Here is a 454,042-nt window from a genome sequence, read left to right as displayed (position 1 = left end):
TGATTTTCCCTTTCATCTTTCTTTTCACCCTACTCCTCATTTTGGAGAAGTTTCCTCTTCTGAAATTCAAAGTGTCTGTGTTAGACTTCTTTGGTGATTCTCTCCCCACATGTATGCTGAATTTGATCACACTATGGTCACTGTACCCTAAAGGGTCGATGACACTGACATCCTGCACCAGGTCCTGGGTACCACTCAGGATTAAGTCCAAGGTCGCCTTCTCTCTGGTTGGTTCCAAGATCAGCTGTTCTAGGGCACAGTCATTCTGCATATCTAGAAATCTGACCTCTTTGTCATTATCTGACTGTGAATTTACCCATGAGTGGGTAATTGAAGTCACCCATTATTACTGCCCTGCCTCTCCTTGAAGCCTCCCTGATTTCCCCCTGCAACTCCCAGTCACTGTCAGCATTTTGATCTGGAAGGCGATAGCACGTCCCCAGTAGCACATTTCCTTCCAGGCCTTGTATTGTCACCCACAGGGTTTCTGTGGAGGACTCCGGTCCACCTAGGTTTTCTGCTTCATTAGATTCTATCCCTTCTTTAACATACAGTGCTACTCCACCTCCAGGCACCCCTCCCTGTCCTTTCTATAGAGTTTATATCCAGGGATAACTGTGTCCCACTAGTTCTCACTATTCCATCATGTTTCTGTTATGCCCACTGTATCTAGTTCTCTGTTAGCAACCAAGCACTTCTGCTCACCCATCTTGGCTCGGAGGCTTCTGGCATTGGCATATAAGCACCTATATGCTGAATCTCTTCCCTGGTGTCTGCTATCTTTCTTTTGACTCTTTGACCAGCTGGCACAGCCTTCTGTCTGCTCTGTGTATGGGTCTGCTCTGTCCCCTTCTGTTTTATCTGAATCCTTTGCACCCTTGCACTTTAAAAGACAGCATTTGCCGAACCAGATACTGCCCAGCTCCTGTTGGCTATTCCCCAGGCATCATTTTAAAAGCTGCTCTGCAACCTTTTTTATTTTAAGCTCCAGCAGTCTGGTTCCCTCTTGGTTAGTCCGTGCAGCCCATCCCTTTTGTAGAGGCCTTGCTTGCCTCAAAATGCATCCCAGTGCCTAACAAATCTAAATCCCTCCTCCTGGCACCAACATTTCATCAATGCATTGAAACCCCTCAGCTCTGCCTGTCTCACTGTACCTGTGTGTGGAATAGGTAGCATTTCTGAGAATGCTACCTTGTGGGTCCTGGACTTCAATACGTTACCTATCAGCTTCAATTTGGCTTTCAGGACCTCCCAACTACATTTCCCCACATTGCTGGTGTCGACATGCACCACGACAGCTGTCTCCTCCCCTGCACTGCCTAAGAGCCTATCTAGATGCTGCGTGATGTCCACAACCTTCGCACCAGGCAGACAAGTCACCATGCGATCAACACACAGGTCACAAACCCATCTCTCTATACCTCTAATGATCAACTCTCCCACTACAAAGAGGCCCCCACCCCTCGGAGGAGTATCTCTTGTGTGAGAGGATATGGGCTCATCATCCATGGAAGGGGTCCCTTCTAAAGGAGCATTTCCCTCTTCCTCAGACCGATGTCCTCCTTCCCCAAGATCTTCATTCTCCCTGAGAGCAGCAGAGGAACTATCAGCCCTGGAGTGGGATGCCTCTACCACATCCCTGAAGATCTTGTCCACATGCCTCTTTGTCTCTCTGAGCTTCTCCAGATCTGCCAACTTGGTCTCAAAGGAACAAACTTGCTCCCTGAAAGCCAGGAGCTCCTTGCACCGAGCACACACCCATGACTCCTGCCCATGGAGCAAATAGTCATACATGTGACACTCTGTGCAATACACTGGGAAGTGCCCCCTCTCTTTCTGGCTTTCTGTCCTCACACTTTTTTTCCTTTTTTCTCCCTGTTTACAGTATTTAGAGATAGTTAATTGGAAGGATATGTATTAGCCATATTGGTCAGCTATTTAACTGTCCAAACAGCCTTTCCCAAGAATATGAGGTAGGGATTTGTACTTACCTTCTCTTCTCCACTGGGCTCCTTGTGATCACAGGGGCTTGTTCCAGGCTCCCCTGCACACTTCCCACTAAATTCCTGCAAAACTCCAACATCCTCTTTGCTATCCCTGTTGGCTGTGTTCTGTTCACTATGCTCTCGGACCTTTACCTCTTATGTAGAGAGTAGGCTACAAACTGAGACACAGGATGTGTCTTAAAGGAATGTGGGGCCTCCCACAGCCCTAGCTGACTCCACCCCCTCCAGGCAGGGAAAAACTAAAACACAGGAGCTTGCTAACCCTGGCAAATTCTAGCCCTGGCAAATAACACACAGAGAGACTATGCTAGACCTGGCAAACAACATACAGAGAGACTAGGACTTATCCCTTAAAGAGAAACCAGCCCTTCAAAACATCCCCTCCTCCTGTTAATTAGTTTAAAGCAGGGGAAAGGCTAGATGTTTTTGATTGGAAAAGCTTGCTCACCTCCTGAAGCTGTTCCTGCTCTTCCCGGAGTAGGCTTCAAACTTAATCCCACAGTCACTATGCCCTTGATCAACAACTGGATGGTCACTCTGAGAAAGGAATGGATGGACCCAAGCCCTACCTCCCAAGGAGGATTTTAAAAACATTAATTGGTTTTATTTTTATCAATAAAACCAATTAATGGTAGATTTCCCACAGCAAAATGGTTGCATGATTCAAACCTCAGTTTTGGAGAAACCTGTTGAATTATTCATTTATATCTTATTATTTCTCTTTTGGAAATATTTTGACCTTTGCCTTCATTCCATATTTGTATTTGTGCTATATACAATAATAATAATATGCTTTAAAGTATATCTGATGGAAAATACTATCATATTACACATCATCATTCACAAATGTATCACCTATACTGTAATAAAGCATAATAAAAAGAATGGCTTGGTTTCATTTAAAAATGCATGCTGTCAGTTGTCACAGAGAGTTAGAGTAACAATGTTAAATTATAGAAATTGTTTGTACTCTGTAAGTCTGTATCTGAATAGCTACAGATGGATTTCTATTAGGCAAGGGAACATGTAGCTACCGTGAATTGTTGGTTGTTGTTTACCTCATTCTGCAGCACTGAAGAAATATGCACATATAGAGGACAAACCCATACTTGCCCTGCCCTATATCCCAAATTGAGAAGCCATCCCATGATAGGCTGCATCTCTGCATTAGTTTCACACCTGACTTTTCAAAAAAATATACCGTCAAATATTTTGTTGAGGACAGGGCTGGCCTCACAGTTGGGTGCCTGGGACAAGGTGCAAGAATAGAATTTCTGTCTTACGGCCAAAGGCCAGCCCCCGCCCCCCAAAGCACCATTGACAGTAACTAGTAGATCAAGCTGAAATGTAACAAATCAAATTGCTACAATTGACCGCTGCAACCTGGAAGCCAAGAAACAGAACTTGGCAACATTGTAAGTAACCTGATACTTATCACCTGCTAATAAAAACGATACATAAAAATCGTTGGAGTAACCCGGAAATTCCAATAAGAAAGGCAAGTTCAGTGCAGAGCATAAGTCAGAATAAATTCTACACTATAAAACCACCATGTGTTACAGATTCAATTTCTTCCTCACCACAAAGACACAAATGATATGCAGTGGGGATTATGCAGTATCTGCCCTCCAGGAGCCCTGAGGGGAGGGTGTTAAATCTTGCTTTTGTAAAAGCCCAGTGATAATCAGAGTGTGCGAGTGTGAAAAGGTAAGCAGCCATGACGCTCCCATCAGTCTCACCTGCTGTCCTGCAAAAACTAGGTATGCGGCTCAGACTAAATTGGAGCTCTACGTCTAAAAATTGTTGTGCAGTTATTTCTTTGGCCTTCTCCCAAGTTAACATATACAAGGTATCTGGAGATAGACCACAAGTAAGCATGTTGTGAACAATACATTCCTGCTACCTAGAGAGAAAATTATCACTCAGGATAAGAGGGGCCAGCCCCATAGGAGAACAATTCAGTCTGTGCCAGTAATTGACTGCAACAATCCGTAGTCTGATCTCCCCTCTGGCAAGGTCCACCTTGAGCCTCAGTGCAGCATTGGCAACACACTTAGTAGCAGGGGTGTAACAAGGCTGGAGTGGGCCCAGAGACAAAAATTTTAAATGGGCCCCTCTGATACACACACACTTCACATGTGACTTGCCTCTGGGGGGCCCCTTGAGGCGTGGGGGCCCCCAGGCAGCCGCCTCCCCTTGCTTAATAGTAGTTACGCCCCTGCTTAGTAGTGTTAAAAAGGGATCTAAGAAACCTTGACTGTACACTTTCAAGCAGCCCAAAGTTGGTATATGGGCCCAGTGGGGCCACATATAAACGTTGCACCAATGACTTTGCCTAATAAAGGTTAATAGCGACAGGCAGGAAGCTATTTCCATGGGTATGAAGATACCTTAGAATTGCTGCTGCACTCCTGTGGGCAAGGTCAGAAACATAGTTGGTCTGGGCAGCCCTCTTTCCATTGGCCTGGAATACAACACCAGGGTGTTGACCTGTTCAATTACATGGTTGTCAGTGGTTTAGGTCTGTTAGAAAAGGCCATTATCCTAGGAATTTTTGATAGTTCTTTTTAATACTTGATCACCAGGTATTCTTCTTTGCAGTGATGGACCAAAGTGGCAATGGCTTGCTTCAAACCCACCTGTGTTTGGGATAGAATGACCTCATCATCTGCATAAAAGAGGATTGGAAGTCACCTATTTGCCAGCTTAGGAGCATGTAAATCTAAACTTTGTAGTTGAAGAATGTGGTTGCAGGGGCGTAACTATAATAGGGCAAGGGGAGACAGTTGTCTGGGGGCCCACTGACTGGGGGGGGCCTAGAGACATGATGGACTCCCCCAGCCCAGGCTTCCTTCAGTTGTATTCATCCTCCGAAATTGATGTGAGTGTTAAGACCTGGAGCTACCAGAACAGCATGTCTTTCTCTAGCACCATTAAATGACTTGCATCGTCCACAATTTACAAAGCCTTTTTAAAAATAATTTAGGATGATGTTCTATTGTGGCACATAGGTTATATATAGGATATATATAACTATGCTTTTTGTTACGACTATACCACTATTCAGCCTCATTTAAGATTTCTTTACTTCATGAGCTGAGCTTCAGTGAGGGGGGCCCATTTCAAAATCTTGTCTCTGGGCCCCCTCCAACCTTGCTACACCCCTGTGTGGTTGAATGAATATAGATGTTAAACAAGGTTGCGGCTAGTATGCATCCCTGGCAGACACCTCTAAAGGTGGATATAGAATTAGAAAGAAGTCCTGCATGACTGCATCTGACCCTCAAGATAGATCCCTCATGAAGTTTGAACATTAGCAGCAGCAGACGTTTATCAGAGATGTAAGTTTTGGGAGATATAAAAATATGTTGAATGAATGAATGAATGAATGAATGAATGAATGAATGAAAAAGTTGAATTCCTAAGCGTGGACCAAAGAGAGGTAAGTGATATTGAGTCAAAAGCCACCTTAAAATCGATGACTTTGGAGACAGGTGGTATATAAAATGAATAAATAAAATAAGGCAAACCATTTGGGCTAATTGCATACTTTTTTTGCAAGGTGTTGAAGTGATCAGTGGTGGAGCTACCTGATCTGAACCTGGTTCGCTCTTTCTCTAGAATGTTCTCCTGGGTTATCCAGTCTTTGAGCTTCCAAGCTAAATGCTTGGCATATCATTTACTGATGATATTTAAGAGGCTAATAGGTCTCTGATTTGAAGGGTCATCTCTGTTATCTTTCTTATGTATGGGGATTATAATGGCCACCCCCCAGTCTTTGGGGATGTATGCAGTTTGATCAATAAAGGCAAACAGAAAGGCCAACAGCAGTAGTAACCACCAGGTAATATTTGCTTTAAACATATCAAGCGGAATAAAATCATTCCCCAGTGCTTGGACTGCTCTCAGTTGCTCTGTTAGCCATTTGATCTCATTAGCTGACACTGAGAACTAGAGGTGGCTCTTGCAGCATAATCTTTAACAGCAAAAATAAAAAAATCTACCAAGGTGCTCCCCACTCGCTGTGTTAACAACTGGCTATTTGGGAAAAGCTTGTAATCCCCATAATAATCAGATCCCTTTTACAAAGATCCTTCATGCCCCCATAATGAAACTTTCATGCTCCTATCCTCCCCAAAATGTGTGCCCCCCCCCCCCCGCCATGGGGTGCTGACCATGCCTTCCATTCACCATGCTGCTTGCTGCGGTCCATAGGTGGATCTGTAACTGGCCCAAAGCGTTCAGTGCCTGCCCTCCAGTGGTAATTTTTGGTACTATCACAGTAATCTCCATCAATTGGGGTGTCCACGGAACCGGCTGGTCCAGTTCGGTCCAGCACCCCCTCGACCCCCCCCCCCACGGTTCGGTTTGGTCGTTGAAGTTTGTGAACATTTTTTAAAATAAAATAAATAGTTTTTTACTCACCCCCTTCAGGGGAAGTTTCCCCTCCCCCCACGGCCTCCCTTTATGCCACCACTGGCTGTTCAGCTGGCTCTTTAGGCCACACAGAGGCCAACTGCACAGGCGCGGTGACCTCCAAAATGACCACTGTGCCAGAGGGAAGAGGCCCAAATGGGCCAAAGAGCCAGCCAAAAGGCTGGTGGCAGCATAAAGGGAGGCCAGCAGGGTGATGGGGAATTTCCGCGCACCACCCCACACGCTGCCTCCAACAACGCCCCCATAGAGAGTAAGTTAAAAAAAATTTTTTAAAAATAATTTGCAAACCCCACAAACAGTCATGGGGGTGTTCAATCCAGAGTTGGGCTGAACAGGGGATGGTTCGGTTTGACCCCGAACAGTCGACATTGAACCTGTTTGCACATCCCTACAGTCAATCAGCTATGCTAGGGATGCCAACAGTCCCGTACCTGAAGCAAAAAATTGCCTGTCCCTTAAGAGAGATTTATAAGTTTATTCGGTCATTGACCAGCAAATGTCCCTTAAGGGACACTGGGGCATATTATACCTTTGCACTGAGCCCTTTGAAGTCTGGGTGAAGTCCATATTATGGACTTCATAAGGAACAACAAAGCCCACAAACCTGGAGAAGGTGGTGGCAATTCAGCTTCAGGCATGCTTAGAGGAAGCTGATTATTTGGATCCATTCCAGTCTGGCTTCAGGTCTGGTCATGGCACTGAGACGGCCTTGGCTGCCCTGGCTGATGACCTTTACTGGGAGAGGGAGAACAGCAGTGCCACCTCGCTGGTTCTTGGCAGCTTTTGATACCTTTGACCATGGTATCCTTTTGGAAAGAATTCGGGAGTTGGGGGTTGGAGGCACTGCATTCGGTGGTTTCGCTCCTATCTCCAGGGTCGATATCAAAGAGTTGCCATGGGGGGATGTTGTTTGGCTCCTTGGGAGTTGACCTGTGGGGTTCCTCAGGGGTTGATTTTATCCCCTATGCTTTTGAACATCTATATGAAGCCACTGGGAGAGGTCATCAGGAGGTTTGGAGTGAGGTGCCACCAGTATGCTGATGGCGCCCAGCTCTATCTCTCTATTCCATCTCAATCAGGAGAGGTGGTTGAGGTGCTTGACCATCACCTGGAGGCAGTAATGGGCTGGATGTGGACCAATAAATTGAAACTGAATCCAGACAAGTTGGAGGGCCTGTGTGTCAGGGGCTCTCAAGTCCATGAAGTGTGGAGATATCCTGTTCTTGAGGGGGTGGTAGTACCCTGGAAGGATCACATGCGTAGCTTGGGCATACTCCAGGATTTGTCGCTGTCACTGGAGGCCCAGGTGACAGCGGTAGCCAGGAGTGCCTATTTTCAACTCAGGCATGTCCACCAGCTATGGCCCTTTCTGGACAGAGATAGCCTGGCCACAGTGATCCATGCTCTGGTAACCTCCAGACTGGACTATTGTGATGCGCTCTATGTGGGGCTGCCCCTGAAAACGGTTCGGAGTTTGCAACTAGTGCAGAATGAAGCAGCAAGACTGCTGATGGGCACTTCTGGCCAGATGCACATCACACCGGTCTTAAAGGAACTGCACTGGTTGCCAATTTGCCACTGAGCCTGAGTCAAGGTTTTAACATAAAGCCCTGAACAACCTGGGCCCCAAATACCTGAAGGAACGCCTTCTCCCATATAGACCTACCTGTCAGTTAAGATCTGCCTGTCAGTTAAGATCTGTAGGCCCCCTTGGTAAGTGGCACCACTGTAAGCAGTTAAAGGGGCAGGGGCACACGAAAGGGCTTTCTCTGTGGTGGCTCCTAGGTTGTGGAATGCCCTCCCCTCTGAGCTGCACCAAGCTCCAACATTGTGCACATTCAGAAGAATGGTGAAGATGCACCTCTTTACGATGAGCCCCAGGTGGCGCAATGGTAAAACTGCCGCCCTGTAACCAGAAGGTTACAAGTTTGATCCTGACCAGGGGCTCAAGGTTGACTCAGCCTTCCATCCTTCCGAGGTCAGTAAAATGAGTACCCAGAATGTTGGGGGCAATATGCTAAATCATTGTAAACCGCTTAGAGAGCTCCGGCTATAAAGCGGTATATAAATGTAAGTGCTATTGCTATTGCTAGTGCTATTACCCTGGCCTTTGACTAGAGACGTAGTTGTTCTTCCCCTCTCAAGCACTGTATATTTTACTATATTTTTGATTTTATGATGCTGAATTTTAATTATGCTTAATATTAGTTTTATTGTAACCCGCTCTGAGACCGTTGGGTATAGGGTGGGCTAGAACTGTAGATAGATAGATAGATAGATAGATAGATAGATAGATAGATAGATAGATAGAGCCCCAATTGTTCAGTAACTTCTCTATGCAAACTTGCAGGTGCAATTGGCTGGGTGAGTGAGTGAGCGAGCAGTCTGCAGTGCTCCATGAGCCACTCAGAGTGGAAAGACACATTGGCTACTTGGACTCACTGGCAGCAGCTTTCCAAGGTTTCAGCCAGGAGTCATTCCAAGAACAGGCAGGGAGTGCACTTGGGACCTTCTTCATGCAAAGCAGATGCTCTACCAGTGTTTGTGATAGACACTCAGACAAGCCATAACAAAAACAGTGATATTTGGAGGGTGTGTGTGTGTGTGTGTGTGTGTGTGTGTGTGTGTGTGTGTGTGTGATATGCATGCAGTTGTTTTCAGCTTTCGTGGAAGTTATTTGTGTGCATTGTTGCTTCAGTGGCTGACTGCATTCATTTTTCAAAGGGAACGTGCATACAGATGCCCTCAAGTGCAGGGAACAGACTGGAAGTATATTGTTTTACCTGCATTGAACTACTGGCATACACTGTACAAATACTGGACATGCTGTGATGAAAACATGTGATTAGAACTCCTTGTATCTAAGGATCTGCTTATATTCACTAATAGAGTTTGGGAATTGTGGCAGGCTAGGGTGGACTTTTCCCTGTCTGCCTTGAATCGAGGAATATTGTTGCTGCAATGAATGCTGCATGAATATTTGTTACTGATGGCAGTGAGCATTGTTGGTGTGTTCTCTAGAATTCCTTCCCTGTCAGCCTCCCTCACCCCCATAGTCCATCCTATATGGCTGGATCTGTGGTATTGAAACTTCCACCCATTGTTCACATAGCAAGCTGCCATATTTTCTGTTAGATCATTGGTCATTTCTCTATGTCTGTATTGTTGACACCGACTGACAGTAGTTCTCCAGCTTCAAAAGGAAGGGGTCTGTCTTTGGTCTACCCGGAGATGCTGCTGGGCACAGAATCCACTACCCTCTGTGTGTAGGGCACATGCTCTTACCCTGAGCTGTGGCCCACCTTTGTGAAGCCTTCCAGGAGAGGAAATGAGTCTATATGTTTGTATGTGTTCTTTTGTAGCAAAGACACATAGATGCCTGGAACTCCCAGGCAAATGTTTGCTGCCTGTTGTCCCTGGAGCATGGAGTGGGAGGGTGGTTTGAAGATTTGCCCCTCTGGGGCCCCCACAAAAATAACCTATAAATATCTTGCACACTGTCTCATTCAGACCTTGGTTAGGGATGTGCACAAGAACCAGTTCAGAGGTCCTTTGTGGGCCTCAGTCTGAACCGGTTTGATCAGCTGGCAGTCCTCCCAGTTCGAAGGTGGGTGGCATACCTTTTAGGGTGGGGGAGGGTTCCCTTACCCCTCCCACCACATTTCCCCCACTGGCACTCAATTTTAAAAGTCCCCGTCAGGGTGGCAGCGTACCTCCCTGCTGCCTTGGTGTTAACCTCCTTGCCCAGAGGTTAATGGAAGTACCCAGCACATATATGCACGCTGGGCCTGTGCGTGCGCATGTTGCACTTGCTTGTGCACATGCCACGCTCACTCACACACTCGTCAGGTGGGAGCATGAGCGAGCAAGTGTGATGTGCACGTGCATGTGCACAGCATGGCATGCGCACTGGGTACTTCCATTAACTACCAACTTAGGCGGACAGCGGGGCGGCAGGAAGGTATGCTGCTGCCCCGATGGGGACTTTTAAAATTGAACCCCTGCCCTTAAAGGTATGCCCCCCACCTTGAAACCACCCCCCGCCAGTTCCATGCACATCCCTAACCTTGGTACGCCACTTGACCTGATTCTGAGGAAGAACAATTTCAGGCAAAGTTAAACTACCACATTATTTTATTAGTTCTACAAAGACAAACATATATGACATGGTTATTTAATGGTTATTTTTTGGTTATTTAATTGGTTATTCTTTAACCAACAACAACTAATTATCCATGTTTGTAATAAAACAAGGGATCTAAGTGCCTATAAATGAGCGTTTATTTCTTGTTTCTCATTCATTACTGTTCCCCTCATTTTAATTTTTAATCTCTATTTCTCTCTTTTCCTAATACAATATCTTAACTGGTAAATATACCAGTCATCCCGCTGAGCTGCCTGAGTGGGCTTCTAATAAAACTATTCTGTATTTCCAGTAGATTTAAAATACTGCCGCCGCCACCCCCTTATTGACAGAGCCTGAACTACCTTGAGATTTGGCATAGAATATCACAGGGGAAACTCTCTTAATTTTTCTATTGGACAAGTACAAAAAAACCCGCCACATGTATTCTTATCCCACATGGGATAAGAAAAACTAATAGCTGCTGAACATCTGAGGATGCTTTTGCACCAGATAGATCCCATTTTTGCCTCCCTTTTTCCTGAGCTAAAAACCAACTCCGAGAGGCTTGTAAAAAGAAAAGAACAAAAAAGGAGGCTTTTAGCTTTAGATACACTCAAAAATATTTAGTAGGTTACAAGAATAGGTTGTCTTGGGCTTCAGTTTTAGGTTGCATGTAGGCATGCTTAGATGTTTACAGAGTCTTTTGCAATGCATAGGCTAGTGTTTCTTATTTTAATTATGTTGCAGGTAAACAATAATCAAACCGTATCAGGGATATACAAAGCACACATGTTTGATCTAAGATCGTAAATAAACAACTAACTAACTACAAAGCACACACACAAAGAAATATAAGTTTCTAACACAAAGTTTGACCAAAACCTTTCCCTAAATTAATCTTCCTGAAGCCAAAGCCCAGGCTTCCTATCCTTGAACTCACCAAACTCCTGATGAAAACCAAGCCGCTCCAGTTCTACCTTCCAAGAGCTGCAGTCATCTTGTTGCAGCAAACTCCATTGCCACATGTTCTCCTCCTCCAGCATAAAACATCCTTTATTGTTCCCAGAATTCCCAGCAACAGCTTTCTAGGTCCCACCCCCATCCCTGGTGGACTGATTGGATGATCTCTGGAGGTCACCAGCCTGCCAGTCAAGACAAAGGTTCACTTCCAGTTAATGCTTTAGAGGGAGGGGAGACTGGTTACTACAAATAGCAACCCAGGAAATTACAAAACCTTTCTAAATAAAAATAAAAATAAAATAAATGGCAAGGTACTGCCCCCCCCCTTAGAAAGAACCTATAACCCCTACTTAAGGTTACATTCCTCTTTTTTTAAAAAGCTACATGATTGTACACTATGTCAGTGTCCTCTTTGTGCAACAATAGCACACACAATATTTTGTGTAGATTTTGGTGGAAAGAGTGTGAGAGCAGAAGAGAATTATTCAGATGGCAGGTTAAAACAATTGAAAACCCTTTTTCAATGTGTATCTTTATGGCATTGCTTATTGCTTTTGATGCTGTTTAGTTCTTGTGCTGCTGCTGTTGCATTGTTGATGATGACTGTTTTATTATGTTGCCTCTAAGAGGACTCAGAGGGCCAAGTATGGGTGGAAGGTACAGGATATAAATATTTGATTTAAAACATTGAGTTATCTTCAGCCCGGTGTATTCACTGTACGGTTCAATCACATCCTCCAATTTTTGAAGAGCTCTTCTGTATTAGGTCCATCTTTGCTGTCTAGTGATGCCATACAATATGTATAACAAGGATCAGATACTCTTTCCAAAACAGAAGATAAATTATTTCTGCCACCCGAGCCCTGTAAACATAAGCAGTGGTTTGCCATGAAAACCTCCCCAACATCACCACTGAACAATGAACCAATCTGTGGTGTGGATTTTTTTTTTTAAGTATCCAGTTGTTGACACTAATCCCTGTCATTGCCCTTCTGTTTTCTTATGGATTCTTGAACTTTAAACTTTGCTTTAGTCTTTACCAAAGAGCAACTGCTATTCAGGCAAAATAAGCCAACAGTTTCAGAGGAACAAAAATGGGAACTCACAATTGGACAAGATGGCTTGTCTGGCTTGTCTTCATTTTTCATCAGGCAGAACTGACAGGTATGGTGCTTTGTCCATTATAATAGTCATTTGATGTTATGATAGTTTTCCAGAAAACAAAAATAGGAATATGATGGCATTAGTTACTTGTCATTTAATCTGTACCTTCCAAGTAAAAAACAAATGTATTGAGATATTTACTGAGATATTTAGCTGATGTTTAGTTGAGTATATAGGTTGTCTGTGCCACAAAGGCAGAATTTTGTGATTAGCGATTACATAGATCTAGCTTATTAATTCTTAATGCCCAAGAGTAAAGAAGAATACATAAGAAGAAAGGGGGGACTATGCATTAATCAATGTAGGCATCACCCATAAATAATTACTACTGTCACAAGTCTTATTAGCAAAGGGAGCACATTTTAAATAAGAGTTCCTCCTGCATCAAAGTAAAGTTAGTTGGGAAATGTGGCAGTTGCACGATATGCAGAAAACAGTGCTTGCATTATCGCGTGTTTAAAAATAATACATGCACAATGTCCTTGCTTTTAAAATGTAAGTAGAAGTATAGGTCTCATTCTTTTTTTAAAAAAGAAAGGTAAGGCTGCAATCTTATGCATGTTTACTTTTAAATGAACACAGTGGACTTGTGTGCATAGAACTGCACTATTGACTAAGAAACTCCATATAGTTCAGATAATACTTTCCCCTTTGCACACATTCTACATGTGTTCTTCATGCCAGCTTAGCTGTACTGTCACAGCCATGTTTCACTGTGTGTTTACATGTAAGTTATCTTTACGTGCTTTGTATGCAATGTTTTCCTACTTGGAGAGAATCTGGGGTTAGATGCGAAAAACAATGTAACTAGCTTACTTCCTCGTGATCTATTGCTGCAGACACTGTTATCCCAGCCAGGTTTTGCTGGGGAGAAAAGTACTTCTTGCTGGGGAGAAAAGTACTTCTTCAAACTGCTGCAAGGTGAGGCAGGGGAGAAGGCAGAGGAGAAGGCAGATGAGGCACTCCCCTCATCTGTGTGTGGTTTTATGTGTGTGTGTGTGTGTGTGTGTGTGTATATATATATATATATATATATATATATATATATATATATATCCCTTTTAGAGGTGATTTGATTAGAATTTGGATCACTCGTATCACCCAGATTCGAGTAGAATAAATCCAAATTGATTTGCACATCCCTAACCTATTTCCTCCAAAGACTAGTTCCCCACCCCTTATCTGGATATTCCTTCCCAGTGCCAATCCACTAATTAGGTGTGGCAAGGTGGCCACCTAAAGCAGCACATTAGCAGGGGGCAGCACTCTGCTTTCCTCTCATTGTTGCCAGCTGTCCTGCCCATCCCCTATATCTGGCAACAGTGATATTACTGTTGCTCCTCCCTCTTGCCGTACCTTAGAGGGAAGGCTTTCGAGCAGCAGAACATTTCTGACATTTCCTGCTGAGCAAAAGCAGCAGTGGATGCCACCGCCACTATCACTAGGCAGTGGGCATGAATGGAGCTGGGGGGAAATTGATGTGCAGCATGCTTAGTGGCAGGTGAAAAACTCAAGTGGGTTAGGTGGGGAGGATGGGTGGAATGGTGAGCAGGGCACTCAACAGGGCTGGGGTGATGGTAAAGGGGTAAGGTTGCACCGTCGAGTTGGTGTGGAGTCCTGGTGACCACAGAGCCCTGTGGTTTTCTTTGGTAGAATATTGGAGGGGTTTACCATTGCCATCTCCCGCACAGTATGGGATGATGCCTTTCAGCATCTTCCTGTATCGCTGCTGCCCGATATAGGTGTTTCCCATAGTCTAGGAAACATACCAGCAGGGATTTGAACCAGCAGTCTCTTGCTCCCTAGGCAAGTTATTTCCCCTCTGTGCCTCAAGTGCTGGAGGGTGTCTTGACCCAGGCCTAATGCTAGAGGTAAAGACATTATATATGTTGTTTTTGTGATCACTTTCTGCCCCCGCCCCCATGGAGGGTGCTGGCACTGATGAGGAACAAGTTAGAAGGTTGGGACATATTGGTCCAACATGCTGTCCTGACTGCCGAGTATCTGGATACCATGTTCAGGTAAAAGTGGTGCTGGACATTTTTGGATGATACTCATTTCCATGATGTGGCATGATTGTGCATGCCCTGCCCACCTGCCCCCAGCAGCACACCAGGGACCACGAGCTAAGTTTGTGGGTAGCTAAATAGTGCTTATTAAAACTGCATGTGGACAATTCTCTTGCACAATCACGCAACAGTACAATGGGAGGGATGTAGGATGTGTGAAGCCATGGTGTGCTCTTACATCCCTAGTCATCCTGGAGTGGGAACAGTCAGACTGTATTATCCATCCTAGTCCACTAACTTTTATTTCTCCCATCCTACAACTAGGCTTCTTGCACAGTGCCACCTACTGGCCTTACTGCTTATACAGATAGCACCACACTAATCTTCAACAGGACTACTGTAAAGTGCTTTCTAAATTCACTGTATCATTGTGTAGTATCTAAGAGACCTGAACTATGAACCAGGCAGACCCCAGTCAAATGTGAAGTCACCAGGAAGCCATAACTGATTAACTCACCAGGAAGTGAGTTCCAGGAACTCACCAGTACTCACCAGGAAGCCATAACTGGCTGCAATTTCCCCCTGCACAATATGCATTTTTGTGCTTTTATTTGATTTTTGTTTGGGTTTGTTTTCAGTAGTTCATTTTAATTTCTGTTTTTTCTTTCATTTTCAAGAAGGAAACTGTAATCTTACTATAACTGCGGGCTCTGGACCAGAGTTCTAATGCGCAATTACTTCAGTCTGGTGGCCATTTTGTTTTATCATATGACTCACAATACTACATCATCATCCAGGGTCATTATTGTCAAATTCCTGGTTTCAGTTCATCCCATTCAATCCCAGTTTCAAATCCTGACTTGTGCTTAAACCTGGCTAGAATGAGTCAAGATTTGCCAACTTTGGATATTTGAGGGGAGCCTGACATATTTGAAACCACAATTGGAAGTATAATTCTCCCTTCGCTTGGATGTGAAAAAGAGGGAGGAGTACATGAACCCAAAGGTTGGAGTGTCACATCAAATCACAGTTTGTTCCTGGTTTCATATGACATCTGAACTGGTCCTTAATCATCTCTTTCTCCCCCACCCTGCTTTCTCTTTCACAAACATATAAATCTAAGAGAAGGTTTTCTATATTGCCTAATTCCTTAAAAAAAACACAACTCCTCTGCACATATTCATGATCCATCTTCACGTGGGCATGTCTGCCTGCAGGCGTTGGGAAATAGGCACAGCATTCAAAAGATTCCTTGTCCCTACTCCATTCCTACCTTGGTTCACTTGAACCAGGAGCAACTCTAGAATAAAGGTAATTACTGAGTGTACTACCTGCCTGGCCACATTGGCTTCTGCAGCTTGTTTGGAGGTAGAGTGAGTGAGCGGGGCTTCTATAAACAGCAGAAGCCTTCTAAAATAATTAATTTGAGCAATAGAAGGACCATAATATACTATGACTACGTAGTCTGACACTTTGCTGTAAAGTTCCAGTCTGATGGATGGGGAAGCAAAAAGAGAAGCAGGAAATGTTTCTGGAGGAGTACTCACTAACCCTTGGTTTGCCTTGGAACCATCCTCGACTTGTCGTGCTGTACAATGGGCCACTGCCAGAAATGGAAGAATGGCCCCTTCCTGTGTCCCCATCCAAGCGTTCCTCAACTCCAGTGCAAGCAGGGGCAGCCCTTTCTGGAGACAAGTTGAGGCAGTCATCTCAAGCAGTAAATTATTGGGGTGCCAGTGGGATGGCAATATCCCCATATCTACCACATCATGTGACCTCTGCTGCCTGTTAGCCTTGGAGTAGCTCTTCATCACAGCCACTGCTTGGCAAAGAGCTGCTTTGAGATGGTCCTCTGCCTTGCCTCTTCTCCCTGCACTACTGTACTATTGTACCGGGAGCTACCAGGACCGCTGGTTCCTACAGATTGCCTGCCCTCCTCTCCTCATACTCCTTAGAAAGCTTTCAAGAAGTGCAAGGAGAGAAGAGCACACAGCTGGCACCCTTGCAGGGGCCAGTTTTGAAAGGGGGCTGGCTGCCCTTCTAGGGGCATGGGGCAAAGCAGCTTTGGGTGCCTCCCCTCGGGTCACCACAATATCTTGGGTTACCTCTGAGTGCAGGTCATATGCCCGCCCCCCTGGCTTCAAGCTGGGAGTACAGAAAAAGCAAGAAGTGGAGAGCAGGGCTCCATCAAGTTCTGTGCTGATGCAGTCACATGACTGTTTGCACTCCATGTGGATGGATCATGCCCAGTATGGTTTTTTGAAAGAAATCTAATTTTTTGCTTGTTCTCCTTTCATCCTGCTTTTCAGTGTTTCTATCAGCCAATGATGCAAATAAATTTATTGCAAGATCAAAGCGTGCCTCTTACATGATTGTTGAGGAGATCCTCCAGGGTAATTTGGAAAGAGAATGCCTTGAAGAAAGGTGTACCTATGAAGAGGCAAGAGAAGCCTTGGAAGACACTGAAAAAACCGTATGTAGCCTTGTCAGGTTTTTCCTTATGGGCAGTTTAATCTGCATAGCGGTCAAGCCACCGTGGTTGTATTTAAATCACTTTATGGGCCTTGCTGAACCAGCAATAAATGCCTAAGATGTTAGGATTTCTGGATAAGTTAGGATTTCTGGATAAATTACTCCTGCATGAGATAAACTACATTTTGCACTCTGGAGATGTTACTCACACATTGCAAACAGATGTAACAGCAATGGGGACAAGAATTTAACAGTTACAGAGTTAATTTGACAGTTAAAGAGTTAATTGTGATGGGCCAGCCCTATGTGCTCCTACAGAGTATGTTGTGAGAACCTAGAATTTCTGAGCAATCCCAGTTAAATTGCTGTGGTTAACCAGCATTTAAATGGGATTGCTAACCAGGATCAAGAGCACACAAGACTGGCCAATCATGGTTAACTATTATGTAATCTCTTATTTCCCTAGAAAGCACCAACATGAATTCAGCTATCAGTCAGAAGGAGCTTTTTGAAATCACTTTGTAACCATTGCAATAGGCTTTTTGACAAAGATAAATTGTTTTCCACATCTTGTTTGGAATTGTGGAGAATATTGAATAGATTCACAACAAGTTGCCTCAGTCTTCAGAAAGATTCATTCCACCATATTCTACGTTTTTTCCACTTGGAAGATCTTAACTTGAAATGGAGGTTGCTATAGTGGATTTTATAGTATGTGTGGACTTTATAGTACGTGTAAACCTAGTAACAAGTGGATAAGTTTGTCCTAGTTATTTACAGGAGTTACTGTATCGGTACAATATTATTTGTTCCCATTATAATGGTATATTATATTTCAGAGGCGTAGCAAGGTTGTAATGAGCCCAGAGACAAGATTTTAAAATGCCCCCCTCCCACCTCACTGAAGCTCAGCTCATGAAGTAAAGAAATCTTAAATGAGGCTGAATAGTGGTAACGAAAAGCATAGTAAAATTCGTATATTTATATTCTTATATAAAAAATATTATTATATAATATATAATATATATAATAATTATATTATTATATTATCATATAATATTGATATTATATAACCTATGTGCCACAATAGAACATTATCCTAAATTATTTTTTAAAAAGGTTTTGTAAATTGTGGACAATGCAAGTCATTTAATGGTACTAGAGGAAGACATGCTGTTCTGGTAGCTCCAGGTCTTAACACTCACATCAATTTTGGAGGATGAATACAACTGAAGGAAGCCCAGGCGGGTGCGTGGCTGTGGGAGCCAGTCATGTGACTTGCCTCAGTGGGCCCCCAGACAACTGTCTCCCCTTGCCCTATTATAGTTACGCCCCTGTTACATTTGTTTAAGAATCGTTGGGATCTGTTGGTTTTCCATTCAGTGCCTGCCTCCTCCTCATAGATCAGTTTCTAAAGAATGGAGGAGCAGAGCTGAATTCAGGGGGAAATGGCAATAGTAGCAACTCATGCAAGCTTTTTCAAGGCATCCCCCAAATTCCCACAAAAGGCAATGCAATGGGATTTTATTATGGGAAAATGTCAGAATATTTGAACTGCCATTGCAGGGTGGGGAAGAGTGAATGGCCTGCTGGTGTGTCAAATGTTTGAGTACTACAAAAACTGAATTGCAAAGTGGTGCAGCTGCTTATATTTCAGCGGAAGTCCTCTGTGGTCACTGGCTGACATCGTAAAGATTCGAGGATGCAGTGGGAGGCTGCTCCTAACACAGCTAGAGACTTCATGCTGGCTCAGCACAAGGAGAGATTTTTGCTGATCTTCTCTGCCTCCAGAAGTGCTTTGTGCCCTCCAAAAATATATCTCTGAGGGCTGCTTGACCCTCTGGGACACATTTTTGGAAAGCACAAAGCACTTTCAGAGGTAGGGGAAATCAGCTAAAATTGCTCTCCTCCGCCCGTAAGCATGCCAGCATGCAATGAGTAAGTGGGGGAGCCTTAAGAGCACCCTCCCACTTCCTTATTCAGGATGTCAGCCAGTTTGAGTAATATTTGCTAACTTAAAAACAAACAAACAACTTTAATCTTAAAACAATTACAATATTTTTTTTCCAGAATGAGTTTTGGAATAACTATTTTGGTAAGTAGGTTTTAAATGGGCTTTTCCAGAATTTTCTTCTGATATTTGCATTATTTTAAAAACTATAGGCCCACATATGGCACAGTGAAACACAAGTGGTTGAGCACTACCTGCGCTAGTGTGTGGGGGGTCTTGTGGTAGTAAGCATTAATTGTCCCCTTTGCTAAGCAGGGTCTGCCCTGATTTGCATTTCAATGGGAGACTACATGTGTGAGCACTGTAAAATATTCCCCTTAGGGGATGGGGTCACTCTGGGAAGAGCACCTGCATGCGTGCATGCAGAAGGTTCCAAGTTCTCTCCCTGGCATCTCCAAGATAGGACTGAGAGAGACTCCTGCCTGCAACTTTGGGGAAGCCACTGCCAGTCTGTGTAGACAATACTGAGCTAGATGGACTCAGTATAAAGCAACTTCCTATGTTCCTAAAACCCTGCCTGTGCTGCTGTGGAACAGGGCAGTTAGGCTCAGACTTAAAGTTTGTGCAAATGCAGTTGCGCGACATGATGCCAATTACCTCCATTGGGTGTTGTTCAAGGACAGAGTGGTGAGAGGGCCCAAGGCAACAGGGATGGGTGGCAGCCAAGGAGAGACGGAGAAAAGTCTGCCAACAGGCAGGGACTCTGCTCCAGTGGAGGAGGAGGAGCTGAGCCCTGATAAGACTGAAGAGGAGGCGTGTGAGGATAACATCAGCAGCATGCCTCCCAAAGGGAGGGGGTCTGAGCAGGAGGAAGGAGAAGGGGGAGAGGCTTGGGCAACAGCTGTAAGGGGTAATCAATTACAGGTAATAAAGAGGGGCGTTGGCCCCCATAATTGGGGGCAGGGAATGCATCGCCTGTGAGGAGGCATATAAGGAGCCGGCCAGGGATGAGAAAGGGGCTGGTGGAAAGTGTCAGGGGCCCCCGGAGAGGGGCAGACACAAAGAACAAGCACCTGGGACAGAGGAGGCACAGGGTGATGCTTAATCTCCTTCCTGTCCGTGCTCTGAGGCTGGTCCTGATAAGCCTAGCCAGGCTGGGTAAAGGAGATAAGAACGTTTAGCCAGATAGAACACTAAAAATCTAAGCTATTCAAGGCCAAATCCTGACTTTAAGCATCCATTTGACTAGGAAACTGGCAGAGTTTTATAAGCAGAACTTAGCCCACAAATGTAAACCAAGTTATGCAAATGCTTATGAAAAAGATGTAATTGAAATTAATGACGAGATCACATACACACCCACCTACCGACACACACACACACCCGAACCAGTTAGTTTGGAACCTCAAGCTATTTCCCTCCAAACTCAGAAAATAGCTTGTTTCATTCAATGCCAAATTAGACTCCTTAGGCACCTTGGCATTCTGCTACTGTGATGGTCAGGGGTACTTAGAACAGGGGCATAACTAGGTTGGAGTGGGCCCTGAGACAAGATTCTTAAATCCCCCCCCCCACCGAGAAATTTTTTTTAATGACTTCAAAAGGAAGATCGGGTAGGCGCTGGCAGGGGGTGGGGGAGAGCATTGAACCGGTTTGTGCATCCCTAGTTTCCAAACACTCTTTGAAGGTAGTCCCACAGACAGGGCATTGTGGTAATATGTCTCTGTGGACATATAGAGTGAATGAGAGCTTCTGCAACAGTACATTTGTTTGGTATTGAAAATGCCCCAGGCACTCCTGTGTGTTTGTTATGTACTGGACCGCTGATAAAATGTGGTGCTGCTCTGAAGAGAACAGTGGCTGATGTGAGAAAGCCAGGAAGCACCAATGCAGTGAGAGAGAGAGAGCAGGCTAATAGCACTTCCCAACTTACTGGATCGGTGCACAGGGGAGGGCAAACTTTTGATAACCCCTTCCTTCCTCCGGTAGCCCTTGGGGACATACTTCTGGGTGGTGCTCAGGGGGAAAGGGGAGACTGTCAAAAATTGCCCCCTCCTCAGTGCAGTCAGTTGGAAAATACTGTTAGCCTGCTCTCTTGCTGCTTCCTTGCTCTCTTATGTAAAGCAGTGATCTGTTGCAGTAGTGGGGAATGGGGAGAAAGGGCTATATGCTGACAGTCGCACAGTTGGAAAGAGAAAATAAACACGGTTCCCTACATAGTACAGAACTAACCTATGGAACTCCCTGTCACCCAGTGTAGCCATGGCCAAGAGTAGAGGTGATCTTTCCTGCCCAAGATGCGGTCCACGTCTATTGGCCTCTTAGAACAGCAGGAGCGTTGCTGAGCACTGAAAGATTCAGCTTCCACACGAAATACAGCTTCCTGTATTTATCAGTGCCACACCAAAAAATTCTCTTCCCTCCCCAGCCCATTTTCCATGCTTCATAGCTGAACATTTTATAACCTGCTGCAACCCCAACCACCCCCATCCCCGCTCCACATTTTGAGGCGGGCTACAGGCCTGGGAAACTCAGCTCTGCATTGGCTGCCGCTGGGGAGAGAAACGGTGCTGCAGAAAAGCCATCCCCAAGTTGGTCGCAAAGGCTGCATGAGTGCGGCGAAGTCCTTGTCTGGAGCTCTCCTCCCCGTGGCGAGGGTGGAGGGAGGAGGCAAGCAGAGGGTTAAGGCGAGGGAGTGGGGTTTCCTAGAGAGGCTGGCTTGGCGAGAGGCCCTCCGCGAGGACGGCCCCCTCCCTCCGAAGGCAGCCTTGGCTTTAGAGAGCTGCTGGATGGTGAGTGTGCAGCAGCCAGAGGGGAAGGCGCCGGCGGCGGGGGATGTTGAGAAGATCGGGTGGGGGAGAGCCTCTGAGGGCCCCCCCCAACACAGGGGCCCCAAGACAACGGCCTCCCCCTGCCTAATTGTAGTTACGCCCCTGACTTAGAAATACAGTAACCTACTTTTCCCAGTAGTCCTGCCACCTGATTCACATCCATAATAACTTGTTAGGTGGCAGAGGGTACCAGGATGGGGCCTGAGGAGCTCTTTCCCCCTCCCATTACAGCAGTTTGGGTGGGTGGACGGGAGGGAGGGGAGATGGCATTTATGTCTTCTCTGCCTCAGATTAACACTTAGGATGGTGGTGGTTGCTAAAAGTCACCAATATTGACACAATCTGAATGAGAACTTGCACAATTTGAAAACATCAGTAATTGAAATCAATAGGAATGTTTTTCTAATATAAAAATAATAATCAGAGAATAGTTTACTGGTTAGTAGAAGGGCCCTGGGAGAAGACCAGAAAATAACCTTTTAAATGTACTTACTAGTATTTTTTCTTTTTCAGGGGGTGAACGGTGTTCCTCAAGCCCCTGCCTACATAATGGTGTGTGCAAGGACAGCATTCGCAGCTATACATGCAATTGTACAGATGGGTATGAAGGAAACAACTGTGCTTTTGGTACGAGGAAACATTTTTGAATAAAGATTCACTTTTCTATGCATTGCTGCCTAGAATTATTTCTTACTCTCCAGCAACTGAGTTCTGCAATTTCATCTGGGTCTGTCCCACTGTTGGTTGATCTTACAACTTGACCTCCATTGCCAAAAGTGAGATTGGACTGTGTGTATATGGGTCTTATACATGGGATCACAGTCTCAGGGCTGGTGAAATGGAACCATGGTTAAAGCCTGGTTGGCTCTGCATGACATCCGCAAGCCTTGGAGATCCCCGCCCATGCCCATGGGAGTGTCAATTTAGGCTAAAATAAAACAAGATCAGTCATGATGTCTGAACCAGCTGATCTTGGTTTATTCTAACTCACTCAAAACCTTGGTTGCAGATCACTGTTTGTTTCAAGTAGGTTAGAATAAATCAAGATCCGTCCATTCAGAAGTCACAACCTGTCTTGGTTTACTTTAACCTTATTTTAACCTCCCTCTCCATTGGAAGGGAGAGTGCGCACTCCTAAGCTTGGGGACACTGCATGGAGCTAGGCTTGACCCAAGGTTCCATGTAACATCTGAACCAGCCTTCAGTCTTTGCATGAAGAAATTACTAGGAATTAATGGAAGTGTTCTAAACACTATCCAGAAACAAGGACTAGCAGTAGGGTAAACACTATGGTGTTGGAAAAATTAATAATCATCATATTACAGGAGGATGGGGGGTGGGGAGAGAAAACATTAATTGGTGCAAGACAGTTTCAGTTTATTGTTGCTTTTGTTTGTAATGCATGTCTTCTTGACAAAACTGTGTGTGTTATTCTGTTTAGCAAAAAATGAGTGTCGCCATGAAATGAATGAAGGTTGTCAACACTTCTGCTATCCAGAATTGAAGTCCTATCGCTGCTCTTGCGCACAAGGCTATAAACTTGCAGAAGACAATAAATTATGCATTCCACAAGGTAAATGTAAAAGCAGAAATGGGAAGACAAAGTGTTTTTTTGGAAGATGAAGCACAACATTGATTTGATCTGACTGAGGAGTAGTGGGGTGTAGTGTAATGTTTAAGAAAATGAGCTGTGATGCAAACAGTCCCTTGCGCAAAGCTAACTCTGACTGCCCTTAGGCAAGCCTCTATCTTTTTCAGCCTCCTCCCTTTCCATCCATAAAATGAGGTGTCATATTAGCCTACCTGGCACTGTTATAAGAACCACACTTACAATTTGTGTGTAAGCACTGTAAATACCATATTACTAGCAAACCATATGTCCTTATAATGGGTGCAGTGTGTGCGGAAAGACAATGTATCTTGCAGGAGTACTTTGGCGTATGAGCGTGTCTATAATTGTGTATAAAGCATTCTACACCTCAGACCGCCTCACCTTGTGGTTCCCTATTGGTGGAAGCTATGTTACTATTAAGAGCAATGCTCCTACCAGAATAGCAGGCTTTGCTCTCACTGTTCATTGCCCCAGACCCCCAAGTACAACACCTTCTCATCTGCCCACACATACGTAGGTGTGAATAGCAGTCATCCACTTACATAAAAGATAGCAAAAGGGATATTTTCAGGGGCAACGTATAGATGAGGATGCCTTTGGTGATTCTAGCATTGGTATCCCAGACTGCAGCTCATTTTTGTTTTATAAAACAAAATGCTGACCAGTGAGGACTGAGCCAGCAGCTAGCTATATAGTTCCACCCCTTCATCTGTCCCGAGTTTCCTGGTGCAATACTAGTGTGATAGTATCTTAAGAATTTTATTTTTATTTATTCATTCATTCATTCATTTTCTATACCGCCCTTCCAAAAATGGCTCAGGGCGGTTTCCCCAGATAAATAATAAACAAATAAGATGGATCCCTGTCCCCAAAGGGCTCACAAACTAAAAAGAAGCATAAGATAGACACCAGCAACAGTCACTGGACGTACTGTGCTGGGGGTGGATAGGGCCAGTTACTCTCCCCCTGCTAAGTAAAAGAGAATCACCACATTAAAAGGTGCCTCTTTGCCAAGTTAGCAGGGAATGGCATTTATATGTGTTGATTATGTTGAATTCTGCATGAAGGGGCTATCTCCTCCTTCTTGCTTAGATATGCCTATACCAGACAGCACTGTACTGTTTTGGGCAGCAAAGAGGCCCCACTATCACAGCGACACCAATGGAGACATTTCCTTGGTATGGAGACCAAAGTGTCTTGTCATAGTTATTGGTTTGCCAGCAGAACAGTGCTGTCCTCCTGATCCTCTGTTATGAGATGCTTTAGTTCTCAAGGTCGCAAGCAACAATAACCTTCAGAGGAATCAAAGTTCTGAACATTGTTCTAAAGAGATGAACTTGCTCTTGTTAAATGTGCTTGTGCTGCCTATAAAGCCCTAGGCTCCTACCCAGAAGCCTGAAGTGAATATCTAATTCCAAAGATGCTACAAATACCACTGAACATGGTGAGGCAACTGTAGCAAAACAGAAAGAAATTTAGTGCTCTCATTGGCCAAGAACCTGGTTTCATTTGGGGAGTTTTATATGAATGTGTTCATCTTAATACAGATTGTGTGTTAATATCTTTTGTTAGATCAGTGTGCATGTGGCAGATCTGAGGGTCACTTACCAATGCAGCAGAATGCAACTGAGAAGATCCACAGAGGATTCCCTTGGCAGGTATTCAGAAAGAGATGCATTAGAAATGCTGAGTACAATTCTAGTCTGGGTTGGCTGTAGTGGTTCAAGCAAATATTTGCAGTGCCGTAGTTGGAGCAGCTTTCTAAGCATTGCAAGTGGGGCAAACCCATAGCTCCACTGCATCAGACAGATATATTAATTTGAGTATCACCCTTGACCCAGGTATGAATAAGGGTGTTTTTTTAAGGTTCCCTAAAACTAGAGATCACAGTTTCATCATAACAAGAGCCAGCGTGGTGTAGTGTAACTCCATGAAGCTACCTTATGAGATTGACAAGTTATTAAATCAGAGCAATGAAGACTGTGGTTTGATTTGCTTTCAAGGTCCTGCTCTTAAACCCAGAGGGGGAAATGCTCTGTGGAGGTGTGCTGCTGAAAACTAATTTTGTACTGACTACAGCTGAATGTGCACTGCTGTCTCCCATCAGTGCTGTGATTGGTAGGTAGCCAAGTCAGATTTATCTCATATTTCTATTAAAGAGAAATATCTTCATTTGGGATTTTGAAAACTCCAAAATCTAATAGATAGAATTTCTGACAAAGAGAAAGTCATATAATAGACCCAAAGCTTCTATCTGTCTCAGCAGGAAAAAATATATCAGTTAACTCTGATAGGTCCTGTTCTCTTATGTCTTCTGTGTATGCCTCTTTGAGTGGCAAAACAAGTAATATGGTGCTTTTGTTTCACTCCCTTTTCATTTTGCAATGGGATTCACACGTAAAGTGTTTTGAGCACATTGCAGCCACTTTGTTTCAGGAAATTGATAGAAATAAAAACATCACACCATGCCTTTGCATTCACATAGGATCCAAGCGAAGCTAATGACTATGACCCATGCCCCCTGCCTTACCAACTTATCTTAGAGTTGGAAGACTTTTCTAGGAGCTTCTAGCTTTGCTAGTTCTAGAGGCCAAATCAACTCCACAAGACTCTGGCTTGAATAAGAGGGAAAAGGAGATTTAAGCAATGGTAACTTTGAAGCTACAGGGTCTCAGTACACATACATGCTAAAGATGTGCATGGAACCAGGTGGGGGTGGCGGGTGCCACTTTAAGGGTGAGGGAAAGTGCACATACTCCTCCCCCCGCTTTCCCCCCATCAGCGCTCATTTTCCATAGAAGTCTTTGGAGTGGCAGTGTACCTCCCTGCCACCCCTTCCCCCTCTTCGGTCAAAAGTGGCCGAAAGTACTGCGTGCATGTGCGCACATCTTGTGTGCACTTCAGACGTGCGCACATGCACCCAATACTTCCAGCTGAAGAGGGGGGAAGGAGTGGCAGGGAGGTACACTGCTGACCCAAAGGCTTTTATGGAAAACGAGCACCGCTGGCGGGGAAGCAGGGGAGGGGTAAGTGCACCCTCCCACATCCTTAAAGTGGCACCCACCCCGGCTTCAAACCCACCCACCCCCAGTGTTCGAACCTGTTCGGAGACCCATAAAAGGGCCTCCGAACAAGTTCGTGCACATCCCTAATACATGCAACTCAATACATGCAACCCAATACATGCCTATAAGATTATATACTTAGGGGAACTTGTTTCCTAGATGGAAGTACTTTTCATGAAGAAAGTGTCTCTCATATGTAGTAGTTTTTTAACATGGCTGGCTTGAAGGCCATGTTACAATGACAAGGCCTGGTGCAGGGATGAATTTATTTGCATGCTCTGTACTTTCACATTTCTGGTCCTCATCCCACACTCCATCAGAACATAAGCTGTTTCCATATGCGAGTCTTGGAGGAGTGCAGGCATGCTGCCTTAGTGTTTGTTTCTTCTGACTTAGGAAAAACAGATCCCAAAAGATAAAAAATGAGGTGCTAAGGACATATCAACACTTAAATACCTGCAAGTTCCATATCAATGATTCCCTTTCCCCATCAAAAGAGTTTCCTGGAAGTTGAAATGTGTGTTGAACAAGCAAGAAAGCATACAGATTGACTTGATATTCAGTTAATATTTGTTACTTAAGGCCTATTGAAAAGTTGCTGTCTCCACATTATTATTTCTATATAATGGTTTAAACAAAGTGGGTGGGCAAAACCAATGTATCCACCAATGAACACATCATTACCTCAACAGGAAACAATAGGTTGCAAGAAGCTAGACAAGTGGTATTTCTGAAACAGATACATGAACACATCCGCTACGATAGCACAACTGGCGAGAACAATCTGGCATTGCTAGAACTCAGTGTGCATATAAACTGCAGCAAAAACCAGTTACCTATATGTGTTCCAGAGAGAGATTTTGCAGAGCATGTGTTGATTTCAGAACTTGTGGCTACTCTCAGTGGATGGAAAATGGATGGAAACCAATCAACATCTTCACTAAGCTGGTTGCAGGTTTGGTACCTTCATGAAGATGAATGCAAGCAAACACTTAATAGAAGTCTGGTAACCAGGGAATTCTGTGGACACAGTCACGAGGAAGCGGGGGGAGTTCTGGCTGGAGGAAGCTTTAGTGCTGTTGAGTATAAAGGCACTTGGTTTCTGACTGGAGTTTTAGAACCATGGGCAACAGAAGCAAGTGAGTGGAAAATGCTTGTATTCACCAAGACTACAAGATACATGATGTGGTTCAAACAAACAATGAAGTAATTGAATGCTATCACAGAAGAATATGGAGGTTTGCAAGGTTCAGCATTTACATGTATTCAAGTACAAGGTCACTACTGTAAATATTATGTATGTTTAACTGTTTAAAATAAATCTGTTCTTAGTTAACAGAAACACTCATTGACTGTCTCTTAATGGTGCTTTATTCACATTCTATTTGGTCTCATTTTCACAAAAGTGTGTGGATTTTTTAAAAAACGTGTTAGAAATGCCACTTTCTCTTCCTGCAAAATAGCTCTATTTAGTGTAATGCACAGGCAAAGAACAACATACAATGCGAGTTCTACATGGCTAAATTCTTATAACTGTAACTGCCCTCCTGATTTCTGTGGCTCTGTGATGTGGGTTTAATAAGCATGGAGCGTATGCCCATCTGGTGGGAGTTCAACAACACCTCAAGAGGGACCTGCTTCCACTTGCCCTCCTTTAGGATGTCTCCATAATTGTATCATCAGAAGGCTACCTCTGATCGTTGCATTAAATCTTGCCATACATTCAAATGTGATTAAAATGTTCCTCTTAACTACCCTTGTATTCTCTTCCATATAAATGATTATGGTTTATTTCTGTAACACTAGCACTAATGTTTATTTCTGTAACACTACAGAAAAAAATAGCAGAAACACTTAAAATACCCATTAGTAGACTTGTAAAAGAATATTCTCCTGCATTATTTAGCATAGGAGAGAATAGTTCTGGAGAATTATTCTACCATGTATCAGAATATTTTTTTACAAATCTACCCAAGAGCAACCATTTCTACCACTGCAGACTACAGAGGAAACAATCCATGCAGACTCTTATTTTTGTGTAAATTCAAAATATTCTATTATTGCAGCCAATGATATAAAAGGTGCTGAACAGAGATCCCAAATGTCTGGGAAAGTCTTAAAAGAGACACTCAACTTGCATGAGGCAAGCAAGCCTTACAAAAGGCTCTCACAAAGAGTTGAGCGTTTCAAGCAATCAGCTGAATCCATTTATAAAAATGGGGTGTCTTATTTTCTGACTCCTGCATAAAGTTTGAATACATATTCCTAAACGTTTAGCATTTACTGGTATTTATAAAAACAGTTTGGTAATATCCATATACAAACACACAAGTGCAAACTACAACTTTGAGTAACATTTCTGAGCAAACATTTAGCAAGAGGGCAATGCTGCACTGTAGCTGTTTCTTGAAACACTTATCAGCAATCCAGCAGATAGGGTTAAATCCAGTTCCACCTTGCGGGAAGAGCCACTCAAGCAGACAGCCATGTTCTGGAGCAGCACTTCTCCATCTAGGTCACAGTAGATTCAACAGACAGTTGAAAGTGGGGGGAATGGGTTCTGCTTGCTGACCACAAGCTTCTGGTGTTGGTGCGAGATATAACCTTTAATGTGACCCTGGCAGTAGTAGAAAAAGAAAGGTTAGGATTGTAAATCTGAAAAGGTTTACACATATTTTGCTAGATTTAGCTCTGTATCTTCAGACATCTGCAGTGCACCTAGCACACACAAGACTCCCACTTACCATCATGTGATTAAAAGCGATCATGCTCTAGTGTGGGGTTACCCAATCTGTGAGAGCTGTGTAGCTAGGACTTCGGACATAAATAGAGACTGGTGGGAGGAGAAGTGTGCCTGCTACCATTTTATTCTTTTGTCCACCTGCCGAAATTGGAGGATGAAAAGCCAGGAAAAATACAACCCAAGATGGTTTTTATTTTCTACAAGAGAAGAGGCTGGGTAATAAGCAAGAGGGCTGGACAACAGGGATCCTTTCATAGCAGCATGAACAAAAGGATGGAGACATTGCAGACTTGACAGCTGAGTGCACCCCAGCGAAGAGGTGCTGAAAAACAGGCAAGACAACTGCTTTTCTTGAATCAACTTTTTGAGGAGTAGGGTCCAGCTTAAGCATTACTTGGAGTGGCATGATTGACACTGCCACTCCTCTCACACTGCTCTGGGAACATGTGTAGCAAACTATGGTGAGGGCTAGTGATACCCATTAGATTGCACAACAGGTGACACTATGCTGGCAATACCTGCTCCATTGGTAACATGTAAATAAAAAGAACACACTTTTTTGTGTCACTTTGAAAAAAGTCTTGCCCCAGTAAGAATCCTGCCATGTTTGAATACTTTAATAATCCACACTATCTGAGTCCAAGTAACAGACAGATCTTTTCAATTCTCACTCTCAGTATTATCCAAACTGCTTTGCCCATTACATTACTGATACGCCTCCTTTCCATCAAAGATGATCCCTGAAGCAGCATACATAGCATATAAACAATATAAAAGCAAAGCAAAAACAAAGACACACCAGGAGAGCAGAACTATATATATTCTGTCCAGTGGCTGACCTCCTGACTAAATTACTCAATTGCTTCAACAGAAGTCCTATTAATTAAGCCTTTAGAGTAGCTCCTGAGTAGTACTATTGAATAACTTAGTTAATGTCCCTATTGTTTCAATTTTACTGGCAGGGAGTTGAGTCAGGCTGGAAGAGAAGGTGTTACTGAGATCTCTAGAGAAACAAGGATGTGGACCCAGATTCCCCAAGGTTCAAGCCTAGTATTGTATACTGCACTTCCATAATCACTCATAGGCTATTTCCATTAAATATTTTAAAGTCTATTGTTTTACGAAGATAAATGGATTCCATGCAGTGTTTCCTGTAACAAAGGTTCTCAGATGTTGTTGACTACAATTCCCAGCATTCCCAGCCAAAGGCCATTGCAGCTGGGAATGCGGGGAGTTGTAGTCAACATCTGAGAATCCCTGTTACAAGGAACACTGGTTCCATATGGTACTGAAATGCTAATATTAGATTCAGTTGCTGACATCCAGACTAGCACAGCACTGGTGCTGTGATAATACTATGGGGAGGAGTGATTTTCATCAATATCTGCTTCCTGCTAAAGCCCCTGAAAATGTGTACCTGGTGGCTGCATGACCCTCAGGGATGTATGTTCAGGAGGCAAAGTGGGCTTAGAGGGAAGGGAAGCTAGATGAAAATTGCCCCTCCCCCATTGAACCAGCATAGCAATCATAGCGCCAGTGCTAAGCTAGCCTGAATGTCAGGTGGCGATTTTTTAAAGTGAGGTAGAACTATTACAATAACCAAAAATGGACTTCGGAAGATAGCATTTAGCTATGTTATAACAATGAATCCCAATGCATACCATGTATATGAGGTTAGCAAGAATGCACTGGACTTCATCAATGTCAACATCATTGACTTTCATGAATTTCAGGGCAACCAGAAAGGCGTCTAGAGACAGCTGGTGGGTTTTGAGTAACAAATACCTGAAAGAAGAAAAGATACATCTGTTACTATAGCACATAGTGTTCTACTCTCCTACCTCTTCAAAACTCCTAATTCACATTTCTGTGCATGGGAAAGTACAGACATTTTACTTCTCTGAAGAAAGCAAGTGCTTAAGTAGAAAACAGAAGAAAATTAATACACATCACAAGGTAGCTTGCTTTACTCCTCCCTGATTGTGCTTACAGCAGGTCTTATCAACACTCAGTTGGTCACATCATTACCAGAGGTGATTCCAGGATCTGGCATGGTTGCGAGCAGGGAGACCCTCCTGCCAAAATCTCCTATCAGACATGGACACTGGCATTCTAGCTGCATCTTCCTCTGCCAGGAGGACTAGGGGCAGAAAGTCAGAGTCTCTTTTTGTCTAGATAGGAGGAACTTCCTTTCTTAGGTCAAGCAGGAAAAGGGGGGAGAAAGAGACAGAACCCTCCCCCTGCCCCAATCTTTTGACCAAATAACAAATAGGTATGAAAGAACCAATCATAACTCTAAATCTTAAACAATTGCTTCCAAGCATCTCTGGCATATTCAAGTGCAAAATTTAAACAGGCATGTACGTAGGAAATTATGAAATCTTTATCACCAGTGCTTCCTAGCTAGGAACATAATGTCCTGGAACTGAAGGCTGAGAGGAAACCAACTGCTCTCCAGGAAAAGCTTGTTTAATCAACAATTGGAAAACCGCATTTTCACAGCATTTGCAACATCCCTTGAAAGTGATAACATAATTCCAAACTATGACAGGCTTCCCCCTATTTTATTAAGTATTAACAAGTAATAACTATATTATTAAGTATTAAGTACTAACAACACTGTAACCTTTACATATTTGTCACAGACTCCCTTTTCAGAAAATGTGAAAAATTGTGTTCTTACACTTTCTTGAAGAGATTCCTATAAGTGATTATTTTCAACTTCTCAAGGATAAGGAAGATACCACAGCGAATGAAGAATATCTCATGTTTTGCTAGAGCATCATTCAACAAGAGCAGGTTTCCTTCACTAGAGGAATTAAAAATTGAAACAAGTCTTGTAAAAAGTTTTGTTTCCAAGGAAAAAGACACAGTGTGTCGTTCTACCAGGTATGTTACACAGGGGATGGGAAGAGGAAGAGCTGGATTTTCCCTGGCACACTAGTTTTCTACACACAGAGAGTTTTAAAGAATATTTATTTGTTAGATTTTTATACCACTTTTCCTTAAAACAATCTCAAGACGGTTTACAAAACATTTAAAACAATATAAAACCATAAAAACTACACAATAAGAATTAAAATAGAATATAAAAATACAAATCTAATTAGAAGTTTTTAAAATATATATATGGGGGAAGCATCCAGTTACACAGCCACCTGTGCAGCCTAAAGTGGTGCAACCTTGCAAGAGAGCTATATCGTAGGAACCACATTGGCACTAAAGCAAAGCTGAAATCATTAATGTTGTAAAACATATTTTATAACTTTTAACTAAGATAACAATTACAAGTATGATGTTCAATAAATGAAACCTACCTCACAGCCTTTGTTACTTCTGCAAATTGCATGAGGTCATATTTTTTTAAAAGCTGGATCATTGGCATTTGGCCCTAAAAACCAAGCACAGTTTGATATTTTTTATTATTGTTGTTTTTAAAAAAAACACCCCTAAATATACGAGTAGCTAGTAGCCCTCTAAAAATATTATAGCTATCACATGATTAACTGCTTTCAGTGCAGCTCACTGTCTATGTTGGGACTCTTCCCAGCAGGGCGGAGGACTCTTCCCAGCAGGGCGGAGCACTCACCCAAGTGCCAAGCAGATCAACAGCTAGGGATTGCCCGGCTGTGCATGAAGCCGACAGCAACCACACTGGGAGGAGGGGGAAGGTGAGCAAGCCGGGAAGACGGCTGCCATTGACTGGGTCAGAATGGCCCAACAAGCCACTGCCTGGCTGTAGCCAGGAACTAGCAGCTCCCTCTGCTCGGCAGAGACTCTGAGGGATGATGCAAGGAGAGGAAATGGAGTCCTGTAAGGTGGCCCCTTTAGGAACTAACAGGCAGAATACAGGAGGCTGGGAATGCAAGGCAAGGAAGTGGTTAAGAGGGATGGCGGCTGACCCTGAGAAATATATAAGGGGCTTGAAGCCAGTGATGAAGAGGCCAGTGGAGAAGGAGGGTGGCTGCCTGTATGGGGTCCTGGGGAGCAAGGCATTCTCTCTTCATGGAAGATGGAGGAGGAACAGGGTGCTTGGTACCCCCTCCCCATCCTTCTGAGGCCTGTATGCCCAGGATTTGTGAGGCCTGTGCAGAGGAAACGTCACAGTCTAGCACTACAGAAAATTAGTTGTGGTCTCAGTTACACTCTACTCAAGCTAAATTCCAACAAATTATACTGGCACAGTATAGTGACAGTAAAGTTTAGATGACTGTGTATATATGTATTGGATCATAACGAGGGCTGGGTGTGGAACTCAGGTCTGTCATATGCTAGATATGGCACAATGTCTTTCTTGGTTGGGAAGGAATTCTACCTCTCAAAATCTGGTGGTGGCAGCAGTGCTATATTGTGACTTGGCTCTCCAGAGTGCAAGTCAGAGAATCCTGCCTCAGGGAGAAGTCCAGCCCATCATTCCTGACTTGATTCTCAACAGGACTTCCAACTACGCAGTTTTTCCATGGTTATTACTGACCCTAGTACAGGCCCTTCACAGCCTGTGATACACCAAGGCAATTGCAGCCCACCAGATACTCAGTAAAACACCTGGTTTTGCTGACAATCTGGAACTACAAACACAGGGGGTGGGGGGTAGTATCAAGCATGTTACAGGGCCCAGCACGTGGCACGTGGCCTATACTCAACCTGGCAGATCACAAGTTGTATAAGCCTGCTATACTTGTGCTGAGCATCTATATGAACATAGTGTAAATAAAGGACATTTTCCATATTTAAAAAGTACAACTGATAAGTTCAGATGCCACTCACCAGTAACATTTTCACTGGCAGCAAATAAATCAAAATCATCCTTTTGTTTTTCTGGCTTGAACGGTGACAGTGCTCAAAGGCAAAAGAGAGATACTCTTCAGCTGCAGACAGAGAAAGATGATGAGCTTAATGGCACATGGTCAACCACAAGCACAAATATGGAACAAAACAAAACAGTTTTCAGTGTAATTAAGTCACAGCAAGCTTTTCAAAGAGTAATCACTTTTGTCCCATATTTAACAGTTTCCCAGTTATTCATGCTGAAGTGAAATTGGATTAAATCTCACCTTCCACCACAGATCCACACAGACTAGAGAGAATATTAATGATTGTGCTGGAGAGTTTGCACAAAGAGTCAGGTTTAACAGCATTGCCCTCCACAATCACACTCTCTGGTAAATCTTTTACAACAGCTTTAAACTTGTATATCAGCAACAAACCTTCAAAATTTGTCCAGCATTTGTCAAAGTATTTGTGAATGTGTCAGGTTCTGATACATTTCAAAATTAGCATATAATAAAATCAGAGAAAGCAGATACATTTTAAAATGCCTCACAGGCTGTGATTTTAAAAATCCATACGCTTAGGTTTAATGCAGCCATAATGCACATCTAGGGTTAGGATATCAAGTGTGCCCTACTACAGGCTTACATATTCCTCCCTTCTCAATCTTGTAAAGGCATTCTCCCATCCCTTTCTGTTTGGGGACTAACTACCGTCAATGCTACATCACCACTGATAACACAGACAGTAAACAAGCCCACTTCTAGCCATGACTGCAACTAATACCACAGTAGAAACACCAGTACAGATTAATAAGTACAGGTTTGTTTGTTTGTTTAAGGTAGCTCTGCAATGGAAGGGGAGGAGGGAGAAGCAGGGGAGCTCACAGTGCACTCTCCATTTGTTAACAACAGAGTCTTAATAGGGATAACAATCCATGTCTGTGATTCGTGGCCAACAGTGTGCTTATGATGTAGCTTGCCAGTGCAACACAACATCACAGTGTCTTCACAGGCAGATGTACCAACACAAAATGCTTACAATATTATCTTTTCATTGCTATGATCTGATCTTTGATGTGAACTTTTCTTTCTGTTCTAGTGAGTGACCTTATGATCTGTATAACACTTCCAGCAATAAAGGCAAACCATCAATCTCTAATACAGTAAGTACCTTGTTTAAAGTCACTATCAAACATAGCCTTCCGTCCAACGTAATATCTGTATGTGACCCTCTGTGCCATGCTGTATTCATCTTTAAGATTTGAGCTATCAATTGCTCTTATGAGGGGTTTGCACAGATGAAGTTTGTTAATCTAGAAACAACAGAGATGTTAGCAGAGGGACATTTACACATACAACAGTCTTGATTTAGACAGACAGGGACACTCTATAATATAATTTATATTATATATATATACACAAGCTTTATAAGGTTTGTGTCGTACCTTAAAATAAATTTTAAATAGCTGATTGACCAGAAACAACATGCCCCACTTTTTAGAATCCTCAATACCAGCTCGTCTGTAACAAAGACCAACATAAGAAATGCATCACAATTAAATTGCTTCTAAAAAAGAAAACATTGTTTTAGACCTATTATTTTTCAAAGTCTCTTTTAGGAGTTTAATCATCATTTTCAAACTGTTTATTTTGTAAAACAAATGAATCAGAACCAAACCAAAACCTAAGTGCCATGTTAGCTTGTTTGAATAATTATGTTATAGTCATTTTAATTTTAGCACATAATTGTGTTAATTATTTTTAAGTTTATGTTTCGCACATCTCAATTTTAAAGGATCAGCCATTCTAATTCAATTTTTCTAACAGAATCCACTGAAGATTTGTCTCATCACGAATAATAGTTTACAGTAATAATGATGATACATATTCTTAGGATTTTTATTTTATTTTATGTCTTATTGTAAGCTGTACTGTACAGTGACCAAAACCCTACCTACCATCAACAGTCAATTTCAAATGGAATATCCTCAACCCAGACATCCAACCAACCCTACAATCCACCAATCCCTCAAGATTCTATCCATTCCGAGTCTCAGCAGGCAGCTTGCCTCATTTAGCCATTTTGGGGGTACTATTAAAAAGCACCAAATTACAGGTGAAACTCAGAAAGTTAGAATATCGTGCAAAAGTCCATTAATTTCAGTAATGCAAATTAAAAGGTGAAACTGATATATGAGACAGACGCATTACATGCAAAGCGAGATAAGTCAAGCCTTAATTTGTTATAATTGTGATGATCATGGCGTACAGCTCATGAAAACCCCAAATCCACAATCCCAGAAAATTAGAATATTACATGGAACCAAGAAGACAAGGATTGAAGAATAGAACAATATCGGACCTCTGAAAAGTATAAGCATGCATATGTATTCAGTACTTGGTTTGGGCCCCTTTTGCAGCAATTACTGCCTCAATGCGGCGTGGCATGGATGCTATCAGCCTGTGGCACTGATGAGGTGTTATGGAAGACCAGGATGCTTCATTAGCGGCCTTCAGCTCTTCTGCATTGTTTGGTCTCATGTCTCTCATCCTTCTCTCAGCAATGCCCCATAGATTCTCTATGGGGTCAGGTCAGGCGGGTTTGCTGGCCAATCAAGCACAGTACACTGTATACTTTTCAGAGGTCCGATATTGTTCTATTCTACAATCCTTGTCTTCTTGGTTCCATGTAATATTCTAATTTTCTGGGATTGTGGATTTGGGGTTTTCATGAGCTGTACGCCATGATCATCACAATTATAACAAATTAAGGCTTGACTTATCTCGCTTTGCATGTAATGCGTCTGTCTCATATATCAGTTTCACCTTTTAATTTGCATTACTGAAATTAATGGACTTTTGCACGATATTCTAATTTTTCGAGTTTCACCTGTATATTGATACAAATTGACACAGACATTTGTACCAGTCGGTATCAATTTACACAGCTTTCCATCCAAACACAAATTCCTGCCTTCTTGCCTTTTTGATATAGTACCATCAGCAATGGACCCTAAAGATTTCAACTAAAAGTACAGAAACAGCAGGGAGAAGACTGGCTACCATTAATTTTCATAATATTTAAATGGTAACAGAAATGACAATTCTAACTTGTACCACACAATGGAAACAAATTATAACCGAGATAAATACTTTTTCTATTCGTTTTAAATTTATCAAATCAAGACCGGGGAAACAATTCTTCTTATTATTCAAAAATCTTGCCTTCAATTAAGGTAGTTCTGGAAGCAGAGAGAACTCTCTAGAATGAATATTTCAAGAAGTATGAGCAGTCTTGCAGCTTCTCTCCCCCATGCATGATTATATATGCAAACTCAGCTTTGCTGGCAAAGTGTTACACCATTATACTTTTTAATCTGAAATACAGAGAGTAGAATTCACTTACGTGTCACTGGCACAGACTCGGAAACAACTCATAAGGAGCTCGGCTGCTTTTTCCAACATGTCACCAACTTTGCCTTTGCCTCTTTTCACCAACTGTTGGTCAGCCTATCAAGAGATGAGACAACCAAGATACAGAATACAAATACCTACTTACATCTGATAAACACAATGGCCCACGTGTTGTTCAGCCTAACATGGGTGGCACCAATCCATCCGTGCTGCTGCAGGCTCCTAGTGAAGCACAGGCAGTCTTGTGCAAGAGCACAAATACTTCAAGCAGTGTGCCCTCATTCAGGAGGTGCTATTTAGATTGGAAACATGTCACTAGGTTGAAAGCATGTCACTAGATGGATACACGTCTCTTGACCAAGCAACATGTTTTCACTAAGTAGCACTTCCTGAGTGCAGGGATTCTAGTTGATATATTAGTGCTTTAGCCAGTGCTTCACTAAGCACCTGTAGCAGTGTAGGTGAACTGGCATCTCTTCTGTTAGGCTGCACAATATGTGGGCCATTATCATTTAAAGAATTGAGCATTTTCATTCTCACAGATCAAAGCCTCTTTTCCACAGGCGAGGTCATAAAAGAACAAATTAAACACTGAAATGACCATACAGAACTGCTTGCACACTTTTGTATTATTATTTTTTGTTTACACAGTCAGACAGGTGTTATTGACTGGTTTGTTTTATCCAGACATCGAGTCCTTCCCAAGGACCTGGGATGCCAGAATTTTATTGTCAGTTGTTATAGATATCGTCGCAGAATATAGGCTGTTCCCAGTAAAGCTGCTTTTTGTAATTGGCTGATGGTGATTTCTGTGGCCCCTATGGTGTTGAGGTGCTCTTCAAGGTCTTTTGGAACTGCACCCAGGGCACCAATTACCACTGGGATTATTTTGGTCTTTTTCTGCCACAGCCTTTCAATTTCAATTTGTAGATCTTTGTATTTGGTTATTTTTTCTATTTCTTTTTCTTCTATTCTGCTATCCCCTGGTATCGCTAGGTCGATTATTTTGACTTGTTTTTCTTTCTTCTCGACTACAGTGATATCTGGTGTATTGTGTGGCAGATGTTTGTCTGTTTGTAGTCGGAAGTCCCATAATATTTTTACATCTTCATTTTCTTCAACTTTTTCAGTTTTGTGGTCCCACCAATGTTTGGCTACAGGTAGCTTGTATTTTTTGCAGATGTTCCAGTGTAGCATCCCTGCTACCTTGTCATGCCTTTGTTTGTAGTCAGTCTGTGCGATCTTTTTACAACAGCTGATGAGGTGGTCCACGGTTTCATCTGTTTCTTTACAAAGGCGGCACTTGCTCTTTGTTGTTGACTTTTTTACTTTTGCTCTTATTGCATTTGTTCTTAGTGCCTGTTCTTGCGCAACCAGTATCAAACCCTCTGTTTCTTTCTTCAAGTTGCCATTCTTAAGCCATTGCCAGGTCTTGGTGATGTCTGATTTTCCACTTATATTGTGCAAATATTGACCATGCAGGGGCTTATTTCTCCATTTTTCTGCTTGGTTCTTGACTTGTTCTTTCTTGTAGGCCTGCTTTCTTTCATTGGTGTTGAATAGTTTCGCATTATTGACCATCTGAAGTGCATCTTCTTCACTGTCCTTGATATATTCTTCAAGGCCTCTTTTCTCCTCCTCTACTGTTTGATGGACTTGCAGCATTCCTCTTCCACCTGAGCTGCGAGGGAGGTATAGCCTATCGACATCACTGCGGGGGTGTAGAGCATGATTGATGGTCATGATTTTCCTGGTCTTACGATCCAGCGTCTCTAGCTCAGCCTCGGTCCAGTCTATTATTCCTGCAGTGTATCTGATAACAGGTATAGCCCAGGTGTTTATGGCTTATATGGTGTTCCCGCCATTGAGTTTGGACTTGAGGATTTTTCTGACTCTCCTGATGTATTCACTTCCAATTTTTCTTTTAACTTCAGTGTGTGCGATGTTATCAGCCTGGAGAATGCCCAAGTATTTGTAATGTTCTTTCTCTTCCAGGTTCTTGATCTTGCTTCCATTGGGCAGTTCCATTCCTTCTGTTTTTCTTATTTTCCCTCTGTTCATTATTAATGCAGCACACTTGTCAAGTCCAAACTCCATTGCTATATCGCTACTGAATATACGGACAGTGCTTAGCAGTGATTCAATTTCTGACTGGGACTTGCCATACAACTTCAGATCATCCATGTACAGCAGATGGTTGATTTTACTTGATGTTTTAGATGTTTGGTATCCGAGGCCTGTTTTGTCTAGTATTTGTGAAAGTGGTGTCATGGCAATTACAAACAATAGAGGGGATAGTGAGTCCCCTTGGAAAATGCCTCTTCTACTGCTAACCTGTCCAAGTGTCTCACCATTGATTGTTAACTGTGTACTCCACATGCTCATTGCTTTTTTAATAAATATCTGAATGTTTTTGCTGACACCAGTTGTTTCTAAACATTTTAGTATCCATGTGTGAGGCAATGAATCGAAGGCTTTCTTGTAGTCAATTCATCTGCTATTATTCCAGTTAATAATTTGAACATGGTTGGCAGGCAGGTGATCGGTCTATAATTACTTGGAACTGCACCTTTTGCTGGGTCTTTCATGATGAGATGAGTTTTCCCAGTTGTTAGCCATTGTTCAATATCACCTCCTTTCATAATGTGATTGAAGTGTTTTGATAGTTGTTTATGAAGGCTTGTTAGGTGTTTAAGCCAGAAGCTGTGCAGTTCATCGTCGCCTGGTGCAGTCCAATTTTTAATTTTCTTTGCTCTTTCACTTATTAATTCTGGTGTTATTATTAGATCTTGCATTTGTTGGTTACATTTTTTGACCTCTTCCATCCAGCCTGCTTTTTTATTATAATCTATTGGATTGTCCCATAATTTCCCCCAGAATTGCACTGTTTCTTCTTTATTTGGTGTTTCTACGTTTCTTGCAGTTTCTCCTTCTATGCTTTGGTAGAAACGTCTCTGATTCGACTGGAATTGGAGATTCTGCCTGTGTTGTGTAATTCTGGCTTCATACCTGCTAATCTTCTTTGACACTGCTGTTATTTGCTGCTTTATTATTTCCAGGACTTCTCTAATTTTCCTTGAATCTAGGTGGTATTTTTGGATCAGATACTGTTTGGTGTTTTCATTCTTCAGCTTCTTGTCTTTCATATCTTTCAATTTACTAGCATCTGATCTAAGCCTGGAGATTTTATTTTCTAATCTAATTTTCCATTTAAGTGATGTACTGCTTTCTTTTTTGACAGGTCCACTGATCTTGGTTGTTTGGTTCATGTGCTCATTTTTTGCTTTAGTTCTTGTTGCTTTTCTGTTAAACGGCATTTGGGTTTTTGAGGTGAAGGCAAAGGGAAGGTTGCCTGGTTTTGATTTTGAAACAGTTCAGTAACAGTGGCATCCTCTGTTTCCAACACCTCCTCCACCTGCACCTGAGCAACTTCTTCCATTGGTGGTAATTCTTCTTCCATATCTTGAGCCTGTGTTGCTCTTTGCAGTTCTTCCAGCTCAACTCCTGTGAATACTTTATTTCTTATTATGTATCTTCTCTGGTCTGCTAGCCTTTGTTCTGTTATTTCTGTATCTGGATGCTTCTCTTTCCAAATTTGGTACATTCTTTTAAAATAACCTCTTCTAGTTGGACTAGACTTGTAATAGCAGATCATTATTTCCTTGTTGGCATTTTCCACATATTTTTTTCGGTTAAGCGACGTTTCTTCCAGTAACTTTGCTGTCTTCAGCCCTGGTTGCTCAACTGAAGATCCTGAATCCTGTTGCCCACTTGCCACCAGATGTCCAGGGACTATAGTACCTGGCGCGGTCCTTGTTGACCCGGGCGACGACCGATCCGGTATAGATTTATTAAAGTTACGTCTCACCATATTGTTGATGGGAGAGGCACTCTTTGTCTGGCTCCTCTGGTGAGACCTGTCCAGTATGGTTGGACCTCTGGCATAGCCCTCACCTTCCTCAGAGCACGTAAGCCCCACAACCACGCCAAGGTAGTGCCTCACTAGGGGATGATGATGATGATGATTATGGCCAGCCTTGTCTCTCTGCCCAAATTAGCATTTTCCAACTCAGAATGACAATTAGCTTATAGAAAAAGCATACTTCACTGAGAACAATAATTGGTTTAGCAGAAGTAATTAATGTCTTGCTTCTACTGCAAGCAATATAGCAATAGCTCTGAAAAATTCATTACTTTATCATGGACACCCAGTTTGAACTTGTTATGTACCTACTATTTTAGTACTATTATGTACCTCATAGAGCCACTCTTGTGATAACAAGCATGAATTGTCCCCTTTGCTAAGCAAGGTTCACCTTGGTTTGCATTTGGATGGGTGACTACATGTGATCACTGTGTGCTGTAGGATATTCCCCATAGGGGATGGGGTTGTAGCTCAATGGTAGAGCATCTGCTTGCATGCAGAAGGTCACAGGTTCAATCCCTGGCATCTCCAGGTAGGGCTGGGAAAGACTCCTGCCTGAAATCTTGGCAAACACAGTACTGAGCTAGATGGACCAATGGTATGATTCAGTAAAAGGCAGCTTCCTATGTACTATGAGTGATGTGTTTTTTTTAAACCCCAGAAATATTTATAGTAGTTCAATATGCTTACTCACAAGTACAAGAACTATTCTTCTACTGATATAAGGTCACTTATTCCTCTGTGAAAAAGTAATCATCTTGTGCATCATAACCTTTGAACTGGAGCCTCTCAAATACAATAAGTTAGAGAAAGCACTCTCTAAGTTCTATGAGGAATGCAGCAAGTCCAGAAATGTGACAGAGCATTCCTTTGACAATCTGCTGATCACTGCTAATGTTGAAGATCTTGACAGACATTTTATTTATCATCCCAAAAAATATGATCCCAGTATTTATGTATGACCGGCTCCCATTGGGCACAAGACTAACCCAACAGAGGAGGGTGTGAATCTAGAGAGTCCTGAAGAAGAGAAAGCAGATCTCAGGATACGCCTGGAGAGAGGCTAAGGTTTTCCCAGGCACCTGCTACCCCCAGTCACTTTCTTGCTACTCAATGATCTGTCCCCTTCAGATAAGACTTACGTTATTAGCAAAAATTCGAAGATCAAGTGCTACTGCATACATAATAGGCAGAGCCCTAGAAAACCAAATGCAACATATAGATAAATATGCAAACTAAAGTTTCAAAATACATTATTGCAGAAATCTGAAAAAGTATGTAGCCATACCAGCCCCAAATTGCAAAACAGGAATATGCCTAAAGGTGGTTTCTTGAACACTTCAAACTGTATACGCCATATTTAATTTTTTTCTGTTAGGAATGCCAAAGGGATTCCTAACAGGGATACAAGGACAGGATCCAGGCAGAGTCAGTCATGACTAAGGGTCACTGAAATAAATGAGACATAATTAACTTAAGTCCCACTAATTTCAATGGGACAGTCATGACTAATGTAGTTTGGATCTTGCCCTATATTTTTACAGGCAGGCCAAATTCATAAATTGATTCAGTTGTTTAAATCTAGGCCCGGCAAATTCAAATTTGCTCCCATTTGTTTTCTTTGCTGAGCAGTATACCATTCTTTATACCAGAAGAATTATCATATTTCCCCCTCCAAGATAACTCATTTAAATTTTTCTCAAAACCCACTTCTCCTACACAAGTGTCTGTCTGACCAACACCTTCACAGGTGTTCCTTTCCGGGAACTATTTGATACCAAGTTCTCTAACTCAATATTTTCCCTTACGCTTCAGTCCTTCTTGCTGGGAGTTTTGCAACCTTTATTTCTATATGTATTTAGCATGCTGTTGACTCTAAACACAAATTATGATGAAGAATTCAAATGCATTTAGGCATCAAGATAAAAAATGGTATTTAACTATCTCCATTAAACAACGACATACTTCTGATCAGAATAATTCATGTATTTCTCTAGATACATAATTACATTTACCAGATCCTTACCAGTTTTCTTCTTTGTGTGCTTGAAAGGCTCTCAAGAAAGATGTGAAAGGGTTAAGGAAACTAAATTAACTGTGATTTCTAATATGATCATATTTGGATAGCAATGCATTAAAACCCAAAGACCAACAATAATGCCAATAGCTATTAGAACAATGAGGGGGTCCCAAATGAGTTGGTACATTGCCTTCCAATGTGATGGTAGAATGGGAGTATGCAGACAAGAACCACAATTTATCTTATGATAAACTGGGTTGGATAATCAGTTAATTACTGTAATGAGAAAACTTGCCCATTTCTATTTGTGGAATCACTGGAAACGGCCAAGTGTCTCTAAAGGCTTTGACCAGCAGGATGTAGCACATTGCCATACATTTACAGAGGGGTTTTTCCACCAAGACTGCCATGTAAGGCATTATGATAGGAGTAGGAAGGAGAGCAGACTTTTTGTGATGGCACCAAGTTATGTAGAAATTCAACCATGGAAAGTCAGAGATTTCCACCAGAGGAAATCAGGTAGTCATGGGAAGTCAGGTTAGCAACTGCCTTTCTGGTGTTCTATGAGCATTTTAAAACTTTTTATTCCAGCACCCCTTTTAAATTTCTGCTTTTTAAAGGTTCTCTAAGCATATTAATTTCTCATATTTTGGTATGTTAGTTTTTATGGCTTTTTAAAAAAAATATTGTTACGCTAAGTTTTATATATTTTGTTAGTTGCTTTAGACAGCTCTGCTAGGAGAGGGAAATAGAGTTTAATACAGAGATACATAAGTAATAAACTAAACAGCCACCCCTGGACACCACAGCCACAAATGGTTCAGAATAAAAAGGTATAAGCACCTTCTGTTTGCTAAGAAATCCAAAGTTAGGGGTTTGCATCCTCCATTTATTTGGCAATCACGTCATTTACCTCTTTTCTGACCCCAGATTCTGCAGAATGGCTAAACTGGGGTAACAAATGGCTGATGTGACACTCCTGCAGCTGCCTTGATGATGGCTGTATATTGTGTCCCATGTGCCCCTTTCCATACTGCTGTGTATAACAGTAATGCTGAGATTCCCATCCTCAACATTATGGTAATACAACCAGCAGCCCATTTATTACAATGGTTCTGAGCTCAGATCTCCACTACAGACTCAGTTTTCCTATTTTATTTATTTGATAATGAGCTTTTATCACCAGAAGAAATCACCAGAATATCCATGGTAAATCACCAGAATGTCCATGGAAGAAGTCACCAGAATTTCCGTGGTAAAGGATATTGTACTATAACCGTCTGGCATTTATAAGCTTCTACAAAGTCATGGTTGGCAACAGCGTAAGTACATCTAACAAAAGGAAAGAGACAAAGTATTAAGATAATATCCAAGAGTCAGGCTTTATAACATTGTTGCTTTCTTCAGCTAGATTAAAATACCTGTACTAGAGTTGTTGAAAGGCAACAGGTGATTATTTGTTATTTCCACCACATGAGATTTTTGAGCAGACTGCACAAAGTGTTAATGTTTTACCTTCTAACTTACAACTTCCATGCTGTAGTCCTATACAAGGAGTAACCTACATCACACAAAGTGGAACTTAACTATACAGTAAATATGTATAGGATCAAACTAAACATTATACAGAATACTGATACATCAAGGAGGTATCACAATGTGCTCAAATGTCTGCATAGCAGAATGAACAACTAATTCTTGCAAAGGATAGGTTGCAGGGGTAGATAGAAGCCATCTTGTACACAATTAGAGCCATATGTTCTACAGAATTGGATGGGTTCCCACCTCCCAGTCCACTAGTGGTCCAGGAATGTTACAAATATTTAATTTCTATGCAAAAATGCCAAAAACTCCTACACAATTATTATTTATAGTACTTCAATTATTCAGAATGAAGGAATATTTAAGAAAGATCTCTTTCCTAACAGAGGCCCACATATTCTAGGAGAGGAGGCCTCTAGGATAGGAGAGCTGGTCTTGTGGTAGCCAGCATGACTTGTCCCCTTAGCTAAGCAGGGTCCACCCTGGTTGCATATGAATAGGAGCCTAGAAGTGTGAGCACGGTAAGATATTCCCCTCGGGACGGAGCCGGTCTGGGAAGAGCATCTAGGTTGCAAGTTCCCTCCCTGGCATCTCCAAGATAGGGCTGAGAGAGATTCCTGCCTGCAGCCTTGGAGAAGCCACTGCCAGTCTGTGAAGACAATACTGAGCTAGATAGACCAATGGTCTGACTCAGTATATGGCAGCTTCCTATATTCCTATTCTATAATGTTAGGAGAATGGAGTCTGTTGCAGGGCTGAGCTAAAGGCTTGTCATGCAGTTGAGTGTATGAGGAAGGGGAGGCAGGAGCGATCCTTAGGGACATATTTCTGGAAGCCAAATAGCACTTATGGAGTGAGAGGAGAGAAATAAAAGTTACTCTCCACCCCTTCTGTGTGTTCTTGGCTGCATGACAAGCCTTTAGCTCAGCTCTGGAACCACTTTTATATGAGGCTATAGCTCCCATTCTGCCCTTCTAATGCTGCGGGCCAGAATCTATGAGCATGCAAACCCTTATCTCATCCATTTTTACCTTAAGTGGGCAGCAAACATTTCATCATATGGTGGTTCCAGCACTTGTTGACATTTTTCTTCTGGGGATGAAAGCTAATTATAAAACAGGAACATTGATGTCACATTTAAAGGGAATATAACAATATATTACAACATACTAATTTTACACGAAACCGGGCTACTGCATAAATTGCCTCTTTCCCACGACACAAATATAGGCAAGCACTGAAGTTTCCTTATTGTAAATACCAAAGGATTTCACAAATAAAAGATGAGATTTTTAATGTAAGGTGCATTTTTTTAGCTTATTTATTTATTTAAAATATTTATATTTCACCCTTCCAGCACACAGAGCCTGGGGCAACTTACAAGTAAAAAACATTACAAAATAAAATACAACACACACAATAAAATACAACAAACAACAAAACACAAGGGATAAACACAAATATAAACAATACACAAGATAAAACAGCAGTCAGGACTGCTCTATATTTTACAAGGTAAAGGTAAAGTGTGCCATTGAGTCGGCTTCAACTCCTGGAGACCACAGAGCCCTGTGGTTGTCTTTGGTAGAATACGGGAGGGGTTTACCATTGCCATTTCCCATGCAGAATGAGATTATGCCTTTCAGCATCTTCCTATATCGCTGCTGCCCGATTTAGGTGTTTTCCGATATAGGTGTTTCCATGCTGGGAAACCTACCCGCAGGGATTTGAACAGGCAACCTCTGGCTTGATAATCAAGTCATTTCCCCGCTATAAGACATAAAATACTACAAAGGGATAGTGGAATCATGTGCCTGGACTCTTAGCCTTAATTATTGGCTGAATTCCGCCCCCGCCCCCCTCCATGAAGGACTGACCTCACTGATGTTGACAGACAGTTTTCAATCATCATGGAAATGATCCTTGATGGAAAAGCTCTTTTCAGGCTTTGACCTGAAATCTTGATGTCTATCGGCTATGAAGGGGCCAGAACTATGTTGAAACAGCATATATTAGATGTTGCACATCAACAAGATCTTGGGCTAGTCTCTGAACAGATTAAGTTATGGAGATTGACTCATTGTTTGTGCCCAGTTGATTATTTCTTTATGCTAGAAGTACCTAAACACCAGTCTACTCTCTATGGTCAGATTTAATATGCTCCCATTGGCACTTCTGGAGGGCAGATTTAATCAAATGTCATACAACAAACGTGTTTACCCCTGTGGTACAGGAAAGGTAGAGACAGTAGGACATGTGTTGTTATATTGCAATTTCTACAACTAACTTAGCAATAATCTAATTAACCCATTTCTCTCACAGCTGCCACATCATTCAGAAGAATTTTGTGTTTCATTTTTATTATCAGATAAGCAACCAGTGATACTCAGTGGCAAAATTTTGCACTATGGCTAGCTGAGTGCGTCGTGAATTGACAAAGGACTCCACCAATCCATAATTGGGTGAACTGAGCAACGATAAGCTATTGAATTTAATTGGTCTCTGTGCACATTCTGTTTCAACTGATTATATTTTATTCTATCATTATTTCTTTGATGCAAGTCCTTTACTGTTATACTGCTGGTACATATTATACTGCTATGTCTATGATTTGTATTCCCTACTGTTACATCACAGCCGGAGTTATATTACCACTGTGTTATATTCCATCTGGTCAAGGATCATAATAAAGGATTTATTTATTTACTACAAAGGGAAGAGCTTGAAGAAAGAGGAAAATAAACATAATGTGGGGGAAAGAAAGCAGGCCAGAGCATTCAAGAAATAAAAAGTATGGCTCTTCAATGAAATGAAAATCATGGGGACAAATTTAATTAATGAAAGATGCAAACAAAAGTTATTTTACAAATTAGCCCAGGGGAAACACCCCATGCACCTGATGCAATAGATTCACAGTAAAAGAAAACTTACAATAAGTGTTTTACAGTGTAATCCTATGTATGTTTACTGAGAAGTAAATTCCACTGACTGATATCAAGATTAACGACACACTGGTGGAAGAGCATTTTATATCACACAAGGGAACACAGAAAGCTGCCATATACTGAATCAGATCATAGCTCCATCTAGTTCAGTATTGTCTTCACAGACTGGCAGCAGCTTCTTCAAGGTTGCAGGCAGGAATCTCTCTCAGCCCTATCTTGTAGAAGCTAGGGAGGGAACTTGAAACCTTCTGCCCTTCCAAGAGTGGCTCCATCCCCTGAGGAGAATATCTTACAGTGCTCACACTTCTAGTCTCCCATTCATATGCAACCAGGGTGGATCCTGCTTAGCTAAGGGGGCAGGTCATGCTTGATACTACAAGACCAGATCTCCTCCCTTGCAATTTCCCCTCAGAGACATATTTTCAAGAGGCACACGTAGCTTGTAGAGGGAAGAGAAATCATCCAAAACTGCCACACACACATCCTGCACATTATAAAATGCACTTCCTCAAGAGCACCATTAGTTTGGTTATCAGGCACTGTGTTCAGCACTCACTAGTAAGTGCTTTGAGACTGTAGCCTAAGGAGCAAGTCCCACTGAACACAGTGGAGCCTATTTCTAAGTAAACATACATAGGATTGAGCTGTTTGTTTAGGTGCGATACTTCCAGGACTTATCATATACTGGTTCAATGTTTTTTGAGAACTACAGAAAACAACAAATTAGGGAAGTCAGTGGGACCTATTCATAAGCAAGTATGTATAAGATAAGGAGCAAAGGTTCTTCTGCACATCCAAGTCTCTTACCTGAAGTCTAGGATTTGCAACATGAGGATGTTTAAATGATACCAATTCTGCACAAAACAATCCATCTCTGTTTTCAATAGTTTCTAGTACCTGTGACGGGGGGGGGGGGATTACACAAACGATATGGACCAAATTTATTATCATTAACAACCTAAGTTTCATCACACCAGCTCTCTTTTTAAAATTATAACCAATACAGTATTTAGGGTCTGTAGCGCTCCCGCTGTTCTTCTTTTTTTGCTTTTTAAAATTTTTATTGGTTTTTACAATATCTTAACAATCCTGTTACATCTAATTAAGTGCACTCCCCCCGTTCTGGAAGGGCTCTGCGAGACTGGAAACACATCACTGAACCTCACTGATGTGTTTCCGATCTCGAAGAGCCCTTCCAGAGGGGCGGGGGGAATTGTGCAATGGCTCTAATTGTGCCCTGGGAGTTCCTCACAGTGTGCATGCTTCATTAGACAGGATGTCAGACAGTGAAAACTAGTCAGTTCAAAAACTGGAAATTATTTTGCCAGCTACTTTAACCAGGGTAATTTCAAACAACAATCTAATGTAGTGATGTTATGCAATGTAATGAATCTAGTGTAATGACATTAGGGGGGGGGCAGTTAGCCCCTCCAAAAGATTTAAAAGTAATCTTTAAACAGGGATTCTCCCACAAAGTAAATTTTTCATGTAAGAAGGGATCAAAACCATGTCTAGAAACCAAAAATCTCCATATATGCCTTGCAGCATTAAACACAGGTAATGACCTAGATCCACAAATTATGAACCCCCGCACCAGCTGAGATTTCGTTGGGGTCAGATAATAACTTTTGAGCTGTGCCCAAGGTGTAGCCAAAACCTGAGACTCATCATTCCACTCTAGGACTGAAGATAGAATAAATGCCCAGTGATAAGCTTGAAAATGTGTAGAGTTAAACACACCTTCAATGGGTATTTGAAGTTTACGTAGTGAAAAATCATTAACTAATTTATACAGTCATTTAAAATATGATGAAGGTACAAGAGCTGTAAGACCTATTAAAATATATATGAGCCTCAGCGTTAGATTTATCTTAATTACGTTTATTTCCCCCCATATACAATGGAATCATAGCCCACTGATCTAATTCATTTTTCATTTGAACCAAAAATTAACTAATTGAGAAAGCTTCCTAGAGATTACTATTAGGGATGTGCACAAACCTGTTCGGCATTCTATTTTTAGAATGCCGAACAGGTTCAGAACCACCACATTCGAACCAGTTCAAAGGGGGGGGGGTAGGGGTTTCTTTAAGGCGCAGGAAGGGTGCTCTTATTTCCCCCGCTGCAGTTCCCCCTCTGGCGCTATGTTACAAATCGGTAGCACGGTGCAGCTGTATTATGCGTGCACACCACTTCTGGTATTACACTGACCGAGGGGGCAAGAGGGAATACAGCCTCCCCCCCAGTGCACCAGTGATTTAAAACACAGCGCCGGAAGGGGAAGCACAGCGGGGGAAGTAAGAGCACCCTCCCTGGGCCTTAAAGAGACCCTTTCCCGCCTCCCGGGTGTGCATGGAACCAGTTCCGTGCCCACCCCTAATTACAATACCTAATCTCTATTATAACAGACTCTGGACACCACCTAAAACCTTACAATCATCAGCAAATTCTGTAGAACCTAAAGGCATCAAAGCCAATTTACCCCCAATTTATGGAGTAATCTGATAAATTACCAGACTTTTGAACTAAAGAAATAAGATTAGGAATTGAGACCTCTAGTTTATCAATAAAGCATAAGATGTCATCTGCATATAAAATCAACTTGTGCTCAATCTCTCCTAGTTTAATACCCTTTATCTCTAATAGCACAGGCCAGGGGTTCTAACACCAAACTGAAAAAAAGAGGAGATAGAAGGCATCCCTGATGTGTAACCTGTTCTAGCCTAATTGAAGGGGACAATAGCCCATTGGTGATGACTTGTGAGTAAGGAGCCAAATATAGCACAGTAACCCAAATAAAAGAACTTGGGGGAAATCCAAATTTAATCAAAACATATTTCAGGAACCCCAGATGGGCCATGTCAAATGCCTTCTCTGCGTTTAAAGAAATTATAGCAGCTGGGTCTTGCTTCTCCAAGGATAGGGATAAGTACATCAATCAACAGACTAATATTATCTGATCCTTGATAGCCAGATATAAACCCTGTCTGAATTTGATGAATAATGGTAGGAAACACCCTACATGTTTGCACCCTACATGCCTGCATATCTGTCAATATCTTAGCATAATGGTTAGAGTGCTGGACTAGGACCAGGGAGACCTGAGTTCAAATCCCCATTCGGCCATGAAACTAGCTGGGTGACTCTGGGCCAGTCACTTCTCTCTCATCCTAACCTACTTCACAGGGTTGTTGTGAGGAGAAACCTAAGTATGTAGTACACCGCTCTGGGCTCCTTGGAGGAAGAGCAGAATATAAATGTAAAATTAAAACAACAACAAAGAAATAGGTCTATTGCTAGTACATAAGACGAGCTTGGACAGTTTATCAGGCTTAATAAGTGATATAAGCCTCATTGAAAGAAGGAGGGGGATACTTGCTAAGGAAAGTGTCATTACAGACCTCCAATAAGACTGGAACCAGGAAATCCAAAGGGCCCCAGGGCCTTTCTAGATTTCATGGATTTGACTGTGATAATTATTTCCTACAGAAAAAGAGGTGCAGCTAGATCAGGGTTTCTCAACGTGTGGGTCCCCAGATGTTATTGGACTTCAACTCCCATAATCCCCAGCCCCAGTGGCCTTTGGTTTGGAATTATGGGAGTTGAAGTCCAATTACATCTGGGGACCCACACGTTGAGAAACTCTGAGCTAGATGGTTTATCTGATCGGGTATTAGGTGTGGAAGATGCACTTTCTGCAGGAAACAAATCTATATCTGCCTCAATACTGAATGTACTACTATTACACAACTTAGAATAAAACTCAAAAATTGCTGATTTATAAATTCAGGGTCTGTGTGGACACTGCCTCAAGTATCACAAATGGAAGATATATTACACTGTTTAATCTGCTTCAATCTGGAAATCAAAGGTTTGCTAGATTACCTCCCACCCTCCGCCGCCACCTTCCCAAAATCTTTGCCTCGTACAATTCAACAAAAATTCAGTTTCTAAATAGTATTACTTGTTGATTACATTTGGCTGTATAAGATACTGTATGACTCACAAGCAGGATGTGATGCATATCAAGTTAATAAATCTTTGGTTTGCTTCTCCAAAGATACAACCTAAACCATTTGTTGTGTTTTTGTGTGAAGAAAAAGCTATGAACTAGTCCTGCATAAATGCTTTAAAAGTGTCCCAAACTGGGGGAAATGATGATAACAAAAAAATTCCTCAGTCTCCTGTTCCATTTGTTTAGTGAACTGCAGATCATTCAGCAAGGATGAATTCATATACCACCTAAATGAAGTACTAGATCTACCTTCCAAACCAACAACCAACTTAACAGGGGTATGAATCATGATCTGAAATTACGATAGCATCATTGTTGCATGCCTGATTTCAAAATACTAAAGAATGAGTCATCAAAAAATAGTCCAGTCTAAAAATTTCTATGGACAGGAGAAAGAAAAGTATATTCTCACAGGGATTAAGAAGATGCCATATATCTACTAAATTAAAGTCCAACATACAGGCTTTAAGTGTAGTACGGGTTCGAGAGTACAACCTAGACAAGGGATGTTATGATCAATAAGGGGGTCAAGAGTTTGATTCCAATCCCCTTTAATAATCAAGTGATCAACTGTCAAAGTGTGTAAATATTCAAAATAGCTGTGTATCAGAATTCTGGGAAATCCATAATCAGACTATACAGATTAATTAACACCAAGTGTTGGCCATCCATACTAACAATAAGTATAAGAAAGAGTCCTTCACCATCTGTTATTTCCTGTTCAACAATTGATTTAGAAGCTCGCACAATAGAAAGGGATGTGTCAGGAGGGTGTTTGGACATCTGACAAATACATCAAGACATGCATGCACTCAGCATCTCCTCCTTTTAATTGTGAAGGCTAGAGAAGTATCATCCAAACCAGTCCACATTCATGCTACTTTGGTTCAGCGACAGTTTAAAAAGTGACATTATAGATGAACTCAGCAGTTGGTAAATTATTAATAAATTGCAACTATCACTTACCTGTTGTAAATACTGGTTTATACTGATGTGTGCCATTGAAAGAGTGCTTTTCAGAAGCAAGTAGATACCTTATTCTGAAAAGAAAACAAACAAACCAACCACAATAAGGACAATTTATTATTCTGGAGACATTCTGGAAACCATCATAGTCAAAATGAATGAATGTGATGGGCTGACTCCCATAGCTACTTCTGGCCTTCTCACCACTGATGTATGTATAGAGATTATTGTGTGCCAGCTGACAGAACACACAGAGTACTTTGTGTGTTGACTGTTTTGCATATCACTATGATAAACAAGACTGAAAGAGCATGCAAAATCCAAATTGCACATCTGTTTGCCAGCAGAGACAGCTAGAAGTCAATCTGAGCAGGGGCTGTGACATAATTATGAAAACAGAATCCAGGTCTTGCTAGGCCATATCTATATACTTACTTATCCAAGACGTGCCGGTTTTAATGCGTGGCGGAAATCTCGCGAGTGTGGCGGAACTCTCACGAGAAGGACAGATAATAGCAATGGCGGCCAGTGGAGCTGCGCCAGTGGGAGGCAGCCAACTAGTTGCGCCAGCAGGTGGAGGCAGCCAACAGGCAGAGACAGTGGGCGGAGCCACACTGGTGGGAGTCTGGCCAGCCGGCCAGCAGAGCCGCACCAACCGACTGGAGCAGCAGGTGGCTGGGCCAAACTAGGGGCGCAAATGCTCTGCGCCTGGGCCAACTAGTTAAAAATAAACATATAAAAAAACAATTTACTAATGCCTGTTTCCTCCCCCCCATCTCAGAGTGATGACTGAGAAAATACTCCAAAAACAATTTTTTCCACTTCTCCTGATTGGCAGATGTCAGAGTTTGATGCCAAGATATCGGTACTTCAACCAGGACACCTTATGTGCCTGAGTCTATTGAAAATGTCTGGACATTTTCCAAACATTTTTAGACACACAAAAGTTGTTTTTTTGGACACACAAGAGTTGTGTCTGCAGTTCATTGCAAAAAGAAATAACCAAAGAACCAGATAGTGCTGAGAATAAGGTTTGCCTAGATGCAAGAACATTGCTTGCCTCTTAGCTTTGTCCACAAACTCCAAAATACACAGGAGTGAATATTTAGCAGTGAGTGGGAAAGGCATACTACCTTTACTAAGTAGCATATTTTAACAGTTCATTTAGTTGTTTCATCTTCGTATACCACCTATCACTTGATAATCACAAGAAGTACAAATGTGAAAGAATTAGACAGCACCAAGATCATAATGAAAATAATAATATAGAAGAAAACATGGTAAAAGAACATCAATCCCGTATCCGAAGGGATAGCAAGAGCAGAAGCGGCAAAAAGAGTCTTTGGGCACCTTAAAGGTTAACGCATTCATTGGTGCATAAGCTTTGAAAACAGAGTATCTATCAGCACGTGCCGATGTGGCTCAAACGCAGTTCTTTTTACTACAGCGCCTCAAAAGCTGCCTATGTGAGCAAGGGCAATTTAGCAGTCATGCCCACAATAGTAATCTCTCCGGATCCAACACTCATTTTTCCCTTGCCTACCACTAATCCGATTCCCAACGTACGTCCCTTCCTGGGTCCACTTCAGTCCATAAGAACGTTCAGCTTCAGCAGCAGCAAAAAAACGGTGCACTTCCTTTCTCAGGATGGAAAATCTACCCCTTCGGGATTGGCCGTCGTTCCCCCTAAGCTCCGCCTATCCACTTTGCCACGTGACATTTCCCACCGTTCAACGAGCGAAGCGGCTCCTCGCGAGGCTAAAGGAGCGGGATGGGCGGGGCTTCTGCTCGCTATAGCTCCGAGGGGGCGGAGCTGCTGCGTACCGGAGCGTCAAAGCCTGATTAAATTGTAAACACTCGATCGTGCAGCTCGGGTTGAAGGGCTTACAGCCGTGTTTCAGTTGCTATGTTATTGCTTACTTAGAGGGGATTCCTCCACGAGGAAGGTGTAGTGGAACGGGGACGCGCAGAGACCGAGCGCCGGGACTTCTCGGCTTCTCTGCGGTTGGGGGTGGGCAGCCTGCCTGCACTTCTGAATTTGCAGCTACATCACTGCCCACGAGTAATGGGGTCCAAACGAAGAATAAGTGGTGCCAGATTCATGCTGTTCCGTTTCACGTGTCACCTTTTTGTTGTGACTTAAGTACTCGGTATTTTACATCTAAAATTACACGTTACCCGAATGCCACACAAAATTACCGCAGCTCAGACGAAATATCACCGAAAAAGGCCGGAGAGAGAGAATTTTTTTAAAAAAACAACACCACCCGTAATGAATCTGGGCTCGGGGAGAGCCTCCTACGAAAAATCTTTTAGCTACCTTTTAGTCCTTAGTCCACAGCCTCCTGAGCCTATACGTGTTTTCAAAAGTAAGTCCACTGGGTTCAATGGGACTACTTCGAAGTAAGCGTGCTTAGGACGGAGCTCCGCTATACAAGCAGCATGAATAAAGCGAAGTACAGCCCACTCTTGGATAGAATCAGTTTATTCGATACACACTTACTTGGGAAGGGTCCTGGGAGTAAACCTCACAGGTGTGCGGAACTCAGTCTTAGAGATGACGCAGTCAGCCTGCGAATGTGAGGTTTTGTAAGAATTCCTCCCCTGCTCGAGAGGGGCACTGAGCGGCCCCTTTCCCGCTCAGCAGGCAGCCCCGTCCCCTGCGGGGTCAGGCCAGGTCTGGGGAGGCCCCTTGATTTAAATCAGCTCAGTTAACAAGTAGCCGCGTCGATCGGTTTTACAGCAAACACACACACAGGGCTCGGTCGGGGCACCTCAAAGACAAATAGATGTATCGCGGCATGGACTAGACAGGGCCCTGCTGATGCCCCCCCGTCTATCCAGGCGTCTTGAAGGTGCCCAAGAAGTCGTGGCTGAAGGAGCGGCTTCGGGCGTAGGGGGCTCTTCCGCTCCGTCCGCGGCCACTCGGGGGACCCCAGCAGCGGTCAGAGCTCCTTGGACATCTGCCTCCCTCCGCCTCGGTCTTGCCCCCGTTTGTGTCCCGTGACAGCGGGCAGAGAGCCCTCCCCCGGGGGGCCCACGGAGGTAGGTGTCTCTGCCCGGGAAGGCGCAGCCGTCACTTCTGTTGCCTTTCCAGAACGTCCCGCCGTGGAGCAGCAGCAGCAGCAGCTCCGGCCTGGACTGCACCAGGTGGTGGCGTACCGGGAAGGAGCCATTTTGTGAGGCACCGACGTGCGGCCGGGGGGCGGTTGCTTCGCTTTTGCCACAGCCGCTCAGCGAGTCCTCCAGCAGCTGAGAAGGGGGCGCTGCTTCGTCAGCGGCAGGCCGGGACGCTTCGCTTGCCGGCCGTGAAGCCCTCAGCAGCGAGCCGAACGGACGACGGACTTCATGGGCTGCCCCCCCGCCCGAGTCGTCGCAAAGTCTGTGGGACGAGAAGATGCGGCTCCCCTCTTGGCGCGACTGAAAATTGGCAACAAAAACCCTCGATTTTAAAAAGCATCTCCCCCACCCCCACCCCTTCCACTCCACCCGAACCTGCAAGGGCGGGAGGTGGACAACCCGCATTTCTTCACCCCACCCCCACCCCGGTTTCTTGATCGAACATGGCCGGCGAGCCCCAGAAGAAGCAGGACTTGTCGGCCTTGGTGGGGCACACCAATGGACTCACCAAGCCCGCCTCCCTGGCAGCTGCCGCCGGAGTGCGAAGCGGTGTGGCCGGCTCGGGGTCTGCTGGTGGTGGTGGAGGGGCCGCTTCCAAGAAATTACTGATCAAGAACTTCAGAGGTGGGTGTGAAGGCAATGCCGCTTAGGGTGCGTGAGAAGGAAATGTGACTGAGGAGGAGGAGGAGGAGATTTGCCTCCTGCCCCATTTGGTTTTATAAGGGACCGTGTGTGTTTAATTGAAGACCTGTTTGTTTGTTTGTTTGTTTGTTCATGGGTTTGCTCCTTAGACCCGTTGCTTGCTCTTCCTTCTTTGATAGCTCACTGATGGATCTCTGTTGCAAATATCCCTTCCCCTGCGGATGCAAGTGGGCGTGGCCAGCTGCAAAGGAGGACAGGACAGGACTCGTCTCGGTATCTTTAAAAGTTGGGCAGAGAGAACTTTGGCAAGGTGCTGCTTTTCTCACCCATGTATGACAAGCTGCACAAAACCTGCTACACTTGGGGTGTTTTTTTTTACACAGTATTTAAGATATAATTGCACTATCCTGCTTTGTATGTGGGAATCTTGGTCAGCATCATAGTGGTGGTTGGTTGCCCTTAAAAGCTTTGATCAACCTGCTTCAGTCATATTCAGGGTGAGTAAGCAAAGGATAGATTCTTGTCCCTGCCCTTAACACTGTTTTTTGTATGTCTTTAGAATTCTGTTGACCCATGGGATGGTGCTGTGTAATTAATTAATTAATTATAATTAACGTGGAACAAAAATATAAACTCTTGTTAATGCACTCCTCTGCAGGCTTAGAGCATTTTCACATGCAAACCTGAAAGTTCCTTTTAACTTGCCACCCTTCCGCTTGTGTGAATGTTCGTTACACGCATACATACACACACTTGAGACACTTCAAGCTAAATGTACATTCCTGTTGCATTACAGAATGTGGGTTTCATTTTTTAATTAAAGATGGAAGAAATGCTGAAACTCTTGTGAAGATAGTCTTACCACTCTGTGTTCTGGAGATACTAATCTTCCATTGAATACACAGTTATTGACTTGTTACATTTGGAATTGCCTCATCACAACTCCAGAGGTGTTTCTTATTTTTAACCATAGTCCTATGTATGTCTACTTAGAAAGAAGTCCCACCGAGTTCCATGGGACTTACTCCCAGGTAAGCATGCAGGATTGCAGCCAAAATGTTTATTTGGTGCTAGCATATGTGTATTCTTACTCCATAAATGTGCTTGAATGCAGAGCACTGACGATGTTCACATATGTACACACAAACATCCAGTTTTATCTCTGTATCAGGCAAACCAAGGACTTTGAGCAACTTCTCTCCTTGTCTGACACGCAACAGTGGAAGGGGCTTGGCACTCTGCCTAAGCAGATCAGCTGGCAGCCAATAGGGAGCATAGGCCTCTCAGCTTGTGTTGACACATGACCATGCACTGCCCTTTCCTCACCTTAGTGTCCAGTGGGTCTCTTCCCTCTTGGAGTCAAATGAGATTGTTATGCTGCAGAGGCAGCTCAGGTCTTATCTTTAGCTCTTCTGTTGCTTAGTGCCCTGTTGTAAACACCTGGCTGTTTAGATTGCAATCCCTTTGGGGACAGGGATCCATGTTTGTTTTTGTTTTTATTTCTCTATGTAAACCACTCTGGGAACTTAAAAGCGGTATATAAATATTTGCCATTATGTTGCTTACAGTTCATTAAACGACACAAAGGTTTTACAAGTGCACACGTAAAATCCCACCCTTGTGCTACATGTTAGTTAATCCATCCTAACTCTCACTAATGGTTTCATATTGTCAGTCTTTAATAAATTGGAATCTCTAGGTCTGGAAGGGTAGAAAAATATGTTGAGGATCTAATCTGTTTGAAATCTAAAGTGTGGACTCCTGGAAATAGTGGATCTCTCCCTATCGTATGCCTTAAGATACGTCTCCAAATAAAATATTTCAGGCTTTTGAATCTGACTGGCATGCATTTAACAGGACATCATTTGTCTCTTGAGTATTTCTTGCCTAAGTTCTCTTTATCCCCCACCCTTCTGGCTGCTTGGCCTGTAGAAAGAGAGATCAAATTTAGGGAGGTTATAATTGCAGCAACAGTGTTGTTTCATTTTGTTTTGCACTCTTGGTTCACACTTGCACCCCCCCCCCTAGGAATTATTGGCAGTTTAAAAATATAAACATTTCCACCTGTTAAACTGATTGACAAATTATGTAACTTTGTGTTGCTAAAATTGATATTAGTGGAGTCTTGAAGGAACTAGAGTTGTGCAAGGTCGGAAACAATCTGACCATATCCTCACTTAATGAAATTAGCTGTGGGTGACTGTGGTGAAATTAACTGATTTATTTATTTATTTATTTAAACATTTTTATACCGCCCAAACTTACGTCTCTGGGCAGTTTACAACAGAATAAAAAGAAAGTAAAACATTTGTTAAGACAAAAATGAGGGGGTGGGGGAACACAGACATTACAACAATTTAAAAATTCTAAAACAACATTTTAAAACAGCATTAAAACCATTAAAGCAACACTAATTAAAAGCCTGGGTGAAGAGATGTGTTTTTAAAGACTTTTTAAAAGCTGTCAGAGATGGGGAGGCTCTTATTTCACTAGGGAGCGCATTCCAAAGCCTTGGGGCAGCAGCGGAGAAGGCCCATCCCTGAGTGGTCACCAGACGAGCTGGTGGCAGCTGCAGACGGACCTCTCCAGCAGATCTCAGTGGGCGGTGGGGTTCATGCCGAAGAAGGCATTCCCTTAAATACCCAGGGCCCAAACTGTTTAGGGCTTTATAGGTTATAACCAGCACCTTGTATTTTGCTCGGAAACATATCGGCAGCCAGTATAGCTCCTTCAATACAGGAGTTATATGGTCTCTCCGAGATGACCCATAGACCAGCCTGACTGCCGCATTCTGGACCAGCTGTAGTTTCTGGACTACGTACAAGGGCAGCCCCACATAGAGCGCATTACAGTAATCCAGTCTGGAGGTTACCAGCAGATGTACCCCTGTTTTGAGGTCATTCACCTCAAGAAATGGACACAGCTGGCATATCAGCCAAAGCTGATAGAAGGAACTTCTGGCCACCGCCTCAACCTGGGACACCAGGGAGAGGCTCAGATCCAGAAGCACCCCTAGACTGCCTACCTGTTCCCTCTGGGGAAGTGTGACCCCATCCAGAACAGGCAGATCAAAATCATCTCTCGAGTTCCAACCCCACACAATGAGTACCTCCATCTTAGCCGGATTCAGTCTCAGTTTGTTATCCCTCATCCAGCCCATCACCGACTCCAGGCAGGCATTTAGGGAGGTTATGCCCTCTCCCGATGATGCTGACATGGAGAAATAGATTTGAGTGTCATCAGCATACTGATAGCACCCTGCACCAAATCCCCTGATGATCTCTCCCAGTGGTTTCATGTAGATATTAAACAACATTGGAGACAATATGGAGCCCTGGGGAACACCATACAAAAGTTCAGATTCTGAAGAACAGCAGTCTCCAAGGGACACCATCTGGAACCTGCCCGAGAGGTAGGAGCGGAACCACTGCAAAGCAGTGCCTCTAACTCCCAACCCCCTCAGATGCTCCAGAAGGATACTACGGACGATAGTATCGAAAGCCGCCGAGAGGTCCAGAAAGACCAACAGAGTCACACTTCCTCTGTTAATTGCCAATTGGAGATCATCCATCAGGCCGTCCAAGCTAGCCCAAAAGCCAGTTTGAAATGGGTCAAGGTAATCAGTTTTATCAAAGACTGTCTGGAGCTGGGAGGCCACCACCCTCTCAATTACCTTGCCCAGCCACGGAAGGTTGGAGAGAGACCTTTAGTTGTTCAAGTCCAAGGGATCCAGAGTAGGCTTCTTGGCGGTCTAATAATTGCCTCCTTAAGACAAGGAGGCTTCCTACCTTCCCTCAGAGACGCATTTATAATCTCTACCAGGCCTTCTATAATAACACCCCCTGCCAGATAATGTAAGCATCAAGGGTCAAGAGAACAGGTGGTAGGCCGCACCATTCCAATCAGCTTGTCCACATCCTCAGGAGTCACAGACTGGAACTGATCCAACCTAATTGAGTAGCTTCAGTGAATGGATCCATATGCAGAAAATATTTGAGCTGGCTTTAATTTTTTTTAATGGCTCTGAAAATGAAGAATCTGAAGTAAGGGACATCACAAGATGTTTGTCCTAGTTAATGCTGTGAAGGTTAGTACCTTTTTAATGAGGTACTGACTATAATGTAAAGAAATTGAGGGAAATTGATTTTTTAAAAAATAAATTTTATTGGTTTTTAAAGATATAAAGATACAAAAGTGAATGGGGGAAAAGAAATTAATATAAGATCAAAAGAAAAGATACATCTCCAAACTTACAATAGCCACTAATAAAAGCAGTTTTGCATACTCGTTTTGCAAACACAAGTAAAGTACATTCTTATCACCAAAGTTGTCTAGTCCGGCCAAGCATCCTTTTAAAGCAAAATCCAAGGAAAAAAGTATAGTGACAAAAAAGTGGCAACTCTATCAGTTATGAGCTTCAAATTAAACCTGAATTTCATTGGTTTTTATATCATTCAGGTATTTAGCGTATTATCTCCCACAAAATATTGCGTAATTACATCAAGGCAAACTGGGAAAATAAAATAAAAATAAAAATAATGTTAGTAATAATGATAATGAAAGAAAATGGCAGAGTGAAGTAATCTGTAGTTAAATACAGTTTTTCTCTAAACAGTTTGATTTTAAAATGAAAGGAAAGAAATTAAAGGACTGCCAAAAATATGGCAAAAGCTTTGTTTGGAAGCCTATCAGATTAATTGGAAATAGATAATGCCAAAGCGGAAAAATAACAAAGATGTTCAAATTAGTAAATATAAGAAACTTATTTCCTACTAGACAAAGGAAAACTAGTAAACTAAAACATTGTAATAATCTGTACTGGAATAGGGAATGGGAGGGAGCCTTTTATTATCAGTAACCCAGACCAATTGGTAATGCTATTAAACTAAAATGAAAATAATAAAATGCAGGTACAAGAAAAAGCCATAACATAAAGTTATCAAAGACTTGTCAATAAACCAGTCCAATTAATAAACCAGTTAAAAACTGAAAAGAGAGAAAATAATGCAGTTAAAACTTATTTTGAATCTAAAAACATATGTATCCAAATCTTTTTAACTTCAGAGAAAGGATAATGCCAGGTAAGTAAAACCCATCTGTACTTGAATGAGTTTGTGAAACATTTAGCTGTATCGAAAACTGAATATGTAATCTTTCCCCTAAGTCCCATCATATAGTCATTTCCAAGATCTGATAGAGTAACACGTGGATCCCCCGGCGTTTGTTTATCAATGCAACTATCCTGGGAAGCCTTATATTGTTCAGATTGCATTGTCTCACTAGAAGTCATCTGAGATGACTTCCGGTTGGACTGCTAACGAGGCTGCATGCTTCCCGACAGGGGAGACCGAGGAGGAGTTATTTTGGGGGTTTTTGAGTCTTTACAACCCCCCCCTCACCACCCTGGATTAAAGGGTTGGATCAAGATTGACCATTGTATCCCCTGGAGCCTGCTCCTTATCTCAAGGCTGTGCTGGAAAGTACAGCTTTGATTTAAGTCGAGCGATGGGGGCTGGGATTCATCAAGCTACACTCCTTCATCGGAAATCCAGTGGACAGAAGCCAGTCTGGTGTCCAATCTCTTTCGGTTTGGATTATAATTAATGGTTGAAGTTCAAGAAGCTCACCTCTCAGCGTGATTAGTGATAAATTGCTGGAATTCTACCTGCTTTTGCTGCAAAGATTGGACAGATCACAAGCCGATGCTGTGAAGTTGTCGTAAGTCTGCCAACTATAAATTAAGGATGGGTATTCAATCTGTGTACTAAATGCTGGAATTTAAAAATTGAACTGATGGCTAAAAGTTCTAAAACTTAAAAAAGCAAAGCGGTTGGAATTATTATTTTTTTCCAGTACCTTCTGAGAGAGTTTAACTCAACGAATAACTGGTTTGCTGTTTAATATGTCTATCATGGAGTGCACCAATTAAAGCAAGAAGGCGAATTATTGAACCATGGGAAAAATTTAACTGGTGGTGATAAGATAGAAAGGTTGCGGTCTGGAGCTGAGTTTATTTGGAAAATAATTGCAGGCCTCTACTTTCCTGGACAACAAGGAGGCTGAATCTTGCTGTAAGAGCTGTGTTGCTGGAGGAGTTGTAAATAATGCAAAAGGCAAAGCAGCAGAACCAAACACAGACCCAAACACAAACTAGGAGACTTTCTGTTCCAAACCCAGGCCTGGGTGAAGGGAAAATGTCTTCAGAGTTAAATGAGAGTTAAATGTTGCTATTAAACAGCTACTAGAAGCTAATACTGGCACCCTCCAACAAGTAAGTCAGAATATACAAACACTTAATAAGAGAACATCAAATATTGAGGAGACAGTGAAAAAATTGGCAGAAGACAACAAAGAATTTAAAACAAGGGTGGAAAGCCTGGAGCAAGATGTGGGATTACTAAGAGATGATAGGGAAAAATTATTAGATCAGATGGCTTTGTTGGAACTGAGGCAAAAAGAGCGTTTCCTGAGGTTAAGAGGAATCCCAGAAAAAACTGGCCAAGATATCAAAAAAGTGCTTAGGGAGGAACTCGCACTACTTTTGGGAATTTCAAGTGAAGACATGGAACAACAGATAGATGCAGTTTTCCGTGTGAATTCTGAATATGCCACAAGAAACAAATTATTTAGGGATTGCATGGTTCAATTCAACTCCAAATCAATTACAGAGCAGATACTGCAAGCACATTTTGTCAAAGCCCTTACCATTGAAGCTCAACAGATAAAGTTCTGAAAGAAATACCATCCAGGATTTTAAGGAAACTTAAGGATTACAAATTTTTAACAGATGCTTTAAACGCCAATGGAATACGTTTTAGATGGGAAATACCTGAAGGGGTCTCCTTTTTTTTTTTTTTTACAAGGGGAAGAGGAATAGATTCACAGAGCTCCTCAAAGCGTAAGAATTTTGGCGGAAATACAAAAAAATTTTAACCTCTGAGCACCCAGTGCCTTCAACACATAATTCTAACTAGCCAAGATGGATGATAAAATAGCTTCATGGAACGTGAATGGGTTAAATAGCAAAACTAAAAGGCTAAAAGTTTTTCATTTTCTTAAAAAACAAAGCTTGGACATTGTATGCTTACAAGAGACATATATTAGAAAACAAGATAGAAAATATTTGGTTAATAAGGCCTTGGAACAAGAATTCATTTCCTCTGACAAGAAAAAAAAAAGAGGGGTAGTGTTTTATGTGAAACAACAATTTGAACCCAAGTTGATTTTTAAAGATGAAGAAGGCAGGGTGCTAGCTTTGGAAATCTTAGTTTCCGGAATCAAAACAATGATAATTGGAATTTATGCACCCAATGAAAAAAAAGTAGAATTTTATAAATATTTAGAACAGAAGATGGCTGAGGTATCGAATGTTAATTTAGTTTTACTGGGAGATTTTAATGGGGTTGTTTCTACATCATTGGATAGAAAATCTGATACGCCTGAAAGGAATCTGCAAAGCAGGCTATCTAAAGCTTTTTTTGATTTAGTAGAACATATGGATCTCTACGACTTGTGGAGAATCAAAAACTCAAATGCAAAGGAGTATACTTATTTCTCTGAAAGATACAAATCTCATTCAAGGATAGATATGGTCTGGACATCTAAATCTATTACACCATGTATGAAAAGAATGGATATCTTGCCCAGAACCTTTTCAGATCATAATGCAATTTGCTTTACATGGAAGAAGAAGGGAACGGTTTCCTTTCGCTGGAGACTGAATGAATACTTGCTGAAAAAAGCGGAAGTTGTGGAGAAAGCCAAAAGGAAGTTAAAGGACTATTTTGAACTGAATTTAAACCAAGGAATGGACAATAAGATAGTTTGGGATGCAGGAAAAGCGGTTATGAGAGGTTTTTTAATACAACAAAATGCATATTTTAAAAAACAAAGGGGATTGAAAAAAGAGGGATTATTGATGGAGATTTCTAAAAAAGAAAGAGAACTTCTATGGGCTAAGGACAAAAAGAAGATTACTCAAGTCATTAAAGTGCTTCAGCAGCAGCTCTCTGTTACTATTAAATGAAGTTGAACGGAACTTAAAATATGCGACGCAAAAGTCATTTGAATTTGCAAACAAACCAGGCAAGTTGCTGGCTTGGAAAATTAGAAGTGAGAAAAAGAATAAGTACATATCCAAGATATCAACAAAAAATGGGCGTTCCTATGACGAAAGAGAAATAAAAAGGGAATTTTTTAGATATTATTCTGAATTGTATAAAGGAAATAAAGTAGAAGATATAAAAATCGACAAATTTCTCAAGACACAAAATATTCCAAAACTTTCTAAGGACCATATAGAAATTATGAATGCACTGATATCAATAATGGAAATAACAGAAGTAATAAATCAAAGCAAAGCTAATAAGGCGCCAGGGCCCAATGGGCTACCAGCTTCGTACTACAAATCTTTTAAAGAACAAATATTACAGCCTTTGCAATGGATGATGCATGATATTTTGCAAAGAGGAATTATGCCGGAGTCTTGGAAGAATGCTAATATTACAGTAATTCCAAAACTGGATCAAGATTTAACGCAAGTCAAGAACTACAGGCCAATCTCACTCTTAAATAATGATTATAAACTTTTTGCTGCCATTTTGGCAAGGAGAATGAAGGTTGTATTAAGACTTTTTATTCACAAAGATCAAGCAGGTTTTTTGCCAAAACGGCAATTAAGAGATAATGTGAGAACAGTTCTGAATGTATTGGAGTATTATGAAAAACACAATGATAAACAGATAGCTATGATCTTTCTGGATGCAGAGAAAGCATTTGACAATGTCTCCTGGCAGTTTATGTGGATGCTATTGGATGTAATGGGAGCTGGTAATAATTTTATTAGGGCTATCAAGACAATATATTCGTAGCAATACGCTAAAATTATTATAAATGGGGAATTATCAGATAATTGTAAAATACAAAAAGGAACTAGGCAAGACTGTTCATTGTCCCCATTACTTTTTATATTAGTACTGGAAGTGCTTTGGAGAAATATTAGAGAAGATGATCAAATACAAGGCCCGAAAGTTGGGAAACTTAGAGCCTTTGTGGATGATGTGGTGTTTTTTCTAGAAAATCCATTAGAGAAGATCGGAAGACTTTTGCAAAAAATACAACAATTTGGCCAATTGGCTGGGTTTTATATAAATAAGATTAAAACCAAGGTATTGACAAAAAATATGGGCCAGAAATCTAATGATAGATTTTTTGAAATAAGTGAACTGAAAGTGGAAAATTAAATATTCGGGCGTCTGGTTGACAAACAAAAACTCTTTGTTGTTTTCAAATAATTATATCAAAATATGGAATACAGTAAAAACTGACTTGCAAAGATGGACTAGAATGAACTTATCTTTAATGGGAAGAATTTCAGTTGTTTTACCTAAAATGCTGTTTCTTTTTCAGACTGTTCCTATAATTAACACCTTAACTTGTTTCAAGCAATGGCAAAAGGACAAAAACCAAATTTGTTTGGCAAGGGAAAAGATCAAGAATTAAATTTAAAAATTTAACAGATGCTAAAGAAAGAGGTGGTCTTACCCTGCCAGATTTAAGGTTGTATTTTGATGCTGTTTGACGCGGTTAAAAGAATGGATAACATTAAGAAATCCCAGAATACTTGATCTGGAAGGGTTCGTTAGAAGGTTTGGATGGCATTCATATCTGTGGCATGAGAAAACTAAAGTGCATAAAGATTTTCTTAATCACTATGTAAGAAGGAGTCTAATGAGAGTGTGGGTAAAATATAAAAAATGGTTGGAATCTAAAACTCCATTATGGTTGTCCCCGATTGAAGCTTTAGCACGTAAAGAGGTAAATATGCAACCTGAATGGGGTACCTACAGGGATTTGTTATGTTTCCAAGAACAGGGCTGTAAATTAAAAAACCTAATTGAAGTACAAGATTTGGTTAGTAACTGGTTTCAGTACCATCAGTTAAATGAAATCTATAAAAAGGATCTTAAAGTTGGATTTGAGGATCAGATGTCGAGATTTGAGAAGGAGCTGTGTGAAAATGACGAAAAATTAGTTTCTAAGATGTATAAGCTGTTGCTTTTGGAGGAGACAAGAGATGAAGTGGTTAAAACGACTATGATAAAATGGGCTCAAGATGTGGGTCATAATATAGATATGGCAGCTTGGGAAAAATTATGGAAAATGGATTTAAAGTTTACTGCATGTTATACTTTAAAAGAAAATTATTACAAGATGATGTACAGGTGGTATTTGACACCCAAAAAATTAGCTTTAATGTATAAAAATGTTCCAAACAAATGTTGGAAATGTGGACATTGTGAAGGAACTTTTTTTCATATGTGGTGGTCTTGCGGGAAGGCAAAGGCCTTTTGGGATATGATATATAATGAGTTGAAGAAAATTTTTAAAATGACATTTCCTAAGAGGCCAGAATCCTTCCTGCTCTGAATAATGCAAGGAGAGTTTTCCAGAAGAAACTTAACATTTTTTATGTATGCAGTCACGGCAGCCAGAATAGTATATGCGCAGAAATGGAAGGACAATAAAATGCCCTCAAAAGAAGATTGGTAATAAAAATTTTGGAATATGCTGAGATGGCAAACCTTACAGTATTGATAAGGGATGAAAACTTGGAATGTTTTAAAGAAGATTGGAAACCATTCTTACTATACTTAAAGAACTGTTTTTCTAATATGGACCTTTCAGCAGGGTTTGAAATTTAGTAATAATAGCAGGTTGGGTAGAGTAAAATCGAGTTTGCAATGTGTAGGATAGATGTTTTGAATTACTATAGCAATGGTTGACTTGTATAGTTAATGAATCGTGCTGATTGGTGAGCGGGAAGTCAATATTTACTTAATTAGATGTAATGGGATTGTTAAGATATTGTAAAAACCAATAAAAAAAATTCAAAAAGAGAGAAGTCATCTGAGATCTAGCCTCTGAATTGGTCTGAAATCCCTCCTGTTGAAAAGATAACTTTGCAGTCAGACTATCTATTTGTGAGGAGATCTTATTAAGCTCTCCCATAACTGAAAGAAAGAATTGGTTGTAGGACATCATTTTGACAGACATGTTAATCCCTACTTTTTAAAATAAACTTGCTAAATTTCCTACTTTGTTTACCACCAAGCAATTTCACAGGAAATAATAATGTTCAGTACGTGTGATCCTCAAAAAGCAACTTCACAAGAGTTTCCTTCAAGTTAAAAGTAGGCCCAAACTGAATTCCCTCTTAACAGTAGTACCAAGTAGAAAGACAAGGGAATACTTGAGCTTGACTATACTTTGGTAGTGTAGAATTCCCGAAAAATGAGTTACCAAGTAATGTTTACAGGGAATGCAAGAGTTAATACAGGAATTTACCTAACAGTATAGTTCCTCATCTAATAGCAGGCACTAAAGTCCAGATTAACGCATGTCCGTTATCTGATAGTTAAAATAACACAAACTGTTTTTCCTAGGGAGAGAAGAAACAGTTAAAATAGCCCCCACTGTCCTCTGGCAAATTAGAATATGCTGCGTTGGGAAGTTTTCAACTTTCTCAAGTCCTTTACGAAAACAAACTGGAACCAGGTGTTCTGTTTCAAGATAAGAGAGAGAGTTCTCATGGATAGATGAAGCTCTTCACTAATTGTTCAACACAGTCTCGTGAGCCAGTTCAAAGCTTTAAATCATGCTGTCCTGAGACTGATTACAATGATCCTTACTCGAAGATTGCTTGGGTTATAAATCCACAGTCGTACTTGAAAGCTGTAAATATTGTCAATTATCCAGGCAGAGTCTTCATGACCTTTCTAGGAGGTTAACACATTTTATAAAGATTTAACCATACACAAGTCTCCAATCCCAAGACAGTGAAAAATGCTTTAAATTTCTAAAACTATAGTTCTAAATTAATAAGCAGGTCTAAAGACCAAAAATCCATTAATATCTGATGATTAACATATTAAAGGTTCCTCTTCTTCCCAGAGGCAAATAATGGTTAGTTTGAACTCCAAAACAGATAAGAATATGCCATCGGGGGATGACAGCTTTCTCAGGATAGCCTGCAGATGTTCTGCATGAGAGATAAGAAGCCAAAACTCTCACAACTGAGAAAGATTCTTCTTTACCAATGCCATGCAAAAAAGGGAAAGAAAAGAAATCCAATCTGACTTCAATAATAGACTTCTGTACCCGTCATATAGTATTAGATGGTGTTCATTACTCCAAAATTATTTAAGCTGTAAATCCTTAAGCAACGTAAAGTCAATGACTGAAACCTGAGACCGCAGTCTTGTTCCATTCGGTCAATAACTTTAATAAAGTTCAACATCAGAATCCTCAAATAGCCTGGTAAGACAGTTAAAGGTTTCAATATTCCATTAATGATAGTCATCCAAAAAAGCATCCTTAGATTGTAATAAAATGTTAATCCTTATTAATCTGGTAAAATGTAATAAAGTGTTGATCATTGCCAAATTGCCAAAGTCCAGTGGCAATTTGACATCAAAATCCTCAGATAGTTTGATAATAACAATTAAAGGCTTGAATAATCCATAAGAAATCCATAAATGATAGTCGTCCAAAAAAAAAGAGGGGGGGGCGAACATTGCCAAACCAGAGAAACGTATTAAAATGTTAAGCATTGTCTCATTACTCCACTACCAATTCATATATACATATTTTAAAAAGAATATGTAAAAGGTGGTGTCAAAAGGGGGGGAAAGGGAGAAGAAGAAAAGCATCGTTGAGCTTCTTTTTGAGATATGTAGATCCTTTCAGAAGTGTCTAGCAAAATTAAAGATTAACAGATTAGTTATGAACAAACCTTGAGCCTGCATTTTGATTATTCGTCCTCTTGTTTAACTAAGGTAGAAAATCCATCCCATTTCAAAGTGTTAGATAACTCAAAGGTTGCCTAAATTGTAAATCCTTAAGAGTTGTAAATCCTTAACAGCAAGTGCTATAGTTAACTGGAAGCTGAGTCTTCTATGCTGTTCTGGTCGGTGATTTCTTTGTTAGAAGTAGCATGAATCCTCAGCTCAAAAAAAAAAAAAAGAGTACCTTGATGGTCTTGAAGTTTGGAGAGTAAGAACAGAGAGGAAACAGCAAAAGAAAATTACAGAAATTAAAATTGGGGAAGGCAGTCACTAATAAAACAGATGTTATTGCTCTCTTCTCTTCGGGTGAGAAACTTCCTGGAAAGTCTCTCCTGAGTTCGTCTGGCGTTTCATGATTTGTTTCTGTTTCGATTTCCTTGTATGTTTACTCCAGTCTGCTCTCAGGTGACAGCTCTATTTTTCCTCTGTGATCAATCTTCCTGATTGATAACAAACCTATTACTCCAAAGAGTTAGTGCAGTTCTTGGCGGAGAAATCCGCCAGAACAACTGCTCATGGCACCATTTTCCCCAGACCTCAAAATTGAAGGGAATTGAAAGGGGATGAAGTGCAAACTATGCCTGTTCTTTGCACTACATCTGCAGTGTAATCATACACATGTTTACTTGGAAATAAATCCCTCTGAGTTCAATGGGAAAATTTGGAAGTAAGTGTGCATAGGATTGAAGTGTTTGTGACACTTTTAATTCACATATGGTGCAGGTGAAAAAGATGCAGAAAATGGTAATCAAAATGATCCGGGGCCTAGAGCACCTTCTATATGAGTAAAGATTAACACATTTGGGACGTTTTAATTTGAAAAAAAAAACAAAAAACCACTCAACATGGAGCATGATAGAAGTTTATAAAATTACTAGCTGACCCCCCACACAGAGCATCTGTGTGCTCTTTGGGGCCAGCTACCTCTTCCCCCCACCACACCTGCCCCAGTCTCTGGCCGGGCCCAGGCTGCCAGATAAGAGCGCGGCCGAGGTGCTGCTGCTGCGGCTGGGCCTGCCTTGCCTTGCCTCAGCAGCTGGGCCCGCTGCCTCCTTGCCTCCGCGGCCCGCCGCCGCCTCTGCAGCTGCCGCAACCGCAGCGGTCGGGCCGCCTACGCGGTTTTCCTGGGTGCCGCCGCGGCTGGGCGCCGCAGCCGGGCCGGGTCCCGCCACCACGGCTGCCGGGCCGGGCCACCCTGCCGCTGCCGCACCACCACCGGGCTGCCCCCACTGCCTCACATCTGCGGCCGGGCTGGGGCCCGCCACCATAGCCTGGCCCGCCGCCGCCGCCACGGCCTGGCCCGCCGCCTTGCCTCCGCAGCTGCCCAGCCAGCCAATTCTCCTGGGTGCGCCTTACCCAATCAGGCGCCCCGCAGCCCAGCCAATCAGCTGGGCTGCCGGGACGCACGTTCGAAAGGCACACCCAGGAGAATTATATATATAGATTCATGGTTGGCAGAAAGTGGCTAGGGGGACTTTTTCTCGTTCTCCCTTAATACTAGAACCCAGAGTCATCCAATGAAATAGGTTGGTAGAAGATTCAGGACAGACAAAACCAATTACTTCTTTACAACATACATAATTTATGTATGGAATTGACTGCCACAGTATGTTGTGGTGACTGCTAGCCTAGATGTCTTTAATAGGAGATTAGATACATTTGTAAATGACAGGTTTCTCCGAAGGTACTTGCTATATGCTGTCTCCAGGTTCAGAGGCTGTTTGCCTCTGAATAGTGATTCCTGGAAAATAGCCCTATCCAGCTGTGGTTTGGCTGCAGGTCCCTTTTCTGGACTTCCAAAGGTATCTGTAACCCGGTTGGCCATTGTGGGAAGTAGAAAGGACCTAGACTAGATGGACCTTTGGGAATGAGCCAGCAGGGCTCTTCTTAGGTCCTTATATGCACAGAAAAAGAGGTTATTAATTTAGCACACATTGGGACTTTTCAGACAGATGACTTTTCTCTGCTTAATTGTAATACATTTCCAGATTGAACTGCATACAGAAATGGGACTTTATTACATAGAAGTTCTTATGGGTTTATTTTGTGTGCTCCTGTCACTATTTCTTGTATGCACTAGAGAGCTGAACATTGCCTGTTTGTACCTCCACTGTGCCTCCTGCTGTCCCCAGCAAGTCATATTTACATTTTGTTGTGATGAACTTCTGGTTTATTGAACTTCTGCAACATCACCCCCCCCACCCACCATACATACACTTCTGACAAGGCACCCATTTGGAGCTTGAAATGGAAGAGCAAAGGGAAACAATGTGGTTTTAAGTGTCTCTTGGTTCTCTAGTCACTGTGGCTGATTGTTAATTAATCACTTCCTGAAATCCTGCCAGTTCTCTTTTCCATTGCCTGGATTGTTCCCCTTTAATGACTTGGCTACAATCTTGTGCACATTTCCTGGGAGTAAACCAGGGACATTGTGAAACTTACTTCTGAGTAACCATGCGTACATTGTGGTGTTCAGACGACCATTTCCATTCATTTTGCCACATCTGATTAAACATGAATGGCAGTGGGCATTTGTTGTTGTTTTTTTAAAAAAATAAAAGGGATAGAGATTATCCCAGCACTGAAAGTGGCCTTTTTTTTTTTTTTTTTTTTAAGCAAAAGCTGCAAAGGGCAATGACTGGGAGTAAATGGACACACTGGCAAAAGTATACTCGGCTCTGTGTGTGTGTGGGTGGTGGGGGGTGCCCTTGGGAGCTAACCCTCATGATTCTTCATCAAGAAGTCTTACATGAAGGATTCTGTATGAAACAGATACCCATTAAAAAAAACCCCACACTCCTCTCAAATGTTTCTAGTCAAAAGAGAATGAAATTTTCACCTTAAAAGCTGATGTCAGAACTGTCCCAACCCTTGTGTTTCTCCATGTGGAAAGACATATCCTGGTATAATAAATCTAAACTGAACTTATGATCATTCTTCTTGTGATGAAATCTTATTGAAATGAACATCAGCATTACTTTGTGGGTATGATAAAACCCTATTTTCAGAGACAGATCTTAATTGCCACTTCATATGTTTGTGCTGAATTTCACATAAGTGTGATAAATTTGCATATAGTATGTTTCTGTGTGATATTTACTTATGGCTAATATTGTGCCAAGTACTTTACAGAACAAATTTTTGTTAATACCTCATTTGTGTACCTGATGCCACCACCACCCACACCCTTTATCAACCAGCTTATAAGACTGGAGTGTCTGTTAGAGATACACAAAATAATGTATTCTGTATTTCTTGATGATTAGTATTTTATTTTTCTGCTTCATAAGAAAAAATCATGTGTTTCTTTTGTACAGAGAGACCCACGTTGCCTGATAACTACATGCAAGAAACTTGGCAGAAACTTCATGAAGCAGTCAGAGCAATTCAAAGTAGCACATCAATTAAATACAACCTTGAAGAGCTCTATCAAGTAAGAGTTGCAAGTTTATTATTATTTTTAATAATTATAAGAAAAGGATGGTTATAGCAGACTGGGAAGCTTGTATAGGGCTGGCCAACTCAAACAGCAGATCATGTGGAAAACTGATTCTAGACTGTAAAGGTAAAGTAAAGTGTGCCATCGAGTCGGTGTCAACTCCTGGAGACCACAGAGCTCTGTGGTTGTCTTTGGTAGAATACAGGAGGGGTTTACCATTGCCATCTCCCATGCAGTATGAGATGATGCCTTTCAGCATCTTCCTATATCACTGCTGCCTGATATAGGTGTTTCCTATAGTCTTGGAAACATACCAGTGGGGATTTGAACTGGCAACCTCTGGCTTGCTAGTCAAGTCATTTCCCTGCTGTGCCATACTACATTCAAACTGTTGGTTTGTGTGCACTCTTCTGGTGCATTAGGGCAATATCTAGTTTAAACTTTTCTTTGTGACATCTAGTTTTCTTTCTTCAGGTTTTTTTCATGTCGGGGAACATTCATTCATGCTATTCCCCCATCTGAAATGTGAGCTGTTACAGTTCAGAAACTGTGTTTTGAGGTGGTGGCAGCAGCTCAAGCACAAGTGTGTTAGGACCTTGAGTCCCTGGGTCATGGGGAGCCCATTCTCCTTCAGTGGGGGAGTGTATCCTGGATACTGGGTAGATTCCCCCACCTGCTCAGAGATAGGGCCAATAGAAAACTTTACTTGCATCATATCCTGGGAGGAGCTTCCAGTCTTCGCTCTGTCTCACTTGGAGCAGGAGCCTTCTCAGCAGCTCAGTGCTTGTTCTTTGCTTTCTTTTGCTTTCATTTTGCCTTCCCCTGTGGCCATCCCCAATGTTGATTAGCCATGTGTTGGGGGAGAGGGGAGGCAGGCGCAACTGATTTTCTGTCTCCTGTAGAGACCAGCAGATCATTCCAACTTGGGACCACAGGAGTATGGCTGCCCACATGGGCAGAGCAAGAGGAAGGTTTCTCACTCCCATTCCAAGCACTCCCTGATAGCCTCCACTTGTGAACAAGAGTGGCAACAGGCCATAGCCGCCGCCACCACCACAACTCCCTCCATGCCTGTGGGCACCCAATCTCTCTACAAGGCTCAGGAAAAAAAGCTTGGCATTGGAGAAGAGGCCACTTTCCCTGTCCAACCAGAGCTCTTCCGTGGCAGCACCACCGAATAAAGAAAGATCGTGCAGTCCTTCTTTGAAGGGGCCGCTTCCAACATATGATCCAAGGGTGTGATGACAATCTCAGTGCCAAAACAAAACACCAGTCAGCAGGAGAACACCAGTCAGCATGGTGTTCAAAACACCAGTCAGCATGCTTCACAGGGGTGAAAGTGACCAGGGAGGAGGAAGTGGAGGAACAGTTTCTTATCCACATTCAGGTTGTCCTCAAAAGACTAGTGGCAAAGGAAATCAGCAGGCTACGAACCCTGGCTCTTCCTGCCAATTCCTCTGCGTGGGAAACGCAGCCAGCACCCACCAGTCCCCTGACTGATAGGGGGTGCTTTTCAGAAAAAAGTAACAGGAGGGCCAGAGATTCTTATCCTGTTTCCCCTTCCCAAGACAGGAGCTCAAGCCTCACACAAGGCAATCAGCTCCCTCCAGTTCTATTTCCCCATGGGTCTCCTAATCCCTGCTTTCCCTTAATCCACATCTGGATTCTGATCCAGATCAGGAGCTTAAAGACTCTGTTTCTGACAGGGAGAAAGGGGAACTCTGTGAAGATGAAGTGGATACGTCTCAACCTTTCTCTCAGCGCCTTTTTTCCTTTGTGACTTTCTTGTTCTACAAAAGGCATGCAAAATTTTAGATTTAGAGGGCAATTCTAGTTCCAACCCTGCAGAACCTGAAGCGAATCCGTAGGTACTCCCAATGGCCCATGCTGAGGAGGTAGTGGTCCATTGCCCTCATCTTTTCCTCAATGCAATCCAGGCTGAGTGGGACAAACCAGCTGAAGGGAGGGGCCCTCCTTTGCCATTCAGAAGTTATATGGCTTCTAGGGCTATTTTGAACAAACTAAAGGTGCCACCCATTGATGCTGAGATGGCTGTTCTGGTCTCTGGAGCCATTTTACCTGGAGATGGGGAGGACCATTTAAAGAACCAGGATGATGATAAATTTGATGCAGGTCCCATAAGGCCACGGCTTTCTCCATGTGCGCCTCCATAGCAAATTCTATTTTGGCTAGGATTAAGGAGCTTCGGCCCCTGGTTCCACATGACTCCCTCAAACTCAAGCAGGGTCTAAACAAACTGGGGAAGGCAGCAGCCTTAATGTTCAGCTCCTCCCTTGATGCCAAGCAGTTCTCAGCCAGGCTCTGGCATCTGATGTCTATGTGTACCACATCCTGTGGTTAAAAAACTGGAGAGTTGATCAAAAGCCACAACTCAATCTAGCCAATTCAGCCTTTAAAGGAGAAAAGCTCTTCAGTGAAGTTCTTGAACTAGTCCTTGTGGAAACAAAGAACAAGAAAAAGGTGATGCCTTCTGCTTCTTCAAAGGAGGACCGAAAGACAGGCAAGCCTTTCCCCCAGTCCTTCAAAGGCACATGGTCTTCCTTTCATCCCCGTCAATCCAAGCAGGATCGCACTTCTTGGTCTACATCTCTATTTCCCTTTCAGGACAACAACAGTAACAAGAGCTCCCAAAACACTACCCCTAATAAATGGGGGTTCAGGCGTAACAACCCCCAATGACTCCTTGTTCCTAGTGGATGGGGCTGCAGGAATTTGCTCATGAGCCAGACCTCCATGAATACTTGGGTCATCCAGACCATTTCACAGAGGTACTTACTGGATTTCAGATCCCCTCCCGTGGACAGGCTCATCCCCTCACCCAAGCCCTCACGGAAAGCAAAACACAAATTGATGGCTATGGCCATTCACCATCTCCAGCACTTCCTGAGGGCAAGATTCATGAAGTTCAGTCAGTTGTATCCATGATATCCATCATCAGGTTAGTTCCCTGGGCTTGATTCCACTTCCACCAATTGCAATGGCCGCTCCTTCCATGGCAGGACAAGGTAAAGAAGGGATCCAGTCATAAACTATGCTTTTCCAGGGCGGTGATTGCCTCACTTGCATGATGGACATCTCCTGCCACAACTCAAGGGGTCTATTTCCTTCCAACATTTCAGATCCAAGCGACCACAAACGCCAGCCTGATGGGGTGGGATGCTCACTGTCTGCATCTCATAGTACAGGAAACATGGTGAGAGGAAGAAAAACAACAAAGCATCAATTGGCTGGAGTTGCTGGCAATCCACCTGGCACTCTAGGAGTTCATTCTCATAGTAAAGCACAGGTGTGTCCTTTATGCAACAGCCAAAGTGTATGTCAGCTGCCATGGTGTCACAAGGTCCAAGGTGCTCATGAAGGAGGCAGCTCTCCTTTTGACATGGGCAGAGACAAATGTAATCTCCCTGTCAGCAGTCCACATAAAGGGAGAATTAAATACTGAGCAGAACTCAGGTCAGCCAGGCTGAGTGGTTGCTCAGCCCTCAAGGATTCAATCTCTTAGCCCTTCGGTTTGGGCAGCCACTCATGGATCTCTTTACCTTCCCAACAAACACCAAGTTGCCTCAGTTTCTGTCCCGTTACCACTCCCAAGGAGTAGAGAGGGTGGATGCTCTCACTGCCCCTTGGCCAACAGGCCTGTTTTATGTGTTTCCTTCAATAGCCATAATGAGGAGATGTGGGGGATGGAGTATCAAACTGCTTTAGAGGCGTCAAAAGCAGCCCTCAGTAAAACAACAATAACAACAACAAACAAACAAAACCACCCATCCTCAAAGTCCAAGACTTTAAAAGAACTGTCACTCTGACCATTGATGCTTCTGAAAGGGGCATTGGGGCAGGGATGATGCCATTGGGTCCAGACCAGGCCTCTCATATGGGTGGGGTCCTTAACCAGAAGTGGTCAGAGGGAGAGAACCACTGGCTATAGGGGGGCTCAACACAAGAAGAAGACGACCATCATGACAGTGGCCTTGTCACAGGGACACTTTGAAGACTCCACTGGACACTAAGGGATGCTTGGGGAGGGTGGAGGCAACTGGACAAGAGACTCCAAATGTTATTTGAACATGTTATTGTATATTAGTGTTTTGTATGTATAGATAGTTAAGTTAGGCAGTTAAGCTTTGTGTTCCCAACCCTTTTGAGACTGGAGCTGTCAACTCCTGTTTCTAGCCACCAGTCTCAATTTAAGGAGGCGGGGTGTAGTGACCAGGCTCCCCTCCCTCTCTCTCGTTAACCAGAAGTGAACCCTGTCTTGACTGACAGGCTGGTGACCTACAGAGATCACCCAATCAGGCCACTGGGGGGGTGCAACCTAGAGAGCTGTTGCTGGGAGCTGTTGCTGGGAATTCTGGGAACAAGAAAGTAGAAAGCTAGGCTGGAGATGCATAGGAGGACATGTGGCCATGGAGGTTGGCTGCAGGAGAATAACTCTGCAGATCCTTGAAAGCCCAGAGGGCAGGAAGTTTAAATTCTCATCAGGAGTTTGGTGAGTTCAAGGCAAGGTACCAGGGCTGTGGCTTCAGGGAAATTAATTTAGGGGAAAGTTTTAGTCAGACTTTGTGTTAGAAAGTTATATTTCTTTGTTGAGTGTCCTTTTGCATATTTCTGATACTGTTCTATTATTGTTCACCTTTAATATAATTAAACTAAGAAACAAGTCTATGCCCACCCTACCTAGGGCGTTGCAAAAAGCTCTATAAACATTTAAGTGTGCATTAATACAACCTATTTTTGTAATCCTACTAAGTATTCTTAACTGTATTTAAAGCTGAGAAAGCTTTGGATGGAAGCAGTCTGCAGTAATTGAATAAAACTGGTTTTTAAAAGTTCTTTTCTTTTTACAAGCCTCTCTGAATTGGTTTTTAATTCAAGAAAAAGCAGGGGCCGAAGGGTGATTCCTCTGGTGCAAACACATCCTCCAGCGTTAGCAACTATCAGTTTTCTCACCATGTGTAGGCTTGAACATGGAAGATTTTGTACTTATCCAATAACAAAATAAAGAGAGTTTTCCCTGGGATTCCACCCCAAGCTCAGGGAGTGTTAATAAGTGGGGTGTTAGTGGCAGCATTTTGAACCTATCAAAAATACAGAATAGTTTTAGGAGAAGCCTACTCAGGCAGCTCAGCAAGGATGATCAAGCATTTCTTTCCCTGCTTGTTAGAAACATAGGAAGCTGCCATATACTGAGTCAAACCATAGGTCCATCTAGCTCAGTATTGTCTACACAGACTGGCAGTGGCTTCTCCAAGATTGCAAACAGGAGTCTCTCAGCCCTATTTTGGAGATGCCAGGGAGGGAACTTGGAACCTTCTACTCTTCCAAGAGCAGCTCCATCCCCTAAGGGGAATATCTTCCGGTGCTCACACATTTAGTCTCCCATTCATATGCAACCTGGGTGGACCCTGCTTAGCTAAGAGGGCAAGTCATGCTCGCTACCACAAGACCAGCTCTCCTCTCCTTGTTCTGAGACATAGGCTTTAATCTGCTACAGAAGGCTTTTGCTAACTGATGTAAGACCCAGGCTATCTCTTCTCGGGAGGCGTCTATTTCTAGTGTGTTAGGTTTCCTGAGGGCTTGAGTAAGGGTCTTAACCCAAATACTTTAAAATGCCAGGTGGCCACCATTTCCTCAATACTGACCTGCCATTGGGCCCCCAGCCTTACTTCTCACCCCCATGTCAAAAGTTTCCCGAAGGGGATTTCTAATCTCAACCCACCCACAGCGATTATTTCTCCCACATGGGACCTCAATCTGCTTCTACAGGCCCTTATCAAGGCCCCCTTTAAACGCATTTGTTCAATTTTCTTTAGATTCCTTTAGATTAGTTGCCTTCTTAATTTCTATCACATCTGCGCAGAGGATGTCGGAGCTGGAGGTGCTGTCTGTACACAAGGAGCTGTGCCTTTCTATCCTGATTATGTTCTTATTAGGATAAGGAAAGTAGGATCACCCTGATCCTATTTTCACTCCCAAGGTGAATTCCCTATTTCACAGAGCACAAAAGCTCATGCTACCTTTGTTTTGTCCCAGAGCCTCTTATTTTTTTTATTTTTTATTTTTACATTTTATATCCTGCTCTCCAAGGAGCCCAGAGCAGTGTACTACATACTTGAGTTTCTCCTCACAACAACCCTGTGAGGTAGGTTAGGCTGAGAGAAAGTGACTGGCCCAGAATCACCCAGCTAGTATCATGGCTGAATGGGGATTTGAACTTGGGTCTCCCCGGTCCTAGTCCAGCACTCTAACCACTACACCACGCTGGCTCTTCTACTAGGGAGAAGACTTGGCACTTTCTGGGCATATATAGGGCAATATGGGTCTATCTGAGATGCAGTAAATCCTTCAGATGTTCCCTTTTCATTTCATTTAGGGACTTGCTTGAGTCAAAAGGTTTCCAGTTCCACCTTAGTACGCTGGATATGCCAATGTGTTGTTCTTGCCTGCTCTAACCAGGGCCTTTCCCCTCATCTAGTAGAAGTGCCGCAACCTCTGCCACTCTTTTTAGATTAGCACTTCTGGTGGATATTTGTAGGGTGGCTACATGATCTTTGCTACATGGTCTTTGTTCATTAGGCACTACAAAATACAACAATTGACCTCGGCAGATGCCTCCTTTGGGCACCACATCCTGCAGCAGATGGTCTCTACTAAGATCTAGCCTCGTGTCCTACCCTATAGGGGTAAGGGGCTTTGGCAGATCCCAGTATCCAGAATACACTCCCCCACTAAGGGAGAGTGATACATTGACACTTACTTGAAAGGTCATTCTCCTCAGTGGTAGGGAGTGTATCCTCTCCTCCTGCGCTTTGGCTGGGGGGCTGTTCTTCTCTATCCTAGGGCAGTTTCCTTTCCTGGTGGACCGTCTCTCTCAGGGTGTTGTGCTACTTCTAAATCATATTTTTAAAAATATTTTCCTTACCTTCTATTTTTGGTCTTGTTCACTATTGTACTGTTTTTTTTGTTCTTTTCTCCATACATTCTATTTCTGTGCACCAGAGCTTGTCCCACTCTGAGCATCAGACTGGAAACCAAGGGGATAGCTCTTCCCAGGATATGATACAAGTAAAGTTTTCTATTGGCCCTGTCTTTGAGCAGGTGGGAGGATCTACCCAGTATCCAGGATACACTCCTTACCACTGAGGAGTATGACCTTTCAGGTAAGTGTCAATATATCAGTCTGTGACAGGTGAATGGGGACTGAAGTGATTGACCAGAAATAGGAATACTATTGAATTCTGTCCCCACCAGCAACTTTTCAACACTTGTTCTGTAGTTTTCTTCTCCTTTATGTGCTTTGCTCTGTACTTTTGTTCACTTCATTGAAATAAACGTTTACATGTACAAAAAATGCACATGGAGGACAGAATGGGAATATGTCGTGGATACATTAGTTGTCTTCCAGTATGTTCTGTTTTCCCATCTTTTTCTACAGTATGGGTTAGGGGTGATGTGATGTGAAACACATCATTGTCTAATTGAGGTTTTCTGGTTCACGTAAAAATAGCAGCTCTGCAGTCTCCAAAATGGATCTGGGTCAGGATCATGACGGAGGTAGTGGGTGTTCAATCTTCTGTGCTGTTTTCCTGTCAGAAATCCCCCCTGCTGCAGGGCCCCATAATTCCATTTGCTGTGATGGCAACTCAGAATTGTTTCTTTAGTTTTCCTGATTAATCCTCCTGCCTTCACATCTTCCTTGTTTTGCGATCTGCAGCAATGATACATCACTATTTAAAATCGAGGTATTTCTCCGCAACAAGTTGTTCTCGACGTTTTAGAATCTGAGAATTTTTGATAGAATTTGCTAATTTTATTGGACTATACATTAAATATTTTGGATTGTAAGGGTATGTAGAAAACTGTGTTTCTTACTTGGTGTTTCCTGATACTTATTGTATTTTAATTCATCCAGTTAATTTTGTTTAACTGTGTGTTTGTATGTGTGTGTTTCATCACAGGCCGTTGAAAATGTCTGTTCCTATAAAGCATCACCTGTACTGTACAAGCAGCTGCAACAAGTCTGTGAAGATCATGTGAAAGCACAAATACTGCAGTTTAGGGGATATCCTTTATATGTATAAAAATCATTTATTGATTTAAAAAATTATGTACTAAACATTTGTTGATGGCATTGATGATATTCAAGGTTACTTTGGACTTGAACAATATTGCACAGGGAATGTACATCTTTGGAATCTGCCATTGCACCCAAAACCCCAAATAAGACAAGACACACATAAATGGAATAAACTAGGGCCACTTTATTAGTAAACACAACTTAACTTGCAACAGGATTATAAACTAACCAGAGTGTGGCTACTTCTCCTCTGTGTGGAAACAACCTTCTAAAGAGGACTGTCCCTCACACAAGGGCGAAGCAGCCAGGTGTTGAGACTGTTAGGCGCAAAACTCCCGACATCCTCTCACCACATGGCTTTCCCACACTGAGGGCTGGGCTACTTGACCCATCACAACCCAAGCTGCAAAGTTCTGAGTTGGTAAGTAAAGCAACCCTCTGAAAGGGGGCATTCCCAATCTTCCAGACCCCAAAACCGTGAAAGGCTGTTCCATGGTAGCCTGTTAACCAAAATGGCCCTCCGGCTGAACACCAATAGGTAATCCTATCTACCCGCACCCACACTCTCCAGCCAAAGTGACTGAATCAATCCTCGCAGCAGCACCCCCTGAAAAGATTCTTGAGAATTCAATGAGAAGTAGGTGAAAAAAGGCCACACCCAGCGCTAATCAGGTGCAGTCCCACAATTTCTTACTTGGCCCCAATGGTGACCAGCTATCCCCCAATGAGAACAGAGGTGAGCAGGTGGGTGCCACTCTGCAGAGAAAATGTGCAGGGAGGAGGTGAGACCAATCTATAAAAGCTGGACTGCTTGTCTCTCTGATTGGTGAAGCATGATCATGTGCTTGGCCCCACCAAGATGGCAGCCATGAGTGTCCTGCCCATTGAGGTCAGGTACAACCCTCCCTAACCGTGCAGGCACAGCCACAGGGAGCGGCATTTCAAGATCTGATTTACTATATTTAAAAGGAATTGGGTTCTGCAAAGTGTGAACATCTGATTATGGTTTAGGGTTTTTGTCAGCATGTTTTCATTGTGAAGCTGTATCAGTTTTAATAATTATAAATATCAATGATTACCTTCTACATTTTAAATATCAATGATTACCTTCTACATTAAAGGAGATATATATATCTGCAGAAGTGTAATAGGGTCTTATCATTAGGTTGTGTTCCAGCAAGGAAGAGCTATTTCTGTACATTCTTGAGGATCTGGGACATCATCTGGAGATCTACATGTAGACTAGGTGGCCAGATTTGGCTTTTTAAAAGCCAAATTCTGGCTTACGGCCCATTTGACCCATGAGTATACCCCTTAGGTTCTGGCCACCCTGCATGTAGAGTAGTTCCCTTTGTTCATCTGTCTGTAAGCCATGACAAGAGAAAGCTGTTTCTCCTCTCAAATGTTATAGGAAGCCTCTTCTGGGCACTTTCCAGATTATACCCTACAACATTGTCACTATGTGTCCAGTAAGTGTGCTTCTGTACTGCCTGTGTTTCGACATTGCAGTCCCTGCACTGTCAGCAAGGTGCCATTCACATTTCTGATGCCTTCTTTTGTGTTTTACAGTACTACAAATCACTATATTTTCCTGTTGTAGGAGGTTTGTGCAAAGCTAGAAAAGACTGCTGGTGGCTTTGCGCAACAACCTTTATTTACAGTTTCAAGACGATCCTGCCCAAGCCAAAGTAAATTACTGCTGAACTGCGGGTAATCTGGAAAGCGCCCTGCATGGAACTGAGGTTTTCTTAAGTGTTAAGGTTTTATTTAAATGATTGATGTGGATATTACAGTAGAAATCTGGTGGACATTCCTCCTAATTTGATTCATTAATTTCAATGAGAAATTATAGTTTGGGACTGAAGCTGTAACCCTAACTTGTATTTTAATCTCTTGAGTAGCTCTTCAGAACCATTGTACTAATATCTTGTCTCATAAACGTCTAGCCAGGTAGTTTGCCTTAGCATTTGCACCACAGATTCTCTTGACAGTCTTCTGTTTTTAAAGAAAATAAACAAATGCTGGCAAGATCACTGCAGACAAATGGTAAGTCAAATGGAGTTTGTAATGCATGTTCCTGAGAAATTAAAAAGAAATTGGCATATAAATTGTAATCAGAATTGTTTCACTAATTCTCCCAGTTAATCAAGTTAAGGAAATTTCCCATTTATTTGACTTGACTGTTTTGATTCTTTGATAACTTAGTATTATATGTTGTTTAAAAAATTATTTTAAAATTATTCAAAAAAATAAACTTGAAAAACTGTAGCCAGAGCTACTCTTGTAGGACATTGGTCAATCAGACAGGTTGAGGTCAAGAGCCAGTCTTGCAGTAGTGAGCATGTATTGACCAATGATCTGACACAGTATGAGGCAGTTTCCTATATACAGCCCCTTGAACTTGAGGTAAAAAAATAACTTTTTATCATCCTGAAATTAAATTACTCAAACGTGCATTTTTTCCTATACAAAATTATACTAGTCACTAAGAAATTAAGCAGTTGCTTCTGAAAAGCAGTCTCTACTGTGACTGTATGGGTAAAGGGTGGAACTGTCTACTAGGCAGAAGTCATGCATTTCGTTCAATTATTTTGTAGTGCCACACACAGTTCATTTTATTACTGTTTGTGCCCTTTAGGCACAAAATGGCCCCAGTTAGACCTTAAATTTTTTTTTTAAATTAAAGATAAAACTCACTTCAGCTTGCTCTCCTAGATTTATCACTGGTTTTTGTGGGTTTTTGTTTTTTTTAAAAAAATACATTGCTTTTTCTAAGCTAAGAATGCTTGGGCTACTACCTTGATTCACAAATAAGAGGTTACATAACACCATGGTGTCGATTCCAGCAGGCTAGCTTCAAAGTTTAACTGCATATTGCTGCAGCTCATTAGGAACTAACTATTTGATTTATGGGGAATGTATGAGGTCTGCTTGAGTGTTTTGAATTATGTAATGTTGTTATTACTCAAGTAGCAGGGTTTCGACAAGGCTATAGGAAGGCATGGGTTCAAGCTTAACCTGTATGGTAGGATATACCATATATTCTCGAGTATAAGCTGATCTGAATATAAGCCGAGGTACCTAATTTTACCTAAGAAACCAAAAAACTGATTGACTCGAGTATAAGCCTAGGGTGGAAAATGCAGCAGCTACTGGTGAGTTTCAATAATCAAAATAAATGCCAATAAAATTACATTAATTGAGACATCAGTGGGGTATATTGTGACCGGTTTGTACGGTACTTTATTACAGGGGGACATTTTAGCACGGGCAGATAGATGACTCGAGTATAAGCTGAGGCTGATTTTTTCAGCACATTTTGGGTGCTGAAAAATTCAGCTTATACTCGAGTATATACGGTACATTAACTCAATTCATATAAAGTCACTGTTTCAGTAACAGTATCATCAAAACCGGGCGATACTGTTACTGGTGGATGACTTTAAAGGGCAGAAGCAATTGCTGAAACCCAGGAAAGTTCTTTCTGCTGGAGGACATAGAAAAGAAAAGGATGGAAGCTTGGAAGGAAAAGAAACTGCAGGAATCATCTCCCCTGACTATCAGCAAAAGGCTATTATCATAGTGTGAAGGCTTTTGCTTCATTTTCTTGCCCACAAGAAGTGGGCCTTCTTGCCCAGAAGTGGGCCTATTTTGTCATTTAGTGGGGATGAAGCTTTGAGTCATCAGTGATCCTAAGCTTGTCCACTTGAAATAATTGGGACTTTCAAGTAAATGTGTGTAGTAATAGGGATGTTGTTGTTGTTGTTGTTGTTGTTACATTTATATCCTGCTCTTCCTTACTTGAACCCTTGGGGTTACTTTTAAGATTTGTAAGGTGTAAACAGACCCCTCTCACTTACCCAATTCACTGACTTGTAATTAGGATGTAGCCCTGTTGCCTCCTGATCAGAGGACTTGGCTATTAAAGTCACTGGCTTATATCCAGATTAAGTTACTCTTGACTAGTGCTATTAATTTCAATGGAAGTACTCATGAGTAACTTTGGTTGTAAGCCAGTGACTGTAGTCATCCGTCTCATAACTTTAAAGTAGGGGTGTGTGTGTGTGTGTGTGTGTGAGTGAGAGAGAGAGAGAGAGAATTCTATGGGCTACCTGAGCTGAAGGTTTCAGACAGAAGGGATACCTCCCCCCTCCCTTTTTTTTAAAGGTCAAAACCCCATGGTCTAAGATAAAAGTTGTGATGTGACAATTCAGTTTCCTCTGCTTGCTGGCAGTAGATAATAGAAGAATTTGAGGCAAGTGAGTCATGAGGAATTGGAGCCTACTGTATGTATAAAGATTTTGTCACTGTACTGGGCAGATGCCCAGTTGGACCAAATATCTGAAGATGTTTCACAAATCTCCTCTTATGGCAGAAGGATTGCACAAAATATCTTGAGGCATGGTTTCAGAATTTGCAAATTGCATCACATTGCAAAGTAGTTTAACATTGTTATCAACTGTCTGGGACAAACCTACAGAGAAAAATATCAAATTGTTATGGTCACTAAGAAGGTTTTGAAGAATGATGCTACAGAGATGAAATCCATAGCTACATGAGTTTCTTCCTAACTGAGGCCTAGTATCTCAGTGCAAGGAGATTGTGGATGCTCGCATGCCAAGTGTTACAGGTATGATCAAACAGCTTGATTGTACTGGCCTCTTCAGAAGTGCTTCTGCAGAAAACTGCAGATGCAGCTTCTGTCTATCAACTTTCCTAAACTGGTATCTCTCATCATGGCTAATTTACTCCCTTTAACAAGCGCAAACAGGGGAATGGGTTTGTGTGTAAAGATCTGTGTTTTGTTAGTAACTGATGCGAAACCTGTGAGGAGCAATTCATTCTTTGTAGAATCCTGAATACTTAGGACTGATAATAGCTGATCTGTGAAAGGACTGATCTGTGCTTATCCAAGTATTGAGATATATGTATGCCACAGAATTATTATTTCTTGTTTACACAGTCAGACAGGTGTTATTGACTGGTTTGTTTTATCCAGACATCGAGTCCTTCCCAAGGACCTGGGATGCCAGAATTTTATTGTCAATATTGTTGCTGTTGTTATAGATATCATCGCAGAATATAGGCTGTTCCCAGTAAAGTTGCTTTTTGTAATTGGCTGATGGTGATTTCTGTGGCCCCTATGGTGTTGAGGTGCTCTTCAAGGTCTTTTGGAACTGCACTCAGGGCACCAATTGCCACTGGGATTATTTTGGTCTTCTTCTGCCACAGCGTTTCAATTTCAATTTGTAGATCTTTGTATTTGGTGATTTTTTCTACTTCTTTTTCTTCTATTCTGCTATCCCCTGGTATTGCTATGTCGATTATTTTGACTTGTTTTTCTTTCTTCTCGACTACAGTGATATCTGGTGTATTGTGTAGCAGATGTTTGTCTGTTTGTAGTCAGAAGTCCCATAATATTTTTACATCTTCATTTTCTTCAACTTTTTCAATTTTATGGTTCCACCAATTCTTGGCTACAGGTAGCTTGTATTTTTTGCAGATGTTCCAGTGTATCATCCCTGCTACCTTGTCATGCCTTTGTTTGTAGTCAGTCTGTGCGATCTTCTTACAACAGCTGATTAGGTGGTCCACGGTTTCATCTGCTTCTTTACAAAGGCGGCACTTGCTATTTGTTGTGGATTTTTCTACTTTTGCTCTTATTGCATTTGTTCTTAATGTCTGTTCTTGTGCAGCCAGTATTAAACCCTCTATTTCTTTCTTCAAGTTGCCATTCTTAAGCCATTGCCAGGTCTTGGTAATGTCTGACTTTCCACTTATATTGTGTAAATATTGACCATGCAGGGGCTTATTTTTCCATTTTTCTGCTCGGTTCTTGACTTGTTCTTGTAGGCCTGCTTTGTTTCATTGGTGTTGAATAGTTTTGCTTTCCTGACCATTTGAAGTGCATCTTCTTCACTGTCGCTTATATATTCTTCAAGGCCTCTTTTTTCCTCCTCTACTGTTTGATGGACTTGCAGCATTCCTCTTCCACCTGAGTTGCGAGGGAGGTAGAGCCTATCGACATCACTGTGGGGGTGCAGAGCATGATTGATGGTCATGATTTTCCTGGTCTTACGATCTAGCGTCTCTAGCTCTGCCTGGGTCAGGGGCGTAACTATAATAGGGCAAGGGGAGACAGTTGTCTGGGGGCCCACTGCCTTGGGGGGGGCATAGGAAAGTCACATGACTGACTCCCCCAGCCACACACCCGCCCAGGCTTCCTTCAGTTGTATTCATACTCCTAAATTGATGTGAGTGTTAAGATCAAGAACAGCATGTCTTTCTCTAGTACCATTAAATGACTTGCATCGTCCAAAAAGTACAAAACCTTTTAAAAATAATTTAGGATGACGTTCTTTTGTGGCACATAGGATATATGTGTGTGTATACCTCATTTAAGATTTCTTTACTTCATGAGTTGAGCTTCCGTGAGGGGGCTGCATTTTAAAATCTTGTCTATGGGCCCACTCCAACCTTGCTACGCCCCTGGCCTGGGTCCAGTCTATTATTCCTGCAGTGTATCTAATAATAGGTATATCCCAGGTGTTTATGGCTTGTATGATGTTCCCGCCATTGAGTTTGGACTTCAGGATTTTTCTGACTCTCCTGATGTATTCACTTCCAATTTTTCTTTTAACTTCAGTGTGTGTGATGTTATCAGCCTGGAGAATGCCCAAGTATTTGTAATGTTCTTTCTCTTCCAGGTTCTTGATGTTGCTTCCATTGGGCAGTTCTGTTCCTTCTGTTTTTCTTATTTTCCCTCTGTTCATTATTAATGCAGCACACTTGTCTAGTCCAAACTCCATTGCCATATCGCTACTGAATATACGAACAGTGTTTAGCAGTGATTCGATTTCTGACTGGGACTTTCCATACAACTTCAGATCGTCCATGTACAGCAGATGGTTGATTTTACTGGATGTGTTAGATGTTTGGTATCCGAGGCCTGTTTTGTTTAGTATTTGTGAAAGTGGGGTCATGGCGATTACAAACAATAGAGGGGATAGTGAGTCCCCTTGGAAAATGCCTTTTCTAATGCTAACCTGTCCAAGTGCCTCGCCATTGATTGTTAACTGTGTACTCCACATCATTGCTTTTTAAATAAATATCTGAATGTTTTTGCTGACACCAGTTGTTTCTAAACATTTTAGTATCCATGTGTGAGGCAATGTATCGAAGGCTTTCTTGTAGTCAATCCATGCAACACTTAGATTGGTTTTTCTTCTCTTGCAATTTTCTAAAATCATTTTGTCAATCAGTAGCTGGTCTTTTGTGCCTCTGGTGTTCGGGCAATTTCCTTTCTGTTCAACTGGAAGCTGTTTGTTAGTTAATAAGCGTTGCATCACTTAATCTGCTATTATTCCAGTTAATAATTTGAACATGGTTGGCAGGCAGGTTATCGGTCTATAATTACTTGGAACTGCACCTTTTGCTGGGTCTTTCATAATGAGGTGAGTTTTCCCAGTTGTAAAACTTTATTTCGGTCGTAGACCAGCAATACAACAATATTAAAATAATAATGATAATAACAATAATAAGATGATAATACAAAATCAGACTACATTTATACGCATTTGGCATATTATATAACAATATTTGGCCACGATATGAATAACATCCGGATTAGGATTTCCCAGTTGTTAGCCATTGTTCAATATCACCGCCTTTCATAATGTGATTGAACTGTTTTGATAGTTGTTTATGAAGGCTTGTTAGGTGTTTAAGCCAAAAGCCATGCAGTTCATCGTCGCCTGGCGCAGTCCAATTTTTAATTTTCTTTGCTCTTTCACTTATTAATTCTGGTGTTATTATTAGATCTTGCATTTGTTGGTTACATTCTTTGACCTCTTTCATCCAGCCTGCTTTTTTATTATAATCTATTGGATTGTCCCATAATTTCCCCCAGAATTGCACTGTTTCTTCTTTATTTGGTGTTTCTACGTCTCTTGCAGTTTCTCCTTCTATGCTTTGGTAGAAACGTCTCTGATTTGACTGGAATTGGAGATTCTGCCTGTGTTGTGTAATTCTGGCTTCATATCTGCTAATTTTCTTTGACACTGCTGTTATTTGCTGCTTTATTATTTCCAGGACTTCTCTAATTTTCCTTGAATCTAGGTGGTATTTTTGGATCAGATACTGTTTGGTGTTTTCATTCTTCAGCTTCTTGTCTTTCATATCTTTCAATTTACTAGCATCTGATCTGAGCCTGGAGATTTTATTTTCTAATCTAATCTTCCATTTAGGTGATGTACTGCTTTCTTTTTTGACAGGTCAACTGATCTTATATCCGAGCTCTTGTGTTGTTGTTGTTGCTGCACTGTACATTAGTTGGTTTGTTTCTTGCAAATTCTTGGTTGTTATTTCTGCAAGTGCAGCATTGACATCTTTTAATGCCTGAGCAAGTTGTTTTTTGGCAACTGTTTTTAGAGCTGGAAATCGAACCCTGGTGGTTGTTTGGTTCATGTGCTCAGTTATTTTTTGCTTTAGTTCTTGTTGCTTTTCTGTTAAACGGCATTTGGGTTTTTGAGGTGAAGGCAAAGGGGTGGTTGCCTGGTTTTGATTTTGAAACAGTTCAGCAACAGTGGCATCCTCGATTTCCAACACCTCCTCCACCTGCGCCTGAGCAACTTCTTCAATTGGTGATAATTCTTCTTCCATATCTTGAGCCTGTATTGCTCTTTGCAGTTCTTCCAGCTCAACTCCTGTGAATACTTTATTTCTTATTATGAATCTTCTCTGGTCTGCTAGCCTTTGTTCTGTTATTTCTGTGTCTGGATGCTTCTCTTTCCAAATGTGGTACATTCTTTTTAAATAACCTCTTTTAGTTGGACTAGAATTGTAATAGTAGATCATTATTTCCTTGTTGGCATTTTTTGTATATTTTTTTCGGTTAAGCAACGTTTCTTCCAGTAACTTTGCTGTCTCCAGCCCTGGTTGCTCAACTGAAGATCCTGAGTCCTGTAGCCCACTTGCCACCAGATGTCCAGGGATTTGAACTCGGGTCTCCCCGGTCCTAGTCCAGCACTCTGACCACATATATTTGTAGAATATTTGTAGCATGGTTGGATTCTTTTTTTCTCTGAGGAATGTGCCTCTCAGCATGCACAAGAGTCTAGAAAAACTAGAAAAACACACAAGAGTCTAGAAAAACCAGTCAGTCACAAGTTGGGGGCTTCTATGATACAAGTTGGTTGTCGTTTATGCAGACAAGGAATTGGGGGAGAAAAGAGGACTGCTGAAAGGTTGCTGAAAGGCTGTACTGGAAGCCTGTTGCTTCTTGCCACAGACTGTTGTTGTCAGTTTTGTGGAGCAATATGAGCCAAGTGTCTGTGCGGCTCGGTGTAAATAATCAATCTTACTTTTGGAGGTGTTCAGCATCTACAGAGACATAGGAACATAGGAAACTGCCATGTACTGAGTCAGACCATTGGTCTATCTAGCTCAGTATTGTCTTCACAGACTGGCAGCGGCTTCTCCAAGGTTGCAGGCAGGAATCTCTCTCAGCCCTATCTTGGAGAAGCCAGGGAGGGAATTTGAAACCTTCTGCTCTTCCCACAGCAGCTTCATCCCCTGAGGGATATATCTTGCAGTGCTCACACATCAAGTCTCCCATTCATATGCAACCAGGGCAGACCGTGCTGGCTATGGGGACAAGTCATGCTTGCTACCACAAGACCAGCTCTCCTCTCCTTTGGAATTGGATGTTCTTCATTTAAGAACATGGAAGCTACACCTTAGTGCAGTGCTGTTGAACACTGCAAACACACTATTAAGCTATGTTGTAAAGGTAAAGTGTGTCATCGAGTTGGTGTTGACAACCCTGTGGTTGTCCTTGGTAGAATACAGGAGTGGTTTGCCATTGCCTCCTCCAGTATGAGATGATGCCTTTCAGCATCTTGTTGTACAACCTTTTTAATTCTTGAAGAAAATGTGGTTAGGCTGGCAAGGGCAAAACCTTGGTGTCTTAATCTCAACTCTTCCTCCTGCTCCTGCTCCTCCACATCCACCTCCTCTTCCTTTTCAGGGATTTTTTGAAAAGCAGTGCTATAACCCTGGAAGTCTCCTGTTTTTAGTTCTTTATAGTACATAACATAAGAATATACAATGAATCATCAGCATTTGTAGATTTTCCTGAATTCCCTTTAACAGATGAAGGTGTACGTGTGTTGTATGAGTAAACTAAGGGAACTGCTGCTTTGGATTTTAAAATTAGTGACTCACTTTTAAAGGCATTCTTGCTGGTGGCCAATTCACTGTCATGTGTTTGAATTAGTTGCAATATCTATGGAAACCTTAGCAGTATTCTTTTTTATGTTTTACTTTTGAGTGAAGAAAATAGTTCAGACTTAGCTTTTATTGGCTATAGCTTTAGCCAGTGGCTAATTTTGAAATATTAATAATTTAAGGGAACCCAAGTTTTAATTAGGTAATAGTATCATTGTATCTCGCACATTTTATACAAGGAGAAAGTTGTGATCTGCCATGTACAACTTGTGACTCTTCAGGCCAAATGCAGCCTTTCAGCCATATATTAGAGCTTGCTAGGCACCTGGCAATCCCTCACACCTGTTCTTGGGAGAATTATCAAGTTTTTATTTGGTTTACTATATCTGGCTAGTTGCTCTGTTTGGCTTGTTAGGTCATATTTGCACAATTCTGTTATAAACAGTAGTCTTAATTATGTCTGCAACAGCTGTTTCCTCTGGAGAGATATCCCAGGAACAACTAGTTCCCATTTAACTAGTACACATTTAATCTAGGCAGTATCCTTACTTAGAGCTCCACTTCCATGTTTTACAAGTAGCTTTTTAATGGGCATCCTAAGGAATAGGCATCTTAAGGAATAGGCATGGGCATTTAATGGGCATCCTAAGGAATAGGCATCCTAAGGAATAGGCATGTGCCCGAAACGTTTCGGAGGCCATTGTAAAGGCCTCCGAAACGTTTCGGCACTGGGGCGGTTTTCGGTGTTTTGGCACCGGCGGGGGTAGTACTTTAAGGGCGGGGGAGGGTGTCCTCACCACCACCCCGCCGCATTTCCCCCGCCGGCACTCTGTAGATTTCAAGCCGCTCAGGGCGGCAGCGTTTCTCCCTGCCGCCCCGTTCCCCCCGTCAGCTGGAAGTGGCCGGAAGTTGCGAGCGCGCGCGCGCGCACGACGGGCGCACGCACCCTCCCAACTTCCGGCCACTTCCGGCTGACGGGGGGAACGGGGCGGCAGGGAGGAACGCTGCCGCCCTGAGGGGCTTGAAATCTACAGAGCGCCGGTGGGGGAAATGCTGTGGGGGGGATGAGTACACCCTCCCCCGCCCTTAAAATACTACCCCCGCCGGTGCCGAAGACAATTTGTGCACATCACTACTAATGAATACTAACGACAACAAGATATATTCACATGTAAGAAAGTTACAGTGTGCTGCATGAAGTGGCATCAGAAGCTGTCCTCACATAGATCTGCTGTCAGGGAAGAGCTCTGTTCTTCTGCTTTATCTGGAAGTTTACTGTGAGTTCTATTTTGCCCCCAAAGACCAATGCAAAAAAGTGGATTTTTTCCCCTGGATATAAATCGGGCTATATGCTAACGTACAATGAAAAACCCAAATTATATGTGAAGTGTTCCCTGCTAGCTTGCAGGGACTTCTGGTAAATCTGGCCAATATGTGAAGGCACATCCTCCATGCCAGAGGAGATGCTAGCTAAAAGCCCTGTGTGAAAAACACCCTCCTGCATGAAGTAGAGGCTGGAGCTCTTTCCTACAAGCAAGTCTATATGTTAGCAGCCCAGCAGCACATGCTCATTATTTATTATTTATTTTAAGCACGTTTACCCTGCTCTTCAGCCAACAAGGCAGAGTGGTTTACATAAAATCAGTAAAAATAATCTATATAATTTTCTTAGCCGGTGCGTGTCCTGAGTTTGGCGGCGGAACTCTTGCAACACATTGTGAGAGTTCCTGGGCCCAGCAAGAGTTGAGGGGGAAGAAAAAATGGCGGCGGTGTGAGCGGGCCGCAAAATGGCCAGAGAAGGTGGCCTTGGCTGGCTGCTGGGAGGCGGCAGCGGGATGGCCTGGCCTGTCCAGGCCAGGCCATCCCAGGTATGAGAGGTGGTGCTGGCCTGACCAAGCAGGAGGTGGCGGGATGGCCTGGCCAGGCTGTCCCAGGTATGAGAGGCGGTGGCAGCCTGACCAAGCGGGAGGCGGAGGCGGCAGGACGGCCTGGCCTGGCCAGCCCAGGTATGAGCGGCGGCGGCGGCAGCCCGACCAAGCGGGAGGCGGAGGCAGTGGCCCAGCCGGGCCTGGCCGCCAGAGGCAAGAGGCATCAGAGGCCGGGATGGGAGGGAAATCTTTCAGCCCGCCGCCACCCTGGTAAGAAGAGAGTGGAGGAGGGGGCCAGAGGGAGGGGGAGGGGGCAAAGAGAGTGGGGCCAGAAGGAGGTGGGCAAAGAGAGTGGGGCAGGAGGGAGGGGGGAGGGAGAGAGTGGAGCAAGAGGGAGGGGTGAAGGGAGGGGGGCTGGAAGAGGGGAACAGCACGCCCCCAAAGAGTGCACAGATGCTCTGTGTGGGTTGGCTAGTACAGTAATAAATCATTAAGACAATAAAAAGGATATCTGATTCTTATCTGGGTTGCATGCAGAAGGTTCCACTTTCAATCCTTGGCATTTCCAGGTAGGGAAAGTCTCATGGGAGGATTGTTGGTCTTGTGGTAGGAAGCATGAATTGTCCCCTTTGCTAAGCATGGTCCATCCTGGGTGCATATGAATGGGAGACTACATGTGTTACATGGTAAGATATTCCCCTTAGGGGATGGAGCCGCTCTGGGAAGAGCATCTGCATGCTTGCATACAGAAGCTTCCAAGTTCCCTCTCTGATGTCTCCAGATAGGGCTGGGAAAGACTCTTGCCTGCAAGCTTGGAAAAGCGGCTGCCAGTCTGTGTAGACAATACTGAGCTAGATGGACCAATGGTCTGACTCGGTATGTGGCAGCTTCCTATGTTCCTAAATACAGTACTTCCTACGTTCCTAAATACAGTACAGAGTTGGTGATGATGATTTGCCTCACTGGTGGCTGCTTCTCCTGCTTACAGGGCAGTTGGTTCTTCTGGTCTCCCTGCAGGAAGGAGGGAGCCAGTCCCAGCTGGAGAAGCAGGTGGAAGTGATGATGGCAGCAGTTTGCCTCACTGGTGGTACTCATCCTGCTTTCATGATTAATGCCTGTACTGCTTCTGGTACTGTATGTATGGACTACATATGAGAGAGGGTTTATATAGGAACTGGATCATACAAGGAGATACAAGCATTCTTGTTCTGGGAAGAATCAGGCTGATCAGATAGAGGCTGTAGGCCAGTGCAGGAGTAATACTTGCTGGCCCTTAATTATGGTTAAGGGATTGGGATCAGCCACAAGATTTCAGATGCTGCATTAGAAGCACTCCTGAGTTTTGTTAAACATGTTTCACAGTGATGCTGATGTAATGTCAAACTATGATTAAATGCAGCAAGAGAATTTGTCAGAGGAGGAACTGAGGGAAGTTACCATGCAGTTGCATAGCCCACTACCAATTCCTTAATCATGGTTCAGACCCCTGAGCATTCTTTCCACACTGGCACCATGTTGCTGCTGTCCAGCTGCATCAAGAATGTCTTTACATATAAGCAAGTGCCTTAAACTTTCTCTGTGTAGATAATTCACCTGAGATTCATTGCAGTAATTCTTCTCTGTAAGGAAAATTGTTGACTGCAGGTTTAAATAAGGGCAAAACAATGTAAGAGGGGTATTTGAATGCATAATAATCCTGGGTATTGGTGGAGGATAACCTATATAAGAAAATGTATGGTGTATGTATTGCTTGTATAGATACATATACAATGCTTCTGCAAAGAAAACATTTTTTTTCTGTAGAGAAAATTCATTCTTTGATTTTTGTTTGTTTGCAGATCATGATTAGAAGTATATTTTTGTTCTTGGACCGTACCTATGTACTTCAGAATTCAATGCTACCTTCTATATGGTAGGTATAGTATCTGAATCTCTGGGTTGTTAATGCAATTGATAATATGTGAATTAGGGCTGTAATTTTAAAAAAGCTTAGTCAATCATATTAGTTCTAGTCAATAAATTTATTTTATTATTTATTTATTTATTGCATTTTTATACCGCCCTTCCCAATTTGGCCCAGGGCGGTTTACAAACAAAACAAAAACAGTCAAAATCAGTCAACAACAAAAACAAAAATCCTAAAATACCATAAAACAATCAGTTAAAAAACAATTTAAAAACCCTAAAAAACCCAGTACATTAAAAACCCCTTAGAACAATTTAAAAATCCTGAAGGCCAGGCCAAACAGATAAGTCTTAAGGGCTCTCCTGAAAGTCAATAAAGAGTTGAAATTACGGATTTCTGCAGGGAGCACATTCCACAGCCCAGGAGCGGCTACAGAGAAGGCCCACCTCTGAGTCGCCACCAGATGTACCGGTGGTAACTGGAGACGGACCTCCTCAGATGACCTTAACGTGCGGTGGGGATCATGCAGAAGAAGCCGCTCCTCTGAGGTAACCTGGACCTAAGCCGTTTAGGGCTTTAAAGGTAATAACCAGCACTTTGTATTTTGCCCGGAAACATATCGGCAGCCAGTGCGACTGTTTCAAAACAGGCATAATATGGTCTCTCTGAGTTGCCCCGGAGACTAATCTGGCTGCCGCATTTTGAACTAACTGAAGTTTCCGAACATCGTACAAAGGCAGCCCCATGTAGAGTGCGTTACAGTAGTCGAGCCTGGAGGTTACCAGCTGGTGCACCACTGTTTTGAGGTCATCCTCTTCAAGGAATGGACACAGCTGTCGAATCAGCCGAAGCTGATAGAAAGCACTCCTGGCCATGGCCTTCACTTGAGATACCAGGGTGAGGCCTGGGTCCAGTAGTACTCCCTGCATACCTGCTCCTTCCGGGGAGTGTAACCCCATCCAGCACAGGGAGATCAAACTCATCCCTCAGATTCTAAGCCCCTACAATGAGCACCTCTGTCTTGCTTGGATTCAGCTTCAATTTGTTATCCCTCATCCAGCCCATTACTGCCTATAGGCAGGCATTTGGGGAATGAACAGCATTTCCTGATGATGCAGATGAAAAAGAGAAGTAGATTTGGGTGTCATCAGCATATCGATAACACCCAGCACCAAAACTCCTGATGACCTCACCAGTGGTTTCATGTAGATATTATAAAGCATTGGTGACTAAATGGAGCCCTGGGGGACTCGATATAACAGCTCCCGTTTTGAGGAGCAACTGTCGCCAAGCTCCACCATCTGGAATCTACCTGAGAGATAGGAGCGGAACCACTGCAAAGCAGTGCCTCCTACCCCCAACTCCCCCAGGCGACCCAGAAGGATACCATGGTCGATGGTATCGAACGCCGCCAAGAGAATCAACAGAGTCACACTCCCTGTGTTGATTTCCCGGTAAAGGTCATCCATCAGGCCGACCAAGGCTGTCTCAACCCCATAGGCCGCTCTAAAGCCAGTTTGAAATGGGTCTAGATAATCAGTTTCCTCCCAAACCGCCTGGAGCTGGTCAGCCACCACCCTCTCAATCACTTTGCCCAACCAAGGGAGATTGGCCTATAACTATCCATTGCTGAGGGATCCAAGGAAGGCTTCTTAAGAAGAGGTCTAACTATTGTCTCCTTCAAACATGGAGGCATCCTACCCTCTTTCAGCGATGCATTTATGATATTAACTAGGCCCCCTCCAGCAATCTCCCTGCTAGATCGAAGCAGCCAAGTCGAGCAAGGGTCCAGAGAACAAGTGGTAGGCTGTACCGCCCCAAGCAGTTTGTCCACATCCTCAGGAGTCACAGATTGAAACTGATCCAACCTAACACTGCAAGAGGGATCGCTGGACACCTCCTTCATAGACCCTGCAGAAATAATGGATTCCACATCAGCCCGAATACAGGAGATTTTGTCCGCCAAGAACCCAGCAAAAGGGTAACAGCAGAGCGCCTCCAGGTACGGATTTAAAGCAGAAGGAGCAGAAATTATACTCCTCACAACCCAGGATAGCTCTGCCGGACGTGAACCTGCGGAGGCAATGTGTGCTGACCAAAACCCCTTTTTTGCCGCATGCACCGCCACGGCATATACCTTCAAATGGGTGCTATGCTGCATCCTGTTAGATTCGAGTCGAGTTCTCCTCTACTTGCGTTACAGTCGCCTGCCTAGCATACTTCAGCCCTCGCAACTCCTTGGTATACCAGGGCGCCATTTTTGAAGCAGGTCTGGAGGGACGCTTAGGAGCAATCGTGTCTACTGCCCTGTTGAGTTCCTTATTCCAGGTTCCCACCAGGGCATCGACAGAATCATCGGCCACACCAGCTTCAAAACCTTCCAAGGCCTTTTGGAAACCTACTGGATCCAGCAGCCTTTTTGGGCGGACTATCCTAATAGGTCCATCACCCCTGCAGGGGTGGATTGTGGTCATGATACCAACCTTAACCAGGTAGTGGTCCATCCATGACAATGGGGACACCACCAGATCCCCCACCCACAGAACACCTCCCTGATCCGAACAGAAGACCAAATTGAGTATGTGGCCAGCAACATGAGTTGGTTCAGAAACTAATTGGGATAGGCCCATAATTGTCATGGCTGCTATGAACTCCTGAGCTACACCAGACAAGCCAGCCCCAAAATGGATATTGAAGTCTCCCAGCACCAAAAACCTGGAATTATTATGATTATGCTCATATTGTTATGTGCTTTGTTGTATGTTTTAAAGCTTAGTCTCCCATGTAAAGCCATTTTAATTTATATCACTTTAAGAGAGCTGGTGTTTATGTTCCTATAACATTTCAGGAACAAATAAGTGACTAATTGGTCTAATTCGTTGAGGAAGTTGTATCAATCCTTTTAAAATAGTAAAATTGTCATTTGCTTCATAGCTGGGGAAAAAAGTTGGTTTCAGCTCTGAAGCTGAAGTTAGAGAATTGGCATATAATTCTGCTGAAACATCTAAGTAACTCCCTCCACTGCCCCATTTTCTTGCTGTGAATTTTTTTTCTTTCCAGTTGCTATAGGCTAGAAGCACTTGCTTGGGCTGTGTACTGCTGACTCTCTGAATCACAGCCATTTTATCTAAGTTTGCAGAAAGACCTTTGGGAACCAATTATTAAGAAAGCTACATTAATAGGTAACTAAGAATAAAACAAATAAAATGTGCACAAGCATTTAACTAGTCTTCAAAAGGTAGGTCTCTTGCCTATTTGAAGGTCAGCAAATTGGGTTCCAATGGGCTGGGACTGATAACAATGCCCAGTAGATTTGTATGGCACAATAAGGATGTCCCTAGGTGACCAGATGCTAAGATAGTCCTTATGTCTTTAACAGCTGTTCAGAAAAGAGAATTTCAGAAGGTTATTTTCTCACACCTGCATGATAGCATCCTCTAGAAGTCCCCCTTCTACATAGCTCTGAAAGGTATAGGAGCCCTGTCCTTTACAGCTCTCCATCCTAGGCCTCTCAGTCCTAAGATTGCTACTGACGTGTGCCAGCAGATCTAAATGCCAGTGAATGTGTAAAGGGACAGGTATTTTTCTTTACCAGTTTTCAAACTCTGCAAGCATTTGTTGAAACATACCTTAAATTATGCACAGAAGCAAACTGAAAGCCAACCTAAACCTTGGAGCATTGGCAAGACATAGCTAAGGAGAGATGCAACTTTTGAAAAGAAAGTCTCTAGGCAATATAATCTGGTATGAAATCAAACTCTGGTGATCTTTCATATTTTTACAGGGATATGGGGCTAGAACTTTTTAGAAACCATGTTATTAGTGATAAACTAGTACAAACTAAAACTATTGATGGAATCCTACTGTTGATTGAACGAGAACGAAATGGTGAAGCTGTGGATAGAAGTCTGTTACGAAGTCTGTTAAGCATGCTGTCTGATCTACAAGTAAGTGTAGCAGCTTATACATACAATATTAGGGGTAGGCAAAAATGATACAACTTTCTCATCTAGCTTTCCTGGATGAAAGTAAAAAGATGAGACTTCCCCTCTGACCCAAGCCCTAGGCAAATGGTTCATGAAAAAGAGATAAAATTTCCAAGGCATGATTTTTGTAGAAATGCTTATAATAAGAAAACTATTACTGTATCGCATAATGTGTTGAACTAAGAAATAATTGTTGGAAAGCAAGGGCATGTATACTCCATCCTGTGTACATACTGAGCATGTGCATCACTGAGTATGTAAACTCAGTCTGCCTAAGTCAAAGTTTCAGGATAGGAACACAGATCTTGCTGAATATTCATAGTTTATTCCACAGCCATTTATTCTCTAGCAGATGTGTAATACTAGACCTAACTAAATACTAAACCCAGGATCAGAAAGATTCTGAACTACCATTACCAAGGTAGCTTGCATTTGTGATTAAAGGAAGACATTTTACTGTATTCCTGTATTCTAGTAGTGCTGCCAGGTTTTTGAGGCTGAGCAAAGGCAATGTAATGGTCCCTTGCCCTTGGTCCACCTAATATTTCTAGGCATACTGACCTGGAAATAAGTCCCACTGTATTAAATGGGGTAACTCCCAAGGGAAGTGTAATAGGATTGCAGCCTTAGTAATGAACATATTGTGTAAATGTGTTGAAGTGTCATTGTTCACTATTAGTTCCTTATCTGTAATTAGGAGTATTTCTAACTAGTTGTTTGTTTGGAGGTTAAATAAGATCAGGATGATAAAGCAAGCTGCACATTACAAAAATATTTATATAGATTTTTAAAAAGCCTTACCTACTAAAATATTGTTGTGCCTAGGTATTAACTTACATTAATACCTTTCTTAAATAGGTTTACAAAGACTCATTTGAGCAAAGATTTTTGGAAGATACAAACTGCTTATATACTGCAGAAGGCCAAAGGTTAATGCAAGAAAGAGAGGTATGATGTTGAATTTCTCTTGGCATGGTAATCTCAAGAAACTGGAACTCCTGTTAAACAAAACAGTGTGCAAGTTGTTCTCGGATACCAGTTTCATGTATATTGGCTGTTAACGGTGCACCAAGCGGTGGTTCTTATATATTTAGCAGTGGTACAGCAATTGCCCTTATTTATACCAACATAGCATCTTTTCTATGTGGCTGTTTGCTGGTAACCCCCTTGCCTTTTTTCTTTTTTTAAGATGGTGATCCCTTTTGGGAAAGGGAACCATTGTTTCATTTTCACTTTTGCTATGTCAACTGCTTTGAGAACTCTTGAGAACTTTTTTTTAGTTTGAAAAGTGAAAGGTTTTTAATAATTATGTTGGAGTGAAAACTGCACCTGGCAGAACTGCATAAATAAATGTACATGCATGTTTTGAAAGGGCACAACCCATTGGAATTCTCTTGTGCAACAATTTTATTGTTGTTCTCCGTGAACATCTATTTAAGAGATTTTTGTGTGATCTTTGCAGAAATCAGAATTCTTTATGCTGCTTTACTTAACCAGTGAAGATAATTTTGTTTCCAAGGGCTTGAGTTAGGCCTGGGATGGCCAGCTTGAGGCTCTGTAGTAATTGTTGGACTGTAACTCCCTTCATCCCCAGCCTCAGTGGTCAAGGGGTTATGGGAGTTGTAGCCCAAGAACAGCTGGAAAGCCTCAGGCTGGTCAGCCAAAATAATGGTGAAGAGTTCCTTCCTCTCAGCTTTCCTGAGATATAGTAAAGTAATTGTTCATACAAATATTGAACAATTGTGCTGAAGGCAGTATATCAAAATAACAATTCTAACACTGAAGTACTCAAAACATTTCTACAGTCTCAAAGTAAAGACAAACATATTAACAAGTTGTTCTAGTAAGAACTAATCAGACTACTTTCCTTTTACTGTCTCTACATCTGGACTAAATTTAGTGCAAATCAAGGTTCACAAGTTAGATCTCTTGCGCCTCAAATGTTCATGTGTCCACCATCTTGGATCGGGGTAGATGTCGTTGTTACAAACTACACCATTGAGGTGTCCCTGTGTGTCATTCACTACAACTGTTCCAAATTAGATTCAAATCAGATAGACAGTTCTCAAGTTAGTGCATGTGCCTCAAATGTTTATGCATCTGCCATCCTGGATTGGGTTGGGTGACATCATCACAAACTACATCATTGGGGCATCCCTATGTGTCCATTCGGCTGTAGCAAATTTGGTTCAAATCGGTTAGAATGTCCACAAGTTAGTGCACTTGCTCCTCAAAAGTTTACGTGTCCACCATCTCGAACTGAAGTGGATGACATCATCACAATCTTCGCTGTTGAGGTGTTCCTATGTGTCCCTACAGCTGCAAATTTGGTTCAAATCGGTTAGGCAGTTCACAAGTTAGTCCACTTGCGCCTCAAAAGTTTATGTCTACCATCTTGGATCGGGGTGGATAACATCATCACAAACTACACCGTTGAGGTGTCCCTACAACTGTACCCGATTCGGTTCATATTGGTCTAAGCGTTGTGAAGTTGATAGTGGGGGACACACACGCAGAATGCCAGGTGATCTCATAAGCCTACAGGAAAGTAGGCTAAAAATATGACTTGCAGCAGGTTTCTCGGGTGCAATACATGCCTGACTTCTTCTTGAGACTGCAGCTAAAATAAGTGTACATACCAGTGAATCACACACACAGTTCAACTGTCAGTCTTCCCCCTTCCCTCAGCTAGGTGCTCCTGTGCTTGCATGTGCGCTCTCCCTCGCTCTCTCATTTTAAGCACCATATGTATACTATCTGTTTTTCCATTCGTCATCTTAATTTAAAAACAGAAACTTTTTTTTAATGTCGTTGGGAACTGGTTTCTTGATGACATCATGGATGCCAGCTAACCAGAGCTATGCACAGCCAGTTCCTACTGCAAACTTGTCGAAACATATCTCCGCCTGCCGCCAGAGGAATTCAGCCCTGGAAAGGAAAAGTGTGTGTGGATTAAACACTATGAGAACACTTTCAAATCAAAATTGCTGCTCTAAAAATGTTGTTTGTCTTCACTCTCCTTTTTTATGCATGGCTAATACTCATATTTAAATTATTGTTTTTAGGTCTGCAGATGATTTATTACAATAACTGTCCCTGGCTCATGAAAAAATTACAATTGACAGGAAAATATTTACATTGTAACTCTTTTCCTTTTAAAAATATTTCTCTATAATTGTTGAAAAGCAGTACAGTATATGAATATTTGTAGTAGTAGTAATCTTGGAAGGTCCATTGTGACTGAAAAAGGAATATTATAAATTAATAAAGCCATCAGCTCATTGCCTATCATTGACATACTCAAACTTGGTACAATTGGGTGAGAGCATTGTGCATGTTTTACTACAGCAGTTTAGATTCCTAAGAGCTGTCATTTTAAATTTACATCTCGCTTTTCCCCTTCCAAATATATCTTTTTACATTTGACAGGTTCCAGAATATCTTCACCACGTTAACAAACGTTTAGAAGAAGAAGCAGATAGAGTAGTAACATATCTAGACCATAGCACACAGTGAGTAATTCTTTTTGATGATAAGTGCAAGATTCCTATTACTTGAAATAAATGGTCTCCAGAACCCTGTATTTATGTATGTTTTTGATATCTGAAAGAGCAACATTAGTGAAACCACCTTTTATACATCTGTCTTTGAAATTTTCTTGTATCTTTGGTCTAGAAATCAAAGCAAAAGACATTAGGAAGGCTTAACAATGTTCACTGAAGTTTTAGAAATAGATCTATTATATAACACTCAGTTTAGTTTATCAGTTATTGTGTATACAGATTGTGTATGTATACTGTAATAAGCAGAATTCTGTGTTTAGCTGAAGCTGTAGCAATTCTATTGCTGCAGAAGTTGATCTCTTCAGATTGCACTGAAATGTGTTTTACTATAGCTGCCAGCTAACATTCTTAAATACCAGCCTGGCATTTCTGCCATGTCACCTGAGTGACTTTTCCCAATATTGTTATTAAAGAATTGATGGTGCTAAACACATTTTGCAGCCTAACAGGGCATACTTCCACCACTTTCCTCACACAAGTTGTCTCTATAGTTGTACCAGTCACATCTATGCCTACTTAAAAAAAATGTAAACCTGGTAGGAGCTGCCTTTCTCATATATTTAAGTTGTTTCCCTGTAAATTGTTTCCTGATCTGTATGCAAGTCTCACTGAAAGTAACAGTGATTGGTTAGGTTGCTTCCTTAACACTTCAGGTTTTTGTATCATTGGTCTGCGCTTCTGATTTAAAATAGCAGTGACAGTATATCTAAACACTATAATGCATTTTCCCCTTTTGGGTGCGTAGAGTAGAATTTAGTAGAATTTAGAGGCTACAGCTGCACAACTATGGAAGACTGTTCCTCCTAAACTGTACAGGTGTTTATACATTCTTTTTCTTGCTTTAAACAGGAAGCCACTCATTGCTTGTGTGGAGAAGCAGCTGTTAGGACAACACATAACGGCTATTTTGCAAAAAGGTACTTTTTTCTAATTAAATTTTTTAGCCAACCGCTGCATAATCTGCTCACAATCTGTGTACAGTTGCCATAAAATGCAACAGCTGCCCCTTTGGCCTTGGAAAAATCATTGCTATAGGTGATGCTATTGTATGTAATTAATACTGCTCTTAATAGCAATAGCAATAGCACTTACATTTATATACTGCTTTATAGCTGGAGCTCTCTAAGTGGTTTACAATGATTTAGCATATTGCCCCCAACATTCTGGGTACTCATTTTACTGACCTCGGAAGGATGGAAGGCTGAGTCAACCTTGAGCCCCTGGTCAGGATCGAACTTGTAACCTGGTTACAGGGCGGCAGTTTTACCACTGTGCCACCAGGGGCTCCTGGTGACCAGTAAACATTCCTATAGTAACTTGCTATAAATAATGTAAACATAACATTATTGGCTCTGAAAAGTGTAAGGAGTATGTGCACTTTTTAAATAAGAATTGTCTGGTTGTGGTTGTGGTTTTGTTTTAAAGGCAAATGTAAGTGAAGGAATTGCCAGGAATTTCATGTCACAGAGATGCTCTGAAAATTGTTAACTTTTTCAGAGACTTCTTTAAAGAGCAGAGATATTTCCTGGTGCTGTAGCAAAGGCATGCTTATATTTTTCCATGAGCTAAGATCTAGATACTCCTCTGAAAACACCTTCTATGTTGTAAGAAAATCAGTGGTCTGAACAATAGTTGAACTATAGGTAGCTGTGTGAGAAATGGAAATCTGACAACTTTTGTGAGGGGAGAATCCCCCTGTTACATAACACAATAGGAACATAGGAAGCTGACTTATACTGAGTCAGTACATTGGTCCATCTAGCTCAGTACTCTACACAGACTGGCAGCAGCTTGTCCAGGTCTCTCCCAGCCCTATCTTGGAGATGCCAGGGAGAAAACTTGGAACCTTCTGCATGCAAGCATGCAGGTGCTCTTGCCAGAGCACCTGAACTTCCCTAAACTATCTTATAGTGTTGGATGTAGTCTCCCATTCAGATACAGACCAGGGTGGAGTCTGCTTAGCAAAAGGGAAAATTTGTGCTTGCTACCAAAAGACCAGCTTTCCTCTCATATCAAATTCTGTAAAATGGTAAGAGCTAGGAGAGAGTAGTAAGAGCTGGGTAAGGGCATTAATCCTTAGGAATGCTGCATCACACGTTTAGCATTAAACACATTTGTTTGTTCAATAAAGTATGGAAAATGCATGGTAAGGATTGACAGGCTTGGGGTGCATTTCACAGGTTGGAGGAAAGTAGAGTAAGACCTTCCACAGTTACTGCTATGTCTGATCAGGTTCAGAATGTATAGCTTCATTATAATCTGGATTAGCTACTGTCACACATAATGTAAGAGCCAAGCAGATGCAATAAATTGGTGCACAGGAGAAACAGGAGGGCCTGCAGAATGAACTGGCCTTGCTCTCTACACCCTAGTTCCAGACAGTGGAACAGTACAGTAGGATAATCCATTCTATTTGCATCAAATGAAGTCAGATCTTCTCATTGATTCTAAAATGGAAATTGCAGAATATACAGTAGCTTGTTCTTATTGAAATTTTGCCCTTCTTGTAGTGTACCCTGACTGCCCATATGAATACAAAGGTCCTTGAACAATTTCTTAGCAATGGTGTATACATTTATATTTATTGAGTTCTGCTTTTCACACTCTTCTAAACCTTTCATGTACAGATTACATAATCTCTTGAATTCATTTGATTCAGGGGCACATTGTATATCACTTTTAATAGCATACCCCTCCCCCAACATTACACTCATGAAAATGGAGTTATGAATGTGAATGTGTAGGAGTGTGGCCAAGCAACCTGGGAGGCATGGCATACATTTCTGACAACGAGCATGCCACAAATGGAAGCAGGTAATAAAGTGCATGCAGAGAACATTATTCCAGATTACCAAAGCGGATGAGCCAAGCCCATCCCTTCCAACATTTCACAGATGAAAACAGGGATACACTTGTAACAGCTAAGTCTTGGACCAAGGGTTACGACCCAAGCTCCGCAGCTGCTATTACACATTGCTTACGACTGAATTCCATGTGCTACGTACTGTGTATTGCCTTAGTGTTGTACACCCATTTACATGCAGGTGCACTAGGGACTAGGGCTGTGCACAAAACCAGGTTGCCTGGTTCCATTTGAGTCCGCACCGGCCTCGAACCAGTTTTTGCACCCCCTGAACAGCCCCCAGTTTGGTTCGGGTGCGGGGGTTGCCAGTTAAAAAAAACTTTTAAAAAAACTTTTAAAAGTTAAAATTCTACTTACTGCCACCTGGTCCAGGAGCTTAGATTTGGCCACGGGGTGGGGGGTGTCTCCCTCCTCCAGCCTCCATTTATGTCCAAATCGCCCAGTTCAGGTAGTCTTCAGTCTGTTCCAGGCCTGCCCTCGGTTGCGATGGCCATTTTGGAGGCTGCCATGCATGCGTGGCCTGGGCACGCAGAGGCCCATTGAGTATGCACAGCAGCCTCCAAAATGGCCACCTCAATGGAACACAGAATGTCCAAGAGACAAAAATAGTAAATGTGATTTACAAGTGACAGTTTCCAGAAAACAGGGACTGTGACTGGTAAAGGGACAATTGAAGCCTACGAAATAGCTTAGTGTGCAGTGAAATTAAAAAGTGAAACTACTTTTGTTAGATTTATTCTTTAAGAGAAGGCATGTGGTATAGAGTCAGTTTAAGAATGGAAAAGAAGAAAGAAATTTTATACAGTTCAGGGACTATGTATGAACATTTTTCTTGTATTATTACAACTGCCATTGATACAAATTGCTTCTTTTTACCAAGCAGTGTTAAAGATATTGTGATACTCTGGTTGTGTGCTGGTTTCTTATTTCAGGGGAATTTCTTTCCTTTTTAAAAACTTGGCTTTCATGTTCTGTGGCTGGTCAGAAGGCTAAAGAATATAAGACTATGTAACACAGACTTGTCTATGCTTTGCTTAGTCATCACATGATTCCTGTTTTTCCGTCTTATTTAGTGGAACACACCCTTCACCTCCTTTTCTTTAATATCTTTTTTTTAAAATCAACATTTTAAGACATTACCTTCTGTCCATTCTGAATTGTTCTTTGTCATTAATTAGAGGCTAAGGCGCCAATGCTATGTATATTTACTTTGGAGTAAATGCCACTGAACTTAGTGGAACTGCCTGCTTAGTAAACATTTAGAAGATTGGGCTATAAGTGATATTTTCCACTTTTATTTTCTTGAATAATAAGGTGTTTTTATTTTCTTGGAATTCTTAGTTGTACAGCTGTTAAACCAATTTCTCATGAAAAATTCAAATACAAGTTTAACAATTTATGAGAAAGTTTTGGAGCAGGATTCAGTCTAATTTAAACATGGAAATATATGAGACATGACTAAAGACATTAATTTCAGTGGCATTTAACCATGACTAACTTAATCATCCCCTTAAATTTAAGAAAAATAGGGAGCCGAAACTGATGTCCACTGAATGGAAGGAGTGCTATAGTTACTTGGATGTCTCATGTATTTATCTTTTAACTGGAGGTGCTAATTTTTAAAAAAAGGCTTGATGTGGGTATTGCAGCTTTCTTTTAGGAGAATTGTGAAAACTTACAATGCTGTTCAATTTGCTTAGAAGTTCTGGAGCAATCTTCTGGTTGAGACATTGGGAGGAGGTGGTCCTTCACATACCCTGGTCCTAAATTGTTCAGGAATTAAGTAATAACCAGCAACTTAACTTGTGCTTGGAAGTGATTTGGGAGAACAAAGATGGTACAGCAGGAAATTCACTCACCCTGCAACTCCCATAATCCCTGACTATTGACCACCGTGGCTGGGGATTATGGGAGTTGTAGTCCAAAACAGTTGGAGGCTGATGTTGAGTAGCCCTGATGTAGAGCCAGGGGCGGAGCTACTATTGAGCAGACGAGTTCAAAGAACCCAGGCTGCCGCCCCTCAGGGGCCACGCCTCATGCACCAGACACTCCCCCTTTGTCTGATGCGGGGGCATGATTTAGCTCCCAAACGGGACTGTGTTCACAGCACGGCTGGAGCTACTCTCCCTGTCTTTTAAAGGTAGCCCTGGTTGGATTTAGCTCCCAAACGGGGCCACATAGCCCCGTTTGGGAGCTAAACCATGCTTAACCATGCCCCCACATCTGACATCAGATCTGGGGCATTTGGCTAAATGCTCCCTGCATCTGATGTCAGATGTGGGGGGTAGTGCTAGGGGGGCCACGGCAGCGGGCTGAGCTCAGGCTGCCACTGGCATTCCTCCGTGCCTGTGTAGAGCATATTACAATAGTCAAGTCTCCGTGTAACTAGGCCATGAGTGACATTGGTCAGATCTGTTATTTCCATGTAAGGTTTCAGGGAATACACCAAATGTGTGTAGGCTCCTGGCCACAGCATCTGACCCTCTAGGCACAAGGCTGGGTCAAGGAAATCCCTCATACTGCACACTTGGACACAAAATTGCCTTATACTGACTATTAGTCAATTTACTGGGCCATTACTAGTCCATAATGGCCATTATACTGACCATTAGTTCACTTTGCTCAGTATTGTCTATCCTGACAGGCAGTAGTCTCCCAGATTTCAGACAGGAGTCTTTCCAACCCTATCTGTGAATGCTTGTTATTGACAGAATAATGGATTATATTGCTTGAGAAGACAGGCAAAAAGGGATGCAGTCAGATTTTTGAATGCTTCTTTGCATAAAACACTTTCTGGGTGTAGACAACTAGCACACCAGGGGAAGGGCTATACCAAATCTTTTCCCATGATGTGCCAACTTACTATATGTAGAAAGATTTTTTATGTAGGGGAACATTTAAAATAAAACATGCACACTCCTGCAATCAGAGGTGGTAAAGTCCAGAATGCTGCTACTTCATTCTGTATAATATGTAGAACATTCCTTCTTCATCACAGTGTTGGTGAGAGAAAACAGAATGGGGTTATTGTCCATTTAAGAAAACTCTTACTACCATGAAGTAGAATCCTTCTTCACAGAAAAAAACATGTTTCCTGCACCTTTAAGCAGGGGTGCAGATGTTTTGGTGGTGGCAAATTTAATAAAATGGGGTGAGGTGGGGCTCATTTTACTGAACTCCCCACCAACAAACCTAATAACCCATATATATCCCCCCAACACACACACACAATTTAAGTGAGTTCTTCCTCAAGCTTTCCTTTTGTCTGCACTCCTGCCTTTAAGAGAACTTACCATACCCTGCCTCCATATTTATAATAATGAAGAATTCCACTTCTTGTGCTTCTAAAATAAAGCACAGAGGACTGAATGTCACTCGTTATCTTTACGAATACGAAGAAGATGTATATACCGCTTTTCAACCAAAGTTCCCAAAGCGGTTTACATGCAGAAATTAAGAATTAAATGGTTTCCTGTCCTCAAAGGGCTCGCAGTCTTAAAAAAGAAACATTAGAAGGACACCAGCAACAGCCACTGGAGGGGTGCTGTGCTGGGAGTGGATAGGGCCAGTTGCTCTCCCCCTGCTCAGTAAAGAGAATCACCACTTTTAAAAGGTGCCTCTGTGCTCAGTTTGCAGAGGACTCTTTTCAACTACTGCTGTTGCTGCTTGGGAAGCAAATGGTGTTGGTGTTTGTCTTAGTCACTGGCTATAGGTGACTATAGGCCTCAGTCTCTGACTCACCTGAAATCAGTAGTACTGCAGCCCTTCAGCTGTTGTTAGCCTATAACTGCCATTTCCCCCCCTCCCCCATCAAAATGGTCAGAAGCCAGGGATGATGGGAGCTGTAGCCAACATCTACAGGAGGGCCACAGTTTGAAACCCCTGCTATGATGTTAACTTCTAGAAAGCTAGCTGTGTTATGCTGCATAAATGACAGAGAGCCCTATGGCTCCTTAAAGACTACTGATTTCATTATAGCATAAGTTTTCAGCACATCTGGTGAAGTATTCATTTAGATCAAAGAAAGAGCAACCCAGAGTAACTAGAATTAGCTTAACTGCAGCCCTGAAAAGAGAGAGATCAGATGGCTGTAGACAATGAAAGGGGCATATATGGATTTGTGTGTTTAATTCTATTGCACAGGAAGTATTGAATGAATAACATGTATTTCCTTAAAACATTTATTTCAATAGCCCAGTTTTAATACACAGGATAAACATTACTTGTGTTTTTGCCTAAAATGTTCCTTATTGGATTTCTTCATCCAGACATAACACCAAACACTTGTCAATCATATATTTATTCTTCTTTACAGAAAAATGTAAAGCCAACATGTTTACAACAGCCTGTGTTGCTTCAACTCAAGAGATAGGTTCTGTTTTCTTATAACACTGCCTTGAAATGTGTTGATTTCTTTCATTTTAGGACTTGATAATCTACTTGATGAAAACAGAATAGCAGATCTCACCCAAATGTGCCAGCTTTTAAGCCGTGTAAAAATGGGGCACGAGATCCTTCTTCAGCACTGGAGTGAATACATCAAGGTATTTAAACACTTGTTCCATGCATAGTTAACATTAGTCAGATATTAATCACTTAATTTTGAACTGATTGAGTTAAATATAAATTGGTCAAGAAATAGTGAACCTATATAATTGAAAATGGGGTAAAAATAATGAATATATATAAGTCCTTGTGAAGTCTTAAAAACCTTGTCTACCTTTCATTTCCCAAATATTGAGCATGAAATGCCTGTGTCTTGTCCATACAGTTGAGAGAAGACTCCAGGTTGAAAATAGCCTCATTCTTTTTATGTATGATAGTATTCTTGGATCTCTCTGGGGCCTTGAAAATGTTTTTGAGACCTGCTTTCTTCTTTCTAGCATCTTTTTCAAGGAGCTTACAATTTTCAAGTATTTAAAGGAAAGAAGAGAATTAAGCAACTATTTACCCTCTTTACTGACTTTAGTCTCTTTGTATCTTGCAAGGCTTTTGCCTATACAGAATCCAAGCACGGAAGCCATGTAATATTGAGATCTTCTACTCTTTTATCAAAAGTCGCTTTTCTTTTTCCATAGCTAGAATAAATTAAAGATGGTGCATCAATTCCGACTCCATGGAAATGGTGGTTTCCCCCGCCTGATTTCTCACAATGACATTGATCATTAGAGGCAGGTGGGTACAGGTGGACCTATTGTTAGAGGCTCAATGAGAGGAGCTGTTGTATGGCCAGAAGTTGCTGCCCCCAGGGCAGAGGCTAGGATACAAATGGCATACTAGGCCCAGAAGATCTTGTTGGTGGGTGGATTTCACAGAACTTAAGATAGCCAGTCGATGCTAATGTTCAGAAAGATAGACCGAAGTCATGATCAGAGCTTCAATAGGGTGCATGAGTCCCAAGAACCCGTGCTGCCCTGCCCCTGGGGCTGCCTTGTCCATTTCTGGGGCCACCTCACTAGCCCCTCCTTCTCCTCACCTTGCTGCTGCTGCATGTGGCAGTGGGGGTGGCAGAGGTGGCAGCAGCCTGTGGGGAAGCTGCCCTGCTTCCACTACTCAGCTGGCTTCTGCTCATTTACAGAGGTCAGCTGAGCAGTAGGAAGGCTGCCCATGAGAACAGGCCGCCTATGCCTTCTCTATGCCACTGATTGAAGTTATGTGGCAAACATTTAAACTGCATATGCAATTTGTAAGTAGCATTGACCATGATAGCAGATTCTGCAGTTTGCAGGCTGGAGACATTCAAGAGTGGTTAGTATGTCTGAAACAGTATGCATTCCAGGGTCTGTCTTCTATAGCGCCACATAATGTAACTCTTCAGTTTCTGAAACTAGACCATCTAATGTCATGATTTTTTAAAAAATCCATTATCATTGCACTTATATTGGACCATATTATTTTCTGAGGCAGAAGTTAACAGAATAAGGCTTGCTACTTTAATGTCCATGTAAAATTCAGGCTCGTTAGAATTCATAAAGCCAGTAACACAGCTACTATTGCCAGTTAGGTAGCATCCCCAGCACACAGTGGTGCTCTTTGAACCGGACTTCTGGGCAGAGGTCCAGTCCCCTGAAGGCCTGGGGGGGGGGGCTCCAAATGCTGAGCAGCCCACTGATTTAAGTGGCAGGATTTCCAGGCAAAATGTGATATCTCTTTACAAGTTAGTGGGAAGTATCTTATTTCGAATCTCTTCTAAAAATACAGAGAGAGAGTTTTCAGCTTTCCCCAAGCATGTTCTGGAGGTGTTTTGTTTTGTTTTTAAAGTGTATTGCAGCTTATTTGGCAGCGGGGGCAGGGGTGGCGGTGGACCCCCAAAAGGCCTTTAGGTCCAGGCTCCAAAATGACCTAGGTGCACCTCTGCCAACACAGTATAGACTCACATGCTCTATTTTTAAAAGTCCAGCTACATTTCAATGTTTAAGAACAAATCAGTGAAATCCAGATGTAGGACCCCAAAATTCAGCAGAGCGTTTTCTCTGTCATCAGAAGCTCCTTTGGGAAATGTAAGGAGCCTTTGATGATGCAGCAGCACTCCACCGAAAGCTAGGATCCACCTCTGGATCTTTTGTAGAACCAGCTTCTATCTCTTGGTAAAGTGTAAAGGCTTTTCAAACTCCACTTCACTTATTTTTGGGTTTATGATCCACATGCAAAAAAAAACCAGGCTAAAAGGGGCAATTTTTAATAATTTTTAATCCTGTACAGATTGGCATAACTGTTGCATCAGTAAATTACTATTGGTTCTGCCATAATTTTATCATATATCAAATAAGCTTTTAGATTGCTACTCTTGAAACTGAAGATTCTTAAAATTAAAGCTGTTTTACTGTAAATCAAATATTGGATTCAAGAAATAAAAATATTTTATTTTTATGTTCAGGTAGATCCAAAACCATAATGTTCTGCATTTTAATGTTAGACCTTATCTTCTGGTTATATTCTAACTTGGTTCAAATATAATCTTGGTTCGTGAATTCTTAGAATTAGTCATTTGATTTCCTGTGTGATCCTTTCCCATGAATTTGCACATCACTTTAAGCTAAGCCTCCATTCTATTGAGCAAAAGCTAACTTTTCTCAATACATTGTTAATATTGAATCTTGTCACATGTACTTTGAGAATAGTATACATAAAGTACCAAATAATCTTATCTCACAGTGTGAGGGTGTTAACATGACAGCTTTACCACAATTACTGATTACTATCTGTTCTGTGCCTTTAGAACCAAAATACATAAAACAGAAGATTTGTGATCGGATCTCTCAACATATTTTTTGCTTGCTTAAAAGCTGCTATAGGATAGGTGGGATTGGCCTAGGGGATAAGTGGCCCACAAACAAGTAGATCACCTTCATTGCTGGGCTGCTGGATCACTTGACAGAAAAATACTTGGAATGCTTTTCTTTATCATCATCAATTAATATATACACAAGGCATCAGTGTATACAGTATATACTGTATAAAGCAGTTCCCCGTGGGCTCACTTAAGATGTCAGCATTAATGTGAAATATTCCATTGTTTTTCTTTCATCAAACTTTTATTGTGGGGGCTAAACAAAGTTCACCTGCCTCCTCTGAAGTGGTGCTTGCCCCTTCTGTGTCTTCCAGGTTTTTGTGTTTTTCTGTGCCACCACAAGGCATTGAATTGGGGCAGTGACACTGGGGAAAGGTGTTTAAAACCTTTTCTCCCATATCCCTGATCAAAACAGAGGACGCACACGCAAACACACACACACACACACACACACACACACACACACACACACACACTACTGTTATCCGGGGGGGGCGGGGCAGAGACAGGTACAATATGGGTACGCATTGTCTTTTCGTAGTGGGGCTAATAGCAGCTTCAAGGGGAAAGTTTTTAAAATCCACCCTCAGGAGGAGGTTCAAACTACATTCCCATATGTTATGATGAGATGGCTTTCACAATTGTCTGACTATAAGCGTCTGTCTCTGTAGGGATCCATGGTCCCTCACAACTGGATCGTCTGAGCCTGTGCAATAAGCCATGGAAGAATATTTAGCTCTGTTTAGGCCACTGACCCTTTAAGGTGTAGTGATATCGGAGCCTTGAAAGGGAGCCTATGGTACCAGCAACTGGCTCCCTCTTCAGTTCCTTCTCGTCCACTGCTCGCTCTGCCTTGGGAAGGATCTGCTCCTGTTTGATATGTAGAGACTTTTTTCACTTGATATTTGACTTTGACTTGGACTATTTTCTGACTACTCTTCTCTTATCGTTCTGGACTGTTTCTAAATTCGGTATTCTAACTCGGACTGTCACTGGACTTGGCTTGCTACTTCCTTCTGTTTTGGCATTTCTCTCTCATCTTTGGCTGACACGGACTGTACTGGATTAACCTATGTCTGCCCCAAAGAGCTTCAAGCGTTCAACGTGTAAAGGCACTAGGCCTTCCTCGGATGGACATACTGACTGCCTAATTTGGGTGACTCCCACAACACTAGCACATGTAAAGTCTGTCTCTCTTTTTAAAAGAAGACATGACTGAGCCGTGAACTTCGATTAAAGGCGTTCCTGTATGAGAATATCCTTTGCCCAGAGACTCCGAGACTGAGACCGCCTTTGCCGCCAAAAACCTCAGGCTAGTAGGTTGGCACCTTGGCACCTATACTGCTGATGTCCATACTCTCGGCATCGACAGACACTTTTAAGAAGCCCATGGAAAGAGAGCACGAAAGGCATAAACATAAATATGATCGTGACTACTAGGTGTCTACTGAACCCCACAAGAAGGAGAAGCATGTCTCCTCGGGGTCATCGTCCATGGCAAAACTGGCTCCAACTGAGTCTTCCTCGGGGTCAGGGCTGACGGTTTCAACCTCTATGCTGGAGAGAACGCCTTCTCCTGCGTCAGCACAGACTGCGACATCTTTTTCCCTTTGACCTGCTGTGCTGACCTCATTGAGATGACTGAGTTCAGCTTCCTCGACATCGATAAGACCTTGACCTGTGGTGCCAGTGCGCTCTACGTCAACTCTGTTGGCATCGAATGTGACATCCTAACTCTGAGATGCTCAGCGGTGGTGGTGGAAACACACACTTCATTGACACCAACTCATACTTTGGCTCCAGCACAGTTGGCGCCATCAACGTCTATACAGGCTTCGATGTCTATTATGTCTACAGACTCTCATCATCTTCCTCCAGTTCATTCTTCTCCATCATCACCAATAGTGATTTCCCATACAATGAAGCCAGTCCAATGAGCATCACGTTGTTTGCCCTAATATTCAGCGACACCCTGCTTAGATTCACTGGCTCTCCAAATTTTGCTGTGCCAGGAACTGGAACGTCTCTTAGGTTCTGCGAACTCAACCCATTCAGGCTCTACCTGTAAGGGGTTCACCCTATTGCAGGGTCTTGATGTTGAAGAACCTGAATCTCTTATACCAGTTCCAAAGACACCAAAAAGTGGTTTGTCCACACTTATACCACAATGCCCTTCGGCATTACCTTGGAGAGAGCGTTATCATTTTTCATCTTCGCGTGCACCCTGTGATCGTCTGGATTATTATAGCTCTCCAGGGGCTTTTGATTCACCTCACTTTAGGCTTAGGGAATGCTTTTGTCCTCACTCCTTTATAGCTCTCCAGCCCTTCCTTGTGATTTTGAAGAATATAAACTTTGGAAGACTATGCAATTTAGGAGAGCTTTTCCGGACCCACTGAATGTTCCTCCTGGGGATCCTTTCAAGAAACCTGCTGTACCACCGGTGCCTTCGAGACCTCCCACACCACCACACACTCCGATACTGCTGGTCCTGCTGACTTCTGAGCCTCCAAAAATCCCTGCTCATCCAGTAACTCCTACTCCACCGATACTTTCTGAGCCAGTATGTCCTCTGTCTATAATGGTGTCGCTATCTCTTACCTTACTTCTGGCTTCTACAGATCCTTCCCCCCTGGACCCTGACTCAGATGGGGAATCTTCGCACACCTCTGATCCTGACTCGGATGTGTCGGAAGTACACCTGGGAACTTCACCCGATGAAAACATGGTAATAGGCCTTCAGACTCCCCGTTGGAAGAAACGAAATCCTACCAGGCCAAAGTCCAAAAAATGGCTAAGGCCTTAGCCCTTGAAATTCCTCTACTAGAAGTTACAGTCACAGATCCAGTGTATAGTTATTTGTCATCCTCATCTGTGGCATACCCCATGGCTCTTCCAATGCTACCATCCCTGGTGGCAGCTGCTAAGACCACTTGGTCGGCTCCAGTGACTGCTATGTTGCCATGCAATAAATTAGAGAATCTATATTTTATTTTATTTATTTATTACATTTTATATCTCACTCTTCCTCCAAGGAGCCCAGAGTGGTGTACTGCATACAGAGCGGTGTACAGAGCGGTCTCCTCACAACAACCCTGTGAAGTAGGTTAGGCTGAGAAAGAAGTGACTGGCCCAGAGTCACCCAGCTAGTTTCATGGCTGAATGAGGATTTGAACACAGGTCTCCCCAGTCCTAGTCCAGAATTCTAGCCACTACACCACACTGGCTCCTATTGGATCCAGGAGGCCTCCTGCCCCTTCCTGTTTAAATAGCCAGGGCCAAACTCACTAGTAGTTTATTGTGTGCTACATTTGAAATCCACGCAAAAACACTCAGCCCAGTGGATAAATAAGATTTTAAGATGGACGCTATAGCTCGGAGGCTTTACTCCTTGGGCTGCCTTTCGCTCAAGATAGCGAACTACTTGGCCTACATGGCCAAATACCAGCAATCGTTATGGGACAACATGAAGGAAGAGGCAGCCTCTCTACCTGAGCCTTTCAAGGGCAGGTTCCTTTCGACCCTCTCAAAGTTGGCGGACCTTACAAGACAACAGCTGAGCACCACCAAACATCTTACTGAGACTGAATCAAAAGTGTTGGCTGGATCTGTTGCGCTTTGCCATCATGCTTGGCTCCATTCTACACAGCTAGAGCCAGGAGTGAAAGAAAGAAAAAATAGAGATTCTTCCTTTTGATGGGAAAGGATTGTTCTCAAAGGACACAGATGATACCATGGAATTGTGTTTTTTTTTTTAAAGTGCTTTACTGCCAAGACCATTGCTCAGTCTCAGTTGTCTTCCTCTTACCATCAAAGGTATCGACCTTCCTGGAAGCAAAGTTACCAACTTCAGCCCTCCCAAGATAGAGGTGGTTACTGGGTGGATCTAGGCAATATTCCAGACGCCCCTTCCACCACCACCAAAAGGGCCGACAAAAAGCAAAATCTCAAGAGCAACCGAAGCAGTCTTTTTAATGCTTTGGACCTGGAAGTGTCTCTGCCCCTCTCCTGAGCTGATGTCCATCTCGGGCGTCATAACAATATAACACATAACAACAGACACCTGGGTGTTATGCATAGTGAATGATGGCTATGCTATCGAATTTGATTCTATACCCACCCATGCAGGCATAAAATACACTCATGCAACTCCTATCCTTGAAGAGGAGGTAACTTCACTAGTCCAAAAGGATGCCATAGAACCAATTCCAACTTTCTCCATGCACACTGGATTCTATTCCAGGTACTTCCAGGTCCCTAAGCATGATGGTGGGCCCCACCTCATCCTGGACTTGAGAGAACTGAACAAATTTGTCCAGACCTCCAAATTTTGTATAATTTTTCTACAGTCAATCTTTCCACTGCTGTGGGAGGAGAAATGGTTTGCATCTTTAGACCTAAAGGATGCTTATTTTCACATATCTATACATCCTCAGCACTGCCAGTTCTTGTGCGTCTGCTTGGGCGCCAAGCCTACCAATACAAGGTGCTCACATTTGGACTCTGTACTGCCTCAAGGGTTTTCATGAAGTGCATGGCAGCTGTTATTGCCTTCCTTTGTGTCCAAGGTGTATCAGCCATCTCTTAGCTAGATGATTGGCTTTTTACAGCAAAAGAGAAGTCAACTCTGCTGTTCAACTTGCAACTTACTCTTTCTCTTCTGGCAGATCTGGGGCTATCAATATGAAAAAAAACCAATTCTGACACCACCACCCACCCAGCATGCCCTCCAGTACACCAATGCGCTCCTGGATGCAGGCTTGAAACATGCATACTTACCTGCAGAACACATACAGGCCATTTCTCCCATGGTGGTCTCCCATAGTGATACCACCATAGACAATGAGCTCATTCCATCCAGTGCTTGTTGGGCCTGATGGCTTCTTGTACAACGGCAGTGTAAAACTGCCATGGACTTATTTGCCACAGTGGACAATACTAAGTGCTCTACGTTCTGTTCTAGGGTGGGCCTTGGCAAGGAATCAATTGGAAACACTTTCCAACTGCGTTGACAGGGCAGGCTTAATTATCTTTCCCCTCCTTTCCTGTTGTTATCCAGGATAATAGGAAAGATCCTCCAAGAGCACACACAATGCATTCTGGTGTGGCCCTGGCAACCATGGTTCCCATTGGCTCTTCAGCTATGCAAAGGATAGCTCTTCAGCTATGCTTACCGTCACCTTCTACCTCGTTGAGATCTCCTCACAAGAGAAGGAGGTCAAGTCTTCCACCACACTCCGAGGTCCCTCTTGCTGACAGCGTGGCGGTTGAACTTCTAGACAATATTCTGCTAAATGAAAGAAAAGGCCTCTATGAGAAGGTCCTACAAGTGCAAATGGAAGTGTTTCATATCCTATGCTTCCTTGAAAGGCTTTGGCCCCCTTCAAGGCCTCGATACGGCAGATACACCTCTACCTTGCCTATTTTAAAGGACTGGAACTTTCTAACACCTCCATTAAGGTTCACCTAACCACCATTTCAGCATACCACCAGGGATGGGATGGCAAATCCATCTTTGTCCATCCTGACTCTAAAAACTTTCAAAAAAGGGTTAACAACCTATACCCTCTAGTGCGGGCACCATTTGAATCTTGGAGCCACTTACTTGTGCTGTCCATTCTTACAGAGGCCCTCTTTGAACCATTGCTATCGTCTTCCATGAGACTGTTATGCCTGAAAACTGCTTTCCTAGCAGCCATCACATTGGTGAGTTGAGTCGGTGAACTTGCTGCACTACGGGCAGATTCCTCTTATACCAGATTCTATCTGGACAAGGTTATCCTTCACCTGGATCCTAACTTCTGTCTTAAAGTTGTATCAGACTTTCATATCAACCAGGACATTGTGCTGCCTACGTTCTTCTGTGAGCCTTCTACCTCTCTTGAATGTTCTATGCATGCCCTGGACATCAGAAGGTGTCTCCTTTTACTTTTTGAACCACACAAAGACATTCAGGTGATCGAACAAACTATTCATCTTCTATATGGGGACTAGTAAAGGTCTTGCCATTTCAGGACAAAGATTGTCCAACTGGCTAGTTCAGCTGATCTTCTTTTGTTACAAGAAGCAAGGCATTCAGCTATCCTCCAAGTCAGGGCACATTCCACTAGGTCCATGGCTACCTCAGCTGCCCACATGTCAGGCATCAGCATGAAGGACATTTGCAGGGCTGCTACCTGGTCCTCGGACCTGCCCTTTGCCCGACCTTATGCTGTGGACTTGCGATTTGCTTCAGAGGCCAGTTTTGGTTGGACGATCTTAAAGTACTGTAACCGTTAGCACCCACCTCCTCTTCACGGGAGCTAGTCACTCACCCAGTTGTGAGGGACCATGGATCCCTACAGAGATAAACAGGTTGCTTACCTGTAACTTATGATCCTTGTGGGGATCCATGGGCACTCACAACACCTGCCCAGCTGTCCCCTATCCTAGCTTCTTTTTGGACATGTGCTGTTTACACACCTGTGCTGCTGTGATTCTGGCTGTTGTCTTCGATCTCTGGATGTTATCAGTCTCTTCGCTGTGGCCGTTTCAGGAACTGAAGAGGGAAGTGCTCTACTGCTGGAACTATAGGCTCGCTTTCAAGGCTCTGATATCACTAGGCCTTAAAAGGACAATGAACGCCTAAAAGGAGCTAAAGATTCTCCCATGGCTTACTGCGCAGGCGCAGAAGACCCAGTTGTGAGTGACCATGGATCCACACAGAGATCATAAGTTACAGGTAAGCAACCTGGTTTTTTTTAATGCAGAACTAAGTACTGCTGGCTGTTTACATAATCAGCTTGTGAATACTGATGATAGACATCAAAGAGTTGACATCAAAGAGTTGACAGGCTGCAGTTTCTACACAGTACAATAAGCACAAAACAGTTGCAAGCATAATTTTATGAATGAAGGGAAGGCTCTGTGAAAGCACTGCCATAGCAAGTAAGTAGAAAGGAGTAAAGCAGAGAACACAAAGGCTTACATGTTCTGCAGTGAAATGTGGACAGTGCAGACCTGCCTGCACCACTGCAGGGAAATGGTTTTCATTTCCAAAGGAAATGAAAACCAGAACAAAACAGGTTGCCCAGAACAAAACCCATTCCGCACAGAGATGAAAAAAATTAGAGGGACCTCTGCAAGACTCTAACACACATGGCAGCACTGCTGCTCAAGGTGGCTGTTCAGTACAGCTCATCCTTGTGTGATTGTGGATTCCATGCTACTTGCATTGTTCCCAATGCAAGTAGCGCATGACCTGCAATCGTGCAAGGGTGAGCTATACTGGAGCAGTCCTCTTGTATAGCAGTGTTGCTGTATGTGTTAGAGCCCTGCAGAGGTCCCTCTAATTTTTTTATCTCTGTGCGGAATGAGTTTTGTTCTGGGTGGCAGTATCAAGACAGTGTGTGCACAACTGCATTCAGAATGGGGCCTTCCTGATTCAACCTGAGTGGGATCTAAATTGAACTGAGCGGAAATCCAAAAACTTGTGAGTGTGCGCACACACCTTAGAGGGAATGGTGGAGCCCTGCAGCGATGCGGGCAGGTCTGCACTGCCTGCATTTCACTGTAGAACATAGCCTTTGAAGTGGTAGTTCACTCTTATTTCAAAGACTTCTTACATCTTATATCATCATGCAACATTGAAAACCATTTCCTTTGCTCTGCACTTTCTGAAGAAGAATGGACAGAGGTTCAAAAGAATACCACCAGATGTCTTTCTGAACTACTTAGGAAGAAAACGTGTGGAGTTCGTAGTCCCTAATGCTAAAGAAGGCAATGGTCTCTTTGAGAGGATGCAGTCTTCAAGTCTCATGCCCACATGTGGTTAACTGCTCCCTGGTTCAAGGGTTTTGGTAGATGATGTCAGTATTTTCAGATACATTACCAGAGCCATTCTGGAATTAGACACCTCCCCCTCCCCCCACCACCACACTCCTACTGTTGATGATCTTGATAGAGATAGTTAGATCCGTCTTCATAAATGACTAATTTTAGGTTTTCTATTGTAGCTTTGAAATGGAATTAGTTAACACCTCTTCAGTCAAACAGTGCAACTTCTGTGATGTCACTTCAATGGAAAAACTTACTTTAGGGTTAACAAATTTCACTGGATTTTACTCTGAAACTCAATTACTATATTGACAGTATTTTGAAAGTCTCATGCTTGAACTAAGTCACCTGAATTTGATTTTGTCTTCACATACCGGGTTGATCACAAATGTGGACTAGGATCAGGGAGACTCGAGTTCAATTCCCTTTTCAGCCATGAAACTCATTGGGTCACTGACCTCTCAGCCTAACCTACCTCATAGGGTTGCTGTGTGGAAAATATAACCATGTACACTGCTTGGACTCCTCTTAGGAAGAGTGATATATAAATGTAATAAATAAATAAGCAAATCAATTCAACCTTATGTGGTATTGTTATGTAATATTTACTCCCTCATGGGAGAAGACTGAGGTAATAAATGCAACAAGAAAAGAGAAACATGCAAATGAGCTTATTTTAAGTATAGCATTACCTAGAAAAGACATAGAGCAAGGGTTACTGACTCGCTATCTTCCAGGGCATGAACTGAGGCCATCTGATACAGCCACCTTGCTGTATTGGCAGGTCCAGGTTTGCTCAGTACCTGTATGGTTGACTGCCTGGGAACCCTGTGTGAGCCCTTGTGTTCTCTGGCGGAAGAAAGGCAAGATATGATAACTAATACAATAAAAAGAAAACAATATCTTTACTTGAAAACCATCAAACTAGGTTTATGTCCTCAGTTTAATCTAGATTTTTGTTTTTACAAAGGGGAAAAATGTACAGGGGAGGAAGAAGAGATCTGTGTTTATTTCTCTTATGGTGTTATACATCACAACAAGGTTATGTCTTGCAATTTAAATAAAAATAATATTTTTTAAAGTGGCTGCTTGCATTCCCAGATTGATTTGAGGTACAAGACTGGAAATTAGTGCAGCTGATGCAGTCACTTTGGGGGCAATATAACAACCACTCTCTTTGTCCAATACTATTATTTTTAATTCTGTAATACTTTTGCATCCACGGCAGAAACTTGATTGCTCTTGGATGTTCTGATCATTTTAGTTGCATTTGGCTATGATGATATGGGTACTCCTTGTGTGCACTTCCTTTCTCATAAAGAAAAAGAACACACACAGAGACAGGGCGTCACCTTCACATTCTGTGGGAGGCTATTTTTTTGTGTTAAATGTTCATTGGAATTAAAAGTATGTTAAAATTCATCCAAAGGTTCATTCATACAATTATTCTCAATGTTCCATATAGAAATTTAACCATTGTTTATTAATTTGTCTATATTTATCCATTTTCTCTTATTTAGCATCTCTCAGTATAAAATAATTTAGTATTCGTTCTAAATCTATTGAAATATTTTATCTTTTTTTTTTTTTAAATGCAGCGCATTTCATCAGTTTTAGTGTGTACTAGCTGGGCTGGTCACAGAGCATCTGCCCTTCTAGTTTGCTGCCATCCCTCCCCCGCTTCGCAACCGCCATTTCCTCTACCTGCCGCCGCCATTGTTTTCTTCCTGTCCGGCTTCTGCCAGCTTCTTCTGCCTGCCCCCGCCATTTTCTCTGCTGTCTGGTCATTCATTGCCATCTTCTTTCCCCACTGCCATTTCCCCCCCACTTACTTGTCCCCGTCTCTGTCTGGCAGCTGCTCACGAACTCTCACGAGAGCTGCCACACATGGGATTAGCGATGGGTACGACTAAGAGAAAAATGGATGGATGGATGTTTAAGGTTCAGTTGTATTAAAGAAATATGTTTATGGTTCAGTTGTATTAAAGCCAATTTTGATGAAATGACTTTTATAATCACTGAAATTATGTTAGGGTGTATCTGGAGTGGGTGGGAATACTAAGGGATGAGAAAGGGAAATAGCACTCAGATATTTGATTATCAAAAGTGTTTTTGTTTTGCAGAACTTTGGGACAACAATAGTGGTAAATCCTGAAAAGGACAAGGATATGGTGCAAGAGCTGCTAGATTTTAAGGACAAAGTGGATCATATCATAGAAGTGTGTTTTCAGAAAAATGAGAAATTTATAAACTTGACGAAGGAATCATTTGAAACATTTATCAACAAGAGACCAAATAAACCAGCAGAACTGATAGGTATAAATATTTTTCTATACAAATATGGTTTTAATAACCCATCGTAATGAGGTTAAGTTCCTATTCTGAGGAAAGGTTTGCTTCTCTGTGTGCTAAGTATGCAGCCTACTTTAAGACCATGGTTTTTTCTGCTACATATGTGTCTCTGCCTGCTTTTATTTGACTGACAGCAGTGTCATTTGCTTAAAAAGTCACTTGCAACTTTGCTCAGCAGAATTAAATTGCTGAGAAATAAGATTTTGAAGGACTGACTCAAAATCTCAAATTAGTAGGATACAGCATCCTGTAATTCAGGTGGTTGTTACTTTCCCCCCACAGTAGCTTACAATATCAAACATACTGGCTGAATGCCTGATTAACAAAGCATTGGTGCAACAGAAGAAGCTCCATTGCTTCAACTAACTAGCTCACTGCTGGCTCAGTGGTGGGGACAAATTTTGACAACCACCCCTTCTCCAGCAAGCACTCTACTCGATTTGAAAACCTGTCCCTGAGGGTCATGCAGCCCTCAGGGAAGTATTTTTGAGTGACAGAGAGGTATTCTGGAGGAAGGAGAGGTCATTGAAATTTAACTCTGGTTGGGAACTTTTCAAAAGCACTGGTGCTTCATTAATCAGGATGTTAGCCAGTGTTAAGATGTTGTCCTGTTTCAGGAAGCTCAAAAAGAGGTAGTAATAATTTGTGTTATCCTGCTTAGTATTATCAGGGTCATCAGATGAAAGAAAACAGAGCCATCCATACCAATGGTTCTTTCTAGGTTCCAAAGCAAACACCTGGAGCTTTCCCAGACGGCAGGCTTTCCCGTGGCTTTTCTGCAAGGCTTTACTGCAAGTTTGAAGTAAAAAAACCCCCAAACCCCACAAAAAGTGGATTGTTTTTACCCCAGATATAAATTGGGGTAAACTCTAGCATGCAATGAAAAACCCAAATTGTGTGTGAAATGCCCGCTGACAGCTTGCAGGGACTTCAGGGTTAATTTGGCCGATATGTGAACACATACCTCCATTCCGGAGGAGATGCGAACTAAAAGCCAGGTGTGAAAAACTTCCTGTGGGAGGCAAGCATTCATGGCATAAGAAAGAAGGCATATATCCTTCCTATATATACTCACTTGAAGTAGAATCTAGAATAGGGCTGCTCAACCTCAACCCTCCAGATGTTTTTGGACTATAGCTTCCAACATCCCCATTCACAGTAGCCAATAGTCTGCAGGACTATTTATAGGACAACATTTGCAGGAGGGCCAAAACTGAACAGCCGTGATGTAGAAGATCTACAATGAATGTTTTAGCCTATGTCAAGACATACCAGACTTGTGGCTAGTTTACATCTTCAACAACAGTGGTTATGACTACTGCTAAAATTTTAGAGAGCAGAGTTTGGCTGGAAAGAAGAAACTGACCCACCTGGATTGCTGTTTTGGCACAATCTCTTAACACCAGTGTATGTTCATATTCTCTGTTCTGGGCAGATATTTATTTATGTGGTAATATGCTTGCTTAAGTGTACACACACCTTCATAGAAAACCTGCTGGGAAAACAGATAAACTTTGATAGTTCTAATGTTTAATCGGCCTCTCTTAAGAAAGGAAAGAAAAAATCTACTCTATTTCCAATTTTACTTTATTTAGTTTTTATCTAGGGAATAGATAATATAATGGGGAATAGGATGAATCACTAGTTTTTAGAAAAATATGCATCAATTTGAGAATGTGTAATGGTTTAACCATATCTGCTATTAAAACTTCCATTGACTTGGCACTCTGACAGCTGGTGCTGATGTATATTAATCATTCAGAAGAGAAGTTTCCCACAGTGCAATCTGGAGAGCAATTTAAAAAGTATAAGATCAAATATCTACACAGAACTCTTTAGAAGTTCTGTAACAGGCAATGGAAAACCCTGTGGCTTTGGAAAATTCTTTGGCTTGTTTGTGGGAATTTATTAAATGTACTTGGGTGAAACTATTTTCAACTTATTTAGTGATTGCTTCATACAGGTTTGATGAAGATAAAGTTATGACTGTGAGTTCTGTATTCTTATAATTTGTGAGTTCTGTATTCTCGTCAGATTTTTGTTTATTTTTTAAAATCTTCCTCTGTTGTGTGAGATAGAGGAGATGGAGATGACCTTGGTTATACCTTCAGTTGAAATGTATGGCTTAATTCTGGTTGGTTTGGTTTTTTGTCATCAAGTAACAAACTTGAAAGCACTGGCTGACATCCTGGCTAAAGAAGCACTTACATAAGAAATAAAGTTCTGCTTATGTAAGCAGATCACATTGTTGCACTTAAAAAGTCAGGGATTTGCACAGTTGCATTTAAAACTCATGAAAAGTGTTGCAGTTGCACACTGTTATGCAAGCATGCTTCCGGTAGTCCAACACTAGTTTGGAATGCAAGCTCCAGACTTGGTGCAGATAGCTAGCACAACATCCTTCTCCAAGTGCTTCATTAGGATGTCAATCACTGTTTTTATTTAAACATTTAGGATAGCTGAAGCACTGAAAAAGAAAAAATAGGTGGTGAGGTGATATTCATCTATTATCTGTTTCTGAAAGCTGGAAATGTTGTTATCCTTATGGACACATAACTGGAGTACCTGCAGGTGAGAGGGAAGCACCAGCAGATTCGGGAAAACGTGCAGATACATTGGCTTTACAAAAAATCTGAACAATGAATACATTGTTGCAGGTCCATTCTTGTATACATAACTTCCCAACCATATTTCAGTAAGTTATGCCCATAAATGTTAGTGCTTTAATAGATTGAATTTTAAATTTTTCAACTTAAAAAAAAAATATTTTTCCTGTCTCAAACACAATAGCAAGTACAGCAAGTAGATATATGGAAAAAGAAACATGCTTCAGAATTTTACTGAAAAACACTACTAGATGGGGAAAACGTATGGTCCCCAAAACAATGGGGAAAGTACTTTTAACCAATTCCCTGTGCTGTTCTTTATTACATCTAGTTCACGTTTCCTCTGCATTAGCAACCTGTATCCACCAGGTCACTGTAACTACTATTTTACTGTCTGCTTCTGTTTCTAACCTTGCAAGAGTTTTATTAACTAGTCTTCCTGCTTCATTTTCAGAACTTTGGGTTTTTCCCCCCTTGCCTTTCTGATGTAATACTTCTCTATTGTTCCTTTACTGACTATCTGTACATTCCTGTATTCAGACTGTTTCTTCTTAATGCTTTATATGAAAATATATATATTGAAGAATTGGTTGATTGATTTGGTTTGTGTGAAATAAAGTCATACTTCCTGATGACCTACTGATACCAAACTTTGCATGTGCAGTTCTGCAACTGAAATTAGCTGAAAGTACTACAGGTGGATCTCATTATCCGCAGTTGGGAAAAAGTAACCCGACCTTGGCATATGCGGAAAAAAGGCTCCTGTCTTTGTTTTTGTTTTTTTTTAAATAGAAAAGTGGGGGACACCAATTCTTGGCCAATTTGGGGGCACAGCATGACTCAGGGGTGACAGCAGAGCACAGTAAGAAGCTCTGCCTCACAAAAACTGGCCAAATTTTGGCCAATCAGGCACCTAACTCCCACAATCCCATAGCCCCTGATTACTCAATATTCATGGTTTCCATATCTGTGGGCTGCTACCTAGAAAGGAACCTCTTTGAATATTGAGGTTCTTCTGTTCTTTTTACACTGGAATATGCTCAGTGAAAATTTAAATAATTCTTTTGGTAATTTGTAGAAGACAATTTACTGTGATTCCAATTTACCATATAGTAATTATTCAATAAAATGAATAATGTTTGCAGTTGAAATCCTTTTACTTCCATTTTGCAAGCACATTAATAAAAAATTCTATGACATATACAGGTTGTTCTCAAATAGCGGTTTTGCCCATTTGCGGGCCACCTCCCTGTATACCAGTCTAGTTATTGCAGGGGGTAATTTCAGTTATTCACTAACCACCACCCCCAACTAAATTAGTATGTAGTTTAAATAACCACTCTCCCCTCTTCTCAGTTGGCACATGGGGACATTTAAAGGAGTAGCACAAGAGGAAAGCAAAGACTGCTTCATCCACTCTCAATTCTTGCCCCTGATTCTTTAAATCTGCACATCAGCTGAGAAGCAGGGAGAGTGGTTATTTAAATGTTACACCTCCCCATGCTTCTTAGCTGATGTATGGGGAGGTTTACAGTTTAAAAAGCTACTCTCCCCATGCAGGGCGCTCCTGTGTAGTGAGTAACACATAGGGACACCTCAATTGTGTAGTTTGTAATGATGTCATCCACCCTGATGCAAGATGGTGGATGCATGAACGTTTGAGGTGCAAGAGCCTTTTGGAAGGGCGGTATAAAAGTTTTAATAATAAATAAATAAATAAAAACTTGTGGACTGCCTAACCGATTTAAACCAAATTTGCTGCAGGTGTAGGGACACATAGGGATGCCCGCTCAAGAGCGTAGTTTGTGATGATGTTATCCACCCCAATTCAAGATGGCAGACATATGAATATTTAAGGCTGAAATGGGATAACATGAGGATGGTAATTATCAATTAAGATTATAGTGAAAGGAAAGTAGGCAGATTAGTTCTTACCAGAACAACTTATTTAACTTTGATTATAAGCTGGTATTACTTTACACTTGCTCTTCTCTTTCCTTCCTTTCATCTTGTGTCCTGTTTTCTTTCATTGTAAGCTTTTGGCCAGAATGTTTTTTTAAACTTCTTTAAAGCACTCATTGAGCATGCATGCAGCATAATTGGCAATTTTAACAGACATCTGAAAAACAGGTGAATTGTGAAAGATTACTTTTGTTTGTATTTTTAATAAAATTACTTAAAAAATATATATTTTCAATATTTTTAGCAAAGCATGTGGATTCAAAGCTAAGAGCCGGCAACAAAGAGGCAACAGATGAAGAACTGGAAAGAATCCTTGACAAAATTATGATCATATTCAGATTTATCCATGGTAAGAAGCTCTCTTTATAAACAATGTAAAGTAAACCACACCTTTTCTGCACTTGTGATTTTTTTTTTAAACCAAATACCATAGAATTGATATATGTGGCCGGTAGAAATGTCTCTGTTATGTGTGTGTGTTAACAGCTTGAATGGAAGAATTGGAAAAGTGCTGTTCTGACTTAACAAAATGCTTGCGGATTTGGTTTTTTGTGGATTTTGGCCAAATCTGTATGTTTATGTTGAAATGTTTCCTCAGTACAGGGAGTGTTATAAATTGTATAAATCTTTCTTGATGACCATTGGGGCAACAATGGTATAGGAAGGACTTAGGCAGCCTGTGTTTGGGTTGTCAGTCCCCCCCACACTGCCTCCTGGCAGTGCTACCCCTGCTCCATCACCACCTGGCGGCACTCCTGACTCCCCTGCCCGGCTGCCCTTCCCTGTCACTCAGTCGATTTGAGTGGTTGGCAAGCCAGCCGAGTGCTGTGCTGACCACTCAGCTGGCCGTTGTGCATGTGCAGCGGCCAACTGAGCAGCAGAAACAGTGCAGCCTACCCGGGCTGCTCAGTCAGTTGGGGGGGGCAGGGTTGTTGCTATAATTGAGCCGATGGGTTCAAAGAACCTGGGGCCCCAGCTCCTCAGGGGCCTCCAGCTCCAACCCTGGGGGGGTCACTGCCGCCAGGGTGCTACTGGGCACCCACAGCGGTGGCAGGGGAAAAGGAGGTACCAGTCATGAAGGCAGCTCCAGAAATTGCTAGAGGTGGTCCTGGCAGCAGCTGTGCACGAGTTGTTTGAGCCCATGTGCACAACTACAGCTCTGCCCCTGGGGAGGAGCAGCTAAGTATAACCATGTTGCTTAAATGTCAGAGTATCAGCAGCTCTCTATATAAAAAAGGAAGCAGGAAGTGAAGGAAGTCTTCTAATTCCTAATTAGAAAGGTTTTAGGCCAAAGTTTTCCTCCTGCCCTGAAGCTTGAAGGTCTGGATCATGGTCTGTTGCCATTTGTTAGCCTGGGTTCTGTGCCTGTGCAGAACCTAGCAGGTGGATTCTTCATGCTCCTTGTAGTGTTGCAGTCTACCCTGTATGCACAATGCATCCATTAATTTTGGCGGTTAGGCACCATCTTATCCAGTTCCTTTCCGACTGCTAAAGCATTAACACCTTGGTGGCTGCGACTCCTTGAATTGGTTCAGTTCTGTGAGTTGAGGGTGAGTGAGTTAGATTTTACTATTTGTGGCTTTGACTTGGACTGTTATTTTGGTTATTCTTTGTGACTCGGATGTTGGATTTGTTGGATTTGGATTTATTGTGGTCCCTTAAAAGTCTTTCTTAAAAAGACTTTTAAGAAGTGCACGAATTGTGGCAGCAAACCTCCATCTACAAACCACCATAAATTTTGCCTTTTATGTTTTTGTGGGAATCACAGTACATCGGCTTGCAAGATATGCACTTCTCTTTTGCATCAAACACTGAAGAACAGAGCACTCAGACTTTGAGCAGCGTTGTATGAGGAGGCATTATGAGTTATCACCGCTTCTGTTGCGGCGGCGCCGGCTCCTCCAGGCAGCCTCTCTCCCCCTTACAGAAGCGACAACGTGCCGCCTCGCGGCCTGAGCCCTCCACCTCCTCTGGCCAAGGCTGTGGCTCTGCCGCCGCTGAGGCTGTACCGCGTCCTCTGGCCGAGGTTCCACTGTGGCTCCGCCGCCGCCAAGGCCGGCTTCACCCACCGCCTCCTCCCCCCGCCCGTCTTCGGCAGCGGCCACTTCTTCTCGGGCCGCCGCTTCTCCTCCTCCCGGCCAACATGGCGGCCGGTATCTGCGTCCCTGTCTCCCTCGGTGTGTTCTGCTCCGCGCATGCCCAGAACACCCGAAAAAGACACGGACGCAGACACCAAGGGTTTTATTATATGGGATAATGCTGTTAGCTTTGCCATTTCTGCCAACTCTAAGTATCCAATCCTCTTTACTCGGGCAATGGATGTCTTTCCATTTGAATGCAAATGTCAATCTTGCTGCTGCTGTCAGATACATAAAGAGGATCCAGTATTTCCTATGCAATGAGCTATTATCAATGCCTAATAGTATTGTTTCTGGGCTCTTAGGGAAAGTCATTTTAAACACTTTCATAAGCTCATTGTATATTAAATCCCAATAGCCTCTAGACTTATTACAAATCCACCATAAATATATAAAGGAACCCTCCTCTTTTCTACACTTCCAACATTTGTTTGACATGTTCTTGTACATTAAAACCAACTTCTTAGGAGTTAGATGCCATCTGTATATCATTTTAAGATTATTTTCCTTTAAATTAGAACAGGCAGTGTATTTCATGTCTTCTATCCATAGTTTTTCCCATTTCTCCAAGTCTATATTTTAACCAAAATCCTGAGCCCATTTAATCATTGAAGTTTTCACTACTTCTGTTTTTGTATCTTCCAATAATAACAGATCATACATCCTACAAACTAGTTTCTCTTCCTTGTCACACAACTGTTGTTCAAATTCTGACTTTGATTAAGATCCTTTTTACAATCTTGCTTGAATAAGGAGCTAATCTGGTGATACTGAAACCAAGAAATATTCTAATCCTGCATAAGATCTAGTTTTTAAAGTTCGTATTTTGCACCTTGGGGAACAAGCAGTTGTCGATACATAGACCAGGTCTGTTGCATATTTTTCTGTTTTCTAGATATAACTTCCAGTGGAGATACCCAAAGTGGAATTTTTGGTTCTAACACAAGTTTGTTTTTCATCCATACCATATATAAGCTTTTTCTAACATAGTGATTTAAGAAGTCTTTATTTACTTTTACCTTATGAAATAGATATGCATGCCAACCATATCTTATATCAAATCCTTCCAAATATAACAGTCTTGGATTTTTTAATGTAATCCATTCTTTCATCCAATTTAGGCATATTGCTTTAAAATATAATTTAAAATTTGGTAACGCAAAACCTCCTCTCTTCCTGTCATCCGTTAGGTTTTTAAAATTTATTCTTGGTTTTTTGCCCTGCCAAATAAAGTTCTTTACGTCTTTATGCCATTGATCAAAAATTGACATTTTATTTATTATTGGTATTGTCTGGAAGAAATATAGCATTTTAGGAAGAACATTCATTTTGATAACAGAAATTTTTCCACTTAACGACGGAGTCAATCTATCTACATAAGTCTATCTTTATTTCCTTCCAGATTTTAATATAATTATTTTGAATCAATAAGGCATTATTTGTTGTAAGCGTAACTCATAGGTATTTTACCTTTTCCCCCCGCATTGAAACTTGATCCTTAGCATGGAATTGGCCTTTTTCACAGCTGCCACACATTGAGTCGACACTTTCAATGAGCTGTCCACCATGACCCCAAGATCCCTATCCTGGTCAGTCACTGACAGCTCAGATCCCATCAGCGTATACTTGAAGTTGGGGTTCTTCATCCCAATGTGCATCACTGTACACTTGCCAACATTGAAGCACATTTGCCATTTTGTCGCCCACTCCCCCAGTTTGGAGAGATTCTTTTGGAGTTCCTCACAATCCGTTTTGGATTTCACTACCCGAACGAGTTTGGTATCATCTGAAAATTTGGCCACCTCACTGCTTACCCCTACTTCTAGATCATTTATGAATAAATTAAAAAGCACCGGTCCCAATACAGATCCCTGGGGGACCCCACTTCTTACTTCCCTCCATTGTGAAAACACGGAACTTATACCTACTGTGTTTCCTGTCTTTCAACTAGTTAGCAATCCACACATGTACTTGTCCAGTTATCCCATGACTAAGTTTCATCAGGAGTCTTTGATAAGGAACTTTGTCGAAAACCTTTTGGAAGTCCAGGTATACTATGTCAACTGGATTACCTTTATCCACCTACTTGTTGACATTCTAAAGGTAAAAGGTAAGTTTTACCTTTTCTTGGGGCAATAACCACTGCCAGAAGGGTTAGTGAGTTGACAGCTCTACTACAGACGTGGACAAATGTGTTGGCACTCCTCCACGAAAAAAGAACCCGCTATTGTCTCTGAAATAACTTGAAACTGACAAAAGTAATTGGCACCCATCGTTTATTCCACATTTAACAAAAGTCAGACTTTGCTTTAGAGTTTTGATGCAACAGAGTATTTCAGATAATAACACAAACGAAAATGGCATGGGCAAAAATGTTGGGACCCTTAACCTAATATCTTGTTGCACAACCTTTAGAGGCAGTCACTGCAAACAAGCGATTCCTGTAGCTCTCAATGAGACTTCTGCACCTGTCAACAGGTAGTTTGGCCCACTCTTCCTGAGCAAAATGCTCCAGCTGTGTCAGGTTTGAAGGGTGCCTTCTCCAGACTGCATGTTTCAGTTATTTCCATAGATGTTCAATAGGACTCAGGGCTCATAGAAGGCCACTTCAGAATAGTCCAATGTTTTGTTCTTAGCCATTCTTGGATGCTTTTAGCTGTGTGTTTTGGGTCATTATCCTTTTGGAGGATCCATGACCTGCGACTGAGACAGAGCTTTCTGACACTGGGCAGTACGTTTCGCACCAGAATGTCTTGATAGTCTTGAGATTTCATTGTTCCCTGCACAGACTCAAGGCACCCCATGCCAGATGCAGCAAAGCAGCCCAAAACATAACCGAGCCTCCTCCGTGTTTCACAGTAGGTATGGTGTTCTTTTCTTTGAAAGCTTCATTTTTTTGTCTGTGGATATAGAGCTGATGTGACCTGCCAAAAAGCTCTCATCTGTCCAAAGGACATTCTCCCAGAAGCATTGTGGCTTGTCAATATGCATTTTAGCAAATTCCAGTCTGGCTTTCTGATGTTTTTCTTTCAACAGTGGAGTTCTCCTGGTTCTTCTTCCATTGAGCCCACTGTCACTCAAAAAGCGACGGATGTTGCGAGCAGACACTGATGGACCTTGACCTTGGAGTTCAGCTTGTATCTCTTTGGAAGTTGTCCTTGGCTTTTTGTCTACCATTCTCACTATCCTTCTGTCCATTCTGGGGTCGATTTTCCTCTTGCGGCCGCATCCAGGGAGGTTGGCTACAGTCCTATGGACCTTGAACTTCTTAATCATATTTGAAAAATCACTCTAATTCAATTATTTATGATCTTTTCTAGGGGTACCAACAAATGTGTCTAGGCTACTTTAGAATATCTTTGTAGAATAAGCAATACTTTATCTCTTTTCACACTTGCTTTGCTTTACTCGATGACATATCAAAGGCATGCAGGTATACATGGGACAATTGCTTTTTATTTAATCGCTTTTCAGGGGGTATAAAACACTTTTTCAATGAGCTGTGCGGGTACCAACAAATTTGTCCATGTGTGTAATTGACATACCTTTTATGCAGTTTTACCTTGACAAGGTACTTCTGTGCATGGACCTACATTTTGGCCAAAGATAGTTTTTGACTTCCATATAAATCAAGACATAGTGTTTCCCACTTCTACAGGAATCCTTCTTCACCCCTGGAGAGATCTCTGCATGCATTAGAGGTCCAATCCAAAGGTCCCTCCTGTTTTACTTAAAAAGGACTAAGGACTTCTGTAAAACTAAGTGGCTGTTTCTGGCATTTAAGGGCAAGCTAAAAGGCCACCCTGTGTCCAGGCGACGTCTGGCTCACTGGCTAGTGGAATTGATCTTCTTGACCTATAGTTTCGAAATGTGGAGCCTCCACACACTATTAAAGCCCACTCTACCAGGGCCTATGCCACATCCACAGCACATTTGTCCGGGATAAGGACAAGTGATATCTGTACAGCTGCTACTTGGTCTTCTGAGTTAACCTTTTGTGAAACACTATGCTCTTGATCTTTATTCTGCAGCAGAGGCTAACTTTGGGAGGAGTGTTTTGAAGGGGGGTTTGCAATAACTTCCTGCACCTGGGGAGAGCTCGTTAATCACCCAGGCTTATGAACATCAATGGATCACTCCCAGATAATCAGTTACAGGTAAGCAACCTGTTGCACCCCCCTCCCCCCGCTTACTTGGGGGAAATGCAGTCAGTAAAGAAGTGGTGCCTGACCCCCCAGGTCTCTCACTTCTAGCCCTATAGCTCCTGGCACCTTTTGCCCCATCAATCTGGAAGAAAAAATATTTATCTGTGGGAAATTATTTTGTTTTTCCCAGTCTCTCAACTAAAATAAAAAGGATGCAAACACCCTAGAATGCCCTTACTAGAGAGATCTGTATGGCCCTGTCACCAAATGTGTTCTGGTGCATGGTGAAGACTTGGCTTCCCCAAAGGCCTCTTTAAAAAGTTGAACTGGTAATCTGTTGTTGATCCTATCATTATAATATGTTATCATGTTGTTCTGATATTGTCTGGATTATGTATATGTTCACCTGTTTAACTTCCCTTGTGGAAAAAATGTGAGATATTTGTTTTGTTAAAAATGCTAAATAGAGAGTAGTTACCTTTCTCTCTATGCAAAGACTTGTACCCCAAGTGCCCAAGAGGGCTTCTGTTTATGGACTGAGGATTTCTAGTTCCCTACTTACAAAAAGTCATCATTGAGGGTCTGGGGACCTCTAGAATGGCATGTGAGAAAGCACACGAGCTGCAGCTGGCAGGAAGAATGGATAGAAATTAGCACTCAAAGTCACTCAAAGGAAACGTTCTATTTCATGCCAAGGGCTCTTTGGATACAAGCCAAAGTGTATAGGCAAACAGTTGCAATCTAAGCTTATCTGGTTATCTAAGCTTATCTGGTAAAAATTAAGTATGTGAAATGTTTTTCACTATCCCTGCTATCCTTTAGAAAAGCATGATTGATTTCAGTCCAAATATTGAGACTGGAGTGATGAGTAGAGTGTTCTCTTTTTCAACAGTGTTGCTGAAAGGAAGAATATACTCTTGGGTTCAAAGGGTTAGGGTGGATTTGGGAGCATCCCCTCTATTGGGGAGGATACCTAGTAGACCAATGTATCCTTTATGTGTTTCAAATGGTTATTTGCAGACATTAAAGTGGTTCCACTGTAACAGGAAACCATGGCTTCCTGCTACCTGAATGTGGCTTCTAATGCTCTCAGGCCTGCACGCTCATTCCTATTCTCTCCCATGGTGTGGTTTCCCATTTACAAACTAAGCCAATGAGAGATTTCAGAAGGCTGACAAGGTATAAATAGGAATGGATTTCTTTGAAAAATGTCTTATATAAAAGACACGTACCCACAAACCTCCCCCATTTCCCCATCCTTCAGACATCATGTTAAAACCTGGCTCTTTGGTGAGCTTTATGGGAAGTTGGTGCTTTGATACTTAGAAGGTGACTTTGGGTCTTTAGTTGTGGTTTTGTTATAGTTTGCTTTTACTATGTTGTGGCTTTTAGAACTGTGTATTTTTAATTGTATACTGCCATGGGTTGCTTTTGCTGAGAAGGGTGGGATCTAGTTGTTGTTGGGGTTTGGTTTTTTTTAAATTAAGATAGCATGGAAAAGGATGTACTGGCTGACATCTTCCCCAGCGCTATGAAAGCAGAAGAATGGCTTGGCCCTCTCAGAGTAGCTGGAGCCTAGCTATGTTGAAGCCTTGCTCCACAGCCCAGCATGGGTGGAGGGGTAGGGGAAAGTGATTTTTGTTCTCTTTCCTTCCTCCAAAAACCCTTTTCACCAGGCCCATAGCCAGCTGGTGGCATGGTGTGTACCTGCCACACCAAAAAATTCTCTTTCCTCCCCAGCCTCACTGACTGTTTTCACTGAACATTTTATAACCTGCCTCCCCTGACTTCTGCAGCCCCCCCAAAAAAAAGTTTTTGAGGCTGGTTACAGGCCTGCTTTTCACTGCCAGGAATATGTCTGACTTTCAGACATATTTGTGGCAGTGAAAAAATGCTTTTGTAGAGAGGGGAGAGAAGTGAAAATTGCTTCCCCCTTCACCCCTGCTGGGCTGTGGAGCTAGGCTCCAACATAGCTAGGCTCCAGCTTCTCTTTGCCGGTGCAGCCCTTTATCCACCCTCATAGTGTTGGAGAAGATGTGCACCACTACTTGAGGGAAGAGCAGAGGGTATTGTGTGGCTGTTGCAAATAGACAGAGAGCATTTCATTAGGTAAATCAAGGCTAGGCAGGAGCTGCTTAAAATATGAAGGAAGAGAAAACTCTCTTCCAAATATTTTGTAAAAGAATTATTCATGCTTATTGAATGCATACTTTTCTTTGAAGCACCTATTTGACTTTTCCCCTTTATGGTTTATAAAAAACCATTGCTCTCATTTTCTGGAAGAAAGACTTTGATGTTTCATGTACACCACTCTGAGCTGCTTGGAAGAAGAGCAGGATATAAATGTTAAAATAAAATAAATTAATTAAAAAGAGAATTAAATTTCACAGTGTATGCTTTGTTTTGTTTGTTTTTATATTCTCCATACAGGTAAAGATGTCTTTGAAGCATTTTATAAAAAAGATTTGGCCAAAAGACTTCTGGTTGGGAAAAGTGCTTCAGTAGATGCAGAGAAATCTATGTTGTCTAAACTTAAGCATGGTAAGCATTTGGAAATACCATTATACAGTTCATTAAAAAGCTGGTGTGTGTGTGTGTGTGTGTGTGTGATAATAATAAATAAAATATAGTTCTTGAACTATTCATTTGAGTCCTGTATAAAGTGAGACATAATTTTTTTAAAGGTGTCTTCTTCCAACTAGTATTCTAAATAAAGGATTTTTTTAAAATATAGAATACTTTGCATATGATTATTCTTTGATGTTTCTGAAATGTTTGTTGGCTCCATTATGTTTCATAATGGCAGCCAAAGTTGTGGCAGACATGGTCTCTCTTTTTTTATTCCTGTTATAGAATGTGGTGGTGCTTTCACCAGTAAACTGGAAGGAATGTTCAAGGATATGGAACTTTCCAAAGATGTTATGGTTCAGTTTAAACAGGTAAATTCAACTTCAGTAGGAAAGCATAGTGAATTTAGCAGCAGAGATTAGCAGAATTTAGCATCTCATTTGCACTGCCCATTTGTTTGCCAAACTGCATTCCTTTCCCCCATGGAAGTGAATTGCTTATAAAACTGGGGAGGTATAGTCATGGAATCATCTGGTGGAAATGTACCATTGTCTGGCCTGTATTAACTCCAGTGCCAAATAAAATGGCAAGTTTTGTATCCACCCACAATGATGTCTACATCACAGCCCTCCCTCCCTCTGATAGAAGTCAGTGGAAATATTCATTTATATGGAAGAAAAGGGAGGAAGTGAAAGACGCATTAAATTACTTAGTAGTATTGTTTTATGGACTTGGGCAGAAAAAGTGGTTTTACCACCACCACCATTAGTCCTTGCTTCAGTTTTGTTTTGGACCCAGCTCTCTTTATGATCACTTCTTTCAAAAAACAGCTGTACAAAAAATTAGGAGAGCCCTCAGGCCAAGGGCCTAATCAAAAGAATAGCATGTACCAGTCTGAATTCAATTGTTAAATAATAGAGTTGATATATTTTACTTAGTTGTTCTTTTAAGAATATTGATAATTTGTTTTGTTATAAATAGCTAATTGTTTGAAATTGCTTTAGTATATAAACTTGATCTGAACCTAGAAAATAGCAATTCACCCATATGAACCTGCCAGGGCCTTTCACTCTTCATCTCAGGCCCTGCTCATGGCCTCGCCACTAACAGAGATCCGGTTGGGGAGGACTATAGACAGGGCCTTTTCGGTTGTGGCCACTCAGCTTTGGAATGCCCTCCTGGAAGAGCTTTGCCATGCTCCCTCCCTCAGTGTTTTAAAAGACAACTAAAAACACATCTTTTAAAGGGGCTTTTAAAATGTTTTGCCTGTTGTTTATATCTGGTATGTTCTTTAGTTTTTATAATTTTTAGATTTTTAAATAACTTTTAATTTGAAACTTAAAAACAACTGTAATTCTGATTGTGGTTTTAGCTTGGATTTTTAACTTGTTTAACTTAATTTGGTTAATTTTATTAGTCTTATTTTACATTGTTTCTATTTTATAAATGTTGTGAGTCACCCTGAGCAGTGTACTGGAGGGGCAGGGTATAAATATTTTAAATAAATAAATAAATAGTAGTTGTCTACGTTCAAATCTGCATATTAGCATGTCTTCAAACGTTTTATTTCATTTTTTCTCTATCAAATTTAGTATATGCAGAATCAAAGTGACTCAGGCAATATAGATTTAACAGTAAATATACTTACAATGGGATATTGGCCAACTTATACACCTATGGATGTCCTTTTGCCTCCAGAGGTAAGTATTTAAGAAGATTTGGAATAAGACATTTTCCAGATGGCGATTTACTCCTGCTTCTCTATGATGAGGGTTGGGGGGATTTCAGTCAAGGGAGGGATTTACAGCAATGTGTTGTTCATGCAGCCAGTGGCATTATTTAGTTTTTTTCAGGACAATTGGCCCTCAGTGCATTATGTAAACATCTTTTAAAAGTTGAACTTTGGAAGAGTATTGAAAATTGTAGTGTGGGATACTCTGGCATTGTATACTTGTTCCTACTTTGTTCAACATCTATGTTAATTCTATGGTTACTTGTTTGCCCACCCTTTCTATTCATCCACCAAAGTTAGCCGATAGGCACATCTCCATATAATTATATGCGGATGACATGGCTATTATGTCGCAGACACCTGTAGGCCTTAAGCGTGCCCTAAGACTGTTCTCATCATTTTGTAACCAAGAGTCTATTGAAATAAACTATAGTAAAACTAAAGTCTTAGTGTTCACTAAGCGAGCTAGGTGTTATAATTGGTCCATACAAGGACACAAGATTGATCAGGTTAATTCCGTTAAATATCTAGGAATTACCTTCCACTCTGTTGGCTTTAGAAATGCCCATTTTAACTCCATCAGGCAGTCTGCTCAATTGGTTGTAAATAAGATCCAATCTTATCATTTTACATATGGTGCTGCCTTTATACCCGTGACAGTGAGACTTTATACAGCCAAAGTACTGCCTTTGCTCTTATATGGAGCCCAACTGGGACCTGCAAGTAATTTTGCCCTACTGGAGGCTATCCAGACTAAGTTTATTAGATGCATTTTGCAAGTACCGTGTTGTGCTCCGAATGCTGTCATCAGAAGAGAAGTTGGGCTTATTAGGCTGGAATCCTTATACTGGTGCTGTATTTTTCGATTTTGGTTAAAATTGAGTTTTGGACAGGCGGGTTTAGCCTCTTTGGCTATGTATGATGGTTTTAATTCGAGCTGGAAACGAGCTGTGTTGAGTAAATTTTCTTATTTTGGCCTCTCCGTAGAGGATTTGCATATTGTAGGAATTGAGCAAGCCAGGAAGTTAGTTAAGCAATGTGTCTTGGATATAGAAGTTCAACAAGAAGGTGCATGGATTAAGCAGGGTTTATACTTAGGGAGTCAAGCTATTAATCTTAAACCAGCTAAATACTTTGATGTGGTGCTTGTCCCTAAATTTAGACGAGCCCTCACTTTAGCGCGCTTAAATGTTCTTCCTACAGCAGTTTTGGATGGCAGGTTTAAAGGAGTTCCGCTATTTTTACGACATTGCCCGTGTGGCAGAGGGGTTATAGAATCCACCTTGCATGTTATTCTTTACTGTGATTTGTACAGTGAACCCCGTTTAAGTCTTATATCTCCTATGTTAGATAATTTGCCTGGCCAGTCTGATGAATTTTATTTAAATTATCTTTTACCTAATGTGGGCACTGATATTATCTCTGTTGTGGCCAGGTTTTGTTATATTATTTGTAAAATACGTACTGGTTTAGTTATAAGTTTATTCGGTCATTGACCAGCAAAACTGGTTTATTGAAATGTTTGCTGGTCAACGACCGAATAAACTTAAATCTGTCTCTGGCATTTTTGTGGAGCCGTGTGGATAGACCCCTGAGATGGAGGTGTGGCTACCTGTCTGGAGGTTACTTTGGGGAGTGTCTGCTCCACTTGTGACCCCTCTGAATTCCATTGCAATGCTGCTTGAAGTGTACTTCCAGTCCAAGGCTCCATCCAGTAGTGGTACTTAAAAAAAAAAAAATGTCCCTGGTGCTCTAATAGCAGTGCTCTAGAACAGGAAGGTCCAGCTCCTGAAAAATCCATAGCAGGTTTCACATTCTGTAGTGGCGGGATGCAAGAGTGGGGGAAATTAAATGCCCAGTACATAGAAAAAGTAGAGTTTGAGGGGGGTCATAAGAACACAAGAACAGCTCTGCTGGATCAGGCCCAAGGGCTAGCTAATCCAGCATCCTGTTTCACACAGTGGCCCACTGGATGCCTCTGGGAAGCCCACAGGCAAGAGCTGATGGCATGCCATCTCTCCTGCTGTTACTCCCCTGCAGCTGGTATTTAGAGGCATCTTACTTCTGAGGCTGGAGATGGCCTCTAGCCCTCAGACTAGTAGTCATGGATAGACTTGTCCTCCATGAATCTAAGCCCATCTTAAAACTAGTGGCTGGTGGCTGTCATCGCATTTTGTGGCAGCTAATTCCATAGATTATGCGTTGTGTGAACAAGTGCTTCCTTTTGTCAACCCTAAATTTCTTGGCAATCAGGTTCATGGGATGACCCCTGGTTCTAGTGTTATGCGAGAGGGAGAAAATTATCTCACTCTCCACCCCATTCATAATTGTATAGATCTATCATGTTGCCCCCTCAGTCATCCTTAAAAAAAAAAAAATCTAAAAAACCCCAGGTGCTGTAGCCTCACCTCATAAGGAAGGTGCTCTAGGCCCCTGATCATCTTGGCTGCCCTCTTCTGCACCTTCTCCACTTCTATAATGTCCTTTTTGAGGTATGGTGACCAGAACTGTGCAAATGTGGCCACACCAAAGATTTGTATAAGGGCATTATGATGTTAGCAGTTTTATTTTCAATCCCCTTCCTAATGATCCCTAGCATGGAATTGGCCTTTTTCACAGCTGCCACACATTGAGTCAACACTTTCAACGAGCTGTCCACCAAGACCCCAAGATCTCTCTCCTGGTCAGTCAGTGACAGCTCTGACCCTATTTTTTTTGCCCCAATATGCATCACTTTACACTTGCTTACATTGAACCACATCTGCCATTTTGTTGCCCACTCACCCAGTTTGGAGAGATCCTTTTGGAGCTCCTTGCAATCTCTTTTAGATTTCATTAACCTGAATAGTCTGGTGTCATCTGCAAATTTGGCCACTGGGCTGCTTACCCCAACTTCTAGATCATTTATGAATAAATTAAAATCAGTGGTCCCAGAACTGATCCCTGGTGGACCCCACTTCTTTCTTCCCTCAGTTTGGAGAATTGTCCATTTATACCTACCCTCTGTTTTCTGCCCTTAAACCAGCTTCCAGTCTACACATGAACCTGTCCCTTTATCCCATAATTCTTTCTTTCACTAATTCATTTATTCAATTTATATATTACCCTTCCTAAAGTGGCTCAGGACAATTCAATTTAAAATCAAAAACACATAATAAAACAATTAAAATCAGAAAACATACATTCATTCATTCATTTATATACCACCCATCCAAAAATGGCTCAGGATTGCTGATTTACACCAGACTGAAATTCATTAAAATTAAAACTAGATATAATTAAAAGCCAGGCTAAAAAGATAGGTCTTTAAGGCTCTCCTGAAGGCCTCCAAGGAAGATAATCCTCTAATATCCATGGTGAATGCTATCCAAAACCTTGGGGTGACAAATGAGAAGGCCCTATCCCAGGTCATCACCAGATTAACTGGTGGCACCCGAAGATGTGCCTCCCTTTCTGATGATCATCATCCCTCCTGATTATCTTAATGAACGATGGGGATTTTGTAGAAAAAAGTGCTCTTTCAGGTAACCTGGACTTAATGGCTTACCATTCAGGGCTTTAAAGGTAATAAACAGCATTTTGTACTTTGACCAGAAACATATCCGCAACCAGTGCAACTGTTTAAGAACAAGCATAATGTGGTCTCTCCAGGATAATCCAGCTGGTGTACCATTGTTTTCAGGTCATTCTCCTCAAGGAACAGGTGGAGTTGTCAAATGAACCGCAGCTGGTAAAAACCTGGCCACAGCCTCAATCTGAGCACTCCCAAGCTATGAACCTGTTCTTTCTGGGAGAGTGTAACCTCGTCTAGAACAGGATGTTCTATCCCGTTTGCAGATTATGACCCCCAACAATGAGCACCTCCATCTTGCTTAGATTAAGCTTCAGTTTATTATCCCTCATCCAGCCCATTACTGCCCGTAGGCAGGAATTTAAGGCGTTAATGCCATTTCCTGATATTGAAAAGGAGAAATAGATTTGGGCATCATCAGCATATTGATATCACTCAGAACCAAATTCCTGATGACCCACCTCACCAAGTGGTTTCATGTAGATGTTAAAAAGCATTGGTTTCAATATGGCTGTCTTTTCTCGAGAGTCTTTGAGGAACTTTGTTGAAAGCTTAATGAAAGTCCAAATATACTATGTTAACTGGATCACCTTGATCCACACATCTGTTGATACTCTCAAAGAACTCCAAAAGGTTGGTGAAGCAAGATTTACCTTTGCAGAAGTCATGCTGGTTTTCCTTCAGAAGGGCCGGTTCTTCTATATGCTTAACAAGTTTATATTTGAGAATGTTTTCCATCAATTTGCCCAACAAAGATGTTAAGCTAACCGGCATGTAATTTCCCAGATACCCCCACCCCAGATCCCTTTTTGAAAATAGGTGTTATATTGGATACTTTCTAGTCCTCTGAGACGGAGCCTAATTGTAAGGATGTTACACACGTGGACAAATTTGTTGGTACCTTTACAGCTCATTGAAAAAGTGTTTTATGCCTCCTGAAAAGTGATTAAATCAAAAGCAATTGTCCCATGTATACCTGCATGCCTTTGATATGTCATCGAGTAAAGCAAGGCAAGTGTGAAAAGAGATAACATATTGCTTATTCTACAAAGATATTCCAAAGTGGCCTGGACACATTTGTTGGTACCCCTAGAAAAGATAATAAATAATTGGATTAGAGTGATTTTTCAAATTAGCTGTTTTCTTTAATTAGTATCACACGTCTGCAATCATGCAATCAGTCATTCAGCCTATTGAAATGGAGAAAAGTAGTCACTCTGCTGTTGGTATAATCGTGTGTCCCACAATGAACATGGACCAGAGAAAGCAAAGGAGAGTGTTGTCTGAGGAGATCAGAAAGAATATTATAGACAAGCATGTTAAAGGCAAACACTATAAGACCATCTCTAAGCAGTTTGATGTTCCTGTGACAACAATTGCAAATATGATTAAGAAGTTCAAGGTCCATAGGACTGTAGCCAACCTCCCTGGACGCGGCCGCAAGAGGAAAATCGACCCCAGAATGGGCAGAAGGATAGAGAGAATGGTAGACAAAAAGCCAAGGACAACTTCCAAAGAGATACAAGCTGAACTCCAAGGTCAAGGTCCATCAGTATCTGCTTGCACCATCCATCGCTTTTTGAGTGGCAGTGGGCTCAATGGAAGAAGAACCAGGAGAACTCCACTGTTGAAAGAAAAACATCAGAAAGCCAGACTGGAATTTGCTAAAATGCATATTGACAAGCCACAATGCTTCTGGGAGAATGTCCTTTGGACAGATGAGACAAAACTGGAGCTTTTTGGCAAGTCACATCAGCTCTATGTCCACAGACGAAAAAATGAAGCTTTCAAAGAAAAGAACACCATACCTACTGTGAAACATGGAGGAGGCTCAGTTATGTTTTGGGGCTGCTTTGCTGTATCTGGCATGGGGTGCCTTGAGTCTGTGCAGGGAACAATGAAATCTGGTGCGGAACATACTGCCCAGTATCAGAAAGCTCTGTCTCAGTCGCAGGTCATGGATCCTCCAACAGGATAATGACCCAAAACGCACAGCTAAAAGCACCCAAGAATGGCTAAGAACAAAACATTGGACTATTCTGAAGTGGCCTTCTATGAGCCCTGATTGGAATCCTATTGAACATCTATGGAAATAACTGAAACATGCAGCCTGGAGAAGGCACCCTTCAAACCTGACACAGCTGGAGCATTTTGCTCAGGAGGAGTGGGCCAAACTACCTGTTGACAGGTGCAGAAGTCTCATTGAGAGCTACAGGAATCGCTTGTTTGCAGTGACTGCCTCTAAAGGTTGTGCAACAAAACATTAGGTTAAGGGTCCCATCATTTTTGTCCATGCTATTTTCATTTGTGTTATTATTTGAAATACTCTGTTGCATCAAAACTCTAAAGCAATGTCTGATTTTTGTTAAATGCAGAATAAACGATGGGTGCCAGTTACTTTCGTCAGTTTCAAGTTATTTCAGAGACAATTGCGGGGTCTTTTTTCGTGGAGGGTTACCAACACATTTGTCCAGGTGTGTACATATTATTGCAAGGAGGTTGGCAATTTCACATTTGAGTTCTTTAAGGACTCTCGGGTGGATGCTATCTGGCCCTGGTGATTTAAATTTTCCAGACAGTTTAGAATGTCATGTCTTGTCACCTCCATCTGACTGTTCTTTAACTTCTGTCCCTGCAAAGCTCAGTTCAGGCTCAGTATCCTCTGCAATGAAGACAGATGCAAAGAACTCATCTAGCTTCTCTGCCAGGTCATGACCCAGCCACGCAGATGGCCAGTGCGCATGTGTGGCGGCCTCCCAAATGGCCACTGCTAGCACAGAGAGGCCCATAACTGGCCGAAAATGGCCTGAAATGGGCCGAAAATGGCCCCCAAATGACCTGGGGGCAGAGGGGGGACCTCAGGAGACCCTCCCCTCCCCAGCCACAGCAGCACCCCCCAAAGCCCCACAATGGTGGTACAGTAAGTCCGCCATTTATTTATTTATTGTTTAAAAGAAAAAAACAGATCGGCCCGGAAGGTTCAGCTCAACCTCGAGCTGAACTGGGCCTGATCCAGCTAGCATATCCCTACTCTCTGTGCAGGCATAAAGCCCAACAGTGTAAGAGCACAGATGACCACTGGAAGAAGTAAAGTTACAGGTAAGCAACCTGTTGTTCCTGTGCAAGCTAAGAACAAAGTTGGAAAATTATTTTTAAAAAAAAAAAATATCCAGGCAACAGTAGGAATGAAAAGTACTTCCATTTCACTGGGAAGCTTCCTGGCCCCCACAGTGAGACAGCAAAATGTGATTTGGAGTTAGTGCTCCATTACAATAGCAGGACATTCCCGTCGATCTAGCATACAGTTGTTGCACAAAAGCACGGGGAATATTTTTTAAAAGACAAAAAGGTACATTGTGGGGGATCAACAGGCACCATGTATGCCCACACATGCATACTCTCTTCATTACCTGGGCACAGGTGAATGCACCAAATGGAAGCAGGAGGTGGGAGCCAGAAATGGGCAGGATAGTTAAGGGGAAGCTTGCTATGTGAACAAACCAAAAGAAGAAAAACCATAATGAACCATAATAAAATTCAACAATGTGTACAACATGTGCTGACACCAATTTATGCTTATACATGCTTTATATACTCTCATTCTAACTTAGAACCCTTCCTTCTGCAGTAAAGCCTGCAATCTGGAAAACTTTTAGCTATGGCTTGTTGCCTCTACAATCTCACATGTCGGGACTTATATATGAGCATACCAGGCCACAGAATCTCTGAAACCTTTTCAGCCAAAAGGGAGGTCTTTCATCCCCTTTAGATAAGATCTTCAGTCTTGCATGCATGTGCTCTAGGACAAGTGCCTCTTCACACAGTTCTGTTTTAACCTCAGTGAAAGACTTGTGGGTCCAGCAGATGCCACTTAGTTTCACCTCATAGAGTTGACTCAGTAGTATAAGAAATGCATGTGGTAACTTCTTCCCGGACTCTTAACTTGAGACTGTGGGTAGAAAGGTTGCATATTTGAATGTACTCCCATATCAAAAGCTGTCTGCATGTAGAAAGCTATTTATCAGGTAGAAATGTAGAATGGCTTTTTCCTGATGTGATTTTTTTTTTTTTTTTTTTGCCATGGGGAAGTAGTAAGACACATGCTCTAGGAGTAATATGTGTTCTGTCTTTTCCTAAATGCATGAATCAGCTCTATGTGAAGTAGAGATTGGATTTTATGCTTGATTTAGATGTAGCATTCGGATGCATAGTTTGTTGACCTACTAAACTTGTAGCCAACTTTGCTTTACATGAATTAATACCAGTATAATGCTTCTTATAGAGACAGCCAGTGAGGGCAGCGCGGTGGGGGGGGGGGAGTGGCGAGAGGGACCTTTAAGAAGTCATTACAGGTGATTTCGCAGTTAAGCGAAATCCAAGCCGCCTGGAGCAGCAACATCCCGCCTAGCAACTGCTCTGGCTACAGCACTCACCAGGCATCTGTGCATGCACCGCAGCCATTTGTGTGGTTATAATGGTGTTGGTGACCATGCAAATGGCCATCAAGCATGAGTAAAGGTCAGGTGAGTGCCATAGCCAGAGCAGCCACCACACGGGATGCTGAGCGGGGCACCGCTGCTTCTGGCAGCTAGCAGGTACCAGCGGTATCACCGGTAATTACTTTTTAAAGGTACCTCTCACTGTACCCCCAGTGCCATCACCAGCCACCTCTGGTTTCTTGTCTTTAGCTGTTAGACATTTTATGTATGGATTTTAGTGTAAAAGAAGTTGGGAAGAGTCTAAGCCTTAAAATGATGCAAATGTGTGTGTGAAAGCACCTATGTCTGTGTGCATGTATTTATTCCTTCCTCCTTTTCTTTTATTCATACAGATGGTTAAACTTCAAGAAATATTTAAGGCTTTTTATCTTGGAAAACACAGTGGCCGAAAACTTCAGTGGCAGACTAGTTTAGGACATGCTGTCCTGAAAGCAAAGTTTAAAGAGGTGTGTTTTCATTTTATTATTAGCTATTTTTAGATTAGTTTTAAATGTGATAAATTAGTGACTTGGCTACTTATTTAACATAGGAGGCAGATTCCATTCAGTTTTGTTGAGAAAAACCTGTGTTAAAAGGATCCATGCCCAGTTGGACAAATGGTGGTACATTTGTGGTCCCAATTAAGTACAGCAATTTTTTCTTTGTAATGTATGTGCAGTAATAAGGAGTACTACTAATAACTATCTGCTAGTCAAAAGTATACTTATTTAGTTAGACCAGTAGATATAATAGTAGTAGTTGTCACTATACTGAAGATTCCCATTTCCTAAACTGAAAGCTTAAAAAATAAAATATCCCCAGGAAAGAGACTTCATAAAATTCAATCTGGACATTACTCTGGCTACCTGTGATTGAAAATTATCTACCTTGCCTGTCTTGATAAGAGCCACACATCTGTTTATTATCTGACATCCAAGGATGTCAGCTCAAAGCCCATTGGCTATTGGATTAGTAATTTTAATGGCCACAATCTGCAAATTACGTCAGTTCTATTCACACATTATGTTCAACGCAGGTACAATCTGTGTAGAGTGTATATATGAACAGATCTGTAAGCAGGTAGAGTTATTCACATGTTAAGTTGAACACTGGTACAGCTGTATAAAGGAGGCAATATTTCAACAGGGAGCGCATTCCAAAGTTCAGGGGCTGCAACAGAGAAGGCCCGTTCCCAAGTAGCTGCCAAATGAGTTGGTGGCAAATGCAGATGAACCTCTCCAGATGATCTTAACAGGCAGTGGGGCTCATGGCAAAGAAGACGTTCTCTTAAATACCCAGAGCCTAAACTGTTTAGGGCTTTATAGGTAATAAACAGCACCTTGTATTTTGCCTGGAAACGTATCGGCAGCCAATGTCGTTCTTTCAACACAGGAGTAAGATAGTCTTTCCTAGATGACCCAGAGACCAACTTGGCAGCCACATTCTGGACCAACTGCAATTTACGGACTACGCACAAAGGCAGCCCTACATAGAGCGCATTGTAGTAATTCAGCCTAGATTTCTGGGCTGGATAAGTAATCTTATCCATCATATGTACCACCGTTTTGAGGTTGTTCATCTCAAGAAACAGATGCAGCTGGCATATCAGCCAAAGCCGATAAAAAGCACCTCTGGCCACCGCCTCAACCTGGGACACTAGGGAGAGGTTCGAATCCAGAAGCACCCCCAGACTGCATACCTGTTCCTTCCAGGAGAGCGTGACCCCATCCAGAACTGGCAGATCAAAATCCTCTCCCAAGTTCCAACTCTGCACAATAAGTATCTGGATTCAGCCTCAGTTTGTTATCCCTTATATAGCCCATTACTGCCTCCAGGCAAGCATTTAGGGAGGTTATGCCTTCTTCCGATGATGTTGACATGGAGAAATAGATTTGGGTGTCATCAGCATACTGATAACACCCTGCACCAAATCTCCTGATGATCTCTCCCAGCAGTTTCATGTAGATTTTAAACAACATCAGAGACAATATGGAACCCTGAGGGACAACATAGGAAAGTTGATATTTTGAAGAACAGCAGTCTCCAAGAGACACCATCTGGAATCTATCTGTGAGGTAGGAGCAGAACCACTGCAAAGCAGTGCCTCCCACCACCAATCCTCTCAGACATTCCAGAAGGATCAATCGTATCAAAAGCTGCCGGGAGATCCAAAAGGACCAACAGAGTCACGCTCCATCAATTCCCAATTGGAGATCATCCATCAGGCTACCAGGTTAGTCTCCACCCCATAGCCCACCCAAAAGCCAGTTTGAAATGGTTCTAGATTATCAGTTTCTTCCAAGACTGCCTGGGAGGCCACCAACTTCTCAATCACCTTGCCCAGCCATGGAAGGTTGGAGACAGGCCTGTAATTGCTTAACTCTGAGGGATCCAAGGCAGGCTTCTTCAGAAGTGGTCTAATGGTTGCCTCTTTAAGACAAGGAGGACCATAAGCCATGTTGGGCAAGGATCAAGAGGACAGGTGGTAGGCCGCACTATTCCAAGCAACTTGTCCACATCTTTAGGGGTCACAAACTGTCCAGGATCATCACATAAGGAGAGTTGCTGGACACCTCGGCATCAGACTCTGTAACAATTGTGGAGTCTGAATCTAAGTCGGCCCAAATACAAAAGATTTTGTCTACAAAAAACTCATTAAAATGTCACAGCAAGTAATTGTTGTTTCTAAGTACTGATTCAAGGAGGAAGGGGTGTACATTAGCCTCTTCATGACCCTGAACAACTCTGCCAGATGTGATACTGCAGGAAAAGAATCACTTCTTTGCCGCACGTATTGCCTGAGCATAGATCTTCAAACGTTCTCTATGTAGTAATCTGTTGGATTTGAGTCAAGTCTTTCTACAGTTGCGCTCTAGTCGTCTACCTCACCGCTTCAGCCCCCGTAGTTGAGGGCCAGTTTCGAAGCGGCTCAGAGAGGATACCTAGGAGTGATTGTGTCCACTGCCCTGGTGAGTTGATTATTCCAATTCTTCACCAGTGTCGACAGAGTCACCAGCAAAGCCAACACTAAATCCCTCCAAGGTTTCTTGGAATCTTATTGGATCTAGTAACGTTCTCAGGTGGACCATTCTAATGGGCCATTCACCCCTGTGAAGGTGGAACATGATCATGAGTCCAACCTTAACCAGATGGTGGTCTGTCCATGACAATGGGGAAATCACCAGAGTCCTCACCCACGGAACACCACCCTGTTCAGAGTGAAAGACCAGATCAAGCATGTGACCAGCAATATGCATTGGTCCCCAGACCACTTGGGATAGGCCCATAGTTGTCATGGCCGCTATGAACTCTTGAGCTGCCTCGGACAAATTGGTCCCAAAGTGAACATTTCAGGGGGCCTGTACCCATTTTCACTTTTAAAATAAATTCTGGTATCAACATTCACACAAAAACATGTATGTGTATACAGACACCTGAACACAGGTACAACATACTGTCCAAATAGAGCTTCTTTCTCTCTCTTGTATATAGGCAATCAGTCAAATCAACCTCTAAAAGGCCATGCACAGCAGCCATGAAAATGTGAACACCAGCTACGTGATGAGCATCAGATATACATTAGGCATAATTCTATAAGATTACCTTGTATATTATACAGATACATTATTATCTTATAGATTATACAGATATATTGCTAGGCTGATGCTGAAGCAAAAATGTAGTAGTAGGCTCTTAATTAAGAATAACTTGCTTAATGCCCATGAGGACTGCCTGTTGTGGCTTTAATGCCCTCTGGATGCTCATGTATCAATATAACACTTGAATAGGGTATACACACATAAAATCCAATGCATATAGGTCCAACATCCAGTAGAAAATTGAAATTTTGTTTGTAGGTGGTACCAATATGGAGAGGTTATAAGTATGTTGCATTCTTTAAAGAATGATTTGAAGTTATTGATGAATATGTGGTTTAAAAAAGATAATATGGTGCAACATTGTAAATGCATACAGTATTACTAAGGTATAAAATAACTAAAATGCCTTTATCTTTGTTAGGTATGCTAGATCAGAAAGAGCACTTAAAAGACATCTAAAGTTTAGTCTAACATTAATATAACAATAAGATGACTGGCAAACTGTACCTTCAAGAAGGCTTTCAGGAATCCTGAATTATTAATTTCCTTTCTGTAGTCTGTTTTACTTCTGTTACACTGTCACTACAGAACTGCAAGAACCAAAGGGAGTTATGTCAGGTTTGATCTGATAGAATCATTCATGTTAAAATTTGAACATTTTAAGTACAAATTTGTTTTTCTTTGCACAAGTTCTACAGTTTCTCCTATGAGTGACAAACTAGTCAGGTCACTAGGTGGAGTAATCTAGAAAAGGGCCTCTAAAGCTTTTAAAGAGCTCTCTTTTCCCACCAGAAGGAAATAAAGTTGGGGCAGGCAATGATCACCAGGAAGGAGAAACAAGTATCCGGCAGAAACTCCCATTTGTTATAGGTTTCTTCTCAGGATGTGCAGCCTTTCTCATTCTCCGTACTTTTCTGTAAAATCTGATCTCAAATTTGGGTTTGGAATTAGCCATTACAACAATAATAACTTTCCTTCCATGTTCACATTGTAAATGGTCTTGGCGAAGCTTGCCTGGCAGTTTACAAGTTGGGGTGTATGTGTGATTTTCCTTTTTAGTGAAAAATGGAATTTTAAGTGTGTCTCTTCCAAACTAGCTCTTGAAGATTATTTTAGGTGTTACTCTTCCAAACATGAGATCCTGAAGATTACTTATTTTCTACTATGTTTCATAATGTGACAACTTGGTCTTGGCTTATGGAGCACTTAAACAAGACCATTTTACCTCATGAATTCTAAGGGAGATGGCTACCCTTAGTAATTCTGTTATTTCAAACATGCTCATGTGTGTTACTGACATCAGACAATTAAAATGTAGCTTTATTAAGACCTTTGCCACTAAGTGGGACAGAATTCTGACTCAGTTTTAAGTTAAACTGAGCATAATGTTTCAAACTGCAAACTTTACTTTTATTACATCTATCTATCTGTCTATCTGTATCTATCTATCTAATTTGTAGACTACTCCAAACTTCTGTCTCTGTGTGGTTTACAACAACATAAAACAAAAATGAAAACCTTTAAAACAATTAAAAACCTTTAAAACAATTTAAAATCTTAGGTGGGGGGAAGAGTCTTTAGGGACTTTTTAAAAGTTGTCAGAGATGGGGAGACTCTTATTTCAGCAGGGAGCGCATTCCAGATACTTGGCGCTGCAACAGAGCAGGCTCGTCCCTAATAAGCCACCAGGCAACTACAGATGAACCTCTCTGGATGATCTCAATGAGTGATGGGGCTCATGGTGAAGAAGACATTCTCTTAAATAACCAGGGCTTTATAGGTTATAACCAGCATCTTGTATTTTGCCCAGGAACTTATTGGTAGCCGGTGTAGGTTTTTTTCATGTATAGGAGTAATATGGTCTCTCCAAAATGACCTAGAAACCTACCTGGCTGCTGCATTCTGTACCAACTACAGTTTTCAGACTATGTACAAAGGCAGCCCCACATACAGCGCTGTGCAGAAATCAAGTCTGGAGGTTACCAGCGTATGTTCTGTTCTGAGGTTATTTATCTCAAGAAACAAACACAGCTGAATATGTTCCACCCTTCTTTCAAAAAGCAATTTCTGCTATAGGACAGATTTAGACAACCACTAAAAAGGAAGGTGGTGGGAACTCGAGATTTTCAGAAAGCATTCACTCCAGCACAAGAAGCTTCTTCTGGCCATATCTGTGTCCACATCTGCCAGTGTTGGGTTGCTGGTGTCAGGTTCTCTCCACCCCCACCCAATATCTGCCACACAACTTTATCTCTTGGTTACAGGCGTCAGTTGGCAGAGGGAACCTGGCATTGTTAGGTTCAGAGGACACAGAAATGGCCAGAAGTAGCTGCTCACACCAGGAGTATGCATGCTCCCTGGAAATGTCTGGTTCCCTCTACCTTACTTTCCAGCAGTCTGAAACCACCCATAGTATCCTCTTAAATTCACGTATCCTATTTAGATGCAGGTTGCTAGATATTTTTTTATATGTCAGATGACCTTTTTGTTGCAGTATGGGAGAGAGCAAGGTTATCAAAGTCTAGTGATTATGTGTATGTGTGTGTTTGTTTTTTAGGGAAAAAAGGAATTTCAGGTGTCACTCTTCCAAACATTAGTGCTTCTAATGTTCAATGATGGAGATGAATTCAGTTTTGAAGAGATTAAAATGGCCACTGGTATAGGTATGTCGTAGACCTAAATCTACATGCATGCAAGTAGATTTAGAAATTTGACTCTTGAATATGACAAAATAGAATTATAGTGGGATGGCTTCTTGTTGAACATCTGTTACAACATCTTGTTAATTGATATATGAATGCCAGTAGGTACTGTAATTACAAAAGTTACAGAGGATGCTTCAGAATGTACGTTAATATGTTTGGCCTACAAATAATAACTTGTTCTGTGGCAGCCTGTGATGTCCAGTATGTAGCTGAGCCCTGGGCTTACTATTATTATTTTTTCTTCCATCCGGCCCTTCTTCCAAGGAGCTCAGGGCAGCAGACAAGATTCTTCCTTTATCCTCAAAACAATCCTGTGGAGTAGGTGAGGCTGAGAGATCATAACTGATCTCCATTCAGTCAATAAATTGCATAGTTGAATAGGAATTTGACGCCTGGACTCCATGCTTCAACACTGTAACCATTACACCATGCTGATTTTCTAAGTGTCAGTAGACCCGGTGTGTGGAGATGTCGTTATGATATTCTTGCTACAGCTATTTAAAAACTGAAGAGAAAATCAAGTATGTGGCAGTTGGGAGCCAGCTGGTCTGTGATTCCAAGCTGTGGACTGCATTTTGTCCTGGCCCTAGAATTGATGGTGACATGAGGTGATATGGTATTCATGGAGGGAGGAATGTGATGTATGGCCAAGGACATAATTTCCTCCAGAGCCTTAAGGTTTGGCAGTGTCCAGTATTGGCTAAATTTCCCCTTGTTTATCATATTTATATACTGTTTGATATATGTCTCTCTAAGCAGTGTACATAGTTTAAAACATAACAAATATAAATGGAGTAAAAACAATTAAAACCATTCCACAGAATAAAAAATTAAAACAAGTTCACGAGATAAAAACAATCAAACAGTTTAAAATTAATTTCAGTTTAAAGCCTGAGAAAAGCTTGAGGGTCTTTTTTTAAATCAATGAGAAACGGAAATGCTCTTAAGTATTTTGACAGGAAGCATTTTCCAAAGCCCTAGGGCAGCCACAAAGAAGGTCTGGTCCTGACCTCCCCTGATAGATAATAACCGGACCTCCCCAGATGATTTTAATAGGTAGCAGGGTTTGTGACAAAGAAGGTACTCTCTTAAGTACCTTGACCTCTGCCTGCCTAAGCAAGTAGGAGAATGCAGGTTGCAGGGCTGAACAGACAAACTGCCTCTTACCTCATTTTAACAACTTATGTATAATTATTAAAGAATCAGGACTAGAGGTATGCATGGAACGATTTTTCCATTCCATTCTGAGTCCGGGGATACCAGCCACTCAGACAGAACGACCTCCATTCTGGATGGAACGTCCCAGACACCATTTTGGATTTTAAAATGGCAGCTGCGCATGCGCTAGTTGCTCTGACGGAATGACCCCCATTCCAGCTGGAACGTTCTGGATGCCATTTTGGATTCCAAAATGGCAGCCAGAACAGAGGTTGGGATAGTCTGGCCAGAACAGGCTTGTTCCATTCCGAGCTCAGAATAGGACCCCCTTTTAAAAGCTGTTCTTTTCCAAGCTTGGAAAGGCCCAATCCTGGGATGTTCTGTACACCCAACATTTTCCAGTTCATTTTGTCTCCAACCTGTGCTTTTGTATTTGCATTCTTTTTGTATAACTGTTAATAACCATGTCCAGATTTGTTTGTTTAAACTTATGTTACAGAGGACAGTGAATTGAAAAGAACTTTACAGTCTCTGGCCTGTGGCAAAGCAAGAGTACTGAATAAAAATCCAAGAGGCAAGGATGTGGAAGATGGAGACAAATTCACCTTCAATGATGATTTCAAACATAAGTTGTTTAGAATAAAGATCAATCAAATCCAGATGAAAGAAACGGTTTGTATTAAATACTTACACCTCTCTGACACATTCTGTTTATAGTGCAGTGATGGTTTGCTTATCAGTATGTCCAGACTGAGTTGAAATTGTATTGTTTCTCCTCCAAATCAGTCTTTTTCAAGTAAATGACAAGCATGATCTGAAACACTTTTGGGAACCTTATTAGCAATTAAGAGTACTATACTGTTCATATGCTGGAGGGCTCAGTAGTTATGGAGAAATGAGCTGCTTTGTAAATATAATAAAATGGCTATTCCTGTGGGCCCTGTACCTAAAAGGTACTTTTTGTTAGGATAATTTGAAATCTGGATTGTCATTAACATGGCATGTTGGACAGACTTTATGTAAAGCATCAGTTGTAACTGGCTGACAAGTTACGCAGGGAAACAGTTGCAAATGACTAAAAAAACAAGTGTCAGCAGTCTTGTGCAAAAGCGCTCTTGCACAAATATAGAAGCTGGCACAATTGAACTTCCACTGGAAATAATGGTTGACAACACTGGAAATAATGGTTGACAACTTTGAAGTCTACCTTTAAGTACTGTGAGGATGCACCTTCAAGTGTGCGGGATGTACTGAGAGCCCCTGGGCTGTTCCATTACATTTTGAATTATGAGCGCAATTGTGCAAGAGTGTTAATATTTTACAGCACTCTCCCATGCTCCATAAGCGCTCTGTAAATCAGAAATACATCCCTGCTCTAAAAGGGGACAGAACATGGGAGAATGCTCCAAAATACTGCCATTGCCATTGAGACATAAGTTTTGGGCAGTATAAAAATATGTTAAATAAATAAATAAATGTTGCGCAGTTATGCTTATAATTCAGCACTCAACAGAGCAGTGTACGGACTTTCACTGCATCCCAGCAACTGCTTGGTGTGAATGATTCATTAGTCAGGATGTCAGCCAATGTAAGTAGTGTCGCGGGAGTGCCATCATGCCAATTTAAGTATTTGATCAACAGTGCCCTTGTGCAAGACCGCCAGTGGGTTTTTTTTAAGGAACCCACAGAGATGTGGGCAGTTTAGCACAACGTGTCGGCCATTATCTTTAGCATCAATTAGATATTCAATATTTAAAAATATCCTCCATTGCAAAAATATTTCTACTACAGTGATGAAGACAGTGCAGATGAAATCTCATCTTTAATCTTGCTTTAACCTTTTTAAAAATGTTACTTGTCATATTGCGTTTGTTACACATAGGTCACTTGTGTATGCATACAAAAAATTACTGTGCAATCCTGGCAAAATTTCCAAAAAATTGGAAAAAATTATTGTTCGGATAACTTGGTCTGTTTATATAATCATTGATATTACTGGACAAAAAATATCCTATGTTGACTTTTCCATGTAAGTTTGCCATGGAGAAGATTTTTCTATGCCCTTGTATCACTGCACTGTATATGACTATCTGAACTGGAGAATGAAAAGCTACAGGAGGCCCTCGAATATCACAAGGGTTATGTTCTGCACTACTACTGTGAATACCAAAACCAACAATGACAACAAATATTTATATACTGCTTTTCAGCAAAAGTTTCCAAAGTGGTTTACATAAGATGGATCCCTGTCCCCAAAGGGCTCACAATCTAAAACCACAATAATTGAAAGCTTGGGCTTAACTGAGTGAGGGGGTTAGTTCTGTAGTCAGTGGAAAAAGACCCTAGAGAGGCAGATGAACCATATCAGGCTGCATCTCCATTGCAAATAGTGCTATCGATTGAGTTGTTGTTGTCATCAAAGGCATGAGAAGTTGGTGTCACTTTCAGATGTTGGATCTTCAGAAGTGGTGATACTGTCAACCTTTTTAAAGAAGCTGGTGATGCTGGATTGCATTGCTTTCCTTTGAAAATCCCAGTAGGTTTCTTTGTATGGTTCTAGTGCAGCCTCTAATTGCCTTTTACATTCTGTGTTCCATGAACAGATCAGTTTCAAAGACCTTGTCAGCCAAGGCAGTTTCCATCTACATAAATTCTACAAGTGGCTTTGGTACCACAATTTCCTCCTCTTTCTCCTGTTCATCATCACTCTCAGCAGTTGACTGTATGAGCTCTTCCTACTCCTCCTTTGTTAACTCATCTCTGTGTGATTGAAGGAGTTCCTCCATTTGGATATCACCAAAGCCTTCACCACCACCATTACGTGCAAGGTTCACAATCCTTCATCTACCAAGGGAACAGTGTTGGTAGACAAAGACGTGACCACCTCAGGCCATAACTTTCTCCAGAACACCTTCAAAGTCTCTGGTTGGATCTCATCAAGGGATGCCTTTATGTTCTCTATGCTGTAACTCTTCCAGCAATCAGTGACTGTCAGAGGGGTCACTTCCAGGTTCAGAATCCTCTTGTACATATTTTAGGTGTAGTAAGACTTTGAATGTAGCTATGAGACCTTGGTCCAGTGACTGAATTAGGGAAGTGGTGTTTAGCAGTAAGAAGGCAACTTTTACATTTGGATGGACAAATTGCAGGTTTTCAGGATGACCAGGGGCATTATACAGAAGCAGTAGAACTCTAAATGCAAGGTTCTTTGATGCCAGATATTTATTTCTTTATTATTTATTTATTTGATTTCTATACTGCCCTTCCAAAAATGGCTCAGGGCGTTTTACATTAAAATAAAACTAAAATCAATTAACTGTTAAAATAAAAAAAAAAACATAAAACCATTATTAAAACATTTAAAACAATTTTTAAAATCCTGGAAATCCAGGCCAAACCTTTACAGTTTAAAAACTCTGGAAGGCCAGACCAAACAGATAGGTCTTAAGGGCTCTCCTGAAGGCCTATAATGAATTCAGACTACAGATTTTTGCCGGGAATGCATTCCACAGCCCAGGAGCCGCTACAGAGAAGGCCTGCTTCTGAGTCGCCACTGGACATGCCGGTGGTAACTGAAGACGGACCTCTTCAGATGACCTTAATGTGCGGTGGGGGATCATGCAGAAGAAGGTGCTCTCTAAGATATCTTTCAAACTTGTTTATGAAACAATTGACCCAGTCTATGAACAGTGCAGCTGTCACCCATACTCTCCTGTTAGATCGGGATTCAACTGGATTCTCCTGTTCAGAATATCGGGAGCTGGTTCTTGCTTTCCCTTTGAGGGCTTGTGGATTGAGTGCTGGGTAAAGCAGCATTGATTTCACAGTCTCCTACAGCACTGCCACATAGAAAAGTTATTCAGTCCTTGCTACCTTAAAACCCAGAGAAGTTTTTTCTTCGAAAAGCTTCAGAATAAAGGTACAAGATGGCATCCTCTTTCACCACAGACCTGTCTCATTTGCATTGAAGACCTGCTCTGGCCTGTATCCTTGAGCCCTAGACAGGCCTAGGATATTCTTTTATGAGCACTGCTACCTATTGAAATTATCCAGGAAGGTTCATCTGCAGTTGTCACCAGATTGTCTATTGGCTACTCAGAGACAGGCCTTCTCCTTCCCACTCCGAGGCTTTGAAATACATGCCCTGCAGAAATAAGGGCTTCCCCATCTCTGACAGCTTTTAAAATGGCTGTGAAGACACATTTATTCATGCAGACTTTTAATTAGATTTGTAAGATTGGTTATTGTTTTAAATAGTTTTTATGTTCTTGTTTTTTAGTTTATGTTGTAAACCGCCCAGAGATTTGAGTTTGGGATATAAATATGCTAAATAAATAAATAAATAACATTAGATTCAATAAGCTGCTGAAACTGTGCTGGAAATCTTTCCACTGCTTCATGGTCTGCTGATGCTACTTCTCCTGCTAACTTCACATTATGGAGGTTGTAACAGTGTTTGAACTTTTCAAACCAGCCCTTGCTTACCTGAAAACTGTGCCCAGCACTGACAGATGTACCTTCTTGACCTTCTTTAAAAAAAAATATTGTAGAGCTGCATTGTTTTCTGCCTTATCACTGGTCCACTCAGTGGCACTATTTTTGTGTGCTTGGTCTTGATCCAAACATTTAGGGCCTTTCCACATGTGTTCCATGAGGGGATCACGAGAATGGTATGCCACTTTCACACTTTCAGAAGTGCTTGCCACCACACTAGCATAAATATTTTCATTTTTGCAGATGAACTGCACAGTAGATTCATTGATGCCATAATGCCATCCAACTGATTCTGCACTGTCCCCATGAACCAACATAGTCAACAACTCCACTTTTTAATTCAAGGCCATTACTTTCTGCTGCCTTTTTAGCACTCCCTTCATCAACATCCCCTGCTTTACACCTGCCCAGTATGACTAGGCAAAGTGAAGAAAAAATGAATGCAATCACTCCACTCAAGCATGAGTGGAGGAAAAAATTGTGCAATCACTCTGCAGAACATTTCTGAGCCCAATGGACAGTACAGAAATGAAAAAGGACTGCACAACACTGTACCTATCTCCACTGCATGTCTCTCCAAAAAAGCCTCCATGCTACATTCAGTGCCCAAATCCTGCAGCACTACAGAAATTTTTTTTACTCTACAGTAGTCAAGTCAAGTTTTATTTACGGTCCTAGACCAAACAATCCATGCATACAAAAGGCAAAACAAATTTATAAGAAACTCTATAGGTTCTCATTATACATCTTAAGAGTAATATAACAAAATTTGGCTACGGAGTTAAAATTTAAAATATCCTCATCAGAGAGTAGAAATTTAACAAGTTGTTCAGCAGATTGATCCAGCTGTTTACAGACCAGAGGTAAAATTAAGTTTACTCTACAGTAAAAACAAAAAAGAGTACAGAAGCCTTTCCCCTCAAAAAATCCAGACTACAACACTGTACCCTGGCATCTCCAACTCCAATACACGTCCTGCCTTCTCCCAAAATGGTTCCACACTCCCTCCAAGCACAAACTACAGCACACACAGAAAATTCACTCAACAGTAACAGAACAGAAAGACACAGAGACACACTACAGGAAAGTACAGTACAAAGACTTTAGAAGAACAGCATATACAAAGCCTTCCCTGCTCTCCAAAAAACCACCCAGAAATGAGAAACACTACAGAACAGTACAGTACTGTACAAAAAGCAAAGACTACAGAAGAGCAACACATACAGAGCCCTCCCCACCCACAAAAAAAAATTAGAGACAAAATACTGTCTCTTGGCCACTCCAGCTCCTCAGATATGCCTCCAAAATGTTCCAGACTCCTTCCACATTGCCTCCACAATGTCCTGCTGCCTCCAAAAATGGCTACAAACGCCTTCCAAGCTCCTTCGACTCTCCTGGCTGAGGAAGTGCATGTGCTGAAAACCAGAAGTGCAAAGCACGCCCACAGCAACTGCAAATAACCCAAACTCATACTGCAATAATTGAAACTGGGTACTGATAGGTTGACCATCTGTAAGAAATTGTGACGGTGGAACCTGTGATATTCAAGGGCCTTCTGTACTGATAAACCTTAATTTGTCAAGGTTCAACTCTGCTGAATACATGCATCTGGGTTGTTTCTTTACACTGCTTCTGTTTTGTTATTTAGGTAGAAGAACAAGTCAGCACAACTGAAAGAGTGTTTCAAGATAGACAGTACCAGATTGATGCTGCTATAGTACGAATAATGAAGATGAGGAAAACACTTGGTCACAATCTTCTTGTTTCAGAATTGTATAATCAACTGAAATTTCCAGTAAAGGTGAGTGAAAATTTCCCACCTTTGAAAACAAAACAGGAACAGCAAAAAATAAAGCCAAGTGCAATAGATAAAAATGTCAATGTACAATCATAAAGTTATGCTTTCATTTTTAGATATTTATCTACCTGCAAAATGGTATTTTCTTCTCATTGCCTTACAGTACTAAATACAACACTAACTTTTTTTTGTTTTACAGCCTGGAGACTTGAAAAAGCGAATCGAATCTCTCATAGATAGAGACTATATGGAGAGAGACAAAGAAAATCCAAATCAGTACCATTACATTGCATGATAAGAGAGAAACTATTTTTGTAAAACAAAAGGGCATTTGCTTCCCAAGAATGATACCTGTGCTGGTTCCAAACCTACTTTATATTGCATTAGAGAAAGATGTTAACTAATCCAGTCAGCTGCATGCACTGCTGATACTTGAAACATCCATTGTCATATTCAGTTATTTTTAGACTTGCTTCTTGATTTCTTGGGGATTTATGTTTAAAACCAATTTTGAAGTTGGAATTAATGGTAGCAATTCCCTGTGTGATGAAATTATTGGGCCCAAAGGAATTTGGGTAGTGATATGTTTGACTGCACATCATAAAGATTCTTTATGCTGCATTCTTTAGCTTCAGGAATGTTTGAATTACTTTTAAAAACTCTGTTGAACAATCAGTGGTCTGATTGTAAAAAAAAATTCTTTGTTGGAGAAAACCCAGTGAGTACACTGACTTTTTAACTATGCACTATGGATTCTAGTAATTCTATTTGATTTTTTATTTCAGTCTTTCGAAACGTTATCCTAGTTAAATAGATTAAGTGCCAAGAGGATAACTGCATATAAAATTTCTAATCAGCTCAAGATATTCATTGGTGAAATATTTTTTGTTCCTGGCCACATGAGACTGGTTCTATTAAGCACTTTCTTATTCCAGGATAATTGTTTTATAGGTTTTCATGTAAAACCTACAGGATAACTTAAAAGTTAAAGTAAAAGTTGTACACAGGATGATTACTGTACAGTAGCCTGGTCTTAGAACATTGAAGTATTTTTTAAAGGTGTTTATAGTCTTGTGAAAACCTAGGAACAATCTAGACCTTCAGAGCCATTTTTTGATAGAACTGTGTTGGGTGAAGATTCTTGTCACAGTGGCTATCCTCCTACACGCTCAGAACTCTGCATGTAGGAAAGGAAAGGGTTGTTCCTATAGCTGTTTTCGTCACAGTATTTGAAAGTAGCATGTTTCGTATGGTTTATATGGAAGCTGAATTGAGCTCGAGAATGAAAGATATGTAAACTGATCATCCTAACTGATGGTTTTACAGAATATGCATAGTGATTTATGTTTAAAAACAACCAAAGGGGTTTTGACCTTTGTCATTAATATTAGCAATATATTTTTGAATATGCCTTGCATAAAATTGACTCAATTTATTATAAAAATGAACCCATGTACTATTTTGACTTGTGCAAATTAAAATCCTTTTGTCATCTGCATCACTGTCAGTAATTGTTGCATTCATTGCCTTTCCCCCCCTTTTCCTGTTGTATTTAAAAATCTAAATCCAAATGAATGTAAAAAGCTACTTAATATACTTATTTTAACATTTAAAATATTTGAATTTTAACTTTAGCAAAACTCTTAGATACATATTAAATATTTAATTTCATAGTTGAATGAATGTAATAATCCATTTTCTGTCTGCAGCAGAGTAGGTAGGCTGACCTGTTATCTGTTTCCATCAAATGTCAGTAAAACTGCTTTGAGGATTATAGCCTTTATTTTAAAAATGTAAAAAAAACTGTTTTTAAAAGTTCTTGTTTCCAGAAGCATTTAAACCAGTGTGGCATAGGCAAAGGGCCTTAATGAAACTTATATTAGGGGTCCATCCAATGCTTTTAGAGTTTTACAAAGTACATCTGCCTTTTCTTTTCCTTGTCTTTGCTGCTGCTTTATTTCTGCAGCTAGGTTGTGATGTTGGCATAGAAAGTTGTTAAACAAAAAAAATACTAGGACATCTTTGGGCTGCAATTAATGTATTTACAAAATGATTTTCACTGTATAAAACAATACAGTATATCTATAGAACATGCAGTGGGGGGGTGGTTGGTCTGTGGGGTGGGGGGAATCAAAGCAGATGTAACCTATTTTGTGATCCCATAATTGGTCCAAATAAAAGGTAACAAGCGTTCAAGATTTCCAGGTCTCTATCAGACTGGATATTAAGCAAAATAAGTTAGGGTGTGGGGAGGACTACACATACATCCGCCCAAAACCACACACAAATCCACACAAAAAAAGCAGTTTACAATAGTCTTTAGCTTGATTGCTGGAGGGTTTTATGCAGCTGTAATTAGGTTAGCCTCTACTAGGTGCAAGACAGATTTCACTTGGCACTGAGAGCCACCTGGGCGCTTTCCAGATTGCATGCTATCAGTGTCACAACGGGTCCCTTACGTGTGCTTCTGCACTCCCTGCAAGACGCCGTTCACATTTCCGATGCCTTCTTTCGGATTTTTTTGGTGCTTAGCTGATTTTAAGTAACTTGTAAAAAGGCTGAGCATGCATTTAATGTGTTTAATATTCTAAAATTGTTTCATAAATAATGAAAATAAAATTAAAAGCATGCAGTGAGTCTAAACAGTGTGCAAATGTAGCATTAACTATCTAAGGTTGAATTATTTCCTGCAGTAAGGTTTCCCTCTCCCAGTACTGTGCTTGTTTCCTCATGTACCGTGGACTAGATGTGGTAGTATTTGCCTCCGAATGAGGAGGTTTGGGCACCCATTCAAAGGGGCAGGGGGCAGAAGAGGCCTACTCCCCTGACGAAGCCATCTGCCTTAGCTCATCTATCTTCCAGGTGCATTCACTGATTAAAAGTGAGGGAGTCAAGCCTTGTTGTAAATGTTCCCTTGTACTCCAAGCATTGCTGTGGACTATGGTTGTTTGGATAAATGTTGAGAAGAGATGGTAGAGGAGGCATAGCACTACATAAAGTGTGTTGCGTCAAGTCGGTGTCGACTCCTGGTGACCACAGAGCCCTGTGGTTTTCTTTGGTAGAATACAGGAGGGGTTTACCATTGCCATCTCCTGTGCAGTATGAGATGATGCCTTTCAGCACTTTCCTATGTCACTGCTGCCTGATATAGGTAACAGTAGGGATTTGAATCAGGAACCTCTGGCTTGCTAACCAAGTCATTTCCCCACTGTACCATTAGGTGGCTTATAGGACTACATAGGCAATTGTCATTAGTGAAGGGAGGACACCATCATAAGCTGGGGGTCAAGAAGACTGCAGCCATAACTCAGTGACAGAGCAGTTGGTTTACATGCATAAGGTTCATTACCTTAGCAGCTCCATTTAAGGATCTAAGGCAGCAAGGTTGGAAAGGCTGTTCCTGAGCCCTTGAACACCTCTTGCGGGTGGAAGTAGATAAGAGGCTAGATGGAGCAAAGGTCTGATTCTGTACATGGAGATTGTCCTTTGTTTAAGGACTCTGCTTCTAGCACATGCATTCTTAGCTCTCCCTTTCCCTGCTGGAAACCTTAGGACCATGATTTTCAAAGAGAGGTGCGGATCTTCCTTTTAATAAGGTTAAAAGGAACAGTTAGATTGTATACCCAAAAGGAGGAAAGGTACCACTAAGTCCAGGAGGATGCCAGCATGGCTAACTGGTACTGTCAAGGAAGCCATAAAAGGGAAGAAGACTTCCTTCCGAAATTGGAAGGCCTGTCCAAACGAAGAGAACAGAAAGGAACACAAACTCTGGCAAAAGAAATGCAAGGTGACAATAACGGATGCAAAAAGAGAGTTTGAGGAACATTTAGCCAAAAGTATCAAGGGGAATAACAAAAAATTCTTTAAGTACATCAGAAGCAGGAAACCTGCCAGGAAGGCAGTTGGACCACTAGACAATGAGGAAGTGAAAGGGATTATTAAGGAGGATATGGAGGTTGCAGAGAAGCTGAATGAGTTCTTTGCATCTGTCTTCACGGCAGAGGATACTGAGCATATACCTGTCCTGAACCAGGCTTTTTAGGGATGGAGGCTAGAGAGCTGCGTCAGATAGTGCGTCAGATAGTGACAAGGGATGATGTTCTAAACTGTCTGGAAAAACTGAAAGCTAACAAATCACCAGGGCCGGATGGCATCCATCCAAGAGTCCTCAAAGAACTCAGATGTGAAATTGCCGACCTCCTTACTAAAATATTTAACTTATCCCTGAAATCGGGCTCTGTACCAGAGGACTGGAGAGTAGCAAATGTAACACCGATTTTCAAAAAGGGATCCAGGGGCGATCCGGGAAATTACAGGCCGGTTAGCCTAACGTCCGTTCCAGGCAAATTGATGGAAAGCATCCTCAAGGATAAAATTGTAAAGCACCTAGAAGAACAGGCCCTGCTGGGAGTGAGCCAGCATGGCTTCCGCAAAGGTAAATCTTGCCTCACCAACCTTTTGGACTTCTCTGAGAGTGTCAACAAGTGTGTGGATCAAGGTGATCCAGTTGACATAGTCTACCTGGACTTCCAAAAAGCTTTTGACAAAGTTCCTCATCAAAGACTCCTGAGGAAATTTAGCGGTCATGGGATAAGGGAACAGGTACATGTGTGGATTGCTAACTGGTTGAAAGACAGGAAACAGAGGGTAGGTATCAATGGAGAGTTTTCACAGTGGAGGGAAGTAAGAAGTGGGGTCCCCCAGGGATCTGTAATGGGACCGGTGCTTTTTAATTTATTCATAAATGATCTAGAAGCAAGGGTAAGCAGCGATGTGGCCAAATTTGCAGATGATACCAAACTCTTCCGGGTAGTGAAATCCAAAACGGATTGTGAGCAGCTCCAAAAGGATCTCTCCAAACTGGGGGAGTGGGTGACAAAATGGCAAATGCGGTTCAATGTTAGCAAGTGTAAAGTGATACACATTGGGACGAAAAACTCAACTTCAAGTATATGCTGATGGGATCCGAGCTGTCGGTGACGGACCAGGAGAGGGAACTTGGGGTTGTGGTTGACAGCTCGTTGAAAGTGTCGACTCAATGTGTCGGTGACGGACCAGGAGAGGGATCTTGAGGTTGTGGTTGACAGCTCGTTGAAAGTGTCGACTCAATGTGCGGCACCTGTGAAAAAGGCAAATTCAATGCTAGGGATCATTAGAAAGGGGATTGAAAATAAAACGGCTAACATTATAATGCCCTTATACAAAACTATGGTGCGACCACACTTGGAGTACTGCGTACAATTCTTGTCACCACATCTTAAAAAGGACACTGTTGAACTGGAAAAAGTACAGAAGAGTGCAACCAAGGTGATCAGGGGCCTTGAGCACCTTTCTTATGAGGCAAGACAACACCACCTGGGGCTTTTTAGTTTAGAAAAAAGACGACTGTGGTCATGATAGAGGTCGATAAAATCATGCATGGTGTGGAGAAAGTGGAGAGAGAAAAATTCTTTTCCCTCTCACACAACACTAGAACCAGGGGTCACTCCATGAAATTGATTGCCAGGAGGTCTGGGACCAACAAACGGAAGTACTTTTTCACACAACGCGTGATCCACTTGTGGAACTCTCTGCCACAGGATGTGGTGACAGCCAACAACCTGGATGGCTTTAAGAGGGGTTTGGATGACTTCATGGAGGAGAGGTCTATCAATGGCTACTAGTCGGAGGGCTGTGGGCCACCTCCAGCCTCAAAGGCAGGATGCCTCTGAGTACCAGTTGCAGGGGAGTAATGGCAGGTGAGAGGGCACGCCCTCAACTCCTGTCTGTGGCTTCCTGCAGCATCTGGTGGGCCACTGTGCGAAACAGGATGCTGGACTAGATGGGCCTTGGGCCTGATGCAGCAGGGCTGTTCTTATGTTCTTAAGGTGTACTGGGGAAGTAAGAAGTTGCCTCTTGGTAGATTTGAATCCCCACTGATATGTTTCCCAGACTATGGGAAACACCTATATCGGGCAGCAGCGATATGAGAAGATGCTGAAACGCATCATCTCATAGTGTGTGGGAGATGGCAATGGTAAACCCCTCCTGTATTTTACCCCCCAAAAACCCCACAAGGCTTTGTGGTTGCCAGGAGTCGACACCGACTGGATGGCACAACTTTACCTTTACTGAGGCCGTAAAATTAGGATTGAAGCTGTTCCGAGAAACAGGAATTTCAGCGAAGCCATTTAAAAATCTAGACTGGTGTCTGCTGCAGTATCAACACATCAAAATTCCCTGGTACATCGAGAACCCCACACCTGGTGAACATTCTGCCTGTGCTCCTCTGCATGTTAATCTGCGCACAAGGTGCAATTTTCTGCCCACACGTGCCCTGCCTTGTAATAATGCTATAATGTTCGCTGTGGTCAGGCAGCCAGGTAACGAATTTGGACTTTGGAGTGAAAGGGGGTGTGTGTGTGTGTGTTCAAATTCAAATATATCTACTTGACCGTGATGAGCTGTACAGAGCCAAGTTACTCCGTCTGTCCAAAAAACTATTATGAAGATGAACGCGGCGCTAATGCACACTCTTCACTTAAAGAAATAATGATAATTAAAAAAAATAGATTGTGAGCCCTTTGGGGACAGAGATCCATCTTATTTATTATTTCTCTGTGTAAACCGCCCTGAGCCATTTTTGGAAGGGCAGTACAGAACTTGAATAAATAAAAAAATTAGAATCCTCTGAACAAACAATTTTTTTAAAAAGATGAATTTGAAAATGAGAAAGAAAACCTTCCCATACGTGCTGGCAGCTCATCCCTCTTGCGGCCAGTTACGTCGACCCAGTTTAAAAAAAAAAAATTGGGTTGAACTGAACCGGTGTTGAAAAGCGGTAGAAAAACTGAAGAGCGGAAGTTGCCACAGCCTTAGTGCTCCGCCCCTACTTATGGCCACACCCTTAGGTTCTCGCGAGACTGTGACCGACCTATGGCAGTTCCTCGCCCATCTCTAGTTTTTGGCGTGCGTTTTTTTCAAAGGAGGCCGGGCGTAGTTTAGGTCAGGTGACAGAGGAGGGGGAGGGTTGACGTTGTTAATCACGTGACCGTGCCTACTGGCGTTCTCTGTGTTGCTGCCGCTCCGTCTACGCTGCCGAGTCGGGCGCTCTAACCGTGCGCGGTCGCGGTGCTTGTCTCGGCCTTGGTCCTCCTCCCGCTCGCCTGACTCCATCCAGTCCCGGCCTGTCATGGCAGCTCGGTGTGACGGGGGGTTTCTCCTGGCCGCTCTCTTGCTGGGTGAGTGTGAGGAAGGGAGGAAGAGTCGCGGGCGCCTACCTGGTCTGCTTCCTTGCCCGTCCTCCTGTCCTTTTTCCTCCCGACCCCCGTCCAGTCCTAGGCCGCTCCGCTCACCGGGCCGTGTGACGCGCTGCGTTCTCCTGGCCCTCACCTGAGCTCTCTCTGCTTCGCCGCCCTTCTCGGGCGCGGGGCCTGCCTGTTCCTCCGCTGTGGGGCTTTGGGAGTCCCACGGAAGGCGGCGGTTGCAGCTCTCTAGCCCCTCGGCTCCCGCCTTGGAGCGGCGGCTTCCAGCAATGAAATGTCGAGCCCGCGCCTCAGCCCGGGTCCTGCGTTTGCTCCTGTTATGTCTGGGAGTGGCGGGCGAGGGATCCCAGTTAAGGGACATGTGGCCTCCCAGGCCATCCTCGGAACCCCCTTCTGCGTAGTCGGCAACCGCTGGCTGCGTCTCTGTGGGAGGTGAAGGGGTGAGACACGGTGCTCGTTCAGGGCCGCCCGCAGCTAACACTGCTGTCCTCGGCTCAGTGGTGTTCTTCTTCTTCTTCTTCTTAGATCCTTTTATTTGATGATGCTATCAGTAAACACGACAACTACTAACACTAGAAAGAATAAGCTAAAAAGTGTGACAACTGCAGTTAAGTTGCCTTGTAGCCTTGTGCTTTTGCTGCTTCATGTGTGTAAATAGTAACGTCTACACTTTCCCTTTTTCCGTTCTTCCCTGTAGCTATACACTTCTGATTTGTTTCTTTCCAAGGCCTCTAGTGAGTCTGTGACTTTCCCTGGAGCTAGTAGGAGGAAGTGACCAGTTATTTTTTCACCCTAAATCCACTGTAATGTGGAATTAGTTGATTGCCTTTGTGGTTTTGTTCCAAGGTGCACACTTAGCATGTGAGTGGTATGCAATCTAAAACCCTGAGGCCTAATTTCTCTTGGTTATGTCTGAACAGTATAAAAATTGATTACTTCACTATTCTCCTTCATCCAGAGTAACTTGAGTGTTTGAACACTGCTCATATGTGGTTCCCTCGCTCTGCTTCTCTCAGTAGTTCTGTAAACAACTCTGGTGTTGGTTAGAAGCACTTGCTTCCTAGCAACTACAGGTGTGAAAAAGAAACTTGCCTGCCTTGCTGCACGTGAAGCCTTATATGTTCCTCTTTTGACATAGTTTACACAACTGGTATATTACTGGCATATTATTTGTTCAAACATTACAGTTGTGGTAAAAGCAGCAGTTGCTGCTTTTTAAAGTAAAGTGTTTGGATAAAGATTGAGAAGAGATGGTAGAGGTGGAATAGCACTACATAAAGTAAAGAGTGCAGTCGGTGTCGATTCCTGGTGACCACAGAGCCCTGTGGCAGTCTTTGGGAGGTTTACCATTGTTTCCTCCAGTATGAGATGATACTTTTCAGCACCTTCCTATATCGCTGCTGCCCGATATAGGTGTCTGGGAAACATACCAGCAGAGATTTGAGCCGGCAATATCTGGCTAGATAGTCAAGCCATTTCCCTGCTGCACCATTAGGTGGCTTTTTGCTGCTTGTTAAACACTTCAGTTAAAAAAAAAAAACTACAACTGGTAATGGAATAACTCTTAGACCTTCTTAGACAAATACAGAAAATGTTTGGCTTGTTTCTTTGGTGATTGCAAGGCGTTTTGGGATGTGTCTTCAAGGCCTTCTTTTGCGCGCACACATACGCACTCACTCTTGCTCTCTCAAACTACTGTGTAGTTGGTAGTGCTGGAAAAAATATGGTTTCTCCCTTCACCATTTACTCTGTAGTCGTGAATTTTGTGCAGATGTTAAAAGCACACTTTGATAGTGCATGTAATTGCACCACTGCTGGATGACAAACCACTCTCCCCCATGCCTTTGCTATCTTATATATCTCTTTAAAAGCAGTCATCATACTCCCAATTGTGGAAGTATTTATCTAGCTCTTTGAATGTCAAAAATAGCAAATGGCAGCAAAGTTACCATTATTTCCCCCCCAGCACTGAGCAAATGCATCTGCCTTTACACTTTGTTTTAAACTACTTATTGAATCTGCGTCCTTCCTCTTTCCAGTATTGCAGCACTTACCTCTCCGAATTGTTCATACAAACAAAAGCTTTTTTAGTCTTTCCCACTTGGTTGCACAAATGAAACTGGCAAAGCTCTGTAGCAAGGCATTAACTTTGACTGGCACTAGGTTTTGTTCTGGGTGTGGTCTCTGGAATGAACTCCCTTTGAGGACTAAAGAAATAATTAGCATTCCCCATTTCCCAGTTGAGAGAACTGGATAGTGCTTTGCAGGATCATGTGGATGAGTCTTGTATGTAATAGGCCAGTAGTGATCAAATCTTTGGTTTCATTCCTCTACTTTTAGTAGATTTCTGTTCAATGTCTACTTTCAGTAGCTTTATCAGCAGTTGGGTAAGTAAGGCTGTAATCTTATATAAATGTGAGAGTGAGTCTTAGTGGGACCAACTTCTAGCTGTATACAACTGGCTGTAATGCTTATTACTGCCAGTAATGTTTGATTGTATGAACAGGATAAGTGAGAAGAGTCTTGGGGAAGCCTGAGAATAGAATGCAGAATAAACATAGATAATGCATTTTGGAGTTACTCTGTGCTACTTTAAGCTGGCATAGTATGGATTCATCCGATTGTCAGTCTGATAACTGACTGATAAGTGTTTTCCCAAAACAAAAGTGTTTGTTTTATCTCTGTTCACCTTGGAAAAAGCAATGTCATTAAAGTCAGCCTTGCCACTATATTAGAGGCTCCAGTATTTGTGCTTTTTACAAACAAAGCAGGGATATGTTATCTTTGAGAAGCTATAGCTGGGTAAATCTAGGAGTGGTTTGGTTAATAACATTGTTTTAATAGCATTGAAAATGTAGATTAGAAAAATGCAAGGATAGACTGTTGTGAAGCCAGTCCCCACCCCTTGTGTTACCTATGAGCAAAGATGAATAGTTCTGTTCCTTAGCTATATTATTATGCTTTACTTTTTAATAGGGGTTTTGAAATGGAACACTTCAAAGATGAGTTCATGAGTGAATTGAATTTTATTCTGGGTGTGGTACTTCTTTTTGTACTACCTGAAATTCAAGTTTCTTTTACCTATACAATATTTACATTTCATTTTACGCTTACCTGGTCTCTACAAAATAAAACTATTTTTGGTTTTAAAGGGGCAGAAAAGTATGGCTGCCTTTATTACATTGCTTATCAGACAGAAGCAACAGAATACTTATCCTAAACTGACTTCATATACTTTCAACACACTGTGTGCTGCTAAATTTCTTGCTTTTCTCAAAGCCTTTTTATGCTTGCTAGCGTCTCTCAAACCATGGTTTCTCTGACTGCTTATAGCTGAAGAGGGCTCTGAGGTTCTAGTTCATCATGTTTCCAAGTTAACATAAATGTGTAGTTGGATGGAAGGTTTAATCTTTACTTATGTTTCTGTAGCTTTGATACTTCCTGGAGTAAGTTTTCAAAAGGTTAGATAGCAGAAAGATATACATGTGGCCCTCATTATTTGGAGGTTATGTTCCAGCCTACAATCTTAGATAATGAAACTGTGAATAATGAGACCTTGAGTCTATGGGAATTGGGGAAGATAGGTTCCAGACCCCTGGAAAACAACCAAAAATAACCAAAAGAAGGATTGCAAAATGACCACCCCCCAAAAAAACCAGGGAAAAGCAGTTTAATTATTATGTATTTTTTATTTTAATGTAAACTGCCCTGAGTTATTTCTGGAAAGATAGTATATAAATCAAATAAATATGAAGCACAGCACTAAATGTAAAGATGACTAAACTAATGACAATGGGTACAGCAACCAGCCTCAGAATTGATAATGAAGACATTAAAGTGGTGGATAGCTTCTGCCTTTTAGGATCGAGCATCAACAATAAAGGATCCAGCAGTCAATAAATATGCCGCAGACTAGCACATGATGGGGTTGCAATGAAGTCCTTGGGAAGGATATTTAGATGCCATGACATGTCTGTACCTACAAAGATTAGTATAATTCAGACAATGGTTTTTCCTGTGATACTATGGATGCAAAAGCTGGACTTTGAAGAAGCAAGATAGAAAAGCATTGATGCTTTTGAACTTTGGTGCTGGAGAAGACTTTTGAGGATACCATGGACAGCCAGGAAAACAAACACATGGATCATAGAATAAATCAATCTAGAATTTTCATTCGAGGCACAAATGACCAGGCTCAAACTATCATACTTGGGAGACATTATGCAATAACCCAGCTCCCTTGAGAAGTCCATAGTGCTGGGAAAAGTTGAAGGAAAAAGAAGAGGATGACAAGCATGGATGGACTAGATTACGGTGGATTGACTAGATTATGACAGCAATGAATGCACCACTGTGAGATCTTAAAGGCCAAGTTGAAGACAGATCATCCTGGAGAGAATCTGTGTGGTCGCTAAGAGTTGACTTGACGGCATTTAATCAGTCAGACAGCACAGTACCTTGTCTACCTCAGGTCTACCACATGCCAGGTGTTCAAGACTACAGTTGAAGTCTAACCCTTAGCAGCACCAGCCCCTGGTCTGATTGGTTGGTAGGTTAGCCAAACAGGCAGCACAGAATTCAATCCACTTCAAGTAAACTCACACAGGGGAGTTCCTTCACTCCACTGCTGGAGTTTGGAGTACTCCATCTCCAGTCTTCTGCTTGGGGCACAGATCAGTTAGCAAAAGCAGGCCCTGCAGAGGCCATCATCCTCATCCTCACTAAAGCTGTGGGAAACGCAAGTGTTGCTTTCTGATGATGGCCACTCCCTAACTGTGGAGGTGGTGGGTACCTTTCCAAAGTAGCTGGTGATGGTTGTTTGCTTCCCCTTGCTTTGCAGAGCTCAGTAGGTGTCCTTGTAGGGTTGCAAAGCAGTCGCTAGCTGCTTTTGAAATAAGATACTGTGCTCCATCAGGGGATCAGCTTTAAATAGTGTTTGTCAAGGCAGTCCCCAGCTGCATAACATCTGATAGCCTCCTTTTTGGTGAGGGGCTTATGGAGTATCTCCCTCTTTTTTCTCTTCTTACTCTCTCAGGATGTTCTCTAGTTATTTCTCTGACAACTCCTCCTGATGGGATTGGAGGAGTTCTTCCACCTCATGTGGGCTTGATGTCTTGCAGGCCTTCTCCACCAACAGTGAGTGCAAGGCTGGTGATCCGTTCCACTCTGTCCGCTACTGAGGAAACAGCTGCAGCAGATGAAGAGGTGATTGTTCCAGGCCACAACTTCTTCCACACTGGGATTTGAGTTCTGCAAAGGATGTTGCAGTGTTCTTAATGCAATCCGCAATGCTGTAGCTCCTCCAGCAATTGCTGACTGACAGAGAGGGGTCAGCTCTCATAAGATCCAGTGTCCTCTTGAACGTGCGGCGAGTGTAGTGTGACTTGAAAGTTGCTATCAAACCTTGGTCCATCGGTTGACTCAAGGAGGTAGTGTTGGGTGGCAAGAAGGCTATCTCCAGGCTTGGGTGTGTGAACTGAAGAGTCTCGGGATGGCCAGGGGCACTGTTGAGCACCAGGAGGACTGTGAAGGCCAGGTTCTTGGAGGCCAGATATCCTGCACCTTGGGTAGAAAGCAGTTGCTCACCCAGTCAGAGAAAACCGCTGTGGTTACCCATGCTTTCCTGTTGGTTCTCCAGAAGTTGGATGCTGTGCTGACCCCATGAGTCAACATGTCTCATTTTGTAACACTTAACACTTTGTGAGAACCAGGGTGGATTTGATTTAAATCACGATTTAAATCACTAGCAGGGTGGATAAAAATAAAAAAAATCGGATTTTTTTGATTTAAATCGGATTTTTTTGATTTAAATCGGATTTTTTTGATTTAAATCGGATTTTTTTTATTTAAATCGGATTTTTTTGATTTTTTTTAAAAAATCATTGATTTTTATCCACCCTGCTAGTGATTTAAATCGTGATTTAAATCAAATCCACCCTGGTGAGAACTCTCCACTGTGAGCTTGCTCATTTTGATTGCTGAGGAAGTAAAAACCTGTACAATGATGTACTGTACAATAACTGTGCAAGACAATCCCCCCACAACATTTAAAAAGGACAGGACAGTGCAGTAACTGAAAAATAAAATAAATTTTCAGTGGATACTTAAAATCAATTTAATGGGTACTGTACTTTAAATAAAATCAATGGATAATTCAATTTTAATTGCAATTTACATTAGCTACAGTTATACAGCACAGTGCAGTTCTATAAACGGTTTAAATATTTTAATTAAATATAATTTCATTAAAATTAAATTTATTAAAGTGATGATTAGCAGCTTACCAGGACTGTGCAATGCTGCAAGAGGCTTCTCCCAGAAGTTGCACAGGAATAGCTGAAGAAAAGCTCCCATGGGCTTGCAAAGGCTCCCCGGAAATATGCCCCAAAAGACTCCAGACTCTAGAGCAATGTCTCCTAAAGGGTCTCAATGGCTTCCTAAGGACATCAAAGGCCACCCAAGGCTGCCAAATGCTCTTTAAAATGTCTTTTTGACCAAAAAAAAAAGTACAAAACTTGCAGACCAAAGCACTCGGTCCTCCTCAAAACTCCTCTCACTACCCACGAGCACATGCAGGAAGAGCACAACCATATAAGGTTGGAACCATGTGCCCCAAACCGTAGATATGCAAGACCCTTTACAGTGGATAATGAGGTTTGGTATGTATTTCCTGACATGGATACACAAAACCGTGGCTAATGGAACCACAGATAATGAAGGGCCACGTAGTTAGGTGCACAAGTCAGCAAGATGCCGTTCATGATTCTCATGTGTTAGCTTGAACTTCTCGGCCCAACAAATTAAGTTGTTGGCTAGCATGTAACTATTTGGACTGGAGGCAGCTTGTAATCATGGTACAGCTGTAGGAAGGTTAGATTCTGGTTCTGGCTTTGTAGTTTATGCTCTGTAAGCCTGTGTGCCACAATAAGTGTGTGGGTGGGGTCTGCAGTTAAGAAACTGATCATGTTGTTTGGTAGTTTTGCAATGAGCAAAGGCATTTCATCATTTGGGAACTCTGTGTCCAAAACTCTTGATCTGCCAACACCAGAATGTTAATCTATATTGTAACTTGGAGATTCTGCTAAACATCTTGCTGATAAGTTCAAATTTTATTTGTACCCTTATGCTGCAATGCAGCTTGAGTGGATCTAGCTGGTAAGGAATGCACACAAGCTGACTGCAAAGCTTTATCTTTCCATATCTGCTAAACAAACAGTTCAGTAAGAGCTAAAAGTGATGATAAACTGGGCAGCAAAAGGATGATAGCCCTTTCACAGGATGCTGGTTGAGTTGAAGGTAAATGGGGCTTTCCCCCTCTGGTGAACTTCTTTACAACAACATTTTGGATGTTGCTTAAGATGGGAACACTGCAGGTGTGTTTTTCCATATATATAGATACATATCTTAATTCAGTTCTTGGGAAATATGTGGATACATTTGCAGTGGGAAATGACTTGACTAACAAGCATGAGATGTAAATCTCTATCTTGGACCAGCTCTCCATCGGACGGGACAGCTGGTCTTGTGGTAGCAAACATGACTTGTTCCCTTAGCTAATCAGGGTCTGCCCTGGTTGCATATGAATGGGAAACTTGATGTGTGTGCACTGTAAGATATTCCCCTTAAGCGATGAAGACCTTCTGGGAAGAGCAGAAGGTTCCAAGTTCCCTCCCTGGTTTCTCCAAGATAGGGCTGAGAGAGATTCCTGCCTGCAACCCTGGAGAAGCCGCTGCCAGTCTGTGAAGACAATTCTAAGCTAGATGGACCTATGATCTGACTCAGTATATGGCAGCTTCCAATGTCCCTATGAGGTTGCCTGTTCAAATCCCCACTGTACCTATATTGGGCAGCAGCAATATAAGAAGATGCTGAAAGGCATCATCTCATACTGCGTGGGAGGAGGCAATGGTAAACCCCTCCTGTATTCTACCAAAGACAACCACAGCGCTCTGTGGTTGCCAGGAGTTGACACCGACTCGACAGCACACTTTACCTTTACGTTACATCAAATTAGAATTTTCTGCAGCACTGTCAAGCTATTGTTTGCCTGCAACTTAGGATCTTTCTAGTGCACTATTTTTCTCTGAGTTCTTGTGTATCATGTAGAGGTGCTGACCAACCAGTGTCATTTATTCACTTTCTAGAAGGTCATCTGAGGAAAGTGTGTAATAAAAATGAAAAACAGTGGGGAAATATTCTGATTAAAAATGAATATCACCTGAAGAAAATAGCAATTCCTGAACTTAATCTGTAATTGCATCATGGGTTTGCAGCCTACAAAGATGACCGAATCTTTAGAGGGTAAATGCTGGATTCAGTTTGCTTACTTTGTTATATGAATTAGTAAGAAATCTTAAAATACAAAGTTTGGATTCCTTCATTAGAGCACATCTTCTTACATATAATTTTCTACCAAACTACTTGAATTCTATCACGGGTTGTTTATCCACAGAGCCGAATGGCTTGCTCAGGAAGAGCTGCTTCCGTTTAAAGAGCTGATCCAGCATGAAATTTGGGCTGGAACAGCTATTTGGCAGGATGTTATACATTACCTACCTTGATATGTGGATTTCATACCCCTTGCCTTTTCGGTTTTACTATGTACAATTAAATGATCCTCTTACTCAGCCTAGCCTTATTCTAATCTATGACTTAAAAAGAAGCACAGTTCATAGAGTTAACTGCTGTCCCCTGACACTTCCTTTCACTCCGAGTACATATTGCCACTGTTCTTAAATTCTCAAATTGGAAACATGTTGCCACAATTTTGCTTCCTTAAGTGTAGCACACTTTTCACACTCTCATAGAGGTGAGAATAGCACAGGCAGGCCTGTAGCCTTCCTGTCACTGCATTCTTATCTGTTGCATGGAGGATGTGAATCAGGCTGTGGCAAATATGCATGGCCATATCGACATAGTGTTAGTGGGAGTAGCATTGATGGTGCTACAGCTGGATTACCTAGACTCTTTCCCCTATGTGTAGAGTAGTAGCACATGTAGCTCCAAATAGGTAACTTTTAAAACATTCTACTGATAGGACTTTATTTCTCCATGTACTCCATGTGAAGTGCCTGTTGCATTCTATTAACATGGTTTTCAGTGAATCTATACTTGATTCAGTAAGATGGAGATTTACATCTTTTGATTTAAATGGTCTCTGTATTGGTAGATTCCATACTGTGGGAACTATCCACTTCCTGATCAGCAGTAACTTTGTGCTTTAAAAGAAGTTTGTAAATAGTTTTGTGGGTGTGTGGTGATTTCATGTGTTTTACTGCTGTGTTGTAAGCTGTCCAGAGAATAATTTTGCTATGGGGTGGCTAACAAAGTATATACTATAGTTATACATTTATACTGTATACTCTCTGTAATAGAGGGATTTGTGGCATGTACTTCTGGTCAGAATATTTCTAAATATCCATCTGAACAAATAGACCATGAATTAATTGCAATAAAATTTATTCACAAATACAAGCAATTTCTAAACATACTTCTGGTATGTTTAAACAAGCTACGCTAAACTAAACATTGCATTACAACAAGGGATTTTACCCTCTCTCTGTAGAACTGTTTTTTGCAAATAAGACAGTGGAGCCATCTAGACTCCGGTGCATTTCCTAATAATCCTGGTTCATAATCTATTGTTCTCAACATACTTTAGCTTCTGCAAATCCAGACTAGGTAGATCAAGCTGGGGCCATAGCTTCCTTATACCTTGGAATAACTCTCCCCACTCCCCTAAAGCATTAGGAACTTGTGCTTTTGGAGTGCTCATGGACTGCTTCAGGAGCCAGGGCCAAACTAGATGATACATCTATTTGTGTTTGGTACTTGCATGCTTGATTCTTCAAACTTAAATAACATACCCAATCATTTTCCCTCTTAACAGGGATTTTCAGATGATGTTCACTTCAACTCCCAGCATCCCCAGCTGCAATAGCCTTTGGCTGAGGATTATGGGGGTTGTACTCAACAACATGTTAGAGAGAACACTGTACCCAATCTGGATTGGGACCACAGAAGGGGGAGGGTATCTTTCTCCTATTGTCGAATCACATCTGGATTGCCTCACCAACTGCTGTGTGATGGGGGGAGGGGGAATATCCTAATGGTGCTAATAGGAACCTTTCTTCTGAACTAAATAGTCATAGTGGGGGAGTTCCAAATCAGGACCAAGAAGTGGAGGTAATTAAAGCCTCTTTCCCTTGACTGGCCTAGTCTGAATCAGATGCACATGCTATTTATATTAGAAAAATCTGGGAACTCTATACAGGTGCTTATGCCTGATCAATGGAACTTTCTGTTATCAGTTTGGATGGTACTGCTGTTCTGCTCTACTTATCAGGGACAATATCAACCTTCATTTTTCCAATTTTGTGGTGGCATATTGAATGCTGTGATATGGAGTGATAGTTAAAATATTTTAAACATTAAGCATGAAAACTTCATTTGGTTTAGCCCAGTGATCCCACATTGTTGACTCTCTTCTGTGACCACAGTACCATTAAGACTGTCAACCAATGAAAGATGTTTGTTTATTTAGCTCTTAAGCAATTTTAAAACAAAATTGTATACTGTACAGCAGTGTTCCCTCTAAGAGGGATCCCCAGATGTTAAGTACAACTCCCATAATCCCCAAGCAAAAGTCACTGCAGCTGGGGATTCTGGGAGTTGTAGTCAACATCTGGGAATTCCTCTTAGAGGGAACAGTGCTGTACAAAGTTTTTCCCCCCCAAATTCAATTTTTATTGATTTTAACAATAGTAATATTATCATTAACAAATAAACAAAAGTGGACTTCCCGCACACATCTCTTCGTGAATCGTCAGCTATAAAATTTACCCTTGCTATAATAATAATTCAAAACATAAATTTAAACCCTTACAAACACAGTTAGTCTACCCAACCTGCAATTTTTACTAAATTTCAAACCCTGCTGTAAAGTCCATGGTAGGAAAATAGTTCTTTAAATACAACAAAAATGGTTTCCAATCTTCTTTGAAACATTCTAAGTTCTGGTCTCTCATCAATGTTGTAAGTTTTGCCATCTCCGCATATTCCAAAATTTTTATCAGCCAGTCTTCTTTCGAAGGCAGTTCATTACTCTTCCATTTCTGTGCATATATTATTCTAGCCGCCGTAGAAGCATACATAAAAAATGTTAAATTAGTTGTAGAAATTACACCTTGTGTTATTCCCAGTAGGAAGGATTCTGGCTTCTTAGGAAATGTGATTTTAAATATTTTCTTTAACTCATTATATATCATATCCCAATAGGCCTTAGCCCTCCCACAGGTCCACCACATATGAGAAAAAGTACCTTCAGAATGTCCACACTTCCAACATTTGTTTGAAACATTTTTATACATTAATGCCAATTTTTTTGGTGTCAAATACCATCTATACAGCGCTGTACAAAGTTGATATTAAAAATCCCATACTGCATATTAGAGGCAAGAAAAGCAGCAACGCAGATCATTTATAGGCAGAAGAAAGCTTTGGCAACCCATACATTACTGTTGACTTCACGCGAATGAGTGTTCTTTCTCAACCAATCCTCTGGTGGAAAAGTGCCACACACTGGGCGGCTACCCTAGCAGAGTGAGAGAACCTTGCATACCAGACTATGCCTGTAAAGCAGTAGATCACATGGCACCATAACTGAATTGATCTGTACATCACTATGACTGGGCAAATGTGTCTTTTCAGGGATATTGTAGTCCTGGCTCTCCAGTCCCTCTTATTAACCATTGTGACTCCATAACCCTGCCTTCCAAAAAGCACACACAGCTAGTCTAGAATAACCCTAATGGTAACAAATGTAAATCTTGGAGGTGGGGTAAGCAGACAAGATTCTATCTTCAAATAGGAAATAAATGCCCCCTCATTCTGTGGCTGTAGCCTCATAATTCACTCCCCAGACTTGTTTTAAAATGCAGATGCTTAAAGAATTGTCCTTTGTACAGATTCTAGTTTGTTGATAGAATCTGAGTAAATCATTAGCTATTGCAGGTGGTAATTTGTTCAGTTGCCTTTGACAACAGCATGTAATATAACATCTAGAACTTCTTTAATGAATTTGTCTGATAGCTGAAGTGAAATCAGTACTACCTGCTTTTTAAAATACCAGCCACTGCCGAAAGTAGAACATACTAGTACTTTTTTGTACAACCCTGTGGGGTTTACTGCAGCCATGCTAACTTTCAGGCAAGTTGGAAAAAATACTTAACATTTGAACATCTGTAGTACACTTTACGTAAGCCAGAGTTCAGTTACTAAAAGCTGATCATTTGTACTTGAATATTGGTATGAAAAGTATCAAATGGAAACTCGGCACTTTGCATATTATCTGCCTTTCTAGTTTTTCTGTAAACAGACTTTGTATAAAAAAATAGTTCAGTGTATGGATAAAACTTCTTGGCATGTGTGTGTTACATGACTTTAACAAGAATGTTTGGCAGTTACGTAACACAATACTTGGCATGCTTTCCAAAGGACTGAGTACAGCTAAAGCCACTGGAGAAACAAGCATTTAGTAGACACAGTTTGGACTTCTGGTTGATAGTCTTGCTCTGTACAAGTTAATCGTCTTGACTCCATTCTCATGGTTACTTAAGGTGCTTAATCCCTTTTGGTTATGTGTGAGCTGAGGAATCAATATATGAAAATGCTCAAATGCTTTATAGTTGGGCCTTGGATAACCTTCACAACACAATGCTGCAAGCAGGAATTGCTGAGTAAGTGCAGGCTTTCTAAAAAGCACACACTCTGCTCTTGGAGAAGTTATCCATCCCACTGAACCCCATAGTTGCACATGTGCATTGAAGTGCTCTTCCAAGCTTATTAACTAATGTTTTGTTCACAGGGCTTTTACAAACAACTTCGACATTTGAAGTGAAAGATGGTGGAGAAACCTGCATATTAGCCAATTTCTCTGCACAATTCATAGTGGAATCCCACACAAAGACTAAAGTGGAGGTGAGTAGCTGTTGACAATTCAGTGAATGCTAGGCCAGAATGTTGTCTGCAAAGACTTGTAACCTTTGAAGCACTGTGTTGTCAGACTACTGTACACCTCAGTCTGGCTAAAACCAGTAAGATGCAGCAGTTGAAATTTAAGTTTGCATTTGAAAGAGCTGTTGCCAAAACTAGTTCTCTTATGCATGTGCCTGTAGTATTCACATCTTTGGCTTGCTCCCACATTTCATTTTTAGGTGTACCTAAAACAGATTCTTAACAGATTCTTGCACCTAGTAATATGTGAACTGGCACAGTTTTCTACTAAAACACACTGTAGAACAGTACTAAAAATTAGTTAGAACAAAGAGCCTGTTGGAGTGAATCAGTGCAGTTCATGTGTGTGGCCAGCTGCTTTTTATTACACCACATGAAGCTGATGAGTTTAGACTTAACTGCTGATTTGATTTAATCTCTGCTAAAGCTTGAGCCTGAAGGTGGGTACTGTGCTGCAACAAATGTAGAACTAGAACACCGCAGCCCTTTTTATGAGCCACCAAATGCCCACTTCACTTCTAAAATGTGTTCAAAACTTAAAGGGGATACCTTTAGGGATCACATCTCTGTTCAAAGGGTGCCCTTTCTAAGTTATGGGCTGATCTCACCTGCTCTGTGCAACAGAGGATACAAATACCCAGCCCCCAGGAAATGACCACTCCATTTATTGAATTTATATACTGCCTAGTATAGGCAGCAGATCTCAGTGTCCTGAGTGAGCTGTAACTGCTTGTTACACTGGGCAGCAGCTGTTACTGCAGCTCCTCTGCGCCTCTCCAACTGGCACTGTCTCAAGGGACAGATGGTAAGAGACCCCCCCAGGCTGAGCTCTCCTTCTCCCCCTAAAGCAGTTCCTTAAAACAAGAAACCCCCCTTCTTTTGGCAAGGGTTTCTTCTAGCTTCAAATCCTACTGGGAGAGAAATCATATAAAGAAAATCGTTGCTGGGGTAGCTGGCAGCAGGAAAGATTCTGCTTCCTTCTACCCAAGTTTAAATTCTGTTCCTTGTAGGGATTCAGCACTGACCTGCTCCTGACTCCGCGTTGTGTTGCTGCTTCAAATTTGGCTCTGGGTAAATTCTTGTTACTTACTGGCTTGCCATGGAGTAGTCAGGTTTCAAACATGTCTGTCTTAATTAATGACAGAGGAACAAAAGCCAGTTGGTCTGAACCAAGGCCAGGCACCAGGGAGCCCTGCCTGGTGCCTACCGGTTTAACCAAGGTGCCTAGGCTAGGATATTCAGCAGCAGAGTTATTAAATAAAATATTTATTTGTCCCAGGGAGCCCTGTTTCTGTTACAAGTATGTCACTTGTAAGGGGGAGAAAGAGAAGCCCATTTAACCGCCTCTCCCCGCCCCCCCCCCCGACTATTACTAAATCTGATAATTTTTCAAGTGTCAGTTACATGGCTCCTAAATTTTTGGGCTCACTCCTGGATCTAGGGAGAATATGTCAGTCAGGTCTGAGTACTTTTCACCTTCTAGGAAAGGAAAGATTGCCTTGAGTCGGTGTCAACTCCTCGTTAGGCATAATTTTAAAGGATGTCTTAAAAGATCCTCATGATGCATCAGTTTTCTCAGGCTTTTAGTAAAAAAGAACTTTCAGCTGTTCTACTTGTTTGCTCTGTAAAACTGTTTTAATTGTGTTATATTTTAAATCCATTTTGTCTTCTGGTCTTGGACCAAAATAAATGTCATTCATTCAAACCAAGGATATGCATATCAGGTGGCATATAAATAATACTACTTTAAAATGTAAGAACAGGCATGACTTGGTTCAACCACAGTGAGAGAAACTAATACTTTTATCCCACTGTACAACATTCTTATACAAATTGGTTCATGGTCACTTAGCTGGAAGGTCAATGAGTGACGTGTTCTTATAAGTCAAAATTTAATCCCCAAACCAGCAAGGAATGCCCCCCCTCCACACACACACACCATTACCTTGATCTTCAACATGACCTGGCAAACTGGGTATGAGAGGCAAGGACCACAGATTGTTCCTCTGCTGTAGTGTTCTAGCTCAAGACATTCTGCTAGTGATATGAATTGTTGCTGTGTGTTTGCCAATAGCAGCATGGGTTAATGCAACTGTACTAGGAACCACTACTATCACCAGGTTGTGGTGGCATATTTGGTCCCTGCCTAGCTAAAGAAAGGTCCATGAGCATGGAATGGTGGCAGTATTGAAAATGACTTAAATCTGTACGCCACCATGAAAAACCTTTAACCATGCTGAGTTGACTGAAGCCAGCAGTGTTGTATATTTTTTGGTTCAGAGACAGTGATGCCCTACAAAATGCAGAATCCCCACAACTGTTGCCTCCTCTCCAAGTATCCCCCTGAGCTTCCCCAAAAAAGATATTGCCAAAGATCAAGAGATATCTGCCACTCTGTGGGCTGTGGTATAGGGAGAGGAGTTGGGCAGAACACGCCGGTGCTGCCAGTGAAGCTCCATGGCCGCTCAAGGGCTTTTTCGGAAGTTTCGGGGACTGTCCAGGGAGGAAGTGACAGTTGTGTGGAGGACTCTGTTCTGCTGGTGTCACTCTGTAAGTGAGCCCTTTATTTAGCATATATATATACACCACCCAAAATCCATGTCTCTGCATGGCTTACAATAAAACACTGATTGAAACAAAAATTACAACATTGAAACAACTTAAAAACAATGACAAATTCTGTCAGACTAAAAGCCTAGATGAATAAATGTCTTAACAGCCATTTTAGAAGCTGTTGGATGGGGAGGTATTGCAGTGATCTCTGTTAGTTGCAGTCTCAGTACAAAGTTTTGCCAAGCACAGGATGCTGCTGCGGCTGCTTTCAAATGAGCCACTTACTGGCATCACAGCTCTACATATATTTGGGATTAAGTGCTAAATATTTTGGTTTTCACCAGGTTGGGACTTAATAAATATTGGGGTATAGTAAAGGAAATGTGCGGTACAAATGCTCTCAATACAGATACAGTGCGGGGGGGGGAGGAGAGAAAATAAATGAATGAATAGTTTAGGCACTATTTTGAGTGGTTACAGTGCAGATAGAAAATCAGTTGGTGTGGCAAATGAAGTGCTGGACTTGCTCCAGGAAGACCTGGGGTTCCATCTCTATTCAGCCATGGTGTTTGCTGGATAGGCTTCACAAGTCACTCTTTTTGGGGGCCAATCTCACTGGGTATACTGTGAGGATACAGTGGGATTATCCTACATACACTACAGTGAGGTTGTTTGTTGGAGTGAGAGATCCAAGGTATGTTGTGCTCAAGTCAAAAGCCCTCTCTAATTTTGGAAAAAGTTGAATAGGTGAAGGGTTTATTCAAGCAAATCCACGTCTTGTTTAAAACAAAATTGTACATCTAATAAAGCCTATATAGGCTGTCTTATTGTGTACTACTAAATTTTCTTATCTTCTGTACCTGATGGTTTTAATGTCTGCAGAATTTGAAGTATTTTGACAAAGAGAACTATATGTAACTAGGAACAAATAATGCATAGCTAGGAGAATGTAAAAGCAGACCAAAGAGTAAGGGTCAGTAGGCATACAGGGCATTTCTGTTCTTGATGACAAGTGTCTTTAGAAGAAGATGACTGGGAGGAAGCATGTCAAATAGAGCTGTATGCTATTGTGTCACTTATTGTATGGTTACAACAGTTCTGACACATGCTGTTTCAATTTCTCTCTCAGATCCACACCTTCAGTCTTCCAGAAAATGCAGAAGTACTGAAAAATAGCACTTGTGGCAAACATAATGCAACTTCATCAGTTCTAGAAGTTGGATTTGGCAATGGGAATTCGTTAAGCATGACATTTAAAAAGAGCAACAATAGCTACAGTGTTGATACACTGATATTCAGATACAACTTATCAGATACTACCATCTTCAAAAATTCAACTGGAGGTAAGACGTTTGTGTTATGTTGAGGCTGGGATGGTGGTATGTGGGAATTCTCTGAAGACCCTCTCCCCCTTATACAATTGTGTACTTTTTGCTGCAGGAATAAAAGAAGTAACTGCAAAAACGGATATTCAAGCAAACTTAAATACAAAGTACAAATGTGTTAGCAGTGAGCAGATAAACATGACAGATGTGAGCATTCTTCTCAGTAATGTTACACTTGAAGCATACCTTGTAAATAACACGTTCAGTCTGAAAGGTAAGTATCTTCAAAGAGAATCTATGGCAAGCCAGATGTTCTCAATTGAACTAGTTATACCTAAGGATCTCTTAGTCAATAGACCAGGCTTGAGCTGTAAGGTGCCATTTGACTCACTGTAAATGTTGGAGAGCTGTCTGATTTAGAAGACTAAGAGTATCTTGATAAAACACTGGGTTTTACTGACCAATAACTTGTCTTACAATCCTAAACAGTGTTAGAAATAAGTACCTAAGCTACACTGTAGTAATAGCTGCTGGAACTAATTTATCCCATGTGCAGCTGGGAAGGACAAAAGAACAGGTAGCTGCGGTCTCTGGATTCTTTACTACCACAGCTATCCAAAGGTGTCTGCCTCCCAGTTTCAATCCCTGCCTGTCCCTCAGTCAGCTCCATCAAAGCGGTGGGGAGTGTCTGGAAGTAGTTCAGAAGAATAAGGATACCCGTGCTGAAATTTGAATAGCAGCAACATATCTGGAGGACATAAACTGTTTATTATGCTGTTTATCTATCCCTTTCCCATGATACCAGCATAAAAATGCCATTTGTTATGTATGTTACACACACAGGGTTTTTTTAAAATCTAGTATATCTACAATATAAAACTATTACACTTCCCAGTCTGGAAGTGTTAAGGTGGCTAGTATAATACAAGAACAAAAACAGAGTAAAGGTATATCATGTACTTTTGTATATAAGTAGTTATGTACTCAAGTTGTGTACATCAAGTCTTCTGTTTGTGGAAGAAGCTCTGTTTTGCACAAGGGGTGGGGAGAGGAGGACTTTTGCTAGTTTCCCCTTTGCAACCTGCTGCACCACCACCCCCCACCACCCCCACACCAAATCCTCAGTCTTAAGGAGCAGAGCAGACTTTAAAGGGACTCAGCAGGCGGCTGATGGAAGTGAAGGTTGGTGAAAATCGTGCCAATGAAGTTTCTTCCAGGAACAAAAGAAGCTCATAGGGTACAGTCCAGTTACTAAATACAGCAAACTCTTGCCAAAGAGTCAGTCATTCAGGTTTAGCTTTGGGCACTGTTACAACCTAATGGTGCAGCGGGGAAATGACTTTACTAGAGAGCCAGAGGTTGCCAGTTCGAATCCTGCTGGTATGTTTCCCAGACAATATGGTAAATCTCTCCTGTATTATACCAAAGACAACCACAGGGCTCTGTGGTTGCCAGGAGTCGACACCAACTTGATAGCACACTTTACCTTTTTATCTTCAAAATAGAATGCCAAGTATAGACTTTATAGGTGACAGCACGAAGTGCAGTGAATTGGTTGATTCTGCAAAGGAAAATTGTTGTGAGCCGCTCCGAGCAGTAGGGAACTGGAGGGGCAGAGTATAAATATTTTAAATTAAATAAATAAATAACATTTTAATAAAGGGCATGATGAAACAGGCCCTTTATATACATGTGTATCAGCACGTAGTGGAATCGGTCCTTCAGCACAATATGTCCATTCCTCTGCTTGTAGTAACTTAAATCTGTCTTTTGAGTGGAGGTGGGCTAGGTGCCCTTCTGCCTTATAACTTCATCCCTTGCGATCATGGCTGCCTTTTCTTCCAGAAACTATCTGTTCTAAAGACCAAGGGTCCACTACTGTTCCTCCAAAAACCACTGCGCCTACAACGAGCCGCCCACCTACGACACCGCCTAAACCTTCAAACAAACCAGAGGTTGTAAAATACAATGTGACTGGCGTGCATGGACTCTGTTTTCTTGCTTCCATGGGTCTGCAACTAAATGTCACATACCAGACAAAAGAAAAGGTATACATCTGCTATTGTTTATTTATAAATGAGATTTTAAATCTTTAAAAAAAATCTTTTGGGGACCTACTGTATGTTGGATCAGACTGATGACTGTTCCACCAAAACCCTTCCTGCTTCCCCATCCCACACAAAGGTTGTTCAGGCTGAAGGGATTAGCAGTGTCGTCCCACCCTCTGTTTTGCACACAGACTAGTATTTCTTCAGGCCCTTTTTTCATATATTACAATATTGCCATGTTACAAATCATGATTATTGTTAAACTTGGAAGCGCCAGTCTTCTTCATTTTGACCCCCTGTGCCCTAAAAACTTTTAACTGTGCTCATCTCGTCACCGTGTAGCTCCTAACTTTAGACCATAAGTCATACAGATTTGACCTAGTATGTATTGCCATGAAAATAACATGGGTAATGCCAAGGTATTTTTGGTGTTCCCTTAAGCTGTTCAGAAAACTCAGCTTGTACATTCCCTTTCTCATTACAAATACTCACATTTGATTTTCAGTAGGCTATGTATGCTTTTGCTATCTCATATAGCTCATTTTCCTATTTTCAAGGTGAAATTGGATGTGTTTAATCTTCCACCAAATGTGATGTCCTCTGGGTACTGTGACAATCAGACTGTTATTCTGAACTTGACTTCTGAGAGCACCACACTTTCTTTCCATTTTGTGCAGGTAAACACAATGATGCAGTTCCATCATTCATACAGTGCAGTTAGTTTGATGGTGCTGTAGAAAGAGCTATGTTGGCTCTGAACTTTAGAAGACATTCAGTGTGTCTGGAAGCTGTAATTTTTTGCGTGGACTTTCTTATGTGCATAACTCTGCTTCAGTCAGTCATGGGATAAGGGACAGAAGAAGCCCTACTCACTGGCAACCCTAGTAGGCTCAGCAGACTTGGGACTGTACCAGGTACTCAGATTCTCAAGCCTCTCTAAAGGTGATAAGCTCTAGATTCTTAATTTATAGTGTTGAGATGCATAAGCCAGTCTCCTGATAACTTTAATAGGACCAGCCAAAACAGAGTTGTGGACACCAAACTTTTGAGTTCTTCAGAATTTCCCACTGGGCAGGATGTTAAGCAGAGCAAAAGGAGTGGGAAGGGAAAAGGTGTGACAGCCCAGCAGACAGACAATGGCTGTTTCCCCATTTTCTGTAAAGCCAGCAGTTAGACTTGAGTTTGTTTAGCACTAATTGAAACATATGAGACATTCTGAACTAAACACCAACTGTTGTACTTGTGCAAAATTTCTGGAGCTCTCTTGGCACCTATGTCCTCTTTATATCAACAGCAATGCAAGGGAACTATACACTTTCTCAATTGTTCATTAATGACCATTTTCATTAAATCTCAAACACAATAAATAACAGTGGAACTGTTCAGAGATATCCATTAATGTTGAAACAGTTAATTGAAAAAACTGAAACTCTCACCTGCATTAGTACCTTTATATAAATGAATCTCTGTAGAACAAATAAGGAAATGTTCTCCTCCCCCACCTGGTGGTCTACTAATGAACATACCCTGGTAATCAGAATGACATAGATTAAAGTGGTTGCTTATCTGCATGAAACATTGTGATGGTGAGGTTTTGTAAAACTGTTGCAGAATGCAGCAGGTCAGCATCATAGGTATGTAGGCCTTTGAAGCTTTTATTCATAAAATGCCTTCATCTGATAAAGCATCATGTGAATCTGGGTTTCTGGCCTGTAGAAATGGTAGCAGGGTGCTTTTCTGTGAATAGCCACAGGGTTTAAATTTCTAGCTTCTGCTTTTAAAGACAGACACTTTCAGTGGCTCCATGTGGGCCTTCCCATTTCCCTTTTTTCTTTAGCGCCTTCTCCTCCTTGTATACTGCTACTACTACGACGAATATTTATATACTGCTCTTCAGCCAAAGTTCTCAAAGTGGTTTACACAGAAAAATAAATAAGATGGCTCCCTGTCCCCAAAGGGCTCTCAAAAAAAGAAACATAAAGCAGATACCAGCAACAGCGACCGGAGGGATGCTGTGCTGGGGCTGGATAGGGCCAGTTGCTCTCCCCCTGCTAAATATAAGAGAATTGCCACTTTAAAAGGTGTCTCTTTGCTCAGCAAGGGTTTTCTAAAATAACTAGAATATTTTGTAAGGGATACAGTGGCCTTTTAACATGAGTAGGGCAACTTGAGCAACTTCTAAAAAGAAAACAAAATAATAAATGACTATATTTAACTTCTTTTTAAGAATACATCTACTGAGAAGTACTTTCTACAAGGTATTTTTCTGAGTATGCGTCTGCCTTCTGAAGCTACAGGTAAGATTTTTAAAAAAACATTTAAAAATGTTTAGCTCAGGTGGCCAACCTGAGGTTCTTCAGCTGTGGTTTTGTATTTCAGTTTCCATCATCCCTGAGTACTTGTCACTGCAAGTAGGATGGCATTGTTAGCTGGGGATGACTTCTTGTTATAAAATACTCAAATAGTTAAGAGTTCAAACTACACAATAAATGCAAGTTTGTAATTCATTCTTGACACCCTAAGACTAAGATGTATTGAAGTATACACATTAGTGGTCTACAGCCCAGTTTATTAGATGAAGTGTTAGTCCACAAAAGCTTCAATACGTTTATTAGTCTTTAAAGTACACAAGACTTTGTCTGTCGTAGCAAAAGCACACACTGCTGCTGCTTTGAAAGCTATTACTTGAATTACCAATTTGATAGATCAGAATTTCTGATATGTTCTGTCCTAGTGAGCCTTCTGAAGCTAAGGAGAAAATTACATTAGTCTTAAAGTATAAACAAGGAGTTCAGTTGGTGATCTTGGTGTGCTCTGAGGGTCTGCAAGCAAGGGAACCATACTCACTATTAAACTCTGCCAAGTGGGCTAAGGGCACATTATCAATAGCAGGAACTGGGTTGGTACTAACTTCTGCCCTTTTCTTTTCCTCTTACCTCCACCCTGCTACCAATAAAACATTATAATAACTGAGTTTGCGCCCCCAAACTTCCCTTAGATGCAAAAACAAGTGGTGTGCAAAACTGTTCGTTGATTAAAAAACAAGTCCCTACATGTTTGAAAGGAGAATCTTCTTCAGTGGACTGCATAAAATAGAACCACACACATAATGGAATATGAATTACATGAGAAGGAGAGAAGGCAGCACCTCATGTGCTTCCCTTCATTGATGATTGGTGACATATGGGCTTTCTCCAGCTTATATAACTAGAGGGCTGATCCCCACAGAACAGCTACTGGTAAGAGATAGGTTTTGTGCTCTGCAGGATAATGACCAGTAAGTATTTTGTATACTTATTTACATAGGAACTTTTTAACACTCTGTTTTTAGAGTAGGTATGTTTTTCATCCTTAAGTTAAATTGCTTAACTTTTCCATTTAGTATTTTAGTTTTGTCTTCATCATTCTTGTCTCTTTGGTAATTTGAATCTTATGTTTTGTAGTATATGTTACTGTTTAATATTAACGCTTTATCTTTGTGTGTTTTCCTTGAATCTCATGCAATTCATATTGTGTGTGGTCCTATTTTATACAGCAGTTCCCTGAAGAGCATTCTTCTCAAAACATGTAGGGATTTGTTTTTTTATCTGCATTACACTACTTGCTTTTACATCTTCAGCCTTGCTGTCGTGCCTCCTCCCTTGTGTATACAAACTACCCTTACCCATGCAAGACCAGTCTTTGCAATGTGGTCCTACATAATCTTGTATGTGTTCAACTTGTGCAGAACGAACTTTTAATGTTTCCAACAACAACCTGAATGCACTTAAAGCTTCTCTTGGAAAATCTTACAAGTGTGTTGCAGAAGAGAGCATCAGAGTTGCAGATAATGCTTTTGTCAACACATTTAATATTCAAGTCCAGGCTTTCAAGATTGATCAAGGCAACTTTGGAGCAGGTGAGATCTTTATTTCCATTAAATTGATTTTTAATGTGTATGCAGTCTCTTTAGAACAAAAGTGATGTAACTTTTTAACTTAATCATAGTGGTACTAATGTTGTTTTTTCTAGTCCTCAAATTATTGTGGGTTCTTGCTAGTTGGTTGGCAATTCCTGCTAGGTGTACAAACTTCTAGTTGCATCATCTTGTGTCTTTCAAATAGGGATGTGCAAGCTCCGGCACCACTTCACCCCACCAGTGCTCTCCTCGAAATTGCTGGTGCGGAGCGGCAGCATACCTCTTTGCTGCCCCAGTCAACGTCAAACCGGAAGTGCCCTACATGCATCAGGCACTTATGGACTGACACTGATTGGGGTGGCAAGGAGGTATGCTGCCACCCCATGCCAGCAATTTTGGTGACACCATCCCAGCTCCTTAAGGGTAAACCACCACCCCACCAAATGCCAGATTGCTGAACCGGTCTGGAAAAGGACCTCTGAACCGGTTCATGCACATCCCTATTTTTAACCAGATTTGGATATTAAACATCTTTTGAGATGTAGGAAAAATTTTTTGCACTTTAGTACTATTACTTAACACTTAAGCCACTTTGGTATTCATTCTTGAACACAAAAGCATAAGAACTAAAGTTCTCTTACATGCTGTTTCATTTTAAAATTGACCTCTACCTACTGGTTAAGGCAAATTGTCATGGTGTAATTTTCCCCCAAAACTAAACCAAAGTTAAAATGGATCAAGATGTCATAAAGAGAAAATTAATGAAAAAATGTTTGTCACTCAAACATTAGTTATTTTATCTTCAAATGAAAGCATGAAGCCCTGATAAGACACATAACACAGCTGTGGTTAATCCTCTCTAATAAAACGGTTGGTGTCCGTCCGTGGATGGACACCAAGCGTGTGTCCATGCCTCCCTGCCCTGTTCTGCGCCTGCGCGAAGCGCAGGCCCAGAACAGGGCAAGGGAGACACGCTCGCCGGTACCCGGCAGCCATCTTGGGTGGCCAGAAGCGGCCGCCCCGAAGAAGCCGGAAAACCGGCGCCGGGGTAAACTGAGCGAGGCAGCGGCAGAGCCGCTGCCTCGGCCTAAAGAGACGGAGGCCGGGGGCGGAGCGGAGGCCACTTAAATATTTTTTAAAAGGCACCTGCAGCCGACGCCGCCGACCCTCCCTCCCATCTGACCCCCCCCCCATTAAGGGCCAAATCGGCCCAGCCACTTGCCCCCGCAGCTTCCGCTGCCGACCAACCAGCCGCCCACCCAGCTGCCGATACCTCCTTACTGCCAGCACACGTCCTCCGCTTGATCCGCTGATCAATTAACAGAAGGAGAGGTGCTCGCATGCAGAGCTCTACTCTCTTTAAAGTCTCCTCCTGAACTGGCGCTTTGCGTCCTTGCTGCCCAAACCGCCAGTTCGGGAAGAGACTTTAAAGAGAGTAGAGCTCTGCATGCGAGCACCTCTCTCCTTCTGTTAATTGATCAGCGGATCAAGCGGAGGACGTGTGCCGGCGGTAAGGAGGTATCGGCAGCTGGGTGGGCGGCCGGTTGGTCGGCGGCGGAAGCTGCGGGGGCAAGTGGCTGGGCCGATTTGGCCCTTAATGGGGGGGGGGTCAGCTGGGAGGGAGGGAGGGGGAATGGCAGCAGGGGGACAGGAGAGCTGTTACTAGGGCCCGTTGTTCAACGGGCCAAAATTCACTAGTATGAAATAAAGTTAATATGTCATGAATGTACAGTAATTCACCATCCCAGAGCTGGCAGACTCCCTAGGAGAATTACTAGGTGTTAAATTCTCTGGATAACCATTGTAACTAAACTTAGTGTGTTATGTTACTAACTGTAAATAGTACTTGTTGGAAGCATTCAGCAAGAGCTTCCATTTCTAGGAGCACCTTCACAAGCCCTGACTTGAGTAGGGAGAAAGAATTGGGGAATCCACACTTTGAAGTTAATACTGTATATTCATTCAGCACTGTTGTTCGTTCAGCTGTTTCCACTGCCAGTAGAAACAAAATAAAATAATTTGAAAAGAGTTGCATTAACACAAATTTAGTGACAAACTTTCTCATTCCAGAGTTTAGTACAACTAAGCACAAGACTTGTATGCCTCCCCTCTGTGGAAGCACCCATGTGGGCATTTCCTTGCTTATAGCCCTGATAAAGGGGATTGATACAGAGGAGGTCTAGAATGTCTCCTTAGTGTGTAGTGCATATGAAGTCACTTCTGGGGGAAAGACATGGAGAGCTGCCCCCTGGTACTAGCAGGGAAGTGAAATAAACCTAAGTAGAAACCTGTGTGTCCCATGGAATGCCTTGCTGTAAGTAGTTTCAGGCTTAAAAATAGGCAGCCAGGCAAATGCCTATAAAGGTAAGAATTGCTTCCAGATAAGTTAGGAACACTTTAGGTTACCTGACTGTGTGGGAAATATCTTTACTCCTGATCATTTTTCTTCAAAACTTGTGAAGATATATAAATTCTTCTTTTGTATTTCAAGTGTATCCCCTAAAATGGCATTAACATTGAGTAAACACAGAACTGTTCATCGGGTAGTATGACAATATAACTACTTCGTAAGCAATTCCTCCTAAGGTTTATTAAGTGGTGAGAGTTTTACACTTGGATTTCTTAGTGGGTTAAAAAAAAATTCTGCCAACTGAGAAAAGGTTCTGCTTAATGGGGCCCCAGGAAGTTTGGCTACCTGTACACACCCAAGTGAAATTAGTATTAAGCATTATTTGCATTCATTCACTGATGACTATGATATAGAGAACAGAATAACCACTAGAATTATTCTTATTTTCTTTGATCTTACTATTCTTTATGAAAAATTCTAGCAAACTGCTTAAGATGATTTTTTTCTTTCTTTCAGCGGAAGAATGTCCGCTGGATGAAAACAACATGTTGATCCCCATCGTAGTTGGTGCAGCCCTTGCTGGATTAGTCCTCATAGTTTTGATTGCGTATTTAATTGGCAGAAAGCGTAGCCATGCTGGCTATCAAACAATTTAATGATTTGCACTTAAACCAGTGTGGAAGAACAGCAATTAAAAGAAGCAGATACATTGATTTCCTGCCCTTTCCTCCTTTCCCCTCAAAAATAGATTGATATGAGGGAGCACAATCTCTTCCTTATCGACTGCTTTTTGCAGTGTCTGCTTTACTAAATGTGAAATCCATCTCGTGGCATTTAACTATGCACAAAGGGTAACTTCTATAATTGTTTAATTTTGCTAATGGGTTAAGTATTTACCCACCTAGAAACAGGCTGAAGTTTAAGAATGCTTTTCTGAATTGGCATGGTTTTTAATGTCAACTACTCAAATGGGTGTGATGTAGTTAATTTCACATTCATTCTGTTAAATTCAGATTAATTATATCTAACAAAGGGAAACTTCCACTTTCTGGTACTACTGTCCTGTGCTCAACTTAGTTACTGCACTTGTGCAGTTATATGTAACGACTGACCAATCAGATTTTATTCCCACTTTGTTTTTACCCAGGTGTATATCATTAATGAGCTTTAAATGATAAGCCTGGTATATACAAGGTATAAAGATACAATTTGGCCAACTCAAGATACTTTTGGTTTGTCAGCTTAGTAGGAGCTGGCCCTTTTTTACATAAAAATGGGTGTTACTTTATTTTTTGTAAAGTGAATTTCAGTCTCTTCTGTTAAAGTTCAAAGGAGATCCTGTTTCTGCACATGTGTACAATAGATTTCAATCTGCTAATTCTTGCTTTGACCTTGGCTGGGATTGTACACTACAAGGATCAGTTATGGATGCATTGCCTGTAACAATGCTAATAAAGACTTTTCTGTATGTTTTGTCAGTGTTTTCAGCATTCACAGAATTCTTGGCTTGAATCACAGGATGCTTTTCTCAGTGTAAAAGCTTCTGCTCATGGAAGAGTTGTTCCTAACTTGGTGGAAAAGTGACTCCAACAGTGGTGTTTTATGCAAGCTCTTTTAATGGTTGAGTCTGCTACAGCCTGTGCCCTTATTCATGATGTTTCTCATACTGTAGCACGATCCTCTGATGTGTTATGGTGATACACAAGCAGAAGGTTTCCCAGTGCAAGAGTTCATGGAGCAGTTAATATACACCTTTTTTTCGTGTGTGTGTTTGTTTTTTGATTGAGCTGTGGTTAATATTTGTCATTTAGAGTTGAACATAATGGCCTCAAATCTTCAGCTTTGCCTGAGAGTGCCAGTAAGCTTCTTCAAACAGATGGTACTATATAGTGCCTAGCCTTTTTGGCATAACTCACATAATGATTCACTTGATACAGTCTTCTCATAATCCAATGTACATACTGTATTTTCCCAAATTGAAGATGACTCTGAATTTAAAATGATCCCCTTAAAGTAGAGGTTAAATTCAGGTTATACTCAAAAGGAACAGGACTCTGAATTTAAGATCTCCTGACTTCCAGTATCAAAAAACCTAGTCTTGGATTCAGGTAAATACAGTAGGAAGGAAAGCAGAATGATAGCACTACTCCTTCATATTTTGATCTCTAATATGGACTATATTTTGCAGTGATCCGAACTGCATGTGGGGATGTTAAAAGCAAGCACTACCATGCAAATGTTCATTGGATTATACATAGAGGGCTTATGTTGACAGTATAATGGATTTTTTGCTCTGTCTCCTGTAGTTTACCATCAAGTTACTATTACTAGTAACTTTGTTTACTGTGCTGGCTTTCCACATAGGGGAGAAGGAAAGGAAACCAAGACCTGCTGTGAGGTAAAGAGCGTGCTAGTATACCACTGAGATTCTTGAACTCTGGCCTTGGTTGCTTAGAATGTACCAGTGCTTGTACTTTGAAGAACACTGGTTAAAAAAAAAGAGAAATAGCAAGTGTTACTCATTGCAGTTCGGAGGCTGGTACTACTATCCTGCAGAACCCAGTCATTGTTCAATCAGCCATACAAATCACAAGCAAGCAGGAATTGGCATATATGCCTTTAACACTTTTGCTCCCGCATTCCCTAAAATGTCATACTCCTAGAATTAGGGGTATATCTAATGTTAAGAGGGAGTGAAAGTACAAACCTCTTGCTGAAATCCAAAAGGTATACATCTCTGTAAGTAGAAACTATATGTTTACATTGTAGCCATACCCATAAACATAGGTAATATAGGCCCATCTGATGCAATAGACTTTCATTGGGATTTTGAGTACACTCTATGCAAACCAACAAACTCAGGCCACATAGAGCCTTATTTGCTGCATTTGTTTTTTAAGGTGGCATTGGACTCTGTGCTGAAGGAGAGAGTATGAGAGAAATTGGCAGCCTCTACCATAGATGGCTGCTTACTTGCATTTATCTGTGGGTTACATGAAAATGCTTGCCTGAGGGTTCACTGCAATCCTAAAGGCCATTTGTCGCAGCCAGTTCCATCAAATGAGATGAAGTAGGGCTGTATTCTGGCTTTTCTGTTAATTATTACAACTGCTTTTTCATGCACATCCCTATTTTTAACCAGATTTGGATATTAAACATCTTTTGAGATGTAGGAAAAGTTTTTTGCACTTTAGTACTATTACTTAACACTTAAGCCACTTTGGTATTCATTCTTGAACACAAAAGCATAAGAACTAAAGTTCTCTTACATGCTGTTTCATTTTAAAATTGACCTCTACCTACTGGTTAAGGTAAATTGTCATGGTGTAATTTTCCGCCAAAACTAAACCAAAGTTAAAATGGATCAAGATGTCATAAAGAAAAAATTAATGAAGCGCTGCCATCCTCTTGTGCTCAGCAGTGGGGCTGAAAAGAGCCCTTGCCACCTACTGCTTAGAGGAAAAGCTTACCATCAATTACTCTAAAACAAAAGTTGCCATTTTTACCAAGAGTTTAATCAGATATGGATGGCCAATAAGCAGCCATGACATTGAACAGGTCCAGATGTATAAATATGTGGGATGGGGTGGGAGGTCAGGCTTCTAGCTCTTGGACACCACTCAAAGAAATGTAGCTGCACTTAGACTTGTTTGCAAATGAAGGTTTGTTCATCCCTCCTGCAGTTAGGGCAGTGGTTCCAAAACTGGGGATCTTTTGGATGTTGCTGAACTACAGCTCCCATCATCCCCAGCCACAATAAGTTGTAGCTGTGGCTAATGGGAGTTACAGTTCAGCAACATCTGGAAACTCCCAGTTTGGGAACCACTGAGTTAGGGTATTCCAAAGAAAAGTTGTCACTCAGCTGCTGTATGGTGTACAGTCGTGTCTATAGAGATTTCCACCCCTTGAAGGCAATCCAGTCTAAGTTTGAGGGCCATTTTTGAAGTACTGCATTGTGCACCTAATGCTGTCCTCATTTTGGAATCGGGGTCTATCACTAGAGGCTTGAGCTTGGTTAATTAAAATCAATTTCTGGCTGATGATTTTTATTCAGGGTAGTTGAGAACTAGAATTGCCATGCCTCTCAGAATTTAGGGTTTCACTCAGATTTCTTTTTTTTTTTAAAGCTAAGCTCTGTTTTTATTATTATTTACATTTATATCCCACTCTTCCTCCAAGGAGCCCAGAGTGGTGTACTGCATACTTAGGTTTCTCCTCACAACAACCCTGTGAAGTAGGTTAGGCTGAGAGAGAAGAGACTGGCCCAGAGTCACCCAGCTGGTATCATAGCTGAATGGGGATTTGAACTCAGGTCTCCCTGGTCCTAGTCCAGCACTCTAACCACTATACCACGCTGGCTCTCTAGCTATAGCCCTTGTAGAAGTGGAGTTATGGAGCAAAATATGCAGTCACTATTCTGTTAAAAAATTATTTTCAAGCCAATTTACATAATATGCATATTAGGCACCCAGATTTGGAAAGCCAGAATATGGCAACCCTAATGAGAACCCTTGAGGAGAAACTCGGAAGCTTTGCTATCCTTGGGTTACCTCAAGGCAAAGGAGACCATAACAATGTATTGGAGACATTAACCTTCAGAGGGACAATAGTATGGTCTCTTGCTGCCCCCAGGTTAGAAAGTATAGTAAAGATCTCTCCAGCAAAACAGCTCTACAGTTTTGTTACAGTAAATCACCAGAGCTTTTTACTTTAGCTTGTCAATATATAACCATTGGCCCTATTGGAAAGGAGACTGCATCTGAAATCGTGGATCATGTAATTATACTGGCAATTCTCTAGAGACTTCCATTCAATTTTATTCACATTTCCAGGTAGATCAGTCAGATTTTACACCTTCCTTCTCTCAGATTCTAATACTGACATCACTTTTAGTGTTTCAAAAGTCTGCTCCAGGGCTCACTTTATTAGGAAACAGATAGTCAAATCTGTAAATAAATAAAAAATTCCTATGAAGCATGCTATTTTTTGAATCTACTGTGTAGTGAGTACATAGTAAAAAGAGTGAGCCTTTATAAGTCTGTATTGTTGACTGTTCTGTTTGTTGGTGTTCTCTGGTCTTGGACCATAATAAAGAATGAACATGGAACTCAGAATTCACCTTACCATACACTGGTAAGAATTCCTAGCTGTGACTAATGAAAATACAAAGCTTAATTTTGAGGTTGTTAGTGCCACAACATCCTGTGGCAGAGAATTCCACAAGTTAAACACTATGTTCAATTATAATAGACAAGCCAGCCCCTCAAGTTTAGAGCTCCTGTATGCACATCCCTTCACATGCATGAAATTTCATAACAGCCTGGATAAGGTTCAAGGCCTATCTAGTCCATCATCCAGTTTCCCAACAGATGTCTCTGGGAAGCCCTCAGGCAGGAGCTGGGGGCATGCCCTTTTTCTTACTGTTGTGAACCCGGAAACTAGTAGCCTATAGCCCTCAGACTAGTAGCCATTTATAGACCTGTTCTCTATGAATTTATCTAAACCTCTCTTAAAGCCATCCAGGCTGCTGGCAGTCACAACATCCTGTGGCAGAGAATTCCACAAGTTGATCATGCATTGTGTAAAAAACTACTTCCTTTTGTCAGCCCTAAATTTCTTGGCAATCAGTTTCATGGGATGACCCCTGGTTCTAGTTCTGCGAGGCAGAGAAAAACATCTCTCTCCCTCCCACCATGAATAATTTTATAGACATGTCTCCCCTTAATCTTTTTTCAAAACTGAAATGCCCCAGGTGTTGTAGCCTTACCTCTTAAGGAAGGTGCTCTAGGCCCCTGATCATCTTGGTTGCCCTCCTTTACATTTGCTCCAGTTCTATAATGTCCTTTCTAATTTATGTTGACCAGAACTGTACACAGTACTATAATTTGGGCAACACTATAGTTTTGTTGGTCATGTCACAGCATTTGGATGCCGTGATGTGTCTACACCTACAAAGATTAGAATAATTCGGACAATAGTTTTCCCCTGACACTATGGATGCAAAAACTGGACTTTGAAGAAGTAAGATAGAAAAAGCATTGATGCTTTTGAACTTTGGTGCTGAAGAAGACTTGAGGATACCATGGACAGCCAGGAAAACAAACAAATACATCATAGAACAAATCAATCCAGAACTTTCACTCAAGGTACAAATGACCAGGCTCAAACTATCATACTTTGGACACCTTATGCAAAGACTCAGCTCCCTTGAGAAGTCTATAATGCTTGGGAAAGTTGAAGGGGGGGGGAAAGAAGAGGACGACCAGCAGCAAGGTGGATGGACTAGATTACAGCAGCAATAAATGCACCACTGAGAGACCTTAAATGCCAAACTGAAGACAGATAATCCCAGAGAGAATCTATATATATGTGCTAAGAGTTGACTCCAACTTGATGGCACTTAATCAGGTTTTTTATCAGAACAATCCAATTTTCAAAAGTCCTTCCTAGTGATTCCAAGCATGGAATTGGCTAGGGATGTGCACGGTCCGGAGCAGTCCGGACCGGCACCGAAGGGGGGGGGGCTTACTTTTAGGGCGGGGAGGGCTTACTTTAGTATTTAATAGACTAACGGGGCGCTGGAAACCAGCTGCCCCCGCCCCCCCCCCGCCCCCGCCGCGAGCAGATTTCTCTGAAAACTACCCATACCCCTGCTGCCGCCAGCCAGCCAGCCCCTCCTCCCTCCCTCCCAGCTGCCCGCCCGCCCGAGTCCTCACCGGAATGCTTTGTTAAAAAACGAGAGGAGTTCCCGGACAGAGCTCCTCTCGTTACGAAGGCCTGCTGCAGAATGAAGGTGCTTTGCGCATGCGCGCGCCACAAAGGACGCCGATCGCCGGAGGCCCGGTCTACCCGGCCGGGAAAGGGCGCTGGAGGGAGCAAAGAGGCGGGAGGGGTAAACAAGCCCTCCCGCCCTTAAAGCAATACCCCCCACCCAGACCCGAACCAGCAAGCCCCGAACCAGTCCGGCAGTTCGGCCATTCTTTAGAATGGCCGCCGGACCAGTTCGGACTCAACCCTAGAATTGGCCTTTCCTACAACTGCCACACATTGAGTCAACACTTTCAACAAGCTGTCCACCATGACCCCAAGATCCCTCTCCTGGTCAGTCACTGACAGCTAAGCGTATAAGTTGGGTTTGTGTTTTTTTTATCCCAGTATGCATCACTTTACACTTGCTAACACTGAACTGCATTTGCCATTTTGTTGCCCACTCCCCCAGTTTGGAGAGGTCCTTTTGGAGTGCCTCAGTCTGTGGAATTCACCACCCTAAATAGTTTGGTGTCATCTGCAAATTTGGCCACTTTGCTGCTTATCCCAGCTTCTAGATCTGTCTGTCTATCTAATTCTCGAAGACATGGCTAATCCCATGTGTAGCAGCTCTCATGCTGGTTTGCAAGTAGCTGCCAGGAGTTGCAAGAGCTGGCAAGGAGGGAGAGAGAGACAGAGGAGGTGGCGGTGGCGGCAGTGCCATTGCAAGCCGCCGAGGACAGCCAAGCAGGCAGTGGAAATGGGGCCACTGGCCTTGTGAGGAGGATGAGAGCTGGCAGCGGGGTGTTGAGAAGTCGCCACCGCCACTGTGAGCAGCTGACAAAAATGGGGCTGCTAGACTCCTCATGAGGAGGACGAGAACTGGTGGATGCGGCAGCGGTGGCAGTGCCACTGCGAGCGCTTTCCGAATAGGCAGCAAAAATGCAAGGGGACTGAGAGCTGCCGGTGGAAAGGGCGGTGAAGGAGACTGGCTGAAGGTATGGGAAGAGAAGTGGTTGGGCCTGAAATGGAGGGGAAGGAAGGGAGAACTAGGGAAACAGATGCTCTGTGCCTGGCTCAGCTAGTTTATGAATAAATTGAAAAGCACTGATCCCAGTACAGATCTCCGGGGGACTCCACTTCTTTCTTCCCTCCGTTTAGAAGACTCTCCATTTATACCTACCCTGTTTTCTGTCCTTCAACCAGTTACCAACCACACATGAACTTGTCCCCTTATTCCATCACTGCTTAATTTACTCAAGCATCTTTGATGAGCAAATTTGTCAAAAGCTTTTTGGAAGTCCAGGTATACTATCAACTGGATCACCTTTATCCACATATCTGTTGACCCTCTCAAAGAACACCCTAAGGTTGGTGAGGCAAATTTACCTTTGCAGAAGCCATGCTTGTTCTCCTTCAGCAGGGCCTGTTCTTCTATGTGCTTAACAATTTATCCTTGAGGATGCTTTCCATCAATTTGCCTGGAACAGACATTAAGCTAACAAGCCTGTAATTTCCCAGATCCTCCCTGGATCCCTTCTGCTAAAAGAAGCAGATGCTCCAACAAGGGAGGGAGGATCCACTAGAACCCTTATACTCACCTGAAATCTCTGCAGAAGAATATATGTCGATTTAAGGATGCAGATGACCACAACTCCATAATGAATGTATATTGTAACACCTGATACTACTGCTATTACTACTCTTCCATTGGCTTCTACACTTTTCTCATTCAGCTTAAGATAAATAGTACATTTCAAAAGCAAAGCGTTATTAAACTACCGCAATTTTCACGACCATAGGAGGAGATTATAAGTTGTGCTACAAATCAGGATAACTGATATGAGGCTGAGGAAGATATTGACAGTTGTTTCCTAAACAGGACTCGAGCCCACTAATAAAAAAGTAGGACCAGAGCACAACAATTTACAGGTTCAGAAAAGGGGAATTTCACAAAAATTTATTTTCACCACTAGACATTTATCAATCAATTGGCTTAAATATTACAAAAAAATTTCCTGAAACTAGTGCCTTTTTGTTTGAAAATGCTTACCACTGCATCAAACAAATTTTATTCAATGTCTTTTTAAAAAAAGGATCAAGTTCTAGTTTACACTTACTTGAAGGATTGAGAATTGGTCAAGTGTCAGCCAACACTAATGAAAATTGTGCGCAGATCAGTGCAGTTAAGTGAAGGAATGTGCCTGTTTTTGTCTATTTTAAATATTGTCCATTTATCTCTGAGCAATCAGCTTCTCTCTACATGTTTCCCGAAGCTTGTCTATTGTAGCCATCCGCAAACTTCCAGGTTCTGTAAATATTTTCTAGAATTAAGAATTAAAAGGTTTTAGTATAAAGTAGAGAAGTAGAAAAGACAGACAACAGAAGCCAGTGTGATTCAACTTCAGCAGGAGGAATACAGATGCTGGGATAATTCAAAAGCCCTGCTGAACCACATAATTGCTATGATAAAGAGCAAGTTCCCACCTCTCAGTTCCCTGTGTGCAGAAAGGGGTACTTAAACACTAATGGAATTATGAATTTTGAACTGGTCAGTGTGTTAGTACAGCACATGGGTGCACTCAACCCATCTACAACATTTTCAGGATTGTTAATTCATGTAGCACGTACCTCCTAAGCCATATTCCTAAACATTCCATACAGACACTCACATTCTCTCTTATATACAAGAGTTTAAATGCAGAGATGCACTAATGTATAATATACAGGTGAAACTCAGAAAATTAGAATATCGTGCAAAAGTCCATTAATTTCAGTAATGCAAATTAAAAGGTGAAACTCATATATGAGACAGACGCATTACATGCAAAGCGAGATAAGTCAAGCCTTAATTTGTTATAATTGTGATGATCATGGCGTACAGCTCATGAAAACCCCAAATCCACAATCCCAGAAAGTTAGAATATTACATGGAACCAAGAAGACAAGGATTGTAGAATAGAACAATATCGGACCTCTGAAAAGTATACAGTGTACTGTGCTTGATTGGCCAGCAAACTCGCCTGACCTGACCCCATAGAGAATCTATGGGGCATTGCCAAGAGAAGGATGAGAGACATGAGACCAAACAATGCAGAATTGCTGAAGGCCGCTAATGAAGCATCCTGGTCTTCCATAATACCTCATCAGTGCCACAGGCTGATAGCATCCATGCCACGCCGCATTGAGGCAGTAATTGCTGCAAAAGGGGCCCAAACCAAGTACTGAATACATATGCATGCTTATACTTTTCAGAGGTCCGATACAATTATAACAAATTAAGGCTTGACTTATCTCGCTTTGCATGTAATGCGTCTGTCTCATATCAGTTTCACCTTTTAATTTGCATTACTGAAATTAATGGACTTTTGCACGATATTCTAATTTTCCGAGTTTCACCTGTACTTGTACCTTTAGACACAGGTAATGAAAAATTACAGTGGATAAAACTGTCTCAGAGAAAATCTAACTGTATGGCCTCTATACAGTCCTCTTCTCCATGACTACCTTATGGAATAGTTTATACATAATTTGTAAGTCCAGTACTACCACATGGCTTAAAGACAGACCTATCAACAGCTATTAGCTAAACCTAGCCATGTTCAGAGGCAGTATACACTTCTGATCAATAGTCGGCAACAATCAACCTGTAGTAAACTCCCCAGAGACACTAGTTGGTCATTGTTGGAAACAGTGCCGGATTTACATGGCCTTTGGTCTGATCCAGCAACATTCCCAACATTTCTGGGAGAGCATTTATCGATTCAGACCTTATCTATGCCCCTTAGGAATTTCACCACACTGGCACAGCATGCAAAAAGGATGATAAATTGAATATATATTTAAAGTGTCCATGGGAAGTTTGCAAGGGGCCAAAAGAAAAGGAGGTCACAATCTGGTTCTATAGCCAGAGATTTCCTACCTCCCTTCTATAGCAAAACATATAGTAGAAGCTAATGTTGGATTTGGGTGCAGTAAACACACCTTCAAATAGTTGAAGTAGGCTTCAAATTGTTACTCAGCTGTGAAGCCCACTAGATAGCCCTAGGCAAGTAATTGTTCCAGGGTGGTTTTGAGATTAAAATAATGTTTTGTCCTTGGAAGGGAAGGGGAACAAATATGACAAATCAACTGGTAAATCTCAGTACTCTAATGACCTCTTGAAGAACAGCAACTACTTGTTGAATTAAAATGTTCCATCTATCCATTATCAATACTAGTTGCTACATGGGAAACTCAGGGCAACACCACTCATTCTCAGTTAATTGTCTCCACCATCACTCTTTTGAAAGAATGTACATTTTCTGCATGTACAATATTCCTATCATTCAAAGCAGAATATGATAGTTAGATAAATGTCTTCTGAAACATGGCTGTAATATTCAAAAGCACTATGTGAAGCCTCTCTCTGAAGCAGTACTCCAAACAACTGCAGCAGCAGGACATGGGGCTTTCTGTATCTGCAGCTTTTCATTTTCATAGCATTTTTCTAATAAACACACACACATACACACACACCTGCATGAAAGTGTGACACTCTGTTACAGATGGCCCTTTGGTGATCTGTTTGAATTTATCACAGATATCTGGGAAATTAGTGGCTTCTAAGATGAATGCTTGGTTTTGTTTAATTAATGTTAAGGCCACACGAAATATTATTTTTGATCCCTCGTAGAACAAGCAGTCCCAAATTCGAAGAACTGTCTGCAAAAGAAAGAATTCTGTTTGAAGGCACTGCTAGAACATACACAGTCAGGATACTAAAAGTTGACAAAGCCACCTTAAAAAACGAAACCCTCCCACACCGCTAAAAATACCATCAAGTTTTTACTTGCCTCTACTGGAAGAATGTCAATGAACAAGCATATGAACCAACGGGATACTACCAACGTCCACATGACGTCATGCCTCTCCATTAACTCTGCCACCGCTGGAACTTTCATTTTCACAAGCTCGCCAAGGACTTCTTGATCCGTTTTCAGACCCATCATTTCTGGACTATAATAATCTTTGGAGGGAAATATGGAGACGGGGGGTGGAAATCAAATTACCAAAAAGGTCTATCTCAATTAGGATTGTAAAAACCATACTGGTACATCACCATTTCAAAGCTGTGGTTTCTTTTCCATTTATTTATTTATTTAGTGTATTTATATACCACCCTATATAAGAAGTCCCTGGGCAGTTCACAATATATAAACCATTAAAATATTAACATAATGAAAACAAACAATTTAAAATACAATAAAAATTCTAAAACCTGCAAACTTAAAAACCATAAACTAAAAGCCTGGACGAAACAGGTTAGTTCTTCTTTAAAACATTCAGAGAAGGGGGAAACTAATTTCGTTTGGAGGCGAGTTCCAGAGTCCCAGTGTAACTCTAGAAAAGGCCTGGTTTCAAGTTGCCACCAACCAAGCTGATGGCAACCTCAACCGGACCTCCCCAGATGATCTTGAGAGGCAGTGGGGTTATGGTTCTTGGTTATAGTCCCTTTGTGAATCCACCCATATGGCACTGTATGTTCAGAGGCCTCATAGCAGAAGACCTTTTGAAAAGCTTCTGTTAAGAAAGAGCTTAAATCTTCCCTCTAGGGTTGCTGTTAGAAAGAGAAATCTCTGCAGTTGCTGGGAGGGGTCAAGCTCCTCATTCTCAAGAGAAACTCATCAAAAAGTTCCACATTCTGTAGGCAACACAGTTGTACAGATGTACAAGTATAGAAAAGACCAAGAGAAAAATAGCAATGACCACTAAGTGCAATTACACTGAGCTGCATTTTTGGTCCATACACGAGTGTACCTCAGCACCTATGTGCTAGAGATGTGCATAGAACCATTCTGGGCAGTTTGATTCAAATTAGAACTGAATTCAGACAGAACTGCCAGTCCACAAATTGGCGGGGCAGCTTGGTTCATACACCCAAGCTAGTTCAACACAGTTCAAAATGTTTGTAAAGGAGAAACCTTAGAGGAATCCTTATGCCGCCATCCATAAGATGACCTCCTGCCCGCCACTCTTTTGGACCCATTTTAGTTGCTAGGGATCGCTTTGCTTGTAAAGCAGAATCCTTACTTGATCCAATTATAGGCATTCTAAACTGGTCAAACCATGCTGAACCAGTTTGACACCCCCCGTTGGGGGGGGAGTCCAGTTCAAGCTCAAACCGGGCCAATTCTGTAACCCCTACTATGTGCCTATGCCTGCCACATGGGCACAAAGTTCCAAAAGCACAAGGCACTTTTAAAGCAAGATGTAGGTCTCCACAAGTGTCCTAATTCTGATTGGCCTTTGTAGCCAGCCACTATTGGTGGCCACTACTGACTCTAGCTTTCCCCCAAATCCACTGGCATAGGAACATAGGAAGCTTCCTTCTACCAAGTCAGACGACTGGCCCATCTAGCTCAGTATTGTCTACATAGACTGCCAGCAGCTTCTCCAAGGTTGCAGGAGAGGTCTCTCTCAGCCCTGTCTTGGAGATGTCAGAAAGGGTACTTGGAACCTTCCGCATGCAGCGTGCAGGTACTCTTCCCAGGGTGGCCCCATCCCCTAAGAGGCACATCTTAATGCTCACATTGTAGTCTCCCATTCTAATACAAACCAGGGTGGAGCCTGCTTAGCAGAGGGGACAATTCATGCTGGCTACCACAAGACCAGCTGTCCTCTCTTGTCAGGAGAGGGAGGGATCAGTCTCACTGTACTCCATGCTTTGGAGAAACTCAGAAGCAATGGTCACCTTTTGCCATTTCTAACCATCTCCACAGCTCAGCATGAAATAGACTGTTTCTTCATTCAACATGTGTGGCAAATGTAGAGAACAACTTGAGATGAGCATCTGTCTCTCCTATCAAGCACAAAGCGAAAAGACCTCTCCCACCTCCAAGTTCTCTGAGATACATGGAGAAGTCTCATTTTATGACAGGCAGCCAGAGGGAGGTGGTCAGCAGAAACAGTTTTAAAGACACCACTGGAAATTGTTGACCACATCAGCCTGAATGACATACTGCCTGGGAGCCCTATAAAAACTGCTCTGAGCAAATTCCCAGTCTGTTACAGAGCATGTTGTATCTAGTTACCAAATTTTAATGAAAGAGTACAGAAACTGCTCTCTTGATTTCTCTCTTGAACCCGATTTATTCAATCCCTTTATATCCTTTTTGCAAAAAAAAAAAAAAAAAAAAGGCACACAAATAAAACCATAACCAAACGTCACTTTAACAAACATTAAAAAGTTATCTGCCTGATTAAAATCATTTTCACAGCCAGTCTAGGATGAGAGGGGGCCTTGATGGATATCCACAGAGAAGGAATTCTGCAACCACTGAGAAAGCCTTGCACCTGCCAACCATATTTCTAATGGAAGTAGCCAGAAAGTAGGGCTTCCAAGGCCCACCTCAGAGGTGGGTGGATTCTTGGGAAGATTCATAGCTGCAACTAGCTCTTTTACTGGGGCATGACCAACACAGACTAATGACAGGCAACAGAAAAAGAGATCAGGAAGGCAGTAGCAAGAATCTATATCCCATCACAAGCAATGTTTTCCTATATTCCTGTAAATATAAATTCCCTGTATTTTTGTTAATATGTATATACAGGATTTTGTAAATCCTATATTTATGAAAATATGTTTACATATATTTGAGAGACAGTCAAATTAGTAGCCGCCACCAGAGGGTGCTCTGTGACCAAGCATAGGCCATCATGCATCAGGTTCTACATTCCTATGACCATTTGATCTGCTGAAAAGGAACAGCAGTTGCTGCTTTCACTCTCCGAGACCAGGGCAGAAATGAATGCCAGAACTCCCGCAAGAATAGCAGGGCATCATTCCAAGCTGCTATAAATACTAGACTGAGGTTAGAGACACCACTCTGATCCTGACCATGATCACAAAGTGATAAGCAAACTAATCAAACGCTTCCTAGAAACTAAAATATTTCTAATTAACACTCTAGTACTATGCGTCTTCTCTCTGTCATCCCACGAGAATATGATGCATGAAAAAGCCACCAAAAATTGGGTCATCATCCAAACAGTGGCTGATATTCTGAGTAATGTTAAAAGTATTAAACAGAAGTTGCACCCATGGAAGAGTCTGCAATGAAAGTCAGCCCAGAGTATTGCCAAACAGGAACACACACATTGGAGGGATAGGGGAGATTTTTCACTACTTCCTCTTCCCTCCAGAAACATTTTTACTTCCGAAAAATGTTCCTGAGGGTCACACAGCCCTCAGGAACTTTTTTCAGATGTCACAATGTACTTCTGGAGGGAGGAGAGAGCCGTGAAAATTGCTTCTCCCTCCAGACACATTTGCCTGCTCAGCAACACACTGCGCTGAGCTCTGCTGCAGACTTATTCCATGAGTGCAGCTCTCATTAAGCACTTCTAACACTGCTCAAAATGTCAGCCACTGAAGACAAGGGGAAGGAGCAACAAGTTGTTCTGGTAAGAACTGATCTGCCTATTTTTCTTTCACTATCCCTACAACTGGACTAAATTTGGTCCAAATTGGCTAGGCAGTTCACAAGTTAGCCCACTTGCACCTCAAAATGTGTGCCCACCATCTTGAATTTGGGTGGATGACATCACCACAAACTACACCACTGAACTGTCCCTATGTGGCACTCACTACAGCTGTAGCAAATTTGGTTCAAATCAGATGGTTCAAAGGTTCACCCACTTGCACCTCAAACATCTATGCATCCGCCATCTTGAATTGGGGTGGACGACATAATTACAAACTCTGCTGTTGAGGTGTCCCTTCAATTGTACCTAATTTGGTTCATATTGGTCCCGACATTGCAAGAACAGACAGAGACATAAGCTTACATTCAGTAAGGAAAGTAGGCTAAAAAGTCCATGTAGCCCAATCTAGTATTTCTCAAACTTTTAAGACAGACAAAATATTTCCACATGTTTTATTTCTTTAGGACATTTTAATTAGGGGTGTGTGCAGAACAAATTTTCACGGTTCAGTTCAAATTCAAATAGAATTTGGACTGGACTGCAGTCCACAAACTGGTTCAAGTCAGACCAACTGTCCATTCCATCTAATCAAACCCGGTTCGTGCAGCTGTAAAGGGGTGGTGATGAGTGAGAGGCACCTTTAAAAGTCAAATAGAAGGCGCTTACTAGCAGGCCTGCGGGGTGCCCCCACCCTCCTTGCAGCCACGGTCCCAATAACTAGCCTCCCACAGGTCTCACTGGATTCCCCTTTTCAGCTGCTCTAACCAGGGAACTGGTCCATGGGTGAACTGAGCTCAGTCCTATGACAGCCCAGACCCCTTTCGCAAGAGCCAGTCTGGTCTGCGATTGAACCGGTCCAACCAGCCTGGTTCATGGCAGACTGGTTTGGCACACTCCTAATTTTTATCTCACCTTTCAATACAGGATTTGTAAGATTGCTTACTACAGCATATGTTTAAAGCAGCCACAATATCACAATAACTGGAGAGAACACTCAGTAACAATCACATCTGCAAGAGCCATTTAAAAATCACATGTGACTACAAGCTTTTAGAAGCCCAGAAAAACAAGATTTGTTTTTACTTGGTACCATCAAGGTTATCAAGTTTGTACCCAAATTAAAAGGGGAGGAATTTCCACAACTGAGGTACCAGCACTCTGATAGTCACCCTTCTTATCTCAGGTAGTGGCACACACAGTCAGGCCTCCAATGATGATCAATAACTGGGCAGACTGAAATGGGAGCAGGTGGTTCTTCATATAGAATACAAAATACCCAATTCTATGGACTGATTTAAGTGGCAGAAGTATAAACTTGTGCAAAGTGACAAGATATCACTTACACTGCAACTAGGAAGACGCTTAAAATGGAGGCTCTTAAAACTTACACCAACAAATACATCTTTTGAATATAACAAACTGAATTAGTGCAATCGTTGAAGCAATAATATGCTGATTCATGTGCTAAACTGATCAAGAAAAAACCTTCTGAGAGATTCATGGCACAGATTATCTGTTTTTATGTAATAAATCTGAAGGTCTTAAAGGAGTACTTGGGAGTCACCTTAAAAATGTGTGTTGCATCACCAGCTTATCAATTTATACTTAGGAAGCTGCCAAATACTGAGTCAGACCATAGGTCCATCTCGCTCAGTATTGTCTACACAGACTAGCAGCAGCTTCTCCAAGGTTGCAGGCAGGAATCTCTCTCAGCCCTATCTTGGAGAAGCCAGGGAAGGAACTTGAAACCTCCTGCTCTCCCCAGAGTGACTCCATCCCCTGAGGGGAATATCCTTCAGTGCTCACACTTCTAGTCTCCCTTTCGTATGCAACCAGGGTGGATCCTGCTTAGCTTAAGGGGACAAGTCATGCTTGCTACAAAGTCATGCTTGCTACAAAGCTTTAAGTCTGTTTATGAGCCTGGAAACTTGGATATCAGGTGGCCAGTGCTTCAAATTCTAATTGATGAGACCTCACAACAACCTGCTGAAACGTTGTTAAAAGCAAGTTAAAACAAACATTTCGGCATCAAATGCCAACTTCAGTGTTGTTCCTCTGTCTTCTGTGGATCACCTGCTTATAACATTCACAGCTTTAATTACACACACTCTGGTAGTAATTTCAGTCAAATAAATGAGGTAAACAGGTGGGGCGGGGGAGAAGACAAGCGATAAAGGGAACCTAAGGTCATACAGCTGTGTATCTGTACTCCTAACATTACATACTCCTTAATAGCCAATATACTTCACAGTCTCCTTTAACTCTTTCCTGCCATTTACACTGGGTTTGAGTTTATCTATCTATCTAATCTTTCTTCTTACTAAGCAACACTCCACCTCCAATACATCCACCTTAATAGGCATTGTTATTCCCTCATGATATTTGGTCACATGTACTGACCATGGCCTCCCTCTCTTCACATACTTTGTATCTGCCAAGTGTTCTTTAAATCCTGTTTCTCCGATATAAAACTCCCCACACTCTTTACAAGTTATTCTATACACTCCTCCTTTTAATCCACAACTCCCCCTCCCCCCATTTCACATACTGGGCAATCTGTCTTGTCACATCTCCTATCATATAACCTTGTTCTCACCAGTTGTTGTTTCAGTGTCTTAGCTGAATGAACCACCAATTGGCCTTAATGTCAAACTTATGCAACATTCTCTGACATTGTCTAACAAAATATTCAGATACGAAAGGAATTTTCAAAACAGGTAAGCCAGGTACAAATTTAATTTCTGCCATTCTTCTTAAAAGAAACCTGTAGCCATTAGTTTGTCTCCATACTATAGCTCTTTCTTTTGATTGTTCTTTGTATTCCTTGGATGAGACTGTTACTGCTCTTTTAACTACATTGTCCATAGTTTGAGTTTTAATAATCTGTGGATGTGCTGATGTATTATTAATAATCAAATTTTTCTTTACTGGTTTCCTATACCACTTAATCTTAGGACTACTCCCCCTCAAGATGAATTTCCACTTCCAAATACTGTAACCAACCCTGTGTGTTGGGACTCTCTCTAGCTAACCTTATGCTTCCTTCTACAGTCATCCTCTTAAATATCTCATCAGCTTGTTCTCCAGACCTAGTTATGATAATTACAGTATATCATCAATGTATCTTTTATATAGGAGTACGTCCTGTTTTACATATTTCCTTTCCAGCTATCCAGTTCTCAGAACCAGCCTTAAACCATGAAATACTTGAAGTAACAGATTCTATCACTGTCAAAGTGAGTTATGGTGCTGGGCGTTTCAGAAACTTAAAAATAGACAGCTGCACAAGGAGATACTGAAACTAGTTTCATTGAGTTCCAAACATGCATTTATTGAAGTGTTTGGAACCAATTACAAAGGTTTGAGGAGGAAGAAGAAGAAGAAGTAGTAGTCGTCGTCGTCTTTATTAGATTTCTATACCGCCCTTCCAAAATGGTTCAGGGTGATTTACACAGAGAAATAATAAATTAATAAGATGGATCCCTGTCCCCAAAGGGCTCACAATCTAAAACACCAGCAACAGTCACTGGAGGTACTGTGCTGGGGGTGGATAGAGCCAGTTACTTTCCCCCTGCTAAATAAAGAGACTCACCACATTAAAAGGTGCCTATTCACCAAGTTAGCAGGGGTACACAGATATTGAAATTAACAAATAGAGTTAATCCCACAATAGGATGTGGGAACTGAGGGCATTCTCACACACAAGATTTAAATTTCCTTTAAGCCTCTCTCATACTATTTGTGAGATAGGAGAAGCATCTGTAATTCAAATGTGTATTCTGGTCAGTGCAGCATATAAAGTGGCATTACAAGATAACATTCAAAAAGAGGTTCATGTGTGAAAAAATACATGCAGCTTGATGGGTTGTTTTTTTTAACCCATTACCATTCCCAATCTGCTGGCCAGAGGTTGGCTTTAAACTCAGATTTTCTCATGCCTTCAACATAGGCATCCACGTAGAGAACCACATGAACAGCAGAAAGCTGCATATGCACTGTTGAAGAAAAGTTCACAGGATCTATAGCATTCTTATGTGCAATGTTGTGCATGCATTATACTATTGCTGGACGGAGTACACACACACACACATTTGTGCACAACAGAACTTCCCATGACAACCTGAGAGACAGCATGGTTTATGCAGTCAAGCTGGGTCAGAAGCAATGAAATCAAATGCAGGAATTCAAGGGCAGAAGTAGAAGCAGCATCATTTTTCAGGAGGCTTTACACACACAGGGCTTCTACCCCAAATCTACTTCAGAGGAGAGTGTGTGCGTTCACACACACCAGACAAACTTACCCCAAAGTCCCTTTGAGGTTCTTCACTCCACACACAAATCGGCCTTTGTGATGCAAATTCTAGCTTATCTTGATGCATTTTTAAAATGCTGGTTTTAAGCTACTTTATCTGAAAACCCCAGAGCAAATAGGGAGAGGCACAGATGTAGAATCATTAGATGTAGAATCATGCGGCGGCACCCTCGGGCCCGGCGGCGGGCGGCGGGCGGCGGCACCCTCGGGCCCGGCGGCGGGCGGCGGGCGGCGGCACCCTCGGGCCCGGCGGCGGGCGGCGGGCGGCGGCACCCTCGGGCCCGGCGGCGGGCGGCGGGCGGCGGCACCCTCGGGCCCGGCGGCGGGCGGCGGGCGGCGGCACCCTCGGGCCCGGCGGCGGGCGGCGGGCGGCGGCACCCTCGGGCCCGGCGGCGGGCGGCGGGCGGCGGCACCCTCGGGCCCGGCGGCGGGCGGCGGGCGGCGGCACCCTCGGGCCCGGCGGCGGGCGGCGGGCGGCGGCACCCTCGGGCCCGGCGGCGGGCGGCGGGCGGCGGCACCCTCGGGCCCGGCGGCGGGCGGCGGCACCCTCGGGCCCGGCGGCGGCACCCTCGGGCCCGGCGGCGGCACCCTCGGGCCCGGCGGCGGCGGCGGCACCCTCGGGCCCGGCGGCGGCGGCGGCACCCTCGGGCCCGGCGGTGGGCCCGGCCGCACTAGAGGCACAGATGCTCTGTGCCCGGGCCCACTAGTAGTATTGAACTTCTGGTGGGGGAGCCTGTGCCTCCCAAGAACATTTTACACTGAAAGAGTAAGATGCTTCTTCTATTTGCTGCAATCCAGCCATTGCAGCCAACAGTTGTGAAAGTTGCTGCTTAGAGCCCAAAGCATCACCAGGTCTAGTTGGGGAATAAACAGGGATTCAGTGGGACACATGTGAAGAAAGAGAAAAACTATGCTAGAATTACAATTCTGGAATTTAATCTCCGATCCCCTCCTGGGCTTCCAGCACACAATTACTAGGGAGTAAGTCTGAATAAACATACTTTGGATTCACCAGAGAAGATGATGAATATTTAAATATCACTTTTCAACAAAAGTTCCCTAATTGGTTTACATAGATATAAATAAAGATGGATCACTGTCCCCATAAGGGCTCACAATCTAAAAGAGAAACATAAGATAGACACCAGCAACAGCCACTGGAGGGATTCTGTGCTGGGGATGGATAGGGCCAGTTGCTCTCCTGCTAAATAAAGAGAATAACCACTTTTTAAAGGTGCCTCTTTGCTCATTTAGCAGGGGACAGCGACCCTCTTCACTTTTCTTCCTTTCCTCCAGTTTCTGTCCCATATAGCTTTCTTGTCTAGCAATATTTTATCTTGCTTTTCTACCCGCCCCACCCCCTTCCATCCAGCTGATGGTTACTAGGGATGTGCATGGAACTGGTTCCGTGCACTCCCAGGAGGGTAGGGGGTTACTTTAAGGGGCAGGAAGGGTGCCTGCCCCTCCCTGCCCTGCTGCTTTTCCTCTGCCAGTGCTCTCCCAAAAAGAGTGGGTGCAGGGCTGCAGTGTTCCTCCTTACAGCCCTGTTCAGCATTGCCATGCTAAAGGCTGGCACAGAGTGCATAAGCCATTTGCATGGCGACACTGAACAGGGCTGCAAGGAGAAATGTTGCAGCCCCACACCCACACTTTTTGGGAGAGCGCCAGTGATGGTGGTGGGGAGTCAGTGGCAGGGTGGGGGCTGACAGGTAGGCAGCGCCTTGCCTGTCATTTAAAGAACCCCTCCCCCCCCACACACACCCTCTGAATTGGTTCAAATGCTGGTCAATGGAACCCATTCGACACTCCATAAAAGGAGCGCTGAACCAGTTCTGTGAACATCCCTAACAATTACTGGGGACTGCACTAGATTTAATGGGAGTTGTTTCTAAGTGAACATGCTTAGGATCTCTCTCCCCCTTTCAACCCTCTGGCTCCTCCTCCCTCTCTCTCTCTCTCTCTCTCTCTCGCACACAGTCTATCTCCCCTTTTCCTTTAAGGTAGATCGGGATTCCGAAACTTGCATCACCAGATGTTTTTGGACTGCAACTCTCATCATCCCTAGCCATTGTGGCCAGGGATGACAGGAGTTGTAGTCCAACAGCATCTGTGGTCCCAAGATAGGGAACCTCTGATGTAGATAATTGGGTTGTGAACACTGGCCAACATCAAAAGAATTACATGCAGGGAATGCTTCCATGTCCACAAAAAAGGAAAGGGGGGTATTCAGCAATCTTCCCTTTCCTCTGCAGCTGCCTGTGCCTCCCAAAAATATGTCCCCAATGATCTTAACTGACAGATTTTTCAAAAGTCACAGAAGACTGCAGAAGAATAGGGGGAGGAAATAGCCCAAAATCACCCTCCTCCATTCACCTGTGGAAGTGTTCTCTGCATGCAGCCCTTAATCTGTAGGTCATTCTGTTATCAGCAGTGGCTGATGTTCCGGAATCTTATATTAAGTTCTGGATTCAGTCACAAGTCCAAGTTTTAGCATTAGCAAAATACAGTAAATTCTATCTCTGGAATCAGATTTTTGTGTAACATTTTTAGAGTGTGAAGTATGAATCTCAGATCCGTAAGAGTGTACCAATACAGGCAGGTTACCCCAGGCATGGCTCACAGGGTTAGCAGGCCTCATCTTCAAATTTTACATAGAAGGAAAAGTTGAGGTTACTGCAACAGGTTATATGAAATATATGAAATATGAAAGCCATTGCTTTTATCTGGGTAGACTAGTCAATATATTTTAAAAATCAAAATGTCAGAATTCTGGATTATTACAGTCCTATATTACAGGACAGTATAGTGCAGTAATAATTAGTATGTCAAACTAAGACCAGGGAGGCCCAGGGTGAAAATGCCTGCATAGTCACAAAACTTATGGGGTAACCAACTCTCAGCATAATCTAATTCAGGGGGTTATTGAGAGGATAAAGAGGGAAGGAGGAACCATGTACACAGTTTTTTTCTTGCATAGTGGGGACATGATAAGGTCCCACACTTTGGAGCACCACAAGACAACTGGATCTATGTAGCGACTGGAAGGTTGGACTAGGACTGGGAAGACATTCAGCCAAGAAGCTCACTGGGATATCTTGGACCAGTCACTACCTCTCAGCCTAAACTACCTCATAAGGCTGTAGTGAGGATAAAATGGAGGTGGGGATAAATGAATCATGAATTCTGCCCCAAGTTCCTTGGAGGAAGAGTGAGACAGAGGTGGCCCTCTTTGCCTAATCTAGTAAAGATCCTTAGCCGGGCAAAGATTGCTAATTTGCTCAGTTCTTAATATTAAAATCTTTAATAATGGAAAGAGGAAGAGGAGAGTGCCTTCTAGGGCTATAATGAGCTTTGAAGGAGTAAAGATTAAGGCCCATGTAACCTTGTTCTCTACCACACATGGATTAGAAAGAATTTCCAAAAATAGAGGGGTGGGTAATTCCTGGACTTTTTATAGCTTTAAACCTTCAGATCAACAATGTGCACGAACTTGAAGCCAATCTTTGGGAACATACACGTCTATCCGAATTCAATATAAGGCTGCTGTAGGAGTTTCAGAATAAATTTTGGTCTGGAGAGGGTAGCTCAAATAAACTGGAGAGGGTAGCTCAAATCCTTGAGAAGAGAGCCAAAAAGATATTTTCTAGTTAGACGCATACGCAGGTCAAACAGCAGGCTAAATAGTCTAACTCTTTAATGGAATATCCACTTTTACTGCAGCACAAAGATTCAATTAGGAAGTTCTTCAGAGATCTGGAGGGGGCTGAATTTGATTTGTCGCTTCAACTGAATCTTTCCCTTCAGTTCAACTCAATCTAAAGTTTCATTCATAATCACTAAAATCAAATTTAAAATCAATAAATTTTCCATCTCTTGGCTGAATGGGATAAAAATTGCAAGTAGACCTTTCTGGGGGCATGTTACCTGCCAAATTGCAAGGAAATAGGTACAGATGTTTCTGTGCAGGGACACTTTAAAGTTCAAGGTTTCTCCACTAAAAAAAACCAACACCAAACCCATTTAAATCCCTCTGAATCAAAGTAGGTGAATTTGTTTTGCCTTGGATCCAAATTGAAACAAATTGGTCGAAATCAGCTCCCTGACTTCTGATTCAATTAGAGCTTTGTGAAGCTTCAGAGATCAAACAGCTTTACTTTCTCCAATATAAATAAAGGATTGACATCCACTCCTATGTGGAAAGATCAAGTATAGCACTTGGAAACATTTGCAGTAAGGAAAAAAACAGCTGCTAACACTTGGTGGCTAGAGGTCCATAGAAAGGCCAAGATGTGCACATATATGCATGTACATGCACACATACACTCCACAACATGTTTTTCAGCAAAAGGGTACATCTGTATGTATTTGTTTAAGGGCATCTGTTTATAATGTTTACAACTTTGCATCTAAATTAATTTCTCACTAATCAGGAACTGATGGAACTTTCAGGGAAAATGTAAACAAATCTGCAGCTTGACGGGGGGGCTATTAAAAACAGGGAATCTGTGATCTCTACTAGTTTTTTGCTTCTAAGAACATATCAGGCTCATGACAGCTTCCACTCAGACAACTGCCCACCTACTGAACTCAAGCAACACAATCAGCTTTTAATCTTTGTGAAGACCCTTCTAAGCTTTCACGGTAAAATTGCTTGGTGGAGAAAGAAGATACAATTTTTACATACCTTGAAAAATCAGATTACCTGCTTTTTACACTACAGGTTACACTATACTTGTAAGCAGAACACTTACAATGGTAAAGCACAAAGGAACAGAATGGAGTGGGAAGAAAGAAGGGTTGCATTCTCTCAAAGGCAATAGCAAATATAACTTCCCAGAAGTCTTTTGCAGTAACATGTGCATAGCAAACCTTTCGTTAGGATATTTGTAGCTGTCAAATGAGTACCATCATCTTTAACAACTTAATTTCTACACCAAACTAGAGCTATTCTAGAGCTGTTTTTTTAATTAAAGCATTACTAGGGGTTTGTATGGAACCAATTCCGGCAGTTCAGTTTGAATACATGTGCTGGTTCGAGTCAGCACCCGGGTCAGTTCAAAGGCCAAATTGGTACTGCTTTTATTTGGTTCAAAGGGTATGCTTGTAAAGGGGATGGGGGTGAGGAAGAACCTTGAATTTAAAATACTTCTAATAGTGGCTGGGGGCAGCAGAGAGAGAGCATCTTACCACCAGTGGCACTGGCTCCAGCAGACCAGCGTGGCCAGGATCCGGTCTTCATGTGCACGGAGGCAGGAACTGGGCTGTGATGGAGCCCCCCAAATGGTTGGAGTTTAGAGGAGCTGCCACCAGTGCTGCCAGTGGTAAGATGCCTTCTTGACCCCCTCCCCCGACCACCATTAGAAGTATTTTAAAGGCAGAGTTCCCCCCTTTGCTTGTAAAGGGGAATCCTTGCTGGATTCCCCTTTACAAGCATATTCCTGAACCACTTAACTGGATCAATTTGAACCTGGGTCAGTTCAGTTTGAACTTGGACTGGGACCCCTATTGGGGGGCTGGGCCAGTTTGTTTTTAGGGTCCATGTTTTTAATGAGTTCTTTGTGGATAAAATATCTTGCATTTAGGCTAACTTAGACTCAGACCCCACAATTACTGCAGTATCTGAAACAGAGATGTCCAGCAACTCCACTTATGTGGTTAGGCTGGGAACAGTAGAGCCTACCACCTGTTCTCTTGACCTTTGTCCAACATGGCTTATACTATCTGGCAGAAGGGGTTGTTGAAGAAGGCCTGGTAGATATTATAAATTCTTCTCTGAAGGAGGGCAGGATGCCTTCTTGTCTTAAGGAGGCAATCACAGACCTCTTCTGAAGAAGCCTGTCTTGGATCCCTTGGAGTTAAGCAACTATAAGTCTTCAACTTTCCATGGCTGGGCAAGGTAACAGAAGATGGTGGCCTCCCTGCTCTAGAAAATCTTGAAGGAAACCAATTATCTAGACTCATTTCAAACTGGTGTTCAGGCAGGCTATGGGATGGAGACTGCTTTGGTCAGCCTGATGGATGATCTCCAATTAGGAATAGACAGAGAGAGTATAACTCTCTTGGTCCTTTTGGATCTCTCGGCGGCTCTCAATACTATTGACCATAGTATTCTTCTGGAATATCTGAGGGGGTTGGGAGTGGGAGGCACTGCTTTGCCATGGTTCGGTTCCTACCTCTCAGGCAGATTCCAGATGGTGTCCCTTGGAAACTGTTGCTCTTCAAAATCTGAACTTTTTATATGGTGTCCCCCAGGGCTCCATATTGCCTCCAATGCTTTTTAACCGCAGGGAGAGATCATCAGGAGATTTGCTGCAGGGTGTTATCAGTATGCTGATGACACCCAAATCTATTTCTCCATGTCAACATCAGGAGAAGGCATAACCTTCCTAAATGCTGCCTGGAGGCGGTAAGGGGCTGGATGAAGGATAACAAACTGAGATTGAATCCAGATAAGACAGAGGCACTCATTGTGTGGAGTAGGAACTTGGGAGTCTATTTTTATCTGCCAGGTCTGGATGTGGTCACATTTCCCCAGAAGGAACAGGTGCATAGTCTGGGGGTGCTTCCAGATCCAAACCTCTCCCTGGTGTCCCAGATTGAGGCAGTGGCCAGAGATGCTTTGTATCAGCTTTGGCAGATATGCCAGCTGCATCCATTTGAGATAAACAACCTCAGAACAGTGGTACATATGTTGGTAACCCCCAGACTGGACTACTACAATGTGCTCTATGTGAGACTGCCTTTTACGTAGTCCGGAAACTGCAGTACAGTACAGAATGTGGCAACCAGTTTGGTTTCTGGGTCATCTTGGAGAGACCATATTCCTCCTATACTAAAAGAGCTACACTGGATAACAACAAGTTTCCAGACAAAATACAAGGTGCTGGTTATAACCTATATGGCCCTCAACAGCTTAAGCCCATGGTATTTAAGAGAATGTCTTCTTCATATGAGGTCCAGCACCCATTCAGATCATCTGGAGAAGTTCATCTGCAGTTGCCACCGGCAAGAGGTTCATCTGACATTGCTGCCCTGAGACTCTGGGATGCATTCCCTGCTAAAATAAGAGTCTCCCCATTTCTGACAACTTTTTAAAAATCCCTAAAGCCCCCCTAACATTTTTTCACCCAAGCTTTTTAACTTGAATGTTGTTCTAAAGTTTTCATTGTAATTTATGTTGTTGTAAACCACGGAAGTTTGGGGCAATCTACAAATCTGACCAACCAACCAAATTATTGCTAAATAAAACAAAGTTGATCAAGGAAATGAACATGCAACTTCACTCATCACTAGACGACGTCAACACTTCACTCATCACTAGAAGACGTCAACTTGGTGGGGGTTATTTTCATTAGCACATTCATTATTAATCAAGAGATGGATAAGACTGGTACCTAAGGACGTTATTATACCCAGGAACAAAATAAAGTTGCAGGACATTTCCACATTTTCTCCTCAAGCATTCACGCTTCCTTATGTCTCCACACAACACTGGTCAGAATACAGACTAAACCCATTTAAATTAATGCAACTAAAGTTATCCAGGACTAACTTGTCTCATTTATTTCAATGGCAGTTAGTCATGCCTAACTTAGTCTGGATGCTCCCTATTATGTCTGAAAGATGCCGCTACTTTACAAGCATCTTCCAAATCAATTAAATCCCAAAATGAATTAATCAATCTTGAGATTAACCAATTCATCAAATCAGTTAATCCCAAGAACAATACATTTATCATATCTTCTTCCAAGCAGCTCAATGTTGGTACACAGGGAATCATCTTAATTTAATTTCACAATAACCTTGTGAGTTAGCCTTAGTTATGAACCTGTCTCATGAGCATCATAGCTAAATAGGTCTACAACCTAGCAATTCAGCTCTCTATACATTATTCTACTCTGATACACATGCAGTTGCTAAGAGTGGACACCGACTTGACAGCATTTAGTCAGTCAATCAATTATGCTGGACCTGGCATGGTACATTATATTGTCCAACAAAAGTAACTGCTAGAGATGAGCTTCCAGACTCCTTACCTAGGCAATCATTCTATTTCCTCCAAGAAAGGATAACTTACTTTCCATTATGGTAAGAAGAAAAATTAGCTTATCAGGTACACGGTGGGGGCGGGGGGAGAACAGACCAACACTTCTTTGAATACAATATTATGTTGCCATCGGTTGTCCCACTTCCCCAAGTGGCGTGAAATTCCAGAGCTCACAGCATGTCTTGGATTCTGGTTTCCTTTGGAAGGAGACTCATTGCAGACATGTTAATCTTTGGTTTATTTACACAGATCCGTAGGCTAAGCATTGGATGAAGTTAAGATAACCGATTTGAAGTCAGCAGCAGATGAAATCAACTGTGACAAACCCTTGCATCCACAGGCACTACAGCTTTCTGCCTTGGCTGTTCTGTTTCCAAGACCATTCTAAAACCCTTTCTTGAGTGTCTCTCTAACAGTTTGCCTGCTCTTTTCACTTTGGCCTCACCCACATGTTGAAAGGGAAGAGAATGTCACCTTCAGCCCCCTCTTTGAGGTGGGTTCTGTATGCTATGCTGGATGCTACATGCTTTTTGTCAGACCTCTCATGGTTTCACTCATTCAGATAAGTCAATAGCAAAACAGCCTCTGGGCCTCTTTGCCCATCAACCCGTGATTAGCTCACAGAAAAACAGCCAGCCTGCTAACTAACCCAGACATACAGCAATATGAACCTACAATTAACTCTTTATATTGGGTGCTTTCTGCCACTCTATCTTGCCGCTCATAAGCTGTAGCATTAATTTGTAGCTTAAAAATTAATCAAAGCAAAGAGCTATAGCTAGCATGGCACACTATAACTACTGAATATTTCTGAAACAGCGAATGCAGCGAACTCTCTCTTAACACAGTTAATTCTGTAAGGCTAGTTCTTCTAAGACAGGGATGGACAAACTTCAGGCTTGCAGGGCTCAGGCTTGCTTCTTGCTTGTTGCTAGAAGAACCCCAAAGCCCACCAACCAAAGCTAGATAGAACCCCAAAGCCCACCAACCAAAGCTAGATAGAACAAGCACACACTTCTAATCGAGAAGCAGGGTGTTGGAACACTGCTCAGCCCAACAATGGTTTTAGTACCAGAACTGGAATACACAGTCCTTTCATGTGAAAATCTACTCCTGCTTTCTCCCCCAAGCTCTTTTCACTACTGCAGCAGACTAATTTAATGGCGGCGGGGGCTTTTAGTTTTTGCTGCTGTTAAACAACTTGAAACTTCCTAGTTTCTACCCCTGACCCTCTATTGCAAACCACTCAAGAGATTTACCTTCTGCCTTCCCTTCTTCTTCAGCGAATTTTGCTTTGATTTAGGCCTACAAAGTGAGGCTGTTCTCACAAGCAGCCAAGCCTGCTTTTGGCTGCTCATGAGAAACAGCAGGAGGCAAATGGCTGCTGGCGCCTGAGGAGGCCACTGCTTAAGCATGGTTCAGGGAGCAAGTGCTCCCTTAGCCTCGGCTTGGGTTGGCAGACTGCAGGGCTCCCTCGGTGCTGGGGGATACCCACAAGGCACCATGCACTTGCGCAGTGCATTACAAGAGTTCCAGGGCGGGGGGCGTAACAACGCAAAATATGTCAAGAGGGACTATAAATAGGGCTGTGCTTTTGTTACTTGACCAAAGTGCACCATTGTGCTGCTTGCAGCAAGGCCATCTCTGCTCAGTAGTGGGTGCTTCCAGTGTGGAGAGGCTTCTTTACAGGAAGCTGAGACATACACCACCCTGATGCCAGGTGGTCAGGATATCACACAAAGTGCAGTGGGTGGGCTAGGTCCTCTGAGTGCTTTCCTTGAGGGAAAAGTGCTAAGATTGATCCCGTCACACACCTCCCACCATCCCCTGCATGTTGTCCCAGCTGCCAGGCTTGTATGGGGCATTGCCTCCTGTAAAGAAGCCCCGCTCCCGACCAGAAGTGTGTGCTACTGAACAGAGATAGCCATGCTGCAAACAGCCACCTCCACTTGGCATAATGAATTCAGATTTGGAGCAACTGAAGCACAAGCCTAATACTGAACACTTCCCCCTCCTGCATGATGGAAATGAAGCTGCTATAAAGCCCCAGGAGGGAAGCTCCCATTAACAACAAGAAGTTTGACCCTGAGCTGCATCAGAAAGACAAAAGGAAGAGAGTCTTTAACAAACCTGGTAATATCCGACCAATGAGAGCATCTAACAACCAAAAGGATTCCTCTTCATTCCTTGTTATAAGAATCAGATATCCAGCTATGAAATTCATGCCCTGGAATAAAGAGAAAAAGTCTAAGATGTGGGGGGAAATGTAATACTGAAAGAGCAAATAAAATGAAATGAAAAAATAATGAGCAGCATTCAGACCAGTCACTAATGACCAAGCACTGCTGAAATCAGGGAGACAAGTTAGTTATGACTAACTTATTAATTTCAATGGACTTAGTCATGACAAACTTAAGCAAATGCTGCCCATTGTCATCAAGAGCCAATTTAAAACATCCTAAGCAATTTCTGGCCTATTCAGCTGATGTGGTTAAGGAACTTCAGCTTCCATAGCTTATGTTAAGAGGATGAAGTCTGAACTGCTTTGCCTTTATTATCCTCTCTAGATCAGGTCTCTTATTAATAGTTGCATGAAGTTTAAGAACCCACAGTCTTGAGAACACAATCAAATTTCTTGCCAAACTGCTTCTCCAAAAGACAAGTATTAACATTCACAAAACAGATATAGGCTACAATCCTATACATTTTCCTGAGAGAAAACCACAGAGTGAGATTTGCTTCTGAATAAACATGCATTGTATAGCACTTTCAAAGAAGCAAATTGCTTAATGCTGCACAATGAACAAAAATGACATCTAGCCAGAGGCGTAACTATAGGGGGGGCAGGGGGGGCACGTGCCCTGGGCGCCATCTTTTCTGGTCACGTGGGGGGCGCCGCCATGACCATTTTTTTAAAAAAAAAATTGTTAATACAAATGTTTCCTGCTCAGTGCAGCAGCGCTGCAGCAGTCAAGGAAGTGCGTTGGTGCCCCCTTCCCCATGAGCGGTCCCTTCCACGCCGCCTGCACCCCCCCATTGCTTTGCTGGCACCTGGCGGCCAGTCAGTGGCCTGGCTTGGCGGCGGCCGCTTGTGAGAAAAAACCTAAGTATAATGTAGTATGTTGGGGGGGGCGTGGTGGGGGGGCGCCATTTTAGTGCTTGCCCCGGGCGCCATTTTCCCTAGTTACGCCTCTGCATCTAACTATACACAACACAAGGGTATGTAAACAAGGCCCATTTTACAGGGTGCATTTCAAAGTCACCACAAATCTTGATAACAAATACATCCTTGTGCTTTGAAAGATTATCAAACTTTTCCTGGAAGGATATCCAATAAACAGTGTTATTATTTTCACCAAGGAATTCCAAACTGAACGTGTGGATATATTTCCAGTAGCTAAGTAGTGAATAGATTGGAGTACCAGAATTAACCATTGATGGAAGCGATACAGGCAACAGAATTGGATCATTTTATGACAATGAAACAAAATATAGTTCATTTATTATACTGCAGAGGTACTGTAGGCTGTGCCATAAAGATCTGACACACAGATATACATTTTGGTTTAAGCAGACAAGTGGCAATTAACTCAGTCATTTACGATGTTGCTAAGCTGGCAGAGAGCGGGCAAGGAAAATTCAGGCTCTATATAGAAACAAACACATTTAAATATTCTCTTAGTGAAGGGTGAGTTAGAGAGACATACTGTCTAACTTTGCTATAGTAATCCTGCAAGCTCACATTCTCATGGCCAGGTTAACTAATTGGCTTGCTTTTACAGCATTTTGTTCTCTACATTTCTACAATCTGATGTTTTAAATACACCACATTGATTTTTTTGTGCCACACAGCTGAACAACACCTGGCCATACCCACAGCAATTCCTAATCTGGAAATTTGTAATGCACAAACTAATTGTAAGATTGTTTTAAAATATTCATGAACTAGTATCAGTTGCACTCATTCAGGTCTAGTCTGAATGCTTCTCCAGTTTCCACTTTTCCTTTCAAATCCTTCCTCTTCCACTTTCACCTCGTCATCTTCTTATTGTCCTCTGCCATGGTGGAAGACGACAATACTTTTCAATTTTCGCTTATAAATGATGCCAGTTTGGACTCAAGCAACAACAACAAAATACCCAAAGTACTTGGGGAAATCAAGTTGGTTCTGGAACTAACATTTCAGGCAGTTAATGCACAAACAGGACCCATTGTTATGTTCCAATTCAAACTGACTACAACCATCTGTTCACATCTGATGGGCACTCTTCGAAAAGATTTGTTTTCCACTCTTTCCCCCCACACCACAACTGCAAGGCTATAAAAAGCCAATAGTGGTTGTAAAAAACTGTTTAGTGTTGCTGAGGATTCGCCATCCAATTGTGAGTTTTCAGACCTTATCCTGCCAGTTTGCTTGACAATAGCAACCATGGTGACAGAGCAGAGGACTATTTGGCACCTAAAGTGCAGCAGGCACAAAAGGCTGCCCCTCAGAAGACATTCAGAGAGCAGCAAACACATTCACAGATCATGCATGCCAGCATACAAAGCATTACTAGTACTACAGTATAGAGCAGCAAAGCAAAGCAAACTCATTTCAACTTCACAGAGACATTTCACAGTAAGTAGAGTTGCCATGCCCCCCAAATTTCAAGTTTCACCTGGATTCTAAGCATCTCACCCAGATTGCTTAGCCCACCCAGATTTGCCCAGATTAAAGTCTTCATATAAAAAAGAAAAGAAAAGGCTAAACACTAGCCCTTGTAGAAGCAGAGTCCTGAAACACAATGATCACTATTCGGCTCAAAAATTATTTTCAAGCCAATTTACATAATATGCAAATTAGGTACCCAGATTTGGATTATGGCAACCCTAGCAGTAAGAGTTAACTGACCAACACATTAACCTACTGTACTGAGACACACTGGAAAGGTCCAGCTCTGGTTTACACAAAATTATATGCATTGTTACATGTGGTTCTGTTCTGTGGATATTTACAAGAACACAAAGCAATGCAATCTGCCCCTCAGCACTGTTCAGCATCCATAATCTTTTGTGTGGTTGAAAAGACTTGTTATTGACTGGTTTGTTATATCCAGACATCAAGTCCTTCCCAAGGACCTGGGATGCAGAATTTTATTGTCAATAGTTATAGATATCGTCGCACAATATAGGCTGTTCCCAGTAAAGATGCTTTTTGTAATTGGCTGATGGTGATTTCTCTGACCCCTATGGTGTTGAGGTGCTCTTCAAGGTCTTTTGGAACTGCACCCAGGGCGCCAATTACCACTGGGATTATTTTGGTCTTTTTCTGCCACAGCCTTTCAATTTCAATTTGTAGATCTTTGTATTTGGTGATTTTTTCTATTTCTTTTTCTTCTATTCTGCTATCCCCTGGTATTGCTATGTTGATTATTTTAACTTGTTTTTCTTTCTTCTCAACTACAGTTATATCTGGTGTATTGTGTGGCAGATGTTTGTCTGTTTGTAGTCGGAAGTCCCATAATATTTTTACATCTTCATTTTCTTCAACTTTTTCAATTTTATGGTCCTACCAATTTTTGGCTACAGGTAGCTTGTATTTTTTGTAGATGTCCCAGTGTATCATCCTTGCTACCTTGTAATGCCTTTGTTGTAGTCAGTGAAATCTTTTTACAACAGCTGATTAGGTGGTCCACTGTATCATCTGCTTCTTTACAAAGGCAGCACTTGCTGTTTGTTGTGGATTTTTCTACATTTGCTCTTATTGCATTTGTTCTTAGTGCCTGTTCTTGTGCAGCCAGTATTAAACCCTCTGTTTCTTTCTTCAAGTAACCATTCTTAAGCCATTGCCAGGTCATGGTGATGTCTGATTTTCCACTTATATTGTGCAAATATTGACCATGCAGGGGCTTATTTCTCCATTTTTCTGCTCGGTTCTTGACTTGTTCTTTCTTGTAGGCCTGCTTTCTTTCATTGGTGTTGAATAGTTTCTCGTTATTGACCATTTGAAGTGCATCTTCTTCACTGTCCTTGATATATTCTTCAAGGCCTCTTTTCTTCTCCTCTACTGTTTGATGGACTTGCAGCATTCCTCTTCCACCTGAGCTGCGAGGGAGGTAGAGCCTATCTACATCACTGTGGGGATGCAAAGCATGATTGATGGTCATGATTTTCCTGGTCTTACGATCCAGCGTCTCTAGCTCTGCCTGGGTCCAGTCTATTATTCCTGCAATGTATCTGATAACAGGTATAGCCCAGGTGTTTATGGCTTCTATGGTGTTCCTGCCATTGAGTTTGGATTTGAGGATTTTTCTAACCCTCCTGATGTATTCACTTCCTATTTTTCTTTTAACTTCAGTGTGTGCGATGTTATCAGCCTGGAGAATGCCCAAGTATTTGTAATGTTCTTTCTCTTCCAGGTTCTTGATATTGCATCCATTGGGTAGTTCTATTCCTTCTGTATTTGTTATTTTTCCTCTGTTCATTATTAATGCAGCACACTTGTCTAGCCCAAATTCCATTGCTATATCGCTACTGAATATACGGACAGTGTTTAGCAGTGATTTTATTTCTGACTGGGACTTTCCATACAACTTCAGATCGTCCATGTACAGCAGATGGTTGATTTTACTGGATGTGTTAGATGTTTGGTATCCGAGGCCTGTTTTGTTTAGTATTTGTGAAAGTGGGGTCATGGCGATTACAAACAATAGAGGGGATAGTGAGTCCCCTTGGAAGATGCCTCTTCTAATGCTAACCTGTCCAAGTGTCTTGCCATTGATTGTTAACTGTGTACTCCACATGCTCATTGCTTTTTTAATAAATATCTGAATGATGATGATGATGACGACGATGATTTCTGTTTCTATTCCGCCCTTCCAAAAATGGCTCAGGGCGATTTACACAGAGAAATAATAAGTAAATAAGCAAGATGGATCCCTGTCCCCAAAGGGCTCACAATCTAAAAATAAACATGAGATACACACCAGCAAGTCACTGGAGGTACTGTGCAGGGGGTGGATAGGGCCAGTTACTCTCCCCCTGCTAAAGAGAATCACCATCTCCTCCTCCCCTGGTGCTAATGGTTGGGCCTTCCAAAAAAAGTGTTTGGGCCTTCCAAAAAAATGTATATGCAACATTGATCCCAGAAATACGGTGCAATGTTGGCATATGGAGCCTTGTCGGCTCAAGAGTTGGTGCAAGGGCCCTGTAGCCTTACAGTTCTTTTCCAGATTGGCTATAAAGCCACAGATAAAGGAAGCAAACTGGATGGCAAGTACTTAACTATTAAACTGTGGCTACCACCTTAAGTGGCGCAGTGTGAAAATGCTTGACTAACAAGCAGAAGGTTGCCAGTTCAAATCCCCACTGGTCTGTTTCCCAAGCTATTGAAAACACCTATATCGGGCAGCAGTGATACAGGAAGATGCTGAAAGGAATGTTCTCATACTGTGAGGGAGGAGGCAATGGTAAACCCCTCCTGTATTCTACCAAAAGAAAACCACAGGGCTCTGTGGTGACCAGGAGTCAAAATCGACTTGACGGCAACTTTACCTTTAAAGTTTAGTTTATTTATTTATTTTATTTTTAGACTTCCCTTCCAAAAATGGCTCGGGATGGTTACATAAGCAAAATACAATGAAGGGAAGATCATTGTGTATAATTTAATTTTCTCAAAGCTTTCATCACACAATCAAGCCTAACAAAATATTTTCTATTTTAAGAATGAAAATGCATGTTGCTTTTAAAGTAACATACCTGGCAGTATCCTACTGATTGATTATGGTGCCCATATGCCACTAATACATTGTAGAGTGTCTTTTGTAAACAGGGATCAGCTGTTTTGCGGAATCGTACATTATCTGGAAATGTTCTGTTCATGTCTAAAAACAAATCAGGAAACAATAATTTAGTGATATGTAGCTGGGTTTCCATATACCAACTAATGCAGCCCATGGAGCAACATCTTGGACTCTGGCCCAGTTTGAAATCCCAGCATCCATTGAAAAAATATTACCCATTCAGATATCTGTTTGCTGCCCATCATATCTCATGTGTTATGGGAAGACCTACTAGTTATGAAACACTTTATAGAAAGAACACAGAACAGAAAATATAATATCCCAAACAAAAAATAAAATCATTTTAAATACTTCTATGAACATGCAGTGGGTAGGATTACACAGCTAGGTAAAGAAAACTTTACTCTTTCAATAATACAATAATATGATGTTAAAGATGCAGGGACACTTGTGTGTGACATACACTTGTTAAGTATTTGCTGTAGAAAATACATGTGCAACACCAGTGCATCCTGCAGCAACAGTAATATGTGGAGTGGCCTTAAGCCTCCAGGATGAAATAAAAATGTAGTTTCCTGATGGAAAAAGATAAAATTATAATTAAAGTGCCACTTAAATCCTAATTTAAAATCACAATAAAGAACTTTTTGTGGTCAGATTACCAGTACAAACCAAATTAACTCAACTAAGCTTCTATAGGGAGTTCAGTACAAGGAGGGTCAGTGCTAAGAGGAAGAACTACAGGATGCTTTGCAGTATATGCCTTGTAATCCTATTATAGGATGAGTGTTTAATAATATTTTCATCCATCCTTACATCAAATCATCTCTCAAACAGCTTTTTCTGCACCTGTATTTCACCTGCTAATCATCCATAGGTTTAAAATAATCTATATAATTAATTCTCTTAGCTGGTGCATGTCCAGGATTTGGCGGCAGAACTCTCGCGACATGCTGCAAGAGTTCCGGCGGAGAGAGGAGGAGAGGGGCAAGAAAGTGCCGGCGGTGGCCAGCTGGCGGGTGGAGGAGGGTAGGAGAGAAAAGCGGCGGCGGGCAGCGGGCGGGAGGGAGAGAAAGGTGGCGGCGGGCGGGCAGGCGAGAGAAAAGCGGGGGCAGGCGGGTGGAGTGGGGGGAGAGAAAAGCCAAGGCAGGCGGATGGGAGAAAAAAATGGCGGCGGCGCAGCCCTTCTTGGCTGCCCACCTAGGCTCTGTGTGTGGGGAGGAACAGGAGGGCTGGAGAGCACGGGGCCGGAGGGAAGGGGAAGAGAGGAGAGACTGGGGCAGGAGGAAGATGGAGGGGGAAACAGCCAGCCCCAAAGCGCCGCACAGATGCTCTGTGCGGGGTCGGCTAGTCCTATTGTATTTCTCCTAGGACTCCATAGGATACTTTTCTTATTGTCTTGCACACCAGGGAGTAGTCTCTATGAGATTCCCAACCTGTTAAGATGATTATTTAAGGTCATTTAAGTACTTTGCCTTTGAGAAGAGGACGGCTTTTTTGTGCTAGTATCCTTGAGTCAAAGTAGTAGCTCTGTTTTTATCCTGCCATGTTCAGTGGTAAAATACCTCATTTGACTTTGGGCAACTATTTTTTCCACATTAACTATCCATCTTCCAGAATCTTTATAATTTTTGTTTGTTTGTTAGACAGCCTCACTTTCAACCAAAATGAACAAAAAGGAAAGAACTAGAAAGGGCCCTCTAATTAAGGATTGTAGAAATTGCATCTACAGTACAGCTGTCTTAGCACAGGATCATTTAATAACTTCAAATATTTTGTACTGCTCTGCCATTATTCCAACTGTTCAGTTCTGAAAATGCATGGTATCTAGCTAATACCATCTATTCCTCCCCTAGCAGTCAGCTCCAAAATGTTCATTTTTAGCATGCATTTTTTTTTCCTGAGGCTTGTTACATATACAGGAATAGAAGCAACATGTGGAAAACTACATTCACAGAAATGCTTCTATGAATAGGGTCACATTGATTTTTCCATGACTGAGCACAAGGCCCCAGAGACAAATTACCTGCATCTGTGTTTACTCACAGAATGCTGGACAACACGGTTCTAGGCATGCCAGAGAGAGAGAGTGCGCTTTCAGAAGCTAACCTGTTTTAATTGTTTCCACCAGCTTGTCATTTTTGTCTCCCTCAAGTAATTTCTGATAGTATCCAGGATTTTGTTCCATGCAGGCCTGAGCGCCACTCACAACCATCCAAACCAGTGCACGGTGCTCATTTGGAATGCCTTTTCTGATGTAGCGTTTCACTGCAATAAACAGAATTTATGTTAATGAAGATGTTGGGTTTTAAAAAAAACTTCCTTATAAAGGGGGCGGGGAGAGAACCTAGAAAATTCAAAGCCATATAAAGGAAACCAGAAACTACTAATTCTTCAAACAAGAACTAAGAAATGCAGAATGAATACTTGGGTTAACTTATGAGAAAGGCAACAACTAATAAAAGAATAAGCAGAAAAACTGCCCTGGCACTTTTTCATAGGACTTCAAATTCCATTTGGATTTTTAGTACTATACAAGGGAGGACCCACAAATAAATCCTGGGGAGGAGAGGCAGGGCAAAGAGGAGTCTACCCTGCACATTCACTCTCACACTGTGGGGACCGGTTCAAATATTTCAGGGGATGAACGCTGCAAGCTGTCTCCTCCTGCAATATCTATGATGGCTTCTGGCCCACTTCCATCTCAGATTCCTTGTGGGGACACGTGCAAGGGACTTGCCTCCCTTTAGTCACCTAAACGCTCAGCTCTGGGCATCCATGTGTCATTTCTTCCATAGGTCACCTCTGAAAGCATTAGGAAATCACACAGCTGCAACCTTTGGCCTGTGCCAGTTTCTGGGGGTTTAAGGATGTTAGTGGGGGTAGTTTTAACCAACCATTATTTTCCTGCAGAGATTGGGTACTCTCCTACCCTGCAGACTGCCTCTTGTAGTATTTGCATGCAGACACAGAGGCTTACCAATATATGTAGTGAGAATTGTTCATATTAGTTTTGTTCTAGCTCTAGTAATGCAACATTCAGCCCTCAGATAATTGATGGAATACTTAGCCTTGCTGCACAGAGCAATGGCAATGTTGCAGGGAAACAGTCTATTACTGCACCTTTTTAAAAGGCAGTGAAGATGTGAGCAGCAGTACAGGAAGGAGGACACACTGGATTCAAAGACAGAGGGAGGGGAAAAGATCATTGCTGCAAGGAGGAAAGCCCTACAGATAAGTGCACCCTTATTTTTTAAAACAGCTACACAAGTATTCCTGCATTTTTCAAAATTACTAAATACAGAATAGCATTTCAAAGGTGGATGAAAGGGGCAGGGGGACTGGTTTTTCCCATTAGCACTATCAATTGGCACAATCTAGTAGATGCTCAAGCCACCTAATAATGGTGCTGCGGGAAAATGACTTGATTAGCAAGCCAGGGGTTTCTGGTTCGAATCCCCACTGGTATGTTTCCCAGACAATGGGAAACACCTATATTGGGTAGCAATGATATAGGAAGATGCTGAAAGGCATCATCTCACACTGTGTGGGAGATGGCAATGGTAAACCCCTACTATATTCTACCAAAGTCAATCACAGGGCTCTGTGGTCACCAGGAGTTGACACTGACTCGATGGCACACTTTAGTAGATACTCGAAGCATGTAACAATATTCCACTAAGGATAGCAGGGTGGGGAAGAGAGTTATTGTAAAGTATCACGATATGAATGCTGGAAAATGCAGTTTCTCCACAAACACAGGTGCATCTAGGTAATTTTGGAGCCTGGACCTAAAGGCCTTTGGAGGCCCACTTCCCCTGAAAATTAAGCATCATTATGTTTGACCAGGTGATCATACCACCCTGGACAGATTAAAGAGGATTTGGGGGAGCCCAGGGTCTGTGGAGGACCTGGACCTCAGCCCCAAAGTCCAGGGGTAAGAGTGCCTCTGTCAACAAAATAAATGCTTTTCCAGTTACCTTTGGAAAGAAACCTAAATCCCCTGTAACAACTACATACAAACTGTGTCCTTAATTGCACAGTGAACATATAGTTCAGAAAAGCCTCAAGACAAACAGTTCTCCTCCTCTCTTCCAACACAACATGTTTGTTCTCAGGACCCAGCATATTCATCTTTAGGCTACTCTAATCCACACCCTTACTGCAAACATTTTAAAGCTTGAATTGGTCAGTATCTGTTTACATACACTGGGGTTTGCTACAAAAGTATTCACTGTACTTCAGATATTTTATCTCAGATAATGCAGTCCTTATATAGGAAGCACTTACTTTTCCCTCTTTGTCCATTATTCCCTATAGATTTAGCACATTTGTTCTGAAATCGTTCAGGGAAGTATAGTTCAACATTATTCCATTTTATCTTCCCAACAACCCTGCAATTTGAATCCATGTCCAAGGACTGAACACTCCTTGTCCAGTCCACCATGCTGTCTCTCATTTTTAACACTAGGTGCCTTTTTCTATTCTTTGGAAACAGCTACACTATAACTGAAAACCAGTTTGTCAATGCATTCTCCCAAGGAACCCCAAGAGGTTTCATGCTCTTCAAGGCTTTTCACACATTAAACTGTGGTAGCTTTTTAATATCCTTTCCCTGGACCCAGTATATTTAACAGCCTATTAATGCTGTACTGTAGTGTAACATTATTATACATATTTAGGTCTATCTCACTTCACTTAAAACAGGATCAGCATTATTAAATACCACTACAGTCTCCTGTAGAATGCTGGGGAAGCAGGACTATGAGAGTGTCCATGCAACCACTCAGAACAGGGCCAACATAAAGTGTCCTCCAAATAGGAATTCACACAGAGAAAGCTGCGATGTTGCCATTTGGTCTACTTTCACTGGACTTCCATGAGAGTCGGTTTAGGTACCAATATCTTCTGGAATTGTTACATGAAAATTAGTTATCAGTCTAAACAAATTAGGATACAGAACTACAGAAAGATGCAAAAGAGCAGCAAATGACTGAATAGAACACACAAACAAAATCTCTGTGATGCACAAGTTATTTCAGGCATAGAGATACTTCACACCAGTTTCAAAATAAGTTTAAAATGTTGCTCTAGAAATTGTTGGTACTCTTAATAACCATTTAGCAACCCAGATTTAATAAAATGTATGTATGTATTGCAGCTCTCTCATCATGACTATTGATTTGGAAAGGCCAGCTTGAAACACAGTTAAATCAGATTCTGTAAGCAGAGATAGCCTGACGACTTCAGTAGTCAGTGCAAGGGGAAATCAGCCCTACAGCTTCACACACACACCTGTTACTCCTTAATATGCTATTATGACAGCAAAAAGCAACACGCCTCCAGTGAGGAAAAGTCAATTTAAGTTCTGGAAACCATGCATCCATTTCTCTGCTATCAGCAAGAACAGAAAATCTACCAATACCTTAGTGTTCTGGAAGCTGTGAAGTACACTGTACATGATTCAAACTAATGCTGTGTGAGAAAAATGTTTCACTTTGTGCAAGACAGGGGGAAGAAAAGGGTGATTCTCCCTCCGCCTCAAAACAACTTTCTGCTGTCCCCTGAAAATATGTCCCTAAGGATTGGGAGACCCCTATTTGAGGGGGCAGCATAAAAAAGGAAGGGTCAGTGAAATTACTTCTTCCCCCATTTGTGCAAATGAAACGTTCTTCCCTCCACAGAGTCTGGATCCTGTTCACTATGCCTAGTCCAATCTTAATCTGAAGAAAGGTGATTAAGAACTTTCCCCCCACCAAGTCAGTTCAGAAAAATACATGATTCTCAGTCTGTCCTGTTTGGATCTCAGAATTAATACTGAACACTGTGACCAGCCAGACTCCCAACTACACCCATTCAAAATTACAGATTTAAAGTTTTATCAAGAACACTTGTTAATATTTACAGGGGAAAGTTCATTTCAGTTTAAATAGAAGCAAAACATGATCAGCTAATAACAATGGGGGGGAGGAATCCCAGGAGACATGGGTACCCATAATATGTTGCACAGGGGCTAAAAGTCACTGCCTCTGTAAATAGCTTTATAGCCATGGTTTAATCACACTTACTAGATTGGTCCAAATAATAAGTTACCACCAGATACTGTAGAAAATAGCCAAAAATCTACAATGCACAGCTGTTTAAAATGACTTCATATATACAGGCTATGTTACTCTACAACCATGTTAATTACAGTTTAGTGTCTGAAAGTAATCATGCAACTAGTGAGGCCTGAATTCACCTAACGCCCTTCACAGAAGAAATGTATCTGACAAAAGAATTCTTCCTATGCCAATACATAAAGCCATGTGTATGCATTAGATCACATAATATTCTTTAAATTTTCTTCAGTCTTGACCCTCATGGTCAAACTTTGCCCCATATATCACACTTAAAGCAATCTGTATTAGATTGCATTCTAAATTTTGTACACCTCCTAGAGATGTACATATCAGGCAGTATAAAATATGATAAACAAACATGTATATTACTTGAGAGAGTATATTTCTAATTATGGCAGATTTTAAGAAGCGAGTGGCAGAGGGAAGACTTTCTGACCATGGCAACATACTGTACTGGGTTTGCAACAAAAAATGTTACCAGACATCTATGGAAGCAAGATGATTAAATTAATTCCTTACAAGGACAGAATCTACGTACAAATGAAAGCAACTCAACACAGCCAAATCAAGTGGTACCTCCACTGTAGCTTACTGATGAATAGTCAGTAAAATTTCCTGAGTCTAAAGATTTCCCCTCTGGAAAAAACATTGGCATGTACACATCTGAACAAAATACAGACTCCATCAGTTACATATTAAATGTTGGTCAAAAAAAGATCTCTCAGAAACATTTTAAGTGTATCTTCAAAGACAAAAAGGAAACAGCTTAAATGTAAGTTTTTCTCATTTCTCTCAAAACTTGTTCGTGTTCTCTCTCTCTCTCTCTCACACACACACACACACACACACACACTCACACCTTACCTTTTATGCTTTTCTGAACACTGTTATTTCCCTTTAAAAGCTTGGACCATTTAATTGCTCTTCTGGTGAGTACCACTAGATATCTGGAAAAGAATTCTTCATATGTGGCATAGTCAAAGTCTGCTGGTCTTTCAAACCCATATGGATCCACTCTAAAATATAGAAGAAGGTATTTAACACTATGTAATAATAGTTTTATACATTTGAATAAGCGTAATATACCTAAAGGGTTTTTACCCCAGAAATGCAGCTTAGAAGGAAAAACTGAACTTAAAATGCAAAAGGACATAATCTAGCCCTGAATCAGCACATTGCATCTCTCCACAGGGACGCGCATCTTCCCTGATCCCAGAAGACCACGAAGCAATGAGGAAGGAAGTTGAAGTAACAGTCCAATTCTAACTTTGATTTTGTGGTGTTGTAACTTGTAGCATGACAATACTACTTAGCATGGTTGTCAGTTCTCCAGTCTCAGCCACCATGTTTTTCAAAATGTTAATAGCCCTATTCAGAGATTATGTTGTACCTGCATTCAGATGCCTGTACACATGTACATGTGCATGAGTGTACCTGCATTTGTTTTAAAAGTGAACATAAGTACAGGTTCCTCAAACAAATGGTAGATAGGAAGTGTTATGCCTTCAACAAGTGAATAACCATGTCTGTGTATAGATCAGTGTTAGCATAAACTGAAAACAGATTGTATGAGTGTTGACTATAATGTGTGAATAGGGCTCATGTGCATAAGAAGAAATGATAGCAGATACTAGAGCACTGCATCAGCAATAATCTTTTTTTTAAGTCAGTGGTAAGGTGAAGAGACAGAGGCAATGCCCTGAAAATACCTACTGAATACCACATCACCATATATAATGAACTTGGACAAACAAAAACCCTCTAATATTGCTTTAAACTAGCATAGCTCATGGTACATAAGCAGAGGTACACCTAGATAATTTTGGAGCCTGGACATAAAGACCTTTGGAGGCCCCACTCCCCTGCAAATTAAGCATCATTATGCTCCACTGGGTGGCCACGCCACCCGGGACAGACCAAATAGGATCTGGGGGGCCCCAGGGGCTGTGGGTAAGAGCTCCTCGGGACATAAGTCACAATGCTCTTTGCCATTACAACTAAATGGAATATCCAGGTTCAAAGGCAATATGCCTCTGAGGACCAAGTGCTGGGGAGCAAAGAGCAAAGGCTACTGCCTTCACGCCCTGCTAGTGGGTTTCCTGGAAACAATCATCTAGTCACTGTTGGAATAAATATGTTTTACTAGAAATATCTTTGGTTTGGTCCAGAAGAATTCCTTTTATTATACTAGCTGTATAGTTAAGGAGTGAACATTCTTAGTTCTACCAGTATAAAGCATGCTTTGACGTTCTACCTTCTGCTGTGTTTGAGGGTAGGATTTAAAAAGTCCCTTATGCAGAGCAGTTTTGTCCTTGCAAGGCAGAAACTATCAAGACACTATCCCATCCAGGGACAGAGCCACCATTGTGCGAACAGGTTCAAAGAACCTGGGCCACCATGCTCATGTGGTGGCTCATGCCCCAGCCACACCCTCTTCGTATGACATCAGATGCATAGGGCGTGGCTTTAGGGGCACCACTGGCAGCAGGCTGAACCGGGGCCGCCGCTGGCATCCCTAGGCCACTGATCCCATGTGCTACTAAACTGTAGTTTCTACAGGGACACTTGCTATGAATTAATAGTGACTCTTCAAGCAAATTACCTTGGCCACCCAGATGAATTCTATGCTAGTTATCTTTTATCTGACAGTGATGACAAAATAATTTATGCAGTCACTAAGGTCTGTCTTGTTACCATTAGAATTTGTAGTAAGAGCACACCTGTATAGTTACATTTCATGAGGTTTATGAATATCTGGATTAGTTTATTGTTACTGTTCGGACAGTATGTATATCTTTTCTGGTCAGCAACCACAAATAAACTGAACCGAACCAGTATAAAGTGCAACAGTTGTATTTCACATAAAACAGAACGGATTTGTCCTATCAATAGGACATTTGAATATATGTCCTTATATATAAAAGTCAGTATAGAGGATCTTAAGCGAAGGCAGGTCTTCCAAATTTCAAAGAAATTGACACAAAATACTTAACCACCTAATGGCACAGCAGGGAAGTAACTTGCCTAGGGAGCAAGAGGTTTCTGGTTCGAATCGCCGCTGGTATATTTCCCAGACTATGGGAAACACCTATATTGGACAGCAGCAATATAGGAAGATGCTAAAAGTCATCATCTCATACTGCACAGGAAATGGTAATGGTAAACCCCTCCTGTATTCTACCAAAGAAAACCACAGGGCTCTGTGGTCACCAGGAGTTGACACTGACTCGATGGCACAACTTTACTTTACCTGAGTTATCAATTTAGAAGCTAAATTCATTTTCTCCCTGCCCCCCTTTGATAGCCCAGAAAGAGCTACTGCCCTGAGTTCCAGTAGTCCGTTTGACCACAACATTCAGGACAAAAACATAAGAATCTTACACATGATGGTGCTGCTGAAAATGAAACCAAACTCAGCTTGTAAATCCTTCCCCCCCAACCAAAAAAATTCTATGGTACACAGGATGATTTTTTTTAACCATTTTGCTTCCAATATTTAAGCCACTACAACTCTAGGATTCTACATCTGATTTCTCTGAAAATTGAAATGCTTCTAGTCCTCACCCAAGATATTCTTCATGCCCAATTTCATATTGAGAGGACAATTTTGATTTTATGAGGAATATAACTGGAGTACATCTGCAAGCAAACTTTCAACAGGTGCAGCTTTCCCAGTTGTTTACTACATATGCAATTTCTGACTGGTGGAGGAGGTTGCTTGAGTGAGTCAGTGTAGAGATATTCATTGCAGAAGTACAGTAAGTGGTCTGGAATGCAGTTGTAAGTGACTAGGCAAACGTTCAGCAGGTGCAGCTTTCCCAATCACTCCCCAACACACACATATCCTATTTGGAGTTTAGGGATTACATGTAGGTTTGTACTCTACAATAAGTGTAATTCAGTTCATTTCCTCCCCCCTCCCACTTTTTTTTTTTTTTTTTTTTAAGAAGTGGGCATTCTAGGATTAAAAACTCTTCATTTTAAGTCAAGGCCCTTAGAAATTCACTCATGCATCAAGAAGCATAGAGAGTTAAGGCTCCAACCTTAATCTCTATGTTATATAGGCAGTACAGATGATGTACAAATAAATGCTAGTACTTTAGTGAAGCCGATGATGGAGTCAACAGCATCACACGAGAGCTGACAACTAGAGCATTAACTAAGATATTCCCGCTTCAAACCTCTTTTCAGCCACTAATGCACTAGATAGCCTTAAGCAAAGACAATTTTCTCAATCCCTACCATCTCATTTTAAAAGAGGGCTAATAATGTGATTAGTCTACCAGACAGGGCTGTTGCAAAGATCACTAAGATAATGTATGTGAATAACTTCTGGGTGCTGGTGGTAACTCGCTATATAAATGCTAAGTAGTACTGTGAGATTGCAATGGGCCATTCATTACAAGTTCTCTGTGATTTTAACCCTGGAATAAATTTTCTTATATCAGGACTTCTTGTAAATCTTATATACACACACAACTTTTCAAAGTGAACAGTTATCAAAAATTAACAACAATATTTACTCAATCATGGAACCTGTGGTGACTGGATACTCTTACTTTCTTGATAAGGCTGCTCTCGGGTCACTGTATTTTGTTTTAAAATCCTAAACTCCACAGAGAACATTCATTTATATACAGCAGTGGTTTATCTGAACACAAAGACAACAGGCCAATTAGAAATGCTTCCCCTCACTTTACTGTCTGGTTAACTCTTTGAACACATGGACAAACCAGAATATGACTGAAGTCATTTCCAATAATGAATCTCAATTTCATAAAGTACTCAAAGAGAAATAGTCTTCAACAGATAAATGTGCTTAAGTAGTTTTAACTGAAGCAAAGTCTGCATAACTGTGGAAGATATTCACTCAAGGAAAGCAATGAGAAAGTGTAAAAAGCTCTGCATTTTCAGATGCAAAAACAAAATAAGGCTGCATCTTTCTCAAAGCTTCTGTAACTGCATGCATGGTGTTGTGGACAGGAGCCTTAGTCTACAAGCTGCTCTTCAAGTACTAAGCCCCATTTTATACATGTAGCAGATTAAGCAGTAAAACCTTTCCAGAACAGGACTGCTGGTATAGTACGTTTCAATGCATGCTGTTCCTTTTCTCTTTTTAAAGTCAAATATTGTGGTCAATTACAACTTTGCCTTCATGCTTTCACATTTCCCTTGGTCTTTCTACATTGTTGGTGGTGGTGGAGGAGGAGGAGCATTTAGACATGTCAAACAGTCTGAATTGGTAGAGGCAAAGCCCTGGAAAAAGATTTGTCACTTGATTCTGCTGCATGTATAAGCTAAACCTTGTCACTTGACAATATGCACTAGAATAAAGAATACACAACATGAGCCATTGTCTGGTCATGAGGATGGAAATACTGATCAGCCATCCTTGATGTCTCATTTATCCCTCTGTAGAGATGCCATAGAGAAAGCAAGCCCAAGGAATTTGTAAATAATCCATAGCTTCCATCTACAAAATTCAACCTCTTCACATTCTCCACTAACCAACTTCCACATACAGTCATCCAAGCCTGTAGCCAACTTCAAAAAATTTGAGGGTGGGGGGAGATTGCAGAAGTCAGAGGAGGCAGGTTATAAAACATACAGTGAAAACAGTCAGTGAGGCTGGGGAGGAAAGATAATTTTTTGGTGTGGCAAGTACACACACCATGCCACCAGCTGGCTAGGGGCCTGCAGTCATCTCTTCCCAACCGCAGTTTTGAATATATGCAAATAGGAAATGGTGACAGGTCTTGCCAACCAAATGAGTTTGGGTGAGGTTTTTTAGTGATTTTGGAGGGGGTTCGGTTATTTGGGGGGGTTCAGAGGTTCAATCTGTTCATTCCTCTTGATGACCCTTGCTAAGCATGATTTAAAATGCCTTTGAGTGATTTGGGGGGATTCAAAAATGTCCAGAGGTTTGATCTGCACATTCTTCTTGGTGACTCTTAGCGATATTACATGATTTTATGTGATTTTTAGCAATTCCCCCTCCCTTTTATTTTTAGGTCTTTTTGTGGTCATGGTTCCCCTAACCCCCTGTTTCCCATAGATTTTAATGCCTTGCCAGCTTCAAAGTTGCCAACAGAAAGGTTTTGCCCTAGCCGTTAGTGAGGGATGACAGTACTCATGTATTCATAGTTCCATAACGGAGTTTAGATTTCATAAAAGCATATAAAAATGAGCAATAAACTGTTACACATTCCAATATAAATTATACATCAATTTACATGTTATGGGAAATCTCTTTCTAAATAAAGCCAATTTTATTTAAAAATTAAGTTGTTGTTTCTTGCTTTTCTAAAGTGCTTGGCAATAACAGAAACAAATGTTTCCTGGAGAAAATAGAGTGAAGAAAGTATTTCCCAAAGATGGAAACCTACCTTAAGACATATCATAGGTACTATGCTGAGAACGTGATAAAGACAGAACAAAATTATTTTGGAATTGGTGTATTTAAAGTCTGGAAGTAGATCAGGAAATGTTCAGTGAAACGTTGCAGTGTGTGTTTAGAGTTCCCTTGCTACTTTAAACAGAGTGATGAAGGCACTGAGAAATTACACATTTTTATTATATTATAGGGAAAATCTAGAGAGAGAATTAAGTCCTGTGGTAAGAGAGTTTTGAAAGCTAAGTGATGGTTTTTGTTAAGTTGTTGTTTTTTAAGTTCAGTAGGACTAACTAATCCCATAGGAACAAGCCAAAGCAACATGTATTGTCCTCCCTATGTAATCCTGTTCTGGTTAAAGTCTGACAAGCATTCTCTGGAACGAGCGCCTACTCGTGAAACCGATAATTAAAACGAAATTCAATTCATGGAGACGTATCCCACCGAGAGTCACACACGCAGCCCTTTCCAGGAGAAGGAGGAAAGGCGCTCCGGCCGCCTCCCTTTCCCCGGGATCTCAGCGGGTGTCCCGCGCTTCTTCTCTTGTGGTCCATTTGCACTTTCCTCATTGACTTCCTATGAGACTACGTACAGGTGTGCACCCGAAGAGACGCGCCCAGCCCAGAGAACACAGCAGGGCGACGAGCCAGGCGTCCCCGTCGACGGGGAGAGGACGTACCTGTGAACGTTGCTCTCCCGCGCCTCTTGCTGAGCGCGCCGCTCTTCCTTCCCCTCCATGGGGAGGGAGTCCCCGGGATTCCTCCAGCACAGAATGATCAACCCTCCCGGCTGGCCTCTCCCCGGCCGCCTGGAAAAGAGTCAAAGTCCCACGCCGGCTATCACGAGAGGGAGCGTCTTCTCTTTCCTTTCCCCACCCCTAGAGTGCTCCGAAGCTGGCAGGACAGCTGCAGCAGAGTGCCTCCTCCGGGAGCCGGCGACCTCGCAGAGTGCAGCGCCAGCAGCACCTCCCACATTGGAGTAGGAGGGAGAAACAGGCGCCTCCGAAGTGCAGCGGTGTTGCCCCTCAAGGGCTGCCCCCGGCGGCTGCCAGCGCGCGCAGGAGGAGGAGAAGGACGCGCTGGATTGCCCCGGGTGGTGTCTCTCCCATACCACCAGACGCCCTTCGCGGCGCGAGCCCCCTTCCCGCCAGCAGGAGGGGGGGAAAGTGTGAGCCTCTTTCTTTCGCTTGCTTCGCTCTCTGCCAATTGCGCCTCCTCAAGGGCAGCGCCACTCCAAGCTTCGCCCGGGCAGAGCAACTTTTGAGGACGCCGGCTGCTGCTGCTGCTGCTGCTGCGAGGAAGACTCCATTCCCCACCCCCGCCTCAGAGTGACTCCTCCTAACCTGTGCACCTCAGCGCGCGACTCGGACCTGCGCGCGCACTTCCCAAGGCAGCAGCGTCTGCGAGGGCCGTGGGGAAGGGAGCCTCCTGGCCACGCCGCATGCCGCGAATTCCTTCTGCTGCCAACAGGAAGGCAGCCCAGCTGGGCAGGTAAGCGGGAACTCGCTCCGGGTCGGTGAGGGCAGCCCTTGCCTTGAACCAGGGCGGAGCCGCAGAGCCGCTGTCTTCTGCCCTGGAACATGTGTGGGAGGGGGGAATACATTCGAGTGGAGCGCCTTCTTCTCGCCAAGGACGACGGCGGCGGCAACAAGAACAGAGAGGCTCGTGTGGCACCTTGAAGACTATCGACAGGTGGTGGTGTTTATTGTGGCAGATACTTCCTTGGCTTCACTTGGCAGGCGTGTTTCTGCCTGTGTTATCTTCAGCTGGCATGTTTTGGCACTGGACACACACACACACGGTGGGGGGATGTACACCACAGCGGGGCCATGAGAGAGGCAAGCATATCTCTGGGAAGTTGCAGCCTGCCCTGTGTGTGCATGCATATCTTGGGTTTCCAGAGCAAAGGGTGATCTACACCTGCTTGAATCTCAGAGACTTTGATTTTAGAAAATAAGCATTTGGGACTAGCATTTCTATTTAAATGTGCTTGGAAACCTGTATTTGCAACATAAACTGTGCTGTTCCTGCTGCGTGTTGCTTGCTGGGTATCCTGCTGGTGGGATTATTGCATGAGAATCGACAAGTGGATTTCCTATTAAATGGGACCGGTTTGTACACCACTAAGCAGCTCACAGGACTGATCGACTTGCATGAGTGGTGTAACATGGGAGGGGGGTGCTTGTGCTTGCAGAATACTCTGTAACCACTTGCCTTGAACAGAACCAGCTCTGGAATAGTAAGCCCTTCTTCTAGAAATAACTGTCAGTAGAGGTAGCTCTCCCGTGAGGCAAAATCTCAGGCAATAAATGCACAGTGGTGCGCAGCCCCCTCCCCCATCATGGATGTGACACCACCACTTCCTGCTGCTAATTTTCCACCCCATTCTGGGCTTTTTCCTCTCTCCTCCCTCACTGGTCCTGTCTTCTGTTGGAAATTCTCTGTGGTGAGAGAATCCCTTTCTCATTATAGCAGAGTGCACAGAGGCACAACACAGCGGATTTAGTTAGGCAGGCGTGTATGCTGAGAGTAAAGTAACTTGGAGCCAATTCATAGTTTCAAATCAATATATAAGCCATTTATTAAGGAACTCCATTCTAGATAGGAAAGTGAGGAGTTAGGATCTCTAATCTATCTATCTAGCTGGATGCAGATGGATTCTGCATCCTCTGCACACATGGTGCAGGGAGAGAGGCTTGCCATGTTGCAAGGTAAAAGGGCAGGTAGGGAGAGAGAGAGAGAAAGGAAGTTAATCCCTGAGATTAGCAATCTACATATCCAAAGGGATAGTGTCAGAGCAGTGGAGAAGGGATGACCAATGTCTTGACCCTCTAGCCCTCTGATTCACTAGTCTGTCCTCCACTGTCTGAGACAAGAGACAGCACAAAGTCCTTTAACTTACAGCATCTCCTGGGTTAGAGCCCAGGGTTGCTACCATGTCTCTTCCCCCTTGCCAGCCTTATCTTTTGGGGCACACTTTGGTTCATGCTGCTGCTTGCTGTTGCAGGCCAGGCAGTATGCATCAAACTCACTGACCTGTCTGTGCCTCCTCATCCAGCACAGCTCTCACTCTCCCCATTCCCCACTCCTGTTGTCATTCCAGCACCAGGCTTGTCTGCTTTGTCTCTTCAATTGCAGGAGAAGAACATTGGAGATCGCTGGTGCTAGAGCAGCAGTGACGATGAGGAGAGACAGATGGACTGGCGGGCAAAGCTGGATGTACATTGCCTGGCTTGCAACAGCAAGCCGTGGCACAGGCTGGGAGGCAGAGCATGCCCCGGAAGATGAGATTGGTGAGGGGCAAGAGGAGCATCAGTGCTGGGCTTTGGCCTAGGGCTCTGGCACATTGCATTTGCCTCAAGGCACCAAGCCATTACTGACTGCCAGAACTTCTGTAATGTCAACTGGGATCACACAACTTGCATGAGCTGCTTGCACAGCTGATGACCGAACAGTCCTGGTGAAGATATGCTGTGCTGCCCATAGACAGAACTCCCAAGGTCTCCATCAAGGGCTAATTGCCACTCTAAGGCAGAACTTAAATGTGGTGTTTATATTCTGGCAGGGTATTCGTGATGCAGTGCTGACTTACATTTATCGTTGTTGTTGTTGTTTAGAATATTTATATACTGCTTTTCAACAAGTTATCAAAGTAATGTACACAATACAGAAATGAGAAGATGCTTCCCCATCCCAAAGAGACTCATAATCTTTATTATTATTATTATTTATTAATTAATAAAGTGAGACACCTTCAAACAGCCACTAAGATGAGAAGGAAGACTTGCTACCCTGCTGCTAAATATAGATAAGAGAATCACCAGTTAAAAGGTTCCTCTTTGCCCATTTAGCACAGATGAACCCTTCTTCATCCATTATTCATTTGGGCATCCTTCATATTGTGCTTTCTGTCACTTGCTATTTGCTCCTAGTAAACACACACTTCCAAGTTGTGGTTCAGGACACTGGTGTTCTTCACTGGTGAAGAGGGTAAGGAGGTACTAGAATATCTCATTTGGAATTTGGTTAAAGTGAGTATGGCTTAAGCATGTGGACGGTCTTTTATATCTGTATTTCATGCAACAGTTCTTATTTATCCCCAAACTGTGCACCTCCTTTGATAAATGTTTGGTTTTTAAAACTTGCTTGGCTTTCTAACTGCTGTTTGCTTTTTCTTCTACTAAAGTAAGGCACAAGCGAATTAAGGTGCTAGGTTAAGTTGAAGTGCTTTGGGATCTGAAAGTCAACTAATCTCTCTCCTCCTCCACCATCAACACTGCCCAGTAAATCTGCAGAGGTCCAAGCTCTGGCAGTGCTGTCTTCCAGTGGTGGGGGAGGAATTTGAGTTTCATCCTGTGGTAGACCTTTTACAAAGAAGTGCTTATTCTTGACTTTAACATTTCAGATATATTCTGAGAAACAACTAAATCTCCTTACTGCCAGTTCTTAGTCAGAGCGATTAGGGTCCAGTGTATAGGATCAACTCTGACCCTCTTTAGTCAGCAAGGACAGAAGGTACTGAGTACTGGGAGAACATCATGATGTTCTGCAAGAAAAAACATGCACACCAACTTCCACTCAAAAACAGTTCATGCAAATTCAGTGGTAGCTAGTCATAGAGTCCAACAATCTATGTGTTTCTGTGCTATTCTCATTTTACGAGCAAGTATGTGATTTAACAGGGATTTGAAAACAGGGAGTACTTGTAGCACTCCATCCACAGAAGCACAATGACTTAAGTAAGGAGCAGAAGCAAAAGGAAGCTATGCCTGGAATAGTCTCGACTGAACCTGTTGACTGAACTTGAGAGTTCTGAAACAGGGACTTGAATGGTGCCCAGGAATAGAATAATAAAAGGGGAAGGTCCCTTGATAGAAAACCTATACAAGTTTTAAAATGTGCTTGCTTTCTTTCTCCTTCCTCTTCAATCTATTGTGAATCTGTGAATTTGTGCCCAATGGTAGCAGTAGATGTTAAACAACCTGTATACAGTAGATTCCCTGCTACTGTAGTGTTGTGTGTCAAAATTGTGTGTGTAGGAGTGAGCAAGCACAACCATGCACGCAATGCCTGGCAGAGTTTTCTCTACTATTTTCTCCCAATTGAATAGGATTAGGTTCATCAGGGAGTGTCCAAGATCAGTGAGAGCTAAGATCAGTTTTTAAGTAGCTTAAGAATGTCCCTTTGTCTGAAATAGATGACCTCTGAATTACAGCATTTCACTGATGCTAAAAGCAGACTCTTAAAGCTTCTGGGCAAGTTAAGACCCTAAGCTCTGTGTAGGCATGAGACCCAGAGGCACGGAACAATCTGTATGATAATAATAATGATTTGTAGCACAAGGAGATGTGTAATTTTTTAAAGAAAAAAGTACAAATGTTTTCTACTAATAGATGCTTTTATTTAGCATGCTCAATAAAATAGTTGTAATTATGGGAGTTTAAACTCTTATTTTTCTGCCTTGCATGTTTATAGTATTAATAGCATTATGAATCTTATTGTTTTTAAAAATGCAGTTTTCTTCGGTGAGAACCTCTAGATTGTTGAAGACTTCTACAAGACCGCTTTGCATGCTGTGGTTTTCTGTGCATCCATATTGTACATATTTAGGCATGGTCTAAAAGTGGTGCAGTGGGGAAATACTTGACTAACAAGCAGAAGGTTGGTGGTTTGAATCCCCACTGGTATGTTTCCCAGACTATGGGAAACACCTATATCGGTCAGCAGCGATATAGGAAGATGCTGAAAGGCATCATCTCATACTGCATGGGATATGGCAAAGGTAAACCCCTCCTTTATTCTACCAAAGAAAACCCACAGGGCTCTGTGGTGGCCAGGAGTCGAAATCAACTTGGCAGTACACTTTACTTTAGGCAAATTTTAGCTCTATACTCTAATTACACCAGGATCCGGTTACACTAGGTTAGGCCTAATGTCAGCCTAACATAGTTGGGATCTTATGCTAGTCTGGCATAAGAAAAGAAAAGAAAAGAACTGTAAAAAAGAGCGGGGGAAAGCCCCAAAAGGCAGCCATCTCATCCCAGCAGGGCATCTGTGCTCCTGCAGGCTGCATGATGGACCAGTTTCACCTGCAGTGGTGTAGTGCTGCAGGAATACAGTCCTGGTACTTTCCTCCTCCCAGGGTCTCAGTAGGGGTACAGAGCCCTTTGCTTTCTAAATAGAAATAATATGCTGCTTTTGGTATTCCAACAGCTATTGAATATTGGACTGCAATTGATTTTATTACTGTTTTCTTCCTCTCCTGTTACAAAGAGTAATTTTTGTAGTGAACAATCTAGAATATTATTCTGGGTGAACAGCCAAAACAGGTTCAAGCTATGTAGGGTTAGGAAATTATCCTTGACTTCTTGTAACGGAAACCCCCACATTATTGCATCATAATTATTCAGTGGGGTTTGTGGCCATTGGGGTGGGCATGGCTATGAGGGGTGAAGGCTGTCATGAAGGGTGCCTGTGCTTCTGAATTTGCAACTACACCACTGTTCACCTGTGACATAACTATCTATGATGGTGCTTGCATAGCTACAGGAGCCTCTTTGGAACGAGTTTGTCAGCAGTCTCACAAGGGAACAGCTGAAATCACACTGGTCACTGGCTGCTGGACATACCACTGGCTGCTGGTCTTCCCTTGTAGTCTGCCCAACCCTGAGTGTGTGGAAGATTATGTCCTCTGCCCACACTGGAGACCCACCTGCCTGTGGAGAGCAAGGCGAGCCACAGAGAGAGTAACTAGCAGTAGTCGTTAGAAGTAGCACATGATCTGCGGACCAGCCTGTGAACCTAAAAACCAGAAAAGCTCATGAGTGTTTGGCTAGCAGTAGCAATGGGTGGAGTGGTGCTCAACAGAGTGTATGCTTACTCTGTGCCCCCTTTTGAAGGAGGAAAGAATGGCTAGCCAATGCAGTTTAGCAAACTGATGTACAGTGTTGCTGAGGATGTTTCTGCAGTCTGAAGGGAGATGAGATGAACATATCTCCTTTTTCTTTTGGGGCCTCTGGTCAGAGTTACATTAATGGTACATTGCTAATGTTACCCCTGATAACTTGGCAAAGAAGGAACCTTTTAACGTGGTGATTCTCTTTATTTAGCAGGGGGAAAGTAACTGGCTCTGTCCACCCCCAGCACAGTACCTCCAGTGACAGTTGCTGGTGTCTGTCTTATGTTTCTTTTAGATTTTGAGCCCTTTGGGGACCGGGATCCATCTTCTTATTTATTGATTATTTCTCTGTGTAAACCGCTCAGCCATTTTTGGAAGGGCGGTATAGAAATCGAATGAATGAATGAATGAATGAATGATGTAGCAGGGACATCTCTCAACTTTTGATAATAGAAAGAGACTTCGGCCTGATTTTGTGTCAGGTTTTTAAAATATAGCAGTGCTCCCTCAAAGTCCCATTGTAAAATCCTAGCATAAATGGCAGCATCAAGCACCTGCTTAAATCTCTTCAGCTGAAAGCAACATGATTTAAAGGTGCTTAATTTTTAACTTGGATCCTAACATTTACTGTCAAGGTACTTTCTACTGCAATTGACAGTGGCAATGTACAGATTCCTTTCTTAGGACATAGCCCTAGCAGGAGACAAACTATAACCTATAACTTTGTATTTTTAGAGTATGTTTTAAATAGCAAATATTTAATAACTACATGTCCTTTTTTCTTTTCTTTTCCAGATGAGACATTTCAATAGACTATAATTGCCAGGTAAGATTTGTCAGGTGTGCCAACTGTGATATGCCCCCCGCCCACTTCGGTCTTAGTTTTGTGTGCTTCCACACCAGCTTGTTTACCCCTTAAGGAGTAAGGGGTAAACTTGACTGAAACGATATTATTAGCATGTGTTTAAATCTACTTCAGTTTCAAAATAATTTTAGTTTTCCCACTGTGAGTTGTTCTCTTGTCTTCCATATGAGTTAAAATCCACTGCTTCCTTTAAATTAAAAAAAAAAAACTGAATCACTTTTACACAGGTGTATGGTGACTAGCATAATAGATCTATACACAGATGAGGAACAGTATGAAAGTGCCATGTCTGTTCTACAGAGCTAGGGTGCACAGGAACATAGGATGCTACCATCTACTGAGTCAGACCATTGGTCTATCAAGCTCAGTATTGTCTTCATAGAGTGGCAGTGGCTTCTCCAAGATTGCAGGCAGGAATCTCTCTCAGCCCTATCTTGGAGAAGCCAAGGAGGGAACTTGAAACCTTTTGCTCTTCCCAGAGCGGCTCCATCCCCTGAGGGGAAGATCTCATAGTGCTCACACTTCTAGTCTCCCTTTCATATGCAACCAGGGTGGATCCTGCTTAGCTTAAGGGGACAAGTCATGCTTGCTACCACAAGATCAGCTCTCCTCTCCTGATTTAAGGTACATCAATTACGCCCTGAATATCTGATGTTATGGAAGGCCATCTTCTTAAATATGGAACATCTGGAGTCAACTCCTTATTCACTAGGCTTTTTTCCAAAAGCCTATGGAAAACAGGACCATGAGCAGTCGTATTCTTTAAGAATCTTAGAAAACATTCTTTAAGTTATGGGATCACTAGCCCCCTTTCACTTACTGACTGGGTTTCATCAACACAATGACTACTGAAATATGATATTGTAATCATGATATAGCCTAATCAATTCATGGAGAAATAACATGGAAGTTCTTAAAAATGTTTGCAAAGTAATTTCTGATTTATAATGCAAAGACACAGAATCAGTTACTGTACATCATTTCAGGCAAAACTTGATCCAGTTACAGGTATCTTTGATCCAGTTACAGGTATCTGGATTCCAAAGCAGATTTTTATGTGTGTATCACTTGCTGGATCAGAAATCTGATGAGCTCTGATGTTGTCAATTAACACAGTGTTGCTCTCAGTTGGATATAGATTCAAATTCATATCCTCATTCATATTCTGGCACAACTAGTTATGCATAAATACCTTATTAAAGCATGACTGGAGTTTAATCAGGCACTGGATTGCAGGGAGAGGATGTACTAGTATAACAAGCTTGTTTTAACAGATGTTAAATACCAGCTTGAGGACTTATAATTGGTGACAGAAAAGTTCATTAAAATTGTCTCCAAGGGTACATGGGAAGAAAAAAGATATCTGTGGCCATTTTTGCTCTTGGTCACTTCTGTTCTCCATATCCTAACGTTTGAAATGTGAATGGCCAATTCCAGATTATGTTGCTGTCCGTTTTGTCAGAATATGTCTTAAATTGTGAATGGCCAATTCCAGATTATGTTGCTGTCCGTTTTGTCAGAATATGTCTTAAATTTCCTTCAAATGCCTGTTTCATTAATGAATAGGGATGTGCACAGAAATGGGCGAGGATGGTTCGAAGGCGGGGGGTGTCGGACTTTAAGGGGAGGGGAGGATGCATTTGCTCCTCCCTCTGCTTCCCCCCCACCAGTGCTCAGTTTTTGTAAAGTCCTTCAGGTCTCCTCTTTGGCTGGAGGTGGCCAGCAGTACCTGGCGCGTGCACACCACATGTGATCTCACCAGACATGCATGCACCAGGTACTTCTGGTCACTTCCAGCTGAAGAGGGGACGGGGCGGCAGGGAGGTACACTGCTGCCCTGAAGGACTTTTAAAAAACTGAGCACTGGCGGGGGGAAGCAGAGGGAGGTATAAGTGCACCCCCACCCTTAAAGTCTGACATCCTCCGCCTTCAAACCTCCAAACCTCCCAGTGTTCGAACCTGTTTGGAGGCCTGTAAAAGGGCCTTCGAACCAGTTCATGCACATCCCTATTGATGAAGGCACATGATGCTTTGAGTTAACAGACAGGAACTTGTACAACTTGTACCATCAAGTATGCTCACAGAGAGATGTAACAGCAAATTTGTGAGTGGTAAAGGTAAAGTGTGCTGTTGAGTCGGTGTGGACTCCTGGCGACCACAGAGCCCTTTGGTTTTTCTTTGGTAGAATACAGGGGGAGTTTACCATTGCCATCTCCCGTGCAGTATGAGATGATGCCTTTCAGCATCTTCCTATATCACTGCTGCCCAATACAGGTGCTTCCCATATTCTGGGAACCATACCAGCGGGGATTCCATGCTTGCTGGGCAAGTCATTTCCTGCTGCATCATTAGGTGGCAGCTGTTTTAATCTTCATGAGTGGTAGACCAGTGCTTACTCTCGCTTTCTAAAAGGGAGCTGCTGGCAAGCCCAGCAACTGGGGAAAGCAGTTGATACTTTTCAGGGGACTAGATGGATTTAGCCCTCATTCTCCAATGACTGATCCCTGGCAGATATTAATTTGTTCCAGTATCATATTCTATAGTAGAACAAATGTGTTTCCTATAGCAATTATACATTTGTTTCACTATCCTATTCAGACACAACCCAAAAATAAACAGTGACTGTTTACAGACTTATTGTATGACTATATGGTATTCCCTTTCTTCTAACTGTGGTAATATATTGACAAGAATGTCAGGGAAAGAAGTACGGGGTGGGTGGGTGGGGGAGAACTAGACTCCTTGTGCCACTTCTCTAAATACAGACCTTTTGTATGTAATGGCATGTAACCTATTTGATACATTGACTTAAATATTTACCCTGCGTCAATGAAGGCATTTGCTCAAGCTTTCTAAACTTTTCAGTAACTGAAGTTTTGCAAACATTTAGGGAAGTGAAGAAGTCTTGATGCCAAATATGAGCATAGCATGATAACAGCCATGTGTTCCTTCTGTCCTGTCAATATTTATGTATAATGTGTGGAGGACAAACAATTTACCTAAATCAAAATATCAAACATCGCAGGAAGATGTACTCTGTAATTAACACATTGTATTTTCCATAGCCACAATTCTGAAGTGATAGTGCCAGTTCTTTACTCCCAGCACTAGCCTAATGACACTGCTTTGTGAGAGTTTACTGACCGACTTTAGAGAGAAGTTCCCAGGCAGGAGGAGTTATTAATATTTTTCACATGATTTTAGAGTCCATGAAGGGAACCATTGTTTGTTTGCGAAATGTCTCTGACAAGACAGATAAAAGGATTTTCTGTTCTCTTCATCAACACTGAATAAAAATAATAGAACCTCTCAACACATATGTGAACAAGATTGCTAAAATGACTGTAAGGTTTTATTTATGCTTTGATAATAACATTTTTCTATTGAGATGAAACTTGATGATTAAAACAGATGATTAAAAGAAAGGAAATCATGACTGTAGTTGTAATCCATTATGTTACAACTACATAATGGACTGGTTCAGTCTTGTTGGGACCACAGACTAATCTTGGTTCCATGCACCATCCCCAAGTCTTGGGAGCATGCACCCTCCCCTCCCCTTGAGTTTAATTCAGAAGAATACTACTTCCAACTCTGCTTAGATGCAAACCAAGGTCAGCCATGATGTCTGAAATGACTATTCTTGGTTTATGCTAAACAAATTGTTGGGATCTTGCCTTTGGATTTTGTTTTATTTCAAGCAATTTGATTAAAATAAACCAAGTTGCATCTGTTTGGACATCATAACCAGCCTTGTTTCTAATCACAATTGGAATTCTTCTGAATCGCACACAGGCAGAAGAGCAGGAAGCATGCACCCCTGAAGCTTGGAGATGTCACACACAAGTAACAGAACCAAGATTTGATTCTGGTTCTGTGTGATGTTTTGAATTAGCCCAATGTCTTTAATATGGTATGTTTCCATCAGAGAAGTGAACTGATTGACATATCCATTTTTATCATGGTGATCTCAGCTTAAGTTAATTCGCAATAAAATTGGTACATTGGTCTAGTTCTGGAAAGCACTGTGAGTTGTGATTTTGACATATGGTAAAGAATTGAAAAAAGCCAATGGATCTCTGGAATTTAGAACAGTATCCACCACTAGCAATTTTTTAAAATACAATTGTTCTTTCCTTTCTGGAGATCAGGACAGTTTACATGAATATCTGGTTTTATCCTCTTAGCCATGTATTAAGATAATACTTGCCCAAGGTACCCTTGAGACTGATGTGGGTTTTGAACCTAAATTTCCAGCATCAAAACTCAACAGTACTGTAGTGACACTACATATTAGTCCTCTAGCACAGTTGAAACAGTTCCAGGAGTGATGGTGATGGTTTTGTAGTTTACTTACCTCCAGGGGCATACCATTAATTAGTCAAAGGGAGACAAATGTCTCCTGGCCCACAGCCTCTGATGGCCCCCCAAGGTCAGCCCTTGCCCTTTCTCTTTTCCCTGTTTCTTACTCTTTCTTTTTTCTCTGTTGCTGCGGCAGCAGCGAAGTGATCCAATACCCACCACTTCTTTTTGCCTCCTGCCTGCCTCTTAGAGTGGCTGCTCCCAGCCGGCCATGCTCTGCGCAGACTCACTCACTGAAACTGAGAGCATGCCGATTGAGTGACATCAGGCAGGCACGAGTCAAGCAGCAGCGAGAAGGAGTGCTGGAGCTTTGAAGCCAAGCTGCTGGCTGGAGCCTGCCTGGGGGCTGCATGAAAGCCTTTTTTCATTTTTGTTGCTGACAGACTGACTCATAAGAAGGCAGGGCGTAAAGGAAATGCAAGTCCTATTAGGCAGGGGAGGGGAAGAAGAATGTAAAGGAAAAGGAACTGCCTGAGGGCTGCATAATCACATTGTTCTGCTGTGCTGACTGACCCTCAAGAAAGCGGGTAAATGAAACTTTTATTTTTAAAAGTAACCATCAGGTCCAGCAAACACAAGTGGAATGTGAAGAAAAGAAATGGAAAAAAGAGGGAGAGATGACAAGAAAGAGATGGGGGTTGCCTTGGTACTGCTGTCTCACAAGAAGGGGAAGGTAAAAGAAACTTGTAGTTTTAAAAGTAAGCATGATGGAGGTAGAGAGAACAGTTGGGGTTCAATGTTGGGATCTTGCAGGCTGGGTCATCCATTTGATAAGGGGCTAAAGAGCTGCTGAATAAATTCTTTTTTTAAAAAGACTTGCTTCAGAATAAGACTTTGCAAATCAGTTGATGATGGGGATTTATTTTTTTTAAGCTGCCTTTCTCTCCTGTCCCTGAAATGCCTACTACTTAAATCCCAAGAAACTGGGATGACTCCATGTATTCCATTGTGTTGTCTGGTTTGAAATCAAATTAAGAGAGAGAGAGACAGAGAGAGAGAGTGACATTGATTGTCTAAACTGATTACTGATTGCTGGTGGGTGACTTCTCTTTCTGCTGGCATAGCTCAGGGTACTGTTTGTATGATTCTTTCTTCCTACTTTCATTCTTACAACAATCCTGTGAAATGGGTTAGGATGAGAGAGAGTATCTAGTTTAAGGTTATCCCCTGAGCTTCCTGGCTGAGTATGGAAGGATTTGAACCCAATTCTTCCCAATTCTCATCCATCACTCTAACCAATCTTTTAACTAAGTGGAGTACTGAATGCAGGAGACAAAGGAGACTAAACTCCTTATTTTAGCTATGAAACAAGTACTCGAATGGCTAAACATTATTAAGGTTGGCTGGCATAAACTAAAAACACACACACACTTACTCCATAGTAAACCTGTGTTTGAACTCAAGATATTTTTTTTGTTCAGGACTGAATCTGTTCCCTATCAGTTGGTTGAGATATACGTGCAAATGTGAAGTGGAAGAAAGGAAAAAAACTGAAATCCATTTTTCTTTCATATTTGTGGATATGTGTGTGTTTGTGTGTACACATGTATCTATAATGGCACACAAAATGTGCACACGTTGCCTTGATACCGCTGACCAAAACAAAACTCATTCTGTACATGGATGAAAGAAAATAGGTGGAATACTGGTGCTGAGGGCTGGCTGATATCCAAAGCAGAAGAGCAGCAGCACAGGGTGAGAATCGGAGCAGAGGGACAAAGAGCAGACAAAGTGCCCTGTGGCGTGTTAAAGCAGAAGCAGGCCTTGGGTAGATTGGCATCAGGAAGTTGATGATTCCCACTAATTTAACAAGAGCAAGTTTTTTAAAAAAACAACCACATCTCTACCATGGCTGGCCTTGTGCTAAGTGTTTAGCTTTCAGCCTTGGTGTTCGTTACCAGCATGGTTCCTTTTGACTAGGTGTTTGTGCAGTTCTGCTTTCCAGTGTTTTGTGTTAGAATCTCTAATCTTTATTAACTGTGGTATATGTTTGTCTGTTAGGGATCATGGGGCTCTAGTTCTGTAAAAGAGCACATGTTTTGCATGCAGAAGGGCGGGGGGGTCCCATGTTCAATCCATGGTATCATCAAATAGGGTTGGGATAGGGCCCCTGAAATTCTGGGTGACCAGAATTTGATCAGTGGGTGGTCATTGGTCTATTAAGGGATAGCAATCAAAGTAAGGTAATACCTTTATTGGGACCAACTAAAATATCACAAGCAAACTTTGAAGTTATCTTTTTCAAGCTGAATGTTAAAGAGAGACAAGGACAAGCCCCAAATCCTGGTGTTAGGCTTGAGTTGGTGTACAGGAGGTTCAGACTGATAGGGCTTAAGTTGAGTGGGTGGGGGGGTCTGCCTTGAAAGAACTCTGGGTTGTTTTTTAGTGCTGGACATAGATTCAACTAACTGCTAGATTTTATATTAAAGTGGGGCAGGGTAGCCACTTTTTTCTTTGTCCCAATGGGCCCCCCATGTACTGAGATCTGTTCTTCACCTTGTAGAAATGAAGGAGAGGAAGGCAGTGAGGGGCCCATTTTACAATCTTGTCTTCGGCCCCACTCCAACCTTGGTATGCCCCTGCTTACCTTCCTGATATTCAGAGGTTGGTGGGCCACAGTACTTGATGGTACAACAGGTCTCTGGAACCTTCATGGGCTATGAGTAGTCAGTACATGTGTCTGTTCTCTTAAGCACACTGGTTACTACTTAAAGTGTAAACATCTTTCTTGAAAAGATATGCATTGTTTCTGTTTTATTGAAAAGATGTGTTGTCTGTTTTTGGAGAGGAGAGCTGGTCTTGTGGTAGCAAACATGACTTATCCCTTTAGCTAAGCAAGGTCTGCCCTGATTGCATTTGAATGGGAGACCACATGTGAGCACTGTAAGATATTCAGATTCCCCTCAGAGGATGGAGCCTCTCTGAGAAGAGCAGAAGGTTCCAAGCTCCCTCCCTGGCATCTCCAAGATAGGGCTGAGAGAGATTCCTGCCTGCAGTTTTGGAGAAACCACTGCCAGTCTGGATAGACAGTACAGAGCTAGATGGATCAAGGGTCTGACTCGATCTGGCAGCTTCCTATGTTCCTATGACTGATGCTTATTAAAGAGAAGACAGAAGGACTCTTGCAATTGCTGTTCTTGCTCTGTCTTTCCCTTACAATCATTTAAGAAATGATCATTTCCTCCTTCTTATTTATCATTAGCTACCTTTTTTGCCATTGAATAGAACATTATTTTTAAAAAGAATTGTTTGTATGCATATAATAGCAAATGATGAACAAAAGAATCATGTTTAAGTCTCATTAATTTCAGTGGGAAATATTTAATTAAGTGCTCAACACACTCTTTGAAATCAATGACATTTAAAAGTGTTTAATTTTATTCTTAATTTATGCTTATTCTTAATTTATGCCAAGATATAGATCTCTAAAAGGACTTTTCTGCATCACTAGAAGTTTCTATAAGCCCCCCCCAAACAAATGAATCCATTTTCATAAGCATGTATTTCTACGACGGATGCAACATTTAGTAGATTAATCAGTATGAATACTCAATTAAAAGCCTTTTGATCAGCTGAAATGGTGATCTCATTTATCAGGAGCCCCTGGTGGCACAGTGGTAAAACTGCCGCCCTGTAACCAGAAGGTTGCAAGTTCGATCCTGACCAAGGGCTCAAGGTTGACTCAGCCTTCCATCCTTCCGAGGTCAGTAAAATGAGTACCCAGAATGTTGGGGGGCAATATGCTAAATCATTGTAAACTGCTTAGAGAGCTTCCAGCTATAGAGTGGTATATAAATGTAAGTGCTATTGCTATTTAATCAGGTAACACATATATTTTTTAGTACAAATATCTATTAAAATTGAAGGTACATGGTGCTCTCTTAGAAGAAAAATTTCCCTTCTTTTCTCATGCAGAAATGCTTTTTGATGGTTCCCTCTGTGACACATTTCAAGTAAGTATGCCGTTTTTTCTTAACAGTTTTTATTTTTATTTATTTGAAATATGTCTATACCGCCCAAAACTTGCGTCTGGGCAGTTTACAATTATGGGTGGTTTACAGTTGTTCTATTAAAATGCAATGTTCTGTAGACAATAGATCAATTAATTCATACTAGCTTAATTCATACTAAAAATCTTCTGCGTACTAGTACTGAAACGGCGGCAAGAGCGCCTCCATCAGCCTTCCTTTCTCCCAAATGCCTTTTCGGGCTTCAGGATGGGTGAAAATGGCCTAGTCTAGCATTTGAGAGGAAGGGGTGCCTCAGAAAGGAGCTCTCACCACTGTCTCTGCCAGGATGGCGGAGACGGTGGTGAGAGCTCCTTCCTTGGGCCTGTCTTCCTCCCAAATGCCAGGTTGGGCCATTTTCTGGCCATTTGGGGACGCAGGCAGCCCGTGGGGGGAGCCTTCGTTGATGTCTCCACCACCATCCCAGCCACACTGTTGTGGTTTTAAAAGGCCATGCCCACTCCAGCGTGCACAGTGCATCTGCATGCTAGTGCTGTATTGCTGTCCTGCCTCTCCCGTCAAAGCCCCCTCACTCCAGAGACCTCCCCACCCTCACCTGAGCCCCATATTCCTTCATTCCTCCTCTTCCTTGCAGGTCCGGAGCAGCTCCCAGCTGGAGCTCCAGTTCTGCCCTTGCCTGGAGCAGCGGCATCGGCATCACTGCCACCTCTGACACCAACACAGGTCTGCACTCCAGGCACCTCCAGCATACCATGCATCGCCTTAGTTAAGGCAACTTGAAAGCTGCCAGTGAAAAATACTTTGGATTCCATTTTATAGTTTGTTCTCCATGTGATTTTTAGCTCCAGGAATGAAAATTTTCTGAATGTAGAATGTACTATGGAGTACATAAGAATGCTCTCGAACTGCAGAACAGCCTGGAGTATCAACATTACCCTAAGAATTCTATGCAAAAATACAAGTGCATTCAAAAGACAGCACTTTTTTCAAAGCTGGGGTCATAAGGAAAGAAGATGAGAAGGAAATTGTCACTTCAGCTCTGTGTTTGCATACATTTTCTATTTCAGCTTGGGAAATATCTGCAGAAGGAAAATGTTAAAACGTTGTTGGATTAAGACTGCAATTCTAAGCACACCTACTATGGAGAAAGTCAAACTGAATGAAATGGGATTTACTTAATAGTAAGTAAGCATACACAGGACTGGGGTGCAAGCAGAACACGTGTACATGTAAAGAACGTCCAACAATGCATGTATGTGGGTAGGTGCAGCATTGAGGCAGCAGGATCCATTTCCAATCTATGTGCATTCATTGTAAAGTGAGAAAAGACACCTGCAAGTACAAATGTTACATTTATATGCTACCAATATGTTGATTTAATTGGTTGACTGTCATAGCCTACAGACTGAATTTTCTTTTTTTTCATTCAGATCACCTGCTTCCCTTATTCTGTTGAACATTTCCTCCTTCCCCATTGTGCTTCTTTCATTATTCATTTTTTGCTCTCTTTGCTTCTCCCCAAGTGGTTGGTGGTGTTTTTGCTCCCCTAGGTAAATAAAATCTCCTCACCCATACTTTTATTCTAGCTGCATAACAATGCCATATCAAATGATCAGGAGTTGACTGGGGTTTTCTAATGTTTGTTGTTAATTATTGATTGATTGATTGATTGATTGATTGATTGTTTACACAATCAGACAGGTGTTATTGACTGGTTTGTTTTATCCAGACATCGAGTCCTTCTCAAGGACCTGGGATGGATGAATTTTATTATCAATGTTGTTACTGTTATTATAGATATTGTCGCAGAATATAGGCTCTTCCCAATAATATTGCTTTTTGTAATTGGCGGTGATTTCTGTGGCCCCTATGGCGTTGAGGTGCTCTTCAAGGTCTTTTGGAATTGCACCTAGGGCACCAACTACCACTGGGATTATTTTGGTCTTTTTCTGTTCTGCCACAGCCTTTCAATTTCGATTTGTAGATCTTTGTATTTGGTGATTTTGTGATTTTTTCGATTTCTTTTTCTTCTATTCTGCTATTCCCTGGTATTGCTATGTTGATTATTTTAACTTGTTTTTCTTTCTTCTCAACTACAGTTATATCTGGTGTATTGTGTGGCAGATGTTTGTCTGTTTGTAGTCAGAAGTCCCATAATATTTTTGCATCTTCATTTTCTACAACTTTTTCAATTTCATGGTCCCACCAATCTTTGGCTACAGGTAGCTTGTATTTTTTGCAGATGTTCCAGTGTATCATCCCTGCTACCTTGTCATGCCTTTGTTTGTCGTCAGTCTGTGCAATCTTTTTACAACAGCTAATTAGGTGATCCACTGTTTCATCTGCTTCTTTACAAAGGCGGCACTTGCTGTTTGTGGTGGATTTTTTGACTTTTGCTCTTATTGCATTTGTTCTTAGTGCCTGTTCTTGTGCAGCCAGTATTAAACCCTCTGTTTCTTTCTTCAAGTAGCCATTCTTAAGCCATTGCCAGGTCTTGGTGATGTCTGATTTTCCACTTATATTGTGCAAATATTGACCATGCAGGGGCTTATTTTTCCATTTTTCTGCTCGGTTCTTGACTTGTTCTTTCTTGTAAGCCTGCTTTGTTTCATTGGTGTTGAATAGTTTCTCATTATTGACCATTTTAAGTGCATCTTTTTCACTGTCCTTGATATATTCTTCAAGGCCTCTTTTCTCCTCCTCTACTGTTTGATGGACTTGCAGCATTCCTCTTCCACCTGAGCTGCGAGGGAGGTAGAACCTTTCTACATCACTGCGGGGGTGCAGAGCATGATTGATGGTCATGATTTTCCTGGTCTTAGGATCTAGCGTCTCTAGCTCTGCCTGGGTCCAGTCTATTATTCCTGCAGTGTACCTGATAACAGGTATAGCCCAGGTGTTTATGGCTTGTATGGTGTTCCCGTCATTGAGTTTGGACTTGAGGATTTTTCTAACTCTCCTGATCTATTCACTTCCAATTTTTCTTTTAACTTCAGTGTGTGCAATGTTATTAGCTTGGGGAATGCCCAAGTATTTGTAATGTTCTTTCTCTTCCAGGTTCTTGATGTTGCTTCCAATTGGCAGTTCTATTCCTTCTGTTTTTGTTGTTTTTCCTCTGTTTATTATTAATGCAGCACACTTCTCTAGTCCAAACTCAGTTGCTGTATCGCTACTGAATGTACAGACAGTGTTTAGCAGTGATTCGATTTCTGACTGGGACTTTCCATACAACTTCAGATCGTCCATGTACAGCAGATGGTTTATTTTACTTGATGTGTTAGATGTTTGGTATCCAAGGCCTGTTTTGTTTGGTATTTGTGAAAGTGGAGTCATGGTGATTACAAACAATAGAGGGGATAGTGAGTCTCCTTGGAAAATACTTCTTCTAATGCTAACCTGTCCAAGTGTCTCGCCATTGATTGTTAACTGTGTACTCCACATGCTCATTGCTTTTTAAAGAAATATCTGAATGTTTTTGCTGACACCAGTTGTTTCTAAACATTTTAGTATCCATGTGTGAGGCAATGAGTCGAAGGCTTTCTTGTAGTCAATCCATGCAACACTTAGATTTGTTTTTCTTCTCTTGCAATTTTCTAAAATCATTTTGTTAATCAGCAGCTGGTCTTCTGTGCCTCTGGTGTACGGGCAATTTCCTTTCTATTCAACTGGAAGCGGTTTGTTAGTTAATAAGTGTTGCATTACTTCACCTGCTATTATTCCAGTTAATAATTTGAACATGGTTGGCAGGCAGGTTATCGGTCTATAATTACTTGGAACTGCACCTTTTGCTGGGTCTTTCATGATGAGATGAGTTTTCCCAATTGTTAGCCATTGTTCAATATCACCTCCTTGCAAAATGTGATTGAAGTGTTTTGATAGTTGTTAGGTGTTTAAGCCAAAAGCCATGCAGTTGATCGTCACCTGGTGCAGTCCAATTTTTAATTTTCTTTGTTCTTTCACTTATTAATTCTGGTATAGTTATTAGATCTTGCATTTGTTGGTTACATTTTTTGATCTCTTTCACCCAGCCTGCTATTTTATTATAATCTATTGGATTGTCCCATAATTTCCGCCAGAATTGCACTGTTTCTTCTTTATTTGGTGTTTCTATGTTTCTTGCAGTTTCTCCTTCTATGCTTTGGTAGAAACGTCTCTGATTCGACTAGAATTGGGGATTCTGCCTGTGTTGTGTAATTCTGGCTTCGTATCTGCTAATCTTCTTTGACACTGCTGTTATTTTCTGCTTTATTATTTTCAGGACTTCTCTAATTTTCCTTGAATCTAGATGATATTTTTGGATCAGATACTGGATCAGATACTATTCTTCTTCTTCTGATGTTTTATATTGATGTTTTAACTGGCTGTGAGTTAACTATCTTGAGACTTTGGTTGCAGGCAGTATAGAAATATGTATAATAATAATAAATTATTATTATTATTATTATTATTATACATATTTCTATATTGCCTGCAACCAAAGTCTCAAGATAATTAACTCACAACCAGCTTAAAACATCAATAGATGTAAAAAGCAATAGTTAAATAAAATAAAATAAAGTAATATATCTGTCACTTCTTTACTTTCTCCCTTTTACAACTGTGTCTATGCCCCAAACAGCTGATGATGTTCAGAAGGCTCTGTAGTCTATAGATGTCTATATAAATAGTTGTTATATTCTATAGCAGGGTTTCCTAACCTTGGGTCCCCAGCTGTTGTTGGACTAGAATGCCCATTAGCCCAAGCCCATTGTAGCTGGGGATTATGGGAGTTGTAATGCAGCAACAGCTGGGGACCCAAGGCCCTTGTTGTATACGATGATCAATACATTATTATTGAATTGTTTAAGTATAGTTTTTACTCTTTCTCCACCACAAACTGTGTTCATACTATTTTCTGAGTTATCTGAACTCAATTTAAGAGATTATGCCTAAAACCAAGAGAATTATCAACAATACATTCTATAGGACACTATCCTCAGATCCTATTGAGGAATACCATAAAGGATATGCTGTACAATCTGATGAAGGAATTCCCTACAGATAGCAATAGCAATAGCACTTACATTTATATACCGCTCTATAGCTGGAAGCTCTCTAAGCAGTTTACAATGATTTAGCATATTGCCCCCAACATTCTGGGTACTCATTTTACCGACCTCAGAAGGATGGAAGGCTGAGTCAACCTTGAGCCCCTGGTCAGGATCAAACTTGTAACCTTCTGGTTACAGGGCAGTTTTACCACTGCGCCACCAGGGGCTCATATACAGAAGATATACAGAAATGTTGTCTGCATTAATATACACCAAGAGTCTCAGCCAAAAATCTCCTATCCAACCCAAATACAAGATGTGGAGGTTTTACAGACAGGGCTTTTATTTCAACTCCACTCTGGTTTGGAGTGTGCCAGTCCACATATTAGCTGGATTTACCCCCGAAGTCCCTGCGGGCTATCAGGGACCAGTGCAGACATGACTCTGTTTTCCACTGAATCAAGGCTGCACATTCCGGCTTAGCCCAAAGTATGTATGGCTTCTAAAAATCCTGAAAAATACCCACGTTTTTATTTGATGTTTAGAGGGGCCACTGCCAATAATTTGGTTTACTTGCACTTTCATGTGTTTTAAAGAAACTGTCTGCTGGGTGGACTTCCTTAACACCAGGTGTCGGCAGAGGAGAGCTTGACAGTTCAACCTGGTGTGTTATTTGAGTCATTTGCAGTTGCAAGCAGGGGAGGGAGGGGTTGTGGCAGATTGATGTGTGAAGGGAGTCCCAAAGGGGAGGGGGAAGGGAGGGACAAATCCCTGAGTTAAATGCAAGCACGAGCAAAATGTGTGTCTTCCTTTGCTTTCAAGTTTGGTCACCATAGGATACCGCTTAAATATGCAGAAGTATGGAAGCTTAACAATGGAGTCTGCAGGTTGGGGTTAAGTGTTCTGTTGTTCTGACTTGTCACTTTTGAGGAAATCCAGCTGGCTGTCAAACTTAAAAAAAAAAAAATTAATACTGATGGGAGGCATCTCGTGCCTCCTGGGATGTGATTGGTTGGAGGAAAAAACCAGAGCAAGCAGCGGGAGGGAACGCTCATAGGAAAAAGATCACAGGGAGTGCGGGGAGGTGCCCACAGCTATGTGAACTGTCCATCTAGTCCCCCGAATTAAACTGCCTCATTCCTCGGATACCCCGTGGCATAAAGCCATGTGTAAATAACTCCCAGGTGATCCTGGGCACCCCATTATTTCAGGCATTGGCACCATCATTTGTAGTGGTGTCTCTGGCTACATGAATGCCATTCTCATACTTTATGTCACTAGTACTACTTGTTATTTGCAGGACAGTATAACAGTGCCAATGTGGAGGAAGCTGCAATCCAATGACAATCTCCTAAAGAACAGGAGATCCATCTTTGCAGCCATGGATATGGAAGGTCTATGCTCCAACATTCCCCGCAAAGACAGGGTACAAGCTCCCAGGAATATGATTCCTGATGACTCCACAGCACAAGTGGCTGTCGAACTCTGCCACATTGTCCTCACCAACAATTATTTTAACTTCTGGACAATGTGTATTTTCAGATCAGTGATACTGCCTTGTATCATTGGGTCCACATACATGCCGACATATTCATGGCTAATTTAGAGTAATGCTTCCTCAACTGACTCCAGAGGCCTCTCATACCTATGACAGATTGATGATGTGGTGCTTAATGATGATACCCTGACCAGATTTAATGCCAGTACTGGACTAATGTCCCGTTTGGATTTGGGGATGGTCTCTAGCTCTATTGCAGGAAAGTGTTCATGGGAGGTTTTGACTGAGTTTCATATGGAAAGTGATAATCTTCCTTCCCTACTAGGTTTGTGGGAACAGGGGTCTTCTGCCCCTCGGTGGAGTTATTCTAAAGCTGACTGGAGTTTGTTTCAGTCACTGTGTAAGCAGGAATTGGCGTATGTTCTAGAATCGGTTTCGGTCAAGGAGTTTTCGGATATTCTTTCTAGTGGGATTTGGAAGGTGGCTTCTCTTGCTATCCTTAGGACTAGGGCCTAGGTGGGATCTAATCGCTCTGTTCCTTGGTGGTCAAAGGAATGTAGATCAGCTGTGAAAGCTAGGAATCAGGCCTTTAGAAGAACTAAACGCTCTCTAGCTGGAGCAGATTTGCTTCAGTACAAGTGTTTAAGGGCTAAAGTTAAGAAAGTTGTATTCCTCAGGGTAGCATTCCTCAGGGTATTCCTCAAGGTACAGCATTCCTCAGGGTAGCATTTTGAGCCCAACATTATTTAATGTAATGGTGAACTATCTGCCTTCAGTCTTGCCACAAGATGTGGTTTGCAGCGTGTATGTAGATGATTGTGCAATTTGGAGCAGGAGTAAGAATCTGGGTGGGGCTGTTGATAAACTGAATAAGGCCCTTTCTATTTTGGAAAACTGGGGGAATGAGTGGGGTTTCAAGTTTTCATCTTCTAAGTCGGTGGGAATGATCTTTATGTGAAGGAAGGTTGCGGTGGCTCCTAGGTTGTTTCTGTATGGCTCCCAAGTTGAGATTGTTCCCAAGTTTAAGTTTTTGGGTGTGTGTTTTTACTCTAAGTTGTCTTGGGTTCCTCATGTCTGTTATCTAGAGGATTGGTGCAGACCTCATCTCAATTTACTGAGGAGTATTTCTGGAAACCATTGGGGAGCAGACCGAAGATCTCTTTTGTTGGTTTATCGTGCTATGGTTTGGTCAGTACTGGATTATGGCTGTCAGGTTTTCTCTTCTGCTTCCAAATCAGTTCTACATAGATTGGACGTGATCCAGACTAAAGCTCTTTGGACCATCTGTGGGGCTTTTGTGACCACACCTTGTAGTGTGCTTCAGGGTGTAACCGGCGAATTGCCAGGGAGTTTACGTCAGAAGTACTTGGATATCATGCTTTGGAACCGTCTACTTAATTTGTCATTTGGGAACTAGGGTAATGCGTATGATTTGTGCTGGGAATTTAGTGATCCCGGGAAATTCCCTGGGGATCGCTATCCTCATGTTGTTCGACTATCTTTGTGGCCTGAACCTACATTTCTTGAAGGGTCACAGCATATGGGGATAGAGACACACTTATATCTGATTTGGCTTTCCCATTCCCTGGAGGTTTTTTTTAGATGAATTGGAGTGAGGACTCTCTTATAGATCTAAAGTTGTAATAAAATCCCTGACTTTTGAAAGGTTATCTCCTGACTTGAATTTTTGTAGGATTTTTACAAATGGTTCTAAATCTGTTCAGGGTGAGAGAGTCTCCGTTGCATTTGTTATACCCAGCTTGGGTATAGAAAAGGGTTATAGATTGTCTGGTGGTGTTAGTACAATAACTACTGAATTGACTGCAGTGGTTCTGGCCCTAGAATGGATTCAGCGTCCTGGGGCAGGGGTGTGTGTAATCTTGTCAGACTCTTTGTCGGGTTTACAGGCCATTCAAGGGGGTAGTTTTCTGAATAAGTCCCCTGTGGTTGCAGAAATCTGGAACCTGAATAATCTTCTTTCGAGGGGTTTTCACATTAGATTCTGTTTGGGTTTGTTCTCATATCGGGATCTTTGGGAATGAACTTGCGGACAAAGTTGCAAAACGATCTTTGGACCATCTGTCTGTAGATTGCGAGATTCCTTTCAATATTATGGAAGTCAGAAACTGGGTTGGGTTAGAGATGAGGAAGCGTTGGCAGAGGGAATGGGATGATGATCTTACGGGTCGGAGGGTATATGCTTTTTGTCGGAAACTGAGTGACTTTCAACTCTTCAGTATTTCGGGAAGGACCCGACAAGTTTCCCTGTTTAAGACATTGACAGGACATTGTTCAACTAAAGATAAGCTGTATCTCATTGGAAAATCTGAAAATGATTTATGTCTTACTTGTGGAGTGACTGAGATTATTGATCACCTTTTGTGGGACTGTGTTCGCTTTTGTGATGAACGTGAATGTTTCTTTCTGTCTCTTAACTTGGTTAATCTCCATGGTAGATAGCTTCAGGAACTTTTTTCGGACCATCAAAGTTGGAAGATTGCTACGTCTCATTTGTGGAGGTTTCTCAAGTCATCTCATCTTTTTGAATATTTGTGATGTCATCTCATCTTTTCGAACACTTGTGAACACTTTTTCAGATTTCCAGTAGGTGGCATTTGTGGGACTTTATGGTCCTGGTACGCCATTACCTTTTACAACAAGAAGAAGACAGATTGATGACCTCTTCACATTAGAATTCATAGGCAAGAAGCCCTTGAGAAGGCTGGCAAGGCCAGACTGGTGCCCAGGAATAACCTACTATAGGACATACGCAGAAGGGAAAATTACAGAACTCCTCTGTTATCTACAGCCTATCCTAGACAATGACTCATTCCTCTCACAGGTCTTGAGCAGCAAGTCTGCCATTAAATGAGTCCCCAGATCTTGAATCGAGGGACTCACCAGCAACAACAGACCACATAACAGGTACAGGAGAATCAGACCCTGTAGCAAAGCCTATGCCAGGCAATATTATTACATGACTTAATAAATATCTGCCATATAATCGGGCTGATTCACTTGCTTACCTTCCTACATGATATATGCTGTCACCTGCCAACAGTACCCTCTGCATTAAAAAAAAAAAGGCATTTCTATGCAAAATATTAAATGGACACAAAGCTTACATCCAGCTATGACAATACTCAGAGACAGATGGGACAGCATCTTCAGTCTCCTATGTGCTTTTGCTACTGACCTGAAATTCTTCAACAATGAATAAGAGTCTCCAATGTAAAACTGCTGAATTGAATTTATCAAGAGGATTGATTCTGTTTGTTCAGGCTTGAATTGAAACAGTTTCCTGTCATTAAAGTCTTAATTAATTTAGCAAGGCTAGGAAGATGTTATTACAGGTTCTGTTTGCATGAATGCTGTCATGAGTGTTGCTGCTAATCATATGCATTTAAGCTTCATAGGCCATAAGGCTGCATTTAATGACAATTTGATTCCCGTGGTTACATTTTCGCCCTTTTTACTTATATCTTTGTGCGTATATACATACCAGCCAACCAAGGATAACACTTCATGCATTAAATGATGTGACTTGTCCATGAAAGGTTTTGTGGTGACAAGCATGACATCTCCTGTATTAGTTTTTAAGGTGCCACATGATTCTTTATAGTTGCAACTTAAGTTGTAGAATCAAGAAGGCTAATGCTCTGAGAGTTGCTAGGGAGCAAACTCCCTTGCCATTGAGCTGTATATGGCTGAAGGTACCTCCTGAGTACCCTTTACAGTACAATCATTTACAGTACAATCTTAAGCTTACTTGCCTCTGAGTAAGCATGCTTAAGATGGTGCGAATGGCTGAATACCTATTGGCAGAAAAAGCCCTTCCGTGAAGTTTTAGTGTAGCTGTGTAAGGAGCATAGCTGAATCTATGTTCTGCTTTAATTGTCTGCGCTAGAGATGAGGTGAGGTGCTGTAGGAACCCTGCATTGCTTCTGTATGAAACAACATCCTATTTCATAAGTATCACACTTAATTACCAACAAAGCCATTTAAGTTAGGTAATTATCGATATGCATAGGAAACGTTTAATCATATCCTTTTCTAATTCACCTAATTGCCTCTATATATGCTACATATTATTCCTGATGTGAAATTCTAGTGTGCTAGTTTTGTTTTACACACCCACATTTGTGATTGATTAGTCAAAGCATCACAATATTTACATATTCAAGCAAATAGAAACAAGCACAGCCAAGGACATAACATCAGGGCGAGTTTTTAAAAAACTGTGTCCTGTTCACACTAAACTTGAAATACGGTGGTAGTCATACACTGACTTATACAGTCGACAAGTCTTTCAGTGTGGGATGGGGCCATAGCTGCTTTGCATGCAAAAGGTCCCAGGTTCAATCCCTGGCATCCCCAGGTAGGGCTGGGAAAGATGCCTGTCTGAAACCTTGGAGAGCCATTGCCAGTCAGAGTAGACCATATTAAACTAGAAGATGGATGGACCATTGGGCTGACTCTGTATAAGGCAACTGCCTAGGTCTGTTCCTATGTCTAAGTGAGGAAGGGCAGCAATATTAGTCTGTCACAGCAAACAACAAAACCAAAAGGTTTAGTGGTACCTTAAATGTGTTCTTTTTAAGGTGTGGCATAAACTTATTGTGGTGTGAAACAGGGAACTTACCAGGGAGTTAGTAAGGGCAGGGCAGTAGACACGATCACTCCTAAGTGTCCGCTCCAACCCACTTCAAAACTAGCTCCGTAGTATACAGAAGAGCCACGTGAGTTGAAGCAGCAGCTATGGAAGCTGAAGCAGCAAAGTACACGACTGGAGTACAAATGGAGGGGGACTCTTCTTGAATTCAATATGACACAGCATAGAGCCCATTTAAAGGTCTATTGTGGCAATATACACAGCAAGGAAGGGATTTTATTCTGCTCATATTGTGTCTGCAAGTTCTCATCCAACATAGCTGTTCCATATTGTTAGGGGTTTAACTCAAGCCCCTTCTGTTTCAAATCTGTTTCTGGAAACAATGTCTCACTGTGACTTATTCAATTACTTTTTTTCAGGAAAAAATCGCTCACATTTGGGCTGATCTGGTTTCCAATATTTCTGCAGGGCCAGTTAGGGAGGTGTCTAGCAATTTGTTTTGCAAAATTAGATTGGATTCGTTTCAATTTGTGACTCCTGAGGATGTGGACAAGCTGTTTGGACTTGTACAACCTACCACCTATTCTTTGGATCCTTGCCCAATATAGGTGATTTCATCTTGCAGGGGGGTTGTTGGAGCTGGCTTAGTTGATATTAATATCTCATTGAGGGAGGGCAGGATGCCACCTTGTTCGAAGGAGACATGATTAGAGCTCTTATTAAGAAATCTACTCTGAATCCCTTGGTGATGGATAATTACAGGCCAGTCCAACCTCCCATGGTTGGGTAAGATGATTGAGAGGCTGGTGGCTGACCAGCTCCAAGTAGTCTTGGATGAAACTGATTATCTAGACCCATTTCAAAAAGGGGTTGAGACTCCTTGGTCGGCCTGATAGATGACCTTCACCAGGGAATTGATGGAGTGTGATTCTGCTGGTTCTTTTGGATTTCAGCAGCTTTCAATACCATTCACCATAGTATCCTTCTGGGTAACCTGGAGGATCTGGGGATAGGAGGCACTGCTTTACAGTAATTCTGCTTCTATGTCTCAGTTAGTTTTCAGATGGTGGTGCTTGGTGACAGCTGCTCTTCAAAATGGGAGCTACTGTATGGAGTCCCTAGGGCTCTACTATGTCACCAGTGCTTTTTAACATCTACATGAAACAGCTGGGTGAGGTCATCAGATGATTTGAGCTGGGTGTTATCAATATGCTGATGATGCCCAAATCTATTTCTCCTTGTCATCAATATCAGGAAATGGTGTTAGCCCTTTAAATGCCTGCCTACGGACAGTTATGGGCTGGATGAGTGATAATAAACTGAAACTGAATCCAAGCAAGATGGAGGTACTCATTGTTGGGGGTCATAATCTGCAAGGCTGGATAGAACTTCTGCATGAAGTTACACTCTCCTAGAAAGAATAGCTTCATAGCTTGAGAGTGCTCTTAGATCTAGGTCTCACCCTGGTTCTTCAGGTTGCGTCTGTGGTCAGGAGTGCTTTTTACCAGCTGTGATTGATTTGACAACTCTGCCCAGTTCTTGAGGAGAATGGCCTGAGAATGGTGTTGTTACCAGCTGGTAATGTTACCAGCTGGTAACATCCAGGTTGGACTACTGAAATTTGCTCTATGTAGGGCTGCCTTTGTACATAGTTCAGAAACTTCAGTTACTCCAAAATGCCGCAGCCAGATTGATCTCTGGGGTACCCCGGAGAAACCACATTATGCCTGTTCCTAAACAATTGCACTGGTTGCCAATATGTTTCCAGGCAAAATACTGGTTATTACTTTTAAAGCCCTGAATGGCTTAGGTCTGGGTTACCTGAGAGAGAACGTTTCTCTACAAGATCCCCACCACTCATTAAGATCAGAAGGGGTCTGACTTCGGGTGCCACCAGTTCATCTGGTGGCAACCTCGGATCGGGCCTTCTCCTCAGTTGTTGCCACTAAGTTTTGGAACATGCTCCCCCTTCCTTGGAGGCCTTCAGAAGAGACATAAATACTCATCTTTTTAGCCTGGCTTTTAATGATATCTAGTTTTAATTTTAATCCTGTTTTAAACATTTTTAAATTTTAATTGTTTTATTATGTGGGACCTTCTGCATGCAAAGCAGATGTGCTACCACTGAGCTACATAATTTGGAAATGTCCCATTGATTTTAATGTCACTTATATAAGCATTAAAATGTTGATTTTAATATAAGTTGACCAAGATCCAAAGAACAAGCAAATTTTGATCAAGTGATGGCTTAACCCTGTTGGGGACGCCCCCCCCCCCCCAAACATTAAACCCAGAGCCACCAACCCAGAGTTATATGGAACCCAGGCCTGTGTCTGATTCCATTTTATAGGAGTTGAATTAAATGCTTGAACTCAAGGTGAACTGACACCCAGATCTCAGGACTGCCTCATGTACTGCTCTGTGAAAGAGGAGGTAATCCAGCATTGTATTGTGAAATGGGCACTCACAGAAACACAAGGGCTAGGCCTGAGCTAATCAATATGCTAAAATGTAACTCACTATCAGATAATGTCTGTGGAAGAGGCCAGGGGCTGATCTCCCCTTTCCTGTTGCAAGAGATCTATGTTAATCTTTGTCAATTAATTGCTATACTCAATTGCTCTCTATAGAAATTCCACTCTAGGTAAATGCACACAAAGAAAACACCTGTAGATTAAATCCTTGTACTAACACCTTTTGGGATCAGGCTAGCAAATCTGGGACAAGAGAAGGGGCCCATTTGTAACTCAGAGATGCAGATTTGCTTTGGGCAATGTCCCCCCCTTCTAAGCTTATGGCTTACAGAAGATGGGATTCAGATCTCTCTGGACTGGCTGAATAATTAAAAGAGATATCCAGAAGGTAACAGCAAGTTGTCACCTTTTGGGACACAGGAAGAATGGGAATATTTTGAATAGACTCTATGGGGATCAAAGGAAGATACAACTATAAAGAATGAGGCTTACTGGACAGAGAGCTAGCAGTCTTTTGCCTACAAGCAAGATCTGCTCATGAGCAATCCAAGGGTTTGCTGCCCAAGCCGCGGGGCTAGAGGCAGGAACTCTTTCCAGGGAGAAGGGACTGTTTGTGACTTCTGCTGCGAAGTGAGAAGTCAAGACTCCCCAGCCATGATACTCCCAAGCAATCTTGTGCCTACAAGCAAGATCTGCTCATGAGCAATCCAAGAGTTTGCTGCTAAGCCACGGGGCAACAAGCAGGAACTCTGTCCATGGACATGAACTCTGTGACTTCTGCTGCACAGTGAGAAGTCAATACTTCCCCAACCATGGTGCTCTGACTCTCAGCCTTGCTCTGAGCAAACTGCATGCTTGATCATCACTCTAAAAGCTCCTGTCCCCAGCCATAACCTCGCTCCTTCAGCTGAAAGATCCACCGTTCTCAAGCCTCTGATCCAGGTAATATGCTGCCTTCACAAGCCTTGGGATCCCTCTTCCCTCCTTTCTACAAATCACTGCCATCACTCTCCTAAGCCCCCCCCTCCTTCCTTCTTCTCTCTAAATGTTTTATTTAGGATTTGTTAGATTATTAGATAGCTGTAATTACTGATTGCACACACATATGTTAGTTAGTCACATTACACTACACTTTGAATTGGAAACATGTTTTTAATTTTGTCCTGATGAGCAACTTTTTCATAATAAAGCCCATTGAACTTTCTGAGTGTGTCTCTCTCTATCTCTGTTTGCGCGCCCAAATCCTACATGGTCACCATCGCCAAGAACCAATTCAGTTTGTGTATTATGTGACTTTCCCTCTTTCCCTCTGAGCATGTACAGAGTGCGAAACCAGGTGTAGTTCACAACAACCCCCGCCCCCTCACAGTTTAACAATGAAAAGGGGAGGGAGGGAGGAAAAGATAACTCTGCAAGTCAGATCCAGTATGTCTTGGGCAAATGAAAAGACATTTTGGCTGACACAAGGAACCCCGCTCACTCTCCCAAGTTCTGCTGATTCCCTCCTCCCACTACAGCTTCCCAAGCCCCATCTCATGCCATTCTGAAGGGAAAGGGGGTGAGAAAGCCCCACTGTGCAAGCAGATCTTTGCTTGTAATACTCTGGATCCAGCCCTACGTATGTATTTTGGATAAGTATTTGTGCTACTATTTCACGTGCATTCTGGAAAGGCAGGGGATCTTTCAGGAAGGACATTTGTTCCACAGCTTCCTTCCCCAGTCAGTGATCTCATACCACACAAGCATGTGTTCCATATTTACTTAATGCTTTGTCACACACCTGGAAAGGTAGGGGTGTGTGTGTGTGTGTGTGTGTCTGTGTGTGTGTGTGTGTGTGTGTGTGTGTGTGTGTGTGTGTGTGTTGATGCTAGCTGAGAAGGCCTGGACTATTCTGGCCATGGATGGAAAACAGAACGGTTGACATCCTGACTAAATTTACTAGAAGTCCTATTGAAAATTTATAGTTCTTTAGAATAACTCCCGAGTAGCACTATTTAAAGCAGCGCAGCGGGGAAATGCTTGACTAACAAGCAGAAGGTTTCCAGTTCAAATCCCCGCTGGTACTATATCAGGCAGCAGCGATATAGGAAGGTGCTGAAAGGCATCATCTCATACTGCGCGGGAGATGGCAATGGTAAACCCCTCTGGTATTCTACCAAAGACAACCACAGGGCTCTGTGGGTGCCAGGAGTCAAAATTGACTTGACGGCACACTTCACCTTAGCACTATTTAGTATTTTAGTCAAGATGTCAGCCAATGACCCCAGTAGTTACAGAACATGGCCATTCTTGTTAGAAGAATACCCTTGGTCATCATGGCTGTATTGGAACATTGTGATCTTGGTGTGTATTCACAACATACAAGTGTGTATTCACAACATACAAGTACTTTTTGTGTCATTTGCAGCAGCGCATTAGGTGCTGTGTAGAATATAGGAGAAACAGTCTCTGCTTAGAGATCTTACAGCTGTTGAAAGAGTAGATTTATGTAATATCAGGAGTGGGAGTTTGCAACAAAAGCAGAATTTAATTATTACTGCTCATGAATTATTTTTTTAACAATATGTTCTGCATGGGAAAAGGAGATTATGTAGTATGGTGTTGCATTAGAACAGTAGTCTCCACCTTTGCACCAATTGTCTTTTAGCAGTAGCAAGAATAAGAGCAGGTAATGCTGGTTAATCCAGTCCAGTAGAAGCAAATAGTACTCCAGAGAAGGTTCATGATTGGTTATCAGAATTCAGAGAATGCAAAGGTATGCAGGAAGATATAATTTGAAGAGAATATTTGTAGAAAAATCATAATAGCATTTAGATGTTTGTACACTTCATAGTCCTTTATTTGCAGCCCTTACTACACTGCATCTGTTGACCTTACTCTTGTGTATCCTTTGGCTTGTGAGAGTCATTCTGAGATGTACTTCTATTTAGTCCTTTCTTTAATTGTTTATTAAGCATGTGTGTATTATACAAAGTACTGTATGTAATTAATTAATCTGAAGGAAGTGGAATTTGGTGACAGTTTCACAGAAGAAAGTGATGAGCCTAGAATGGCAGGAGGATTTGGATAGTTTAAATGGGCCGGTTTGAGCAAGAAGCCCACCAGCCTGTCCTAAACATGGGAGAGACACGCATGGATACATGTTTCCCTCCCCTAATGTGGTGCACCATCCTGCTGCTCCCTAGTTATGTGTTTAGGGTGGTTCAGATGAATTTATATGTTGAAATTCGTGCATTTTGGAGTGGTTCAGATTAACCACTCCCCTGTGGTTAGGCTCACCCAGGGGGTGCCCTTCTCACACACTCTGGGCCATGTTTCAGGCCTTCTCTGGGTCTTTGAGAGCAATGACATCCAGAACCAATAGTGCTTGCCTGGCTGTTCAAAGCTTCCTTTCCAATAGATCTACTCGGCAGGAGGAGGAAGAAGGCGCTCGTGTCATCACAGACCTCCAATTAGGTCTCATTAAACTGCAGGAAGGGGAGAGCTTGGAGTCTGGACCTCAACCCTTTACTTGCATCCAGAGCTTTGCTGGTACAACAGCTCACCCTGGGAAACTCCCTGGGAAGTTTTCCTCAGTCCCTGGCTCCACTCTTGCTCTTCCATTCCTGACTCCAGTCCTTCTTTCCTGTTTCTGATGCCAGCCTTGCTCGAACAACCTGCTGCAGCTGCATTCTCTGGCAACCCTGCTCGTTGCCGGTCTCTGCTTTGCCTGGCCCTGCCCTCGCTTTGGCATTTGCCAGGCTACATATAAAGCACCTCCACCAGATGCCTTGTACATCCTTCCTTGCCCAGGCCATAGATACTGGCATTCAGACACAGAAGGTAATGGAGTCTTCAGCCTCCACTTCTGCAATTGGCAGGCAGCGTGAAGTCTCTGGATTAGCCAGACCTGGTACAGGTACTAGGGATTTTACCTTCTGCCTCTGCTTGGTCAACAAAAGAGTACTCTCTGCTTGCTGCACTTCAGGTCTCTGTTCCTAACTCATGAATCCCTTCAGATCTTGATTTGAGTATATGGCTTCCCACTGCTCCAGCCTGACCCATTAAACTGAGAGGTAACAAGCTGAGACTGAATCCAGATAAGACAGAGGTACTTACTGTGTGGGGTCAGAACTTGGGAGATGATTTTGATCTGCCTATCCTGGATGGGGTCACACTTCCCCAGAAGAAACAGGTACGCACTCTGGGGGTGCTTCTGGACACACAATTCTCCCTGGTGTGTCCCAAGTTGAGGCAGTGGCCAGAGGTACCTTTTATCAGCTTTGGCTGATATGCCAGCTGCATCAATTTCTTGAGATAAATGACCTCAGAACAGTAGTACATCTGCTGGTCACCTCCAGACTTAACTACTGCAATGCGCTCTATGTGGGGCTGCCTTTGTAAGTAGTCCAGAAACTGCAGTTGGTCCAGAATGCGGTAGCCAGGTTGGTCTCTGGGTCATCTCGAAGAGACCATATCACTCCATCTTAAAAGATCTACACTGGCTGTCGATAGGTTTCTGGGCAAAGTACAAGGTTTTGGTTATAACGTATAAAGCCCTAAACAGCTTGGGCCCTGGGTATTTAAGAGAACATTCTTAAATACTATGAACCACAGCATCCAGTTAGATCATCTGGAGAGGTTTGTCTGCAGTTGCCACCAGCTCATCTGGTGTCCACTCATGGATGGGCCTTCTCCATTGCTGCCCTGAGGCTTGCCCCTGCTGAAATAAGAGCCTCTCCATCTCTTACAACTTTTAAAAGGGTAGTCAAGACTCATTTGTTCACCCAGGCTTTTAATTAGATACTGTTTTAACTGTGTTTTAATAGTTTTAACTTTTAAATTTTAATTGTTGAAATATTTTTATCTTTTTATTAGTTGTTTTTATCCTCTTGTAAACCACCAGAGAACTTGTGTTTTGTGCGGTATAAAAATATGTTAAATAAATAAATAAACAATAAATAAACTGTTCATTATATCATATCTTGGGTCCTCCTCCTCATGGTAGCCTGGTGGTTCAGAAGTCGAATCAGGAATTTCATAAAGCTAAAAATATTTGAGAAATATATATGACTGCATCAGTCAAAATGAACCCCACATAACAGTTCAAAGATCACAATACATACTTTCAGAGAAAGCACTGAGGCTAAATAATTGAATCAATATTCTAGCGGCTATATGTATAACAGGGTTATTTATAGAAGCCGGGTCTCAACATTTTCCTTTAACCAACTGGAAGAGACAACCGAGATGTGGCAGCAGCCCAGCGTACAGCTGCCCTGTGCTAACTGGTTCTGAATGCAGGATTGCCAAAAGCAGGAACTGGGTTGTTTGCTGGCTGTTTTTTTTTTTTTTTTTTTTTTGTGCTTTTTTTTTTTGCTAGTTGGAAGTTTGATATATTGCAATTATATCAAATCTCTTCTTTCTCTGCAGTATGACAATTAATATAAAGCCATAGAGCATGTGCTTTTAAATACAGGAGGACCTGAGTATTCACAGGGGTTCCATTCCAAGCTGCAGCTGCAGATATGAAAACCATGAATATCGAGTTAAGGGAACCTATGGGATTGTGAGGGTTAGGTTCCTGGTAAGATGAAAATGGCAGAAAATTGGTCCAAAGTGGCAGAAAACTGGCCCAATTTCACGTGTGGAGCTTCTTACCTTGCTCTACTCCTCTCCCTGAGTCGTTCTGTGGCCCCAAATCCACCAAAAATTGGCTTTTTTCTTTCTATGTTTTTCCCACAAAGATGGGAGCTGTTTTGTGGCTCTGTCAAAGAAAATGGCAGCTGGAAATTACCTCTGCTGTCATTTCTGGCCACCTCTGACCCACAGATACCAAGGTCAGCGTGTGTCCCCCCCCCCACCCCACCCCGTGTATGCCAAGGTCGGGTGTCTTTTTCTGGACCACGGCTATGCAAATCCATTTATATGGAATCCGCAGATAACGAGATCCACCTCTCTGTGTGTGTGTGTGTGTGTGTGTGTGTGTGTGTGTGTGTGTGTATAATATTTTATATATAAAATTCATGAAGATTCGTAACTAACCTTTTGAATTTCTTGACAGTGTCAGCAGGGATGTGGATCCAGTTGACATAGTATACTTGGACTTCCAAAAAGTTGTTGACAGAGTTTCCCATCAAAGGCTCTTGAGTTAACTTAGCAGTCATTGAATAAGGGAACAAGTTCATGTGTGGATCAGTAACTGGCTGAAGGACAGGAAACAGAGAATAGGAATAAATGGGCGGTTTTCACAATGGAAGTAGGTAGGAAGTGGGGTCCCCCACAATCTGTATTGGGACCAGTGCTCTAACGTGATCATAAATGATGTATAAATTGGGGTAACCAGTGAAGCGGCCAAATTTGAAGAGGACGCTAAACTATTTAGGGCAGTGAAATCCAAAACAGATTGTGAGGAGCTCCAAAAGGATGTCTCCAAACTAGGTGAGTGGGCAACAAAATGGCAAATTGTAAAGTAATGCATATTGGGGCAAAAGTCTCAACTTCAAATATACACTGATGAGGTCTGAGCTGCCAGTAAGTGACCAGGAGAGAGATCTTGGGCTCATGGTGGACAGCTCATTGAAAGTCAGTATTGCCACAACTCGGTGTGTGGCAGCTGTGGGGAGAAAGGCAAATTCCATTCTAGGGATCATTGGGAAGGGGACCGATTTTTTTTTTTTTGAAAGCTAGTATTATAATGCCCTTGTACAAATCTATGGTGCAGCCATATTTGGAGTACGGCATACCGTTCTGGTCACTGTATCTTTAAAAGGACACTGTAGAACTGGGAAAGGTTAAAAAGTGGGCAACCAAGATGATCAGAGGCCTAGAACACCTTCCTTATGAGGCAAGGCTGTGGCATCTGGAGCTTTTTAGTTTGGAAAAAAAGCCCCTACAGGGATACATGATAGAGGTGTATAAAATTATGTGTGGACTAGAGAGAGTGAAATTTTCTCCCTCTCTTACAACACTAGAACCAGGGGTCATCTCATGAAACTGAAGGCCAGGATCAACAAAAGGAAGTACCTTTTCACACAACGCATAATTACTCTATGGAATTCTCTGCCACTAAATTTGTTGACAGCCACTAGCTTGGATGGCTTTAAAAGGGGCTTAGTCAAATTTACGAAGGACAGGTCTATCTATGGCCACTAGTCTGGTGGCGATAGGCCACCTCCAGCCTCAGAAGCAAGATGCCTCTAAATACCAGTTTCAGGGGAGTAACAGCAAAAGAGAGGACATGCCCTCACCTCTTGCCGGTGGGCTTCTCAGAGGCATCTGGTGGGCCACTTCAGCAGGGCTGTTCTTTGGATCATAAGAATGTAAAAGTCTCCTGAGATGCACACAAGGGCTTGCATACGTGCCTTGAGGTGTCCTCCTTTCATAAGCTGGCACAGCTTTACAAGAGAGGCTGCTTATGCAGTTTTCTCTTCAATGAATGCGGGGAGAGCATCCCCAGCACAGCATCGCCCCGGTGGCTGTTCCTGGTGTCCACCTTATGTTTGTTTTCATACTATGAGCTCTGTGGAGACAGGAAGCCATCTGGTATGTATGTATTATGTATGTATGTATGTAAACCGTTCTGGGAATTCTTGTTGAAAAGTGGTATACAAGTATTCGTAGTAGTAGTGGTAGTAGTAATGCAATAAAGGGGTGGCTATTTGTTTGTATGGGGGCTGTTTCTGGAAAGAGAAAGTGCACAGAACCCCACTGGGCATATATACTGCATTGTCCATGTGGGAGGGCCATTGACCAGTAGCATCGTTGGGGGCAGGGGGCATGTGCCCCCAATGCTTGGACCTCCCTCACCTCGCCTCTTCTGCAACCACCACCACCTCCTCCTCCTTCATCCTTGAGGTGGTGGCAGAGGAGTTAACCAGCGCTGCCCGGCATGTGAAAAGCAAACACGGACGTGGTGGTAGGTGTGCCCACACCACTTCCTGGCTGGCTTTTTGCCAGGGGCAGTGGCGCATTGTTTATTTCTGTTGCCGCCATTGAGGCAGTGGTGGGTGCTTAAGGTTAAAAATGTCACAGCACCTATGGCACCGCAACAGTCTGGGCCCAGCCCCGGAACCTTTGGGTGCATAGCAACGCCCCTGCCATTGACATTTATTGATTTCATTTTTATCCCTCAGGAAGCACAAGGCAGCATACATGGTATTCTTCCCTCAACTTATCATCACCACATCTCTATGACATGGATTAGACTGACCCAAGACTGAACTTCATGGCTCAGTATGGATTTGGATCTTTGTCTTTTTGCATACTACCCACTGCACCACACTGGTTTGGTGGTACACCACACTCTTGTGTGGTGTAGTGCATAGTAATGACACTTTCATTATCATGCCCCATGATCAGTGGCACTCTTACCCCTGGACTTTGGGACTGAAGTCCAGGGCCTTCACATGCCCTGGACCCCCACAAATCCTCTTTAGTCTGTCCTGGGTGATATGATCGCCACTGGCCTGCACTGCACCAGGTGGCCAAGTGTGATTATGGCCTGTGCCTAAGTGCTTTAGAGACAGAGTGGGGAGTGGGGAAAGAAAGATTAGGGATGTGCAAAAAATTTCGGGAACAGAACGATCTGTGCCCGAAACGAACAATTTTGGGTGATTCGGGGCCGAACCGAATCACCCCCGATGTCCCCCGATATTTTTCGGGCACGAGCCAAATCACCCAAATTTCGGACCTGAAAAATTCGGGTGATTCGGTTCATGGTTGATTTTTGGTGATTTTTTTAAGTTTTAGTGACTTTGGGGCAGTTCGGAGGCATAGCATGGGATCTGGGCAAAAGGAGTGGGGTGGGGTGGTAGTGCCTAATGGATGCAGGCTACCACCCCAATTTCAGGGGGATTGGGCAAAGGGCTGATTTTTGGGAAATTTCTGAAATTTTCATGTCTTTGGGGCAGATTGGGGCAGAAAGTGGGGCCTGGGGCAGAATAGTGGGGTGGGGTGGTAGTGCCTAATGGGTGGAGGCTACCACCCCAATTTCAGGGGGATTGGGCAGAGGGCTGATTTTTTGGGAATATTTGAAGTTTGGGTGTCTTTGGGGCAGATTGGGGGCAGTAAGTGGATCTGCCCCAAAGGAGTGGGGTGGGCTGGTAGATAGTGCCTAATGGGTGGAGATTACCACCTGTCCCCAATTTCAGAGTGATTGGGCAGAGGGGTGAATTTTGGTGAATTTATGAGGTTTATCTTCATAAGGTGAAGTGTGCTAAATTGATTACTTCCTCATATTATTCATAGTAATTGAGGTGTGAAAAAGTGAAAGTGGGGTCATGAGAGTTGTTTAATTGAAAAAAATCTCATTTGCTATGATAGAATGAGAATTCACACCTCAGAAAAAACTTCCAAGCGTCCAAACTCTTGCTCAGTGCAGGAAAACCACCCTTCGGCAATGTTTCCAAAACAGACCTACTTCCGCCTTCCCATGCAAATAGCCTCTTCTGCAGGGATGCACAACACAAATGCCCTGGTGGGCTGGAACCAACCATGATTTGGTGCATGGGACTGAGGTCAATTTAACTTACTACATTAACATTATTTAATATATTAATAAAAGAGAGGGGGCAGAGGGTTAGTGTCAGTAGGCTTCATTCGGGGGGCAGGGGGCATCTGGTCTCAAGCGGCCAGCTGCATTGAGCTGCTGCTGCTCATCAGTGGGAAAGGCCAAGAGCTCTTTCATGGCTCTTGTTGTTGCTGCAGGATATTCCTTTCTGGGAGCCAGCAAAAAAAAAAAAAAAGTCCCTGTGGGCCAGATCTGGCCCCCTGGCCTTATGTTGTGCAGGCCTGCCCTGCTGTCAGCCACTGTGTGTCCAAGCGAGGTGGATTGCCGTCAGTGCTCCAAGTGTAACATGTGGAAGGGTATCCTTAGGGCCCAAACAGCAACTGAATGTTGCAAGAATGTAAAACAAGTTATATATGTACATTTATACAAATATGCATTAACAGAAACATTTCAACATTTAACTTATCTTCACACACTTCTTCCCCCCCACCCCACCCCCATCTTTAGAGAGTCAAGTTTTTAACTGCTCCAAACAGCTTTGGAATGAAGCTGTCCAACTTGAAACTCCTGCCTTCAACTCTGCAGAGTTAATCCAGCTCGTATAGTCTTTCAGGCACTTGCAGCCTTCCAGTAAGGCCCACAAGAGAAACTCAAGGTTTACAATGCCTAAGCAAGGGGTTAAGGCTGGTTCAGCTTCTGTCTCATCCACGAGACACAGAGCCATTACCTCCCTTTGGTCTCTTGGTCTCCTCACAGCAGAGCGCTGCTACCTGCCTGCCCCCAGCCCTGACCACAGCTACCAGCCCGAACCAACTACTGTAGCCTATGTGGGAGATGGAGGGCGGTGGGGATGACATAGGCATTACCGCATATTCCAGTCCTGCTGTTGCTGCAAGCCCAATTAATTCGATCTTTTTAAAAACCACTGTCTCTTTCAAAATAATTTCACCCAGAAAATCTCAGCTGAAAACTTGTTAATACTTCACATGCACACTTGGCCGGTGGCACTTGCTTATTTCATGATCAATTATGGCAGGGAACAGCTTTTAAAAACGTAAGAAATTAACAAATGTTTTAAGAAATGAAGGTGATCACTCATTCCTTCTCTGCTCCCTTATACCTGGAACAGCTTTTGCAAAATGGAAAATGCACCACCTAGAGGGGGAAAGTAGCACTGCAAGAACATTATCTGAAAATCAAAGAGCTCCATCCATTCACAGGTATAGCAGAGATTGTAAAATGTGTTTAACTTACCCAATGAAATAATGGGATTTCAGTATTTAAATCTAGCTGCATTACACAAATTACTGGCAGTCTTCCAAAAGTTTACTTCTAACCTTGTGTCAAAAGATAGCTGTTTGCCTATTCACTTATTTACAACTTTTTAAAAAATCTAAAACAAGCTTTTAGGTGGTTTTAAAAAGGTGTCACGCAGAATCCAGTTCTAACATAATGGATTACTTTAACAACCTATTAGAGTAGATTGTTCGTTCTCTACATTGTTTTAACACTAGTGCACACACTGCCTACTCTCCAGTCCCAATTGTTCAAACACTCAGTAAATCCAAGTCAAATTACAGGAGGCAGCTCCGTAACTGTAATTGGGTGACAGTGTGTGAAACACCCGCAGAGTTGACACAGAGGAGAAGGGAAGGGCCAGGAGCAGAGGGAGGCTGGTGGCGGCCTGTGTGCCCCCTGGCCTCATCCCGTGTCTGACATCAGATGCAGGGTGATGGCTAGCCACACTCCTGCACCTGAAGTCAGACACAGGGGTGTGGTCTCCCTCCCAAATGGGACCACATGGCCCCAATTGGGAGGGAGATCGGCCTGTGCTGCATTGGGCAGTGTGGGCTGGAGTAACTCTCCCTGCCTTAAACGGCAGGGAGAGCCGTTCCGGCCACACTGCCAATGCAGCAGGGGCCGATCTCCCTCCCAAATGGGGCCATGTGGCCCGGTTTGGGAGAGAGATCAATTGGCCCCGCTGCGTTGGCAGAGAGACCAGGAGCAGCTCTCCCTCCCAAATGCGGCCCCATTGGGGAGGGAGATCGGCCTGTGCTGCATTGGCAGTGTGGCCGGAATGGCTCTCCCTGCCTTTAAGGAGGCAATGCAGCGCGGCCAATGTAGCGCGGGCTGATTTTGGTTCCAGACGGGGCTGTGTGGCCCCATTTGGGACTGAAATAATGCACCCCGTGTCTGAAGTCAGATGTGGGGAGGGGCGTGTCTGGGGCCGCACTCACAGCCCCTGATTGGTGGCTGCCCGGGTTCTTTGAACCCGTTTGCCCAATGGTGGCTCCGCTCCTGGGAAGGGCTCTGAGCAAGCTGGAGAGAGAAGAGCAAAGAAACCTAGGCTCTCCCAGCTCAGCCTTCCCTCCCTCCTGTACACTCTCCTCAGGCAGTGCAGCACTGAAAGAAAGAAAAAGATGGCGGATAGCAGCCAATTGGCTGTATGCTGCTATTGCTTCCTGATTGTGCTCTGCCCAACACTGTTTGCCAGAAAAATTCAAATCAGCAAGGAATGGCTAGCTGCTTGCACAAGAGAAAAAATGGGCTGCTATTAAATTTAATGATTTATTTGCTTTATATACCGCCCTTCCAAAAATGGCTCAGGGTGGTGATTGACAATATGTTTCTATTTAGGTTTCTACAATTTGCACCTCCTCCTAAGTTGCTTAATAAATCTTTTATTAAGTCTAATGTCCTTGGCTGCATTCAGACATAATCCCAAACCGGAGTTAAACATGGTTGAGGAATTCCAGGATGCCTGAATGCACAAAACCATGGTTATGGGCAGAAAGCAACCTCTGGTTTGCCTTGCAAAACTCCCAATGGAACCTTCCGTTGTCTCTAAGGTTCGCCGCCGACACCTGAGGATTGGCTGCCGAAGTGCTACGTTCTACTCCGGACACAGTCATAACCGTGGTTTTATGCCGATTTTCAAACCGAAGTCATTGAGGCAGTGCAGACCCACCCAAGGATGTGGCTGCTCCATGCCTTCAGCACTGCTCCCTGGCAGCCTCTCAGAAAACAAGCCCCGCCCCTCCTGTCAGCTATGCAGCTATGGAGTTGCCAGGCTACAGGTTCCCCATGCCCCATCCCGGACTTGTCAGCCTGTCAAGGAGCACAGTCACACGGGGCATTGCCTCCTCCCACTCTCTCCCTTGCTCCCCCCACCTGGCATGCAGTAGGAAAAGGGCATGGGATGACAGGATGGGCACCAAGTGCTTTGCTTCTTGAGAAGGGAGCAAAAGTGGCGTGTGTTCACAAGCACGAACCCTGCAAGTGGCTACAGAAGTAGGGCACCCCAACACAGCAACGGCAGGGGAGCAAATGCCTGGGGGGGGGATCAGGACCAGGTATAAAAGGAAGGGACCTGGAGCGGCAAAGTTAGATTCTTTTTCACATATAGGTTGGGGAAGGGGCCCCCAGCCCCTTTCCCATTGGGGTTATCAATCCCTAAGCTTACTCACGAGGAGAGCCATAATTGCAAACGCATGAGGTGGCATTCTAGTTGCACTAGGTAGCACTCTCGGCATATGCTGGGAAATCATCCCACAGACCTCTCTCTCACGAGAGTGGCAGCCAATGGGGACTCCACGCTGAGGCAGGATGCTCCATGCAGCAAAGCTGCAGGGACGGGTAATTGGGCGAGTGCTGCTCTGGTCTTGCCAACCTGCTGTCTGACCCTGCCAGCCTGCACACCCACATACAGACGTGCACCCTTGCCCGTGGCCCTGAAGGGCAAGCACACTGTCCTGGCGCTGCAGAAGACCAGTTCTCTCCTCTCCCGGGAATCCCCACACCTGCTGATCTGCATACGGTGCAACAACAGACTGAGCCTGGGAATTTTGAATGGTTTTAAAGGTCCATGCCTGACCCCTGTGTCTACACCATCCACATCAGCGGGTATGCCTTGCATGCCAGGTGACAAATGGTCCCTTCATGACAGGGATAGCCAGCATGAACAGGGCATCCCTCTTCAGAAGGGGAGTACATATTTGGGCGGGGGGGGGTCACTCCTGTTCTGGTTTAGGAGGCTGCCACAAGCAGGGATTCTGGAACTGCTGAGTTCTATTTTTTCCCCACAGAATGGTTGGGGAAGGGAGGCTCAGCCATTTCCCTAGGAGGGAGCGGTATTTCGCCAGGGTCAGTATTGGGTAAACCAAAATCCTTCTTCAAAGATACAGCCAACCGACCCAGAGCACAGGGCCCAGGCATGAGAGTGCAAGGCCACACACACACCCCACAACTCATGAGAAGGACCACAGAGGGGAGCGGCTCCACTCATGAACTTGCAGTCTGTGGCTGGAGTTACACCCTTGGATGAGCACAGCCTTCCCCAATAGACTGGCTGTCTCAGGAAAGAGCTAGCCCACTCAGCAGCAAGCTGCCAGACAGCAGATTTCAATTGGGTCTGCATGGACTGCTTTGCCAGGGTCACCCCTTGCAACAACATCCGGGGTTATGGTGGGACACAGCCCGCAGCATCTCCCAGCATCCTTTACCCTCCCTCATCTCCATATCTCCTCCTAGGAAGTCTCTATGCTCCCCTCCTCTCCCTTATTACAAGCAGAATAACAACCCTCCCCGGACCCCCAAATCCCCAAGAATTTGTGTTTGTCTGGGACGACAGGGATGAGAGGCTACTTGGGGGGCCAGCAGTGCCATCGCTGGCAGAAGAAGCACTGCCATGGCACGGTAGGGCATGGCAGGACATTTAAATGGATCTAAATGCCCTTTCCATGCCCAAGGTGGGCTGAGTGCTCCAAAAATGCATGATAGCACTCAACATGCCCCCTTTGAGATCGTGGCCAATCACGGCCACCCCACTGACATGATGATGCTTTGCCCACGATCTGGCCATGTAGCTTGCTGGGATCTGCTCGGAGGCTGAGCAGAAGGGAGGGGTTCCCCTCTCCTGCAACTGGAGTTTGGCAAGCTGCAGTTTGATGAATGTCTGTGGCGTGATTCTGTGTTACGATCTGAAACCACAGCCATGTTTGGCATTATGTGTAATGTGGCCCTTGTCTATCCCCGTGAGTGTGAGTGTGAGTGTGTGGGGGGGGGGGGTGGAGAGAGAGATCCAGCCAGTTGCTTGCCTTTCCTATCTTTTGCAAGTCGAACTTGGAATGGTGAGGAGGATGACTTCTGAGATCTATTATCTATTGTTTGCTTGTTTGGGGTGTGGGGGAGAGAGCTGATATTCTCTTTCTTTGCAGGAAGGCTTCCTTCGAGATGTGAAGATCTCTGAATCTGATCACTGATCATGGGAGTGGGTGGGAGGGTTTTGTTGTTGTTGTTGTTGTTGTTGTTGTTGTTTTGCCAATTCCCCAAGTGAAAATCATGATATATTTTCCAAGAGAATGGAGATTGATATGGATGTCTTAATATTTTAGTCAAGAATCTCCTTTGTAGAATGCTAATGTCAGGTGGAGTCTATATTCACATGCATTAATGATTCTACTTGCCTTTGCCATGTCTGGCTGGTAAGCATTGTACTTTTCTCTGTGAGAAAAGTACAATGAATGAATAAAGTGGGCAGGGGTGTTTCCTAGGAAGTCACTGACATATCACCATCAACAAATAATTTACATTCCAAATGAGAGGAGAAGGGGTGTGTGGAAATGGATGGAGTCAGGATGTTGTGAGAAGATGGACAAGGGGGCCTCCTCCTCCCATGTATAAGTATGCACATTGCACCCATTTTGTTTGGTTGGACTGGGACTGGAGAGGTCCAGATTCAAATCCCCACTTAGCCATGAAACTGGGTGACTGCTTATTCTTTGCTTCTCCATTCTGGTTTTCAGCCTCTTTTTTTGAAAAGAGAGACACAATGAACTGCTATTTGGACTTTTTGTGTTTAATTTTTGGGGTTTTTTTTAAATCTCCCAAGTGCAACCTCTCTCTAAAAACAAAAACAAAATTGTTTTTGTAATATTTCCACAAAGCATACCTTTCCAGTTCTGTTTTGAACAGTTTTGATTTACAAACCTGCAGTTACTCCTTGCGGAAGAATGTAGTCCCATAAGCTTCTGCATGCAACATGATAGTTTTAGTGAAGTGTTTCATTATTCATTTTTACATGTATATTCTGCTCTTCCTCCAAGGAGCCCAGAGTGGTGTACATGGTTATGTTTATGCCCACAACAATCTTGTGAAGTAGATTAGGCTGAGAGAGAAGTGACTGGCCCGGAATTATCCAATGAGTTCCATGGCTGAACCGGGATTTGAACTTGGATCTCCCCAGTCCTAATTCAACCCTGTTGAATTAACCTTTTTAAGGGTTGCCTGTATGTGTTTATCATTATTTCACTTTTCTTGTCTTGGTTCTTGCTCTTGTCTCCCTTGTCAACCTATAGGGGAAGGAGATGAAGGCGGGGGTGCCTTTTCCAATCTTGTTCCTGGGACCACTCCAGCCTTCTGCTGAGTCAAACCTTTCGTCCATCTACCTTCCGTCCATCACTCAGTCACAACGTTCACTCAGTCTACTCTGACTGGCAGTAGTAGCTCTCCAAGGTTCCAGTCACGAGTCCTTCCCAGCCCGACTTAGAGAGGCTGCCACAGACTGCACCTGGGACCTTCTGCATGCAAAGCCGACAATCCATGATCTTTTCACTCGTTCCAGTCTTAATTGTACTGTACACATTTTTAAAGTGAACATGGGTACCTAATATGTGAACATTTCTACTGACATATACTGTACAAAGATTGCGCATGCAGTGATTAGGACTCTTGAGATCTGAGGATCTTCACAAGTGCACTAACAAGTGTTTGGGAGCCCCCCCCCCAATTTTTTTCGGCACCTGCTATGCTGCAAAATAAAAGATGATTGCACACAGTCCCATTCAGACCTTTATGCCACTGCTGGGAAGGAGGTCAAGACCTTGCGTTTTGCCCTGGTTCTTCCTTTATATGGTTCAGACTTGTGCAACAATAGAATTTCCTAATAAATAAATATGAGGACGACATTTTGGCTGTAATTCTAAGCATGCATACTTGCTATTATGCAGGACCATCTTGAAGGTAACAACGTTTGATTGTATTCTGTTGTGTGTGTTTCCCCCGCCCCCCCGAACAGAGAGGGATATAAAGCATATGTATGTTGAGGGTTCATAGAGTATTGCTGATCTCAGAACATTTCATGCTAGCAATTCGCTAATAATTTGCAGGGGTGTGTGTGTGTGTGTGTGTGTGTGTGTGTGTGTGTGTGTGTGTGAGAGAGAGAGAGAGAGAGAGAGAGAGAGAGAGAGAGAGAGAGAGAGTGTGTCTTCTTGATAAGACCAGGAGACAAAATGCTGATCCACCCAACCTGCACTTTTGGGTCAGTGCAATGAAATGTAGAAAGCAAAGCAATGTAAGAGGGATTTGTCTCCTTCATGCTGAAGGGAAGCTAACATGCTAACATTTAAGTTATTTTGGTTGTTCTAATAAAGGAAGAAACTAGTCCCTGTTAGTCCCTTGTCCATCTTTGGTACAAAGCACTGAGTTCCCATACATTGCATAGGTACCTTTTATCCCTTATGATCTTTCATGCACCAATAAGATCTTATAATATTATGCTAAACATCCTAAATGAGCAATTCATGATATTTATTGTTGCACTAATTCCTTCATCTAATAAATGTCCCATGCACCTGCAAGTGATTGAGTAAGCAGCACCACATCTAATCACCTCCTCCTTTTGAACCTTCCCCCCCACCCGCCCCCAGTTTGGGCCTTCAGGGAAGGAGAAGGTAATAGGCCTGAAGGGTCCCACTCGCTTCACAGGAAGAAAGGGAAGGGAAGATCAGTAGGAAAACAATCGCTCCTAAGCATCCTCTCCGACCTGCTTTAAAGTCAGCCCCATGGTATTTGGAAGAACTATGGGAGCTGAAGTGGCGAGGCAGGCGATTAGAGCGCAAGTGGAGGAAGACCTGGCATGCATCTGACAGACTGCAACACAGAGCACATTTGAAAATCTATGCTCTGGCAGTGCGGGTGACAAAGAAGCGGTTATTTTCTGCCCACATTGCTTCCGCAAATTCACATCCATCTGAGTTGTCTGGGGTTGTGAGGAGGCTAGTCCATGCCCCCTCCACCTTGAATTTGAATTTGGAGCCATCTGTCACTTGCTGTGATGTCTTTAATGACTTTTTTGTGGATAAAATATCTTGTATTCATGCTGAACTAGACTCCACAGTTATTGCAGTCTTATTGTAGAGGTGCCAGGCAAGTCTTCTTGTAGACTTGAATTGGATCACTTACAGTTTATTATTCCTGAGGATGTGGACAAACTGCTTCGGATTGTGCATCCCACAACATGTTCTCTTGACCCTTGCCAAACTTGGCTTCAACAGAGGGAGTGTGACTCTGCTTATTCTTTTGGATTTCTTGGCAGCATTCGATACCATCGACCATGGTATTCTCCTGGATAGCTTGAAGGAGGTGAGATTGGGTTGCACTGTTCTACGGTGCTTCCGTTCCTACTTCTCTGGCATATCCCAGATAGTGTCACTTGGAGACTGTAATTCTGCAAAGCATAAGCTAAAGTGTGAAGTCTCACAAGGCTCCATACTATCTCCAGTGCTTTTTAACATCTACATGAAACCACTGGGAGAGATCATCAGGAGGTATAGCCTAGGGTGTTACCAATATGCTGATGACACCCAGATCTATTTCTCCATACCAACTTCATAAGTAACTGGGATCAGGATGACACCCCCCCCACACACACACACATGCCTGCCTGGAGGTGATAATGGGTTGGATGAGGGATAACAAGCTGAAGTTCAATTCAAACAAGATGGAGGTACTGTCTATAGGGGGTTGGGACAGATCCGCCTGTTCTGGATGGGGTTACAGTCCCCCTGAAAGATGAGGTACATAGTTTTGTATGTACATAGAACTCTCCTGGATCCAAAACTCTCCCTGGTCTCTCAGGTTGAGGCAGTGGCCAGGAGTGCTTTTTATCACCTTCAGCTGATATGCCAGATACGTCCATTTCTGGAGGTAAACAATCTTAAAACAGTGGTACATATGCTGGTAACCTCTAGGCTTGACCACTGCAATGTACTCTCTGTGGGACTGCCTTTGTATGTAGTTTGGAAACTACAATTGGTACAGAATGTGGCAGCCAGATTGGTCTCTGGATCAACTCGAAGGGACCATATAACACAGATTCTGAAAGAATTGCACTGGCTGCCGATATGTTTTCAAACAAAATACAAAGTGCTGGTTATTACCTATAAAGCCATTAACGTTTGGGTCCAGGGTACTTAACAGAGCGTCTTCCCTGTCATGAACCTGTTGCCTATTAAGTTCATCTGGGCATTTTCCAGATTAGACCCTGCAACGGGATCATGTCGTATCTTGGAAATGTGCTTCCACACTTCCTGTGTTGTGACACTGCAGTCCTTGCGCGGACAGCAGGGTGCCGTTCACATTTCCAATGCCTTGTTTTGAATTTAATCGCTGCGATATGGATCTAGGACATCGTATATCCGGCATAAGAAAGTTGCTGCTTTTTCTGGTCATTCGTTCTTGCGAGACTGCTCCCCCTGCTGTTTACGTTTTTAATGTAACTTGCCGGAATGGAGGCATTTTGCTGCTGTTGAGCAGCTAGTCTGGAAAGCGCCCTGGAGAGGTCTGGTTACGGTTGCCACCAGCTCGTTTGGTGGCGATTCAGGACCATGCCTTTTCAGTGGCTGCCCCAGGGCTCTGGAATACACTCCCTGTTCAAATAAAAGCATCTCCTACTTTTAGGAAGAACCTCAAGAGGTACCTGTTTCCCCAGGCTTTTAACTAACATTTAGATTTTAATATATTTTTACTTACTGTGATTGTATTTATCTGCTGTACAAATTTTTAAGTGTTTTATATTGTTTTCATATTACTAGCTGACCAGGCGCACAGCGTCTACGCCCCTAGTTCGACTCTCCCCCCCCCCCTTCAACCCCTTCTCCCTGACTCTGTCTTCTGGTGGGTGTCTCTGATGCCTGCCCGGCCCGCTTCTCTCCCCCACCCCCTCCTGTGATTTCTCCTGCCTCCTGCCGGTTTCTCCATCCCCTCCAGCCGCTGCCTCCTCTTCCTGGCGGCCCAGCCACCTCCTGACCCCAGTGGCCATGCAGGCCACCGTCTCACCACAGCTGGGGCCACCACCGTCTCCTCGCTGTGGCCGCAGCCATCTCCCTCGGCAGCAGCTCAATGGCTTCCTGCCGCGTGTAAGCTCCTGCCGCCCAGCCAATCCGGCGCCTCTGCTGCCCAGCCAATCCGCTGGGTGCCGGGATGCATCCCCACGGGCCCGTTTTCAAGGATTAATTATAAATAGCAATAGCAATAGCACTTACATTTATATACCGCTCTATAGCCAGAGCTCTCTAAGCGGTTTACAATGATTTAGCATATTGCCCCCAACATTCTGGGTACTCATTTTACCGACCTCGGAAGGATGGAAGGCTGAGTCAACCTTGAGCCCCTTGGTCAGGATCGAACTTGTAACCTTTCTGGTTACAGGGTGGCAGTTTTACCACTGCACCACCAGGGGCTCATTTAAACATGTTTCAATTTGTACATTGCCTGGAAATTTCTATATCTGGTGGTATAGAGATACGACAGACAAACAAGCAAACAAACTGGACTATGAAAGCTATTGGCTTAGGAAATGAGGGACAAGGGAAGATGGACAGATAAGGAAGCAGGAAGCCAGGAGGACCTGGAAAGCATCAAGCATGATACCTAGCAGAGGAGAACTGCATGATCATTCATGGAACCAAAAAATACAACAGTGGGGTGGGTGTGGGGTCTGTAGGGACTTCACAACTGCCTGTTTTATAAATGACATGTGCTACCCTTTCTCAAAACAATTTAACTGTTATGATGCATGATTACTAAGGTTACCCATGCCTTACTACTACTACTACTATGAATATTTATATATTGCTCTTCAACTAAAGTTCTCAAAGCAGTTTACAAAGAAAAATAAATAATACATAAATAAGATGGTCCCCTGTCCCCAAAGGGCTCACAATCTAAAAAGAAACACAAGATAGACACCAGCAACAGCCACTGGAGGGATGCTGTGCTGGGGCTGGATAGGGCCAGTTGCTCTCCGCCTGCTAAATAAAGAGCATCACCACTTTAAAAGGTGCCTCTTTGCTTAGTTAACAGGGGTGTGCTCGGTTAACAGAGGTGCCTTAGTCACGTGGTGGCTGGATTACTGCAGTGTGCTTTACATGGGGCTGCCCTTGAAGAATATTCAGAAATGTCAGTGCAGAATGCAGCTGCCAGAGACAGAGTTCTCTCTGGAACTGCTCGCTCAGACCATATTACACCTATTTTGAAAGAGCTGCAATGGCTGCCAACTTGTTTGTGGACCCAATTCAAGGTGCTGGTTATTACCTTAAAGCTCTTATAGGTTTGGGCCCTGGATACCTGAAGGACTGCCTGCTCCCAAGGGTTTCTGCCCTCCAAACAAGGTCTTCAGAGGGCAGCAGGGAGAAGGGAGAGCTTGCTGGAAAAAGGAAAATAAATTGAAACCGTGGGGCTAACCAGATGAGAGACCCCCGCTCAAGGAAAAGGATTCTAGCCTATATCTAATTTGACATCTAGCATGATATCTAGAGATATGTGTGTGTGTGTGTGTGTGTAGGTGTGTAGGTGTAGAGGAACATTCCATCATGTGAGTCCCACCTGCAGCCTGAAATGGTACAGCCCTGACATGGGTTTCCCACCTCAGTGAGAAATAGGCCTTAGTACAAAGAGATTGACAATCAGTGCTTCTACACACTGAAAGCTCCAATAAGAAGCATTACTTATTATAAGCATGGCTATGCACACAAGCAAAAGAGAAGGCATTTATTCTCTTACACATTTAAAATGTATAAGTCACCATTCCTTACAAGAAGCTAAAGGTGGTTAACAACTACAAGGTTAAAAACATGTATCCCTGAGATTTATTGGGACTAATCTAGATGAAGACTTAAACACACGGTTGTCTCCTGTGTGTGTCTATGTTTTTCCTTTAAAGTATTGGTGGTCACTGACCACACTGCAGGGAGAATGGGTCTTTAGCTTTTTGGCCCATACCATTTCTCCACCAAAAATCCCCCATTTGGCAATGAAGCTGCCATTGCAGCAAATATAGAGTTGTTATCCTAAACCTGTTGCAAATTACACTGTTCATTTCCATTTTGCCATATAAATTAAACCACAAGGGGGAGCATTCCCTCTGTGACTGAGAGTTCCAGTAAGTAGCGAAAAAGGGAATGCCTACTAATAATATCCACTGGTATGTGCTACAGTTTCCAAACATAAATGTAAAAGGTTGAAGCTGTAAACAGACAAGGTAACTGACATGCAGGAATCAGTGGGGTGTATATAGCACCTTATCCTTGAAATGAGAGACTTGGATTAAAATATCTAAAAAACAAAACAAATCTGTTCATTTTTAAGGTGTCATCAGACTCAATGTGTGTTGTGTCTATACATCTGCCACAGTCCCCATTCAACCCAGGCCAGCATAGCATCTTTCTGGTGACTGTTGCTGGTGTCTCCAGTGTGTTTTATTCTTAGATTGTGATCACTTTTGGGATGGCCAGGGAACCAGCTTCTCATTCCTTTTGCTATGTAAACAACTTTGAGAACTGTTTTTGTGGTTGAAATAAATGTCAATGAGAATGAGAAATTGGTTTTTGACATATTTTGTATCTGTATTATTAATCTATTTATATTATTTATTTGACAAATAAATTCAATAATAACTAGCTTAACCCGCACAGAGCATCTGCATGCTAGTACTTGATTGCTCCCTTCACCTCTTGCCACAGTCCCCCCCTCACCTCAGAGATCTCTCCACCCTCACCTGATCCGCACTCCTGCTCCTCCTCCTCCATCCTGTTGCTTCCATCCCCCTCACCCCTTTTGGTCACTCCTCCATCCTTTTACTCCAGCCTCCTCACCCCCCTTGGTCGTGGCTGCAGCGTTGCTGACACCTATTGGCCAATCTGCAGCCCCTTATCCCCAGAGACCTCCCCACCCTCACCCGAGCCCCACTCCTGCTCCACCCCACAGGAGCAGCAGCAGCAGTTAACTGGGCCCTTCCTCACTGCCACCACCACCATGGCTGCTCATTCCCTTCAGGCCGCTGATAGGCCTGGGCCCATCCCTTGCCTGCCTGCCCCAAACAGCAGCAGTGGTTGACTGGGCCCTTCTTTGCTGCCAATAGTGCCATGCACCATGGCTGCTCATTCCCCTCAGGCCATTAATAGGCTTGGACCCGTCCCTCACCCTTCCTTCTTTCTCTCTTCTCCTCCCCCCCCCCCTCTCTTCCACTGGCTCTTCCCCTCTGTCTTTCTTCCCTCCCTTCTTCTCTCTCTCTCTCCCTCTCTCCCTGAGTTAACAAATCTTGTTCATCTTGTTTCCTCATCTAATTCACACAACGGCAGACTCCTTCTCCTGAAGGGGCTCTTTCCTCCCTCATGACCCCTCTCTTCACAGACCCCTGCCCACTATCTATCTATCTATCTATCTATCTATCTATCTATCTATCTATCTATCTATCTATATGGAGAGAGAGAGAGAGAGAGAGAGAGAGAGAGAGAGAGAGAGAGAGAGAGAGAGAGAGAGAGAGAGAGAGAATCTTCTCCTCTACAATCAAGAACATCTTCCGACCAGTAACAGTTGCATTCCAACTGCCGCCTCCTCCCTATCTGCACATGGAATCCCCACTGCCCAAACACCATGGTGCTTCTGCTCTCACAGGCTCCTCCTCTTCCCTATCTGCATATGGAATCTCCACCGCCCAATCACCATGGTGCTTCTGCTCGCGAACTCTCGTGAGAGCTGCCATATACAGGGTTAGCCATGGGTACACCTTAGGGAATTATTGATGATGATGATGATGATGATGATGATGATGATGATGATTGATGATAAAGGTGGCTGACATGTTCTGCAGCATAACACGGGAAGTTTGGGTCTACCCACAGTGCTGCAGGCATCTAAGGAACTGCCAATACACTTGCACTTTTGTGCAAGAGTGCAAATACTTAAACTAGCACAACACTCTGGGAAACAATGTAAGTAGTACTCCTGGAGTGCAGACACACTACTTTAAGTATTTTCACTCCTGTGCAAAAGTGCAAAACTGTTAGGGGTTCCTTAAGCACCTGCAGCAACACAACTGGCTCAGAACTGCCCATACTACACTGTGGAGCAGGGACGTAAACTTCGTGGGGGCAGCAGGGCTCAAGCCCCCTCTGGGATTTCCCAGAGGGGGCAATGTCCCCACTGGGCTGCTAGGTGGGGATGGTGGGGCTCAAGCCTTCCTGGGGGAGGCAATCCCCCCGCAGCTGCCAGATAGCATCAGCAAGCTCTCAAGCTCAAGTTTATCAGTCAGTTGAACAACACAATCAGTTCTGTGTTGTCTATGTAGCAGCTCAGCAAGTTCCTAGAAGACTTGGCTGCCACTTAGGGGCATTTCACTCTATAATTCTCTGATTACAAGTAGTATAACAAGAAGAAAAGCTAGTGGTGTTCTATACATGCAGTTGCTCTGCTCAGAGTGATCCCATCCCTAGGGGAATATCTTGCAGTGCTCACATGTAGTCTCCCATTCAAATGCAAACCAGGGTGGACCCTATTAGCAAAGAGGAGAATTCATGCTTTCTACCAAAAGACCAGCTCTCCTCCCATGTGCCTTCTGCACCCCCCCCATCCGGGAAATTGAGAAGCCTATGCCCCTGCTGCGGAGTATGTCTGCCAATAAAAATAATAGTGTTGGAAGTGAATATGTCCCTATCTTGCAATTTCACTTCTCTGCTGCCTGCCTGCAGTCTGTTCTGTGAAGGTCTGAAAAGCAACTTGTTCCCTGTTTACCTCCTCCTACTTACATTTAAACATAAAATGTTTAACTATCTGCCTCTGATAACTGCAGCCTATATTTATTTAGAGTAGTATGGGAGAAGAGATACGCCCCTGCAGCTAACCTGGAACTAATTTGCTTGGAGCAAATGGCATAAAAATGTGATGTAGTCATAAACCTTGTGCGATAGTGAGTCTCATCTTCCTAGAATATAAGCTTCTCTAATCTCCACGGGCAATCCAGGATATTGACAAGGATTGAATTAAGGTGCCAAATGCCACCACTCCCTGGCTCCCGCTCTCCTTACCAGAGCTAGGGCCAGCCTTGTCCCTACTGCACATGGGCGTAGCATCCGTTGGACAAGCAGGGACAAATGTCCCTGGGCCCAGATGGTCAGGGGGATCCCAAGGGGCCCCCAAGCAGGCCGCCTCGCTGCCCCTGCCCCATCGCCGCCCTTGCCTGATGCCCCTTCCCTTGCCCTGCCACCACTTCTAATCTTTGCCCCCGTGCCATGGCAGCAGGCACTGTGGCTGGGCTGGGCCGGGCTTCTCCAACCAGCCTGTGTGCCTCTTGCTTTCTCACCAGCCGGCTGACCGAACTGCATGCCTGTGCAGTCAACTATGGAAGTCACATGCCCATGAGGTCTCAGGTATGTGCCATCCAGTTCGGCTGGCTGGCCAGGGAGAGAGAAAGCGGCACACAGGGCAGCCAGAGAGGCCAGGCCTGGCCCAGCCACAGCTCCCACCGCTGCTGCACAGGAGCAAAGATAAGAAGCGGTGGGGCAAGGGCGGCAGCGGGAGGAGATGTTGGTTGCCCCGTTCCTTGCATCTGACCTCAGATGCCGGGGCACGCACACTTGGGAGGTCTTGCCACACCCCTACAACATTTAAAGGAGCACAGGTTGAAGAGAAGAGCCTTCTTGTCCATCCTGGGGCACCCTTTCAAAGCCCTGTATGGGGCCGATCACTCTCAACCCACCCTTTGCAAGGGGAAGCTGAGGGAGGCTCCTGGTTGCCACCCATCCTTACCCACTCTCCTGGTGGTTTGCAAAGGTTGGTTCAATGGCTCCTGATCTGAACCTTGCAAAGTTTTGCAAGGTGACTGGGCCCAGGACAGGAGATAGCTGGCAACCTCCATCCTCTCCCCATGCTTCTTGCAAAAGGTTGCATGGGCCAGATTCATCCCTTGGATGTCTTTGCAGGAGTGTATGGGATGGACTGAATGTCCTCCCTCTTCTCACCCCACACTCATTCCTAGCCACTCCTTTCCTACACACTGTTTAAAGATAGGCAACAGCATGGAAAATCTTTAACATGGAAAATCTTTGGGCTCTATCTTAAATCCAATACCCGTTAAAAAGGATGACATGCATAGAATCCAGGTATGGCCCATCTGTCTGTTGTTATTCTACCCACCCACGAGCTGCCCTAACAGTCTCCAGTAGCAGGGGAATAAATACGAATTTGAAATAAAAGCTTCTGTACTGGGCCCAGAACATTCTGTTGGCACCCCTGTTTGCCCGTACCTTGGTGGCTTGCAAATCATGGACATTGTTAATGGAACTGCCCCGGGGGTGATTGGTAAACACCCCAATATTGTGTTTGGGCTTTGTGTGGGGAAATTAGCTCAGAGTGGAGCAGTTCCACATCAGAATAATTGGGTGGCAAGAAAATGGACTGAGAGAGAGATTGCTGAAGTTCAAAAACAAAGAAGGTTTTATTTGAGGGTAAGGGGTACAATGGAGTAAGAGAGTCAGTTAAGGCTATATGAGTACTAAAAATACATTATAAGATTAACCATATAACTGCTAAGAAGAAATTTCGCTTAGTGTCCAAATTAGAATAACTTCCAGGCTGACTAGAGAAAGGAGGAACATAGGAGGCTGGAGAGAAACAGGTTTGGGGATTGAAGAGAGCAGGGATAGGAAGCCCAGAGGGGCACACAGGGATGATGATACAGCCTTTAGCGTGATATGATCCTTGTGGCTCAGACACAACCGAAGGACCTCTTTCCTCAGGGATGGATTGGGAAGCAGCGGACAGCAGCAAGGAGCCAAGGGGGTAGATAGCAAAGCTAGATCCCCAAAGTGTATGTTCTCAAGTAGCCAACTTCTAGTGGCAGCAAGGCTGGTTGGGCAGATCGGTCCAGGAAAGAGGACTGATCTGGAGGCTGGAAGTGTTCTTGGCATGCAGAGTAAGACACAGTGAAGTGTAATGGCGGGTATCAGGTCTAGCATCCAAGGTGTGGGTAACTTGCACTGGAATCCAAATGGAGCACACCAAGGAGTACCCGGGAGGCTAAGTGGAGCATGCAGGGGAGCACACTGGCTCAAGGAACCAGAGGCAACTGAAGCCCACATTGTGTCCTGGGGCAACATTCCAGTTCTTCTTCTTTCTTTAATAGGGTAGTTCCACAGAATCTCAAAAGGTTCCATTGTTTGCTGTGCTGCACTACAACAAAATGTTTGAATGGGTCAAGCGTACCCTACTTGTTATGTAAATGGAGTGAATGGACATGCAAACTCAGTATCTTTTAGGTCAGAAGAACCTAGTCAACAAATCAGTATTTTAATCTCTGGGTAAATCTCTGAGTTTCTATCGTCCGCTTTGGCTTTCTTCTGATAGGGAGGGAGTTTGCATTGCAGAGCCTTGTCTGACTTCCCTGCTGAGGTAATAGGTTTTTAGCTCATTTGAGGCATCTATGGAGGGGAGATAGGCCAAAGGGGGGGGTCAATCTCCATGCAGAGAGAGACCTTGGACAGAGAGTTAACTTTTGCAAGTTAACTCTAGAGACTACTTAGGTATCCCAGCATAGGGAAGACATGAGGCTAGTTCCCTTTCAATTTGGTTTTGGCAGCAGCTAAATCTGGGGGTAACTGTCCCACTGCCTGCTAAGTGGCTGATCCCCATATGCCAACAGAGGGCTCATTATTTCGTGAGACTCCTGAGCATGACAAGAGTGTGAATCCACAAGCCTGTGGTCTCAAGCATAAACAGAGAAGCTTCTGGGAGCCCGCAGAAGAGCAGTGCTAGCAACAACATGCAAAGTGGAACAATCATTGTCAGAAATGTAATCCTGTGCTTGATATTAAGGATATTATCCTTGTTTCTCTCATCAACATTTATTTTAGCAAAAATGCATTATTTTTACTGTGCTTTGAGTAATAATACCTAGCTACATTTTACTGATGGCATATTATCAAATACAGACAAACTACGTATTCATCAGACCAAAAAACACAGGGCATGATCCAGCTAGTTAATTGCTGTTAAGTCCCATTGACAACACAGTAGTCCTATTCACATATTAGGTTCAGTGCATTTACAATCATCTGCGTACAGCGTATGCATGCAAAGTGGAATGTATTGGTGGAATGTCCTTCTCCCTAACCTTCAACTCTTTCCCTCTGTTTTCACATTCAAGCTCCTCCTTGGATTATCGTGATTGAACCTCCTCCCGTTTTTCTTGCTTTACTTTCCATAATGCTTCTTGTCTTTCATTTGTAGACTGTAGACAACAGCAGGGCCTGTCTTGGTTTTATTTTTGTATGGAGTGTGTGCACACACACATTTGTGTGTGTGTGTACAGCCCACTTCATGATGTGTAGTAGTAGTGTGTAAATCCAGTGAGCTAGCTACAGAGATTGGTACTCCTGAAAAAGAATCACGTGTGGGTCACCTGAAGTGCATTGGAGGGTATGCCACCCACTTTTTATAAGGTGCTATTGAATTCAAGACAAAGAACTTCTATCCATAAAACCCTAGATGGGAAATTGTCCTTCAACTGAAGAAAACCAAATGCATCAATATCCTGCTATGTATGTTCCATGGCTGCATCTTGGCACTACACTTAAGTCCTAAGGCTTTCCTGATGAGTCTTAACTTAAATTAAGCCTGTGTTTATGAGATGTGTCTGGGGGAGCTGCCTTTTCCTCCTGATCCCAGGAAGGCCTGCTAATCCAATGACTTCAAAAAAGAATGTAAAACTGACGCCTTCTTTGATGTACTAGGAACAACATGTTCTATGTCACATCTTTGGTATCTCTCTGGTCTGTCTGGCCAAGTTGTCATATATGTAACTGCTCTTTCTCCCTTTGATCAAGCAATACAAAGCCATGAAGAGGCCCCGATCTCATCATGTGGGGCAAAACAAACTTCAAAAGTGAATGCAGAATCTTGCAAATTCAAAAGAATGTGGTACATAAGGCTCTGCATGACCCCGGAAAGCAATGGGCTCATTCAATCCCAAACTGTGCCATGAGAGAATGGCTAGTGTGCGTCAAGAAATGAATTGGCTAAATAAGTAAAAGATCTTGTGAGGTCAACCACCCACCTGGAGGCTGTCTGCTCTCTAAAGGATTAAATATGTTGTCCTTGCCTCCTTGTGATTTTGCCTCCCTGGCAAAGGACAGGTCACATTTCTGTACCAGGTGTGTTTAGCTAACTCAATCTTTCCCAAAACAGAGATGCAGCAGAATTACCAGCCTTCTAAAGAGGATGCCCATGGGCACCTGCATGAAACACATGGCAGAATTACCTACTCTCAGTGGGTAAAGAAGAGAAGCCTGCAGAAACATGGGGCTCAGACACCTCTGAATGCAGTTATGTTTTCCCCCCCACACTGCTGAAGTTAATCTTTTGTCCTGTAAGGTTTGAGTGTTTCCACTTTAATTCAGAAGGGGGGAATCTCTGTAGCTGGACGATGCTTGGGAATCACTGTTCTCAGCCCTCTAAACATACACAATTTTAATTGATTTTCTACATCAGGAGGACATTTTCCTCTGGAAAAGGAAGGTGGAAGTGTCTATTCTGTAGAAGTAGGACTGTCAATTTTGTAGAAGTAGGACCTTGTGTAAAGATTGTTTTGGATAAACATTTAATTAGTAACAACTTTCAGAAGAATCATCATGTTCACTTGTAGCAGCAGAAACAGCAAATAATTTTCTTTCTTTTTTAATATGTCACAAGTTTCTTTGTTATTTAATTAGTAAAGTGAGTTTAGAGAAAATACTGTTTAATCAAAGTGACTGAAAGGAAAGAGTCACCTCAACTAACACTACTACAGAAGAGTACATGGAGAACATCAAAATATCTAAGCAATACTGGAAAACTGCTGGACTCCATCATAAGAAATGGTACCCCTTGTTATGCTTCATCCTCTGTCCTACTCATGTGTCTTACTTTTGTATTTAATAGGCCCAAGCCAAGCTGATTCAATCATACTTAAATTCATAGGCATAACTATAGGGGGGGCAGGGGAGCACGTGCCCTGGGCGCCACTTGGCAGGGGGCGCCAAAAAGTGCCCCCGCCGATTTGCCGGAAAAATATTTTATTATTATTATTTTTTTAAAAAATTATTTTTGCAGAGCAGTCCCCCTCCCCCAGTCCCGGCGCACCTCCCATTGGCATTGCTCATCCAGCACTGGGCACCGTGGCGTCTTCGTAGTCCAAGTCTCTGACTCTCACTCCCCGGCACACCCTGCCGCCCCGCCACCAGTTGCGCATGCGTCGAGAGGAGGACACGCACCAGAGCAAACTTCCTGAACAACTCCCTCTTCTGAACAACTTCCTGAACGCCCGAACCAGTTCCCCTTTTTGCTCATTCAAGTCCTTCCTCCCCTATAATCTAACCACGTTTTAACTGAAAAGGTTCAGGGAGGGGGAGATGGGGGGATGTGGAACCTTGGGTTCCACATCCCCCCATCTCTCCCTTCCTGGACTTTTTCACTATGTAATGCAAGCTAATTTAATTATATGTCATCATCAAAATGGATTAGCTGTTTCAGCCCATCAGGAAAGTATAAACCTCCACCGATTTAATTAACCAGACTGGAAATCAGATGAACAGAGAATGTTTTAATGAAAGGTGGTATATAAATTTAACAATAAGTAAAACTATCATTAGGAGCAATCAGCGATTACTTAAACATTGGTGCTGCCAAGCAATTTGTAAATAAAACTAGAAGCCCTTTGAAAATAAGCTGGAATTAATTGTAGGTTGGGCAGGGGGTGAAAGTATATACTTCTAAACATTTATTGTTAAATTTATATACCACCTTTCATTAAAAACAACCCCAAAGTGGTTTGGTTTTAGTCATGGATTTTAATTTTAATTGCTCTTTTTGTCAATGTGATGAAGATTAGTTAAATCTGAGTGGTCTTAGGCAACCAATGTTGCATCTGAAATGCCATTTCATTTTTTATTGTCATAAATACTCTCCAACCAATTTAAATAGCAAAGGTGTATATTATCGCTTTATTCAATTGCAGGGAATCTCAAAAAAGCAGGATTTGCAACTAAGGCAGTGCATATCTTCTCTAAAATGGCCCTTTTATAGTTTTTCTAACTTTGAAATCGTAACATAAAACAAAGCATAAATGCATAAATGCTTCCCCCTCCATTTGAAACCTTTTCTGGTGTAAATAGCGTGCGGTTTTGGAAAAGGGGAGTCTTTCTTTATCAGCGGGAGAATAAGGAGTCTTTAGCACTATCACCCTAGTCCCTCAAATTACTTTGGAGTCCTTGGTTTTTGTTTTGTTAAAATACAGTCACTCACAAGGGAAAGTCAGGAACAGAACCAGGGCGTGAGGGAGGGGCATCATAATCATAATAATCATCATTGCATCATAATTCTGATGTTTGAGATACAAGCCAACTTCACAGGGTTGTTGTGAGGAAAAACCTAAGTATGTAGTGCATTTTGAAATTTTTGGTAATTTTTGTAATTTTTTAAATTTTTAAAATAAAAGTTTTCTGAAACATGTGTGTCAGTCAGATGTATGTTAGGGGTGGGGTGGGGGGGTGGGGGCGCAATTTCAGTGCTTGCCCTGGGCGCCGTTTTCCCTAGTTACGCCTCTGCTTAAATTCAATGAGTTGTTCTCACGGGCTGATATCCTGACAAATTAAGCACACATGTAAGGAGATTCTGTGGGGATACACTGAAATCCTGCACACAGTTCCCCCAGTCGCCCTAAGCATGTACACAATTGCAACAGAGGGCTAAGACTTCTGAGCACTTCTGGTCCAGAAGTGCTCTGCAAGATCATCACTACAAGTTTTCAGTCTTGCAGAGTGCTTCCAGAGCACGAGCAGCATTCAGGAGTCTTAATGCTGGTTCAGCTGTGTGCATGTAGGAGGACTGGAGAAGTTGCTCATGGATTCTTGGTGCATCTCCACAGAGCCTCCTTACATGCACGCTTTGTTGGTCAGGATGCCAGCCACTGTGATCTGACAGTAATCACTAAACTGTTCCCTAATTCTTCGAAGATGTGTTCTCTGAGCTATACCTTGCTGGATATTTTATCTGAAACAGATTTCTTACTCTTTCTCAACATAGCCCATTCCACATTACTATATGGTAAAAGCCATCTGAAGCCCATGCTTGTGAATTGTTAAATGTTACATATGATGCAGAACACCTTTTGGCATAACTGAAACATGCCAATGCATTAATGGTCTTAACAAATATAAAACCAATTTGAGGGAATCTTCTAATTTATATCAAATTCAGATTAGCATATAGCGTGTAACAGAACCTTCCCGCCCTCTCTTTATTTTAGTTGGAATTTACCACTAGAATCACTCGGTGTAGTGATATGAGAAGGCCAACATTATAAACAGAGGTATACACGACATCCAGCAACTTTGAAGACCAAAATGATGGAGAGGCAGATTAGAAATCTGTTAAATAAATATATATGCAGAAAACACAGTTTTATTTGCTACAAGTCTAAGTCAAGGCATTATTTGCACGTCCAAACCAAGGCCCACAGAACCCAACAGAGCCAAGCTGCCTGCCTTTCCACCACACCAAAGCAAGACACAGGCCCAACTGGGTCAACTGCTGCTTCGACAAACGTTCCAGCCATCTGCATTTTGTTTTGAGCTCGGGGCAGCGGGGGGAGCAAAATCTGTTTCATGCACATCCCCAGTAAGCTCCACTGGGTGTTCAATCCGCCTCCTGCTCACAGTGGGACTTCAAACAATAAAGCTTCTCCCCTACCCCCATCATGTAGAGCCTGCTGAAAACCTTTCTGCCTGATAATGCCTGATAATGAGGGGCAGTCATGTTCAAACATGACTCATATGTGTATAGGTATCTACATAAGAAAGAGCTATAAACATTGTTACGAACTGCCAACATAGAGATGTCTAAGGCAATTCTAATATGATCACTTCCGACAGCATCATACTCGTAACAGAACACGGTGCCTTTAAACAGGGACTTGGATCCTAACTTCAATAAGCAGGTGCTGTTCATGGAATGAGACTTTCCAGCCCCGTGCTTACCACTGCAGTTCTCTGTGCCTCTGAAAGGCTCTTGAGGGTTGGGACCTGAGTAACATGTCATGTGGCACAGAGGGCTGCAGCAGCAAGCGAGAAGGGAGGGCCTAAATTTGAGATCCTCTGTGCATGAGCAGAAGTGCCTTTGATATATTTAGATTCAAGCTGGCATAGTTCAGGGAGGAGAGCTGGTCTTGTGGAAGCAAGCATGAATTGTCTCCTTTGCTAAGCAGGGTCCACCCTGGGTTGCATTTGAATGGGAGACTACATGTGCAAGCACGGTAAGAGATTCTGTTTAGGGGATGAGACTGCTCTGGGATTACCATCTCAATTTCCAAGTCCCCTCCCTGGCATCTTCAAGGTAGGGCTGAGAGAGACTCCTGCCTGCAATTTTGGAGAAGCCACTGCCAGTCAGCGTAGACAATACTGAGCTTGATGGACCATAGTCTGACTGTGTATGGCAGCTTCCTATGTCCCTAACCTTTACCTGAGAAGCAATGGATGAAAGTGGCTGCCTTAACACACTAGTAATGGTGAATAACAATTAAGAAGTAGTAGTAGTAGTAGTAGCAGCAGCAGCAGCAGCAGTGGTAGTGGTGGTCGTAGTAGTAAATGTGTCAGACTGCTGATGAGAGCTCTACCTAACACCCTAGTGCAAAACTTGTGTACTGGGATCCAAGTCCCACTGAGTTTGATGAGCCTTGTTTCCTAGCATGCTGAGCATTGCAGCCTCAGACTGACTTATCTGGAAGTTCCATAGATATCAGTGCAATATATTTCTCAGTAAACGTGGTTAGGATTATGCAATAAAGTAAATGTGGCAAAAAGATACACTGGAGCCAGAGGTATACCTAGGTATTTTTGGCACCCAGACCTGAGGCTAAAGGACTTCAGAGCCCCCCGCCCCGCTGCGAGTCCCCCCCTTACTTTTTTATTCCTCCCCGTGTTGCATGTCACAGGATTTGACACTCCATACTCCAACGGCACACACGTGCAGGCCAAGGAGGCCCGCCTGCACCCGCCAACAGGGTGGTCTGCTCTGCTTCCCCTGGTGGTGGAGGAAATTGTGGCGGCACGCAGCAGGGGCCAGGCAGCCGTGGTGGGGCATTGGGGCTTTGAGAAGCCCCCCCCTTGAGCATTTGGGGGCCCCCAGGAGGCAGGAGGCCACAGACCCCTGCCCGGTGGCCCATGTCTAAACATGCCTCTGACTGGACTTTCCCTACACTTGACAAAGCAGGCATTACAAAAATGGAAACATGCAAGTTTTCTTACTCTTCAAAAACTCTTTAGGAGAGGCGAGCTGGTCTTGTGGTGGCAAGCATGACTTGTCCCCTTAGCTAAGCAGGGTCCGGCCTGGTTGCATATGAATGGGAGACTACATGTGTGAGTACTGTAAGATATTCCCCTTAAGGAAAGGAGCCACTCTGGGAAGGGCATCTAGGTTCCAAGTGCCCTCCCTGACTTCTCCAAGATAGGACTGTTAGAGATTCCTGCCTCCACCCTTGAAGAAGCTGCTGCCAGTCTGTATAGGCAATACTGAGCTAGATGGACCTATGGTCTGATTCAGTATATGGCAGCTTCCTGTGTTCCTAACACATCTAATAGCCACATTGATCTTTTAGTTCAACTCATTCCTTTGTGAGAAAATATAGACAGTGCCTGACTACTGAAGGGCATGTGTAAAGAAGAACTGCAGCAACACAACTGGAGTTTGCATGCAACTCCCCCACTCTCTCTACACGCACTCTGTTCTGCAAGCAGAAACATGCCCATTCTGCGCACACTCTGGAAGAGAGCAAATACGTTGCTGAGGGTCAGTGACATGTTTCCTCTCTTCCAGGGCACAGGCAGAGCAGAGATGTTTCTGCTGCTTGCCGGACAGTGTGCGTGTAGAGGGACTGGGAATTTGCACGCCAGCTCCAGCTGTGTCCTCATAATCCCTCTTTACTCCTGTGCATTACTAGTCATGATGTCAGTCATGGGTCCAGCCGAAGCCAGCCACTGTTGGGTTCTGTTGAACATGTCTGCTTTATAATGAGTCAAACCACTGGTCAATCTAGCCCCAAATTGCTTCTATCAGCAACAGCTTCCCGAGATCTAGAGGACTTACCCATCACCTCCTACTTGATCCTTTTAACTGCAAATGTCAGGAGTTGAATCTGGGACCTTCTGCATTTTTTTTAAAAAAGTGCTTTATCACTGAGCTATGGCCTCTCCCCTGTTGCTCTTTGTAGCTTCCGTGACCTCCAAATAAGAACAAATACAGTGGGGTGTTGGTGGTGGCTGAGGTTTTTCATTTGTAGAATACCTTACAGAGCAAAAAAGGCAAGATGTGTTTCCATCATAAGGGGTAGGGAGTATGGGCATATAAATGGCTGGCCTTTCCCCCCCCAAAGGTAGGCATGGTAAACATCAGTTCTATAACCCTTCTCCCTAGTCTGACAAAATGCATTTCTTAAGAACTTCAGAAAGAGTCACTCATGTGGTTTGCATTCTGAAAGTCACCTTTCTTTAGCACGGTTCAAAGACTCTGGCTGCTTATTTGTATCAAGTTTAATGTTATAGTACAGAACTCCATTGCTATGGTCCTGACCTTAAAGCAAGCCCTGGATCCTGCCAAAGATTTACATCCTTCTGATGTGTTCACATTGCTGAAGTGCTTGTGGCAAACGCTTCTTGTTAACCAAAGAAACTGGAGGAAAAGACACAAGAGCTGCTCCTGTAGAAATCTTTATCCCCAAACTGGATTCTGCCGATACTCCAGAAATTCTGGATTCTGCTGATTTAGTTCCAAATCTGCAATGAGTATTTCAGTTTCTGCAGTTCTCATTCTGCAAATTCCAGACTATGTCGGGATTTGATACGATTGCGCATACCACAAACTGAATCATTATGACTAAAATCATCAGCATGAGCTAATGTTCTAGAATGGAAATAACAAATCTGTACAGGAATATGAAAGGACTGAACATGTGGCAAGCACCAAGTTACCTTTGAAGGAGATTTTATCAATATTTCCCCAATATTTACACATCTGTGATAAAATATATTTTATAACAAATGCTCATTCAGGATTTTACAATATCATTTCTGTACAATAAGATTCATATTATTTGCACTACCAAACATTTCTAAAGTAAAATACCCAGTTATATTATCAGAGCCCTTTGTGACAATATGAAAAGATTTGTTTTATATTTTGTAGCTGTATTCACTGGCTCACATACAATGCAAGCTTATGTGCACGTTGTAACGCAATGCGCATGCAGCTGCGCAAGTGTGCTCTTGTGCACAGGCAAAAATTGCACAACTCCAATGATGCAACTGTACACAGCCATTATTTCCAGTGGCCATACCGTTGTGCAACTGCATGTGCACGAGAGCACACATGCACAACTGTGTGTACTGTGTGTTACAATGTGCACAGTCACTTGTGCGATATGTGAGCCACTATTGTCCCATAGGTTACAGTCTTTTCCAGCTTCTACAGTTTGCTTTACTTTCTCCACAATCTGTAGCATCATTATGTTCACTTCTTGCTTTTGAAAACCACTCAAGGATACTGTGCACATATGTAGACAATGCATATACAGGCAGGATTCAAGTAGCGGTGTAACTGTGACCTTCTAAAAAGCCCTTTCTGGAAGACAAGTAATACTATTTGATTAAGATGAGTAAATAAAGAGAAAGTTCACACTCAGAAGAGTCACTTAAATTATGCACTAACTTCAGCATTTAGCAACAACAGTTTTTGTCAGGGATGGACATTTCAGGCACAATGCAGCTGAAATTTTAGTTGTTCTGACAGAACTTTCTGGGAATTTGCGTTCCATTCCGAGCTCAGACAAAATGCAAATCTGTTCCATGCAACTCCCTAGTACTTATAGGCAGACTAACTCTGCTCATGGAAGTTCCATTTAGCCATAATGACTAATATCTGTTGATAGTCCTAAACTCTACTCATTGGTCTAATCCTTGTTTTAAAGCCATCTGAACTAGTGTTCATTACTATGCGGTTCATTCTAATGTAACAGTCTTAAGAGTGTGATTAACTTCCCATATATTTAAAAGTGCTTCCTTTTGACTATATCTGGGCGTGCAGCAGAATGTTGTAGTGGTAGAACAAGCTCTATGACTTCTCACTATTGGTGAATGATACCATTTTTGGAAGCTCCCCCATGTTAAAAAAACACCAGCAAACAGCTTCCTGATAAGAGAAAGCTCGCACATTAGGGAAAAGATCCAGACTAGCCCCTTCCCTGCTGTGCTGGCTTTCTGTTTGCCAAGAGTTCTTAACAGAGGGAATCATTCAAAAATGTCACCCTTCCCTCCAGTCTGAGATGGTACAGTCCATTCTCCCACCCCAGCATTATTCCACTTCACTCCACAGCATGTCTAGACCAGTGTCCCCTGTAACAGGGATTCCCAGATGTTGTTGACTACAGCTCCCATAATCCTCAGCTGCAATGGCCTTTGGCTAGGGATTATGGGAGTTGTAGTCAACAACATCTGGGAATCCCTGTTACAGAGGACACTGGTCTAGATCAGGCCTTCGGATTGTTCCCATAGTTATTAACAGAGCTGGCTTGGTTCCAGGGGGCCTTCGGCAAACTGCCTAACTTGGGTCACCCTGAGAAAGTCACTCTGCCTCTACCACATGAAGGCTATGGGCACAGAGGTGGTCTCAGTGATCAGCAGTGGGCCCTCGACAACTGCCCAAGGGCACCGACCCCTGGCACAGGCCTTGACTGTTAGATCTAAGACGTCTCATACTTGAATCATAGACTTGTTACTCTCTGATAACATGCATTATACTTGAGATTTCAGAAGACACTAATTTTAATGGCAGGTGAAATCCAAAACCGATCAGTAGACAACAATTCCAGTCTGATTTACATACCATCATTTAATGCCCTGCAATGAAACAATGGCTGAAAGATTATAAATTCAGGTCTCATTTTCAGTTGTCCAAGTGGTTCTAGTTATCAAGCTTAATTGTATCAATTGCTCGAATAACAATTGGCTTAAAAAATGAAACATTTGGCTGTTCACTGTAGCTCTCTGCTATGTATTTTTCCAAGCCTACCAATCTAGCTTTGCTTTCATTTATTTCACTAGCCTCATATGTTTGAGCCTCTCCTCTCTCAGGGCCTGATAACCTATTTAATGATAGTATTTGGTACTTGCCAGAATTATGCTGTTTTCCCCTCTGTTCTGCAGGAAATGCCTTGTCTGATAAGCATAACTTGGGGCGTGTATCAGTATCATACTCTGTTTTCTTCTTCTGTAATGTTCTATCCTGACTTGCAGGTGGAACTTTGCATTTGTCAAAGGTATTCAAGGAACCCTTCTTTCCAGCAACTTTCTTTTCAGGCATTTCCACTTCATCTGGGGAGGGCAAATGATACTTCTCAGAATGTTGATGTGTATGCCTTTCTTCTCTTATACTAGATTTAGGCTTGGTGTAATCCTTTGATATTTGTTTTTGCTGCTGCTGCTCTCTCTCTGATGGGAGATTATTCTGAGGTCTGTCCAATGTCACATCTGATAAGGGTAGCTGGGAGTTCTTAGAATTCCATGGAGCAGGGTTCTCATCCTTAGGAATAACTGCTGGCCTTCTAGAGTCATTTAAGGTTCCTTTCCATGACTTGCCTACTGCAGGATTTGTTTGCTCATTCTTCAGTTCATTTAATGAAGGTATTTGATCTTTCTTAAGGTCAAAGGAAGTGCTCTGTTCTCTTGCAGTACTCTTTTTAATCTTTGGAAGTCCACTTTTTGAAGTTAACTGGATCTTTCCAGAATTGCTGTTATTCTCTTGCTTCTTCTCTGTTTTACTTTCAGGCTTCACTTTATCACCACATGATGGCATTTTGTCCTTCTTAAAGTTATCCTGGGCATTACTTCTCTCAGCCTTTTTATATTGTTTTACTGGTTCCTTGAGTGAGGGTAGTTGGTCTTTCTCGGTGTTTTCATCTCCAGCTATAGTTCCTTCACATTTCATTGGATTCCTCGATGGAATTTGGGGTTTTGAGTCATCTGAGGAAAGTAACACACCTGAATTCTTAGTGTTACGCTTTGATGGGGCTCGCTGCTGTGTCGGACAGATGCTCATTTCTGTTGTATCACCACAACCATCTTTCTTCGGGTTACTTTTTATTGATTTCTGGGGCAACTTGCTCTGAACCATCTTTTTACCTCCCTCTATAGAATTTTTTTCTCCTGCTTTCTTGTCCTCCTGCTCCCTTCTCTCCGCAGATGATGGACTTCTATATTGTGCTGCTTTCTGAGCTTCTCTTTTCCCTGCAGCACTGTGGCATTCTTCCATCACCATTTCGTTCTGTGGATGGAAGCTCTTTTTCTCAGGCTTTCCTTCTGGAATCACTTCCTTTTTTTCTTTCTTCTCAGTTTCATTTACTGAGGGCATCTGGGATTTCTTCATGTTGCTTAAGGGACTAGCCACTCCTGCAATATTGTTTTCTGGCTTTCTAAACTTCGTTGCAGATGGTTGGTGTTTATCAGTCTGAATGGTATTCTTCTCTTCTGCAGTATTTTCATTCTTGATTAAATCATTGCATAATGATAAATTGTGACGTGTTTTGTTGTCTCTTCCAGGTGTACCCTTGGGCTTTAGCAACTCATTTGGAGAAGGCAAGCAGTGTTTCTCAGAATTAGGACTAGCAACCTTATCTTCTCTAATGCAGCTTTCCTTCTTTGTCAGTTCAGCTGATGGTGGTGTTTGGAGGTTTCCAACACCACGCCAACGTCCGTTGACTTCTGCAGTGTTGCTTGCAGGCTTTCCTGAATGGTCTAATGAGGGTGAAAGACATTTTTTATAAGTAGGCCACATATTATCCTCAAGTTTGTGTGTTTCATTGTTGATGATTTCTTCTAACAGCATTTGAGGGGTATTCAAGTTACTCTGGCTACTCTTTTCTTTCTCCTTATTGTTTTCAGAATTTGGCATTTCATTCGCTGAGCATGGTTTGGCTTTGCCAATATCTTCTACTGGTGTAGCACAGCTGGATTTCACTAAATCACTAGGCAAAGGGAAGCGATACTTTTCAAAATCATCAGAAACATCATTTCCTTTTATATTTTTAATTTTCTCTTTCTGACTGTTAATTGGTATGGGGGCTTGGTTTGCCTGATTTGTACTCTGTTTTGATATATTTGGACTGGAGTTATGCTTGTTATTTTGTTGGATCAGCATTGGATGGTTTTGCAACTTCTGGGGCAAATAGTCACTTTCTGCCTGACTGTCAAATGGCTTGCCTTGGCTTCCCACTGACCTTGGTTGTTCTTGTTTTGTTTTGTTTGTATGATCATTTTTGGTTGGCTTAGGAAATTCTTCTTCTTTATCAGGCAGTTTTCCTTTGTTTTGACCTATATCAGAAATGTTGTTCTTAAAATCTTGTGCATTCTTCTGACTTGACTTTAGAGGAGGCATTTTGTCAGCAGCTGCTGGCTCAACACAAGATTGCAGATCATCATTGACTGGAGGTGATACATTACAAGATGCCTGAGCTACAGGAGTGCAAAATGGTGGGATATTTTCCAATACTTTCTGTTCAGGGAAACATTTTTGGCTAGCAAAGGGGGGATCTCTTATCGTCTCTGTTAATTCTATTTCTGTCTCCTTTGGACTGCACATGTCCTCTGGTATGCCAGGAATCTCACCCCGCTTAGTTTCCTGGTGACTGTGTGCACTAGGTCTTTCAATTGGACTAGAAGATGGGCAGGCAGTAGATAGGTTTTCTTTGCTAATAGTTTGCGATGTATTTTTGTTCCCAGAGCTGGAAAATTCATTGTCCAGAGGAGGTATAACATTCTCTTTCTGGACTAAATTATTGTTAGATAAAGTAGTAATGCAGCCTACAAGGCATTCAGTTTCATGTGAAGGTGAAAAGCTGTCCAGATTAGTATCTGGGTTTACAGAACTCATATTTGTGTCAACAATATCCTTTTTGTTAGTCACAACTTGGGGCATTTCATGATGCTCATTTTGTAATTGTCCTCTCCGCTGTCCTCCATCTGCTGTGCTCACTGGTTTTCTGTTTTCATCAGGACAAACGTCACATTTGTTCTGGGAGTCCTTTGTTCCTTCCACTTCAGGGTTATGATCAGAAATCTGGCTGGTGCACTTGGCATTTGTTGCCCAACTCCAAGGATGACTAATGTCAGTAGCAACACAGAACTGAGGTACGGGGACAGTTGTAATTACCAGCTGTTGAGGCCGAAGGCTATTGAAATGTGTGACTGTTCTCAGGTCTGCCTGCAGTTCTCTGATGACTGCTTTGCGAGTGGCTTTTTTCTCTGGGACCTTTTTGTTCCTTTTCTCCCCTTTGCACGGCAGCAAAGCTTTCACCTCAATAGTTGAACAAATATTATTGGTTTGTTCAAACTTCTCTTTCAGTTTGGACAAGACAGATTTCTTGTTGATGATTTTGGGCAGGCTATTGTTTGTTGCCTTCTTTTGGGGAATTGGCTGATTCTCCTTGATTTCTTTTTCCTCAGCAGCTAAAAATTTCTTCAGAATGTTCTTCACGGTATTTTTCCCACAAGAGCCAACCCATTTGACCTTATCCTGGGATGTTATTTTGGGGGTTTCTTCTGTTAAAGAGCCTCTCTCTAGCTTGCTTACAATGCGGTTGAGGCTGTTTCGGTTGGCAGGCTGCTTATCTTTAACTATTAGCTTGCCAACCTCTCTTGTCTTCTTTCTGTAATGCTCACGGTTGTTGTTCATGAACCTCGACTGCAGAAGCTGGAATTTTGTGGGGCGAATGCTGTTCACACTTTGGTGTTCATGCCTTCGGTTCACCTTATTTGCTATGCCTTCTAGCCACTTTGCCTTCTTATTCTGAGAAAGTGGCTGGCTGGATATGAGGTCTGTCAGGTAAAGCAGAAGGCTGCTGAGGACAGCAAAGGCACCCTGTTCTGTTGACATCTTACTGAGCTTCTTCTTCAGTGTTTTGGGATCAATCAGCACCTTATCACTGCACAACTTTGTACCTTTGTTTCTGCTGCATAAAAGAAAATTAATGCTTTTGTGGAGGGGAAGCCATCAACATTGCTTTACTTCTTTACTCATTGTAAATCATGTGTTTTACAGAATACTCCTCTTATTTCCCCACACATTGATGTGAACATTGGTACAGTGTAAGCGGAAGCTGATATACAACAGCCACCTTTGTCATGACCATCATCCACAGATTATTACTGGCACTTGTCTGGTATTAGTAATTATCCACAGCACACATCTACAACATAAACACAGTACTTGTGTTTTATCTGACAAATCCCTCATATTTGCTTTGAAAATCAGGACATAGCCTGTGCAGAAACTTCCCAAATACCTGATAAAGTCCCTCAAAATACTGTTTGAGGCACACAGTTGAGTGGGTAGGAAGTGGTACCATTAAAAAAAAACCAGAGAGAGAGAGAGAGAGAGAGAGAGAGAGAGAGAGAAACCCATGTAATGTGTCATACAGAGCTTTGCACATCTTTTCTGTTTGTATGGTTTGTAAAGAGGGCAGAAACAGAGGATATAGGATACCGCAAAATGTTATAGGGTTTGTATGTACAGAGGAATTTTACTTTTTTCTCTTTCAACACTCCCATGCCATATCACAAACTGTTTTTGCAATTCACTTAGTTCCTCTTCAGCACATAGGAATACTGTTTGAGGAACACCAGTCCAAAGTCCCCTTTGCATGTGCAGAACTTGTTGTAGTGGCCAACATAATGCACAGCATTCCAGTGTAAGAACACTGTGCATCACATCAGCCATTATTGTTTGGGTTTGGATCCTATTTTATTTTTTGCTCTTGTTACCTATGTTTGATGAAGAACTAGTAAGGTTTGAAAGGCTGCAACACAATCAGACCAGGTATATGTATTCTTTTCTTCCAGTGTAATATAACCATCCAGTGCTAAGTTAAAATCTAATTTGATTTCCTGCCAGCAAAATGAGGGAAATGTTCTCTTAAAAAGATAATCCCAATGAGACAACAAAATCCAGAGATAAAAGCATTTGATGTAATGATATCCATAACAATATCAATTGACCCTTCTCTCCTTTCCGTTATTAAAGTTAAGTTGGAGGTCTGGCATGGCTATAAGTATACTTCAGTTTGACGAATTAGGCCTACAGGCAGCTGAGGATTTAGAAAATGCTTTAACTGGTGAGGATCAGTTACTAAATAAAATAATGAACTCAGTGTGAAAGCCACAGAGTGAAGTCAACATCAGTAGACAATAGCCTGAAGGAGGAAAACACAGTAAAGGTTTCAGCTTTCTAGCACCATAAAAACTTGGGATGTTAATTCATGGAGTAATAAAGTATTATGTGAATAGGAGTCAACTTGCATACTGGGACAGTATTAGGTTTTTATACCTCTTCATATATGAGCAGAAGCAGGACAACAAATCATCTTGAGATGAAATTCTGGCTCTGATGACTACAAAAATAAATGTAACTTTTGACTGCAGTCGCTCAGGATTTCATCCCTACAGCATAGCAATAAAGTGCCAAGAATATATAACGAAAGTGCTCTGTTGATTTCAAGGATCAACACAAAACTGTTAGAGTCAGATAAATTCTGCCATCTGGATCACTGTAAATACATCAGCTGTCTGCTCAGTACATCAACTAAGTTAGACTGATACCAACAGGATGACTGAGGTGCTCTTTTGTGATGAAATGGCTCTTTGTGACCATCTCCTGTGAACTGGTGCCATTTCAGGTTTGAGGGAGGGAAGGGCACACAGTCAGGAAGGGCACAGTACAGGAAGACCGGATTCCATGCAAAGGTCAGAGGTCGGTTTCTTGGATATATACAAAGGCAAACTGCAAACAAACAGTGCTTGTTTATAAGAGAATTTTTGTGACTATTTTTTAATATCACATTATAGAAAAAGTATAGGGACTCCTGGAGAACAGTAACATGATAGAGTGTCCCCTGCTCTCTATAAATGGCACTCTGTGCCTGTAAATAAAGATGGCAGAATCTAGTTCTCACTGCTTATCACAGCTAAACATTTAATAAAATGACATTGGAATGAAGCAGTTGCTCCATTTATCATGACCTTTACAACAGTTAAAAACAAACAAACCCAGTGACAATAAAGGGCAGCGTGGGGAGACAATTGACCCACACTGAATACAACAGACAATTTGCACCAGCATATAACGATGAGTAACTAGATCTCATTTGTAGGGCATATGTGTTAACACTTTCATAAAAAGCGCCACTTGTCTGAAGCTGTGCTATGATGCATACATGGAAGAATGGATGAAGTCACTGTTTTGAGGATTCCATTTATTGTAACTGATATTACAGTTACTACAGTTATATTAATCTCAAAGCCATGCCGTCATTGAGTTCTCTTCTCATTACACAAGCATGAATTCAAAGAAGAAGATTAAATGTTCCAGATGATTTTAAGAAGTGCCCTAGAAATGCAGAAACCTTCTAATGGGTAGGAAATGCCAATATTTCAGGTCAAACAAGAACTGTGAAGCATTTTGAGACCTACTTAAAGGAATGTAGGGAGAATATCTATTCCCCCATTCCTCCTCTTGTCTATTTCTCTGGCCAATTGAAACATTACATCCCACACACAAACAACACATTCAGGAAATCAGTGCTGTGAGCCTTGTGCCTAATGTTATTTTCTGCTACTGTCTGCAGCAGAAGGTTTGGCTTTTGTTCCAAGAACTCATAAATCAGGGCCAGATTTCACAGGGTCCCTTTCTGCATTACCTCAGTAGGGTAATGCACTATCGGGAGTTCCTTTCTGTGCTTGTATGGTAAGATAGGCAGTCATGTGGTAACAAGGTCGTGTGGGTAGAGCAGAGAGGATGCCGCTGTGTCATTTTCCAAATTAGCACTGCACCAGCTTCTGGGAAGGAAAGTACTCTTTTGAACAATAGTCTTGGCTGTAGCCCTTAGTTCCCATGTGATCCTGAGGTCCAAGAGCACCATGGGAAGGAAACCTGCCTAAGTGGCTACCATGTCAATAAGGTAACATAGACACCAAGTGCCACATTCATGGTTTTAGGGAGAATAAAATTGTGTGTGTGGTATTTCCACAGAACATTTCCTTGAGCATCAATGAGAATTGTTTTCAGGAATAATTCAGGGCTTAGTAAGTAATGCAGTGTGGGAATCAGTTGGATGAATGAGACCTTCATGGCAGTAGAAACCAGCAGAGAAGGAACATCTTGTGGTCAGTAAGGCCATCACAATTAACCTTTTTTAAACTCTAAAAAGTAGTGATCCAGTGTGATCACTGTGATCAAGTGATATTTGTAACCCTTTTCTCCAGCAACGGTAGGAGAAAACTGGAGGCCCCCTTATAAGAGGAACTGAGGAAGGAGCCAATGGAATAGGAAAGTTCCCTTCCAGGACTCTCCTGGAAGGGGTATGTTTTTTGTTAAGACCCTGACATGGTGTGAAAGGGCTAAATATCCTCGCCTTCTGTACCATGATCCATTCCCAGTCCTGATTCTCACAGCTGCTGTTCAAAATTTTTTTAAAAAAATTGAGTTGATTTACATGCTTACTATAATGGGTCATTTAGCTCCAAGTGTGTATTTAAATGAAGTGAGGAGGAAAGGTTGGGGGTGAGAGGTCAGCAGTATAATATATTATTATATTTACAAAAAGAAAGAAAAAAGACTTTTAAAACCCTTAATATTGCAATTTGCAAGCAGAAGTGAAGGTGGTGAGAGCAATGAAGAATTAGGGTGGGGTGGGAGGAGGGATAAAGGTGCCTCCATGTATGCCATGTACAGAGCCACTTGTGCTTCCTCAATCAGTTTCCACATCAGTGCTGGGCTTGGAATGCTTGGACCCTAAGGAAGACAGAAAGCAAAGGCCAGGCCACTCTAGGCAGTGCCCCAAGACTACCGTGTTTCTTCCCTTCCCTTTATGTCTGTGTGCATCAGAGCACACGGAGCCTAGCAAGGGGAAGGAGATAGGGGTCTGACCTACCACACAGTAACACAGGTGATCCATCCAGCACCAGCTGTGCCCCTGTGTCTGTCTCAAACACCACCCATGGCACTTGGTGGCATGACGCCGACTATTTCCAACAGGTGCCATATCACCTAACTGTGACTGCACAATTTTAAATTGCAGTGGAACAGGGCTGTTCTGCAGCACCACAGGTAGTATTTTAGACACACACAGGGCACAGGTGGTAGTAGTGATCAGACCACGTTGCCCTGCAGAGAATGTCAGTCATCGTTCTTACAAGACTATGGAGAATCCTGATTTGGCTAAACTTGGGAAGTCAAGAGTGGGGGCTTGTGGATTCCATTACCCCTTGCATCTACTTGGTTTCCATCATCAAGCTCTGATGACAACTACAAGCAAGAAGTTCAGCAATGACACAATAACATGCAATAAGCACAGTGTGAAAATAAAGAATGATGCTTATGAAGAGGCATAAGATTGATTTATTTACAAGTATTTTAGCCACCCAAGTCATTAAAAAGTTTGTCTAGGATTTGAAAAACCAACAAAAATATATAGGAAGTTTAAATTAGGAATATTTTTAGATTTGTATTTTTCTACATCTGTTTGCAAATCTTTGTATCTGTGTTCTACCATACCTTGGATGATTAGTTGGCTTCCCTCTTTAGAATCATTTGGAATAGTTATGGAACTTTGACACAGACTGTACATTAAATGGATCTGTGAGTAAGGCAGGGTCACAAGTAAGTTAAGATTAAGGAGTTGCAGAAGAAGCAGAAAGAGTGCATTGAAAAATGCAGAAAAAATAGAATCTCAGGAACACAATCTTAGAAGAGAGAAAAAAATCCATTTTCCTTTAACAGGTCCCCAAACAGGATTAGTTCTGCATGTAAATTATTGGTGTCAGGGGGTGACATTATAGACAGAATTTCATAACAAACAGGGTTTTTGAAGGTTCTCACCCCCCATTAAAGAGAATACCAAAGGATATTCTTGCTTAAAGTAGCAGGATTAATATAAATGCATTCTAAAAATATTAAATGCTGACAGTGCCTGACGTGCACACTTAAAGGACTGGGGGGGGCATAACAGGAGCCCTCGCACAACTCTCCCATGCCCACTGCAAAGAGCTAGTCGGGTTCCAAGTGCTCCCTGTGCTCTGGAGGAATTCTCTAAGATTAGAAACACATCTCTGAGGGGACACGGTGGGAGTTGTGTGGGGGCCCATCGTGCGAAATTGCTCATCGTGCCCCCACAGTCCTCAAAGCAGGCCCACTACGTTAGTCAGTATGTCAGCCAGTGTTAAAATACTCTTAATCCAAATAATTAATGCTGCTATTTTACACCCAGATAGGCATTTAAACTCTCCCTGCAACAATACTGTTATAGGTAGGGCCTTTCCACACATTACATGGCAGCCAATCCAGGTTTACAACCATGTGTGTACCTGATACTCATCCCATCCCTGTGGTAGTATAATTGGAACCTATTATCAATCCTGGTTTCTAATTAATGTTCCTGTATGATACAAATGTTTCCAAACACTTGTTTTGCTTTTTTTACACATTACATTTTAGATCTACCCCTAAATGTGTGAAGTTGCTGTTGGCTACTTGAAACCTCATTAATTTAAGTGGGATTATTTAGGAGTACATGAGTCAAAGATGGCCACCTAATTCCATGATCTTAAACACTGTAGGACTTAACTTTTAACACTTAACTCCTTTGCTGAATTCTTGCAATTTAGCATTGGGGTTTAAAACACTTAGCTACAAGTTATAATGAAATTATTTTAAAAATAAAATAAAATGACAATGCATTTTTACTTTTCCTCTGAAGATAGTCGGAAAATATTGTCTCCCAGGTATTCTAGCCTCTCCCTTTGTTCAAAATCCTGATACAAGCCTTTAGGAACCTTGTTGAAGCCATAAAGCAATCCATACAAGCAACCAGCAATCGTTCCAGTGGCTGCACTCTCACCTGTAAAATCAAGCACAAATGCACACCCAGTTTCATTAGATTGCATTTCATTTGTCCAGTAAAACACTCTATATTCATAAGAAACAGGAGATGTTCCCACTCTAGAGCCCATTATTGCTGCTGGGGTATTGCTTTTGCTTTCTGCAGTTAGCTGGAAGCACAACTGAAAGAGAGGTTCAGCACAGCACTTAATATAACACTAAATTAACAACAATAACCAGATTCCAAAATCTCAAATAAAGTTTATTGCTTCCAGGTTCAGACTGCTTTATGCATCCTGTTGATTCTGATGGGGGATTAGTGAGTAATTGTCCCTTGATCTGTTTTTTTTTATATTTTAGCATAATATTTTAATTGTGTAATTTTTATTGTCTTGTTTTAATTTTTTTCTATGTGAACCACCTTGTGATTGTTTTAATGAAAGGTGGTATATAAATTTAACAATAAATAAAATAAACATAAATTCTGGTCCCCAAGTTTGTCATGGGTGAGTGAGGGGAGAATTCCTGATTTCCTCTCTTTTTTAATTTTCATTCTAAAATACTGTAATAGCACTATTAAAATGGCCCCAAGTCAGAAAAAAATGCAGGAGGTGAATGCAAAAAAACACTGGAAAGGAAAGATCTAGAACTGACATCAGCTGGATGTTCCAAAAAAGCAAGTGGGCAAAGGATGTTGGTTCCAGGAAAAAAAGGATTAATTTTAGAACACCTAGGTAGTGATGGTTGTAGGCATTTCCGCTTGAATTTCTGTTGTGCCCCAAAGACACTGTTGGAACATAGTACTAAAGTTTTCATTGGCTATCTAAATAGAACCTCTACTCTTCAGTCACAGACAAAGCTCTATTCAACATCTGAGAAGCAAGAAAGCTCACCCTGCCTGACCCACTGCTTTAATGCTCCAGGCTAGTTTTTCAACTGCGTAACTCAGTGTTCTTCATTTCAACGCCTGGGAACCAGCAGCAGCTCCCATTGACCTGAAGTATGGCTTCCTGACTAATTGTTTATTAAGGCTGTGCAAAACTTTGGCTGAAGCCCATTACTCTACAACGCCCCTTAGCACCATGCACGTTCCCAGTGCTGCACTTTGCCCACTGCCAATGTTCAGAGTGACAGCCATGGGACTCTTTTAAGGGAAGCAGAGCCCCACTGCCATCTTGGCAGGGGTTCACAGAGCTTTAGGAACTAGTTCTTCCCAGCACTTTCCTATAGGGACTACACTTGGTGCTTTGTGCACAACTGCCATGATGGCACTAGGGCTTGCCAGCACTGGGGAAAGATCGGCACTGCATAGAGGTCAGTGCAGGGGGGATATGGCTGCCACACTGAACATTTTTGGGGAAAGTGGCCCCAACTTGAATAATAGTGAGGACCACTGGTGTAACTCATATGATTTGTTTAAAAATCTACTAATTAACATTTCACAACTTTCAGTACTTGCATCATCAGAGCAACTTGAATGCTTTCTTTAGCCTTATGTACAGTTCCCTCAAAATACCTGCAATGAAACGACAGTTTATATTACAACCCGCCTATCTGGAGAATATGGCATTCTGTTGTCCAGCAGAAAGGTCTGAAACTTATATCAAGGACAGTGAAGGAGATGCACTTCAAATGGTCAATAACAAGAAACTATTCAACACCAATGAAAGAAAGCAGGCCTACAAGAAAGAACAAGTCAAGAACCGAGCAGAAAAATGGAAAAATAAGCCCCTGCATGGTCAATATTTGCACAATATAAGTGGAAAATCAGACATCACCAAGACCTGGCAATGGCTTAAGAATGGCAACTTGAAGAAAGAAACAGAGGGTTTAATACTGGCTGCACAAGAACAGGCACTAAGAACAAATGCAATAAGAGCAAAAGTAGAAAAGTCAACAACAAACAGCAAGTGCCGCCTATGTAAAGAAGCAGATGAAAGAGTGGACCACCTAATGAGCTGTTGTAAAAAGATCGCACAGACTGACTACAAACAAAGGCATGACAAGGTAGCAGGGATGATACATTGGAATATCTGCAAAAAACGTGGGACCATAAAATTGAAAAAGTGGTAGAAAATGAAGATGCAAAAAATATTATGGGACTTCTGACTACAAACAGACAAACATCTGCCACACAATACACCAGATATCACTGTAGTCGAGAAGAAAGAAAAACAAGTCAAAATAATCGACATAGCAATACCAGGGGATAGCAGAATAGAAGAAAAAGAAATAGAAAAAATAACCAAATACAAAGATCTACCAATTGAAATTGAAAGGCTGTGGCAGAAGAAGACCAAAATAATCCCAGTGGTAACTGGCGCCCTAGGTGCAATTCCAAAACAACTTGAAGAGCACCTCAACACCATAGGGGCCACAGAAATCACCATTGGCCAATTACAAAAAGCAACTTTACTGGGAACAACCTATATTCTGTGACGATACCTATAATAACAGCAACAACATTGATAATAAAATTCAGCCATCCCAGGTCCTTGGGAAGGACTCGATGTCTGGATAAAACAAACCAGTCAATAATACCCACCTGACTGTATAAACAAACAAACAAACAAACAAATAATAACCTTGGATTGGGATTATGGTCATCACAAACTACGCCATTGAAGTGTCCGTATGTGACTCTACAGCTGCAGCAATTTTGGGTTTAAGTAGTTTACAAGTTAGCCCATTTGCACCTCAAAAGTTCACACATCTGCCATCTTGAATTGGTGTGGATGACATCATCACAAACTATGCCATTGAGGTGTCCCTGAGTGTCACTCACTGCAACTGTACCCAATTTGGTTTAAATGGGTTAGGCAGTTTACAAATTAGGCCACTTGCACCTCAGATGTTCATGTGGCCGCTATTTTGAATCTGAGTGGATGACATAATCACACACCATGCCATTTGGGCATCCCTATGTGTCCCTACAGCTGTAGCAAATTTGTTTCAAATCAGCTGGGCGGTTCACAAGTTAACCCACTTGTGCCTCAAAAGTTCACGCATCTGCCATCTTGGATTGGGGTGGATGACATTATCACAAACTACACCGCTGAGGTGTCCCTATGTGTTCCTACAACTGCACCCAATTTTGTTGATATTGGTCCTGGTGTTGCGAAGTTGAAATGGGGGGGACGGGACACATGGACATACACATGGACACACAGAGAGAAAACCAACGATCTCATAAGCCTAATGGAAAGTAGGCTAAAAAGAATAGTGGGCAGGGGTCTGGAAAGAGAGCAAGAAAGAGAGGGGTCTGGAAAGAGAGCAGGAGAAGGAGGATGCCACTAAGCGAATTAGACGAGGAAGCAAGATCTGTTAACTCAGGAAGGGAGAGCGGGGGAGGGGAAGAAAGACAGAGGGGAAGAGCAAGCAGAGGAAAGAGAGAGAAATAGAGGATGAGAAGAGAGAAAGAAGGGAGGGAAGGGACAGGCCTGGGCCTGTCAGCAGCCTGAGGGGAAGAAGTGATTATGGCGGCAGCAAAGAAGGGCCCAGTCAACCGTCACCGCTGCTCAAAGCTACAGAGGACATTGGCGGAAAGAGGCAGGCAGGCGAGAGATGGGCCCGAGCCGGTCAGCACTCTGAGGGGAACGGACAGCCATGGAGGCAGCAGTGAGGAAGGGCCCAGTCAACTGCTGCTGCTACTTCTGCGGGGAGGAGCAGGAGCGGGGCTCAGGTGAAGGTGGGGAGGTCTCTGGGATTAGGGGGCTGCAGTTTGGCCAATGCTGTGCTCAAGAGGGGTGAGGGGGATGGAGCAACAGGATGGAGGAAGCGCAGGAGCACAGCTCAGGTGAGGGTGGAAAGAACGCTGAGGTGAGGGGGCTGTGGAAGGGGGTGAGGGGAGCAATCAAGTACTAGCATGCAGATGCTCTGCGTGGGTTAAGCTAGTTAGTTAGATTCTTAGTTGATCATCCACAGCCAGGAGAAGTATGGGAGAGGGTGGTGTTTATGGCAATAGAACTTGTTGGCCATCCATTTTGCTTACCATCTCCTCCTTAAAAGTACCCCTCCTGTAAAACTAGCTCCTGATTATAGACATAAACCATATGATTTGTTATGAATAACAAATTTTCCATAGCTGCTATGGCTTTTCTTCCCAGTGATATTAAGACTGCTACTTTCTGAACAGACAGAGATAGCATCCAGACAATTAGCGAAGCAGTGTTCTGTTGGTGCAAACTCTTCCAATGAAAAGATGATTTCTGTTTGAGCAAATCTGAGGCGGGAGTGGTGGTGGTGGAGCGCTCTTAATTTTGGCCCTAGGGTTGCTGTAGTAGAGAGACTGAAGGACAGGGATTCTGAGGAGAGACTTGGAGGGAGAAAATAGAAGATTCTATTTTTCTCAAGAAGAGTAGTATATGGAGTGTTTGAGTCAGGAAGATCTGAAAGGGACAGAGACTACAAGACTGGAAGGAGAGGCGAGCAGCAGCTTTCTACTATCCAGCAACTGGGACTTGTAAACCGAGGCCTGAAACTGCAGACAAGCCTGGGATCTGCTTCATTATCCATCTTGTGGAATGCAAACCATCATGGGCCTCCTTCTTTGGAAATGATTTGCTTTCATCCTTGTGAGCAAAAACCTTCTAAGGGAATTAAGGTTCAGTGTGTGTGTGTGCGTATGCATGCGCGCAGTGAATAAATCGATTGATTGATTGAAAGATTTAATATACCGCCCAATCCACAGACTCAGGGCAGTGTACAAAACAAGAACAGCATCCGAGATTTTTTTTTTTAAGAAGCAAATGATTTAAAGGACAAATGCCTTAATTATTCAAATAGATGTGAATAATTTGTTCTAATTGCTTTATAAACTATGCTTTATAAACAATATATTATTTCTTTTAATTGCCTCTAATTTATTTCTGTATTGGTCTCTGGAGACCAATTACAACCCAGGGGTAAGTAGTGGATGGTTACACAAAAATTACTTGTCTCAGTACAACAATTCTTCTGTTCATACAAGGAGCTTCTGCTGATGGCACAGTGCTCTGCTACAGGTCTGGATGCTATCCAGAGGCTCTGTGCTTCTTAATGGCACCACAGCAGACAGAAATCAACAAACATTTCCCAATATACCTCACAGTGGAGGACAGACTAGTGAGTCAAAGGGCTAGAGGGTCAAGACATTGGTCATCCCTTCTCTACTGCTCTGACACTATCCCTTTGGAATGTAGATTGCTACTCTTAGGGACACTTCCTGCCTGCCTGCCTTGTCACTTCCTCCCTTCTCTTCCTGTTCCTTCTGCCTTGCAACGTGCAAGCTCCTCTCCCCTGCACCATGTGTGCAGAGATGCAGAATCCATCTGCATCCAGCTAGATAGATAGATTAGAGATCCTAACTCCTCACTTTCCTGTCTAGAATGGAGTTCTCTATTAAATACCATATATCTTGATTTGAAACTATGAACTGGCTCCAATTTACTTTACTCTCAGCATACACGCATGCCTAACTAAATTCCGCTGTGTTGTGCTTCTGTGCACTCCGCTATAATGAAAAGGGGTTTCTCCTACCAGGGAGAATTCCCAACAGTTTGGATGCTGTCCAGAGGCTCTGTGCTTCTTAATGGCACCACAGCAGACAGAAATCAACAAACATTTCCCAATATACCTCTGGTATATTGCACAATGTCATTAATAACTGATTTGGAATTGCACTAAGTGCTTAAGGTAAAAATGGTTTATAAGATATGATCATAACGATGATATAGGTTAATGAAATCAGAAAGACAAATGTTCTGTATATGCAGTATACTTTCTGTAGGTATAGACATTTAGTTTAGCCACAATAACTGAAATTCTGTATAATACAGAAGAATTACCAGGTTACTCACCACCATGGAACATTGCTCGGTTGCAGAGCTCTGTCCAGTCACCACCACATCCTAAGAGAGCATCATATGCAATCATGGGAGCATCATGACCTCTCCTTCCACCACGACCTTCAGAGCTCCATCTCCTATAAGTCTGGATGGATAATTAATAGACTTGGTTATGAAAACGTGATCGAAAACCAGAACATGCAAAAATAAAACTGTCTATTGCAAATTTTTCATTCGGTTTCCATTGAACAGCTTGATCCAGAACCAGGCCTGAAGCCTGAGATGAACCGCAGTTTGTGCTTATGTGTTTGTTTGTTTGTTTTTTAATGTAGTCCTTACTTTGAAAAATGTGGCTTGTGATACATCTGCTCACTTTTTTAAAAAAAGTATGCAGTTAACCCTTGCCTTGCCCTGATTTTATTCAGTATTGGAAAGTGGCATAACCTGGAACAAGGTGGATACACTGGGCAACATCTAGACTAGTTCGTCAAAACACCATTGAAATCAATTAGACAAATTAGTCATGACTACTTTTCCCATTAATTTCACTAGAACTTAGTCATGACAAACTTAGTCTGGATATTGCCTATTCTTTCTTGGCTTTGCGGGGACAAGCAAAAGCAGGTTTTGAAGCAGCTCATCTTCCTTGGGTCTCTAATCAAATGGGGATTCTATTTGTCTCCATCAGTTCTCTGGGATCATAACTATGCCATGATTTGCATGATTATGCAACATTTAACTGCTGGCAACCTTTGTAATTAATCTCTATTAAAATATGCAAAAATCAAAAGGTAGCCATGTTGGTCCATTAGATGCCAAAGTAGCAAAATCCCTTCATTAGAATCAACTAAAATGTACAAAGTAGTGAACAAGATTGAAAGTTCTTCAGAACTCTTATTCAGGCTGAAGGTTAACCAACACAATTAACAGGAGGAGAGAAGAAGGTAATCATGATGGGAAAGCCCCAAACTCTGCAGTTTGTCATGGTCTTAAGACAGGGTGCAGCAGGTTTCATGCAGAGCTGAATTATATTAGCTGCTGCTAGGTGCAACACAGATTTCACTTTGCACTGAGGGACTTCTTAGATAAAAACAAAAACATTTGTACCCCTCTTTTTAGAAATATAGTAATGTTGTGCACATGACTCACTTACTTAGGTGTCAGGACGGCATGTGGAGAGGCAGACTTCTACCTGATTTTTCAAAACTCCGCTGCTCATGAGCCCACATGAACGTTGGGCACCAAGCAGGAGAGTACTGGCGAGAGGGGGAAAGCTCACACTGGGTCCTCCAGGGACCCAGAATGCAGCACGCAAGCAGCAGAGTGGCTGCACTCAGTATTTAGAACCTCTCCACATTGTTCGGTCACTCCTGCCCCACAGGCTCACTGCCTAAAATGGTAGCAAGCTGGCATGGAGCCCAGCTATCCAGTGTGATTGTTCACACCATCGCCTACCGAGGTAGAATGAATGGTAGGTTTGTTCTACCTCGGTAAAGACCTGGGCTACTGACAAGAAGTTGGGCTACTGAGGTCTGGAGCAGCTGGGACTGGAGGACTCCCAGTGCTCCAGACAACATGCACTGCCTGGGTTACCCCAGGCTGCTCGTGTCATGTGACTAATTTCAAAAGTATAGCAGTTTCTTCTATTGACTGAGTACCTAGTACACCACCTAAAATGGGGTAATATAACTAGTAGTTGGAGGCCATGTAATCACCCCCACTTTCAAAAAGTTAAGTCCCATCTTTAGGTGGTCAAAGATAATCTTCCATTTTTCCTTCTCTTGGATGCCTAAATGTAGTACAAATCACACACACACACAGAGTAAATGTGATGGTCCATTATAGCAAGGAATACTAAGGCATTCTTGGGACTCAACGTGAAGAGTTTCAAAAACTGATTTTAAGTTGTTCATACACAAAAGGAGTAAGTTCTAACATTTATTAGCTATTTTTAAAGATTTGCACAAAGACTATCACTTCATAAATCAATGGGGAAAGATGTTAAAATAACAATTAAAAAGCAAGAATGGAAGGAAATCTTTACAGGTGAGACAGCAAATGTCATTTCTGTGACTCAAAATAAAATTATTATGAAATATTAGTTGGTATATGATCAACTAATGATCAACTAATCGATGATCAACTGTTGGTATATGATCCTGAAGAATTTAAATATAACCACCAAAACAAATAATTTTGTTTGGAGATATAGCCTAGTACCAACCAGCTATCTTCACATGTGGAGAATCTATTATTCAAACAGCTTAGGGGTCTAATTAGGAAAATGTAAAGAGAATGATGAACTATGACATCATTCTTGATCCTAAACAAATGCTACATGAATATATCCATCTAAATATACAAAAATATATATACTTCTTATTTTTAACTTATTAGCAGCAGCTAAAATGATCATCATTTTAAAACGGAGAGAATGCACCTACTAATAAAGACTGGATAAGGTTTATCCACAATCAATAAAATTAAGCAACATAGAATTAGAGAGGACAGAAACCAAACTCATAATTTATAGAAAATAGCACCCTTTTGTTGATTATTGGAAGATGAGATATAATATCAATATATATATATCAAAATCTTCATGTTGCCCAAATTGCTCTGTGTGTATGTGTGAAGTAATTGTTTGTTTTTATATGAATATCTATAATAAGAAATAGAAATTAAAAAGTCAACACAAGAAATAGCAAAGTGAAATCTGTCTCATATCTTGGCAGAGGCTAATCTAATCTAATCATCATAAAACCTGCACACCCCATCGATTGCTAATTACAAGGTGTAGACCTTGGAGGCTTTTTCATCATTCTTGTCTTTGTATATCTCTGTCACTCACACCTGATTGTTTTGCTTAATATCCCATCCAGCCTGAAGAAATCTGAAGACCTTAAAAGGTTGTCCACTACTTTGTGGCATTTTCATTGGTCTTTCTAAAAATGTATAAACTGATAAGGTTGCTTCCTCAGCCATGTTACCGTTTTTCTTGTTCTTGGCAAACCTTTTTATTTCATTCACTGACCGCTGAACACTTTCTGTAAAGAGGTGGAGAAATAAAGAAAGAGAGAGAGAGTGATCCAGTAGACAGAAGGTTGGACTTTAACCTGGACTCCCATTTGTGATGGTCTGATAGATTCTTTTGTATGTGCAACCATTTCTACACAGGTATTGCATTACACAAAGCACAGAAATGAGGTGCATATGATATGCCACAATTGGCAAACCTTTTTTAAAAGCAGTAGTCTTCACAGCATGAAAAACAAAGCAGAGAACACATGAGTAGGAGCTGGGGAAACTCATTGCAACTTGTTCACCCAAGCAAGCAAAGAAACTGAACAATGAGCAAATACAATACTTACTAATAGCTATATCTATGGGAAGGGACCAGAATTCATGACACACTCAGTAGCATCTGTTTTGAATGATTTTGTAGCTTGGAATTCTCCATAATAGTTTTTGTAATAGCTTTGATTGTCTTAATGACATATTAAAATGTATATAGAGAGATAGACTGATAGATATTGGTATGTGTCTCATTCAGATATGAGTCCACAAGCCTTGGGCTTGGATCCCTCCCCTTCCTGGTCTAACTATTGTTTGTACAAGCCACAGTTTCCTGTATTTGGATGAAACAGGAAACTGTGGCACATACAAAGTGCAAATGGATACTTATAATTGTGCATGAAGAATGATAGGGGAGACAGAAGCATGGAAGTCTGTGGTATACTGCAGGACATTCTCATAATGTGAAATCATGGTTTAACATTACTTCTGAAGCAGGTAATTATGCATTGTGCAAAATAAGGATTTGCATATTATTTAGATTTTTTGTTTAATTGTTGAGTGCAGTCTATTCTGAGTGGGTCACTGAGTGGGTCATTTATTACACTGAGTGAGTAATAAATTGAGCATGCACTTTATAACCCACTGTGGAATACTGATGAGGAAGAGGCTTGCATGTGATGGCAGATCAGCCCAGTCTTAGGAGGATCTCCACCCAGTGCCACACTTTCTCAAAAACAGGAGCACAGAGGTTAGCACTAAAATGAAAAATATCCATGCAACCCAGGCAAGTCAGTTAATGAATAGCTTTCAAATGTCACAGGGGACACATGGAGTTTATGTCACATTGCAGGGTGATGGTCACAGCTTTTGAAACAGTCCTCAGTTAAGAACATGGAAGGAATGTAGCATATAGTTTAGAGAAATGTGGAGCTCTTGTAAGGTGCTGTAAAACAGGAGATGATACATCTGCTGGAGGAGCTGCAGGCTGAACTATGTCACCAGAGGGACCATGTAGGCAGTATTAGAAGTCTCACCCCCTTGACTCAGTACCCAAGGATCCAGATGCTGCTCCATTTAGTCCTATAAAGCCCTGAGGCCTGCTCTTCAGTCTCAATACTGAATGATCCTGCCAATCCAAGCACCTGCTCTCCACCCTTCCCCAAACTCTGACCTTGAAACTTGACCATTGGCTTCTTTTGAACTATGTTGCTTTTTCTCTATCAGCTGCCACCTCTGGCTAGTGAACTTTGGATTGCCTTAGACCAGGGATTCTCAACGTTGGGTCCCCAAATATTATTGGACTTCAGCTCCCATAATCCCCAACCAAAGGCCACTGGGGCTGAGGATTATGGGAGTTGAAGTCTGGGGACCCAACGCTGAGAATCCCTGCCTTAGACTATACTGTTTGCTGCCTCTGGGCCCCACCTGGGAGGACCTGACCTTGTGGGATCTTATCTTGTTCCCACTAGGAATACCAACACCTGGCAAGTCCTGACAGCTCCAGAATACGGCTCAAGCAAGGTTTACCATGCAACTCACTCCAGCACTGAGTGAGTTTGACTTGTCCTATCTGACCCAGAGACCATTTAGACCACTCAGCCCACTGTTTCTGCTGGTAATTTATGCTAGCTGCCTGTAATGTTAATAAAAATGTATTAAATAAAATTAGGAACAAAAATCTATAAAAGCTGTATATTTAAACTTGGATGTCAGTTAATTAAAAACACACACACAACACACACACACACACACACATACTAGAAACACTCTTATGGAATTTCATAGCTCCACAACTTCACTGGACCACTTTTAGACAGACAACCCACAGGAAACATTTTCCCCAAATTCTTCAGAAGTTTTTTGTAAAGATTTACCTTTTCTCTTTCCTCTGCATCAAAATTGTCAGGAAATTGAGCTTTATTCTGATTTTCTTCATTAATTTCTCTCTCCTCCAAATAAAACTGCCATTTTGCTTCAAAGTAAAACCAGTGCTCCTGATATTCTGGATGCAAAAATAAACTAGTTATGGTTCCTTTAAATCTGAAAAAGTTCTTTGATGGCATTTGAATAACTTTTAAGAACAGAACAGGGCATGCTCCAACAAACATTCTAGTTTACAGAAAGGTCATCTTATCAGTACACACAATATCAAGGTAATATTTATTATTATTGTATCATTTACATTCACTGCAGAAAATAATAAAGGCAAAAGAGGAACAAAATAATGTTTGATAATGCTTTGCCCCTGATAAAACTAATTAGAATAATTTTATTTTTTCTTGAAATTTGCAAGTCATCAGCACATGATGATTCAGAGCAATGAGAATGAGGCTAAAAGTTACACCAGTAATTAAAATTTGAGAAGGTCCTAATTTCAAGAAAGACAGTTATGCCAAATATCCAGGGAGATGAGAGCAGTTGATTAGTGGTGACTGAGATTTTCATATCCCTTGATGCTCTGTTATTTAGATTTACTGTTTTGAATTTGTTTTATTTTAAGCTGATTTTTATTTTGATCCGTATTTTGCTATGTGTGCTGACTGGTCATTGACCGTAATATTAAAATTATATTATATTGCCAAATACCCAGGAGTAATTAACCATGACCTTTTCACAAACAGGCACATGTATAAACATCTCACCTAACAATTTCAGACAAAGGAGGAAAATGTGGGAGTACTTCCCTGACTTAAAATCATAATATGGGAAGTTGGCCTATTGTGTTGTTTGTACAAGCCAAACTATGGAAGCAGTTATATTATTTTTATTCATTTATTCTTATGTTATGTCTTTCTTTCATAATAAAGATAGCTGTGAAAAGCTCCTGCCTGCAACCTTAGAAAAGCCGCTGCCAATCTGTGTAGACAATACTGATTTAGATGGACCAATGGTCTGATTCAGTATAAGGCAGCTTCCTATGTTCCTAGCCCAAGGCAGCATACATGGAGTTCCCAGCCACCCATCCAGATACTGGCTAGATATAGAACTTCTTAGCTTCAGCAAGTAATGCAATCAAACTTTACTGCTTGGCCAAAGACTTTTGCATAGAATTGTTACGTATGTGAAATTCACAAATATATAACATAAGTATTTGTTCTTTTCATACATGGATGAAAAGTTCAAATACAAAGGTAAAGTAAAACACAAATACAGCAATACAATCTTCAGAATCATAAAATGCAGTGCTTGACATCCTAACTAAGCTATGTGAGAAGCAGCAATACTCCTAATGCTTCCAGCCCTCAGGGACATACTTTTGTGTAGTGCAATGTGCTTCTAGGGGGAAAGGAGGTCATTGAAATCCCACCTCCTCATGTGAGCACCAGTGCTTGATAAGTCAGGACGCCTAACCATCTGGAGTTCTGCCACTTCTGATGTAGCACTGACACTTCCTTAGTCAATGTCAGCCAGTATATAGTCAGGATGTCAGTCAGTATTCAAAATCAAATCATAATGGCATGCATTTTTCAATGAATTTGTAATAATGCCTGCCATGGCAAACAGTGAGACTTTATGAGTAAAAAAAGTATCTAAATCAGACAAAATGTGACATATCTTCTTTTAAATGGTTCTAAAATTTCAACAAGCTAAAATTGTTACAATACATTTGGAACACAGTTGCAGTGGGCAATATAACAATGTGGCAAATCTCCAGTCTTTGAAATTTCATAAATGCAGACACATTGGACATGGGGAGTATGGGGATATTTGCCTTTGGCCATATCCACTGTATTGTTTGAAAGCAGATTACTGGGAAAGACCAGGAGACTATATCATGTACCCTCTGACTATATAATTGCATAGTAAGAGTGGCACAATTTTTACATGGGACAGGACTAGGCATTAAAAGGGGAAAGAATATTAGAAGAATATGGTGATGCTTGCTGGGCAGATTCAGTGGGTGTGAGAGGGTTTCCCCATCTTTCTATTCTTCACTGCAAATGCCCCCTGCAGCCTGTTTTAAATATTTTTTCCTAACCAGATTCTGAAAACAGGAATAAGCTCATAGGGGAAAACTGCAGCCTCTGGCCACATACCCCTGTGTTTAAAAGGCATGCCCCTCCCCCCTTACTTTCACTTTCTTCTAGAGGTCCTTTAGTGGTGAAAGGGCATCTGGGACTAGTAGTTTATTCTAGGGCTGTAGTCATGGCTAGAGTTTAAAAAACAAACAAAACAACCCCACAAACCACAAGGATTCAGCCGTAGCTTCAGTCAGGGGGGAAAAAAAACTGCCAATCCCACTTAAGGGCTCCTAGAAAAAAAGTTTAAGATAATGACAAGCATGTCTTTTAAACATAAGCATTGGAAGAGGTTTATTTGCTCCCTCTGCATCAAGGAGTGTGGGTCCCCCTCCCCATCAAGCAGTGTGGGTTCCCTACCCCTGCCCAGTAAAAGGTGAGGAGGAGGAGGGTAAACGAGGTGTGGGGAGAGAGGTCTGAAGGACATGTTGGATTAATGAGGCACACAGCATGAGACTTACAAAATGACAACTCCTGACAGTGTCACTGTCCTGTTGTGTCATAACATGTCAGAATCTGACATTTTGGGCTGTGCACAGGCTTAGCAGCCAAAGCTGGCATTAAGTTTTTTGGCACCCTAAGTAAAATACTGCAGTGGTACTTTCTCTCTTACAGCAGATCTATCATGACCCCAGCCCCGGGTAGTAGTGCAGAATCTGATCCTGACTGAAGGGGACAGGACCTGCCCAACCTCATGCTCTGACACCAGGCTGGAGCGTGAACCTTCCCTGGAAACTAAGCCCTCCCAATGAATCAGTCTCTTCCTCACCAAGTACCCAACATTCCTCCAAGTCTAAACAACCGCACTGACAACAGACTAGGAGTGGAGGAAAGCAGAATAGAGGGCAAGCACTAGACTCCAGGCCTACCTCTTTCAATCTCTCTGCTCTCCAGGCACAGAGACGAAGTCTGTGAGTTTAACAGCATTTAAGACCTCATTCTACCTCTGGCGCTTTTGGGACCAAGTTGTTCACTGGGAGCTATCCAGGGTGCTACAACTTCATCTACCCTGCTCTGCTCTGCTCTGTTTCACCTCACTTTGCCTCACAAGTCCTCATTTCAGGACACAATAAGATCCTGGAAATCCTTGATCTGCCACTCAGTCCAAATTTACCCACCCGAACCTTAGTTCAAAGCCTGTTTCCTCACAGGCACGTGGCTCAGCTGCCCACTACTGAGGTTCCCCTCTTATCCCCCTCGCTTTCATGCTGCCCAGGTACCATGCTGTTACCTACTTGTTCTTCACATTTGGCTTTGGGCCTATGGCTTTCTTTCTCTTCCTGCTCTTTGTAAGGGCTGATGGCTAGCACTTCCTCAAGGGTGACTCCAGAGGCAGGGCAAGTGCCACCTCAGACAAGTAGTTCCCCCCCATACCTGCCCCCATTTCTTTTCAGAAATCTAACATGTGGAACATAGCTTGCCCACCCAGAAATGCACTTTGCCTTTCCTTGCTTCCTTCCGGCATCAGGCCCTTTCCACTGTGCTGTTCCTGAGCAGAACACTCGAGTGTGTCTTGGCAACATTATGCATCGTCTTCTGTTGCATACAGCAAGCATCCTGCCTTTTACAAAGTGCTGCCATAAGCAATCACTTTATTTGCAGTAAAGCTGCCCCTAAGAACAGCAAAGTGAGAATATGCATTGCAGGACAGATTCTTAGTGGATTTGGTATACTTCTGATTAATAGAACAGAAGTGCAAAATAATGAGGCTTCTTTAGAGATATAGAATAAACTATTAAACTGGATAGCTCCCTTAAGCAAAAGAATTCAATCTTGTTTAGGAGAGGGTTTTTTTTTAAAATACCCTTTCCCTTTTCTAAAATACCACTGTACACAGTGACAGTGTTACAAGCTCATACTTCAATTGGCTGACATATTTTACGCAGCGATGGTGCTGCATTGATAGAGTGACAGCATCTGTCTATCAAAGGTAGACTTACACACATTAATCCTGCACCTGGTCTGGTCTAAAAAAAAATGGTTTCGTTAAAAGTTGAAGAACTCCTATAAAAGGACGTAGTGCCTTTCAGAAGTCTGTTACTTGTTCACACATCACTGCACTAATTAATGGTGTGCACAGCTATGTCACAGAAGAAAGTTGAACAGTGTGCAGTTCCCTGAGCTCCTAATACACTCTAAATTCCAGATAAAAAAAGACATCTGAAGTCACAGGAAGACAAATGAAACAACCAAGTCAAAATCCTACAGCATAAACCTTGAATGTTTCTTCTTATAATGTAGTTTGAAATTTATTATTTATTTGATGTATTTGTATATCGCCCACTACCGAAGTCTCTAGGCAGTTTATAGCAATAAACAAACCAGGAAATTTTAACAATTAAAACATATTTTAAAATCAAATTAAAATACCCATAAAAACTACCAGATAGCCAAAAAGCTTGGCTGAAGAGAAGTGTCTTTAGTTGTTTCCTAAAAGCTAACAGGGATGGAGCAGCTCTAATCTCAGCAGGATGGTGCATTCCACATCTCTGGGGCAACTACAGAGAAGGCTCTCTTTTGAGTCTCACCAGACAAACTGGCAGCGCTCTCCAATGAAACTCCCCTGAAGATCTTAATAGGCGGCAGGGTTCATAAAGAAGAAGGCATTCTCTTAAATACCCTTGGCCCAAGCCATTAAGGACTTTATAGGTAATAACCAGCACTTGGCATTTTGCCTGGAAACCGATTGGTAATGCACAGTGCACTGCCTTAGACCAGCCAAGACATTATGCCATCTACCCGAGTATTGTCTAACCTGACTGGCTCTTCATATCATGATTTCAAGCAGAGTTACCTGAAACTACTAGGGATTGAACCTGGGATCTTCTAGAGAGCACATGCTCTTCTGATGACTACAACTCCCATCATCCATCATCATTCCATGGGAGTTGTAGTCCGACACCTGAGGGCACAATTTTCAGAATCCCTGCACTAATGGGAGAAATGATATACTACAAAATTATGATTTATTATGCATGTTGAGTTTGGCTCCAGGATATTTTAAGGACCACCATCTTCCATATGCGCCTAGTCAAGCACACTTTTCAGCAGCTGAAGTGCTCTTGATTGTGCCAATGTCTGACATTTGGCAGGTAGTATACAAGACAGCCTCCCCAGCTGTGGTGCTTAGACTGTGGAATGCCTTCTCCAGCGAAGCCCTTTCCAGCAAGTAATGGTTTTTGAAAAGCGCTTTTGACTGGAATTAATTGCATTCACTGTTCTGTACCTTTTCTCTTGAATGTTTTAAATTTTCTCTAGAGGCTGTTTTCCATTGTTTTCCACTCGTTACGCTGGTTGTTTTTAAATTTCCTATTGTAAAACTACTTTAAGGGCCACTGATGGAAAGGCAGGATATAAATTTATTCTGAGAAATAAATCAATAGGTTAAACCAATAAGCAAACAAATGAATATCACCTGCCATGTGCCGAATGGTCTTTTTGCAGTATTCTTCTGCCATTGGGACAACCTTCATCATTTCTCTTCCCCATTGTACCAGCGGTTTTCCTTGTATTGCATATGACACAAACAAGGCTGTGCACAGCGATCCCAAAAACCCTGAAATTAGCATATAGAGGTAATTATTGCTATGGTGGAAAATGGGGTCACAGCTCACGAAATAGCAAAAAGAGAGGAATTAAATCCATGGGTGCAGAAGTACATTAATGTATTGACTTTCAATCAATATTTTTGTACCAATAAAACCCCAAACAAACATTCAGACGTGGAATTATATGTGGAATATATGTATTCCATCTGTGGAATAATGCACTCCATTATGTATTCCTCAGCTCTCTCTAGATAATAGTACATATGAACACAGAACATAAGAACAGCCTTGCTGGATCAGACCCAAAGCCCATCTAGTCCAGCATCCTGTATCACACAGTGGCCCACCAGATGCCTCTGGAAGCCTACAGACAGGAGTTGAAGGCATGTCCTCTCTCCTGCTGTTACTCCCCTGTAACTGGTATTCACAGGCATCCTGCCTCTGAAGCAATCTCCCTCTGAAGATGGAGGTAGCTGGAGGTGTGCTTTTTATCCTTGAGAATGCTTTTCATCAATTTGCCTGGAACAGACGTTAAGGTAACCGGCCTGTAATTTCCTGGATTGCCCCTGGATCCCTTTTTGAAAATGCTTGTTACATTTGCTACATTCCAGTCCTCCAGTACAGAGCCTGATTGTAGGGATAAATTATATATTTTTGCAAGGAGGTCGGCAATTTCACATTTGAGTTCTTTAAGGACTCTTGGATGGATGCCATCTGGCCCTGGTGATTTGCTAGTTTTTAATTTTTCCAGACAGTTTAGAACATCATCTCTTGTCACTTGTATCTGATTCAGTTCTTTAGCCTCCGTCCCAGGTATATGCTCAGTATCCTCTGCCGTGAAAACAGATGCAAAGAACTCATTTAGCTTCTCTGCAACTTCCATAAGGATATAATCCTTATGGATTAAGGATATATAATCCTTAATAATCCCTTTCACTCCCTCATTGTCTAATGGTCCAACTGCCGCCCTGGCAGGTTTCCTGCTTATGGGCATTTTCCAGACTATGAGATTTGCAATGGGTAAAGCATTGCAAAGTGTGATGGACTAGTGCAACGGTTTAAAACCAAGAGTAAAGCATTATTCAGTGCTTCATTGTAGGCTAGTGGCTATTCATATTTTCCGTCCATTGCAACGTGTTTTCAAGGCAGGATGGTCTATATTCTCCTTGAAACATATTTATCTGCCCCTCGTCCTGCTCCATTTGGGCCAATGGAGTTGCTGCAGGGGTGGGTGGGTGTGATGTGAAAATTTTTTGGTAAATTCAGTGGGAAGCGCCGTTCCAAAACAAAACAAAACAAAAAAGAGGGGGGAATGTAGTGTATGAGGAGATCCTTCGGAGTGATAAAACGAGGGAACTGCTTATTGCGGGTGCGGGGGGGGGGGAGAATCCTGAGGTGAGCTCCAGCTCCTTCCTCCTCCCCTCCTGCTAGCTGACTGGATGGCCACTTCAAGGAAACTGGCAAGGTCTCCTTGCATGTGCAAGGAAATCAGGAAAGCCTGGCCATTCAGTCAGCTAGCAGGAGGGGAGGAGGAAGGAGCTGGAGCTTGCTGCTGTCACCTGCACAGTGGACTTAGAGGTTTAAAAAGGGGGCACCATGACTCTCACCCCCTTGCCCTCCCTGCAACTGCAGCCAGCCACCACTGCTGTGCTCCATCCTGCCACCAGCAATCTTTAGGGGCAAAAGGGAGAACTTTCCCCTCACCCGGTCAACCCCCCCCGCAACTACTGCCCTGTCGTGGCTTCCCCCCCAAATCAAAGTAAAAGGGGGGGAATGCCCCTCGCCCCCACTCCCTGGAGCTACTGCTGCCGCCGCTCCTCAAATTTTGCTGCTGTAGGCAGATGCTTCCTCTGCCTCTGTGTTAATCCATGCCTGAGGGGAAGTTTTAAGCACCCCCACCCCCCTGCCATTTTTTTCTTGCAAGTGTTCCTCTGCCCCTGGATTTGACCTACAAGGAAAACATTGATTTGTGTAGTTCCACTCTTCATATAGCCATTATTCACACTAGCACATTTGTTCTGAGATGGTATAGATACATTTCAAGTGTTTTATCACAAGAGCTGTGCAAACTATTCATTTGCTGAATGCCAAGCTTTATACATCGGAACCCAACGGGTTCATTTCCCTGGATAGTACCTGTAGGATGATTGTGAGTCATTCGTCCAACTTCAATGCTGACTTCAATGAGAGTTTCCAGCCTCTCAGGCTTCCAATATTTCATCCCTAAGCACATGGCTTTTGTAGCTGCTCCGAATCCTGAACCTATATCAACGAAAGTATTGTAGATGTTTTAAAAAGGTCAATAAGCTGTATGTTAACATGTGAATTATATTTTATCCAAGCAGATGTTATTAATGAAGTGAATATTTAAACAAAATGGAATATTTGATGCAGTCATTTTCTACAAGACATAAAGCTGTATGTGGCAGAGATGTGGAAGGCTTACATCCCAGTTAGTACAACAGAAGAAGTTCTGTTTGCACAAGGAGGGAATACATGCCATTATGCTCCAGCCCCGTGTGCCCTCCTCAGGATCAGATGTCGGGAGGTCAAAGAGGCAGAGCAGAAGTAAGAGGGCCTGCAAAAAAACAAATAAATCCCTTCCTCACTTGCATTAATAGAACTTAATGCAAACTACGAATGCAAACTACCAGTTGTGATAGCATCATGCTATCACTAGTCATGATTGCATTTTATTATGTCATTAATGATTATTATTATATGCAATCCTGCCAAAAGGAATCACTTTGAATTCCTACTGATGCAGATGTAAAGCATGTACCTAACTCTCCCGTTGAAATCAACAGGACTAAAGCTTCACTAACAGCTTCACTGTTGGTTGTACCTAATATGCAAAGCTTTGTCAATATATGCATTCTTATATTTATTTACAGTATTTCTATCCTGCTTTCCCATCAATAATGCTTGATGTGATTTACATTTTAAAAAGAAATATTTATTTATTTAACACATTTGTATACCACACAAAACACAGGTCTCTGGGCGGTTTACAACAAAACAATAAAAAAATAAGAATAAGTAGTTTATAAATACCGTGTTTCCCCAAAAATAAGACAGTGTCTTATATTAATAGCCCCCAAAAATGCACTAGGGCAATTAGTGGCACATCAGAAATTACTGCTAGGTCTTACTTTCGGGAAAACAGGGTAAGTAGTATTCTATAAATAGTAGTTTATAAGTAAACTAATATGACAATTAATAAATAACAGATTCACAAGAATTATAAAAGCAGTGGCAAAATAATATTGAGCATTAAAAAAGCCTGAGAGAATAGTCTTCATTTGACACCTAAAGGACAGCATCTGTACCTAGCAGGCCTCCATGGAAAAAGAGTTCCAATGAAATAAAACCACTACAGGAAAGCCACCACCCACTTAACCACAAAAGGAAGGGGCTGCTAAATCCTCAGCATGGAGTCACAGTCAGGGTTTTTTCTCCTAAATACTATGCAATTCTTTATAGCCATGGCACAGTTGATGGTTAGCAAGGGTTTATGAATGGATCAATGTATAGTTTGATTATTGGTCAAAGTACACAGATTTAGTCTGACCAACATATGTGCCCACAAGTGGACCACTGAATCACTCGCAAGACTGGGATTCTTGTGTGTGTCCTGTCCATCAAAAGACAATTGCAAAAATATAAGCTTAAGTTAGGGACAAAAAGCAATTATTTAGTACAGCATCCCTCATGCAAAATGTTTAGACTCAGGTCAGTAAAATATAGCTTCAGATTTAACTAAACATATATCCCAAATATATATGTATGCTAGTTTTATATCAGGCTCCTGCTAAAGAATAATGGAATGACTACTAAAGCAATCTGTGGCATAGACATGTCCCTTCAGACCCACTGAACTGTAAAAACTGGTGTTAGAGTAAGTTGGCAACATGAAAATTCACTTTTCATCTTTCAGTAGGATTAGAATTTATTTCAAGATAGATGGGAAGATAGGAATTTGGGGGAATTAAAGATTCCATATTAAAAGGAAAGGAATGGATGAGAAGCATGGCTTAATTATATTTGCACAGTTATAGTTAAGCTGGAGCGTGCTTTCAATGTTCCACCATTATAAGCTCTGAACATTCGGTTGCTTATATATATATATTTTAAATTGTCCTATCTGCCTACCCATCCGCACACATTCACTAGGTGACAATAGACACCTTCCCTGCAAATCTGGTGAAGATCTGTTGGGAAATGGCTTAGATCAGTGTTTCTCAACCTTTTTGGAGTCAAGGACCGCTAAATTCTTCGTGCAGAGTTTCAAGGACCGCTACATTCTTCGTGCGCAGTTTCCCAGACCAGCAATTAGTAAAGGGGTTTCAAGTTTAAGTCTGTCTGTCTATCTATCTATCTATCTATCTATCTATCTATCTATCTATCTATCTATCTATCAAACTTCTGTACTGCCCAAAACTTGCATCTCTGGGCAGTTTACAATTAAAATAATATAAGCATTAAAATCATTAAATTTGGAATCTTTGGCAAACATGGATTATTAGGGGTTCTCAACTTTGGGTCCCCAGATGTTGGTGGACTTAAACTCCCATAACCCCCAACCACAATGGCATTTGGCCATTATGGCTGGGGATTATGGGAGTTGAACTCCACCAACATCTGGGGACCCAAGGTTGAGAACCCCTGAATCTAAAAGCCTGGGTGAACAAATATGTCTCCAGTATGTCTTCAGTATGTGTGGGGTGTGGGTGGGGATGCTTGTGATTACTCAATGGAGAGGGGATGTTGGGCCATTAGAAAAATTCAAAAGCTACATGGGGCCAACAATAACAACACATAAGCAAGCTTTTGAATCCCCCAAAACTCTTCATCAGGCTGGATGTCAAGCAAAGCAAAAAGGAGGTGAGGAGAGAAGAGCTGGGCAAGTTGTCAGTAGAGCCCGAAGTCTACAGTTTAATCCTCTCTTGATGGAGGTGGAGTTTTAGCAGGAGTTGTGTAGTCTCAGGGCCGGATCCAGACCACGTTAGTCAGGACCACCCACTGAAATTAATTTAGTCAGCTCTCATTTGTGTCAATGCTGCTTGGTCATGATCACCTGGCTTGATCTGGATCCTGCTCTTAGATGTGCACGTTGTGAGGCGGACCTAATGAAACTCGTGCAGCTCCTTCAAAACTCCTTAAAAACAGTTACGTGGCAGGTGCTGGGAATGGTTTTTAAAAAAAATATATGGTGAAAGAAAATGCAAAGAGAGTAGTGGGGACCTGGTGTTAAAGGGAAGGGGGCGATTCTGAGATGGCAGGGGGCACGGGGTGTTGTAGTGGGGGATGCCTTGTCTTCCTTGCTGGGGAGACAAGGCACTGTTCAGAGTGGGCGAGGCAATGGTGCACTGGACCAAGCTTGGAAGGTCGCCTGGGTTCAAGAGCTGCCGCCACCGTGCTTGCGTGTGCCAGAGTGTAGCAGGTGTTCTCCCATCCTCTCTCACAACGCACGCTTCTGTGCCCCCTCCCAACTCCCCTGTGTGCGCCAATCACACCAGCCCCCCCCGCTTTGGGGCCACGCAGCTCACGTGGTTCCACATGCTGCCCATGCGTTGCTGCGAGGCAAGCCAAGGCAGCCCTCCTCCCTCCCTCCACCGCTTAGTCCTCACCGCAGCATGATTCCGGTCAGAGGTTGCCCCCCCTGCCCGGCGAGGTCATAAAGGGGACCATCGTCTTCCACTGGTGGTGCAGACCAGGGGGTTACAGGGGGCCAAGGGACCACAACACCCTACCAATGCAAGAGGGAAACAGCGTTCCCTCTCAAGGGGCCTTGGCAGCAACAGGCATCTGGGTTTAAATCAATCAACCTTTGGCTGCAGACAATGAGCATGCAAGAACCAGCAGCCCTTCAAGTGGCACCCACTGCCATATGACACAAACTGGTAAAAAGTACTCTTTCACTCCCCCCCCCCATTCTTAGGCAGATCCTCCTTTGCAATTATACCCCCGAATTGGCCTGCAAACTGGTTCTTAGAACTGGAACTGGTTCATTTTGAACTCAGACCAGCATGCCCCTTTGTGGGGCTGGGCCGGTCTGAATTCATACTTTCAAAACTAAGCCAGCTCGATTTAAACAGTAGTTCCAGCCTTTAGGCTGCATGCCAGAAAAGTGCCTTTTTATATCCCCCTGCGACCCAATTGATTGTTATTTTACAATTGACTAGCTGACCGCCACATAAAGCATCTGTGCACTCTTTGGGGCCGGCTATCTCTCCCCACCACCACCTGGCCCAGTCTCCGGCCAGGCCCAGGCTACCAGGTTGAGTGCCGCCGCCGAGGTGCCACCGCTGCGCCTGGGCCCACCGCCGCCTCGCCTCTGCGGCCACCCAGCTGGCCAATTCTCCTGGGTGCACCTCAGCCAATCAGGCACCTCCGCCACTCAGCCAATCAGCTAAGTGCTGGGACACACATTCCAAGGCACACCCAGGAGAATAAATATAATAGAACCTCAAAGTTGGATTTTTTAAGAGGGAGAAAAGTGAAATTTCAGTGCTAACAGAGTCTGTGCAGGAGCAAGTTTGAGGTTACAGTGCCCACAATAAGGACTGCTCCGTTCTGGCATGTGCGCCTCACCCATTCCGGCGTGCGCTTCGTCCCAGCCCTGGCGTTCCCTGCTGCCTGTTCCCCCAGGGCTCAGATGATCTTCACACATGTGCCGACTCCGCACATGCATGGAGGCCATCTGAGCCCTGGGATGGGGCAGCTGGCAGGGAACTTTCTCACCTGCTGCTCCACTCCAGCACACGCCCCTCACCCTTTGGGTGCATACCTCGCCTGGCTCTGGCAAGCTGGCATTCTTTACCAGCTGCTACAGCCTCCACTCCCAGGACTGAGATGGCCTCTGTACATGTGCAGAGGTCATCTGAGCCCTGTGGGTGGGGCAGCCAGCAGGGAGTGGCGAGGCAAGGCACATGCTGGAATATGAGTGAGAGTGAGAGAGAAAGAGAGAGAGTGGTTGTGTGTCTGCATGCTTGTACCTGTGGCTGCGTGTGTATGTGTATGTGTTGTTGTGAGCCAAGCCTGATTTGTATACTAGATATGCTCTGGAGCTAGCATATGAAATTAGGCTTGTTTCACCAATGTCACAAAATGACCAGTTCTTTATACGGTGACCGTATAGAGATATACGTATATATAGACCGTATATAGACCGTATAGACTGGGCACAAAGGTAGAAAAAAGACCCAAAATACTTTCAAACAATTCAATGGGCTTTATTATAGAAAGTTCCTCATCAGGATAAAATTCAAACAGGTCATCCAAATTAGACATGTTTCCGATTCAAGGTGTAGTGTAATGTGCCTGGCTATCACATGTGTGTGCAATTAGTAATTTCAGCTGTCTAGCAAATCCTAATAAAACATTTAGAGAGAAACAGAGAGAGAAGGAGGAAGGGAGGGCTTAGGAAGTGATTAGTAGGGAGGAGGGAAGGGGGAGCAGGCTGAGCTGTTCATTGAATAGGCATCTCACCAGGTTCATGAAGAAGGCTTCAAAGGACTTGTTCATTGCTGGGGCTTGAGAGCGATGAGGCCTCAGATGGAAAAGCTGGTGCTGGATTTCACAGACAGAGTCAGCCCTTGATTCTTCACCTCGCAGCAAGAATCACTGAGCAGTCTCTTGTCTGCAGGTTCCAAGCCTCTGCTAGCTGCGCTAGTAGCTTCCAAGCCTCTGCTAGACAGCAGGCACTTGGGATACACACATGAGCAAATATTGCTTGTTAGGCAAAGACTGCTGATTTGCCATGTCCAGAGACCCCTTCTTATAGTTGTTCCATTATTTGATCTCCATAGAGTCTATTCAAATATCATCATCCAAGGTGTCAATTGCTGTTACCCTCCAGATCCTGTCTTCTAATTATTGATATTGGTTCAGGATATTAGGTCAGTCCAGGGTAAACAGAATCTGGGTCCCATCTCCCGTTTGGGCAGAGTATTGTTGTACTGACATCCCCAAGCAAATCTGCATCCCTTGAGCTTGTAAATAGGCATCTTCTTTTGTCCTCAGATTTTCTGACGCCTGGTCCCCCGAGAGTGTTAAAAAGGTGTTAGGAAAGAAATATCTAGGCTATAGGTGTGAGAAATCAGTTAAATCATTTTCTTTTGTGTGTATCTACCTAGGGTGGAATTCTAAAGATAGCATAGTGTATAGTACATAGTACATAATACATAGTATAGTACATAGTACGTAGTATAGTACATATGTACATAGTACATAGCAGATATTTCCTCAGAAAAAGACAGGAATATCCCCTGGCAATTCAAGACAATTCCCTGGATAGCAGAGCAATCACCCATGATTGGTGTAAGCTCCACAGTGATAGCATTTGGATATGTGTGAGATAGGAAAGCAATTCTGGTCATTGTGTCTCTCTTTTCACAAACATTGAGAAACAATGCTGGATTGCCCCTACCTTCACAAGCAATTACCATCTGTCCCAGAGGCAAGTCATTAGTCCTGGGTGTCATGTACTGGTCAGTTCATCTGAGTTCAGGCATTAATTGATTCCTTAATAAAATGGAATCAGACACAGGCCTGGATTCCACATAATTCTGGATTGGTAACTCTGGGTTTAATGTTGGAGTCAGGGTGTCCACAACAGTGTGTGTGTATCTGTCTGTGTGTATATCTGTCTCTGTCTCTGTCTCTGTCTCTCTATGGCATCACAGCCCTGGGCAGGTTCAGTTCCATAGTCAGGTTGCAGGAGGCCCAGGTGCAAAATTTGGAGCACAACCCCCCAACAATTTGCTGACCACATCCTCCCCCTTTGCTCCCTGCTTACAATACTTTTTCTTTTGTTTCCCATTACACTGTCAGTAATGCTGCTAAATGAAATGGTCACTTGTGTGTATTCTGTTTTCTTCATAGTTTGTTCAGGCTCTTCTAGTTTCTGTTGTCAACTCCGCAGAGTCCCTAGGGCTGTGCTTAGAGCAGCACACTGGTATGTGTTGGTTGTGTCTCCATAGTGTCTAATCAGATTTTATGTTTTAGAACGCCTGGAAATGCAGCAATCCAAAACCCTTCAGTTTAAAATTAGAGTTAAGCTGCTTTACATTTTCACTCGTGTCATAAAAACAATGGAAATTGCAAAAGGTTCCCATCTTAACTTCCATGCCATATAAGCTGTAAACACTTTGAACAGTCTGGGATATGATAACGGCTGTAGGACGTCTGTGTTCATGTGGGTCAGGGGGAAGCAGAAGACTTGATTCATAATTTTTTCTAGCTGTTATTTTGCCAAGCTGTTTTTCTTTGACAGCACCTTTTGTTGACACTGGAGTCCTTTTTGCTACAGCCCATCAGAGCTTTCTGTTATGGGATCCTATTTCAGCGATGCCAAACTTGGTATATAATTAATATGGCAAAATGATAGTAATCCTCATCTACATATTACGTCACCTAATTCCGACTGGCAATGATTAGGACCTTCTCCCTTGTGGCTATGTATATGGCTCTTGCTCCGGCAGCAGGAAATAAAAGAATATTTCAAGAAAACTAGGGAACAAGAAACCATGGGGTTCCTCTTTACTACCCCACTGCAGTATGTGAACTGGCCCTGAGAATAACAGAGGTGAACTGGAATCCCAAATTACTAATGTAATTGTGTGTGTGTGGTGGTGGTGGTGTTACTTTACCTTTAGAGATATAGATACCTTCTCAAACACCTTCTCAGAGTTCACTCAATCAACTAAGGTTGGGGGAGAGACAGGGCTGTCCTTAGAGAGCCCGGGTGGGGTACGGGGTCTGGGACAAATCAGCCAGTGTGTGGGCTCCTTGTGGTTAATTCTAATGGGGGTTAAAAGGGTGGGGCCCAGGGCGGTTGCCCTGCTTACCATGCCCTAAGGACAGCGGGGGCGGGGGGGGCAAAGCATGTATAAGCCAGATAGCATGCATAGCATGAGCCAGATAGAGCACAACAGAAAGAAAGCAGGCTGTAGCTGCAAAGTTTTCCTTTCCTTTCCTTTCCTTTCCTGCAGATGTCATGCAGTGCCCAAAGTGGAGAGGGGAGAGGAGCTGTTCTGTCAAGCAAGGTTTATTGCCCAGAGACAAAAATAATCATAGTATTGCATTGCAATGTTTATGCCATGATGTTGCATCAATATATGATGCTGGTGTTGAGAGGTTTCATGTCACAGGGATTAGTGTCCTCTCAGTGTTAGATCTGGGTACTCTACCCTGTGAGATCATGATGTCACTTAATGGCACAACTGCTTTTCTAAACTGATAGCACTGAAGACCGGAAGACACAGTCTCCACATAATGTTAGTCTTTAAGGAGCCACATTACTCTTATATTACTTTTTTCCTAGAGAATATGTATATTACCTTTGGGAGTTCTGCACTGCACACATAAAAAGGCAGGTACCACAAACAAGTACATTTATTTATCTTGTGGAGTTCTGCTTTGGCACCTACAGGGAGAGGCTTCTCTTGCATCCAGTTTTGCAGGTGCAGCAAGCTGATTTCAGTAGATCACCAGACAAAATGTTCAGCAAGTATACAGACCCTTACATGAAACATGACAGATCCTGAAAACGAATAGAACATTCCAGGACAAAAATCTGGACCAGAAGGCAAAATGCCTAGCTCTTTAAATAGACATTAAACTGGGCAGAGTTGACTTACGAAAGGACGCAGTGCCCTTCCAAAGGAATTCCTGGCAGCTCATTTAGCATTGCCAGGCAAATATAGAATTGTTGCAGAACTGTAAAATGGGCATGGTCCTTCCCTGCATGGGCACTGTCTGCATGGTGAAGAATCATGCCCTCTCTTTGGAAGGGGGATGATAATTAATCACCCCTCCTCATAATCATGTGTCCTTTTATAGGATCAGCTTATGAAGAATATAAAGAACTGAAAGAATAATACCCTTGGTTGGTAAGAATGAGCCAAAATACAGCCATTATAGTCAGTAATCAGACTAAATCAGAGTATAAAAGACCATGACTTACCTCTAGAACCTTTGATACTTCTGGGCTATGTGAAAGACTGCATAATAGACAATGATTTAGAACTAATTATAAACATCTTAATGTTGGTTAAAGCCACCTAATGGCTCAGTGGGGAGGTAACGTGCCTAGGGAGCAAGAGGTTGCTGGTTCGGATCCCTGCTGGTATGTTTCCCAGACTATAGGAAACAACTATATCGGGCAGCAGCAATACAGGAAAATGCTGAAAGGCATCATCTCATACTGCGTGGGATATGGCAATGGTAAACCCCTCCTGTGTTCTACCAAAGAAAACCACAGGGCTCTGTGGTCAGCAGGGAGTCGACACTGACTCAACAGCACAGCTAACTAACTAACTAACTAACTAACATTGGTAAGGATTGACATAGAAGCAAGCTGGAGAACTACTGAGATAGAACTATTACAACAGAAACAGAATGGATTTTAGAATTGAGAGATATAGCCAAAAATAATTTTATAATAAGATGGGAATTGTTTACTGATTATAAGAATATACTGAGATTTGATTTAAACTATTTCATCTCTTATAGTTGAAATGTAAATTATTGCAGTCTGAAATATTTTACAGTCTGTAATTTAAACTATTTCATCTTATAGTAATAATAATAATAATAATAATAATAATAATAATAACAACAAAAACAAGTCGAGAATAAAGAAAAACAAGTCAAAATAATCGACATAGCAATACCTACAAATTGAAATCTACAAATTGAAATTGAAAGGCTGTGGCAGAAGAAGACCAAAATAATCCCAGTATTAACTGGCGCCCTAGGTGCAATTCCAAAACACCTTGAAGAGCACCTCAACACCATAGGAGCCACAGAAATCACCACCAGCCAATTACAAAAAGCAACTTTACTGGGAACAGCCTATATTTTGCAACAATATCTATAATAATAACAACAACATTGATAATAAAATTCAGCCATCCCAGGTCCTTGGGAAGGACCCGATGTCTGGATAAAACAAACCAGTCAATAACACCTGTCTGTGTAAAAAAGAAACAATGATAATAATTATATACACTTTGCAACAATAAAGTTCCAAAAGTGGTTTATATAGCAAAATAAATGAAAGAAGTGGTCCCCAATCACAATCTAAGAAGAAACACAAGGGAGATACCAGCAACAGCCCTTGGAAAATATGCTATGCTGAATGAAAAGGAACAACTTGAATATAGAATAGTTGATGTATAAGAACAAAAAATATTTATCCTACCTTTCTCATTAAATGGTGTGTGCCAAGCTAAGAGATAGTTGTCTGGCTTCAGTTGTGAAAGACCTTCAGTAGTAGCAGGGTCTGACCGCTTCTCAGGAAGTTTGTCAATAGCATCAACATAACGTTTTACAAGTTCCCGATAGAGGTCTTCTAAACACCAGTAATCTGTTCAGAAAAGAGAATTATATTATCAAGCAAAAGGAAAGTTATAAAGGAGGACAGAATCATCCATGCAACTGCTTTTCCATTTGCTAAGGCTGCTTAACATAGATTAGGTACCCCTTAACATATATTTTGGTATATTTTATATAAATACAACTTAGAGTAGCTGAAGAATAATAAAGCTGCTCAAACATTACTTGGTTCCAGTGTTTACTTATGTGAAGTATGTTCTAATCTGCATAAGTCCTTGCGAGGACTGAGAGCCCCCTAAAACTTGGAGCCAACACTGTCCCTTTTGCCAGAGTCTACAAAATATCTTCAGAAAATGTGTTAATAATATTAATGTTGGTCACTGTAAGTAGAGCCATTTTCTCAGGGGCGGAGCCACCTTTGAGCAGATGGTTCCAAAGAACCCAGCCACCACTCCCTATGGAGCCATCCCATCCACCCCCTGCGGCTAACGCCAGACACAGGGGGCGTGGTCATATGCGGAAATGTTCTCACTGTCCCTCTGCCTGACGCAGGGAGCGTGGCCATATGCAAGCTCCCAGTCTTTAGGAATACAACCGTGCTTGTCGAAAAATGTAAATAACAAGGCCAGAAAGGGGATTAGACCATCACATGGCCCCATTTGTAAGAAGCTTCAGCCGGTGCTGGGTTTACAGCCTGGCTGGGAGTACCTTTCCCTGCCTCAAAAGGCAGAGAGATGCATTCCCAGCCAGGCTGGGAACCCAGCACTGGCTGAAGCTTTTCATAAATGAGGCCGTGTGAATCCCCTCAGAGTTAATCAAAAACAACTCCGTGTAGTGGGCCCCGTTCTGGCCTCGTTGACCTTTATCAACAAGCATGACTGTATCCCCAAGGACTGGGGGCTTGCAGTCATTGTCCCCATCTTCAGATATGATAGAAGGGACGACGCAGCTAACTATAGATCCACCAGCCTGCTCAGCATAGTCAGTAAGCACCACACTAGACACTAGACACCATGACTGACTGGTGCCTTTCATCTCTTATTTGTATCTTCCACGATGATACGTCCCTGAAAGTTTTAAGCAACCTCCAAGGTAACCTGTCAAGTGCCGTTCCATTCCATAAGGGCATCAAACAAGGCTTCATACTTGTTCCACTCCTGTCTAACTTGTACATAAATGTCATGGTGGGACACCTGAATAACCCAGACTTCCACCCCGCCCTCCAAGCTTGCAGAGAAACACAGCTGCACTCTACTCAATGCAGATGATGTGGCAATTAAGACCCCCATAGACCTCAGAGGAGCTCTGAGGGCCCTCGCCCAGTACTGCATGGAAGATAAGTTGGAAATTAATTATCACAAAGCCAAAATTACAGCCTTCACCAAGGGCTCTAAGATACACTCCTGGTGTACAAACAGGAACATAACTGAACAGGTCACATGCTTCAAATACCTGGAGGTGTCTTCCATGCCTCTGGCACGAGAAAAGCTCATGGCACTCATATTGCTCAAAATGCCCAGAGGAGTGTTGCTGCCACCTTAAAATTCTTTTAAACAAGAGGTGGCCACTACATACCTGCAGCCTTCCAACTATTCAAAGCTAAGTTGCTGGCACAATTCCTCTATGGCACCCAGCTGGGTCCCTTCTCCAACTTTGCCTATTGGATATTGTCCAGTCCAAATTCCTAAGAGAACTTTTTCAAGTACCCTCGTGCGTCTCAAACGCCAGCCTGGTGAAAGTGGAGGCTAGAGTTTGGCTGACCATAATCAATTACTGGTTAAGGCTATCTTTCCTCCCACAGGGTCTAGCCCCCTTAACACTATAGGAGCTTCTTCACACAGGGGCTTTACCCCGAATCTCCTCGAGAAGGGAGCATGTGCGTTCTCACTACAGCCGGATTCCTGCTGAGGTCAGTTTGATGTCTTCGGACACACACCACACACAAATTGGGCTTTTAATTATGAATTTCACTTCATCCTGGTTTATATCCAAGTTTTTAAAATCCTGTTTTTCAGCTAAGTTTCCTGGAAAATCCACTGCAAGGTTCTGACATCAGTCTTTACATTTACATGATAAGAGCAAGTTACACGTATGGAATGCAAAAACGAAGCTGTGTAGCTGCCTTTCCTTCGATCCTGTGGCAAAGAGTTGAAAACCTAGTTTTCAGGCTTTTTGCTCTTTGAAAGTGTTTGAAGTGGGGAGATCTGGGAGGAGGATTTGCAATCTTTTGCAGAAAATGAGGATTTCCTTGCATGCAATCCAAGCTGGGATGGGGCTGCAAAAGCAGAGGCGATGCTGAAGACATGCTGGGGACGTGTGTGTGTGTGTGTGTGTGTGTGTGTGTGTGTGTGTGTTGGGGTCATGCTGGTGTGGTGGTGGGGATAGAAAGCCAAGGCTGATGGCTGACTAGCGATTTGCAAACCAGTTCAATGTCCAACTGGTTCAACATTGAACTGGTTGAGTTCGACAGTTTGAGGTAAAACCAAAACAGCCCCGTTTCAGTTTGAGTCCGGACCAAACCCCACTGGCCATTCAGAGGGGTTCGTGAACATTCCCCCCACTTACCCCCTCTAGGGGGCTTTTCTGAGGCCGGGCGGGGGGTCTGCGGAAGTTCCCTCCCCCCCGCCTCTGTTATGTAATAAATTGTCCTGTTAAGGCATTCTTCGGCCTCTTCCAGGCCTCTGCTGCTGCAGACATTTTGGAGGCCATCGTACATGCCCAATAGGTCTCTGCATGGCTGGGTCATGACACAAGCCATGCAGAGGCCCACTGGTTCGATAGGGGTCAAAACTGAACTGGCCCAGTCCGGCCGTGGTTCAGACTCAAACTGAAATGGGCCAGCTAGTTTCCTGCATACCCCTATGGCAGTAGGCAGTCTGATCTGCAAAGCAATTAAGCAGAAGTGTGTTTGTGTGGACTTCAATAGAGCCAAATCAAAGAGGATGCTTCACTTTCTAAACATTTTGGGGAAAGGGAGATGTGGTGTCCCGCCTTCTCTAGGAAGCCATTGGCCACAAGGAAAACATAGAAGTGAGTTGCGTGTGAACGTACACAAAAGAAAATTTGCAGAAGAGAGGGGAGAGAATGCTTCTCTAATGCTGCGAGTTTCATTCGAAGTGGTTTCCCTCATCTGATACTCCAACTGCTGGAAGCCCTGTGTGGGAAAGCTCCAGGTTGACTATCGATCCACCTGGAAATGGACTCGGCTGGCCAAAATATCATCCTTGGGGCTTTGCCCTCCCCTCCTACTTTCCATGGAATACGAGCAGGGAAGGATATTCACCAAACAATGCACAATGGATGTAGAGCAAACAACCCAAACTTCTTTATCTCTGACAACCGAAAGTGAATCGCAACCACTGCTGTATACACGCAACTAGAAGCCCTGAAACACAGAAGGACCTTCACCCTGCCTCGCTGTGTTCCCCTCCCTTCGCCTATGCTAGAAGGAAGATCCAGGAAGACCCCCTTCTCGGAACTTCTATGCCCCTGCTGCTCTGGGCAAATTGAAACAGCTAAGCACGTCCTTCTCCATTGCTTATTCTATAGAGATATTTGCAATGCCTTTATTCTCCCACTAATTACCAGGATGCCAGGTTGCTCAGGCCAATTCTACACCTCTCTTCTGCTCCAACCACAATCCTGTCATATCACATAATGCCAAATTCTGTGTGGCAGCGTGTAAAATTCATTGGGTCCTGAGCACCAGCAAGAATTAATTAGGCCCAATTCAGCTTATATCATCACAGCTTACCTCTCTACAGCATATTCTACAGCCTATCTCACTGTTTTAGCCCCAACTCCATGACTTTTTATAACTTTTACAAATATTTAAAAGCTTTTATAATCTTTATAGATTTTAGCCATTTAGCAATAATTTTAACTCTAATTTTAAAGCTTCTTTTAGACTCATTTTATATTAGTTTTATGATAGTTTATTGCAGTTTAACCGTAGCTTTATAGCAGTGTATAGCCCACAACTTTTATTCCACCACCTACTCCCTCTTCAGCTACAGCTTCAGGCATAGCCCACTTCAATGCTGCTTTAATGCTGTTCTAATGTTTTACTTTATGCTGGTCAAAGACTGTAATAAAGATTGACTGAGTATTGTTTACGGTGCAGGATTGCCCTTTGAAGGCCTGATTTAATCTCTTGCTGATGTATGGGAGGGTTCCGCTATCCTCCAATTCCAGTCAATGTTCAACATGTAAATTTGTGTACATACACCAAGTATTACAAAGATCCCATATGCCTCCAATCATCTCTGCTTCAAGGGAAACCAAGTAAAATCTAAATAATGCTGCAACCCTTGGAGTGTGGAACTTCTCCACACCCAGGGAAGTGGGACTGAGGGTAGCACAACACTTTGAAGCTGCCTTATATTGAGTCAGACCATTGGTCCATCTAGTTCCTTATTGTCTACAGGTAGCAGCTCTGCAAGGTTTCAGGCAGGGATTTTTCCAGCTGTCACCTAGAGATATTAGGGATTAAAAATACTGGCTGCATCCTCACGTAACACGAAACCGGAGGTCCCTTCACCTCCAGTTTTGCAAACCGTATGTCCAAATGAAGGCAACCATGGTTAAATTAAAAAATGGGCCCATGGTTTCCCTTCTCAAACTCCATTCTGTACCCTTGGTTATCTCCTGGTTTCACTGCTTCCACTTCCAATTCGGTGGGGCCAGAATTACATCTGAATGCTGGCACTGCTGGTAGCCTTCTCTGAAACTGAAGTTGAGGGAGGAAGCTCCCTCCTCACTCCAGCTGCTATTGGTTGTGTGGGCTGTCCTTCATGAAAGGAGGCACACACAGTCAACTCCCCTGCCTCTCTGCAGTCTTGCTGACTGCAGAGAGAATGCTCTCCAGAATGCCCAAATGTGAATGGGAGAGTGGGGGGAGGCACACAGAACTGTGTCCAAAGGCAACCATGACGTCCTACATGCAAGGCATGGGCTCCAAGACTACCACTGGACTATGCCCCTTTCTTTAAGCCTTCAAATGCTGTGAAAAATGATAAAAATGTGTTTGGTTTGCTTCAAAACTACCTGGTTCATAGGACTGTTAGCTATATCTGAAACTAAGAACATTTCTTTTTAAAAGGGAGGATGTTTTTATCTTAGAGAGCAGGAATATAGAATATTACCTATTTAGAATCTAGTTTCCCAGATGCTGTGGGGGCACTCTGACTGAAGGTCATTTCATAATCTCCCCGTGAAGGTTCCCCAAACATCATTTCCACATGATGGCACTTTATGCAATGAATGATCCTTACATAAAGTGCCATCATGTGGAAATGATGTTTGGGGAACCTTCACGGGGTACCCTCAGTGATGTGTTTCCACACGACAGAGGGCTTTGGGAGCAGAGGAGAGCACTCAAGAAGAGGTACCCACTGGCTGCATCATGCAACACCCTTGTGAGAGCTGCAGGGGTGATCCCACTGTGTGCACAGAGGTGCTGTTTACACACATGCTTTGATGGGGCCATAGCTCAGTAGTAAAGCACCTGCTTTGCATCCAGAAATTCCCAGGTTCAATCCCCAGTGTCTCCAGGTAGGACTGGGAGAAACTCTTACCTGAAACCTTGGAAAGCAACTGCTAATCAGTGTAGACAGTACTGAGCTAGAGTGACTGAGAAATGGTCTGACTCACTATAAGGCAGCTTCCTATGTTTCTAGTCAGGATGTCAGCTGGTGTTAATGGCCATTTGTAGGGGAGAATTTCCAGGTAGAAGGCCACTGCTCAACCCCGCCTCCCGCCAGTTGTACCCTAAGGTACCCAAATGTGTTCCAATATTTTCTCAATTTTTCTTTGTGGTCTCTATGCCATTCACACGGATGGGAATTTCTGCATCTGTGCAGAGCCACTGGGAACATTCCTGAGCTTTACCTCAGTTCCTTTTGGGGGCACAAGCCCTGCCCCTATGACACCCTGTAGTGACATGGTTCACATGTTTCCCTTGGTTTGAATGGCCGCCAGTTACTCTAGAGAGATTTAGCGTGAAGGGATGGTGGGCAATGGCATATGAATGCACAGCAGGCCTCACAAAGATTCACATTTACAGGCAAGAGCCTGTTGTTTATGTTTGCTTTCTCCTACAATTTCCCCCACCCCCCTTTTAATCAAAAGTATCACAAGCAAATGCTCATGTAATGTCTAAAACACTGCCAAGGGCCGAGACACCTGAAGATAGAGGATGGTGTGCATAACTACAACTTCCATCATCCTCGCCCACAATAAATCATAGCTGGGGCTAATAGGCGGTGTAGTTCAGCAACATCTGGAGGCTCCCAGGTAGGGAACTACTAATTTAGGGCCTAATACACAAATCCTGCATCCTGGTGGCTAAAGGGATGGATGGACAAGCAGACACATACCACAATGAAACTGGACAAAGGGTCTTTGCTGGTGTCCTTGGCACCAGACCTTCAGCAATAACTGTCAGCAGTCCAGGCCTGGTTGCTGGAGGAGGAGATTGTCACAGGCTTGCAGCTCTTGGCTGGGAGTTACTTTGACCAACAGCAGCATTCACCTGGTGATCTAGACTGAGGCTGAATTAAGACATAACACAGAACTGGGACCTGCCCAATGGGCTTACCTATCTGAATTCAGACCTAAGTCTGATCTCCTCTCTGAGGGGGAGCTGGCTGCCAGCTTCCTCTTTTGATTGATTGACAGCCGCAGAAGCCAGCCAGGATGGAGAGGGAGGAGCTTGCATCCTTCAACTTTAGTTCCAGGGAAGGCTGCCTCCATTTCTGCATGTGGACATAATAGAGGCAGCCACAAACCAGAGGCCCAAGCAGTGGACCTCACTTCAAGCAGAGGGTTCAAACTGGAGTTTGATGACTGAACCTTCAGACTGAGTTATTTATTTAACAAATTTCTATACTGCCTAAAACTCATGTCTCTGGGTGGTTTACAATAAAAATTAAAACAATTTAAAATTTAAGACAGTAAAAGTGTTAAAAACTATTACAACTGTAAATCTAATTAAAAGCCTGTGTGGACAGATGTGTCTTGACTGACTTTTAAAAGTTGTAAGAGATGAAGAGGCTCTTTGTTTAACAGTGAGTGCTTTCCAAAGCCTCGGGGCAGCAACAGAGAAGGCCCGTCCCTGAGTAGCCACTAGATGGGCTGGTGGTAACTGTAGACAAATCTCTCTGAATGATCTTAATGGGCGGTGGGGATCATGGAGAGGAAGACATTCTCTTAAATACCCTGGGCATAAGCCATTTAGGGCTTTATAGGTTACTAGTATTTTTAAGCCCGTTAAAATAACGGGCGCTAGTACCTTTTTGTTGTTGTTGTTGTCCTTTATTCCTTCTCCCTTTCTCTTGCCCCTTTTTTTTCTTTCTCTCCCTCTTCCTCTCTTTCCTTTCCTCTCTCTCCCTCTCCCTCTTTTCCTTCCTTTCTTCCACTTTTTCTCATTTTTTTCTTTTTCTTTCTCTTTTCCTCTTTTCTTTCTATAATGGGCGTGCTCTTTGGGGCTGGCGGTTTTTTTGTTTTTGTTTTGTCTTTCTCCCTCACTTCTTCTATTTTTTTCCTTCGTTCTTTACTTCTTTCTTTCCTATTTTCCCTTTCTCCCTCCTTGTTTATTTTGTTCTTTTCTCTCCCTTCTCTCTTATTCCTTCTTTTCTTCTCTCTATTGTCCTGTCTCCCTCCTGCACTCCTTCTTTTCTGTCTGTCTGCCATACAGAGCTCCTCTCTGTGCAAAACCTCTCTTCGAACTGGTGTTTTGGTTGCAAAGGACGCCTATTGCGTCCTTGCTTCCATAGTGGCAGTTCGAGCTGAGGCTTTGCACAGAGAGGAGCTCTGTATGCGAGCTCCTCTCTCCTATTGAGAATAGGGACTCCTTACCGGGTAAGGAGTAATCGGGCAGCTGGGAGGGACTCCTTACCGGGTAAGGAGTAATCGGGCAGCTGGGAGGGTGGTCAGTTGGCGGCGGCCACGGGGGCATTTTTTTGGGCCATTTAGGCCCTTAATCTTGTTGCGGGGGAGCAGGGAAGGAGGAATCGGCCAGCTGGGAGGGTGGGCGGTCGGTTGGCGGCGGCGGCAATTTTTTGGGCCATTTAGGCCCTTAATCATGTGGGGGGGAGCGGAGAAGGAGGAATAGGGTGGCCGCGGCAGCACGTGCATGGGCTGTTCGGGCCAACATGGCCGCCCGTGTCTGGGCGGCCGTATCTTCTCTGCAATTTTTGGGGGCCATTTAGGCCCTTACTCATGTGGGGGGGGAGCGGGGAAGGAGGAATCGGCCGGCTGCGGCAGCCGTGGCAGCACTTGCATGGCCAACATGGCCGCCCGTACCTGGGCGGCCGTGTCTTTTTGGGCCAATCTGGGCATGCGCGGAGCGCATGCCCAGAACGGCCCAAAAAGACACGGGCAGCACTAGCAGCACAGCCGCACAACGAAGGGTTTTATGGTATAGGATAACCAGCACCTTGTATTTTGCCCACAAACTTACTGGCAGCCAGTGTAGTTCTTTCAATTGTCTCTCCGAGATGACCCCGACACCAATGGCTGCCGCATTCTGTACCAACTGCAGTTTCCGGACTATGTACAAAGGCAGCCCCACATAGAGCACATTGCAGTAGTCAAATCCCGAGGTTACCAGCATATGCACCACAGTTCTGAGGTCATTTAACTCAAGAAATGGATGCAGCTGATATATAAGCTGATAAAAAGCACCTCTGGCCACTGCCTCAGCCTGGGACACCAGAGAGAGGTTTGGATTCAGAGGCATCCCCAGACTGTGTACCTCTTCCTTCCAGGAATGTATGACCCCATTCAGAACAGGCAGGTCAAAATCATCTCGAGTTCTGACCCCACACAATAAGTACCTCTGTCTTATCTGAATTCAGCCTCAGTTTGTTATCCCTCATCCAGCCCATTACTGTCTCCAGGAAGGCATTTAGGGAGATTATGCCTTTTCCTGATGATGTTTACAGGGATAAATAGATTTAGGTGTCATCAGCATACCCTGCAGCAAATCTCCTGATGATCTCTCTTAGAGGTTTCATGTCAATGTTAAACAACATTGGCCCTAAGGGACACCATATGAAAGTTCTGATTTTAAACAACAACAGTCTCCAAGGGACATCATCTGGAATCTGCCTGATAAGGAGCAAAAACACCACAAAGCAGTGTCACACCCCCACCCCCTCAGACATTCCGGAAGGATACTATGGTCAATTGTATGGAAAGCCATCAAGAGATCCAAAAGGACCAACAGAGTCACACTCTCTCTGTTGACTCCATCCATCAGGCTGACCAGGGGTAGTCCCCACCCCATAGCCCACCCGAAAGCCAATTTGGAATGGATCTAGATAATCAGTTTCCTCCAAGACCTTCTGGAGCTGGGAGGCCACCACTTTCTCAATTATCTTGCCAAGCCATGAAAGTTGGAGACAGGCCTGTAATTGCTTAACTCCGAGGGATCCGATGCAGGCTTCTTCAAGAGAGGTCCAATAATTGCCTCCTTGAGACAAGGAGGCTTCCTGCCCTCTCTCAGAGATTCACACATTCAGACACGGTTACATGAACCCCAACCACATGTAACACCGGTTTTGTGCAATGTCTGAATGTGGCCTAAATTAGAAAGAAGCCTAGGAAGTTGTGTTGTCATCAGCTCCAGACGACAACAGCCTCAGGCAATTTGCTTTTAAAAAACAAAACAAACATGTGTAACATTTTTTGCTTGCTGTTGGTTCAAATCCCAGCTGTTGTGTTTCCCAGAATATGAGAAACTCCTATATCGGGTAGCAGCAATATAGGAAGTGCTGAAAGGCATGACCTCATACGGTGTAGCAGAAGGCAATGGTAAACCACTCCTGTATTCTATCAAGAAAATCACATGGCTCTGTGGTCGCCAGGAGTTGACACTGACTCGACGGCACAAGCTTTCCTTTCCAACAGTATTGTAAATTACCTTGGGGACTTTATCCAAGGCAGACAGGCTGTATACAAATACAAACAAAGACAAATCTTACACTATGCTTTACTTAGTTGTGCTTAACTATGGAGAAGACCATGAATTGCTGTTAATTGCCTTAGACAAAATGTGGACCAAAAATCTAAACAAAACAGTCACTCTCTCGTTTTATTAGTTCAGCCTGAGCTTTTGATGTTATGGCTGATTTATCAGATGCTTTTTTTTTTAAACAACTGGCAAGAAATTTAAATATAGCCAAAATACAAAGTAAAGAAACATTTAGGTGGATAACTTCCATGTGCTGAGAAGGGAGGAGCTGCAGCATTTGATTCCAAATTATTCATTGATGGCTTCTGTGATACCATACCATCCCCTCTTGGACATTTCCCACCACTTTTATTTTGTGGGGGCGGAAGAGTTAATTTTATATGGATATTGGAAAAGTCAAAGAAGCATATTGATCATTTTTTCTCTCTAGAACTGAAAAACCATACACCAGCACATATAGATAAAATACTGTAGTGGATGTCTGTAAATACAATTGATGAAATCCTGACAAATAGTTCAAGAATTAAGCTTTGAAACAACAGCTGCCCTTCTGTACGCTAGAGACAGAGGAATATATAACTTGCTATTCTACAGCTAACATAACTAAAAATGGTTGCAAACCAGCCTTGATAAGCCTTGCAGATAACATTGATGCTCAAACAGAGGTCAAGAAGCAGGAAACATGTGATGTGCATTTAATCACCAACTATATTCAGAAGTATGTTAGTCATCCTTTCCCTTGATAGGTTGACATCTTGCCATTATCTTTAGGGTATTAGCTCCCACTCACATCATTGGTTGACTAGTAGCTAGACATGAAATATCCAGGATTCTCAACAACAGACCTCTGGCAACTAAATTTAGAACATCCCAGCAGCAGTCAGATAAGAGTAGAACGTAAGTGAATTTCATTTCTGATTTTAGAAAAGAAATCAAGAGCAGAAGTGGAGCTCTTTAGGAACATGCATTTGTCTTCAGCAAAGACAGATGTTTTGTGCAGCAGTGTCATTCTGTAGGAGTTGGGTTGTAAAATACAACTGTTAGAAGGAAACACTGACATTTTCAGATGCATTTTTTAGGCAGAATAGAGTCAATGCTTACTATGATGGACAACCACTTATATACCAGAAATTGAACTGGCAGTTCAAGAGATGAAAGTGACATAGGTTTTCGCTTTCTCCATGAACTTTTAATTATTATTACATTTATTATTATTACATTTATATCCTGCTCTTTCTTCAAGGAGCCCAGAGCAGTGTACTACATACTTAAGTTTCTCTTTCACAACAACCCTGTGAAGTAGGCTAGGCTGAGAGAGAAGTGACTGGCCCAGAGTCACCCAGCAAGTCTCATGGCTGAATGGGGATTTGAACTCGGGTCTCCAAGGTCCTAGTCCAGCACTCTAACCACTACTCCACGCCGGCTCTTCTTCAAGGCATTTCAAGGCAAATTTACACCAATGCATCCAGTGCAAATTAATATGCTTTCATTCATTTATATATTGAATAATGTGTGTTATACCAACCAAGGAAGAGAGCTAAGCAACAGGCCACGTTACTCATTTTAAATGAGTTTTATAAACAAAACAATTAAGCACATTTAATTCAAAGTGCTTCACATATTTTTGTCAATTATCCTTATAATTGCAGAAGAGAGCAACTTACCCAAGGCCACCTAATAAATTCACAGTGGAGGTAAGTTTTGAAGCAGTGACTCTTGGACTTGGTTTAAACTTTAAACTATTACACTAATTATACAATTTAAAAGGACAAATACAAGGCATACTATATGCTATCCACTGAAAGGACGACACAGTCTTCACATCTCTGCACAAACTCACTGCTCAGCTGGTAGAATACTCCGATTACAGCTGTTCTGCAGTTTCTTCCTCCCTCCCAGCACATGTCCAGAGTCATTATTCAGTTTTCCTACCTGTAACGAGAGCTTCAGCTGTAGCCATGTGCATAAGGGTATTGTCACTCACTGGCCATTTGTCAGAGGACAGCACCAGGTTCTCAAGTCCTCCAATTTCCTTTAGTTCGCCTTGGATCTTTGCACCTAAAGCATTGTTTTCCCGGGTGAAGTTTCGATAGCCCAGAGCATCCCCAACCCCTGCCAGCAACATAGCAGCCTTGAATTTCTCCATTGCAAGATGATTGATGCCTTTTCAATTATCTTTGGTCTCAAAAACAGTCCCTCAGTTATTCTTTGTTCCTTTGCTGTCTAGTTCAGGACAAGCAACACTTTATACTGAAGCCATTGTGTCACTGCACAGTGCTCTCTGTATAAGGCAAGCCTTTCCTTTTCTGGCTCTGCAGATGCCACCACTTGTCCGACGTTCAGTGGAGGGATAAAAATTCTTAGTCCAAGTATTTTCTAACTTATTTTTAAGTTGCAAGTGCACAAAGTGTGCACCACACTAGTACATGCAAGTAGCAAAAATCAAAAGCCCTCCTACAATCCAGGACAAAACAAGCCAAGAAATATTTTGGCTATCCAGTTTAAGTAACTCTACACCTAGAAAAACACATGCTCTAATCAGGTTTATTTTTAAGGCTGTGCAAATGACCATGTTTTTCTCCAATTTTTGTACTGCTGTAAACTCATTCACTCTTTAAAGGAAATGGAGAAAAACATACCTTAAGAGAATAGCTATTTCTTTAGGGAACACTGCAGACAGAAGAACAGCAAGTTGTAGAGGAACTCAGCATTTAAAAGAACTCACTGGTAAGCCTCTGCCTCTCTGATTCCTACCCTATTTGAGTTAGAGCTTGGGGTTTTTGTCTGCCCTGCAAAAGACTCATAAATGTTCTGCTGAAATGAACAGACACCGCACCACACAAAAACACCCAGATAGCTTTTCCTTCTCCTGCATTAGAATCACATTCTGTGTGCACACAGAAGGGTTATTTTGGGGCAACTAGGCATTCCCAAAGGATGTTAAGCTGTGGTTTCTGGTTTCCATCATGAATCTACCTCCTCCCTTCTTATTAACAATATTTGGGTAGATTCACACTCGTCAATTAAAACACCTAATACTTCTATTTTGTCACAATGGACCTGTCAACCTTTAACAACTTGATTAGATTTAAATCAAGTACACACAGCAAAATAGAAAAGTTGCCTTTTCTCAGGATCATGAAGGAAAGTGGCAGCAGAGGCCCTTTTCTATATCCACCAACCTCTGAACTGAGCTTAGCTGGGAAGGGAAAGACGATCTTCTTAACTACTGTGCCTCAACTGTGTAACTCCTTACCTAGGGAAGTGCTCCTTATTCTCTCTCAAATGTCCTTCCATCACCATATGAAGAACTTCCTTAGTTCTTTAGACCTGTATCTCTCTGGTTGGTTGAGTTTTTAGTGTTTTCTCTCTGAATTGGCTCATCACCTGCTATCAGTGGGTAGCATCCAGTTTTCCTTGGTCCAGAACAGGAGATCTTACTCTGCAGCAAGCACTCCTTCACTTCTGCAAGCACTGTTAGTCTGGATGCTACCCCACAAAAACAGGAGAACATAAATACAGTGGCAGCAATTAGTTGCCCAAATAGAGGAAGTAGGGCAACTTTAACATGTTATAAATATACTGCTACATTTTTCAGGTTTAAGCTGAAATTCATAACTATCTCAAATTATAACTATTGGATTAAGCAGTGGTTGGAAAATTGTGATCAGCTGTTAGACACTTAATGTTTCCTAATATTTAAAAGACTACTATGCATTTAAAGATTATATGCCACTGATTACAAACCCACTTTAATCTTTTTGGGCTTTTCTTGCCTCAACTGATTAGCTTTAATGTTATGTACACATATTACTGAACATACACTTCAAGGTAGATAGGTAGCTGAACACTTTGCTGATAGTGTTATACATCTCTCTGGTATTTCATAGATTATAGCCTAGGCAGCAGAATTTAAAATGTCAAAGAGCTGATATACTGACATCTAGTGGCAGAATGGAAAATAGGCAACATTTGAATTTCTACAGGTTGAATATCTCTTATCTGAACTGCTTGGGACCAGAAGTGTTCCGGATTTCGGAATATTTGCATACTGTAATGAGATATCTTGGGCATGGGATCCAAGTCTAAACACGAAAGGTTACTGGAGAAGAGAGGAGAGCTGGTCTTGTGGCAGCAAGCATGACGTCCCTTTAGCTAAGCAGGGTCCACCCTGGTTGCATATGAAAGGGAGACTAGAAGTGTGAGCACTGTAAGATATTCCCCCCAGGGGATGGAGCCGCTCTGGGAAGAGCAGAAGGTTCCAAGTTCCCTCCCTGGCTTCTCCAAGACAGGGCTGAGAGAGATTCCTGCCTGCAACTTTGGAGAAGCTGCTGCCAGTCTGTGAAGACAATACTGAGCTAGATAGACCAATGGTCTGACTCAGTATATGGCAGCTCTATATGTTCCTATGCATTGTACACTGTATTTTTTTAAAGGTTTTATTTAAAGTATAAAAACAAATAAACACTGAATTTACGATAACTACAGGTAGCCAAAACAGATGCCTACAGAGCAGGCGCCAAACTGAGCAGGGAGTGGAGAAGGGGGGCTTTCCCCTATCATCCCACCCTTCCTCATCCCCCTCCGTTCCTTTCCTTTCCCGTCCTCGATTTACACTTTGGCGGTGGCAACAGCTGCTGCTCCACCTCCCGGGCTTGTTCTCCCCTGCTCACCTTCGTCTGTAGCGCTTGAGTGAGTGAGCTGAGGCGTTTTGTTTTTTGTTTTGTTACGAGGAGCTCAGCTGCAACGAGTCGGTGCTGCAGGCACACGCCGTGGTGGTTTCCGGATTTTGGAGCATTCCGGATACTCAACCTGTACTGTAGTTCTCAGATTTCTTATTAAAAAGTTTTACTTTTGCAGAACAAAGATATTTTCCATCCCCCTCTAAGAAAAGAATCTGCCACATTTGTGCTATACCATCCAACTCCATGCACTGCTGATCATACAATTCACCATTTTACAATTGCCTTCGAGCTTTTGGGGCCCAACTTCTAACACGGAACCCAATTTAAATTATTTACTGCATATATCTATCTTCCTCTAAGGCAAGATGTGGATGTCCAGATGCTGCTGGACTACAACTCCCATAATCCCCAGCTGTAATAAATTGTGACTGAGGGTAATGGGAGTTGCAGTTCAGCAGTATCTGGGGAGCTGCATGTTGTCTATCCCTACTCTAGGGGTTGGTACAAAGGAGGGCAGGGCTCCTGCAATTTTTACAGTTGTGTAGAAAAGGGAATTTTCAAAGGTGCAGTTTGTTTTTTTATAGAGAAAAAAAAATGAGAAAAGCTGCATCTGCTAAAATCAGTTCTGCTAAAAAGGACCCCTGATGTCCTTTGTATCTGTAGAGGGAGGGAGAAAGCTAAGCACTAGTGGTGCTACTGGTGCGACCCACCAAAGGTAAAGATGCAACCCACCTGTGGGCACTGTTCCCTCTAAGGTGTGCGCATACGGGCGAACCAACTTCCAGGCCCCCACGCAGCAGTTTCTGGCAGGCGCACAGTCTCTGCTGCACCTGCCACTTTCCCAGCACACATTGCTGTGCTTCCCCCCTCTCCTTGGCTGGATTGCCTGCTACCTCCCTCCCTGCTGCTGGCCAGGCCTTCTCTGCCTCCAGTTCTAGCTACAAATCTCGTGAGATCTGCAGATGACACAGCCAGAGAAGGGGAGGCAGTGGCTCCCCCCCGCCACCGGTGGCTCCTGGCAGCCCAGACAGAGCCCAGAGGTGGAGATTTTTAAAAAAGGTTATTTCCCCCCCGCCAATAGTGGTGTGTGTGTGTGTGTGTGTGTGTGTGTGTGTGTGTGTGTGAGAGAGAGAGAGAGAGAGAGAGAGAGAGAGAGAGAGAGAGAGAGAGAGAGAGAGAGAGAGTGAGTTATGTGTGCTCGAAGACTTGATGCTCCTGCCCAGGACAAAACTTTCCACTCACATAATATAGATTAGAGGGAACTTGTGGGTCCTGATCTACCAGCTGAAGATCTATATACTATTACCTCCTGAGCAGCCATTTGGAAGTCACTATGCAGTTAGAGCAGGCCTGCTCAACTTAGGCCCTCCAGCTGTTTTTGGACTTCCAACTCCTATAATCTCCAGCTACAGTAGCCAATAGCCAGGGATTATGGTAGTTGTAGACCAACATCTGAAGGGCCGAAGTTGAGCAGCCCTGAGTTAGAGAATACCTCACATTTACAGCACAATCCAACCCAGCATTTTAAAGTGCTTTTGATTTCAATAGGAGAGTTGAGTATATGCATTTCTCCCCGCAAATGAAATAAATGGAACATGAATATTCGTAACTTTGGCCGAGATGTTACGATAGCATACTTAGTATACACAATAATCATCCATGAAATACAAAAGGCTTCTTTGGGTGCTTCTAGGTTCAAAATGTGAATATTACAGTTACAATACAGGCACAGTGCTACTTCATCACTGAATAAGAACAAATCCCCTTCAAGTCAATGCAGAAATGAGAAAATAAAGCTTAGAAATATGTTTTTGGACTAGCCTTTCCATACACCTGAAATTTTGACACCAAGTTAAAGAGATGTATTAATAAACATTCCACTACATTTAAGTCGTATAAAAATACCACATACCACACTTTTTATTTAGGGATTTAATTTATATACCACAAATACTGCTTTTAATATAAGTACAATATAATACAGTTGTAGTTATGTAACTGCTGGTGTTCACCCTGGGTTATGAACTGAATGGCATGCTGTGCTGTCAAAACTTTACTAAAATGGCCTCTAGTTAAACTTCTCCAAAGTATAAAATCATGCAAAATCTACATCCTATATGATACAACCAGTACAATAATTGAAGCCAATATCCTACAAACGGCCGGGGTTATCTTCTGAATTTCTTCTTGCAGTGTCCATGAGTCAGCCATCATTGTCTTGAAGCAGAAGTAGTGATTTCAGTTTTGTCAGTGGCATCCCACCACGACTATCGAAACCAGTGACAGTGTGCACAGTTATTGGCCAAAATGTCTTCATTACCTGATGCAGTTCAGACTGCAAACTTAAGTCCACTGAGAAGAGTCTATGGTTAGGAAGCTTTACGCTTTCCACCTGTGACTACTGGTCGTGCATATTCCACAAAATCATCTATTAGAACTGGCCATGCTCCTAAAGAAGAATCAAACAGTTTTGAATCAAAATCTCTGCATGTTTAAAGCAATATTTTTATACTTCAACACAGTGGTTGTTCACAGCTTAACCTATTTTATTCACTGGGCTGTTTGCAAGCATGTGAAATCTTTCAGGGCACAGCCAGATGTCAACAGTAAAGTACAATCTCTAAGCTATGTTTTAGCACCAAAATTGTGTGTATCTTATCGCAAAACATCTGCCAACATGGTTTTGGAGAAACATATATGTGAGAAAGACAACACTTATTTCTAGAGATCAACAATTTACAAACACACAGGCACCACACTTTACATAACGGTTTCACAGGGTAGGTTATGGACATTACTTCAGCACCACTATATTTAATTTTAAACATCTGTAGAAATTACCTTCTTCATCATAGTTTGACATATCATCTGCAATCATATTTCCAAAGTCTAAAAGAAGATTCCAAGTATCTTTGGGAATTGATCTTTTATGATGTTCCTATGCAACAAGAAAAATAAGCTGGTACAAGCAGTTTTCAAGCCTTGTAAAACCTTAGCTGAATAAAGTAATTTGATTAACAGACAAAATTTAAAATAAAAAAGTTGGACTGTCTATACTGCCATGAAATCACCTTCAATCCTGGGACATAAACACTAATAAAGAAATATACTTACCAATAAAAATTTATTCCAAAGTTCTAGAAATTTAAATCTTCCTGATAAGACTAAATTCCAATATGCAATTGCCATTTCTAGATCTGAAAGATACAAACATAACATGAAATAGCACGGATCTTATTACAGACCTATACTAGACTATAAAAAAGAGAGAGAGAGATAAATCTTAATGTTTGATAGTTAGAAAACTAATTAAAATGCTGAAAGATCCATTTTCAGATGCTCCAACATGATACATGCTAAAAAAGGTTTCTTGCCAACATGGTTTTGGAGAGACCAGAAAAATTACTTTTTAAGAATACACACCTATCTCTGTATAATCAATCTGCTGGCTAACATTCAGACTCAGTTTACTTGAGGAAGTCCCACTGAAATTAAAAGGACAAGTTAGGTATGCCTAACTTGCTCTTTTAATTTCTACAGTACTTCCGAGAGTAAATAGAGTCTAAATGCCAGTCACTAAGTTTTTTAAATAGCCAATAATTCTGGCATAAAAACAAAGTAAAATATGCTTAAAGATATCACTACAATTCATTGAAAAGATGGGTTTAGAAATGCCAAGCTACTAACCTTTAGCAGTACTAACACAACTGGACAGGTTTCTGCCAAGTACTCATTCCCAAATGTGACTCAACCACAGTCATTTTGACTTATTGTACTATAAAATGGCATACATGACCAAAATAATAATATTGCTCAAGTAATAATATTTCAGTTTTCATAAATTAAGATCTAAAACCAAATGTAAGATTTATATCTTCATTTATAATTTTTTACAGGCCAGTCCTGTGCATGTTTACGCAGAAGAATGCTCCACAGAACTCAGAAGTATGCCCAGGACCGTAGCCTTATCTTGGGCTATCCTTGTTAGAACTAGGTTTATCAGAGGTCAAGGAGGCACAAGAAATGCTCATCTAGCTTTAGCTGTCTGTGCTCTAAACATCTTGAAATCCATTCAGAGATAAGACTACCTTGTCATCAATTGTACATTTTAAAAGAAACAAACACTTATTCTGAATAAGGGTATGTGGATAGAAATCTTGTAAATGCGGCACTAAAATTACAGCCTACAAATAGAGCATGTAATTATCTTCCTTGTTTATTCTAGAACACCTCGTGAATTTGCAAGATGAGTCTTGATAATCTCCCTGATTAAGAAGTCAAGACAAATATTTCAATGTAAGTGAACTTCTGAGCCACAAATGGACACTTCTTAATCCACACTGAACAAACGTTTCCAAATTCCTAAGTATCTATTTCAAGGGCTTTCCTCCACCCTTAGGTATGGATACCCAGGGGCTTGGAATTCCTGTAGTCCTAATTATAGAAGATATTTCTTTGTTCCTTACACACACACCTCTGCAGCTCAAGATGTACAACTAAAAGGAAGGGCACTTCAAATACCAAGTAAATTGAAAGAATGACTGAAATGCAGACAATACATTATCTTTACATAGCTGTTACTGATAAAAACTGATCACTGGAACTTTTGATAACTGTAGCAACACACTTGTTCATAATTTTATTTTTCAAAATTATTTTAAACATGAGCTAAAATGAAACACACACACTCACTTTCTTCCTTTAAACTCATTATCACTCTCTCACACACAGAGTCAGCACTAAGACAACTAAAAAGCAAATCTGATTTTGCACCATATTTGCTGCTCATAATGCTTTTATGAGTATTTATTACTTATTCTAGACTCATTTATCCCCAGTTTAGATTGTGACAAAAGGCTGGACTGGCACCGCACAGCTACAAGATGCTTTTTATATATAAATATTTATGCTTTCCTTCTGGAGATGGTACAAGTTATCTTGTTAGGCCCCTCAAGTGACATTACCAGCTACTGTGTCTGAGCCTCTAAGATAAGGCTAACATTTTTGGCATGGTAGATTAACTTAAGAAGAGGAGCTAAGAACTCTTGTTATTGCTACAGTGCAAACATGCCAAATCATAACAAAACAAGAAACCACCTGCATCCAAGTATATCACAACAGAGCATGGGCCTGGTTGATAGGACTGTTGCAGGAGTGGTATAAACAGATTTTATCAAACACAGGGCCAGTTTGGATGATCTGCCTGTCAGCCCGTCCTAAACGCCTGTGAGAGGAGCACGAACATACCACCACCACCCCACTCAACCTGGTGCACCTTCCCAATGCTGCTGAATCACATGCAGAGGGTGGGGTTTCATCTGAACTGTCCCTAAACACACACGATTACAGTACACACTATATGATGTAGTATGTGGGGGAGTCTTTAGTGGGGGCATCCAGTAACTCCTCTTATGTGGTTCTATTGGATCAGTTTCAGTTTGTGTCTCCTGAGGACATGAACAAGCTCTTGGAGCGGTGTGTCCTAGCACTTGTTCTCTTGACCCTTGCCCAACATGGCTTATACTATGATCTCAACCAGACCGTCTCCAACAATCTCCCTACTCTAGATTGTTGGAGACAGTCTGGTTGAGATCATAAATGCTTCTGTGAGGGAAGATAGAATGTCTCCTTATCTTAAGGAGGCTATTATTAGACCTCTTTTAAAGAAGCCTACATTAGATCTCTCAGTGTTGGCAATTATAGGCCCATCTCTAGCCTCCCATGCTTGACCAAGGTGATTGAGAGGGTTGGAGCCTCCCAGCTCCAGGCACTCTTGGATGAAACAGATTATCTAGACCCATTTCAAACTGGCTTGTGGGCGGGTTATGGGGTGGAGATTGTCTTGGTTGGCCTGATGGATAATCTCCAATTAGGAAGTGACAGAGGGAGTGTGACTCTGTTGATCTTTTTGGGTCTCTTGGTAGCTTTCGATACCATCGACTATGATATCTTTCTGGACTGTCTGGAGGATATGGGTGTAGGAGGCACTGTGTTACAGTGGTTCTGCTCATACCTCTCGAGCAAATTTCAGAGGGTGTTGCTTAGAGCTCCATTTTGTCTCCAATGCTTTTAAATATCTACGTGAAACTGCTGGGAGAGATCAAGAGATTTGGTGCAGAGTGTTATCAGTACATTGATGACACCCAAATCTATTTCTCCATGTCAGCTTCATCAGAATAATGATAATGGCATAACTTCCCTAAATGCCTGCCTGGAGACGATAATGGGATGAGGTTGAATCGAAACAAGATGGAGGTGCTCACTGTAGCAAGCTGCAATTCAGAAGATGGGATAGGTCTGCTGGCTCTAGATGATGGGGTTACACTCCCCCAGAAGGAACAGGTTCACAGTATGGGAGTACTTTTGGACCCAACTCTCTCTCTGATATCTCAGGTGGAGGTGGTGGCCAGGAGTGCTTTTTATTATTAGTTTTGCATTTATATCCCGCTCTTCCTCCAAGGAGCCCAGAGCGGTGTACTACATACTTGAGTTTCTCCTCACAACAACCCTGTGAAGTAGGTTAGGCTGAGAGAGAAGTGACTGGCCCAGAGCCACCCAGCTAGTATCATGGCTGAATGGGGATTTGAACTCGGGTCTCCCCGGTCCTAGTCCAGCACTCTAGCCACTATACCACGCTGGCTCCTTATCAACTTTGCTGATACACCAGCTGTGCCCTTTCCTTGAAGACCATGATCTTAAGACAGTGGTGCGCATGCTGGTCACCACCAGGCTTGACTACTGCAATGCACTCTATGTGGGACTGATTTTGTTAGGTTTGTGCACAAAACTGGTTTGCCTGGTTCGGTTCAAGTCCAGACCGGATTCGAACTGGACATGTTCAGTTTTGGCACCCTGAATTAAAACTCCTGTTTGACTTGAGTCGGTTCAGGGTTTTAATTTTTTGATTTAAAAATAAATCAATAACTCACCACTGGGTCCAGGTTGTAATGCTGGCCCCCAGTGTGTGTGTGTTGCCGTGGCGGGGTCTCAGAAGGTTACCCCTCCCCCTGCTGTCCTCTCCTGTCCTTTTCAGGCCATTTCAGCCTGTTTACGGGACTTGCCAGCCGTCTGCCTGCTCACAGTGGCCATTTTGAAGACCCGTGCACATGCGCACTGGCCATTTGCATGCCCGGGTCAACTAAGCCGAGCCAAACCGGGCCCTGTTTGGCTCGAAGGTGAGCCTTCGAACAGGCCCAGTTTGATGGAGAACCGGTTCAAGATCAAACCACTCTGAACTCCCTAGCCTTTGTACATTGTCCGGAAACTGGTATAGAATGCTGACGTCAGGTTGGTCTCTGGGTTGTCCTGAAGAAAATATATCACTCCTGTTTTGAAACAACTACCTGCCAATAGGTTTCGAGGAAAAATACAAAGTGCTGGTTACACTAGGGATGTGCACGGAACTGGTGGTTCAAAGACAGGAAGATACATTTAAGGACTGGGGAGGGTGCACTCACCCCCCCCCCCGATTGCTCCACTGGTGCTGCAGTTTAAAAGGGTCTGGCGAGGTGGCAGCATACCTCCCTGCCATCTTGTTGCCTCCTTGGACCAGAAGTACCTGATGCGCATGCACACATCAGACATGTGTGCACGCATGTCATGCTCGCTTGCACGCCAGGCGTATGCACATACACGCCCAAGTCATCTCTTCAGCCAAGCTTTTTTAGCTGAAATTTTTAGTTGATGTTTTAGCTGAATTTTATTGATCGTTTTAACTGTTAATTTAAATGTGTTTTAAATGTGTTAATTTTTGATTTTTGTTATTGTAAGCCGCCTAGAGACTTTGTAGTGGGAGGTATAAAAATATACAAAATAAATAAAGTGTTTAAACTCCAAGTTTATGGGCAGCCTTAATTAGGTCCCTCCTTGTGCAATTAGAGGGCTGGGGAAAGACACACATGCCCACATATCTCTCCCACGAGTTTAGAACCAGTCAGTGTATTATCTGAACCAGCCCAAAATTATGTTTACGCATTAAATAAGAGCCCCTGGTGGCACAGTGGTAAAACTGCTGCTCTGTAACCAGAAGGTTGCAAGATCGATCCTGACCAAGGGGCTCAAGGTTGACTCAGCCTTCCATCCTTCCGAGGTCGGTAAAATGAGTACCCAGAAATGTTGGGGGCAATATGCTAAATCATTGTAAACCGCTTAGAGAGCTTCCAGCTATAGAGCGGTATATAAATGTAAGTGCTATTGATATTGCTAAATAATAATAATAATAATAATAGTTATTATTATTATTATTTGATTTCTATACCACCCTTCCAAAAATGGCTCAGGGTGGTTTACACAGAGAAATAATATATAAATAAGATGGATCCCTGTCCCCAAAGGGCTCACAATCTAAAAGAAACATAAGACAGACACCAGCATCAGGCACTGGAGGTACTGTGCTGGGGGTGGATAGGGCCAGTTACTCTCCCCCTGCTAAATACAGAGAATCCCCACGTTAAAAGATGCCTCTCTGCCAATTTTATTATTATTATTATTATTATTTCTTGTTTACACAGTCAGACAGGTGTTATTGACTGGTTTGTTTTATACAGACATCAAGTCCTTCCCAAGGACCTGGGAAGACTGAATTTTATCATCAATACTGTTGGTTATTATAGATATCATCGCAGAATATAAGCTGTTTCCAATAAAGTTGCTTTTTGTAATTGGCCGATGGTGATTTCTGTGGCCCCTATGGTGTTGAGGTGCTCTTCAAGTTGTTTTGGAATTGAAGGGAAGAGCCACTCCTGGCTGGCGCTGCAAACGCAGCGCCAGCCTTTGTTTAGCTCCCGAATGGGCCATGCGGCCCCCGCTCGGGAGCTAAACTACCGCCCCCACGTCTGACGTCAGATGCGGGGGGCGTGTCGGGGCCGCTCTCGCAGCCCCTGATTGGCCACCGGCCCAGGTTCTTTGAACCCATTGGCCCAATGGTGGCTCCACCCCTGTTTGTTCCTCATAACCCATACCATTCAAATTAATACTTTGCATATTAGATTTCCTCCCCACTGGAGGGAAGGGAAGCCATCAGAAACTGCAGGAAAGAAATGACTTTTAATGCTTTGGTATAGCATTAAAAACTATTTATTTAATAGATTTAGATTTGGACACAGCACCTACCTTCATATAATCTGACTAACTTAGTAAAGAGGAGCACAACCCCTTTCCCCCGCTCATATCAAATTTCTCATTCACAAATACTACATCAATTTTTCTTTTGAACTTGGAAAAAATGCATCCCCCTGTTGTAAAACCCATGGCCTGGAGCATGCCTAAAATTATTTTAATATATAAAGTTGCTGGAACCTGGTCCACCAATTATGTACTTTCTCCACTGTGCAATGGGGAGTATAGCATCTAGTAGAATTTGAAGGGTGGGAGGGAAAGGCTGCCAACAGCAGCAAGACTAGTCTCCTTACAGGGAGATGAAATATGTGCAGAAAGGCCTTTAGAAATATCCTTGCATCTTTGAAAAATTTCCCTCATTCGCTATTGTAAAGTACTATACAAAACTATACAAGTTTGAGGTGAGTCTTCCCACACAGCAGGATTCTATGAGAATCCAGTGTGTTTATTATTAAATATATTTCTATACCATTTTTTAAAATAAAAATTTAATAGATTTAGATTTTCATAAGGTGGGACACAATCAAATAAACACAGACACAAAAATTGCAAAATATAAAAGAAAATGGAACTTACATGGTTGAACTAAAAAAAAAGAATGAGCTAAACATGCTATAGCCAGGTAAAAAGACCCTCAAGACACACCTGTTTTCTCAGGCTTTTAATTGAAATAAAATTTTAACCTGTTTATATCCTGTGAAATTGTTTTACCATATTTTCTGGTAGAAACACTTTGGCAGGTATGTTTTTAAAAGTTGTTTATTGCTGCCTGTGGCATTTACGTCACTGCAGTGTTTATGCGTTAATTCGGGAGCAAGCCGGAAAAGCACTTCCTTTAAAAATAACTAAATAAATATTTTTATTGATATATAAAGAAAGAAGTTTACAGAAAAAAGAATACACAAATACAGTAAATAACATCTTATATATGTTTTGTACATCAAGCCAGGAAACAGCACTCTGTCATATCAACATCTCCTCCTAACCACACATGTTCTGATTAGATATTTCAACCAGCAATCTCAAATATTCAAACAGAACATCCCACTGAATAACTAAATATCAAAATTAAGTGGTACCAAAATTAAAACGGACTCGCTCAAGGATTCATTAGCAGAGAAAATCCAAATCTCAGATGAGGTATCCGACCCTGTGACAGATTATAACAAATAAAAGGTTCCCAAGTAAAGCCAAATGCATCTTCTGATTTATTTTTTATATATGAAGTAATCCTAGCCATTGAAGTATATTCCCAAAGTTTAAGATGCCACTCCTCTAGCTTTAGTAACAGTTGAGTTTTCCAGTAAGAAGCATAAAGAATTCTAGCCACAGTTATCACGTATAAAGACAACTCTGTATATTCTGCAGGTATATGAGGCTTAGTAATATTTACAAAAAAAATCTCTGGTGAAAAATGAAAATCCATTTTTTAACACCTGTTGCATCTTACTGTGAATTAACTTCCAAAATTTCTGAGCTTTAGTGCATGTCCATCACATGTGATAGAAGGTTCTTGGCTGATTCATACACTTCCAGCAATTTCTGGGATACTTATTGTCTATCTTTGAAATCATCATTGGAGTAATATACCAATGGAAATACATTTTATACCAATTTTCTCTTAAAGTGCTATTCTCTGTAAATTTAAAGTTCATTTTCCATTGATATTCCCATTGTTGTATATCAACTGTTTTATTCATATTCTGCATCCATTTAATCATACAATTTTAACTGTTCTGATTCCGAGTCATATTTAACTAACAGCTTATATGTCAAACCCAGTAAGTGTTCGTCATTTTTAGTTACTAATATTTCAAATTCTGTCAAATCTCTGATGTTTCCACCTTGCTTTTGTATTTCCTTCTGTACTATGCTATTTATTTGTGAATATTAAAATCAAGAAGGCTTACTCGTCCATTCCAATGAAAGAACCTGAATATACTTCATTTTTGTTTTTCCTGTAGTCAAACTTTGTAAATTATATGACGTCACTCTTCAATGATAAAAATATTTTAGTATGTTCTTCATGAAAAAAAAAAATCTAATATTAATGCCAAAGGAGATAAAGGTGGGGTTAATCTTTTTTGTGTTTATCCCAAACACTTAATGAACTACTTCTAATGGAACAACCTTTTATATCCATAACCAATCTTCTTATATTTGTCCATAAATATTTATGCAATCCTTCTGAAAAACCTGTCTCTTCCATGAACATAATCCAGACGTATGGTTCTTTAATCCATCCTGCAATCCATGTAAGGCAACTGATAATATAAGTTTGGAATTCTCAGTCCTCCACGTTTCTTTGCATCTCACATTATCTTAAACTTGACTCTTGGCTTTTTAGAGGCCCCAAAGGATAGAATTTATATTTCTTTGCCACTCATTCAATGACCTTTTTCCTATTTTTATTGGGATCATTTGAAATAAAAAATTTATCCTAGCAAGGATGTTCAATTTAATTGCCAATATTCTTCCTAACCAAGAAAGAGTTAACTTCTTCCATCTAGGTAAGTCCACCATAAGTCACGCCCACTGATATAGCGTTTATGTGAGATTCCAGGCAGGATTTTTGGTGCCGATTAGTAGGGTAAAACGGCACTTAAACAGCATAAGAGCTACACTGCTAGTTTGAAGCTGACAGTTGTGCTAAAAGCAGCACAGATAGGAAATAGAGCTGTAGCCCGTGAATTTGAAGTGGATGAACATTGCATCCATTGGTGGAAATCAGAAAAAGATGACCTGGCAAGTATGCCAAAATCATACTTTGCAAGGAGAAGTGGTGTTGCAGTAGCCTGGCCTTTAGAGGAGTGGATTAAAGAGCAGAGAGAAAAAAGACTGCTGGTCTCTACTCTACTGTAAAAATCCAGCCACTTGTGGCCCGCACGGCTCATTTGCTCCAGCCCCATAGAAGAGCACGTGACATTGGGGAGCAACATGTGCACGTCTGCTCAGTCTGCACCTTGGAAGCAACCAGGGCGGACGTGCAGGCAAGGAGCTCTGGGGCCGGCCGTGAACACAGGACTGGGCCTGCAGACCTCGGCCGCTATCACGAGGTTGAGGCTGCTGGGGGCTGTATTGGTGGCGGGAGACACCCGCCACAAGTGGAGCACCGCCACAGGGTGGTTGGGGCTGCCAGGGGCTGCATTTGTGGTGGGGATACCCACTGCAAATGGATCACCACCGTTGGGCGTTTGGGGGGGCGACAGGCAGTGAGCCAGTGGGCAGCACCCGCCTCGGCTGTGGAGGCTTTTCGCTGGGCATGCCTGACAACACGGGGCCTCTTCACGAGACAGCCCCGGCAGCTGCGGACAGCACCAGGCCTCTCTGCAAGGTTCCCGACAGTTGGGGTCCGGCCTGGTGCACCCACCATTTTAGCAGAGGCTGCCATTTGAGCAGGGGCGTATCTAGGGTAGGGCAGGCAGGGCACGTGCCCTGGGCGCCACTTGAAGGGGGCGCCATTTTGTAATTTTTTTAAAAAAAAATGGCTGCCAAAAACAAAATGGCCACCATGCATGCTCAAATGGCCTCTGTGAGGCCCTAGGTCATGCCAGGCTTTGCAGAGGCCATTTGAGCATGCGCGGTGGCCATTTTGTTTTCAGTGGCCTTTTTTTTTTTTAAAAAAGATTATTTTTTAAAATGGCCACTGCACATGCTCAAATGGTCCCTGCGAGGCCCTAGAGGCCAGCGGGGTGAGGGGGGACCTTTGCAACCCCCCCCCAGCCTTTAGGAAGCCTCCCAAAGGGGCTATGGGTAAAAATAATAATAGTAATAATAAAAATATAATATGACACTGTACACATATTCAGATTGGCACTATGTACAGAGAATCAGGGCTTGTGAATACTGAGCTGACGCTTATGAGCTAGGATTGTATTCATTTGCTCTTACTTTGCTTCTTGTGATAAGTGAGTTAAAGGTGATGTCTTGCTAATATGGCTATTAATGGTGAGTTTGTCTTTGAATCAGTGTGAAATCCTTAATATTAAGGCCCACTGGGAGTTTCTTGCTCTTTCTCTCATTATAACTGTCCTTCTGAAAGACTAGAATATATTCCAATCAGTGACACAGTTTACTCTGCATATCCTTTAATTATTTACAGAGTATCTGGGAAAAGTCAAATTCTCCATTGATTTTTAAAACTTATGTAATGGTGATGCTAGAATGCATAGTAGAGAATTAGACAGGCACTTCTGTTTTCCAAGTACACCTCCACATACTATTTGGGTATTTCATGAGCCCCCGCATTCTGAAATTTGTAGTTTTCCAGCATTTTTTGGTCTGGCTAAGTCCACTGCTAAATAGTTTTTGAAATTAAGTTTGAATTAACGAGCTTGACTTGTATTTTTCAGCTGATATTATGGCAAAGTTATCTCAAAGATGGGTGTCAGATGCCTGGACAGGGGGCGCAATTTCAGTGTTTGCCCTAGGCGCTATTTTCCCTAGATATGCCTCTGCATTTGAGTGGTGCGGCCGCCATTGTAACTAGGCCATCAAGGCCTCCAAAACAGGCCCTGATTACAGGCCATCTGCTGGGCCATAGAGGCTTCCGATCGGGCCCTGACTGAAGGCGGCAACCCAAAGGCTTCGTCGTCAGATACGTGCATTGGCTGGCTGGGTGGGTGTTCACCCGGCCCAGGTTTGACTCAACTGGGCAGCATTCCAATCACTAATGGAAAGGGGGGAGAGCAGGAGGCAAGGGGGTGCCCGTCTGGGGACTTGTTCGCAACCGCCTCCCCTGCCCTTGCGTGGGTGCCGTTAAGGGCCTGTATCCAGTTTCACTTCTAAAATGAACGGAGGTCCAGTAAGTCTCACATGCCCGAGGTGAGGTGCAAAATGCTGCTTTGCCCCATGGCCCTGGATCATGTTGGTGCTACAGATTTATGAAGCAAAATAATTTATCTGTGTGCACTAAAACAACAATGGGACAGAAGCTGCTGGTGTATGTGTGTGTGTGTGTGTGTGTGTGTGTGTGTGTGTGTGTGTGTGAGAGAGAGAGAGAGAGAGAGAGAATTGGTGTTTCTAAAGTCTGTTGCAAACACTATTGAGAGGGAAAAATTGGTGAAATCACAAATAATAAATATGGACAAAGTTCCTATGATGTTTGACTGTCCCCCGAATAGGACTGGGAAAGAAAAAAGAGAAAAAAAGAGTTTCCATAGTGACAACCAGAAATGAGAAGACGTCTTTCACATGAATATGTCTGCGTCACAAACAGCGACAAACTAAAACCAATGATAATTTTTAAACAGAAAAGTATCCCGAACGGCAATTTTCCTTCAGAAGTTGTTCGTGCTAATGAGAAAGGGTAGATGTGCAAAGCCACAATGTTTGTATGGCTTAATGAGAATTGGCGGAAAAGAAAAGCTTTTTTCCAACCATGTGGTATTTTAATAATGGACTCAATGCGTGTGCATTTACTGGATTCAGTTAAAAATGAATGCAAAGAGGTATCGGCTACGCTAGCTGTGATTCCTGGTGGTTTGACCAAAATCTTGCAGCCCTTAGACTTATCTGTGAAATGCGAAAGCATTGGGAAAACTGGATGAGGAAAGGCCTGCATACATTCACAAAGGGCAGGAAAATTCAGAAAGCAACCTAGGGTGAGGTTGCAAAATGGTTTTGGAAGCATGGAAAGCTATTAAAACTTCTCCAGTGATTTCTGGTTTCACAGAAGCTGGAATTATACAATCTGAAAATGCTGACAGCAATGCGACTAACATTTCACAAGAGCATGGAAATAACGAGGATGCAGATGATCCTGAAAAATTAGATGAGTCCTTGTTAAACCTTTTAATTTTGGAGAGCGATAATTCGGACTTCGAAGGTTTCCTCTGAATGCAATATAAAGTTTATAATTTTTGCAATATGATGTGCAAAAAAATAAACAAAAGGTTTCCTATGTAGTGAAATGGGAAATTACTTCTGCAATGTGATGTGTTAAAATAAAATAAAAAATGTTCAGCATTTATATGTTTATTTCCTTGCTTTGCATTCATTCCCTTTCATTGCGTTAAGACTGACGAGGATATGGGTGACCAGTGATTTACGCTGCAATGCATAGCTGTAGAAATATTGTAAGAATTCTTCAGCACAACTGAAAATATAATGCATGTTGATGATCCCCTCTAGCTGAAGCATTTATACCGATGCGGCGTTTCTACTGGCTTCTTGTATTTTTTAAGGCTTCCCCCCCTCAGTGCAGCATGTCTACCAGAAAATACAGTAACTGTTTTTACTCTGTTTTATATTTGGTGTGTTTTCAATTGTGTACACTGCCTAGAGATATAAATCTCAGGCAGTATATAAATATGATAAATACCATTAACACAATTATAAACTATGTTTTAAAAAGCAAATAAGTTAAAAGCTAGATGGAATAAAATGTTTATTAGTTGTCTTACTGTACATAACTCATGTTCTGTATACATCTTCTACTTGCACTAGTTGTTCCAAACACTACACTTCCAACATGATACAGAAGTCTGACAGACAAAAAACCTTACAAACAAACAAAATCTATATAATTAATTCTCCAAGACGTGCCGCTGGAGATATATGGGGGAACTCTTGCGAGAGTGGCGGCACCACTCGCGAGAGTTCCTGACTTTGGGCGGGTGTTGAGGAGTAGGAGTGTGCATGGTTTTGGTCTGACATAATAGAACAGACCGCCGGACCGGTCCGGCTGTCTGACTGGGCAGGGGACTGTGACTTTAAGTGGGGTGGTGGTAGTACTTACCCCCCCCCGGTCGCTCTTCCCCCTCCGGCACTGGTCCTTGGAAAGATCTTCTTGGGGCGGCAGAGCTCCTCTCTGCCGCCCCTGCCCCCGTCGTTGTTTGGAAAGCCTTAACAGAGACAAGCGCTAGTGGTGCGCATGCGCCCTGCGTGGCGCGCGCGCTCATCTGACGCGTGACGTATGTGGCGCGCGCGCTGCAGCGTCAGAGACGTGCATGCGCGCCACTAGCGCTCGTCTCTGTTAAGGCTTTCCAAACAACGACGGGGGCAGGGGTGGCAGAGAGGAGCTCTGCCGCCCCAAGAAGATCTTTCCAAGGACCAGCGCCGGAGGGGGAAGAGCGGCGGGGGGGGGGAGTACTACCACCCCCCGCTTAAAGTCACAGTCCCCCCCTGCTGGACCGGTGGGGACTCCAAGCCATGCACACCCCTATTGAGGAGGCAGCGGCAGCCAAGGCTGCGGTGAGGAGGCAGTGGCTGGCCCAGCCCAGCTGTGGTGAGGAGACGGTGGTGGCAGGCCTGGCCCGACCCGGTCACAATGAGGAGGCGGTGGTGGTGGGCCTGGCTGGGCCGCTGGGGTCAGGAGGCTGCTGGGCCACCGGGAAGAGGAGGCAGTGGCAGGAGAGAATGGGCCAGCTTGAAAGTTGGCCAGAAACTGTGGGCGAGGAAGGGGGAAGTGGGCCGAGTGGGCGTCAGAGACGCCTGGGGGAAGAGTCAGGGAGAACTAGAGGCACAGATGCTCTGTGCCCAGTCAGCTAGTTCAATTTAAAACAACATTCCAACAAGGGTGGTGCTTTATGAATAGTGGCAGAGATCCAGATCAGTGATCCCTCTAACAGGGATTCCCAAATGTTGCTGACTACAACTCCCATAACCCCCAAGCAAAAACTATTGCAGCTGGGGATTCTGGGAGTTATAGTCAACAACACCTGGTAATCCCTGTTAGAAGGAACACTGATCCAGACCAACATTCTACTACTGCAAACAAGTTGCACTTGCTAGTTCTGCTAAGTTGGGAGTGTGCATTCCATGGTATACAGGTGAGCAATCTGTGCTCCATTCCCTACTGTAAAACATCTTCCTTAGCCCATATACTTTGCAGGGAATGATGCCAAGCTCTCTGTTATCCTTCTTGCACAAGCACAATGCTTGCAAATCAGTCCAAGAGTGAAAGAGATTGAGCATCTTTGAGCATCTGCTCAGCTGCATGACCTCCTTGTGTGATTGCATCTTTGTTGCACTAGTGCATTGCAGGTCTGGATGTCAACCATTATTCCCAGAATAAATTTTTAATTACAATTGACAAGTATCTTCTCTAGGATATTTAGACAGAATGGAAAGTTAAAAACTCTCTTGAAATTCCACAATGCCTGGGAACAAGATGAACCCTTTAGCATTTGCAGCCTTTGGTATTTTCATGCAACACTCAGCTAACCTGACCTCTCACACTGTAACCAAGCAAGGGTCATCAAATGCATTATCTAACCAGCAGAGAACATGCCTGAGGATTTCAAAAAGAATTGGAATACAGCTTTCAAAATTTTCTCACATAAAAAAGTAATTAGTCTATGCACTGTATTTTGTGTATTTCTGTACTTACTGACTTTCTGTATAGATGTACATCTTCATGCTCATTTTGAACTCTTCAAAACTGAGCCAATAAGCACATGTTTTTAATCCACCTAAACTTCCCCCTATATTGAAACACAAAGCTAATTTCTTAAACTGATTCAAGATAGAGTGCCACCAGAACAGGCCCACATTCACACATCCCATTCCACAAGAGTTATTTATATGCAGAAGTAGGTTTATTGAAGCAGATTCTCTTGTTGCAGGGGTTCCTAAACTTGGGTCACCAGATATTGGACTATAACTCCCATCATCTCAAGCCACAAAGGCCTTTGCCCATTGTGGCTGGGGATGTTTAAAGCTGCAGTTCAACATGATTTGGGGATCCAACCCCTGCCTCGCTGCATTTCTATTGTGTATGCATTAGATGATGTGCATGATAAACCAAAAGCACTAGCTGGCCCTGAGTACAACATCCGTGCTAGAACTTTATTGCTCTCCTTAAAGTCCCACCACAGCCCCTGCTTCATTGCTCAGTGTCAGCCACCCCACTCGCAACCTCCCCTCCACCACTTTCATCCACCCCACTCGCTGCCACCCCTCCCCTCCCCGCCACCCCTTCCTCCACTCCCCCACTTTCAGCCACCCCCTCTCCTCCACTCTCTCTGCTCACCCAGCCACCGCTCCTCCTTCAGCTCCAACCGCTGGCCTCTGACACCCTGCAGACTCTCCTCACGAGAATGGCCAAGCAGGGATAGGAGAGAGTACTGAGGGCCATCTGTGTAGGCTGGATGAGGAGACTCGGTAAGGTGTCAGAGGCTGGCGGTTGGAGCTGAGGGAGTGAGCGATGCCGCTGCTGCTGCTTCTTCTTCTTCAGCCCTCCTGCTCCTCCTTGGCAGCAGCTGCCCCTCCATCCGATCCTCAGCCTTCTGCTCCTCCTCGCCTTCTCTCTCGCCAAGTGTTGTCAGAACTCTTGTGAGATGTGTCACATACCACAAGATTTGTTTGACATACATCTCAAGTCTTTTAAATATAAAGTAGATGCTGACTATGCTTGAGGGGTCTTTACTTTGCCTATATAACCCAGCCTCTGGAAATAAAATTTAAAGAACCCTCAGCTAGCAAAGAACTTCCATCACAATTTGAGACCAGATGCATACACCTGGCCATCAGATAGGCAGCCAGTTAGTTTTAACAATGCTGAAAGGGCATTTGGGTGGTTGGGAAAAATAAAACTGGAGTCCTCTCAAACAGTTGGCTAGCATTATGAAATCTGATTGCCTGACTAGGAGATCTATGGGTCAAGGCCATGGACAGCTATTTTACATATAAAACAATATTTTAAGAGATGCTTAAATTGTTGATTGGTACTTAAAAGAGTTCTTTCCTGGTGGGTTAAACACACATTATAGAACCAGACAGTACTTTAAACCTGTACAAGAATTCAATAGCCATGTAGTCCTCTTACTATGAATTTGTAGTCAAAATATTTAACATTGTTGGGATTCAGAGAAAGTTTTCAGTGAAAAATAATTTTCACTGAAATCGTTTTACAGTGGATTCTACTTCTTTCAAGCTAGTCAGAATGACTAAAAGAAATCAAAATCACATGGATCATTCAAGCTGAGTGACAACCACAGTAAAGAAGGTGATTATTCAAAGACCATCAACTGAATTCAGTGTTCCCACTTGAAAACAAACAAAAACTCACCTAAGCCTTTTTGTCCAGGGTTTTTAGCAAAGTTAAAAGTAAACTGATAAAAATCTTTAAACTTCATTGGATCCTTTAATTCTTGTTCCAGTCTTGGCAAAACAGCTTTTAGCTTATCTGTGGTATCACACCTGAAGAAAAGAGGATATTATTTCTTTAAGACATCATTAAAAACTCCATATTTCTAAGCACATTAATGAAAAATATACTCTCTGTTGATGATTGTCAACTTTGTTTATATATATAAAACAAGAGCAAAATACCTTTCATTAAGAATCATATACAAGACAGAAATCAGCTTATGGCTAATGGTTATGATTTACCAGACACTGATCGTGTGTTATTTATTCCATGACTCAATTGCTGTGGCCAGGATCCAAAGAGCCATACAATTACTTTATACATTATTTCACTCATTTTCATTCATTCTGCCTTTTGGCTACAAGCTAGGCACCCGAGGCAGCTAAAATCAATACAAATTAAAACTTGTTTTAAACAAGGAGAAACTACATGTTGCTTCAGCAAAGGTATATTCAAGTGTGGGATTGGGACCTTTGTAGGAAAAAGTCAGTGGGCAGAGGAAGAGTTAAATATCCTCCTGTCTGTCAACTGTCCCATAAAAGGGTTTTGAGACACATACAGGTTTGGGAATCCATCAGACGCGTTCTAATGTATAGTTCTGCATATAAACACATAGATCAGCACAAGCAGCAGCATCAATAATCAAAGGCACTAATGAAATCACTTAACCAAAGTCTTCTGAAACAAGATATTATCTGCAGCCTTCCTAAACACTAGCAGCTTCTGGAAGGAGCATATTCTACAAGAGAAGCAGAGAGAAAACACTCTGCTTCTTATAGTTGTTCTGTACACTTTAGGGGACTTTGAACATCTGCTTCTTAACAGGAGCCGCACTATTCCTGTAGCTTTTTGCCTTATGTCACTGACACAGACAGGAAAGAAGCAGCTGCTCTACATCATAGTAGCAGTTTCATGTTCTAAATATACATTTAAAAGTGTCATCTGAATATATGGGTCTCACAGAATGTGGTCAAACAATATTTCCCCTCACCACTTTCACCTATTTCCCCTCACATTACTTGAAGCAAGATTGGGAACAGGTCTTAGAAACCTGCCCCATCCTCCTCCACACTGATGTGGAACATAATACATGAATGGAAGATCCTATGGCTTTTACCTTCAGATCCATCATGCTGCATATTAAATTCTGAGTGTAATGACAGAGCACCCATCCCTATGTGCATCCCTTAAGGTGGGTACAAGACCTTCCAGAGTTCACCTGCTTGGTAAGTTACAATAATGGGAGACCTGCCCAGTCATAGCATACCATTCTTCCTTTAGCCCACGTGGCCACAATGACATATTCCTCTCCCACTCTATGAGACGACAGATATCATGACTGGGGGCAATAGGACATGAATTGCCCTCACAATGCTTGGTTCATCAGTCATGGTTCATCAGTCATCACTCGCAATACTTGGTTCACCAGCCCTCACCATGCTTAGTTCACCTGGCCAGAGTACTGTGGTGTCAGGATGTGGCAAGTACCTCACCAACCTCAGCAGCCAGTCTACAGAACAATACCGGGGTGTGTGTGTTGTTGTTGTTGTCTGTATGCTCTCCCCCATTCATGTAGTGGGATAGGGAAGTAAAGTCACCACAGATGCCACTGTGCCAGCTGCTGACCTCCCCACCCCAGTTCACAACTGGTAGTGCAGCTCAAGAAATCCCACTAGAACCTCCCACTTGAATGAATTCTTAGTGGTTCCACTGGCTAGCCTGACCCTTCATTCTAGGCAGAGCTTCTTTGGAGCCCCGACAATAACATACAGTGGCCTCTGCCATATGGCTTGACTGGAGAGGGATGAGCAAGTGAACAGGAATAAAGCCAAAGGAGCTTTGGTCCCTGTCCCCTCATGAGCTGTCAGTCTGCATGCATCATTGCTCATGGGTATTACTTCTGTGTACACGGACACTTCTCCTATAGTTGGCCTGCATGTGTGGGATAAACTCTACTTTATTTGTTGGGCACCCCTAACAAATTGTTCTCTGGGTGGCTCACAACACAGCATTAAAACATCAAGTAAAAATACATAACACATGAAATCACAACACACCAAAATACAATTAAAAACAATTTAAAAACTGTTTTTTTAAAAAATCAGTTTTAGAAATAAAATTTAAAAATCTAAATGTTAAAAGGCCTGAGTGAACAAAATGGCATCTAAAAGAACCAAGTGATGAAGCCATGTGAACCTCACTGGAGAGGATATTCCATAAATGGGGTGCAACCACAGAAAAACCCCTCTCCCTAGTAGCCACCTTCCTCACCTTGTTTGGCAGAGGCACTCGGAACAGGGGTTTCGAAGAAGATCTTAAGGTCTGAGTTGGGACATATGGGGCAAAGCGCTCTCTCTTTGAATTAGGTCCAGAAATGGACTGGGAGCCAGTACAGCTGACGAAGCATTGTTGTAAAATGATCAAACTGTCCAATCCCAGTTAATAATCTTGTGGCCATATTTTGTACCAGCTGCAGTTTCTGGACTGTTTTCAAAGGCAGCCCCACGTACAATGCATTACACTGCAGTGCGAGAGGTTACCAGAGCATGAGTGATGAGTAATATCTCTATGCAGGTAAGGTTGCAGTTGGCATATCAGCCAAAGCTGATAAAAGGTGCTCTGAGCCACAGAGGCCACCTGAGCATCTAGTGACAGTGCTCGATCGATGAGCATCCACAGACTGCAAACCTGGTCCTTCAGTGGGAGTGCAACCCCATCTAGAATAGGGTGAAAACATAAATGGTGCTACTTCCTTTGCATGCAGACAGTCTACTTGTACTATTACTAGAGTGGGGCCTTGAATCCAAATGGCCATTAAAAAGCACTCTGAAACGACTGCCCTCATGCATTTAATTTCACTGCCCATTATCATCTGAAGCATCAAGTATGTGCTAAGCTAGAACTCACAGGCACAAATAACCATGGGAAAATTCACTTTAAGCTGAAATGTTCACAAGAAGAATTTTCCAGAGGACACATAGGTGCAATGTTTGTATTTCAATACTGATAAAGATTTCTCAGGAATATATTCACACCATTAACCTGCAAGATGGGCAATTCCCAGAATAGGCTATCTTCAACATCACCACCTTTATCTTGTCTGGATTAAGTCAGATAAATTAGATTTCAAATGAAACAAGACTAGATCCAGCTGCTCAGAAAGATACTTTGAATGAGTTTTAAATATCCATAAATATGGACTTAATAGAAAGTGACAGACCAGACACAGAGACTGGGGAACTGGTCTGCCCCTGCTCCAGAAACCTCAAGATATTGATGCACACCGAATGTAATCATATGCGTGACTAAGAGCATTCTTTGTAGTTCTTACTGAGACAGATCACAGAGTCAATGGGGCAAGCCACTATTCAGTTTTAAAAGTGGCTTTCCTTGTTAGCTATAGGGGCTGTGGCAGTAAATGCTACAAAGAAGTCCTTGTGCACATAAGTGGTTTCTTTGAATCACAGCGATCATCTGCATACGAGGACAATACAAATTAAATAATGTAATTATTCAGGATTCACACTTTTAAAATATTGCAGCAGGAATGACTTCAACAGGGATTTATAAGGAGAAGTTTGGAATCCTATCAAAGGCAGCCATACTCACCCTAGTTCTGTCATGCCATCTACAAATTCTTTTTTGCTGAATTCACACTGAGTGGCTGCCCTGAATTTCCATGCTATGACTAAAACGCTGATACTGGCAGGGTCCAAGCTTAAATCATCACAAAACTGTTGAATCCCATCAATGCCAATTTTATTCTCATCTTGTGGGTCTGTATTTGAAAAATACAAAACAGAATGATAGGCGTTACATTAAAAATTTGCAAAACAACCACATTTCAAAGAATTACAGCTTTTTCAACAACACAAATCAAATGCTTATCTATTTTACAAGCCACAAAGTTTAAGAACACACTATTTTTATTTTGGGGGAAACCTCAAATCTTGCTGCATAAAATATATCTATATAAATATAGCCATAAATGGATCATTAGAGAACAAACTGTGAACTTGGATACACAAACGGCTATCTAAACTACAGAAATTTTAACAGCAGCAGTGGGCATATTTTAAAGCAAGACTGCACAACAATGAGGACTATCTGCATTCCTCCAGGGGAATTCAAATACTCATTGTAGTCTTTTCCTACCTTTTTGAGGGAACATCTAGATTTGCCTAAGCTCATCAGAAGTTAAAGTGGGGATGAGAAAACTCCTCCCTTACTATGTTTGCATTGCTTCTTTTTCTCACCTTACTGCAGCCAGCCACACTGCAAAATCCATCTGCATCCAAGACTCCCTTAGTGTGTGAAGTGCTGAGACAGTGAAAACTCTGTATGCCAGAGATAGGCAACCTTAGCTCTACAGTTGTTGCTGAACTAGAACTGCAATCAATGTAGTCCACCTGTTGCTGAATTATTACAGGTGATAAATTGCAGCTGGGGATGATGGGAATTGTAGTTCAGCAGCAGTTGGAGAATAAAGGTTTCCTACCTCTACTGTACAAATTGCTGCCAAACTCAGCAAGGAGTGCAGATAAGGACAAGAGAGTGGGATAGAAACAACCCAAAGAAGAGACTATACAAAATAAAGAGGAGAACAGAGACAGGGGTGATTTTATTTGTGAAACCCCTTTAAAAAAAGAAATTATAGTTTACTACTAATAAAAAATACTGTAAGATGTCAAAGTAAAGAAATTCAACAGGATCTAAAGCCAAGTTACTTGTCACCCAATCTTAACTTTAGGAATCAGTGACAAGAAATATAATAAAATAGTGATATGTGATACACCAGCATTTCTAGGCAAAAACACCAATCCAAAGATTTAGGAGAGAGGTTTAAAGGGCCAATGTTAATTTCAATTAATCAAATGGCATAGTTCCAAGTTTAGTTATGATTACAAGAGTTATTTGCCAAGATACTATAGCTACAATCCACAAACCTGTTAAGCTAAAGCACCTGAAAGCCAACTAGTCCAAAATCAAGAACTCTAAGCTTAACCAGCTATAAACCAGGCTGTAAGGATTAATATGTTTTGAGACACTGCCCTATTTTCTGTGCTAAACATGTCTTTCTCAGAAAGCAATCCTAGATCTTAAAAGTAGCATGCTCTTTCCTTATTTTCTTTTGGAAAAGCTCAGCCTGAATGTTGTGCATGTCAGCATTAAATGATATAAAGGCACAGAGACTTTCAATAAAGTGGTATAGAAATGTAATAAATAAATATTAAAAATAAAATTTGGGAAGCTATATTATATTCAGAATGACTTATCCATAACAGCAACAGGGCCATCTCTGATTTCCTTAAACATTCATCCACAAAATGAGAGAGCCAGCATGGTGTAGTGGTTAGAGTGCTAGACTAGGACTGGGGAGACCCGAGTTCAAATCCCCATTCAGCCATGATACTTGCTGGGTGATTCTGGGACAGTCATTTCTCTCTCAGCCTAACCTACTTTACAGGGTTGTTGTGAGGAAAGTATGCAGTACTGGGCTCTTTGGAGGAAGAGAGGGATATAAAATGTAAAATTAAAAACAAACAAACAAAAACCCTGAAGCAACAGTCCTAAATAGTTCTTCTACATTTTACAATACAAGTAATGAACTTCCATTTTAAAGTTACAGTTAAAGAACTGCAGTAACAAAGTACATAGGAAGCTGCCAAGTCATACCATGGTCCGTCCATCTAGCACAGCAGCTCTCCAAAGTTCCAAGCACAAGTCTTTACCAGCCCTACCTGGAGATGCCAGGGATTGAACCTAGAACCATCTGCATGCAAATCAGATGCTCTACCACTGAGCTATGGTCCCATCCCATATTTATGCTGGATGGGTTTAACCTAGATATTATAAGGTATGCCCCTGCTAACTGAATAGAGGCACCTTCTCAAAGTAATAGATAACGATAAATATTTATAAACCACTTTTCAACCAAAGTTCCCAAAGTGGTTTAAATAGAGAAATAAAAAAGTTGGATCCCTGTCCCCAAAGGGTTCACAATCTAAAAAGAAAATTAAGATAGACACCAGCAATAGCCACTGGAGGGATGCTGTGCTGGGGCTGGATAAGGCCAGTTCTCTTCCTGCTCAATAAAGAGAGTCACTACTTTAAAAAGCTGCCTCCTTGCTCAGTTAGAAGGGGAATGTGATGGTTATCTTAAATTTAGCAGATGGATAGCCAATGTCCCTATTCATCTCAGCATAACATCCCCTCCAGTTGCTGGTTTCTCTTTTGTGTTTCTTTTAAAATCGTGAACCTTTGGGGCAGGGAACCATATTCTCCTTCCTTTTGCTATGCAAATTGCTTTTTTATTGAAAAGCAGTATATAAACATTAGTAATATCCATCACCATTACGCATTTTCATTTCTCTCTAACCACAAGCCTGAAGAATGATTTAGATTTATATCTACCTGACTGGAAGCCTGTTGAAGTGGAGTAGCACAGCTTCTCTCGGTGCTTGTGCCCCACCCCACATGACCATGTAGTTACTTAAGGCGGGAGGCAGCGCCAGCACTTCAGTTCCTTGGAGACTGCCGGAGCAGCCGAACATCTTTGGAGCAATAGGTGAGTTCTACGTAGGAGACTTGTGCACTACTGCAGAGGGGAGGTTTGGGAGGGTTTAATGGATGTCAACGGATCACTACCAAATCATTATACAGGCGAGCAACCTGTTTATCTGGGGCGTGATCCATTGGATCCATTAGAATGGATGTTTAGTTAGCTCCTTAATAGAAGAGAGAAGTAGTGTCATTGTAACACCCTTCTAAGAACACCTCTGCCAAAATTCATCTCCGCTGCAGAACGCAAGTCAATGAGGCTAGTCAATGGCATAGTACTTTATGAAGGGCTGTTCCGAGGAACAAGTTGCAGCCCTACAAATGTTCCAAAATGATATGTCAATTAAATGAGCTGCCGACGCACCATAAGCTCTGGTTGGATGTGCCTTGATGGACTAAGCAGCTGAACCTTTTGTAACTTGTATGTCAAAAGGGTAAGTCTACTAGCCAGTAGGATAGCCTCTGTCTGGACAAGGCCTGACCCAGAGACCTTCCTTTGAAGGATATAAACAACTTTTTTGTCTTCCGGATGGTCTTTGTTCTTGACGGTAGAATAGAAGAGTCCTTCGGAGATGCAGGGCCTTCTCAAGAGCTGTACTCATACAATTGAAGAAGGTAGGCAGCACAATGTCTTGGTTTATGTGAAAACCTGTCACAACTTTAGGTAGGAAGATAATGTCAGGACGTAGCAACACCTTATGTGGGTAAAACTATGCATAGGCATGTCTATCTTTAGGGTTGTAAGTTCATTCACCCTGCAGGCAGTTGTAATTGCCACCAAGAAGGCAGTCTTCAAAGAAGCCACTTTCAGGCTAGCTGTAGCAAGGAGCTCAAAAGGCGTGTCTGTCAGAGTCGAAAGGACCAAGGATATACTCCACTGATCCAGTGACTGTCTAACCGGGAGGATACAGATTGGTGACACCTTTCAGAAAGCTCTTGCAGCTGGGGTGGGAAAATACTGTCTTTCCCTCCCATCCTGGGTGCCTAGCTGAGATCACTGCTAAGTGAACTTTTATGGAAACATTAGAGAGCAGGGAGATCTTTAGTGTGGTTAGGTAGAGCAGGATCTGGCAGACCGTAGCTTTCAGAGGGAGAAAGCTGTATGGGGCTGCATAGCAAGTGAGCCATTTACTAGCACAGTTTCTCTTAGTGGAGGCTTCCTCTGGTTAAGTAAGATTTTCTTTAGAAGCCTATCTTCCATGCTGTTAGCTGTAGAGTGGGTATGTCTGGGTGCAGTACTTGACCGTTCTCTCACAACAGAAGATCTTGGCACTGAGGAAGCCTCCTGTATGTGTGGCTGGACAGTTTAAGCAGATGCAGAAACCATGGTTCCCAAGGCCACCATGAGGTAATCAAGAAACATGTGGCTTGACAGGCCAGAAGAAGCACCACCACTCTCCCCACAAGTGGTAGAGGAGGATACATGTACAATAAGTGCTGAGACCAGACCATCTGGAATGCGTTTCCCAATGACTGTGGATCATGGCCTGCCCTTGAGCAGAACCTTTTGCACTTGGCATTGAGAACTGTCATGAACAAGTCTATTTTGGAGAACCCCCAGACTCTGAATATTGGAAGCAAGTACCTGTTGTTCAATTCCCACTCGTGCCACTATTTTCTGGAAAACGAATGATTTAGATCGTCTGCCAGGACATTTTCCGCCCCCTTTATGTGAATGGCCTATGGGGTGATGTTGTTTCTGATGCACCAGTACCATATCTGTATGCTCAATGCACACAGAGACCTGGACACCATTCCCCCTTGTCTGTTTAGGTAGGCAATTGCTGTTGTGTTGTCCAATTATAACTGCATAGTTCTCCCTTTGAGCATTGGTAGAAAGGCCTTTATGGCCTGAAAAACTGCCAAGAGTTCCAGGAAATTTATGTGGAAATGTCTTTGCTTGTGACTCCACTGTCCCTGGGCCACACTGCCATTGCAATGACCCCACCCCCCACCCCCAACAGCCTATCAGTGAGGTATCCGCCATCACTCAACTGTGGTTGAACCAGGACTTCTCACAGTCGACTCTCTGCATGCGTCAACCAACCCAATGACCAGAGCATTTGCTGCAGAATAATTAACTGCTTCTGTGGGCTGTCTATATTCAGATGGAAGGTGGATATGAACCATAACTGCAATTTTCTCTTTTTCAGGTGCATATTCCAAACCGTCGTCTTGCAGGAGACAATAAGGCCTAGGAGACACTGAATCTGTTTTGCATGCTGCACTGGACTGAACTGGAACTGATGCACAAGATCCACTATGGCCTTGAATCGCTCTTTTGGTAAGTAGGCTCTTCCCAACAGTGTATCCAGAACAGCCCCTATGTAGAAGATTGACATCTTGGGGTCTAGATGAGATTTCTTCCAGTTGACCTCTATCCCAAGGTTCTGGAAAAGGAATAATAAGTAATGTATCTGAGAAAGTACTCTTCTTTGATGCCAGGAGCCAGTTGTTTAGGTTAAGGTAAATCACCAGCCCTGTGGTCCAGAGGTGCTCCACCACCACTGCTATGCACTTTGTGAAAACTCAGGGGGCAGTGCAGAGGCAAAACGGCAGTACTCAAAATTGGTAAATTGAGGTCCTCACTGTGAATCTTAGATTCTTCTGGTATGAAGGCCTGATTCCTATGTGAAAATAAGCACCCCACAGGTCTAACGTTGCAAGCCACTGCTCCTGATATAGAAGTGATAGGATGTCTCGCAATGTTGTCATTCGATACTACTTCACATGAACAAATTTGTTCGGATGTCTCAGGTCCATTATAGGCCGATCTGAAAGTCACAAGAGTAGAATCCTTCATGTCTCTGCGCCCATTGCACCGGGACAATCACTCCCCCTCCACAACTCCTACACCTCCTTTTGTAGGGCAGGAGTTGCTTTCATAAAGTCCTCTTGAACTGGTCTTGCCTTGAACTCTATAGTGTAGCCTGACAAGACGATCTTCAACACCCATTGATCTGATGTCATGTGGTGCTATGTGGTGCTATGCTTGGGCATGGCTTGCTAATCTGATGCTGTTGTTGGCTAAAGGTGTTGTTTGTGCCTGATAGATGTTGTAGGCAGTCATACTCAGTGCTATGGTGTTGGGAGAAGCTGATGTTTGCATTGAGTCCCTTGATGGCAAATGGTATTATGGGCTGTTGCTGACCTAAAAGGTGCCACTTCTGGGCCTCCACCTGGTTGCTGGCCCTGGTCGTTTTTGTTCTTTGGTTGAAAGTGCTTCTTATGATATGGTTGGTAGGACTTTCTAAAATCCCTGCAGTCCTGCTGTCTATAGTTGGGATGAGGTCTGTTGTAAAGCTTGGATTTAGCCGCTTATGAAGAAGAAGAAGCTGAAGTAGAAGTCTTTGCAGTGAACTTTGATTTTTTTCAGCTTCTCCATTGTAGCATCCGTTTGTTCTGAAGACAGACCCTTCCCATCAAATGTGAGGCCTTCAATTTTGTCCTTCATGTCAAATTGTAAAGCTGCTAAATGAAGCCATGCATGGTGTCTCTAAGTGATAGATGAGCTCATGACTCTAGATTCTGATTCTGCCAGGTGTTTCACGGGACTTAACTGCTGTCGTGTTATCACTGCAGACTTTTGCAAAGTCTTCTTAAAGTGAGCCTTCAACTCCTCTGAGAGAGAAAACAAATCCTGTCCTAAGGTGTCCCAAAGGGAATAATTATACTTAGCCATGCAGGCTGAATAGTTGGCTATTTTCACTGATAAGCAAGCTGCTGAATATATTTTTCTGCCAAGCACATCTGCCAACTCCCTCCCCTCTTTATCTCAAGGAGTCGTGTGACGCCTTCCAGACCTAGAAGTAGTGGTGCAGTCTATAACAAGGAAGTTAGGTATTGGATTTTTTTTTATTTATTTAAAATATTTATACCCCACCCTTCCAGTGTACTACAGCCTGGGGCAGCTAACAATAAGATAGACACAAGATACAATAAAAGTAACTAAATTAAACAAAATAAGTTGTCAGATTAAAAACCATAATAATTATTAGGTTCAAATTAAAACTAAAAATTATAAAAAGCTAAAGAACCTACCAGATATAACAACAATGAAACAAACAAAAAGGGGGAAAAAGGAGCATTAAAAAGCCTCCTTAAAAAGGTGCATTTTGAGATGTTTTTTAAAAACACTGAGGGAGGGAGCATGGCGACGCTCCCTCTTCAGGGAGGGCGTTCCAAAGACGAGGGGCCACAACTGAAAAGGCCCTGTCTCTAGTCCCTGCCAACCAGATCTCCATTAGTGGCGGGGTCATGAGCAGGGCCTGAGATGATGAGCAGAGCACCCTGGCAGATTCATATGGGAGAATGCGGTCCGACAGGTACCCCAAGCCATGCAGGGCTTTAAAGGTCAATACAAGCACCTTGAATCTAGTCTGGAAGTGGACCAGTAGCCAATGAAGCTGATGCTGGATGGGTGTAACACTCGTGAAGCGACTTGCACTCATGAGCATCCTTGCGGCAGCATTCTGAACCAGCTGAAGCTTCTGAACAGTCTTCAAGGGTAGCCCCATGTAGAGCGCATTGCAGTAGTTCAATCTGGATGTTACCAATGCATGAATGACTGAGGTCAGGTCCAACTTCTCCAAGTAGGGTCGCAGCTGGCATACCAGCCGTAGTTGGTAAAAGCCGCTTCTTCACACCGCTGCCACCTGTGCCTCCAAAAACAGTGTTGGGTCCAGAAGCACCCCCAAGCTGTAGACTTTGTCTTTCAGAAGGAGCGTGACCCCGTCCAAGACCAGATTTACCTAATTACTCAGATGATCAGTTCTACCAACACAGAGCACTTCCGTCTTATCTGGATTGAGCTTGTTTGCCCCTATTCAGTCCAGAACAGCTTCCAAGCTTCGGTTTAGAGCATCCATTGCCTCCCTGGTGTCTGCTGACTTAAAAGATAGGTAGAGCTGGGTGTCATCAGCATACTGGTGGCACCGCAGCCCACACCTACAAATGACCTCTCCCAGGGTCTTCATATAAATGTTAAAAACCATGGGGGACAGAACAGATCCTTGTGGCACCCCATAGGCCAAGGTTTCAACAGGTAGGTGTTATCTTGCTCTTGCACTCTATATACAATACAATACATTGAACATTTATACAGTTGATAAATATATAAGCCTTCCAGAGGTAGGAGTGGAAGTGTGTGGAACTTCCCAAGCGCATTGAGCCGCCTTGGAAATTATTGGCAAGAGAGGTAAGGCGACGGGTTGTATGGACAGGGACTTTGCCATAAAACTGTACACTGGGTCATCAATGGTAGACAACTGTGATTTTAGATCAAGACCCAGTGCAGCAGCCATTTCCTTAAGCTGAATATGATAAGCCTTCATTTCCTCAGTAGGGGATACATGTGAGGGTGTTGCTATATCAGGCAATGGGTCAGGGTCAGCAGATTCTGTGTGCACTGGGGGCACTGGTTGTTTTTGAAGAGTCGATGTTGAAAAGGCAGTATCTGGAGGCAGGGAATGAGCCTTCTGCTCTTCTGAATGTGGAAACCCACTAAAGGTTGAAGGGGTAGTAGTGATGTCCAACATAGATAGCAAGGATTGAGCTGTGTTGGGATCCAAAGCACTTGCCTCAACACCAGGAGAGTCTTCCTTCTCAGCTTTGAAAATAACTGGCACTCAGCTTCGAGGCATCACTGTATCAGTTAACACAGGGGATTTCAATGTCTGGGTCAACTGCCTCGCCTTTGATGTCGAAGGGGACTAACGGTGTTGGTGCAGGGGACAAGGAAACCACCCTCAATATTGGTGCCAACCTAGGCACCAGAGGGATAGCGGTCTCGGTGTTGACGGTCTTGGTGCTGAGAGAGGTACATCAGACAAAACTTGTGTAGATGTAGAAGCTGCTACTGCAGGAACCTTCGATGCCAAAGCTTGCAAGTGGATGGCACTTGTCGACGCTGAGGATGGATCTTTTGACATCAAAACTGGTGCTGAAGCTGGCTGCTTTTGTGTCAATTGTCCTGGTGTCGTCATGGTCGGTGTCGACGGTCTTGATACCAACACAAAACCAACTTTCTGTAATGAAGCTGGTGAAGGAGTAGCCTTCGATGCCATCCGCCATCTTGTCTCCATGCCGCTTTGGTGTCTTAGGAGACTGAAATACAGGCGTCGAGGGTTTAGAATGGGTCAAAGCCTCAGCCCTTGATCCATCCCCCTTAGAAGATGATGGTGCCCCCTCCTTAGATGGACCTGGGGAACAACACATCATAAAGCACAGCACTTGGATGAAGCTCCTGATTCAATCACGTTTGCTGAGAAAAAGACTGGCAAACCATACAAGCGGAGGTGTTGTGGGTTTCCCCCAGGCACAGCAAACACAAGTCATGGCCGTCTTGCAATGGTAACTTCACTTTACATTTAGAGCTATGCTTGAAAGTCTTTTTATCTGTTTGTTTTCTCGAAGCATTTAAGGTCATCCATTGACATCGTCCACATTCCGTTATTCAAATCCAAAACGATCAGTCTGCTCTTTCACACAAAAATGTAGTCTTAAGCAGTCCAAAAGTCAAAATAGCTGATAAATCTACTCCCCACCAACCCTTTTTAGAACTCACTCAAAAAGCAAGGAACCAATCGCTACAGCGGTCACAAAGGAACAGAAGTGCTGGTGCTTCCTCCTGTCTTAAATAGCCATGTGGTCACATGGGGCTAGGCACAAGCACTGAGAGGAGTTGTGGTACTGCACACTGACAGGCTTCAGCATAGGCGCAGAACCAGTTCCAATGAATTCAACAGTCCATGCCCCAGATCTTAATGTTCTTATTAGAGCTGTCAGTTGACTAAAGTATTTTGGTTGATTCATAATCGGCCTTTTAACTAAATGGTTAACTTTTACAAAAATTGCATATTGTATATTACCAAAACCGTATTAAGTGCTTTTAAAAAGATACTAAAGAAACTGGAAAATACTATTTAACAAAAGTTACTATCATTGTTATAAGAAAAGGTCATATTCAATACATCTTCTTCATTCACTTTTATAGCAGCACACCAGAACAACTATAGTCTCAAACAAAAGTGGTTTGCCTTTAACTTGCAACCTCACTGATGAGTAGGAGCCCACAAATACAGTAGTGAAATTTAATTCTGGTGTAGAGCTTCTAGTTTCAAAAAATTCCAGCAGCACAGGGTAAGCAAAATGAGTCAGTCTGTGTTTTTGCAGAAACGACTTCAATGTTATGGGTTGGAGGGAGCAGAGTACCCCACACATACAACCTGTTTCTTTCCTATAAATACCCCATTCTAGGCAGTAGGTACAAAATGGATGACTTTGCTTTTCCTCTAAAGAAGAGGATGTGAGAATGCTGACCCACCTGCATCAAAAATCTTTTTTTTTTTAAATGGACTGCTATTCATTAGTCAACTTAAATTGTAATTGCTTAGTCCACATATTAACTTGTGACCCTAATACTAGTGCTTCTAAAAAGCAAAAATAAGGCATTTAATTTGTATATACATTCTGAACCATTTGCCTATTCCACTGAATTTAGAAATGTGAAAACACAAAACAACTCTTAGCCCTGCATTAAAATACCTCACAACTTCAACTGGTATGAGAAAGACCTTGCATCTGGATTCCAATGCTAGCTTACAGGAGACAGAACAAACTGCAATTTGCTAGTAATTGCTTATTCTTAAGTAAAATTACTTAGCTATATCATTAATATCTACATTGTTTTGAATGCTGCTCTGGTGGCAGAAAAGTTGGCTAAATAAATAATTACTCTGAGTAATGCTAAATAAAACAAAATCTATGAAACATTTCCACATAAGTGTGCTGAAGAGCACAACCTAAAAGGGAAACAATAAGGAGAAGCACAGCATGGGAAATGGAAAGGATTCAATAAATTAAAATCATTAAGATTTGAAGTTCCAGAGGATAATGACTGGGACTGACAAAGAAACTGAACTACTAAGGTGTGGTAAACAGTTTTCCCCACCTCATTTATAGAATCATCGGGTCACCTTGTAACAGACCACTGGCTCATCTAGTTCATTACTGTCTACAATGACTGGCAGCGGCTCTCCCAGCCCTGGAGATTCCAGGGAGTGAATCTGGGACCTTCTGCATACAAGTATGCAGATGCTCTTCCACTGAACTATGACTCCATCTCTTAGAGAGTAAATATGTGAATGAACCGGCATTTGGACGGTTTGGTGGTGGTGGGGTTATCTTTGAGGAGCAGGCACAGTGCCCATCCCCCGCTGTTTCCGCCACTGGCACTGTTGCCAAAACCGCGGGGGTGGGGCTGCTGAGCACCTCCTTGCAGCCCCGCTCAGCATTGTACTGGAAGTGGCCAGTGTGCATGCGCACAACACGCACATACACTGGCTACTTCCGGTATGACGCTGACTGGGGCTGCAAGGAGGTATGCAGCAGCCCCGTGACAGTGGTTTTGGTGACAGCGTCGGAAACATGGCGAAGGGGATGGGCATCCTGCCTGCTCCTTAAAGGTAAGACACACACACACTGAACCATCCGAATGCCGGACCTCCAAACTGGTCTGGCAGTCCGTAAAAGGACCGCCGAACTAGTTCGTGCACATCCCTATTAGAGAGCTCACGTGGAGTCTCCCATCCAAATGGAAACAACAATGGACCTTGCTTAGCAAAGGGGGACAAAGCATGTTCACTTCCACAAGGCCAGCTCTCCTTTCTCTTATAAATGGGACTCTGGATTATGAGCAATATGCTTAGGATCAGGGTGTAAGATCAATTCTCACTTCATGTTAATATCTTCAGAGCACAGATATTATTTAATTTGGCAGTAACTTCTAAGATGCAGAATAAAAAATCCAAGCAAAGTACAAATTTAAAAAGACTTAGCCATCCATATAATTTGACTTTATAATATAATATACTTTGCCAACTCCTTTCCCCAGCCTTGACAAAGAGATTTATTTCAGTCTCCCATCCTTCTTGCCTGGCCTGGACAGTAGGCTTGAGCCCAAAACGTTACGGAGGCCATTATAAAGGTCTCCGAAACGTTTCGGCTCCAGGGTCTGTTTCGGCGCCGGTGGAGGTGGTTCTTTAAGGGCATGGGAGGGTGCACTCACCCCTCCCGCCGCATTTTCCCCACCGGCACTCCATTATTTTCAATCCCCTCGGGGCGGCAACATTCCTCCCTGCCGCTCCGTTGCCATCATCGGCCAGAAGTACTGATCGCATGTGTGCCCGTCGTGTGCACAGCAGACAGGTGTGTGACAGGCGCACGTGCTATCGGTACTTCTGGCCGATGACAGCAATGGGGCAGCAGGGAGGAATGCTGCCATCCTGAAGAGACTGAAAATAATGGAGCGCTGGCAGGGGAAATGCGGTGGGAGGGGTGAGTGCACCCTCCCCCGCCCTTAAAGAACCAACCCCGCCGGCACCGAAGTACTTTTGGGCACATCCCTACTGGACAGCCAGAAGATTGGCTCTGCTCAGCTTTTGCTCTGCTGTCTTCGTTAGCGTTGTGGCCTTCCTTTCCCGATTGCCTGATAATCTGCACCTGTGCACATTAATTAAATCAGCCCTGTCTCGAGTCTCTAGTGAGAGGAGAGACTCTGGATTTTGGGGGGTTATAAGGACAGAGACTGCGCTGAAGACTCCCTGAGTTCAAAGAACTGGCAGGACAGCTGGAAGGGGAAACAGCAATTAGATTTCTGATTTCCCTTCTCCTGTAATGGCCTGCTGACCTGTCAACACTACTACTTCTATCCCACACCACCACCGGAATAGCTGCTCCACAGTCAATGGACACCTCCCACCCCCGTATCTCCCCATCTCTAGACAAGCCTAGACATGGTAGCCGAAGCAGCAAAGGTAGACAACTGGTGCGCAAGTGGAGAAATACTTGGCTTGAATATGACAGATAACAACATAGAGCACATTTGAAGACTCATGCTCAGGCAATATGTGTGACAAATAAGCAATTCTTTTTTGCCCATATTAAATCTGCAAGTTCACGTCCAGCAGATTTATAAATAGGACTTGTGAGAGGGTTGTGAGAGGTATGCGCCCATCCTCCCTTGAATCAGGATTCGAGACCATCAATTACCCATTGTGACATTTTTAATGAGTTTTTTGTGGACAAAATATCTCTTACTCAGGCCAACTTATCAGACTCATAATTATTGCAGAGTCTAATGTGCTGTCCAACAACACATCTTATGTGGTTATGCTGGATTCATTTTACTTTGTGGTTCCTGATGATGTGGATAACCTGCTTGGAGCAGTGCAGCCTACATGTTCTCTGGACCCTTGTCCGACATGGCTTATGCTATCTGGCAGGGGGTTGTTATAGAGGACCTGGTAGATATTATATATGCTTCTCTGAGGGAGGACAGGATGCCTTTTTGTCTTAGGGAAGCAATTATTAGACCTCTTCTGAGGAAGCCTGCATTGGATCCCTCAGACTCAAGCAACGACAGGTCTGTCCCCCACCTTCCATGGCTGGACAAGGTATTCGAGGAGGTGGTGGCCTCCCAGTCAACATCATCAGGAGAAGGTATAACCTCCCTAAACGCCATATCCCATACAGGGGATATGGTGAAACGAGCTCCTGGGTATATAGAAGAACTACAGAGTCTGAAGGCAGACTGGAGCACAAATGGAGAAACATTCAACCTGAATCCAACAGATTACAACATAAAGTGCATTTGAAGATCTATGATCAGGCAATACGTGTGGCAAAGAAACGATTCCCTTCTGCCCATATTGCACCTGCAAGTTCACGTCCAAAAGAGTTGTGAGAGGGCTAGTACATGCCTCTCCTCCCTTGAATCAGAATTTAGGGACATCAGTTACCCACTGTGACATTTTTAATGAGTTCTTTGTGGATAAAATATCTTGAATTTGGGCCAACTTAGACTCAGACCCTACAATTACTAGAGTGCAGAGGTGTCCAGCAACTCCTCTTACGTGGTTAGGCTAAATCGTTTCTGAGGATGTGGACAAGCTGTTTGGAATGGTGCGGCCAACCACATGTTCTCTTTACCCTTGTCCAACATGACTTATACTATCTGGCAGTGGGGTTGTAGCAGACCTGGTAGATATTATAAATGCTTCTCTGAGGGAAGGTAGAATGCCTCCTTAATCATTAGACTGCTTCTGAAGAAGCCTGCATTGGATCCCTCAGATTTAAGAAACTATAGGCCTATCTCACATCCTTCTGTGGCTGGGCAAGATAATTGAGAGGGTGGTGGCCTCCCAGCTCCAGAAAGTCTTGGAGGAAAATGATTATCTAGGCCCATTTCAAACTGGCTTTCGGGTGGGATATGGGGTGGAGACTGCCTTGGTCGGCCTGATAGATGATCTCCAATTAGGAACTGACAGAGGCAGTGTGACTCTGTTGGTCCCTTTGGACCTCTTGGCGGCTTTCGATACTATCAATCATAGTATCCTCATATTATCCAATTAGGATTTGACAGACAGAGTATGACTCTGTTGGTCCTTTTGGATCTCACAGCGATTTTCAGTACTACTGACCATAGCATCCTTCGGGAGCGGGAGGCACTGTTTGCAGTGATTCCGCTCCTACCTCTTGGGTAGATTCCAGACGGTGTCCCTTGGAGACTGTTACTCTTCAAAATCTGAACTTTTATATGGTGTCCCCCAGGGCTCCATATTGTCTCCAATGCTTTTTAACATGTATATAAAACAACTGGGAGAGATGATCAGGAGATCTGGTGCAGAGTGTTGTCAGTATGCTGATGACACCCAAATCTATCCATGTCAACATCCATGTCAACATCATCAGGAGAAGGCATAACCTCCCTAAAATGCCTGCCAAGGATAACCAGCTTGTCTGGTGGCTACACAGGGAGGGTCTTCTCCGTTGCCGCCTTGAGACTCTGGAATGCATTCCTTGCTGAAATAAGCATCTCCCTGTCTCTGACAACTTTAAATAAGTCTTTAAAACACTTATTCACTCAAGCTTTTTAACTAGACGTGCTTTTAAATTGTTAACGTTTTAAATTCGGTTCTAATTTGATTTATTTTGATGTAAACCGTCCAGGGACAGAGGTTTTATACAAATAAAATAAAATATAAAATAAAACAAATACATAATTGAGGCAAATTGAGTATATTTTCCATGGTTCTTTGGACGCCTAGTCTTTATGAGAAATTATTTCTGAATACAGATCTCTGGTGTTAGTAACAGACCCATATAACATTAAAGTCATTTTAACTGCTGATTTATTATAAAGATATAACATGCATAAACAAATATCCCAATCTATTAAGGATCATCTGCTTGAGAAGAACAGAATGTGGCACATGACAGAGTCAAACTGTATGTGGAAATTTATTTTTGGAACAGGATCACCCTTGCTGGATTGGGGCATTTATTTATGCTGCATGGGAGACAAAGCCTTGCATCTAGCACCTGCAATGACAGTAATATCCATCTGTTATGTAGAGAACACTCATGCGTGTGGCAGCATGCATGGAACCCACAACTACAAACAAGAACATCTGAACTGAGGCTAGAATCTGTTAAGGAAGGCGGGAATATGAATGGTTATACAAAAAAGTGTGCATAAATTAATATATTTGCTAAATGCATTAAATTGTTCAGTTATCTTAATAGTCTTCAACATAATTTTAAGATGTCCACCTATAGTTTACTCCTTTGTCAGTTATTTACCAACCATCTCTGAGATTCCAATAGTCTCATATAGAATCTATTCAATAATATACAAACACAAAGATAAAACTAATAATAGTGTTTTCACCTTGAAGTTTTCATGCATGGACAGATTCTTGGAGTTACAAATTATTTTATACTTCAAATTTGCATAAAAGAATTCATAAAACTTTCAGGCTGGGGAAGATTTCAAAGAAGATTTAACAGAATGTAGATATACATTCTCTTACACTCCTTAACATCTTGTTCAGGTAGAAAACTTTACTAATTATTTTATGGAAATCTGAACTACAAAATAATTTGTAGCTCCCCAAAACCTGCTAATGGAAATAGGCTTCAGTACATATATCACTTATTGCATTAGGAACAGCAGGTTTAAATCAGATTATGAGCCCTTTGGGTACAGGGAGCCATCTTATTTATTTGTCATTTCTCTGTGTAAACTGCCCTGAGCCATTTTTGGAAGGCTCTTTGCATTGCTTTCAACTGAATGAGTATTTGGATGCAGACCCATTCCCAATGTGGATGGGAATGCACATATGAATGTGCATCTAAGTTCACATTACAACGAAAGCAATGCAACAAGAATACATAGCATCTACGTTTTGGATGAACATCCAATTTGTACCTGTAAATCCAGCAAGAGATTCAAACTTTTAGCACGTTTCACTTCAATGCAGGTTTCATGTGTAATGAATGAGACATTGTAATATACATAGCATGCTTTATATAGTCATATTACATTTCAAACACACACACACACACACACACACACACCCCTACCTGGTTTGGATGCTTTTTCTTAGCACCAATGCTGTATTCTCTAGTGTTCCCCAGTGTTCCCTCTAAGGCGTGCGCACATGTGCATGCACACAAGTTTTCTGACGTCTGCTCAGTTAATTTTAGATCCTACTCAGATTGAACCAAGAAGGTCCCACTCTGAATATATGTGCGCGCACACTGCCTGATACTGCCACCCAGAACAAAGCTCATTCTGCACTCAGATGAAAAAATTAGAGAGAACACTGGTGCTCACATTATTTTTGAATTAAAAAATACAAGAATGCTGTAATATGCTATATAAGAGAAAAAGCAGCTTTGCAATTAGTTTTGATTACTACAGCAACATATACAGAGATCATTTAACTGTTCCTGATTACAGCCTGGTGCTATGTATGCTTATCCAAAATTAAGTCGATTTGAGTTAAATTACAGCCCCCCCCCCGCTGGGCGTCTAAGCTAAAGTGGAAATCAAGTTCAAAGGAAAAAGTGAAAAAAAAAACCTTACCTTTGTACCTGTTATACAATTGTTCTAATTTCTTTCTGTCTATTGAAATTTTCATGGATTCTTTGTAGTACAAGTCTGGGTTCTGGAAGTAGTTGTCTGTTGCCACTTCTAGTTTCCACTCATTCTGCATTAAACAGTATATAGCAGTCCTTTCACCAGCCTGGGTAACAGCCATAAACTGACGAACCTTGTCCTTCTGAGATGATTTAAGCTTATGCTTTGGGATGCAAAAGAAGCAGGAAAGCCAATGAAGCTAATCAAGATGTTTGTTTCAGAATTCTACTACAACTGCCTATATTTTAAAAGGGTCTAGTTCACCTGATGGGCAAAATATTTCACTCCAGAATAACCAAAATGAATCCTTGTTCTTCTGCAGTTAAAAATAGCAATTTCTTCTGAAAACTGAAATGACAGCATCTATATGCACACTTTTAACAACAAAAACATTGTGAAAGTAATACAGTTCAGTCTTAGCTCTATATCCCTACATACACTAACAGGTTGTTACATGAGAATATCTAGCTTTTCCACATACTTTCCATTCAAGTTACTGAACTAATATTCAACTATCTTCAAAGTAGCAGTGTTGTAATGAACATAAGAAATCGGACAAAAAATAAATCCAACCACAAAACACTATAGCATGTCATTCCATTCAGGATGTCTGAAAATGCAATATCAGATGTAATATCAGTGGAGCTACATAAGAAAGCCTTTACAGAGCACTTCATGAATATTGCCTTAGGTTATAAACTTCAACAAACATAAAATATGCCCTCTAAAACACAGTAAGAATTAAGTCACTTAACAATACATTCTTATTGCTTTAATGTTTCAGTTGCATTTCTATACATGTCAATATGGTCCTGAAATATCTCTCAGCGAGATGAATCAAATTGTTATTTTTGTCATGTGACATTTGGGGACATCAATCAAGAGAGTGAATTTTCTATTAAAAAAACTCAACCTCATAAGAATTTGCATGAATCTCATGTGACAAACTACACGCGAGACTTCATTTCCATGTCTAAATAAGCTCCACATAGGAAATTTGTGTGAAACAGTTCCAAGAGCCACTGAGCTGCAGAAATTCTAGTAAAATATAAATCTGTGTTTCTGTATTTTGCCAGTTACAACTGAAATTCAGACATTTGAGTTTTACTGTTAAACCAAATGGAGCATTTCTTTCTCCTCTGATAGGTGTTCATTCATAATTCACTTTTGGGGGACAGTGGTAGCACTTGGAAAAGGATTGTAAGGTACTAGAGTTCTACGAGCAACAAAGGCAGTATTTCAAACTAACAGCAGTTTATTACTGAGTGACAGCTGCAACTCCAGCACTAGAACTCAAAAGGGAGTTTGTTTCTACTTCTAAATTTCAATCCTGATTTCAGCTTTGCTTTCTCTCAAAGAAACCACTCATTTCACCTCAAAGGAGGGCAGTGAAAATTGATGATGCCAGTGGTGGGAATTAGAACAGGGTAAGGAAACAATGGAGTTTTATTTTTATGGTGTAAAAGAAAGAAGGGAGAGGAGAGAAATCCAGCTTGCTAGTGCAGATACACCTGTAGCTTCTTACCACCTGTGGTTTCTCCAGGCCCACTGATATTCCCTACAAGATCAACTTCCTCAAGCTTCCTACAGAACAGTTTGACGGCTGCCCCCCCACCCCGCACCCTCAGGTGAAAGGAAGAGAGAAAACACAGGAAAAAGTATAGCCATGGGCTACTTTTCAAGGAGCAGGAAGAGGAGGAGGAGAACCCCCAAAACGTTGACGGGTGGAAGTGATGGTGGTGAGAAGGGGGAAGAGAGATCAGGCTCCAGCAACCTGCCAGCTTCTCCCCTGCCCAAAAAAGGGAAAGGTACGTGGTGGCGGTGCTGAGAGCCAGCCCGCCCGCCCGCCAGCCGTGGTGCGGCTACTACTACGGTTGCTGCTGCTGCGAGCCTCTCTCTCTCCGCTGTGCGTGTTCCCAAAATACCAACACAGCCAGCCTCTTCCTCCCCCCGCCCGCCTCGCCTCCCGGCTGTCTTGTTAGCGCGCGACCGCCTCAGGTCCACGGGGAAGGCGTCCCTCTCTCGCTCGGTACCCTTCACTGACCGCGGGAGGCGGACGCAGGAGAGAAGCCGCTGAGGCTTCCTCCCGCCGCTCGGGATGTTTGGATCTCCTCGCCGCCCCCCCCCCCCCCGCCGTGACCTTTCTTGCTCCACGGGGGCGGGCGGGCGGGGGAGAGGAGGAGGAGGAGGAGGAGGAGGGTGAGCAGACAGAGAAAGAAGGGAAGGTCGCGGCTCTGCACTTTGCCCTCAGGCGGCAGTGGCGGCGGCGACTCCCCTCACTTCATCCCGCAGGAGGAGCGTTCTTGGCTTCCTCCTCCCTATCTTCGAGCGCACGGAAGGGGGAGGGGGGTTAACCACCGGTGCATTCTCCCCCTCCCCCCGAACCTACCATTTTATCAGCGGCGCTTTCACCCAACTTCAGTACCCAGCGCCAGCGCTGCTGCCGCCGCCGCCGCCGCCGCCACGGCGTCCTCCTGCGCACGCGCGTACCGGGCCTCCTTCACTTCTCCCCCCCCCCGCCCCTCACTCCCCTCAACCGCTTGCCATCGCTCGGTCTGGCTTCAGAAATGCCTATCCCCCACCCTGTTCTTTTCTTTCTGGGAGTCCGAGACTGAGGGAAATGTGGCCCATACGCTACCGTCACCGCGCCTGTAAAGCGGCATCGAGGAATCAACAAGGCCCAACAAGGGCTAAAGAGAAAGGAACTACATTACCCATGGTGCATTGTGTCATCAACGGGCTGGTGCAGCAGCTCGAACTTTCCCACAGTGTACTGCAACAGCGGCGATAGCATAGACCTAGATTTATTTATTTTTTAGACTGACACAAGATTCGTAACTTTCGGGTCTACTAGAAATTTTCATTTGACGCTTTACTTGGGGCACAGGCGCAACACGGCTGCAACAACGAGATGTCTGCAAGCAACTGAGCGCTGGATTTGGGCTGGGAGGAGACCTGAGGTAGTGAAACTGAACGAGATTGATTTTTATCTGGAAATCCAATTTGCCACCGACTGAAAGTAACCCAATAACAAAGTAACCCACAACATTCTAAGAACTAATTAAGGCTCGAACTACTCCCTTCCCGAAATGCGAGGAGAGCAGGTTGCAAACGATCGCGGCAATGTCGCTGCAGGAGGGGTGATTAACTCTTCCTGTGGTCAAAAATTGCCCACATTGCACCTGTAGCGTCAACTGTATGTAACAAGACAGCTAACTCCCCACCTCCCGCGATGATCACAAACACTGCCCGCACGGAAAGAGTTAATCATCTCCAGCTAGCTTCGCCGCTGTATCAACTTCATAACCCCTCCCTCTATTTGCATTTCCTTTGATGGGGACCCCACCAGGATCCTGGGCTACGTTGCAGGAGGAGTGTTGTGTAGAAACACCTTGGCTCCCGCAGTATGAGGATAACACAGAGCTTACTAGACTGGAGCTGACTCTTGTGCTCACCCCCCGCGCCTCTTGCAATAAAAGAATAATAACGATTAATTGTATTTGTCGTTGCAATAGCAGAACTTTTTAAAATATTTAAAATCTAAACAAAAATAAAAATCTACACGGCCGGAATTACAAAGAACATCACCTCTGTCTTTGCTGTTATGACAAACGCTTCATCCAAAATGTTTTATATTCTGTTTTTAATGGAATTTTGATTACATCATGTTTTTACGATTACGGCTTTAATGTTATGCTGTACATTAAAATGCATCTAATATATACCGCTTTGGTGATCTATTATGACCCAAAAGCAACCTAAAAATTCAAAATTATGTATAACACCACCGAGTCAGTCCCATCTTCAAAAAATGGCTGTGTTAGTCTATACATTTCATTGGTCTGGGTGATTGCGGCGAACTTTTAAATTCACTACACTTCCCACAATGCACCGAGTCAATCGGCAAAGAACTACATTTCCCATGAAGCGCAATGGGGAGGCGGGTGGAGTGAATAGGTGGTCACCGCGCTCCCCCGAAGATGCATCACTGGGATCTGGGAAAAGCTGGGGCTAGGGTAAACTCTGGATTTGGCTGACCAGGTGAGGCCGGGCATGTGGTTCTGCATTTAAAGGGGCCGTGCCGTGGATTCTGGTTGGGCGGGGAGTGAGCCTGCCTCTCAGGGGATCCTCCCATTGGACACCTGAGCAAGGAAGGAAGGAAGGAAGGATGGGTGGGAGGGAGGTGCGCAGAGGATGGGGACGTGGCTCTGGCTATGCAGGAGAGCGGCGGCGATTTTTTTCCTTCGCTTCCGCCGGTCGGTTTTCCACGCAGGTGAGTGAGAGAGGACTGTATGGCGCGTGACCTGCGTCTTTCGGTCCTAGTTTCCCCATTGGCTTAAGCCAAGAGGCATCCAGATCCGAGCGTGGTGGGCGGCACGAAGACCAGAGAGACGGACGGCGAAAGGTGTCCTGTTGCGGTCAGGACAAGGCGATGGTCCGCCTCTCTCCCCCTCCTCTCCTGTCTCGCAACAGGAGCAGCGGGGTGCTCTTAGACTGCTTGGTGGCAACTGGGCCACTTCGGTGTGTAGGGGCGAGGGCGGGCTGATGGTTGCCATAAGGCCTCGTAGCCGGCTCCTCTCCGTATCCTTTCACGACCCTGACCAGGCTGGCGAGAAAGTGGCCTCTCCCGCCCTGCTTTTCAAAGGCGCTCTCCCATGGGAAGGGGGCGGCTCAGTCGACGTTTCGTGCCGCCGAAGGAACAGTAACCTGAGGGTGGCTGCTGCTTGATCCTCCGAGAGTGCTGGGAGTCGTCTCTGGCGGCTTCTTGCCCACCCCACTTACCACTCCCTTTTGAGCAGGATGGCAGGAATAATGCATGTTGACTCTCTGACGCGCGGCCTGGCCTTGCTGCTGTTGCTCCCCAGGGATGCAGATCTCCCCCAGCTCCCCGCACACGCACAGCATTTGAAGTGCTCCTCTCTCGTTTTATGGAGCTCTCCCTGTCCCTTAGACTTCATAACCCAGTTTCCCCGCCAGTGACTTTCCTTTTGCTCCCAGACATTTAAGTGAGAAGCTGCTCCTGTTCCTCCCCATGATCTTGTTCTGTATTGCCACTTCCTTGCCCTCAAAAAGCAGTATCTTCTAGTGTGCAGTCGTTAAAAGGGAAAAGTTTGAAAAATAAAGAATGCTTCCGTTTCCTGCTTCCCTGAGGCAGGATAAATTTGCAGCATAGGCACTGGATTCCAGTGTGCTTCAAAGTGGGGCCACTTTAGCCAATAACTATTTCTTGAACATCATTTATACCAGTGACCCTCACTGTCTTTCAAAGCAGGGGGGCACTCTGACAAAAAACAAAACCACCCTTCAATGTGAGAGCCATTTCCCACTGCTGATCTCTGCCCAGTCCTAGACTTTTCTCAATGATGGAAGCGCCCTGGAAAAGGGACAGAGCCCTCTTGAGCTCCATAGACAAAGTGCTGGGAAGGGCTATACTTAGCAGTACTCCATGTGTGCCTTCCAAGATGATGCAGGGGCTCAAGAAGACTCAGTTTCCTTTAAAGGGTCCTCACTGCCCCTGGCATTGGGCAAAGCTTAGCATTGTATGGTGAGAATGGTCATCTCTGCACAGTGTTGGGGTGGGGACTGTGAAGAGTATTCATTTGGCCAAAGCTTTGTACAGGCCCAATAAACAGTTAGTCAAGGGGCTGCACTTAGGGTTGATGCGGGCCACTGGCTCCCAGACCTAGGAAGTACACTGATTTATACTGTAGCTGGAATTTAATAGGATTTAAATCTTATTGCATTCTCATATTTATTGATAATGATTGCATTTATCCATAAGTTCCATTCAGAGACTTGATGCTGAGTCCTGTAGGGATGTGCATGGAACTGGGCAGGGGTGGCTTGAAGGGGTGGGAGGGTAAAACTTTAAGGGCGGGGGAGGGTGCACTTATCTGTGCCCCTGCTCCCCCCCCCTCCAGCTGGCACTGGAGTTCTGTAAAATCCCTCAGGGCAGCAGCGTACCTTCCTGCTGCCCCTTCCCCGCTTTGATCGGAAGTACCGGGTGCACTTGCACACGTTGCGCACGCGATTGTAACATGCATGCCTACGCACCTGGTACTTCCGGCCGAAGAGGGGAAAGTGCAGCAGGGAGGTACGCTGCCATGCCGAGGGATTTTATAGAACTCCAGTGCTGGCGGGGGGGAGTGGGGGCAGGGCAGTAGCGGCTCGTGAATGTGCTGTTGGGGTGCGGGTGGGGGGAGGCATCTTTACTACATTTACGCCAGGTGAGTGGTGGCGGCAATTCCCCGCCGCAGGGGCTGCTGGGAGGCACCTTGCGGAGGTAAGCAGTGACATTCTTTTCCCTTAAAGATGCCTCCCGCCACCCACCCCCAACAGCGCATTCACGAGCCGCTACTGGGGCAGGGGTAAATGCACCCTCCCCCACCCTCAAAGTCCTACCCCCACCCCTGCCAAACGTTCGAACCGGCCAGTGTTCAAATGCCCGTTAAAGGGCCTCCGAACAGGTTTGTGTATATGCCTAGAGTCCTGTTCTCAATGAGGCTTACTACTTTGTGTGCTTAGCACTGCAGCCTTAAATCCTCTGTGTTCCTCATGCACTCAACCCATGCCTCATCTGTACATAAGATATGGCTGATGCCAGCTATTGTGTTCAAATTCCCATTCAGCTATGAAACATACAAAGTGACTCTGGGCCAGTCACTTATCTCTCAGCCTAACCTACTTCACAGAGTGGTTGTGAGGATGAACTTGACTGTGTACACTGCTCTGGGCTCCAGAGGGGATATAAATGTAAAAATAAATAAGAAGGGGGTAGAAATTGAGGTAAAATGTGTACAGTTAAACAGTACATGCTGCTGATTGTACAGAATGAAGAAATATCACTGCTCTGTCCTAGAAGGCTTATAGTCTTGGACTATGATAATTACTATGAAATGAAAATATCACAGCCAGTTATGACAGTGCATTGTTTGTATGGACTCTGCATTTAAAAGAAGAGCTAGCCGCTTAAATATATTTAGATACATATAAAAATGTTTTGAAGCTTCAGTTTTCTCCACCTTGTTAGTCTAGAGCCAAGGATTGTCTTTGAGATTGGTAATGTGTATGGCAAGCAGTGCGTGCGATTCAAATTTTCCACTCAATAAAATGTTTGGACTGTAACTGCTGTAAGTAATTCAGTTTTACCTTTATTGTTTTACAATGTAGGATTGAGAGTGTCAGTGATTTGTTATCCATGTAAGAAGATCAAGCAAACATTCCAGCAGCTAAAATTAACTAAAGAACATTTTATATTATCCAAGATAATAGAATAGTCTTCAGTACAGCTAACCATTTCTAGCTTGATTGATATATGTTGTCTAGTGCTATGTTTTGGACAAGAAGCCAGCCAAGAAAGAACATATTGCTAATACAAAAGAATTTAAGCCTGGATAAAGAAGAGCATGCAACACTTAACACTTTTTGTTGGAATTTGAATTCATATTGGATTCAGTGGTCCCACAATATACTATGGCTGACAGCTTTTATTAACTGGTCATACTACATGTATTTTTGAAATGCAAAAAAACTATGAGAGAAGCTTTTGGGTTGTTTATTTCTGAGTGCTTTCCTGAAATTACTAACAAGAACTGGACAATGAAAATAATTGGACAGATGTCCTTATGGGTGTTAGCTTTACTGCTCTGCTGTCAGTTAGCAACCACTGCAGAACATGAGGATATCGTGAAGCATGCAATAAAGCTGCATCGTGGGAAAGGAGCTGCATCTACTCAGAGAAAACAATGGCTCGTAGAAAACTGCAGAAAATTGTCTGGACTTCTACGTCAAAAGAATGTGGTTCTCAACAAACTGAAAAGTGCTATAAGAGCGGTAGAAAAGGACCTGGGACTGTCTCTCGAAGAGAGGACTTTTCAAGTTCACACATTTGAAATTTTCCAAAAGGAGCTGAATGAAAGTGAAAATTCAGTCTTTCAAGCAATCCATGGACTCCAAAGAGCTCTACAAGGTGATTACAAAGATGTTGTGAATATGAAAGAAAGTAGTCGGCAGAGACTGGAAGCCTTGAGGGAAGCTGCAATAAAGGTTGGTTCTCCTGTAGAGTATTAAAATATATGTAGTTTTAAAGTTTTATGTGTTAGAGTTTTTATCTGTATTTTAAATTGTTTTAGTTGTGTGTTGGTTTTTAGATTGTGAACTGCCCAGAGACTTGCGTATGGGGTGGTATAAAAATGTGTGTGTTTGATTGTTTAAATCTAGTGAAGGATAACTTTTTATATATCCTCCTTAAATAAATAAGATATAAATAAATAAGATATTTATTTATATAATACTTTTCAATGAGAGAGTCTCAAAGTGGTTTACATAGTATAATAATATAATATGATTCCCTGTCCCCAAAGGGCTCACAATATAAAAAATAAACTCAAGAAAGACACCAACAACAGCCACTGAAAGGATGCTATGGTAGGGTTGAATAGGGCAGTTGCTATCCCCCTGCTAAGTATGAGAGAACCACCACTTTTAAAAGACCCATTTGGTATTTAAGAAGACTATAAGCTGGTTTTGGTGAGAGAGTGGGGTCACTCCTGTCCTGCCTCCAGACACACCAGTAATCCCATTTGACAGTCTCCCATATCTTTGACAAGATGGTAAAATACAGACTAGATGATAGTTTTGTTATGTAGGTTCACAGCTGATAGAACAACTCCTTACAAGTGCATGTTTCCTTGGAAGCAAGTCCAGCTGTGTTCAGTATGGCTTATTTCCTAGTTAAGTGTATATAGAGAGTTGGCAGCCTTAAAGCTGCTTTATTTCAGTTAGATTTTTTTGCTCATATGTATTGTGGCAAAACTACTTGTCTTACCTCTGTGACACCACATGTGGAGGAATTTCAGATCCCACCAGCCCTTTGATATCTATGCTTAACCACTACCACCAAGTAGACTTCCCTTTTCTATGGCTGTATCTACTAAAACAGCCCTTCAACCTTTGCAGTAATTAAAAACAAAACAAAACTCAGAGTGGAAAGTCTTTATTTAGGTGTGGGATGGAGACAAACAAAAATTTCCAATCTTTAAATATAACAATAATTTTTATTCCTGGTTTGTCAGTTAGCTTTGGTTTCTTAGTACAGCATAACCTTAGGGGAAAAACAGTTACCATAAGAGCATAAGGAAGAAATAAAATGGTTGGAAAAAATGCATCCAACTAACCTATATAAAATTGGTCCCTAATGGAGTCCTCTGCAGTTACCTCCTTCTGCAGCAGCCTGGCTTGTTCCTAGTGCAGCCTCAGGTCCTGGTCACTTTTACAATCCTGGGGTTCAATCTAGACTGGTTCTTCTTATTTGTGAGTGATTTCAGCCCTTTAGAGTCTCCACACTCTGCAAGTGATTTCACAGCTCTTCCTACAGTCCCAGTCCTGCTCCTCTCTCAGACTGGGCTGGCAATTCCTTCCATTGGATTCTTCAGCACTGCACTCCTTTTGGTGCTCTTCTGAACCATTGCACGCTCTGACTTTGCTCACTCCAGCTCTCCAATTTGTAACTTCTGACTGCCTCTTACTAAAAGCAACTTCTTTCTATACATCATTTTCTTGAACAATCTTTTTAAACAACCCAGACAGCACAACTTATGTTCTCTTTATTAAATATCTATATCTATATATCTCCAATGAAATCAAACCTCCCTTCCTCTCCACAATCAAACCAGTATATTTCACCATCCTTAAAACTGAAACTGCTGGAGCAGAAGCCATGAACTTCTGAACCTGTCAGCTTTCTTAACACAGAGACTTAGCAAGGCAAATCTACACAGACAATCTTATTTACAGAAAGAAAGAAGTTTAGGAATAGCAATGCAATTTACAATACAAGGTCTTATTTACAAAAAGAGGAGGTTTGGGCCTCATTCCTCCACATGTATCCATTCAGAATGTTTTTTACAGTTTGAAAAATGAGCACAATATTTTTTACTCTATTCTCTCATGTGCCAAGTTCCTGTTTCCTCCATCAGAGACTGTTTCAACAGGAGGCTAAATTTTCTCCAGGCATGAACTGCTTTGTCCTATCAGCTGGTGCCTGTCATTATTATATGACCACAAGGACACCATGAGTAAACTTGGTTGGCTCATTTGCTGTCTGAACAAGTAAACAGGTTCAGTGATCCTCTAACAGAGATTCCCAGATATTGTTGACTACAACTCCCATAATTTATTTTTATTTTATTTAATTTAAAATATTTCTATACTGCCCAAAACCTGCGCGTCTGGGCGATTCCCAGCCAAAGGCAACCGCAGCTGGGGATGCTGGGAGTTGTAGTCAACAACATGTGGGAATCCCTGTTAGAGGGTACAGTGAACAGGTTCTACATTGCTCATGTTGAACGTCAAGAGGGAAGAAAAAAATCCTATTGATTTTATTCATCTTGCTTGGCTTGTGAGCTTCTGTGGCCATCTAGTTGGCTACTGAACGCTGGACTCTTGATTTGGGCTTGTGCTAACTGAACACTAGGAACATGTTTGTAATTAAAAAAAGATTTCATTATTCAAAGCAGTGGGCAGCAGCCAGACTAAGATAGTCATGACTAACTAATCTCATGAATGTTAGTGATGCTTAATCATGATTTACTAGTTTGTGTGTGCCTTGTTTTTGCCTTGCCTTTGGCTTTTGCAGGCATCAACCAATTGCATGAGTATAATCATAGTCTGGCTGCAGAAAATCAGTAGCATTGCATTGTGTTGATTACATTATCCTTACACTAATGAATTTTAAGAGTTTTGTCCATCTATGTATCCAAACAATTTGTTGTGAAAATATCGTTTAATACTGGCCCAGAACGTATTCCTCTGCACAAGAAAACATAAAGCTACCCAGTGAGCCTTCAAACAAAATTCCCTTTACAACTGAATTTCTTCTTAATAGTTTTTATTGCTTTCTTAGAGTTGGCAGGAAACTACCATAGAGAGAAACAAAATAAAAATTGGATTTGTCACATACTCTTGTGGGAAAGGATGAATGTTAAATTTTGTTTCAGAATTGTAATAGCATTAGCTAATAGTCAAACCTGATGAGTCTGCTTGATATAGCACTTTGTATCTTGCAGGTGTCCTTCTTGAGGATTTTGTTTATCCTCTTTAGCTGTGTGTCTTTCTCCTATATGTGTGTTTCTCTTGTGTCTCTGCCTACATCTCCCCCACCTTCAATGCCATCCCACTCTATATGGATAGCAAACAACCTTACTAACAGTAGGGAATGGTTCCTTCCTTTGTCAAATGTAAGCTTACTTACACTTGACAAGAGAGCCAGCGTGGTGTAGTGGTTAGAGTGCTGGACTAGGACCGGGGAGACCCAAGTTCAAATCCCCATTCAGCAGGTTGAATGTAGTAGTAGGCTAGTAAGCTGGGTGACTCTGGGCCAGTCACTTCTCTCTCAGCCCAACCTACTTCACAGGGCTGTTGTGAGGAGAAACTCAAGTATGTAGTACACTGCTCTGGGCTCCTTGGAAGAAGAGCGGGATATAAATGTATAATAATAATAATAATATCTATAATAACCAACAGTATTGATGATAAAATTCAGCCATCCCAGGTCAATAACACCTGTCTGACTGTGTAAACAAGAAATAATAAATAAATAAATAAATAAATTACTCATCTTCTAAGTTCAAGGTGTGAGAGCCAGTGTGGTGGTCTGGTCAGAATATTGCAGTTTGGTCAGACTCAGACACATAGCTAGGGGAGAGGGGCCCCATGTTCTCCCCCTCCCCAGCGGCCCCTTGGAGTGAGGGAGATAATGAAGAAAATAGGGAGGGGTGGATCTGGAAGGCCCTCAGGACTGGGGTGTGTGGTTCTTTGAACCCATCCGCTCAATTATAGTTACGGCCCTGCTTGTGCTGAGTTTTTTCTTCCACTTGTGCTCTAGCAATTTTCTCAAATGTTTCTTAACCCCAGCTCCTTGTTGTACCAATAAGTTGACTAGCTCTGTTCAGCATTAGAAGATGCTTAAAAGCAATTATATCCACTGCCTGAGTCATTCGCAGATTCCACAGATTGACTAGGGTTTTGATAGTTTCCCAGACAATGGGAAACACCTATATTTGGCAGCAGCGATATCGGAAGATGCTGAAAGGCATCATCTCGTACTGCACAGGAAATGGCAATGGTAAACTCCTATATTCTACCAACGACAACCACAGGACTCTGTGGTCACCAGGAATTGACACTGACTCGACGGCACACACACCAGACATAGCCACGGGAAACTCCGAGGGAGCCATCAGAAATCATGTGGATCAGCCTCTGAGGGCCGACCAAACTGGTCCCCCACCCCTGCAGAAAGAAACTGTGAGTCTAATCAGACTGTCATGATTGGTCCAAGAGAACAGAACGACAGAAAGTCCTTCCACAGGTCATCATCGTCCAGCAGAGACATCAATTTCAGAGCATGACCCGTCATAGATGTGGGGCTGGTAATAATCTGGGACAGGCCTGTTATGTCATGACATCCATTAAGTCCTAAAGCAGGGATGGGCAACCCTGGTTCTCCAGCGGTTGTTTAACTACAACTCCCATCATCCCCAGCTACAATTTATGGTTGGAGAAACAAGGGTGCCTATCCCCTGTCATAAGGCATGCCTGACAAGGTGGCTTCAGTATGTTGGAAATTCCTGAGGGCCAAAAATTTATTTCTTCTGTGGCTGAATGATATTGGATAAACAGGTGGCTTTGATAGGGAAGCATATGCCTGCAACGTTTATACACAGTTTCTCCTGTCTTCAACTCCTGTTTTAGTCATCAGCAGGGGAGAGCGAAGAATATGTGTGAGATGGGAACTACCTAATGTTAATGGAACTGGCCCAGGGGTGTTTGATCAGCACCCCAATGTTTGGGCTTTGTGGGTTAATTAGCTCTTAAGGGGATCAGCTCCACCAGTTTTAATTTGTGCCAATGTTTGGACTCAAGAAATGACTGGATTGAGACAAGGTTATAGTTTCAAAATTAAAAAAGAAGAATTTATTGGAGGGAGGGGGATACCGAAAAGAGAATTGTGTGATTAAAGTAAATAAAAATATGTTTCTAGATGAATCTACTACTATGAGGTCTTTTAGCTTTAAAGTCTAATAAAAATATGTTTCTAAGTAACCCAACTGCAATGAGGCCTTTTAGCTTAAGGTCCTAATTATGTAAATTCCCAGGCAGGCAAGAGAAAGAGGCTTAAGAGATGGGGATAGCTTGGATTTAAGAAAGAGATAGATGGAGGGGCCAAGAGCGTGGCCAAGCATTCACCATCACCTGATCTGGACGACGGGGTTTCTGGGCTGTAGAATCTTGTTCCTTCAGCATGGCGGGGAAGCAGGAGAGTTGCGAAGATTAGTAGAGGGAGGGGTGCCCACAAGAAGGGTTTCTCCGTGGGTCCAGCTTCCTATGGGTACGAGGCAAGCTGGATGGATCGGTAAAATGACTGATCCAGATAATTATTTCGAGCTCTTTTCAGGGTGCAAGAGAGCAGAGGATAGAGTCCCAAGTATAGCATACAAGGGGGCACAAAGATCACTTGTTGGAGTCCCAGGTGACAAGACCAAAGGAGCACACTGGGCCATGGAACTGGGGATGCTTATATCCCGAAACGTGCTTTGGGGGCACATTCCTGCTGTCTTACTTTGCTGATTAGAAGGGCCAGGAAGGGCCTGCATAAAATGAATTGTGCCTCATCGTTCTTTCTGGGTGTAATGATGTGGGGTTTTCCTTTTGCAAGTAAGGCTGATTGTGATGCAAATCAGAGTATGCAGGTGCGTGAAAGAATATCTGTGCTGCTATGGACTCTCCAGTAATCCTATCAATAATTTCAGTTTGTGACTCCTGAGGATGTGGACAAGCTGCTTGGAGCAGTGAGGCCTACCACTTGTTCTCTTGACCCTTGTCCAGGATGGCTTGTTCGATCTAGCATGGAGGTTGTTGTAAACAGCCTGGTGGAAATCATAAATGGTTCTCTGAGGGAGGGCAGGATGCCTCCTTGTCTTAAGGAGGCAATCATTAGACCTATTTTAAAGAAACCTGCATTAGATCCCTCAGAGTTGAGCAATTATAAGCCTGTTTCCAACCTCCCATGGCTGGGCAAGGTAATTGAGAGGGTGGTGGCCTCTCAGCTCCAGGTGGTCTTGGAGGAAACGGATTATCTAGACCCTTTTCATACTGGTTTTCAGGAGGGCTATGGGGTGGAGACTGCCTTGGTCAGCCTGATGGATGATCTCCAATTGGGAATTGACAGAGGAAGTGTGACTCTGTTGGTCCTTTTGGATCCCTCTGCATCTTTCGATAGTATCAACCATAGTATCCTTCTGGAATGTCTGAGGGGGTTGGGGGTGGGAGGCACTGTTTTACAGTGGTTCCGCTCCTACCTCTGGGATAGATTCTAGATGGTGTTGATTGGAGATAGTTGCTCTTCAAAATTTGAGCTTAAGTATGGTGTCCCTCAAGGCTCCGTACTTTCTCCAATGCTTTTTAACATCTACAGGTGAAACTCGGAAAATTAGAATATTGTGCAAAAGTCCATTAATTTCAGTAATGCAAATTAAAAGGTGAAACTGATATATGAGACAGACGCATTACATGCAAAGCGAGATAAGTCAAGCCTTAATTTGTTATAATTGTGAAGATCATGGCGTACAGCTCATGAAAACCCCAAATCCACAATCCCAGAAAATTAGAATATTACATGGAACCAAGAAGACAAGGATTGTAGAATAGAACAATATCGGACCTCTGAAAAGTATACAGTGTACTGTGCTTGATTGGCCAGCAAACTCGCCTGACCTGACCCCATAGAGAATCTATGGGGCATTGCCAAGAGAAGGATGAGAGACATGAGACCAAACAATGCAGAAGAGCTGAAGGCCGCTAATGAAGCATCCTGGTCTTCCATAACACCTCATCAGTGCCACAGGCTGATAGCATCCATGCCACGCCGCATTGAGGCAGTAATTGCTGCAAAAGGGGCCCAAACCAAGTACTGAATACATATGCATGCTTATACTTTTCAGAGGTCCGATATTGTTCTATTCTACAATCCTTGTCTTCTTGGTTCCATGTAATAATCTAATTTTCTGGGATTGTGGATTTGGGGTTTTCATGAGCTGTACGCCATGATCATCACAATTATAACAAATTAAGGCTTGACTTATCTCGCTTTGCATGTAATGCATCTGTCTCATATATCAGTTTCACCTTTTAATTTGCATTACTGAAATTAATGGACTTTTGCACGATATTCTAATTTTCCAAGTTTCACCTGTACATGAAACCACTGGGAGAGATCATCAGGGGATTTGGAGCTGGGTGTTACCAGTATGCTGATGACACCCAGATCTACTTCTCCATGTCAACTTCTTCAGGAGCTGGCATATCCTCCCTAAATGCCTGCCTGGAAGCAGTAATGGGCTGGATGAGGGAGAATAAACTGAAGCTGAATCCAGATAAGACAGAGGTACCTATTGTGCAGGGTCAGAACTCTAGAGACGATCTTGATCTGCCTGTTCTAGATGGGGTCACACTTCCCCAAAAGGAACAGGTTCACAGTCTGGGAGTACTTCTGGATTCACACCTCTCCCTGGTTTCTCAGGTTGAGTGGTTTTTCAGGCCAGTGGTGCTTTCTATTAGCTCCAGCTGATAGGCCAGCTGCTCCCATTTCTCGAGATCAACGACCTCAAAACAGTGGTACATCTGTTGGTGACCTCCAGACTTGACTTTTGTAATGTGCTCTACGTAGGGCTGCCTTAGTACATAGTCTGGAAACTTCAGTTGGTTCAGAATGCGGCAGCCAGGTTGGTCTCTGCATCATCTCGGAGAGACCATGTTACTCCTTTACTGATGGAGTTACAATGGCTGCCAATAGGTTCCCGGACAGAATACTAGTTATAACTTACAAAGTTATAACTTACAAAGCCCTACATGGCTTAGCCCCTGGGTATATAAGAGAGCGTCTTCTTCATTATGAGCCCCACCGCCCATTGAGGTAATCTGAGGATGTCCGTCTCCAGTTACCGCCAACTTGTTTGGTGGCTACACAGAGATGAGCCTTCTCAGTTGCTGCCCCGAGATTGTGGAATGTGCTCCCTGCTGAGATACGATCCTCCCCATCTCTGGCAATTTCCAAAAAACACCTGAAAACCCATCTTTTCACCCAAGCTTTCTCAGCTTCCTAAATTTTGGGGGTTTTAATATCTGGTTTATTTTAAAATTAAAAACCCGATTTTGGGATTTTAATCACTGTAATTGTTTGTTTGTTGTTTTAAAATATTTTTAAATTGTTAATTGTTATATATCACACACACACACACACACACACACACACACACACACACACATATATATATACAAATTTGTTTTAGCTCTTTACTGTTTTAGTGGTTTGTTTTAATTGTAAATCACCTTGAGCCATTTTGGAAGGGCGGTATACAAATCAAATCAAATCAAATAAATAAATAAATATTATTTCAATAAAATCCACCTCTAGGCCCACGTCACTGACTTTGTGATGGAGAGAACATTACTTAGCTACCTTATCTGCCTTTTTTCCTGCTTGGCATACTCCATCTTCATCTATATCTTCCGATTTCTATACCGCCCTTCCAAAAATGGCTCAGGGTGGTTTACACAGAAAATAAATAAATAAATAAAATGGATCCCTGTCCCCAAAGGGCTCACAATCCAAAAATAAACATAAGATAGACACCAGCAACAGTCACTGGCGGTACTGTGCTGGGGGTGGATAGGGCCAGTTACTCTCCCCCTGCTAAATAAAGAGAATCACCACATTAAAAGGTGCCTCTTTGCCAAGTTAGCAGGGGTTCTTAGTGTGTTGTTTTCTCCTGTGGAACGAGGGAGGGGAGCGAGGTGGTTCTCTCTAAGTTTAGAGTAGCCTTGGATGCTAGTTAACTTGCTGTAGTTAACTCTGAGTCTACATAGCTGTGGTCCCCAGTATAGGGAGGGGGTGTGCATCTGGATCCTAAGTGCCCTGTCCCCATTTGTGCCCCAAACTCAGAGCTTACATTGCGGTGCAGCTCATGAGCATATCCAAAGAGCAATCTCCAAGCCTGACGATTCAACTGAAAACAGGGAGGCTCCTAGGAGCTGAGTAGAATAAGTGTAGCTGGTAACACTAACACTTCATAACTACTGAGATGTAATGATGAGCCCTGCTTAGCAAGGAAGCTCCCTGGGTGAAATTGGGTGAATCGCACAGTCTCTTAACCTAACCTGCCTCACAGGGTAAAAGCACATTAGCCACCCTGAGCAGTCTTATTATATTTGCATCTGCCTTTCCCCTAAACAAACAGTGGCTACAAGAAGGGATGTGAATGTGTCTTTCCTCACCCTATAATCCTTTCTCATTTTAAAATTGCAAATTTGTCATCCGCTTTGTTTAGGGGGCATTCGAAAGAAATTGCAAAGTATGTGCTATTGTGCTTTTTCCAAAGTCTTTAAAAAGGAAAAACTGATCTTATGTGTCTGAGCTTTGTAAAAAAACCTTGAAATTTTAAAAATCCTAATAGGAGGAAACCGAATATGTTGAACTGCTAGCAGCAGAGAAACACCAAGCTGAAGCCCTGAAAAACATGCAGCATCAAAATAAAAGTCTTTCCATTCTTGATGAAATTCTTGAAGATGTCAGAAAAGCAGCTGATAGGCTGGAAGAGGAAATAGGAGAGCATGCCTTTGATGACAACAAGTCAGTAAGTGTATTGAGATATTTTATAGCTATTGAGAATATTAGAAATAATCATTTATCAACACTTTAAAACTAATTTTATCAGCTGGGCAACTGGAAGTTTAAAAAAACCCCTGAAGAAATATACAGGGGAAGATTAATGCTTTCACTGCTTGTTGGAATATACATTTTTATCTAGGAAATGATGGAGTGGGGAGGAATCCAGGAAAGTAATTGAAGGTCTTCAGTTGTGAGGGTAAAGAGATAAGCAAAATAAACTAGCATTTATATGCTGTTCAACTAATTGTAGAAATTAAAGTAGCAAAGCTATAAACTTTGAGATCAGAATTATAAAATGGCAACATAAAAACTAGACAAAAGAGATGTCATTGGAATATATTTTAAAGGCAATAACTGGATCTTATTAAGACTGCTATATAGCCTAGCGATTGGTGCTGTAGAATTTGATACTAGTGAATCAATGTTCCAGAATTATAGTTTGTAGGCTCAAAGTACTACTGAAATGTTTCTCCTTCAGGAGTCCGGGATGAAAAAATAAGCATACTGAGAATTCTTTACTTTCTTGGCAGGTGAGAGGAGTTAATTTTGAAGCTGTTTTAAGAGTAGAAGAGGATGAAGCAGACACAAAAAGGAATGTTTCAAAAAGGGAAGTGGAGGATGATTTGGGCCTAAGCATGCTTATTGATTCCCAAAACAATCAGTACATACTTACTAAACCCAGAGACTCCACTATTCCACGTGCTGATCACCATTTTATAAAGGTAAACTTTTATAAATGGGACTGCAAGTAAGTTAAAAGGCTTGTGTTAAGGTTTAATATTTACTCATCTTTCAAAAATATAAACACTGGCAGATTTACTTGGCTTTTTCAATCTCCAAAACATGAGGAAACTCCTTCATACAAGTCAAAATTCTTTTGCTGTACAGTCGTCCTTCACCAATCGTGGTTTTCCCAATTGCGGATTTGAGTATCCGCACCAGGGAAATTGTGACCGCCCTCACCAACTGCGACCTGAGTATCCATGGTTTGGCGAGATATTTCTGAAGTCTGGGGGTAATTTCTGGGGGTTCAGAGGTGGGGTCACTTCTGGGGGTCAGGAGGGATTTTTTCTTTTTTTTACTGTATTTTTTGGTTGTTTCACGACTGCAATTCCCCTACAATCCCCTCCCCCATTGTCAATGATTCCTTATTGCTTCCCAACCATGAATTCGCCAACTGCAAGAGTTTCCCAGAACAGAACCCTCACGGATGGTGAGGGTCAACTGTATACCAAAATTATGAGTTGAGAGAGATCACTTCAGAAAACTATCCATGGTTGTCACCAGGGTTATGTGCCCAGGTAACTTCAAAACCCTGTAGATGAAATCTAGACGAAGTCTAGATTGCTGTGATATTAAAACACTGCTATCTCTTGTTGAATGTGTGATGACAGGTACTTCCAGTGAACTAAGATATGAAAGAAGAAGCCTGAGCCTATTCTATTTCAGTGAGAATTCAGAATTATGATTTACAAGTAGTGATTCACAGCAAAATGTTGCATTTTGTCCGCAGCCCAGGAGTGGCTTGTGAAAGGAACTCTGTAGTGTTCTTTAGGGCTCATTGAAGATGGGAGCTCTTCAGGAGTTGGAGAGGGAAATTACACTTTCCCCCTTGCTTAAAAGCTTCCCCTGCTGCATTATAGAATGCTCAAGGGCTTGGGTTTGGGGCTGACTGCTGGACCAAACCCAAATACTTTTTTGCTCTATATTTCAGATTGGTGAGAGATTTCTGGAGAGTGGGAAAGTGGGGAAACTGTCCCCATATGCATCCCCCTGCCTCCAATATCCACCAGCAGGATACTACTTATAAGCTGTTAAGAGCTTGAGTGGGCCAATTGTAAGAGATTTTTTTAGATGCCCCAAAATCCCTGCAGCCAGGATAAAATAGGGACTCCAAAAACCCTCACGCTAACAGGAACCGTGGATTCTTTTGATGGTCCTGGCTGCTGAGACGCCCAATACCCAAGAAGACACGAGGAGAATGAAGAGATTATATTTAATCAAAGCAGATTTATTTTCTTACCAAAATTCAGATGAATCACAGTAGCAAGCACAGCACCTCGCTGTTCCTTACAGCAATTAAACAATATTAAGCTGACACCCAAAAGATTGTCAGAACTTTCTCTCACTCTTTGTGGCTCGTTCAATTCCCCTGAGCTTACCAAGAAGGAACCTGGTGTTTCCTCCTTTGCGAGATGTTGAGTGTGTCAAATTGATCGATTGATTGATCGATCGACTTCTTTCTCTCCCCTTTCTAGTGTTTCCCCACCACCAGCTGATAACCTGCGGCATTTTTTAAAACCAAACATATTTTTTTAATGTACAGATTACTATATTAATATTTCTCCATATCTAGGGAGGAGTCTCCCAAGTATGCAGATTCCACTATCTCATTTTTGAGTGGCCCCATGTTCCTTCCAAACTGATAGAGGATCATCCAAGTTTGGTATCAAAAGGAAAAATGGGACCTGCAACAAAACATTCCAGTGTGTCCCAAATGTCCTGTGCTAGCATTCAAGACTTCATAGAAAAAAGAGCCTTGCCATCAGACTGATGCCTTGGTTTGAGGAGAGGGAAGAAGAAAGGGCACTTCTTTCCTTTCACTTGAGGCCTTTCTTTGCTGTGCTATACAGTGCTAGAGGGTCAGTTTGTGGATAGTTCTGGACAGGGAAAAGGTACCTTTTCTCCTTTCCTCCTTCTTGAAGGAAAGGAGAAATGTTTGTTTATTTACAGTCAAAGACCAGAAATCTTGAAACATTCCTGTATAATGGAAGGAGGGGTGTCTTTAAATGTTATGGCACACTTCTCCCAACCCTAATCCACTCCATCCAGACCAGAGTACTTTTTATAAGCTTAGAAGAGGCTTGAGCAGACCAATTCCTTCTCTTTCCCCACCTTACACATACCCTTAAAAGAAAAAAAGAAAAAGCCAACTAACTTCAGGCTCAAGAGCCTTGCATGTTCCATTGGTCCTAGAAGCTCACAGGGCTAATTTGAAGCTTTAAAAAAATCATTTAGTTTTGCAAACATAACTACTTGTGCATACCTAGGAAGCTCCCCAGGTATATAGAACCACTATCCAAACTCAATTGCCTTGATATGCCGTTAGAGGGAATTATGATGTGAAGTTGCCACATCTGTTAATAGTAATCTGTATAATTGTCATAGGATGTTCAATCAATCTTTATTTAGGTCAATGTTCAGAAACAAAAAGAAAACAGACATTCGGTATACCAGTCCCACCACCTAAACAACCAACAGGTCATCACAACCATACAAAATGCAGCAGTTTGTTAATAATCTAAAATCCATTAAAACTTGAAATAGGATATAGACAAATCATGTCTGATCATGTCTGAACCACAGCACAAAACTTGGTCACCTTGAAGGTAATTTAAGTATTATGGGCTGCAAGCAAAAAGTTGGCACTATATTCTTCGGAACGGCCAGGGAAAGATAACTGTGTAATTAAGATTTTGCAATTCTTGATAAAATTTGCAGTTTAAAAGGACATGTTTGATCAATTCTAATGCACCAGAGTTACATAGACATTGTATTTAGTTAAGTTAATTTTAGCTATTTCCCAGATAATATGGCCAAAGGCAAAGCATTACATCAGGCCGTAGTGAATGCCCTTCTATGATCTGGGACCATTTTGTTTTGTTAAGGTATTTTGTTGGCTTGAAAGAAGTTAGTTCTTCCCAATGTATAATATCAAGGGACAAGATTCATGTGAGCTTGATGTTCCATATCTTCAGACCACTGTTTAGTGGCTGCCTTGGCATGGTCATACCCTAATGACAATAACAAATCCAGGGCAAAACCATAATGCAAAAGCTTTGTTCCTAATGGTGCCAAGATGATTTAATAGTATTCATCAGTGTCAGGTGAGTCAAGTCACTTGCAGAAAAATTTAATTTAAGCCACATTTATAACGAGCCAAATTCTGGCCTCAACCTTCAAGATACAAGCCTCGAGTCTTAAGATTACATTAGGGACACTTCTCATGATCTGAAAAATGGCTCTTAAATTTAGACTGGATCTCCTCCAATAATGAAAGACTGGTGTATAACCCAAGCTGGACTCCACAAAGACGCTGGGCTAATACTTTGGCCCATGATGTGTTTAATACTTTTCAGAAAGGAATTGGGAGTATCTTCTTGTTCCTTATTTGGAAGACTGTTTCAGCCATTATTTAGCTGTAAATCTGATGCCTGGTACTGTTTGGGGAGTGTGAGAAGAGGCAGGGACACAATTCATGCTTTGTTTTTAGGAGTATACTTAAAACATCTAAAAATGTAGGCTCATGAACTCTGCACTGGGACTACAGGGGAGGCGTGATGTTCACTGCACTCCCTTTCCCTCTGAAGCCTACTGTACCACCCAAAGAATATGTCCCTGAGGATTGCATAGCATTAGCCTGGATGTCAGCCATAATATGTGAAATAGTCCAGAATGGATGTGTGTTGTTACATGTCTCATTAATGAGATGAGTCCTTGAGGTCCAGTAAGTACTAAAAAAGGTATAAAATATTCTGAGCCATACATCTCTTCTAATATAGGGAAAACGCTCTGCTTCTGACCTATAGTTCCAAGTCAAAACTCTGTGTGGGTTTCGGATTTGTGCAGAACATTGTCTACCCCATTATCTTCATTTGAGGGAGGAATACTTTGGAGTTGCCCTTGACACTGAGGTCATTTGGGAAGCCCTTGCATACAAGTTCCTGTATGTGTAAGAACTTCTGGGTTGGACTGTGTGTGTACAGCAGGGCTGCTCAACTTTGGTCCTCCAGCTGTTTTTAGACTACAACTCTCTTAATTCCCAGCCACAGTGACCAGTAGTCAGCAATTATGGGAATTGTAGGCCAACATCTGCAGGAGGGCCAAAGTTGAGCAGCCCTGGTGTACAGCTACTACAGTAGCTGTAGTTACAGAGCAGTACCGGGTCAGCTCTTACTGACACTGAGCACAGAAGAATGAACTCTTGAATTTGAGGTATTAGTCTTTAATGAGGACACTTTTTCACTCTATTCACTGGTAAGAGAATAAAAAATTAAAGTTCAGTAAGAACATGATCTTAAAAGCCATTTCAGTGATTCACAGTGGACGATGGTGATCCAACCAACAAGATCTGTTCCCTCCTGAATATGTAGCATTCTCTATTCTGGATGCCTGTTACCTTCCCTTACATCTTCTTGTTGAGTCACTTTTTGAATGGAATAGTTTGTTCTTTATTCATTAGGATATTGTGACCATAGGAATGCTGTCTTTGCCTTGTGGCTGGCTGTGCACAACAATAGGATTACCAACTATGTTTGGATACATTATTTGTGGAGTGCTTTTGGGACCATCGGGATTAAACAGCATTAAGGTAAGAGTATATTTTTAGGATGATTCACTGTTTTGAGTGTCCCTTTGTGTTTGTAACAACTGAGGCACTGAAGGGCTTGAGCAAAATCATCTTTAGGGCAGATGCCCTTGTTCTGCTTCATTTTGTCTTTTCAGGTTTGGTCTGATAGAAATTTACCTAAAAATACTTGCTGTATTTCAACGGAAGATTATTTGGTTAGTGTCAAAATATTTAGATAACAGGGATTACGTGATCAGTTTCCTCGGCAAGTATAGAAAGAACAAATTAATATTAGGAATATTTATTTATTTGGAAATATTTATAGCCCATCTATTAAGCAGATACTTGAGGCAACTAACAGTGGCTTGAATCTAAATCCTTTAATGGAAGGGCTGTTTCTGACTTAGCAGAAGAGTGTTGCATACGAAAAGTGACCCCAAATCCATTGGAGTGCCTCAATTTGTGCAAGTTCTTGCACAAGTCTTTATGCAAAGCACCTTCCAAGACCTTTTAATAGCTCCTTAGAATGTAGATGCAACACTTGTTTCTCATACAGTAATGCAGTCCCCGATCTGTTGTGGTTCAACGCTGTGAGAAGTCTTCCCCTAATCCTTGTGCAAGTGTTCATGAACAGCGCAGAGTATTCTGTTCAGTTATTTGGATCCAACTAATATATATATAAAAAATTCTCTAAGGCATACCCGTAGCTAATCCTATGTGTGGCAGCTCTCGTGAGAGTTCGTGAGCAGAAGCACCGTGGTGATTGGGCAGTGGAGATTCCATATGTAGATAGGGAGGAGGAGCCTGTGATGGTTAAGAACAGTTGGAAGGCAACTGTTACTGGTTGGAAGATGTTCTTGACTGTAGAGGAGAGAAATCTCTCTATATAAAAGGATAGTGGGCAGGGGTCTGCAAAGAGAGGGGTTGTGAGGGAGGAAAGAGCCCCTTCAGGAGAAGGAGGCTGCCGTTGTGTGAATTAGATGAGGGAACAAGATCTGTTAACTCGGGGGGAGAGAGAGAGAGAAAAGGAGGGGGGAAAAGACGGAGGGGAAGAGCGAGTGGAGGAGAGAGAAAGAGAGAAAAATGAGGGTGGGGAAGAGAGAAAGAAGGAAGGGTGAGGGATGGGCCTGAGCCTGTTAGCGGCCTGAGGGGAACAAGCAGCCTACTGGCAGCAAGGAAGGGTCCAGTCAACTACTGCTGCTGTTTGGGGCTACTGAGGCCCTAGACGGAGGGAGGCAGACAGGCAAGGCATGGGCCTGGGCCTGTCAGCAGCTTGAGGGGAACAAGCGGCCGTGGCAGCAGCAAAGGAAGGGTCAGGTCAACTGCTGCTGCCACTCCTGTGGGGAGGAGTGGGGCTTGGGTGAGGGTGAGGAGGTCTCTGGGACTAGGGTGCTACAACTTGGTCAATCGGTGCCAGCAATGCTGCAGCCATGACCAAGAGGGGTGAGGGGGATAGAAGCAACCGGGAGGAGGAGCAGGAGCGCGGCTCAGGTGAGGGTGAAGAGATCTCTGAGGTGACGGGGCTGTGGCAGGGGGTGAGGAGCAATCAAATACTAGTGTGCAGATGTTCTGCACAGATTAAACTAGTATATTTTAAATTGGGCTGGGTCAGGGTGAGTCCTTCCCTGGGTGGGGCTTCTACTCCTAAATTGCTGATTATGTCTTTGGCTCCTGGTTCTTGTGAGCGGTACATGCAAGAGCTGCCGGCTGAGAAGGGAGGTTTTTACAAACAAATGATCTAACTGCCAATCTGCTGCTGAATCTCTAGAGCACTGTAATCTCAGGGGGTGGGGGAAAATAACCTCATCTTGAATATTATTGGTAAAGTGGCCAGATATTGGTGTCACCCAGACTGCTGCTAACATCTCTTGGAGCTTCAGGTGGGAAAATTTTTTTATAAGCCTTTACAACTTGGATGTTACAACTGTGTTTTGATTGTGAGCCCTTTGAGGACAGGGAGCCATTTTATTTATCTATTTATATCTATGTAAACTGCTTTGGGAACTTTTTGTTGAAAAGCGGTATATAAATATTCGTATTAAAGGGGCAAGTGTTCCTAAGTGAAGAAAAAGAATTTCATTGGTCATGCTGTAATCCAAAGATCATTAGAACTCCAGTACTCACATAGAGTTCCACATTAGTAAGGTATTTACTCTACTCTGATAGAGTTTTAAACACTTTTGTGCATGCTGCTGCTCACTCAGAGCCTTGCCAATTTATCTTATCAGGAGTTGGCATTGCTAGACACCTGCTGAGGTCGATACTTCAACAGGGGTTCTTCTGCCAACCCATGGAAACTATGGCTGTGCTGCTATTTTCCCTTTGTTATAGCTGCCTGTAAACTTGCCCTCTGAGTAAGCAAGTGGCAGCAGGAGGAAAGAAACAGAATCAGTCTTTGCTTGCATCTTCTGCTCCCTCTTATTATTCAGGTTGGGCCTAAAGAAAGAGGGCAAATGATGGACGGTGGCAACAGTGACTAGGAGGAAATGGGCCCACAGGTGGAAAGGACCGACAGAGGGCATTTAGTCAAATAGTTCCCTCAAAACTTGGAACCTGCACTGGTTCTGAATATGTATCACAGTCTCTGCTTGCACACTGCACATCCTGGGTTATTGCTTTTAATGTTTTGTAATGACCTTTCTGTAACCTCCTGCCTAGCAACTACATTTCCTTGTACTGTATGTGCTTTTCTCCTTTAATCTCAAGTCCAAGATGTGGTGTTTCATTTTCTTTTTTAACTATCTCCCCTGTTGGTAGCAGTTTTCATCCTTATCCTGACTGTGACCTCACCCCTTTCTTATATAGAGGCACGAGCATTGTGCTGATTTGGCCTACATGTGCTTTTATGAGTCTTCAGGTATCTCTAGATTTGTTCTGTTGTTAAAGCTGTAGTAGCTGGATGTAAACAATGACACACACAATTATTGGGCTCTTGGATTTGTAGAAATTAATATAGTCGACTGTCCTATGAAACGATAAGAAAATACAGCATCTATAAGAAGACTGTAGCACACTGAATAAATTTGTGTTTTTCAGTCAATTGTACAGGTAGAGACATTGGGAGAATTTGGTGTATTTTTCACCCTGTTTCTGGTTGGCCTGGAGTTTTCACCTGAAAGGTTAAGAAAGGTATTCCAATAATTTTTATGTACCTCAGCATTATTTGTAATGTACTGTCTGAAGAGTAAAACGACATTTTGGATGTTTTCAAACTTGTCCAATTTATTATTTAAACGTTGCTAGATCAGAATTTAAAATAAGTGGTCAGAGAATAAAGAGAAAAATTTGAAATTTTTTCCCTTTTGTGGGTGGGGGGGATAGGTGTTCCTTTAGAATATATAAATCTCAAGATCTGGTTCTCATTCAAGTAGAAAATGTGTGCGTTAGCTATACAATTTCAAAGATTGAGTGGAGGTTCAGATGCTCCCCTATGCAAAATAATTCTCTGCACACCAGAAACTACCATGTCAGGGAGAATGCTAGGCTAGAAATATTTTCTCTGGCATCTAATTTTCTATATAGAGGGATCTTATGATGGAAGAGCATTCCATCATAAAGAGTCTTGATTGTGGTAGAGCTACATGTTTGCTGCCAGTGAGAACTAGGCCTAAGAATTCTTTAGACAACCAAATTTATTTTCTTTTTCTTTGTTTTTGAAAGCTAAATAAGCTTTAATTGTAGGCTACCACTTACTCTCACAGAAATGTCACTAGGTTAAGTCCTGTGTGGGATTCCAATCCCCAGAAACCCGCGTCTTTTTCCAGCAGCATGTGCACTTCTCAGGGAGCAGTTCCATGCTCCCACCCCCTGCCCAAACTCCTGAGGAACTCTGCACTGCCCAGCCACCCCATGCCAGTGCTGTGCGGCGAATTAAAGCCCCCGCACCACCACCAGGATGCTACCTGGGGCACTTGCCCCATTTTCTACTGCCTCCTGGTGGTGGGGGCAAGGAATTCAGACATTGGAATTTCGATTTTACTGAAGTGCAGAGGCCTAGTAAAAGGCATCTAGTTCATTTTCAGTTAACTTTAAATAACCTCAAGAACCAGGTTTGTATTAGTTATGTAATACAAACCTTCAGTTTTAAAAATAAATAAATAGAGGGTATCTTAGCAGTAGTTGCTGTGGGCATTGGGAAAGGGGGACAGGGGAGAACCCAGTCACTGTGGCAGGAGCCTCTCCCTCCCCTTTTCCTCCATGCGAGCGGGCTTGGGTATTTACCCAAGCCTGCCAGCATGAAGGAAAAGGGGAGGGCAGAAAATAAGGGGCAAAAGGCAGAAAAGTAAGAGTGAGGGAAGAAGGCAAAATGCGGGGGGGGGGGAAGCAAAAGCCAGAAAGAGGGACAGAAGGGAGAAAGCAGGGATTGCATTCCCCCTTCCATCAATTAGAAGATCACATTTACCTGCAGCCAGGCAAGCTTCCAGAGCAGGAAGCTTCCTCCATCCCCCTCCTTCCCTGCCTTTAACTTCCTCTTTTGGTCTTACTAGCTAGAACACCTGCTACTCAAGATGCTCCATCCAGTTTGATTTCTAAGGGGCTCCTTCTGGCACTGCCCCCAGGAAGAAGGGGGAAAGTTTTAAAAATATACCTTCTGAAGCGATCAGGAAGTGTATTTTGTACCCATTATTTTAGTTCTTCCTGGGGGCAGTGCCAGGAAGAGCCCCCTAGAAATCAGACTGGCTGGATCGTCTTGAGTACCCGCTGTTCCAGCAAGACAGACCAAAAGAGGAAGTTACAGGCAGGGGAGGAGGGGATGGAGGAAGCTCCCTGCTCTGGAGGTTTGCCTGGCTGTTGGTAAGGCGAATATTTTTTGGATAGTTTGTTGGGGGATGGAGGCAGCCCCTCCTGCCTTTACTGGCCAGCCACCAAAGTTTCTTAGAATTCATATATTTTGATATGTCTGAAGTCTAGAAACTCTTAACATTGAAAAGCAGTTTAGGTTGTCTAAAGAATTATTGATGTCTCTGTATTCTGAAAACTCTAACTGCATTAAACTTCTGCATTGAATTGAAAATCATAATATAACAAGAATAATTTTGAAATTGTATTATGCCAGTGTAAATAAATATTATTTTTAAAGGTATGGAAGATATCCTTGCAAGGACCCTGTTACATGACACTCCTGATGATTGCATTTGGCTTACTGTGGGGACACTTCTTACAAATTAGAGCAACACAGAGTGTGTTCATTGCTACTTGTTTATCATTATCAAGCACACCATTGGTATCCAGATTTGTTGCAGGGAGTGCTCGTGGAGATAAAGAAGGTAGGTGCATCTTAACTTTTGGATTAGAATGCCCCGATATCAACAATTACTGAAAACAGAGTCCACACATATGAATAAGAATAACTTACCTAAAGTGAATAAGTGAGGTTCTGATGGTTGTAAAAAGGTACTGCTTACTAGCAACTAATTACAGGCCACATGTTTTGAACAGGAATTAGTGTGGCTAAAACACTTCAGCCAAGAATGTTACAGAATTTAGTACTTTGAGCCCAATTTGCCAACGGAACGCCTGAAAATAAAATTCTTGATTGATCCCTGGCCACAGATCTCTCTGACTCAGTCTGAGATCTACTCTATCCACATCATTATTTTGGAGATTCATTGGTTTTGGCTCTTCAGTTTACAACATTTGACAGACTTTGTTCACTAGTATTCTGGGCTCCTCAAAGGAAGAGCAGGATATAAATTTAAATACTACTACTACTACTACTACTACTAATAATAATAATAATAATAAAATAGGGTAGTTGGAGAACTGCTTCTGAACTGCACACATCTTTTGCAAGTATGAGCAGGAGCTGCGATTGCTGTCATGTAAGGAAATAAATGATCCATTGCCACTTTCATTAAAAGGACTGCGAACAGCTACATTGTAGTGGTCTTTCTGGTCTTCTGTGTGCTTTAGATTTAGATGCTCATGCCTATGTCTTAAGTTGCTTCAAGATATTTAGTATAGTAGTATATTATTCTAGGCCTTGGTTATTAACTACTTTTGCAAATGAGCTCTTTTAAATGGAGGAGGGAGGAGTCTATTCTCCCCGCAGTGGCTTGCAAGCAATTTGAACCCTCATGCTTTCTCTTCTCGTTGCCCCACTGCTGCCATAAATGACTGAGTAGTTCATTGTTTGTGGTTGTTGCCTCATTATCTGCAGTCCCAGCACCCGTGGTTCTGTGTTTCTGCAGTCGGGCAATATAGACTTGACCTCGTTATCCGTGGTTAAGAAAACAGGCAAAATCCGCCTATCCATTGTTCCTGGGTGGCAAGAAATGACTTCCAGTGTCATTTCTGACCACCATTTTTTGTGGCTCTTAAAAAACAAACAAAAAAACCCACCAAGAATTTTTGAAAAAAATCTCATTTGGAGGTTTTGTGGGTTTGCGGGGCCTTTCTGGAGAGCTGGAGGCCCAGAGAGCAAGGTGCTACGTTTTATTCCTTTTGTTTCTGCTTTTTTAGACCTTTTGGGGGGTTCAAGAAACAACCCCCAATTTTTATCAACTCAAGTTCTCATTATTCACTGCTTCATTATGCAGTTGTAGGCTGAATGGAACCCCTGTGAATAACGAGGGCCACCTGTAGTGGTGAGAGAAGGATATGAGTAAGAGAAAAGTGCAGATGATCAAGAGAAGGATTCCCACCTTCCTTGTTACAGAACAATGAAGGGATCAGGGACAGTGTTCCCTCTAACAGGGATTCCCAGATGTTGTTGGCTACAACTCCCAGAATCCCCAGCTATAACATTTTTTGCTTGGGGATTCTGGGAATTGTCGTCAACAACACCTGAGATTCCCTGTTAGAGGGAACACTGATCATGGAGTGTGAGTGTGAAAGTGGAGGACCCTTCTGTCACTCCAAGCTTTTTCACGAAGCATAGAGAACAAGAATAAAGAAAAAGCTAGAGAGCACTCTCAGCTGACTGAATTTGTCCTGGGGCGGGGGCACCAATTCAACAAACCTTTAGAAGTAAACCTGCAGGTGGGACTCTTGATGAAAGTGTAAGAGTACAATGTAGGCATAAACTTTGCTGTCTTATATGTTAAAGATTCAGGTGTGTACACCCATTTCTTAAAAGAGAGTGAGTGAAAAGCATCTTTTGGGAATGATATCTTGAAACCAGGTTTATATTTTGGGAGTAAAAAATGACCTATCGTCTGTCACTCAGAAATGGCGTTTCTGGCATTTGCACAATGGTGTGAGTTCTCCGCACAGAAGCTTCCCAGCTCTACCCTGAAAAGCCACTCCTGAGGTCAGGGGACCTTTGGAAAGGTGTGGGATGCAGCATGGAGGGCTGCAGGCAAAGGGGAGGGTGGATTTCCAGAAACTAAATTTGCAACCTTCCAAAAGTAGAGAACTGTTTGCGGAAGATGCTTCTACCTGGTTTCCAGAAATGTCCCTTCAGTCCCCATCTCATACCACATCCTATGCTATTCTCAAAAGTTTCTTGAACTTCAAGAGCTGCTTTTCAGAGCAGGGAGGGGTCTGCAGTGGAGAGGTGAGTGAAGAATTTCCTTATGCTTGGCCTATTGCACTGGTTTGAATCTAACTCTCTGAAATTCATACTTTTACTCAAGCAACAGGTTTATTAATAGGGTTAAGAATTTTACATACACTTTCAGGTATACTAACTGTACCTGTGTGGCAATTTCAGGTATGAGAAATTACGTAATAAAATACATGATGACTTGAATTTAGCAGTTAATAATTAATCTACAAAAGCTTTCTTCAAATGGTTGTAACACTATTATAATTATATAATAGATGAATGGCTGCAGTAGCCAATCTTGAAAATTTTGTTTAGCCTTCAGTAGGTAGCAAATCGTTATCAACAGAATGGAAACTAGTAATTTAGTTTCTGCATTGAGGTACTTACTGAATGTGAACCTTCTGTCACAACAGGTGAAATCGATTACAGCAGTGTTCTGCTTGCAATGTTGGTGATGCAGGATGTACAGCTTGGCTTGTTTATAGCTATCATGCCAACTCTTATTCAAGCTGGAGTTGGCACACACTCCAGGTAACAAAGTCCATCTTTGTCTTTTATTATTATTAATACTTTTTATCCTGTCCTTCCTCCAGTGATCTTAGGAGAGCAGAAATGGTATATTTCATGTAAAGTACCTTTTCAGTTGTCCAGATGGGCTTGCAATTAAGTGTGTTAACAACTACCTGTAATTTTTCTAATTATAATACGCTTCCTCCCACTTTAATAACAGCCTCAGTCCATGATGCATATAATACATGAAGATATAAATTAGAGGGCAAAAAGGGGCAATACTAATTTCTTTCTTTACTCCTCAGCCACGCATGCCAGGTGAAGGAGTGCATGTGATATCTTGCTTAGAACATAACAGCCCTGCTGGATTAGGCCCAAGCCCCATCTAGTCCAGCATCCTGTTTTGCACAGTGGCCCACCAGATGCTGCTGGAAGCCCAGGCCGGAGTTGAAGGCATGACCTCTCTCCTGCTGTTACTCCCCTGCAACTGATACTCGGAGGAATCCTGCCTTTGAGGCTGGAGGTGGCCTTTAGCCCTCCAACTAGTAGCCGATTATAGACCTCTCCATGAGGTTATCCAAACCCCTCTTAAAGCAATCCAGGTTGTTGGCTGTCACTACATCTTGTGGCAGAGAATTCCACAAGTTGATTATGTGTTGTGTGAAAAAGTACTTCTGTTAGTTGATCCTAGATTTCCTGTCAATCAATTTCATGGGATGACCCCTGGTTCTAGTGTTATGGGAGAGGGAGAAGAATTTCTCTCTGCCCACTTTCTCCACACCATGCATGATTGTATAGACCTCTATCATGTCTCCCCGCAGTCGTCTTTTCTCTAAACTAAAAAGCCCCAGGTGTTGTAGCCTTGCCTCATAAGAAAGGTGCTCTAGGCCCCTGATCATCTTGGTTGCCCTCCTCTGCACCTCTTCCAGTTCTACAATGTCCTTTTTTAGATGTGGAGACCAGAATTGTATGTAGTACTCCAGGTGTGGCCGCACCATAGTTTTGTTTACAGGCATTATAATATTAGCAGTTTTATTTTCAATCCCCTTCCTAATGATCTCTAGCATGGAATTGGCTGTTTTCACAGCTGCCGCACATTGAGTACACATTTTCAACGAGCTGTCCACCATGACCCCAAGAGCCCTCTCATGGTCAGTCACCGACTGCTCAGATCCCATCAGCATATACTTGAAGTTGGGGTTTTTTGTCCTAATGTGCATCACTTTACACTTGCCAACAATGAACTGCATTTGCCACTTTGTCGCCCACTCACCCAGTTTGGAGAGATCCTTTTGGAGCTCCTCACAATCCATTTTGGATTTCACTACCCGAAAGAGTTTGGTATCATCTGCAAATCTGGCCACCTCGCTGCTTACCCCTGCTTAAGATCATTTATGAATAAATTAAAAAGCACTAGTCCCAGTACAGATCCCTGGGGGCCCCCACTTCTTACTTCCCTCCATTGTGAAAACTCTCCATTTATACCTACCTTCTGTTTCTTGTTCTTCAACCAGTTAGCAATCCACACATGTACTTGTCCCCTTATCCCATGACTGCTAAGTTTCCTTAGGAGTCTTAGATGAGGAACTTCTCATTGGATCTCCCTTCACCTCTTTCTACCAAGCTGATGGCAACTTCTTTTGCTCTGGCTCCTGCCCTCTCCTCTCCCTTAACCAATAGACTCAGATCAGGTTCTGAATGATTGGACATATGAATAGGTTTTCTATGGGGACGGGTGGCAGATACAGTAGAACCACCATTCTATGTTCTCAAAAGTACTGTAAATATATGGTAGTTTGCTGCATTGTTCTTAAAATTCTACAGTACATGGTATGTTCAAATGCAGGTGCAATAAGGGACAGGAAGGTGGGCAGAAGCTGCCATTAGCTTGGCAAGAAAGAGTGAGAGGGGATGCACCGAGGACGAAAATGCCACACTTGTATATCTGCCTGGCATGAGCAGGGGAGGGCAGTGGTGGCCCGTGTTCTCATGGGCAGGTCCTCCCATAGTGCTGCTGCAGGAGGGCTGCTGGGTGCCTGTTGCAGTGAGGTGAACGGCACAGTGTGCACTGTGCAGAGGAGAAGGGACGAGTGAGGGCAGCCCCAGAAATTAGCAGTGTGGCCCTGGAGGCATGGCAGCACAGGTTCTTGAGACCCATGCATCCTGTTACAGCTCTGCCCCTGGTTGAGAGGCAAAGAATGTAAGAAGAGAAAATTCCAAATTTGGTGTGTTTGTGTGAGGAAAAAATAATTTACCTCCATTTTCTTGTAAAGTGTACAGTACATGAGGATTTATTATAACTAGAATATTACAGTAATTAATTTGCTATTGACCCTGATGGTAGATGCTTGCTGCTTTTGGTGGCTGCATTTGCGAGATGAGCTCAAGTCAGAGCCTTAAGTGTGCATGGGGTTTCGAGTCCATTTCCGCTTCATCAGCCCCAGCCCTTCTCCAAATGGCTCTTTAAACTCCCCTGATTGCCTTTTTCTGTTGAAAAGGAGTTTCAAGACACTGGTGCTTCCTGTAACTTATACATGCATAGGGCATCTCACTGCATTATAGCTGGTATAATATCGTTACACCTCACATTTTATATCCAAATAAACTTTATATTGGGAGAGAACCACGAATGGTGTTCCATGCAGAATTAAGTTTTCTTGTTTCTTTTGTGAAGCAGCCCCAGTGTCACCCAAGGCCAATCTTGAGGGTCAGAGGATGCTCTGCTATTTGTTGGATATAGCATTGGGGGTGGGGGGGCGGGCGGGGCGGGGACAGGGCAGATGAAGGGAATGTTGGCAGAAATTGCCCACCCCAACTTGCATGAGCCGAAGGAAGGTGCTGCTGAATTCAGCCCATTGTGATTCAAATTTCCATCCTACTAGAACAGATTTTTAACTTCTTTTGAAGTAGCTCATTGCCACAACTTCAGTAGCACCATTCATTTTTATAAAATAGTTGAGCCCCAACTATTACTTGAAATAGATTAGCCTCTGACTTTATAGGTCAAATGTTAGTGATGATCTTTCAGCAGAAAACTGTGTATAAGTGAAAAATATGATCTATGCACATTTCTCTTTTTAATAAGGAAAAATTAGAATGTGAAGAGGAAATGTTTAGAATAAATAAGCTAAAACTGACTTCTTTCCCTTTTCTAGCATTATCAAGGAAATACTGAGAATACTGGCGCTGATTGGACAGATCCTTTTTTCTCTGGCTGCTGTCTTGCTTATATGTCTTGTTTTAAAGACTTATCTTATAGGACCATACTACCGCAAGTTGCATACGGAAAGCAAAGGAAATAAAGAAATCCTAGTTCTAGGAATATCTGCTTTTATGTTTCTTATGTTAATGGTAATCTTTCAAAATACTTATACTTGTTAACATACACATGATTTAGTAATAATTTATCTTTGAAAAATTGCAAACTAATTATTGCAAGGAAAAGCATAGAGTTCAGTCACAAACTGTTTTAGAAGTGAAAATAAATTATTAGGCTTTCTTATTTGGCAGTTTATGACATTAATCTGTCTTAATTTATTGAATATTAACATTCTTTAAATGTAAATTTTAATGTTAACCATCAGAAACTGAACCTGGTATTCTTAGGTTAAAATCAGAAAATGGGCTCCTTTATTTATTTATTTATTTATTTTTAAAAAGATGTTTGAGCATTCTTCCTAACCCAAACTTATGTCCGCAACTTAGTTGTTTAATCAGAGTTGTAGCAATTTAACTGGTATTTTTAGACATCATTGCTTGAGCACTCCTTGCCCATTCATTTTAGTGCAAAGGTTTAGGCCTAGAGCAAAAGAAGGCGGGCCAGTGCTCTTAGCGAAAGAACAAGCATCTGCTGCCAATTTTCAGTGATTGCTTGGTGTGGCTTGGTGCTTTTGTATGTTGCAATTTGCTCTGTCAGTAGAGGGGAACTTGACAGCAATTCTCCATCAGCTTGGTTTTGTTGCTATGGATATTGAGACTTATGAAATTTCATGAGTTATTAACTACAAACATTGTAGCACTTAAGATTGTGGCTTGGTAATCCATATCAGCATGTACAGAAGTGCAGTGTAGAACCATGTACCACTAGTATGTGCTTTGCAAGATGCTTCCATCCGTGGGATGGGATGGGAGGGAGGGAGGGAGGGAGAGAAGTATGTGTCTTATTCTGCAAAAATACATATTGGAATATATATTAATGTGGAATTTAAAAAGAGTAACATTTATGGCATAAGCTTTTGTGAGCCAGAACCTTTTGGTTGGTTAGTTACATGACGTGTCTGCATAAGAAGGTAGGTGTATCTTACCCTGTGTACAGACAGAAAAGAAAATACTTGTTCAAAGTGAGGCCAAAAGTCCAAGAAAGGCAAAACAGACTAGTAGCTGTGCCAAACCACAGTTAAATAGCTCTGATCAGCATGGGTGTGACCCACTCTCCGCTAGAAACCATGGGTGATGAATAAGCATCGCAAGATGGATAGTGTAACTGGGTAATGAGTATTGGTTGCAGTAGTGGGACTGACGGCTATTTTGAGAGTAAGGAGGGAGAAGTGGGGATGATGTAGTTAGGTTGCTTGTGCTTGCGGGGTGGGGTGGGGGGAAGCAAGCTAGCAAGGAGGAAGGAAGGGAGAAGAGAAAAAGGAATGATTTTATTCCTCTCCTGATCTGCTGAGAGCAATACCGGAGAATTGAATCTCTGCTTAATATCCATGTTCCAGACCATAATAATGCCTTTACTGCAGGGAAGAAGGAAAGTGACCAAGGCAGCTGGGCTAGCATCTTAATCAGCAGGATTTTTTGTTAAAAAAATTATTTATTTATTTTACATTTATCCTGCTCTTCTTCCAGGAGGCTCAGCATGGTGTACATGGTTATTTTTATTCTTACAACAACCCTGTGAGGTCAGTTAGGCTGAGAGGTATATGACTGGCCCAGAGTCACCCAGTGAGTTTTATGGCTGAATGGGAATTCGAACTCGGGTCTTCCCGGTCCTAGTCCAACACTCTAGCCACTATGCTATGCTGGCTCAGTGCCTCTGGGTACCAGGCTGACAAAGAGGTCCAAATAGGCCTTGTGCACATTGTGACAAGCTGGGTTCAGGAGTGAGCACAAAAGCAAGATACTTGGCTGGGAGATCCCAGGGCAGTATTGGGCAGTGTCTACCAGCAATCTCACATTGGGAAGCACATGATGCACTGGACGTTTGCCCAGTTATAAGAATTGGGAGGTGGAGAAGCAAGGGGTGTCCTGAGTGGGGGATTTCCAGGGCGCAAAAGACAGGATGGCAGGCATGTTAGTATTTTTGTGGGTCTTGGGAGTTGAGTGAGTGAGTCAACACTATCCAGAAGAATAAATGTGGCAGGGCTTTAGATATGTCCCTTCAATCAGTGGCCAGGAGTTGCTCTGACTACATTTGAGCAGGCCTGCACAACATAAGGCCCAAGGGCTGGATCCAGCCTGCAGGGTCTCTTTTTTTGCTGGCCACAGAGGTGTTCTAATGTGTTTTTGTGCCTGAGGCAAGGTGCAAAATGCTGCCTTGTCCCATGGCGGTCAACCTGAAAGCAACAGCGATTCAGGCAGAGAAGAGGACTTGGCATTTGTTTAGGGCTGGAATGCTCTCCAGGTGCCCAACTGACTGAGCAAGGGCAGGGCCTATTTTCTGGCTCCTATGCTTGGTTAAAACTTGACGGGGAGGAAGCTCCACGAGTAACTAATAATTGCTTTACATTAAAATGGATTATTTATTTATTTATTTTATTGTTAAATTTATATACCGCCTTTCATTTAAAACAATCCCAAAGGGGTTTCTTGAAAATATTAATGAATCATTCACTGAAAATTGATCTTGGCCCCTGTACACCAAGTCATGGTTGATTCCAGCCCATTAGAGCATTTGAGTTGTGCAGCCCTGCATTAGAGTGAGGTAATTGTTGGTTGGAATGCTCTATTACTGTGGGACCATTATTTGCCTGGCCGTCAATTTAGCCTAAAAAATCCAAGACCTCTGAATGTAATCCCCACCTTTCCCAGGCTCAACCCATACATAGTACTTCTGCCTATGAGAGTCTCACTTGCTTGAAATAGAGACTGACCCTCCAAGCATGAGTTGGATACATGTGGCAGTTTGCTAGAGCTAAGCTGGAGACTAAATTCCAAGAGGGGGTGGTGTTGCTGAAGCAACACCAACCCAATATTTATTTCTGGTCTTTGCACTCCAGGATATATAGGCACTTAGGTGGCCATATTATACATCTGACAAAGTGCATTCTGGTTCATGAAAGTTTATGCCAAAATAAATTTGTATTTAATGTGCCACAGGACTCTGGATAATTTTCCCTGCCAAGAGGTAACACAGCTACCCCTGTGTATTGTAAAACACCTTTCTAAAAGCAATCATGTTGGTATTAAGGCATTTTTACTGGACACAGTAGTGGTAGGGAGAGCATAGTTAGTATAGTTTTCAAAATTCATGATGACATTTAGATAATATCTAACAGATACATTGTATATGTATAGATACTTTGTAACCTGAGTTTTGCATCACTGCTGTCCTAAGCCCATTTTGGGGGAAATAATTCCCTTGTGTTTTTTTAGTGAGAGAACCTGGTGTGCTGTACAGGTTGAGTATCCCTTATCTGGACTGCTTGGGACCAGAAGTGTTCCAGATTTCAGACTTTTCCAGATTTTGGAATATTTGCATAATGAGATATCTTGGGCATGGGATCCAAGTCTAAACACAAAAGGTTACTGTATTTTATTTTTTATTTTCTCTCTCTTAAGTCCCTCTTCTCCACCCTGCTTCCTTGTTCCTACCTGCCTCCATTACGGCCCTTTTATTTGCATGGCAAGACCCCCCCCGCCAGAGTGCTTCACATACAAGTGCGGATGGGGACTCGGCTATCTTCCCTGTGGGCCCACTCTGGGCTGCCTGCAACACCACTGCAGAGCCGGTGTTCACCGGTGCCTTTTTCCCCCTCACCAGAGGGAGGCCTCGGGAGCACGTGGATGCTGCCAATCGTCTGTTTGGCGGCGTCCGGGGAGCAGCAAAGGCCACAAGCCTATTGTGGAGAAGGTGGGGAAGCGCTCCTCTGTTTCCGCTTTTCCCAGCTACCTCTCGCCAGCCACCAACAACTGAGAGACCTGCATGCCCGCAACCCCCACTCGCCTAAGTAAGTTTTTACTACATGTTTAAAAGCAGCAAAATTGGGAATCTGCGAGCGAGTGAGTGGTGTCTGGAATTTGGAGCATTCCGGATATCGGATGTCCGGATAAGGGATACTCAACCTGAAGTGACTAAGGTTGAATTTCAATAGGACATACTATCATGTATGTGTGTTTAGGATTTGGGGAATATCTCTGTAAGATTTAGATGTAATCTTTTATTTCCATACAAGGTTGGTTATGACAGTAAATAACTATCTTCTTTCCCCAACAGATCACAGAGTTGTTAGATATTTCAATGGAGCTGGGATGTTTTCTAGCAGGAGCACTTATTTCTTCTCAGGGTCACATGGTCACAGAAGAGATTATGTCCTGTATTGAACCAATCCGTGACTTCCTTGCTATCATATTCTTTGCATCCATAGGTAACTTGTTACATACACCTACAAATGATGTTTAATTTTACCAGGGAGAAGAATGCATATTTTATAAGAACTAGGAGGAACCTAAATAGTATTGCACTTAGGGGTGAAGTCTGTTGGTACAACCTAGTTGCGATGGTGTGGTGGCACAAAATGGTAACAAATGTTCTAACTACTCAGGAGACAAAGCTCTCGGGCCAAGATTAAAAGAACTGTAAAATCCTTGAGCCCAAAGGGCTATTATACTAATTTTTCTTGATCAACCACCACCATGAAGTATGACAAGCTGCTTTTGAAACTAAAAGGACTTGCAAACACAGCTTGGCATGAGGAGCAGCTATATATATATTTTTTAAAAAGTCAGCAAGTTCACAGTTTCTGTATGAGCCTAAGTTCTTTGGATCTCAGACGGGATGTTCAGTATAAATTATCTGAAAGAAGAGGAAATTGTAAGCTTGATTGGGAGTAAAATATCATATAGGTTCTTCGATGTGGTCTCTGTCTTCTACACCTCTGGGCTTTATGCATGCACAGAGACCACATTGGGAACTTTCCAGTCTTCTTTCCCTTGATTTTGGCAGGTACCCTGCCCCCCAGTCCCTATTGGGGCTGTGCCTCTCCTCATCTCCTCAGTCTTTTGTCATCTGCACTTGTCAACTTTGCTAGGCAGGAATAGCTTTGTGGGAGGAATAGCTTTGTGTTTGGGACTTGGGAGTGGTTCCAGAGACACTGGGCAAAGGGAGCATGGTCTCCAGAAGCCAAGTCTGAAGGGAGGGAGCAAAGTGAACGGAGGCTGTTTCATATTGACAAACTAACTAGCCAGTTTTTGTTGTTGTTGCAGACTCTTATTTATTTATTTGACATATTTATATCCTGCCCCAAAATTACATCTCTGGGCGGCTCACAATAAAAGCGAGCTCTAAAAGCGAGTTCCTAGTGTTGTCTAAAAATGCATAATTACTTGGAAACAAGTACCTGTTAAACCATAGGACTTAAATTCCAAGTGAACACGTTTCTAACCTGGATGTAAATGTCATTTCAACTATTATAATGTTAATGATGCAATATAGATGAACAAAAGTACAAATTTTTGAATAAGTGTTCAGATTTTAATTTACACATAGTATAAAATTTTAAGCATACTGTATTAAAATGTTTACAAAAATAGGATTTGCTCTGTTTAGACTTAAACCATGCAAATCAGTGAAAGGGCATAATGCTTGGAGTATAGTTTTCATGTGGGGAAGCTATCTTGGTTTAGTATGATCTTGTGAGTTTTGGGGATGATTTGGTAGAAATCATTTAGGAATTACAGCGGTCTAATTTAGATGCTAATGTCTTTCAGACATGAAAGAAGCATGCAAAATTCCAGAGAGAATCAATATTATCAGTACTCCTTAAAACAGCAAGATGTTAATAGAGGCAAACCTTTGTATTATAATTAAATAAATAAAGGAGGTAGAGCTAGATAATCAATGCCTAGTTTGTTCCAATATGGTAGGCGGTGGTGCTTCTGGATATCATTATCTACTTATGCTATCATGCCCCCAAGACATTTTTTTGAACAGAACTTGGTCTCATGAATGCCTTTCTCAGTTAACACAGCTTTCTTCAACAGGAAGATTTCCTGTTGCTGTTTTTGAAGCTAAAAAGTCCTAGTGAGCTAAAATGGATAGCTTAGAGGTGGCAGATATTTAGGTAGTCAGAAATGGTTAATAAAGATATGCCAGACTATGTACTGCCATGTTCAGTTTATAGAGTTTTTATTAAAGCCAGTAGAAAATTGACTAAAAGTATCTGGCAACTTTTTAAAAGGCACTGAAGACACATTTATTCACCCAGGCTTTTAATTAGATTTATGGTTTAAATTTTTAATGCTGGTTTAAAATGATTTTACTGTTAATGTTTTTAATGTTTAAATGATTTTAATTGTTTGATTTAGTTTTGATTTTAACTGTTAAATTGATTTTAATTGTTTTTATTTGTTGTTAACTGCCCTGAGCAATTTTGGAGGGGTGGTATATAAATCAAATGAATAAATAAAAATTAGGATCTAGAATTTGAAATTTGGAAAGAAAGAAAAAAAGCCTAGACAGAAAAAAAATTAAGCACTGCTATCACAGTGCATTGACCTACAGGAATAAACCTTAATTGGTGTAGGAGTGTAATATTGTCAGCTTAAGACAAAAATAATGGGTTGGGGGAAATGTCTTTTGAGGTACAGTCTTGCAGAAATATGAAAAATAGTTAATGGCAAAATGTTCAGATAAGCTCATTCAGTATTTCATAAATATGGCGTGTATTATGCATAATTTATCACATGAAATTATACTGCTTGATATACTTTGAAACCTTTTAATCTATTTTCACTTTTACGTGAACACATTACCAATATTAGAGATGGAGCTCCACACTAATGCACCCTAAAATATTGGAGTATATATGAGTTTTTGGAAGCTTGTAAATTCAAGAGAAAATAAAGCTGAAAATAGAAACCATCAACACAGCAGTAACACGAGAGGTTTTGCTTTCTGAGCTTAGAAACAGTGACCCATGTGTTGCACAGCATAACATGGGCAGTACCAATGGACCGACATGCTGGCAAAGCGCAATACTTCAAGTAGCACACCAGCATTCTGGAAGCACTAATTAGCATAGTAACATATCACTAATGATAAACCCTCATCCTTTAGAGAAAAAGCTTAGGAAATAAAGATTGATGATTAACACATTCTTTCCTTTCTCTGAATTGGCTATATGACACTTCTGTAAAGGTAAAGTGTACCATCAAGTCGGTGTCGACTCCTGGCGACTGCAGAGCCCTGTGGTTGTATTTGGTAGAATACAGGAGGGGTTAACCACTGCAGTATGAGTATCTCCCAAGCAGTATGAGATGGTGCCTTTCAACATCTTCCTATATCACTGTTGCCTGATATAGGTGTTCCCTATAGTCTGGAAAACATACCAGCAGGGATTCAAACCGGCAACCTCTGGCTTGCTAGTTGAGTCATTTCCCTGCTGCGCCATTAGGTGGCTTGACACTTCTGTAGCCAAACCTTATTAGCTACCTAGTATCACAGTAATCATCATAAAAAATCAGCTGGGATCACTTTACCAGTAAGCCAGTGGCAAAGCAGCAGACTGGTGAAATAAGCAGTTCTTCCTTCAGCTTTAAACACGTTCTATGTACAAGACGAATGGAAGGTGGTGGGGCATAATATACTATAACTTTCACTACTCCTCCAGATCGCTTTCAGGCTGAAAATGTTTGCATGCAAACACTGGATGCAGTTTATTTTAAAAGGCTGTTCTGAAATAATGAGTGAAATGCTTTTTAGAAGAAGAAATATTGCATAAGAGTTGTTCTTCCAGTTTAGGCCTCTCCTGGGGTGGGTGGGGGGGAATGTCCTCCCCAAACTCTTGCCTTTTTTTTTTTTTTGCAGTGCCTTTTCATCTCTAATTGTAGGGCAAAATTTATTTTTATTTAACATATTTGTATACTGCCCAAAATGCAAGTCTCTGGATGGTTTACAAAAAAAACCTCCAAAACCAAATACAAATAACAAATAAAAAGGTTAAAACACTGATTGATTGATGTTAAGTCGGTGTTGACTCTTAGCGACCACATAGATTCTCTCCAGGATGATCTGTCTTTAACTTGGACTTTAAGGTCTCTCAGTGGTGCACTCACTGCTGTCATAATCAAGTCCATCCACCCTGCTGCTGGCCATCCTCTTCCCAGCATTATGGACTTCTCAAGGGAACTGGGTTTTCGCATAATATGTCTAAAGTATGATAGTTTGAACCTGGTCATTTGTGCCTTGAGTGAAAATTCTGGATTGATTTGTTCTATGATCCATCTGTTTGTTTTTCCTGGCTGTCTATGATATCCTCAAAAGTCTTCCCTAGCACCAAAGTTCAAAAGCGTCAATACGTTTTCTATCTTGCTTCTTCAAAGTCCAGCTTTCGCATTCAGAGAGTGTCACGGGAAAAACCATTGTCTGAACTATTCTAATCTTTGTAGGTATAGACACCTCACGGCATCTAAATATCCTTTCCAAGGCATTCATTGCAACCCTATCAAGTGCTAGTCTGTGGTGTATTTCTTGACTGCTGGATCCTTTACTGTTGATGGCCTATCCTAAAGGTCACAAGCTTATCCACCACTTCAGTGTCTTCATTATCATATTTGAGGCTGGTTGCTGTACCTGTTGTCATTAGTTTAGTCTTCTTTACATTTAATTGTAGTCCCAGTTTTGCTCTGTGCTCCCTGACTTTCATTACTAGAGCTTGCAGATCATCTGCAATCTCCGCTATCAGAGTGGTGTCATCAGCATAGCACAGGTGTTATGTTTTTTCCTCCAACTTTAAGATGTTTCTTCCTTCAGCTTTAAAGCCATGCTCATCTTCTTCCAATCCAGCTTCTCTCAGTATATGTTTAGCATATACATTTAATAAATAAGGAGAAAGTATGCAGGCTTGTCTTACTCCTTTGCCAATCTGGAACCAGTCTGTTTCACCATGTTCCGTCTGGACTGTGGCTTCCTGTCCTGTGTGTAAGTTACTCATAAGAACAAAGAAATGTTCTGGGACGCCCATTTTCTTAAAGACATTCCACAACTTGACATGGTCGACACAATCTAAGGCTTTTCTGTAGTCAATAAAGCACATATTGACTTCTTGCTGGTATTCTTTGGCTTTCTCAGTTATCCAGTGTGCATCAGCAATGATATCTATTGTTCCTCAGCTTTTTTTGAAACCAGCTTGAACATCCGGCATTTCCCTTTCCACGTAGGGCTCTAATCTGCCTTGGATGACCCTGAGCGTTATTTTGCTAGCATGTGAAATTAAGGATATTGTGCGATGGTTTGCATAATCTGTTAAGTCTCTTTTCTTTGGTATGGGTATGTAGACTGATCTTCCAATCTGTTTGTCACTGTGTCATTCTCCAGATTTGCTGGCATAGTTTGGTTAGAACTTTGACTGATTCTTCCTCTGTTCTCTGCATATTTCTGCCATATTTCTGTAGCTATGTTAAAACTAGAGGTGCACTTAGGGAATTTTGAGCCTGGACCTAAAGGCCTTTGGAGCCCCCCCCCCCCGAAAATCAAGCATCATCATGCTCGGCTGGCTGACCACACCACCTGGGACAGATTAAAGAAGATTTGGGGGGCCCCAGGGGCTATGCAGGCCCCGGACTTCAGCCCCAAAGTCCAGGAGTAAGAGCGCCTTTGGTTAAAACTATTTAAACAGTATCTGATTAAAAGCCTGGATGAACAAATGTGACTTGGCTGCCTTTTAAAAAGTTGTAAGAGATGGGGAGGCTCTTTTTTCAGCAGGGAGCATGTTCCAAAGCCTCAGGGCAGCAACAGAGAAGGCTCATCCCTGTTAGCCACCAGATGAGTTGGTGGCAACAGCAGACGAACCTCTCCTGATGATCTCAGTTGGCAGTGGAGCTCATATTAAAGAAGATGTTCTCTTAAATACCCTGTGCCTAAGCTGTTTAGGGCTTTATAGGTTATAACCAGCACCTTGTATTTTGCCCATACTTGCAGCCAGTGTAGCTCAAAATAAAACCATCCAGAACATTTTTTTTTTAAATCATGTGGCAGAATTTTATATAACCATATGAAAGTTGCCTGTTGGGATTTAATTATGTTCTTAAATGTTTTACAATTACTAGAAAAACATATAATGAAGGTAAGACAGTTGTTTGGTTTTTGTCTTACAGGCCTTCATGTCTTCCCTACGTTTGTAATATATGAACTCACAGTCTTGCTGTTTCTTACACTTTCTGTGGTAATAATGAAGGTATTGGTTTTAATATTTTATAATACAACTAGTTGGTTACTAAATACAGATCAATATGGTGTACATATTATATTTGATGATCAAGATGTTCCACACTGAGGTTATTAAATATGAGGGTACACTTGTGCATTCAATTCCTCAGTGAAAAGCAACCAAGCCCAAACCTAACTGAAGATTTATTTGCAGTCTACAGCTGGCAGATATGGCCAAACATAACTACTCCCATTTGCTCTGGGCTTTCAGAAATTATCTGTTTGCTCCTCCTCTCGGAAGCCCGTGTGTGTGTATAACTACATACACAAGTGTATTCATTCTGTACTTCATACAGATGAGTTCTATATGTTGACATTCTGCTGCTTCATACAGGTCACTTGAGGGCACAAACTGTTTTTGTTTTAAATTGGGACCTGACCACAGGGCTCTATTCTAAGCTCTGATGATGCTGAATGCTGAAAATACGATCCAAGCTAAAGGGATTATAAAGTAATTGTGTTTAATATACTACTAATGGTATTGCTACTAATAGTGTGAAACACTAGATTTGCTTATCCTTACTTGTTAAACATATTTTCTATATTTTTTCTTTATACCAGGATTGATTTAAAAAAATCAATTTTAAATCAGATTTTTAAAATTTAAACTGGATTTTAATTTAAAAAAACAATTAATAAAAAAGAGCCTAGGTCAAAGATATCTTTGTGAGTATTAATCATAACTTTTAATTCTGTAAACATGTTTAGAGCAGTATATGGGGATGAGAGATAACAGACCTGATCAATCCTATTCTGAAGGTGTTGTACATGTAGCGCACAGTCAAGCCCCACCCCCTCCCCAGCCATTTCTCAAAGTGCAATAACAGAGGTGGTCAATAAATGGAGGATTTGGGAGGATGGAGTAGACCTGAGTGAGGAGGAGTTATTATAAATGTAAGGGATGCAGCGCTGGGAATAAAAAGCAAAAACAAAAGTGAACGGAACACATTCATGCAATCCTGAAAGAAACTGGAAAGAAAGTGTATCCTCCATTGTAGAAGGTAAACACTTAGCATGGCAGCAGGCTTTAAAAGAGATGCCATTTGGGAATATTTTAATGAAGTTTCTGTGGGTAAGACAGGCATGTGTGCGAAATGCAAATAGTGCAACAAAGAATGTAAGGCCTAGTTGCCCAAATATAACAGCATTATAAGTGTGTACCTACGACTTAAAAATGAAATCTACATCTACTGTATCTCTCAATATGTATTAAGGTTATGTTAGACAAGAAGAATGTACTTTTACTAGAAAATGATTTTCCTGTTTAGTGATTTAAATAATTAAAATCAAGTCTTTCTGTGCAGCAGTTTAAATTGTGGTTTAAATCAAATCAACCCTGCTTTATACAAAGACAAGCTATCTTTAACACGATCAGAAATGTCAATGATGGTGAAAGTGTTACAAATCCCAAGCAAACTGGTTATCTGTCTTGTTTATATATATTTCTCCAAGGTGTACCCGTCGCTAATCTTGTAAGCAGCTGCCTGGATAGCGACAGGGACGGGGAAAGAAAATGGTGGCGGGTGGGCGGGAAAGTGCCGGCCAAACTGGCTGAGGAGGTGAACCGCCCCCGTCAGCACCCGGGGAGGAAAAACGGACTGGGGATGAAGGAAGGGGGGATGAAGATGGGGAGGAGAGACAAGGAGAACTGGGGTGCAGATGTTCTGTGCTGGATCAGCTAGTGTATATATAATTCTCTAAGGTGTACCCATGGCTAATCCTGTGCGTAGCAGCTCTCACAAGAGTTCACAAGCAGAAGCACCGTGGTGACTGGGCAGTGGAAATTCAATATGCAGATAGGGAGGAGGAGCCTGTGATGATCTTGATTGTAGAGGAGAGGAATGAAAGATAGATAGATAGATAGATAGATAGATGGCAGGGGTCTGCGAAGAGAGGGGTCATGAGGGAGGAAATAGCCCCTTCAGCAGAAGGAAGCTGCCACTGTATGAATTAGATGAGGAAACAAGATGAACGAGATCTGTTAACTGAGGAAGGAAGAGAGAGAAAGAAGAGAGTGGGAGAGACAAAGAAGGAAGGTATGGGCCTGAGCCTGTCAGTGGCTTGAGGGGAATGAGCGGCCATGGCGGCGCCTACTAACAGCAAGGAAGGGCCCATTCAATCACTACTGCTGTTTGGGGCTACTGAGGCCAGTGGCGCAGGCAGGCAGGCAAGGGACGGGCCCAGGCCTGTCAGCGGGGCCGTGGCAGCAGCGAGGAAGGGCCTGGTCAACTGCTACTGCGGCTCCTGTGGGGAGGAGCAGGGCTTGGGTGAGGAGGTCCCTGGGGATAGGGGGCTGCAGCTTGGCCAATAGGTGCTAGCAACACTGCAGCTGAGACCAAGAGAGGTGAGGGGGTGTGGAGTAAGGGGATGGAGGAGTGACCAAGAGGGGTGAGGAGGAAGCAACGGTATGGAAGAGGAGGAGCAGGAGTGTGGCTCAGGTGAGGGTGGAGAGATATCTGAGGTGAGGGGGCTGTGGCAGGGGGTGAGGAGAGCAATCCAGTACTTATGTGCAGATTCTGTGCTGTTCACGGGTTAAGTAAGTTTTTCTTATTTCACAGGCTTATATACGTTCTTGTTAGGCTACCCTTCTTTCTAAATCAGCATTGCAAGTGAGACCTCATGTGTTTTGAAGTCCCTGCCCCATTCTCCCAACTGTGTTCCATGAGCCCCCTGAAAAACTGTAGTTGGCCATTCATTGTGATTTAAATGTATTAAATTAAATTTTATGCCATAAACACATTATTACATTTCCTTTTCTATTTGGAGAGAATAGTGTAGAGTTTCTCTCCATGCTGTGTTCCACCAGTGTGCTGCTTTTTTAAAAAAAGAGATTTAATTTGCTTGACTACTTTACTGTATTTTTTTAAAATAATTTTGTCTTGCAAAGTTTTTTCTTGCAGTACTTGTCCTTTCTATGATTCTTCCAAAGAGCAGCCAGTACATCAAATGGATTGTATCAGCAGGTTTAGCTCAAGTTAGCGAGTTCTCCTTTGTTTTGGGAAGCAGAGCACGCCGAGCAGGGATAATTTCTCGAGAGGTGAGCTATGACATCATATAAAGAGAAGTTTGAATTTTTCTACATTTTGAAGTATATAATAAAACTGATAGTTAAATTAAGTAATGCTGAGAAAAGATATATGCAGTTTTGCAACCTTCTCTGGTTTTTGTTTAAACCAAAAGTAGCTTGAGGGGCTGTGAGTTTCAGTAGATGAGTGATCTTCACTATTTTTCAAGCAGGGGACATTGGGGTAAATAACCTTCAATGTGAAAGCCATTTCTCACCATGCTGAGCTCCACATAGTACTGTGCTTTTCTAAGTGCTGAGAAGGCCATTTGAGAGAGTGTAGCCCACTCTTAAAAGCTTTAGGAAGAAAGCACTGGAAAGGGCTATACTTCCCAGAACTCTGTGCATGCTTTCCATGATGGTACAAGGGCTCAAGAGGACTCTGCCCAGCACTGGAGGGCTCCTTTAAGGGAAACAAAGTGAAGCTATGGTTGTCTCTGCATGATACCAGGGGGGATTATGCAGAGTATTCAGCTTTGGCCAAAGTTTCACACAGTCCTGTTAAACAATGAGTCAGAATGCCACACTTAGGGTAAATGCAGGCCCGGCCTGACAGTGAAGAACACTGCAGTAGAGGCAGAGGTGCAGCTAGATAATTTTGGATCCTGGATTTAGTGGTCTTACAGGTGTTCTGCTTGCCAAATAAGCATCCTCCCCTTCCTCTCACACACCATGGCTTCACATAATATTCTTGAGTTCACAACTCCATATATATATTATGGATTGCCATATTATGCCATATTATGGATTGGGCTAAGAAAGTGGAACACTTTACCTTTTTTTATGAAGGCAAAGGGCAGATTCCTCCACATGGGGGTGGCATGATGGTCCGGTTGGGGAGGGGGACAGAATGCTTCAGTTCCAGAAGTGCGAAAAAAATAATAATTCAAAGTTGTATTAAAAACCAATAGACTGGCCAATCTGTTTCAGATTAAATATATGGAGTCACCCCACCCTGCCCTACATCTGTACCTGATATCAAATCCCTATGCCATACCAATCCAGAAATATAGAAAAGTGGGGAATAACTCACACAGTTTCCATGCTTTCCAATGAGGATGAAGCAGGCACAGGCTTCTCAGACTAAGGAGGCAGGGCAGAGGGCATGCACAACACTCTGGTATCTGTAGCCAGTGCTGGTTGCTCTGCCTCTGCACTCTGCCTTCTTCCTTCTCTGCACCCTTGCAGCTATGCTGCAGAACTTCGGAGGCAGACAGGCCTCTACAAGCCCCACCCACCTGATCATTGGGTGGGGAGGTGATGGAGTAGCAGCCCCAGCCTGCACTGGCAACACAGGCAGAGAGCCTCTTAGTCTCCTGATGGCCAGTGCTGCCAGTGGGCTTTCGCCTTGTGCATGGGGGAGATCCTGAAGCCCATGCTGGCTGCAGCTCATGGAGATGATTCGCAGCACTAGGATCTCCTGGCTGCAATGGCAAGAGAGTGGCAGTGCTGGGGCTGGGTGGCAGCTGACCCACCTGTCTGCACTGCCTTGTGAGGGAGAGAGTGGACTAGGAAACCTTTGTATGCTGGTGGCGGCTCTGGCACAACAGTCCTACATGATATGCTGGGCCCCAGAGACAGCAGGGGCTGCTATCACCCACCACTTCCGCACTGGTGGGAATGGCGCCTCTTGAGTAGAGGAACGGTGGAAGTGGAAGAAGAGGAGATGGCTAGCACTTTATCTCCAGCTGGTTTTCCACTGACAGCTGGCCCTACACAAAACTTCTGCACGATAGGACTTTATTGCTTAAAGTCCCACCACAGTCCTTGCTTTATTACTCAGTGTCAGCCACCCCCTCTCCTCAAGTCTCTCAGCTCACCCAACCGCTGCTCACTCCCTCAGCTCCAACCACTGGCCTCTGATGCCCTGCCAAGTCTCCTCATGAGGAGGATGGCCAAGCCGGGGCGGGGTAGAGTATCAAGGGCCATTCATGCAGGCCGGATGGGAAGCCCCGGCTTGGCCGTCTCCCTCATGAGGAGGCTCGGTGAGGTGTCGGAGGTTGGCGGTTGGAGCTGAGGGAGCCGTGGCACTGCTCTTTCTTTGGCCCTCCTGCTCCTCCTTGGCAGCAGCTGCCCCTCCACCCGCTCCTCAGCCTCCTCCTCCGTGCCTTTTCTCTCTCCTGCCGAGTGTTGTCAAAACTCTCGTGAGGTGTGCCGCGTACCACAGGATTTGTTATGTTACAGTACTAGCAAATATACTATTAGAATGATTGGATAGATTTCTCATTCTCCTTTGACCTCTCTACTGGTTCCATGACAGAGTTTTTGGTTGATCTATTTTGATGGTACAGTGAATTATGGCAAATAGAGATGGTGGCTTCTCTAACTGGCTAATAAGTAAGTTGGGCAGCATAAGGCTAGGCAGCTGCATTCTAATGAAGACTCTGTCATTATAGAATTTGGTTTAAAGCAGTGATTCTCAAACTTGGGTCCTCAGGTGTTATTGGACTTCAACTCCCATAATCCCCAACCAAAGGCCACTGAGGCTGGGGATTATGGGAGTTGAAGTCCAATAACACCTGAGGACCCAAGTTTGAGAATCACTGGTTTAAAGTGTGCAAGTATGCCATACATATGATGGTATCTGAACAAGTATGCCATACATATGATGCAAATTGCTTGAGTAGTGAATCCTGTGATGAAAATCAACTGCCAACACAATCCTTCTTGAACTGCTGTGATATCCCATAATTATGATCTGTATCTATTTTGAAAACTGCATTTGCCTGTTAGCTGATACTGTATCAGAAGTAGATAGGAATGGTCTCTTTGCATGTGGTACTTCTATGTATGATATGGTAGCTACTGTTTGAATACTTAATATTTTAATACAAATAAATGTTTACATCCATCATGATTGAAGGCATGCATTTGAAAATACCATGGCCAAAGTGCTGCAAGGCATCAAGAGCCCAAAGATTTTCAAAAGCTGGCTTACGATAATCTTTAAATATGGCATCATAATTATGGACAGAACAGCCTGGTGATAGAACAGGTGCTCACATGTAAAGCAAGGCTGGAAGGACCCTAGAGTGCAAACTAAAATAATTCTTCTGTCAATGGTGCTGAACAACAGTTTGAGTTAGTACCAGGCAGTTTTGTGTGAATTAAATTTCAGACTGAGAATACTGTAAAGTGCAATATGTTTACCATATATGAATATTGCATTTGTTACAAGTAACTAAATATTGAAATTAATGTCAGACCCTTTGGGATCATGGTATTTCAAATATAATTCCTCAGACTGAACATGTCTACCTGCAACACAAGAATATCTCTTTCGCTAGATCCATTAAGTTAAACTGTTAAAAATGCTTAATGTGTCCTTGATTTGTAAGGAAAGGAGAGGTGAACTAAAATTAATATTTTGATTCCCAACTTCCAGGTCTACCTCCTTATATTGAGTGTGACGACTCTAAGCCTGTTGCTTGCACCAGCACTCTGGAAAGCTGCAATTATGAAATGTGTACCAAGACCTGAAAGACGATTAAGTTCATGAAGATGTTTAGTACAGAAGCTTCCATGAAGGAAACATCTTTATACACATTGCATTTCTTATGCGGAAAACAGAAATAGTTTTGTTTCCTCTATTCCTGAGCCTTACATATTTCACTTTATGAAACAAAATACAACATATTTCACAATAGATATACTGGTATTAGGATATGGAAATAACATTTGTGGTGAAGGGTTATGCAAAAGTTTGCTTTTAATAGTCTACAGATCTAATAGACTGATGTGCCTTTTTGAGTATTATTTTCAATCACTGCAGAGAAGTTAATTAACACTATGGTGCCTGTGGTACTGTTCAAGAACTCTGTAATGTTAGTTTCCTAACATCAGCCAAAAAGTGTGTGTTCCATGCTGTAACTTTTTCAATCAAAAACTGCCACCCTCTAAAGTATATTTAAAATTAATATTTTTAACAAAAATGGTATTTCCTCTAATTGATACAATGGGCAGCCTCCAGACTGCTGCTCTTGTCACCAGAAGCTTCTTCTGTTCAAAAAGGAACTTCCTCTGATGGAGCACAGTTTCATAAAACCTGTTCCCATTGTAATTCTTGTAACTTCGATTTTTCTGCCATTTAAAAATTATGCTGTGATCAGAAATTATTTCTCAGTATGGATATGTAATCAAAACATTTTGTGCTGATCAGCGAATTCTTAAAAACCAAAACATAAGACAAAATTAAAAATATTTTTGGAGCATTCCTTTTGTTTTCTCTCTCTACCTATCTAGCAAGAAGGAAAAACTGTGACACACTAAGTAAACATTTTGAATGTCCCTGTGTCATTAAATTGACAGAATAAAGATGAATATGTAAAGAATGTTCAACTACCACACTGCCAAAAAATAAAAATCTAACATTAAAAATGTCCTTTAAAAATCATAGTGGTTTCTCAGCTTGATTAAGCAATGCTTACATCATTTTCAGGTGCAAGTGGACTTTAGTAAAATTTACAGATTAATGTAATTACTCTTCAGTTTTTCTATTAACAAGTAGGCAACCTGTTCTTCAAAGTACAGAAAGCTATTAAAATGAATACCAGCAACCTGAATCTGTAAAAAAAGATTTTCTGCTGAGCTTTTGGGACTCCCACCTCCCACCCACCCAATACCTTTTTACTCGCACAGAAATTTAACTTCAACTGAAGGGCTTTTAACTCAGACATGTTTCTACCTTTAAAACAGTCGACTTTTACAATATACTATGTTGCAACGGTTGTAGGGATATTGCTGAGGCTGCTTCCGTTGTTCCCCTATTTTCTTTGTAGTTTGTTTTAAGGGTGTGTAACATCCAAGACAACATCAAGTACAACTGTGGTGCATGGAAACTACCTGCTGTGAGAACTGAAAGGGGAGGGCAGTGACAAATCAAATTGTTCTGTTAATGCCACCTCCTGTCGTTAGTTACACAGTCACTCAAATTGTTCTGGGCTACCTATCCAAAGAGATCTGCTGTGTAAGTAGATTCCTAAATTTATATAGGCTCAGGACAGCACTGAATTCTTATTGCCCAAGTAAGGCAAAATGCGGTTTAATGGAAAATGAAGCCAATCATAGCTGTGTCTGCCTGGAGTGGACCCATTCACATTGGAGGCTATTGTTCCCTTGTGATTCTTCTTTCTGTTCTGTCCCTTATCCATAGTACTTCTTTCACCACGGTCTTCATTTTGCTTTCCACTTTGCTGTCCCCAAAATAGTCTCCTAGGCTTACTGCCGAATCTGTTGCTTCTGAAATGTCCATAACATAACCTTCGCTGTCCGCTTTATACATCTGATTGCTAGGCTCTTGGGGTGGGGGTGGGGGTGGGGGGAATGCATGCTGCAAGAAACTTGAACTCCAATCTTGTGCGTATATATTTACTTAATATTAAATTAAGGCAACGGGACTTCAGACGCCTATATAAATAGCCTACATTACACTCCACAAGCCAGTTTTGAAACAAACGACTAGGGCAAGAAAATAATGGTTTAACTCTTTTGGGTGGGTGGGAGCGAGAGAGAAGATACGGGAGTTCCGAG

The 454,042-nt window shown here is 42.5% G+C and overlaps 8 protein-coding genes and 2 long non-coding RNA genes across 42 annotated transcripts; 5 read left to right on the top strand and 5 right to left on the bottom strand.

Moving 5' to 3' along the window:
* Window positions 1-12,612: 12,612 nt before the first annotated feature.
* On the top strand, window positions 12,613-27,981 carry PROZ (protein Z, vitamin K dependent plasma glycoprotein). 2 transcript variants are annotated; one of them, XM_053307163.1, is made up of 8 exons: window positions 12,613-12,693; window positions 17,012-17,175; window positions 19,245-19,269; window positions 22,470-22,583; window positions 23,398-23,529; window positions 25,141-25,226; window positions 25,572-25,686; window positions 27,518-27,981. In XM_053307163.1, exons 1-8 carry the CDS (start codon window positions 12,624-12,626, stop codon window positions 27,841-27,843), a joined length of 1,032 nt encoding a protein of 343 aa, XP_053163138.1. In that variant the 5' UTR covers window positions 12,613-12,623; the 3' UTR covers window positions 27,844-27,981. The 2 variants fall into 2 exon arrangements, with proteins under 2 accessions (XP_053163138.1, XP_053163137.1); XM_053307162.1 differs by having other exon boundaries at window positions 27,326-27,981.
* Window positions 27,774-56,741, bottom strand: PCID2 (PCI domain containing 2). Of its 14 annotated transcripts, none has more exons than XM_053307168.1 (15): window positions 56,604-56,741; window positions 52,976-53,049; window positions 48,802-48,891; window positions 46,081-46,154; window positions 44,774-44,839; window positions 43,514-43,555; window positions 42,630-42,684; window positions 37,555-37,658; window positions 35,594-35,669; window positions 35,320-35,461; window positions 34,144-34,244; window positions 32,694-32,767; window positions 32,060-32,185; window positions 31,038-31,161; window positions 27,774-29,250 (listed from the first exon to the last, which is right to left on the bottom strand). In XM_053307168.1, exons 2-15 carry the CDS (start codon window positions 53,009-53,011, stop codon window positions 29,161-29,163), a joined length of 1,200 nt encoding a protein of 399 aa, XP_053163143.1. In that variant the 5' UTR covers window positions 53,012-53,049; window positions 56,604-56,741; the 3' UTR covers window positions 27,774-29,160. The 14 variants fall into 14 exon arrangements, with proteins under 14 accessions (XP_053163143.1, XP_053163140.1, XP_053163139.1 ...); XM_053307165.1 differs by lacking the exon at window positions 56,604-56,741 and adding an exon at window positions 55,479-55,615; XM_053307164.1 differs by lacking the exon at window positions 56,604-56,741 and adding an exon at window positions 54,519-54,693.
* Window positions 56,390-161,442, top strand: CUL4A (cullin 4A). Of its 6 annotated transcripts, XM_053307157.1 has the most exons (21): window positions 56,589-56,719; window positions 56,917-57,047; window positions 72,900-73,015; window positions 81,001-81,105; window positions 83,097-83,165; window positions 95,053-95,126; window positions 98,905-99,067; window positions 99,965-100,054; window positions 102,536-102,618; window positions 103,519-103,586; window positions 109,958-110,076; window positions 122,762-122,954; window positions 127,803-127,907; window positions 136,272-136,382; window positions 136,695-136,780; window positions 138,002-138,109; window positions 146,544-146,657; window positions 152,347-152,452; window positions 154,152-154,324; window positions 159,795-159,947; window positions 160,144-161,442. In XM_053307157.1, the coding sequence occupies exons 2-21, from the start codon at window positions 56,924-56,926 to the stop codon at window positions 160,237-160,239; spliced, it is 2,256 nt and encodes a 751-aa protein (XP_053163132.1). In that variant the 5' UTR covers window positions 56,589-56,719; window positions 56,917-56,923; the 3' UTR covers window positions 160,240-161,442. The 6 variants fall into 6 exon arrangements, with proteins under 6 accessions (XP_053163130.1, XP_053163133.1, XP_053163132.1 ...); XM_053307155.1 differs by lacking the exon at window positions 56,917-57,047 and having other exon boundaries at window positions 56,390-56,719; XM_053307156.1 differs by lacking the exon at window positions 56,589-56,719 and having other exon boundaries at window positions 56,870-57,047.
* On the bottom strand, window positions 99,610-166,659 carry LOC128349897 (uncharacterized). Of its 2 annotated transcripts, none has more exons than XR_008319058.1 (9): window positions 166,050-166,659; window positions 160,073-165,063; window positions 158,138-159,966; window positions 150,297-150,379; window positions 127,532-127,715; window positions 124,361-124,485; window positions 121,331-121,487; window positions 117,998-118,110; window positions 99,610-102,034 (listed from the first exon to the last, which is right to left on the bottom strand). It is a non-coding gene; the product is annotated as an uncharacterized LOC128349897 (long non-coding RNA). The 2 variants fall into 2 exon arrangements; XR_008319059.1 differs by having other exon boundaries at window positions 124,361-124,482.
* Window positions 166,660-166,898: 239 nt separating this feature from the next.
* LAMP1 (lysosomal associated membrane protein 1) lies at window positions 166,899-193,844 on the top strand. The gene is made up of 9 exons (XM_053307161.1): window positions 166,899-167,164; window positions 180,054-180,166; window positions 183,885-184,098; window positions 184,196-184,354; window positions 185,926-186,128; window positions 186,686-186,805; window positions 188,356-188,425; window positions 189,856-190,026; window positions 192,893-193,844. The coding sequence occupies exons 1-9, from the start codon at window positions 167,116-167,118 to the stop codon at window positions 193,030-193,032; spliced, it is 1,239 nt and encodes a 412-aa protein (XP_053163136.1). The 5' UTR covers window positions 166,899-167,115; the 3' UTR covers window positions 193,033-193,844.
* A 7,204-nt stretch (window positions 193,845-201,048) lies between these two features.
* On the bottom strand, window positions 201,049-241,712 carry GRTP1 (growth hormone regulated TBC protein 1). Of its 2 annotated transcripts, none has more exons than XM_053311087.1 (8): window positions 241,588-241,712; window positions 234,719-234,870; window positions 229,842-230,000; window positions 227,689-227,813; window positions 222,079-222,175; window positions 203,955-204,131; window positions 203,642-203,823; window positions 201,049-201,447 (listed from the first exon to the last, which is right to left on the bottom strand). In XM_053311087.1, the coding sequence occupies exons 3-8, from the start codon at window positions 229,945-229,947 to the stop codon at window positions 201,358-201,360; spliced, it is 777 nt and encodes a 258-aa protein (XP_053167062.1). In that variant the 5' UTR covers window positions 229,948-230,000; window positions 234,719-234,870; window positions 241,588-241,712; the 3' UTR covers window positions 201,049-201,357. The 2 variants fall into 2 exon arrangements, with proteins under 2 accessions (XP_053167062.1, XP_053167063.1); XM_053311088.1 differs by lacking the exon at window positions 241,588-241,712 and adding an exon at window positions 240,925-241,163.
* LOC128351504 (uncharacterized) lies at window positions 241,608-286,876 on the top strand. Its single transcript, XR_008319810.1, has 5 exons — window positions 241,608-241,735; window positions 247,938-247,968; window positions 256,285-256,322; window positions 256,972-257,518; window positions 285,798-286,876. It is a non-coding gene; the product is annotated as an uncharacterized LOC128351504 (long non-coding RNA).
* Window positions 286,877-287,913: 1,037 nt separating this feature from the next.
* On the bottom strand, window positions 287,914-359,324 carry ADPRHL1 (ADP-ribosylhydrolase like 1). 4 transcript variants are annotated; one of them, XM_053308182.1, is made up of 8 exons: window positions 358,442-358,924; window positions 346,400-346,564; window positions 336,328-336,453; window positions 334,059-334,199; window positions 328,499-328,626; window positions 323,340-323,472; window positions 317,368-317,521; window positions 287,914-287,947 (listed from the first exon to the last, which is right to left on the bottom strand). In XM_053308182.1, exons 1-8 carry the CDS (start codon window positions 358,653-358,655, stop codon window positions 287,929-287,931), a joined length of 1,080 nt encoding a protein of 359 aa, XP_053164157.1. In that variant the 5' UTR covers window positions 358,656-358,924; the 3' UTR covers window positions 287,914-287,928. The 4 variants fall into 4 exon arrangements, with proteins under 4 accessions (XP_053164157.1, XP_053164155.1, XP_053164156.1 ...); XM_053308180.1 differs by lacking the exon at window positions 287,914-287,947 and adding an exon at window positions 301,962-311,581 and having other exon boundaries at window positions 358,442-359,324; XM_053308181.1 differs by lacking the exon at window positions 287,914-287,947 and adding an exon at window positions 313,570-315,417.
* Window positions 359,325-363,085: 3,761 nt separating this feature from the next.
* On the bottom strand, window positions 363,086-404,180 carry DCUN1D2 (defective in cullin neddylation 1 domain containing 2). 7 transcript variants are annotated; one of them, XM_053308194.1, is made up of 8 exons: window positions 403,664-404,170; window positions 401,214-401,265; window positions 400,896-401,112; window positions 384,014-384,182; window positions 380,324-380,454; window positions 364,309-364,391; window positions 364,036-364,132; window positions 363,086-363,643 (listed from the first exon to the last, which is right to left on the bottom strand). In XM_053308194.1, exons 1-8 carry the CDS (start codon window positions 403,741-403,743, stop codon window positions 363,564-363,566), a joined length of 909 nt encoding a protein of 302 aa, XP_053164169.1. In that variant the 5' UTR covers window positions 403,744-404,170; the 3' UTR covers window positions 363,086-363,563. The 7 variants fall into 7 exon arrangements, with proteins under 7 accessions (XP_053164169.1, XP_053164170.1, XP_053164175.1 ...); XM_053308195.1 differs by lacking the exon at window positions 403,664-404,170 and adding an exon at window positions 403,339-403,439 and having other exon boundaries at window positions 401,214-401,297; XM_053308200.1 differs by lacking the exon at window positions 403,664-404,170 and adding an exon at window positions 402,994-403,115 and having other exon boundaries at window positions 401,214-401,297.
* Window positions 404,181-404,865: 685 nt separating this feature from the next.
* On the top strand, window positions 404,866-452,906 carry TMCO3 (transmembrane and coiled-coil domains 3). 3 transcript variants are annotated; one of them, XM_053308185.1, is made up of 13 exons: window positions 404,866-404,990; window positions 408,120-408,995; window positions 418,463-418,642; window positions 419,208-419,399; window positions 423,920-424,048; window positions 427,064-427,156; window positions 429,108-429,294; window positions 431,930-432,047; window positions 435,182-435,377; window positions 439,459-439,609; window positions 445,338-445,417; window positions 448,337-448,486; window positions 451,899-452,906. In XM_053308185.1, the coding sequence occupies exons 2-13, from the start codon at window positions 408,483-408,485 to the stop codon at window positions 452,010-452,012; spliced, it is 2,103 nt and encodes a 700-aa protein (XP_053164160.1). In that variant the 5' UTR covers window positions 404,866-404,990; window positions 408,120-408,482; the 3' UTR covers window positions 452,013-452,906. The 3 variants fall into 3 exon arrangements, with proteins under 3 accessions (XP_053164160.1, XP_053164159.1, XP_053164161.1); XM_053308184.1 differs by lacking the exon at window positions 404,866-404,990 and adding an exon at window positions 405,093-405,222; XM_053308186.1 differs by lacking the exon at window positions 404,866-404,990 and adding an exon at window positions 405,317-405,470.
* Window positions 452,907-454,042: the final 1,136 nt, after the last annotated feature.

The sequence above is a fragment of the Hemicordylus capensis genome, chromosome 3, assembly GCF_027244095.1.
Source record: "Hemicordylus capensis ecotype Gifberg chromosome 3, rHemCap1.1.pri, whole genome shotgun sequence".
Taxonomy (NCBI): domain Eukaryota; kingdom Metazoa; phylum Chordata; class Lepidosauria; order Squamata; family Cordylidae; genus Hemicordylus; species Hemicordylus capensis.
The sequence above is the reverse complement of the archived record's forward strand: the minus strand, read 5'-3'. Positions and strand labels throughout refer to the sequence as shown.

Coding starts and splice junctions, on each gene's coding strand:
- TMCO3 (XM_053308185.1), top strand. CDS start 408,483: ATGAGAGAAGCTTTTGGGTTGTTTATTTCTGAGTGCTTTCCTGAAATT. Junction 419,400..423,919: donor CTGATCACCATTTTATAAAG/GTAAACTTTTAT, acceptor TTTATTCATTAG/GATATTGTGACCATAGGAAT. Junction 435,378..439,458: donor TTATGTTTCTTATGTTAATG/GTAATCTTTCAA, acceptor TTTCCCCAACAG/ATCACAGAGTTGTTAGATAT.
- DCUN1D2 (XM_053308194.1), bottom strand. CDS start 403,743: ATGCTATCGCCGCTGTTGCAGTACACTGTGGGAAAGTTCGAGCTGCTG. Junction 401,266..403,663: donor GATGACACAATGCACCATGG/GTAATGTAGTTC, acceptor TTTTAACTGCAG/AAGAACAAGGATTCATTTTG. Junction 364,392..380,323: donor CCCTGGACAAAAAGGCTTAG/GTGAGTTTTTGT, acceptor TGTATCTTTCAG/ATCTAGAAATGGCAATTGCA.
- GRTP1 (XM_053311088.1), bottom strand. CDS start 240,983: ATGGAGGGGAAGGAAGAGCGGCGCGCTCAGCAAGAGGCGCGGGAGAGC. Junction 234,871..240,924: donor CGGGAGAGCAACGTTCACAG/GTACGTCCTCTC, acceptor TCTATATTTTAG/AGTGGATCCATATGGGTTTG. Junction 230,001..234,718: donor TGTTCAGAAAAGCATAAAAG/GTAAGGTGTGAG, acceptor TGTTTATTGCAG/TGAAACGCTACATCAGAAAA.
- ADPRHL1 (XM_053308180.1), bottom strand. CDS start 358,655: ATGGAGAAATTCAAGGCTGCTATGTTGCTGGCAGGGGTTGGGGATGCT. Junction 336,454..346,399: donor CACACCATTTAATGAGAAAG/GTAGGATAAATA, acceptor TCGTTGATATAG/GTTCAGGATTCGGAGCAGCT. Junction 317,522..323,339: donor CCGAGCAATGTTCCATGGTG/GTGAGTAACCTG, acceptor TTGATTTTACAG/GTGAGAGTGCAGCCACTGGA.
- LAMP1 (XM_053307161.1), top strand. CDS start 167,116: ATGGCAGCTCGGTGTGACGGGGGGTTTCTCCTGGCCGCTCTCTTGCTG. Junction 184,355..185,925: donor TAACACGTTCAGTCTGAAAG/GTAAGTATCTTC, acceptor CTTTTCTTCCAG/AAACTATCTGTTCTAAAGAC. Junction 188,426..189,855: donor TCTGCCTTCTGAAGCTACAG/GTAAGATTTTTA, acceptor CAACTTGTGCAG/AACGAACTTTTAATGTTTCC.
- PCID2 (XM_053307168.1), bottom strand. CDS start 53,011: ATGGCACACATCAGTATAAACCAGTATTTACAACAG. Junction 48,892..52,975: donor TAAACCAGTATTTACAACAG/GTAAGTGATAGT, acceptor CCCCCGTCACAG/GTACTAGAAACTATTGAAAA. Junction 29,251..31,037: donor TTGCTAACCTCATATACATG/GTATGCATTGGG, acceptor TACTACTGCCAG/GGTCACATTAAAGGTTATAT.
- CUL4A (XM_053307155.1), top strand. CDS start 56,539: ATGGCCGGCGAGCCCCAGAAGAAGCAGGACTTGTCGGCCTTGGTGGGG. Junction 83,166..95,052: donor AAGATCACTGCAGACAAATG/GTAAGTCAAATG, acceptor GTTTGTTTGCAG/ATCATGATTAGAAGTATATT. Junction 159,948..160,143: donor AACTGAAATTTCCAGTAAAG/GTGAGTGAAAAT, acceptor TTTGTTTTACAG/CCTGGAGACTTGAAAAAGCG.
- PROZ (XM_053307162.1), top strand. CDS start 12,624: ATGGGAACTCACAATTGGACAAGATGGCTTGTCTGGCTTGTCTTCATT. Junction 12,694..17,011: donor TCATCAGGCAGAACTGACAG/GTATGGTGCTTT, acceptor CCTGCTTTTCAG/TGTTTCTATCAGCCAATGAT. Junction 19,270..22,469: donor GTTTTGGAATAACTATTTTG/GTAAGTAGGTTT, acceptor TTTCTTTTTCAG/GGGGTGAACGGTGTTCCTCA.